The 576716-nt window shown below is 43.0% G+C and overlaps 3 protein-coding genes across 7 annotated transcripts; 1 reads left to right on the forward strand and 2 right to left on the reverse strand.

The window, feature by feature from the left end:
• Nucleotides 1–46102: 46102 nt before the first annotated feature.
• On the reverse strand, nucleotides 46103–66790 carry commd2 (COMM domain containing 2). 2 transcript variants are annotated; one of them, XM_068042620.1, is made up of 5 exons: nucleotides 66630–66790; nucleotides 63225–63302; nucleotides 53081–53163; nucleotides 52064–52237; nucleotides 46103–49852 (listed from the first exon to the last, which is right to left on the reverse strand). In XM_068042620.1, exons 1-5 carry the CDS (start codon nucleotides 66694–66696, stop codon nucleotides 49655–49657), a joined length of 600 nt encoding a protein of 199 aa, XP_067898721.1. In that variant the 5' UTR covers nucleotides 66697–66790; the 3' UTR covers nucleotides 46103–49654. The 2 variants fall into 2 exon arrangements, with proteins under 2 accessions (XP_067898721.1, XP_067898722.1); XM_068042621.1 differs by lacking the exon at nucleotides 63225–63302.
• A 52984-nt stretch (nucleotides 66791–119774) lies between these two features.
• rnf13 (ring finger protein 13) lies at nucleotides 119775–456187 on the forward strand. Of its 3 annotated transcripts, XM_068042622.1 has the most exons (11): nucleotides 119775–119932; nucleotides 141107–141181; nucleotides 185008–185142; nucleotides 188747–188827; nucleotides 242268–242393; nucleotides 333225–333312; nucleotides 373869–373959; nucleotides 380214–380319; nucleotides 392439–392532; nucleotides 452969–453049; nucleotides 453815–456187. In XM_068042622.1, the coding sequence occupies exons 2-11, from the start codon at nucleotides 141176–141178 to the stop codon at nucleotides 454204–454206; spliced, it is 1200 nt and encodes a 399-aa protein (XP_067898723.1). In that variant the 5' UTR covers nucleotides 119775–119932; nucleotides 141107–141175; the 3' UTR covers nucleotides 454207–456187. The 3 variants fall into 3 exon arrangements, with proteins under 3 accessions (XP_067898723.1, XP_067898726.1, XP_067898727.1); XM_068042625.1 differs by lacking the exon at nucleotides 141107–141181; XM_068042626.1 differs by lacking the exons at nucleotides 119775–119932; nucleotides 141107–141181; nucleotides 185008–185142; nucleotides 188747–188827 and adding an exon at nucleotides 232184–232289.
• Nucleotides 456188–461262: 5075 nt separating this feature from the next.
• On the reverse strand, nucleotides 461263–528186 carry pfn2a (profilin 2a). Of its 2 annotated transcripts, none has more exons than XM_068042628.1 (3): nucleotides 527680–528186; nucleotides 501114–501306; nucleotides 461263–463107 (listed from the first exon to the last, which is right to left on the reverse strand). In XM_068042628.1, the coding sequence occupies exons 1-3, from the start codon at nucleotides 527809–527811 to the stop codon at nucleotides 463010–463012; spliced, it is 423 nt and encodes a 140-aa protein (XP_067898729.1). In that variant the 5' UTR covers nucleotides 527812–528186; the 3' UTR covers nucleotides 461263–463009. The 2 variants fall into 2 exon arrangements, with proteins under 2 accessions (XP_067898729.1, XP_067898728.1); XM_068042627.1 differs by having other exon boundaries at nucleotides 463099–463408; nucleotides 527680–528180.
• Nucleotides 528187–576716: the final 48530 nt, after the last annotated feature.

The raw sequence follows: 576716 nt of genomic DNA on the forward strand, positions 1-576716 counted from the left end.
GTAGGTAGTCAAAGAAACCTCATCTGAAAGTTGACTGGTGATATCTTTAGAGGGTGGTGGGGGGTTCTGCTCTGAATGCATGTTCAGCTGCGTGTTTAAGGGAGGGCATTAACAGGAGCAGCGAGGTACAAAATGGCAGGTCAGGTGCCAAATCAGCATTAGACGCTGACTTATGTCATGAAAGAGAGTATCAAAGGAAACTTGCAAGGGACATCAAAATCAACACAAATACTTTTATAATTACTTTAGGGAAAAGAGGGTGATCAGAAGCAATGTTGGCCCTTGAAAACTGAAAATGGTGATGTTTGTCAATACTAATAAGGAAATGGCAGACATGCTGAATAATTCAACTGGGTCTGTACCTACAGTAGAGGAAGAGATCAGCGTGCCAGACATCCCCAGGAAACTACTATTGAATCAGGGACGGGACTCAACAAAATTAATGTAAAAAAGGTAATAGTACTGGAGAAATTAATGGCACTAAAGAGCGACCAATTCCCAGGATCAGATGGTTTCTATCCCAGGGTTTTAAATGAAATAGGTGAGAACTATAATCTTCCAAGGTTCTAGTAACTTGGGAACAATTCCTTTAGATTGGAAAATTGAGCATGTCACTTCACTATTTAAGAAAGGTGATAGAGGGAAACCAGGGAACTATAGACAAGTGAGCCTAACATTTGTTGTTGGGCAATTGCTAGAGTCTATAATTAAAGATAGGGTGACAGAACACCTTGAAAATTTTCAGATGATCAGAGATGGATTTGTAAATGGTAGATTGTACTTCCTGATCTTCTGAGGCCAGGTCCTTTCTCACTAATGTCCTTATGATTCCTTTACCATTGGTTTGCTCCTTTGCTATTCTGTCTGTCTTTCCAAAATATTGTGTACCCTGGAATATTTATTTCCAAACCTTGATCACCATGTAACCATGTCTCTGTTATGGCGATTAGATCTAAATCATGTACCTCTATTTGTGCCATTAGTTCATCTATCTTATTGCAGATGTTTCGCACATTCAGATATAGAACCTTTAATTTCATTTTTTTCCTTCTATTCCCTTCAATGGCCTTATTTGCTGATGTACAATTTCTGTTAAACTCTCTGTCCCTTCCTGTCCCATTCTGCTTGTCTTTACCCACAATGCTATACTGTTCCGAAGCCTTGGCCTTTCTCTTTGGATTTCTAAATCTCACCTCTCCCGAACCCTCCTCCCACTCTGTTAGTTTACAACCTCTAGTCTTATCTGCTGGATCACTCTTGAGTTTTTACGCACTGTCCCTTCCTGATTATCATTACCCTTATTGTTATCTTGCTGTCTTGCCTTCTCCTCTCTCTTTAAACTATCACATCTTCCCTCACTTGATCTCTCACTATTTAGTTTAAAGCCCTCTCTATTGCCCTAGTTATATGACACGCCAGAACACTGGGCCCAGCACGGTTCAGGTGTAGACCGTCCCAAAGGTGCAGCTCCCACTTTCCCCAGTACTGGTGCCAATGCCCCATGAATCAAAACCTAAATCTCCCACACCAATCTTTGAGCCCTGCATTTAACTGTTTAATCTCATTTACCCTACACCAATTTGCTCGTGGCTCAGGTAATAACCCAGAGATTATTACCTTTGAGGTTCTGCTTTTTAATTTAGCCCCTAGCTGCTCATTCTCCCCATGCAAACCCTCTATCCTAGTCCTAGCTATGTCATTGGTACCCATGTGGACCATGGCAACTGGATCCTTCCCCTCCCACTGCATGTTCCTCTCCAGCCCCAAGCAGATGTCCCGAATCCTGGCACTGGACAGGCAACACAGCCTTCTGGACTCTCGCTCTTGGCTGCAGATAAAGGTGTCTATCCTCTGCCTATATTGTCTCCTACTCCCATTACATTCTCATTTACTCCCCCGCTTGAATGGCTTCCTGCACCATGGTGCCATGGTCAGTTTGCTCATCCATCCTGCAGCCCTCGCTCTCATCCATACAAGCTGAAAGAACCTCAAACTTGTTGGACAATTGCAAGGGCTGAGTCTCCTCCACTTTTGCCTTCTCTATCCCTTATCTGCCTTACTTGCAGTAACATCCTCCAGTCCCTGACCACAGGCCAAATCAGAAGACCCTATCCTATGGGGTGTAACTGCCTTATGGAACAAAGTGTCCAGGTAACTTTCCCCACCTCCACCCCCCACCACCCGCTGCATTGCAGTGTCTGTAGCTCGGTCTCCAGCTCACTGACTCTGAGCCGTAGCTCCTCGAGCCGCAGATACTTACTGCAGACATGTTTGCCGTGGATCACGCTGACGTCCACCAGCTCCCACATACTGCAGCCGCAACACATCACCCGCCCTGCCATCCTGATTGCGTTTTAAATAACGAATTAATTATTTACTTAATTAATTAATGGGAAATATTTACCAGCCAATCTATTAAGCTTAACTAGTAATAATAAATAAAACCTTACAACTACTAAAATTACCTGAGTTTTGAAAGATAAACAATAAAAAACTCACCAACCAATCAACTATCTGTTTTCCTGTGACATTACGCTTTGATTTGTTTTTGAATTGAGAACAGAAAGTGCCGGAAATCCTCAGCAGGTCTGGCAGCTTCTGTGGAGACAGAAACAGAGTTAACATTTCAAGACTTTGGCTCAAAGATTGTTTGTTACATTTCTAACTTTTGCCAGTTCTGATGAAGGGTTGCAGACCTGAAACGTTAACTCTGTTTCTCTCTCCACAGATGCTGCCTGACTTGCTGAGTATTTCCAGCACTTTCTGTTCTCAATTCAGAGTTCCAACATCCGCAGTATTTTGCTCATCTTTTGATTTTTTTTCTCTCTCCTCAGAACGAGGTCGGTCTGCGCTGGTGGCCTAGACTGGCTAGGATAGGATAGCTCTCTCTCTGCCGCCGCTGTTCTAAACTGTTTGCTGGTCCCGCTCACAATCTCTTTCTCTCTGCCGCTGCTCATTTGCTCTGCTTGCTGGTCCCTCTCTCTCTGCCACCGCTCTTTTACGCTGCTCGCTGGTCCCGCTCTCTCTCTCTCTGCCACCACTCTTTTACACTGCTCGTTGGTTCCGCTCTCTCTCTTTCTCTCTCTCTCTGCTGCCACTCTTTTAAACTGCTCGCTGGTCCTGCTCTCTCTCTCTGCCGCCGCTCTTTTACGCTGCTTGTTGGTTCCGCTCTCTCTCTTTCTCACTCTCTCTGCTGCCGCTCTTTTGAACTGCTTGCTGGTCCCGCTCGCTGTCTCGGCCGCCACAAGGCAGTGGAAAGATTGAGAGAGGTTGTGGTGAGATAGAGTTGTCAACGGACATGAATTAGTACAGTCAGAAGCCATACAGTTCATTGAACTGGATGGAAATGACTGATCCTGAGGAACAGCGAAGAAATTCACCTGGCTCTCAGTGCTACAAAAGAGTCCAAGCATTTTGTCATCGTAGGATGGACAGACCAGCTATATGGAATCTCAGCAGATTTCCTGAGTGCCTCTGTAAATCGAACCCTAGAGAGATTGACTTGCAATTATATAGCACCTTGCATGATCTCATGTTGTCCCAACTTGTAGTTACTGTTGTATTGCAAGAAACACAAACACCATTTTGTTCACAGCATGGTCCCACAAGCAGCAATGACCAGATAATTTGTTTCAGTGATGTTGGTTGATGAATAAATGTTGGATAACTCCCCTACTGTTCAAAATAGTGCTATGGGGTCTTGTGCATCAGCCAAGAAAGCAGGCAGGGCTTCAGTTTAACATCTCGCCCAAATGACAGCGTCTCCAACAGTGCTACACTCCTTCAGTGCTGCACTAAGGTGCCAGCCTAAATTATGTCTCAAGTCTCTGGAGTGGGACTAAAACCCATCCCTTTCCTCACTCAGAAGCAAGCATGCTACCACTGATCTACAGCTGACAACGCTGTTTTATTAGTGCCCCTCTTTTTCCATAAGAAGCCTGACTAATTCCTTGCCCTTAGACTGCTCGATGTGTAACATGAAGTTTTTGGGACAATATATAAGGTGTAAGTCCATGTTCCCATGAAGTCATAGTTATCTCAAGTCACAGATACTTAGTTTAGGATTTTCCACCAGTAAAACAACAACACTAATGACAGCCCTTTCCAAAACTCAGAGCTACTTAAATTCGAACAGCAACAATTGACGAATGAGAGATTTAAGTGCAAGTAAGACTAAATTCTCTGGGCTGCATTTGCCAGAACTTGTGGGCTGTATGAGGTTCAAAGGTCATAGCTTAGACACTACCCAGTCTATGTGATGCAAAAAGCTAAGCTAGTGCTTAAGTCAGATCTCCATAGATATTGCAGGATCAGAAGGGGCTGCATCGGGGGCAGCTTCACATTCTGTAGCAATCCAAAATCCTGCATGGAACACGAGTCACGAAGTTTCATGCATTACTTCAACAGCCTGTGTGACTCTTTTTTTTCTTGGATACAGTTTGCACTTTGACCTCTAACCTTTCTACACAGAGTTATCACCATGAGAATACCGTGATTCGTTTGTTGTACCCCAGTTAGTTTCTGCAAAGGGGTGAATTTCCTCAGTGTTACCACACCGTGACTTATTTAACTCATAAACTTAGCTTATGCAAAACTCTGCTGCCGGAATCCTAGCCCGCATCATCCATCACTCCTGCATTTGGTGACCCACATTGGCTCCCGTTTCACTAATATCACAATTTAAATTTCTCATCCCTGTGTTCAAATCCATGGCCTCACCTCCTCCACAACTCTGTAACCTCCTCCAGGCTGACAACCCTCCAAGAACTCTAATTCCCCTGACTCTGGCTTTTTGTACATCACCCACTCCTAGCTCCATGGCCTTGGTCATGATATCTAGGTCCTAGTTCTGGAATTCCCTCCCTGTACCTCTCCACCTCTGTCTCCTTCTTTGGCCCGCCTTAAAACCTACCTCTTTGACTAAGTTTTTAGCCACCTGTTTTAATATCCTTCTTCGGCTTGGCGTTAATTTTTTGTATGATTACGCTCCTATGACGTGCATTGGAATGTTTTCCTACATTAGAGGTGCTACTTAAATGAAAGTTGTATTTATGCCTTAAAAGATTTCCACCTTTCTACCAGCTTTTCTGGCCTTCCATGCTAAATGTTTGATTCAGTAGTTCAGGTACCAGCATGGACACGACGGGCTGAATGGCCTTCGTTGCTGTAAACTTTTCTATATTTCTATGTTTACCATTACCAAGCCAAGGAACAAAATGTTTGTGACCTTTCATATAAAGGCAGAAGTGTAACATCAAGGCCAGTCATTCTTGGCAGTTCCTGGCACAAGGAGCAGAGAAGCCTCCAATTGGTGGGTTCCTTGATTGCTTGCTTTGAGAGCTGAACCAAAGGCAAAAGCCTATCACTCCGAGACACAACATATATGAAATCGCTGTGACAGCAAATTACAAATCTATTTTAAACTATTCTTTGAATTATGAGCCTTTTAGATATGCTGTACAATGATATTATGCAGATGTATAAGGGCTTCAAGTTCATTTGCCCTGATTAAAATATTTGCAGTGAATTCTGCTATTAAATACAGATTGAACAGCATGCTGCTAATCATATTCACATGCTAAGTATGTTCCTTTAGTTATTAGATTCCCTGTAGCCAGAACGCTGAGTGCAGCACTTTAATGCAGTCCTCCGTTGACTTTAACAATGGAATCGGGCATATTAGTCAGGGGAGGTTAGATTTCTTCTATATGTGGAAATAGCCCTGCTGACCGATTGAAGTAATATGTATTACTGAACTGTTATTTATATTAAAACAATGGAAACTGTGAGACAGGCGTGATGCAAAATTTCAATGAGTAGCGCCTGTTTTTTGGGTGCTGCAAGTGGCCTTAGAGGTCCAAAATAGCGTCCATGGCTCATGCATGCACTTCTGGTGTATGTCACATTGGATGCCATATTGGTGAGGGCATTAGTGTGCGTGCACTGAGCATCCACTGGAGGTATGCAGAGTAGGCAGATCATGATATCAATCAGCAGGCAACATTGACAGTGTTACCATTTTGGAGCTCAACAATCCAGCTAACACTCTCTCTTTGTCATACATGGCTCAACACCCATGCAGGAGGCGCGGGTGCTGTGGTAATGTTGCTCAACTAGTAATCCAGAGGCCCAGGCTAATGCACTTGGGACATGGGTTCAAATCCCACCATAGCAGTTGGTGGGATTTAAAATTCAGAAATTTAAAAAAAAATCTGGAATTGAAAGCTAGTCTCAGTAATGATGGCCATGAAACTATCATCGATTGTTGTAAAAACCCATCTGGTTCACTAATGTCCTTGAGGGAAAGAAATCTGCTGTCCTTACCTGGTCTGGCCTACGTGTGATTCCAGATCCACAACAATGTGGTTGACTCTTAACTGCCCTCTGAAATGGCCTAGCAAGCCACTCAGTTGTCAAGGGCAATTAAGAATGGGCAACAAATGATGGCCTTGCCAGTGATGCCCACATCCCATGAAAGAATTAAAAAAGGACCCCCTCATCAGCATTATTTAAAGGGATGATTAACTGCTGTTTGACTTCTACTGGCTGTTACTATGATTTTACAAGTGTTTGGTGCTTTCTAGAGTTCTTAAAAGTTGCTAAAGTCTATAGGGAGTGGTGTGGCAGGTTCTGAAGAACTTGGTCCTGACTTCAAAGCTTCTGCACAAACCAGTTGCTCCCAGACATGGCTGCAGCAGTAGGCATTCCCCTTGGAATACAGTTTGACTATGAGAATGATCAGAGGCCATGGAGAGCAGAACAATCTGTTAAAAGAGGAAGGAGGAGTATGTGGTGAAGGTTTCTCAGCAGGAGGCCATATTCTCCCAGGGTGTGGAGGGAGCAATTCCCCTACCTGAACCTCAGTGAGGAACAATGTGTGAGATGTCTATGCTTCACTAAGGATATCCTCATTGTAATCTGCCACCTGTTGCAACTGCAGTGCTGGGTAAGGACTGCATTGCCAGTGGCTTTTATGCGTCGGGCTCCTTCCAGGCTGCTGCTGGAGATATTTGCAACATCTTGCAGTTTGCTGTCCGCTGTTGCGTAAAGGATGTCACTGATGCTCTGTTCATTGAGAACTAACTACACTTTATTCTCTGTTGCTAGAGAGCACATGGCTTTGCGATGATTGGGTGCAGGATGCCATTGACTGCACACAGAATGCTTTGTGAGCACTGAAAGGGATTCCACTCCCTCAACGTCCAGCTGGTGTGTGACCAAACTCAGCACATCATGCAGGTCAATGCCCGTATCCTAGCAGCAGTCATGATGCCTTTATTCTGCAGCAGTCCGCTGTGCCATCGCCATCTGCATTTGAGTCCCCATGACAAAGCAAAGGGTGGCTACTGGTCACCAAGAGCTATCCACTGATGTTGTGGCTAAAGACTCTGATGCGCAACCCATGCACACATGTGCAGCATGCATACAATGAAAACCATGCTGCCACACAAAATGTGATAGAGCAGGCCATTGATGTGCTGAAACAATGGTTCCACCTCTGGAGCAGCTCTGCAGTACTCGGCAAGGCGGGTGCCAAAGTCCATGGTGGCCTGCTGTATGCTGCACAATCTCACCATCATGAAGGGACAGCCCCTGCCACCAGCTATATGGTGAACAGCTGAGGAACATGAGGAGGAAGAAGAGAAAAAGAGGAGGCAAACTAGACAACACCTTTCAGGCCAGGCTGTCCAAAAACAACTCATCCAACTGCAATACCAGTAAGCACAGCCCCAATTCCCCATTCACCAACAGTCCCACATCTTACCTTCCCTTTGACTGACCATCACAGTGCCCACTTGGCCACAATGCAAAAATAAAAACCAGCATAAAATAAACACTCCAAACCAAATTTATAAACCAATCATTCTATATTGCCTACAAACCTCAAGTAATCACCCATGTGCATTCCCCTGTGCTTTTGCCTGTCCCAATGCTTTTCCAGCAGTGGCAACAGCATGGCTGGTGGAAGGCTGCTGACTTTCAATGGAGGACACTGCAGGTGATCTTGGAGGACAACCTCAAGCAGCTCTGGGACTAGAAGGACTGGCTTCAGACTGCACCATCTTGACATGGGCAGCAGTACTCTGGGCAATTAGGGATGGGCAACAAATGCTCGACTTGCCAGCGATGCTCACATCCCATGAACAAATAAAAAAAAGGCAACAGCAAGGGCACTGGCGGAGTGGCAGTGGTTTGTGGACAAGTGCTGTCATCCTGATTGAGGATGGCAGGTTCATGCTTCACGGACCACTGCCTCTCACCCACGGCAGCACCTCAGCAATCTTACTAATCTGCAAGAGGACAGATTACTCGACTGCTGTGAGACCCTGCAAACCCTTCGGAACACTGGTATCTGCAACCATGACAGCAGCAATCTGAGCCTGCATGGCAGCAAACTGACCTTGCATGGCAGAAGTCTGAGCTTCCACTGCAGCACCGAAACATTGGGCGGCTTCTCCTTGTGCTGCAGTGGAAGCTGAGACATCGGCTATCAGCTGCCTCATCATGGGTGGGTCCACAAGTGTGCCAATGGAGCTGGCCACCACTTCTACACTGGAAAGAATCGGCCCCAAGCTCTGCGCAAAGCCCTGTGCAAAGTTAGTTCCAAATTTCTCCATACTCCTTACAATGCATGCATCTTTCTGGCAGGCTTACCTATGCACTAAGCATTTCATTGTGCGTACCTATTTGCCTACTCCTGTAGCCTGCCCCATGAAAGTTGTCATATGAGTCCTCTGTAGCAGAATTTGGATGCAATTTAATGGGCTCCCGTAGACGGGCTAGGTGGGGGGGGCTGGGGGGGGCATAGAACTGTGACGGACGGCCCGCCACCTTCCCATTGCACCGTTAAGTTAGGAGCGGGAAAGGCCAAAGACGGCCTTCCCACCCAAAGGCCAACTGAGGCCCTTAAGTGGCCAATCAGTAGCTACTTCAGGGCCTCTTCCCGCCGCCATTGGAATTAAACCAGCAGAAGGGGGGCCTCCGCCACATGTGGAGGTCACCCAGTGAAACAAGGTGGCTTTCCTGCAGGCTGCCAGGGTGGGGGCGCCTCTTCTGTGGGAAATCTGTGGCCCACAGAGCGCCCCCGGTGGCAAAGGCCACTCCCCAGCTTAAAAACACCCCCGCCTTCAATGCCCAACCTCCAGCCCCCTCACAGCCAGGGCCTGCTGGACTGGCCCTGGTGACCCCGCCTCACTTACCTTGGGTGTGCAGCTCCAGCGCCAGGCCTCGTCCCAGGCCTGGTGCAGTACCAGAAGTTGCCACTGCTCCCAGTGACACTGCCAATACTACTGAGCTTCCGGACCTCTGATTGGCCAGCAGTTCTTGGAGGCAGGATTCCCATCCTTAAAGGGACAGGGACCCCGGTGCCGCACAGTTAACTGCCCAAGCGCAGCTGAATTGTGCTGGAGTGGGCTCCGATGGGCTGAGGCGGGGTTCCCCTTCCTTTTGGCCTGGTGCCAAACCACTGACTCGACTAAATTCAGCCCTTTGTGTGCGACCTTGTCCTCCAGGGAACTGGCACCTGTGCTACTCTTTCCCCCTGCAACCCCCCCTCCCCCATGCAGCCATGCCTGTCCCTCACCAGTTAGCACCTGCTGCCTCCTGTTGTGCCCCACATTGTCCTATAAGTGAGAGGGAAGTGTGTCAGTAAGTTTGATGTAGCTGTCAATGATAGATAGCTGTCAGTGTGTGTAAGCTGTGAAATGTGGATGTGAGGCTTGCAGCTGTACTAAGTGTCTAAACTAGTGAAGTGAGGTATGAGTCCTGATTGATAGAGATTGTTGGTAGGTGAGTGAAGGGGTGTGGTGCATTGAGCAGCTACTGAGGCTAGTGATGCAACTGGTGGAATATGGAATTTGAAGATACATTCACTGACCTTAACCACTCGTGTGACGTCATTGAGTTTTTTGCAGCATTGCATCCAGGTCCTCAACCTTGACTCCTGGCATTATCCTCCATGGCTATGTGGTTCCGTTTCCTCTGCGAGTGTCTGGAGAGCCTCCTGACCTTCAATGGATGGAGCACATCTCTCTTCCTCTGCATCTCCTCAACCAAAGCATCCAGTGCAGCGTTCGAAAATCTTGGAGCCCACTCTCTTCCATATTGTGACATTATTATGTCCTTTTCCATGTCAGAATGAATTCCACAGCAACTTCCATCACCTGTTCCAGACACAAAGCACCTCCCCTTTAAGAGATGTAGGTTGGCTTTAAGTAGTGCAGGCTAGCTTGAACTGGTGTTAACCTCGCATGATATTGGCCCCCTGCTGATGCAGTCACTCAACAGCGTGGTTAGTGCTGGCTGCACGCTGCAATATGTTAATTCACAGGCAGCGTGAAGTTGACATGTTGCCTGCATCAGGAGTAATATGTGTAGGTTAATCCCGCATCGCGATCCGAGCGCCCGTTTTCAGGGGCTATAGAGTTTAACCCCCACAAACCATTTTCTAGGATGGTGCAAAAGCAGGTAAAAATGTACAGTTTTAGAGGGAAATGTGATTTGGAAGGAAGGAACTATAAAATGTTTCTGCAGACATGGTTCCGATAGTGAGCCATTTCAAGGATTTATCACTCAAAATATCATGTCTGTTATTTTTGTTGTTGTTGCTATAATAACAATTCAGTTGCTATTCCAAAACAAGATTCAGGCTGAACAGGACAGATCTGGTTTGGAGTTGATAATAAGTACATTAAGAAATGCAGCTTATCTGAGTCTATGAGTTTGTGGCTATGAATCTAGAAGCACTTTTGATTAACATGGAATAGAACCGCATCCCCTTCTGACACAATTCCCCACCCAGAGACACTGAGAACATCCAACAGATTGACCCTGTTCTACACTGGTGAAGTTACAACCCATTATAGTACTAAGGAAGTCCCCAGCATGGGTGGATGCTAGGCCAGACATCATTGGACTCCGCTGTGATGTTCTGCATGATCAAATAGCCTCCTGACAATTACTGTCCAGGATTCCAAGTGAAGAATAGCAATTTCCAAAGGGCAACCAGCAACAATGATCTGAGCATAACATGAGTCACTGCCTTCAGAAAAGAAGAACATAAGAACATAAGGAATAGGAGCAGGAGTAGGCCATTCAGCCCCTCAAGCCTGCCCCCCCCTCCCCATTCAATAAGATCATGGCTGATCTGTCCAAGGCCTCAACTCCTCTTTCGGGCCTGCTCCGCCTAACCCTCGACTCCCCGAGATTTCAAAAATCTATCCACCTCCTTCTTAAATACATTTAGTGACCGAGCCTCCACAACTCTCTGAGGCAGACAATTCCAGAGATTCACCACCCTCTGAGAGAAGAAATTCCTTCGCATCTCAGTTTTAAATGTGTGCCCCCTTATTCTGTAATTATGTCCCCTAGTTCGAGATTCCCCACTAGTGGAAACATCTTCTCAAGATCTACCCTGTTGAGCCCCCTTAAAATCTTATATGTTTCTATAAGATCACCTCTCATTCTGCTAAAGTCCAATGAATAAAGGCCTAACCTGTTTAGCCGTTCTTGATAAGACAACTCCTTCATCCCAAGAATCAGCCTAGTGAACCTTTTTTGAACTGCCTCCAATGCTACTATATCCTTCTTTAAATATGGGGACCAAAACTGTACACAGTACTCCAGATTTGGCCTCAGCAACACCCTGTACTGTTGTAACAGAACTTCCCTATTTTTAAACTCTAACCCCCTAGCAATAAAGGCCACCATTCCATTTGCCTTCCTAATTACTTGCTGCACCTGCATGCTAACCTTTTGTGTTTCCTGTACAAGAACACCCAGATCCCTCTGTACTGCAGTATTTTGTAGTCTTTCTCCATCTAAATAATAATCTGCCTTTTTATTCTTCCTACCAAAGTGGATTACCTCACACTTTCCCACATTGAACACCATCTGCCAAATATTTTCCCACTCACTTAACCTATCTATATCCCTTTGCAGATTCTTTGTGTCCTCTTCACAACATGCTTTCCCACCTATTTTTGTATCATCAGCAAATTTGGATACACTACACTCTGTCCCTTCCTCTAAGTCATTAATGTAGATAGTAAATAGCTGAGGCCCTAGGACCGATCCTTGTGACATCCCACTAGTTATGGCTTTCCAACCTGAAAAAGACCCACTGATCCTGACTCTCTGCCTTCTGTGTGTTAGCCAATCCTCAATCCATGCCAATACATTACCCCCAATACCCTGAGCTCCTATTTTGTGCAATAACTTTTTATGTGGCACCTTATCAAACGCCTTCTGAAAATCCAAATACACATCTACTGGCTCACCTTTATCCACTCTGCTTGTTATATCCTCAAAGAGCTCTAACAAATTTGTCAATCATGATTTCCCTTTCATAAAACCATGTTGACTGTGTTTGATTGCATTATGTTTTTCTAAATGTCCTGCTATTTCTTCCTTAATAATCGACACAAGCATTTTCCCAATGACTGATGTTAAGCTAACTGGTCTATAGTTTCCTTCTTTCTGTTTCCCTCCTTTCTGGAATAGGGGTGTCACATTAGCAGTTTTCCAATCCGCAGGTACCCTACCGGAATCCAGTGAGTTTTGGTATATTATGACCAATGCCTCCACTATCTCTGCAGCCATTTCTTTTAAAACCCTTTGGTGCAGGCCATCAGGTCCTGGCGACTTGTCTGCCTTTAGTCCCATCAGTTTGTCCAGCACCTTTTTCCTCGTGATAGAGATTGTTCATATATTATTGTGGGATGTTTATAGTGTCCTCCACCGTGAAGACTGATGCAAAATATTGGTTTAAATTACCTGCCATTTCCCTGTTCCCTGTTATTAATTCCCCATTCTCATCCTCTAAAGGGGAGATGGTTGGAAATCACAGGCTAGTAAAGATTTATCTCCAGGTGAAGCCTAATCAAGGTTTTAGCATTATAAGTACCTGGTTCCTCTCACTTTTCACCCCATTAGTATATCTGGGTTTTCCTTTTTGAGTGCTAAGTATCAGCCTGGCTCAGGTGGTACCACCCTCAGCCCTGAGTCATAACATTGTGGACTTGAACGCATAATGTAGGTCGATGGTTCAATGCAGTACTGAGATTGCTGCATCACTGGAAAACAATAGTAGGCATTAAACTCAGGCCATAGCCAACTACTCAGTTGGATGTAAGCGATCCCATGGCACAATTTCAAGAAGAGAAGGAAGTCCTATTGGAGTTTTGGCCAACATTTCGCCCTCAACAAACATAACCATAAACAAAATATCGAGTTGTCCATTGATTCATTCGTTTCTTGTGGGTCTTTTCTGAGCACAAGTTGTTTGCTCCGTTTGCTGACATAACAACTGTGACTACACTTCAAAATGATTCCATTGGTTGCAAAGTGTTTCAACAGATTTTATGTGATAAGGTGTTATATTAAAATTCAAGTTCTTTCTTCCTTTTTAAAGTAAGCCATCTTTTGAGGTTCATCTCACCATTGCTTGTTGAGGAAGGACAATCAAACATATATTTAAAGGGGAGCTTTTTGAAGAAGTGTTTGGTAAACCCTTTTGATTGAGGAGGGAGAAGGTCCAGAAGAGCCATCATTTTCATCATGGTAATGTCACATGCAGGTAGGGCACATGATCATGTTGGACAATGTCCCTTTAGGCTCATATCCTTCACTCTTGTAACTCTGTATTTCTCAACTATTCCTCCAACATGCCATCAATGGCACAGTCTGGAATTGTCTGCCTTGATGCAATTCTCCCCATAGTCAGAAATGCCCTGAGAATCAATGTCTTCACCCAATGACTATCTTCCCCAAATCCTACTCTACCCCTTCTTGGATCCAGCCTTCAACTGTTTAGTGCCTTTCCTATATTAGACATCTAGTTAAATTTAGGTTGTTGTTGCTTCTGTTGTCTGTTGTTGTTGTAGTATCACCTTGAATGAAATGTCAGTAGTCCTCTAAATTATCCCTATTCTTAGTAGCTAAACTAACTATTGATCTCTGTCAGGTGATATGCATATGTCAATTAGAGAGAATATGATCAGTCCATTCCAGTTTTGGTTATCTAAAACACAAAGTGGTTGCACAATTAATACTATAGGAAATCATTGAGAAGAGAGATTGGGCAACAGAGAAAGGAATACAATACTATTGTGAGGGCTTTTGGACCCCGACGGCTGGACCAAATAGGACAAACTGCACAATCATCCCGGAGGGGGCCTCTTAATTGAATGCCTCTGCATTAGCCGTGCTGTTAGGTACAGCGGCCGGGCTCCTGCTCTGGAGCCTCAGTAGCCCAACCGGGAGAAGTGGGCATTGGTGGGGCAGGTCAGGGACCGTGAGGGCTCCTCAACACTAAGGCCAAAGCCATTAGATCTCTTGCAGCAGAGGGGAAACCTCTCCAGATGAATCATTTGGATTGTGGGTGCAGCCTTTCCTGCCCACAGCCTTGACATTGGGGCATGGAGCCTCTGGCTGCCCCCCAGCCTGCTGCCTCCATTGAACTGGTAGTTTCCGCACGCGTTGGAGGGACACTCCGCTGCGAGACCACAGTATCACCCCTAACTGGAACCTTAATGATGTTAATTGGCTGTCTGGCTCCATGGAGCGAACCGCCGATCCTAATCCCAGCCCGCCCCGGTAAACTTCCCTGGCGGCAGGAATGCGCTGGGGAGCCAAGCTGATGTGGCCCCCACCCCCCTATTTTCCAGCCTCCCCTGCCTCCAAGCCAGCCACCATGGGGCTGGGAAAATTCAGCCCTTTGTCTTTAGATAGTATGATTATCATAATTTCCATTTCAGGAGAGACAAGATCTCAAGAGCAGTGTCTTACAGTTATGTAGAACTGTCGAATATATGGGGAGATAGCATAGGGTATATACAGGAAAACTATTCCCTATGGCAAGTGAGTCAGTAACCAGAGATTGTAGATTCAAAATTATTGGCCAAAGCTCCAGAGCAGAGGTGAGGAGAATTCTTTTCACTCAAAGTTGTTGAGATCTAGAACGTTCCACCTCAGAAGGTGGTAGAATTGATTCCATAAAAATTTTTAAAAGGGAGTTGGACAGGTACTTGAGGATGAGAAACTTACAGCAGGAATATGGGACTAAACTTGACTGCTCTTGCTAAGAGCCTGCACGAACATGGTGGGCCGAATGGCCTCCTTCTGTGCTTTAAGTTTCTCTGATTCTATGAGATAAGCTAAAGTCTTCCAATTAACTTTGGAGCTTACATTTTCCAATATTTGGTATGATTTAGACCCAAATGGTTAAAAGTGGGTGTAACAAATATGCATTACAGTTGTCTTTGATGAAGTTATTTTCTGGATTCTTTCTTGATGAACAGTTTAGATCAGTCCTTGCTCATTGTTTTAGCACGTTATTTTAATAACAGTCTGACTAATATTCACATCTGGGGCAAGGCAGAAACATGTTCAATTCAGAAAGGTCTTGGTCTTCATGCTTTCAAGGATGTCATTATACTTGGATGGAAACCAATTGGCTTGATTATTTCAATCTGTTTAAACAGCCGAGATCGGCAAGATGTTTGGGTAACCCTTCTTTAATTAATACTAAAGAGTCCTTGCCCATTAACAGCACGTGTCAGAGAACTGTAGGCAATGTTCCTGTGATTTTGCAATACACTCTTGTGGCCACACCTTGCTACAGATGAGGACTCAGAAAATCTTTGAATGTTTTCAGTATTCTGTGGTGTATAGGACTATTCTCAAGCAACTCACCATAGCTAGGGATGACATGGAGAGTACACAGCTATGACAGTGCATCTACCTAACAGTGTGGAAAATTGTCCAGGTATATCCTGTCCAAAAAAAGGAGAAATCCAATCCAGCCAATTACCGCCTCACCACCCGCCTCCCAATCATCAGCAAAGTGATGGAAGGTGTCGTCGACTGTGCTATCAAGCGGCACTCACGCAGCAATAACCTGCTCACTGATGCTCAGTATAGGTTCTGCCAGGGTCACTCAGCTCCACACCTCATTATAGCCTTTGTCCAAACATGGACAAAAGAGCTGAATTCCAGAGATGAGGTGAGAGTGACTGCTCTTGACATCAAGGCAGCCTTTGACTAAGTATGTCATCAAGGAACCCCAGCAAAATTGAAGTCAATGGGAATCGGGGGAAAACTTTCCACTTGGTTGGAGTCATACCTAGCACAAAGGAAGATGGTTGTGTTTGTTGGAGGCCAATCATCTTAATCCTAGGAGTTCCTCAGGGTAGTGTCCTAGGTCCGACCATCTTCAGCTGCTTCAGCAATGACCTTCCCTCCAACATAAGGTCAGAAGCAGGGATGTTCGCTAATGATCGCACAGTGTTCAGTATCACTCGCAGCTCCTCGGATACTGAAGCAGTCCGCCTGCATACAGCAAGATCTGGACAACATTCAGGCTTGGGCTGATAAGTGGCAAGTAACATTCGGGCCACACAAGTACCGGGCAATGGTCATCTCCAACAACAGAGAATCTAATCATCTCCCCTTGACATTCAATGGCATTACCATCGCTGAATCCCCCACCATAACATCCTGGGGGTTACTATTGACCAGAAACTGAACTGGACCAGCCATATAAATACTGCGGCAACAAGAGCAGGTCAAAGGCTGGGAATTCTGTGGCAAGTAACTCACATCTTGACTCCCCAAAGCCTGTCCATCACCTACGTGGCACAAGTCAGGAGTGTGATGGAATACTTGCCACTTGTATGGACGAGTGTAGCTCCAATAACACTCAAGAAGCTCGACACCATCCAGGACAAAGCAGCCCACTTGACCCCTTCCACCACCTTCAATATTCACCACCAGTGCACAGTGGCAGCAGTGTGTACCATCTATAAGATGCACTGCAGCAACTTACCAAAGCACCTTCCCACATCATGACCTCTACCACCTAGAAAAAGTGCCCTCTTTCTGCATGGCCCTTTTTTTCATTTCCAATTATCATCCCATGTTTCCTGAAGGCACTAATTTAAAGGGTAGCAGACACTTATGTGCTAATTAAAGGTGTTGCTAGTCTTCCCAAAGACTATAAGCGGCTCAACATTGTTTCCAGCTTTCCGAAGGCTGCTTGAGGGAAAACACACAACTAGAAAAATCCAGTGGATGGAAAAACAAAGGTGGAGGCAGGAAATGGAATCTGTGAGCTGGTGAAGGAGTGGCACATTACCCAATACACTTGTTTGACAGCTGGTGATGTGGAAGTGTGGCTGCATGAGGTGAGTGTGAGGAGGTTGCCCTCTTTGGTACTACAGGGTAGCTTCTTCAGAGGGCAGCTGGGAAGTATGCCCGGCAGGATGTGGAGGACATGGTCAATTCAGTTTACACTATCTGCACAACACAGGAACAGACATAGCAGCAAATGATACACCTTAAAGAATCTGGCACAATAAGACAACTCAATGGTACCACTGTTATGAGGATTTTTTTGTATTAAAATCTTAGGATTCTGTGTTTTTAAAAACTGAAAAAGGATTTCAGTGGACATTGAGACAACTGCAAATAGCTGAACTTGTAAACAAGGAAACCATCAGGGGGTTGACCTCAGAGCTACCCTCTGTTATGACAAGAGATAATTTATGACTGGGCATGTGACCTGTTTCAGGAAGGTTTTGTTTCAGTTTGAAACTTTAAAAAGAGAGTTTGGACAAAAGCAGGCATTTGAAATTTTATTTTGACCTGCCTGGAGATCAGAAGACCACCCAGGAAAAGTATTAACTCTCTGTAAAAGAATCCTGCATCTCTTGAGAAGAAACCCTGTATTTCAAATGTGGCAGATTCCTATTGCCTCCAGTCTCTGAAGAATCCCTACATCAAGCTGTACTGTTGCCTCCTGGGTTTAAGAAATCCTGAATATTGGAAGAAACTTTTTACTGCTATACTGCTGCTGTAAGACCTAAGAAGATCCTTGCTGCTGCACACTTGATGGAAGACATTATGTGAAGCCTTCTACCGGTGAAGTTCTTTGAAAGCCTACCCATCACAGACTGTTCATCAACCTTGCTGGAAAGACTTCAAGTGGCATCCAACTACTCGACTTTGGGACACCTCACCAAACCGAAGAACTTCCTTCCAGATCATGACGGACTAAGTGTTTTTATTCCTTTCATTCCTATAAAACAGCTGTAAACAACAATCCTTTTTTTCCAAGTTAACAGGTTTTTGGATGTATGTGCATGTACCAGAGGGCTAGGAAAAATAAGGAGCGTTAATATCTCAATTCGTATATAGATTTACTTCATTATTGGTTAAGACTTGGTTTTATAATAAATGGTTAATTTTGTTGTTGATTAAAGAAACCTGGTTGGTGTGCTTTATTCTGGGGATAAATAGAGTATCGAATTGGCTGTTACGGTAAGTGGGAAAATTACGGTAAGTGGGCCAGGCCAGCATTTATTGCCCATCCCTATTTGCCCATGAGAAGGTTGTGGTGAGCCGCCTTCTTGAACCGCTGTAGTCCATGTGTGGTAGGTACGCAGAATTAAACAAGCGCATGGGAAAGGCTTCCTCTGCTATGTCCAGACTGGCCAAGAGAGTGTGGGAAAATGGCGCACTGACACAGAACACAAAAGTCCAAGTGTATCAAGCCTGTGTCCTCAGTACCTTGCTCTACGGCAGCGAGGCCTGGACAATGTACGTCAGCCAAGAGCGACGTCTCAATTCACTCTATCTTCGCTACCTCCAGAGAATCCTTGGCATCAGGTGGCAGGACCGTATCTCCAACACAGAAGTCCTCGAGGCGGCCAACATCCCCAGCATATACACCCTATTAAGCCAGTGGCGCCTGAGATGTTACTTGCCATTTATCAGCCCAAGCCTGGATATTGTTCAGGTCTTGCTGCATTTCTACACTGCTGCATTATCAGAGGAGTCGCAAATGGTGCTGAACATTGTGCAATCATCAGCGACCATCCCCACTTCTGACCTTATGATTGAAGGAAGGTCATTAATGAAGCAGCTGAAGATAGTTGGGCCTAGGACACTACCCCGAGGAACTCCTGCAGTGTCCTGGAGCTGAGATGATTGACCTCCGACAACCACAACCATTTCGCTTTGCGCTAAATACAATTCCAATCAGCGGAGAGTTTTCCCCGATTCCCATTGGCTCCAGTTTTGCTAGGGCTCCTCGATGGCATACTCGGTCAAATGCTGCCTTGATGTTAAGGGCAGTCACTCTCACCTCACCTCTTGACTTCAGCTCTTTTGTCCATGTTTGAACCACGGCTGTAATGAGGTCAGGAGCTGAGTGGCCCTGGCGGAACCCAAACTGGGCATCACTGAGCAGGTACTGCTAAGGAGGTGCTGTTTGATAGCACTGTCAATGACACCTTCCATCACTTTACTGATGATCTAGAGTGGACTGATGGGGCAGTAATTGGCTGGGGTGACTTTGTCCTGCTTTTTGTGTACAGGACATACCTGGGCAATTTTCCACATTACCGGGTAGATGCCAGTGTTGTAGCTGTACTGGAACAACTTGGCTCGGGGCGCAGCAAGTTCTGGAGCACAGGTCTTCAGTACTATTGCTGGAATGTTGTCAGGGCCCATAGCTTTTGCAGTGCCCAGTGCCTTCAGTCGTTTCTTGCTATCAGGCGGAGTGAATCAAATTGGCTTCAGGAGGCCGAGATGGATCATCCACTCAGCACTTCTGGCTGAAGATTGTTGCAAATGCTTCAGCCTTATCTTTTGCACTGATGTGCTGGGCTCTCCCAGCATTGAGGATGGGAATATTTGTGGAGACACCTCCTCCCGATAGTTGTTTAATTGTCCACCACCATTCACAACTGGATGTGGCAGGACTGCATGGCTTAGATATGATTTGTTGGTTCTGGGATTGCTTAGCTCTGTCTAATACATGCTGCTTACGCTGTATGGCATGCAAGTAGTCCTGGGTTGTAACTTCACCAGGTTGACACCTCATTTTGAGGTATACCTGGTGCTGCTCCTGGCATGCCCTCCTGCACTCTTCATTGAACCAAGGTTGATCCCCCGGCTTGATGGTAATGCTAGAGTGGAGGATATGCTGGGCATGAGGTTACCGATTGTGGTTGAGTACAATTCTGCTGCTGCTGATGGTCCACAGTGCCTCATGGATGCCCAGTTTTGCATTGCTAGATCTGTTCGAAATCTATCCCATTTAGCACGGTGATAGTGCCACACATGATGGAGGGTATCCTCAATGTGAAGACGTGACTTCGTCTCCACAAGGACTGTGTGCTGATCACTCCTACCAATACTGTCATGGACAGATGTATCTGCAGCAGGTAGATTGGTGAGGATGAGGTCAAGTATGTTTTTCCCTCTTGTTGGTTCCCTCACCACCTAGCGCAGATCTAGTCTAGCAGTTATGTTCTTTAGGACTCAGCCAGCTCAGTCAGTCGTCGTGCTACCGAGCCACTCTTGGTAATGGACATTTAAGTTCGCCACCTAGAGTACATTCTGCACGCTTGCCACCCTCAGTGCTTCCTCCAAGTGGTGTTCAACATGGAGGAGTACTGATTCATCAGCTGGGGCGGTGGGGGGGGGGGGGGGGGGTGGCGGGCGCAGTGGTAATCAGCAGGAGTTTTCCTTGCCCATGTTTGACCTAATGCTCTGAGACTTCATGGGGCGCGGAGTCAATGTTGAGGACTCCCAGGGCAACTCCCTCCCGACTGTATAGCACTGTGCTGCCATCTCTGCTGGGTTTGTCCTGCCGGTGGGATAGGACATCCCAGGGATGGTGATGGTCGTGTCTGGGACATTGTCTGTAAGGTATGATTCGGTGAGTATGACTGTCAGGCTGTTGCTTGACTAGTCTGTGGGACAGCTCTCCCAACTTTAGCACAAGCCCCCAAATGTTAGTAAGGAGGACTTTGCAGGGTCGACAGGGCTGGGTTTGCCATTTCAGAGGGCATTTTAAGAGTCAACAGCACTGCTGTGGGTCTGGAATCACATGTGGGCCAGACCAGGTAAGGACAGCAGATTTCCTTCCCTCAAAGACATTAGTGAACCAAATGGGTTTTTCTAACAATCGACAATGGTTTCATGGCCATCATTAGACTAGCTTTTTTTTAAATTCCAGATTTTTTTTGTTCATTGAATTCAAATTCCACCTTCTGCCATGGTGGGATTTGAACCCGTGCCCCCAAAGAAATACCCTGAGTCTCTGGGTTACTAAACCAGTAACAATACCACTACACCACCGCTTCCCCTGATCCAATATCACCTGTTTTGCGCCACCAATTGAGACGAATTTCCACCCCATAAGGTTTTGGGTTCATAGCCCCATTTCAGAGATTTGAGCGCATAATCTTGGCTGATGCTCCAGTGCAGTACTGAAGGGGTGATGTACTGTCAGAAGTGTCGTCTTTCAGGTGAGATGTTAAACCGGGGTCCTGTCTGCCCTCTCAGGTGGATGCAAAGATTTCTATGGTACTATTTTGAAGAAGAGCAAAGGAGATCTCTCTGGTGTGCTGGCCAATATTCATAATTCAATCAACATCACTAAGACGATCTTTATTTCATTGCTGTTTGTGGGTGCTTGATGTGTGCAAATTAGCTGTTACATTTCTTACATTACAACAATGACTACACTACAAAAGTAACAACACTTCATTGGCTGTAAAGCACTTTGTGATGTTGTTAGAAGCACTATATAAAAATAAATTCTGTTTTCTTTGTATGAACTCATATTGGAGTAAATGGGAATAATTTTAACCTTCGCTGCCTGGTTTGTAATCTGGCAGAATGGTTTCCCCAGAACATTTCATTCCATATCAGACACACACGATTCCTGTTTGGCTTGGTAACAAACAATCTATACATCTCTAAGCTAAAGTCACTACTTTCACCTTCAATGATTCTCTGTTTCAATGCCAATCAATCCTTTCGCTTTCTGTGATTGAATTCATCCTTTTTCTAAATACGATGCTGCTAACCCCTTTTTTCCCTGCAAATCTTTTTGTAACCAAACATTTTTTGATGAACTTCGTCGAAAATTAGAGCTATATGCACATTAAAATAAATTTTTTTTGCATCTTGCGATATCTATTGTTAAGGTTATTCAAGTGACATACCACTTTAGAAGCTCAAAACTAAATTTTTGATTCAGCAAATCAACTTGTATGATTGCTTTAAGAACTCAGTTAATGAGCTATGTACCAAGATGTAGCCATGTGACTAGAAGCCATAGGCACTCTGCACTGTAACACGCTGGACAAAGGTTCTGTATATAGTTCATTCTGTATTGTATGTACTAGTTTAGCTGTTAATAAACCTTCTAGAGATCTTCAAGGAACTGGAATCCACTTTGCTTAAGATAACACAAAGAAACTCATGACATGGTGGCAGTGGTGGTAAAAAGACAAGATATAAACATGAAGAGCATGGGTAAAACAGCAAACAAGTGAAGACACTTTAAAACAAGTACCTGAAAAGTGTGAAAGAAAGCTACATACCTTAGCAGGCTAAGAAAAGCTCCATAGAACGGAAGCGTGGCTGAAAAGCAAGCGATCGGGTGAGTCATTGTGCAGATGATTGAGAAATCCCGGTAAAAAACAAAGCCTTTGAAGAGTTTGAAAAAATAATTTTCTAAAGGCTCCGTGTGAGCGAGAGGAAGAAAGAAGGGGAAAACCCTGAAAAGCGCGCGAACTAGAAAAAAAAGTCCGATAGTAAAAAAAAGCACGGGAAATCCCCAACACATCAGAGTCTCCAATAAAGCAGTCAAGCTGAAAAAAAATCATTAATTCAGTCAAGCATGAAGAAGATAAATTAACTCTAGCAAAAAAAAGCAAAGGGATAAGTCCTTGAACTGCCTATCGAACAGCTGTGTAAACATACAAGCACAGTGCTGCAAGAGAAAAAACAGAGAACACTGTCATGCACCTGTTACACTCCGTCAAAGCAGCTAGCCTGAAAAAAAGAATTTCTTAAAGGGGGAACAACACAGTTAATAAAACAAGTTTGGAGCCACAAATAGAAAAATCATAATAAGTACAGTGCTGAAAGCACACACAGAGCTGAATATAGTTAAATATAGAGCAGAAAACAAAAGAACAGCAGAAAGATGGAGAGCATATTTCCCAGCATGAACTGGAAGGCCATTGATATCCTATCCGAGTTCAAACTTTTTAAACAAAGAATGCAGTTATGCTTCATAGACCAAGCAGTTGCAGAACCAGAGAAGCAGGCTGTGAAAATACTGATTGCAGTTGGAAATGAGGGTAATACAGAATCAATATCTCTGACTTATCTGAAGAGGACCAGAAGAATCCTGCAAAGATATGAAAAGTGCTAGAAGATCAGCTTTGGGTAAAAGTGAATTTTAGAATTCATCGCCTAGAATTGATGTCCTACAGGCAACAGCCACAGGAATTAGTAGATCAATTCATCAGTAGATGCTGTAGTAAGAGCAGTGAATGCGATTTTTTCAGAAACTGAGCTCTTGGAGCGAATAATGGAGCTGGTGATTGTCTCAACACCTATTGAAGCATTTCAAAAAGACATCTTGGGGATGTCTTACCAGGCAACATCCTGGTAAACCTCCTCTGTACCCTCTCCAAAGCCTCCACATCCTTCTGGTGGTGTGGCGACCAGAATTGCATGCAATATTCTAAGTGTGGCCTAACTAAGGTTCTGTACAGCTGCAACATGACTTGCCAATTTTTATACTCTCTGCCCTGACCGATGAAGGCAAGCATGCCGTATGCCTTCTTGACTACTTTATCCACCTGCGTTGCCACTTTCAGTGACCTGTGGACCTGTACGCACAGATCTCTCTGCCTGTCAATACTCCGAAGGGTTCTGCCATTTACTGTATACCTCCCACCTGCATTAGACCTTCCAAAATGCATTACCTCACATTTGTCCGGATTAAACTCCATCTGCCATTTCTCCGCCCAAGTCTCCAACCGATCCTGCTGTATCCTCTGACAATCCTCATCATTATCCGCAACTCCACCAACCTTTGTGTCGTCTGCAAACTTACTAATCAGACCAGCTACATTTTCCTCCAAATCATTTATATATACTACAAACAGCAAAGGTCCCAGCACTGATCCCTGCGGAACACCACTAGTCACATCCCTCAATTCAGAAAAGCACCCTTCCACTGTTACCCTCTGTCTTCTATGACTGAGCCAGTTCTGTATCCATCTTGCCAGCTCACATCTGATCCCGTGTGACTTCACCTTTTGCACCAGTCTGCCATGCGGGACCTTGTTCATTTACTATAGTCCATATAGACAACATCCACCACCCTTCCCTCATCAATCATCTTCGTCACTTCCTCAAAAAACTCAATCAAATTAGTAAGACACGACCTCCCCTTCACAAAACCATGCTGTTTCTCGCTAATAAGTTCGTTTGTTTCCAAATGGGAGTAAATCCTGTTCCGAATAATCCTCACTAATAGTTTCCCTGCCACTGACATAAAGCTCACCGGCCTATAATTTCCTGGATTATCCTTACCACCCTTCTTAAACAAAGGAACAACATTGGCTATTCTCCAGTCCTCTGGGACCTCACCTGTAGCCAATGAGGATGCAACGATTTCTGTCAAGGCCCCAGCAATTTCTTCCCTTGCCTCCCTCAGTATTCTAGGGTAGATCCCATCAGACCCTGGGGACTTATCTACCTTAATGCTTTGCAAGACACCCAACACCACCTCCTTTTTGATAATGAGATGACTGAGACTATCTGCACTCCCTTCCCTAGGCTCATCATCCACCAAGTCCTTCTCCTTGGTGAATACTGATGCAACGTATTCATTTAGCACCTCACCCATTTCCTCTGGCTCCACGCATAGATTCCCATCTCTGTCCTTGAGTGGGCCAACCCTTTCCCTGGTTACCCTCTTGCTCTTTATATACGTATAAAAAGCCTTGGGATTTTCCTTAATCCTGTTTGCCAATGACTTTTCATGACCCCTTTTCGCCCTCCTAACTCCTTGCTTAAGTTCCTTCCTACTGTCTTTATATTCCTCAAGTGCTTCATCTGTTCCTAGCCTTCCAGCCCTTACAAATGCTTCCTTTTTCTTTTTGACTAGGCTCACAATATCCTGTGTTATTAGAATTAGAATATTACAGCGCAGTACAGGCCCTTCGGCCCTCGATGTTGCGCCGACCTGTGAAACCATCTGACCTACACTATTCCATTTTCATCCATATGTCTATCCAATGACCACTTAAATGCCCTTAAAGTTGGCGAGTCTACTACTGCTGCAGGCAGGGCGTTCCACGCCCCTACTACTTTCTGAGTAAAGAAACTACCTCTGACATCTGTCCTATATCTATCACCCCTCAACTTAAAGCTATGTCCCCTCGTGTTTGCCATCACCATCAGAGGAAAAAGACTCTCACTATCCACCCTATCTAACCCTCTGATTATCTTATATGTCTCTATTAAGTCACCTCTCCTCCTCCTTCTCTCCAACGAAAACAACCTCAAGTCCCTCAGCCTTTCCTCGTAAGACCTTCCCTCCATACCAGGCAACATCCTAGTAAATCTTCTCTGCACCCTTTCCAAAGCTTCCACATCCATCCTATAATGCGGTGACCAGAACTGCACGCAATACTCCAGGTGCGGTCTCACCAGAGTTTTGTACAGCTGCAGCATGACCTCGTGGCTCCGAAACTCGATCCCCCTACTAATAAAAGCTAACACACCATATGCCTTCTTAACAGCCCTATTAACCTGGGTAGCAACCTTCAGGGATTTATGTACCTGGACACCAAGATCTCTCTGTTCATCTACACTACCAAGAATCTTCCCATTAGCCCAGTACTCTGCATTCCTGTTACTCCTTCCAAAGTGAATCACCTCACACTTTTCTGCATTAAACTCCATTTGCCATCTCTCAGCCCAGCTCTGCAGCCTATCTATGTCCCTCTGTACCCTACAACATCCTTCGGCACTATCCACAACTCCACCGACCTTAGTGTCATCCGCAAATTTACTAACCCACCCTTCTACACCCTCTTCCAGGTCATTTATAAAAATGACAAACAGCAGTGGCCCCAAAACAGATCCTTGCGGTACACCACTAGTAACTAAACTCCAGGATGAACATTTGCCAACAACCACCACCCCCTGTCTTCTTTCAGCTAGCCAATTTCTGATCCAAAGCTCTAAATCACCTTCAACCCCATACTTCCGTATTTTCTGCAATAGCCTACCATGGGGAACCTTATCAAACGCCTTACTGAAATCCATATACACCACATCCACTGCTTTACCCTCATCCACCTGTTTGGTCACCTTCTCGAAAAACTCAATAAGGTTTGTGAGGCACGACCTACCCTTCACAAAACCGTGCTGACTATCGCTAATGAACTTATTCTTTTCTAGATGATTATAAATCCTGTCTCTTATAACCTTTTCCAACATTTTACCCACAACCGAAGTAAGGCTCACAGGTCTATAATTACCAGGGCTGTCTCTACTCCCCTTTTTGAACAAGGGGACAACATTTGCTATCCTCCAGTCTTCCGGCACTATTCCTGTCGACAATGACGACATAAAGATCAAGGACAAAGGCTCTGCAATCTCCTCCCTAGCTTCCCAGAGAATCCTAGGATAAATCCCATCTGGCCCAGGGGACTTATCTATTTTCACACTATCCAAAATTGCTAACACCTCCTCCTTGTGAACCTCAATCCCATCTAGCCTAGTAGCCTGAATCTCAGTATTCTCCTCGACAACATTTTCTTTCTCTACTGTAAATACTGACGCAAAATATTCATTTAACGCTTCCCCTATCTCCTCTGATTCCACACACAACTTCCCACTACTATCCTTGATTGGCCCTAATCTAACTCTAGTCATTCTTTTATTCCTGATATACCTATAGAAAGCCTTAGGGTTTTCCCTGATCCTATCCGCCAATGACTTCTCATGTCCTCTCCTTGCTCTTCTTAGCTCTCCCTTCAGACCCTTCCTGGCTAGCTTGTAACTCTCAAGCGCCCTAACTGAACCTTCACGTCTCATCCTAACATAAGCCTTCTTCTTCCTCTTGACAAGCGCTTCAACTTCTTTAGTAAACCACGGCTCCCTCGCTCGACAACTTCCTCCCTGCCTCACAGGTACATACTTATCAAGGACACGCAGTAGCTGCTCCTTGAATAAGCTCCACATTTCGATTGTTCCCATCCCCTGCAGTTTCCTTCCCCATCCTACGCATCCTAAATCTTGCCTAATTGCATCATAATTTCCTTTCCCTCAGCTATAATTCTTGCCCTGCGGTATATACCTGTCCCTGCCCATCGCTAAGGTAAACCTAACCGAATTGTGATCACTATCACCAAAGTGCTCACCTACATCTAAATCTAACACCTGGCCGGGTTCATTACCCAGTACCAAATCCAATATGGCATCGCCCCTGGTTGGCCTGTCTACATACTGTGTCAGAAAACCCTCCTGCGCACACTGGACAAAAAGTGACCCATCTAAAGTACTCGAACTATAGTATTTCCAGTCAATATTTGGAAAGTTAAAGTCCCCCATAACAACTACCCTGTTACTCTCGCCCCTGTCGAGAATCATCTTCGCTATCCTTTCCTCTACATCTCTGGAACTATTCGGAGGTCTATAAAAGACTCCCAACAGGGTGACCTCTCCTCTCCTGTTTCTAACCTCGGCCCATACTACCTCAGTAGACGGGTCCTCAAATGTCCTTTCTGTCGCTGTAATACTCTCCTTGATTAACAATGCCACACCCCCCCACTCTTTTACCATCTTCTCTGTTCTTACTGAAACATCTAAATCCCGGAACCTGCAACATCCATTCCTGCCCCTGCTCTACCCATGTCTCCGAAATGGCCACTACATCGAGATCCCAGGTACCAACCCATGCTGCAAGCTCACCCACCTTATTCCGGATGCTCCTGGCGTTGAAGTAGACACACTTTAAACCAGGTTCTTGCTTGCCAGTGCCCTCTTGCGTCCTTGTAACCTTATCCCTGACCTCACTACTCTCAACATCCTGTACACTGGCACTACAATTTAGGTTCCCATTCCAAGCTTCCCGAAACTTGCCAAACTTGTCTTTCTTCCTCACAGGAACATGCTGGTCCTGGATTCTAATCAGCTGACGTTTGAAAGACTCCCACATGTCAGATGTTGATTTACCCTCAAACAGCCGTCCCCAATCTAAATTCTTCAGTTCCTGCCTAATATTGTTATCATTAGCCTTCCCCCAATTTAGCACCTTCACCCGAGGACTACTCTTATCCTTATCCACAAGTACCTTAAAACTTACGGAATTATGGTCACTGCTCCCGAAATGCTCCCCCACTGAAACTTCGACCACCTGGCCGGGCTCATTCCCCAATACCAGTCCAGAATGGCCCCATCCCTAGTTGGACTATCTACATATTGTTTCAAGAAGCCCTCCTGGATACTCCTCACAAATTCTGCCCCATCCAAGCCCCTAGCGCTAAGTGAGTCCCAGTCAGTATTGGGGAAGTTAAAATCACCCACCACTACAACCCTGTTACCTTTACGTCTTTGCAAAATCTGTCTACATATCTGCTCCTCTACCTCCCGCTGGCTGTTGGGAGGTCTGTAGTAAACCCCCAACATCGTGACTGCACCCTTCCTATTCCTGAGCTCCACCCATATTGCCTCGCTGCATGACCTCTCTGAGGTATCCTCCCGCAGTACAGCTGTGATATTCTCCTTAACCAGTAATGCAACTCCCCCACCCCTGCGTGGGTTTTCTCCGGGTGCTCCGGTTCCCTCCCACAAGCCAAAAGACTTGCAGGTTGATAGGTAAATTGGCCATTATAAATTGTCACTAGTATAGGTAGGTGGTAGTGAAATATAGGGACAGGTGGGGATGTTTGGTAGGAATATGGGATTAGTGTAGGATTAGTATAAATGGGTGGTTGATGTTCGGCACAGACTCGGTGGGCCGAAGGGCCTGTTTCAGTGCTGTATCTCTAATCTAAAAAAAAATTTTACATCCCCCTCTATCCCGCCTGAAGCTTCTAAAGCCTGGAACATTTAGCTGCCCTTCCCTCAACCAAGTCTCTGTAATAGCAACAACATTATATTTCCAAGTACTAATCCAAGCTCTAAGTTCATCTGCCTTACCTGTTATATTTCTCGCATTGAAACAAATACACTTCAGACCACCAGTCCCGCTGTGCTCAGCAACATCTCCCTGCCTGCTCTTCCTCTTAGTCCTACTGGTCTTATTTACTATGTCCTCCTCATTTACTTCACTCGCTGTCCTACTGCTCTGGTTCCCACCCACCTGCCACACTAGTTTAAACCCTCTCAAGTGACGCTAGCAAACCTTGCAGCCAGGATATTAGTGCCCTTCCAGTTTAGATGCAAACCGTCCTTCTTGTACAGGTCCCATCAGTCCCTGAAGAGAGCCCAATGGTCCAGATATCTGAAACCCTCCCTTCTACACCAGCTGCTCAGCCACGTGTTTAGCTGCATTATCTTCCTATTTCTAGCCTCACTGGCACGTGGCACAGGGAGTAATCCAGAGATTACAGCCCTAGAGGTCCTGTTTTTTAACTTACTACCTAACTCCCTAAGCTCCCCCTGCAGAACCTCATCACTCTTCCTGCCTATGTTGTTGGTACCGATGTGTACCACAACCTCTGGCTGTTCACCCTCCCCCTTCAGAATGCCCTCTGTCCGTTCAGAGACATCCCTGACCCTGGCACCAGGGAGGCAACATACCTTCCTGGAGTCACTTTCACGTCCACAGAAGCGCCTATCTGTGCCCCTGACTATAGAGTCCCCTATAACTATTGCTCTTCTGCACTTTGTCCCTCCCTGCTGAACAACAGTGCCAGCCGTGGTGCCACTGCTCTGACTGCTGCTGTTTTCCCCTGATAGGCCATCCCCCCAACAGTATCCAAAACGGCATACTTATTAGAGAGGGGGATAGCCACAGGGGATTCCTGCACTGACTGCCTGCCCCTTCTAGCGGTCACCCATCTATCTGCCTGCACCTTGGGTGTAACCACTTCTCTAAAACTCCTGTCTATGACGTTTTCCGCCACCTGCATGCTCCTAAGTGCATCCAGTTGCCGCTCCAACCGATCCATTACAGCAGAAGAGACCAAGGGTATCCGCACTGAGTCAGTCGATGACTTACAACAAATGTACCCGGGCAGGTTCGACGCCATGAGAGATTTCAAAGGCGATGTTGTACTGCGCCTCAGAGATGATGCACTCCCTGTGTCCAGTCGCCTGATGCCTGAGATTGAGTTGCAGTTCTTCCAGGATATCAGTGGTTCTGGTTTGGAGAGTATTAGCCCCTTCTCAGAGATGCCACACCAAGAGAATGAGGGTCCAAATTTAGATGATGAAAGTCCTTTGCCGACAGGCAGTGTTTCTTTGTGCTCCAGTGACTCAGAGAAGAGATTGACATTGTAACCATTGACAAGCATAGGTTTGCAGTGGGGAGCATTGCCAAGGGGAAATCTCCGAGGACTGGAACCCGCTCGCAGACTCTGGCCAGCACCAAATGCCAATCCTTCACCTTTACTCTCTAGAGAACCGCTAGCACCAAAATGAGCCAGAATGGACAGGTACCTCCATGAGGCCAAATATTCCTCCTTCAACAAGTCCTTGACCTTGAGCCCTGGACTTTCAGACACAAAGGATGAGGAGAGGTGAAGGACACTCAATGTCCTGAAGAGGCAGAGGAGGAATGAGTTGAAGCACCGTTTGTTGGCTCTTCAAGATGAGGTGCTGGAACTTTCCAAGAATGACAAGGTCGCAAAAGGGGTCATCCTGAGAAAAGCAACAGAGTATGTTAGCAGGCTGAAGGCAGAGCAAGAGAGACTGAATGCAGAGAGGGAGAAACTTCAGAAAAAACAGCAACAGCTTCGACGCAAAGTTTCCAAGATGCAGGAGACTTTGCTCAAAACACAAGGGAGAATGAAGATGGTGCATGACCAACATGCAGTGACGGAACAACAGGCCAACAACCAACACATTGACAACATGTCTGCAAACCAAAAACAGCCAAGGGTGAAATGCATATCCCCAGAAGGTTATACCATAACAAGATCTGGAAGAGTTGAAAAACCACCAAAACAATATATGGACTCTTAAGCTTCTGCACTCATAAATTTCACAATCCCTATCTTTATGCTTGTAAATTTTATCATCTCTATCCCTGCATAACTAATTTTGATTTTATCCGATTTTGTGTTTTTTTACTTGTGGCATACAAGACTTATCTTTGGAAAGAAAGGGGATGTTGTATGATCGCTTAAAGAGTGATATCCTTTTAAGAACTCAGTATGCTAATGAGCTAAGTACCAGGATGTGACTCGAAGCCATAGGCACTCTGCACTGTAACAACCTGGACAAAGGTTCTGTATATAGTTTGTTCTGTATTGTATGTACTAGTTTAGCTGTTAATAAACCTTCTTGAGATCTTCGAGGAACTGGAATCCAGGTACCTCATTGTGTTGCTTAAGATAACAAAGAAACTCATGACATAACTGAATAAGGAAAATTCTGTTGCCAGCTAGTTCTTTGGTTTGTCATTTCCTTGACTTAATTCTTTTAGACTTTTATCATGATAATGCTATCCAACTGGAAAAGGTTGGGAGCTACAAATGAGATGTTAAAGAGCCACAAAAAACTTCAGAGCTGTGGGTCACTGATCCCTGGCTTATAAGGAAGGACTTGGGGTCCATTCATTAGAACATCCACCCTCCTCAAATGCAGCGATGCAATTTTGCTTATGGCTGATGAGGATATTTGCAGCACAAGGAAACTGAAAGAAAATTTCAATCAAAACAAGTGTACTTATTTTCAGCACAATGCTCCAGAATTTAGTGCATCGCCAGAGGAATTTTGTAGGACTTTTACAGCACTTGGGTAGGCTTTAAATAGTTTAATTGGATTAGCCATGTTTTAAAAATCCAATTAAACCTTGTGTTGCATGAAACTCAAGCAAGCAAAACCATTAATATGGATTTTTTCCCCCAGTTACTGCCTCTTATCCAAAATACATCACAATTTATTAACAGTTTTCCATTTGTGGATTTCTGAGAACCCAGTTCTCTGTCGCTCTCACATTTCTATTAGAATGAGACTAGCAACAGTGCCTGAAGGAGCTCCCCGTGATAGGGCTAATCATCAAAATGCCTTCTTAGAAAAGACTAGTCAATACATGCACAGCAGGAGTGGCCCAAACCATTGTTCTATGGAAAACCTTCTTATTTATTTCCTCCACTTGCAGCCCCACCAGCCTTTTCAGTATAACTTTACAAGACAATAGGATTATCATTACTATATTCAATTTCTAGTTAATGTACAATGACTTGTTGTAGAAGAATTGGAAATTAAATCTGCCCAGAACTAACATCACACGTAACAGTTGTTAAGCTCACTTTCTAACTAAATGGATACACTCTGTTGATGCAAGCAGGGATAGACATGTCATAATTTTAATTACTATCCAATTTCTTTGGAACTGTAAAACCACCTGTGAGTTGGAAAGAGCTCCTGAAGTATCTAGACAGCAATGATCTGGCACTGAGCTCTGACAGCTTAACTGAGAAAAGCACAGGAAGGCAGATAGAGCAATTAAACAGCGTCTAGAAAGTGGAGGCAGCTCACATTAATAACCAAAATCTTTAAATTGCCTCTTAAAATTAGGGGCACGCAGTTGACTTTTAGATTTACTCGGGTGGGTCTCCTTTTGTTGGCTTCTCACAATAATAATGACATTTTGATGTCAAACAACGGGATTTTAAAATGGTCGGCTCCTGACTAATGACATGTTTGATGATGAAACCTTGTCATAACTTGCATACAGAAACAACATTTTTCTGTGTATAAGAACAAAAAGTCTTGAAAGTAAGTGGTGGACATTAAGCTTTTTGGACCATCCAGATGGACTGCATAATCTTTTCTCATTCTGCATTTTCCTATTTCCTAGTGCTGGGAAATTGAACTTATTTTTGACTTTGAACTGGAAGCACTAGGTCAAATTTGATGATAAATGGCAGACAAAATCTAATGCAATACCTACATCATCCTGATTGGGTAATTTAGCAACGCCTTTTCCCCTGCCCCAGACCCTCCCCAGAAGTTTACGTCTACATCCATGTATGAGAAATTCCAAGCTTTCACGTAAAGGACTGTATTTTCAGAGTTTCCTCAAGGTCCTGTAATAAATGCAAGAAGATCACTGAAGTCAGATTCCTCTAAACAAAATGTTGATGAATGCTAATTATAGTAACAACATAGAGTGGCTCATCTTTAGCTATGCTTTTGGTATCTCAAGATACAGTCTTAGAGTCATTACGACACAGAATGTGGCCATTTGTCCCATCAAGTCCATGCCTGCTCTCTGTAGAACAATCCAATCAATCCCATTCCCCCACTCTATCCCCATAGTCCTGCAAGTTTATTTCCCTCAAGTGCCTATCCAATTTCCTTTTGAAATCATTGATAGTCTCCATTTCCACCACCCTCGCAAACAGCGTGTTCCAGGTCATTACCACACGCTGCCTTAAAAAATTATTCCTCACATCCCCCCTGCAACTTTTGCCCAAAGCCTCAAATCAGTGGTCCCTAGTCTTTGTACCATCAGCTAATGCGAACAGCTTTTCTTTGTCTACCTTATCTATATCCGTTATAATCTTGTACATCTCTATCAAATCTTCCCTCAAATCTCTCCTTTGCTCCAAAGAAAACAACACTAGATTTTCTAAATTAAACTTGTAGCTAAGATCCCTCATGGAACTATCCTGGTAAATCTCTTCTGCACCCTCACGTCCTTCCTAAAGGGTGATGACCAGAACTGGTTGCAATACTCTAGTTGGGACCTAACCAGAGCTTTATAAAGGTTCAGCATAACATCCCTGCTTTTGTACTCAATACGTCTATTTATGAAGCCCAAGATCCCATAAGTACAGGTGAGAGAAAGGAATAGAAGGACATGCTGTTAGGGTTAGATGAAGTGAGGTGGGAGTAAGTTCTTACGCAGCATGAACAATTGAATAAACCAGTTGGACTGAATGGTCTGTTTCTGCCCTGTAAATTCCATATAAGAACACTAGCATTTGTGTGCTAACATCGACAATAGTAATTTCTAGCTTGTAGATTGTGAAAGGATCAACTATACTGGCCCAAATATGTTTTCCTATATCACTCCAGTATGTCAGCTACAGTCTGGAGAACTAAAGATGGAAATAGCATATTATAGTAAAGTTGAAAAAAAAACTCCTTTCAGATGAGACGTTAAACCGAGACCCGAAAAGGCAAACATGAAAGGATCACATGACACTATTTTGAGGTAGAGGTGGGGATTCTCATGGTGTCCTGGTCAACATGTGCCCCTCAACCAACACAACCAAAACAGATTACCTGGTCATTTATCTCACTGCTGTTTGTGGGATCTTCTGCACAAATTGGCTGCAGCATTTGCCTAGATTGGAACAGTGACGATATTTTGAAAGTATTTCATTGGCTGTAAAGTGCTTTGAGACATTTTGAGGCCATCAAAGGCACTGTAGAAATGCAAGTTCTTTCTTTACTATAACAAATAGCACAGAATTTGCTGTCGCAGAGCATTTACAGGCATCTGCTGTTAGATAGACTTGACCTTGCATGAAAGTGTGAGCAACGTCGCAGTGAAGGAAACTGGGCATCTGGGACTTGAGGGAACAGAGCAAGCAACTGCGTATCTCCTTAGCCATTCAGATTGTATAGAAAGCGAAATAAAGAGAGGGAAAGAGATGAGCTGAATGGCCTACTCCTGTCCTATGAGATCATTTCTTAACCTTTTTGTTCCAAGGAGAACAGTTTCAACTTTTCCAACCTCTTCTTATAACTGAAGTCCCTCATCCCCAGTAATATTATGGTAAACATCCACAATATCCTTTCTAAAGCTTTTATATAATATAAAATACAAACATCTCCGGGTCAGAGGGAACAGGCAGACTACTTCCTGAACATGACGATGGATGCAAAGTTACTTTAACTGAAATCCTGAAAAGTGATTTTAACCAAATAAACTATGACCTCAAATAGCATAAGAAAGGAAGGCTTACATTTGTATAGCGTCTTTCACAATCTCAGGTCATTCCAAAGTGCTTTGCAGCCAATGAAATAATTTGTGCACAGCAAGGTCCCAAAAACAGCAACATGATAATGGCCTGAAAATCTGGTCTGCTGATGACTGGTTGAGGAATAAATATTGGCCAGGACAACAGGGAGAACTCCCCTACTCTACTTCAAATTAGTGCCATGGGACCTTTCACGTTCATCTGAGAATGCAGACAGGACCTTGGTTTAACATCTAACATTTAACATCAGAACTCGGTGGTACAGAGGAACCTGGGTGTCCTGGTACATGAATCACAAAAGGTGAGTATGCAGGTTCAGCAAGTGATTAGGAAGGCAAATGAAATGTTGGCATTTATTGCAAGGGGAAATCAAGTATAAAAGTAGGGAAGTTTTACTGCAGCTGTACAGGATCTTGGTGAGACCACATCTGAAGTATTGTGTACAGTTTTGGTCTCCTTATTTGAAAAAGGATATAATAGCATTAGCAGTGAAGGTTCACTTGACTCATTCTGGGAATGAAGGGTTTATCTTATGAAGAAAGGTTGAACAGGATGGGGCTATACCCATTGGAGTTTAGAAGAATGAGAGGTGATCTTATTGCAACATATAAGATCTTGAGGGGACTTTATATAGTGGATACTGGGAGAATGTTTTCTCTTGTGGGGAAGACTAGAACTGGGGGACACAGTTTAAGAATAAGAGGCCTCCCTTTTAACACAGAGATGAGTTTCTTTTGTTGGAGCTGCGGGCTGACAAGTCCCTGGGTCCTGATGGACTACATCCTAGGGTGTTAAAAGAAGTGGCTAGTGAGATAGTTGAAGCGTTAGTTTTAATTTTCCAAAATTCCCCAGATTCGGCGAAGGTTCCATTAGATTGGAAAGTAGCGAATGTAACTCCTTTATTGAAAAAGGGAGGGAGACAGAAAACAGGAAACTACAGGCCAGTTAGCTTAACATCTGTCTTAGGAAAAATGGTAGAAGCTATTATTAAAGATGTTATAGCAGGGCATTTAGAAAAATTCAAGGTAATCAGGCAGAGTCAACATAGATTTGTGAAAGGGAAATTATGTTTAACCAATTTATTGGAGTTCTTTGAGGGAGTTACATGTGCTGTGGATAAAGGGGAAACCGGTGGATGTATTGTACTTAGATTTCCAGAAGGCATTGATAAGGTGCCACATCAAAGGTTATTGCAGAAAATAAGGAAGAATAAGGAAGGATGTAAATGCGTTGGAGGCAGTGCAGAGAAGGTTCACTGGACTAATACCTGGAATGGACAGGCTGTCTTACGAGGAAAGATTGGACAGGCTAGGCTTGTATCCACTGGAATTTAGAAGAGTAAGAGGCAACTTGATTGAAACATATAAGATCCTGAGGGGTCTTGACAGGGTGGATGTGGAAAGGATGTTTCCTCTTGTGGGAGAATCTAGAACTAGGGATCACTGTTTAAAAATAAGGGATCGCCTATTAAAGACAGAGATGAGGAGAAATTTTTTCTCTCAGAGGGTCGTGAGTCTTTGGAACTCTCTTCCTCAAAAGGCAGTGGAAGCAGAGTCTTTGAATATTTTTAAGGCAGAGGTAGATAGATTCTTGATAAGCAAGGAGGTGGAAGGTTATCAGGGGTAGGTGGAAATGTGGAGTAATCAATTTAGCCATGAACTTACTGAATGGCGGAGCAGCCTCGAAGGGCCGAGTGGCCTACTCCTGCTCCTAATTCGTATGTTCCATGGAAATATTTCAGATGATGGTTTTTCCAGTCGCTTTACAAAATATTCGGATTTTACTCCCACAGAAACAAATGATTAACCTATTTAGTTATACTAATTTAAGTGAAGTAATAAATAATGTTTTGGATCAGTTACATTTTACCAATAGACTGTGGTGATTTTATTTTCTCTCCCTCTTTTGGAAAAATTCCCAGAGCCAAGTAAGCCTTTCTACGAAGTGCTTGGGTGGGAAAGGATTTATTATCAAGAACAGATGCTTTGAATTTGTTTTGCAGTGGATTTGATGGTGCAATATGGCTTACTAATAAACCCAGGTATGGGGGCCCATGGAATAGAGTAACAGGCGGGAAGGAGGGCTGACTATTTCAAGGGTGTTCCATCTTAACCGAAATCCCAGGTTAACTCAATTGCTTTTCACCTCAATCATGCAGAATAATGCATGTAACTGGTATCCATTTTTATACAATTTTAATTGCTGCGTTTTAGTAGCTCTGAGCAACAATAGTAGGCTTAATAGGGACAGCTGAGCAAAGGCTACAGCTCCTCCTGTGAAGGGAGGGAAAATAGGAGAGGAGAAACACAAAAATGGGAAGAGTCATGCATACCTGACAGTCTCTAGCACCTTCTGGCAACTGGCGACAAGTGTCATTGGCAGTGAAGCAAGAGCTGGCAATCCCATGCTTCTCAACAGGAGGTATCTAAGCCGTGTTGGCTGAGTTGGCACTGTCTTTCCCATTTTATTTATTCCAACACAGACTGTGCTGCAAATGGGGGTTTGACTTCAGAATCAAGAACAACTCCACTTTGGGCCTCTTTGCCTTTAGTCCCAGCTCATTACAAAGACCAGTGATGGGCATTTGGTTGAAGTCTTGGGTGATGAGATTTGCGCCAACAAGTGCAATTGCTGTTACCTGTATGAGATTGTCAGTGACAGCAGTATCAGTCCTTTTAAAGTTTCGAAGTTGAAGAGGAGCTCGAAGTTTCACACTACTGACTAGGGGCCAACTCAGAATCCTGTGTCTGCCTCCAGGAGCTAACAACAATTGCAGCTGAAGCCAAAACTGCCTCCACAATTTAGGATAAATAATTACTTATACACAAAATATCCTTTAAATTGTCTGTGCTAATCTTCGATCCCTCTTTGACTTTTAACATTCTATACAAGGCAATCATCCACTTGCAATGATTGTGGTTCTCGAGCCAACTCCCCCTTTTTGAATATGAGGAATTTAACTTACTTCCTTTTCTTACCTCCCTTCACCTTCTACCCACCATGAACCAGCCTCAACCAAAGTGGTCAGCAGGAAATGCCTCTGGATGAGTCGATGCCAAATGCTAAAACTAAGCAGTAGGAGATGTAGAAGTGTGACCTGAGGTGATGCCCTCACCTCCGCCCCTCACGTTGAGGAAATGGCTAATTGCAGGCTTCAGTTTAAGGCATAAGTCAGCATTTTAGCGCTCCAAGACACAGTACATTGCAGCTGTCAAATGCTGTGCCGTGGGTTTGTTTGCTCAAGTTGAATAGCTTGTGACAGCAGAATTTGCAACAACAGCAGGCTCGCAAACAGGCGCTGTGGTTAGTTCCCTATCTCAGCCAAGCCATGTAGTGGGAAAGGGAGAGGCATTGAAAAAGGTAGGCAGCTTCCACAAGGAGGAAGGGTGTCCGCTAATGGATTTCCTAGACGCTGTGATAGAGCATTATTGAAAACAGACCATCAGCCAAAGCCAGAGAGTGTTCCTTGGCAAAAAAGGAGAGATTGCTGGGAAGTGGGGATGTCACCCGTCCAGCTTTTGAATTGGCTGTCTGGAAATTTCCAAGATATAAACCAGACACTAACAAGATCTAATTTTTAAAATAGAAGCCCAAATTTTCCACTTATGCTGGTGCCTCAATTACTCATCATAAGGGGATTCCCCCAGCGAGGATAATTGGGAGTTAAGAAACAAGTGAACTCACAAAGTTCACTTTTATTGTAAACTAAAAGTTTTTTTTGCTTTTAATTAAAAAAGAAATAATTCCTGATGCCAAACCTCAGACTTTGTGGTGAAAATAATCAAGAGCGCAAGGAAATGGAGTATAGTCGGGTTTCCATTGTTCCTCGCATGATGTGGAGGGATTAATATTGTAAATTAATTTTCATCAGCAGCATGAGAGCTCAAAACCCCACTGCCCCTTCCTTATCCCAACTCCTGCCCAAGTTTTAGGTGCAATTAAAATGTAACCATTGTAGAAATAGCTGCAAAAAAAGATAAAAAGAACAGAAATTAAATTATTTACAATTGTAAAGAAATAAGTTACACATTTGTGCACTTCCCTTTATGCTTGAAACTCTTGGGGTCTTGTCTGTGTGTAACGAGTCTTAACCTATCCCACCAAAAGGAACAAGGCAGATATCATTCAGAGCACCATATTCTGCAGTGTCCTCTAAGTGCCCTCCAGTGGCGATTGAGAGAATTGTCCATTACCAAAATCTTTTAAAAAGGTTATTAACTATTAAGGATAATAGGCCTAAATCGTGTAAGACACATATTTCAAGTGTAATCCCCGCACTTGCTAATTACTAACCAACTCAGCCTTCGAGGAGAGGTGCTGAGAGAAGGGTCTGCCACTAACTTCAGGAAAATTAATACCCCTGCTGGATGATAGCTCTACAGCACTAGGTTTGGTTGCGATCAGCTCCACAATTGAATAACCAGGCAGCAGTTGTTGCCTTGACCCACACATCATGAATGGCCACATGGGTGACATGCCACTGGTTAGCCAATGCATATTTAATCATGAGACTGATTATGCAATAGGGTCAGCTAGTAGAACCAGCAACCCATCAGGTGAGCAGAGCTGAGCAAGACTCTAAAGTGCTCCAAAGTGCACAGAACACCATTCTGCAGCCAATCTTCAGTTTATGGTCAGTCGGTGATAGCATTTTATGTGCAATTACCTCAATAAGTTATTGAAACTTAGGCTGATTCATATAAAGTAGCTGCTGATGCTATTTTGCATGGTAGGGTGCACTTAAGTCTATCAATCCCATTTAAAATGCATTTCGCTTTGAAGAATCCTTCAGCCAGTTTGGACCTCGCACCTTTGGAGTGCCACTATTCAGTGTAGAACTTTCTTTTACTGCAGTACTCTTAGCTCATATTTTGGATTACTTTTGTTGCAGATTTTGGCCTAACATTTTGCATTTATTGCATACCCAACAGCTCCAGCTCTACATTTTCCAACCAGGACACTCCTTGGTTGCTGCAAGTGTAAGTTGCCCATTCTCTCACAGGCCATCAGTTTGTGGTCACAAACACAGACTAGATGCTTCCTCAAAAGGGAGTGAAGAACAAATCACATCACAGGTGTTAGCTTCGACAGTGGGAGGACTCTCGCTCTTCAGAGACTTGAGCACCTAATCTAGGCTGACACTCTCAATGCAGTGGTGAGGGGGTGCTGCACTGTTGGAGGTGCCACCTTTCGTATGAGATGTTAAATGGAGGCTCCTTTTGCCCTCTCAGGTTGAGATGAAAGATCCCATGCCACTGCTTTGAAGAGCAGCAGGGGTGTTCTCCCTGGTGCCCTGGCCAATACTTGTCCTTCAACCAACATCACCAAAACTGATCATTGTCATTATCACATAGCTGTTCGTTGGGACTTGGCTGTGCGTATGTTGGCTGCCATGTTTCCTACTTTACAACAGTGACAACACTTCAAAAGTACTTTGGTGGTTGTAAAGCGCTTTGAGACATCCTAAGGTTGTGAAAGGTATCTGTATAAATGCAACAAATTCAGCTATTAGATATTATTTTGTATCCCTATTTCTCATACTAAAATAGTAACCTGAATTGCATATGAACCTTTATTAGGAAATGTGTCCTGGTTCCTTTAACACATACCAATTGAGAGAAGCCTTTTAAAAATTCTACTGCACATTAGATAGGCAAAGTTTCATTGCACTGGTCATAATTAGGGCCCTACCAAATTCGCAGCTGAGAAAAATGCGTCACGGACTGTGAAATCTCAGGTCCTCTGAGGAATCGACCATTTTGCGAACTTCGCGTGTTTTATTCATTGACACAAGGCTCACCTCACTAATTGCTGAGCATAATACGAACATCACGCGTTTTAGTGATTGACACAAGCTCAACTCGCTAATTGGTAGATGAGGGAGGGCTTCCGGTGCAGTTTTGAGAGTAGCAATCTCAAGTATTAGCAGACATGTGAGAATGCCAGGATGAGCAAATCAAAAACAGCCACAACCATTACTGCCACACATCGAGTGAAAGAATTTGAAAGCCAAATTCTGCATGCCGATGTTGGAATACTGTTTTGTACAAGCTGCAGTGTTTTGTTGGATCACACACAGCAAGTAATTGTTCAGTGTCACTTAGAATCCCAAGGCCATTGCAGCAGAAGAAAGCATCCGACATCGCACTGCTGGAAAACTTGAACACCCAAAAAAAAACAAGTAACGATTTCATCTTTTTAAGAAGTCGACAAAGCTCAAAAAATGATCAGTTGGTTACAATGGAACTTGTGGATGTTTTTGCAAGCACCAACATACCATTGGAAAAACTTGATCACCCCAAGCTGTGGGTATTCATTCAACATAGTGTGCAAAATGGTGGTTGCATGTCAAGTGTAAATAAACTACGACAGGACTACCTACCAAAGGATTTTACTACTACACATTTTGAGATGAAGTCTCAGATTAATGCATGCGAGTTGTCTGAAAATTCCAAAAAACTGTTGACACGGAGAGAGCTGTGTCTAAACATGGACAGGTGTTCACAGCGCAGAGACTGAGAATGAAGAAAGAGAAGTTGCAAGTTGCTCTGTGCTCACATTCAACCACTGACTTCAGTGAGTAAAGAATGTGACCAGTCTATAGTCAGACTTTTACAATAGTTTTTCAATATACAATAAATACCATTTGAAACCAGAAACCTCCCTTTTTCTTTTGTTTTAAACGGATCATTTTCATGATTTGTTGCAACACCATGAAATTCACAATTCTTAAAATGCCGTGACCATGGAATTTGTAAAATTTGACCATTAATTTGGTGGGGCCCTATTCATAATCCATCTATGGATAATATTGGAAATGTAAACTGTATCAAATTAAGTACCACCTTCTGTAGCATTAAAAGTGCTCATCTAAACCTTGTCACCATAGTGAGATGCTAGGTGGACAGAATTCTTAGGAACAGAACAAGCCCATTCTTTCATGAGCGTTTAAGGTAACACCTTACTGTTTGATCTGCATACCAGTAATTACATTAATTACAGTAGGAAGTCTGGGTTTTTAAATAACACACTTGCATAAAGACTTTGTTGCAACTTCACTTGGTGTTGCAATATACCTTAATGACAGTTAATGCAGAAAGATGCTTAATCAGGCAAATAATTGGTACATTCCCTGATTTTTAAAAAGTGGTAATGATTTTTCTGCACCCAATAAATGTCTCCCAAGGACAATGTTAGAGGTGATATATGTGAGTGTACATTACAGCAGTGACTACACTTCAAAAGTACTTCATTGGCTGTAAAGTGCTTTGAGATATCCGGTGGCTGTGAAAAGTGCTATATAAATGCACGTCTTTCTTTCTTTTCATTGAACTGATGCCGTTTATAAGTTTGTGCATCAAGCCCATACATATTCACACCATCCTTCAGCTGATCCTATCCTCACTTACAAACCCTTTTTGTTAACTGATCCAAGGGATGTGAGCACCGCTGGCAAGGGCAGCATTTATTGCCCATCCCTAAATTCCCGTGAGAAGGTGGTGATGCATTTTCTGGCGGTGCAACGGTTCAAAAAGGCAGCTCGTCATCACCTTGTTAGCGACGTCAACAGCGTGTGAATGAATAAACCCTCCAACCCACTTCCCACCACTTGACAGAGGCAAAAATACTGAGGTTTAGAACCAATTTAGGAAGCCTACGATAACTATTTCTCTCTGTCCCCTCAAATCTGGTCAGGCCAAGCCCCAGAATGCCCCATCCCAAAATGATTCATTCTAACCTTCCAGTTACCTTGTTAACCCCTAAATCCAGAATTCCATCTATCACCTTTTCATATTCCCCACTTTTTAAAAAGAAATTGAGGCATAAAAAGTGGCTGCCCTCTGACAGCATACAATTAGAGCAATGTATCTTCAAGGCAAATGTGAACTCTACAAGCATAAGCTTCAGTACTACATGAGGCCACATTTTTGTATAAATAAAACTTGCATTTATATAGCACCTTTCACAACCACCGGCCACCTCGAAGTACTTTACAGCCAATGAAGTACTTTTGAAGTGCATCCACTGTTGTAATGTAGGAAATGCAGCAGCCAATTTGTGCACAGCAAGCTCCCACAAACAGCACTCTGATAATGACAAGGTAATCTATGTTTGTGATGTTGATTGAGGGATAAATATTGGCCAAGACACCAGGGATAATTCCTGCTTTTCTTCAAAACAGTACCATGTCCACCTGAGAGGGGAGACGGGATCTCAGTTTAACATCTCTTTAAAAAAAACAACACCTCCAACCGTGCAGAACTCCTTCAGTACAACACAGGAGTGCAGCCTTGACTTTTGCGCTTAAGTCCTGGAGTGGGGCTTAAACCCAGATCCTTCAGAGGTAAGAGTGCTACCAACTGAGCCACAGCTGATATCAAGGTGAATGCTTCCCACTTGTAAAATGTAGAACATAAAAAAATCTTTACAAAAAAAGGAGACAAAGCAGACATTAACTACTGACCCATCAGTCTATTATCTAATTTAGAATTATTCAATATAGACAAGATAGACACCATTAGACGAACACCAACCAAGAGAACAGGCAGGATTTAGGGAAGGATACTCTACCACAGGCCATTTACATACAATGAACCAACTCATTGAGAAGGCATTGGATGTATTGGCTATGAGAAGGCATTCAATTTCGTAGAACTCAGATTTATTTATAGCTTTAAGGAAAACAGGAATAAATGAACGATATGTGAAGATCATAGAGGACATTTATACAGATGCAATTACCAAAATACACATCGACAAAGACATGACACAATTGATAAATATTGAAAGAGGAGTGAGACAAGGGGATACAGTCCCACCAAAACCATACACCACAGTAATGGAAAACATATTCAAGAAGATACCCTTAGAGGACAGAGGATTAACTAACAGACTTACGCTTTGCAGATAATATCACACTAATTACTTCATCTGTTAAAGACCTGGAAATACAACTAAATAACTTCAATAAAAAGGGTAAAAATATTGGACTGAAAATGCACAAAGGACAAACAAAGTATATGACGAACTTTAAGATGAGAAGATACCATACAAATTGAAGACCAAGAAATTGAAAAGGTGACTGAATACAAATATCTGGGCCAAACATTAAAGAAGGAGGATTGTACAAATGAAGAGGTACTGAATACTATTAAGGCAGGATAAAGATGTTTCAGGAGATAGAGATATTATGTGTGATAATACCACTGGCATTAAGGAGGAGGGTGTATGATCAGTGTGGGCTACCGACCATGATATATGGGGCAGAATCATGGACAACTACAAAATATATAGAATAAAAACTGTGTACAGTTCAGAGAGCAATGGAGAGGCAAATGTTACATCTCCACTCGTGATAAAACCGAGTTAAGGACATCACTCAGAAGGTAAAAGAAGCCAATTGGAGATGGGCTGGCCATGTTGCTCAAAGAAATAACAGGTGGACAGAAAGGCTTATGGAGTGGCAGCCATGAACAGGAAAAGAAGGGGGAGACCAAGAAGATGGAGAGATGAAATAATATACCTAGGAATCACATGGGCAAGAACAGCAAGGGATAGAGACAAATGGAAAAGGCACGAGGAGAGCTATATCCTACAGCAATGAACAAAGCCTAAATGAAGAAGAATTCCTGGTGAATTTAGGCAAGTAGTTGCTGCTTAAGTGCAGCTCTAAAACGCATGCAACTGGTGCCTAGCCCATGTTTTAAAAACTCCCTGGCAGCTCAACTATCCAATCAATTTAAAATTAAGCTGGCATTTGGATGCTAGTGAGGGGAGATTGTGAGAGTGTATAAGGGCCTATTTTCCCTGGCCACATAGCAGGGAATGCTGAGGGGTGACCTAGTAAAGGTCTTTAGAATTACGAAGGGATTTTATAGAACAGACAGAAGATATTTCCATTTGTGTGAGAGTCCAAAAGTAGCAGTCATAAATATAAGATGGTCACTAATAAATCCAATAAGAAATTCAGGAGAAATTTATTTCTCCAGAGAGTGCTTAAAATTTGACTCTTGCTACCACATGGAATAGTTGAGGTGCATTTAAAGAGCAACTAGTTAAGTACGAGGGAGAAAGGAATGGAAGAATATGTTGATAGGTTGACATGGAGTAGGATGGGAGGCTTGTGTGCAGCATAAATACTGGAATAGACCAGTTAGGCTTCTGTGATGTAAATTCTATGCAATTAAACTAGTACCTCTAATGTAACTGTAGCTTAAACCATATATCAATTTAATAAATGTTTTTTGGGATGCAGGTGATAGTGATAAGGCAGTAGTTATTACCCATTCCTGGTTGTCCTCATGAGTTAAAAGTCAACGACATTGTTGGAACTACAAATTTTATTCACAGGATCTGACTGTCACTAGCAAGGCTAGCATTTAATGCCCATCCCTAGTTGCCCCCGAGAAGGTGCTGGATAGCCTTTTTCTTGAACCACTGCAGTCCATGGGGTGTAGGTAATCCCACAGTGCTGTTAGGTAGGGTGATCCAGAATTTTTACCTAGCAACGATGAAAGAAAGGCAATATACATCCAAGTCAGGATGAGAGAGAGATTTGGAGAACTCAGAAATGGTGTTCCCATGCACTTGCTGCCCAATAACTTTCTAGATGGAGACAGTCATGGGTTTGATGGTTGCTAAGTAGCCAAAGAAACCTTTGAGAGTTGCTCCAGTGCATCCTGCAGACAGTACAGTCTACAGCCATGGTGCACTAGTGGTGGAGAAAGTGGATGTTTCAGATGGTGGATCGGCTGCCGCTGAAGTGGACTGCTTTGTATTGAATGGTGTTGGGGCTGCACGCACCAGGCAATTGGAGGATATTCCATCACATTCCCGACAAGGTAGCAGAAGGGCTTTGGGGCGTCAAGAGAACAACCAGCATCTGACCTGCTCTAGTAGTCGCCACATTTATACAGTTGATCCAATTGTTTCCAGTTAATGGTAACCAGACAGATAGTTGATAGGCTGCCTTTTTCCCGATATTGCTATAGTTACTACATTTCAAAAATACTTCATTGTAAGTTGCTTTGGCATGTTCTGAGGGTGTGCATGGTGCTATATTAATACAAGTCGGACAGTCTTTTAAAGTACAAATAAAAAACTGTAGTCATTTTTAAAGTCAAACAAAAATCACATTTAATTACACATCAGAAGTATTATTGGAGCTCCAGGCAGCTCAAAATTGCTGTGGGTCCCATTGCTTTTCTTTAGTATTTTAAACATAGATCTATTAAACATCCATGTTTAGCTGACCAAAAAGGCATCAGCTCAATCGCACTTGTTCCTAAGAGGTATGAACATTTTATATTCTCTGCCCACCAGGATCCACACCCCTCCCCAACCCCAAACATTCTCATCAGATCTTACAAATAATCCCCTCAGCATCTTTTTATGGAGTACATAAGCACCCAGTTTACCTGGTCATTCGTTAATGGTTTACACAATTGAAACAGGAACACAGCAAAACCCCCTGGAGTCATAGTTTGCCAATTTCTCCATGGTCAAAAATCAAATTGCAGTAAGAGGCTGGTCAAATGCCACCAATCAAGTTATAGTATTTTTGCATGAGTTTGAGGTTCTTCCTTAAAGGTTTCCAGCTTTTTCCTCTTGTATTTAACAATGTGGACAGAGTGCTCCCTTCAGATTAAAAAATCATTGAAAACAAATCTTGCTCCTTACAGATTCTATTGCAGACAGAGCTTTTCTCAAGTATTGTTCTGGATGGATTATTTTACCTTAAGCATTAACAAACCTTTGAGATGCAACGGTGTAACCCATCTTTCTAAAAGTGACCCAGTTCAAACCAAAATTTCCAACACTTATATGTAAATATTTTAAACAAGCAAGACCAGAGTTAATTTCAACAGTGAACGGTATATAGCAGAAGCATTTCTTCGAAGATCCTAGTATTTTCTCCACGATTGTTTCAGATACACTAAAACCATGGTGATGAGGCAGATTTCACTGTATTTGATAAGCAATTAATTTCAAAATACAGCACATTGATGTAAAGTCGAGGCACAGTGTGTTACGCAAGTTTAGTTAGTAATTGATAGCTACCATAATATCTGGTATATGATTTGTACCAGGCAATTCTGTTTGCTGAATGTACGAGTGGGAGAGCAATTCAATAGTAAACAAACCAAAACTGCAACTGCAGCGTAGGATGAGTGCATTTTATGTCATAGGCACCCGAGTGAGGAATTAAGTGTAAACTGAACCACATTACAGTAGATTACAAGGTTACTTTCTGTACACTGTTTTGGCACAAATAATGGTTTAGCAACTCCATTGCATAAGCATCTATTCCATTCCACTAACACTACTACTTGTACCAATTTTCTTGCACATGTCTTTAGTGATTGAATATCTCAAAAGGTTTACCAGAACTCACATGATAAGCAATCAATACACCAGCCAAAACATTTGGAAGTAATGAAAAACAATTCAAACAAACAGAAAAACAAAAATCAGCAGTTATAGAAAATTCTTACAAAAATGAAACAGTTAAGAGTACTTGACTGAATTTACAAAATATCAGACGTTATAAAGGTATACAATTACCAGTGACTACATCATTTTAGATTTGTAGAATACCTTTTTGGATATTTACTGGGAACGTGGAGACTACTGAATGGTTCCATCAATATAAAAGTTAGAGATGTAGGTATGCTTAATCTTCAATTGCCCTTATTTTCCCGATTTAATGCTTTGCAGCTGCTGAAAGCCACCACTATAAATAGAATGTGCCTGATGGGTATAATGAGGGATGATATCATGAACAAATGTGAACAGCATTTGCCACTCATCTGAAGGTGGAGGCCATTCTAGCGGAAATATCCACATCCAGGCTGCTTTTAACCAACAGCTGCAAATAAACTGAAACAGAACAAGGGGCGACTGAGTGTGTGTGCTTTTACTTCTTTATAACATTTCTAGTTAGGGAGCCCTTTCACTTTACCCATTAAGTATCCCCAAGAGTGTGATTACATGTAGTGTAGGGAATAAAATGTTCACATTATCATGGCCATCTCTTTCAAATATCAGAAAAGAGTAATGTAAATAGTGTAGCTAGATGGCATCCACAGCTTGGCTCTCCACTTATGCAAATGGAACAAAATTGGAGCGAAGAGATTGGGAAGATTCGACATCCATTCGCTGCTTTCCAAGTTGCTAAAAGATTCATGAGGTGGTGGAAAAAGGTGGAAGAAAATCTCACAGAAACCAGGAAACAAACACATGTTCAAAATGTTGGAGCAATCAAAACACAAACAACTGCACTATTTGCCCAAAGGCAGTTTACATTCTTGTTGGAGGCTGTAGTAAAGTATCCAAGTTGGACAGCATTGTAACATATTTAAAATAAGATTCCAGTAATAGTAATGTTCTGATCTAAATGTCACAAGGACATTCAGGAAATATTACATCAGATTTACAAAACATCAAGTCATCTGTGGTTACTAAGTTTAACTTGTCAAATCGAATGCTGGACCCTTAAAAATTAGGCATGACAGTATGAGTGAACTCTTCTGTAACTGTGTTCTACCAATTACTAGCAATGAATCAACTCATGTAGGTTAGCAAAGAATCACAACTGAAATAATATGTTGTTCAACTGTTTTCTAAAGTGCCCTGACAACGAGCTTAAAATGCTCCTTAAAAAAAAAAAGGATAGTCTTGCTAAATTACTTGCATTACAAAATTCAGGGCTTTACATCTCACCCTGGTCAAGGTAACAAGTGTCAGTGACGACAAATCCAGTATTCTACTTTTTAAGTTAAGTGCAACATCGAGGGCCGAAGGGCCTGTACTGCGCTGTAATGTTCTAAAAACACTCTCAGCTACAGAGTATAGCTCCTTCTCTGCCTCAACAAATGGCCTTAACCCAACTTCAAAACAATAGTGTACAGGTTCCTTTTCTCAAAACTGCCATCGTGCTCAGCGAAGCTGCCAATTCAGTGCCTTTTTGTGAACAAAGCCCAAATTCATTGCACACAGGAGCTTGGCAGCTAACAGGTGCAGGAGAAACTTCTTTCTCATCAGTCTAGCATTGATTTGAATCTGACCAAGAGATCAAAGAACAGTACACATATTCCAATCCTGTAAGCAATGTTTTTGCTGCCTTTTGTCTTCCCCCAATCAACATTTCTTTTCCCAACATTGGTTAATTTTAGCTGCCTTGTATGATCAGTTATTCTAGTCCTCTCCATTTCATTTTCTGGTGCTGCTCCCTGGTTATTTCCCCCCCCCCCCCCAATCTAGGCTCCTTTTCAGCCAAGGCAACATTTATATGGCCAAAATGAAGCACTTCTGTATGACCATCTGGAGTTTAGATCTTAATTTTGAGCAATAAGATAAAGCACTTGACAGTGTGTCATGACAGCTCCAGCCAGTAATATCCTCTTACACAGTTTGACAATAGTCATGAAGGCTGCTGATTTCCTGTGTCAAAGTATCTCAATAAAAGCAAAGACTAAAACCAAGTCTCATTCTGCAATGTACTTCCAATAACCAAGATCCTGTTGTACACAAAACAGCATCAAGTTCCTCCAACAAACAGAGATTCTCAACATTTGGCACCCGAAATTGGCCAATGTCGGTTGTCTCAATTTGGCACATGGAACGCCAATGGTTGCCAGTCTCTCATTATTTCTCTATTTTATATTGCGCACTATCCTTCTACAATGGTTCGTCTTCATTTCACTCAGTGCTTGCTCCAGCTTGCGAATTAGGTGCAGCAAGGTGGCAGGGTCAGTTTGAAGTACGTTGGCATTCTGACGTCCATTCTGTTCCAGGTGCAGCTTCAGAGTCAGAAGTGGTTTGATCTGCTGCCTTAAGGCACGACTGGCCAACTGACGGAAGAAACAAATGAATGTCTGGTACCATCTAGATGTCACAGCATTTGCATCAAACCAGCAGACAAGAGAAATATGAATATTCTTTTGTTTACAGTTTTGTAATATATCAGTTTAGTAAGAAACATCTATGAAGGCTTTCGAAGAACAAAGACATTTTCGACAAATCTCCCTGGCTTTTTAACGCATCGCACAAAACGTAGATAGAACTCCCTAGGATAGTTTATTCGGACCTCCGGAAATCATTTGACAAGGAGCAATGAGACACAAATAATGGAATTATAAAGCATGGGAATTCAATGCAGAACTTGAGACAGAGTAAAAATAAGATAGCAAAAAGAGTACATGCGAGGGGTGCAGTCAGACTAGGAGTAGAGTTGCAACAGGGGTTTGTGCCTGAATCCCTATTTCATATCTACATATATGATCTGGATGGAAAAACCAATAGCAAATCACAAATCCTTGACATGAAATTCACAGCAGTGCACTGTGACACTTAGTTAATTTGCAGACAAATTTAGGTCATTTATGGAATTAGATGAACCAATTGAAAATAGAACATTGGGGAACAAACCTAACACTGAAATATAAGGCTGCAGTTACATTACCACTGACAAGCTGATGCAAAGCATTTTTGGGTGTACACGAACATGAAGGTGGCAGTTTATGGCTCAATTTGACAATTGAGAAAAATGAAGGATAGAACAAGGTAGACAATTCAACCCTTCAAACTTGTCAATTAGGTCATGGCTGATTTACAACAACTCCATTTACCTGTCATTGTTCCATATCCCTCGATAACCTTACCCAATAAAATCAGTTACATAGGAACACCGGAAATAGAAGCAGGAGTAGGCCATTCAACTAGATCATAGCTGATCTACCGCAACGCCATTTTCCCCACTCTACCCCATATCCCTTGTTGATGCCTTTAATATCTAGAAATCTATCAATCTCTATCTTGAACATACTCAATGACTGAGCCTCCACCACCCTCTGGGATAGAGAATTCCAAAGATTCGCCACCCTCTGACTGAAGAAATTCCTCATTTTAGTCCTAAATGGCCTACCCCTTATTCTGAGACTGTGTTCCCTGATTCTAGAAACCCCCAACCAGAGGAAACATTCTTCCCTGCATCTATCCTGTTCAGCCCTGTAAGAATTTTGTATATTTCAATGAGATCACCTCTCATTCTTCTAAACTCCAGAGAATACAGGCCCAATCTCCTCAAAGGGCAATCCTGCCATCCCAGGAATTAGTCTGGTGAAGCTTTGTTGCACTCTTCCCATGGCAAGAACATCCTTCCTTAGGTAAGGAGACCAGGTGCGGTCTCACCAAGGCTCTATACATTTGCAGCAAGACATCTTTACTGCTGTACTCAAATCCTCTTGCAATAAAGGTCAACATACCATTTGCCTTCCCAATTGCTTGCTGCACCTGCATGTCAGCTTTCAGTGACTCATGAACAAGGACACCCAGGTCCCTTTGGACTTCAACACTTCCCAATCTCTCATCATTTAAGAAATGCTCTGCATTTCTGTTTTTCCTACCGAAGTGGATAACTTCACATTTTTCCACATTATATTCCATCTGCCATGTTCTTGCCCACTCACTTAGTCTGTCTGAAGACCCATGAAGCCTCTGCATCCTCCTCACAACTCACATTCCCACCTAGTTTTGCGTCATCAGCAAAATTGGAAATATTACATTTGGTTCCCACATCCAAATCATTGATATAGACTGTGAATAGCTGGGGCCCCAAACACTGACCCTTGCGGTACCCGACTAGTCACAGCCTGCCAACCTGAGAATGGCCAGTTTATTCCTACTCCCTGTTTTCTGTCCGTTAACCAATTCTCAATCCATGCCAATCCATATTACCCCAATCCCATGTGCTTTAATTTTATTTACTAACCGCTTGTGTGGGACCTTATTGAAGTCTTCTGAGTTCAATGAAGGAATAAAGCCTGCCAATACCCCAGCTAACCAACAACCATATTTGCATGTGCACTGTGACTGACGCCTCAACAAAATTTTAGCCCTTCCGTTGAATATGAACAGCAGTTTTGTCAAACCAAGGAAAACATGTGAGACAGAAAGTACATAAAAGTTTACAAAGAAATTCCACTGTACACATATATGGGCCAAAAATACATACGAGATTGTGTAAAATAACTGGGCTTTACAGGGCATTCTAAACTTTTTACCTGTACATCAAGTCTCCACTCTAAGTTGTGGTAATGAGGGAGGTCTGGAGCCAGTTCATTCAGGATGCTCTGAATCTCTTTCCTATTATCCAGGTAAAGCTGAAGTAGCAATTTATTTAGATCTTCAGGAAAACCCAAAACAAGCACAGAGTCCTGGAAATCCACCTCGGAAATCTAACCACAAATAATATTTGTTATTGCACACTGCATTTAAATTCAATACTTTACAAAAGCAATAAGTTCCCCTCTCCTGCCCAGATTTAGGACAATGGAGGCCAGATCTTCAGCTGCCTATGGCCAATGCTTGAGAATTTGCTCCTTAAATCCACCCCACCTCCCTTTTCTCCCCACTCGTAAAGCCTGCCTCCGACAAAGCCTTTAGTCACCCCTTTCGAATACCTTTAGTTTGCCATCCATTTGTTTGATTCCATCTCTGCAAAATGTCTTGGAATATTTTTCTACATTGGAGGCATTACGTAAATTCAAGTTTGCTGGTGACCTATTCCATAATGGTAACCTATTCCTCTATGCAAAACAGTTCTGCCTGACTTTCGTTTTTGCTCCTTATTTGTGAATTCTTTCTGCTCTCTGGTATTTGAACCCTTTCCCAGAGTGAACAGCTTTGCTAGATCAACTGTCACTTCCCTTTAGGTTTAAAAAGTTAAAAAAAAATTACTGCTACTGCCCTCCATCTAAAAAAAACATACAAAAAAATTAACAAGTCGGGAAAGACCAGCTGGCCCATCAAACATGCCCTGCTTTCATGATGGCTCAAACATCATGACTAGACATTTCTCTTTCTCTCCCCCACCGCCATCCATTCACACCCACCCACCCCCCACCAAGCCCCAAGAGCCATGTAATCACCTGGGAGAGGCAAAATGCCCAGGACCAATAAGGGGAAAAAAAAACACTCCAGAAAATTCCTCTCCAATCACCTCAGGTGATCTAAACTAGTCCAGATCATCAAGTCACGGCTAACTCCAGAAGGATTTTTAGATAATTAAATTTGTTTACCATCATCTTGGAGCTCTCAGTCAGTAAGTACATCAATCCCTCAACTCCATGTTGTACAGTTTCAGTGCTCACGCTCAGCTTCCCTATAAAAAAAAAAGTCAATTGGAAAACTCCTGTGTTGATACGCATTACATTTCACACACTGAGGTTACAGAGTTTGGTAATTTATGCTTCATCTGAGGCACAGCATTGTCACAACAATGGGGCAAAAGAGGATGTGGGATAGGGGTTTTCCACTCAATGATATCAAGCAACCATCATTGCTATTCTGTTAGAAATGCATTTATGGTCTGTGGGTGAGGGAATAGAGTTGGGATATTTCTGAATGCAAAATAGCTGCTGCATTCCCCGACATAATAGTCAATAAGGAACTATATAAACTGGTCTTAAATTTCTTTCCCCACTTATCACTGTGCGAGGAAACACAGTCTCCTTGCTATCACAGCCGAAATTACACCTGCAGAACTATGTATGTGAAACCACATTCTGGTGAGCAGTTCATTGGTACTCCAGTGCCTTGTACGACCCTAATGTAGTAAATTGAAATGTAAAAAAAAGTGTTAGATCAGTAACAGTTTTACTTTTCACACTATAATTCAATGTATCTCATAATTCCATAAGTTTTAAGGTACTTGTGGATAAGGATAAGAGTAGTCCTCGGGTGAAGGTGCTAAATTGGGGGAAGGCTAATTATAATATTATTAGGCAGGAACTGAAGAATTGAGATTGGCAGCAGCTGTTTGAGGGTAAATCAACATCTGACATGTGGGACAAAAACAAGAAATGCTGAAATCACTCAGCAGGTCTGGCAGCATCTGTGGAAAGAGAAGCAGAGTTAACGTTTCGGGTCAGTGACCCTTCTTCGGGTCACTGACCCGAAACGTTAACTCTGCTTCTCTTTCCACAGATGCTGCCAGACCTGCTGAGTGATTTCAGCATTTCTTGTTTTTGTTTCAGATTTCCAGCATCCGCAGTATTTTGCTTTTATTCTGACATGTGGGAGTCTTTCAAACGTCAGTTGATTAGAATCCAGGACCGGCATGTTCCTGTGAGGAAGAAGGAAAATAAAAACAAGAAATGCTGGAACCACACAGCAGGTCTGGCAGCATTTGTGGAAAGAGAAGCAGAGTTAACGTTTCGGGTCAGTGACCCTTCTTCGGAACTGACAAATATTAGAAATGTCACAGGTTTATAAGCAAGTGAGGTGGGGGTGGGGCAAGAGATAACAAAGGAGAAGGTGTAGATTGGACAAGGCCACATAGCTGACCAAAAGGTCATGGAGCAAAGGCAAACAATATGTTAATGGTGTGTTGAAAGACAAAACATTAGTACAGATAAGGTGTTAATGGACTGAAGATTAAACAGCAGCAAGTGCAAACATGAAAAAAAAACAATGGGTAAGCAAACTGAACAAACCAAGATTAAATGAAATAAATGCAAAAAAAAAAGATTGTCAAAAATGTAAAAAAGAAAAAATAACTAAAAATGAAAGTAAAATGGGAGGCTGTCATGCTCTGAAATTATTGAACTTAATGTTCAGTCGGGCAGGCTGTAGTGTGCCTAATCGGTAGATGAGATGCTGTTCCTCAAGCTTGCGTTGATGTTCACTGGAACACTGCAGCAATCCCAGGACAGAGATGCGAGCATGAGAGCAGGGGGGAGTGTTGAAATGGCAAGCAACCGGAAGCTCAGGGTCCTGCTTGCGGACAGAGCGGAGGTGTTCCGCAAAGCGGTCACCCAGTCTGCGCTTGGTCTCCCCAATGTAGAGGAGACCACATTGTGACCAGTGAATACAGTATACTACATTGAAAGAACTACAAGTAAATCGCTGCTTCACCTGAAAGGAGTGTTTGGGGACTGGGATAGTGAGGAGAGAGGAGTTAAATGGGCAGGTATTACACCTCCTGCGATTGCAGGGGAAGGTGCCATGGGACGGGGACGATGTGGTGGGGGTAATGGAGGAGTGGACCAGGGTGTCGCTGAGGGAACGATCCCTTCGGAATGCTGACGGGGAAGGGAGGGGAAGATGCGTTTGGTAGTGGCATCACGCTGGAGGTGGCGGAAATGGCGGAGGATGATCCTTTGGATATGGAGGCTGATGGGGTGGAAAGTGAGGACAAGGGGAACCCTATCACGGTTCTCAGAGGGAGGGGAAGGGTTGAGGGTAGAGGTGCGGGAAATGGGCCGGACACGGTTCAGGGCCCTGTCAACAACAGTTGGGGGGAATCCTCGGTTGAGGAAAAAGGAGGTCATATCAGAAGCAGCGTCATAGAAGGTAGCATCATCAGAGCAGATGCGTCGGAGACGGAGAAACTGGGAGAATGGAATGGAGTCCTTACAGGAGCTGGGGTATGAAGAAGCGTAGTCGAGGTAGCTGTGGGAGTCGGTGGGCATATAATGGATATTACTAGACAGCTTATCCCCAGAGATGGAGACAGAGAAGTCGAGGAAGGGAAGTGTCAGAGATGGACCATGTAAAGGTGAGAGAAGGGTGGAAATTGGAAGCAAAGTTGATAAAGTTTTCCAGTTCGGGGTGGGAGCAAAAAACAGCACCGATACAGTCATCAATGTACCGGATAAAGAGTTGGGGGAGGGGGCCTGAGTAGGACTGGAACAAAGAATGCTCGACATATCCCACAAAAAGACAGGCATAACTAGGACCCATGCGGGTACCCATAGCGACACCTTTTACTTGAAGGAAGTGCGTGGAGTTGAAGGAGAAGTTGTTCAATGTGAGAACAAGTTCAGCCAGGTGGAGGAGGGTGGTGGTGGATGGGGACTGGTTGGGCCTCTGATCCATGCTTTGTCTTTCAACACACCATTAACATATTGTTTGCCTTTGCTCCATGACCTTTTGGTCAATTATGTGGCCTTGTCCAATCTACACCTTCTCCTTTGTTATCTCTTGCCCCACACCCACCTCACTTGCTTATAACCTGAGACATTTCTAATATTTGTCAGTTCCGAAAAAGGGTCACTGACCCGAAACGTTAACTCTGCTTCTCTTTCCACAGATGCTGCCAGACCTGCTGAGTGGTTCCAGCATTTCTTGTTTTTATTTCAGATTTCCAGCATCCACAGTATTTTGCTTTTATTTTAGGAAGGAGGATAAGTTTGGCAAGTTTCGGAAACCTTGGATAACGCGGGATATTGTGAGCCTAGTCAAAAAGAAAAAGGAAGCATTCGTAAGGGCTGGAAGGCTTGGAACAGACGAATCCCTTGAGGAATATAAAGACAGTAGGAAGGAACTGAAGCAAGGAGTCAGGAGGGCTAAAAGGGGTCATGAAGAGTCATTGGCAAACAGGATTAAGGAAAATCCCAAGGCTTTTTATTCGTATATAAAGAGCAAGAGGGTAACTGGGGAAAGAGTTGGCCCACTCAAGGACAGAGAAGGGAATCTATGTGTGGAGCCAGAAGAAATGGGCGAGATACTAAATGAGTATTTTGCATCAGTGTTCACCAAAGAGAAGGACTTGGTGGATGATGAGCCTAGGGAAGGGAGTGTAGATAGTCTCAGTCATCTCTATAAAAAAGGAGGCGGTGTTGGGTGTCTTGCAAAGTATTAAGGCAGGTAAATCCCCAGGGTCTGATGGGATCTACCCCAGAATACTGAGGGAGGCAAGGGAAGAAATTGCTGGGGCCTTGACAGAAACCTTTGCATCCTCATTGGCTACAGGTGAGGTCTGGAGAATAGCCAATGTTGTTCCTTTGTTTAAGAAGGGTAACAAGGATAATCCAGGAAATTATAGGCCGGTGAGCCTTACATCAGTGGTAGGGAAATTATTAGAGAGGATTCTTCAGGAGAGGATTTACTCCCATTTGGAAACAAACTAAATTCGCGAGAGGCAGCATGGTTTTGTGAAAGGGAGGTCGTGTCTCACTAACTTGATTGAGTTTTTTGAGGAAGTGACGAAGATGATTGAAGAAGGAAAGGCAGTGGATGTTATCTATATGGACTTCAGTAAAGCCTTTGACAAGGTCCCTCATGGCAGACTGGTACAAAAGGTGAAGTCACATGGGATCAGAGGTGAGCTGGCAAGATGGATACAGAACTGGCTCTGTCATAGAAGACAGATGGTAGCAGTGGAAGGGTGCTTTTCTGAATGGAGGGATGTGACTAGTGGTGTTATGCAGGGATCAGTGCTGGGACCTTTGCTGTTTGTAGTATATATAAATGATTTGGAGGAAAATGTAGCTGGTCTGATTAGTAAGTTTGCGGACGACACAAAGGTTGGAAGAGTCGTGGATAGTGATAAGGATTGTCAGAAAATACAGCAGGATATAGATTGGTTGGAGACTTGGGCGGAGAAATGGCAGATGGGGTTTAATCCAGACAAATGTGAGGTAATGCATTTTGGAAGGTCTAATGCAGGTGGGAAGTATACAGTAAATGGCAGAACCCTTAGGAGTACTGACAGGCAGAGAGATCTGGGCGTACAGGTCCACAGGTCACTGAAAGTGGCAACGCAGGTGGATAAGGTAGTCAAGAAGACATACGGCATGCTTGCCTTCATCGGTCGGGGCAGAGTGTATAAAAATTGGCAAGTCATGTTGCAGCTGTACAGAACTTTAGTTATGCCACACTTAGAATATTGCGTGCAATTCTGGTCGCCACACGACCAGAAGGACATGGAGGCTTTGGAGAGGGTACAGAAGAGGTTTACCAGGATGTTGCCTGGTCTGGAGGGCATTAGCTATGAGGAGAGGTTGGATAAACTCGGATTGTTTTCACTGGAACGACGGAGGTGGAGGGGCGACATGATAGAGGTTTACAAAGTTATGAGTGGCATGGACAGAGTGGATAGTCAGAAGCTTTTTCCCAGGGTGGAAGAGTCAGTTATTAGGGGACATAGGTTTAAGGTGCGAGGGGCAAAGTTTAGAGGGGATGTGCGAGGCAAGTTCTTTACACAGAGGGTGGTGAGTGCCTGGAACATGCTGCCGGGGGAGGTGGTGGAAGCAGGTAAGATAGCGACGTTTAAGAGGCATCTTGACAAATACATGAATAGGATGGGAATAGAGGGATACGGTCACCGGAAGTGCAGGTTTTAGTTTAGGCAGGCATCAAGAATGGCGCAGGCTTGGAGGGACGAATGGCCTGTTCCTGTGCTGTACTGTTCTTTGTTCTATTATCGGGCAAGGCACAATACATTGGTTGCCCTGTGCCTATGTTGTGTGAACCAGTGCAATGCCAGTGGGTGCGGTACTGCTACAAAACAACCAATTCCCAACAAGTGCCCTCTCAAGACAGCACCACTAAAGCAACTGGTTCTCACAAGCTAATAACATTTGCATCAAGTTAGAATATTATTCCCATCACCAATTTAAAAGTGCATCTTCCAGTGCCCATCTCATTGTACAATGCTCACTGATGAAAGTAATACACCTCCTTAATTTAGTTCCAGTTCATTTTAGATTAGCCAGAGTGGCACTCTTGATAATAAGTCTATTGCATCCAATGGTCTCACCTACTGCATGGGAAACAGTGCCAAGCTGCAGATGATCAAGAGCATGCAGTTGCAGTCTACTCAGTCCTCCCAACATTCAGCATGCACAGTAACAGGACTAGATGCACAGTTAGTTACTGTGTTAAAACTGTCCGAGTGTATCAGGCCTGTGTCCTCAGTACCTTGCTCTACGGCAGCGAGGCCTGGACAACGTATGCCAGCCAATAGCGACGTCTCAATTCATTCCATCTTCGCTGCCTTCGGAGAATACTTGGCATCAGGTGGCAGGACTATATCTCCAACACAGAAGTCCTTGAAGCGGCCAACATCCCCAGCTTATACACACTACTGAGTCAGCGGCGCTTGAGATGGCTTGGCCATGTGAGCCGCATGGAAGATGGCAGGATCCCCAAAGACACATTGTACAGCGAGCTCGCCACTGGTATCAGACCCACCGGCCGTCCATGTCTCCGTTATAAAGACGTCTGCAAACGCGACATGAAATCGTGTGACATTGATCACAAGTCGTGGGAGTCAGTTGCCAGCATTCGCCAGAGCTGGCGGGCAGCCATAAAGACAGGGCTAAATTGTGGCGAGTCGAAGAGACTTAGTAGTTGGCAGGAAAAAAGACAGAGGCGCAAGGGGAGAGCCAACTGTGCAACAGCCCCAACAAACAAATTTCTCTGCAGCACCTGTGGAAGAGCCTGTCACTCCAGAATTGGCCTTTATAGCCACTCCAGGCGCTGCTTCACAAACCACTGACCACCTCCAGGCGCGTATCCATTGTCTCTCGAGGTAAGGAGGCCCAAAAGAAAAGAATGAAACTGTGCCCCTGAAACGGTTTTCAGCCCAGACTCAGTTGGTAGCACTCGCGTCTGAGTCACAAGGTTCTGGGTTCAAATTCCACTCCAGGGCTTGAACACAAAAATCAAGACTGACACTCCAGTGCAGCATTGAGGAAGCTTGCACTGTCAGAGGTACTGGATGAGTCACTAAACAGACCTCATCTGCCTGCTTGGGTGGATGTAAATGATCCCATGACATTATTTTGAAGAGCAGGGGAGCTTTCCGCAGTGTTCTGGCCAATTATTTATCCCTCAACATCACAAAAACTGGTTATCTAGTCATTGTCACATTGCTGTTTGACAGTTTGCTGAACTTCCTACATTACAATAGTGACAGCACTTCAAGAAGTACTTCATTGGTTGTAAAGCACTTTGAGACATCTGGTGGTCGTGAAAAGTAAAGTGACTCCTGACAACGTAGCCCAGTGCAGACGTCATCAGAGCGCTCCCAACTTCGTACATGCACAGAACAGACCCTTGCTGTCAGTATGGTGCTGCGCATGTGCAGCCTACATCAGCACCCGGCTTGCCAGGACTTTTTTTTTACTCATACATGGGATGTAGGCGTCACTGGCCAGGCCAGCATTTATTGCCCATCCCTAATTGCCCTTGAGAAGGTGGTGGTGAGCTGCCTTCTTGAACCGCTGCAGTCCATTTGGGGTAGATATACCAACAGTGCTGTTAGGAAGGAACGGTGATATAGTTCCAAGTCAGGATGGTGTGTGACTTGGAGGGGAATTTGCAGGTGGTGGTGTTCCCGTGTATTTGCTGCCCTTGTTCTTCTAGTTGGTAGAGGTCACGGGTTTGGAAGGTGCTGTCTAAGGAACTTTGGTGCATTGCTGCAGTGCATTTTGTAGATGGTACACACTGCTGCCACTGTGCGTCGATGCTGGAGGGAGTGAATGTTTGTGGATGGTATGCCAATCAAGCGGGCTGCTTTGTCCTGGATGGTGTCGAGCTTTTTGAGTGTTGTTGGAGCTGCACTCATCCAGGCAAGTGGAGAGTATTCCATCACACTCCTGAATTGCGCCTTGTAGATGGTGGACAGGCTTTGGGGAGTCAGGAGGTGAGTTACTCGCCTCAGGATTCCTAGCCTCTGACCTGCTCTTGTAGCCACGGTATTTATATGGCTACTCCAGTTCAGTTTCTGGTCAATGGTAGCCCCTAGGATGTTGATAGTGGGGGATTCAGCGATGGTAATGCCATTGAATGTCAAGGGGAGATGGTTAGATTCTCTCTTGTTAGAGATGGTCATTGCCTGGCACTTGTGTGGCGCGAATGTTACTTGCCACTTATCAGCCCAAGCCTGGATATTGTCCAGGTCTTGTTGCATTTCTACATGGACTGCTTCAGTATCTGAGGAGTCACAAATGGTGAACATTGTGCGAACATCCCCACTTCTGACCTTATGATTGAAGGAAGGTCATTGATGAAGCAGCTGAAGATGGTTGGGCCTAAGACACTACCCTGAGGAACTCCTGCAGTGATGTCCTGGAACTCAGATGATTGACCTCCAACAACCACAATCATCTTCCTTTGCGCTAGGTATGACTCCAGCCTGCGGAGGGTTTTCCCCGATTCCCATTGACCTCAGTTTTGCTAGGGCTCCTTGATGCCATACTCAGTCAAACGCTGCCTTCATGTCAAGGGCAGTCACTCTCACCTCACTATTATGCGCACGCGCGCGAAAACGTCATCGTGCACTGCAACGTTTGGCTCGCCACTCGCTCCCCGCCTTGCCACTTCTCCCTGCCCTCGGCCGCTCACTCCCTGCTTCACCCCCGCCCCCACCTCCCTGTTGGTGACTCACTCCCGGCCTCACCACTTCCTCCTCTCTGCTCTGCTACCCCACTCCCTCCCATGATCGCCGCCTTTCTTCTCCGCACAGGGGAAGTGAGAGAGAGTGACAAGATAGGAAGGGGAGGGGAGCGAAACTGTGAGCGGGAGGGAGTGGGGAGCAGAGGCAGAGCAGAGGGAATGAAGTGGCAAGGTTGGGTGCAAGTCGTTCACAGGTGCAGGACAGGGGTGGTGTGAAGCCGGGAGCAAGTGGCCAAAGGTGGGGGGGGCTGGAGAAGCAGCGAGGCTTGGTGCAACCAGCGAGCAGACGGGCGCGGGAGACAGCAGCGAAGAGAAGCGTGATGGCAGGAGGTAGCAAGGTACTGTTGGGGGTGGGATGGAGGCAGTGATCGCAACCATTGCGGGCATTTGGGTTTCATTTGCTTTTGTTTGTTTGATAAATTGAGCAACACCATCTTTACTACAGGCAGCTGCCAAAAACATCACAGACAGTGACGTTTCAGTGCATGAGGCTGCATTTGCACATGTGCAAGTACTGCGCCACGCAGTACAGGTCATGTCAGCAAACACAGCCTTCTTCAAATAAAAGACAGTGGGTAAAGGACTTGTAACATTAGCACATTAGTGTCTAACATCAGTAGTAGGGAAACTGTTGGAAAAAATTCTGAGGGACAGGATTAATCTCCACTTGGAGAGGCAGGGATTAATCAAGGATAGTCAGCATGGCTTTGTCGGGGCAAATCATGTCAAATAAATTTGATTGAATTTTTCAAGGAGGCGACTAGGTGTGTAGATGAGGGTAAAGCAGTTGATGTAGTCTGCATGGACTTCAATAAGGTTTTTGATAAGATCCCGCATGGGAGATTGGTCAAGAAGGTAAGAGCCCATGGGATCCAGGGCAATTTGGCAAATTGGATCCAAAATTGGCTTAGTGGCAGGAGGCAGAGGGTGATGGTCAAGGGTTGTTTTTACAACTAGAAGCCTGTGACCAGTGGTGTATCGCAGGGATCGGTGCTGGGACCCTTGCTGTTTGTAGTATACATTAATGATTTAGACGTGAATATAGGAGGTATGATCAGTAAGTTCGCAGATGACATGAAAATTGGTGGTGTCGTAGTGAGGAGGAAAGCCTTAGATTACAAGACGATGTAGATGAGCTAGTATGATGGACAGAGCAGTGGCAAATGGAATTTAATACCTGAGAAGTGTGCGGTGATGCATTTTGAGAGGACGAACAAGGCAAGGGTATTTACAATGAGTGGTAGGACCCTGGGAAGTACAGAGGGACCTTGGTGTACTTGTCCACAGATCACTGAAGGCAGCAGCTCAGATAGATAAGGTGGTTAGGAAGACATATGGGATAATTGCCTTTATTAGCTGAGGCAGAGAATACAAGAGCAGGGATCTGTATAAAACGCTAGTTAGGCCACAGCTGGAGTACTGTGTACAGTTATGGTCGCCACACCATAAGAAGGATGTGATTGCACTGGAGAGGGTGCAGAGGAGATTCACCAGGACGTTGCCTGGGTTGGAGCATTTCAGCTATGAAGAGAGACTTGATAGGCTCGGGTGGTTTTCCTTAGAACAGAGAAGGCTGAGGAGGGGGGACATGAATGAGGAATACAAAATTATGAGGGGCATAGATAGGGTAGATAGGAAGAAACTTTTTCCATGAGTGGAGGCGTCAATAACAAGGTGGCATAGATTTAAGGTAAGGGGCAGGAGGTTTAGAGGGGATTTGAGGAAAAAAGTTTTCACCCAGGTGAGTAGTTGGAAATGGAACACACTGCCTGAAGGGGTGGTACAGGCAGGAAGCCTCAACATTTAAGAAGTATTTAGATGAGCACTTGAAACGCCATAGCATACAAGGCTACGGGTCAAGTGCTGGAAAATGGGATTAGAATAGTTAGGTGCATGATGGCCAGCACGGGCATAATGGGCTGAATAGCCTGTTTCGGTGCTGTATAACTCTATGACTTTATGACATTCGGCTGAGTTAAAAAAAACGCTGCTCCCTTAAACAGGATCACAGATTAAAAGTTGCTTGTCATTACATACTTGCCGCTCCTTCAAATATTTTGGGATTTGAACCTTTCTTCAAAAACTCCACAGCAATTCGGCAGAATTCTCCTACAACTGAACCCAAAAAATGGTTTATTATACAAATGAATGGTTTATTTACAGTAAGAAAAACTTAAAATAGAAACTCCCCTTGTCCTCCTCCCTTTTATGTTTGAGTTATTTACTCTTCCCTATGTTGGTTCATTCACACCAGACTGATTGATGTCATTGATGGTGTGCTGGAATACAAGAAACTGTAGTGTGTTCCATGGAGTGTTTGAATGCAAACTTCTGTCTGTGATTTACCACACAGCACGCTCCTAACATTTAAGCATCCCATCAACGAGAGGGGAAGAACTACTCGAGGGAACCCACTCATTTGCTGCCAGTCCGATACAAAATTCAATGTAGTGTAATGGTTAAGGTACTGGACAAACCACCCAGAGGTTATGAGTTCAAATCCCACCACAGTGAATTGAAAACTGAATTCATAAATCTTGCAATCTGTGGGCTACCACCAGAAACAAAAGCCACCATGAAGGTAGCAGCCTTAGCTCAATGGTAGCACTCTCAGCTCAGAAGCTCAGGTTGTGGGATAAAGATCCACTCCAGAGATTCAGCAAATAATCTGCACTGACACTTCAGTGCAGTAATGAGGAGGTGATCCATTATCAGAGATACTTTCTTTCAGATGAGATGTTAAATCAATGCCCTCATCTGCCACCTAGGGTAGATATAAAAAGATCACACTGGCACTATTCAATGAACAGACAACTTTAGCCTGTGTCTTGGCCAACATTTATCCTTTAACCAACATTAACACAAGTTATCTGACGATTTATCTCATCTGCTCTTTGTGGGGACCATGCTGTGCACAATTCAACTGATGCATTTCCCGACGTTACATCAGGGACTACACTTTTCATCGGCTACATTCGTCTTTAGTTCTTGGAGATGCAGAATAATCCTGCAGAATTATAAATTAAACACATCAGGCATTCTATACAATAGGAGTGAATAAAAAGGGCTACAATCCATAAATTTAAAAAATCATTCTGACATTAGCATCACTGATCAGCACCTGAGTTTGATATGACTGAGCACCTAATGGGCCACTTCAGAGAGTGGTCAAGTTGGGTGTGGGACCTGAGTCAGATATAGGTCAATACAGGTGAGGTTCCAGAGGACTGGAGGTCTGCAAACGTTGTACCATTGTTTAAAAAGGGTGCAAGGGATAGATCAAATAATTATAGGCCAGTCAGACTGACCTCGGTGGTGGGCAAATTATTAGAATCAATTCTGAAAGATAGGTTAAACTGTCACTTAGAAAGGCATGGATTAATCAGCAATAGTCAGCATGGATTTGTTAAGGGAAAGTCATGTCTTACTAACTTAATTTAACTTTTTGAGGAAGTAATAATGAGGATTGATTAGGGTAGTGCAGTGGATGTTGTCTACATGTATTTTAGTAAGGTATTTGACAAGGTCCCACATGGCAGACTGGTCAGAAAAGTAAAAGCCCATGGGATACAGGGGAATGTGGCGAGTTGGATCCAAAATTGGCTCAGTGACAGGAAACAAAGGGCAATGGTTGACGGAGGTTTTTGCGAATGCAAAGCTGTTTCCAGTGGCGTCCTACAGGGCTGTGTTGAGTCCCTTGCTGTTTGTGATGTATATTAATAATTTGGACTTAAACGTGGGAGGTAGGATTGGGAAATTTGCTGATGACACAAAAACTGGCCATGTAGTTGATAGTGAAGAGGATAGCTGTTGATTCCAGAATGCTGTCAATGATAATACAAACAAGAAATGCTGGAAATACTCAGCAGGTCTGGCAGCATCTGTAGAGAGAGAAGCAGAGTTAACATTTCAGGTCAGTGATCTTTCATTAGAACTGGCAAAGGTTAGAAATGTAATAGGTTTTAAGCAAATAAAGTGGGGGTGGGGCAAGACCTATCTAAAGGGAAGATTTTGACAGGACAGGGTCCCAGAGAATAACTGACCAGAAGGTCATGGAGCAAAGGCAAGTGGTATGTTAATGGTGTGCTGAAAGACAAAGCGTTAGTGCAGAGAGGGCGTTAGTTGACAGAAAAATGAACAGCCCTGGCCCAAAGCACAAACATGGAAAAACAAGTGGGCAGGCACTTGGTAAAAAAATGAATAAAACAAACTAAAATTCAAAGAAAATAGAAAAAAATAAAAAAGGGGGGCCCTTTTTATATCAGTGGTTTGGTTGAAGGGGCAAAAAAGTGGCAAATGGAATTCAATCCAGAGAAGCCTGAGGTAATGCATTTGGGGAAAGCAAACAATGCAAGGGAATACACATTAAACGGGAGGATATTGAGAGGGGTAAAGGAAGTGAGAGACCTGGTGTGCATGTCCACAGGTCCCTGAAGGTGGCAGGGCAGGTAGATAAAGTGGTATAGAAGGCATATGGAATGCTTTCCTTTATTGGCTGAGGTATAACACACAAAAGCAATGATGTAATGCTGGAACTGTACAAAATGCTGGTTAGACCACAGCTGGAGTATTACCTACAGTTCTGGTCATATTACCAGAAGGACATAATTGGTTTGGAGAGAGTACAGAGGAGATTAACAAGAATGTTGCCAGGGCTTGAAAACTGTAGCTATGAGGAAAGATTGGATAGACAAGAGTTGTTTTCCTTAGAACAGAGGAGGCTGTGAGGAGACTTAATTGAGGTGTACAAAATTTTGAGGGGCCTGGACAGAGAAGACAGGAAGGACCCGTTTCCCCTAGCGTAGAGGTCAATTACCAGGGGGGAAAGATTTAAGGTGATTGGTAGAAGGATTAGAGGGGACATGAGGAAAAACCTTTTCACCTAGAGGGTGGTGGGTGTCTGGAATTTACTGCCCAGATTGGTAGAGGAGGCAGAAACTCTCAACTTATTTAAAAAGGTACCTGGACCTGCACCTGACGTCCTGTAACCTGCAAGGCTACGGACCAGGTGCTGGAAGGTGGGATTAGATTGGGTGGCTAACTTCTTTGGCCAGCACAGACACAATGGACTGAATGGCCTCTTTCTGTGCCATAATTTTTCTGTAAGTAAAGATGCCAAGTTTTTCTTCTTTAAAAGTAAAGCAAATGAGTTTGGCCAGTATTTATGTCTTAAACAGCCACCACTGCCCCCCAACTCCATCCCTCCACTCCCTCCATCCACAACCCCATTTCCCCCCCCCACCTCCATTACCATCCCCACCCTCCCAACCCCAACACCCCCCCTCCAACATTCCCAACCCCACCCCCCCTTCCCTCCCCCATCTCCCCCTCCATTCCCCTCCTCCCCTCCATTCCAATCCTCCCCACCCATCCCCAGCCCCGCGGGCGGGCGGCCCGGGCCTCTCCTCAACCTGCAGGCCTAGGCCTCTAACAGTCACTAACCCGCAAAATCCACCCGAGTTAAGAAACCCAGATGGTCCTTATGTTCCTCCGATAAAACCAACAGCATTTTCACTTGGACCCAAACCTCGGGAAGAAAACACAGCAAACACTTCCGCTCTGCACCTCGGACAACCTTTCCCCACAGAGTCCGTGTTAAACAAGGAGCAGGAACAAAGGTTCCGCCCCCCACTCCTCCCTCTTGCGAGGCCAGGCGCCATCCTGTGGCTAAAGTCAGGCTCAAACTCGCTCTTGGGCTAAAGCTGCCTCCAAAGCGTCTGCTAGACAGTGACAGTCACTCCTTTTGGTTTAAAAATGTGAAGTACTTCCACTTGAGTCACTCATAGTATCATATGTTCAAAATGATTTGCAATCAGAGTCACTCTTACTGATCAGTTAACCATTTACTTTCTGTGATGCTCACAGTCCCACTGCACTTGGATAGGATTGCGTTAGGGCCGTGACTTGTGATGCCCCTGATCGGAGACTACCGACCTGGCTTGACTTCCCACCACCTGTCCTGCCCAAACCACTGTGGTGCCTGTGTGCCCTCATCACCAAACCACACCTTTGGGATAGAAATGCAATACTGGACTAATGTGACCTCTACGATGAGGCACTCACTGCAGGCACAACAAGTTCCGCTCAATAAAGGCACAGTACAAGCAAGACTGTTGTCCTGTGAGCTTGTAACATGGTGTCAGAGTGGAGCTGAGATTGAGTGTTGAAGAGCTGTACAGAAGCACAGCTACTAAAAGAGGAACACGGGAATATGCAGAGCTGCTATAAGCCACAGGAAGCACAAAAGGAGCAAAGAAGCGCTGAAAGCACTGGGTAAGACACAATGGCTGTAAATTTTCCTCTCCAGGCGCCAGTTGAAATTAAAGGTGATATGAAGCATAACTGGTAGTTCTGATGAAAGGTCATAGACAAAGAACAAAGAACAAAGAAAATTACAGCACAGGAACAGGCCCTTCGGCCCTCCAAGCCTACGCCGATCCAAATCCTCTATCTAAACCTGTCGCCTATTTTCTAAGGGTCTGTATCTCTTTACTTCCTGCCCATTCATGTATCTGTCTAGATACATCTTAAAAGGCGCTATCATGCCCGCGTCTACCACCTCCGCTGGTAATGCGTTCCATGCACCCACCACCCTCTGCGTAAAGAACTTTCCACGCATATCCCCCCTAAACATTTCCCCTTTCACTTTGAACTCGTGTCCCCTTGTAATTGAATCCCCCACTCTGGGAAAAAGCTTCTTGCTATCCACCCTGTCTATACCTCTCATGATTTTGTACACCTCAATCAGGTCCCCCCTCAACCTCCGTCTTTCTAATGAAAATAATCCTAATCTACTCAACCTCTCTTCATAGCTAGCGCCCTCCATACCAGGCAACATCCTGGTGAACCTCCTCTGCACCCTCTCCAAAGCATCCACATCCTTTTGGTAATGTGGCGACCAGAACTGCACGCAGTATTCCAAATGTGGCCGAACCAAAGTCCTATACAACTGTAACATGACCTACCAACTCTTGTACTCAATACCCCGTCCGATGAAGGAAAGCATGCCGTATGCCTTCTTGACCACTCTATTGACCAGCGTTGCCACCTTCAGGGAACAATGGACCTGAACACCCAAATCTCTCTGTACATCAATTTTCCCCAGGACTTTTCCATTTACTGTATAGTTCACTCTTGAATTGGATCTTCCAAAATGCATCACCTCGCATTTGCCCTGATTGAACTCCATCTGCCATTTCTCTGCCCAACTCTCCAGTCTATCTATATTCTGCTGTATTCTCTGACAGTCCCCTTCAGTATCTGCTACTCCACCAATCTTAGTGTCGTCTGCAAACTTGCTAATCAGACCACCTATACTTTCCTCCAAATCATTTATGTATATCACAAACAACAGTGGTCCCAGCACGGATCCCTGTGGAACACCACTGGTCACACGTCTCCATTTTGAGAAACTCCCTTCCACTGCTACTCTCTGTCTCCTGTTGCCCAGCCAGTTCTTTATCCATCTAGCTAGTACACCTTGGACCCCATGCGCCTTCACTTTCTCCATCAGCCTACCATGGGGAACCTTATCAAACGCCTTACTGAAGTCCATGTATATGACATCTACAGCCCTTCCCTCATCAATCAACTTTGTCACTTCCTCAAAGAATTCTATTAAGTTGGTAAGACATGACCTTCCCTGCACAAAACCATGTTGCCTATCACTGATAAGCTCATTTTCTTCCAAATGGGAATAGATCCTATCCCTCAATAACTTCTCCAGCAGCTTCCCTGCCACTGACGTCAGGCTCACCGGTCTATAATTACCTGGATTATCCCTGCTACCCTTCTTAAACAAGGGGACAACATTAGCAATTCTCCAGTCCTCCGGGACCTCACCCGTGTTTAAGGATGTTGCAAAGATATCTGTTAAGGCCCCAACTATTTCCTCTCTCGCTTCCCACAGTAACCTGGGATAGATCCCATCCGGACCTGGGGACTTGTCCACTTTAATGCCTTTTAGAATACCCAACACTTCCTCCCTCCTTATGCCGACTTGACCTAGAGTAATCAAACATCTGTCCCTAACCTCAACATCCGTCATGTCCCTCTCCTCGGTGAATACCGATGCAAAGTATTCGTTTAGAATCTCACCCATTTTCTCTGACTCCACGCATAACTTTCCTCCTTTGTCCTTGAGTGGGCCAATCCTTTCTCTAGTTACCCTCTTGCTCCTTATATATGAATAAAAGGCTTTGGGATTTTCCTTAACCCTGTTTGCTAATGATATTTCATGACCCCTTTTTGCCCTCTCAATTCCTCGTTTCAGATTGCGCCTACAATCCCGATATTCTTTCAAAGCTTCGTCTTTCTTCAGCCGCCTAGACTTTATGTGTGCTTCCTTTTTCCTCTTAGCTAGCCTCACAATTTCACCTGTCATCCATGGTTCCCTAATCTTGCCATTTCTACCCCTCATTTTCACAGGAACATGTCTCTCCTGCACGCTAATCAACCTCTCTTTAAAAGCCTCCCACATATCAAAAGTGGATTTACCTTCAAACAGCTGCTCCCAATCTACATTCCCCAGCTCCTGCCGAATTTTGGTATAGTTGGCCTTCCCCCAATTTAGCACTCTTCCTTTAGGACCACTCTCGTCTTTGTCCATGAGGATTCTAAAACTTACGGAATTGTGATCACTATTCCCAAAGTAGTCCCCTACTGAAACGTCAACCACCTGGCCCGGCTCATTTCCCAACACCAGGTCCAGTATGGCCCCTTCCCGAGTTGGACTATTTACATACTGCTCTAGAAAACCCTCCTGGATGCTCCTTACAAATTCTGCTCCATCTAGACCTCTAACATTAAGTGAATCCCAGTCAATGTTGGGAAAATTAAAATCTCCTATCACCACCACCCTGTTGCTCCTACAGCTTTCCATAATCTGTTTACATATTTGTACCCCTATCTCACGCTCGCTGTTGGGAGGCCTGTAGTACAGCCCCAACATTGTTACCGCACCCTTCCTATTTCTGAGTTCTGCCCATATTGCCTCACAGCTCGAGTCCTCCATAGTGCCTTCCTTCAGCACAGCTGTGATATCCTCTTTGACCAGTAATGCAACTCCTCCACCCCTTTTACCTCCCTCTCTATCCCGCCTGAAGCATCGGTATCCTGGGATATTTAGTTGCCAATCATGCCCTTCCCTTAACCAAGTCTCAGTAATAGCAATAACATCATACTCCCAGGTACTAATCCAAGCCCCAAGTTCATCTGCCTTACCTAAAACAAATACACCTCAGACCACCAGTCCCTTTGCTTTCATCATCTGCTCCCTGCCTACTCTTTCCCTTAGTCACGCTGACTTCATTATCTAGTTCCTTACAGGCTTTAGTTACTACATCCTTACTCTCCACTGACCTCATTTGGTTCCCATCCCCCTGCCACATTAGTTTAAACCCTCCCCAACAGCGTTAGCAAAAGCACCCCCAAGGACATTGGTTCCAGTCCGGCCCAGGTGTAGACCGTCCAATTTGTAATAGTCCCACCTCCCCCAGAACCGGTCCCAATGTCCCAAAAATCTGAACCCCTCCCTCCTGCACCATCTCTCAAGCCACGCATTCATCCTGACTATTCTTTCATTTCTACTCTGACTATCACGTGGCACTGGTAGCAATACTGAGATTACTACCTCTGAGGTCCTACTTTTTAACTTGGCTCCTAACTCCCTAAATTCTGCTTGTAGGACCTCATCCCGTTTTTTACCTATATCATTGGTGCCTATGTGCACAACGACAACTGGCTGTTCACCCTCCCCCTTCAGAATGTTCTGCAGCCGATCTGAGACATCCCTGACCCGTGCACCTGGGAGGCAACATACCATTCGGGAGTCTCGTTTTCGACCACAGAACCGCCTATCTACTCCCCTTACAATCAAAATCCCCTATGACTATAGCCCTTCCACTCTTTTTCCCGCCCTTCTGAACAGCAGAGCCAGCCACGGTGCTATGAACCTGGCTACTGCTGCCTTCCCCTGGACCTGAAACGTTAACTCTTTTTCACTCTCCACAGATGCTGCCTGACCTGCTGAGAATTTCCAGCACTTCCTGTTTTTATTTCAGATTTCCAGCAACTGCAATATTTTGCTTTTATATTATTATGGTAGTTTTTCCACTGGCAATGGCAAAATTACAAAATTATGACAGATTTAATTAACAAACCAGAGCAGCTACGAGTAGCTACACTTTTATCACTGTTGGGGAGAGACTGTTACAAACTGTATTCCACCCTAAATCTCTCCAAAGAACAACAGAAATGGACAACAGAAATTTTGAAAGCCTTGAAGGCACACATTGAACCTCAAGTGAACGTAACCTATGAATGGTATGTGTTCAATATTAGGACCCAAGGTGAAAAAGAGTCCATTGATCAATATGTGACTGCATTAACACAGCTGGCAGAATCCTGTGAATTTGCACAACCAGAAGATGATCTAATTAAAGACAGGATTGTATTAGGCATAAGAGATCCCAAAGAGAGAGCACCTCTACTGAGAGAGGACGAACTTTCTCTCAGGAAAGCGATCAACTTGTGCAGAAGGGCTGAGGTTGTAAATCAGCAGCTAAATCACATTCATGGCAGAACAGACCAGTAATTGCATTAAGCTGATAGACATTCCAGGCCGAAAGGGCAGAAAGATCACAGACGATGGGCAGGATGCAAATACTGCAGAGGACATCACACAAAGGAAAAGAAGGCATGTCCAGAGTGGGGAAAGCAGTGTTCTCACTGCAAGAAGCCAGATCAATTTGCACACAAGTGTTCGGTTAGAAGGAAGCACAACAAGCAGGTACAGATGACCACTGGAGAGATATCAGCTGAAGATTCTGACGAATCACGATACACCATACAACAGATTGGTTCAGTCAGGTCGGTAGGTGATAAATGGTTTGTGACTGTTGGAATGATGACTGCAGAAGGAGAATATCAAGTCAACATAAAGTGTCAGATAGCCACCGGTGCGTCATGCAACATCATGACGTTCACAGACCTGTGCGAAGTGGCTCAACATGGCGATCCAAAAATGAAGCCCTTGAAAGTAAGTTTGAGGCTATATGATGGCACCATACTAGTGCCGAGAGGACAAATTACTCTGAGAGCCCAATGCAATGACAAGAACGAAGATCTGGAGTTCCAGATCATAAATGGCAAGCAAAAGCCACTCATCTCAGCCGGAGCAAGTCTAAAGCTTGGACTGGTAACCCTCAACGTGCAAAAAGAGATTCGCAACGTGTTGCAGCACACTAAACCATTGACTGCGGAACAGATCCTAGAGGTGTACAACGATGTGTTTAGGATGTCATCCTAGAGAATATCATCTCGAAGTAGATGAGAGGGTAAGACCAATGCAGCATCTGCCAAGGAAAGTTCCAGTTGCCCTCAAGGCCAGCCTGAAAGGCAAGATAGAAGAGCTGGAAAAGAAGGGAGTAATCAGGAAAGTGACTACTCCTACGGAATGGATTAGCAGCATGGTAGCAGTGAAACAACCTGGAAAGCTGAGAGCATGCGTTGACCCAAAGGATCTAAATAAAGCTCTGAAGAGATCTTACTACCCCATGCCAACCATCGAAGGAATTTTGCCACAACATGCACAGGCAGAAATATTCACTACCCTTGATGCGAAGGATGGTTACTGGCATGTGAAGCTGGATGAAAGCAGCAGTTTTCTCACCACATTCTGGACACCATTCGGAAGATACAGATGGCATTTTCACAGCTCCAGAGGAGTATGAACGCAGACAGCATGCGATAGTGATCTTCCTGGAGTGGAGGTTATAGTGGATGATCTGTTAGTTTATGGATGGGGAGATCCAATGGAAGAAGCCATTGCTGACCATGATCAAAATCTAGTGCGACTGCGAGACAGAGCTCGCCAGATGAACCTGAAGAAAAAATTGCAAATAAAGTTGCCCGAAGTCAAGTACATAGGTCATGGACTGACAGCAAAAGGGTCTTTGCCCGAATCCTGAAAAGATGAGAGCAGTAGCAGTGATGCGATGACCAACAGATGTAAAAGCAGTGCAACGATTTGCTGGATTCGTCAACTATTTGGCAAAATTCTTGCCCAATTTGTCATCGGAGTGTTAACCATTACGCCAACTCACTGCCAAAGACGTGCAGTGGTATTGGGGCACAAAACAAAAGCACCATTCACTAAAATTAAGCAACTAGTGACGGCAACCCCAGTGCTGAAATACTATGATGCAAATGATGAAGTCACCCTGCAGTGTGACACCAGCGAGACAGGACTTGGAGCAACCCTAATGCAGCAAGAACAACCGGTTTCATTTGTATCCAGGGCATTAACGCAAATGGAATGATGCCACGCTCAGATTGAGAAATAGTGCCTGGCCATTGTCTTTGCTTGTGAACATTTTCATCGATACCTACTTGGAAGAGACAAAGTGACAGTCGAGTCCAACCACAAGCCCCTTCAAAGCATTTTCCTCAAGCCGCTACTATCTGCTCCAAAGCATCTGCAAAGAATGTTACTCTGGGTGCAGAGATATCATCTGGATGTGACATAAGTAAGGAAAACAGATGTACATTGCTGACATGCTGCCGAGCGCAGCACTCCCTATGAAGAAAGTAGAAGATGCTCCGACAGAGTCTGAAATCTTCCAGATTCAACATGAAGCTGCAGCTCAACATGCTCTGTAAGTCATCAACCCAGCAGAGACATTGATTCTGACAGACACGCGCCTTGCTCAAATCAAGCAAACTACCCAATAAGATACAACTCTGTAAGTGTTGCAAGAAGTAGTGATGAAATGATGGCCTGAAAGCATCAAGGACATTCCTGTGGTCACAAGAGCGTATTGGGCAGACAGAGATGAATTGACAGCCCATTTTGGCATTGTGTACAAAGGAAATAGAGTCATTATCCCTCAAGACTTAAGAGCGATGCTAAAGCACATCCATGCAAGCCACCAAGGAATTGAGTCGAGTCTGAGAAAGGCAAGAGAAGTGCTCTACTGGCCAAAGATGAGCAATGAAATCAAGGACCACATGAGCCAGTGCAGTGTGTGTAAGAGGTACCAAGCAAAGCAAGCTTAAGAGTCACTGGTGACACATGACATCCCAGACAGACCGTGAATGAAGCTGGGAGTAGACCTCTTCACTCTCACAGGAACTGATTATCTTGTCACCATAGACTATTATTCTGACCAATGGGAGGTAGACCAGCTGACCTCAATGACTACTGCTGATATTGTAGAATGCCTGAAAGCACACTTCGGTTGTTACGGCATTCCAGACATCGTGATGACCGACAATGGCCCTCAGTTCACGAGTGAAGAATTCAACTGCTTCATAAAGGATTGGGAAATTCAACACCGTACATCATCTCCATACTATCCCCAGTCCAATGGAAAGGCTGAGACGGTAGTGAAAATTGCCAAGGAATCATAAAGCAAGCAAATACAGCACAAGGCAATCCTCAAGTGGAGAAACACACCTACCAAAGGCATGGAAAGTAGTCCAGTACAAAGACTAATGTCACACCGCACCCAAACTACTCTTCCAAGAGCAAAAAAGCTACTGAAGCCAGAAGTAGTAACAGGCGGGAGTGACAAAATCAAGGTGAAACGGCAGAAAGCCAAATTTTATTTTGACCAAACTGCCAAACTATTGCCAAAATTGAGCATTGGAGAGCCAGTCAGGGTACAAACCTTCAATGTTCTCAACAAGAGTCAGCCCAAGTGGCAACTTGGGACCTGCATAGAGCAGTTGTCACCTTGATCGTACGCGGTGGAAGTGAACGACCAGATATATCGTCACAACTGCAGGCACATATGCACAACTGGAGAAGCTGTTCCTTCACTGCAGGCGATCGATCAGGAAGATGTGAACTCACCATCTGCACAGACCACAGATCAACCATCAGTCCCAGAAGTCCACAGCACCCCAACAACGGAGGAGGAACAACAGTTACTGCGGTAACAAGAAGTGGCACGGGAATGACACTCCCTGGAGAAGGAAAATCACCCAGATGAATAGCCAACGACAACTCGCACCTGCACCATTAAGAGACCGGCACAATTTAAAGACTATGTGTGCAATGCATGTGCAGAGACTGATGAGAATAACGAACTGCTGATGCATGAGAACAGTTGTGTGCATAATGGATAACTTGGGCAAATCACAGTGTAAATGATAATGCATGGAATTTTGTTTCTATGCAAAGGGGATGTTTGGGATAGAAATGCAATACTGTACTAATGTGCCTCGTGGCTTGCTGTAGTCATGTGACCTCTGCCATGAGGCACTTACTGCTGGCAACCATGACAAGTTCAGTTCAATAAAGACACAGTATAAGGAAGACTGTTGTCCTGTGAGCTTGTAACGGCCTTGGTCTAGGTAGGATTGCTAACCCTCCAGCATTGGCCTGGAGTCTCGAGGGATTGAGGATTAAAACCCAGGAGAAAATCACAGGGGGCATTAAAGCACAATTGTTGTTCTTCATTTTCTTTGAACATTTCTGTTTCTTCGTTATAAAAGGTATTGAAGATGGGATAAATGGCTGTTTGATTGGCAGTCAAGGATCATCCAATCAGATAATGTGTCTTTTAATTTTCCAATTAGGACGGGAAGACAGTGCGCCGCGAGGATGGATGGAGCAGTGGCAGGAGCACGTTGATGGGTCATGCGATGAAATCTCCAGGAATACATTTAACCAGAGTATGCACTTCTAGGTCTAGGGTATATTACATAGAAATCGCTTCCTTACTCCTCTTGTACCTTCTCCTCCTTCAAATACCTCGCCTTTTTCCATCCCCCTCGCCTCTCCTTTAAAATAATTGTTTTCTACTGCATCGATATATCGTCCTTACTTTCCTCCCTATGTCTTTGCACTGAGCAACTCTTCATTGATAATTTCAATCTCCATCTAAACTCACCTTGCTCTCTTTTCTGTTTTCACTCCACTGTTTTCCCTCTTTTCCTACATGTAAATTGTCTGACGCATTGTCAAGAAAACCCTATATGCCAAATGAGAAATATCGATTTCAACGGTTTGAAATTTACATTAAATTTTTAATAGAACAAACCCTACAAGTTAATATTTAAAAAACTAGCAGTCAAGGTGGCCACTGCAATTTGCATCTGAAATAACAGGAGGTTGAACTGGAGACAAAAAGTCTAACAAGAAGCCTAGCTAGAACAATACTTTAGCTAACTGAGTAGATTAGTCAGATCACTCTCATTAGCAGGACATTCCAAACCATCTCGAGGTATTCAGAAATGGAGACGTCACTCCAGGGGGTAAACCCTGACAACCAACACCTGAGAAAGATTTTGGGTTTTAGACTTGGGACTTCATTTAAAAAAAGGGGATTGAGAGAACCATGTGAACATCTGTCCATCTCGGAAGAAACTGAGAGTTGTTACACAGCCAAAGAGACAAGCAGTAACTGAGTGTGCACCAGCAGAGAAGGCTGCAGGCTTCCCTTTCTCTCTCTTTCTCCCCAGAAAACATCAAGTTTGAAAACCGTCGGCGACTGGGGAACCCTCCAAGCCTACAGACTGCTACAGCCAGCAAACAGGGGAAGAGAGCCAAATACAATTCTGTCATCAGGAAAACCCTGAGCAAAGCAAGCCAGCCAAAGTACACTTTGACCATTGAGGACTTCAAGAATACAGCTTCAGCCGAGAACTACCGGATCAGCCACTTCACAGACTGTGTATTTAAGTTCCATTTATTCTGGACTTTAATTCAACCACCAAAGCTATTTTTTTCTCTGTAATCTATTTGTGTGTGTGTGATTCTCATGTGAATGTGTGCATGAATGTGGAGCTTTTTTTTGTATTTTTAAATCGGGATTAGAGTGTTAGCTGTAATAAACTTACCTCTTTCTTGTTTAAACTCAAGAAAACCTGGCCGATTGGTTCTTTCACGATCACAGTAAAGGAAAAAGGTAAAACACTCACGGAAGTGGTAAGCACAACCACGGTTTAAAAAGAATAACCCTGTTGCAGTCAAATAAGGGGAAGGGCGAGAGGGGAGCCTGAGACCCCCTCCTCACCTGGCCATTAGACCATTTTCATGGCCATGAACATGGGGGCACAGTCTCAGGATAAGGGGCCAATCATTTAGCATTGAAATGAGGAGAAATATCTTCACTTAAAGGGTTGTGAATCTCTGGAACTCTCTACCTCAGAAGATTCTGGATGCTCCCTTGTTATATTTCAGGCTGAGATAAACAGATTTTTGGTCTCATGGGGATATGAGGAGCGGGCAGGAAAGTGGAGTGAAGATGGAGAATCAGCCTTGATCATATCTAATGGCAGAGCAGGCTCGAGGGCCGTATGGTCTACTTCTGCTCCTATTTCTTATGTTATGTTCTTATGTTCCTCCCCTCAGGCTTCCCCCCCCCCCCCCCCATAGCCAGCATTTTTCTCTAATTTATCCTATCTTTCCTCTTCAAACTCACTTTGTTCATGAGACCCACCTCCTGTTTCCTTGATTCCATTCCCACTAAAATTCTAACCCTTACTATCCCGGCCCCATGCAAAATGGAACAGTCTGCCTCCCCTTTGCAAACCACTGACAGCAACCCCTTTCCTAAAAAAAAAACTCCTTGGACTGTTACCCCTAGACTTGACTATTCAAACACATTCCTGGTCAGCCTCCCACTACCCTCCGTTAACCTGATGTCGTCCAAAACTCTGCTGCCCACATTCTAACTTGCACCAAGTCCCAGTCACCCATCACCCCGTACATGCTGATCTACATTGATTCTAGTTTAAGAAACGCCTCTGTTTTAAAATTCTCATCCTTCTTTTCAAATCCCTCCATGGCCTTGCCCCTTCCTACCTCTGCAATCTCCTCCAGCCCTGCAACCCTCCAAGATATCTGCGCTCCCCTAATTCTGGCATCTTGAACATCCCGATTTTCATTGCACTACCATTGGTGGCCATGTTTTTAGTTGCCTAGGCCCTTAGCACTGGTATTCCCTCCCTAAACCTCTCCGCCTCTCTACCTCTCTAAAACAGTCCTTAAAACCAACTCTTTGATCAAGAGCAAAGTGCTGCGGATGCTGGAAATTGGAAACAAAAATAGAAAAACATGCCCGAAATACTCAGCAGTTTAAACAGCAATTTACTTGTACTTCTTTCTATTTAGTATACTGTATTCGATGCTTACGATGCGGTCTCCTCTACATCGGGGAGACTAAACACAAATTGGTTGACCACTTTGTGGAACACCTTCAGTCTGCAAGTGTGACCCTGAATTTTGGGTCTCCTGTCATTTTAATTCTTTGCTCCACTCCCACTCTGTTCTTTTTGTCCTCAGCCTCCTACACTATTCTAGTGAAGCTCAGCATAAGCTCAAGGAACAGTACCTCATCTTTTGATTAGGCACTTTACAGCCATCTGGACTCAACATTCAGATTATAACCTGTGCCCTTTTTTTTGGATGATGGCTATTGGTGGTGATTCTGCTTTTTCTATTTACACCTCCTCTAGATGCATCTTTTGTTTCTTTACTTCTCCCAATAATACCTCTTTTAGCCTTTTACTTTCATCCATTTTGACATTTAATCTCTCCTGCCTTCCACACTATCACAGACCTGCCTGTTTGTTCTTTCCCTCTCTCCATTTTCCCTGCCTGGCTAAAACACTGTTACATCTCTAAGCACTCCCAGTTCAGACGAAAGGTCATCAACCTGAAGCATTAACTCTGTTTCGCTCTCCACAGATGCTGCCAGACCTGCTGAATATTTCCAGCATTTGCTGTTTATATTTCTTTGACCAAGCTTTTGGTCATAAACCCTAATATCTCCTTATGTGGCTCGGTGTCAAATTCTGTTTGATAATGCTGCTGTGATGGTATGTTTAACTACATTAAAGATGCTATATAATTCAAGTTGTTGCTGTTGTTGGACCTCTCTCTGCTTGCAAACACATCTACAACTTTCCTTTCCTCTCCAAAGTCCTTGTACCTATTGGCAGCTACTAAATCGTTGCACGTCTTTCCCACAATTCCATGTTTGAATGTGACCATGGTCCATTATCATTCCTACTCTTTTTTTCAAACTCTCTGCAGCCTTTGACATCATAAACTATGCTACCCACCTCCAATTGTCCAATTCAGTGGAACAGCCTTCACTGGGTTCCACTCTCAACTATCCAATCGTAGGCACAGTATCTCTAACAACGTCTTCTCTTCCCACCCCCACACCGTGGAATCTCTGGAATCTCCTAAGGATCTTTCCTTGGCCCCCCCCTCTTCCTCATCTAAATGCGGCCTCTTGTCGATATCATCTGAAGATGTGGGATCAATTTCCACATGTATGCTGCCAACATCCAGCTCTACCTTTCCTATGTCTCTCTTGACCTCCAGAGTCTATATTGTAAGAGTGCAATTTTTTCCAATTCAACTACAGTTGTCTATGGCCCCTGCTACATAATCAACACTCTTGCTGAAAATCCCAAACACTTCCCCATTGTGCCTGCACGGGCTTTTTGAAAGCTATCCAATTACTCTCAATTCTGTACCCTTTCCCCATATTAAAGGCCTGCTCGGGTCTGCAAATGAAACCCGACCCGAGCCTGACAGAAGCACACCCAACCTGGCCTGAGTCCTTTTATTTTTTCCCGTGCCCGACCCGATCCGACCTGACCACCGGACTGTTCTGTTAACCTAGCTTCTGTTTTTCACTTTTTAAGCTTGTGCAGATAAGCAACAAAAACTGTAACTGGACTTGAAAGGTTGTTTAAAAAGTACATTAAGATTGGAGCCACGTACCAGAGGTAGTGATAGAGTTTGTCCGATCCGGCCCGACCTGACCCGAGCCCAAATGCCGGACCCGGAAGAGCGACCCAACCCAACCAGAACCCGACACATGTCGTCGGGTTCGGGTCAGGTAGCCATGCTCTACCCCATATCCCTACAAATTTCAAATTTTCAAATATATATCTAATTCCCTTTTGAAAGTTACTGCTGAATCTGCTTGCACCACCCTTTTAGGCAGTGCATTCCATATCATAACAGCTCACTGCGTAAAAACATTTCCTCTTCTCTCCTCTGGCTTTTTCGCCAATTATTTTAAATCCTGATTATTGTCCTCTCCTGTCAGTGGAAACAGTTCCTCCTTATTTACTATATCAAAATCTCTCAAATTTGAACACTTCTATAAAATCTCCTTTAACTTCTCTGCTCTAAGAAAACAATCCCAACCTGTCTAGTCTCCAAATAACTGAAGTCTCTCATCTGGAACTTCTGGTTGAATGTAATCCTTGACTGGGCTTTTATGCTGGCGATGATGGTCTCAATATCTGGGAAAAGCAACGCCAAGAACCCTGTGTTGCCTCTTCTCCGGAAGGCCCACCAAATCTAGTGCAATCAGGCACTTAAGTGGACAGCGACAGGCCTTCCATAGGGTCAAGGACCCCATCACTGGAAGTCCTTCCCTTAGAGAGCTGCCAGCCTTCTTCCACTGAGCACCACCACTGCAGAAGTAGTGACTGCTGCTAGAGGAGCACTTACCGGAGGCCCAGGAGCGGCGCTGGACCCAGCCACAGGTAGGTTAGGGCGTGAGCGGTCTTGCGGGGTGGGAGCTATGGGGGTGGGGGTGGCTCTCAGCACCCCCCCACTCCACTTCCTGATGCTGGGTCCCTCGTTCAGGCACTAAGTAACTTTTAAGGAGGACCAACCACCCCCCCCCCCCCACCCGCCACCCACCGGAGCCAGGGAGGTAGCCCGCACAGTTTTTCAGCTAATTGCAGCAGCGGTTGGATGAGGCCCTTAATTGGGGTTAATTGCCCAATTAAGGACCTCAATTGGTGGCTTGGCGGGAAGGCTGTTCACAGGCCTTCCCGCCCGGACTAAATTTTGGCGGAAGTGGGATGGTGGCGGGAAGCCACCACATCACCCAATTTCTGCTCTCCCCACCTCTAAACCCACCGTGAGGGAGAGCATAATATTCCACCACCCCCACCCCCCTACTGTCTTTAAGTTAATGATGTTTCTCCTGGAAGTATATTCACAGCTATTGTATTCTCTGCATGATATGTCTAAATGGGCTCCTATACTTAGCTGATTTTGTAGTTAAGTTTTAGAGGAGTGACTGCCGTGTGTCGCTCTCCCCTTTTTACACTTGGTGTCGAGTCAATCTCCATTATGTAATATTGAGATTTGAGTGCCAATATATGGGATCGCTGAAACCACAGCCTTAACCTGATGATAGATTCACAGGCTCACATTTTTCATCATTGACATTGCTGTTGGGTCCCTGAGATTGTCATTTACACTAAGTATGCAACCTCGGGAGGGAGAACTGGCTATCTGCCAGTGGCTGTATCCTAGAGTAATAGCATGTTTAATAACCTGTACTGTAGAGTCTTTTTACCTTCTCCCTGTCAGTGGTCTCCCTGGTCGAACATTATCCTTGTCATAAAATTAATGATATCTGAACACAGAGTGTGTTGCTCCTATATTCATCATGTCTCATTGTGCCAACACAGCTTCATAATTTTCATACAGATTGAGCTAAAAAGATTTTATAATATGCTACATATTAGTGAATGCAAACCCACTCCAGTGACTTGAGTGCACAACCCAGGCTGACACTGCAGTGCAGTACTGAGGGAGGACTGCACTGTCAGAGATGCTGTTTCTCAGATGAAACGTTAAACCGAGGTCCTGACTGTGCTCTCAGGCGGAGGTAAAAAAAATCCCATGTCACTATTCGAAGAATAGTAGGGGCATTTGCCCGGTGTCCTGGCCAATATTTATGCCTCAACCAATACCAATAACACGAATTAACCTTAGAGAAGAGAGGTTGAGAGAAAATTTGACAGAGGTGTTCAAAATCATGAGGGGTCTATACAGGTTAGATAGAGAGAAACTTCCCATTGGCAGAAGGGTCAAGAACCAGAGGAGAGAGATTTAAAGTGATTGGCAAAAGAATGAAAGGCAGCTTGAGGAAAAACATTTTTACACAGTGAGTGGTCAGGATCTGGACTGCACTGCCTGCAAGGGTGGTAGAGTCAGATTCAATCATGGCTTTCAAAATGGAATTGGATAAGCACCTGAAGGGAAAAAATTTGCATGGCTACAGAGAAAAAGCAGGGGAGTGAGACTAGCTAAGTTCTTTTTGCAAAGAGCCAGCACCATCTCAATGGGCCACATTTAACATTACCCATCTGTTTCTTCGCAGTTTAAAAACAAATTTCTAAATTTCATATGCTTCTTTTCAAGAACATGTTTGGACATTTAGGACATATATGTGGACGTTGATAAATTCTAATCTCCATCAAAAAAAATACAATTTTTTGCAGCATTAGAAAAACTCACACAAGCCATAAACATTTTTATTAATTTTTAATGATACACTGTAATCACCTTTTAAGGTGTTGTAATTATTTGTTGCATTAAAAATTCATAAGATGAGTATTTTTCTTTATTATTTTAAGATGGTACACTGTATCACTTTTGTTTTAAGATGTTGTATGAAATGCAGGCAAATAAAGTTCCATGCAGCAGACCCGTCTCGATCTTTGTTGCTTCCCGCTTTATAGAAATTCTCATTTTATTGCAATTTGCACGGTTATCCCAAGTGTTTGCAATTAAATGGGTTTCCCTGTAGCATTAATGTACAAGGAAGAATAACTTATACAATTCATCTGATTTTTGAAACCACAATTGTAAGGATTATACAATTATATAAGTAGCTCTTATAGAGAGCTGGCATGGACACGATGGGCTGAATGGCCTCCTTCTGTGCTGTAACCATTCTATGATTCTATGATAAAAGTCCAGAATAACTTGTATTCAGACACAATTTATACACCAGATTGTACATATTTTGAGCTTGCTTGTCTGTAATCAAGCTTTGGGGCTCATGAGTGACAATAAACAAAAGGTTTTTCTACTTTTTCAGAGGTCATTTACTGTCAACATGTATGTTTTTTCACTTTTATTCTCTGACATTGCAGATGATTGCCCTATAAACCTACCATGAAACAATTTATTTTCTAGTTTAGATAATCACTGTATACATTATTGAGTGATTCAGTGGATTGAAAACTCTCTGAATAAATTTTTTAAAAAGTTTTATTTTTTGGATTCCGACTTGTTCCTCTGTAGAGTGAGTGTGGGGTCATATCGATCCAAGTAGAAGATATAAGTATAGTCCAAGAATGCCTATAATTGAAATTTCTATATCGTTTCTCACTACAGAAAGATACCTCAAACTACTTTAGAGTGCATCGGAGAAAGGCGGACACATAGCAAGAGGGAAAAAGAGAAAGAAACTGGAAAAAAGAGTTTAAGCGTAGCTGAAATTCCAGTCAGAAGGAAGAGTCTTTCGGAAGTTTTGAGAAAGAGGACGGGGACAACGTCAAGCGATTCAGGGAAGTAGTCCTAGGTGTGTAATAGTTGAAAGCAACTGATGGTGGAATCGAGAGATAGGTTGATAAGAAGATGACTGGTGTGGGAGGAGTAGATGGTATGTGCAGTTATGTACGGGTAGAGGAGTTCACTGAGGTAGGAATATAGGAATTCCTGGTCAACAAAAATGCCAAGGTCCATCTAATTTGCTTGCTACGATCCCTGTAGTTGCATGATCCAATAATAATGAAGTTGTTGACTAATTATAGCTATTGGTCTCTAATCAATTAGTCTAAAACAGACTCAGACAGGACTCAAGGAAAACCCCAGTGTTAGGGAGCCTTGGACCTCCCAAGCATGCTACACCTACCACATGTCCACATGTCATGTCTCAGGTAGCATGTGGTAAGGTTCTGGATGAAATTGAAAGAGAGGACAAGAACCGTAAAATCAATTAATTGAGGAAGGCGAGGGGTGGGGACAATAGAGCTTGTGTTGTCATCTACATCCGATTTAAGAATCCCCAAGAAAACTTCTACCCAATCCTTGATTTGCCTGATGCGAAGGTGTTGAGGGTAGGATAGGGGCGGTGTGGCAGGTCAGTGCTGATGCTGGGTGCCAGTATGTTAAGAATAATGCCTCATTGCCTGGCAGAGACACCCACCACTCTGGTGACCACACAAGTTTCAGTAAAATAAAATTCAATTAAATGTATAGGGCTGCATCCTGTTTTACACTTGCAAAGAATGTGCTGAGAGTGAATCCCCTTTCCCCCACCCCAAAATCTAATCACATAAATAAGCACATCTATTATCATTTATATTGATAAAAACATAGGCCGGAATTTTACGCCACTCCAGCGAGCCAGATGGTGGCGGGGCGGGTGGTGTTAAATTGAGCGGGAGTCTCCGGGAAGTCTTCCTGACCTGCTCCCGCCTCCACCCCACTTTACATGGGTTGGGGGTGGTGGGGGTGTGAGAAGCGGGCCGCCCATCCCAGGTCAATCAATCCCAGGCCTTCTCCCGCCCGAACAGGGATTTTACCCGTGGCAAGCGGGGGTCTGGGAGACATGAAAGGCCACCCAGTGAAAGCTGGCGGCCTCTCAGCACCCTGGGGGTCAGCCCTGACAAATGGTCACAGGATGCCCGATTGAGGGCAGCCCCCACTTCCCCAACCACCCCCAGGACCCAAGACGCCCCCTTCCCCCCACACAACAACCCTTGCTTCACAGGGGCGCAACCGATCACCTCGGCGAGGCAACCCTAACTTACCGGTAGTCCTGGCTCCATGTCCTTGGCTGGGCTGCAGTCCCAGCAGTGGCCACCGCTCCCTGTGGCGCTGCTGGGACTAAGAGCTGCCAGCCCGATGATTGGCCGGCAGCTCAATGAGGCGGGACTTCCTTCCTCAAGCGGCTGGAAGTCCTGCCTCAGAACAATTAAAGCCCGGGGACCTGTAAAATGCGGGATGGATCCCCAGGCCGGGCGGAAATGGGTTTGCCACTAACTTTTACGTCGGTGGCCAGCTCCCATCTGCCCAGCGCAAAATCCAGCCCACAAAGTGGAGCTGCCGTCTTCAGCAAATGGACTTCTGTACAAACCTTCTGGCCAGGTTTCCTGACATCCTGAGCTGCTGCAGCCAAGATTTTTCCTTAAATGCACTGAAATTGAAACACAAGCCCGTTCAGTTTTTCAAGCACATAAAGGAAAGAACTTGCATTTATAAAGTGCCTTTATCAACCTCAGGACATCCCAAAGTGAAGATCCTTTGAAATGTAGTTACTATCGTAATGCAGGAACTACAGCAGCCAATCTGCACACAGTAAGTTCTCACAAACAGCAATGTAATAATGACCCAATAGTGATCATCTGTTCTAGTGATGTTGAGGGATAAATATTAGCCAGTGCACCACAGAAAACTGTTTAAAATAGCACTATGGGATCTTTTATGTCGACCTGGCAGGTGGGGCCTCGGTTTAATGTGTCTTCCAAAAGGCAGCGCCTCTGGCAGTGCAGCACTCCCTCGGTGAAATGCCAGCCTGAATTAAGTGATCAAGTCTCAGTGGAGATGAACCACAACCTTTTGGCACAATTGAGTGCTCTACCTACTGTGTCAAGCTGGCATTGTACAATTGCAGTCAAATACAGAAGACAAGTGAATACTCTTCTGTGAAGTACAAAGCAGGAATTCAGTTGAAGGGTTCAGATGATACTGCCTATGTAAAAATGTATTTTTATTGTCAAACTAAGAGAACGGGCTAAGGTCTATAGTGGAGGAGACCACCAAAGCTGAAAGCAGCAAGAGTGCAGATGAGATAAGTGATGAAGTAGTGATCAGATGATGCCGAGCTGAGGCTTTCAAGGCTTGATGATTGTAGGATGAAGGAAAGGCTAAAGGAGACAAGGAGTTCTGTGCTATCAAGTCCTTGGGAAAGACAGAGTCTTAGTATGAGACTGTATGGATAGTCTTTATTGACATGTGGGGGGGGGATGCGCACATGGATAATTTTGACTTTGAGTGATAGTGTAAGATGGGCAATATCTGATCAGCCTCCCATTATGCATCTCTCCTGATTTGAAGTCCAAAGAAATTAAAATCGAGAGAGAAGTACAATGGGTGGATGAACCAATGTCACCCTTTTTATGCTATTTCCCAAAGTCACAATTACCTCCCTGGTCTTTGAAACTTGTTGAACATTTGTGCACTTAAATGAATGATTGGTAAGTAAGATGGGCTCCCTTACAGGCAATGTACTCCTCCCTGCAAGATTTCCCTGTGCTCTCTGTGCTTGATGGTTCAGTAGCCAAAGGCACAGAAACAGAAACATTTGTCCCAATATGTTTGTTCTAAAACCCAGTATCAGATTAACTGCTTTAAATTTACCACTAACCATCAGTTATTCTTTATAATTTTTAAAGTGTGATGATTTTATTATTCTCCTTACAGTTGCAGTAGCACTTTCCTTTATTTTGCCATGTTGAAATTGGCTGTAAATGAGCTTTGGGGCATTCTTCAGATCTTGAAAGGTACTATATAAATGCAAGTCTTTCTTTCTTAACCATGTAAGTGAGACAGTAAGAAGAGGATAGGAAGAGCAAGCAACAAACACAAATTAGGTTAAAAATGTAATTAAAAATACACAACCTTGCCAGTGCCATGCAGCAAATGGCATTCTCTCTTCGTGTTCTCCCATTGAATTCAGAAAATGATTGCAGTGATGATGTTAGAAGTCCCGTAGCATTTGGTGTTGAATGAAAAAAACTGAGGCCGCAGGTTTGTGTCCCTGCTTATTGGCAGGAGGGGGACTTTAACTTTCCACATATTTTTGTCTCGTGGGGCCATGCCTGCTGCCCCTTTTCTTTCACCCCACTGCTTCCCTTCCACAGCTGGTAGCTTCAGATCTGCCAAACTTTGGCTTTGCCACTTGGAATCTGAGAGTTCCACTTTGTGCATCTTAATTGGCATCTGACAGATTAATGTTGGCAATGTGGGTATTTTACCATAGTTTTTCTTTTTCGCTCCTCTCACCTTGGGCCTGGAAGTCATTTTAACTTTGGTGAAACCGTCCACCGGAACGGTGTCGCCAACTCGGGTTTTGTAGGTCATCACTTTCGTGGACCGCACACATCTTTGAACCTTGTGGAGCTATTGCTTTATCTTAATGTAGATACATACTGGGAAGGACAATGCTGAAAATGAAAGCACAGACCATACTTTTGTGATAAGGCACAGCCCTTGTGCCCACGCTGTATACAGATCTTCACCGGAGTATGTGTCCTTGTGGATTCTTGCATTCCAGGCACAGGAAATTGTTATTTACCAACGCTTTCAGCAACAGGAGTTGTCCAGCCTTGGCCCCTGCGTGAACTGGGCACTTGTTGGCGTTGGGACGATCAGTTTCATGGCACCACTCCTGATAAGGGTGAATGCCAACTGGCTCATCAGCTCGCACAGCTTGCTTCAGCAGCCAACCAGCAAGGTGCAGGTGGCCAAAGTCATATGGAGAGCCACTTGCTGCTGAAACCTTAAAACATGAAATAGAGTTTACGCTGAGTGTGGCTCACACATCCCTTGGGAGTCAGAAGGTTCTGGGTTCATATCCCACTCCAGAGAAATAAGTACAGACTCTAGGGTTGCACTCCAATGCTGCGCTGAGGGAGCACTGCACTGTCGGATGTGCAGTCTTTCAGATGAGACATTAAACCAAGGCCTCAGGAGGACATCAAAGATCCCATGGTATGAGTCACTGGTTGGTGAGGAAAAGCAAGATGACATTTCCCTTCCATAGCCTAGGGGTCCTGAGGTCTAGTCATAGTAACCCTGATGTTGGTCCCACTGAGATCATCTAAATGCAGAACATGTCGAGGACTGAACCACTGATCTTCCAGGCCTATACCCTCAATTCCACACTGGCCAGTACATTGAGAGACTAAAGGAACAGTCTTAATGATGGCACCTTATTCTAGTACTATATTGATGGTGGAATTAAAGTAAATTGCTATTTTGACACATCATTAGCATTCCTGCTATGGCATTACCTCCACTTAGCAGCATTGCTCTGGTCATAAAATGTAACCCTTTGTTGACTCCCTTCTGCTCAATCAAAGGCAGAATATAGGAAGGTTGCTGGTTGAGGGATCTTTCTGTGTATGAATTGGCTGCCACAATTTTCTGCATTATAACAGTGACTGCACCTCAAAATATATAATTGGCTGTAAAGCGCTGTGGGATGTCTTGAATTTTATAAAGGTGCTATATGAATGCCAATACTTTTTTTTCTAGAATTTTTACACAAGATTTAGAAATCCATTCCTGGGCTGCTTCACTTACAATAAGTAACCTATAATGATGGACTTACTTTGCTACAAGTTCCTCTTCAGACAGATAGGGGAGACAGTGGCATAGTGGTAATGTCAGTGGACTAGTAATCCAGAGCCCAGGTTAATGCTCTGGGGCATGGGTTCAAATCTCACCCAGATGGTGAAATTTGAATACAATTAATAAATCTAGAATTAAAAGCTAGTCTAATGGTGACCATGAAAGCATTGTCGATAGTTGTAAAAACCCATCTGGTTCACCAATGTCCTTTAGGGAAGGAAATCTGCTGTCCTTACCTGGTTTGCCCTATATGTGACTCCAGACCCACAGCAATGTGGTTGACTCTTAAATGCCCTCTGAGATGGCCTAGCAAGCCATTCAGTTCAAGGGCAATTAGGGATGGGCAATAAATGCTGGCCTAGCCAGCAACGCCCACAGCCCGCAAAACAAATTTAAAAAAATGTTTGTGCCCCAGTAAGCATCCTGTCAGGTACTCTATCCATCCATTCCAAATGTCCAGACGAAGAGTACTTCCTGCAAGAGTTACAAGTAGCATCCAAGATAAAGTTAAAATAACACAGCATCACTGACAATGGCGGAGCTACTCTCAAAAGCCCTATTCACATGAAAGTGCTGTGTAGTGACTAATTTTCTGTTGACTAGTTTTAGTACCTTAAACATTGAAATGTATGGCTTTTATAATCAAATAACACATGCATACTTTATTCAGTAAAATCAAGGATGTTAACATTGCAGGTGTCTCTTGGAGGCATCGATTCCTGAAGGAGTACTGTTTCAGGAGCACTCTCTGGTACCTAGTTACAAGTGGCCATTGCTTATGTTTGAGCACCAGCGCCGATGGGCTCTTTGATTGCATGGACTTGGTAGTTAGTCCTGATCCTAGCCTTACCCAATAGTCACACATATACACTAGTGTCAGATTAACTCAGAAGTAGAACACTTGCATCTGAGTCATGATGGTTATGGATTTAAGTCCTACTCTAGCATTTAAGCACATGAGGGTGTTCTGCAGTATTGTAGATGCTTTATGAAATGCTCAAGCAAGGCTCTGTCTTCTTGTTCAATGGATATAAATGATCACTGGGGCTATTTGGAGAAGATCAAAGGAGTTGACCTGAAATACCTTTATCCCAAAAACTGATCATTTATCTCATTGCTGTTTGTGGGAGCTTACTGTGTGCATATTTGTTGCTGCTTTTTCTTACATTACAACATTGGCTGCAAAGCACTTTGGATCATCCTAAGGATGTGAACTGTGCTGGATAAATACAAGTCTTTACCCTCTCTTTCTTCATAATGGGGCCACTGGAAAAATAATCATCTCACTAGCCTAAAGTCTGCTGTAAAGCCTCTGCTGCCACTCCAACAGAGACCTGTTAAGTCAGATTAGTCAGAAACCTAGGATCTATAGATTTCTGACTCAGTTACAGACTTCCTTTACCAATTGGATCAATAGAATTTGTTGAAAAGAGTTGTGTGTTTTAGTTTAAACAGGAAAAAATTGTTATTCCATTCACCAGCCGATCTGTGTTATTATCACCCAAGCAAACCGCTGGGTCTTTGTTTTTTTATGACAATTCCTTTTATTCCAGTTTTTTTTCCATTTTCTTCCCACATTTCCTAAAGTTACTTTATTGATTGTTTTCAACAAAATTACTTATTCCACAATTACTGCAACCTTCCAATATCTTGCTCAAAGGGCCATGTTTGAGCGTTACTTGTATGCTATATGTTATATGGAAGGCATCACACCTGCCCAATAATTCTTTTCTTGCCTCATGTTTGTGCATCTGTAGTTTCAAATACAGTTGCCAGGGAGAGTGATCAGGTTAATTTTTCTCCTCCTTTGAGGCCAATTGTATGGGAGTCATTACTTCCAATTCAAGATTACAGTCTCACAAGAGTTATTTACAACTATGGTGTTGTCACAAAACAAGAGAGTTATTGGAGCATGGAAAACTTTCCCATTGAGAGTTGTTGAGGCAGAAACCATTGCACTTTTCTTCCAGAATAAGTGAATAAATACTTGAAGCGGAAGAAGATATATGGCATTGCGAAGAGAGCACAGCAGTGAGATTAGTTTTGAATTGCTCTAGCACAATGATGGCACAGACATGATCGGTTGAATGGCCTCATTTTGTGCTTTAAACATCTATAGGTCTATGGTTCTAAATATCTTGTTGTTGATTTCCAAGAAGTTCAATAGGATTTCAGGCCACTGCAGTGAAGTACTCTTAACATTGAAAAGGTTTGTTTCTTAGTTCATATCCATGGGTTATCATTAGGTTTATATAGCAATATGCTACCGGAAAAAAATAAACTTAAGTCAATATTTAATGTTGTTTGATACTCTGTACTAATTAATCTAAATTGCTCCCACTACTACCACCACCACTGACAGATTGGCAATGACTAGTTTTTCACACTAGAGAACTAAGATTGCTCTCAAGACACAATCCAAGTTCGAAATGACAATATTTATCATACAGCTGGTTGATTTTCATAGTTAAAGTGGCCATCATGCAAAAAATTAAAACGCCCAATCTGTTTTACTGCAATGCAGGCAATTACACTGATTCGCCGTGGAGCTGAAAGGTAGAAATGTGCAAGATTGAACAGCAGGTCATCACCTTAACAGCGCCAGAACTATTAAGCTATTTCTTTTCACAAAATACAGGAGCTAGAGTCAACTAAAAGGAATCTCTAATGAGGAACAACAATCTGCCTCGGAGGGATAATATTGTCTAAAAGAAATATTGCAATATTAAAAGTTTAAAAAAAGCCAGATCCTAACCTTGTGGTAACTTGGTAACATTCTTGCCTTTTGTATCAGAAAATTGTGGGTTCAAGCTGCACTATGACTTCAGCACAGAAGCTAGGTTGAGGCTTCGGTGCAATACTGAGGGATTGCTACATTTTCAGGTAGGCCCTGATTTTCTGCTCACTATTTGAAAAAGACCAGTGTCTTGGTCAACATTCTTCACTCAAACAAGCACAGGTTATCTGATGGTTCATTCACTTTCTGTTTGTGTGACCCTGTCTATGCAAACTAGTTGCTACATCTCCTACATAACAAAAAGTTTCTTCACTTGGTTACAACCGAAGTGGGAGGAGTGCACTGTCTTTTCTAGTTCCACTTCTCCACAGGTCACAACATATAGTTAACTGTTTACCCAGTTACTGATACGGTGAATCAAAGACACTACTCTTTATCCCAGAATAAAATACACCAACCAGGTTTCTTTAATAAACAACAAAATTATCAGTTTATTATAAAACAAGACATAACCAGTAACAAAGCAAAGCATTAACAAGAGTGAAGTATGGAAGTTCCCTTTTATCTTAGCCCCTCACACACACTGGTTAACCGAAGAAATAGAGATTTTCTCTTTCGAGCTCTGTTACAAAAAAAGGATGAAAAAGAATACTTTGGCCAAATACTTGCTAATTCTTGAATAAAAAATAGAAGATATGGAAAGATGTCAGTTGTCCCTTTTTGGTTTGACATCCCAAATATGCATAAATGGCTGTGACTGGGATCTTTCTAGAACAGTTCTTTTTAGGCAACGTTGAAGATCCATTTGGCAGGCTTTCTAGGAGAAATGCGACAACAGGGGTTTCCGTCAGGCTTTTCAGGAAGTTCTTAAAGGGATGGAAGAGAGTGCTGATGGTGACTGCTCTCTTGGCTGGTTTTCTCCAACTGCCTTCAAAACAGTTCACACCTCAACACACTGTCCAAAGTGAAACCAAAACAATATCTCAAGAGTCATGTCTCCTGACCCCTATAAATCTTGACCTGTCACTTCTCTGTAAACATCTCCCTCAAATCAAAAAGCCCCTGCTGGGTATTTATCTGAAGACAGGTGACTTCCAGTAAATGTTGTTTTCAAACAAGACTTCTCAGTGTCCTTTCAATGACGCCAGTGAAAAAAATCTGTGGAATCCTTTTCAGTTTTCCCAAATAAAATAATGTCGAGAATTCTAAAATACATGAGTCCTCAAAAAATACTTAACAAAAAATATAGATTTGGGATGCCCTAAGGCTGTTATAGGGCACTATATAAATGCAAGTTCAAGATCTTTCAATCTTCTTGATCATATGTCACCAATTTGATCACCCTCATTTGAAAGCTACGTCATGACTTCCAATCTGCTGCTCCATTTGATGCTACATAAATGTTCTTATTCAATGCTTACCTATGTCGAGTTGGCAGTCATCCATTTTGTTGCAGTTGTACAATTCTGTCCCGCCTTGAGTGCTCAGAAAAAAAGTACTAACAGGAAATCCAGATTTCAGTAATACCTAACTCTGGAGTTCAGCTACAGTCAAGTTAAGAATTAGCTTTTCTTCATGATGGGGACTGTTTGCCTTATTGTGGCATTAAAGACATATAGAACTGGTTTGTCCTCTTCCTAGATTGGGGAAAGTTGTATTTCTTTTAGACAATATATTCTTCAACAGGAGAATAAATATATTTGGAGTGGCGCTCACATCGAAATGTTTTTTCTTTATTTACATGTTAATTCTAATAAACATCAATTCTGACAAACACAGGATTGATTTAGTCAAAATGCAATGATGGGATCAATGTTTTAGCAATTTTGTAAATTAAAACCAATCAATTCTTAGAAATTGGAACCACAACCCACTGAATCATTTATTTAGTAACTCAATATAAGCAAATGCAATTAAAACAATTAGAAACAAAGCAAAAACTGGGAGTTTTATTTATTTTCATGGGATGTGTGTGTCACTGGCAAGGCCAGCATTTGTTGCCCATCCCGAGTTGCCCTTGAGAAGGTGGTGGTGAGCTGCCTTCTTGAACTGCTGCAGTCCATCTGGTGTAGGTACACCCACAGTGCTGTTAGGGAGGGAGTTTCAGGATTTTGATCCAGCGACAGTAAAGGAACAGCGATATATTTCCAAGTTAGGATGGTGTGTGACTTGGAGGGAAACTTGCAGATGGTGGTGTTCCCACGCGTCTACTGCCTTTGTCCTTCTAGCTGGAAGAGGTTGCTGTATTGTAGCGTAGATCGAGTGTTGTCAACAGACGTCTCGGACTCTTTGTAGGACTAAAGAATAACTCATCATAAACAGATGTAACTATTTACACTCTCCACATGCCTGTCTAGCCAGCACATCTCATGCTGCTTCTAGCTTCTTCTCAGCCTAATACCCAGGTGACTATTACATCATCATTACTACAGTGGGAGGGGTTTACTCTCACTGTCTCAAACATTAACCATTTCAGGCCCTTATACTACATCTCCTCCCATGTCTTTGTCCCTATCTATATATATGTATGTATACATTCATTCAGTTTGACTTTTCATACTACCCTAACTCCCCCCACGTCTCTGTCCATCACAAATTCAGCCTATCAGGTGGCTTCACAACTCTCCCTGATCATGTACTTAGCTGGTTTGGAAGATTAGTAGTCTTGCTTGAAAGTCTTTTTGTATGACTTGGATGGCCTTTACCAATGTATGTAGTATGCTGCGGTCTCTGGGTTTCTTGATCATCATCTGGTTCGTCCAGATAAATGATTGTTCGTTGCTTCTGTGGAATAGGGATAATGTTTCTCCTATTTTGTCGTATAATACTCTGTGCTGTGCATACTAGATATGATCTCTTTTAATTCTCATCTTTTTGGATGACAGCACCTTCCCCTTCTAGGTCTCGTATCCATACCTTCTCGCCTTCCTTTAGCTGAGATAAGTTTCTGGTATGAAATTTTTTGTTGTAATTGTGAGCTTGTTGATTCCTGTAGTACTTCTCTCTATCTTGGACTTTTTGGTAGTTTTTGACGTCTAGCCCCAGAAGTAGTTTTCTAGGTAAAATGGGAAGTTGGCTTTTTATCTTCCTTCCCATCAATAGCTCTGAAGGGGATAGTCCATACAACAACGGAGTAGATCGATAGTTAATCAATGCGGTTGGAAGATCTTCGTTCTTCTTCAACAACGCCTTCTTACTCCTCGTTTGGCCTCACCTTTCGACTGAGGATATCGTGGTGAACTCGTGAGATGTTCAAATCCCCTTTTTCGCAAATTGTGTGAAGTATTCATTTGTGAACTGTGGTCCATTGTCTGCCACGACTTCGTCAGGGATACCATGTGTCGCAAAGGTCTCTTGCAAATTTCAGTAAACAGATTCTGTTGTTCTTAAGTACAATCTTTTCACTTCAATCCACCATGAGAAATAATCGATCGCGCTTTAATAGGATTTTCCCTTGCATATAAATAAATCCATCCCTAGCTGTTCCCAGGGAGGCTGGAAATTTTGTTGTAATCAGAGGTTCCCTCTGCTCCGGTCTATATGCACATACTTGGCAGTTCAGGACCATGTTTTCTATGTCTTTGGATATTTGTGGCCATCATACTGATGACTGAGCCCATGCTGTACACTTTGTTATGCCCATGTGGCCCTGATGTAGACATTCCAAGATATCTGTTCTGAGTGAACTCGGAATGATTGGTCTGTCATTATACACCAGCAAATCGTCGATGATTGTGAAGTGTTTTCTGAATTTGTAGAAACTTTTCATGATCTTACCACTAGGACTTTCTTGAGGCCAATCCTCTGTGCATTTTTGAATGCATTCTTCATTCTGCTTTTGGACTTGAAGAATTTCTTGCAGTTTCTGTATACTTGCTGATCTGTTGCGCAGTATATTGTGAATACGACTATCTCGTCCACAAAGTTCACGTACTGTTGAGTTGGATGGTCTCCCATTGCTTTTGATAGCGCATCAGCGGAAATTTGCATCTTTCCCTGAACATATACAGTCTCGTACATATAGTTTGCTTGAAAGCGACTGTCTGACTCTGGCTGTTTGGCTTCGTCCACCTTTTTGAGTAGATGTCGGTCTAAGCACGCTTCTCTTCTTAACAGGGAAAATTCTTGGTTTTTCAAAACGTTTAGGGTTTCCATAATCTGTCTTCCTTTATATTGGAAGTTGCTTGAAACTTACCCTTCACTTTCAGTTGAATCCTTCCTGGACCATGCAGCTGTGTGCCCACTGGTTGTAAGCAATGTCTCGTCAACTATGGCTCTTGGTCTGACAGAACTGTGACACTTGCACCTGTGTCCAATTTGAAATTCGTAATATGTTCATTGACATAAATGTCTGCCATCTAAAATCCTTGATTGGGATCATTAATTTCCCCTAGGAAGTCTCCTGGCTTATCTCCCACTGGAAAGTTTTCCATCTCACCACTCTATGTGTGAAGGCTTTTTGTTTTGTAAATTTGAGAGAAGAGGTCTTGTTCTGGCATATCTCTCCAAAGTAGGCTGTCTTTTTGCAATTAAAGCATTCCGCTTTATTAGCAGGACACTGATCACGTCTGTTGGTCTTTCTGGCTCCATAGCGCTGGTATGGTTTCACAGTATCTTGCACCCTCTCAACTGTGTGCATTTTCAAGTTGACAGACAGTAAATAGTGGAGTGCCGCAAGGATCAGTACTGGGGCCTCAGCTATTTACAATCCAGATCAATGACTCAGATGAAGAGACAGGGAGTAATGTATCTAAGTTTGCTGCTGATATAAAGGTAGGTGGAAAGATAAGCTGTGGGGAGTACACAGAGAGGGTGCAAAGAGATATAGACAGGTTAAGTGAATGGGCAACACGATGGCAGATGGAGTATAATGTAGGGAAGTGTGAAGTTATGCACTTTGGTTGTAAGAATAGAAAAGCAGAATATTTTTTAAAAGGTGTGCAACTTGTAAGTGTTGATGTTCAAAGAGGCTTGGGTGTTCTTGTACAGGAACGCAGAAAGTTAGCATGCAGGTACAGCAATCAATTAGGAAGGCAAATGACATGTTGGCTTTTATTGCAAGGGAATTGGAGTACAGGAATAAGGAAGTATTGCTACAATTGTACAGGGTCTTGGTGAGACCACATCTGGAGGACTGTGTGTAGTTTTGGTCTCCACATTTAAGAAAGTATATACTTGTATTGGAGGAAGTGCAGCAAAAGTTCACTAGATTGGACCCTGGGATGAGGGGTTTGTCCTATGATGAGAGGCTAAGTAAATTGGGTCTGTCTTCTCTGAAGTTTAGAAGAATGAGAGGTGACCTCATTGAAACATACAAGATTCTAAAGGGGCTGGATAGGGTAGACACTGAGAGATTGTTTCCGCTGGTTGGGGAATCTAAAACATGGGAGCTACAGTCTCAGGATAAGGGGCCGATCATTTAGGACGGAGATGAGGAGAAATTACTTCACTCAAAGGGTTCTGAATCTTTGGAATTCTCTATCCCAGAGGGTCGTGGATGTTCCATCGTTGAATACATTTAAGGCTGGGATAGACAGATATTTGTCTCTCGGGGAATCAAGGGGTATGGCGAGCGGGCGGGAAAATGGAGTTGAATCCTAAGATCATCCATGATTGTTTTGAATGGCAGAGCAGGCTCGATAGGCCATATAGTCTACTCCTGCTCCTATTTCTTGTGTGTACCTTCTTATCCAGAGATAGCTTTTCCATCCTGGGTTTCAGGAACTGAACCATACTTGGATTTTTTTCTGATCCAAGGTCTCTCTTCAGGCCTCAGAGTAACTCTGTTTTGTCTTTGGACTTCTGCCTGTTTCACCATCAGAATCACTTTCTTGAGTCTGAGGTCATCTTTGGACGGCAAGAGGTCTGACAAGGACTCGTCAGCTATTCCCACTACTATTTGGTCCCTAATCAACTCAGACTTCAGTTTTCTGTACTCACATTCCTCAGCCAATCTGTACAAATCATTAATGAAAGCATTCATGGATTCGCCTATCTTCTGGACTCTCTTATTAAATTTTGCTCTTTCCAGGATCTTATTACTTTTCAAATTAAAATATTTCTCGAATGCACGTAACACGTCTTCAAATCTTTCTGAAGCTTCATTTATGCCTTGCCTTACAATCATGACATTCACAATGGCACCCACAGAGTATAAAAGAGTATTAACTTGCTCAGCCTCTGATTTAGTGTGTAGCAGAGAAGCTATTCCAAATCTTGGAAATCTTTTTCTCCACATTGACCATTTCTGTATCTGATTGGGTCCTTCCCAATTCTGGAAGCTTTCTGGCATCATATTCATCATATCTATTGAATCCATCCTTTGCTAGACATTTTTAAATCTGGTCTTTGAATTTTTTTTTCCATTTTAGGTTTGCTTGCTTTAATGGAGGTGTCCCCGCTCTGTTTGGGAGTTTCCGTGCTTTTTCGGGGTTTCTCGCTCTTCGACAGTTCCCATGCTTTATCGGGGTTTTCCCGTTCTTCACCCTTGCGTTCAGCCCGTGTTCAGGATTTTCCCCTTTTTTTCCCTTTTTGTGCACAATGCGATTAGAAAATTACTGCAACCTTTTTAAAGGGATTCTTCCCTGATCCCCGACCATCGGTACTGTGACTCGTTTGTTTGTTGGATTCATCTTGCAGGCCACCACACTTCTGTGGTGCAGCCTGTATTTCTGTGCACTGACTCCCTGACTGTCCATGTCAGAGCAGCTCTGAAGTGCCTCGTAGCTTCTTCTGCAGGTAAGCAATTTTCTTCTGTCTTCAGGCTGTGATGTACCAGCAAGTATTTTTCTTTAAATTCTTTGGTTGTTTACCAATACCACCACTGCCAGCATGTTGTGTATTGTTTTAGCGTAAATCAAGTGTTGTCTACAGAAGTCCCAGAGTCTTTGTAGGGATAAAGAATAACTCTTTTATTATATACAGATATAACTATTTACACTCTGTACAAGCCTGTCTAGCCAGAACACCTTATGGTGCTTCTAACTTCTTCTCAGCCTGATACCCATGTGACTATTACATCATCATCACTACTGTGGGAGGCTTTTCCTCTCACTGTCTCAAACATTAACCCTTTCAGACCCTTATACTATAATCACGGGTTTGGAAGGTGCTGCCGAAGGAGGCGTAGTGAGTTGCTGCAATGTATCTTGTAGATGGTACACACTGCTGCCACTACACATTGGTGGTGGAGGGAGTGAATGTTTAAGGTGATGGATGGGGTGCAGATCAAGTGGGCTGCTTTGTCCTGGATAGTTTCGAGCTTCCTGAGTGTGGTTGGAGCTGCAGTCATCCAGGGAAATGGAGAGCACCCCATCCACAAACATTCACTCCCGCCATCACTGACGCACAGTGACAGCAGTGTGGACCATCTACAAGATGCACTGCAGCAATGCACCCAGGCTCTTTAGACAGCCCCTTTCCCTGGGTCTAAATCCTGGAAATCCTTCCCTAGCAGCACTGTGGGTATACCTACCCTACATGGACTGCAGTGGTTCAAGAAGGCAGCACACCATCACCTTCTCAAGGGCAATTGGGGATGGCAATAAATGCTGGCTCAGCCAGCGCCACGCACATCCAGGAACAAATACAAAAAATTGGCAAACGTTTTTGCCATCTATGAAGAGCACAGTACAGTCCTAAGCATTCATATAACTAAATTGGAAAACAGCAGCTCTGACTGGGAATCAGTGGGTGGTGGGGAGAGGATGGAGGTGGGTGGGCTTTCTTTTTGCCAGTCAGAAACACTAGTTTTTTGATCTTGTAGACTTTCTGGAGCTCAATCTTACTCCAGCTCTGACTTCACCTTCTCTCACATTGCTTAATGAGAGTACAACTACAACACTCTGAACAGCTAGTGCAGCTTTCACCTTGGGAAGGGATTTGATAGCTAAACAGGTTATTCCCACATCAGTGAGTACCAGTCATCTTCTATTACCGCCCCTGCATAAATCAGCTCCAAAAACATAGAAAATATGAGCAGGAGTAGGCCATTCGGCCCTTCAAGCCTGCTTCGCCATTCATTATGATCATGGCTGATCATCCAACTCAGTGGCCTGTTCCTGCTTTCGCCCTATACCCTTTGATCCCTTTAGACCCAAGAGCTATATCTAACTCCTTCTTGAAAACATACAATGTTTTGGCCTCAACTGCTTTCTGTGGTAGTGAATTCCACAGGCTCACCACTCTCTGGGTGAAGACATTTCTCCTCAACTCAGTCCTGAAAGGTTTAACCCGTATCCTTAGACTATGACCCCTGGTTCTGGACTCCCCCACCATCGGGAACATGCTTCCTGCATCTTCCTGTTTGAATTTTATAGGTTTCTATGAGATCCCTCCTCACTCTTCTGAATTCCAGCGAATATATTCCTAACCGACTCAATCTCTCCTCATACGTCAGTCCCACCATCCCAGGAATCAGTCTGGTAAACCTTCACTGCACTCCCTCTATAAGCAAGAACATCTACGTCCTTGTTTGTCATCTGACAGGGTGAGGCAAAAATGATGCTGAAAAAGAGGGGGGAGGGTAAGAAAATGTTTTGAAGATGGCGCAATAACGATTGCACAACATGTACAGCCCCTTGATGTTGTGGCTGCTGAGTATTGATAAACCTGTTTCTCACTAGCTGGACTTATCTCACCTTTATCATCAGTTTTACTGATAAGACTGTCTGTTCCCGTAAAAGGTCAAAAGGTTTGCAACTTCTCTCACGCAGATCGATTACATGTAGAATCACAGAGTCTTATCGACTGACTCTATTTACATACAAGTACACGTAAATAAGCAGAGCATGCAGTCTTCATTCATGGTCAGACAGGCAACGCATCAGACTTCAGACTAGCAATTCACATTACTGTTCAATTCAGCATTTCAGCAGCATTACTGGTGGACAAGGCTGTGCTCATTAGGACTGTGACTATTATGTTCCACAGAGTTTTCAGCAAACATTTTCACTCTCCTTCAACACCATGACGAACTGCTGGTTGACAAGGGCATGTGGAAACTTGCTCTAAAATTTGCAAATAGAGGTCCTGTGTCCACAAAGGTTCACAAAAGAGTCAAGAGTCAGATATCAGATCAGTGATGAACTAAGTAAGAATCATACCTGGCACAATGTAATCACAAGTTATTAATTAATCTACAAAGTGAACATAGCACCAGTGATAAAATAGACATTACTTTGAAAGAATAAACCAAGTCAGTCTGATGGGCAGTGTACAGGGACATTGTGCAATGGAAATGATAGGGTTGTGAGGGTGGGGATGTGATGGCAAGAATAATAACAACAACTTTCATTTAGATTGCACCTTTAATATCGTAAAACAACCTGAGACACTGAGGAACGTACACTCCAGAATAAATCAACTTTTCTCTCAAGTCGTCTTACTTAATGGACTATCATTGAAGAAATAGGAAGGGAATAATCAAAAACAAATCAAGGGACATAACAGTCTAGGTCACTTTTGCACAGTTTAAGGTGCCTATTTACAGTATCTATTGTCACATTGCTGTTTGCGGGAGTTTGCTGTGCAAATTGGCTGCCATATTTGCTACGTCTACACTTCAAAGTTACTGAATTGGCTATAAAGTGCTTTGGGACATCCTGAGATTATGAAAGGAGCTATGTATATTTGATACTTTATTTCTTTCCTTCATTCTTCTCTACTGACTGCCATGCAATGTTCTCTGGGGAACTCAAGATGGCAAGAAGACATTTTTGTTAAGTAGAATTTTTTAAAGCACATTAACTGCTTTGTTTTTCACAATGGCTTTAACTTTCATCTCATTGCGAAGTTCATTGTACTAAGTTTAACCCTGTTTACAGAGTTAAGTATAATTCTAGCTGATGTAAAACAATTTTAAGAAGTTTCAAGTAGCTTGTTAAACCGCTGGAAAACTTTAAAAACTTTTTATTGTCAACAAATAACTATGTTCCCGATTTAGCACTGCTGACAATGTCATTTACCAGGCCCAGGGTTAGCATAGGAAATGGAAAAACATCACAGTGGTGAAGTGGAAACTGCTCTTCTGAGGATTGGTTCAGAAGTGTTGTTGAAGAGGGAGCTTTACTTTACACCTATCTGTGCTCTACCACGATAGGTATGGATGAATATTGGCTCCCAGTCAGGCAATATCTCAATTTTAAAATTCACATCCTTGTGTTCAAATCCCTCCCTACCCTCACCCCTCCCTCTCTCTGTAACCTCCTCCAGCCCTACAACCCTCCAAGATCTCTGCGCTCCTCTAACTCTAGCCAATTATGCATCCCCGATTTCCTTTGTCTCCCATGCCTTCAGTTGCCTAGGTCCTAAGCTCTGGAATTTCCTCCCTAAACCTCTCCACCTCTCTTAAGTAACTCCTGTCATGATCCTGTTTTTTTTTCTCCCTGGGAAATATGCGGTGTGCCTTTAAGGCTGTCAGAAATCAGTACTTCTTTAAGGCAGCCAGCTTCAGAAGTTACTGGAAAGTGCATCTTGGTTTCCCTGGATACAGCCATACAGTGAAGGAGAACAGGACATACAATGTTGCCGTTTAACTTTATAAACTGTTTGTTCAGCGACAGTTGGGACACAGACTGTTCTGGTGCATGAAAGAAAGAGGAGAGCTCTCCCTCAGTCTAAAGGCCTGCTCAGGTCTGCAAATGAGATCTGACCCGAGCCCGACAGAACCCCATCCGACCCCGATCTGGCCCGAGTCCTTCCATTTTTTCCCGTGCCCAAGCAGACTCGACCCGACCATTCGTTAAGCTACCTTCCGTTTTTCACTTTGTTCCTTACCTGCACAAGCTTAAAATAACTGTAGCAAAACCACCTTTAAAGTCCAAAAAGGAAATTAACATAAAAGTTACTTACCTGAGGTGGTGATAGAGAGTGTCCGATCCGGCCCGACCCGACCCGAGCCTGAATGCCGGACCCAGAAGTGTGACCCGACCTGACCCGAACCCGACACATGTTGTTGGGTCCCGTCGGGTTCAGGTTGGGTAGCATGCCTTTGCCTCAGTCTATTTAAACCCTATTTATAATTCCCTCTCAGAATTCTGAAAAGTCAAGCCAGATTAATTATTTTACAAAACAAAAATAGTGATTTGCTGATCTGCTGTGTTCATCGCTGGGAAGAAGAGCAACACTTCAACAGCTGAACTAGACTACCGAAAGTCCTACCGTTGAAGAACCTGTTCTTTCCATCGGACAACTGCGAAGACTTCAGGCAACCTTGGACTGCTTCTACATTGAAGATTCCATTTTGTCAGGAAGCGTAATCTGAAAAGACTTTATGGCTATTTCTATTTTTTCGGGCAGCTAATTAAACACCAAACTACCGTCAGTTTGGGTATATGTATGCGAATGTGGGAGTTAGATTCTTTGAATAGGTTCTAAAGTCTTTAGATATTGGTTTATCTTAGTAGTGTTTAAGATTTTAGTTTTTCTAATAAACAGTTGATTTGTTGATATCTAAAGATACCTGGTTTGGTTCGCCTCATTCAGGGATTATAGATTGGTTCAATTCGGCTGTGGATTTCGTTAATTTGGAAAGCTTAAAGGGATATGTTATGCGACCTGTGGGGCAGCAGGACTGAATTGACAGTGCATTTCTCCCACTGCAATCAGAATCATCTATTTTGATTGGGGGCTTTATCCTGAGCGGTCGTGCCATAACATATTAATTGGGGGCTCACTCGCCATCGAATCATATTTTAATTAGGTGGCTCGCGTCTGGGATTAGAATCAGACTAATTTGGAGAGCTTGCGTTTGGAATCATATTAATTGCTCATCTCTGGGATAACATATTTAAATTGGGGTCTTGCGTCTGGCATCATATTAATTTATGCCATGTCTGGGATCATAGCAATTGGAAACTTGATTGTTGGGATCTAACTCTAACTCCAATTGCAAAGAAATAAAAAGAAACAAGGAGACTGTATAATAAGGTACAGTCTATACCATAGTAATAGCATTAGCAGTTGCAGCAGAGTTTTTGGGTAAATCAGAGTGTTTCCTTCAGTGACTTGATAACTTTAACTAAGAACAAATTAAAAGAATTGGCAGCAAAATTAGGGTTAGAATTGAAATTAGGTGCCAAAAAGCAGAGATAATTAACATAATAGCCCAACATCTGAAATTAGTAGTAGAAGAAGAAGAAGGGGAATACGAAGAACAAGAAAGTAGTAGGTCTGAGAGTGGTACAGTGTTATTGGCTAGGATTCAGTTAAAAACAAAAAAACATGAGGCTGAAAAAGAATTAAGAAAACTTGAACAAGAGAAAGAAACAGCAATAACATTGGAAAGACATAAGCTTGAATTCCAGAAAGAAAGAGAAGAGAGGGAATTTAAGTTGAAAGAGATGGAACTAAAACAACAGGGTAGTCTTGAATCCAGGGAAAATTCAGGTCAGGAAGAATCTGAATTTAGCTCAGGACCCAGTGAAAAGTTGTTTAAATTTATACAGGCTCTTCCTAAGTTTGAGGAAAGGGGCGTAGAGGCATTTTTCATATCTTTTTAAAAAATAGCCAAACAGATGAAATGACCAAAGTAAGGTTGGACACTGCTTATGCAAAGCAGGTTGGTAGGCAGAGCTCATGAAGTTTATACCATGCTTCCTGAAGAGTCTTCTGCAGATTATGAGATGGCAAAAAAGGCTATTCTCGCTGCGTATGAGTTAGTCCCTGAAGCTTACTGTCAGAAGTTTAGGAACTGATGGAGATTGGCTGGGCAGACATATGTAGAATTTGAGAGGGTGACACAAATTACTTTTGACCATTAGAAACGGGCATTAAAGATAGAAACCACATATGAGAACCTTCGAGAATTGATTCTCTTACAAGAGTTTAAAAACTCCATTCCTTTTGTAGTGAGAACTCATATAGATAACCTGAAAGTTTTGAAAGCTAGGCAAGCTGCGAAAATTGCTGATGATTTTGAGCTTGTGAATAAGCCAACCTCTTTTGTCCGTCACCCCCATAAACCGAGAAGGATAGAAAGTGGGGGAGTGAAAGGAAGGCAAGTAGCCGGGGTACAAGAAGGAACAGCTGGGAATGTCCCAGGATCACCTGCTCAGGTCAGAAAGGAAGGTGCTGAGGGTAGAAGTGAGGTTAGCAAGCCAAAGTGTTATCATTGCCACAAAACGGGTCAACTTCTTTCGGAGTGCTGGAAATTGCGAGGTAAACCCATAGGACTTGTTAGGGTACGCAAAACTAGTGCAGAGGAAAAGACTGTGACTGGGAGTATAGCAGACTAGGGTATAGTTTTAATGACAGCTGTAAAACCAGATACTAAAAATAAAAGGAGTGTCAAGGTTGAGAATAAAATGCCCGAGGGTTAAAATGAATTTTTGTCAAAGGGGAGAGTAACTCCGTATTCTGTAAGTGAGGCAGGAAAACCTATCATTATACTCAGGGACACAGGAACAAATCAACCACTCATGCTGGGGAAAGATATAAAGTTTCCACCAGAGCACCTTGAATGCTAAAGTTTTAGTTAATGGAATTGACCCGTACTTTTGTATAAAGTACACCTAGAGAGTGACTTAATATTTGGGATGGTAACTGTAAGAGTTGTCCACAGTTTGCCAGTAATGGGAATTGATCTACTGCTAGGAAATGATTTGGCTGGATCAAATGTATCAGTTTCTCCTATAATTACAGAGGAACCAAATGAAATTAAGGAAACGGAGCAATTACAGGAATAAGTTCCTGGAATATTTCCTGCATGTGTAGACAACCAAGCAATGGCTAAACAGGATACATTGTCGAGGTAAAAGGGGCACCACAAACAGATAGCCAAATATCTGAAACCTTATTTGGGGATTTAGGTAATCAAAATGAAATGTTTAACAGATTGTATATTATTGCAGCACAGCAAGCTGATCCAGAGATATACCAAATAGCACAGACAGCTCTGTCAGAAGTTGAGGCAGAAGGAGTTCCGGAAGGCTATTATATGGCAAATGGGGTTTTGAGGAGGAAATGGAGACCGCCTCATAGACCTGCAGACGAAGACTGGACAGTTGTTGAACAGAAAGTGGTACCACCTAAATATCGCCAAGGATTATTAAGATTAGCACACAACATTCCTTTTGCAGGACATAGGGGAATTCGGAAGACCAAATCGTGCACAAGCAAATATTATTACTGGCCGGGTCTTGCAAAGGATGTGAGACAATTTTGTAGGACATGCCATGCCTGTCAAATGGTAGGAAAGCCACAACCTTTCATAAAACCGGCACCACTAGTTCCCATACCAGTGATTGAAGAACCATTTAGCAGGGTGTTAGTAGACTGTGCAGGACCCTTGCCAAAAACAAAAGCGGGGCATCAATACATACTTACTATCATGGATATGGCTACTCGATTTCCAGAGGCCATTCCTTTGAGGACAATTACTGCTAGAGTAGTAGTAGAAATGTTAATCCAATTCTTTACGAGATATGGGTTACCACTTGAAGTTCAAAAAGATCAAGGTTCTAATTTCATGTCTAAGATATTTCAAGAAGTCATGGTCAATTTGGGAATTAGACAGTTGAAATCTTCAGCATATCACCCACTGTCACAGGGAGCTGTAGAGAGATTCACCAGACTCTCAAAACAATGATTAGAATACTCTCTTCTCTCTCTTTGGCCTCTTGTCTCGAGAGACAATGGGTAAGCGCCTAGAGGTGGTCAGTGGTTTGTGAAGCAGCACCTGGAGTGGCTATTAAGGCCAATTCTAGAGTGACAGACTTTTCCACAGGCGCTGCAGATAAAATTAGTTGTCGGGGCTGTTACACAGTTAGCACTCTCCTTGCTCCGCTTCTGTCTTTTTTCTTGCCAACTGCTAAATCTCTACGACTCGCCACTCTTTAGCTGCGCCTTTATGGCTGTCCATCAGCTCTGACGATCACTGGCAACTACAGGCTTGAAACACTCAGACTTTTGCGTTCCGTGTCAGTGCGCCATTTCCCCACACTCTCTTGGCCATTCTGGACATAGCAGCAGACGCCTTTCCCATGCACTTGTGGATTTCTGTATTGAGAGACAGGTTACTGGTGATAGTTGAGCCTAGTTAGGTGAACTCTTGAACCACTTCCAGAGAGTGGTCGCCGATATTGATGGATGGAGCATTTCTGACGTCCTGTCCCATGATGTTCGTTTTCTTGAGGCTGATGGTTAGGCCATTTGTTGCAGGCAGCTGCAATCCTGTCGATGAGTCTCTGCAGACACTCTTCTGTGTGGGATGTTAATGCAGCATCGTCAGCAAAGAGGAGTTCCCTGATGAGGACCTTCCGTACTTTGGTCTTCGCTCTAAGACGGGCAAGGTTGAACAACCTACCATCTGATCTTGTGTGGAGGAAAATTCCTTCTTCTGAAGACTTGAATGCATGTGAGAGCAGCAGATTAGAACATACTGTCACGAATATCCACATGACTGGGATAAAGGGCTAGACTTTCTTTTATTTGCCACCAGAGACTCACCGAATGAGTCTACAGGCTTCATTCGTTTCAAATTGGTTTGCGGACATGAAGTAAGAGGTCCTCTAAAACTTATAAAAGACAGATTCTTGGAACAAAAGAATGAATCTTCAATATTAGACTATGTATCTGTGTTCCGGGTAAGGCTCACGAAAGCTTGTGGTGTAGCTCAGGAACACCTTAAAGCATCCCAAGCCATTGATTCTATCCTTTTCTCCTCTACTATCATTTGCCAGCTTGAACACAAAATAAAGTATTTGCATGATGTGGCACAGATTTGGTATTGGGTGCACCAGCTTTTAAAAAAGAACTTGTTCCTCCTGCTTTAAGTGAATGCATTTGAGGAGAAATGTCTGAACCCCAGTGTAGTAGTGATCAATGAAGAGAATTCAAAACTAGATTATGATGAGTTCAAAAAAGAAAGAACTTGCATTTACATAGCGCTGATCACAGTTTCAAAACATGCCAAAGCACTTTACAGCTAATTAAGTACTTTTTGAAGTGTAGACACTGTTGTAAAGTAGGAATGCTGAAGAAAATACGAAGGAAAGTCATTCCAGTAACCAAGAAGAAAAGTATCATCTGTGGTGACATTTAGAACAGGGCCACATCTATTATGCCAGGAACAAAACCAGGAACCAAGTGAAGAAAAGATATGTTCAAAGTTTCCAGAATCAGCCAACCTGCACTCGCTAAGGCTAAAGTGCCACTTCTTCCTCTCCTCCCTATGATCCCCCCCTCCACCCATGTAGTCTCCTGATTCCTGTCCACCTCTCTTCTGCCTCCTTTCTTATTCTCTTCCACTCTTCTCCCACATTTCCTTCCCTCAGTCTCTTCTACCTCCCCTCCCCCCCTGCCCCGTCCCTCCTTATCTCCTCTTCCTTTGCCCTGATATACGCTTTGGTGAGGGACACAATTTGATGTTTGAAGCTCAGCTCTGGGTTGAACAGGACACTTCATTCACATCATTTTCCTATTTAATCATGCACTTATTGCTGTCCCTAGCACTGTAATGGAAAATCCCTTTTTCAATGGGGGATAACAGTTGTCATTGCAATGCACCTTAAATCAAAGACAATAGATGAGAACTTCTTACCTCTAGACAAGCCAAATCAAACAATCCTGCCGAAGAAAAATAAACTTGATGGTTAGCATTGATAAAGAATGCACCTAATGAGTAACTGCAGTTTGTGTCACCATGGTAGCATGACTGGTAGCCTGGATATTGCATAATGTGAATTTCAGCATTAGCGAGAAATTGTTTGAGGTTCATGACCAACATTGTGCATTGCACTGACATTTTAATAAAAGATTTCAGAACAGTTTTCTCTCCAGACTTGCTGTGCATTTTCAGCATTTTCTGTTTTTTTTTATTTAAGGAGGCCCCAAGGTTTGTCTTAAAGGTCTTTTTTTGGAAAGGAAAACTACATTTACAATGTATTATTTAATTCATTTTCGTTTTCTGGTTTCCTTTCCATTTTCAACAAAATACGTCCGGATGTTCTAAAATCTGAATATTTGACTCTCTCTTAGCGAGTGATCAAAACTAAAAGGATTTGAGTGAAAATTCAAAACAAATCTCTTTAATCCTTTGTATTTGATTTTGTTTTGGTTTTTAAATATCCCAGTAATTATGTATACTGTTTTCAAGTTCCAGAGAATATTTCAGTTTTGTTTGAACAGGAAAAAAAGCATCTTAAATGGCTTCATTATTAATTAAATGTTTCAAGAATGTATTTGATGTTTAATAATTTATTTCCCAGTTGCTTATCATTATAGAGTTTAAAAAGATTGACTTCAATTTCTTATGTCATGCACTGACATTATCTCTTATTGATTTTCTGTAATTAAAAAATTTAAGCTTTGTTTGAAATTTGCATTTTGGAATAGGAACCTGGGGTTCTCTTTGTTTAACCATGTCTTTCTGCTGTAACTATCCTGAGGGCCAAGGGACTTTTGTGGGAAGGTAGAATTGCAGCTGTACCCTTGGGGAAGTGATAGGGAAGGTAGGCAAAGCAAAACACAGAACCTTCTTCAAAGTGAAGAGTAAAAGAGATGGGAGAGGGAGAAAGGCAAAGGTTCACCAGATTGGTTCCTGGCTGAGTAATTTGAGCCTGGGGTTTAGAAGAATGAAAGGGGATCTCATTGAAACATACAAGATTCTAAAGGGGGCTTGACAGGGTAGACACTGAGGGATTGTTTCCCCTGGCTGGAGAATCTAGAACACAGGGGTACAATCTCAGGATAAGGGGTAGATAATTTTTTTAATATGCGTTCATGGGATGTGGGCGTCGCTGGCTAAGCCAGCATTTATTGCCCATACCTAATTGCCCTTGAGAAGGTGGTGGTGAGCTGCCTTCTTGAATTGCTTCAGTCCTTGGGGTTCAGGTATGCCCATAGTGCTGTTAGGAAGGGAGTTCCAGGATTTTGACCCAGTGACAGTGAAGGAAGGGTGATATAGTTCCAAATCAAAATGGTATGTGGCTTGGAGGGGAACTTGTTCCCATGAATCTGCTGTCCTTGTCCTTCTAGCTGGTAGAGGCCGCGGATTTGGAAAGTACTGTCGAAGAAGGCTTGGTGAGTTGCATCTTGTAGATGGTATACATTGCTGCCACTGTGCATCAGTGGTGGAGGGAGTGAATGTTGAAGGTGGTGGATGGGATGCCAATCAAGCGGACTGCTTTGCCCTGGATGGTATTGAGCTTCTTGCTTGTTATTGGAGTTGCACCCATCCAGGCAAGTGGAGAGTATTCCATCATGCTCCTGACTTGTGCCTTGTAGATAGATGGTGGACTGGCATTGGGGGGTCAGGAGGTGAGCTACCCGCTGCAGATTTCCCAGCCTCTGACGTGCTCTTGTAGTCACAGTTTTTATGTGGCTGCTCCAGTTCAGTTTCTGGTCAATGGTAACCCCCCCAGGATGTTGATAATGGGGGATTCAGCAATGGTAATGCCATTGAACATCAAGGGGAGATGGTTAGATTCTCTCTTGTTTGAAATGATCATTGCCTGGCACTTGTGTGGCACGAATGTTACTTGCCACTTATAAGCCCAACCCTGGATGTTATCCAGGTCTTGCTGCATCTGGACATGGGCTGCTTTAGGGAGGAGTCACAAATGGTGCTGAACATTGTGCAATCATCAGCGGAGATCCCCACTTCTGACCCTATGATGGAGGGAAGGCCATTGATGAAGCAGCTGAAGATGGTTGGGCCTAGGACACTACCCTGAGGAACTCCTGCAGTGATGAGATGATTGACCTCCAACAAGCACAGCCATCTTCCTTTGTGCTAGGTATGATTCCAACCAGTGGAGAATTTTCCCCCTGATTCCCATTGACTCCAATTTTGCTCAGGCTCCTTGATACCAAACTCAGTCAAATGCTGCCTTGATGTCAAGGGCAGTCACTCTCACCTCACCTCCGTAGTTCAGCTTTTTTGTCCATGCTTGGACCAAGGATGTAATGAGGTCAGGAGTTGAGTGGCCCTAGTGGAACCCAAACTGAGCATGAGTGAGCAGGTTATTGCTGAGCAAGTGATAGCACTTTTGATGACCTCTTCCATCACTTTGTTGATGGTCGAGAGTAGACTGATAGGACGGTAATTAGCTGGGTTGGATTTGTCCTGCTTTTTGTGTACAGGACATACCTGGGCAATTTTCCACATTGCCGGGTGGATACCAGTGCTGTAGCTGTACGGGAACAGCTTGGCTAGGGGCGCGGCTAGTTCTGGAGCACAAGTCTTCAGTACTATTGCCAGAATGTTGTCAGGGCCTATAGCCTTTGCAGTATCTACTGCCTACAGCCGTTTCTTGATATCACGTGAAGTGAATCAGCATGACTGACATCTATGATGCTGGGGACCTCAGGAGGAGGCCAAGATGGATCATCCACTCGGCATTTCTGGCTGACGCCTTGTCTTTTGCAATGATGTGCTGGGCTCCCCCATCGTTGAGGATGGGGATATTTGTGGAGCTTCCTTTCCTGTTAATTGTCCATCACCATTCATGACTGGATGTGGCAGAACCGCAGAGCTTAGATCTGATCCGTTGGTTGTGGGATTGCTCAGCCCTATCTCATGCTGCTTCTGCTGTTTGGCATGCGTTGTAGCATCATCAGGCTGACACCTCATTCTTAGGTTTGCCTAGTGCTGCTCCTGGCATGCCCTCTTGCACTCTTCATTGAACCAGCGTTGGTCCCCTGGCTTGATGGTAATGGCAGAGTGGGGGATATTCCGGGCCGTGAGGTAACAGATTGTGATTGAATTCAATTCTGCTGCTGCTGATGGCCCACAGCGCCTCATGGATGCCCAGTTTTCAGTTGCTAGACAGATGCATCTGTGACAGATAGGTTAGTGAGGACGAGGTAAGTAGCTTTTTCCCTCTTGTTGGTTCACCCACCACCTACTGCAGACCCAGTCTAACAGCTAAGTCCTTTAGGATTCAGCCAGCTGAGTCAGTAGTGGTGCTATCGACCCACTCTTGGTGATGGACATTGAAGTCCCCCGCCCAGTATACATTCTGTATCCTTGCTACCCTTAATGCTTCTTCCAGTTGATGTTCAACATGGAGAAGCACTGATTCATCAGCCAAGGGAGGACAGTAGGTGATAATCAGCAGGAGGTTTCCTTGCCCGTGTTTGACCTGATGCCATGAGACTTTGTGGGGTCTGGAGTCAATATTGAGGATTCCCAGGGCAATTTGTATTCGACAGTATACCACTGTGCTGCCACCTCTATTGGGTCTTTCCTGCCAGTGGGACAGGACATACCCAGGGATGGTGATAGTGGTGTCTGGGACATTGTCTGTAAGGTATAATTCCATGAGTATGACTATGTCAGGCTGTTGCTTGACTAGTCTGTGGGACAGCTCTCCTAATTTTGGCACAAGCCCATATATGTTAGTAAGGAGGACTTTGCAGGGTCGACAGAGCTAGGTTTGCAGTTGTCATTTCCAGTGCCTAGGTCGATGCCGGGTGGTCCGTTTGGTTTCATTCCTTTTCTTACACTTTGTAGCGGTTTGATACAACTGAGTGGCATGCTAGGCCATTTCAGAGGGCATTTAAGAGTCAACCACATTGCTGCGGGTCTGGAGTCACATGTAGGCCAAACCAGGCAAGGACAGCAGATTTTCTTAGTGAAATAGATGGGTTTTTTCAACAATCAACAATGGTTTCATGTTCACCACTAGACTAGATTTTCATTCCAGATTTTATGAATTGAATTCAAATTTCACCACCTGCTGTGGTGGGATTCGAACCCAGGTCCCCAGATCATTAGCCTAGCCCTCTGGATTACTAGTCCAGTGATATTACCACTGCGCCACCTCCTCCCCATTCAGGACTGAGATGAGGGGAAATTTCTTCACTCAAAGGGTTGTGAATCTTTGGAATTCTCTACACTAGAGGGTTGTGGGTGCTCCATCATTGAATATACTTAAGGCTGAGATAGACAGATTTTTGGTCACTCAGGGAATCAAGGGATATGGGGAGCAGGCGGGAAAGTGGAGTTGAGGCAGAAGACCAGACATGATTGTATTGAGTGGCGAAGCAGGCTCGAGGGGCCATATGATCTACTCCTGCTCCTATTTCTTATGTTCTTATGTTCTTAGAGAGAAAGAAAGAGGAGAGAGAGTACCAGCAGCAGCTGGTGAAATTTCAGACAGTTGAAGCATATTCTATGCATGCCTAATGAAGTCAAATAGTGTTAGGCTGGAGTTAGGGGAAGGCCAGACTGCTAGGGGTGGCCAGATTCCCTTTCCTGAAAGGCATTAGTGAACCAGTTGACCTCTTATAATCAACAGCTTTCATTTTGTTTCTGGTGTCTGCTCCTAAACTAAAACATTTATTGGATTAAATTCCACAACTTGCCCTGGTGTTATTGTGAACTCATGATCTCTGGGTTACTTAGCAAGCACCATAACCATTTAAACTTTACTTTGCTCCAATTACAGCCCACAGCTGGTATTGAAATGGAAATGGCACGAAGCTGTCTTTTTGAGGTAGTTTCAAACGAAATTGGAGTAAAATAGGTAGTTTGAGTTGAGTTGAAGAGCTAGCACTGACACCAGCATAATGGGCCAAATGGCTTCTCTTTATGCCATAACTCTGTGGCTCAAACAATTTTAACACTGAGTAATATTACAGTTTGCATTAATGTGAGGCTGCCACTGCTTTGTGTGGTTACAAAATGTGCAGAACTGCCTGTTAGAATCAGATGTTTTTCAAATTGCATCTGTATTTGTATAGAACCCTATAGTTACCAAGGACTTATAAGTAACTTCAGTCAATTTTGCTACACCTTGTGTCTTTGGTACTTAAGTCTTCACCCTCATATTTTGTGTAGGTGAAGATGTTGGAACTTTACTTTTACTTCCACCAATCAGATCTTTGAAGAGGAGCAGTGGAGTTATTCCTGGTGTCCTGGTTCAATGTTTATCCCTCAAGCAACATCACAAAAATCAGATTATCTGATCATTATCACGTTGCTACTTGCCAGAGCTTGCTGTGCACAAATTGGCAACCATGTTTCCCATATTATATCAGTATCTACACTTCAAAAGTACCTCATTGGCTCTAAAGTGCTTTGGACATTCTGAGGTTATTCTATCAGCCCTGCAGAATCCTTTTCCTCCACTCCGTTCCTCTTTAAAAGTAGAGATCCTGGGAGGAAATATGTTTGGATTGCACTGCTCCCTGTGTGACCTGTGAGGCATTCTTCATTGATATTTTTGTGGAATGCCACGCATCCCATGGCGCTGCAGGCCCCGGTGAGTCGATATAAGTCTGCGTAGCGGCTAGAGGCTACGCAAACAAATTTCCACCCCGCTCCCAGGGTGTCAGACACACTTGCATTCAACACAAAGAACAAAGTACAGCACAGGAACAGGCCATTTGGCCCTCCAAGCCTGCGCCGATCTTAATACCTGTCTAAACTAAAACCTTCTGCACTTCCGGGGACCGTATCCCTCTATTCCTGTCCTATTCATGTATTTGTCAAGATGCCTCTTAAACGTCTCTATGGTACCTGCATCCACCACCATCCCAGGCAGCAAGTTCCAGGCATTCACCACCCTCTGTGTAAAGAACTTGCCTCGCACATCCCCTCTAAACTTTGCCCCTCGCACCTTAAACCTATGTCCCCTAGTGACTGACTCTTCCACCCTGGGAAAAAGCTTCTGACTATCCACGCTGTCCATTGTCACTCATAACTTTGTAAACCTCTATCATGTCGCCCCTCCACCTCTGTCGTTCCAGTGAAAACAATCCGAGTTTATCCAACCTCTCCTCATTGCTAATACCCTCCAGCCCAGGCAACATCCTGGTAAACTTCTTCTGTACCCTCTCCAAAGCCTCCACGTCCTTCTGGTAGTGTGGGGACCAGAATTGTACGCAATATTCTAAGTGTGGCCTAACTAAGGTTCTGTACAGCTGCAGCATGACTTGCCAATTTTTATACTCTATGCCCCGACCGATGAAGGCAAGCATGCCGTATGCCTTCTTGACTACCTTATCCACCTGCTTTGTCACTTTCAGTGACCTGTGGACCTGTACGCCCAGATCACTCTGCCTGTCAAAACTCCTAAGGGTTTTGTACATCTGAAAAGGAAGAATGTGCAGGGTTACGGGGAGAAGGCAGGGGAATGGCACTTATTGAATTGCTCATTTGGACAGCCGGTGCAGACACAATGGGCTGAATGGCCTCCTTCAAGGCTGTAACAATTCTGTGAAGTTCTGAAATCTGGAGGCAGGGTACAGAACAGCTATCAAGCCATAAACCTTGGAGTGGCAGAGGACTGAGTGATGAGGAAATACTGGATAAACTTGGACTTTTAAGTCATCATCAGTTATTCACAATCTTGCCTTTAAGTTAGAATGTTGTATGTGAAGCTCCACTCCAGAGCGAATATAGTTCAGACTATCACTCACTACAGGGCAGAATTGAGGGAGTGCTGAATTGTTGTAGGTACATTCACATGCATTAACCATCTATGGTAATCTCAGTACCTTGCTCCACGACAGCGAGGCTTGGACAACATAAGTCAGCCAAGAGTGATGTCTCAATTCATTCCATCTTCGCTGCCTCCGGAGAATCCTTGGCATCAGGTGGCAGGACTGTATCTCCAACACAGAAGTCCTCGAGGCGGCCAACATCCCCAGCTTATACACCCTACTGAGCCAGCGGCGCTGGAGATGGCTTGGCCATGTGAGCCGCATGGAAGATGGCAGGATCCCCAAGGACACATTGTACAGCGAGCTCACCACTGGTATCAGACCCACCAGCCGTCCATGTCTCCGCTTTAAAGATGTCTGAAAACACGACATGAAGTCCTGTGACATTGATCACAAGTCGTGGGAGTCAGTTGCCAGTGATCACCAAAGCTGGCGGGCAGCCATAAAGGCGGGGCTAAAGTGTGGCGAGTTGAAGAGACAGCAGTTGGCAGGAAAAAAGACAGCAGCGCAAGGAGAGAGCCAACTGTGTAACAGCCCTGACAACCAATTTTATCCGCAGCACCTGTGGAAGAGTCTGTCATTCTAGAATTGGCCTTTACAGCCAGAAGGGGCTAGAAGGGGCAGGCAGTCAGTGCAGGAATCCCCTGTGGCTATCCCCCTCTCTAACAAGTGTACCGTTTTGGATACTGTTGGGGGGGATGGCCTATCAGGGGAAAACAGCAGCAGCCAGAGCAGTGGCACCACGGTTGGCACTGTTGTTCAGCAGGGAGGGACAAAGCGCAGAAGAGCAATTGGTGTAGGGGACTCTATAGTCAGGGGCACAGATAGGCGCTTCTGTGGACGTGAAAGAGACTCCAGGAAGGTATGTTGCCTCCCTAGTGCCAGGGTCAAGGATGTCTCTGAATGGACAGAGGGCATTCTGAAGGGGGAGGGTGATAAACCAGAGGTTGTGGTACACATCAATACCAATGATGAGGTCCTGCAGGGGGAGTTTAGGGAGTTAGGTAGTAAGTTAAAAAACAGGACCTCTATGGTTGTAATCTCTGGATTACTCCCTGTGCCACATGCCAGTGAGGCTAGAAATAGGAAGATAGTGCAGCTAAACACGTGGCTGAGCAGCTGGTGTAGAAGGGAGGGTTTCAGATATCTGGACCATTGGGCTCTCTTCAGGGACAGATGGGACCTGTACAAGAAGGACGGTTTGCATCTAAACTGGAAGGGCACTAATATCCTGGCTGCAAGGTTTGCTAGCGTCACTCGGGAGGGTTTAAACTAATGTGGCAGGGGATGGGAACCAGAGCAGTAGGACATCTGATGAAGTAAATGAGGAGGGCATAGTAAATAAGGCAAGTAGGAGTAAGAGGAAGAGCAGGCAGGGAGATGTTGCTGAGCACAGCGGGACAGTTGGTCTGAAGTACATTTGTTTCAATGTGAGAAGTATAACAGATAAGGCAGATGAACTTAGAGCTTGGATTAGTACTTGGAAATATGATGTTATTGCTATTACAGAGACTTGGTTGAGGGAAGGGCAGGATTGGCAGCTAAATGTTCCAGGCTTTAGAAGCTTCAGGCGGGATAGAGGGGGATGTAAAAGGGGTGGGGGAGTTGCATTACTGGTTAAGGAGAATATCACAGCTGTACTGCGGGAGGACACCTCAGAGGGGTCATGCAGCGAGGCAATATGGGTGGAGCTCAGGAATAGGAAGGGTGCAGTCACGATGTTGGGGGTTTACTACAGGCCTCCCAACAGCCAGCAGGAGGTAGAGGAGCAGATATGTAGACCGATTTTGGAAAGATGTAAAGGTAACAGGGTTGTAGTGGTGGGTGATTTTAACTTCCCCAATATTGACTGGGACTCACTTAGTGCTAGGGGCTTGGATGGGGCAGAATTTGTGAGGAGCATCCAGGAGGGCTTCTTGAAACAGTATGTAGATAGTCCAACTAGGGATGGGGCCATTCTGGACCTGGTATTGGGGAATGAGCCCGGCCAGGTGGTCGAAGTTTCAGTGGGGGAGCATTTTGGGAGCAGTGACCATAATTCCATAAGTTTTAAGGTACTTGTGGATAAGGATAAGAGCAGTCCTCGGGTGAAGGCTAATTATAACAATATTAGGCAGGAACAGAAGAATTTAGATTGGGGGTAAATCAACATCTGACATGTGTGAGTCTTTCAAACGTCAGCTGATTAGAATCCAGGACCAGCATGTTCCTGTGTGGAAGAAAGACAAGTTTGGCAAGTTTCGGGAAGCTTGGATAACGCGGGATATTGTGAGCCTAGTCAAAAAGAAAAAGGAAGCATTTGTAAGGGCTGGAAGGCTAGGAACAGATGAAGCACTTGAGGAATATAAAGACAGTAGGAAGGAACTTAAGCATGGAGTAAGGAGGGATAAAAGGGGTCATGAAAAGTCAATAGCAGACAGGATTAAGGAAAATCCCAAGGCTTTTTATACATATATAAAGAGCAAGAGGGTAACCAGGGAAAGGGTTGGCCCACTCAAGGACAGAGATGGGAATCTATGCGTGGAACCAGAGGAAATGGGCGAGTTGCTAAATGAATACTTTGCATCAGTATTCACCAAGGAGAAGGACTTGGTGGATGATGAGCCTAGGGAAGGGAGTGCAGTTAGTCTCAGTCATCTCATTATCAAAAAGGAGGAGGTGTTGGGTGTCTTGCAAAGCATTAAGGTAGATAAGTCCCCAGGGCCTGATGGGATCTACCCCAGAATACTGAGGGAGGCACGGGAAGAAATTGCTGGGGCCTTGACAGAAATCTTTGCATCCTCATTGGCTACAGGTGAGGTCCCAGAGAACTGGAGAATAGCCAATGTTGTTCCTTTGTTTAAGAAGGGTGGCAAGGATAATCCAGGAAATTATAGGCCGGTGAGCCTTATGTCAGTGGTAGGGAAACTATTAGAGAGGATTCTTCAGGACAGGATTTACTTCCATTTGGAAACAAACGAACTTATTAGCGAGAGACAGCATGGTTTTGTGAAGGGGAGGTCGTGTCTTACTAATTTGATTGAGTTTTTTGAGGAAGTGACGAAGATGATTGATGAGGGAAGGGAGGTGGATGTTGTCTATATGGATTATAGTAAAGCCTTTGACAAGGTCCCGCATGGCAGACTGGTGCAAAAGGTGAAGTCACACGGGATCAGAGGTGAGCTGGCAAGATGGATACAGAACTGGCTCGGTCACAGAAAACAGAGGGTAACAGTGGAAGGGTGTTTTTCTGAATGGAGGGATGTAACTAGTGGTGTTCCGCAGGGATCAATGCTGGGACCTTTGCTGTTTGTAGTATATATAAATGATTTGGAGGAAAATGTAGCTGGTCTGATTAGTAAGTTCGCGGACGACACAAAGGTTGGTGGAGTTGCGGATAATGATGAGGATTGTCAGAGGATACAGCAGGATATAGATCGGTTGGAGACCTGGGTGGAGAAATGGCAGATGGATTTTAATCCGGACAAATGTGAGGTAATGCATTTTGGAAGGCATAATGCAGGTGGGAGGTATACAGTAAATGGCAGAACCCTTAGGAGTATTGACAGGCAGAGAGATCTGGGCGTACAGGTCCACAGGTCACTGAAAGTGGCAACGCAGGTGGATAAGGTAGTCAAGAAGGCATTCGGCATGCTTGCCTTCATCGGTCGGGGCATAGAGTATAAAAATTGGCAAGTCGTGTTGCAGCTGTACAGAACCTTAGTTAGGCCACACTTAGAATATTGCGTGCAATTCAGGTCGCCACACTACCAGAAGGACGTGGAGGCTTTGGAGAGGGTACAGAGGAGGTTTACCAGGATGTTGCCTGGTCTGGAGGGCATTAGCTATGAGGAGAGGTTGGAAAAACTCGGATTGTTTTCACTGGAACGACGGAGGTGGAGGGGCGACATGATAGAGGTTTACAAAGTTATGAGCGACATGGACAGAGTGGATAGTCAGAAGCTTTTTCCCAGGGTGGAAGAGTCAGTTACTAGGGGACATAGGTTTAAGGTGAGAGGGGCAAAGTTTAGAGGGGATGTGCGAGGCAAGTTTTTTACACAGAGGGTGGTGAGTGCCTGGAACTTGCTGCCAGGGGAGGTGGTGGAAGCAGATACGATAGCGACGTTTAAGAGACATCTTGACAAATATATGAATAGGAAGGGAATAGAGGGATATGGGCCCCGGAAGTGCAGAAGGTGTTAGTTTCGGCAGGCATCAAGATCGGCGCAGGCTTGGAGGGCCAAATGGCCTGTTCCTGTGCTGTACTGTTCTTTGTTCTTTGTTCAGGCGCTGCTCCACGAACCTCCAGGCGCTTACCCATTGTCTCTCGAGACAAGGAGGCCAAAGAGAGAGAAGAAGACATTCACATCCATTAACCATCTATGGTAATCTCTCCCTTCCTGGATTGGTGTTTTATTGGTAAGCATTTGGGGATTTTTTTATGTGAAGGGTGCTAGACACTGCAAAGTATATTGGTTGACAAGTGAGAAGCACATTTCAGGAAGTCAGTAACAGATGGAACACATCTGGATAGCACAGTGAAAGCAAAAAAACCCATTTAAATCATTTAAAAATGAGCAGATAAATGCAGTGGTTGCATCCTTCCAGATGGATGAGCGGATCGATTTTGGCTCCCAGCTGTTGCTTGGAGATTAACACTGCACTCCAGCCCTGACAGTCATCCAAATGCACCAATGGCAAGAGGGCATGGTGGGGCGGGGTCTGGAGAACCAACCATTCGGATGTCCGGGTGAGGAAGAGGGCGGGGTTGTCTCTCGGGTGATGGACGGCTGGGCGGGAGCGGGATGGGCGGGGCAGTTCGCGGGTGATGGACATCTGAGCGGGGGTCGGGGGCGGGGCAGTTTCCCGGGTGATAGACAGCTGGGCGGTGTCCGGGGCAGGGCTGTCTCCCGGGTGATGGACAGCTGGGCGGGGCCGGGGCAGGGCTGTCTCCCGGGTGATGGACAGCTGGGCGGGGCCGGGGCAGGGCTGTCTCCCGGGTGATGGACAGCTGGGCGGGAGCGGGATGGGCGGGGCAGTTCGCGGGTGATGGACAACTGAGCGGGGGTCGGGGGCGGGGCAGTTTCCCGGGTGATAGACAGCTGGGCGGTGTCCGGGGGCGGGGCGGTCTCCCGGGTGATGGACAGCTGGGCGGGAGCGTGGGGCGGGGCAGGGCAGTCTCCCGGGTGATGGACAGCTGGGCGGGGGCCGGGGCAGGGCTGTCTCCCGGGTGATGGACAGCTGGGCGGGGCCGGGGCAGGGCTGTCTCCCGGGTGATGGACAGCTGGGCGGGGGCCGGGGCAGTGCGGTTTCTCTGGTGACGCTTGCTGTGGGTCCGGAGAGTTGGTGTTACCTCTACCTTAATGTGGCTTGGTCCGCCGCCTGTTTGTTATTTACAGTTCAAGCCGGACGGGGAGCTTCTAGTAACAGGTAAGAGGCAGCAGGAACTCGGGATTTTCTTGAGAGAGAGGCAGAGGCAGAGGTGATGCAAATTTCTCCATTTGGTGTTGGGTGAGGCTCAAACCCATCGCCTTTCCTTCACCAGGCCGCGGCCAAAACTGCCTTTTAAAAAGAAAAAAATCCCAACCCCTGGGCTGAAAGCGGTGGCTATTTTATCGTTTGGGTGGTGGCAGGACTCCGGCCTGTCGCCCCTCATCCTCCTCTTTTCAGTGCTGCGCAGTCCTTATAAACTTTTATTTTAGCTTTACAGCGTAGCTCGGCTTCATTGAAACGCTGAAAACGACCTTTCTCACCCCCAGCTTCCTCAATGACAGTCTTTTGTGGGGGGGGGGGGGGGGGGGGTTTGTAACACTTGTCATGTTTACAGAAACATTTTCCCTGTCGTTTACTTGTGTTTATAAAATATCAGTGGCCACAATGGGCGCTTGTTTGTCTGTATGGTAAATATTGACCTCGACTATTTGTTTGGATTTACTGTCTTTGCAATGGATAGAGTATGAAAACGAAAACCGATTACGTGGAAAAGGCACTTTAAAAAAAATCATCCTGTGCTTGGCCGCAATATAGTCGTAGTCGTATCTCAGCACTAGTGGCTCAATGTTACTGAGACCTCAACATTGTCAACCAAAAATCTGTGAATCTTCTATGTCTTGGCCATAGCTGACTTGTCTTGTGGTCACGTTAGTGGCTGCGGTCGCAGAGTTTGCTATTCATTTCTTACTTGACTGTCTCCTCCTCTCAGACCAGCTTAGCTTCAGCAGACACGACTAGCTGCATTCCCACATGTTATCCAGGTTGGACACCTGAGCTGTAGCCTCCCAGTTTTACCCACCTTCAGCTTGTCACATTACCTGTATGATGTATCTACCTTTTGTCCAAGTAGACAAATCAATCGTGCTCATGTTCTAAACAGAAAGCAAAACACTGGAAATGTGAAATAACAGAAACAAAATGCTGGAAATACTCAACAGGCAAGTCAGCATCCATAGAGAGCTGAGTTAATACTTTTTCCACAGATGCTGACTAGTCTGTTTGTTAGAACTGACATTTTTACATATCTGCCCTCTGGTTGCAGCAACACTTGCCTCTTGATCCTGATGTATCCTGCGCGTGCAACAGTTGGGAACTGAAGACGTTAATATGTGGATTTCTCTTGTGTGTGGTGGGGGAGGAGTAAGCGAGCATTGAACCATAAAATAGCACAAATCAAATACACTAGTCATCACGTTAGAAAGAAATAGTGCCGCTGGAAGAACTCCGGCTCAGAGTTGATGATCTGGAATCTGAGCTTCAAACACTGCGGCGCATCCGGGAGGGGGAGAGTTACCTGGACGTTTTGTTTCAGGAGGCAGTCACACCTGGTAGATTAAGTAATTCAAATTCAGTTAGTGATCAGGGACAACAGGGTGTGATTGCAAGTGAGGCAGGTAGGGGGATCCTGAGTTCAGGAGTGGAGGAGCCTCAACCTTTGACCTTATCCAACAGGTACGAGATACTTGCTCCCTGTGTGGATGAGGAAAAGGGCTGCGGGGAGGATGAGCCAACTGACCATGGCACCATGGTGCAGAAGGCCATTCAAGAGGGGGGAGCAAAAAGATAAGTGGTAGTTATAGGGGATTCTATAATTAGGGGGATAGATAGTATCCTTTGCAAGCCGGATCGGGAGTCCCGCATGGTGTGTTGCCTGCCCGGTGCCAGGGGTGCAGGACATCTCTGACCGGCTTGAACGGATATTGGAGCGGGAGGGGGAGGATCCAGTTGTTGTGGTCCACGTTGGGATTACAACATAGGCAAGGCTAGGATGGAGGACCTGTTTGGGGATTATAAAGCACTAGGAACGAAATTAAGGAACAGGTCCTCGAGGGTCATAATCTCCGGATTACTGCCCGAGCCACGTGCAAATTGGCTTCGGGATAAGAATATTAGGTAAGTAAACACATGGCTAAGGGAGTGGTGTAGGAAAGAGGGGTTCCATTTCATGGGGCATTGGCATCAGTTTTGGAACCGGGGGGGATCTGTACCGATGGGACGGTCTCCACCTGAACCGATCTGGAACCAGTGTTCTAGCGAAAAGGATAAATAGGGTGGTCTCTAGCACTTTAAACTAGTGACTCGGGGGGAAGGGAAAGGGAAAACGACAGGGAGTATGATGGTAAATAAAAAGGTAAGCAGCAGGTTAACGTGTGCAGGAGGGTTTAAGTTCAAGGAAGACTATGAAAGAAGCAGAAAGGAAGGATAACTCAGGAGTTATTATTAGAGATGTTGGAAATCATGAGGGTAAGAAAGCTAGCATAAAGGCACTTTACCTGAATGCTCGTAGCATTCGTAACAAGGTTGATGAGTTAACGGCACAAATCATCACGAATAAATATGATTTGGTAGCCATTACGGAGACATGGTTACAGGTTGGTCACGACTGGGAGTTAAATACCCAGGGGTACCAGACTATTTCGGAAGGACAGACAGGAAGGTAAGGGAGGTGGTGTAGCTCTGATATTCAAGGACGACATCAGGGCGGTGCTGAGAGATGATATAGGTTCTATGGAGAATGAGGTTGAATCCATTTGGGTGGAAATTAGAAACTCTAAGAAGAAAAAGTCATTGATAGGTGTAGTCTATAGGCCACCAAATAATATCACATTGGGGTGGGCAATAAACAAAGAAATAACTAATGCCTGTAAAAATGGTACGGCAATTATCATGGGGGATTTCAATCTACATGTAGATTGGTCGAACCAGCTCAGTCAGGGTAGCCTTGATCGTTTTCTTGAACAGTATGTAATGGAACTGACGAGGGAGCAAGCTATCCTAGAGCTAGTCCTGTGTAATCAGACAGCAATAATTAATGACCTCATAGTTAGGGATCCTCTTGGAAGGAGTGATCACAGTATGGTTGAATTTAAAATACAGATGGAGAGTGTGAAGATAAAATCCAATACCAGGGTCCTGCGCTTGAACAAGGGGGACTACAATAGAATGAGAGAGGACTTGGCTAAAGTAGACTGGAAACAAAGATTTTATGGTGGGACAGTTGACGAGCAGTGGAGGACTTTCAAAGCAGTTTTTCAAAGTGCTTAGCAAAAGTATATTCCAGTGAAAAGGAAGGACTGGAAGAAAGGGGGTAATCTGCCATGGGTGTCTAAGGAAATAAGGGAGGCTATCAAATTGAAAGAGAAGGCATACAAAGTGGCCAAAACAGCATGAAACTAGAAGATTGGGAAAACTTTAAAGGTCAACAGAAAGCCACAAAAAGAGCTTTAAAGAAAAGTAAGATAGAACATGAGAAAAAACTAGCACAGAATATAAAGACAGATAGCAAAAGTTTCTATAAATATATAAAACGAAAAAGAGTGGCTAAAGTAAACGTTGGTCCTTGAGAAGATGAGAAGGTGAATTTAGTTATGGGATATGATGAAATGGCCGAGGCATTGAACAGATATTTTGTATCGGTCTTCACAGTGGAGGACATTAATAACATGCCAGTAATTGACAAAGAGACGAATGTAGGTGAGGACCTGGAAACAATCATTATTACGGAAGAGGTAGTGTTGGGCAAGCTAATGGAGCTAAGGATTGATAAGTCTCCTGGCCCTGATGGAATGCATCCCAGGGTACTAAAAGAGATGGCGGGAGAAATAGCAGGTGCACTGGCGGTAATTTTCCAAAATTCGCTGGACTCTGGGGTAGTCCCAGCAGATTGGAAAACAGCAGATGTGACGCCACTGTTTAAAAAGGGAGGTAGACAAAAGATGGGGAATTATAGACCGATTAGCTTAACCTCTGTAGTGGGAAAGATGCTTGAGTCTATTATCAAGGAAGAAATAGCAGGGCATCCCGATAGAAATTGTCCCGTTGGGCAGATGCAGCATGGGTTCATGCTTGACAAATCATTTGGAATTCTATGATGACATTATGAGCAAGGTGGACAATGGGGACCCAGTGGATGTGGTGTACCTAGATTTCCAAAAGGCCTTCGACAAGGTGCCGCACAAGAGGCTGCTGCATAAGATAAGGATGCATGGCGTCAGGGGTAAAGTATTAGCATGGATAGAGGATTGGTTGACTAACAGGAAGCAGAGAGTGGGGTTAAATGAGTGCTGTTCTGGTTGGCAATCAGTCACTAGTGGTGTGCCTCAGGGATCGTCGGTGTTGGGACCGCAATTATTTACAATTTATATAGATGATTTGGAGTTAGGGACCAAGTGTAGGGTGTCAAAGTTTGCAGATGACACTAAGATGAGTGGCAGAGCAAAGTGTGCAGATGACTGTGAAACTTTGCAGAGGAACATAGATACATTGAGTGAGTGGGCAAAGGTCTGGCAGATGGAATACAATGTTAATAAATGTGAAGTCATTCATTTTGGTAGGAGTAACAGTAAAAAGGATTATTACTTGAATGGTAAAAAGTTGCAGCATGCTGCTATGCAGAGGGACCTGGGTGTCCTTGTGCATGAATCGCAGAAGGTTGGTCTGCAGGTACAGCAAGTAATTAGGAAGGCAAATGGAATTTTGTCCTTCATTACTAAAGGGATTGAGTTTAAAAGCAGAGAGGTTATGTTGCAGCTGTATAAGGTACTGGTGAGGCCGCACCTGGAGTGCTGTGTGCAGTTTTGGTCTCCTTACTTGAGAAGGGATGTACTGGCACTGGAGAGGGTGCAGAGGAGGTTCACTAGGTTGATTCCGGAGTTGAGGGGGTTGGCTTATGAGGAGAGACTAAGTAGATTGGGATTATATTCATTGGAATTCAGATGAATGAGGGGGGATCTTATAGAAACATATAAAATTATGAAGGGAATAGATAAGATACAAGTAGAGAGGATGTTTCCACTGGCAGGTGAAGCTAGGACAAGAGGGCATAGCTTCAAGATTAGAGGGAGCAGATTTAGGACTGAATTAAGAAGGAACTTCTTCACCCAGAGGGTTGTTAATCTATGGAATTCCTTGCCCAGTGAAGTAGTTGACGCTTCTTCAGTAAACGTTTTTAAAGCTAAGGTAGATATCTTTTTGAACAATAAAGGAATTAAGGGATACGGTGAGAGCGCGGGTAAGTGGATCTGAGTCCACGAAAAGATCAGACATGATCTTATTGAGTGGCGGAGCAGGCTCGAGGGACCGGACGGCCTACTCCTGCTCCTAGTTCTTATGATCTTATGGATGTCCCAAAGCATTTTACAACCAATGAAGTACTTTTTGGATTGTCATCACTGTTGTAATGTAGGGAAACACGGTATTCAATTTGTGCGCAGCAAGATCCCACAGCAGTGAGATAAATGACAAGATTCTGTTGGACAGTTGATCTGTTTTTGTGATCTTGGTTCAGGGAGCAGTATTAGCCAGGACATGGCGAACACCTCTGCTCCTCTCTGAATAGTCCTCTGGTTTGATAGCTGGAGTGTTTAAAGTTGTTTTGTTGTTGAACTATGATTAACTCTGTTTAAATAAACATTCCTAATTAAGTCATAAAATCCTTAAATAGATAGGTGTGTGTCTGTGCATAGCTTTTAAATAAAGTCATTAACATGCCTGAAAAATGTTAAAGGTTCAAGAAAGGGATTGAAGGGCTATATTTATGGAGTAACTTTGCTTCTCGGGTGAGGTGGATAACTATTGCTTTGCTATTTCATAAACTGGAATTGTAGAATAATACAACAGAAGGTGGCCATTTGGCCCATCATACCAGTGTTGGTTCTCTGAAAGCTACCAATTAATCCCATCCCCTGCTTTTTTCACCCATAGACCTAGCTGTTTCCTTTTTGACTATACATCCAATTCCCTTTTGAAAATTTCTGTTGAATCTGCTTCTCCCACCCTTTCAGGCAATGCATCCCATCTTTCACCCATAGTTTTGTTAGCCAATTTTCTTAAATCTAGGGTGGCATTTCAGTGCAGTACGTTCATCTTTCAGGTGACACATTGTACTTGGGATCCAGTCAGCCCCTTCAGGTGCACATAACAGATCCCATTGGAATCATCATTTTGGCATTTCTTCACGGACGAAAATTTTGGGAAGGTTGTTGTCATCGGTTGCAGGCCCACTGTTGGTTAGTTAGGCCTATCCATGACCAGCAGCTTCTCCCACAGCGGGTACAAGTGAAGGTGTAATCGCTGCTGGGGGCAATTAGATCTGTCCTTCTCCGCCTTTTCTCTTTCATGCTGGTTCTTCATTCCGTCTCAAAGGTGTCTGTAGCCCTCCTGATGTAGCATCTCCAGGCATCACGATCTATGGCCTGCGCTTCCCACTGGCCTCTGTGTGCCGCATCAGCCATTGCCAGTGGGAAGCGCAGGCCCATTGGAACCATTTGAAGAGTTCTCCTGGCCAAAATTTATCCTGAAAGCAATACCACTAAAACAAATTTTCTGTTCACTTATCTCATTGGGATGCACAAATTGGGTTTTGCATCTACCAATATTACTGGAGTGACTACACTTAAAGGTAGTGAGGTTGTGACAAGTGCTGCATAAATGCAAGTTCACTCATTTATTGATAGATTATTGGTTACAAAAGAGCTGTGATATTAGCTGTTCTCTGGCAGTCTTTTTCCTTCTTTGACAATTGGACTATTGTTCAGACTGTATAAATTTGAACTTTGCAGCAAGAGATCAATCTTAGACTATAAGGGTGCTGAGTTTACCTTCAGAGGGAGTGATTGGGGCACAAATAGTGACAGTTTATGGATTTCATTTACTTCATTTTAGTTGGACCAATTTACATTTGTGCGATGCTTTAAACTGTGAGCTGTTTGAGTTAGAAATAGGTAATTAATACTGTAAGATTAGATAAGATAGTGGGGTCTTAATGCCTCCTTCTAAGACAGGAACAGACTTGGCAGCAACAGCTTTATTGTGAATCAACTTTATTGAGATAAAGGTAAGGACAAGTTTAAGTTTTCAGATAAACCGTAGTCACAAACTCAGGCAGTGATGAACGGTCTAACGTAGATAGTACCTGGCATTGGACGGCAGCGTGCACAACTCTCTTTCTTGCAGCTTCTGGTCTTCAGATCATTTGGTCGATCTCTCTCTTTTGTGTCTTGTTCAAATATTTTCTTCCGTACAGGACACAGCTAAGACATCTTTTATCCTGGCTGCTTTCCAATTAACCCTCCCTTCCCCGAATCCTCTATAGTTTTGTGTTTAAAGGATGCCTTTCTTAACCAAACAAGGATCATTCTTTGGCTGTTGCTAACCTTTTGGATTTACGTAGGTAATACCCCTTTACGTTGACTACTTATCTCAATGCTTTTACATTTCGTGGTCCCTTATCTCATTACGAGACATATCTACAATTTGTTCTCGCAGAAGCTGTTTTCACTGTTTGCTCTCAAGGTCTCACCCTTTTACTGCAAGTAAGTATTTTAAAACTTGACATAATCTCTGACATCCCTCTACCTTGACATCTTATCTATACTGTGCCCTGTTTCATAAGTTTTCCCACTTTATCATCTACAAAGAAGGATCCTAATAAAGCTAAATGTTAGTTTATGATAAGTTAGTTGTTTATAATTGCTAAATTTTAACAATGAGTATTCTGGTTAGTAACTTGTTAGTAACCTAATGATCTTGCAGTACTTTATAAAAGAGCTGTTCTGACAGATTTCCCAGCCATGAGGTTCTGTTGGGCAGGAAAATTAATAGTTGTGTAAAGTGAATAGGAACAGGTTGGTGCTTGTGGGAGTTCGGACAAACTGTTAGACACAAAGGGATGGCAGTGCAGGGAAGCCTCCTATACTTAACAAGTGATATGTGGATCACATGAATCATAGGAACAGGTAGGCCGTTTAGCTCCATGTGCCTGTTCATTGAGATCATGGCTGATCTGTGACCTAACTGCATATCCCTGACATTACCCCATATCCCTTAATACCTTTGGTTAACAAATATCGATTTATGTTTTAAAAGGTGAAAGGCTAGTAAATGATCGTATTCAGAGGTATTTAGGTGTCCTTGTATACAAATCAGAGTTAACATGGAGGTACAACAAGCAATTAGAAGGCAAATTATATGTTAGCCTTTATCACAAAGGGGTTGGCCTATAAGAGTAAGGAAACCTTGCAATTATATAGGGCTTTGGTGAAACCACACCTGGAGTACCATGTTAATAAAAGTAAAATACTGTGGATGCTGGAAATCTGAAATAAAAACAAGAAATGCTGGAACCACTCAGCAGGTCAGGCAGCATCTGTGGAAAGAGAAGCAGAGTTAACGTTTCAGGTCAGTGACCCTTCTTCGGAACTAGCAAATATTAGAAATGTCAAAGGTTATAAGCAAGTGAGCCGGGGGTGGGGCAAGAGATAACAAAGGAGAAGGTGCAGATTGGACAAGGCCACATAGCTGACCAAGAGGTCATGGAGCAAAGGCAAACAATAAGCTAATGGTGTGTTGCACCATGGGAGTACCATGTACTGTTTTGGTCTCCATTACCTAAGGACGGGTATATTTGCCGAAGGAGGATGTGCGACTGAAGTTCATTAGATTAATTCCAGGATGAGAGGGCTGTCTTATGAGGAGAGATTGAGTAGAATAGGTCTATAGTGTCTGGATTTTAGAAGAATGAGAGGCGATCTCATTGAAACATCTAAAGTTCTTAGAGGGCCTGAAAAAGTTGATGCTGAGAGGCTGTTTCCCCTGGCTGAAGAGTCTAGAACTAGAGTTGATAGTTTCAGGATAAGACATCAGCCATTTAAAACTGAGAAGAGAAATTTCTTCACTCAGAGTTATGAATCTTTGGAATTCTCGACTTCAGAGGGTTGTGGATGTTCGATTGATCAGTATATTCAAGGCTGAGATAGATTTTTGGACACTTGGGGAGTTGAATGATAGGTTGGAAAAGTGGTTGTAGAAGTTCAACCGTGGTATTAAATGGCAGAGTAGGCTTGAGGCTGTATGGCCGACTCCTCTTTCTATTTATAATGCTCTTTCAATCTTAGGCTTAAAATTATCAATTGAAATAGTATCAGCCATTTGTGGAAGAGAGTTCCAAACATCGACCTCTTCTTTCTGAAAGATCTGGCTTTAATTTTGAGGCTATTTCCTCTAGTCTTAGACTCCCTACTTAGTTACTCCCTATTATCCTATTTCCACTATCAGTTCCTGTGTATCCAAGGATAGTACATTTGTACACAGTGTCAGGAAACTAGGTCTCTGAAGCAGGGGAGCTCTATGTTCAGCAAAAATTGGCCACACTTGGTAGTACCAGTGAGGATTAAGGGGATTTCCAGTTTACTGCCATACAGAAAACAATGTTAGACAGTACAGGAAATCGAGATCATGTAAAAATAAAGATGTGGAGGATTATCTATGGGTGTCAAAGGGTGATGGGACTCAAGTGTGGGGAGCCCCTTGGTTATTGGAACTATTTCTATAGATGCAAAATATTGGACAAGCATAAGATGGACAGTGAATTGGAGGAGTTTGGTTCTGAGCAACTTTGCAACACTGAGGAGCAAGGGATTACAGAAGGTGGCGAGAGGCAGGTAGAATCCAAAAATTATTGCAGTAATAGGGGATTTAGTTGGGGATTCTAGATGGCAGTTTTTGCAGTGATAACTGGGAGTCCTGAAATTAATGTTGGCTCCTTGGTGCCAGGATGAAGAACATCAGGGAATGGGTGTGACCGTAACCAAAGGTTGTGGTTCATATTGAAACTAGTGATATAGATAGAAGTATGTTTGAGATCTTGGAAAACAGTCAAAGAAATGAGGCACTAGGTTGAAAAACGATACCTCTAAAGTTGATAGTCTCATTGTTTCCTATGCCATCTGCTGGATCTGGATTAGACTAACTGAGCTGCAATTTTGAGAAACAATTTGACAAATCAACATTTTCAGTTATGAGATGTGCAGAGTGTAAAATAAATATATTCAGGTGAAGCAGAGGTGCACCAAAGTGTAAATTGGATGAAGAAATTAAATCTAAACTGAAACTTAGAACATTATAAAGTTAGGGCGAATACTCAAGATGTTCATGAGGGACTTGTAAAGAATAATGGGAAGGTGAAGATGGAAATTAGGTTAAATGGGAATATAAAAAAAAACTACCAGATAATATAAAAGGAAATAGTAAATGTTTTTATATAAAACTAGGGTAAGACCAACACTGGGATGAAGGAGGGAAACTACATGTGTAGGATAAAGATACGGTAGACACATATGGACAAACAAATATTTAGTATTGCTTTTTACAAATGAAAGTGGAAGTGAGAATATTGGTGTACTAGAGGAGAATATGGGGCAATTAATTGAGCTAATTGTTGAAAAGGAATTGGCTCTGGGAAAAAAAAGGTCACCCAGGCACTGTAGGCATGCATGCATGCCTATTGAAAGAAATTAGAGAGGAGATAGATGAGACTGTGCCAAAAATTTAAAATCCTTTGTGAATGTGCAACTTCTGTCTTGAGACTGGAGAATAGTTGATGTGACACCCTTGTTCATGAACTGACGATACGATAATCTGGGTAATTCTGACCAGTTAGCTGTGGGCAAAATCTTACAATCCATGATTTCAGATAAAATTAGTACACATTTAGAAATGCAAGAATTAATGAAGGATGGCAGTGCTGACTCCACTTTTTTTTACCTTGTATAGCTACAGGAGAAATGCCGCGAACAACATATGCCCCTCTACGTTGCTTTTATTTATTTAGAGATACAGCACTGAAACAGGCCCTTCGGCCCACCGAGTCTGTGCCGACCAACAACCACCCATTTATACTAACCCTACATTAATCCCATATTCTCTACCACATCCCCACCATTCTCCTACCACCTACCTACACTAGGGGCAATTTTTAATGGCCAATTTACCTACCAACCTGCAAGTCTTTGGAGGTGGGAGGAAACCGGAGCACCCGGCGGAAACCCATGCAGACACAATGAGAACTTGCAAACTCCGCACAGGCAGTACCCAGAACTGAACCCAGGTCGCTGGAGCTGTGAGGCTGCGGTGCTAACCACTGCGCCACTGTGCCGCCCACAATGGCTTTCATAGATCTCACCAAAGCCTTTGACCTCATCAGCAGACGTGATCTCTTCAGACTACTAGCAAAGATCAGATGTCCACCAAAGCTACTAAGTATCATCACCTCATTCCATGACAATATGAAAGACACAATTCAGCATAGCAGTGCCTCATCAGACCCCTTTCCTGTCCTGAGTGGCATGAAACAGGGCTGTGTTCTCCCACCTACGCTGTTTGGGATCATCTTCTCACTGATGCTCTCACATGCGTTCAAGTCTTCAGAAGAAGGAATTTTCCTCCACACAAGATCAGATGGCTGGTTGTTCAACCTTGCCCGCCTTAGAGCGAAGACCAAAGTGCGGAAGGTCCTCATCAGGGAACTCCTCTTTGCTGACGATGCTGCATTAACACCCCACACAGAAGAGTGTCTGCAGAGACTCATCGACAGGATTGCGGCTGCCTGCAACGAATTTGGCCTAACCATCAGCCTCAAGAAAACGAACATCATGGGACAGGACGTCAGAAATGCTCCATCCATCAATATCGGCAACCACGCTCTGGAAGTGGTTCAAGTGTTCACCTACCTAGGCTCAACTATCACCAGTAACCTGTCTGGTGATTTTTTTTTTTTAAGTTCCTCCCTCCCGTTCACCTCTTGATTTTCAAGTAGCTTTGGGAGGTTTTCTCAATCATCTATAGTGAAAACAGACACAAAATACCTGTTCAATGCCTCCGCTATTTCCTTGTTTTCCATTATCAATTCCCCAGTCTCTCTCTCTCTCTCTCTCTCTCTCTAGAGGACCAACACGAGCTTTAGTTACTCTTTTCCTGTTTAAATACTTGTAGAAACTCTTACTATCTTTTTATATTACTATCTAGTTTTCTCTCATACTCTACTTTCTCCCTCTTAATTATATTTTTCATCATTCTTTGGTTCTTAAAATATGTCCAATTTTCTGACCGATTAATCTTTGCAGATTTGTACAGTGTTTCTTTCAATTTGACACGATCCTTAACTTCCTTATTTAGCCACAGATGATGCATCCTTCTGAAAGAATCTTTCTTTCTCACTGGGATAAATCTTTGCTGAGAATTATAAAATATCTCTTTATAAGTTTGCCACTGCATCTCTACTCTCCTATCTTTTAGCCTAGTTTCCCAGTTCACTTTAGCTAACTCTGCCTTCATACCCTTGTAATTACCTTTAATTAGGTTTAAAACACTAGTCTAAGACCCACACTTTTCCCCTTCAGACTAAACCAGAAATTCTATCATGTTTTGATCGCTGTCACCTAGAGGCTTCTTTACCATGAGGTTATTGATTAATCCTGTCCATTGCGTATTACCAGGTCTAGAATAGCCTGCTCCCTGGTTGGCTCTAGAATGTACTTCTCTAAGAAATTGTCTCTAATACACGCTATGAACTCATTTTCCAGGCTGTCTTTACCAATCTGATTCACCCAAGCTACATGTAGATCAAGGTCACCCATGACTATTGTGGTACCTTTCTTAGACGTCCCATTTATTTCTTCCTATATACTCTGTCCTACAGTGTCGGGGAGACTATGGCGTAGTGGTAATGTCACCTGAACTAATAATCCAGAGGACCAGGCTAGTGCAGTGGGGACATGTGTTCACATCCCACCACGGCAGCTGGTGGAATTTAAATTGGATTAATTTATAAAAATCTGGAATTGAAAGCTACTCTCAGTTTCATGGCACCATTACTATCATTGATTGTTGTTAAAAAAAACCATCTGGTTCACTAATGTCCTTCAGGGAAGGAAATCTGCCATCCTTACCTGGTCTGGCCTTCATGTGACTCCAGACCCACAGCAATGCGGTTGATGCTTAACTGCCCTCTGAAATGGCCTAGCAAGCCACTCAGTTGTCAAGGGCAATTAGGGATGGGCAACAAATGCTGGCCTTGCCAGTGATGTCCTCATCCCACGAAACGAATATTAAAAAAAGCAACTGTTAGGGGGCCTATAAACTACTGTCACAAGTGACCTCTTATCTTTCCTATTATTTCTGTACAAACTGATTCCACATTTTCTCTTCTGAGCTAAGGTCATCTCTCGTTACTGTACTAACGCCGCCTTTAATTAAGAAAGCTACTCCACCTTTTTCTAGATTTCTGTCCCTTCAAAATGTTAATTACCTTTTAATATTCAAGTCCCAGCCTTGGTCACCTGGCAATCAATCTGTGCTAGCAATTCATCCATTTTGTTACGAATACTGTGTTTTAACTCTATCTTTTTATCGGCTGATGCAGCCTTACATTTTATGCTCTGTCCCTTTCTGCCACACTCTGGTTATCATCATCCAAATTGCTACCCTGCTCTATTACCTCACCGTTTCCCTTTGATTTATGACATCTCTCACATGATTCTTTCCCTACACTATTTAGTTTAAAGCGCTATCTACCGCCCTAGTTATACGACTCGCTAGAACACTGGTCCCAGATCCCAGCATGGTTCAGGTAAAGACCGTCCCAACAGTACAGCTCCCACTTTCCCCAGTACTGATGCCAATGCGCCATGAATCAAACCCATTTCCCCAAACCGTCTTTGAGCCATGCATTTAACTCCCTAATCTTCTTATTTCTATGCCAATTTGCTCGTGGTTTAGGTGGTAATCCAGGGTCAAAATCCTGGAACTCCCTTTCTAACAGTCCCCAAGGACTGCAGCGGTTCAAGAAGGCAGCTCACCACACTTTCTCTAGGGCAATTAGGGATGAGCAATAAATGCTGGCCCAGCCAGCGATGCCCACATCCCATGAACGAATAAATAAGACGGTTATTTTTAGTTTAGCCCTTAGCTGCTCATAATCCCAATGCAGTGCCTCTTTCCTAGTTATATCTGTGTTGTTGACCATGTGGACCATGGCAACTGAATCCTCCCCCTCCCACTACAAGTTCCTGTCCAGCCCTGAGCAGATGTTCTGAATCCTGATACCGGGCAGGCAACACAGCCTTCTGGATTCTCGCTCTAGGCTGCGGAGAACTGAGTCTATCCCCCCTGACCATACTGTCTCCTACTAACACTACATTTTTATTTACTCCTCCTGCTTGAATGGCTTCCTGTACCACAGTGCCATGGTCAGTTTGTTCATCTACCCTGAAGCCCTCACTTTCATCCATACAAGCTGAAAGAACCTCAAACCTGTTGGACAATTGGAAGGGCTGAGGATCCTCCACTTCTGCCTTCTCGATCCCCTTACCTGCCTCACATGCATTCACACACACCTGTCCCTAACAGCTGACCAAATCAGAAAACACTCTCTTATGGGGTGTGATTGCCTTCTGGAACAGTGTCCAGCTAACCTTCCCCCTCCCTGATGCATCACGGTGTCTGAGCTGAAGCTCTTCGAGGCAGACGCACTTACTACTGAGGTGGTTGCCATGGATCACATTGGTGTCCATGACCTCCCACAAATTGCAGCTGCAACACATCAGCTGCCCTACCATCCTTATTGTGTTTTAATTAACTAATCATTCTCTTAATTTTTAAAAATTAATGCCTCTCCTCACCAGCACCTGCTGTACTAATTTAAACCTTGGTAATACAATAATTCTTACCACTTAAAAATAAAACATAACAGTAGACTTAACAGTTTCGTACTTCCCTTCTGTTTGCATGTCTTAATTAATTATAAAGTAGCTACTTAAAATTTTTTAAATTTATTTTACATTTTTCTAATTTACAGCTATTAATACATGCACCCTACCAGCCGTATACTAACCTAGCTACTTACAGATACTCCCTAAAGCAGTTACTCACAAACCAATCACTTTATAGCTTTCCTGCGATGTCACTGTTTGTGATACTTTTTTCAATTCAGTCAGCGCGCACCGACTCCTGAAACTCCCATGTAGGTACAGTTCCCCTCTGCTCCCTGAAAGTACGTGAAGGCCTCGAGCCTCGCTCTGTATTTATCTGCTCCCGATGTTAGGTACTCCCACGCAGGTCCGGTTCCTCTCTGCTCCCAGATGGTAGGTGAAGGCCCCGAGCCTTGCTCTGTTTTTTATTCTCTCTCGATGTTAGGTAGTCCCAAGCAGGTCCGGTTCCTCTCCGCTCCCTGACGGTAGGATTATTGTTTGTTTTACATCTTTACATTTGCATTAGTGTTAGAAAGTAAAATTCATGTTGTGAATTGTGTATGTCTCTAATTTTCATGATATTTTTAGCAAAAAACATTCCCCTACAATAGATATTATAAAATTATTTTATACCTCTATGTCTCTTTAAGTCTCATGACCTACAAGCAAAAAGGGCCTTGGTTTAACATCTCATCCAAAAGACAGCAGTTCCAGCTCTACAGCACTTCCTCAATACTTCACTAAAGTGTCAGCCTAGGAATGTGCTCAAGCCCTGTAGTAAGACTTGAGGGACAAGTACTACTAATGAGCCTGTTAAATGCTTACAATGTGTGGCAACCAGCAGAGCATAAAGCAATACCTCAAGAACACTCGGTGATCTAGTATACCGTCTGATGTAGCCTCTAGGAACAGAATTAAACCTTTCAGCAGACTAAACTGAAAACTGGTATTGAGTCGTTCTCACCCTGCAGGAAAGTGGTTTTATTTCCGAATGTTTATTCAAATTCCTAGCTCTTGTACAGAAGACTCAGTTACTTCAATGTTCTTCTGGTTGACCTGATGTTTGCACCCTTCTTAAATCTTTTAGCCAAACCTCTGCTACCTCTATCTGTATTCTATATCAAATCCTGCTTGTGCATCTTTCCCCTGCTTGCTGACCTACATTGGCTTTTGGTACCCGATGCCTCGTATTTAAAATTCTCATTCTTCTATTAAAATCTCTCAATGGATTGCCCCATCTTATCCCTGTAACCTCCTTCAGTCCTGCAATCCCCTGAACTCAGTTCCTCTGACTCGATCCTTTTATGTACCCATCCCTTTGGCATACCAATAGTGGCTATACCTTTAACTGGCTGTGTCCCATTCTCTGGAAGTCCATTCCAAATTCTCACTCTCTCCACCTCCCTCTCTTCTGAAGACTTTTACCAAACTTTTGGCCACAGTTCCTAATCTTTCCTCCTTTAGCTTGGCAATGATTTTCCCCTCTGTCAAGTCTTTGGGAGTTTTTTTCTGTGCTCAAAGTACTATATTAATGCAAATTGATATATTTTAGATACAGGCATGTTTTTATTTGATTAGTCACGTGATATAAAAGATTTTGAAACAAAATGCCTGCAAAATGTCATTAACCTCAGGTCTTTCCTGTCATTGTGGGAGATTTCTCATTGGCATTTGCCTCCTTTTCTTCAAAACTCCTTCAATAAATATATGTTTAAAGTAATTTATATTGTCTAATCTTCAAAGATTTTAAAACTGGATTCGTAAGTAGGAGCAGGAGTAGGCCATTCGGCCCCTTGAGCGTGTTCCGCCATTCAATAAGATCATGGCTGATCTGATTGTGGCCTTAACTGCACTTTCTTGCTTGCCCCGCCACCCCATAACCCGAGACTCCTTTGCAGATCAAAAATGTAATTTGTGTATAATGCATAATTTCTCTCTGCACTTCCAAATGAAACTTGTCTCTATTGATTAGGAAACCATAATTGTTCAAAATTGGATTTGTGTAGTGGAAAATATGTAATTTGATTTTTTTTTTCTTGATGCAACCATCAGCTAGATACAAGCTGATTTTAAACACTTAGCGTTACCATCTAACTGGGTCTCCAGTTAATATAGCGAGGAACCCAGACTGACCCCTATACATTGTCAGCATGGGAGATTTCTCACTGGTTGATGATGAGATAGGAGTGCTGAGAGTCACTATGTCAGTTATTATCGATTATATTTATATGTGTATGTATATTTAGAAAAAGTATTTCCAGGCCTGTTCTAAGATCCATGAGTCTTTTCCCTGTGTCATTTAAAGTGTCAACTGCTCCCCAAAGAAAGGATTAAATTATTTAATTTTCTTTATCTTTTCAATATCTTTATTGTTAATGTGATTTCAAATGGTGACCTAATGTGAAGAGGCAAATCACCCTGATTTATTCTGTAATGACTTTCTTATTTATAGAAAAGCTATTGGTGGTGGTGGTTCCTTCATGGTCGGCCTCTGTGTTGCATCTCATTTTCTCTGCTGCAGCTGTCTGCTTCAGTGGTCAGATATTTCATGTCTATTTCTGTGATTTATAGTTGTTAAGCTTTTCTGTCCCCACTGTGCTCCTCTACAGTGTGATATCTCCTCTCCCCTCTCCCTGATCCGGGCATGTTGATATTCAAAACGAAATTCTGTGCAATTCTGACGCCACACGACACGTGCATAACTGCCCTGTCCTGTGTAATAAGTGTTATTTTTCATGTTCTAAGCCAGATAAAGAGGAAATGATGTAGCGAAATAATTACAATATTCCAATTTACATGCACAAGAAATAGTCTTGCCAGAAGTTTCTACTATTTGAATGGATTACAGAGGACACATTCCCAGGCCAAATTGCACAGATCCTACTTGACATATGCCATAACATTGCCTATAATTTTCCTAATTTTTAACGTTTTAAGTAGTTCCAAATAGTTACTGCTAAAAATGAAGGCATTCGTGGTAGCCAGCCTGTTGGATGGACATTTACGATTTCACCCGATGGATTTTTCTGACCACAAATCTAAATACAGATTGGGGAAGTGATTTGGCTTATCCAGCTCTTCCTTGTACAGAAACCAACTTCCTACCAACCCCGCCTTCCCCCATCACAGATTCCAGAGTTTTTGTCTCCAGTGCCTTGCCCAGAAGATCATTCCAAGTCTTGATCGCTGCTGTTTTGAAGAAATGCTTCCCGACATTGCTGAATTTGCTCATTACCAGTTTGTTTCTATGGTGTATCCTGTATTCTTCACTTAACTAAAAAAAAAATGTTACTTGGGGAAAATTCTCTCTCTCACTTTTCCTGCTTGGTATCACTCCTCTAATTAGTACCTGCTGCTTCCTTTTTTGAGACCATGCCTCAGGTTTTCCCACTGTGATAAGCTTGTGGAGCAGCCTGATCAAAGGGTTTCTTGAAAGCTTAGGGCTTTCTACTGCCTACTTAGGATGTAACTTCCTCAAAATTTTACATGAAGGCCCTGTTTAATATGTTTTTAAAAATTATCAGCCTTGTTTTCAGTGCAGATTAGTTGAAATGATTTGGTTGACTCTGGGATTCCAAAAACTGCTCTCAGCTTTTTGACTTTATTGATTTTAGTAGTAGTAATGTTCACTGGGTCTATGCATAAATGCCAAAGTGTTGAAAATTTGAATCTCATACTGTGTACAAGTGCTATAATAGAAAATGTACAGTGTGGCACATTGTTAATCATGTAGGTGGCATAAAGCCTTTTTGTATACAATACAGGATAGCATAAGGGATCCTGGCTAATCTTGAGTTATTTACACTTCTTAAGGACTTCTGAAAATGAGTCCATTTCAATATAAGGGGAAAACATTAAACTTTGACAGAAGTTTTAAAAAAAAAAGCTCCTGGAAATTTGTTTGTGTGGTTTATTTGACAGACGGGCCCAGTGACACAAGCTACTTGTCACTGTGATTCAGTCTTGCTAGTTTTTAAGATAAACATTGTACCTAACATGTTTGTCGTTTATGTGATGGGTTTAGCATGAGCACTAAAAATGCTGATGGAAGAGTAGCATGGGGGCACCGCACGTTAGATCTCCAAGAAGCTGTACTACGGCAGGTAGAATGTAGATTGGTTCTTGTGATCAATCTGTAAACTGGAAATTACTGATGTCAACAATGTCATTACAGGGAGATCCAGACAGTAAGAGCCCCTTGGTGGGGAAGGAAGGAAATAGAATTAGAGCAAAACGCCCTTGTGGTTCCTCAATGAGAGCCTTTGGAGAAGATCATCTGTTTTCTCAATTACAGAGGACAGAAAATAATTTTTATTTTTATGACTAAAACAAAGATTTCCCAGTAAAGTGTACTTCAGAGTGGGTGAGATGAGGTGCCTTTTAATAGTAAATGCGCCAAAATGAGTGGTATCTAACATGTCACCTGTAAAATGCAGCTCCTAATGTGATTAACCTTCTATTAATTACAGGCCCTGGTTACCTTTTACTTTGTTTAAAGGCTGTAATGTTCAGTACATAAGTAAGAATCCTGCACAGTATTTTGCAACTGTATTACTCACTTGCAGCAGCTGTAGATGGTTAGATTATAAATTCTAAAGTGTAGCTATGAATTCGGTGGATAGACCAGGGCCTGGACCAAACTCTTGGTTGAAGCACCCCTTTTTGAATGAATTCGTAATCACAGACTCCCTCTGCCTTTCTCCCCCCCCCGCCCCCCCCAATCTAAATTATACTATAGTTGGCATCCTTCCTTCTATGAAACATGATGGACATGCAGCAAACAATCCATTTAAGTGGGGTGTCTTCTCTTGGTGCACCTTTGCTGATGGCTGTGAAGGCTAATTCGCGAGAGGCTGGTTCTGCCACAAGTGCTGCATGTGCAGCTGCCACGTGACACTGAGTTGTTTTTGGCATTGGCGCCTGTTGTCAACCTGTTGTAGCCACTGATGGTCGTGGTAGTGCATGCCAGTCCACAGGATGTGCTGCCATTTCCCTCTTTCACCAGCTAGTCACTGCCAGGTGCGATAGTCGACGTTTAGGGCTTTCATGTCATGCCTGCAAGCATCCTTGAAATGGAGCTTTGGGCGTCCCACCAGTCATCCGGCCCCAGCTACCTCACCATACAGAGGATCCTTGGGTATTCCATCCTGTGGACAGGTCCGATTCACCGAAGCCACCTCTGTTTGTTTAGTGCCAACAAACCTGGGAGCTCTACCATTGCAAGGATTGCTACATTTGTGATTTTGTCCTGCCAGTATATAGCCATAATGCGCCGCAGACAGCAAAGATGGAAATTACCGAGCTTCCTTTCCTGGTAGCTGTAAGCCGCCCATGTTTCATAGCCATACAGCAAGGTGCTGAAAACACAGGCCTTATAAACCATCAGCTTGGTCTTAAGGGTCAGATTGGTGTTATCCCATGCGCATTTTGCGAATCCAGCAAAGGCTGCTTTCAGTATACATGTATCGAGCTCTGCGTCAAGGGACAGATTGTCTGTCACAATGGACCCAAGGTAGCAGAATTTGCAAACCACTTCCAGTGGGGTGTTTAGTGTGATCAGGGGCGGAGATGCAACACCTTGTCCGATGACCACGGTTTTTTTTGATGATTATAGTCAAGGAGAACAAGTTACGAAAGTGCTTCCATTTTTAATGTATTTTGAGAACCAGTTCCTTTTCTATTTTTCCACTTAGGCAGTATAGCAAACATTGAAAATGGATCCCAAACCCAATCATACCTATCTGTTTATCTTTCCAAAATAAAAGCTTCCAGAAACTGAGTCAGTAGCATGAACATATTTGAAACTCTATTGCACAGTCCAGTTTTCCAATTCTAAATTTTCTAAATGTTGAAATCATTCGCTTACCCTTGACCATGGTGCCCTGGGTGGTCGCCTGCATTGCCCACCCTTCAGGATGGCCTTGCTCAGTAAGCACTTTCACATTATTTTATTGAACCTTTGAAAAGTCTCTGAGTTCCCAGGGATACGTGGAGCCGAGTTTGAGAACCACAAGGAAAGATCAACATTTCTCTTTTTCAGAAGGATGGCTTGTTTTGTGTGGCTCCATTAGATTGTTTTGCTACAAAGCCTTAATGAAATAAAATAGACTTGTGATGCAGTTTTACAGGTATTTATCAGATCAGCCAATTATGTGCATTTCTTCAAATTATTACTCAATTGGACCAAATACTATCCCATGATACTTTAAAAAAAAAATAGATAAAATGAAATGTCCAACATGAACCACCTAATAGCTCCACCCAGCATGGGATCTAGGCACACAGACTGGGAAGATTACATGCTCATATAAGAACACAAAATGCCAGAAATACATCAGGTTGATAATCCATCCTCTGATGAAGGATCATTGACCTGAAACGTTAACTCTGCTTCTCTCTCCACAGATGCTGCCAAATCTGCTGAATATTTCCAGCATTTTCTGTGCCTATTTCATATTTCCAGCATCTGCAGTATTTTTGCTTTTTAAGATTAAAAGCTCGATGTGTGGTCTGTATAGAGTGATCCCAGTGGCTGGAGTGATAACATTTGCCATAATTTCCTCTTTTCTGTTCCTTCCCTCCACAGTGTTTCGGCTGTGTTGGCGAAAGTGTCAGCCAGGGTCCCTTTCCTGACTATTCTCCAGTGTGTGTGCTGATGCAGGTGAGGTCAGGACTGGCATATTCATCTCAGCCGTAGTTCAGTTAGTGGCACTCTCAAACCCACGACTTTCTGACTCGGAGGCAAGTCCCACTCCAGGACTTGAGCATAAAAGTCAAGGCTGACACTCCAGTGCTGAGGGTGTACTACAGTGTCGGAGATGTCGTTTTTTGGATGAGGTGTTAAAACATGGCCCCATCTGCCCTGTCAGGTGGATGTATAAGATCCTACAGATCTATATTGAAGAATAACAGGGAAATTCTGCCTAGTTTCTTGGCTGATATTTAACCCTCAAACAGCATCACAGAAAAACAGGTTATCTGGTCATTATCACATCGCTGTTTGTGGGAGCTTGCTGTGCACAAATTGTTTGCTCCGTTTTCTACCTTGCAACAGTTACTACACTTCAAACATAATTCATTGTCTGTAAACTGCTTTGGTTGTAAAAGGTGCTATATAAATGCAAGTCTTTTTTCTTTCTATTGGTGATGATTTCTTCACGGTTGAATAGCTTGCCCGTACTTACTGTCCAGGCTTTATGGATGGCCACTTGGGCATGGTACAGAGGGCTGCTGGTGCTCATGGAATCCGTACTATAGCATGATTGATGCTCTGCAAAGAAAAATCCCAAAAATGTGAAATTTGTTACGCATTTATCACAATCATTGTACTTTGGTGGGGGTGGGCGGTGATTTTTATTTGGACAAATACAGTTGCATTTTTGTTATTAAGGAAATGCTCCAGAGATCTGAAAATTAGGCTCATCAATGATGCTAATTTATAAATAAACATTTGACACTTTTTTCATCATAAATTAGCAATTTTTATTATCCTTGATGCAATGTACATTGTGTTCAATCACCACCAGCCTTTAATAATTCCTTTCACAGTTAGATTCTTAGAGGGTCTGTATTGCAAAAGGGGGTATTGTTAGTACCTCCCCTTCTCAGTCTGTTTGCGCTGCTGTTTTTAAATACTGGTTTCACATAAATGTGCGTTTTAAAAATCAATTCCTGAGGGCCTTGGTACAGTTATTGACAGTATTCTTTCAGAACATGACTTTGAATCCAGCCCAGGCAGGGAGCAGTAAATCTCTTAGTCACAGAGAGATACAGCACTGAAACAGGCCCTTCGGCCCACTGAGTCTGTGCCAACCAGCAACCACCCATTTATACTAATCCTACATTAATCCCATATTCCCTACCACATTCCCACCATTCTCCTATCACTTCCCTACACTAGGGGCAATTTACAATGACCAATTTACCAACCTGCAAGTCTTTGGCTGTGGGAGGAAACCGGAGCACCTGGCGGAAACCCACGCGGTCACAGGGAGAACTTGCAAACTCTGCACAGGCAGTACCCAGAACCGAACCTGAGTCACTGGAGTTGAGAGGCTGTGGTGCTAACCACTGCGCCACTGTGCCGCCCATCCCTTCTTCATCCCTTCTAGTTAAGAACCCTCATGAAAAGAGTTTGGGTTTGATAACCCAGTTCCTAGTGCTGCAGTCAGCCAGTACTACTGTAAATCTGAGTTCTTTTTGCCTTCAGTCTGGTTCAGTAAATATACTGAGTCGGATGCGTAGGTAAAATCAATTACTTTATCTACGCATTTAGCCGGCGGACTTACTCCAATACAACGACACTGACTCCACCAGAGTCTGTCTGGTCCACTAGAGTAAGTGAAGTTTGTGATACAGGTACTACTGTTTATACATTAAGATTCATGCTACACCTCCTTGTTTAACCAATCAGTGCGGTACAGTTCGACTTTACCCACGTGGTGACATGCAGTACATCTGTTACTGAGGTTACAATACACTCCATTCTCAATACATACTTGTTACTAATAAAATATTGTTTTGTACCAGCAAGATAAAACAAAGCGGACAAGTAAGCTAATTAGCAAGAGCATAGGAATCATCAATAAACATTCTGGTCTCACCCCCTACATTGATCATGAGTTCTGTTTCTACCTTGTGACAAGTAATTGCGGCGCATCCTGCTATCTCTATTAGGTGTACATTCCTGAGTGTTTTGTGCAGTCTGCAGCTACAAGTAGTGGCAGCTCACGAAGATAAGAGGGGCCTAGCACTCCTTATCACACACACAGGGATGGACATCATTTGATTCACAGGAGTCCATTTGTTCCAAACCACAGGGAGTCACACAATCAGGCTATAAAGAACAGATGTCCTTGCAATTACCAGTGTCGGCTAGTCTTTACAGTCTCACACGCTCTGCCTTTACTTTTAACTATTTCATTGTGGTTTCTGCTACTTAAAATCAAAGCTCAGCAAAGCTACTATTCCTAACTTGGCTATATTTCCCATTAAGCATAGTGCCATGCCTTTCTGCTCACTTCCACATTCCCCCCTTTTATCATTCTATGATAACCTTCTCTCTACTGATCAACGTATACATGATTATATATATTCACTAGGATTATATGGATCTATTTACTCAAATAACATTTAAACAGTATAATATAAAAGCAAATATAAAAGAAAAAACTCAGCAACTGCTGAATCAGAAGGGTAGGCTGAGCCACCTTTTAACGAGGGGGCGTGTATTAGCCTGGTCAGTATGTTTTTCATTCTAACTGTTCCCTAGGATTGTCATGTCTGGGTGATAAGAAGAGTGCTGTTGAAGTACAATGTCTCGCTCTCTCGCTGTACCAGCTGCAAGGCCAAGTTGCCTCTGCAGCCCTGAAGTTATGAAGTCATTTCTGATAAGCTGTCCCTCCCTGCAGCACTGAAGCTAGCTTGTTAGCAATACATGATTGATTAATTGTTTCATCTTAAATGTTCCCATGTAATTCTGTTCTTAAAAATTCTAAAATCTAAATTCTGTTCTCACAGTCCCCCCTTTGATTCTTCAAAACGTTTTTAAAAATCATTCCCTTGATCCCACCTAGGTGCCTTTAATGGTCTCTATTTGTCTAGAAACAGCCTTCAACACCCAGAGGGGTCGCACTCAATACGTTGCCTGCTTGTGCCATAAGAGGGGCCTGCGGGAACTCTGTAAAGGCATAAGTTTTGCAGGGGCTTCAACTATCTGCTTACAAAATAAAAGGTGGTACACTTGTACAATTACAATTTCAATTGCAAAGCATAAGCAGTGTAATATTGAAGAAAGCACAATTTAAACATCACTATTACATAATCAATCAATTGTGCGAACATAATACAGTCGCAATTTCATTCTTAGAGTATACTGATCATTCACTAATTCATTTTAACAATATATGAATAGGTTATACATTTACCCTTTTATGGCATAACTAATTGTCCCTCCTTTTACAGAGCAAGTTCGAACACTAATTGCTTTTTCGGGTAGCTGTCCAACCTGTGTTCATACATCCTCTTATATCGTCCAATTAATTTCTAAAGTTGCCAAATTAAGTAGGTCACATATAACACCATGATACCCAAAACCACTATCAGGACATGGGAGATAATTCTAAACCAGGGGTGTATCTGCACGTCTGACCCCCAGTTCCATAAGTCCTCCTGCCAGGTAGAATCATTTATCTCATCAATCTCATCTTGTTGCATCTTCGACTGTTGTTCCAAATTGTAGTACACTACAGCAATGACTTCTAGCTGCTGTCTCTCTTTACCCAAGCGTGTGGGCAATGGCTGAATAGTCAAATCCTCCTTAATACTTTCTGTCACAGTTATTGTTTCTGTCTTTTGTTTATGTATCTGTACCAACTCCATCTTCCCTACTCGGGTTGGTATTTGTGGGTTGAACCAAAATGTACTGTTGCTCACCGGACAAGTCCGTTTATGTCCATACTGGTACTCCTTCGCTGTGGTGGTTAAGCGATATCTCCCCTTTCCCATATAGGCCACATGGGTTAGCTCTGACAGTGCTTTCCTAGTCTCCATGGAGTAATTTACAGTGGCATTAAACCCACATTTTGATTCTGCCGTTTTATATTTAGGATGAGGACGTATGATCACCTGGTTTTCCAGACTACACTCAGACATGGACAATATTGTTCCAATTACCTCTTTTCCAATTTCCATAACATAGGGTAAAATATCATTGTATTTTATGTAATCTTTTCCCCTTATCACTCCTGTATTTTCTACTTTGTATAATTGCATCCCTAACTTATCTCTCAGAATTACAGGTATTCCCAACACTACTCCAATACTCATAGATCCTGTATTTACACATTCCTGATCTTTCCATACTTCAAATTTTCTGATTTGGCACCTGGTAATTTTATCATTTGTGTGACTAGTTAAGTATTCCAACTGGGTGTCATTGATCCAAACTGGCACCTGTCTTGCATCAATTTGCCTCGAATTTTCTCGAATTTGTTCTATCATTCACGAACTGTATGTACTACAAACACTCTCATTATTTGAAATGTCACTGTTCACTAATATTTTATGTTACTCGTTACTAAAATAATATTTCTAGATAGACAAACTGTCTCCCTTGCCTTTGCTCTGGTTTTCATCCTCCTTCACTGCACATAGCGCCTGTATGAACGGCAAGCTAGTATGCCCCATATTATGGCCAGTATTAACTGTATTTTACTATGGAGGCACCAGTATTGAATACGGTAGCAACGTCATTAACTATCCCTCTCCTTGTCCTATAAAGTTGATTCTGACCTCGAAATCTGACGGCACCCATGGCATTGGCAGCCTGCTGCATTACAGTCTTACTTAATACACTATACATATTTCTTGCCTGTTCCGTACAATATCCCGGCATTTGAGATATTGACCAGGATAGGCACAATCTCATGTTTAACATTATCATACAACGCTTCCCCTGGGCTCGATGTACCCACACACATCCATGTTCCTTTCAACTTTCCTTATCATCTGTTGCCCAATGGGAGGGGCACAAATAATTCCAAAGACACAGCTCTCAGTTACCCCGTCCCCTTTCTGTCTGGTCACGCAGTTAGCACGGTCATCTGTGGAACACCGTACACACTTCCCATCCAACATGTTGTGCAATGCCCCATAGTTCATATAGTCCATATTAATACTCCTTTCATTAATCCGTTGTGCATCCATTACCGGGTCTTTGTTCTTCCTCTCCGGATATTAGCATCAGGCCCCACAGCCACTGCAGTCCAGTTCTTTCCCATTCTCCACTAGTGGTTATATCTGTAATTTAAACACACTGCCCTGGTGGTCACCAGGTGTTAGTACTTGTCCATGTTGTGAGTATCCCCCGATGAGGGATACATGTCTACCTGTGGGGACCGAACATGTCCTGGGGAATCCAGGAGTTAATTTATATTCTTCTTATCTCTACTCTTTTGAAATGATCTATATGGTCCCGTTGTGCTCGGGTTTCGTTCCCCACAATCCTTGCCCAGTTAGTAACCCATCTAATAATAATCCAAATGCCTATCAATACTACCATTATTCCCTTGATTATATTTTTTTCAGTTGGGACCATGTATTTCTATCGGCCCTTCCCTTTACCATTACTTTGTCTCCCACAACAGGCACCTTTGTCTGTTCCTCTATCATGTTTCGATAGAACCTCCTGCCTCACCTTGTTCAGTTGTCTGCACAGCTCCTTCACAAATCTTTAACCCTTTCTCTTGAGGGTCCTATTTCCTCACTACCTGCTACGTCATACCTTGGCAGTCTCATCACCCTTCCTGTCACCGTATTCATCAAGTCTTTCCTACTTTAGCTACACCACTCAGTCCCTTTTGTTCCTTTTTCAAAATATCCTTTACTAGCTGACTAAGTGTTCTAACATTCTGGTCCACATTTTCCAAATCTATAGTATTGACAATTGAAGTTCCCGTATTAAGGACTGTGGCTGCGTCATGCACTAAACTATGTTTATGTCTCTTTCCCTTTATTATTCCCTCATTACCAAATTCCTGTCTCAGCAATTGTTACAGTAACCTTGTACAACTCTCGGTTCTTCTCAGGGCACCAGCCAGGTAGCTGGATATCTGAGATATTCAATATTACCGGTACCAACTCAAGTTTTATGTTATCATATACAATTTTATTAGTTTTTATTATCGCAAGTCCATTTTCTGGTCCCGTAGTCAAGGCCGGGCAAGGGAGACCAGTCACTTGTGGCTGTTGGGTCGTAACCTTACTCGTTAGCAATTAAAATGTGGGGGTAATCGGGGTGATTGGAACTTGTTGTCCGTTTGATAAATTTTGAATGCTGGTTTGATTGTTGGCTCCTTCCCTTGTACACCCCCCAAATGATTTCGACACAAAAGGTCCCTTGAGGGCTTTTGCTGTCAAAATCTGACACACCTGGTAGATTAAATTGTCCACTAAAATAAAAGCAAAATACTGCAGATGCTGAAAATTGTCTCATTGATAAAGATGCTGTGATATTTGATGTCTGCAATTGAGGTCTTAAATTCTCAAAGCTGCTGGATCTCTTGCTGTTGGATCAATTCTCACATGGCCTGCCGTCCCCTGCTTAAAAACAACCACAAAGAATCTATTGTGGCTCTGCCTCTGAGCCCAATGGGTTAATTTGTCCAATTCTATCTGTCAATTTAGAAATTTAAAATTTAACAATGTCCAAAATGTATAAATTTTGCTTTCAGCAATGCAAAATTGTGTGGTGGGTTAAATGGAAAAACAGCAGCTGCAGCGGGGGTTTTTTTTTCAAGGGCCGGAGCAAAATAATCTCAGCTGCGTCACTTTACAAAACCTTTTTCTTCTCTGATCGGGAAAAAAAAACCCACACTCCATTTTAATCTATTTTTTAAAATCCTTTTGGTATCCTTAGGGTTGCTCGCCTTTGAAGTTGAAAATGCCACGAATGCTTCCGTTACTTTCCAAATAACAAATCACATCTGCACACTTGCACTGGTATTCCACTGTCATGCCACATATTCTGAACTCTCAGGTGATCTTATCAAAAGATCAAATATCAGCGGTGAGGAAAAGGGGGGGGGGGGGGGCCGCTGGTGGTGTCTGTCTGAGATCTTTGTGCCTGTAAGTTTATATGATCTCACACACTCAGCCTTTACTTTTAACTATTTCATTGCAGTTTCTCAAGCTTTAAATCATTTCATCAGAGCTCAGCAAAGTTACTATTCCTAACTTGGCTATATTTCCCATTAAGCATAGTGCCATGCCTTTCTGCTCACTTCCACACTACAAAGAGAAGCCCCAGTATTGAATTAATGCCAAGTTTGATATTGAGCCTTTATTATTGCATGACCCAGTCTTCAAACTCTTCTGGCTGGATTTTCTCTCCAGAGGTGGGAACCAGGAGTTGGGACTGTTTCCTGGTCCTGAACCCTCCCTGAGGGAAACAGTCACACTGAGATTTTCATGGAGGCATCCCCTTAATTAGCATGGAGACAGATTCCCTGACCAATTAATGGTGGCAGGCAGGCTGCCGAAGCTGGAGGGCCAATCAGAGGCCTTCCAGCTTGAGCAGCAGCCTGTAATGGCTGGTAAGTAACTGAGAGGGAGCTTTAACATGGAGGTGCCCTCTCACCAACTTTTTTGAAACTTGAAATAAAAAGTGGTTCCTGCAGCCAGGCCACCACTGTTGTTGGGGGTAGGATGTTTGGGTGGTAGGGCATCCTTCTACGGGGCAACCTGTGGCTGCCCTCCCACCCAAGTAGGCAGGGCGAACCTCCAGGCCTTCCTGGAGCACTGGTCCCTCCCAGGCCGTTAAACTGCCCCGTGCTCATTTGGGAAATTGGAGGCTGACTGGAAAATTTCAGTTGGGGTTGGGAAACCGGCTGCCAGTGTTCCCACCCCTGGTAGGGCTGAAAATCCTATCCTTTTATTTTTCTTCCTGTTTTTCTCCATCTATGTTCTTCTCTCTCCTGTTCTTGATCCCTTGCTGAGTTAGAGCTGCATGGATGCCACTGTGAATGTTAATGGACTGACCCACTGTAAGGGTATCACTGTTGAGCCCAATCATGCTCTCCCAATGCTTTCACACGTGCACCTTGATGAGGCACGTGAATTCTGGCGGATTTTGCCCTAAGTTAGAGTGCCGAGGGAAACCAGTGCCTGAATGTTAACCCTGAGGCATCTCGTGAGTTGTGTCAGTAAACTCACTGAGTCATTAGAGAAGTGATGACCTTTACAGATGAAGGTACCTTTTAATAATTGGTATAAATAGGATTTCTGAAAAATATTTCTTTAAACTAAGAGTTTCTTTTACATTTGATTACATGAGCCTGGCAATCATATTGTGCAGATTACTAGCTTAAAAGGTCTATTATGTGGTTTAGTTTTAACAAAAATTCCAATCTTGGGTAATTGCTGGAGAGATGCATTTTGCTGAATTGAAAATGTTTTTGTGGGAGTGCAGTTGAAACAGATGTAGCTAAATCTGTGTCCCATGACAAGAAACGGAAGTTGTTCTCGTATACTGTGACTGAACAGAAAGGGTCATTACTTTCAGGGAAATTCCTAACTTGACGTGAAGTAGTTCTTCAATTGCTTGCTAATTCAAAAGTACCCTCTTTAATTCTCTACATCCCTTCGCTGGCCATCCACCCTCTGATAATGCACTTCTTTTGGCTTGCAAAGTAGCTCTGTTGCTCTGTTTTTGATACCCGTGCCCCACCAAGTCCCTCAATTTTTTTTTACCTCTGCTATTCTCTCTACTACAATTCATATCTTTGCGTTCTCAATTTGAGGGTCACGGGCACATGCATTAAGCACATGTTTGGTTTGGCCAGATTGTATCATCACCTATGAGGCTCTAATGTGATGCAGGGGTTGTAAGGATAATCACAAATTATTATAACTAATCCTCATATAGTCTGCTTCTCTGCCCTTTCCATCCTCACTTACAATGTCATTTGTTAGCTCGTGGATTTTGTATCTTGCATTGAGGCTATCCACCTGTTGTCTTCTGCCCTGACTTACTCAAGTCATAACGCCAGATCACTGAATATTCTCCGTCTTTGCCTCCAAACCCTCTCCTCCTATTAGACTTTCCCCTACACCCTTAGCCTCCATCAACCTAATTCCTGACAATTCAGTTGTCTTTCCTTGGCTTAATGTTCACTAACATCACAACGGACTCCTGCTTTCCTTTCCCTCACCCCAAATGTCCACCATTGTGCCCCGCCTCAAATCTACCTGGCTTTATCCCTGTAGCCCTGTATGTTTATTTCCCTCAGCAGGTCTGGCAGCATCTGTGGAAAGAGAAGCAGAGTTAACGTTTCGGGTCAGTGACCCTTCTTCGGAACTAACCCGAAACGTTAACTCTGCTTCTCTTTCCACAGATGCTGCCAGACCTGCTGAGTGAATCCAGCATTTCTTGTTTTTGTTTCAGATTTCCAGCATCCGCAGTATTTTGCTTTTATGTTTATTTCCCTCGTGCCCTACCAACTTCCTTTTGAAATCGTTCATCGTCTCCACTTCCACCACCCTTGTAAGCAGCGAGTTCCAGATCATTACCACTCGCTGTGTTTAAAAAAAAAGTTCTTCCTCACATACCCTTGCATCTCTTGCCCAGATTCTTAAATCTGTGTCCCTTAGTCCCTGTGCCATCAGCAAACATGAAGTAGATTTTCTTTTTCTACCCTATCTAAACCTCCCTGAATCTTGTACTCCTCTATCAAATCTCCCCTCTCAATCTCCTTTACTGCAAGGAAAACGACCCCAGCTTCTTAATCTAACCTTGTGGCGAAAATCCCTCATCCCTGGAACCGTTCTGGTAAATCTCCTTTGCACCCTCTCAAGAACCCTCACATCCTTCCTAAAGTGTGGTGACTAGAACTGGCCACAATAGTCTAGTTGTGGCCTAACCAGAGCTTTATAAAGGTTTGCGCAACTTCCCCGCTTTTGTACTCAATACCTCTATTTATGAAGATCCCATATACTTTGCTGACCATTCCGTTATTTCCTGCCACCTTTTAAAGATCTGCCCACATGAACCCTCAGGTCCATCTGAGCCTCTACACTCATTAGAACTGTAACATTTAATCTGTATTGCCTCTCCCTGTCCCTTTTGCCAAAATGCATCGCCTCACATTTTTCTCTATTAAATTCCATCTGCCACTTGTCTGTTCTTTCTGCTAGCCTATCTATGTCCGGTCACAGTTGATTGGTATCATCCTCACTGTCTGCCACATCTCCAAGTTTGGTATCATCGGCAAATTTTACTTTGTATTCCAATATCCAAGTAATTTATGTGAATCAAAATAAAAGCAGTGGTCCTAGCACCGTTCCTTGGGGAACACCACTATCTATCATCCTCCAGTCTCAGAAACAGCCATTTACCAAGGTTGGCTGTTTTTTGTCCTTATGCCAATTTTTTATGCAAGCTGACACTGACCCTCTTATTCCATGCACCTCAATTTTATTAACCATCCTTTTATATGGTACTTTGTCAAAGGCTTTCTTAAAAGCCATGTAGACAAGAGCCTTTGCTTTCCCTTCATCAACCTTCTCTGTTACTTTATCAAAAAAATCAGTCAGATTAGTCAATTAGATCTGCCTTTTACAGATCTGTGCTTGCTCTTCCTAATTAACTCAAACCTCTCCAAATGCCTGTTGATTTTTTCCCGATTACTGTTTCTAAAACCTTGCCACCACAGATGTTAAATTGATGGGCTTATAGTTACTAAGAATAAGGGTGTCACATTTGTCACACTCCCCCGTTTCTAGGCAAGATTGGAAGATTATGGCAAGCCCTTCTGCTATCTCCATTCCCACTTCCTTTAGCAACCTGGGATGCAAGCCATCTTGACCAGGTGACTTATCCACTCACAGCATAGCCAGCCTTTCCAGTACGTCCTGCTGATTAATTTTCACCTTTACCATCTCTGCTTCTACCGACATTTTGTCAGCACCCCTTTCTTTTAAACACCGATACCAAACACTCATTAAGTATTCTAGCCTTAAGCTGCTCCTGTAAGCATATATCATACTCTTTGTCCCTAATAGGCTCCACCCCGCCTCTTACTACCCACTTACTATTTACGTGCCGGTGAAAGATTTTTAGGTTCTCTTTTATGTTAATTGGCATTCTATTCAAGGGGGTGGAAGGTTTTCAGGGGTAGGTGGAAATGTGCAGTAATCAGTTCAGCCATGATCTTATTGAATGGTGGAGCAGGCTCGAAGGGCCGACTGGCCTACTCCTGCTCTTAATTTGTAGGTTTGTATGTTCGTATTCTCATATTCTCTCTTTGCCAGTCATATTTTCCTCTTCACCTCCTCTCTCAACTTCTTGTATTTGGCCTGGTTTTCACTTGAAAAAATTCACCTGACATGCATCGTACACCATCTTTTTTTGTTTCATCATATTCTCTTGTCATCCAAGGAGCCCTGGCTTTGGTTCCCTTACCTTTCATCCTTGTTGCAATGTACCTAGCTTGTACCTGAAACATCTCCTCCTTAAAGATCACCCATTGTTCTGTTACAGTTTTTCCCGTCAATCTTTGGTTCCATTTTACCCTGACTAGATCTCCTGTCATTCCATTGAAGTTTTCCTCTTCCAATTTTGAAGTTCTACTTTAGATCGTTACCCTTGACGTATCTCCTGCCCTGTCCAAAGTTCTTGCATGATTCTTCACCATCCAACTTTGCTATTGGCACATATTGTTCATCGCTCTTTCAGTTGAACTCTGTCTAGTCTACATCACCTGAGACTATCCTGTTCAAAATCACTAACTGATTGTGGTGTGTTACCCGTCTGTGGCCTCCTTATCCTCTCCATGACTTTCAACAAGGTTGAGCATTCTTTTCTTCTTACCTGTGGTACTGTTCCACTCTTTTGCCCAATTGGGACCTACCCCCAGAGGACAGTATACATCTGAGGAGCTTTCAGCCCCTAACCACCACTGATCTTAAAAAAATAAATAAATAAAAAATTGCTTGGAGTGGGCCCAAAACCCTGAACTGTTGAGTCTGATCATGTAAAGGATCTCACTGGTTTAATTTGTATCAGTACTAGTTCAGTTTTCATACCCTGTTAGATTCAATAATTCCTGAAGCAAACATGAAGTAGAGAATAGAGGAATATGGAAGGGGCAGCATGGGAAGAGAACATTGGATTGGGTTAGTAGATCAGTTCAGCTAAATGCCAACTTCAGTACTGTAGATTCCATGTTAATCTATTAATTCTATTTAGCTATGTCTAGTTCTCACAACGTCCCCATGAAATGCTACTTTAAAAGGATCAAAAGTTAATAAGAACATAGGAGCAGGACTGGCCATTCAGCCCATTGAGCCTGTTCCGCCATTCAATACGATCATGGCTGATCATCCACTTCGATGCCTTTTTCCCACACTATCCCCCTATTCCTTTATGTCATTGGTATTTAGAAATCTGCCAATCTCTACTATCATTTTTGCTATTTTTTAAAACATTAATGCTTCTTAAAAAAGATTTTTTTCCGTCTGAATTGCAGTATAATCCTAACCATGGAGAAAGACATGACTAATTGTTGCATTCTGTGTCTTATGTTTCAAAACTGCCCACGTCTACCTGGGAACAGACATTATGTACAGAATCCTAATCTCCTCCGCTGGTACCACCCCCCACACCACCAAACAACTGCCTCATTTATGATGTCTCTGAAGTGGAATTCATATCCAAAATGTTTGTTCTCTTGTCAACCTAGCCCAAGCATCAAGTAATTTACAACCTTTGGCTTTCAAATTAATTTCCTTCTCTTTCAACAGGTCATAGCTACTTTAATTTCAAGCATTACAATTCACTAGTTTCAGATAGTAGTGTAGTTAATGCAGCAGTGCAATGCGTTTAGCGGCGATGACAGGTTCCAGCTCTTCAAAGTGAGATTGAAACCAGCGAGTTAACATCTGTCGCACTTAAAGTAGCCAGACCCGCTGCACAAAGAACAGCCAGGCGCTGCGCAAATGACTACTGGCAACACCTATGCAGTCGTATTCAGCTGGCCTCCAACACCGGAAACATCAGATGAATGTACGATGGCATTAAGAGAGCTTGTGGGCCAACCATCAGAAGATCGCCCCCCTCAAGTCTAAGTCGGGACACAATCACTGACCAACGCAAGTAAATGGACCGCTGGGTGGAGCACTACCCAGAACTGTAGTTCAGGGAAAATGTTGTCACTGAGACCGCCCTCAATGCAGCCCAGTCTCTGTCAGTCATGGATGAGCTGGACGTACAGCCAACAAAATCAGAACTCAGTGATGCCATTGATTCTCTAGCCAGCGGAAAAGCCCCTGGGAAGGACGGCATTACCCCTGAAATAATCAAGAGTGCCAAGCCTGCTATACTTTCAGCACTCCATGAACTGCTTTGCCTGTGCTGGGATGAGGGAGCAGTACCACAGGACATGCGCGATGCCAATATCATCACCCTCTATAAGAACAAGGGTGACTGCAACAACTACCGTGGAAACTCCCTGCTCAGCATAGTGGGGAAAGTCTTCGCTTGAGTCGCTTTAAACAGGCTCCAGAAGCTGGCTGAGCGTGTCTACCCTGAGGCACAGTGTGGATTTCGAGCAGAGAGATCCACCATTGACATGCTGTTCTCCCTTCGCCAGCTACAGGAGAAATGCCGTGAACAACAGATGCCCCTCTATGTTACTTTCATTGATCTCACCAAAGCCTTTGACCTCGTCAGCAGACATGTTCTCTTCAGACGACTAGAAAAGATCGGATGTCCACCAAAGCTACTAAGTATCATCGCCTCATTCCATGACAATATGAAAGGCACAATTCAGCATAGCGTTGCCTCATCAGACCCCTTTCCTATCCCGAGTGGTGTGAAACAGGGCTGTGTTCTCGCACCTACACTGTATGGGATCTTCTCCCTGCTGCTCTCACATGCGTTCAAGACTTCAGAAGAAGGAATTTTCCTCCACACAAGATCAGGTGGCAGGTTGTTCAACCTGCCCGTCTAAAAGCGAAGATCAAAGTACGGAAAGTCCTCATCAGGGAACTCCTCTTTGCTGACGATGCTGCATTAACATCTCTCACTGAAGAGTGTCTGCAGAGACTCATCGACAGGATTGTGGCTGCCTGCAATGAATTTGGCTTAACCATCAGCCTCAAGAAAACGAACTTCATGGGACAAGACGTCAGAAATGCTCCATCCATCAATATCGGCGACCACTCTCTGGAAGTGGTTCAAGAGTTCACCTAGCTAGGCTCAACTATCACCAGTAACCTGGGCGGCACAGTGGCGCAGTGGTTAGCACCGCAGCCTCACAGCTCCAGCGACCCGGGTTCGATTCTGAGTACTACCTGTGCGGAGTTTGCAAGTTCTCCCTGTGATCGGGTGGGTTTCCGCCGGGTGCTCCGGTTTCCTCCCACGGCCAAAGACTTGCAGGTTGATAGGTAAATTGGCCATTGTAAATTGCCCCTAGTGTAGGTAGATGGTAGAGGAATTGAGGGAAGGTGGGGATGTGGTAGGAATATGGGATTAATGTAGGCTTAGTATAAATGGGTGGTTGATGGTCGGCACAGATTCGGTGGGCTGAAGGACCTGTTTCAGTGCTGTATCTCTAAATAAATAAATAAACCTGTCTCTCGATGCAGAAATCAACAAGCGCATGGGAAAGGCTTCCATTGCTATGTCCAGACTGGCCAAGAGTGTGTGGGAAAATGGCGCACTGACACGGAACGCAAAAGTCAGAGTCTATCAAGCTTAGTAAATGCTGTCTAAGATCTTGAATCATGCATTTTCCATTGGTATCCTTGGTTTTATTTTGCTCCAGGACATTTTTATAGTTAGTCAAAAGGCTTTCCTTTTGTAAGAAATACACTGAATCCGTTTTAAGACTGCCTCATATAATCGAGGCTGAAACTTCAGTGTCAGTACTGGGGAAGAGCTGCACTGAAGCTCCATCTGTGCTCTTGGGTGGGTATAAAAAGATCATATGGCACTATTTGAAGAAGAGTAGGGGCGTTCTCCCTGGTGTCCTGGCCATTATTTATCCCTTGACCAAAATGACTAATCCAGATTATCTGGTCATTTATCTAATTGGTGTTTGTGAGGCCATACTGTGTACAAATTAGCTGCTGCATTTCTCACATTACAACTGTGACTTGTTACGACTGAGGCGAGAGGAGTGCACTGTCTTTCCTAGTTCCACTTCTCCACAGGTCACAACATATGTTTAAATGCTTACCCGGTTACCGATACAGCCAATCATATACTCTATTTATATCCCAGAATAAAATACACCAACCAGGTTTCTTTAACAAGCAACAAAATTATCAGTTTATTATGAAACAAGACTTAACCAGTAACAAAGCAAAGCATTAACACACCGATTGAAATATGGAAGTTCCCTTTTTAAATTCCCCAATTGCACTCGTACACACTGGAAAAAATACAGAAATTCTTTCTGCAGATGTCTTTTACAAAGAAAAGACGAAAAAGACCACTTTGACCAAATACTTGATCATTCTTGATTGAAAAAAAGAGGTCTGGTATCCGGGTATACGGAGACGGGTCACTGGGATCGTTTCAGAAGCAGTCTGTTCAGGAGATGTTGAGAATTATTCTAGTAGGCTTTCTAGGAGAAATGTGGCATCGGGGTTTTCTGCCAGCGCACACTTAAATTGCAGGATTTTTTGTTTACAGCTTCAGGGGCTATGCAGCACCAGGGATTTTAGCTCTCCCACACTGGATCTTTGCAGGATTTCTTCAGAGAGGTAGAGAAAGAGGTGAGCTGGGTGGTTTCTTTTTCCTTGACAGGAAAACATCAACTGTCTTCAAGCAGTTCACACTGCAACTGCTGCAAACAATGTCCAAACCCCAAACAGCGAGTCAACCTCCTAACCTCCATAAACCTTGACATGTGGCTTCTGTGTAACTATTTTTCCCCAGGTCACCAAGGGTTCCGTTGTTTACTGAGCCCAAAGCACAGGTGGTTTCCAGCACGGGTGGGTTTTTTCAAATAATATCTCATGTCCTTTTGGTGAACATCCATGGAATCTTTACAGTTTTAACACAAGTCCTCAAAAAAAAAAAATTAAAAGGAAGCACATTTGTAACAGACTACCCTTCAAAAGTACTTCACTGGCTGTAAAGTGCTATGCGTCATCCTGCGGTCATGAAAGGCACTGTATAAATCAAGAATGATTGAACACCTGATTATTCTCGAGAGCTTATCCAGCTTTCTTTTGAATGCATGCAGTGCATCTGCTCACAGCATTAACTTGATCCAGAGGTACTTTTAACAGAGTTGTTGGCGTAACAGCTAACACAGTTCTATGCTTATGTAATTTAAATATATGTCTCTGGTCTTCCATAACCTATCTATTTTGAAAAGCCAACCCACTTGGTTGGAATCTAATCCTTTCACCACGTTGAAGGCCAGTCAAATCATCTTGAGCCCTAGGATAAGTGCCCTAGCCCCTTTAGTCTATTATGGAAACTAGGGGTCGCTAAACTAGTTATCAATGTAGTGGCCCTTCTGCAAACTTTTTCCAGGGCCTTGATATGCAAGAGTGCCAAAATCGGCACTGTTCTAGATGAAATCTGATCGAGGCCTTCTAGTAGGAATACTATTTCTTGTTTCATGTCTTTAATTGTCCTGGCAACGCATCCCAATACCTTTATTTGTATTTGCAATTGCTTTATGGCACTGTTAGGGACCTTCATGACTTATGCACTGTAATACCGAAGCCCTCCTCCAACTGCTAACATCTAACACTCCCCCATCATTTACAATCTATTTGTCTTTTGTAAGGTCTTCATACCTGCATATATCTTTACAGCATTTGCGAACCCGTGGACAATTCCTTCCAAACCTCATCCAGATAATTGGTAACACTGGTGAAGAGCCCTAACACCAACCACTATAGGGCTCCACACTGAACTACTGCCTGTTAAAATACTTTCTACATTCAAGAATCTTAACTATTCCACATACATCCCAAATCTGCCTGCTTACCAATCCCACAGACTTGACCTCATTTATTAGGCTTTTGTGCAGAACTTTGACACAAGATTTTTTTTGAAAATCAAGATACACAATGCAAGCTGCCGTTGTATTTAATCTGTACTCTTACCTAAACTGTATTTCAAATCTTTAAGGGGAAGGAAAGTGTGCCTGTTGTGTTTTGAAACAATATGCTTGTTTAAAATATTTATTGTTTTTTTTGACACTTCTAATTTATTTTACCTTCCTTTCCTGAAGATATTGACTTTTTGTTGGAGTATAGTTCAACAGGTGCTGATTACTGTCTGGTACATCAGTAAAGTGACCATATGTGTGTATTTTTTCAGTGAGTGTCAGCAACCTATTTTGCTGTTGGCAGTAGCGGGAGGGGGCAGGGGGTGCTGGTGGATGGTGGGTGTTATCCCAGCCAAGTCTGATCTCATCAGCTGGCATCAACATGCTGTACTTCAGACAGGGGTTGAGTGCTAGTGTGCAGAACCAACAAGGCTAAAAGTCCTGCCATAAAGATGGAGCAGAAGAATGGGATGCAAAGGAGGCCAGAGTGGGCGGAGCATTCATCGACGTACTCCTTGACACTGCAAAGTAGTAAATTGGAGATAAAAACAAAGTGCTGGAAATACTGAGGACATCAGACAGCATCTGTGGAGAGCGAAACGGAGTTAACATTTCAGGTCATCAGAATTGGCAAAGGTTAGAAAGGTAATAGGTTTTGAGCAAGTGAAAGGGGGCCGGCGGGGATGAAAGAAGAACAAAAGGGACGGTCTGTGATGGGGCGAAGGGCGGGAGATATTAAATGACAAAGATGTCATGCAACAAAAAGTGAAGGGAGTAGTAATAGTTTAATAGTTGTAGTAAAAGTCAAAGCATTTGTCCAGAGAGTGTTAATGGCAAAATAATGAACAGCTCTATCCGAAAGCAAAAACATGAAAAACAATCAAAATGGGGATCAAGGTCTGAAATTGTTGTACTGTGAATTGGAGTTTGGAGATGAAGACATGGATTTGGAAATCAGAGGATTAAGAAACAGCAGGTTGGTGTGGATAAGTTTTTTTTAAAAAACTTTCTCGTCCCTTCCTCAGTTCTTTGTCTCCCCTTGAAATAAACAAGAACTTTATATATTTAGTACAATGTGTACTGTGCCTAACAGTTCTAAAGTTCAGTATAAAAGGAATAAATTATTTAAACTATGGTTCTAGATGGTGAACTTTAGAAATGTCATGCATGTAAGATGCTATTCCAGACATAGCATTTCTAGAAATGAATCATCAAGATTTGATTAATCCTTTATTAATTTCTAAAATACAACATTACATTCATTCTCCAGCACTATCCAGTGAATAGTGTTTTTGTTTTGGGAGTAGTCTCAAGATAAAACAAGAATGTATGGCCTGACTTTGCAGGTATCTGAACAGACTCGAGGGGGGAAGTTTTCTTCAAACAAAAGCAGCATTGTGCAACTGATTTTGATCCTCAGAAGTTTTTTTCTGTTTACGTAGATTTAGTAGGACTGGTTTCATGTAATCAAGCTTATGGGCATATTTGGCAATAACTCTGTATAGATTTAGGACTTGACCTTTCCTTGCTTTTTTTTATGTAGTTTACTGAAGAAGGAGACATACTATAACACTTTCAAAAAAAATTTCATGAGTGATATTGGAAGTTTTAGAGTTGAAAAAAGAAGAGAAGACTTAATTGTTTAAGGAGTGAACCAGATCATTTCCTTCAAGCCTTAATGCAGGAATTTAGGCTGAGACTGCACTGCAGTACCAAGAAAGTACAGCATTGTTGGAAGTGCCATCTTTTGGGTGCAGTTTTTAAACTGAAGCCCTATCTGCCTGTTGACATGCATGTAAAAGTTTGCTTGTTATACTTTGGGAAGTTCTGAGGAAGTGATGGTTCCTTGTATAAATGCAATTTTACATTTTCTTTCTCTTGTATCCTCCAACCTTTGAACCATGGGCCTTTGTGTAAATTAACTTGTGTATTTGTTCCCTCTCCTTTCAATTATCTCCCTTACACTCATCAAGTCATGTACTTTGGGTATAATTGTACGAGCAAAGGTTATCCTAGATATATTTTCCAAGTGATCATTCTTAATGTGTGAACCAAAGTGGTGAATTCTTGTCTCACATTTACGCACCTACATTTCTTGCACTAAAACTGGATAATGATTTACAAGGACAATCGGAGTCCCGGCGATGCTGTCATAGGTCTGTTACTTGAGGTTTTATTTCGGCAGCATTTTCTTTTCTAATGGCTGTAGTAATAGGTATTTTAGTGAGTTAAATTATTTAGTTTTTAATACAGTATACTATTTGCCAATTTTTTGTAAAACAGAATTGAAGAATTCCATAAACAGAGCAATATAATTTATGTAATTACACATACAATTAATACAAAACTTAGGAAACCTTGATTTTATTTTAAAGATCTTTAGAATACTGGCCCAACCAAAATCACAACTGTAAAATTCCCTTAAAAGACGACTTACTCCACTATGGTGCACAGTTTAGGTATGGATTTTTAAAAAATATACCAGCTTAGCTATAGAATAGTAGGATGCAGGTTTTTCCTACAATTTTGGATTCTTAATCTCTGCTATGCTGGCACATATAGACATGTGCAGAGCCTTGACACTCTGAGGGAGAGAGAAAAGAATTGAATGTTTAGCTGTTGTGCACCATGCTCATGCTTCCTGGCAGCTGGTTTAAGAGTGATATTGATGGCGTCCCTTAAGATAATCATGTCCCTATGCTTTGGCCAGGAAATGTGTGCACTGACAGAGTAATCCAGAGAAAGAAAAAGAAAAACTGAAAATGTAGACTTGTATGGGCATGTGTTACTGCCAAGTAAATAGTGTATGAGTCAGGTGTTTTAATTAGACATAACTAATGCAAAAAGAAAACTTTAAGGGCACACTGGGGTACCAGTTGAGTATAAGGAGTAGGACAAGTTGGTTTATGAAGAGATAGGAAGGACAAATAGAGATGACCAAAATGACTTCAATATAAATGAGCTGGAAATCCTAGCGAGGTTAAAAGGACTGAAGAGAAACAAATCTCCAGAGATAAATGGGATTTATCCCAGGGTGTTGAAAAGGAGAAAGAAAAATACTGCTGGAAATCTGCAATAAAAACAGAAAATGATGGAAATACTCAGTGGGTCAGGCAGCATCTGTGGAGAGAGAGAAACAGAGTTAACGTTTCAGATCGGTGATGTTTCATCAGAACTGGGAAAAGTTAGGTAATAGGCTTTAAGCTGGTGAAAAGGGGGAGGGTGGAAAAAGAACAAAAGGGAGGTCTGTGATAGGGTCGAGGGAAGGACAGATTAAATAACAAAAGAGTTGGTGGTGAGGGATTAAAGGGAGTGGTAATAGGGCAAGAAAAAAAAACAAAATTTGTGTCTAGAGAAGTTGTGAATGGCAGAATGATGAATATCTGCCATCCAAAAGGAAAAACAAGAGTAAGACTGAAGCATGCAAAGAGAAAGAAACAAAATGGGGCAGAGGTTACGGTCTGAAATTGTTGAATTCAAATGTTAGGACAGGAAGGCTGTAAAGTGTCTAATTGAAAGATATGGGGAGATGGTGGTGTAATGTCACTGAACGAGTAGTCCAGAGGCCCAGGCCAATATCCCAGGGACACTGGTTCAAATCCCACCAGGGCAGTTGGTAGAATATAAATTCAGTTAATTATTTTTTAAAAAATCTGGAATTGAAAGTTAGTCTCAGTAATGGCACTATTACTATCATCAGTTGTCATAAAATCTCATCTGGTTCACTAATGTCCTTTACGGAAGGAAATCTGCCATCCTTGTCTGGTTTGGCCTACATGTGACTCCAGACCTACAGCTATGTGGTTGATTTTTAACTGCCCTCTGAAATGACCTAGCAAGCTACTGCGTTCTCCAGGGCAGTTAGGGATGGGCAACAAATGCCCACATCCCATGAAAGAATAAAAGAAAATGAGCTGCTGTTCCTCGGGCTTACGTTGAGCTTCATTGGAACACTGCAGTAGGCTGAGGATAGAGGTCAGATGGAGAATTAAAAAGACAGGCAACCAAAAGCTCAGGGTCATGCTTGCGGACTGACCAGAGGTGTTCCACAAAGCAGTTACCTAATCTGCATTTGGTCTCCCCATTGTTGAGCAGACCGCATTGTGAGCAACGAATGCAGTATATTAGATTTCTTTTTCACCTGGAATGTGTGTTTGGGGCCTTGGATGGTGAGGAGATTGAAATTAAAAGTACAGATGTTGCATCTCCTGTGCTTGCATGGAAAGGTGCCGTGGGAGGGTGTAGGGGTCTTGGGGGTGATTTGAGGAGTGGACAAGGGTGTCGCTGAGGGCATGGTCTCTTTGGAATGCTGAGAGGGGAGGTGACGATGTGTTTGGTGGTGGCATTGTCCTCATCTGTAATATTGTCTGGAAGTCTTTCCCTAAATCTCTTCGACTCCCTACTTCTTTCCTCCCAGCTAAAGGCCTGCTACCTGACCCAAACCCGACGGGACCCGACGACATGTTGGGTTCGGGTCGGGTCGCGTCGGGCCGGGCCCTTCTTCTGGGTCCGGCTTTCGGGCTTGGGTTGGGCCGGACGCGCACGGTAAGTGCCCTGCCGCTAAGTATTGAAATTAAAAATCCTAACTGAGCTGGGAGTCCGGGACGAAACTGAGTTTGCACAGTGAGCGAGTGACATCACTATGAAGTCATCACGCATTTGCTGCAGCTTCCTGGAGGTTCCGAGTCGGAAGGGCAGTAAAGGGATGGTTGGGTGGAATCGAGTCGTGGCTGGGCTCGGGGCAAAATTGGAGGGACTCTGGCCGGGTAGGGTTCAGGTCCACTGTGGATCAGTCAGGTTCTTTTTCCCAACCTGAGCAGGCCTTTACGCCATCCCCTTAAAGGCACTCCTTAAAAGCTACCTCTTTGACCAGATTTTTGGTCATCTGCCCTGATATTTCCTCCTTTGGTTTGATGTCAAATTTTGATTGATAAGGCTCTTATGATGTACCTTGGGACGTTTTGCTACTTTAAAGGTGCTATATAGATGCAGGTTGTTGTTGAGATCTTACAATTTGAATATGCAAAGCTGAACAAAGAATTAAAAAACTACTGAAAACATTCATGTTATAAAATCTCAAAATCCTGCAAGCAGTCTGCATGGGCAATGTACCTGTCAAACTTCAGGTGATTTCACTTGACTTCCTTCCACATTAATACATTTTTTATCAGTGGTGCCAATGATGGACAAGGTCAGGACCTGAAAAGGAAGCATTGCTCAAACTATGTAATGAGGCAAAAAGCTAAAGCATCTCCTTTTGTTGAAGTAGTCATTATTCCCCCTTTTTATTTGGTGGTTTTTCTGCTGTTTCTCATGCCTGTGTTTAGAGAGCATGCGTTCTGATGTGGATACAGTGTCATCTAGTACTGCTTCATGCTTAACAATCCAAACTTGTGCAACAAAATGCCTTCAAGCACAAGGATTTGTTACGACCAAGGTGGGTGGAGTGCACTGTCCATTCTAGTTCCACCTCTCCACAGGTCACAACATATAATTAAATGTTTACCCAGTTACTGATGCGATCAATCATGTACTCTACTCTTTGTCCCAGAATAAAACACACCAACCAGATTTTGTTGTTAAACAACAAAATTATCGGTTTATTGTCAAACAAGACTTGTCCAGTAACGAAGCAAGCATTAGCACACAGATTGAAATATGAAAGTTCCCTTTTTAAACTTCCCACACACACACTCAACATACATGGGGAAAAAATACAGAAATTCTCCCTGCAGAGGTCTGTTACAAAAAAGATTACTTTGGCTAAATACTGGCTAATTCTTGAAGAAAAAGAGAAAATATAGAAGGAAGTCCAAGGCCACGACCTAGGGAGTAGAGTAATAGGAGAATACATCAGATGAATGCTTGGCTAGAGAAATGGTACAGGAGGGAGGGCTTCAAATTTCTGTGGCATTGGGACCGGTTCTGGGGAAGATGGGACCTGTACAAGCCAGACGGTCTACACCCGAACAGGAATGGGACAAATATCCTTGCAGGAAGGTTTGCTAGTGCTGTTGGGGATGGCTTAAACTAATTTGGCAGGGGGATGGGAACCTGGGGGCAGTTTCAGATAGGACAATTTCAGGGCAGGAAATTAGCGAGTGACTCTGAAAGAAGCAAAGGTTAAGTGTGCAGCACAGGAATTTGGTAGTGTTAAAAGTTATGTATTTAAATGCAAGGAGTAGAGTAAATAAAGCCGATGAGCCGAAGGCACAGATAGACACATGGCAACATGATATCTTTGCAATAAAGAAAACTTGGCTTAAAGAAGGGCAAGAATGGCAGGTCAACATCCCTGGATATATAGAGTTTTCAGGCAGGATAGAGAGGGGGATAAAAAAGGAGGGGGTGGAACATTATTGGTTAAGCAATCAATAACAGCTGTGAGGAGGGATGACTGCTGTCCTTACCTGATCTGGCCGACATGTGACACCAGACCCACAGCAATGTGGTTGACTCTTAAATGCCTTCTGAAATGGCCAAGCAAGCCACACAGTTGTATTAAACCACCACAAAGTCAATAAGGGATGAAACCGGACGGACCACCCGGTATCGACCTAGGCACCGGAAACTACAATGGCAAACCCAGCCCTGTCGACTCTGCAAAGTCCTCCTTACTAACATCTGGGGGCTTGTGCCAAAGTTGGGAGAGCTGTCCCACAGACGAGTCAAGCAACAGCCTGACATAGTATTACTCACGAAATCATACCTTGCAGACAATGTCCCAGACACGGCCTTCACCATCCCTGGGTATGTCCTGTCCCACCGGCTGGACAGACCCACCAGAGGTGGCGGCACAGTGGTATACAGTAGGGAGGGAGTTGCTCTGTGAGTCCTCAACATCGACTCTGGACCCCATGAAGTCTCATGGCATCAGATCAAACATGGACAAGGAAACCTCCTGCTGATTACCACCTACCGCCCTCCCTCAGCTGATGAGTCAGTACTCCTCCATGTTGAACAGCACTTGGAAGAAGCACTGAGGGTGGCGAGGGCACAAAATGAACTCTGGGTGGGGGACTTCAATGTCCATCACCGAGTGGCTCGGTAGCACCACTACTGACCGAGCTGGCCAAGTCCTAAAGGACATATCTGCTAGACTGGGTATGCGGCAGGTGGTGAGGAAACCAACAAGAGGGGAAAGCATACTTGACCTCATCCTCACCAATCTGCCTGCCACAGACTCATCTGTCCATGATAGTATTGGTAAGAGTGACCACTGCACAGTCCTTGTGGAGACGAAGTCCCGCCTTCACATTGAGGAAAGCATCGTGATTTGCGGCACTACAACTGTGCTAAATGGGATAGATTTCGAACAGATTTAGCAATGCAAAACTGGGCATCCATGAGGCGCTGTGGGCCATCACCAGCAGCAGAATTGTACTCCATCACAATCTATAACCTCATGGCCCGGCATGTCCCCCACTCTAGAATCACAGAATAATACAGTGCAGAAGAGGCCCTTCGGCCCATCGAGTCTGCACCGATGCATTAAAGACACCTGACCTGTCTACATAATCCCATTTGCCAGCACTTTGCCCGTAGCCTTGAATGTTATGACGCGCCAAGTGCTCATCCAGGTACTTTTTAAAGGATGTGAGGCAACCTGCCTCTACCACCCTCCCAGGCATGGCATTCCAGACTGTCACCACCCTCTGGATAAAAAAAGTTCTTCCTCAAATCCCCCTTAAACCTCCCGCCCCTCACCTTAAACTTGTGGCCCCTCGTAACTGACTCTTCAACTAAGGGAACAGCTGCTCCCTATCCACCCTGTCCATGCCCCTCATAATCTTGTACACCTCGATCAGGTCACCCCTCAGTCTTCTCTGCTCCAGCGAAAAGAACTCAAGCCTATCCAACCTCTCTTCATAGCTTAAATGTTCCATCACAGGCAACATCCTGTTGAATCGCCTCTGCACCCCCTCCAATGCAATCACATCCTTCCTATAATGTGGCGACCAGAATTGCGCACAGTACTCCAGCTGTGGCCTTACCAAAGTTCTGTACAACTCCAACATGACCTCCCTGCTTTTGTAATCTATGCCTCGATTGATAAAGGCGAGTGTCCCATATGCCTTTTTCACGACCCTATTAACCTGCCCTTCTGCCTTCAGAGATCTATGGACAAACACGCCAAGGTGCCTTTGTTCTTCGGAACTTCCCAGTGTCAGGCCATTCATTGAATACTTTCGTCTCACATTACTCCTTCCAAAATGTATCACCTCACACTTTTCAGCGTTAAATTCCATCTGCCACTTTTCTGCCCATTTGACCATCCTGTTTATATCTTCCTGTAACCTAAGACACTTCACCTCACTGTTAACCACTCGGCCAATCTTTGTGTCATCCGCGAACTTACTGATCCTACCCTTCACATAGTCATCTATGTCATTTATACAAAAGACAAACAATAGGGGACCCAGCACAGATCCCTGTGGTACGCCACTGAACACTGGCTTCCAGTCACTAAAACAGCCGTCTGTCATCACTCTCTGTCTCCTACAGCTAAGCCAATTTTGAATCCACCTTATCAAGTTACCATGTGTATTTGCTTTCTTGAATGAGTCTCCCATGTGGGACCTTGTCAAAGGCTTTGCTGAAATCCATGTAAACTACTTCAACTGCACTACCCTCATCTACATACCTGGTCACATGCTCAAAAAATTCAATCAAATTTGTTAGGCATGACCTCCCTCTGACAAAGCCATGCTGACTATTCCAAATCAAATTTTGCCTCTCCAAGTGGAGATAGATTCTCTCCTTCAGAATTTTCTCCAATAGTTTCCCTGCCACTGACGTGAGATTAACTGGTCTACAGTTCCCTGGCTTATCTCTGCAACCTTTCTTAAATAGTGGAACCACATTAGCTGTTCTCCAGTCCTCTGGCACCTTCCCCGTGGCCAGAGAGGAATTAAAAATGAGGGTCAAAGCCCCTGCAATCTCCACCCTCGCCTCCCACAGCATCCTGGGACACAAATCGTCCGGACCTGGAGATTTGTCCACTTTTAAGCCTTCCAAAACCTCCAATACCTTGTCACTCCCTTTGACAATTTGCTCAAGAATCTCACAGTCTCTCTGAGTTCCATATCTACATCCTCATTCTCTTGGGTGAAGACAGATGTGAAGTATTCGTTCAACACCCTACCAAAGTCCTCTGGCTCTACCCACAAATTTCCCCCTTGGTCCCTAATGGGTCCTACTCTTTCCTGGTTATCCTCTTCCCATTGATATACTTGCAGAATATCTTTGGATTTTCCTTACTTTTACCAGCCAGAGCTTTCTCATATCCCCTCTTTGCTCTCCTAATTGCTTTCTTAAGCTCCCTCCTACACTTTCTGTACTCCACTAATGCTTCCATTGATTTGCTCTCCTTGTATTTGCTAAAAGCCTCTCTTTTCCTCCTTCTTTCCTTTCCACTCTACCATTACCATCAAGCCAGGAGACCAACCCTGGTTCAATGAAGGGTGTAGGAGGGCATGCCAGGACCAGCACCAGGCATACCTCAAAATGAGGTGTCAACCTGGTGAAGCTACAACACAGGACTATCTGCGTGCCAAACTGCGTAAGCAGCATGCGATAGATAGAGCTAAGCGATCCCATGACCAACGGATCAGATCTAAGCTCTGCAGTCCTGCCACATCCAGTCGTGAATAGTGGTGTGGACAATTAAACAACTAACAGGAGGAGGTGGCTCCACAAATATCCCCATCCTCAATGATGGGGGAGCCCAGCACATCAGAGAAAAAGATAAGACTGAAGCATTTACAACAATCTTCAGCCAGAAGTGCCGAGTTGATGATCCATCTCGGCCCCCTCCTGAAGTCCCCAACATCACAGATGCCAGACTTCAGCCAATTCAATTCACTTGTGATATCAAGAAACAACGGAAGGCACTGGATACTGCAAAAGCTATGGGCCCTGACAATGTTCCGGCAATAGTACTGAAGACCTGTGCTCCAGAACTTGCCGCACCCCTAGCCAAGCTGTTCCAGTACAGCTACAACACTGGCATCTACCCTGCAATGTGGAAATTGTCCAAGTATGTCCTGTACACAATGTGCAGGACAAGTCCAACCCAGCCAATTACCGCCCCATCAGCCTACTCTCAATCATCAGTAAAGTGAGGGAAGGTGTCATCAATAGTGCCATCAAGTGGTACATGCTTAGCAATAACCTGTTCAGTGATGCTCAGTTTGGGTTCTGCCAGGGCCACTCAGCTCCTGACCTCATTACAGCCTTGGTTCAAACATGGACAAAAGAGCTGAACTCGAGAGGTGAGGTGAGAGTGACTGCCCTTGACATCAAGGCAGCATTTGACCGAGTATGGCATCAAGGAGCCCTAGCAAAACTGAGGTCAATGGGAACGAGGGGGAAAACCCTCCGCTGGCTGGAGTCATACCTAGCGCAAAGGAAGATGGTTGTGGTTGTTGGAGGTCAATCATCTGAGCTCCAGGACATCACTGCAGGAGTTCCTCAGGGTAATGTCCTCGGTCCAACCATCTTCAGCTGCTTCATCAATGACCTTCCTTCAGTCATAAGGTCAGAAGTGGGGATGTTCGCTGATGATTGCACAATGTTCTGCACCATTCGTGACTCCTCAGATACTGAAGCAGTCCGTGTAGAAATGCAGCAAGACTTGGACAACATCCAGGCTTGGGTTGATAAATAGCAAGTAACATTCGCGCCACACAAGTGCCAGGCAACGACTATCTCAAACAAGAGAGAATCTAACCATCTCCCCATGACATTCAATGGCATTGCCATCACTGAATCCCCCATTATCAACATCCTAGGGGCTACCATTGACCAGAAACTGAACTGGAGTAGCCATATAAATACCGTGGCTACAAGAGCAGGTCAGAGGCTAGGAATCCTGAGGCGAGTAACTTGCCTCCTGACTCCCCAAAGCCTGTCCACCATCTACAAGGCACAAGTCAGGAGTGTGATGGAGTACTCTCCACTTGCCTGGATGGATGCAGCTCCAACAACACTGAAGAAGCTTGACACCATCCAGGACAAAGCAGCCTGCTTGAATGACACCCCATCTACAAACATTCACTCCCTCCATAACCGATGCTCAGTGGCAGCAGTGTGTACCATCTACAAGATGCACTGCAGCAACGCACCAAGGCTCCTTAGACAGCACCTTCCAAACCTGTGACCTCTACCAACCAGAAGGACAAGGGCAGCAAATGCATGGGAACACCACCATCTGTAAGTTCCCCTCCAAGTCACACACCATCCTGACTTGGAACTGTATTGCCGTTCCTTCACTGTCGCGGGGCCAAAATCCTGGAACTCCCTTCCTAACAGCACGGTGGGTATACCTACCCCAAATGGACTGCAGCGGTTCAAGAAGGCAGCTCACCACCACCTTCTCAAGGGCAATTAGGGATGGGCAATAAATGCTGGCCTGGCCAGTGATGCCCACATCCCATGAATGAAAAAAAAAATCTCCTGCTGATTACCACCTACTGCCCCCCCTCAGCTGATGAATCAGTACTCCTCCATGTTGAACACCACTTGGATGAAGCACTGAGGGTGGCAAGGGTGCAGAATGTACACTGGGTGGGGAACTTCAATGTCCATCACCAAAGAGTGGCTCAGTAGCACCACTACTGACCGAGCTGGCTGATTCCTAAAGGACATTGCTGCTGGACTGGGTCTGCGCTAGGTGGTGAGGGAACCAACAAGAGGGAAAAACATACTTGACCTTGTCCTCGCCAATCTGCTTGTCACAGATGCGCCTGTCACAGATGCACCTGTCCTTGACAGTATTTGGCAGGAGTGACCACTGCACAGTCCTTGCAGAGACGAAGTCCCGTCTTCACATCGAGGATACCCTCCACCGTGTTGTGTTGCACTACAACCATGCTAAATGGGATAGATTTAGAACCAATCTAGCAACTGAAAACTGGGCATCCATGAGGCACTGTGGGCTATCGGCAGCAGCAGAATTGTACTCAACCACAGTCTGTAACCTCATGCCCCGGCTTATCCCCCACTCTACCATTACCGTCAAGCTAGGGATCAGCTCTGGTTCAAAGAAGAGTGCAGGAGGGCATGCCAGGAGCAGCACCAGGCATGCCTCAGAATGAGGCGTCAACCTGGTGAAGCTACAACCCAGGATTACTTGCATGCTAAACAGCGTAAGCAGCGTGCGATAGAAAGCGATCCCATGACCAATGGATCAGATCTAAGCTCTGCAGTCCTGCCACATCCAGTCGTAAATAGTGGTGGACAATTAAACAACTAACAAGAGGAGGAGGGTCCACAAATATCCCCATCCTCAATGATGGGGGAGCCCAGCACATCAGAGACAAAGATAAGGCTGAAGCATTTGCAACAATCTTCAGCCAGAAGTGCCGAGTTGATGATCCATCTTGGCCTCCTCCTGAAGTCCCCAGCATCATAACTGCCAGTCTTCAGCCAATTAGATTCACTTCACGTGATATCAAGAAACGGCTGAAGGCACTGGGTACTGCAAAGGCTATGGGCCCTGGCAGCATTCCGGCAATAGTACTGAAGACCTGTGCTCCAGAACTTGCCGCGCCCCTGGCCAAGCTGGTCCAGTATAGCTACAACACTGGCATCTACCCAGCATGGAAAATTGCCCAGGTATGTCCTGTACACAAAAAGCAGGACAAGTCCAACCTGGCCAATTACTATCCCATCAGTCTACTCTCGATCATCAGGAAAGTGATGGAAGGCGTCATTAGCAGTGCCATCAAGCAGCACTTGCTTAGCAATAACCTGCTGAATGATGCTGAGTTTGGGTTCCGCCAGGGCCACTCAGCTCCTGACCTCATTACAGCCTTGGTTCAAGCATGGATAAAAGAGCTGAACTCGAGAGGTGAGGTGAGAGTGACTGCCCTTGACATCAAGGCAGCATTTGACCGAGTATGGCATCAAGGAGCCCTAGCAAAACTGGAGTCAATGGGAATCAGGGGGAAAACTCTCTGCTGGTAGGAGTCATACCTAGCGCAAAGGAAGATGGTTGTGGTTGTCTGAGGTCAATCATCTTAGCTTCCTCAGGGTAGTATCCTAGGCTCAACCACCTTCAGTGTTGCATCAATGGCCTTCCCTCCATCATAAGGTCAGAAGTGGGGATGTTCGCTGATGATTGCACAATGTTCAGCACCATTCGCGGTTCCTCAGATACTGAAGCAGTCCGTGTAGAAGTGCAGCAAGACCTGGACAACATCCAGGCTTGGGCTGATGAGTGGCAAGTAACATTCACGCCACACAAGTCCCAGGCAATGACTATCTCAAACAAGAGAGAATCTAACCATCTCCCCATGACATTCAATGGCATTACAATCGCTGAATCCCGCACGATCAATGGGGATAACCATTGACCAGAAACTGAACTGGAGTAGCCATATTAATACAGTGGCTACAAGAGCAGGTCAGAGGCTGGGAAACCTGTGGTGAGTAACTCACCTCCTGACTCCCCAAAGCTTGTCCACCATCTCCAAGGCACAATCAGGAGTGTGATGGAATACTCTTCACTTGCTTGGATGGGTGCAGCTTCAACAATGCTTGAAGCTCGGCACCATCCAGGACAAAGCAGCCCACTTGATTGTCACCTATTCACAAACATTCACACCCTTCACAATCAATGCACAGCGGCAGCATTGTGTGCCATCTGCAAGATGCACTGCAGCAACGTACCAAGGCTCCTGCGACGTCTATCACTTAGATGGACAAGGGCAGCAGTTGAATGTGAATACCACCACCTGCAATTTCCCCTCCAAGCCACGCACCATCCTGACTTGGAACTATATCGCCGTTCCTTCACTGTCGCTGGGTCAAAATCCTGGAGCTCCCTTCCTAACCACTGTGGGCGTACCTACCCCACATAGACTGTAGCGGTTCAAGAAGGCAGCTCACCACCACTATCTCAAGGGCAATTAGGGATGAGCAATAAATGCTGTCCTAGCCAGCAATGCCCACTTCCCATGAATGAATAAAAAAAAATTATTTGCAGAAGCCTCCTCAGAAAGTATGGCATAAACTTCATGAGCTCTGCCCATCAGCTAGCGTCGCGCTTTCCTTTGGCCACTTCATCTGTCTGGCTATCTTTTCAAAGAAATGAAAAATGCCTCTACGTTCCTTTCCCCAAACCTTGGGAGCGCTTGTAGAAATTTAAACAGCTCTCCACTGAGTCCTGGGCTGGAGTCAGATTTTTCCTGACCAAAATTTTCACTGGGCTCATGGCCACCCTTTTGTCTTGGTTTCAGCTTTTTAAATGTGAATTCCCTTCCTTCTCTCAGTTTCTGTTTGAAATTCCATTTCAGGTTTTTTCATTGTCAGTTCTCTTTCCTGTTCCAAGCTTAGGTTTTCCACTTTTATTTTTCTTTTGTCAATTTCAAGGTGCCTAACCTGCAACTGAATTTTAGCTCATTCAACTGTACTACCATCCAGTTCACCTTTTTCTTCTAATTTCAAATGCTTTGCTCTTTTGTCTGCTTTCTTAGCTCATGGTTTTAACTCTAATGTCAACAGTTTTGCCAATTCCTTTAGTCTAACCTTGGTTAAGTTTCTCAAATCACTCAGGGATACATCCTCCGTCTCCATAAAGGTCATAGCAAATATGACATTTGGCAAAAGACATTCTGGTAGTGTAAACTTTAATGCACAAGAAACCTGTTTTTTTACTTCTCTTTTCTATTTTATTACCCCACTTACAGTTACACGTCGTTGGCGTTGGGTTATCCCGCACAGAGCATCCAATTATATGTTACAACCGAGGTGGAAGGAGTGCACTTTTTCTAGTTCTCCACAGGTCACAACATTATATTTAAATGTTTACGCAGTTACCGATGCGGTCAGTCGTATACTCTTTATCCCAGATTAAAATACATCAACAGGTTTCTTTAATAAACATCAAAATTATCAGTTTATTATCCAACAAGACCTATCCAGTAACAAAGCAAAGCATTAACACATATTGAAATATGAAAGTTCCCTTTTTAAATTTCCCACACGTACACTCAAAACACACACACACACACACACACACTGGAAAAAAATACAGAAATTCTCTCTGCAGAGGTCTGTTACAAAATAAGACAAAAAAGAATACTTTGGCCAAATACTTGCTAATTCTTAAAAAGATAAGATATGGTGATATGACCGAGGTGGTTTCTAGTTCCACGTCTCCACAGGTCACAACATATATTTAAATTTACTGCTACAGTCAATCATAGATTCTACTCTTTCTCCCAGAGTAAAATATACCAACCAGGTTTCTTTAGTAAGCAAAATTATCAGTTTATTATAAAACAAGATACAACCAGTAACGAAGCAAAGTATTAACACACAAATTGAAATATTTTTACCTTAGCCCCTCTCACACAAACACACACGCACACACACACACCGGTTACTGAAAAATACTAGATTTTCTCTTTAGAGCTCTGTTACAAAAAAAAGTCAAAGAATACTTTGGCCAAATACTTGCTAATTCTTGAAGAAAAAAAGAGAAGATATGGAAAGATGTCAGTTGTCCCTTTTTGGTTCGGCGTCCCAAATACGCATAGACAGCTGTCACAGGGGCCTTTCTAGAACAGTTCTTTTCAGGTGACGTTGAAGATCAGTTTGGCAGGCTTTCCAGCAGAAATGCGGCAGTCGGGGTTTCTGGCAGGCCTTTAAGGGGAAATGCAGCATCAGTTTCTCTATTTCTAACACTTGATTCTCAGGAAGTTCTTAAAGAGATGGAAGAGGGTGCTGATGGTGACTGCTCTCTTGGCTGATTTTCTCCAACTGCCTTCTAAACACTTCACACCCAACACACTGTCCAAAGCGAAACCAGAGGCAATACCTCAAGAGTCAAGCCTCCTGATCCTTAAAAATATTGACCTGTCACTTCTCTGTAAACATCTCCCCCGAGTCAAAAAGCTCCTCCTGGGTATTTATCTGAAGACAGGTGCTTCCAATAAATAAAAACAAGAAATGCTGGAAATATTCAGCAGTGACCCTTCACTGACCTGAATCGTTAACTCTGCTTCTCTCTCCACAGATGCTGCCAGACCTGCTGAGTATTTCCAGCATTTCCTGTTTTTATTTCAGATTTCCAGCATCTGCAGGCTTTTGCTTTGCCTTCCAGTAAATGTTGTTTTCAAACAAAACCTCTCAATATCCTTTCAGTGACCCCAGTGAAAAAAACAATCATGGAATCCTTTTCAGTTTTCCCAAATAAAACAATATCCATAATTCTAAAATACATGAGTCGTCAAAAAAATACTTAACATAAAATATAGAGGCACTGTCATAATAATGGAAGGAAGTCAGTTGTCCCTTTTCGTCTGGCGTCCGGGTATACGGAGACGAGTCACTGGGATCTTTTCTAAAGCAGTTCTCTTCAGGTGGCGCTGAGAATTAATCTGGCAGGTTTTTCCAGCTTCTCTGTAGAGGTGCAGCACCAGGGATTTTAGCTCTCCCACATTGGATCTTTGCAGGGTTTCTTCAAAGAGGTAAAGAGGTCAGGGTGGTTTTTCCAACTGTCTTCAAAACAGTTCGCACCCCAACTGAACTGAAAACAATATCCAAACCCTAAACAAAAGTCAACCTCCTTACCTCCATAAACTTTGACAAGTGGCTTCTCTGTAAACATCTTCCCCAAGTCACCAACTTTTCTATTGTTTATTGAGCTTAAGCACATGATTCCCAGCAAAGGTGGTTTTCGAACAACATCTCAAGTGTCCTTTCGGTGACCATTTATAAATAACACATCCATAGAATCTGATGAAAGGCCACAGACCTGAAACGTTAACTTTGCTTCTCTCTCCACAGATGCTGCCAGACCTGCTGAGTATTTCCAGCACTTTTTGTTTCGTTGCATAGAATCTTTTCAGTTTTAAAACACAAGTCCTCAAAAAAGATTGAACAATAAATGGAAGCACTTCCGTAACAGATTGCACAACTCCAGAGATTTCAGAAAGGCTTATAGTTTTCTGGAAACTTTCTGTTCTACTTAGTGTCCTGATTAAACACCGGAATGTTTTCTCTACGAGTAATATAGAAATGTGAGTTAAGGAGAATGGAAAAAAAAATTCTGCCAGCATTGTGTCCCATTGAGTATCCTTGCTGGAGTGTGCTATCCATGGAGGATGTGTGAGACAGAGTGGGATTTGGCTGTGATGGTGTTCACTGTCAAATATGGCGAAGATAAGTTGAGGGGTGGGGGAGGAGATGTGAATGCTGGAAATACAGAGGTCATCATCTGAAAGATAAAGCACTGGTGGATATTCTTCATCAGAACTGGAAAATGGGGACATGTAGGCTCCTTAATAGCAGACTGTGCAAACGTGTTTTAACGGGACAAAAAAATGTAACTGAAGGCAAGATATAAACAATGACACTGCAATTTACTTGGATGTTAACACAGTTTGGGGTTACAGTTGTAAGGAGAGACTTAGAAAGTTGCTATTTTTTTCCCCTTTAGAACTGACTAGATTTAGCATTGAACTGATGGAGCTCTTTCAGATTGTCAATGTAGAAACAGAAGTAGACCATTCAGTCCCTCAAACCTGTTCAGTCATTTAATTCAATCAAGGTTGATTTGTATCTTAACTCCATTTACCTGGCATAACTCCATTTCCATCAATGCACTTACCTAACAAATATCTATCCAGCTTAGTGAAAAATAAGAATGAGGTAGATAAGTGGTAGATTATTTCCAGTGGTTGGCAAGATGATGTAAACATAAATTTAGGATGATCAGAAAAAGAATTAAAGGGGTAATTAGAAAAACAAATTTGCTGTGAGGTTAGAGAGTTAGAAAGTGGAATTCTATGCTGCTAATAGCTGGAAGAATGCTATAAATCCTTTAAAAAGGGAATGTGATTGTTACAAAAAATAAGTAGGAAAACACTGCAGACTTGATGGGCTAAATTGCCTGTCTTTGTGCTGTACTATTTTATTGTATGTATATTTAAAATACTTGAGCTTCCAACACAATATGATGTAAGTAGTAGTACTTCAGGCTGCTGCTCAATTTTTATTCATGGCTTCCTCAAGAAGTCAGCTTCTGTAAGCAAGTCCATGCGTTTTACAGATCATAACTTGATCTAGGTAATATTGAGCCTTGGGAACAATTAGCCTAAATAATGTTGGTTATGCACAGGAAATAGTATGGGCTACAATCATACTTCTGATTTTTTTGGCATGCTGACAGTCTGTGTGCATTAGACTGATTTAGTAATAATTAAGATGTAAAATTACACAAGCAAAATGATAAATAGTTAGATAAGATTAACAAAGCTCTTATTCTCTCAGTACTTGAAAATTGTTTTGAGATCAGCGTAATGAATCTTTTAGAATTCTTGAAGTCCCTTTTTCCAGCGTATTTAGTTATACTACATATAAGCTTCTATGTACCAGAAGATTCCTAGTCTGCATTGCAATCTGGAACTAAATTGATGAATCACATGAACTACTGAACTAGTTAGACTGCATTATATATCTGACAGGCCTATGTTCAAAGGCCAGTCAAAGACATGGGGAGCACCTTGTCCAGGACTGGCTATCCAAATAAATCTTTGATGACAAGTAATTGAACCAGCTGCAGGATGGTTGGCTGACTTGCTGATCAAAGCACTTGGCCTGCTCTCTGCCAATTCAGCCACTCTGGCATGTAAATAATGGCGCAATAAAACCTCAATTAAAGATAGTTAGTTCAGTGTCATCCATATTACCTGGACATAGGAATGGCAAGATGTAAAAAAGACCAGAGTCCATGTTGTTTGCCTTCTACCATCTGGTAATTTCATGATGCAATGTTAATCGAGCTGTTGACTAATTGTGGTAGTCGATCTCTAGCAATTAGTCTACGCCAGACCCAGACATGAGATGAAGAAACCTACTGGGATGAGTAAGAGTTGGGAGGTTGAGGCAGCTTGTTTGTTGGGTTCCAGAGGCTTTCTAAATGGTTTCAAATAAAACAATGGTTCTAAAATCTGTTGTCTCTGGTCTGTCGCAACCATGCAGTAGACCTGGCCATTTGTTCTTTTATTGCACTTCTGTTTCCTGCAGTTGTCTCTTCCCCTGGAATAATTTTGTAGATATTTTCACTCATTCAGCAACTGAATTACAGTAAATTTTCAGGAAGCTTACACTAGATGGTTACATCGAGTGTTGACTGAGGCTTAATTGACACTGCACCTTTTGCAAATACATTGTGGCAGTTGAAATAAGCAAGGTACTTCATTATTGCTAGTGTTTGTAGCTGGTGATAAATGTGCGATAAATTAAAACCTCTTTTGTTCAGGTTGCTTGTGAGTTGAGTTGATTGCTGCTTTCTTGTTTGATCCAAACAGTAAATCCAACGATTCTTGAGTCAGAATGAAATGCTACATTTTCTGTTCTTCTGTAGATTCATGGTGACTATACATTTTTCTAAACAGTGGTACAGAGACAACTGAATTGTAACTAAGAGTAGCTTTTGCTGCTTTATTAAGTACACCAATTTTTATGTAAATAACATTTTAAATGCAGGAATTGTTATCACTTGAGTTCTGCTAGAAACATAAAATAGTGAAAGTAAGTAGCAGGCATGTAAGCATCCAAAAAAATAAATGAGCATTTTGCATAAAATTGAAAGGTCAGTGAGGTACTTCATAAACTTTCAAGTTCTGACAGAGTCTGTAGCCAAAACATCATCATATCCTGTTTCCAAATTCTGATTGACCTGCTCTGTGTTTCTCGCATTCTTTGTTTTTATTTCAGATATTCCATATTTGCAATTTTCTCTTTTTAATCTGATTGAATCTGCATAACTACAGCATTATTAAAATAAATTGAAATCTGAGTGTGTTGGTCAATTTTTCCATTTTTTTCTCCCCCCAAAAAAGCTTCCTCACAATTTCTAACTAAACCATTTCGGTAGGCTCATTGCCCTCCTAGCTTTTGAAAAATAATTATAGCAAACTAATTTAAAGAAGGTGCTCAAGACAGATGTCACCCTATAGCCATTTTGCCAATGGCAGCAATTTAGTGAGCTATAGCCTTTGGGATCGTTGCATTTTATTTAATTGAACAATGCTGTTGCTTTTGCTGCTTGAGTACACCCCAGCTCTTTAATGCAAATGCAACCTGCCTCTTCTACTTGGGCTGTTATTTTATTCCCAACAGTCACTAAGTAAATGTAAATATTAGTAACCTTCTATTTCAGTACACTCTTAGTACATTAAAGCAACAGTAACCGACAGTTGTATAAGACATATTTATAAGCTAAGTATATATATTATAACCTTCTCCTTTCGTCAGATGCAGGAGAAATGCCGTGAGCAACAGATGCCCCTCTACATTGCTTTCATTGATCTCACCAAAGCCTTTGACCTCGTCAGTAGACGTGGTCTTTTCAGACTACTAGAAAAGATTGGATGCCCACCAAAGCTACTAAGTATCATCACCTCATTCCATGACAGTATGTAAGGCACAATTCAACATGGTGTCTCCTCATCAGAGCCCTTTCCTATCCTGAGTGGTGTGAAACAGGGCTGTGTTATCGCACCCACATTTTTTGGGATTTTCTTCTCCCTGCTGCTTTCACATGCGTTCAAGTCCTCTGAAGAAGGAATTTTCCTCCACACAAGATCAGGGGGCAGGTTGTTCAACCTTGCCCGTCTAAGAGCGAAGTCCAAAGTACGGAAAGTCCTCATCAGGGAACTCCTGTTTTCTGATGATGCTGCTTTAACATCTCACACTGAAGAGTGCCTGCAGAGTCTCAACGACAGGTTTGCGGCTGCCTGCAATGAATTTGGCCTAACCATCAGCCTCAAGAAGACGGACATCATGGGGCAGGACGTCAGAAATGCTCCATCCACCAATATTGGCGACCACGCTCTGGAAGTGGTTCAAGAGTTCACCTACCTAGGCTCAACTATCACCAGTAACCTGTCTCTAGATGCAGAAATCAACAAGCGCGTGGGTAAGGCTTCCACTGCTATGTCCAGACTGGCCAAGAGAGTGTGGGAAAATGGCGCACTGACACGGAACACAAAAGTCCGAGTGTATCAGGCCTGTGTCCTCAGTACCTTGCTCTATGGCAGCGAGGCCTGGACAACGTATGCCAGCCAAGAGCGACGTCTCAATTCATTCCATCTTCGCTGCCTCCGGAGAATACTTGGCATCAGGTGGCAGGACCGTATCTCCAACACAGAAGTCCTCGAAGCGGCCAACATCCCCAGCTTGTGTACACTACTGAGTCAGCGGCGCTTGAGATGGCTTGGCCATGTGAGCCGCATGGAAGATGGCAGGATCCCCAAAGACACATTGTACAGCGAGCTCGCCACTGGTATCAGACCCACCGGCCGTCCATGTCTCCGCTATAAAGACGTCTGCAAACGCGACATGAAATCCTGTGACATTGATCACAAATCGTGGGAGTCAGTTGCCAGCATTCGCCAGAGCTGGCGGGCAGCCATAAAGACAGGGCTAAAATGTGGCGATTCGAAGAGACTTAGTAGTTGGCAGGAAAAAAGACAGAGGCGCAAGGAGAGAGCCAACTGTGCAGCAGCCCCGACAAACAAATTTCTCTGCAGCACCTGTGGAAGAGCCTGTCACTCTAGAATTGGCCTTTATAGCCACTCCAGGCGCTGCTTCACAAACCACTGACCACCTCCAGGCGCGTATCCATTGTCTCTCGAGATAAGGAGGCCCAAAAGAAAGGGTATTGACCATTCTTTGCAGCAGAGGTTGGATTCGGGAATGCAAGGTTTATATACTCTGCACTGACATGCTTTTCCTCCCAAGTTCTGATTCAGATTGACCCTTGGAGTGAAGAGAAATTTGGGTGTATGAGTGCAAAAATCAGATTATTCTTGAAACTGGCAACCTTAATTATCTTGTTACATGAAAGTAGGAAAGCAATTTCTGTATTCTGAAAGGGCGAACAGATGTACTTTAATTTTGAGGAGTAAGCATTTTCAAAACTACTTTTGGGTACTGTAACTTTCAATCTCAAATGGATTCATTTAAATATGTGATGAAAATTAAGCTGGATTTTTGTTCTGCGGTGCATGACTCTTCTATTCACTTGACTAGGTTGCTTTGCTTCATTTAATTGCCCCCCCCTCGCACCATCTTCACCCCGCACCCCCTTCCCCTGCACCCCCTCCCTCTACCCCTCCCCCTTGCATCCCCTCCTCCCACCGGCACCATCCTACACCTGTGTAGGGGCCCCAACAACCCCACTGCCTTGTGGGCGTCTCGGGAGAGACCAAGGCTAAGGGAGTAAACCCTAACAGAAAATCCGGAGCGGAACCCCGTAGGCGGTCATGTGTCACCTTTGGCATGTTTCCGGCAGTTCCTGCAGCCATACTGGTGCCAAACGTCGTGTCCTGCACTCCTTTGGACCCCACCAGAAAGGCCGAGAGGGGGGTTTTGACGACTGGGCAACTCTCAACCTCCATAAATTTGCCCAGGCATGCGCCATGGAGAGGTCACTCCATAGTTGCCTCACAGCGACTAAAACACCACTGACCACCTCCAGGCGCGTATCCATTGTCTCTCGAGATAAGGAGGCCCAAAAGAAAGAAAGAAAGAATTGCACATAGCTACTTTTATTACACTGTTTATCTCTCGTGTCATTCCCACTGGCCACCCGCAGTGCAAAGCTGGTGCATACTGCATCACCTATTTGTTCCACTGGCACTACTGTGTACAGTTACATGTGGCTTTCAGTAATCTAATACATGGATTAATCTGGTACAGTTATAATGTAGATATGGTATATGTCACTGAAATCATGCCCAAATATAATTGAGTATCTTTTAAAAAAAAAATCAAGTTCTGCATTGTGGATTCTTTTTCTCTGACCTACCTATATCAAAGACAAATTAAAATTTGTCTTTTGATGCCAGGCCTCTGATCAGGAAAATTGAGCATAATTGTGATGTTCAAACTGTATATCCACATCTCAGCCTAATTTTCTGTTTTCTGTGTGACTTCTGTCACTTTTGTCTGTATTGCAACTTGAACCCAAATGATGATGAAGCGTTACAGACCAATTATAAGATGAGTTTGGGGCAGTCTTTATTCACTTCTCTATGGACATAATATAGATCATATAACTGTGCCTAAGGGTTATTACTCTCGCAATGGAAATTAGATTTAAGCTTGTGCATCCTGATGTGGACAACACACTGTACCCTGCACTTTTAAAAATCAAGATTTGGAGGGTAACTTTGCAGGCATATATGCAGGTCATATGTTTGCACATGCAATGTCACTCAACTTTAGGATGAAATAGGAACATGCTATTATCTTGCTGGTATGAGTGGGCAATGTTAACATAAGAGCGTAAGAAGTTGGAGCAGGCGTAAGCCATTTGACCTTTTGAGCCTGCTTTGCTATTTAATAAGATCATGGCTGATCATCTGCCTCGACCAAACTTTCCTACAATGTCCCTGTGTTCGCAGAGTCCTTTAGAATCCAGAAATTTATCGATCTCATACTTGATTATACGCTGAGTATCCACAACCCTTTGAGTGAAGAAATTCCTCATCTGCGTCTTAAATGGCCGATCCCTTAATCTGAAATTATGACACCTAGTTCTACATTCTCCAGCCAGTAAAATCATCCTCCTAGCATCTACCCGTTAAACCCCTTAAATTTTATGTTTCAGTGAGATTACACCTGAACTCAAGGAAATATAGGTCTAGTCTACTCAATCTCTCCTCATAGGGCAATTCCCTGTTTTGTTTGAACTTTATTTGCACCCACCTCTGTCCCCACTAGTATTAACAAAAAAATTAAGATAATTTCACAAGGGGAGAATATAGATTTCTCCCACTACCCTCCTCCCAAAAAATATAGTTTGAATACAGTCTGAAATGTGGAGTGGGATTTTGAGTTTAATAACATAAGTATTTCATTTTGTTTACATAAGCTATTTGTTGCTAATGCTTTTCTCCAATCAACATCTGTTCTCACTGGATGAGGACAGATGGAAAGGTATTTGGCACATTTAAGCTCATCTGACTGGCAAGAATGTATATTTCCTGATCATGTCATCCAGTTTTTAAAAAAATAAGTTCAAGGCCCTGCTTCCCTGCTCTAACCAGAAGTCAATTCCTTGTGTTGCTCACTCCATGAAGAGGAACCTTCTGCCCTCAGTCCTGTTTTGGTCTTTAAACCAGTGTTCACCTGGCTTGCTGTCATTTAATTTCAGGTAGTGTTATGAATCTATCCCTTCTATTTCATCTCTCTTTTCTATCTTGTATGCCTCTTGTCACTTTCTCTCAAGGCTCAAAAACTCGAGTTTCTCCAGTCTTTCATACTTGAATTCAGTTTTGACGTTTCTTTGAATTGTCTCTAAGTCCTTGAGCTTGTGTGTTCCAGCCAGAGTGCCATGCAGTTTCAGTACTTGTATTTTGTCTCTATTTCCACATTCAACTTTGTTTCTTTGACAGTTCCATAGTGTTTGGACATTGAGTGCTGAGCGTACTAAAAAAAATTTCTACTTTATCCTTGGTGACTTATCACCATTCATGAAATATATTTTTCCCATTTCTTCTCTTTACATGTGATATTTTATACTTCATATTCAATTTTATCAGCCATTTTTCTGCTTTACAATTAGTTTTGTATTTCGTGAACTGTCCTCAGATTCAACTATCCTTTGGACTGTGAACATGACCAATTTGTATCAAGCTTCTGACATCAAATGTTTAATATGGAGTAGAATCCATATTGATCCAACATCAGTTTCTGGAGCATCACGCCCATCACTCCTTACCTATCCTCAGCCCATCTCCCAAATTAACTCCCCTAAAACTACTTTTAAATTTGCTGTACTACAGTGATGATGGTGTTGGCTCATCCAGCTTGTGGCAACACCAAAGTAATCTTTCTTGTTGTCCGTTTCAGCAAATTTGGCTGTATATGATGTGCATTAGGAACATAACTTGCACTACTAGCATGGCTCTGGGAATAAAATAATGGGCGGCACAGTGGCGCAGTGGTTAGCACCGCAGCCTCACAGCTCCAGCGACCTGGGTTCAATTCTGGGTACTGCCTGTGTGGAGTTTGCAAGTTCTCCCCATGTCTGCGTGGGTTTTCTCTGGGTGCTCCGGTTTCTTCCCACAAGCCAAAAGACTTGCGGGTTGGTAGGTAAATTGGCCATTACAAATTGCCCCTAGTATAGGTAGGTGGTAGGGAAATATAGGGACAGGTGGGGATGTGGTAGAAATATGGGATTAGTGTAGGATTAGTATAAATGGGTGGTTGATGGTCAGCACAGACTCGGTGGGCCGAAGGGCCTGTTTCAGTGCTGTATCTCTAAACTAAACTAAACAACGGTTTAACAGGAACCTTGCTGCTTTATAGAAACATAGAAACCAGTGTCTTATCCATTTTCAAGGTTTATCTTGAATCTGTGCTCATTTTAAGTTTAAATAGTAGCCTTTCACATCAAACTTGGCTAAATACCATTTGGAAATTAGGGTGAATCACTTTTTAGGACTTCTCAGAGTTCACTTCCTTAAATAAGCAAAGTAGGTTGGTTAGGCAGGCAGCTTCACCTTAGCTGCTCTCTGCTAGGTTGAGATTTTTCCATATTCTTTTCTCATGTTTGTTTACTTCTAACTAATTTCATTAACTTGCTCAGTACTAATATAAGTCGATGGAGCTGTAGTTGCTTGGAATTGTTTTGCCATCTTTTTGAAAATAAGCCTGATTTCAGTCTATGAAAACATATGCAGAGTTTGGATCCTCCATGACTGGCAATGTGTCACAAATCTCACTTGTCCCTCTTGGTCACAGGTATTTCTTATTTACACTAAACAATTTGAAGGAGAGTGCTACTTGTAATAGTATTATAAAATACTGTCAAATACAAATATAATGCGATACGCAGTATTCCAAGTGATCCTGAGAAATTGAGCAGATGGATTAAGGTGTAGCAGCTGAAATTGAAGGTTGATGAATTGGTGGAGGTAATTATAAACAAAGCAACTTTCATACTGGTTTTAATTCTGATTCTGGTTTACATGGTCTTTGAGCTGACTCTAGGTGTTCAGACTAATGGGCTCCCCTCATCCAGTAGCAGACCCAGTGTTTTAATTTTAGAAATGTGGAGCAGGTTTCCTGCAAAAAAAATTGACTCAAATAACCTCTTAAGCAAGGAGCTTCATATTTGATTATTTATATACTAAGATACAATAGTTGTAAAATGTAAACCGTATAGGTGAAAATGAAAGTGCACGAAAGACAGTATTTTGTGCACTATTGGGAATCTGAGGGTGGGTGTGAATAACAGGTTAAGTAATTTAAAAATAAAAATATTATGCAGTCTGCACGACCACCTTAACTTAGTGAAGATGAAGTGATGGGATTATAACAATGACAGAGATTTGGATGATAAAAGCAAAATACTGCAGATGCTGGAAATCTGAAATAAAAACAAATGCTGGAAATGCTCAGCAGGTCTGGCTGCCACATTCTAACCTCTGTAAACTTGAGGTCATCCAAAACTCTGCTGCCTGTGTCTTGTCTTGCCTAGTCCCATTGACCTATCTTCCCTGTGCTTGCTGACCTACATTGGCTCGAGGGCCAGCAATGTTTTGATGTTTAAAATTCTCATCCCTGTTTTCAAATCCCTCCTTGTCCTCTCCCCTGGCCAATCTCTCTAATCTCCTCCAGCCCCACAACCCTCTGAGATATCTGCACTCATCTAATTCTGGCCTCCTAAACATCCCCGATTTTAATCGCTCCACCATTGATGGTTGTGCCTTCAATTGCCTAGGCCCTGACCTCTGGAATTCCTTCCCTATATCTCTGCCTATCTACCTCGCTTTCTTGTGAAGTGCATTTGGACATTTCATTACATTAAAGGCACTATATAAATATAAGTTGTATATAAAAACGCATTTATTTCATGTTTATATTTTTTGTTTCTCTTGAATAGGTGTTGCAGAAATTTCTGAAGATGATTTTGCCATTAGGGTTGTTGATTTTATCTGCCTCACAGATTCACGTAAGCTTCATGGTGTATTTTGTTGCTTTTCTCCACCTCTGGCCTGTGGAAGGTGACATTATCGCAGTAAGTATAACTTTTTTTTAAAAAAAACCTTAATTGCAGTGAGAAATCTTCCAACAATTTTAGTGTTAATTTCAGAAAGTAATGTTTCTGTCAAAATATTTTTATGTATAGAATTCCTCAACAAAGCCTTGCGAGGGGTCCCTGAATAATTGAGCCATGTAGGCTAGGAAAGTGTCAAGTTGGATCTCTGATCTATATTGAGTTAGCTGATTTCAGTCAGAGTACTACCGTTGGCCTTGGTACCTGAGTTAAGAGGAGGGAAGTTGATCAAAGTTCTGCTTTATGGAGATAAGTTTAGTCAGTCGTGTAGTGGTTTTGGTTACGGGCCAGCAGTCCAGTGGTCCTGAGTTCCACCAAGACAACTTGAAATTGAATTCCATAAAACTAGTAATTTTTGGGATGGTACCAAGAAAAATGATCATAGTGGCCACTGTGTTTTTGTAAAAAGCCAACTAAATGGTTCTCTAATGTCTTTCAGAGAAGGGAACCTGCCACACCTTTTTGATTTGGCCTACATGTAACTGCAATCCCACACTATGTGGTCAACTCAATGCCTTCGGGTCAACGATGAATGAGCAATAAATAGTTCCTTTTCAACTTTGCCCATATCCCAAAAACGAATTAGAAGAAATATTGCAGTATGCATATCACTAGTTTAAGGTTTGCCCCATTAAAATCTGTACAACCTTCCTGTGTTAATGCAGGACTAATTTGCATTGATAATCAGAAAGTGCTGGAAATGCACAGCAGGTCAGACAGCATCTGTGGAGAGAGAAGCAGAGTTAGCGTTTCAGATCTGTGACCTTTCATCAGAACTGGCAAAGGTTAGAAAAGAATTAGGTTTTAAGCAAGTGAAAGCGGTGGGGGTTGGTGGGGAAGAGAACAAAAGGGAATGTGTGTGATAGGGCAGAGGGTAGGAGAGATTAAATAACACAGTTGTCCTGGGACAAAGGCAAAGAGTGTGTTAATGCTTGGGGTGAAAGACAAAGCATTCGTCCAGAGAAATGTTAATAGCAGAATAATGAGCAGCTCTGCCTACATGAAAACAGGCACATGGTTTAAAAAATAAAACAAAATGAAATAAAATTTAAAAAATAAAAATATAAAAAAAGGCCAGTGATACTCTGAAATTATTGAACTTCGTGTTCAGTCCATAGGACTGTAGAATGTCTAATTGAAAGATCAGGTGCTGCTCCTCGAGCTTGCGTTCACTGGAACACTGGAGCAGGCCAAACACAGAAATGTGGGCATGAGAGCAGGGTGGGGGAAGGATGTTGAAATGGCAAGCGACCGGAACCTCGGGGTCATGCTTTCGGACGGAGCACAGGTGTTCCGCAAAGCTGCGTTTGGTCTCCCCAATATAGAGGCGACTGCATTGTGAGCAGCGAATACAGTATACTAAATTGAAGGAAGTATAAGTAAATCGCTGCTTCACCTGAAAAGAGTGTTTGGGGCCTTAGATGGTGAGGAGAGAGGAGGTAAAAGGGCAGGTATTGCGCCTGTTGTGATTGCGTGGGAAGGGGATGAGGTGTTGGGGGTGATGGAGGAATGGACCAGGGTGTCGCGGAGGGAATGATCCCTTCGGAGTGCTGACAGGGGAGGAGAAGGGAAGATATGTTTGGTGGTGGCATTACACTGGAGGTGGCAGAAATGGCGGAGGATGATCCTTTGGATGTGGAGGCTGGTGGGGTGGAAGGTGAGAACAAGGGGAACCCTGTCGCGGTTCTGAGAAGGAGGGGAAGGGGTGAGGGCAGAAGTGCAGGAAATGGGTCGGACACGGGTGAGGGCCCTGTCAACCACAGTGGTTGAGGAAAAAGGAAGACATGTCAGAAGCGTTGTTGTGGCAGGTAGCATCATCAGAACTGATGCATCGGAGACGGAGAAACTGGGAGAATGGGATGGAGTCCTTGCAGGAAACGGGGTGTGAGGAAGTGTAGTCAAGGTAGTCGTGGGAGTCAGTGGGTATATAATGAATATTAGTAGACGACCTATCCCCAGAGATGGAGACAGAGAAGTTAGGGAAGGGAAGTGTCGGAAATAGACCATGTAAAGATGAGAAAAATGTGAAATTGGAAGCAAAGTTGAAGTTTTCCAGTTCGGGGCGAGAGCGGAAAGCGGCACCGATTCAGTCATCAATGTACCGGAACAAGAGGTGAGGCGGGGGCCTGAGTAGGACTGGAACAAGAAATGTCGGCATATCCCACAAAAAGACAGGCATAACCAGGACCCTTGCGGGTATCCATTAGCAGCACCTTTTATTTGAAGGAAATGAGTAAAGTTGAAAGAGAAGTTATTCAATGTAAGAACAAGTTCAGCCAGGTGGAGGAGGGTGGTGATGGATGGGGACTGGTTGGACCTCTGTTCAAGGAAGAAGCACAGAGCCCTCAGACTGCCCTGGTGGGTGTTGAAGGTGTAAAGAGATTAGACGTTCATAGTGAAGAGGAGGTGGTTAGGGCCAGGAAACGGGAAATTGTCAAAATGACAACACTTCCTCACACCCTGTTTCCTGTAAGGACTCCATCCCATTCTCCCAGTTTCTCCATCTCCGATGCATCTGTTCTGATGATGCAGCCTTCCACAACAGCGCTTCTGACATGTCTTCCTTTTTCCTCAACCACTGTGGTCACTGTCGTCACCTTCCCATGCAATCGGAGGAGATGTAATACCTGCCCTTTTACCTCCTCTCTCCTCACCATCTAAGGCCCCAAACACTCCTTCCAGACAGTGATTTACCTGTACTTACTTCAATTTAGTATACTGTATTCGCTGCTCACAATGCGGTCGCCTCTATATTGGGGCGACCAAACACAGATTAGGTGACCTCCATTCAGTCTAAAGCATGACCATGAGCTTCCAGTCGCTTGCCATTTCAACACCACCACCGCTGTCCCCCCACCCGCCCTACCTGCTCTCATGCCCACATTTCTGTCTTTGGCCTGCTCCAGTGTTCCAGTGAACATCAACGCAAGCTCGAGGAGCAGCACCTTATCTTTTGATTAGGCATTCTACAGCCTTGCAGACTGAACAGTGTGTTCAATAACTTCAGAGCGTGACTGGCCTTTTTTATGCTTTTATCTTTTTTATTTTTATTTTTTTATCCATGTGCCTATTTTTCATGGAGACAGAGCTGCTTGTTATTCTGCTATTAACACTCTCTCTGGACTAATGCTTTGTCTTTCATCCCAAGCATTAACAAACTCTTTGCCTTTGTCCCAGGACAGCTTTGTTATTTAATCTCTCCTGCCCTCTTTATCACACGTCTTCCCTTTTGTTCTCTTCCCCACCAACCGCCCCGCCCTCCACCCCCCCCCCCCCCCCCAACTTGCTTAAAACCTAATTCTTTTCTAACCTTTGCCAGTTCTGATGAAAGGTCACAGACCTGAAACATTAACTCTGCTTCTCTCTCCACAGCTGCTGCCTGACTTGCTGAGTATTTCCAGCATTTGCTGTTTTTATTTCAGATTTCCAGCATCTGCAGTATTTTGCTTTTATTATGCTTTGATAATCACTTTGATATAAGCTGAGTAAATGATAAAGTTAACACAATACTTAATGGTTGATATGGCTGCCTGGTACTCTAATTCTTTGGGTTAATGTTTTTCAGCATTCTGTTGATAACCAAACACAGAATTTTGATGATCTACCATCAAGATTTGGTTACCGTCTTCCTAAAGATGGTTTAAAGGTACAGTATTATGGAGAGATTTCAGAGAGGGCCCTTTATTATAGAAACCAGCCGCTGATTCAGAATGAATTCTCATCTGTGTATGTTCCTTTTCCAACTGCCTAGTCCTTAAGCTGTCAATCCCTCCTGAAACCTCTCTGGCTTTCTACCCCTCTCGCTTCCTTTAAGGCACTCCTTAAAATATAATTCTTTGGCCAAGCTTTAGGTCACCTGTCCTAATACCTCCTTATCTGGCTCAGTGTCAGATTTTGACTAACGCTCTTGTGAAGTGCCTTGAGATGTTTTACTGTATTTAAAGGGGCTAAATAGATGCAGATTGTTTGTATGTGTCCCCCATATCTTGGCCAGCCAGGACTGCACAAAAATCTTTGGAGAAGTACCTAGTGTCTTCTTGGTGCCTCCCTTCAGTGGCAGGATTGAGTTTGGAAAGTCAGTCTGGAGGACTACAGATGTGAACCTCGTCAGCTATGTTCAAAATTGAGGGGTTGAAGTGGCCACTATCTTTCATGTGCTGCATTCAAGAATTTTCCGTGTTTGTAATTCCCTCAACGATTTTCAGACTTGTTGAATTTTTCTCCTGCATAGAAAATTACGTTAAATTGTGTAATTTCTAAGAGCAAAATGATGATGCAGATCATTGGAGTTTCTTAATTTTTGCATTTGTTTTTCAGTATTAATTTCTGTTCGAGAAAGGTTCAAAGTAAACCTAATGTCCAGTTCAACACATGTTGTCAGATCTGCTGTATTTTCTTCAAAGTAGCTTTTTAAGTGATGAGAGTTTCAAATGGAAATCTTCCTGACTCTCAAATTTTTATCCCCCACCTGGTACATATATGCAAGTCTGCATTGTAAAATGCATCTGAAGTATTGCGTTCATTTCTGGGCACTAAGCCTCAGGAAGGATATATTGGCTTGAAGGGGATTCACCAAAATTACATTAGGACCTGCAGGCTTAATTTGTGAGGAGAGGTTGCATAATCTTGGATTGCATTCTCTTGAGTTCAGAAGTTTGCGAGGTAATCTAAATGAGATATTTAAAGTGTTATAATGGTTCAGAATTATTTCCTCTGGTAGAATCCAGAGCAAGGGGGCACAATAAAATTAGAGTTAGGTCATTTAGGAATAAAACCATGAAACACAAATGGTAATGGAGATCAGGAACTCTGGTTCCCCCCCCCAAAAAAGCTGCAGGTGCTGGGGGTCAATTGAAATCTTCAAGAGTGAGATCACGTTTTTTGTTAGGCGAGGGTATCAAGCAATATGGAGCAAAGGGAGGTTGAGGTACAGATTGGTCATGATCTAATTGAACAATGAAACATGCTCAAGGGACTGCTGCTCCTACATGCCTGTGCAGAATTTACTGCAGTTTTCTCTCCTTACCCTCTCATCTGGCAGCTAATTGTAATCACTGTATTTTAAGTTAGTCACTTTGTTTTGGTGTGGGGATGCTTTCAGACTTGTTTCTATTTTCTTCTTCACATCTTTGTCTTCCTTCCACCATGCTGAATATTCTGCTAAGGACAGTCAAACAATCTTGTTGAAGGCCTTTGTCAGTGCTGCTATACGTGACACTGGTGGGCCATGCCTTGTTGCTTACCATGTCCACACCTTAATGGAGGAATAGCTCTTATGCCACTGGATACTTCCATTTGAAAATAGAATTTATATTAACTAAATATGTGCAAAAATAAATCTTGTGTCCTCCTGTTCTGCAGCACAATGTTCAGTGTCACTCATGTGAATTTTAAATCACCTTTTCATTTGAACCTCTTACAGGAATGTTTTATAATTGTGGGTATTTTCTGTTTACACTGACGTGAATAAAATATCGGGTACTAGTAAAACTACAATTTGACAAAAGTTAGTGTTAAATTAGTAACCACTCAGGCAGACTGATGTGAGAAATTGAAAATTCACACTGATGCGGTTGGAGTGTAGTAGCAGAACTTTATTCTCTAGCTGTCTGAGCTGGTAGTCCTTGATATTCGTGTGTATTGCAAAAGTTGAAAGTGTGTTAAAATTCCGATTATTCTCATTATGCTTGTAAAAATAAAATGCCATTTCTCCTTTGCTGTCTGCATGCTGTTCTTCAATCAGTGTGGTGGTGTGGGCTGCGACTATATCTTTGGGTATATGATTGGTGCTGCTGTGTATATGTGGGTGGTCCACAGAGTAGAAGAATATTATCCCTAGTAAACGTTAGAGATCATTAGAAAAGGGAGAAGCTCTGCAGTCTTTGATTGCTAAAGGCAGATGCAAAAGCAATATGACGTCATAAGTCAGTCATACTGACCGCAGCCATCTTGTGGCAGTCCAAAATAATTTATTTTCCCAGCTCTACGCAGTGGCTGATGAATAATGGATTTTAGAACTTTATATTCTGTAAATTGCTTTTCCTTGGTAGAGTATTGTAAACAAAACTTCAGAGATGTTCAGCTGCAAGCAACTGATAAATGATAAATTTAATTGTACAGCTTTGTATGTTAAATCAATGTTATGACTTTGTTCTGCAGGGTAGGTTTTTGCTGTGAAGGGAGTTCCTTATCAGATAGCTGGATCATTTGGAAGAATGGTGACTGTGCAGTAAAAACCAGTGCATTTCTTGCATTACTGATTACTACTGTGGACATGGTCTGCTCCATACACCAGCTACAAGAGAAGTGTAAGGAACAGGGTATATCCCTTTACCTTACTTTTGTAGATCTTGCCATCTGCAGAGCAGGGATCTACAAGATTTTGGGAAAAATTGGTTGTCCACTGAAGCTCCGCAGTCTTATCTGCTCCTTTCATGACAATACTGTACAGTTTGTTGTCTCCACTTCTGACAATTTTGGAGTGAAGAATGGGGTGAAATAGGGCTGTGTCCTAGTCCCCATTCTGTTCGGCGGCATCTTCATGGTCCTGGCCTTTGCCTTCTGCACAGATATGGAATGAGTCTACTTGCACACAAGGTTAGATGGCAAGCTCTACAATCTATCAAGACTAAAAGTGAAGACAAAAACACAGCGTGTCCTGATCAGAAAACTCCTCTATGCTGATGATGCTGCGCTCGTCGCTCACACAGAAACTCAGTTGCAAAGACTTATAGACTGTCTCTCCCATGCCTGTAACTTGTTCTCCTTGACTATAAGCATCAAGAAAATTGTAGTCATGGGGCAAGGTGTTGCATCTCCACCCCTGATCACACTAAATAACACCTCACTGGAAGTGATTAGCAAATTCTGCTACCTTGGGTCCATGGTGACAGACAATCTGACAGCCGATACATGTATAGGGAAAGCAGCTATCACTTTTGGCTGACTCATGAAACACGCATGGGATAACACCAAGCTGACCCTTGCGACTAAGCTGATGGTTTATAAGGCCTGTATTCTCAGCACCTTGCTGTATGGCTGTGAAACATGGGCGACTTACAGCAACCAGGAAAAGAAGCTCAATGATTTCCAACTTTGTTGTCTACAGTGTATTATGAACAAAGAACAAAGAAAATTACAGCACAGGAACAGGCCCTTCGGCCCTCCAAGCCTGCGCCGATCCAGATCCTCTATCTAAACCTGTCGCCTATTTTCTAAGGGTCTGTATCTCTTTGCTTCCTGCCCATTCATGTATCTGTCTAGATACATCTTAAAAGACGCTATCGTGCCCGCGTCTACCACCTCCGCTGGCAACGCTTTCCAGGCACCCACCACCCTCTGCGTAAAGAACTTTAAACACATATCCCCCCTAAACTTTTCCCCCTCACTTTGAACTCGTGACCCCTAGTAATTGAATCCCCCACTCTGGGAAAAAGTTTCTTGCTATCCACCCTGTCTATACTTCTCATGATTTTGTACACCTCAATCAGGTCCCCCCTCAACCTCCGTCTTTCTAATGAAAATAATCCTAATCTACTCAACCTCTCTTCATAGCTAGCGCCCTCCATACCAGGCAACATCCTGGTGAACCTCCTCTGCACCCTCTCCAAAGCATCTACATCCTTTTGGTAACGTGGCAACCAGAACTGCACGCAGTATTCCAAATGTGGCCGAACCAAAGTCTTATACGACTGTAACATGACCTGCCAACTCTTGTACTCAATACCCCGTCCGATGAAGGAAAGCATGCCGTATGCCTTCTTGACCACTCTATTGACCTGCGTTGCCACCTTCAGGGAACAATGGACCTGAACACCCAAATCTCTCTGTACATCAATTTTCCCCAGGACTTTTCCATTTATTGTATAGTTCACTCTTGAATTGGATCTTCCAAAATGCATCACCTCGCATTTGCCAGGATTGAACTCCATCTGCCATTTCTCTGCCCAACTCTCCAATCTATCTATATTCTGCTGTATTCTCTGACAGTCCCCTTCACTATCTGCTACTCCACCAATCTTAGTGTCGTCTGCAAACTTGCTAATCAGACCACCTATACTTTCCTCCAAATCATTTATGTATATCACAAACAACAGTGGTCCCAGCACGGATCCCTGTGGAACACCACTGGTCACACATCTCCATTTTGAGAAACTCCCTTCCACTGCTACTCTGTCTCCTGTTGCCCCGCCAGTTCTTTATCCATCTAGCTAGTACACCTTGGACCCCATGCAACTTCACTTTCTCCATCAACCTACCATGGGGAACCTTATCAAACGCCTTACTGAAGTCCATGTATATGACATCTACAGCCCTTCCCTCATCAATCAACTTTGTCACTTCCTCAAAGAATTCTATTAAGTTGGTAAGGCATGACCTTCCCTGCACAAAACCATGTTGCCTATCACTGATAAGCCCATTTTCTTCCAAATGGGAATAGATCCTATCCCTCAGTATCTTCTCCAGCAGCTTCCCTACCACTGACCTCAGGCTCACCGGTCTATAATTACCTGGATTATCCCTGCTACCCTTCTTAAACAAGGGGACAACATTAGCAGTTCTCCAGTCCTCCAGGACCTCACCCGTGTTTAAGGATGCAGCAAAGATATCTGTTAAGGCCCCAGCTACTTCCTCTCTCACTTCCCTCAGTAACCTGGGATAGATCCCATCCGGACCTGGGGACTTGTCCACCTTAATGCCTTTTAGAATACCCAACACTTCCTCTCTCCTTATGCCGACTTGACCTAGAGTAATCAGACATCTATCCCTAACCTCAACATCCGTCATGTGTCTCTCCTCGGTGAATACCGATGCAAAGTACTCGTTTAGAATCTCACCCATTTTCTCTGACTCCACACATAATTTTCCTCCTTTGTCCTTGAGTGGGCCAATCCTTTCTCTAGTTACCCTCTTGCTCCTTATATATGAATAAAAGGCTTTGGGATTTTCCTTAACCCTGTTTGCTAAAGATATTTCATGACCCCTTTTAGCCCTCTTAATTCCTTGTTTCAGATTGGGCCTACAATCCCAATATTCTTCCAAAGCTTCGTCTTTCTTCAGCCGCCTAGACCTTATGTATGCTTCCTTTTTCCTCTTAGCTAGTTTCACAATTACACCTGTCATCCACGGTTCCCTAATCTTGCCATTTCTGTCCCTCATTTTCACAGGAACATGTCTCTCCTGCACACTAATGAACCTCTCTTTAAAAGCCTCCCACATATCAAATGTGGATTTATCTTCAAACAGCTGCTCCCAATCTACATTCCCCAGCTCCTGCCGAATTTTGGTATAGTTGGCCTTCCCCCAATTTAGCACTCTTCCTTTAGGACCACTCTCGTCTTTGTCCATGAGTATTCTAAAACTTACGGAATTGTGATCACTATTCCCAAAGTAGTCCCCTACTGAAACGTCAACCACCTGGCCCGGCTCATTTCCCAACACCAGGTCCAGTATGGCCCCTTCCCGAGTTGGACTATTTACATACTGCTCTAGAAAACCCTCCTGGATGCTCCTTACCAATTCTGCTCCATCTAGACCTCTAACATTAAGTGAATCCCAGTCAATGTTGGGAAAATTAAAATCTCCTATCACCACCACTCTGTTGCTCCTACATCTTTCCATAATCTGTTTACATATTTGTACCTCTATCTCATGCTCGCTGTTGGGAGGCCTGTAGTACAGCCCCAACATTGTTACCGCACCCTTCCTATTTCTGAGTTCTGCCCATATTGCCTCACTGCTCGAGTCCTCCATAGTGCCCTCCTTCAGCACAGCTGTGATATCCTCTTTGACCAGTGATGCAACTCCTCCACCCCTTTTACCTCCCTCTCTATCCCGCCTGAAGCATCGATATCCTGGGATATTTCGTTGCCAATCGTGCCGTTCCTTCAACCAAGTCTCAGTAATAGCAATAACATCATACTCCCAGGTACTAATCCAAGCCCTAAGTTCATCTGCCTTACCTACTACACTTCTTGCATTAAAACAAATGCATCTCAGACCACCAGTCCCTTTGCGTTCATCATCTGCTCCCTGTCTACTTTTCCCCTTAGTCACGCTGACTTCATTATTTAGTTCCTTACAGGCTTTAGTTACTACCTCCTTACTGTCCACTGACCTCCTCATTTGGTTGCCATCCCCCTGCCGCATTAGTTTAAACCCTCCCCAACATCGTTAGCAAAAGCACCCCCAAGGACATTGGTTCCAGTCCGGCCCAGGTATAGATTGTCCAATTTGTAATAGTCCCACCTCCCCCAGAACCGGTCCCAATGTCCCAAAAATCTGAACCCCTCCCTCCTGCACCATCTCTCAAGCCACGCATTCATCCTGACTATTTTTTAATTTCTACTCTGACTAGCACGTGGCACTGGTAGCAATCCTGAGATTACTACCTCTGAGGTCCTACTTTTTAACTTGGCTCCTAACTCCCTAAATTCTGCTTGTAGAACCTCATCCTGTTTTTTACCTATATCATTGGTGCCGATGTGCACAACGACAACTGGCTGTTCACCCTCCCCCTTCAGAATATTCTGCAGCCGATCTGAGACATCCCTGACCCGTGCACCTGGGAGGCAACATACCATGCGGGAGTCTAGTTTTCGACCACAGAACCGCCTATCTACTCCCCTTACAATCGAATCCCCTATGACTATAGCCCTTCCACTCTTTTTCCCGCCCTTCTGAACAGCAGAGCCAGCCACGGTGCCATGAACCTGGCTACTGCTGCCTTCCCCTGGTGAGCCATCTCCCCCAACAGTATCCAAAACGGTATACCTATTTTGGAGGGAGATGACCGCAGGGGACACCTACGCTGCCTTCCTGCTCTTTCTCTGCCTTTCGGTCACCCATTTCCTTTCTCCGTCAGCAATCCTAATCTGCGGTGTGACCAATTCGCTAAACGTGCTATCCACGACCACCTCAGCATCGCGGATGCTCCAAAGTGAGTCCATCCGCAGCTCCAGAGCCGTCATGCGGTCTAACAAGAGCTGCAGCTGGACACACTTCCAGCACGTGAAGGAGTCAGGGACATCAGCCGTGTCCCTGAGCTCTCACATTGAGCAAGAGGAGCATAACACGGGTCTGAGATCTCCTGCCATTTTTAATCTTAAGCTTAACTGAGTCTTAACTTAGATAAATGAAAAAGGAACGAAAAGTTTTTACCAATCACACGGAAAAAAAAAATATCTTGGCAGGAGAAAATCACAAATGCGGCAGTCCTCTCAAAGGCAGAGCTCCCAAGTGTGTTGGGAGGCGGGTTTGGTGGATCGAACACATTTGCAGGATAGAAGACAGTCGCATACCCAAGGACCTTCTGTATGGTGAGTGAGCCAATGCCAGACACCCAGTGGGGTACCCAAAGCTCCGCTTCAAGGATGCTTGTAAGCGTGACATAAAGGCCCTAAATGTCAACTATTGCAGAAGAATCACTAGCTGGTGAAAGGGAAATGTCAACACATCCTGGCGTGCACTATCACGATGATCAGTTGCTACAGCAGTTTAGCAACAGGCGTCAACTTCAAAAACAACTCACAGCATCACTCAGCAGCTTCAAGTGCGGCACTTGTGGATAGATATGGGGATAGCGTGGGAAATAGGCATTGAAGTGGATGATCAGCCATGATCATATTAAATGGTGGAGCAGGCTTGATGGGCTGAATGGCCTACTCCTGTTCCTACGTTGCTATGTTCCTTAGAACCTGCCTCTCAAGGATTGGCCTTCACAGCCATCAGCAAAGGTGTATCAGGAGGAGATACCCCACATAAATGGATTGTTTGCTGTATGTCCGTCATCTTTTGTAGATTGAAGGATGTCAACACATGATTAGACCAACAATATGTGGTGTGCTAAAGCTCTACATCCCAAACTGCTAAGCTATTTTGCACCCATGCTTCCCTATTCAGAAGTTATCTGATTGCTGCTGAGTTGTCGGAGGGACATTAGTGTTGGCTTTGTCTCTGTGTTAGCACTCTTGCCTCTGAGGCAAAAGACTGTTGATTTGTCTCACCCCATGGACTTGAATCTAGGCTGACACTTCAGAATGTGTTAACCTTTGGATAAGACATTAAATGACGACCCTCCCTCCCATCTTGGGTGAAAGTAAAAGATCCCAAATCACAATGCAAAGCAGTGAAGTTCTGGTGTCCTGGCCAGTGCTTTTCCCTGAATCAACATTGTTGCTATTTATGGGACCTTGCTGTGTGCAGTTTGGCTGTTATTTCCCTGCATTATGAAGCCTACATGTCATAAGGACTTAATTGGCTGTGAAGTGATCTGGGACACCTGAGGCAATTGAAGGTGCTATATGGAATGCATGTTCTTTTTTCTTTACTTGGATAACAACACCACCTGTATTTATATATCTCCTTTTAATATAGTAAACCTCCCAAAGTGCTTCACAGGAGAAATACCAAATAAAATTTAACACCGAGCCTGTGTTGGCATCCTTCCATCTATGAGAGAAGATGGGCACATAGCAAACAATACATTTAGATGGGGTGTCCTCATATGGTGCACCTTTGCTGATGGCTTTGGAGGCCAATCCTTGAGAGGCAGGTTCTGTCACACGTGAAGCTGCCAAGTGACGTTTTTGGCTTGTTGCTTTCGGCGTTGGCGCCTGTTGCCAAGCTGCGGTAGCCACTGGTCATCGTGGTGGTGCACGCCAGCCCACAAGAGGTGTCGCCGTTTCGCCAGCTAGTGACTCGCATGTGCGATGGTTGACGTTTAGGGCCTTCATGTCACACTTACAGGTGTCCTTGAAACTGAGCTTTGGGTGCCCCACTGGTCGTCTGGCTCCGGCTACCTCACCATACAGAAGGTGCTTGGGTATACGGCCATCTTCCATCCTGTGGACGTACCCAATCTACCAAAGCCACTTCTCTTTGATTAGTGCTGATACGCTTGGCTCTGTCACATTTGTGATTTTTGTACTGCCAGGATATACCCATAATGTGCCACAGGCAGAAAAGATGGAAATTGTTCAGCTTTTCCTGAAAACTGTAGGTCGCCCATGTTTCATAGCCATACAGCAAAGTGCTGAGAACAGAGACCTTATAAACCACCAGTTTGGTGTTACTCGGAGTTGACCAGAGGTGGTAGCTGCTTTACCTATGCGTGTATCAAGCTCTGCATCAAGGGACTGGCTGTCACCATGGACCTGAGGTAGCAGAATTTGCTAACCACTTCCAGTGGGGTGTTATTTAATGTGACCAGGGGCGGTGATGCAACACCTTGTCCCATGACATTGTTTTCTTGACGTTTATAGTGAAGGAGAACAAGTTACAGGCATGGGAGAGACAATCTGAGTCTTTATAACTGGGTTTCTGTGTGAACGAGTGGTGCAGCATCATCAGTGTAGAAGAGTTCTCTGATCAGGAATCGATATGTTTTTCAGTCTTGCTGGATTGTGGAGCTTGCCATCTGACTTAGTATATGAGTAGACTCCTTTCATATCTGCAGGGAAGACAAAGGTCAGGAGCATGGAGAAGATACCAACCAATGGGGGCTAGGACACAGCCCTGTTTCACTCCATTATTCACTCAGAAGTTGAAGCATCAAACTGTACAGTGCAGTGCATGTTGTCATGGAAGTAGTGATGAGACTGAAGGGCTTTGGTGGACAGACAATTTTCCCTAAAATCGTGCATCATGCATCTCCTGTGGGACTGAGCCTACCTTCCAGCAGAGAAGGAGAAGGTCATAAAGGTGTGGCAATAGATGGGACTTTCCGTTCTTGAGCAGTTCGGCTGAGATTTCTGAAATTAATTCTTTTATGTTGTCTAATGCAAATGAGATGCGTGGAGTCCAGTTGTTTGATGATCTCTCAGGTTTATTGGAATTAACTATTATATACAGTACAGAGCAAACTATTTACAGAACCTTACTCTGGGTGTTACAGTTGCAGAGTGACTCTGGTTTGTTGTCACATGACTGCCTCCTGGTACTTAGCTTATTAGCATACTAAGATCTTAAAGAGACATCACTGTTAAAGGCAATCGTACAACAATTGCATCCTTTCCGGGCGCCCTTCTGTTCGCTGGATGGTCTACGGCCTTCTCGAGCTCAAGTGATGAGGGTTCTTCATCTAACTCTTCATGACTGGAAGCTGCGGAAGAGTGTCAAGCACGGACTGGGAGATGTCTGACTCTCAAGAGTACAGCTCACAGTAGCATTCAGCCCATGGACATCTGTTTACTTCTGTTGGTGAGTCCTTCACCATCTGCCAACTTCAGAGTAGCAACTTTGGTAATGGCAGGGCCAGGCATCCCTTGATGCCTTCATACATATGTCACAGATTACCATAGTCAATGGCCATTTGGATTTCTTGACATAAGTTGATCCAGTGTTTGTGCAGTATCTCCCTGTCTTTTGCATGGCTGTCTTAGCTCCTTTCAGAGAAGAACAGTGAGGTTCTGGTGTCCTGGCCAACGTTTATCCTTGGGTCAACATCGTTGCTGTTTGTGGGACCTTGCTGCCTGCACATTGGCTGTTATTTCCCTGCATTATGAAGCCTACATGTCATAAGGGCTTAATTGGCTGTGAAGTGATCTGGGACACCTAAGGCTATTGAAGGTGCTATGTGGAATGCATGTTCTTTTTTCTTTACTTGGATAACAACTCCAACAACTTGTATTTATATATCACCTTGAATGTAGATTTCAAGGTGCTTCACAGGAGCAACATCAAACAAAATTGGACACCAAGCCACACAAGGAGGTATTCCGACAGTTAGCCAAAAGCTTGGTCAAAGAGGTAGGTTTTAAGGAGCATCTTAAAGGAGGGAACAGGTGGAGAAATTTAGGGAGGGAATTCGACCTTAAGGCCTTGGCAGCTGAAGCCACTGCCACCAGTGGTGGAGTGATTAAAATCAGGGTGCACAGAGGCCAGAGTTGGAGGAGCGCAGCCTTGAGTTGTGGGGCTGGAGGAACATAAGAAATAGGCCATACGGCCCCTCGAGCCTGCTGCTCTATTCAATAACACATTATTGCTGATCCTCGAACTCCACTTTCCCTCCTGATTCCCATATCGCATGATTTCCTTAGAGTCCAAAAATCTATCCATCTGAGCCTTGAATATACTCAACCACTGATCATCCATATAATAAAAGCAAAATACTGCGGATGCTGGAAATCTGAAACAAAAACAAGAAATGCTGGAATCACTCAGCAGGTCTGGCAGCATCTGTGGAAAGAGAAGCAGAGTTAACGTTTCGGGTCAGTGACCCTTCTTCGGAACTGACAAATATTAGAAAAGTCACAGATTATAAACAAGTGAGGTGGGGGTTGGGCAAGAGATAACAAAGGAGAAGGTGCAGATTGGACCAGGCCACATAGCTGACCAAAAGGTCACGGAGCAAAGGCAAACAATATGTTAATGGTGTTTTGAAAGACAAAGCATTAGTACAGATTAGGTGTGAATATACTGAATATAGAACATCAGCAAGTGCACTTGCTGATGTTCTATATTCAGTATATTCACACCTGATCTGTACTAATGCTTTGTCTTTCAAAACACCATTAACATATTGTTTGCCTTTGCTCCGTGACCTTTTGGTCAGCTATGTGGCCTGGTCCAATCTGCACCTTCTCCTTTGTTATCTCTTGCCCAACCCCCACCTCACTTGTTTATAATCTGTGACTTTTCTAATATTTGTCAGTTCCGAAGAAGGGTCACTGACCCGAAACGTTAACTCTGCTTCTCTTTCCACAGATGCTGCCAGACCTGCTGAGTGATTCCAGCATTTCTTGTTTTTGTCACTGATCATCCATGGCCCTCTGAGTTGGAGAATTTGAAAAATTTGCAACTTTCCTGAGTGAAGAAATATTTCCATGTCTCACTTTATCCTGAATCTACACTCCTTAGTTCTAGACTCTCCAGTCAGAGGAAACAGCCTTTCAGCATCTACCCTGTAAAACCCCCCTCAGCCACTGTAGGTCAGTGAACACAGGTGATGGGTGAGCAGGACACGGGCAGTAGAGTTCTTTTATTCTTTCATGGGATGTGAACGTCGCTGGCAAGGCCAACATTTGTTGCCCATCCCTAATTGCCCTTGAGAAAGTGCTGGTGAGCCGCTGCCTTGAACCATTGCAGTCCATCTGGTGTCAGTACACAACGGTGCTGTTAGGAAGGTAGTTCCCGGTTTTTGACTGAGCGACAGTGAAGGAACAGTGATATAGGTCCAAGTCAGGATGGTGTGATACTTGGAGGAGAACTTGCAAGTGGTGGTGTTCCCATGCATCTGCCACCCATGTCCTTCTGGGTGGTAGAGGTCACAAGTTGGGAAGGAGGCTTGGTGAGTTACTGCAGTGCATCTTGTATATGGTACATGCTGCTGCTACAATGTGGAGGGGGTGAAAGCTTAAGGTGGGGTGCCGATCAAGTTTTGGATAACCTCCAGTTTTATACTGGGTAGAACATGGGAGACCGACCATGGGTAGGAATAGTCGAGTCTAGAGGAAACAAAGGCATGGGTGAGGGTTTCAGCCATAGATGAGCTGAGGCAGGGATGGAAATAGGCTGTCTGAGTGATAGCACAAATATGTGGTCAGAACCTATTTGTGTGGTTAAGCATCGCAGTTCCTAGGGAGAGGGATGCAGTTGGTGGTTAAGGAACGGAGCTTGTGGCAGGCAGGGACCAAAAATAAATGACTTCAGTCTTGCTAATATTTAGTTGGAGGAAATTTCTGCTCGCAGCAGTGCTGAGCTGAAATTGTCAGAGCATCTGCTGGCTGCATACATAGACTCCTAGATTAGTCAGACTGGAGCATTTTTAGCTTTCTGCAGTGTGGCCAAATCATGTTTTCTAATCTGACGCAGTTATAAAATGATGTGTGCATACGAATGACCAGAGCATGGAATTATGGCCCTCTGCAGGTTTGACTAAGAAGTAATTTTACTGAACAAGGTGTACTGCTGATTTTCAAACAGCAGAGGGTACTCTAGTAACTTTTTGCTTTACGTCCTTAATACTTCATTCACAAAGATACCTTGACCAGAAACAATAGGAACAGTGTTGCTGACATGCATTCATAAATTGACAAATATGATCTTGAAACTGTTCATTCAGAAACATGGTCTTATTCTCTCATACAACTACTTATATTTATATCATGCCTCTAACATAAAACATCCCAAGGTACTTCACAGGAGCACGTTAAAACCAAAAATACGACTGCAAGCCACACATACATTGAGTCAGATGACCAAAAGCTTGTTGAAAGAGATAGGTTTCACAGAGTGTCTTAAAGGAGGAAAGAGAAGTGTAGGGAGGGCATTCCAGAGCTTAGAGCCTAGGCAACTGAAAGAACAGCCACCAATGGCGGAGAATTAAAATCGGGGATGCTCAAGAGGCCAGAATTAGATGAGCGCAGATATCTTGGAGGGTTGTGGGGCTGGAAGAGATTATAGAGATAGGGAGGGGCAAGGTCATGGAGGGATTTGAAAACCAGGATAAGAATTTGAAAATCAAGACGTTGTTTGATCTGGAGCCAATGTATGTCGGTGAGCACAGGAGTAATAGGGGAGTGGGACTTGGTGCAAGTTAATACACGGGCAGCAAAGTTTCGGATGACCTCACATTTATAGTGAATAGAATGTGGGAGACCGGCCAGGAATGCATTGGAATAGTCAACTCTACAGGTAACAAGGGCATTAATGTGGGTTTCAGCTGCATATGAGCTGAGACAAGGGGAAGTTAGGCAACGGAGGTGGAAAATGTCAATCTTGGTAATGACCTGAATATGAGGTCAGGAGCTCACCTTGGGGCCAAATGTGACACCATGGTTGTGAGCAGACTGGCTTAATCTCAGACTGTTGCCAGGGAGAGGAATAGAGTCAGTAGCTAGTGAATGGAGTTTAGAGCGGGGATTGAAAACAATGGTTTCTGTCTTCCCAGTATTTAATTGGAGTAAATTTCTGCTCATTCAGCACTGGATGTCTGATCAGCAGGCCTATAATTTAGCAACAGTGGAGGAGTTGAGAGAACTGGAGGTGAGGTAGAGTTGAGTGTCGTCAGCATACATGTGAAAACTAATGCTGTGCTTTTGGATAATGTTACTGAGGGGCAGCATGTAGATGAGAAATAGGAGGGATGCAAGGTTAGTTCTTTGGGGGACACTAGAGCTGATGATGCGGGACCAGGAAGAGAAGCCATTGCAAGTGTTTCACTGGCTGCGATTAGATAGATAAGAATGGAACCAGGTGAGAGAGCACCCACCGAGCTGGAAGACAGTTGTTACGGTCAAGTGGGGAGGGGTTGAAGGGCTTCCCTCTTTTCTCTCTCCTTGTTTGACCACAACAGGTTTAATTCTTTCTTAAAGTGGATGTACTGGACAATTCAGTAGGTGTGTGATTACTTACTGGCTATGATCATAACAAGTAAGTAATCGGACAGGTTTTCTTGAGTTAACAAAGAAAGAGATTAACTTTATTGTATCTAAACCGAACTAATAAAAATAAACAACGCACCAACTTTGACACACACACACTCTGGAGGTTTACACACATACAAGCAGGTAACAGAGTGGGGAAAGGTAGATTGGTTGAGATAGTCCATCTAAAAACAAAAGGTATTCAGTCTGGACTTGGCGATTCGGCTGGCTTCTAGTTGAATTCAGTGGTCTTGAGGCTTTTAGTTTGAAGGGATATCTTAGTGGTTCAGTGAGTCTCTTTGCAGATAGCGATGTGGATGATTTCCTCCTACGGGGTTTCTTATTTTATATGCAGAGGTCATCAGTCAACAAGCAGGATTTGAAAGCTTTCAAGCTGAAATAGAGAGAGTGAGGGACCCCCAATTAGGGTCTGCTCTTGTCAAAGTCCAGTTGCTTCTCCTCTGCTACAGGAAAAAACACCAGCTTAAAACCACAGATGGGGAGGGGCTTGTCACATGACCGTCACTCAGTGATTCTAAACATAGCAGTTAGCAGTATTTCTCTCTCGCTAAAAAGAACAAGCAGTTCCCTTAGACTTCCTGGGTCTTGGTTCTTGTTGGGAAATGCAGCCATTTCATCTTCCTCCTCTCAGTCCTTGCAGTGTAAGATACAGTGTTGAAAATAAGATGATCAACTTAAGCTGCCTGTTAGCTGGTCTTTTATAATGTCTTTTTAAAAAATATATATAAATTCAGATCTCCAGTCAGTGGATTAAAAGAAAATTATTATTCAACAACATTGGCCTAACACAGTGGAGAGGAATTGGGGGAGGGTGGTGCGATCAATCATGTCAAAGACTGCAGACAAGTCGAGAAGGATGAGAAGGGATAGTTTACATTTGTCGCAGTCACTTATTCATTCTGCTTTTGCTAAAACCTGTTTCAGTACTATGGCAGGGGTGGAAGCCTGATAAGAGGGATTATACCACTGAGTTCTGGGAAAGATGAGAATGGATTTGGGAGGCGATAACACATTCAAGAACTTTGGTGAGGAAAGGGAGGTTAGAGATTGGATGGTCATTTGCAAGGGCAATGGGGTCAAGGGTTTATTGATGAGAGGGGTGATGACGGCAAATGTAAAGGAGAGAGGGACAACGTCTAAAGAGAGAGAGCTGTTTATAATATCAGCTAAAATGGGGACCAGGAGGGGAAGTTGGGTGATCAATTTAGTAGAAATAGGATTGAGGGAACAGGAGGTGTGTCTCATGGACAAGATGAACTCCAAGAGGGCATGAGGGGAGATGGGAGCGAAACTAGAGAAAGATGTGAGTTCAGGGCAAGGGCATGGGGGAAGCATTAGTGGCAGTTTAGTCAAGTGGGCTAGTGGAAGGGAGGGGCACAGCAGAGGCAGCTGATTGGATGGTCTCAATCTTTTTGAAAAAGGAAGTCCATGAGCTGCGCGCACTTATTGTTGGAGGTGAGGGTGGAGGGGAAAGGGGTTCAAGAAGATGGTTTGCAGTGAAAAGAAGCCAGAGGTTATCTTTGCATTCCAGGATGATCCTGGAATAGTTTAGCGGATGCCAGCAGGAACTGATAGTTTATTAAGTGGTCCAGCCAGGAAGTAGATTTATATAGCACATATAACGTAATAAAACATCCCCAGGAGCATTGTTTTAAAAAAAAAAGTGACACTGAGCCACATAAGATATTAGGTCAGATAACCATAAGCTTGGTCAAAGAGGTAGGTTTTAAGCAGTGTTGTGAAGGAAAAAAGTGAGGTAGAGAGGTGATGAGGTGCAGGGAGGGAATTCTAGAGCTTGGGTTCTAGGCAACTGAAGGTACAACCACCAATGGTGGAATGATTAAAATTTTGGATGCTCAAGAGGCCAGAATTAGATGAATGTAGATATTTTGGAGAGTTGTGGGACTGGAGGAGATTACAGAGATAGGGACGGACAAGGCAATGGAATGATTTGAAAATGGGACTTTCACTGCTTTATCAAATCCTTTCATGGAAAAAATTTTTATAATTTGGTGTTTTGCATGTTGTACTACATCAGTCTGTACTGCCCACTTGTATAATTTAAAGGGTGCTCTGGTTCCCTCTGTTTTTCTTGATTGTGATTTGTTCCATTCAGATGTGAATCTGAATATGAAGAGGGTGTGGTTTTATCGAATCTTACTGCTGAGGGCAATATTTTGGAATGTGTTACGACCAAGGTGGGAGAAATGCCCTGTTAATTCAGTTCCATTACTCCACGGGTCAGAGCATATCAATACATTTTCCCACCTACTGAAGAATAGCCAAATTAGACAAGCTATTTATCTCCCAGAATAAAGCACACCAAACCAGGATTCTTTAAACAACAACATTAACTATATATTAGAAAAGGAATAAGAAGTCTTAACTGCTAATGAGATAAATCTATATATATGAAAAGCTCCTTTGTTCCTTGACCTTCATGCACACATACATTCAAAAGGGGCAGTTAACCAGAGAAAAAGGATTTTGGTTTACAGCTGTTTCTTAGGAATAGAAGGAATAATTTTTTTAAAATAATTTGTCACGTTCTGGTTGGGTGAGGTGTCCCAGAGTTGAATAATCAGATGCCACTTGCAGTCTCTCCAGGCGAGGTTGATGAACAGTCTTTGATGGGTAGGCGTTCAAGACAATTAGACTACAGCAGGTGTCACATAGGTCTTTTAGCAGGGGTGTAGCAACAGGTCTGCTCAGGACTCAGCAGCAGCAACACAGCAATAGAAGCTTTGTGCAGGTTCCAGGGTTTCCCAAAACACAGGAGGTTGTAGGAACCACACCGGATGCAGGAATTCTTCAGAGACAGGAGACGATAGGAATCTGCTACCTTTCAAATGCAGGATTTCTTTTCAAGAGATGCAAGTCTCCTTGACAGAGAGAGATCTTTTTCTCTTTCCAGGCAGGTCAGGTCTAAGTTTCAAATGCCTGTTCTTTGTCCAACTCTCTGCTTTTTATAAGTCCAAAGCCTGCCTGAGCTGATCATGTGACCAGACGCAGTGTCTCCTCTGTCTTTCAAAGTGTTGCTGTGAGGAGGTCAAAGCCCTGGCTGGTTTCCTTGAAACTGCTTGTTTTCTTTGTATACAAGAATAAGTCTACGTCCAAAAATTCTAGTTATTTGCAGGTGTCCAAGTCCACTGAAAATCTCTCAGAATTTTAAGGTTTCAGTATAAAAATAAAACCTCTTGTAACAAATATGTTAAATGTTTGAAGGGCCACCTCTCTGATAATGTAGGACTGATTATATACTTGCTAAAAAAAAAATTATATATACTGGGTACGACATTGAACACTGCTCTCCAAACCAACCCTGTCCAGTTTGAGGCTGGCCAGGACATAGATGTATATAATCTTGCCAATCTCCATCTGGGCAGGAATAACTTAATCTCTTTAAGTATTCTTTTACTTCTCATATAAAACTTTGCTTGATACCCTTTTATATTATCTGCTAACCATTTCATATTCCCTTTTAGACTTCCTAATCACCCTTTCCACCTTCCAACTACAGTTTCTATGTTCTTTATGATTCCATTTGGTATTATTGCTTCCCTTTTAAGTTTTTTTTTAGTTTTGATCCTTCTCTATCCATGGAATGCTCTTCTGTGTACCTTCTCTTTGCTTTATAAAAATACATTGTAGTCTCTCCATGATGTATTTAAAAATTTCCCACTGTTCTGTTTGCTAACTTTTCTGCCCAGTTAATATGGGCAAGACTCCTTATATTCGAACTTGGCCTTTTCCTAATTCTAGCAATCTTGTCTTTGACTCTTCATTATCGCTTTCTGTTTTTGCATTGAACCTAGCAATGTTGTAGTCGTTGTTTGCTAATTGTTCTCCTACTTTTGACAGTTGCCGCACTTCATTTCCAAGAATAAATCAAGTACTGTTTCTTTCCTCATTGAGCAAAAAGCACAGTGATCTCCTCCATCTATCCTGGTAATTCTATACCCAAGAGTATAAAGCGCCCAGTCCTACATGAAAAGCTGCTTTTCCTTTCTCCTGATAACCTATCTCATTATTTATTTCAGGTGGCCACCTACCTTTAATCCAACAGCTTCATTAATCCTGCTTTCTTTGTAGCCTCATAGCTAGACTTTCCCGTCCTTTTGTCATATTTTTAAACCTTCCTGCATTGCTCTGTTTGACATCTCGACGACGACACTGTTTTGAGTCTAGTGATGTTCATCCTTTTAGTGCAGCTTTCTATTCGCACAGAACACACACACAATGCCCCAGGAATGTGAACCTTCCCTCCTACACCAGCCCTGCAGTCACACATTGGCCATCCTAATCTTCCTGAGGTCAGTCTCAGGTATTGAGGTTTTGTCTTGTTTTTCAGTTTGTTCTTATCATCTTAAACTTGCTCTGCAAATGTCAGATGTACTTCTGTTTGTGCCATTGAACATAGAACATAGGGCCTGTGCTGTACTGGCCCTTTGGCCCACGATGTTGTGCCGAACCTTTAACCTACTCTAAGATCAAACTAACTACCTACACTTCATTCTACTATCATCCATGTCCCTATCCAAGAGTCACTAAATGCCCCTAATGTATCTGCTTCTACTACCACCGCTGGCAGTGCATTCCACGCACCCACCACTCTGTGTAAAGAACCTACCTCTGACATCTCCCCGAAACCTTCCTCCAATCACCTTAAAATTATGCCCCCTGGTGATGGCCCTTTCCACCCTGGGAAAAAGTCTCTGACTATCCACTCTATCTATGCCTCTCATCATCTTGTACCCCTCTATCAAGTCACCTCTCATCCTTCTTCGCTCCAATGAGAAAAGCCCTAGCTCCCTCAATCTTTCTTCGTAGGACATGCCCTTCAGTCCAGGCAGCATCCTGGTAAATCTCCTCTGCACCCTCTCTAAAGCTTCCACATCCTTCCTATAATGAGGCAATCAGAACTGAACACAATATTCCAAGTGTGGTCGAACCAGGGCCTTATAGAGCTGCAGCATAACCTCGCGGCTCTTAAACTCAGTCCCCCTGTTAATGAAAGCCAACACACCATACACCTTCTTAAAAACCCTATCAACTTGGGTGGCAACTTTGAGCGATCTAGGGACATGGACCCCAAGATCCCTCTGTTCCTCCACACTACCAAGAATCCTGTCTTTAAGCCTGTATTCCGCATTCAAATTCGACCTTCCAAAATGAATCATCATCTTCTTCTTTGGCCTCCTTGTCTCGAGAGACAATGGGTAAGCGCCTGGTGAATCACTTCACACTTTTCCAGGTTGAACTCCATCTGCCACTTCTCAGCCCAGCTCTGCATCCTGTCAATGTCCCGTTGCAACCTACAACAGCCTTCCACATTATCCACAACTCCAGCAACCTTCGTGTCATCGGCAAACTTGCTAACCCAACCTTCCACTTCCTCATCCAAGTCATTTATAAAAATCACAAAGAGCAGAGGTCCCAGAACAGATCCTTGCGGAACACCACTGGTCACCGAGCTCCATGAACCAGGACTTTTAGATGCTGTCCCTTGGTTGCTAGAAATGCTTTTACCAATATCTTGATCTCCACTTCTGTATCAGTGAGGTAACATACCATTTGGGACATAAAAACAGAAAATGCTGGGAATGCTCAACTTGTCAGGCAGCATCTATAGAGAGAGAAACAGAGTTAACCTTTCATCAGAACTGCAGATGGTTACTGACTTCTTGCTTATTTCACTATTGCTTTTTTTTCTGAACTTCGCTATCTCCTGGGTGACCATGTTGTGATGAGTACCATCCCGAACCCCTTTGATGCTGTGGAATATGGTCACTTCCTGCTTGAGCACAGAGATTTCCTGCTACAGAAACTCCTTTTTCATGCAATTAATGTGAATGTGTTGCCCCTGAGGTGGTTCAAATATTGTATTCCATACACACCACCAGGGTTCACCGCACAACTTTCTCTCTAACTATAATGAAAGCAAAATACTGCAGATGCTGGAAATCTGCAATAAAAATAGAAAGTGCTGGAAATGCTCAGCAGGTCAGGCAGCATCTGTGGAGAGAAAAGCAGAGTTAATGTTTCAGGTCTGACCTTTCATCAGACCTATCGCTGTCTAGTTGTCTATAACTTAAAAATGTAGATCGTATGAGCCTGAATCCGTACTCGCACCAAATTCTCATGAGACTTAAACTTCTCTTGTTCACTTTACGTGTTAATTATAAATGAAAAATAACTTGTCCAACTGTACCTCCAATGCTGAACGCTTCTAAGCCTGAACTCCCATTGAGCCTACTGACCTTTTGCACTTCAGTCGCCTTTCACAACTCCTTTTTTTCTTTAGCAGAGCAGAAGTTAGCAGAAAATCATTTAACATGGATGGAAAGTGCATTCACCCTGGTCACCCTCCCTCCCTAGTTCCAACCCTCTCTGAGGAAGTTGGTGGCAATTTGAAAATCAAATTGCTGTCAGCATTGCCAGGTTGAACTAATATTACTGATGTGATCTGTGGAAGAAACATTTCTACATTTAACCTTTTGCCCATGCTAAGGATTTTTTTAATCAAAGAAAATGTAATGTCTGGTTAAGGGCAAAAGGCTACGATTGCTTTACATGTAACCTAGTGAAAGTAACTTCTTGACAGTAATTGACTTTGATTTGGTTTTGCTCAAAAGTCAAAACAAATAGCTGTTGCATTTTTGCTAAATTGGTGTGATCCATTGCTGCTGATAACTAGAGAGGAAGAGTTGGCAAACCAAAAATTTCAGGGGGTGGGGTGAGGAAAAAGTAGAATATTATAAAGGTGCCGGATGAGATGTCAAAGCAGAGAAATCATTTAAATGAAACAAAACACTAAGTAGTTTAGTACTTTACATTGTCAGGAAATTGACTTGTACGGTTTGGTAACATTACTGCGATTCAGAATGCTTATCTTATGCCTAGATTGATGTGGAGACTGCTTGGTAGCCCATAATGTTGTAAGTATAAATGCATCATTTGTGCACTTTAGTATTGCTGAGTAACTTGTTCATATAATGCTGTAACTTATAGATATTGTCTGTGTGGTTATGCGAAGATTTTTAGAAGCCTGCAGAAGTATAGTCTGAAAGAAGAGTGATATTGCACCACATGCACAGAATTTCACCAAAAAAGCTAGTGATGCAAGTCCGAGGAAAGAACACGATGTTCTTTTTTCTGTGGGCAAGGGGTGTAAGAAAGATTGGGGAGTATTTCTGAGCAAAATTACGTAGGAACAAGAGTAGGCCATTTAGCCTCTTGAGCCTGTTTTGCAGTTCTGTGGGATTATGGCTGATATGCAACCGGACTCCATATACGTGCCTTTGTTCCATATCCCTTGATACGTTTGGCAAACAATATCAATCACTCAGTTTTAAAATTAACAATTGATCTAGCATCAATTGCTGTTTGCAGAATAAAGTTCCAAGCTTCCACCACCCTTTTCATGAAGTGTTTCCTAACTTTACTCCTGAAAGGTCTGGCTCTAATTTTTCTGACTCTGCCCCTGAGCTCCAGACTTCCCAATGACCAGGAATAATTTCTCCCAATATACCCTATCTGTTCTCCTTGGAGCCTTGAGTTTTGCATGTTGTATGCTACACCAAAAGATTTACTGAATTGACCAAAGTGTAATGCAAGTATTTGCCCAAACAAAACACTGGGCTGGCATTGTTTTATTTTCTTGATCCTGGGAATTCAATTCTTATTACTTACTTGCAAGTATGCAAAGAATCTTCACAAAAGTTTGTAAAACTTGGGTGGTAGAATAAGTTATAGTAAATATTGACAATGCCATCCTTTTGCTGCATGTCTGTTGCTATGAAGATGAACCCATGAGGTACATGCAGGAAATAGAACATTTTTGTCCAGACATCATAGGCAGATCCTGGTGTAGTGTTTTTTTTTAAACTGTATTGCAATAAAGATGTTGAGATAATATATAAGTTGAAAGAACCTGAACAGTTTTAAGTTTTTTGAAAAATAATTTTTTTAAAAACTTTTTTTTTAAAAAAAGGTGCTCAAAATAATGTGGGCACTTTTTAATTTAAACCAACACTGCTGGTCAACACAACACAAAAGTCAAATTCAGGGACTGATGTCAGAAAGCACTTCTCGTATTGCCAGGAAGGATTGTGGAGGCACAATCTTAAAATATTTGCCTTTTCGATGCTGTTATGGGGGACTGTATGGTTTTTATATACCGATGAGCCCAATAGGCTGAATAGCTTCTGGCATCTGTACTTGTGTTACATGCAGTCCTAATCTGTAGGATTGTTGTGTAGTTTTCCCATGGTTTCCCATTGTTCTCTTTCAGAACACTGAAGAACTCAATTATGATGTGGGTTGACATTGTTAATTAAATGGGGAAGGAATGAACAAGGGTTGTTTATTTTTGTGCACTTTCCATGTATCTTTACTTGTGCTCAATGCAAAGGAACATTCCACAGACAAGCTCGTGGCTGAAATCAAAATGTAACCTTGTCTGCAATGTAATCTGTGAGGTGGCGTACCCTGCTACAGAATAAACCGCTGTATCTTTGCTGTATGTACTGGAAATCTTTACTTGGGACCTCTTCACCTCTCGTACAAATAACGCACTGCAACTGTTTCAGGCTGCAAATCTGATTTGTCAAGAAGCAAAATGTAATCAGCCGATAGATAAATCTGAGATTCACATTAACTTGCAAAAACTGTTAGTACAGGTCAGAAGCATTATCAGTTTTCTACAATATTTTAAACAATGTGATGAAAAGCACTTCTGTGAGAAAGACCAAGCCCTTTGTTTGCCTGTAGCTGTCCAGCACCGCAGTGGTGATGAAGTCTTCTGTATTATCTGTCAGGTGGACTCCTGAGTTTGGAGCTATTCCTCAAACCCAATCACACAAGCTGCAGCAACAGTCTCTTTTCCCCTGGTGGGTCTGCAACCAAAGGGATTAGCTGCCAAGTTGTTAAAACATGACATCTTTCTGGACGTAGTGTGTGTGAAATTCTCCTTTAGCACTCTATCTTCTAACTGATTAGGTGTTTTATAAGTATATTAAGAGCAAGAGGATAACTAGGGAAAGAGTAGGGCCCATTAAGGACCAAAGTGGCAATCTGTGTGGAGTCGGAGGACATGGGTGAGGTTTTAAATGATTACCTTTCATTTATGTTCACTATGGAGAAAGACGATGTAGGTGTAGAGATCAGGGAGGGGGATAGTTTAGTTTAGAGATACAGCACTGAAACAGGCCCTTCGGCTCACTGAGTCTGTGCCGACCATCAACCACCCATTTATACTAATCCTACACTAATCCCATATTCCTACCACATCCCCACCTTCCCTCAATTGTCCTACCACCTACCTATACTAGGGGCAATTTATAATGGCCAATTTACCTACCAACCTGCAAGTCTTTTGGCTTGTGGGAGGAAACTGGAGCACCCGGAGAAAACCCACGCAGACACAGGGAGAACTTGCAAACTCCACACAGGCAGTACCCAGAATTGAACCCAGGTTGCTGGAGCTGTGAGGCTGCGGTGCTAATCACTGCACCACTGTGCCGCTTGAACAAATTAGCATTGAAAGGGAGGAGGTATTAGCTGTTTTAGCGGGCTTAAAAGTGGATAAATCCCCAGGCACAGATGAGATGTATCCCAGGCTATGAGGCAAGGGAGGAGATTGCAGGGGCTCTGACGCAAATTTTCAAATCCTCTCTGGCCACAGGAGAAGTGCTAGAGGACTGGAAGACAGTGAATGTGGTACCATTATTCAAGGAGGGTAGTAGGGATAAAGCAGATAATTACAGACCAGTGAGTCTAACATCAGTGGTAGGGAAACTATTGGAAAAAATTCTGAGGGGCAGGATTAATCGCCACTTGGAGAGGCAGGGATTAATCAAGGATACTCAGTCTGGCTTTGTCAGGGGGTGATCATGTCTAACCAATTTGATTGAATTTTTCGAGGCGGTGACTAGATGTGTAGATGAGGGTAAGGCAGTTGATGTAGTCTATATGGACTTCAGTAAGGCTTTTGATAAGGTCCCGCATGGGAGATTGGTCAAGAAGGTAAGAGCCCATGAGATCCAGGGCAATTTGGCAAATGGGATCCAAAATTGGCTTAGTGGCAGGAGGCAGAGGGTGATGGTCGAGGGTTGTTTTTGTGAGTTGAAGCCTGTGGTGTACCACAAGGATCGGTGCTGGGACCCTCGCTGTTTGTGCTGTACATTAATGATTTAGACTAGAATATAGGAGGTATGATCAGTAAGTTTGCAGATGCCCCGAAAATTGGTGGTGGTGTAAATAGTGAGGAGGCAAGCCTTAGATTACAGGACGATATGGATGGACAGAGCAGTGGCAAATGGAATTTAATCCTGAGAAGTGTGAGGTGATGCATTTTGGGAGGACTAACAAGGCAAGGGAATATACAATGGGTGATAGGACCCTAGGAAATACAGAGGGTCAGAGGGATCTTGGTGTACTTGTCCATAGATCACTGAAGGGGATAAGGCTAGGAAGGCATATGGGATACTTGTCTTTATTAACCGAGGCAAAGAATATAAGAGCAGGGAGGTTATGATGGAGCTGTATAAAATGCTAGTTAGGCCACATCTGGAGTGCTGTGTAGAGTTTTGGTTGCCACACTATAGGAAGGATGTGATTGCACCGGAGAGGGTGCGGAGGATATTAACCAGGATGTTACCTGGGCTGGAGCAGTTCAGCTATGAAGAGAGACACTGCATAGGCTAGGGTTATTTTCCTTAGAGCAGAGAAGGCTGAGGGGGGACCTGATTGAGGTATACAAAATTGTGAGAGGCCTAGATAGGGTAGATAGGAAGAAACTTTTCCCTTGGCGGAGGTGTCAATAACCGGGGGCATAGATTTCAAGGTAAAGGGCAGGAGATTTTGAGGTGATTTGAGGAAAAAATCTTTCACCCATAGGGTGGTTGGAATCTGGAACCCACTACCTGAAGGGGTGGTAGAGGCAGGAACCCTCACAACATTTAATGAATATTTAGATGAGCACTTGAAATGCCATAGCATACAAGGCTATGGGCCAAATGCTGGAAAATGGGATTAGAATAGATAGGCTTGATGGCCGGCAGGGACACGGGCCGAAGGGCCTGTTTGTGTGCTGTATAACTCTATGACTCTAGACAGCTGCAGTCAATCTGACTGTGCACAGTAAGGCAAAAATAATAATTCTCCCCCACCCCCCCCCCAAGAAGCTTGTCTGTGCCCCCAATTAAAGACAATAGAAGAAATAAAATTATATTTGCAGGGTATTTGTTATTTTTAACTTTTTAAAAAAGAAAATAAAAGCACTATATACATGCAAGTGGTTGTATTTTATCTGGGCTAGCTACTCCTGGATATGCAGCAATCAATTTGAAGGGGTTTTTAATCCATTCAGGATATATGGGCATCATTGGCAAGGCCAGCATTTATTGCCCATCCTGTATTGCCCTTGAGAATGGGGTCCTGAACTGCCGCGTTTAATGCAACTGAGAGACTAGCTAGGACATTTCAGAGGGCAGTTTTGAGTGAACAGCATTGTTGCAGGCCAGGAGTTACATAGTTTGGGTAGATACAGCAGATTTCCTTCCCTAAAAGATGTTACAGCAACAACTTGCATTTATATAGCATATTTAATGTAGTAAAGCATTCCAAGGCACTTCACAGGAGCATTATAAAACAAAATAATACACCGAGCCACATGGGGCATTAGGCCAGATAACCAAAAGCTTGTTCAAAGAGGTGAGTTTAAGGGAGTGTCTTAAAGGAGGAAAGTTAGGGAGTGAGGAGAGGGGTAGGGAGGGTATTCCAGAGCTTTGGGCCTAGGCAACTGAAGCTGTGGCCACCAATGGTGGAGCAATTAAAATCTGGGATGCTTAAGAGGCCAGTTTTGGATGAGCGCAGATATCTCAATAGTGATAGTGAAACTAAATAGTGGGAGGGGGTGGTGGGAGGAGAGTTCAATTGCATGGAAAATTAGGAAGTCAAAGTTAAAGGAGAAGGTAGGAGTGCAGGTTAGTGATGAGGCTGATTGTTACCAGAAATTAAAAGGTCGGGACAGAATGTGTGAACATCATATTGCACCAAGGAATCGTACAAGAGTAGGGAAATTTGATAATAGAACAAACTTAAAGGCTTTGCATCTAAATGCACGAAGCATTTAGAATAAAATGAATGAGTTAACAGCGCAAATTGAGATGAATGGGTATGATTTAGTGGCGATTACGGAGATGTGGTTGCAGGGAAACTAGGTTTGGGAATTGAATATCTAAGGGTACTCAGTATTTTGGAAGGAAAGGCAGGAAGGAAAAGGAGGTGGTGTAGATTCCTTAGTAAAGGAAGAGATCAGTGCTGTAGTGAGAAATGATATAGGCACTGGAGATCAAGACGTAGAATCAGTCTGGGTAGAAGTAAGAAATAGCAAGGGAAAGAAGACCCTGGTGGGAGTAATCTATAGGTCCCCAAACAGTAGTTCCGCAGTGAGCACAGTATAAACCAGGAAATGCTGGGGGATTGTAAGAAAGGTATGGCAATAATCATGGGTGATTTTAATATGCATATAGACTGGATTAATCATGTTGGCAAGGGTAGCCTCGAGGGAGAGTTCATTGAATGTATTAGAGATTGTTTTTTGGAGTAATATGATGTGGAACTAACCAGGGAGCAGGCTATTCTAGATTTGGTATTGTGTAATGAGGTGGGATTAATTAATCATCTCATAGTTAAGGATCTTCTAGGGAAGAGTGATCACAGCATGCTAGAATTTCAGATTCAGTTTGAGGGCTAGAAACTAGAGTCCCACACTAGCATTCTGGAGTTAAACAAAGGTAAGGCCTGAGGGCATATTTGGCCCGAGTGGACTGGGCAGGAAGACTAAAGGGTAGGACAGTTGATGAGCAGTGGCAGATGTTTAAGGAGATATTCAATTCCTTCCAACTAAAATATATTCCAGAGAGGAGGAAAGATTGCAAGAGGGGGAAAAAACATCCATCGGTAAGCAAGGAAGTTAAGGATAACTAAGGCATACCATATTGCAAAGGCCAGTGGCAGGCTGGATGATTGGGAAACTTTTAAAGATCGACAGAGTTACTAAAAAAGTAATAAAAAGAGCAAAGGTAAATTATGAAAGAAAACGAGCGCAAAATATAAAAACGGATAGCAAAAGCTTCTATAAGTATATAAAAGGGAAGAGAGTAGCTAAAGTGAATGTTGGTCCCTTGGAGGAAGAGACTGGGGAGTTAATAATGGGGAACACAGAAATGGCAGAGACACTAAATCAGTATTTTGCCTCAGTTTTCACACTGGAGGACACTAGTACCATCCCAATAGTAACAATACAGAGGTTATAGAAAGGGAGGAACTTAGAACGATCATCATCACTAGGGAAAAGTACTGAGCAAACTACTGGGATTGAAGGCAGACAAGTCCCCAGGGCCTGATGGCCTACCTCCTAGGGTCTTAAAGGAAGTGGCAGCGGAGATAGTGGATCCATTGGTTATAATAATCCAAAATTCCCTGGATGTGGGAAAGGTTCCAGTAAATTGGAAAAATGCTCATATAATGCCCTTATTCAAAAAGGGAGGGAGGCAGAAAGTAGAAAACTATAGACCATTTAGTTTAACATCTGTCGTTGGGAAATTGTTAGAATCCATTATTAAGGAAGTAATAACAGGACATTTAGAAAGTCAAAACGCAATCCATCAGAATCAGCATGGTTTTTTGAAGGGTAAATTGTGTTTGACTAATTTGCTAGAGTTCTTCGAAGATGTAACAAGTAAAGTGGGTAATGGGGATCCTGTAGATGTAGTATATCTGGACTTCCAGAAGGCATTTGATAAGGTGCCGCACAAAAGGTTAACACACAAGGTAAGATCACATGGGGTTAGGGGTTAGCTTGGATAGAGGATTGGCTAACCAACAGAAAACAGAGAGTCGGGATAAGTGGGTCCTTTTCTGGTTGGCAAGATATAACTAGTGGGGGGCACAGGGTTCGGTCCTTGGGCCCCAACTATTTCTAATCTATATAAATGACTTGGATGCAGGGATAGAAGGTACTATAGCCAAATTTGCGGATGACACTAAAATAGGTGGGGTAGTAAGTTGCAATAAAGAAATAAGAAATTTACAAATGGATATGGATAGGTTAGGGGAATGGGCGAAAATTTGGCAGATGGAGTTTAACATGGGTAAGTGTGAGGTTATCCATTTTGGTCGGAAGAATAGAAAGGCAAATTATCTAAATGGAGAGAAACTTCAGAGTGCTTTGGTGCAGAGGGATCTGGGTGTCCTTGTGCATGAATTGCAGAAAACTAGCATGCAGGTGCAGCCGGTAATAAGGAATGCAAATGGAATTTTGTCATTCATTGCTAAAGGAATAGAGTATAAAACTAGGGAAGTGTTGCTGCAACTGTACAAGGCATCACTGAGACTGCACCTGGAGTATTGTGTACAGTTTTGGTCCCCTTACTTGAGGAGGGATGTAGTTGCATTGGAGGCAGTTCGGAGGAGATTCACTAGATTGATTTCAGAGATGAGGGGTTTGCCTTATGAAGAGAGATTGAGCAGTTTAGGCCTTTACTTTCTAGAGTTTAGAAGAATGAGAGGAGATCTAATTGAGGTATACATGATGATTAAGGGGATTGACAAAGTAGATGTAGAGAGGATGTTTCCTCTGGTGGTGCAATCTGGAACGAGAGGTCATAATTTTAGGATAAGGGGTAGCAGATTTAAAACCGAGATGAGGAGAAATTACTTCTCTGAAAGGGTTGTGAGTCTGTGGAATTCACTACCCCAGAGTGCGGTGGATGCTAGGACATTGAGTAAATTTAACGAGGAGAGTGACAGATTTTTAATTAGTAGTGGGTTGAAGGGTTATGGAGAACGGGCAGGAAATGGAGTTGAGGCCGAGATGAGATCAGCCATGATCGTATTGAATGGCGGAGCAGGTTCAAGGGGCTGAATTGCCTACTCCTGCTCCTAGTTCTTGTGCTCTTATCTCGGAGGGTTGTGCCGCTGCAGGAAATTAGAGATAGGGAGGGGCGAGGCCATGGAGAGATTTGAAAACAAGGATGAGAATTTTAAAATCAAGACATTGCTTGACCTGGAACCAATGTAGGTCGGTAAGCACGGGTGATGGGTGAATAGGACTTGGTATTAGTTATGGCATGGGCAACAGAGTTTTTGAGGACCTCAAATTTATTAAGGGTATCATGTGGGAAACCAGCCAGGTGTGCATTGGAACAGTCAAGTCAAGAGGTAACAAAGGTATGAATGAGGGTTTCAGCAGCAGATGAGCTGAGACGGGGTGAAGTTGGCAGATGTTAGAGGTAGAAAAAGGTGATTTTAATGATGGCGTGAATATGAGGCTGGAAACTCTAGGGTCAAATATGACAACATGGTTGTGAACAATATGGTTTAATCACAGGCTGTTGGCTGGGGAGAGGGATAGTGTCGACAGTGAGGGAATGGAGTTTGGACTGGGGACCTAAAGTGATGGTTTCAGTTTTCCCAATATTTAATTGTGGAAATTTCTGCTTATCCAGTACTGGATGTCAGGTATGCAGTCTGATTTAGCAATTTTTGAAAGAGATGGTGGTGAGGTGGAGCTGGGTGTTGTCAGCTTACATGTGACAACTAATGCTGTGCTTTTGGATGGTGTTGCCGAGGGGCAACATGTAGATGAGAAATAGAGGGTCAAGGATAGATCCTTGGGGGTAACAGTGCAGGAGCAGGAAGAGAAGCCATTGCTATGATTAGATAGATAAGAATGGAACCAGGTGAGAGTAGTCCCACCCAGTTGGATGACTTTGGCGAGGCATTGGAGGAGCATGGTGTAGTCAGCTGCAGACAGGTCGAGAAGAACAAGGAGAGAAAGTTTATCTTTGTCACAACCACATAGGATGTCATTTGTGACTTTGATCAGAACTGTTTCGTACTATGGCAGGGCTGGAAACCTGATTGGAGGGATTCAAACATGGAGTTCTGGGAAAGTTGGGTATGGATTTGGGAGGTGACAACAGGTTTTAAAATTTTGAAGAGGAAAGGGAGGTTGGAGATTGGATGGCAGTGAACCAAATTGGTTTTTAAGACAGTCTGGTAGCTTCATGATCACGACTACTGATATGGGCTTTTTATTCCAGATGTGATCAAATTGAATTTGTTATGGTGGGATTTGAATTCATGGATGGGATCTTCCAGAAGGGGGCAGTCCCGATATCAGCGAATGTTTTGGATGGCCAGCCCGCTTAGGAGGGAGGACTTCCCCGCGATATTGCCAGGACGAAGCAAGCGAGCGGGGAGGCAGCCAATTAAGGAAGGTGAATGGGCCTTGCATGCTGCTGGCCCGATCAGAGGGCTGGCAGCTCTGCAGCCTCGACAGTGCCACCGAGAGGGGTAGCCACTGTTGAGACAGCAAGGGAATTGCGAGGGCACCTCCATTTTGAGGCTCACTCATGGGTGGCAGAGATTTAGGTTTTTTGTTTTGCCGGGATCAAGCAGGCTGCCCTGGCGATCAGAGGGGTAACGTCTGGGGGTGGGGTGGGGGTGGGGGATTGCTGCTGGCAAAATGGCACTTAATTGGGCCTTTATTTGTCTAAATTGGCTGCCATCCTCCAGTTGGGAAGCTGAGCCGCTGCTGTTCTCCTTGCTGGGAATCTTCCCTAGTGGTGGCACTGTATTGGGGAGTTGTCCTGACGTGGCTCCCTGGCATTTTACCAGCCCCCTCTTCCCCTCTTCTCTCCACCACCCCCCCCCAACCCACCTCCTAGCACACCACCAGAGGGCTGGTAAAACTCAGTGTTTCTGCATCACTAGTCCAGTAACATAACCACTATGCTACTGTACCCACGATTACCATTCACACCAGTTACAAGCAGCCATACGAAGAAATTATAATTTAGGGTATTTAATGGTTTGAAACAAAACAGATCCTTGATCCATCTGTTTTTCTTTCCTCTTTATTAACCCTTCTCAAAGAAAATTTTCTTCTTGGTTCCGTTACTCTGGAACTAGTGAGGACCATATTACAACTGTCTTGCTCAGGTAGAGAACACCCCACTTTGGCTTCATTATCCCTTGGGGTATATAGAATCCTACCACTCAGTCACCTACTGTGTTTGCCATGGTCTGTGTATCATATGGCAAGGGAAATTCTTACTGTCTAGCTGGTATTGATTTGCCCATCAAACACTAATTTATGTGGCCAGTGATTGAACGTTTAGCTTGTTTATTGCTCCACATCCCATGAAAGGCTTACTTTGCTCCCATTTCAAGTGCTACCATGTTTCATATGACAGAGACGGGAGGAGTGCACTGTTTTTCTAGTTCCACTTCTCCGCAAGTCACAACATATATTTAAATTTTTTTCCAGTTACCGATATGGTCAATCAGAGACTGTATTTTTATGCCAGAATAAAATATGCCAACCAGGTTTCTTTAATAAACAAAAATGATCAGTTTATTATAAAACAAGTCTTAACCAGTAACGATGCGAAACATTAACATACAGATTGAAAAATAAAAGTTCCCGTTTTACCTTAGCCCCTCTCACACACACACACACACACACACACATAGCCAAAAAAAATAGAGTACAGCTCTATTACAAAAAAAAAGACAAAAAGAATGCGTTGGTCAAATACTTGCTAATTCTTGAGGAAAAAAAGTAAAGATATGGAAAGATGTCAGATGTCCTTTGTTTTGGTTTGGCGTCCCAAATATACATAAATGGCTGTCACTGGGATCTTTCTGCAACAGCTCTGGTCAGGTGACGTTGAAGATCAGTTTGGGCAGGCTTTCCAGGAAAAATGCAGCAACAGTTCCAGTCTGTTTCTTACACTTGCTTCTCAAAGAGATGGAAAACTGGCAGGCTTTTCCAAGAGCTGGAACAAGCTGAGGTGGGGTTTACTCCCTTGGCAAGTTTTCTCCAACTGTTTTTTTTTAAAACATTGTCCATAACACCAAGTGCCTGTCCAAAAGCAAAACTAAAAACATCTCCGGGTCAAGCCTCCTGACCCCTATAAATCTTGACCTATCATTTATTTGTAAAATCTTCCCCAAATCAAAAGAAAAACCCTTGCTGGGTATTTATCTGAAAACAGGTGCCTTGCAGTAACTGTTGTTTACAAGCTCAGATCAAAAGGCCTTCTGATGACTTTTTTTAAAAAAACAAAGTTCCAGCATCCGTAGAATCTTTTTCAGTTTTTAAAACCCAAATCTTCATAATTTAACAAAAAAAATGGAAGCAGTTGTAACAGTGAAATAAACTGAAGTGAAAGTCAGTTAACAGATAAAATCACACTTTCACTTAACTCGAATCTGTTACAAAACAGTACAAGGAACTTTCAATACTTCAAACAATTTTGATTTAGATTTTTGATTTAGAGATACAGCACTGAAACAGGCCCTTCAGCCCACCGAGTCTGTGCCGACCATCAACCACCCATTTATACTAATCCTACACTAATCCCATATTCCTAATACATCCTCACCTGTCCCTATATTCCCCTACCACCTACCTACACTAGGGGCAATTTATAACAGCCAATTTACCTATCAACCTGCAAGTCTTTTGGCTGTGGGAGGAAACCGGAGCACCCGGAGAAAACCCACGCAGACACAGGGAGAACTTGCAAACTCCACACAGGCAGTACCCAGAATTGAACCCGGGTCGCTGGAGCTGTGAGGCTGCGGTGCTAACCACTGCGCCACTGTGGCCTTAATTATAGAATTATACTGCACAGAAGGAGGCCATTTGGTCTATTGTGCCGGGTCTTTGAAAGAGCTATTCCATTAGTACATTACCCAGCTCTTTACCCATAGCCCTACAAATTTTTTCCTTTCCATTATTTATCCAATTCCCTTTTGAAAGTTAATATTGATCTAGCAAAAGCATGTACATCGTCTTGAACGGTTTCCGGCTACAGGATTGTTATGTTGGCCTCAAATACATCTGGGCCGTACTTCAGTCTATTTGAAGTCTCATCCATTTTCAGAACTAAAAAAAGAGTTGCAAGTCTGACCACCACAACAAGTAGCCAGTTAAAGGTCTGTTGAAGAATCTCTCAAAATAGAATTTAAATTTTGCCAACGATCTAAATTAAATATGCTGTGGAAAGAATTTATGCGTACAGTATTCAAGATTCACTGGGTTACTGGCAATTCATTTTAATATAACTGCTGCTCCCTTCATTAACTCCAAATCCATCCTTCTAATGTTTATACAAAACTAATCTGAAAGAAATAGGTGGGGGGGAACAAAAACAAGTTAGAATTTCTGTTAGATGGAGGGGTTGAGGAGTTGCGCTTAATTCTGTGGCTATCTCCTAGGTTATGTTAACCTAACATGATGTGGCTCATCCTGTTGATTCTTTTGAGTGCTTTTTAATTAAACCACTGAACTCTCAGTCATGGTTCAGATGCTTGCTTTTTGTATGTTCCTCCCCCTACATTTTCTTTGTTTTTCAGTCATTCCCTCGAGTGTTCCCATATGCACTGAATGCCCTTTAGTCGAGTTAGGTCATCGCTAGAGGAGGCCAAGTATTCCCATCCTTAGTATAATCACTTCGGGTTTTAGAGATATTTTACTAAAGACTGTAGGCTGCAATGATCAGTGTGGGAAGAAGGGATTTTGGTTATGGCGTGACCAAGCAGAATGATGTGACTCATCAGTGCAGGCAATGGAAAGTAGCTGCAGTAAAGTCACAATTTCAAATGTAATGCATGGCACTCAAATTCAGTTTGAAATAAAATTTCCAGTTGGGTTCATTAGTATTTTGATATTTTGGACTGTGGTAACTATTGTGAATTATGGAAGAGAAGAAAGCTGTAGATCTGTTTGTAAGCTGCAGTCATCAAGTGAAGACTGATTCTGTGAAGATATGGAGGCTGACACATTTTGTCTTCACTGCTGCTTTCTTTTCTGCCTTTCTCCAGAATTTAAAAATGCAAGGAATTATATGTTTGAATTTTTAAAGTTAACTTAAAATGTACTTCCTTTAGCCATCCCTTTCATACTGTTCGCAAATTTTAATTGTTTGGAACTTCTGAGTTGTCACTGGGCATCCTCTACTGTCAACAATCTTGATCTTATCAGTATTGCCTTGAAAACTGCTATTATCACTACTCTCCTCAAACCTTTTTCTCATTCCACACCCTTACCCTCACCACATAATTTTCTTCAGCTACTGCCTTATGTCCCTCTTTTCAAGATCCTACAATGTGTTGTTGCCTTTCAACTATACTCATTCTTCTGGTGTTGCTTTTTTACCTTTCAATTTTCTTTTGGTAGATTTACTGGCTGCTCAGAGTGGATGCGTGGAAAGTCTAGCTCTAGAAACTTCCAGCCATTTTTTAAAGGAATGTGGGTGTCGCTGGCAAGGTCAGCATTTATTGCCCATCGCTAATTAACCTTGAGAAGGTGGTGGTGAGCTGTAGGCTTGAACTGCTACAATCCTTGTAGTATAGGTGCTGTGATGGAGGGGGTTCCAGATTTTGACCCAGCAGCAATGAAGGAATGGCGATATATTTCTACGTCAGGGTGGTGTGTGACTTGGAAGTGGAGGTGTTCTCTTGTGCCTGCTTTCCTCGTTCTTCTAGATGATAGATGCCACGGATTTGGAAGGTGGTCTCAAAGACTTGGCAATTTGCTGCAGTGCATCTTGTAGATGGGACATGCTGCTGTCTCAGTGTGTTGCTGGTTTGGATGTGAATGTTTAAGGTGGTGGATGGGATGCTGATCAAGTGGGCTGCATTGTCCTTGATGATGATCAGCTTCTTGAGTGTTGTTGGAGCTACACTTATCCAGGCAAGAAAGAGTGTTCCACTGCACAGGTTTTTGGGGAGTTAGGTGAGTTACTCACCACAGAATTCCCAGCCTCTGACGTACTTTTGTAGCCACAGTATCTGTGTCACTGGTCGAGTTAAGTTTCTGGTCAATGGTTACCCGGCCAGGATGTTGTTGAATGTTAAGGAGAGATGGTTAGATTTATCTCTTGGTGGAAATGATCATTGCCGGGCACGAATGTTATTTGCCAATTATCAGCCCAAGCCTGAATGTTGTCCTGGTCTTGCTGCATGCGGGCATGGACAGCTTCAATATCTGAAGGGTGCGAATGTACTGAACAATGCGCAATCATCAGCGAACATCGCCACTTCTGACCTTATGTTGGAGGGAAGGTCATTGATGAAGCAGCCGAATGTGGTTGGGCCTCGGACATTACCCTGAGGAACTCCTGCAGCGATGCTCTGGAGCTGAGGTAATTGGCCACCAACAAGCGCAACCATCTTCCTTTATGCTAGGTTTGACGCCAACCAGCAGAGCGTTTTCAATTTTGCTCGGGCTCCTTGTTGCCACACTCTGTCAAATGCTGCCTTGATATCAAGGGCAGTCACGCTCACGTCACCTCTGGAATTCAGCTGTTTTGTCCATGTTTGGACCAAGGCTGCATTGAGGTCTAGAGCCGAGTGACCCTAGCAGCACCCAAACTGAGCATCGGTGAGCAGGTTATTGGTGAGTAAGTGACACTCCCAATTTTAGCACAAGGCCCCAAATGTTAGGTAAGAGGACTTTGCACGATTGATTGGGTTGGGTGTCCCTTTGTGTCTGGTGCCTAGGTCTGATTCTATTATTGTTTTATGTAGCAATTTAATGCAATTGAGTGACTTGCTAGGCCATTTCAGAGAGCAGTTAAGAGTCAACCATGTTGCTGTAGGTCTGGAGTCATATGTAGACCAGACCAAATAAGGATGGCAGATTTTCTTCCCTAAAGAACATTTGTTTCATTGTCAGTATTAACTGATACTTGCTTTCTTTTTCAATTCTAGACTTTATTTCATTAGCTAAATTTAAATTCCCCTGCTTCTGTGGTGAGATTTTTTGTGTCCCTGGTTAATTAGTGCTGGCCTCTGAATTATTAGTTCAGTAGCATAACCATTATGCCCCCGGTCCCTGCTTTCTTTCCTCTCCAAAAAGAGCTTTCAGTTTCATTTATCATTTAGAGAAAATTAAAGAATTATAAAATGTAATTTGTGTAGCACGCACTTGAATGCTGCTAAAATCCACGTGTTGCCATTTCTAGTTGATAAAGATAGTTTCCAGACTTTAGTTTTCATAATCTGATTAAATTGATATGATTAATGGGTTGTTTATATACTGGCACCATGTCGGTGTTCTCCCTTGGAATTTGTTTCTACATGGTTGAATTGTATGTATTACTGTTTTTATAGTAAGAAGTGGGTGGTTGAGCTTGGTTAGGTGGCTTGGTTGGTAAGTGCACGATTCTGTATGACTCTCAGCCATAAAGATCAGGAAAATCCCAGGTCAGTTCCTGATGTGTACTGAGTTAACTTGGGTGAAGGAGGGAAAAATCAGCCACTGCTTTTTCTAATTGCTGTTCTATGACCTTTGATAGTGCACTGTTTGTTTGTCTGATGAGGACAGAATTCGGCTCCGATGTGATCGAATAGCATGACCACACTTGTCTATGCTCACGCTTGAAGAGATCAGGGGTCCCCAAAGTATGACCCATGGGCCAAATGCGGCCCAATTAATTTTTCTGACCGGCCCCCCCCACCCCCAACAAATGCTTTAAAAAAAAAATCAACCGCACAGATCAATTTAATAAGCATTAAGGTACGGCCTATGGAAATGGCTATAAATCTGACCGTGCACAGCAGAAAAAACGCAAACCCATGATGCATTGATGTCTTTCTGCTCTCATTGGTTCAATTGTAAAGTGCACAACTACCGAGGCCAGCCAATCAAAGGAAAGTAGCGAATAGGCCTATCAAACAGAATGCATGGCAACGGTTCCCACTCTACATCAGACTTCAATATTTTTGTTGTCGTCCTTTTCAAGTACCACATCATTGAGTCTTAGATGACTGCAGGATGCCTGTGGAATCATAACCTCAGCATGTTGGCACCTTCTGAAGAGAGTGGAATGAAAGAAAAGGATTGAATGGGGAAAAAAGGGTTACTTCCTTACTTAGGACTTTTCAGTGCTTAAAATGGAATTTTTAAAGGAGGATTCAAGGTATGATTGAATGGACACTGCACTTTTGATTTAAAGCATGAAATTCAATAGATGAGCAGTTAAACCTAATTAATTTTCCCCTGTTCTAAAAAGCATACTGAATCATGATAGCATTAGCTCTGTTACTTTCCTGATAATCCTTTTCAATATTTTATAAACTGGGAGTGCTACTTCCACAGAACCCAGCAGCTTGCAATAGAATCTGCTTTGAATGTCAAGAAATGCATAACTTCTGCACGAGTTATTGATGCCCTGGCATTGATCCGGCCCAGTCTGAAATAGTAAAATCCTGCAAGGAGACCCGACAGGTTTGATTGTGTCATTTTCCAAGAAGGAATTTAAATGTTTGTGTGAATTAGTAATGTATGTATTCCTGTTTCCTGCTGAGCCAAATAGACCAGATGTCCTTATTTTACATGTGGCTGAGTTCAGCATTAAGATTCTAACATAATTGATATTCCTATTAATGCTGTTAATGAAGATGCTAATGAAATATAAATTTGAATAATATTAGGAACTTGCCAATTCCCACAGTTTTTTTTATGTTGCATCATTTAAGAAGGTAAATGCATACTGAATCTCTCCAATGATTGTTGGATGACATCCCAATACTAATACCAAAGTACTGAGTTTTGTGATTCAAATTATGAACACATTGTGCATCTTTATCCTTGTGTTCAGTGATAGCTGCATTAGATTCCCTTTAGATACAAATGCGAGAACAGAGGAAGGTCTGAGAGCACAGCGGGGATAAAGCAGCGGCAGAGAGAGCACTGCGAGAGAAAATGAAGAAAAAAGTATCAGTGTGACATCACAGGAAAGTGGGTAAGTGTTTGGTGAGTATTTCTCTCTTTCTCTCAAACTAGTGCGGTCTTTCCAATTGGAAGCTGGGAAATTAATAGCCTCAATCAGGGTGAGTATGACTGCGTAAATTAATGAGTAGTAGCATAGAGCAGGTCTAGAGCTGTTAATTAAAATTAATAGCTTAAACAAGGTACCAACTAGACTCTAAAAGAGGAAATAGAGATTTTTTTAGATCATGGATGGGCAGTAGTGACCGGTTGCTTGCAATTCCTGCAGCATGTGGGAATGCCGGGAGACTTCACGCGTCTCTTTTTAAAAAATCTTCCATGGGATGTGGGCGTTGCTGGAAAGGCCAGCATTTGTTGCCCATCCCAAATTGCCTTTGAATTGAGTGGCTTGCTAGGCCATTTCAGAGAACAGTTAAGAGTCAACCACATTGCTGTGGGTCTGGAGTCACATGTAGGTCAAACCAGGTCAGGAAGATGAATGTCCTTTTGGAAAGGAAATCTGGGAACCAGATGAGTTTTTATGACAATCGATAGTTTGATGGCACCATTACTGAGACTAGCTTTCAATTCTAGATTTTTGTTAATTAATTGAATTTAAATTCCATCAGCTGCCATGGTGAGATTTGAATGTCTCCCCCCAGGGCATTAGCCTGGGCCTCTGGAATACTAGTCCAGTGACCTTACCAGTACGCTACCAGCTCCCACATGTGTAGGAAATGTCTCCAGCTGCTTCAGCTCAAGCTCAGGATTTCCAAGCTTGTGGGGCAGCTGGAATCACTGCGGAGCATCAGGGAGCAGGAGAGTTTCCTGGATCATACTTTCCAGGAGGTGCTCACCCCACAGGCAGTAAGAGTTCAGGATACTAGGTGGATGGCCATCTGGAAGACTAGGAAGAAGCAGGAAGTGCAGGAATCTTTGGGGTGTGTGCCACTCTCAAACAGGTACATAGCATTGAAAACTGCTGGAACTGACAATACCCTGAAGGAGTGCAGTCCAGACCATGGAAGTGATGGGCAAGGGATTGTACAGGAGGGAACAGCAAAGTGTAGAAATGCAGTTGTTATAGGCGATTCTATAGTCAGGGGGACATTTCTGTAACTCTGATTGTGTGTCCCACATGGTGTGCAGCTTCCCTGGTGCCAGGGTAAAGAACATCATAGAGAGGGTGCAGGATATTCTGCAGTGGGAAGGGAGTGAAGCAGAAGTTGTGGTAATTGTTGGTACCAACGATATAGCAAGGGCCGGTATTGAGGTCTTATGGTCAGATTTTCAGGAGCTATGGAGGAAGTTAAAGAGTAGGGTCTCAACGGTAGTAATCTCTGGATTACTCCCAGTGCCCCGTGATGGTGACAGTAGAAATGGGAAGATTGCGAGCATGAATGCAGGAGGGAGGGCTTTAGATTCTTGGGACATCAGGGCAGAAGGCACCCATTCAAAAGGCATGGCTTGCACCTCAACAGGGAGGATTTAAACTAAATTGGCAGTAGATGGGCACCAGTATATAGAAGTAGAAAAGAGGAATAAGGTACATAATGAGTATGTTGGACAGTACGAGAGAAGAAAGTAGTGCCATATTAGATAGGAGCAGACAGAAAGGGCTACGAGGAATGCAAAGTCAGGATTACAATACATCTATCTATGTAAATGCATAAAGTTGTGAATAAGGTTGGTGAGCGACAAGAACAAATAGCAGTATGGGAATATGATGTAGTGGCAATAACAGAAATGTGACTTAAAAATGGTGAGGACTGGCTACTTGATATACAAGGATATAAAGTGTTCAGAAAAGACAGGGAAGGATAAAAAGGAGGGAGGCTGACTGTACTGATTAGGGAAGACATTGTAGTGTTGGAAAGAGATGATGTCCTGGAGGGGGTAAGGACAGAATCCATTTGGTTAGAGTTGAGAAGCAAAAAGTTTATGATCAGACTACTAGGGGTATTCTATAGGCCTCCAAACAGTGAGCAAGATATAGAAGAGCAAATCTGCAGGGAAATCACAGAAATGTGTAAGAACTATGGAGTGGTGATATTGGGGGACTTTAATTACCCAAATATCAATTGCAGTAATTTTAGAGTAAAGGAAAAGAGGGGGAAGGAATTTCTTGATTGTGTTCAGGAGAACTTCCTTGATTAGTATGTCTTCAGCCCAGCGAGAAGAAGGCATTGCTAGATCTGCTGTTGGGAAGTGAGGTGGGCCAAGTGGACCAAATGTCTGTGGGAGAGCACTTGGGTAAGAGTGATCAACATATCTTAAGGTTTACACTTGTAGTGCAGAAAAGAAAGGAGCAATATAAGGTATAGCAGCTAGATTGGGAAAGGGCTAATTTCAATGCAATGAGAAGGGATCTAGCCAGGATGAAAAGGAACCAACGATTGACAGGAAAAACTGTGACGGAACAATGGGTTATCTTTAAGGAAGAGTTGCTTCAGATACAGGCTAAGCATATTCCAACAAGGGCGGAAGGCAGGTGAACCAAAAAGAAGGCTCCTTGGATGATGGAGATAGAGATGATGGAACAAAATAAGGTGTATGGTGCATGTGAGGTGAATTCTTCAAAGTGAGAACCAGGCCAAATACAATAAGTTGAGAGGGGAGATGAAGAGGAAAATAAGACTGGCAAAGAGAGAATATGAGAATGAAATGGCAGTCAACGTAAAAGGGAACCCAAAGATCTTTTACTTAGTAATTAGTAAGCAGGTAGTAAGAGATGGAGTGGGACCGATGAGGGGCAAAGAGGGATGCTTAGAGGCACAGGGCAAGGCTAGAATGCTTAATGAGTGCTTTGTATCAGTGTTTTAACAAGGAAGAGGATGCTGATAAAATATTAGTAGAAGCAGAGAGAGTAAAGGCAGTGGGTAGGGTAAAAATTGAGGGAGGAGCTACTGGAAAGGCTGGTTATGTTTAAGAGTCGATGTCATCTTATCCAGATGGCTTGCATTCCCAGGTTGCTAAAGGAAGTGGAGATAGCGGAAGGGCTTTCCATAATCCTCCAATCTTCAGAATGGCAGATGCAACGCCATTATTCAGGAAAGGCTGTAAGGACAGTCCTAGCAACTACAGGCCAGTTAGTTTAACATCAGTGGTGGGTAAGGTTTTAGAAACGATAATCAGGGAAAAGAAATCAACAGGCGCTTGGAGCGGTTTGAGTTAATTAAGGATAGAGAGCATGAATTTGTAAATGGCAGATCGTGCTTCTCTAATCGAATTGAATTTTTTGATGAAGTATCAGAGAAGGTTGATGGAGGGAATGCAGTGGATGTTTTCTATACGGATTTTAAGAAAGCATTTGATAAAGCACCACATAAAAGGCTGGTTGACAAAATTGAGGATCATGGAATAGGAAGGTCGGTGTCCAATTGGGTAAAAAAAATTGGCTTAAGGACAGAAAACAGTGAGTCGTGGTAAATGGTTGTTTTTCAGCTGAAGGATTGTAGACAGTACTTCCCAAGGGTCAGCGCTAGGACCACTGCTTTTCTTTTTTGCTATTGTATAAATGACTTGCATCTTGGAATACAGTGTTATGAACGTACTTCAATTTTTTGTTGAATTTTGAGGACTTGTGTTTTATTTGGGAAAACTGAAAAGGGTTTCATGGATGATCTTTTTCACTGGGGTTATTGAAAGGACTGAGAAGTCTTCTTTGCAAACAACATGTACTGGAAGTCACCCGTTTTCAGATAAATATCCAGCAGGGGCTCTTTGCCTTGGGGGAGATGATTACAGAGAAGTGCCAGGACAAGATTTATAGGCGTCAGGAGGCTTGACTCTTGAGTTATTGTTTTTGGTTTTGGTTTTGCTTTGAGCAGTCAGTGGGAGTTTTTAAAAAACCAGCCAAGAGAGCAGTCACCCCAGCTCTGTTTTTTCGGTTAACCTGTGTGTGCGTGTGTGCGTGCGTGCGTGCGTGCCTAATGTGAAAAGGGAACTTTCATATTTCAATCTGTGTTAATGCTTTGCTTCGTTACTGGTTATGTCTTGTTTTATAATAAACTGATTTTGTTGTTAAAGAAACCTGGTTGGTGTATTTTATTTTGGAATAAAAATAGAGTCTATGATTGACCGTATCGGTAACTGGGTAAACATTTAAACATATGTTGTGACCTGTGGAGAAGTGGAACGAGGAAGAACAGTGCACTCCTCCCACCTCGGTCATAACAAGTGTAGAATTTTAAAGTTTGCCGTGATACCACTTGGAGGAGAGGCAAACAGTGAGTATGATATGAACAGCCTGCAACAGGACATTGATAGGCTAGCAGAATGGGCAGACAAGTGTGAGGTGATGCATTTTGGCAGAAGGGACAGAGTGAGGCAATATAGACTTAATGATGCAGTTCTAAAGAGTGTGCAGGAACAGAGTATGTACATCAATCTTTGAAGGTGGCAGGGCATTTGAGAGAATGGTTAGCACACTTTAGGAAGGGTATGAGGGTGCTTGGGAGGTTGCAGCGAAGATTTACCAGAGTGGTTCCAGGGATGGGGATTTTAGTTATAAAGGTTAGGTTGGAAAAGCTGGGATTGCTCTCCCTGGAACAAGGAGATTGAGGGGAAATTTGATCGAAGTGTACAAGATCCTGACAGGCTTAGATGAGTTAGACATGGAAAAACTGTTCCCAGTAGATGATGGTACAAGGACTAGGGGACACAGTTTAAAGGTTTTGGGCAAGAGATTCAGGGAGAATGTGAGGAAGAACTTTTTACGCGGCAGGTGGTAATGACCTGGAACTCGCTGTCCACGAGGGTGGTGGAAGTGGAGACAGTCAATAATTTAAAAAGGAAATTGGATGGGCACTTGAGGGAAATAACCTTGTGGGGCTGTGGGGACTGAGCGGGGAAGAGGGACTGACTGAATTGCTCTGCGGAGTGCCAGCATGGATTCGATGGGCAGAATGGCCTCCTTTTGTGCCGTAAGTGATTCTATGACTCTTTTGTAAGGGGGATCTGAAAGAAGTTTTGCATATTGTAGTGTCTTTAATCACCTTACCAGTGGTTGAAGAAGTTTACGCCATGTTATTTGTAATTTTAATAATCATTGACCAAGATTTGATAAATAGCATTTCTTCACAAAATTTTTCATTTGTTTCAATTCGAGATGCTCTTAAAAACTGCAGCTGCACACATACTTAGTCTCTTTAACATTAACCAGTCTCAAAAGTTCAGATCTTAACTTGTGTGACTTTGACAATCTCTCCTCAAATATTGAATGTAATTGATTATACTAGTGTAAAGTGTATGTTTAATTACGTATAAATTTTAAAAGTGGAAAATTTATTTCGTGCTCGAACAGAAAAAAAACAAATGTTTGCAGTAGATGATACCAGAGTGATGCAGATTGAGAGTCTGAGTCCAGGAGTTCCCACCACTGGTCGAGTTGTGTTAAGCATTAAAGGAAAGCCCTAAGTTTTCTATAGGCATATAAATAGTAAAAGGAGGAGTGGGGCTGATTAGGGACCAGAAAGGGGATTTACACATGGAGGCAGAGGGCATAGCTGAGGTATTAAATGAATACTTTGTATCTGTCTTTACCAAGGAAGAAGATGCAACCCAGGCAATGTTGAAAGAGGAGGTAGGTCAGACACTGGAGGGGTTTAAAATTGCTAAAGAGGAAGTATTAGCTAGGCTGTCTGTACTTTAAAGTGGATAAAACACCAGGACCAAATGAGGTGCATCCAAGGATACTGCGGGAAGTGAGGGTGGAAATCGCAGAGGCACTTAGACGCGGGGGTGGACTGGAGAATCGCAAACGTTACACCCTTGTTCAAAAAAGGGTGTAAAGATAAGCCCAGCAACTACAGGCCAGTCAGTTTAACTTTGGTGGTGGGAAATCTTCTAGAAAAAATTATTTGGGGCAAAATCAATAGTCATATAGACAAATACAAGTTAATTAAAGAAAGCCAGCATGGATTTCTTAAGGGAAAATCATGTTAAACTAACTTGTGGAGTTGTTTGAGGAGGTAACAGAGAGGGTTGATGAGGGCAATGCTGTTGATGTGGTGTACATGGACTTTTCAAAGGCGTTTGATACAATGCACAGAACAGACATGTGAGCAAACTTGTAGCTCATGGAATAAAAGGGACGCACATGGATACGAAATTGGCTGAGTGACAGGAAACAAAGAGTAGTGGTTAATGAATGTTTTTTGGGCTGGAGGAAGGTTTGTAGTTGATCAGCGTTGGGACCCTTGCTTTTCCTGATATATATTAATGACCTAGACCTTGTGTACAGGGCACAATTTCAAAATTTACAGATGATAAACTCGGAAGTTTAGTGAACTGTGAGAAGGATAGTGTAGAACTTCAAAAGGACGTAGACAAGTTGGTGGAATGGGCAGACAGGTGGCAGATGAAGTTCAGTGCAGAGAAATGTGAAGTGATTCATTTTGGTAGGAAGAACATGGAGCGACAATATAGAATAAAGGGTACAATTCTAAAGGGGGTGCCAGAGCAGAGCGCTAGGTGTATATGTGCATAAGACATTGAAGGTGGAAGGACAAGTTCCGAGAGTGGTTAATAAAGCACACAGTATTCTGCGCTTTATTAATAGGGGCATAGAGTACAAGAACAAGGAAGTTATGCTGAACTTGTATAAGATACTAGTTTAGCTTCAGCTGGAGTATTGCGTCCAGTTCTGGGTGCCGCACTTTAGGAAAGGCGTGAGGGCATTGGAGAGAATACAGAAAGGATTCACAAGAATGGTTCCAGGGATGAGGAATTTCAGTCATGAAGATAAATTGAAGAAGTTGGGACTGTTTTACTTGGAGAAGAGAAGGCTGAAAGGTGATTTGATAGAGGCATTCAAAATCATGAGGTGTCTAGACTGAGTAGCTAGAGAGAAACTGTTCCCATCATGAAAGGATCGAGAATGAGAGGGCACAGATTTTAAGTATTTGGTAAGAGAAGCAAAAGTGACATGAGGAAAAACTTTTTCATGCAGAGTGTGGTTATGGTCTGGAATGTGCTTCCTTAGAACATGGTGGAGGCAGGTTCAATTGAAGCTTTCAAAAGGGAATTGGACAGTTATATGAAAAGGAAGAATGTGCAAGGTTACGGGGAGAAGGCAGGGGAATGGAACTGAGGGAATTGCTCTTTAAGAGCCAGTGCGGATGTGATGGGCCAAATGGCCTCCTTCTGCACTGCAATGATTCTGTGATTTCTGTGTGGTGGGAGTGCTGCTGTGTAGAGGCCTAGTTGTTGACTTGTTGTAGAACCTCTTTTTTTTTTTTGCCTTACTTGTGTAATGGACAGATCTGAGTGAACAGCCACTCCTGTGTTCCGATTACTGCTGAGTACCATTCCCAGTATAGAGTGTATGTTTGTTTGTAATCACAAGAACTTATTCAACCTCCTTGCCACTAATGTAAGATAATACATGCAGAACAGTAACGCATTGACAGATCTATGACTCTGGAGAAACTGATGTTTCAGACTCCTGACACTAAGTCATAAGCTGCTCTAGCTTTCTTTATTCTTATCAACCCTTCTTGGGATTCAGATTATATGATTTCAAAACATATTCCTGATTATGTTCTTAAAGATAATGGATTTAAAGAGAAAGTTCAGACCCCAAATTTGAGAAGTTTGGGAATGACCACATGGACTGGGAACAACTTTGTTCAGGATATTTTTATTTATTTTTTATTTAGAGATACAGCACTGAAACAGGCCCTCTGGCCCACCGAGTCTGTGCTGACCAACAACCACCCATTTATACTAATCCTACATTAATCCCATATTCCTTACTACATCCCCACCATTCTCCTACCACCTACCTACACTAGGGGCAATTTACAATGGCCAATTTACCTATCAACCTGCAAGTCTTTGATGTGGGAGGAAACCGGAGCACCCGGCAGAAACCCACGCAGTCACAGGGAGAACTTGCAAACTCCGCACAGGCAGTACCCAGAACTGAACCCGGGTCGCTGGAGGGTTCTTCAGAGGGTTGCCAGTGTTTTTTGTTTTTGGACATTTCCACATTATTCTTGGTCTTCTGATGCTGTGTTGAGTAGATGCCACGTGTTGCATTCTTTTCTGTGGATGCAACCCCATTTGTTCCACACTTTGAAATGCTGATCCAGCCCCATGCTGACTTAAATGTGACTCTGGCTACTTTACTATGTTCTCGTCTGATCTCAGCTTTTCTCTCTGTCTCTTATTAAAAGTATTACTTTCACTAATTTAATGAGAGGTGCTATGTTGTAAAACTCAGCTTCTTCTAGAACCCCTTCCTTGTTCTGATGCTGTGTTGAGTAGATGCCACGTGTTGCATTCTTTTCTGTGGATGCAACCCCATTTGTTCCACACTTTGAAATGCTGATCCAGCCCCATGCTGACTTAAATGTGACTCTGGCTACTTTACTATGTTCTCGTCTGATCTCAGCTTTTCTCTCTGTCTCTTATTAAAAGTATTACTTTCACTAATTTAATGAGAGGTGCTATGTTGTAAAACTCAGCTTCTTCTAGAACCCCTTCCTCTGCCAGCTCCTTGTTGATGACAAGTTTGCCATGTCGGAGATAGTTCAATATGGGCCCGAAGTATGTGGGATCCCGGTCAATCTGGTACGCTCCCGTCTGGTCCTGGTCTGACAGCAGCTCCCCCCTCCTTCTGGCACAGGCAGTACAGGAACGACTTCTCTTCGAGGCACAGGGTCTGTCGGGTGGTTTTCAAGTTCATATTTGGACCAGTTGGGAGGCAGATGTTAGGTTAGCACTGCTCTACTCAGTGAGTACTGACCCTCCTGAGAATTCTGGAGTCAACTTAATCTTAATAAAGATGCACTCTGGTCCCATAAATGGGCTTGCAACTTGGAGGTTACCAAGGGGTGGGCAGGATACGAGATATGTTATAAAACTGTAAATACAACCATTTAATGGTAACTTGATGGTAAAAATTGTTTCAACCTTTTTAAAAAGTCTGTGAGAAAAAATGTATAAGCTTCCATTCTTTCTGAGGGCTGTTTTGAAGGAACCAAAAATGTCTGATGTACTAAAAGAAGCAGGAAATTGAATCTGTGGGCCAATATACTGCCCTATTGTGTCTATAATACTGTATGATTGTAATGAGTCTTTACACTGTTGATTGATCTTTGGTGTCACATGATTAGCATAGGCCAGTCAGACCCCAGCATTGGCCCATGCTGAGCATTGAGACACCACAGATGAATCATTGCTGGAAAAAAGTTACCATATTGGCTGCTGTGATAGTTAATCACCTACTCCCGACATATCCCAAAATAAACTTTTTATCACATAATTAATGCAAGAAAAAGGTTTAATATTTGCTGAATCATCTCAAATTTATAAATTTACCAATCTCTACATTTAATTACTCTGGTCTTCCTTTCCTTTCTCTCCTGTTCAAAGTAAGCATTCTTGACCTGGGTATACATACTGACTAACGCAAAGCTAAACTTGTCCTCAACCATGTAGTTAATGGCCCAGCCCAACTTTGTTCCAATGTGTAAGAGAAAGAGGGACAATATTAGGGTGCAATAGCGCAGTGAGAGAGGAGCTGGAAGAAAGGCCATGCATCACAGTTGTCACGAAAGCGTGCTATGTCACATTATGATTTTTAAAAATCCACCAGCTGGAAACCTGAATTAAACGTAAAAGAAACAGATAAAAGGTTACTTTACCAGCAGATAAGATAGCCATCGCAATTTGCAGCACTATGCCCGACATTCCAATGCATGGAAGTGGAGACGAGTTGTCTGCCCAGTCCCAGCAAGAACAATGACCTGGGAATTTGAGTGAACTACTGATCCTGCTCCCATTAACAGAACATTAAGGCTATCAATTGGACATTAAACTGGTGGAGACGAACCACTCAAACCTAATCACTTGAATACTGGCACCCCAGTTGAGAGAAAGGAATTCCTCGATATGGACTGATTAAGTTGTAGGAGGGAATGCACACTGGTAACCACCATATTGAATCACTGGGTGACTTTCATGTGACAGGCCCATCATCTGTGTGCTTAAGCTGGTGTTTTCTCTGCAGCAAAGAGACAAGTAGATAGAGACTGACAAGAGAAGACCCAAGTGGGGTCCCTCCCTCCCTCTCTCCCTGTCTTTCTCCCCCTGTCTTTCTCCCCCCTCCCTCTCTTCCTCTCTCTCCCTCCCTCCCCCCTCTCCCTTCCCCCTCTGTCTGCCACCTTGCAAGCTTCGAACGCTGCCTACTGGCTGTAACCACCTTTTTTTTATATTAATTCATGGGATGTGGGTGTTGCTGGCTAGGCCAGCAATTATTGCCCATCCCTAATTGCCCTTGAGAAGGTGGTGGTGAGCTGTCTCCTTGAACCGCTGCAGTCCATGAGGTAGGGACACCCACCGTGCTGTTAGGAAGGGAGTTCCAGGATTTTGACCCAGCAACAGAGAAGGAGCAGCGATATAGTTCCAAGTCAGGATGGTGTGTGACTTGGAGGTGAACTTGCAGGTGGTGGTGTTCCCATGCATTTGCTGCCCTTGTCCTTCTATTTGGTAGAGGTTTTGCGTTTGGAAGATGCTGTCTAAGGAGCCTTGGTGCGTTTCTGCAGTGCATCTTGTAGATGGTACACACTGCTGCCACTGTGGGTCAGTGGTGGAGGGAGTGAACGTTTGCGTAGGGGTGATAGTCAAGCGGGTTGCTTTGTACTGGATGGTGTCGAGCTTCTTGAGTGTTGTTGGAGCTGCACCCATCCAGACAAGTGGAGCGTATTCCATTGCACTCCTGACTTGTGCATTGTAGATGGTGGACAGGCTTTGGGGAGTCAGGAAATCAGTTACTCGCCTCAGGATTCCTAGCTTCTGACCTGCTTTTGTAGCCACGGTATTTATATGGCTACTGCAGTTCAGTTTCTGGACAATGGTAACCCCTAGGATGTTGATAGTGGGCGATTCAGCAATCGTAATGCCATTGAATGTCAAGGGGAGATGGTTAGATTTATTCTAGTTGGAGATGGTCATTGCCTGGCACTTGTGTGGCACGAATGTTAATTGCCATTTATCAGCCCAAGCCTGGATATTGTCCAAGTCTTGCTGCATTTCTACAGGGACTGCTAGGAGTTGCGAATGGTGTTGAATGTTGTGCAATCATCTGCGAACATCCCCACTTCTGACTTTATAATTGAAGGTAGGTCATTGATGAAGTAGCTGAAGGTGGTTGGGCCTAGGGCACTAGCCTGAGGAACCCCTGCAGTGATGTCCTGGAGCTTGATAATTGACCTCCAACAACCACAGCCATCTTCCTTATAGGCCTATCACTGCCGTAGACGGAGACCCCATGAAGGAAATCATCTCCATCGCTGTTTCTAGGAGGACCACCAAATCAGCTGTCCACATCTACAAACCGGAAGCCTCAGGGCCACCAAATACAGCCTGAAGCCAGCCAGGTCACCAACCTCCACAGACTCTATAACCCTTTGTTATTGCTCCGGACTCCAATCCGACCAGTCTATCCTTCCCCACTCTGTAACCTATTTGTGTGTGTGTTAACCTCGAGTGTGTGTGAAATTTGAAGCGTAATTTTCTTTGTTAAACTGAACAAAACCTGGCCAATTAGTTATTTTTATGATCGTGGCACGTATATAGTTAAACACTCACTGAATTGGCAAGTATATACATTTTAAATGAGAAATAAACCAGTTGTGGTCAAACAAGGAGAGGGAAAAGAGGGGAGCCCTCTCAGCCCTCCTCACCTGATTGTAATACGATGGAAAGTGGAGTGACAAACCAGCGCCTCCCATCAGCCCCAAATCTGCTGGACACAGGTGAGAAGACAGTGGTAGTGAAGCCTACCCCTACCTTCGGTTATTTCCCATCCAAATGACAAGATGATCCAAAGCAAAAGTGTTGCCTTTCCACCTCAGGCTCCAAGCCTGATGCCTGTTCTGGAATACATCCAGTTTCCATGCCTAAACTGGCAGACAGGTCAAGCCAAAACTCTCGACGAGTACGTGTCCCTGGAGAGGAGTCTGCAGCATCATCTCACTGCTGTGAGCATATATGGAACTCCATGCTCCATGCCAGAAATATTCTGCAAGCACTGCCACAGCAGAGCTATTGGTTGTCTTACAAATGAATATTGCTGGAACTATCTCCTTATCCTGTTCATCTGTGTGAGACAATGTTATTGCAAGAAAGCTCACGCCGATTACTGAAAGCTTCAAGAAATGGCTCATAAGGAGCTGATTGTTGGTGTATTATCGGATCATAATGCAATAGTAATGCCATAGTCACTTCTGTTGCTGCCAAAAAACCAGTCAGGGATGAAAGTCAGCTGCTGTCAGTATATGTCATTACAGTAGTTTTATAAAAAGGTGAAATAGCCTGTAGCCTAACTGCAATAGTTTTAGAAAGAATGTTTTCAAACCAAAATGAATAGTAATCATAAAATTGAGATAATGTTGTTACTGAAAGCTTTATAATTTTGAGGTTTGCAATGCTGTGTCTTCCAACATTACCTTGTAATTCTAAGTGTTTGGAATAGCTACACTGCCAGTTCAACAGAATGCTGCCGTTATAGAAAATTATATAATTGACAGACTAGGCGTTGTGGAGGAGCCAAAGGATTTACAAAATGATTATTGACAACGCAGCCGGCAGCCGACGTCTTCAGACTGCGCCAGTCTGCGCACATGCGTAGATTGGCTCCTACTCTCTGCACATGCGCTGCGTTCCGCATTGCCAGGATTGATTGGCGCCTGCGCAGATGGCGTCATCGCGTAATGCGGGGAGAGCGCGGCCGAAGACCTTGGTGTGGTGGCAGGTCCCTCCCTGGCCCCACCCCCACCCCTACCGGCCAGCTCCCTCCCTGGCCCGCTTGCTACCCCCTCTCCCCAGCCCACTCGCTCTCTGCCTCTGGCCATTGTGTGCTACCGTGTGTTTAGGTTGCCTTCGTGTGATTATTTGAGCAGCGCCATTTTTAGTCCTGGCAGCTGCCTGACGTCGCAGACTGATGTTCAGTGGCACAGACTGCATTTGCGCATGTGCCACTGCAGCGCCAGCTAGTGGTTGCGTTGTCAGCAAATGCAGCCAAGGATTTAAGTGTCCATGTACACGGATCACTAAAAGCTGGTGCACAGGTACAAAGAGGTCAATGGAATGTTGGCCTTTATCCCCGAGCGATTAGAATTCATGAGGAAGTGATGTTTCGGTTAAGCAGAACCTTGGTCAGACCCCATCTTTAGTGCTGTGTTTAGTTTTGGGTGCTGCACATGGAAAGATCTATTGGCCTTGGAAGGGGTACAACTAGAATCTATTATTAGGGACATGGTAATGCAGCACTTAGAAAATCATAATATGGATTAAAGGCCTGCTACCCAACCTGAACCTGACGGGACCCAATGACATGCGTCCGGGTCGGGTTGCACTTACAGGTCCGGCATTCGGGCTTGGGTCGGGCCGGGTTGGACACGCTGTATCACAGGTAAGTGGCTCCAATGTTAATTTCATTTTTGGACTAGAAAGGTGGTTTTGTTGCAGTTATTTTAAGTTTGTGCAGATCAGCAACAAAGTGAAAAACGGAAGGTAAGTTAACTGATGGCCGGGTCGGGCGTGGGAAAAAATGGAAGGGCTCGGGCCGGATGTGGTTCTGTCGGGCTCGGGTCGGGTTTATTTTTTTTGCAGACTCGAGCAGGCCTTTAATATGGATGGGCAGAGTTTAGACGACTTAAGAAAGAAAATAGTGTTTGACAGATCTGATTGAGGGATTCTTAAATAAAATTAGGGCTCATGAGATTGGGGATAATGTATTAGTATGGATTGAGGATTGTTTAAAAGAGTGAATAAGCATAAACAGGTTATTTTTGGGCTGATAGGCTGTAACTAGTAGGGTGTCGCAAGGATCGGTGCTTGGGCCTCAGCTATTTACCATCTATATTAATTATTTGGATGAGGGGACTGACTAATGCATCCAAGTTTTCTAACTGTACAAAGTTAAGTGGGAAAGAAGTGCTATAAAGGGAATGCAGAGAGATCAGGACAAATTTAAGTGAGTCGGCAAGAATGTGGCAAGAGGGAAATTATGCACTTTGGTGGGAAAAAAGCAAAACGATTATTTTTAAATGGTGAGAGAGTGGAAAGTGTTGGCATTCAGAGGGACTGGGTGTCCTTCCACACATCACAAAGTTAACCTGCAGGTACAGCAAGCAATTAGAAAAGCAAATGGTATGTTGGCCTTTATTACAAAGGGATTGAAGTGGAAGAGTAAAGACCACACCAAGTACAGTTTTGGTTTCCTTAACGGAGGAAGGAAATATTCCAAGTACATTCCCTGCTTGTGTTTTGTTAGTTGGCCTTATCTAAGCTAGCATTGTGCTGGCTACAATTGTCCATAAGAATTTTTCGATGAGTAAAGACCAAGGTCCATCTAGTTAGCCTTCAGCCATACAGTTTCATGATACAATGACAATGGAATTGTTAACTAGTTGTAGCAATAAATCCCTTTCAATTAATGTACAACAGACCCAGAAATGACATTAGGAAACCCCCAGTGGTGGAGAGCCTTGGTAACCTTAGGCTTCCTTAATTTCTTTGAGCTAGGGATTGCTAATCAATGGCCGCTGCTAGGAAATATATGTGTATGAATATCTGATGAATACAAGATTAAGCCTGATCCACAGAGTCAAGTAGCCTGCTGGTATATGTCTGGATTTGCACACGAAGCATGGTTATTTGAGCGATTAACTAGTGCCCATGGAAATGTACTGCAACTCAAATTAACAGATTCAGGAGAAATGGGAAAAGCAATTCCCTCAGGAATGCAAAAAAATTGTATAAAATTAACTTATCAGTGTACTTTGGCTAAATATTCAGATCTGCCTCCTAGTCTATCCAAATGAAGATGTGGGTTTTGGTTTATAAATATTTCACTTTTTTTTCTCCATTTGCTCTTTATTTACTTGTAGGGTTTCCTAGTTTATTCAAGACCAAAGAATGCTTGTGAGCCAATTATTTCTCCACCAATGACGGACAATTCCTCAATCAACTTCATTGTTCTGATTAGAAGATTTGACTGCAATTTTGATATCAAGGTGAGTCACCATTGAAACTTTTGAACAGTTGTGTAAGATTTGTAGCCTTGAATGTTTTCAGTTTTAATTGACTCATAATGAATACACTGGAACATTATGTACTGCAGTCAGTATAACAAATAATGTGACTAGTACTATCATGAATGTACTACAGCCTCAATGCTGCAAGACCAGCAGAAAAGTGGCTTAGCTGGCACTTAGCGCAAGCCTATCTGGCTAGTAGCTCACAGGGCAGATAATGCTGAATTTTTGCAGCTGGAATTATTTCCCCTAATTTAAATGTGCCACTGGCTAGTGAAAAGCTGACCCAGAGAATTTGGCCCGCAGCCTGCTTGACTGGAGAGTGGTATAATCTGGCACAGCAGCATCTCTGCTCACCATTAAAGGCAAAGTTATGATAAAAAAGGAGGCTAAATGTTCACAGTGGCATATGCGGCAACATTGCAATCAGAGATTCAGAGTACTTGGAGGTCCTGATACCGGAGCTGTACAAAAGGAAAATGCCCCTATTTGAGATGGAAGACCACCCTCCAATAAAAAAGTTGCACAGAGGTAGGTGATAGACTGAATCACTACAATTACCCTGTCTTTGGTAACTGGCTGCAAATGAGTAAGAAATTTGCTCGTATCTGGGGAAAGATAAAAGTAACTCTGCCATTTACCTCTTGCACACATTTTTTGTGGGGTCCATCAATCATAGCCAAGCCTAAATTGGGAACTTCCTTGCCATTAGAAGAACTGGTTAAAGCTTTGTCCATGGTCATTCCACTATTGCACATGCTTTTTCATTGCATATTTTTTTTGCAGCTTGAGTTGTTATTTCAGGGACACCAAGAAAATACAGAGGCTTCCAGCTGAGGCTCTCTGGTGTTAGGCGGCCAGCAGCCTTGAAGCGGAGGTCAATACTGGGCATGTATTCTTTCTTGGAAAAATATGTGGGCACTGTGAGCTGCTACCTAATGAAGACATAATGTGCGTAATGATTTTTTAGTCAGATACCAGTTGAGCATTTGAGTGCAAACCCTTCATATAGGACCTCTGGTTGATATTGCAGGCCCTTATGCCCACCTGTGACACCCTGTACTTGTAGGAACCCTGTCACCCACTGAATGTTCTGCATCCTTTCGAAATGGTCAGCTTTCCACTGCCAGTGCTTTCACTCGTAAATGTAGCATTTGTCAATTGATACATGGGTGCCATGAAAAATGACTAATGTGGCACATGACCCCTGGCGCTGCTTGGAAGCTTCATGCTGTGGTAAACTTCACTTCTACATGAGAAGTCATGCCTGTTCTGTTTGCTTAGTATAGCTCATTTAGCATACATGACAGATATGAGTGCCTGTCTTGTGAAGCAGAGGCAGTGAAGATAAATCTCTTCTGACATTTCCAAATATGTATGGAGGGGCCTATGTGGACAAAACACCTTTGCTGTTACTGCACCTTCATTTTCCCCTCAAGAATTCCTCTTCCTCATGTAAATTATATACACCCAAAGTAGTACCAATACTCACCACTTTCTGTGGTTCAAGCCAAATGCTAGCAACAACAAAGAATACTGGAAAAAAGTGCTTGAAGTAAAATAAAGTACAGGTACAATACCCAGCAATACCAACTAATCATGGAACGAAATGTACTTGAAGATGCACAAAAATCTCTTTAAAAGCAACTGAAACTGGTTTCACTTTAGAGAAAGAAAGACTGGCATTTATGTAGTGCTTTTCATGACCACCGGAAATCTCAAAGTGCTTTACAGCAAATGAAGTACTTTTGTAGTGTAGTCACTGTTGTAATGTAGGAAACGCAGCAACCAATTTGCACACAGCAAGCATCCACAAACAGCACTGTGATAATGACCAAATAATCTGTTTTTTGCAATGTTGATTAAGGGATAAATATTGGCAAGGACACCAGGGATACCTCCCCTGCTCTTTTTGAAATAATGCCATGGGATCTTGTACATTCACTTGAGAGGGCAGACACCAATTTAATGTCTGATCCAAAAGACGGCACCTCCGACAGTGCAGCACGCCCTCAGTACTACACTGGAGTGTCAGCCTTGATTTTTGTGTTCAAGTCTTGGAGTGGGACTTGTGACTCAGAAGCAAGAGTGCTACCCAATGAGCTACAGATGATACAGCAAAGAAGCCTTCTTGAGTAGGCCAGGTTCCAAGTTTTCCCATGGACCCATTTTACATGTTCGCAGGGCTGCCTCTAAAGTTATGAAATTTGGGGTGTCACAGTGTTGCATTAATACCCATGTTTAAATGAGACTTGTGCCTGCCTGTAACCCAGCTTCATTGCATCTCCAGAAATAGAGCACTGCAAAATGCTGTGTGCAGTGAGTTAGGTACATGGAGTTGCATGGTGAATTTTATGCTCCCATCATCAGTAAGACTCCACTTTTGGCATGAAGCCTAATAAAAATTGCTCTTGTATGATTGGGAGAAAAGATCTTTAATTTGCACTTTTCGGAGCTAGTTTAAATTAAGAATTTAAGGAAAGTCAAAGACCAGAAAAGCAGGTTAGTGTTGGTTAGCAAGTAGAAAATGGATTAGAGTAGGGCGGACATGGAGTTTGAATGGTAAAGGTATACTCTGGAACCTCAGAGGAAGTGGGTGGGGCTGGATTGAAGATGGAGCACAGTTAGAGAGGACAGAGGTGATGGTCATTTTGAAAGATTGAAATGGTGTCTGAAGAGAGAAAGCTTTTGATGGCGTGTGAATCTGGGAGTGAGGAAGAGTCAGCTGAGAGGTCAAGAAGGAGTTGAAGGAACAGGTGATGGGACTTATGGAGGAAATGAATCCAGTGAAGGGGAAATGGAATAGTTTATTGTGGAGTCTAAACTGTAGTAAGGTATGGGCTGCAAGTGGTCTGAGGGCAAGATGGAAGCTGAGGCAGCCAAGGTGATGCTCTTTATTTTGTAGATACAGAAATCTGTATGCTTCTGGAAATTAACACCAGAGGGCATTAATTTAAAAATTAAGGATGCTTGAAACTGAACTAACAGCTTCCCTGGGTATTTAACCAGGTGTCACCAAATTCGTCATCCTTAATATATGGAGGGCTGATTACTGAAGTGGCACTTGAGATAAACAGTCTGAGCCAAGTGCAACTATCATTTTTCTTTTCAAGCAATTTAGCAAATTATCATAAATCCATTTAATCATTTTCGTACCTGCTTTGTTTTCATTTGTGTGAAAAGGGAAGGAATAGAGAGGAAGTCTGATCACGGCCTGTGAATGCTTCTCAATATTGAAGTTTTATTTCAAAGCAGGGAAATAAATTATTCTGTACAAATCATAGTTAAGTTCATATACGCACAGGATGTCAGTGAGTGAATACAGATTGCTCTGTTTATGTGTTCAGATTTACAGAGGCAAATGTATCCAATGCTTTAGCTTCTGCTCTTCAAGGAGCAGTGAATTCTAGAAAATCTTTCAAAAAATAATTGTTGTGAGAAGATTAAGGATGCATCAGGCTCCTCCCTGTGCTGTCACCCAGCTTAAAGCGCTGAGGTCTCAAATGACTTTCTTCAGGTCATCTCATATTTTGGAGTGCATCAAATTTGTGTTTTAAGCTGATGACACTTACATTGAAGTTGTATAGATTTACCATATTGTCACTCTGGAGGCTACATATATTACTACTAGTACTTTTTTTAAACCAGGGGAGGAATATAATATAGCACAGATTGATTTATGTGTAATAGATGATGCACTTGCTTTATAACTGCAACAGATTATTGGATGCCCAATAATCATTTGTGTGTAGAAATGAATGCATTCAAATCTGTGCAGTGCGATCTGCAGAAGCCAGAAAGGCATCGATAGTGATTTTTTTTTAAACCTAGGAACCGGGGTAGAATATTCACCCTGTCGAGCCTGTTCCACCATTTAATGAGATCACGACTGATCTGTACCCTAACTCCATCCATCTACCTTGGCTTCCTATCCTTTTTACCCTTGTCTAGCAAAAAAGATCTATGAATCTCAATTTTTAAATTATTGATTGAGTTAGCATCTACTGCTTTTTGAGGGAGAGAATTCCACACTTCTACCACCCTTTGTGTAAAGAATGTTTCCTAGTTTCTCTGCTGAATGGCCTGGCTTTGATTTTAAGGTTATGTCCCCTTGTCCTAGACTCTACCACCAGCAGAAAAAGTTTCTGTCTACCCTTTCAAATTCTGTCAAAATCCTAAAAATCTCAATCAAATTACTCCTTAACTTTCCAAATGCCAGGGAACACAAATCTAGTTTGACATCTCTTACAATCTAACCCTTAGAGCCCTAGTAACATTCTGGTTAATCTGTGCCATGCTCCTTCCATGGCCAGTATATCCTTTATTAAGGTATGGTGTCCAGAACTATACACAGTATCCCAGATTGTGGTCCAACCAGGGCTTTTGTATAATAATTTCCTGCCCTTTATATTTTTATTTTATTTAGAGATACAGCACTGAAACTGGCCCTTCAGCCCACCGAATCTGTGCTGACCAACCACCCATTTATACTAATCCTACATTAATCCCATATTCCTACCACATCTCCTCAATTCCCCTACCATCTATCTACACTAGGGGCAATTTACAATGGCCAATTTACCTATCAACCTGCAAGTCTTTGGCTGTGGGAGGAAACCGGAGCACCCGGCGGAAACCGATGCGGTCACAGGGAGAACTTGCAAACTCTGCACAGGCAGTACCCAGAATCGAACCCGGGTCGCTGGAGCTGTGAGGCTGCAGCGCTAACCACTGCGCCACTGTGCCGCCCTGTAGTTATATTCTAGCCCTCTAGTTATAAAGGCTAACAATACATTAGCTTTTTTGATTTTTTTTTTGTACATTTTATTGATTATGTACATGGACCCCGAAATCTCTGGACTTCACTGTTCCTAGCTTGTCACGGTTTTAATATTACTTCGATGCTTTTTTGAACTAAATGGGTGACCTCACACTTACCTGCATTGAAATCCATCTGCCACAGTTTCTCCCACTCAATTAATCTATTGATGTTGCTTTGTAATTTTATGCTCTCATCTACGCTATTTACTTTGCTACCAATCTTTGTGTCATCGGCAGATTTGGATATAGAGTCAGAGTTGTACAGCACAGAAACGGGTCTTTCGGCCCATCGTGACTGTGCCGGCCATCAAGCACCTATCTATTCTTATCCAATTTTCCAGCACTTGGCCCGTAGCCTTGTATGCTGTGGCGTTTCAAGTGCTCATCGAAATACTTCTTGAATGTTGTGAGGGTTCCTGCCTCTACCACCCCTTCAGGTAGTGTGTTCCAGATTCCAGCCACCCTCTGGGCGTAAATGTTTTTCCTCAAAGCCCCTCTAAACCTCCTGCCCCTTACATTAAATCTATGCCTCCTGGTTATTGATCTCTCTGCTGAGGGAAAAAAGCTTCTTCCTATCTAACCTATCAATGCACCTCATAATTTTGTATACCTCAATCAGGTCCCCCTTCAGCCTTCTCTGCTCTAAGGAAAACAACCCTAGCCTATCCAGTCTCTCTTCATAGCTGAAATGCTCCAGCCGAGGCAACATCCTGGTGAATCTCCTTTGCACCCTTTCCAGTGCAATCACATCCTTCCAATAGTGCGGTGACCAGAACTGTACACAGTACTCCAGCTGTGGCCTAACTAGCGTTTTATACAGCTCCACCATAACCTCCCTGCTCTTATATTCTGTGCCTCAGCTAATAAAGGCAAGTATCCCCTATGCTTTCCTAACCACCTTAACTACCTGTGCTGCTGCCTTCAGTGATCTATGGACAAGTACACCAAGGTCCCTCTGACTCTCTGTACTTCCTAGGGTCTTACCATCCATTGTATATTCCCTTGCCTTGTTAGTCCTCCCAAAATGCATCACCTCACACTTCTTAGGATTAAATTCCATTTGCCACTGCTCCGCCCATCTTACCAGCCCATCTATATCGTCCTGTAATCTAAGACTTTTCTCCTCACTATTTATGACACCAATTTTCGTGTCATCTGCAAACTTACTGATCATTCCTCCTAAATCATTAATGTGCACTACAAACAGCAAGGGTCCCAGCACCGATCCCTGCTGTACACCACTGGTCACAGGCTTCCGCTCGCAAAAACAACCCTCGACCATCACCCTCTGTCTCCTGCCACTAAGCCAATTTTGGATCCAATTTGCCAAATTGCCCTGAATCCCATGGGCTTTAACCTTCTTAACCAACCTCCCATGTGGGACCTTATCAAAAGCCTTACTGAAGTCCATGTAGACTACATCAACTGTGTTACCCTCATCTACACACCTAGTCACCTCCTCGAAAAATTCAATCGTTTGTTAGACATGATCTCCCCCTGCCAAAGCTATGCTGACTATCCCTGATTAATCTCTGCCTCTCCAAGTGGAGATTAATCCTGTCCCACAGAATTTTTTGCAGTAGTTTCCCTATTACTGTTGTTAGACTCACTGGCCTATAATTACCTGGTTTATCCCTGCTACCCTTCTTGAATAATGGTACCACATTCGCTGTCCTCCAGTCCTCTGGTACCTCACCTATGACCAGAGAGGATTTGAAAGTTTGTGTCAAAGCCCCTGCTATCTCCTCCCTTGCCTCACATAACAGCCTGGGATACATCTCATCTGGGCCTGGGAATTTATCCACTTTTAAGCTGCTAAAACAGCTAATACTTCCTCCCTTTCAATGCTAATTTGTTCAAGTATATCACAGTCCCCCTCCCTGATCTCTACACCTACATCGTCCTTCTCCATAGTGAACACAGATGAAAAGTAATTTAAAACCTCACCTATGTCCTCTGGCACCACACACAGATTGCCACTTTGATCCCTAATGGACCCTACTCTTTCCTTAGTATCCTCTTGGCCCTTAATATACTTATAAAGCGCCTTGGGATTTTCCATTATTATGCCCGCCAGTGTTTTTTCATGTCCCCTCTCCACTCTCCTAATTATTTTAAGTGCCCCCCTACACTTTCTATACACCTGTAGGGCCTCTGCTGTTTTCAGTGCTTTGAATCTGCCATAAGCCTCCTTTTTTTTTCCTGATCCAATCCTCTATATCCTTTAACATTCAGGGGTCCCTGGACTTGTTGGTCCTACCTTTCACCTTTATGGGAACATGTTGGCCCTGAACTCTCACTATTTCCTTTTTGAATGACTCTCACTGGTCTGATGTAGAATTTCCCCCAATTCAGTACTTTTCTTTCCGGTCCCTCTTTGTCCTTTTCCATAACTACCTTAAATCTTATATTTATGGTCACTATCCCCAACATGCTCCCCCACTGACACTTCTGCCACTTGTCCGGCTTCATTCCCTAGGATTAGGTCCAGTACTGCCCCTTCTTTTGTAGGATTGTCCATGTACTGGCTCAAAAAGCTCTTTTGTATGCACTTTAAGAATTCCACTCCCTTTAAGCCTTTTGCACTAAGGCTATCATGGATATCATATCATAAGATATATGGCGCTCTATGTGTTATCTAAGTCATTAATAAATCTAGTGAATAGTTGAGACTGAAGCACAGATCCTGTGGGACACCACTAGTCACTCCTTTCGAATCCGAGTCCATACCCATTATCTCTACCGTTGTCTTCTGCTGCCTAACCAGGTCAATATTTGCCTTCAATTCCTTGAGTTTAATTTTCATGAACAGAAAAAGTTGATCCAAGTATTATTTAAATGGTGAAGAGCTCAGAACAGTAGAGGCCCAGACTTGTAGGGTCCATGTGCACATCATTAGCAGTCAGGTACAGTTTAATTTTAAATGATCCTAATGCAACATTTTTAATTTATTCTCATTAAAAATGACACCAGTTGATCTTTATAGGCTAAGAAAGTCTCCGGTTTGATACCTGACCTTTGCCAAGTTAATGTGTTCTCAGCTGGTCGCTGTGGGGGCACTACAATTGGTTTTAATGTCATAACATTCGGAACAAGAGTCTGTCATTCAGCCTGCTGCATTTACCTGCCTTTGCTTCGTAGCCCTAATACCCTTACCTAACAATAATTGAAGTCTTGAAAGCTGCAATTTGTGTCATGTGTGAGGAAGGGAGAATTTATCCAGGATTCAAGAAATGCACAAGCATGGGTGCTGCACCAGGTTTTTATTGGGCTCCATTGTGATGCTTCACCTGATCAGTTAATGTGAAAATAGCAATTTGGACATACGCTAAGCGCATGTGGAACTGCACTTCAGCATAAGTATCTTCCAAAGAGGCCTTGGGGTGGGTGTGAGGGTGGATCAATACCTTAAGGAAACAGCATTTGAAAAAAAACACGCCAGTAGGCAGCTCATTCTGTATGGCAAGGAAACTATTCTTTAATTATAAGTCAGATCAACATAGTTACTCAAATTTCTTATAAATAGGTTTATGTTGATTTTGTATTTTTATATAAAATGAGAACCTCCATTGTAATGGTCAGTGTTATTGCTGTGATGATTGTGATATGTTTGGAAAGGAGTTCTGGATACATGTTGTATTTTTACATATTTAAGATAAGTTTAATTTGTGACCAATAAATAAAAACTAACTTTACCTGCATCTCTGTGGAATTGTGTGGGTAACTTTGAATCATAAAATTGGTCTTAAACAATAATAAGATACATAACTAGCTAATCAGTTCTTTTTGTGATATTGATTGAGAAGTATAGGTCAGAACATAGGGAGAACACTCCTGCAATTCTTCAGTGCCATGGGATCTTTCAGCTCCACATGAGAGTAAGTGGGGCTCAGTTGAACGACGACATCTCCGACAGTGCCGCATTCCCTCAAAACTGCACTGGAGTGTCTGGCTGGATTATGTGCTCAAGTCTCTGGTGTGGTGCTTGAACCCATGACTTTCTGATTTGGCCTTTTAACAAATAACTCAGACTGTGCAGGAAAAAAAGGCAATGTAAAAACATACAAATTGTGGAGGTGGTTAAGTAATTTTAATTATTAATCAGGCTTCTGGGATTAGATACAGGTGTTTTATGAATTTAGAAGTAAACTACAGATAAGCTGTTGGACATGTGTAATTACAAATCCATTGAGATGTAAAGATTATGAAAGGCAAGATTTTGAACTGCTTAAAATTGCATACCTTTAACATTCCACTTTTGGGCCTGCTATACTCTCAGCACTACATGAACTGCTATGCCTGTGCTGGGACGAGGGAGCAGTACCCCAGGACATGCGCGATGCCAATATCATCACCCTGTATAAAAACAAAGGTGACCGCGGTGACTGCAACAACTACCGTGGAATCTCCCTGCTCAGCATAGTGGGGAAAGTCTTTGCTTGAGTCGCTCTGAACAGGCTCCAGAAGCTGGCCGAGCGCGTCTACCCTGAGGCACAGTGTGGCTTTCGTGCAGAGAGATCGACCATTGACATGCTGTTCTCCCTTCGTCAGATACAGGAGAAATGCCGTGAACAACAGATGCCCCTCTACATTGCTTTCATTGATCTCACCAAAGCCTTTGACCTCGTCAGCAGACGTGGTCTCTTCAGACTACTAGAAAAGATCGGATGTCCACCAAAGCTACTAAGTATCATCACCTCGTTCCATGACAATATGAAAGGCACAATTCAACATGGTGGCTCCTCATCAGAGCCCTTTCCTATCCTGAGTGGTGTGAAACAGGGCTGTGTTCTCGCACCCACACTTTTTGGGATTTTCTTCTCCCTGCTGCTTTCACATGCGTTCAAGTCCTCTGAAGAAGGAATTTTCCTCCACACAAGATCAGGGGGCAGGTTGTTCAACCTTGCCCGTCTAAGAGCGAAGTCCAAAGTACGGAAAGTCCTCATCAGAGAACTCCTCTTTGCTGACGATGCTGCTTTAACATCTCACACTGAAGAGTGCCTGCAGAGTCTCATCGACAGGTTTGTGGCTGCCTGCAATGAATTTGGCCTAACCATCAGCCTCAAGAAAACGAACATCATGGGGCAGGACGTCAGAAATGCTCCATCCATCAATATTGGCGACCACGCTCTGGAAGTGGTTCAAGAGTTCACCTACCTAGGCTCAACTATCACCAGTAACCTGTCTCTAGATACAGAAATCAACAAGCGCATGGGTAAGGCTTCCACTGCTATGTCCAGACTGGCCAAGAGAGTGTGGGAAAATGGCGCACTGGCACGGAACACAAAACTCCGAGTGTATCAGGCCTGTGTCCTCAGTACCTTGCTCTACGGCAGCGAGGCCTGGACAACGTATGCCAGCCAAGAGCGACGTCTCAATTCATTCCATCTTCGCTGCCTTCGGAGAATACTTGGCAGCAGGTGGCAGGACCGTATCTCCAACACAGAAGTCCTTGAAGCGGCCAACACCCCCAGCTTATACACACTACTGAGTCAGCGGCGCTTGAGATGGCTTGGCCATGTGAGCCGCATGGAAGATGGCAGGATCCCCAAAGACACATTGTACAGCGAGCTCGCCACTGGTATCAGACCCACCGGCCGTCCATGTCTCCGCTATAAAGACGTCTGCAAACGCGACATGAAATCGTGTGACATTGATCACAAGTCGTGGGAGTCAGTTGCCAGCATTCGCCAGAGCTGGCGGGCAGCCATAAAGACAGGGCTAAATTGTGGCGAGTCGAAGAGACTTAGTAGTTGGCAGGAAAAAAGACAGAGGCGCAAGTGGAGAGCCAACTGTGCAACAGCCCCGACAAACAAATTTCTCTGCAGCACCTGTGGAAGAGCCTGTCACTCCAGAATTGGCCTTTATAGCCACTCCAGGCGCTGCTTCACAAACCACTGACCACCTCCAGGCGCTTATCCATTGTCTCTCGAGATAAGGAGGCCCAAAAGAAGAAGAAAGAAAGAAAAAAGAAAAGAATTAAAGATAAGGTTCCACACAAATGAACTTTGTACTAAAAACCCTTACAGCAAAAAACAAAATTCATTTATAAACTGAGAATAAAATGGAAGTTTGATTCCAAAAGTACCATTGGTGACTTTGGCCTGTTCAGTTTCTACTGTGGCCAGAGTGGAAAATAGAATGAAGGGTTTCAAGCAGGTAGCGATGGGAAAAGTGGGCATGGAGCTGAGTAGCAGTGACACATCTGAATACTCATGGGAAATTGCTAGCAAGTCATTCAGTAAAGGACAACTGATTTGGTTCAGCCTTTGGGAAGCTACAAAAGGACTTTAAAGTTAATTATAATTCTTAACATAAAATCTGATAGTTCTTGTGTAACATCGGTCTCTTTGAAGCTTGGCAAATGGGTTTGTATTGGTCTTTTGCTTTAACGGTGGCAGTCACCTTGTAATGCAGAACAGCCAAGTACATCTACAGTAATGTACCTTTATGCTATTGGGTAGATTTAATGGCTCCCCATCCTAGATATTTTTCTCATCTCCAATCATTGGTTAGACAAAAAGCATCAAAACTTATAGGGTGAGAATTAAAACCATTGTGCCTATTTTTGCAGGGATATGGTTCAATAGGTGGCTCCCTCTGCACTTTATCCAAGTGCTCTTTCCCCGCAAATGAGTCCAGACGTTGCGTGTCAGCAGACTTTGATTGTAGAAGCCATCATAGCTTAAACTGATGCTGTTCTTGCCTGACCTTCTTGCCTGGCACATGTTCCAGCAGTGGTCACTCGAAAGCAATTAAGATTCTGAGATCGGCTGTTATTTCCTTCTCTGAAGTTCAGGGCACCTAGGTTTGGGAATTCTAGACTGCATGACTTAACTCCTGTGGTTCAGACGCATTTATCCATGGAGCCATTAGGGATCTACAAAGGGTGTTTAAAGTTGGTTCTACTTTTTGTTGACATAAACGCTCTGTTTAACATTCAATGAAACTGTGATTATAAATCAATTGACTTCTTAACAGTGGAGGATTATTCTGAAGCTGTGAACTGATTCACTTCAACTATTCATTTAGATCTGTACCAAAGCATGTGCTAGATGGGGTGGGGTTACAGTTTGAAAAATTGGTTCTCAAATTTAAGGCACAGTTTGGGGAGCACTTGGAGGGCTATTTACATCAGCTATGCTTGAACAACAGTACAATAAAACTAGATTTAAATCTCTCAGAAGGTGATGTAAATATTTGAATCTTTGACATGATTTGAAAAAGCTGCTTTTTTCCAGGGTAGGTGGGGGTTGGGAGGGGTGATGAGTGGCAATGCTGCACCAGGCTAACTTGAGTACCTAATACCAGTGAAACATGGCCTTTGCTCACCAACAAAAATTATCAGTAACAACTTTTATATTTAAAAAATACACTCCCAATTGATATTTAGAAACAATGGAAATTATTAATTTTGTTGTATGGAACTCTGCCTGAGACATTTTTACTGGACGTTATTTCAAATAAGTTGTAAAAAGCAGAACAGAACAGCTAAAGTTGGCCACTCACAATTTACATATGAGAAGCCCAAGGCCGGCTGGAAGACAGAGGTGATTACCCACTCTAGCCAGAACAATAGGGGTGCGCTCTGATTCAATACCTAGAATGGTTTTGTCAATGTTGGTTGTCAAAAGCCATCAATACCCATTGACTTTAAAAGAGCCAACAGCCAACAACGCCCCTACCCCACCGAGTATGTCTGAACAACTTTAAATTTCAAAAGTCATTCCAGAAACTTCTGTTTCAAACAGATGGTCACATGACATGGCTACCTGTGTGATTCTGAGAGTTTGTGAATTGTGCCTCTGAAGGCAGATAGTAATTGAACTCCCAAGGAAGAAAGCACCTCTCTTTTTTTCTCTCTCTCTCTCTCTCCAGCAAAGTCCCAGGGGAGCTTCAGCTGCAGCTAAACCTCAAATCTACAGATCCTCACAGTTAGAAAAAGAGCATAGATAAAGCCTCTCTCCAGCCTTCCGGAACCAGTGAAGCAAGCCTGAATCATGCACTGGCCCAGCGAGGACTTCAAGAGTTCAATTTCACCTAAGCACACTGGGACTACACTTCTGTATTTAAATTCCATTTTTATCAAGGACTCTGCTCCAACTTCCCAACTCTGTTTTTCCCCTCTTGTATCTATCTGTGTGTGTGCCTCTCATGTGAATGTGAGCGTGGATGTGTCGCATATTTTAGTAAGTTTAACAGGTTTCGAGTGATGAGGTTAATAAACCTACATTTTTCTTGTTTAAACTCAAGAAAACCTGTCTGGTTCATTTTTAATTTTGAGGAACAGCGAGCAAGTGCTCACTGAGGTGGTAAGCTAAATCACTGTGTTAAAAAGATGAATCCTGTTGGGGTCAAATCAGAGAAGGGGTGAAAGGGGAGCTGAGTCCCCTTCCTCACCTGGTCGTAACAACTGTGAGGATTCTGATTTCATTAAAAAACAAATGAATCCTATGCTAGTATAGTTTGGATGCTTGGTGGGGATGGGGAGGTAATGCTTGTACTGATTCCAAGAATTTGCTCATTAGTTGCGACCAGCTACTGTCTTCTCACACTTTTTCTCTGTAGTGCAGAGTAGGAAAGTATCAGGTTGCCTGAACATATAAAACTTGTCCTTTTTACGCAATCCGAAGAATCTTTTATATTGACGCAGTTAGAAAATATGCACATCTACAAAGAACAAACAGCCTAAATGATGTCTCAACGGATGGATACAACACATGGTATGTTACTGACTCATCCAAACTGAGGACCCTGGAGCAATCCCTTATTGTTGATGATTTATTAATGCAAGTAGTAAAGGGTCACTGCAGTTGACTTCAGTGTCCCTGGGCTAGGGAAGGGAAAATTAGCTGCAGTTGCAGCTTGTCTCACAGCTCCTGCTTGGAAAATGCTTAACAACAGGAAAAAAAAAGGATTGCATTTATATAGCGCCTTTCACAACCACAGGATGTCCCAAAGTGCTTTACCACCAATGAAGTACTTCTGAAGTATAGTCACTGATGTCATGTAGGAAACGCGGCAGCCAATTTGCACGCAGTAAGCTCGCACAAATAGCAATGTGATAATGACAAGATCATCTGTTTTTGTGATGATTGAGGGATAAATATTGGTCAGGACACTGGGACACCCCTACTCTTGAACATAGTGCCATGGGATCTTTTACTTCCACCTGAGAGGTCATACAAGGCCTTGGTTTAACATCTCATCCGAAAGACAGCACCTCTGACAGTGTAGCATTCCCTCGGTACTACACTGGAGTGTCAGCCTTGATTTTTATGCTCGTGTCCTGGAGTGGGACTTGACACAGAGGTGAGAGTGCTACTAATTGAGCCTTGTCGGAGCAGCTTGCATTTATATCGCACTTTTTAATGTAGCGAAACATCCATATGCATGATATCTAGTGAATGTGATCATTGTTAGCTGTGAAGTACCCACTGGCTATGCACACTGTTTAGTCTGGCACTTGAAGTATGGCCACTTGACAGAGTACTTCAGAACTTCCTTATTAAAATCGCAAATGCTGCGTGTCTGACACCCAGTGTTGGATGATCAAAAATTTAATAATTATTAATAAATTAATTCCAATTAAATATGGTGAAGGCTGAAGGCAGTGATTTCAGTCTTTGCCACAAACTCCATTCTTTAGCCACCAGTTGTATCCCCCTTCTTAGCCACTGAGGTAAAACCAGATGTTTTGCAACCTCGCTGTCCTATATGAACCTGAGCTGAGCTTCCAACCCCATATTATTCTTCGCCAAGACTGCCTGTTTCCACCTCCATGATATCGACTGTTTCTGTTCCTGCTCCTGCCTCGTCTGCTAAAACTCATGCCTTTGTTACCTCCAGACTCGACTACTTCAATAAAAACACAAAGTGCTGGAAATACTCAGCAGGTCTGGCAGTATCTGTGGAGAGAGAAACAGAGTTAACGTTTCAGGTCTGGGACCTTTCATCAGAACTGGCAAAGGTTAGAAAAGAATTAGGTTTTAAGCAAGTGAAGGGGAAGGGGGTGAGGGAGAGAACAAAAGGGAAGATGTTTGATAGAGCAGAGGGCAGGAGAGATTAAATAACAAAGCTGTCCTGGGACCAAGGCAAAGAGTGTGTTGATGCTTGTGCTGAAAGACAAAGCATTAGTCCAGAGAGAGTGTTTACAGAATAATGAGCAGCTCTGACTAGATGAAAAACAGGCACATGGTTAAAAAATAAAATATAAAAAAGTTATTGAACTCAGTGTTCAGTCCGCAAGGCTGTAGAGTGCCTAATTGAAAGATCAGGTGCTGCTCCTGGAGCTTGTGTTGATGTTCACTGGAACACTGGAGCAGGCCAAAGACAGAAATGTTGGCATGTGAGCAGGGGTGAGTGTTGAAATGGCAAGCTCGGGGTCATGCTTTCGGACTGAGTGGAGGTGTTCTGTAAAGCTGCGTTTGGTCTCCCCAGTGTAGAGGAGACCGCACTGTGAGCAGCGAATACCGTGATACAGTATACTAAATTGAAAGAAGTATAAATAAATCACTGCTTCACCTGAAAGGAGTGTTTGGGGCCATTTGATAGTGAAGAGAGAGGAGGTTAAAGGACAGGTATTACATCTCCTGCGATTGTATGGGAAAGTGCCGTGGGAAGAGGACGATGTGTTGAGTGTAATGGAGGAGTGGACCAGGGTGTCGCGGAGGGAACGATCCCTTCGGAATGGTGAGGGGGGGGAGGATACATTTGGTGGTGGCATCACCTTGGAGGTGGCAGAAACGGCGGAGGATGATCCTCTGGATGTGGAGGCTGGTGGGGTGGAAAGTGAGGAGAATTCATCTTTTTCAATGCTTTCCTAGCCAGCATCCCATTTTACACCCTCCATAAACTTGAGCTCATCCAAAACTCTGCTGCCTGTATCCTAACTGGCACCATGTCCTGTTCACCCATCACCCCTGTGCTTGCTTACCTATATTGACTGCTGATACAGCAATACTTCAATTAAAAATAAAAATTCTGGTTTTCAAATCCCTCCATGGCCTCATCCCTCTATCTCTGTAATCTCATCCATCCTTGCAACCCTCTGCAACCTCTGCATCCCTCCAATTCTAGCCTCTTGCTTATCCCAGATTTTCATTGCTCCACCATTGAATGCCTAGGCCCCGATCTCTGGAATTCCCTCGCTAAACCTCTCCACCTCTCTCTTGTTTAAGGTGATACTTAAAACTTACTTCTTTGACCAAGCCTTTGGCCACCTGTTCTAATATCTCTACATGGCTTGTATCAAATTTTGTCTGATAACACTCCTGTGAAGTGAATTGGGATCTCTTATAGATGCTATACAAATGCATATTATTGTGTTGATCCATACCCCAGCATCAGTAACTTTGTTTTAGTGCATGGGCAAAAAGAGTGAAAGCTGATCTAAGGAGTGAGATTTTCCAAAAATGCTGCTAATCCCCAGTTACATTAAGGAGTTTTGCTTTGAAAAAATTTAAGATCAACGTGAACAAAGAATTTAATTGTTTTAATATAATTGCAGATTTCTGTTACCTAACCACATGAGCTTGGACTCCAACCTTTGCGCAAATAAGTTTAATATTAAGCCTCAGTAAATAATTTTTGCAATTGAAGCATTGCAGAGCTTTCTAACATCTCCTTCTTCCACTCACTTTGCTCCTTTCAGGTGTCTAATAATTTTTGAATTTTTCTTGTGTGCTTTTTTTTTGTCACTCAATTTTCTCTTTCTTCTCTCCTTTTTTCTTTCCTTCACTCCCTTTGCAGGATTTCCACTTTTTAATGTTCTACCCTCTTGCTGTGTATTAACCCCCCCCTTTTTGTTGAATGTTCATGTTCTGTTTTTTCCGATCGTGTCTCTAGTTTTATTTGATTTTATAGTTCTGCTCTGTCGAAGCCAGCAATGATTACATTTCTCGGCATTGCAAAGATATCGGATCAATGACATCAGATCAATAACTAGTATTTTTCTGTTTCATAATTAAACCTGGAACCACATAATGTAGAAGTAAAAACCTTTTTTTTTTTAAATGCTGATTTTCTCCTTTCCTCTCAAAGTCTTTGAAACAACAGTCCAGCAAGGCGTCACAGTTTCCAGCTGTCCTCTCGTACCCCACCTTAGCTTTCTGATGGGTGTGCATCAGCAGTCTATATTAATACAGGGGACATGATCCTGCCTACACCTGATGTCCACTCGCTCTCTGGAATCATAGAGTTATACAACACAGAAACAGGCTCTTTGGCCCATCGTGTCTATCTATTCTAATCCCATTTTCCAGCACTTGGCCCGTAGCCTTGTATGCTATGGCGTTTCAAGTGCTCATCTAAATACTTCTTAAATGTTGTGAGGGTTCCTGCCTCTACGACCCCTTCAGATAGTGTGTTCCAGATTCCAACCACCTTCTGGGTGAAAAATGTTTTCCTCAAATCCCCTCTAAACCTCCTGCCCCTTACCTTAAAGCCCTCTGGTTATTGATCCCTCTGCTAAGGGAAAAAGTTTCTTCCTATCTATCCTATCAATGATCCTCATAATTTTGTGTACCTCAATCAGGTCCCTCCTCAACCTTCTCTACTCTAAGGAAAACAACCCTAGCCTATCCAGTCTCTCTTCGTAGCTGAAATGCTCCAACCCAGGCAACATTCTGGTGAATCTCCTCTGTGCCCTCTCCAGGGCAATCACATCCTTCCAATAGTGTGGTGCCCAGAACTGTACACAGTACTCCAGCTGTGGCCTATCTAGCATTTTATACAGCTCCATCATAAGCTCCCTGCTCTTGTATTCTCTGCCTCAGCTAATAAAGGCAATTATCCCATATGTCTTCCTAACCACCTTATCTACCTGTGCTGCTGCCTTCAGTGATCTATGGACAAGTACACCAAGGCCCCTCTGTACTTCCTAGGGTCTTACCATCCATTGTATATTCCCTTGCCTTGTTAGTCCTCCCAGAATGCATCACCTCACACTTCTCAGGATTAAATTCCATTTGCCACTGCTCCACCCATATTACCAGCCCATCTATATCATCCTGTAATCTAAGGATTTCCTCCTCACTATTTACGACACCACCAATTTTTGTGTCATCTGCGAACTTACTGATCATTCCTCCTATATTCACATCTAAATCCTTAATGTACACTACAAACAGCAAGGGTCCCAGCACCGATCCTTGCGGTATACCACTGGTCACAGGCTTCCACTCGCAAAAACAACCCTCGACCATCACCCTCTGCCTCCTGCCGCTAAGCCAATTTTGGATCCAATTTACCAAATTGCCCTGGATCCCATGGGCTCTTACCTTCTTAACCAATCTCCCATGTGGGTCCTTATCAAAAGCCTTACTGAAGTCCATGTAGACTACATCAACTGCCTTACCCTCATCTACACATCTGGTCACCTCCTCGAAAAATTCAATCAAGTTTGTTAGACACGATCTTCTCCATGCTGACTATCCTAATTAATCCCTGCCTCTCCAAGTATGACTCTTTGACTCAGCTACTCATGGGATAAACTCTCTGAGCCAGAAGGGGAGTGTCTGTACAACTAGATGCTAACAAAAATGCAGTATTCATTTTCTTTTTGATTACTCTGAAGCACAGAATTTATAGCCTTGTCTTCCTCTCCCAAAATATCTCTCCAGTGTTGTTTAGTTAATGTGTTTGTATCCAATGACTGAATGTGAAAGGGTAATTTGAGTGGAATAAATACTGATTAAAAATTAATGATATTACATTGCACCTCAGTATTTTAAATGATCCATGACTTTGTTCTGAATAGGGTATGTTTAACATTTGAAAAATCAATTCAACATGTCAACATTTATCCATGGAAGCAATAACGTACTTAAATCATTCTGTGTATGCTGAGATTATACCTTGAGTAGAAATAATGTATTGAGTAGTTTTCAAATTCCAAGACCATGATTACTGTAATCTATTGGTACTATTAACACATGGTATTTCTGTTCGTACTTAAGGCTACTTTGTATCTCTTTTTGCACATAAGTAATTGCCACAAAAGTAGTGCACTTTTTATATATGGTACCCCTATCTGCAGTAAATTTAAAAACGTGTAAAATTTAACAGCCATGTTATCTGGTTTGAATCCTACTTCCTTCAGGCTGATCATGACGACTTGGTCAGTGGTGAGGCTCAGAAACACACACTGGACACTCCCAGCAATAGAAGAGAAGCAAGGAAAGTAAATGTTAAGATTTCACTTTCGTCCTCCCCACTCTTGTTTTCGAGAAGAATTCCTATGTGTTTGTGGATTGATTGTTGCACCATGTCAATGGTGGGATGTGGCATCACAGCTTCTCAATTTCTTTGCACAATAATTTCCTGATAGCGGGGCAAGGACCAGGCCCTCCATTGGGAAGAGAATATGAAGGGTGCTGTGAGCCTCCTAACGGCTTTTTTATAAATCCAGGAAAGTCTGCTAGTGAACTAAGTACTTTATTCATGTAAATCCTGTAAATAAAAAGTAGAAATCTTGCAATAAATTAAATGCTGAATAGTTAACTACTGCTTATGGTATTGGAAAAACTCAAAGTAAGGGTTAATAACTTGCAGAAAATGATTTGGGTCGGGAATTGGTTAGGAGGTAGGAGACAGAATATGGATAATGGGTATGTACACGAATTGGCAGGATGTGATCAATGGTGTTCACCAGAGATCTGCACTGGAATAAGCTGTTCTGTTGGGCATAAAATTATGGCTAGATTTGCTGTCATCTTCCTCCAAACAACTCTGTCTGGCATATTGATACTCTTGGATGAGGTAGATTTTTGCGTAACATATAAGAAGTGGTTCCAGCATTTCTTGTTTTTATTTCAGATTTCCAGCATCCGCAGTATTTTGCTTTTATATAAGAAGTGGGCGCTGACGTGTTTTGGGTTTGTGGATATGTGTTTTTGAAAGCCTGTTCTTGTGTTCCAATGTGTGTGATAGATCTCTGTAAATCACCCTTTGGTCTTCAGAGCTCTAAGTGGGCAGGCAGGTTTATAAATTCTGTCTGCCATGTGTTCCTGTTGCCTGTATTTCATCCTGTTTAGTAGTGGATGCGTGGAGACTGCCAGAGTAGCTAACCTTCCATACAAGTCTGTGTTGCACATACTGGTTTTGATTTGGTGTTCAGTATCTTAAGGTTTTTGAAGTGTCTTGTCTATAATTATTGTAGTTGAAAAGGTGCAAGTTAAATATTTTGTAATCAAGAAACATCTGCTGTACTGACGCTATATGGTTTGTTTAACTTTTAATTTTAATAAACCTGATCTGTAGTTTAAAGTCTAAGCCTCACTGATGAGAGGTATCTAAAGATTAGGAGACCACCAGAGGGCATGTGTCAATTCATTGAGTTAATGAGGGTAATAATGGGTATGTGCTGCGTTACCAGATATTATAGATATAAGATTACACCAGCTCATCAGCGATGGCTTGCTTACATGAGTGGACTGCAAAACTGAGCACAAGGGTTAAAATGTGCTATGAAATACAGGATTCTCCCTGCTGCGCCATTTGATCGAAAATTTTGAAGACTTATTCTGTGTTCTTGCTGAATGTTGCATGAGTAAAAGGAAAATTACCTCACCTAGCAGGAAACAACAATCGACATCAACAACTTGCATTTATATAGTGCTAACAAATCTCAAAGTGCTTCACAGGAGCATTATCAAACAAAATTAGATACTTGGCCATATAAGGAGATATTAAGACAGATGGCCAAAAGCTTCGTCAGAGATAGAATTTAAGGTGTGTCTTAAAGGAGGAGAGAGAGAGAGACAGCTTAGGGCCTGGACAGTTGAAGGCACGGCCACCAATGGTGGAGCTATGGAAGTCGGGATGCGCAAGAGGCCAGAATTGGAGGCGCGCAGAAATCTTAGAGGGTTGTGGGGCTGGAGGAGGTTACAGAGATGGGGAGGGACAAGGCGATGGAAGGATTTGCAAACGAGGTTGAGAATTTTATAATAAAGGCGTTGCTGGACCGGGAGGCAATGTTGGTCAGCGCTCACAGGGTTAATGGCTGAATGGGACTTGGAATTTAGGTTACAGCCACAGAGCTTTGGATGAGCTCATGTTTAAGGAGGGTGTAGGGTGGGATGCTGCCCAGGAGAGCTAATCTAGGGCATAATGTTTAAGGTGCTGCCAGGATTTTTAATATTTTGGTCAAAATGGTGTAAGAGCTGAAAGCTATCTTGCATGTCTAGAAATAAATTATTATCCTGTGACTCAGTGGCAACAATCTCCCTTGTTTGAAAGTTGTAGGTTCAAGTTCCACTCCACAGACATTTGAGTACAAAAGCTAGGATGTCCTGCAGTCAATTGTCACCTTTTGAATGAAAATTTATCGAGGTCCCATCTGCCTTTTTGGATAGATGTGAAAGATCTCATAGTACTATTTCAGAGACGAGCAGGGGAGTTATTCCCAGTGCCCTGGCCAATACTCCTCGACTACCATCACAAAAAAATTGATTTGGTCATTATCTCACCTCTACCCATCATAAACTTGAGGTCATCCAAAACTCTGTTGCCTGCGTCCATATTCTCGTCCAGTCCCATTCATCCATCACCCCTGTGTTCGCAGTCCTACATTGGCTCCCAGTAAGGAATGCCTCGATTAATTTTAAAAAAAATTCTCATCCTTGTTTTCAAGTCTCTACATGGCCTCGCCCCTCCCTATCTCTGTAATCACTTCCAAACCCATAACCCTCCAAAATATCTGCAATCATCTAATTCTGACCTCTTGAGCATCCCCACTTTTAAGCCTAAGCTCTGTAAGTCCCTCCCTAAACTGCTTTCTGCTCCTTTAAGACATTCCTTAAAGCCTACCTCTGACCAAGCTTATTGTCATCTGCCCAATATCCCCTTACATGGTTCAGTGTCAGATTTTGCTATATATGCTCCTATGAAGCGCCTTGGGACGTTTTATTATGTTAAAGGTGCTACATGTATGCAAGTTGCAGTTCTCTTTATGGGACCTTGCTGTGCACAGATTGGCTGCTGCGTTTCCTACATTATAACAGAAGCCATATTTCAGAAGTACTGCATTGGCTATAAAACACTTTGGGATGTCCTGAGCTAATGAAAGGCACTTGAACTTCTTAATTGCAGACGAGAGTGCTGCTGTTTGATTTTTCAGGATGTGAGTGTAAGTATAATTGACGATTCTATAACACCATGTATGGACATGGGCAAATATCTCTCAAGAGCCTTTCCAATGGTGACACCACCACTTTTAACACACTTGAATCCCTACTCTCACACTGATATGATGTGATATCTGAAGGTTTGAAATGTCTTAAGTGTACAGCTTTGGTTATGGTCCCAGCGCTCTGATAGCTGCTTTCTCCAGCCACTCATCCTGATTGGCAATCTGGCTTCATACTGTGCAGACCATTTGGAAAAGTCATTTAATTCTCTGAGCTTAGCTGAGTTCCAGTTCTTAATCAAAAAATATGTACATATCTGTAAGAGTAGTGCTACCACCAAGACTTTCATGAATTTAGGAATAATGTTTCATTTCTTACAGCCAAAAAGCTTTTTTAAAAAAAAAACATTTAGAACAATTGTCGGTTTCATAACCTCCTTACTTTGCAACTTTCAAAACGTATAGGGTTGCCAGAGTAAGTTCTTGAATCTATAGTAGTCAGAGTTGGGAAGAACTTTGCAGTAGAAGTAGGATACTTGGTACATTTAACAGGCATATATTAAAATCTAAAAGAAAATGTTTCACTGAAATCTCAAACTGCAATTTTCTAAAAAAAAAAGAGCCTGTTAAAAGGTGGTCTTGGTTAAAGTTGGATTTTATTTGTGATGGAATAAGATTGTGATTGTAGAAGGCTAATTATCTGTTATCCATGCAAAGCGGGAGACTAGATCCTTTTCCTTTAAAATGCTTAGCCGTCTCAACCAACTTAATGATGGAGAGTATGAGCAGTGTACAGAGCACAATGTGATTATTGAAAACTAGCTGTTCTATTGAGGAATAGCTTTTGTGGCTACCAGTTGTGTCCAGACAAAAACAACTTGCATTTTTTTTATAGCATTCCTCATTTAGAGAACGTCTCTGTTTTACAAAAAAGGCAGTAGAGAAAAAGGTGAGAAGGCATAGGCCTAGGAAGGAATGCATTATCAGAGAAGACTTTTACGAAAGCTTTTGAAAGAAGATGGAAGGATTTTAGGATGGAGTTCTGGAGGACAGGAGCTGAAAATAGCTGCCAATATTATTTTTTGTGCCAATTATACAGTAATGGCAATGCAGTAAAGTGTATGGACAGGGTAGAAAAATGAGTTGGTCACCAAGGGGCACACAACACTTGACAGACAATGAACTGTACTGTGTTATGGGGAAGAGAAGGGAAACAGGAGAGAGAATTCAGTATGGGATAAGGCATGAACCAGTGGTCAATGATAGAGATAAGGGAAATACTCTGTTTGCTCGAATGGAAATAAACAGTTTTTCCCCTTTTTATAAATGACAGAGCTAAGATTTTTCTCTTTGTCCAGACTGAGTCAGGTTTCAAGCTGATTCCTTCCATGTGAGGTTTGTGTGCGGTTGTTATGTCCACAGAGCCTATTGAAGGCCCTAAATTAGAGGGCGTGGGCATTAAAGGATGCTGTGCAAGGAGGATGTTTGGTATCTGCTGGGAGGACATAGTAATCAACACATAGTAATGAATAGCAATGGCCTGCACACAGGAACGTAAAAGTTGAGGACAAAAGACCGTTCAGAATAGTGAAGCCTGTCCCTCTGGAAACTGTTGAAACCTCAACAATAGGAGTAGTACTTAAAACTGGAGATAGTGAGTCTATATTTGGTTATGGATGAGAGATCAGAGTTCGTGGAGAATGTGAGGCTAGATTTATATTGCATGCTTGGAACTCAAACCAGTGTGAGACAACCTCCTGGAGAGGGTCTGGCACCTTTTAGCTTCAGTGCACACAGGCTTCTGAGTTGTGCATCCAAAATCATTTTGCATCAATGTAGAAGTGGCAGTATAAGTTGCAACCTAAAGCAAAGGCAGTAGATTCTTTAAGTCTTGAAATGGAGGGTATTCCAAAATTGATCTTTTGCTTCAAATTTTGGAAAAGGTAGGGACAGAAATTTTAATCATCCCCAGAAGAACTACACTATTTGTAGCCAGTAAATTAAAGCTATTGATTGCCTCACTATGTCCACTTCTGTTGTGCTGCTATACGTAGAATTTCAAGAATTTGAGTTGTGAAGAATTAATGAAATTCTCTAACTGGGATGCACTATTTGACTCTTTTTAGACTCTTTTACCCCCTCCCCCCCTTTCCTTACCTAACTTACAAGATATAGATTAACTGGCTATTGCAATACATCATTCAAATGAATTGCACAGAAAATCGAAACTGCACCAAGTGATATGGATTATATTCTTTGGGAGCAGAAAATAGCTGTGCACCATTTTTGTCACTAAGTCATGAGCAAGTGATGGTCAGCATTTTCTGCAACTCTTCCTTATTTAATAGTCTGACTGGTACAAAAGTAGCAGGCTATCTATATACAGTAGAGTAGAAGCACTGTACGGGCCTGCTGGTTCACATCTTCTCATAAACCAGTGTCAAGCAGTGTTTCCTGTAAAATTTTGTTGTGCGCAGCTAGTTTTTTCAATGTTTTTTCAACCTTTAAATAGGCAACAATTCATGCACAGTATTGAACATGGAAGGTACCGTCCAGGCTGCTGTGTGGCTGCACAATGTAGCTTAGCGGGAATCTTAGTGTCAAGTGAACTCGCATCAACTTTTCCTGTGTGTAGGTTTGTGGTGGGAAGTCAGTAGTCTTTGGAGAGTGGGAATAGCAGGACTGACTGTATTCTTTGTTCGGCTTCTTCCCTGGAAGCTCCTGTTCAAATTGCTAACACTGCCTATCTTGCTCAGTAAGTGCAAATATAAGAAACAACTACCTTTTGATCTTTCGACCATTCAGCTGAGAAAAGATTATGGACATTAAAAAACATATTTCTGCTACTTTCACTTGTTGCTGGAAGCTTTAATCAGCCTATTATAAGGGAGAATTCATTACTTCGTGTTGAAGTGTGTGTGGACAGGATTTGCGCACTGATGACTTGAGTCTGCACTGAGTTTTCTGCAGACAGAGGGCCTACTGCATTCACAGTAACCCTCCTCAAATCATGTAATATAAAACTTGTCTTTTTTTAACCCGGAAGCATTTAGGTCATCTTTTAACACTGTAGTGTCCTATGTGTGCATTATTTGTCTCAGTTGCAAAATTATTTTTAGAAATTTCCCAATAAAATCGTTAACTACAAATGGTATAAAAGTGCATCAGTTTGTGGGAATATTCGTTATGGTGCAAATTAGGTTTGGATAGTGTGGTAGCACTGTGCATTGAGCCATCAGTGCTTTATATTGCCAAGAAGAACAACTTAGATTTATATAGAGTCATAGAGAGATACAGCAACGAAGCAGGCCCTTTGGCCCAACAAGTCTGTGCCGACCATCAACCACCCATTTATACTAATCCTACATTAATCCCATTTTTTTCCCCCTCACATCCCCACCTTCCCTCAATTCTCCTACCACCTACCTACACTAGCGGTAATTTTTTTTTTTACAATGGTCAATTTACTTATCAACCCGCAAGTCTTTGGCATGTGGGACGAAACCGGAGCACCCGGAGGAAACCCATGCAGTCACAGGGAGAACTTGCAATCTCCACACAGGCAGTACCTAGAACCAAACCCGGGTGGCTGGAGCTGTGAGGCTGTGGTGCTAACCACTGCGCGCACCCCTAGTGTTCATAGCATGTTTAAAGTAGTTAAACGTTCCAGGGTGCTTAACAAGAGCCATATCGATAAAAATATTTTTGACACTGAGCCATGGAAGGAAATGCAGGACAGATGACCAAAAGTTTGATTAAAGGAGCACCTTAACAGGAGAGCGATGTGGGGAGGTTTAGAGAGGGAATTCTAGAGCTTTAAATGGTGTGAGATTGCAGAGCTCTGAGATGCAGAGGGATCTGGGTGTCCTAGTGCATGAATCACAAAAGGTTAGTATGCTGTTATGCCAGTGTGTTCTGTTGAATGATAATTTTCTTTAATTCACTAACTGGAGATCTGAATTTGTATTTTTTTTAAATGACATTTTAAAAAAGAAATGACTTTGATAGCTTAAGATGATCACCTGATATGCAGCACTATAGCCTACACTGCAATGCTTGTGAGGAGAGAGACTAATTCCCCAGCAAGAACCAAGATCCAGAAAGTTTAAAGGAACTGCTTTCTTTTAGCAAGGAGAAGAAATAGTGCTAACTGCTATGTTTGAATCACTAAGTGACTGTTATGTGACAAGCCCCTCCCCATCTGTGGTTTTAAGCTGGTATTTTCTCTGCAGCAAAGGAGAAGCAACTGGACTTTGGTCTGAGCAGACCCTAAGTGGGGGTGTCTCTCTCTCTCTCTCTCTCTCTCTCTCTCTCTCTCTCTCTTTCTTTCTCTCTCTCTCTCCATTTCAGCTTGTGAGCTTTCAAATCCTGCTTGTTGATTGACCGTCTTTGCATATTCTGACTACAGTCCAAAACCCCATTGGAAGAAATCATCGGCATTGCTATCTCCAAGAGGCTCATCAAACCAGTCATCTACCTCTTCAAACTAAAAGCTTCAAGACCATTGAATTCAGCCGAATCATGAAATTTCACAGAATGTATACCTTTTTTATGGACTCTCACTCAACCTTTCCCCACTCTGTAACCTATTTGTGTGTGTGTAAACCCCAAATGTGTGTATGTGAGTGAAAGTTGCTGCATTGTTTATTGTTTTATTAGTTTGGTTTAGGTACAATAAAGTTTAACCTCTTCGTTAACTCAAGAAAACCTGTCCAATTGGTTCTTGTTATGATCATAGCAAGTAAGTAATCAAACACCTACTGAATTGGCCAGTACAACCACTTTAATAAAGGATTAAACCTGTGTGATCTAACAAGGAGGGGGAAACGAAGGAAGCCCTTCAATCTCTCCTCACTTGACTGTAACAATGCAGGTTCAGCAAGTAATTAGGAAAGCTAATAGAATGTTTTTGTTTATTGAAAGGGAAATTTAATACAAAAGTAGGGAGGTTATGCTTCAGTTATACAGGGCATTGGTGAGACCACATCTGGGGTACTGTGTATTGGTCGTCTTATTTAAGGAAGGATGTAAATGCGTTGGAAGCAGTTTAGAGATGGTTTACTAGACGAATACCTGGAATGGGCAGGTTGTCTTATAAGGAAAGGTTGGACAGACTTGGTTTGTATCCGCTTGAGTTTAGAACAGTAAGAGGTAACTTGACAGGGTGGAGATGGAAAGGATGTTTTCCCTTGTGGAAGAATCTAGAACTACGGGCCACTTTTAAAAATAAGGGCTTGCCGATTTAAGACAGAGATGAGGAGAAATGTTTTCCTCTGAGGGTCGTGAGTCTTAGGAATTCTCTTCCTCAGAAGGCGGTGGAAGCAGAGTCTTTGAATATTTTAAGGCAGTGGTGGATAGATTCTTGATAAGCAAGCGGGTGAAAGATTATCGGGGGTAGGTGGGAATGTTGAGTTGAGGTTACAATCTGATCAGCCATGATCTTATTGAATGGCAGAGCAGGCTATAGGGGCCGAGTGGCCTACTCCTCCTAATTCGTATGTTTGTATGTTAGGAAACTGAAAGCACAGCTGCCATTGGTGGAAAGATTAAAATCAGGGATGCACAAGAGGCCAGAATTGGAGAAGTGCAGAAATCTTGAAGGTTTGTAGGGCTGGAGGAGCCTATATAGATAAGGAAGGGTGAGGCCATGGAGGAATTTGAAAATAAGGGTGAGGATTTTAAAATTCAGGCATTGTCGAACGGGAAACCAAGTAAGGTCTGCATGCAAAGTGTGCTGGGTAAATGAAATTTGGAGTGATTTAAGATATGGGCGGCAGAGTTTAAGATGAGCAGTGGAGTGAAATGTTGGTACATGATATCTTAAGCTATCCCAACCACCTCCTGGCTTCCTTTCAATCTTTGCTCTTTCCTCATGGGGAGATGCAATGGGAGTTAAGTGTCATCAGTGAAAGAAGAAGAATCTGAGCGAGGTTATCCCGTTATCTACACTCACACAGCTCCTGGTGAGCAGTTTAAGTGTATCCGGTCAGCCCTGCATGGTGGATAAAAGCAAGGAAAACTGTAGTGGAACAAAGGAGGAGAGGGTGCACATCGGCCAGAATTGGAAGAGCAATGCTGGAATGTAATGCTAAAGCAAAGCTGCAGAGGGATTTGAAAACTAGGATAAGGACATCGAAATTTCTATGTGGAATTGGGAAATGGGGAGCCAGGGAAGTTGTTCAGGACATGATGAGTATGAATTAGATAGGTTACATATGTGTATGTTTGTAGTGTGACACTTGGAATACCAGCCAAGGGAACCTTATGGATTGATTCTTCAGCTGACAAAGGTATGGATGTTTGTCAGGGTGAGGTAGGGATGTAGGCAGGTGATATTACAGAAGTTGGATTTGGAAGTATTGGTGAGGGACTGGATAGGGAGTTCAAACCTTGTTTTAGTTTTTAGTTTTAGAGATACAGCACTGAAACAGGCCCATCGGCCCACCGAGTCTGTGCCGACCATCAACCACCCATTTATACTAATCCTACACTAATTCCGTATTCCTACCACATCCCCACCCTGTCCCTATATTTCCCTACCACCTACCTATACTAGGGGCAATTTATAATGGCCAATTTACCTATCAACCTGCAAGTCTTTGGCATGTGGGAGGAAACCGGAGCACCTGGAGGAAACCCACGCAGTCACAGGGAGAACTTGCAAACTCCATGCAGACAGTACCCAGAATTGAATCCGGGTCGCTGGAGCTGTGAGGCTGCAGTGCTAACCACTGCGCCGCCCTTGTCTCAAGGTTGAATGAGTCACCAAGATTACACAGCATTGCTGACCAAAGTGTGAGGTTGTCAGGCCAAATAAGGGTTTGAGGAAGTGGTTTGCATGCACATGTGCAAGTTGTTGTGATGCAGCATGCAGTTGGTGCTCGATTATTATACCATGTTCACAGATCCGATTTCTACTCCTTTGCGTGCCCTGACCAGCAAATAAAAATTTTAAAAACTGCAGCTAACACTAACAATCCCTTGAGTGTTCCTTTCTATTAGGTCTATATTAATTTGAAGAAAAGTTTTTTTTAAATGTTATTCTTGGTAGCACTGATGGATAAATTTGGCGTGGAAGAGTTGGGATGTGTAATAATACTAGTCAGGAGTGCAGTGGAATACTCTGCACTTGCCTGAATGAGTGCAGCTCCAACAACACTGGAGAAGCTTGACACCATCCTGGAGAAAGCAGCCACTTGATCTGGCACCCCATCCACAACCTTCAACATTCACCCCCTCCACCACTGACTCACAGTGGCAGCAGTGTGTGCCATCCACAAGATGCACTGCAGCAACTCACCAAGGCTCCTTCGACAGCGTCTTCCAAACCCACGACCTCTACCAACTAGAAGGACAAGGGCAGCAAATGCATGGGAGCACCACCACCTGCAAGTTCCCCTCCAAGTCACATACCGTCTTGACTTGGAACTATATCGCCGTTCCTTCATTGATGCTGGGTCAAAATCTTGGAACACTCTTCCTAACAGCACTGTGGGTATACCTACACCACATGGGCTGCAGTGGTTCAAGAAGGCAGCTCACTACCATCTTCTCAAGGGCAGTTAGGGGTGGGCAATAAATGCTGGCCTCGCTTGTGATGTGCTCATCCCATGAACAAATATTAAAAAAAAAATATGAAAAGGTTCAGTTCTGATTGACACCTCAGTTTTCTGTGGAGGATGTTTTTGCAGTCAAGGTAAAGGATATTCGTGCTGAATTATTAAGTTTTCAGAAGCTTCAAAGGTCCTTCCAACTACTGAATGTTATAGCAATATTGATGTGCAGAAATGGAAAAAAAATAAGCAACAAAGAATAAGACTGTCTCAGTCCTCTAGTAAGTGAAGAAACATCATGCTTGCAGCAAAGTCACAGCAGAATCTGTGTGTGTGGGGGGAAATCAAAACCTTAAGTTGCTGTCAGAAATTTCAAACAAATGGGTTGTCCCTGTGGTAGTAATAAAACACTGATTCAGACAATGACAGACTGTGCTGACAGTGGCAGAATGCAACTGACCACGCAAAGATGCTGCCTTTTGTACTCAGCACGTGAGCTTTCACAAACTGAGGTTTCTTCCTCAGTTGGTTTGCAAAACATGAATTGTAGTTTCCAAATACAGGTTTTACCATTTGATGATTTCTGTGTGAAAATGTAGACCTGTCACTACAACAGCAACTTTCATTTGTATAGCACCTCTAATGTAGTAGAACATTTCAAGGAGCATTATCAAACAATTTGATACTGAGCTACAAAAGGAGAGATTAGGGCAGCTGCTCAAATGCTTGGTCAAGAAGTAGGTTTTAAGGAGCATCTTGAGAGAGAGGCAGTATTATGTATACTGGAATCTTAATTGCATTCTAATTATTCATTTCATAATGGATTTTAAGTCAATTAGTAAACAAGCCATGCTCTAATAGTATCTACAAGATTGTTTACCATTTTCTAAGGGTGTCCAAAAAATATAATGCTTCCACCATTTGGGTTTAAAAAAAAAGTTGAAACATTTTGCCTCATTCTTGGGTCCCTCAACAGCAACTTGTATTTACATACAAAGTGATTCCTGACAACGCAGCCGGCCATTGGTGTCATCGTTCTGCGCCAAGGTTTGCACATGCGCAGACGGGCTCTTGCTGTCTGCGCGTGTGCTGCGTTCCGACTTGCCAGGACTGGTTAGTGCATGCGCCGATGACACCATTGCTAGTCATGTGCATCTTTGGACAACGCGCCTGGTTAGCCTCTGCGGATGCACTTTTCAGCCGCTCCGCTCCCCCCCCCGCTGCTCTCTCTGGCGGCTCTGCTCTTTCCGGCCGCTCTGCGCCCCCCACTTCGCTGCTCTCTCCGGCCATTGTGTGTTGCCATGTGTTTAGGTTAGGTTGCCTTCGTGTGATTATTTGAGCAGCACCATCTTTAGTCCTGGCAGCTGCCTGAAGTCGCGGACTGTGATGTTTTAGTGGCACATGCTGCATTTTGCGCATATGCCACTGCAGCACCACCTAGTGGTAACATCAGCAAACGCAGCCATTTATATAGTGCCTTTAACATCTTTGTGTCATTTACAAGACTCTGATTTAGTGCTCCATGCTGGCAAATGCACAGATGATGGTCAGAATCTGGAAACCAGTCATTGAGTTAAAGGAGAAATATCACTTTTAAAACTTCATAACAGTATTGAGACAGTTTTTTTTTAAATGACTTGAGTATAATGCAGATTAGGCTCTTTTACTCTGGACTATTCATTTAAGGTCATTCAGTCCTTTTAGAGGACTATAATATGATGAACTACTTGGGTTAATTCCTGTTGTAATTTCATGTCTGCCATATATCCTTCTGAATCTGATGCTGACCACATTAAGTGAAGACCTTCATAAGACATTTTGGGGGAAATATTTCCTGTGTACAGAGAAGTTGTCAATGTGGACAAAGTTAATCTTCCCCGCAACCCAGACTATTTCCCCTTAGGCTTCCCAAGAAAATTTATTCTGTTAATGGCTTTTACTTGTTTAATATGCATCTTAAAATCTGGTTCCTGAAGTTACTTCCGAATGCAAGTTTTAGCAACTAAGCTATGCCAGTTTGCTGATTAAATTCAGCTCACTTTGGAGGATACCAGGACTCCCCAAACCACCCCCACCTACCCAATGAAATAAGAATGCAGCTTTTCCAAATTAAACATATGTTCTTTATTGGGAAAGGTATACCAATTCAAAAAAAAATCTTTTTTTCTTGATATTATCTGGCTGTTTTCATGAAATATTCAGGTCAAATGCTAATCCTTCAATCTGTTGTATATTGAATATTGAGAAAAGTGTTATATATATTATAAAAATGGTGTACCTCTTTTTCAGATTTCCTTTTTTTTAAAGTTATTTGGTAATTGTTTCTCTTTAAATTGTGGGATGTCTATACCAAATGGATTGAACTGCCCAAACTGGTTTCAAATAGGATTCTGTTCACCTAACATAGATGAAAGATTTTAAGCTGGCTGAATTTCTGTTTTGAAAAGCAGAGGTAAAAGGAGAGATTTTTTTAAACATTCGTGCATAGGATGTGGCCGTCGTTGGCTAGACCAGCATTTATTGCCCATCCCTAATTGCCCTTGAGAAGGTGGTGGTGAGCTGCCTTCTTGAACCACTGCAGTCCATGTGGGGGAGGTACACCCACAGTGCTGTTAGGAAGGGAGTTCTAGGATTTTGACCCAGCGACAGTGAAGGAACGCTGATATAGTTCCAAGTGAGGATGGCGTGTGACTTGGAGGTGAACTTGCAGGTGGTGGTGCTCCCATGCATTTGCTGCCCTTGTTCTTCTAGTTGTCAGAGGTCATGGGTTTTGAAGGTGCTGTCCAAGGAGCCTTGGTGAGTTGCCTCAATGCATCTTGTAGGTGGTACACACTGCTGCCACTGCGTCGGTGGTGGAGGGAGTGAATGTTGAAGGTGGTGGATGGGTGCCAATCAAGTGGGCTGCTTTGTCCTGAATGGTGTCAAGCTTCTTGAGTGTTGTTGGAGCTGCACCATTCCGGCAAGTGGAGAGTATTCCATCATAATTCTGTCTTGTGCCTTGTAGATGGTAGACAGGCTTTGGGGAGTCAGGAGGTGAGTTACTCGCCACAGGATTCCTACCCTCTGACCTACTCTTGTAGCCACGGTATTTATATGGCTACTCCAGTTTCTGGTCAATGGTAACCCCCAGGATGTTGTTAGTGGGAGATTCAGTGATCATAATGCCATTGAATGTCAGGGGGAGATGGTTAGATTCTCTCTTATTGGAGATGGTCATTGTCCACCACTTCTGTGGAGCGAATGTTACTTGCCACTTATCAGCCCGAGCCTGGATATTGTCCAGGTCTTGCTGCATTTCTACATGGACTGCTTCAGTATCTGAGCTATCGTGAGTGATGCTGAATATTTGTGTAATCATCAGCGAACATCCCCACTTCTGGCCTTATGATTGATGAAGATAATTGATTAAGCAACTGAAGATGGTTGGGCCTAGGACTCTACCCTGAGGAACCTCTGCTGTAATGTCCTGGAGCTGAGATGATTGACCTCCAACAACCACAACCATCTTCCTTTGCGCTAGGTATGACTCCAACCAGCGGAGAGTTTCCCCCTGATTCCCAATTGACTTCAGTTTTTCTAGGGCTCCTTGATGTCATACATGGTCCAATGCTGCCTTGATGTCAAGGGCAGTCACTCTCACCTCACCTCTTGAGTTCAGCTCTTTTGTCCATGTTTGAACCAAGGCTGTAATGAGGTCAGTAGCTGAGTGGCCCTGGCAGAACCCAAACTGAGCATCATTGAGTAGATTATTGCTAAGCAAGTGCCGCTTGATAGCACTGTCGACGACACCGTCCGTCACTTTACTGATGATCGAGAGTAGACTGATGAGGCAGTAATTAAAAACAAGAAATGCTGGAATCGCTCAGCAGGTCTGGCAGCATCTGTGGAAAGAGAAGCAGAGTTAACGTTTCGGGTCAGTGACCCTTCTTCGGAACTGACAAATATTAGAAAAGTCACAGATTATAAGCAAGTGAGGTGGGGTGGGGCAAGAGATAACAAAGGAGAAGGTGTAGATTGGACCAGGCCCCATAGCTGACCAAAAGGTCACGGAGCAAAGGCAAACAATATGTTAATGGTGTGTTGAAATGGTGTGTATTTCAACACACCATTAACATATTGTTTGCCTTTGCTCCGTGACCTTTTGGTCAGCTATGTGGCCTGGTCCAATCTACACCTTCTCCTTTGTTATCTCTTGCCCCACCCCCACCTCACTTGCTTATAATCTGTGACTTTTCTAATATTTGTCAGTTCCGAAGAAGGGTCACTGACCCAAAACGTTAACTCTGCTTCTCTTTCCACAGATGCTGCCAGACCTGCTGAGTGATACCAGCATTTCTTGTTTTTATTTCAGATTTCCAGCATCCGCAGTATTTTGCTTTTATTGAGGCAGTAATTAGCTGGGTTGGCTTTGTCCTACTTTCAGTTAAGGTGTTTGTGCCTCACTTAATAGGGTAAAAATGATGCATATTTTATTTGCCATTTTTATCTCACTTTTACCAATAATGCTTGCCATTCTAACTTAGTACAGTAAAAGCTTTGTTATCTGGCACTTTAAGCTCTATTTTCAGGAATTTCCAAAATCTCCCAAAACAAGTCTTGATTGTCGTAACCAAAATCTGCCTGGCACCTCTAGGCATCTCCCAAAGCTTTCCTGGGCTGTTTTTTCTAGAGGGCAGTTGATTGTTCTCGGAATTAGTGATGCTGCCAACAGTCATCTTCGTGCCATTGAATTTGTACATCACCTTGTACTTTGTATGTAATAATTTCTCTGAAAATTAAAACGATTGTATTGACTTGAAGTACAATTCTTGATTAACCGGAATTTTCGATTATCCAGGCCCTCTCGGGTCCAGCACATGCCAGATAACAAAGCTTTAATATATATCAGCATTTCACATCCAGTTATGCTATGCTATGTCATTATTTAGTCGCAGACTTTGGCCACTAACTCGCGTTGTGGAGTGAGTTTCTGTGTGTGCGTGTGTTCACTCCATTGCCATCCTTGTATTCATCGAATAACCATGAAAATGTGTGGGCAATTTACTAGTGCCTTTTTAAAAGTAGTGTGAGCACAGCATGATGTCTACTACAACAACAACAACTTAACATTTATGTATCCATTGATTCTGAAAAAGTTCCTTCAGATTGGAAAATAGTGAATGTAACTCCTCTATTCAAGAAAGGAGGGAGACAGAAAGCAGGAAACTATAGGCCAGTTAGCCGAACATCTGTCATAGGAAAAATGCTATAATCCATTATTAAGGAGGTAAGAGCATTTAGAAAATCATAATGCGATCAGGCAGAGTCAACATGGTTTTAGGAACATAGGATATGGGAGCAGGAGTAGGCTATTCGGCCCCTCATGCCTACTCCACCATTCAGCTAGATCATGGCTGATCATCTACCTCAGCGCCATTTTCCCGCACTATCCCCATATCCCTTGATAGCTTTAATATCTAGAAATCTATCGATCTCTGTCTTGAATGTACTCAATGGAGTAGCGAATTCCAAAGATTCACCACCCTGTGAATGAGGAGATTTTTCTTCATCTCAGTCCTAAATGACCTACCTATTATTCTGCAACTTTGTCCCCTGGTTCTAGACCCATAAGCCAGGGGAACCATCCTTCCTGCATCTACCCTGTCGAGCCCTGTAAGAATTGCAGAATTTCCCTTTTTGTGAATGGGAAATTGTATTTGACTAATTTATTAGAGCTCTTTGAGGAAGTGAAAAGCAATGTGGATAAAGGGTGAACCTGTAGATGTGGTGTACTTGGATTTCCAAAAGGCATTTGATAAGGTGCCACATCAAAGGTTACTACATAAAATAAGAACTCATGGTGTAAGGGATAACATATTAGCATGGATAGAGGATTGGTTAGCTAAAAGGAAGCAGAGAGTAGGGATAAATGGGGCATTTTCGGGTTGGCAAGCTGTAACTAGAGGAGTACCACATGGATCAGTGCTGGGGCCTCAACTATTTACAATTCATATCAATAACTTGGATTAAGGATCCAAATGTATGGTTGCTAAATTTGCTGATGTCACAAAGATAGAATCATAGAATGATACAGCACAGGAGGAGGCAATTCAACCATTGTGCCTGTGCTGGCCCTTTGAAAAAGCTACCCAGTCCCACTCTGCTGTTTTTTCCTCATTGCCCTGCAAATTTTCTTCTCTTCAAGAATTGAAGTAATGTGATTGCTGAATCTGCTTCCACCACCTTCCGCCCAACCTCCTTTTCAGGAAGTTCATTATAGGAACATAAGAAGTAGGCCATTTGGCCACTTGAGCCTGCTCCGCCATTCAACAAGATCATGGTCGATCTTCTACCTCAACGCCATTTTCCTGCATTATCCCCGTATATTATAGATCATCATAACTGGCTGTGTTTAAAAATAACTCATTTCACCTCTGGTTCTTTTGCTAATCACTTTAAATCTGTGTTCTCTGGTCACACTCATTTTGTCACTGGAAACACCAGTTTCTTCTCATTACTGTATCAAAACGCCTCATAATTTTGAATACCTCCATCAAATCTTGCCTTAACCACCTCTTTAAGGAAAGCAATCCCAGCTACTCCAGTCTCTCCACATAAATGAAGTCCTTCATCCCTGATACCATTCTAGTAAATTGGATGTATTTCTGGAGACAGAAAGGATTAGGGTCTGTGGACTGAAGGTGGGGTTAACACCCTGAAAAAGATGCGACAGGCCTATTTGAGTCCCAATAGCCTTTTGCTCTTCCTCAAATTTATTAGGTTCAGAAATAAATGAAACAGAGTCAGGGAGGGGAATAAGTTTGTTTATTTTATTTATTTATTTCGAGATACAGCACCGAAACAGGCCCTTTGGCCCACCGAGTCTGTGCCGACCAAAAACCACCCATTTATACTAACCCTACAGTAATCGCATATTCCTCACCACCTACCTACACTAGGGGCAATTTACAATGGCCAATTTACCTATCACCTGCAAGTCTTTGGCGGTGGGAGGAAACCGGAGCACCCGGCGAAAACCCACGCGGTCACAGGGAGAACTTGCAAACTCCGCACAGGCAGTACCCAGAATTGAACCCGGGTCCCTGGAGCTGTGAGGCTGCAGTGCTAACCACTGCGCCACTGTGCCGCCCACCACTGCGCCACTGTGCCGAGGATATAAATAGTCTGCAAAGAATTATAGATAGGTTGAGTGAGTGGGCAAAAACTTGGCAGATGGAGTACAATGTGGGAAAATGTGAACTTCTCCACTTTGGCAGGAAGAATAGAAAAGCAGTATATTATTTAAATGGAGAGAGGTTGCAGAACTCTGCGGTACAGAGGGATCTGGGTGTTCTGGTACATGATTCACAAAAAGTTAGTATGCAGGTGCAGCTAGTGATTAGGAAGGCAAATGGAATATTGTTTTTTGCGAGGGGAATGCAATATAAAAGTAGGGAAGTTTTACTACAGTTGTAGTAGGGAGGGTGAGCAGCCAGAGGTTGTGGTACACATCGGTACCAACGACATAGGCAGGAAGAGTGACGAGGTCCTGCAGGGGGAGTTTAGGGAGTTAGGTAGAAAGTTAAAAGGCAGGACCTCTAGGGTTGTAATCTCTGGATTACTCCCTGTGCCACATGCCAGTGAGGCTAGGAATAGGAAGATAGTGTAGCTAAACACGTGGCTGAACAGCTGGTGTAGAAGGGAGGGTTTCAGGTATCTGGACCATTGGGATCTCTTCAGGGACAGATGGGACCTGTACCAGAAGGACGGGTTGCATCTAAACTGGAGGGGCACTAATATCCTGGCTGTAAGGTTTGCTAGCGTCACTCGGGAGGGTTTAAACTAGTGTGGCAGGGGGGTGAAAACCAGAGCAGTAGGACAGCTAGTGAAATAAATGAGGAGGACATAGTAAATAAAGCCAGTAGGACTAAGAGGAAGAGCAGGCAGGGAGATGTTGCTGAGCACAGCGGGACTGGTGGCCTGAAGTGCATTTGTTTCAATGCGAGAAGTATAACAGGTAAGGCAGATGAACTTCGAGCTTAGATTAGTGCTTGGAAATATGATGTTGTTGCTATTACAGAGACTTAGTTGAGGGAAGGGCAGGATTGGCAGCTAAATGTTGCAGGATTTAGAAGCTTCAGGCGGGATAGAGGGGGATATAAAAGGGGTGGGGGGGTTGCATTACTGGTTAAGGAGAATATCACAGCTGTACTGCGGGAGGACACCTCAGAGGGGTCATGCAGCGAGGCAATATGGGTGGAGCTCAGGAATAGGAAGGGTGCAGTCACGATGTTGGGGGTTTACAACAGGCCTCCCAACAGCCAGCGGGAGGTAGAGGAGCAGATATGTAGACAGATTTTGGAAAGATGTAAAGGTAACAGGGTTGTAGTGGTGGGTGATTTTAACTTCCCCTATATTGACTGGGACTCACGTTGTGCTAGGGGCTTGGATGGAGCAGAATTTGTGAGGAGCATCCAGGAGGGCTTCTTGAAACAGTATGTAGATAGTCCAACTAGGGATGGGGCCATTCTGGACCTGGTATTGGGGAATGAGCCCGGCCAGGTGGTCGAAGTTTCAGTGGGGGGAGCATTTCGGGAACAGTGACCATAATTCCATAAGTTTTAAGGTACTTGTGGATAAGGATAAGAGTAGTCCTCGGGTGAAGGTGCTAAATTGGGGGAAGGCTAATTATAACATTATTAGGCAGGAACTGAAGAATTTAGATTGGGGGCGGCTGTTTGAGGGTAAATCAACATCTGACATGTGGAAGTCTTTCAAACATCAGTTGATTAGAATCCAGGACCAGCATGTTCCTGTGAGGAAGAAGGACAAGTTTGGCAAGTTTCGGGAAGCTTGGATAACGCAGGATATTGTGAGCCTAGTCAAAAAGGAAAAGGAAGCATTCGTAAGGGCTGGAAGGATAGGAACAGACGAAGCACTTGAGGAATATAAAGACAGTAGGAAGGAACTTAAGCAAGGAGTTAGGAGGGCTAAAAGGGGTCATGAAAAGTCATTGACAAACAGGATTAAGGAAAATCCCAAGGCTTTTTATACATATATAAAGAGCAAGAGGGTAACCAGGGAAAGGGTTGGCCCACTCAAGGACAGAGACGGGAATCTATGTGTGGAGCCAGAGGAAATGGGCGAGGTGCTAAATGAGTACTTTGCATCAGTATTCACCAAAGAGAAGGACTTGGTGGATGATGAGCCTAGGGAAGGGAGTGCAGATAGTCTCAGTCATCTCATTATCAAAAAGGAGGAGGAGTTGGGTGTCTTGCAAAGCATTAAGGTAGATAAGTCCCCAGGGCCTGATGGGATCTACCCGAGAATACTGAGGGAGGCAAGGGAAGAAATTGCTGGGGCCTTGACAGAAATCTTTGCATCCTCGTTGGCCACAGGTGAGGTCCCAGAGGACTGGAGAATAGCCAATGTTGTTCCTTTGTTTAAGAAGGGTAGCAAGGATAATCCAGGAAATTATAGGCCGGTGAGCCTTACGTCAGTGGTAGGGAAATTATTAGAGAGGATTCTTCGGGACAGGATTTACTCCCATTTGGAAACAAACAAACTTATTAGCGAGAGACAGCATGGTTTTGTGAAGGGGAGGTCGTGTCTTACTAATTTGATTGAGTTTTTTGAGGAAGTGACGAAGATGATTGATGAAGGAAGGGCAGTGGATGTTATCTATATGGACTTCAGTAAAGCCTTTGACAAGGTCCCTCATGGCAGACTGGTACAAAAGGTGAAGTCACACGGGATCAGAGGTGAGCTGGCAAGATGGATACAGAACTGGTTGGTCATAGAAGACAGAGGGTATCAGTGGAAGGGTGTTTTTCTGAATGGAGGGATGTGACTAGTGGTGTTCCGCAGGGATCAGTGCTGGGACCTTTGCTGTTTGTAGTATATATAAATGATTTGGAGGAAAATGTAGCTGGTCTGATTAGTAAGTTTGCGGACGACACAAAGGTTGGTGGAGTTGCGGATAATGATGAGGATTGTCAGAGGATACAGCAGGATATAGATCGGTTGGAGACTTGGGCGGAGAAATGGCAGATGGAGTTTAATCCGGACAAATGTGAGGTAATGCATTTTGGAAGGTCTAATGCAGGTGGGAGGTATACAGTAAATGGCAGAACCCTTAGGAGTATTGACAGGCAGAGAGATCTGGGCGTACAGGTCCACAGGTCACTGAAAGTGGCAACGCAGGTGGATAAGGTAGTCAAGAAGGCATACGGCATGCTTGCCTTCATCGGTCGGGGCATAGAGTATAAAAATTGGCAAGTCATGTTGCAGCTGTACAGAACCTTAGTTAGGCCACACTTAGAATATTGCGTGCACTTCTGGTCACCACACCACCAGAAGGACGTGGAGGCTTTGGAGAGGGTACAGAAGAGGTTTACCAGGATGTTGCCTGGTCTGGAGGGCATTAGCTATGAGGAGAGGTTGTAAAAACCCGGATTGTTTTCACTGGAACGACGGAGGTGGAGGGGCGACATGATAGAGGTTTACAAAGTTATGAGCGGCATGGACAGAGTGGATAGTCAGAAGCTTTTTCCCAGGGTGGAAGAGTCAGTTACTAGGGGACATGGGTTTAGGTGCGAGGGGCAAAGTTTAGAGGGGATGTGCGAGGCAAGTTCTTTACACAGAGGGTGGTGAGTGCCTGGAACTTGCTGCCAGGGGAGGTGGTGGAAGCAGATACGATAGCGACGTTTAAGAGACATCTTGACAAATACATGAATAGGAAGGGAATAGAGGGATATGGGCCCCGGAAATGCAGAAGGTGTTAGTTTAGGCAGGCATCAATATCGGCACAGGCTTAGAGGGCCGAATGGCCTGTTCCTGTGCTGTACTGTTCTTTGTTCTTGTTCTTTGTATAGGGCATTGGTGAGACCACATCTGGAGTACTGCATACAATTTTGGTCTCTTTACTTAAGAATATAATTGCATTCGAAGCAGTTCAGAGAAGGTTCACTCAACTGATTCCTGGGATGAAGGGGTTATCTGATGAGGAAAGGTTGAACAGGGTAGGCCTATATCCATTGAAGTTTAGAAGAATGAGAGATGATCTTACTGAAACTTATAAGATCCTGAGGGGACTTAACAGGGTGGATTTTGGAAGGATATTTCCTTTTATGGGAGAGACAAGTACTGGGGGACACAGTTTAAAAACAAGGGGGCTCCCATTTAAAATGGAGATGAGAAATCTTTTCTGCGGGTTATTAGTCTGTGGAATTCTCTTCCCCAGCGAGCAGTGGAGGCAGGGTCATTGAATATATTCAAGGCTGAGTTAGATAGATTCTGGATTGACAAGGGAGTCGAGGATTATAGCGGGTAGACAAGAAAGTAGAGTTGAGGCCACAATCAGATCAGCCATGATCTTATCAAATGGCAGAGCATGCTTGAGGAGCTGAATGGCCTACTCCTAATTTGTATGTTCATATGTCACCTTTAACATAGCAAAGTCTCCCAAGCATCTACTATGGTAAAAATTTGTCGGTGGCACTGTGTATAAAATACGTGATCAGTATTCCACCAATTTTTGAGTCAAGCTGCATGCAGGTTATTTTTGTCAGTTTGCATACATTTTTATCATAGGTTTATAACAGAACGGTTGAAGTGCACTCTGCTTGAAGCTCTATCAGCTTTACTTAATGAACAAATCTCCTGGTAGCTTCATTTTCTAGTCATCTGTGTGCCACATTACATTGCATATCTGATAAAACACCAACAATGGAAAGATTGTACTGCAGACAGTACACTAAAGGCAATTCCAAAAAGGACTAGTTGGAAGACAGTTCGAGTGGCTACAAGTTGGTTAATGGAAATCCACTGAGCCAGCTGGGTGCATGCTTTTAGAAAGTACACAAAGAAGTAAAAAATGTGGGAGTCAGCTGTATGGGATGGGAGAGCAGCATGCAAGACAACTCTGGCTAGCTGTGCAAAGGCAACAAGTGTGCAAAAGTGAGCTTGGGAAAGCTCTCTTTTGAAATATGCATTTGTTGTATGGATAATTCAAAGACATGCTTGGCACGTGGTATTGTGGTATGTGTAAAAGCTAGATCTGGTTGTTTTTGAACTTTGAGCTTTATTTTATCCTGGGGACTTTTCAAAAATGTGTTTACAGCAAACTGCTGTCTATTAAAAGTAAGCAGTTTAAAGATTTTCCCCTGTAAGGGGTTATCAGGTGCTGCAGTGTTCCATTTAATTAATGTAGGCTGGCAAACATTGCAAAAATTATTCATGCATATGGTGAGAAGAACAAAATGGATGTTTCAGGGTTGAGTTGAGCCTGGTTAATGTCAGTGTAGTCTAGTTATTCAACTCAAGCCAATTCAAATTGGAAGCTGCATCCGAAAAACAAACTTGTTTTTTTTTGTTGTAAAAAAGAAATTGGGCTAGATTTTTCTGTAACAGGGCATCTAATGCATCTGCTGTTAGTTAGACTTGTCTCTAAATTCTTCAGCTCAAAAATTTTGTCCACAAAGTTGCTGAAAGTGCGAACTGGTTACAGCACAGCAGGGAGAAAGGGCAGAAGGGCCAAGAAGGAGAGTGAATTAAACATCAAGTCAGGTACAAAAAGAGAAATAGAGCAAGAAAGATTGAGTTGAGAGAGGAAAGAGAGACAAAGGAAATATAAGAAAAGATTTAAAATTTGACATTTTTAAAAATTCTGACAACAATTTACAAGCTAAAGGAATGAGACTGCACACAAAATAGATCGTTGAAATAAAAATACAAAGTGCTGGAAATACTCAGCAGGTCTGGCAGCATCTGTGGAGAGAGAAGCAGAGTTAACATTTCAGGTCTGTGACCTTTCATCAGAGCTGAAACGTTAACTCTGCTTCACTCTCTACAGATGCTGCCAGACCTGCTGAGTAATTCCAGCACTTTGTTTTTGTCTCAGATTTCCAGCATCTGCAGTATTTTGCTTTTACCATAATAGTTATCTGTACCAGAGGTTGATTGGCAGACAGTAACACATCACATTGTTAAAAGGGTACTTGCACTTTTAATTATTTATCCGAAATATCTGCAGTGGGTTTAGTTCGTATCTACTGCGCAAATACAGCAACTTCATAACATTCGAAGCCTGTCAATGGTGAGACAGACAAAAGGCTGCTGATATTTGCAAAGCGGCATAACTCGGACAACAGCTTTCGGGTAATCGCATTTAATTGTGCGAGCACTCTTCTTTTGGCAACAAAATCTGGCCCATAAACTAAGCCAAGTGGTCAAGTATTTTGTCAGTGCTTGCGCATAAGGTCTCCAAAACATATTGAGTGTGGTAAATCTTTGTCCACTGTGCATTTAGGCAGAGGTCCCAAATGTGCTTATAGTTTTATAATCTAAATTTTAACTTAAAATTCTGATTAATGAGTAATGAGCCCGACAGAATACGAAGGTCCTTTAGTTTCATTCCTATTCTGCGGCTCAACAAATACAGTAGCGGGAATACTACATTGGCCTCATGATCCTGGGTTTAGAGAAAGAAAAAAGAAATGACCCTCACTGGAAAAATTCATGTGCCAGTATCTGGTAAGGATGTCGTTGTGAGCCTCCCAGTGCATATCCACCCACCCCCTGAAAATTGCCTGTTGGTACTTACTGTCTGAATTTGAGAGAAATCGCCATTTGAGTAAGATATGAAAGAGCTGCTCGGGCTAGGAAGTGCCAACAGTAAACTATTAGTTTTCAGGTTCTTTCCCAATGCAATGCCTGAAAGGGTGGTGGAAGCAGGTTCAGTCATAACTTTCAAAAGCGAAAGGGTAAATATTTGAAAGAGAAAAAAATTAAATGGGCTATGGAGAAGGAGCAGGGGAGTTGGGCTAATTGGATGCCTCTACCACTGAGCTAGCACAGTTGTAATGGGCTGAATGGCCTCCTATACTGTAACATTCTAAACAAAAAAAACAGTTTACATAAGCAAATTTTCATCTTTGAGCCTGAAATGTGCTGTCTTGTGAATGATGTGAATTGGAATAGGGCGAACAGTTAATATTTTACCTTGGTATTTAGTGCTACAGATGGTATTGGTTGCCCTTCATGCACACTTCTCCTTTGAAAGATAGAAAATACCAAGCTATCAGATGGTATCATACAGGTTAAAACTAATAGTTCAATTTACTTGGAATGAATGCAAGTATAAAGAAGCAAAAGAATATAGCAAGTAATTAGCAGTGCAATATTTCATTTACTTTGTGTTGTCTGGAAGCTTTTAGTCATGATCTGGCACGGAGACAGCAGTTGCAAGATGGTTATATAGCACTTGGATGAGGCAGGGGTGCCTTTCAGCAGCTGTAACTGTGACTGAGCAGTCCTCTTTAGGATCCACTCTGCTCACCCCTTATTGGGGAGGAGGGTACAAAAGGTGCCCTAAACATAGGCTACCTCACCTCTCCTGACTGGATAGCTGCATCCAGAGGGATCACCTTCTGCGGTAGTAACACAGAAAAGACACAAGTAGTAAAGTTTGGGACCTGTAATATCAAGACCCTAATGGACACACCCATGAGTGAACGCCCGGAGTATCGCGCTGCATTTGTCGCCTGAAAACTCCGATATGTTATTGACATTGCCGCTCAGAGAGACCTAGTGAGCTGGAGAGGGGCAGCTCAAGATACACTAAGGCAGAAGAGAAAATCAGAAGAAGAATGCAGAATTCACTATGTTGAATTCACCTTCAAGAATGAACTTGTCAACCAGCTTCATGAGTTCCCTCTTGGAAGCAATGAGCGCCTCATGACTCTTCGTCTCAAACTGGCAAGGAGCCAATACGTCACCGTGATCAGTGATCAACTCTAGATACCGACAACGAAACCAAGGAAGATTTCTATGCCAAACCTGCCCAAGCTGTCTGTGGGGTTCTGAAGGAGGACAGGCTTATTCTTCTCAGACTTCAATGCCACAGTTGGAAGAGATTCCAATCTCTGGAATGGAACCATTGGCAGGGAATGAATTGGAAATGTCAAATTCAGTGGCATTCTTCTCCTTACCAAATGTGCAGAACATGGGCTTATCACCAATACCCTATTCCGCCAAAAGAACTTATTTGTTGAATGGACGGTAAACTTAATAATCTTGGGCAACTCCAATCAAAAACTAAGACCACTCCGACTTCAGTCATTGCATTCCAGTACACTGATGACACTGCAGTAAATGCTGTGTCAGAAACGAATCTTCAGAGAATCGTCAATGTATTTACTGAGGCATGTGAGAAGATGGGACTTACACTGCACATTCAGAAGACCAAAATCTCCTCCAACAGCAAATTCCAAATGCACACGCCCCAGCCCCATTGATTAGGATTCATGATGAGTGCCTGGAAAATGTGGAACACTTCCAGTATCTTGGAAGTTATCTTTCACAGAAGGCTGACATTGATGAAGAAATCCAGCGTCGCCTGAAATATACTTGTACAGCCTTTGGCCACCTGAGGAAGCGAGTATTTGACGGTCATGACATCAAAACTGAAACCAAGCTCATGGGCTACCATGTGGTCGTGATCCCTACCTTAAGTACAGGGCTGAAACATGGACAATGTACAGGAGGCACCTCAAAGCACTGGTGTCATTTCATCAATGCTGCCTACGGAAGATCCTACACATCAGTGTCCTCTCCCTCACACAAGCAGACACCACAAGCATTGAGGCTATGATTATCCACCATCACCTTCTTTGGGTTGGTTATATAGTTTGGTTGTCAGATAGCAGGCTCCCAAAGCAGGTCATCTTCTCCCAGCTCAGTCAGGGCAGACATACCAGAGGAGGACAAAATAAGCACTTCAAGGGGCGGCACAGTGGTTAGCACTGCAGCCTCACAGCTCCAGGGACCCGGGTTCGATTCTGGGTACTGCCTGTGTGGAGTTTGCAAGTTCTCCCTGTGTCTGCGTGGGATTTCTCCGGGTGCTCCGGTTTCCTCCCACAAGCCAAAAGACTTGCAGGTTGGTAGGTAAATTGGCCATTATAAATTGTCACTAGTATAGGTAGGTGGTAGGGAAATATAGGGACAGGTGGGGATGTTTGGTAGGAATATGGGATTAGTGTAGGATTAGTATAAATGGGTGGTTGATGGTCGGCACTGACTCGGTGGGCCGAAGGGCCTGTTTCAGTGCTGTATCTCTAATCTAAAGGATGTGCTGAAAGCCAACATGAATAAATGCAACATTGACATCAACTCCTGGGAGACCATCGCCCTGGACTGAACCAGATGGAGGCAAAGTCTGTAGGAAGGATCCCAGCATTTTGAGACGCGACAATGCCAAAATGAAGAGGAAAGGTGAGAGTGGCGAAAAGAACAAGCCATGACCTGAACTAATAATACACGACCAGACATCCCCCATGACAACAAATGCCCTACGTGCCATAAAGTCTGTAGATCCCGAATTGGCCTCACCAGCCATTCTCGGACTCCAGGAAGACAATCGTCCTCTCCTGTGAGGAATAGCCAATAGTAATAGACAATAATTTAATATATTCAACCTGTTCTATAAATGAGCCTGAAATCTTAGCATGTTCCAGAATATTTCTATGATTTCAATTGATTGCGTGTTGTAGCTTCTTCTGTACTGCTACTCAATATACACTATGAATAGTCTAATGGCCTCATTAGTTGATCTGAACACAAGCAGGAAAATATAAACCCACACTTGAAAAGTTCTAGCTATAGATCTCTTTGTTAAAGAGACCACAAAGAATTCTGGCTCTGCCCCGTCACCTGAAAACTATTATTTTAAAAAGATCTCCAGGATATCAACCACACGGAATCTTCTTGGGAAATGTACTGATCGATGCCACTTTGAACTACCCATAGTTACCAAAAATGAACCCTTGTCCAAATGGACGCAATAGGGCTAAGGCTCTGTGCCACCTAAATATTGACATATTTAACTGCCAATGTCCCAACAGAACAAACCACAAATGTCTTTGACAAAAAGACTATAATGTAAAAAAAAAAGCAAATATTGCAGATGCTGGAAATCTGAAATAAAAATGGGAAATCCTGGGAACACTTTGCAGTCAGGCGAAATATCTGTGGAGAGAAACCATTCTGATGTAGGGTTATGCCTGAAATGTTAACTTGTCATTTCTCTCTGAAGATGATACACCTAACTTCCAGCCTCAAATGCATGGTCTTTGCAGTTTAGTGAAATGGCTAGCAAAAGTTATTTTAACTGACTGAATTTTAATCCCAAGAAATAGGAACAAAATAATATACCAGCGACAAAAATGTTTTTGTCATTCTGCCTTTTAATACTTCGTTATTAGTTCTTGCATGTGTTTCTATCAAAGCCCCATCAAGGTACTGTGTGTGCCATACTCTGGGAAAGAGCATAGAAGCTGAATTTCACTCCTTAAAGGCAAAATACTGCTTCATCAATTATTGCATGTTTTTATTGCAGTAGTTTTATAGTACAGACAAATTAGGCCTATTAAATAAAAATAATTTAGCATCCTGCAAACTTTTTTCTCCTATTTTTTTTGCAGTATTTTTTTAAACTGGCAGGAGATAAATTTCTCATGCTTCATAACTACACTTCATAAATAATTCCTAAATTTTCACAAACACAGGTCCCCAATGTCATGTTTCTTTGTATTATCTTAAGCAATGCAACGAGGTAGGTGGATTTCAGTTCCTTGAAGATCTCTAGAAGGTTTATTAACAGCTAAACTAATGCACACAATACACAGCAAACTATATACAGAATCTTTGTCGAGGGTGTTACAGTGCAGAGTGAGCATGGCTTCTAGTCACATGACTACATCCTGGTACTTAGCTCATTAGCATAGAGTTCTTAAAGGGACATCACTCTTGAAGCGATCATACAACACCCAAAGTAATATTCCCCTCACTAGATCTCTGCACTATATCCTTTGATATTCGTTTGGCTGTCTCAGCCATAGGAACGCATACAAAATGCACTCAAATTCCCTCTCAGGGAAAGTAATAAAATGATATTCTGATATAATCTGCCTTGTGCTGCTCTTTATATTTTGAATTCATTTTTCTGTTTGTCAAGTTGAGGGAAAATAACCTTTTCCACTTCAGGCAGAATAATATAACTAGGTGAAGGATAAATCACTATTGCTGCAACAGTAGGGTTAGCCCCAGCTTTAGAATGGCCTCCTGCTATTGCATCAATCTGAATTATTTTTCTGTTCCAACTCAGCTATTCTTGGTGTCTCTGTTTCAGATTTCTAGGTTACTTTGTAACATGGAAGCATATTCCCCTTAAACTGATTTCACTAGGAGCCTTGCAGAAGGAGGAGGAAACATTTCAAGCTCCATTGTTCAGGCTCAGACATTTGACATGGCATGTTTCCATAATTCTGCATTTTGTCAATTCTCCGCTCCTCTGAGAGGTCTAACCTCTCTTTATTTCAAATAGAACTGGTCCAAGAGTTCCTTTGTGACATACTGTAACAGCTGGAAGTCGAGGCCGCAACGTCAGACTGGCCTGAGTGCCGTACCATTGCATAAGCCTCTGACCCTTTGTTGGACAAAAAGTGAACAGCTGAATATAAACAGTAATATACAAAAACCTGCAATCTGTGTGCTGAGCTATTTTGTAGTTTCTTCCCTATAGTCTTTTTGAACTGCCAGAGCTAGCTAATTCTTCAAACCTCCTTGATTCAGCCTGGAGCCCAGTTACCAGTGGCGTGCCACAGGGATCAGTTCTGGGTCCTCTCCTGTTTGTGATTTTTATTAACGACTTGGATGAGGAAGTCGAAGGGTGGGTCAGTAAATTTGCAGATGATACAAAGGTTGGTGGAGTTGTGGATACCGAGGAGGGCTATTGTCGTCTGCAAAGGGACTTGGATAGGTTGCAGTGCTGGGCTGAAAAGTGGCAGATGGAGTTTAACCCTGAAAAGTGTGAGGTCGTCCATTTTGGAAGGACAAACACGAATGCAAAATACTGGGTTAACGGTAGGGTTCTTGGGCATGTGGAGGAGCAGAGAGACCTTGGGGTCTATGTGCATAGATCGTTGAAAGTTGCAACTCAAGTGGATAGGGCTGTGAAGAAGGCATATGGGGTGTTAGCGTTCATTAGCAGAGGGATTGAATTTAAGAGCCGTGAGGTGATGATGCAGCTGTACAGGACCTTGGTAAGGCCTCATTTGGAGTACTGTGTGCAGTTCTGGTCGCCTCATTTTAGGAAGGATGTGGAAGCCTTGGAGAGGGTGCAGAGGAGATTTACCAGGATGTTGCCTGGAATGGAGAATAAGTCTTACGAGGAAAGGCTGAACATTCTAGGCCTCTTCTCATTAGAACGGAGAAGGATGAGGGGTGACATGATAGAGGTTTATAAGATGATCAGGGGAATAGATAGGGTAGACAGTCAGAAACTTTTTCCCCGGGTGGAGCAAAGCGTTACAAGGGGTCATAAATTTAAGGTGAAGGGTGGGAGATATAAGGGGGATGTCAGGGGAAGGTTCTTTACCCAGAGAGTGGTCGGGGCATGGAATGCCTTGCCTGGGGAAGTTGTTGAGTCAGAAACTTTAGGGACTTTCAAACGGCTTTTAGATAGGTATATGGATAAAGGAGAATGATGGGGTATAGATTAAATTGTCCTTGACAGAGGACAAAGGATCGGCACAACATCGTGGGCCGAAGGGCCTGTTCTGTGCTGTATTTTCTATGTTCTATGTTCTATGTTCTAACTTAGCTTAATGAATAGCTTTAGTTCATTAAAGAACCTCAAGCACAGTTGCCAGGACTTCTGGAATTTGAATAACTGTCAGCTACATTAAAAAGTAACTGGCTGTCATATGCATAATTGAGCAAATCATGTGGCATATGTTTGCTTGAATGTGTTTTTGCTGTCTCTTTCAGTTAGCCTAACAATAGGAAAGGCACACAAATTTACTTTTCTTTAAATGTTTGTAGTACTGATGGAATGTTCGTGGATTGATTGGGACAAGATAGGGGCATGCCTACGGTAAAGAGTAGGAGGATGTTTTCTATATGACACTCTTGGTGATTATGGAGGAAAGCTGATGTTTTGAATGCCATGACTGGTTCTGCAGTGCATCCAAATGTTAGAGTGTCAGTCTTGGCTCGGTGGTAGCGCTCTTGCGACTGGGTCAGAAAGTTGTGGGTTGAAGTCCGACTCCAAAGACTTGATAATGGGTCATGCTGGTAGGAATGCATGAGGAAGGAGGGTGTGAGGAGGCCTGTGTGCACCATAAACACTAAAATAGATCAGTTGAACCAAATGGTCTATTTTTGTGCCATAAATTTAATTGTGTGAGTGGGTGTGGAATCATGCATAGGTCAGGCTAGATAAGGACAACGGGTTTCCTTCCCTAAAGGATATTAATAAACCAGTTGGATTTTTACAGCAACTTCATGATCACTTTTTATTACCAATTATTTATTTCCAGATTTTTAAAACTCTATTCAAATTCTCAAATTACCATGGAGGGAATTGAACTCAAATTCCCTTGATTATTAGTCCATGCCTATTTACTAGTTCAATAACATAACCGCTGTGCCTCCGTACCCTGAATTTATCCGCTGAAGCCTTTTGACTGAATTGAAAATGGCCTTTTTTTATCACAGTGAGTGCTCCTCTGAGAGGCTGAGGTGTATTGTTTGGGGAAGAATAGATGAAATTGCAAATATTCTGGGGGGTGTGGGAAAAGGCATAGGAGGGGGGAGGTGGCCTGGAAGGTATGGGATGGGATGGGAAGTATGGAATGGGGAAGGGGATGGCAAAGGAAGAAGGGGTGGGATAGGATGAAATGGCATGGGATGGAGATTTAAAGTACTGTTGCAATAAAGTTACTAACTTCACTGCAAATGTTTTGTGGGTCTCTGCTCGTAATGAAATAAAAAGATCACTTTTGAAGTACGTTAAGTAGTTCCAGGCTTATTTTAGTCATCTCATTTTGCTTGCTTGGTTTGAAGTTTTCAATTAGTAAGTTGAATTTCCTATGGTTTAAAGTAAAATTCCTTTTGATTCCCTCAGCAGTTGCTTATGTAAATTATGATGGAACCATAAAAGTGGATGAATCTTTTAAAGTCTAATACTGAAACACGTGTTCTCATGAAGGTCACTAGAAAATTCTCAGAAACAACATAGAATGTAGAATAGGTTTTGAATACTTGACTTTCATTTGCAGCTTACTTGTGTAGGACAGATCTGTATATTGCTGTAAAGATTTGATTTCCATCAGGTGGATTCTGTAGTGAATTACTCACTTTGTCTGCTCAATCATACCAGTACTATGTTTTGAAGATTTTATGCCCCGTATTTGCTTATGTATTAGACAAGTAACTTAAACCATTACAAAAGCAATATACTGCATATGCTAGAAATCTGAAATAAAAACCGAAAACGTTGGAAATACCCAGCAGATCTGGCAGCATCTGTGCAGAGGGATACAGTTAACGTTACAGGTCTCTGACCTTTCTGATGTAAGTCCGGTTGGATGTTCAATTAGTCATTATTTTTTTCTCCTATTCACAGTATTTTTACAACAAATAAATGAAAGGATTCAAAAAATAAAATACATTTAAAAAAAAATAAACTCCTATGATTTTTCTCTTGGTTGCTCAACATCATTCAGAATATTGATCTTTAATTCCTGGAGACTCCAGGACAATCTTGGAGGTTTGGTAACCCTTGGTGAAAGTGGGGGAAAGTTGACTTGTATAAAACCTGAGGATTCCAGATGATAGTGAGATTTCATTCTCTCTGTAGGTGGTGTTGCCTTTGCTTTCTCAATTATGCTTCCTTGTAAAAACAAAAGGAAACACGTACAAAATAAGATTACTTTCCTTTTAGCAAAGTGCTTCTACTATCACTCAGACTCACTGCATAAAGGGGGATGGAAAAAAATCACAGCAACTAATGTTAATCATATTAGTAAAATAGCAAGAAGCTGGTCAAAGAGGAGGTGAAGTTCATAAAAGTAGAGATTGGGGCAGGAAAAGAGTAGGTGAGTCCCCAGCTCCATTTTAACTGCCCCCTGACACTCACTAGTTTCTGCTAGGAGGTACAGGAGGTAGGAGTTAAAATCTTGATAGACTTGATGCTAAACATGTACAACCAACCACCTGTCAACATGGCTAATAGGATGTTTAATTACAGAGCTAAAACAAGAGTATGTCAGAGGAAGAAATGTTTAAAATCTATAGTGCTCTAGTCGGACTGTGCCTTGAATACAGAGTTCTGTTCTGGATGCCCAGAAACGAGAGATATTCTAGCACTGGAGGTAATTGGCTGCCATCAACCATTCTGATCCCAGATGCATCTCAGCCCCTGTTCCTCATGCTTTCATTTCCTGTCATGGTCAGGCACTAGTCAGTTAGTCTGAAAGCAAGATCAAAGTTCCTGAATCTGTGAAAATTGAGATTCTTCCCCCCCACAACCCCTGTTTTCTGTTCTGGGCCTGCCCCCTATTACATTGTCCTCTGTAGGAGTAAAGAAGTCTTGTTGCAATTGTATAAAGCCTTGACGAGACCACATCTGGAGTATTGCGTACAGTTTTGGTCTCCTTACCTGAGGAAGGATATACTTGCCATAGAGGGAGTGCAACAAAGGTTCACCAGACTGATCCCTGGGATGACAGGATTATCCTATGAGGAGAGATCGAGGAGACTGGGCCTTTATTCTCTAGAGTTTAGAAGAGTGAGAGATGATCTCATTAAAGCATACAAACTTCTGACAGGACTTGACAGGGTAGCTGCAGGGAGGATGTTTCCCTGGCTGGGGGCTCTAGAACTAGGGGAATAAGTCTCAATAAGAGGTAGGCCATTTAGGGCTGAGATGAGGAGGAATATCTTCACTCACAGGGTGGTGAATCTTTGGAATTCTCTACCCCAGAGGGCTGTGGAAGCTCAGTCATTACTTACAAGACAAGGATTGATAGATTTCTAGATATTAAAGATAGCAAGGGATATGGGTATAGAGTGGGGAAGTGGTGTTGAGGTAGAAGATCAGCCATGATCTAGTTGAATGGCAAAGCAGGCTCGAGGGGCCAAATGGCCTACTCCTGCTCCTATTTCCTATGTTCTTATGTAAGCTTTCAGCTTTTAAATTACCCTTTCATTTCTGACAGAACAGCACTAACTGGTAGTATCTTATCTATACTTATTGGTGTTTATTATAATCTGGCCTTTTTAGTATCACTATGATCTTGGTATCTCAAAAATTTCTTGCATGTCTTCCAGGACTAGATTATCTATTTTTGTTAGCCCAGGCTCCCACACAGATGTCCGGTTAGCATTCTTCACATCTTAAAAAAAAAAAAAGTACTACTTGCTAAATCTCTAAATCATTTCAGATTTTGAATATTAGCATTCTTTCCTGCCTGCTTAACCCTGAACGTTTTGTCCCTTGCAGCTGCAAATTTATAAATTCATCTTGTGTGACTATTACTTTTTTGTTTGATTGTGACCTATTTTGCATACAGTTACTTAGAATATATAGCACTATGCTGGCATTCATGCTTCACTCGAGCTTCCTCCCATCCTTCCTCATCTAACTCGATCATCATAACACTCTAGTCCCTTCTCCCTCATATGCTTATCTAGCATCTATACTATTGTCTCAACTACTCCCTGTGGTGAGTTCCAGATTCTGACCAATCTCTGGGTAAAGAAGTTTATCTGAATTTTCTATTTGATTTCTTGCTCACTATTTTAAATTGATGGTTTCTAATTTGTTCTTCCCCACAGGTGGAAACTCTCTCTCTCTCTCTGTATACCCTATCAAAACCTTTAATAATTTTAAAGACCTCTATTAAGTCACACCTTTCAAGAGCCTGGTCATCCTTTCCTGATGGGTATAATTTTGCATTTCTGGTATTATCCTTATAAATCAACTTTGCACCCTCTCCAGTGCCTCTATATCCTTTCTTATAATATGGCGACCAGAACTGTACACAGTGGTCTAATCAAATTCAATACAATTTTAGCATAACTTCTCTACAATTCAAGTCTATATCAATAAAATAAACCTTACTGCTTGTTTTTGTTTTTAAATGGTCTTATTAAACTGTGTCGCTACTTTTAGTGATTTGTGTATTTGTACTCCCTGATTCCTTTGCTCCTTTACCCCATTTAGATTTTTATTTTCCAAGTAATATGTGACCTCTTTATTTATCTTGCCAAAATGTAATACCTCACACTTATTTCTGTTAAAATGCATTTGCCAATTATTTGCCCATTCAGAAGTGTTATTAAAGTTTCATTGTAATTTGTTGCAGTCCTCAGCAACATTCCCTATAATTTTCTTTGGACTGTGCGGCCGATTTATTTAAGTACACAGCCACCTTAAATATTTTTGCACAGTTGCTTAAAGTGGCTGACTTGTGAACAGCCAGCGTGGGGACTTTTTGGTTGCTGCACGGTTGTGCAGCTTACAGGGAACATTGGTCCTCAGTACCCAGCTCCTAAATTTGGTGCCTTCCGCAAATTTAGAAATTGTATTTTTGATTCCAAAATCTAAATCATTAATATGAGTTGTGAACAACACTTGTCCCAGTACTGATCCTGTGGGACCCTACTTTCCATCTTCTGTCACTCTGACTAGCTACCCTTTGCACCTTACTGTCTGCTTTTGGTCTTAGAGCCAGCTACCTATCCATTCTGCCACTTGTCCCCTGACTCCACGTGCTCTGACCTTATTCATTAGTCTATTTTGTGTCACCTTATTGAAGGCCTTTTGAAAATTGAGGTAAATTACATCTTAAAGAGCTCAATGAGGTTGGTCAAACAAGACTTTTGAAATTCATACTGACTATTCATTATTATATTTTTGTTTTCTAGATGTTTTTATATTTTCTCCTTTAGTAGCGGTTCCATTATTTTCGCCAATGTTAAACTGATTCGTCTGTAATGCCTGGGCATCTTCCGAACATACATACGATCATATGAATTAGGAGCAGAAGTATGCCATTCGGCCCTTCAATCTGTCTCCTTTCTTAATTCTAGGTATAATGTAACCTACCCGCCAGTCCTCTGGCACTGCACCTTTAAGTTATTAAATATGTGTAATAGAAATAAACAACTGACATAAACAAAATAGCGATAATATGACATATCTCACTTCAAGTGCCACATTCAAATTTCCAGGTTAAATTTTTGTTTTAAGGAGATATGATGGGGAAAAAAAGAGGATGAGAAAAGACTCTGCAGTTCATCAGGCCACTCCCAACAACTGCTACTTTGCTGTCACTCACTCCCCCCTATATATCTATGTAAGACGCCCTTAAATTTTCCATATTGCCTGTCTCCAGTGCCTCCTCTGTGTAAACACTTCTGCTTCTAAGTGCGAACCCATGTCCTTGCCTAGGAACATTGCGGGCTTCAATTTACCAATCCAGAGAAAGCTAATTGTTTCTAATGTACAGAGAAAGGTAGTGATTTCTAATGTAAATCGACAAAAAAAAAATCTTCGAATTGACTTCAGGGGTTGTACTTTTTGGGCCTTTTATTCTTTAGAAGGACAGCCTAATTGACCTGAAGTCAATTTTTCCTACCACCAATGTTAAGCTAATTATTTATAGTTCCCTGGACATGTTCTATCTTCCTGAGCTGAAGATTTGCCTAAGGACACTTTGCAAATTGTGGCTTGAAAAAAATAAATACTTGCACTTACATAGTGTCTTCCACGACCACTGGGCATCCCAAAGTGCTTACAGCCAATGAAGCGCTTCTGAAGTGTAGTCACTGTTGTAATGCAGGAAATGCGCCAGCTAATCTGTGCACAGCAAACTCTCACATCAGCAATGGGATAATGATGAAATGATCTGTTTTTTATGATTTTGAATGAGGAATGAATAATGTCCAGGACACTGCTCTTTGAAATAGTGCCATGGAATCTTTTACGTCCACCTGAGAGGGCAGACAGGGCCTCGGTTTAATATCTCATCCAAAAGCTAGCACCTCTGACACTGCTGCTCTTCCACAGTATTGTACTGGAGTGTCAGATTAGATTGTTCTCAAGTCCTGGAGTGGGACTTGAACCCAAAACTTTGTGACTCAGAGGCAAGAGTGCTACCAACGCAGCCTCAGCTGACAGGGACATGTTAAATTGCATTCAGCTGCATTTTAGCACGAGAATTATGCCTTGTGCTTAGAAAAGAGTACATCTTACAACATGCAAATCCACTGATTCTATATATTTTTAAATAGATTTATGAAATCCATAAATTAAATTTGTAAATTTGGGTTTACTATTGAAGTTGAGATATTCTCAAAATCAACCGACTCAAACTCTACCAATTTCTTAATGTTGGAAATCACAGGTTTCATTTTTTCAACTGCTAACTCATGAAACTCCATTTTAATGCCAGGAAACATTTGGACAAAGGCAAGAACAGCTTTTGAAGCATTATAGGAAAAAGGTTGAAAACATGAGAATTGTGAAGTTTTCATGACAAGATGGACTCAAGCTCCTCTTCCCCATGTTCGCTTTTTTAAAAAAAGGTTTAACCTGGAAATTTGAATGTGGTACTTGAAGCGAGACATGTCATATTATCTCTATTTTATTTATATATCTGTCATTTGTTTATTTCTATTACACTTAGTTAATAATTTAGAAAAAGGTGTTATGCCAGAGGGCTGATGGTATTATACCTATAATTAAGAAAGGGGATATAGAACATAGAACAGTACAGCACAGTACAGGCCCTGCGGCCCACGATGTTGTGCCGAACCTTTAACCTACTCAGGATCAAACTACCTACATACCCTTCATACTACTATCATCCATGTACCTATCCAAGAGTCGCTTAAATGTCCCTAATGTATCTGCTTCAACTACCACCGCTGGCAGTGCATTCCACGCACCCACCACTCTCTGTGTAAAGAACCTACCTCTGACATCTCCCCGAAACCTTCCTCCAATCACCTTAAAATTATGCCCCCTGGTGATAGCCCTTTCCACCCTGGGAAAAAGTCTCTGACTATCCACTCTATCTATGCATCTCATCATCTTGTACCCCTCTATCAAGTCACCTCTCATCCTTCTTCGCTTCAATGAGAAAAGCCCTAGCTCCCTCAACCTTTCTTCGCAAGACATGCCCTCCAGTCCAGGCAGCATCCTGGTAAATCTCCTCTGCACCCTCTCTAAAGCTTCCACATCCTTCCTATAATGAGGCGACTAGAACTGAACACACATTCCAAGTGTGGTCTAACCAGAGCTTTATAGAGCTGCAGCATAACCTCGCGGCTCTTAAACTCAATCCCCCTGTTAATGAAAGCCAACACACCATACGCTTTCTTAACAACCCTATCAACTTGGGTGGCAACTTTGAGCGATCTATGGACATGAACCCCAAGATCCCTCTGTTCCTCCACACTACCAAGAATCCTGTCTTTAAGCCTGTATTGTGCATTCAAATTCGATCTTCCAAAATGAATCACTTCACACTTTTCCAGGTTGAACTCCATCTGCCACTTCTCAGCCCAGCTCTGCATCCTGTCAATGTCCCGCTGCAACCTACAACATCCTTCCACACTATTCACAACTCCAGCAACCTTCGTTTCATCGGCAAACTTGCTAACCCAGCCTTCCACTTCCTCATCCAAGTCATTTATAAAAATCACAAAGAGCAGAGGTCCCAGAACAGATCCCTGTGGAACACCACTGGTCACCGAGCTCCAGGATGAATACTTTCCATCTACTACCACCCTCTGTCATCTATGGGCCAGCCAATTCTGTATCCAGACAGCCAACTTTTTCTGTATCCCATGCCTCCTTACTTTCTGAATGAGCCTACCATGGGGAACCTTATCAAACGTCTTGCTAAAATCCATATACACCACATCCACTGCTCTTCCTTAATCAACGTGTTTTGTCACATCCTCAAAGAATTCAATAAGGCTTGTGAGGCATGACCTGCCCCTCACAAAGCCATGCTGACTGTCTCTAATCAAACAATGCTTTTCCAAATAATCATAAATCCTGTCTCTCAGAATCCTCTTCAATAATTTGCCCACTACCGATGTAAGACTGACTGGTCTATAATTCCCAGGGTTATCCCTATTCCCTTTCTTGAACAAGGGAATAACATTTACCACCCTCCAATCATCTGGTACTACTCCAGTGGACAGTGAGGACGCAAAGATCATCGCCAAAGGTGCGGCAATCTCTTCCCTCGCTTCCCGTAATATCCTTGGGTATATCCTGTCTGGCCCCGGGGACTTATCTGTCCTCATGTCTTTCAAACTTTCCAGCACATCCTCCCTCTTAACATCAACCTGTTCGAGCATATCAGCCTGTTTCACGCTGTCCTCACAAACGACCAGGTCCCTCTCACTAGTGAATACTGAAGCAAAGTATTCATTTAGGACCTCCCCTACCTCCTCCGACTCCAGGCACAAGTTCCCTCCACTATCCCTGATCGGCCCTACCCTCACTTTGGCCATCCTCTTGTTCCTCACCTAAGTGTAGAACGCCTTGGGACTTTCCTTAATCCTACCCGCCAAGACTTTTTCATGTCCCCTTCTAGCTCTCCTAAGTCCATTCTTCAGTTCCTTCCTGGCTACCTTGTAACCCTCTAGAGCCCTGTCTGATCCTTGCTTCCTCAACCTTAAGTAAGCGCTTCCTTCTTCCTCTTGACTAGCTGTTCCACATCTCTTGTCATCCAAGGTTCCTTCACCCTACCATCCTTTCCTTGCCTCATCGGGACAAATCTATCCAGTAGTCGCAGCAAGTGCTCCCTGAACAACCTCCACATTTCTGTCGTGCATTTCCCTGAGAACATCTGTTCCCAATTTATGCTCCCCAGTTCCTGCCTAATAGCATTGTAATTTCCCCTCCCCCAATTAAATATTTTCCCATCCCGTCTGCTCCTGTCCCCTTCCATGACTATAGTAAAGATCAGGGAGTTGTGATCACTATTACCAAAATGCTCTCCCACTGAGAGATCTGCCACCTGGCCTGGTTCGTTGCCAAGCACCAAATCCAACATAGCCTCCCCTCTAGTCGGCCTATCTACATATTGAGTCAGGAAATCTTCCTGGACATACCTGACAAAAACTGCTCCATCCAAGCTATTTGCACTAAGGAGGTTCCAATCAGTATTAGGGAAGTTGAAGTCACCCATGACAACAACCCTGTTACTTCTGTACCTTTCCAAAATCTGCCTCCCAATCTGGTCCTCCGTGTCTCTGTTGCTATTGGGGGGGTCTATCGAAAACTCCCAATAAAGTGACTGCTCCTTTCCTGTTTCTGACTTCCACCCATACTGACTCAGTAGACAAACCCTCCTCGACGACCTCCCTTTCTGCAGCTGTGATACTATCCCTGATTAGCAATGCCACTTCCCACCTCTTTTACCTCCCTCCCTATTCCTTTTGAAACATCTAAACCCCGGAACATCCAACATCCATTCCTGCCCCTGTGATATCCAAGTCTCCATAATGGCCACAACATCATAGCTCCAAGTACTGATGCATGCTCTAAGTTCATCACCCTTATTCCTGGCGCGTCTTGCATTAAAATAGACACACTTCAACCCATCATACTGGCTGGCACTACAGGTAAGTCAGCTTAACATCTGTGGTAGTGAAAATAATGGAATCGCTACTAAAGGAGAAAATATAAAAAATCTAGAAAACAAAAATATAATAATGAATAGTCAGCATGGATTCAATAGGGAAGGTCTTGTTTGACCAACCTCGTTGAGCTTTTTAAGATGAAACTAAGATGGTCTCACTTGGCATTGCTCCTGCAAATGTCACCAGCAAAAAAAAAAGGTTTTTGAATCAGTCAGGTTCAGTTTATGTTGGGGGCCTCACACTGCTGTAAATTCAAAAATATTGCTAGCTAATAATGTGTTGCTAAAAATGCATTTTAATTTGTATTTTTCTCTCTCTTTTCCTTCCAAATTGGCTCATGATTATTTCTCTCACTTTTGACCCGACTGCATTTTGTCTTATTGCTCTAAATCTTCTACTAGGTTTCTGTCTGGCCCATGTTACTCTGTAACTGGTCGGGTAACTTGTGCGTCTTACAGTATCGATTTCCCCTCCCTTCCTATAAGAGAAGCGACCAGTTCATTGGTTAGGACCAGGATCTTCCCTTGTGTGGAGTTTTTGCCTCATCATTCCCTGGCATAGTGCATTTATCTAACAAACTACTGTGGCTCCTAGTGCCTCAAAAACTAATGTAATGGAATATAGCTGGATGTATACATTTAAACCAAAGGAAATTGGATTAGTGGCACAAAATAAAACACACTGCAGCCTTGTGTTGCCACTGGAAACTTAGGAGTGCAGTCTGCTACCCCACAGCTTTGTCAGAGACAGGAAGATTAAACATGCAGCTTTGCCCTGAATTTTTTGTTCTGAAACTTTTCTCATTCATAAATTAAGAATCTCCAGCCTTAATTGAAATAATAAATATTTTCATTCCCATATTCTGCACCTTTTTCCTATAATGTGTCAAAAGCTGTACTAGCCTTTATCCAAATGTTTCCTGGCATTAAAATGGAGTGTTTCATGGGTGAGCAGTCGAAAAAATGAAACCTGTGATTTCCAACATTAGGAAATTAGTAGAGTTTGACTCTGTTGATTTTGAGAATATCTCCTCTTCAATAGTAAATCCACATTTACAAATTTAATTGAAAGCTCTGATTTTTGTGGTATTTGTCATAAAATCTGCTGGATAAATGTCACTATAACATTGGTTTTTAACTAGCTATGGCTATGGCTGAATCACAGAATCGTTACAGCACAGAAGGAGGCCATTCAACCCATCGTGTCTGCACCAGATCTCTGAAAGAGCAATTCCCTCAGTTCCATTCCCCATAACCCTGCACATTCTTCCTTTTTATATAACTCTCGAATTCCCTTTTGAATGCTTCAGTTGAACCTGCCTCCACCACGTTCTCAGGCAGCGCATTCCAGACCTTAACCACTCGCTGCGTGAAAAAGTTTTTGCTTCTCTTACCAAATACTTTAAATCTGTGCCCTCTCATTCTCGATCCTTTCACAAGAGGGAACAGTTTCTCTCTCTATCTACTCTGTCCAGACCCCTCATGATTTTGAATACCTCTATCAAATCACCTCTCAGCCTTCTCTTCTCCAAGGAAAACAGTCCCAACTTCTCCAATCTATCGTCATAACTGAAATTCCTCATCCCTGGAACCATTCTCGTGAATCTTTTCTGTATTCTCTCCAATGCCCTCACGTCTTTCCTCAAGTGCGGTGCCCAGAATTTGTACGCAAGACTCCAGCTGAGGCCGAACTAGAGTCTTATACAAGTTCAGCATAACTTCCTTGTTCTTGTACTCTATGCCCCTATTAATAAAGCCCAGGATAATGTATGTTTTATTCACCCCTCGTGTTCTCAATCTGTCCTGCCACCTTCAATGACTTATGCACGTATACACCCAGGTTCTCTCTGCTCCTGCACCCCCTTTAGAATTGTACCCTTTATTCATTATTGTGTCTCCATGTTCTTCCTACCAAAATGAATCACTTCATATTTCTCTACATTAAACTTCATCTGCCACTTGTCTGCCCATTCCACCAACTTGTCTATGTCCTTTTGAAGTTCTACACTATCCTCCTCACAGTTCACAATGCTTCCAAGTTTCGTATCATCTGCAAACTTTGAAATTGTGCCCTGTACACCAAGATCTGGGTCATTAATATATATCGGGAAAAGCAAGGGTCCCAACACTGATCCCTGGGGAACTCCTGAAAAACATCCATTAACCACTACTTTTTGTTTCCTGTCACTCAGTCAATTTTGTATCCATGTTGCTACCGTCCCTTTTATTCCATGAGCTACAAATTTGCTCACAAGTCTGTTGTGGGGCACTGTATCAAACGCCTTTGGAAAGTCCATGTACACCACATCTACAGCATTACCCTCATCAACCCTCTCTGTTATCTCCTCAAAAAACTGCAGCAAGTTAGTTAAACATGATTTTCCCTTATGGAATCCATGCTGGCTTTCCTTAATTAACTCGCATTTGTCCATGTGACTATTGATTTTGTCCCAAATTATTTTTTCTAAAAGTTTTCCCATCACCGAAGTTAAACTGACTGGCCTGTAGTTGCTGGGCTTATCCTTGCATCCTTTTTTGAACAAGGGTGTAATATTTGCAATTCTCCAGTCCTCTGGCACCACCCCTGAGTCTAGGGAAGACTGAAAAGTTATGGCCAGTGCCTCTGCGATTTCCACCCTCACATCCCTCAGTATCCTTGGATGCATCTCATCCGGCCTTGGTGCTTTCTCCACTTTAAGTACAGACAGCCTATCTAATACTTCCTCTTTATCAATTTTAAACCCCTCTAGTGACTGACTTGCCTCCTCTTTCAACGTTGACTGAGTTGCATCTTCTTCCTTGGTAAAGACAGATGCAAAGTATTCACTTAATACCTTAGCTATGTGTCAATCCCCTTTCTGGTCCCTAATCAGCCCCACTCCTCCTTTTACCACCACCTTTTTACTATTTATATGCCAATAGAAATCTTTGGGATTTCCTTTAATGCTAGCTGCCAGTCTCTCTTCATGCTCTCTCTTTGCTTCTCTTATTTGCTTTTTCACTTCCCCTCTGGACCTTCTATGTTCAACCTGGTTCTCAGTAGTATTTTCTACCTGGCATCTGTCATAAGCACTCCTTTACTTCTTTATCTTAATCTGTACCTCATTTGTCATGCAGGGGGCTCTGGATTTGTCTGCTGTATTTTTCCCCTTCGAGTGAACATACCGTGACTGTGCCCAAACTAGCTCTTCTTTGAAGGTAGCCCATTGTTCATCTACCAGTTTTCCTGCCAGCTTTTGACTCCAATTTATTCACCCCAGCTCCATTCTTACCCATTGAAGTTGGCCTTCCCCCAGTTAATTATTCTTACCCTAGATTGATCTTTCTCCTTTTCCATTGTCAGCCTAAACCTTATGATACAATGATCACTATTCCCTTAATACTCTCCTACTAATACTTGATCCATTTGGCCCACCTCATTCCAAAGAACCAGGTCTAGCAGTACCTACTTTCTTGTTGGACTAGCAACATGATGTAGAAAATTTTCCTGAACACACTGTAGGAACTCTTGCCACTCACTGCCCTTTACACTAATATTATCTTCGTCTGTGTTTGGATAATTAAAGTCCCCCATTATAACTATCCAATAACTTTTGCACCTCTCTCTAATTTCCTTGCCAATTTGTTCCTCCACGTCCTTCCCACTAGCTGGTGGCCTATAGACAGCACCAAGCAATGCAATTGCACTTTTCTTGTTCCGTAGCTCTAGCCAAATTGATTCTGTCCTCGACCCCTCTGGGACATCCTTTTTCTCCAGCACTGCAATGCTCTCCTTAATACCGCCACCCCATTTTTCCCTTTCCTATCTTTCCTGAACACCTTGTATTGAGGAATATTTAACACCCAGTCCTGCCCTTCTTCGAGTCAGGTCTCAGTTATAGCCACAACATCATATTTCCACATGGCAATCTATGCCTGTACCTCACCAGTCTTATTAACCACACTCTGTGCATTCACATACATGCACATTAACCCTGATTCAGACTTTATTACTTTCTCCCTTACTCTGACCCCACTTAACGTACTATTCCCTACTCTCATGCTATCGATCTCCCCCAATATTCTGTGCACCTTGGTATTCCTCTCTAATACTTGCTCCTGGTTCCCACACCCCAGACAAGTTACCAGTTTTGCTTCCCTCCTATCTGAGCTCCCTCTTAGGTTCCCATCCCTCCTAAGCAAATCTCCCTGCAAGGACAGTCATCCCAGTCCTGCTAGGATGCAACCCGTCCATCTTGTACAGCTCCCACCTGCCCCAGAACTGGTCCCAATGTCTCAGAAATCTGTTGCCCTCCCTTCTACACCAGTTCTCCAGCCACGTGTTCAATCGCTCAATTCTCCTATTCCTTTGCTCACTTGCATGTGGGACTGGGAGTAATCCTGAGATTACTGCTTTTGAGGTCCTGCTTTTTAATCTCCTTCCTAGCTTTCTAAAATCTGCTTTCAGGACCTCACCAGCGTTATTACCTATGTCAATGTTGTCCACGACCTCTGGCTGTTCATCATCCCCCAGAAGAATGTCCTGCAGCCTCTCCATGACATCCTTGACCCTGGCACCAGGGAGGCAACACACCATCCTGGAATCACATTTACTACAGCAGAAACGCCTCTTCCCCTAACTAATGAATCTCCTATCACTACTGCTCTTCCACTCCTATTCCTCCCCTCCTGTGCACCTGCACCACCTGTGGTGCCACAAACTTGGCTCTGACTGCACTCCTCTGAGGAACCATCACCCTCACCAGTTCCCAAAATGGAAAACCAATTAGAGAGTGAGATCATATCAGAGGACTCCTGTACTACCTGCCCATTCTCTTAGACTGCCTGGCAGTCGCCCATTCCCTATCTGCTTTCATGCTCCTAACCTGTGCCCCTAAACATGCTATCTACGTATTCCTCCGTCTCGCGAATGCAGAACAGTGACTCCAGCCACTGCTCGAGTTCCGAAACGCGGAGCTCAAGCTTCTGCAGCCCGTGACACTTCTTGCTGATATGTTTGTCTAGGACACATGGTGCGTCCATGACTTCCCACATGTCACAGGCTGTCCATTCCACTCGGCAGATCTTCCCTGCCGTACCTTAACTTTATGGACCATTTATTATAAGTAGAATAGCTTTCCAGGTACTCGCCAAACAGCTCCTTCACTGCACCGAAGCAGGAACCAAATACTGGAGGGTTAAAAAAGTAAAAAATAGAGCACCTCCTCCCCACTTTACCGAACTCGCCACTCGCCAAACTCGAATCTCTACACTCAGCTTGCAATCTGCACTGTTTCAGCATAGTTACAAGCTATATTTCACTGCTCAGCTGCCAACATACCTCCTTTGTTTCAAAATAAACCTGCCCCCACTAAATGTAGCGTTAATACAGCGAAGAGGGGCGGCATTGTAAGCAAAGCAGATGGAAGCATAAAATTACAAAGGGATATTGGTAGGTCTAAGTGAGTGGGCTAAATTGTGGCAAAGGGATTTCAGTGTGGGCAAGTATGAGGTCATCCACTTTAGCCCTAAAAAGGATAGATCAGAGTACTTTCTAAATGGTGAAAAGCTAAAAACATTGGAGGTCCAAAGAGAGTTTGGGGTTCATGTACACAGATCATTAAAATGTCATGGACCGGTACAGAAAATAATCAAAAAGGCTATTGGAATGCTGGCCTTCATATCTGGAGGACTAGAGTACAAGGGGGTAGAAGTTATGCTACAGCTATACAAAGTCTGGTTGGACCACACCTGGAATACTCTGTTCAGTTCACGGCACCATACCTTAGGAAGGATCTATTGGCCTTGGAGGGAGTGTGGCATAGATTTGCCAGAATGATACCTGGACTCCAAGGTTTAAATTATGAGAAGAGATAACAAAAGTTAGAGTTAATTCCTGAATTTAGAGGGTAAGGGATGATTTGATTGAGGTTTTCAAGATGTTAAGAGGAACTAGTAGGGCACGTAGAGGCTATTTCTTCTGGTTGGGGAGTCTAGGACTGGGGGACATAGCCTAAAAATTAGAGCCAGGCCTTTCACAAGTGAATAAAAGCAAAAATCTGCGGATGCTGTGTTAACCATTAACATATTGTTTGTCTTTGCTCTATGACCTTCTGGTCAGCTATTCTGTGACCTAGTCCTATCAACACCTCTTTTGTTATCTATTACCCTACCCCCGCTTTACTTGCTTAAAATCTTTTACATTTCTTATATTTGCCAGTTCTGAAGAAGGGTCACTGACCTGAAACGTTAACTCTGCTTCCCTCTCCACAGATGCTGCCAGACCTGCTGAGTTTTTCCAGCACTTTCTGTTTTTCTTTCAGAAGTGAAGTTAGGAAAAACTTCCACAGCCAAAAGGCGGCAGAAGTTTGGAACTCTTCTGCAAATGCCAATTGATGCTAGTTCAGTTGTTAATTTTAAATCTGAAATTCATAGATTTTTGTCAACCGTATTAAGGGAGATGGGATAAAGGTGGGTGTATGGAGTTAGGTCACAGATCAGCTGTGATCTCGTTGTCCTATGTTCCTATGATTAGATTTCAGCCTATGTTGGACACCCAGGGCAAGTTATGGAAATGTCTTGAAAGGGGTTTTGTCATTGGGACTTTTAATGCATTTTAAGTAATTACTCACTGGGCAGTACTTTCCATTAATAGTATATATAACTCAACTGCATAGTTGTATCATTGACATAACTTATCCTGACATACTATCTATGTTACCAAATATTCCATGCATGCTTAAAGACACCTGGCATTTCAAACTCAAATAGGGTCCTCGATTGCTACCGCAAGCTTAGTCAACAAGGGCCTAGACTTGCAAAGTAAGGATCAGCGTCAAGCCGCTGAACAAACTTGCATTTATATATCATCTTTCACAACCTCAAGATGTTCCAACGTACTTCACGGCTGTAATGTAGGAAATGCAGCAGCCAGCTGGCAGATTTTTGTTCCAGTTGCCTTTTTCTGTTTACTGCCGCAGATGAGTCAATTACATGTGGGACACATAAAAAGAGAGGGATTCTCTTTGAAAATTTCTACACATATTGTGTATCTTTCAGTAATTCATTGAGTAAATGCATTATTTGTAAAGCTAGGTGGCAAGATTTTGGTTCGCTTTAAATCTAATTGAACATAGCAGCATTTGAAGATAATGACTGGAGTTATGGGCCAGTTGCACAGTGTAAAATTCTGTGTATTTTGCATCTGTGTCTGAAAGGATCTGGGAGCACTTGTGCTGGTTCCTGCTATTGCAGGAAAACTTATCAACTGTACTACTCCATTGTCCTGTATATTAGTTATAAAGCTAAATAATTAAATTACAGTGCAAAAGCAAAATGCTGCAGATACTGGAAATCTGAAATAAAAACAAAAAATGCTGGAAATACTCAGCGGGTCTGGCAGCAGCTGTGGAGAGAGAAACCGAGTTGACGAAAGGTCATGGACCTGAAATTTCCACAGATGCTGCCCAACCTGCTGAGTATTTCCAGTGTTTTCTGTTTCAATTAAATCACAGCGCTAGCCAAAAAATGATTTACGTTGGAGGTATTTTTCCTATCCTAGATCTTGGATGAACAAAACATTTATAATTTGGTCATCTTTCTGTGACACTAAGGCCTGAATTTTACTGACCCTCCACACCGATTGCAGGGGTGGGGCAGGAAAATGCCTCCGGGAGAGGCCCGCCACGGGCCTCAATGCCGGGAACACCCAGCGTATATTTCCGGTGGCAGCGAGGCGTCGTGGCGGCCTGCCCCTCCCGGCCGCGCGGCGACGGGACCGCCATTTAAATATGTTAATGAATGTAAATGAATGAATTATGAATTACTTGATCCCTCTGGCCATCCCGCTCCGATATTGCGGTCAGTAGACCGCAGTCCCACGCCATTGGATCTCCAACCAGTGATGTAAGGCGGAACACTGGTGGGGAGAGGGAAGCAAGTAAGTTCCTTTGTACGGGGTTGGGGGAGTGGGGTCAAACTATTTTAATTGGTCTAGGGGTGGTGGGAAGGTGTAAAGATTAAAGTTGGTGACCTTTTGGTGGGGTGGGGGGAATGTTGGGTGCGAAAGTTAAGTATTTTGGGGGGCAGCGGCAAGGAATGAATTGTTTGGTCGTGGTGGTGTGGGAGAGGGTCACAGCTGCAGGGACCCGGGTTCGATTCTGGGTACTGCCTGTGCGGAGTTTGCAAGTTCTCCCTGTGATCGCGTGGGTTTTCGCCGGGTGCTCTGGTTTCCTCCCACAGCCAAAGACTTGCAGGTGATAGGTAAATTGGCCATTGTAAATTGCCCCTAGTGTAGGTAGGGAATATGGGATTACTGTAGGGTTAGTATAAATGGGTGGGTCGGCACAGACTCGGTGGGCCGAAGGGCCTGTTTCAGTGCTGTATCTCTAAATATAAAATAATATAATATAAATATAAATTTTTAGACAACTTGGAGTTCTATGATGTTATAGTGGGGAGTGCATGTGCACCAGTAAACTTCATATGAGTCTGTTGTATCGATGTGAAATGGGTTCGTTCTGTACTAATACTGCAGTTATAGTGTAAATCTGAATCTAGAGCCCAACTCAACACTGCAATGACATGGAGTGAAACTCCCTACGGGAGCAGTTCTGGCTTTGCTGAACTCATGTCATATGAATGCACTGTAGGACAGAATGAATCGAGAATTGTTTTGTAAATCTGTAAATTTGGAAAGGTCAGCCTTTGTTCCTAAAGATTTTTGTGCTTCTAACTTTTCATGGTTCTGATAAGTTTATAGAATTGTGGACACCCAAAGACAGTTAAAGGGTGCAAGGATTTTTTTAAAAATGTCACTTTTTCAGAAAAATATTGAGTCATCTTTCCAACTTTGTATAATCCTTATTAGAGAACATGACATCTACTTTAAGCATATAACTTGTGAGTCAGAAAAAAAGAGTACTGCAATGAGTAGACTAACAGAGTCATGAGTTTGGTAAGCGATAAAAATAGAAATATAGACATAGAAACATAGAAAAATAGGAGCAGGAGTCGGCTATTCGGCCCTTCAAGCCTGCTCCGCCATTCAATATGATCATGGTTGATCATCCAAACTCAGTAACCTGTTCCTGCTTTCTCCCCTTATCCCTTGATCCCATTAGCCCCAAGAACTATATCTAACTCTTTCTTGAATATATTTAAAGATTTGGCCTCAACTGCATTCCGTGGTAGAGAAATTCGCAGGTTCACCACTCTGGGTGAAGAAATCTCTCCTCATCTAAGTCCTAAATGGCTTACCCCTTATCCTTCGACTGTGACCCCGGGTCCTGGACTCCCCCGCCATCGGAAACATCCTTCCTGCATCTAGTCTTTCCAGTCCTGTTAGAATTTTGTATGTTTCTTTAAGATCCCCTCTCATTCTTCTAAACTCTAGCAAATACAAGCCTATTCGACCCAATCTCTCTTCATAGATTAGTCCTGCCATCCCAGGAATCAGACTAGTGAACCTTCGCTGAACTCCCTCCATAGCAAGAACATCCTTACTCAGACAAGGAGACCAAAACTGCACAGAATACTCCAGATGTGGTCTCATCAAGGTCTTGTATAATTGCAGTAAGACATCCTTGCTCCTGTACTCGAATCCTGTCGCTATGAAGGCCAACATACCATTTGCCTTCTTAACTGCCTGCTGCACCTGCATGCTTACTTTGAGCGACTGGTGCACAAGGACACCCAAGTCTCGCTGCACCTCCCCCTTTCCCAATCTATCGCCATTCAGATAATCTGCCTTTCTGTTTTTGCCACCAAAGTGGATAACCTCACGTTTATCCACATTATACTGCATCTGCCATGTATTTGCCCACTCACTTAACCTGTCCAAATCACACTGGAGCTTCTCTACATCCTCCTCACAGCTTACATTCCCACCCAGCTTTGTGTCGTCTGCAAACTTGGATATATTACATTTAATTCCCTCATCTATATCATTAATATATATTGTGAATAGCTGGGGTCCTAGCACTGATCTCTGCGGTACCCCACTAGCCTGCCACTCAGAAAAAGACCCGTTTATTCCTACTGTTTGTTTCCTGTCTGCCGACCAGTTCTCTATCCCTATCAATGCCTTACCCCAAATCCTATGTGCTTTAATTTTTCACGCTAATCTCTTATGTGGGACCTTATCGAAAGCCTTCTGAAAGACCAAATACACCACATCCATTGGTTCTCCCTAATCTATTCTATTCGTTACATCCTCAAAACAATCCAGTAGATTTGTCAAGCATGATTTCCCTTTCGTAAATCCATGTTGACTTTGTCCGATCCTGTCATTGTTTTCCAAGAGGTCTGTTATTACATCTTTTATAATGGACTCCAGCATTTTCCCCACTACTAATGTCAGGCTAATCGGTCTATAATTCCCTGTTTTCTCTCTATCTCTTTTAAATACATTAGCGACCCTCCAATCCGTTGGAACTGTTCCACAGTCTCTAGAATTTTGAAAAATGTCCAGCAATTCATCATCTATTTCTAGGCCACTTCCTTAAGTACTTTGGGATGCAGATTATGAGGCCCTGGGGATTTATCCGCCTTCAGTCTCATCACTTTCCCTAACCCCATTTCCCTACTAATACTGATTTCATACAGTTCCTCCTTCTCACTAGTCCCTGCGTTCCCCAACATTTCTGGGAGGTAATTTGTGTCCTCCTTTGTGAAGACAGAACCAAAATATGCATTTAAATGGTCTGCCATTTCTTTGTTCCCTATTATAAATTCCCCCGTTTCTGACAGTAAGGGACCCACATTTGTCTTCACTAATCTTTTTCTGTTCACATATCTGTAGAAGCGTTTACAGTCAGTTTTTATGTTCTCTGCAAGCTTACTCTCATACTCTGTTTTCTCCTTCATCAATCCCTTTGTCCTGCTTTGTTAAATTCTTAACTGATCCCAATTCTCAGATTTGCTGCTTGTTCTGGCCATTTTATATTTCTCCTCCTTGGATCTAATATTATCCCTAATTTCTTTTGTAAGCCATGGTTGTGCCACCCTTCCTGTTTTATTTTTATGCCAGACAGGAATGAACAATTGTTGTAATTCATCCATGCGCTCTTTAAATGCTAGCCATTGCCTATCCATGGTCTACCCTTTAAGTAATGTTCCCCAATCTATCATAGCCGACTCTCACCTCATACCTTCATAGTTTCCTTTATTTAGATTCAGGACCCTAGTCTCAGAATCAACTCTCTCACTCTCCATCTCAATGAAGAATTCTGTCATGTTCTGGTCGCTGTTCCCCAAGGGACCCCGCACAACAAGATTGTTAACTAATCCTTTCTCATTACACAATACCCTGTCTAGGATGGCCTGTTCTCGAGTTGGTTCCTCAACGTTATGGTCCAAATAACCATCACTTATGCACTCCAGGAATTCCTCCTCTACAGTATTATTGCTAATTTGCCCAATCTATATGTAGATTAAAATCACCCATAATTACAGTTGCACCCTTATTGCATGTGTCTCTACTTTCCTGTTTAATGCTATCCTCTACATCACTGCTGTTTGGGGGTCTATATACAACTCCCACCAACATTTTCTGCCCCTTGGTGTTTCTTAGCTCCACCCATACAGATTCCACATCAGGATTCTCTGAGCTAAGATCCTCCCTCACTATTGTATTGATTTCCTCTTTTACTAACAATGTTACTCCACCTCCTTTCCCTTTTTGCTTGTCCTTCCTAAATATTGAATACCCTTGGATGTTCAGTTGCCATCCTTGGTCACTCTGCAGCCATGTCTCCGTAATCGCAACTATATCGTATCCATTTACATCTATTTGTGTGGTTAATTCACCTACCTTATTGCGAATACTCCGCACATTGAGACACAATGCCTTTAGGCTTGTCTTTTTAACATTCTTAGTCACCTTAGCATTATTTCACACTATGGCCCTATTTGTTTCTTGCCCTTGATTTCTATACCTTCCACTTTTGCCTTTTTGTTTCCTGTCTTTCGTTTCTATCCTCCTTTCCTCCTCAGTCTTCCTGCTCAGGTTCCCAACCCTCTGCCATTCTAGTTTAAATCTTCCCTAACAGCACTAGCAAACGCCGCTGCGAGGACATCGGTTCCGGTCCTGACTGGGTGTAACCCGTCCCACTTGTACAGGTCCCACCTTCCCCACAACCGGTCCCGATGTCCCAGGAATCTAAATCCCTCACTCCTGCACCATTTCTCCAGCCATGCATTCATCTGGTCTATTCTCCTGTTCTTATACTCACTAACACGTGGCGCAGGAAGTAATCCTGAGATTACTACCTTTTGAAGTCCTGCTTTTTAATTTAGCTCCTAACTCCTTAAATTCATCTTGCAGGATGTCATCCCTTTTTCTACCTATGTCGTTGGTACTGACATGTACTACAACCACTGGCTGTTCACCCTCCCCCTTCAAGATGTCCTGCAGCCGCTCTGAGACATCCTTGACCCTAGCACCAGGGAGGCAACATACCATCCTGGAGTCTCATTTACAATTGAATCTCCTATCACTGTAGCTCTCCCAGTCTTTTTCCTTCCCTGCTGTGCAGCAGAGCCATCTGTGGTGCCACAAACTTGGTTGTTGCTGCTTTCCCCTGGGAGGCCATCTTCCCCCCCCCCCCCCCACCCTTCCCCCAACAGTCTTCAAAGTGATGTATCTGTTTGAGAGTGGGATGGCCACAGGGGACTCCTGCACTACCTGCCTGCACCTACTACTCCACCTGGTGGTCGCCCATCCCTTTTCTACCTGTACAGCCGTTACCTGCGGTGTGACCACCTCGCTAAACGTGCTATCCATGACGTCCGCAGCATTGCGGAGGCGCCACAGTGAATCCACCCGCAGCTCCAGCTCCATAATACGGGTAGCCAGTAGCTACACTTACTGCACGCATGGTCGTCAGGGACACTGGAAGCGCCCCTGATTCCCTCCATAAATATATGGTAAGTGGTATGATTCTGCAGGACATGACACGAATGAGGGATTTGAGGGTACTCGTGGATAGATTAGTGAAGCCATCTGTACTGCAAAGAGAGCAAACAGGATATTGGGCTTTATAGCTAAAGGAATAGAATAATGTCCGTGACTGAGTTTATGCAGAGCATTGGTCTGGCCTTACCTGGCGCATTGTGTGCAGGTCAGGTGAGAGATACCCAGGCAGTGGACAGAATGCAGCAAAGGGCAAATAATTGAATACTGGGGTTAGGCATTTGAACTACGAAGAGAGGCTCCAGAACATAGAAATATTTACACTTGATGAAGCTTAAGTGTGATATTCTAGCAGTATTCAAAACCCTAAACATATAGATAAGGTAAACATTAATGTGTTTAAAATAGTCACAGATGTTATAACAAAAAGGCCCAAACTCTAACTTAAAGGCAGGGTGAAAAGAGAATTGAGATTTAACAATTTGCCATGTTGAATGTATAGCATGGACTCTCAAGGGAAGCAGATGGATTGATTGTGTCAGCAAATTAGTGAGAGTTGAATAAGAACATAATAAAAATTATCTGATATATTTCTTGGGACCAGCCAGATGGAGTGCTCTGGTTTTTTGGTCTTCTACATTCCTATGTTCTTACAGGTCATTCAGCAGATAATAGTGGACCACCCTAAAATTCCTTTGTGGGAAAGGCATCAACAAAACAGACAAAAATCTAATGCTACAACACGGCCTTCTTTGCAACAGCTTCAACACCATAAGCTCACTGTCTCTCTTGCACTGGAAAACTTCAAAACTCTTCTGATGTTTGTGCACTAAATTCTTTTGTAGCTGCTGCCAGAATGTTTTTCAATCCTGCAGATAACTACTGATCTCTGTCTGGTTTGGATCTTTTTATCTCTCACATTTGAAAACACTTTGTAGGCAGGTTTACAAATGCAAAGACGCTTATCAGAATCCAGTCTCTCAAATTGTTAGCTCCTTTCTCAGGGTCCAGTCCACAGCGTTTATGTAAAAATAACAGAACCTCACAAAAGAAAATCCATTGAACTCGCTTCCATTGTTTGCCAAACAAACCCTTGACAGTCTTCCTGATAAAATCTGTTTTCATTCTCTGTTAATTTGTTACACCAATTCATGATCCTGTAAACCATGTCTTCTCTCACACTGTTCGCTTTTTTGAATTAAACAGTGCAAGATAGTTTTCTTACCGATAACTGAAGTGGGAGTAATGCTGCTGTTGTTGGCAGCAACAGATTATACGTAGTGATGGATGTTTTTTGGCACTTCCATCAGGGCTTACCGAAAGAAAGGCACTATATAACTGAATGTTCTATCATGACTTTCGGACTATTTAATGTTTCGTGACATCATGGTGTCCCAAAACACTTTGCAGCCAATGAAGTTTTTTTTGAAGTGTAGTCACTGGTGTAAAGTAGGAAATGCAGCTGTTAGGAGGCATGGGGGTGGAAGTTTGTGGTAGAGGGATGTTGGGCAGCTCTTTATGTTCTGGTCGTCATGTCAGAATGGTTTTGATAGAGGTCTTGGGCAAGATCTGTCGATAGAGAAGTGATGCCTAGAGGCATTTATTCTAAAGTGGGTGACTGTTTACTCTTACACCCTCCATTCCAAGCAAAACTGAAACTGGCACTTAAAAATTACCCCCACTACACAACATTCACTGAAATGAATGTTAAAATGAGCTGTATTTTATACAGTAACTAAATTTCTGCTGATTTTAATCCATTGTTTTTGAAGAAAATTATGTCTGACGTTCAAATTCTGCATCAAAGAATACAATTTTAAACAGCAGCTTGGAATTCAAAACCTTTTAGAGTAAAAAAAAAAGTACTGTCACCAAACAACAATAATTGTTAGTTTAGTATTCTCTCTTTTTGTTGAACTTTTGGCTTTTCAGTTAAATGTCATCCACCATAATTCTTACAAAAAGATGTAAAGGTAAATTGGGAGATGAATAAGAATCTTGAGGGTTGACTTGTGTAATCACAAGATGATTGTGGATCAAGAAAGCTGTTATTTCATCTATCCAAGAAAATGTGCCCATTGTAATGTTCTGATTGTTTCTTAAATAATCCAAGATTTTCACTTCACTCCTTTATTTTAAAATCATTGGTACCAAATTAATGGTTTGAAACACTCTGATTTTTGCAGCATGTTATACTAATCTGTCTTAAATTTAATCTGTAATTGTTCTGCCCACTTAGAGGCGTTGTCCAACTCATTCTGTAATTGCTCCTATTGCATTGCCCCTCACAGTTTGTTATCTGCAAAATCGCCCCACACAAGTGCCAGGCAATGACCATCTCCAACAAGACAGAATCTAAGCATCTCCCCTTGATGTTCAACAGCATTGCCATTGCTGAATCCCCCACCATCAACATCCTGGAGTTTACCATTGACCAGAAACTTAACTGAACCAGCCACATAAATACCGTGGTTGCAAAGCAGGTCAGAGGCTAGGAATCCTGTGACATGTAACTCACCACCTGACCCCCCCCCCCCCCCCCCCCAAAGCCTGTCCACCATCTACAAGGCACAACACAAGAGTGTGATGGAAATATCGTCCACTTGCCTGGATGAGTGCAGCTCCAACAACACTCAACAAACTCGACACCATCCAGGACAAAACATCCACGACCTTAAACATTCACTCCCTCCACAACAGGAGTACAGTGGCAGCAGTGTGTACCATCTACAAGATGGACTGCAGTAACTCGCCAACGCTCCTCCTACAGCACCTTCCAAACACGACAACCTGCAAGTTCCCCTCCAAGTCACCTACCATCCTGACTTGGAACTATATCACTGTTCCTTCACTGCCACTGGGTCAAAATCCTGGAACTTCTCTCCCTAACAACACTGTGGGTGTACCTATATCACATGAACAGTCCAAGAAGCCAGCTCACCACTACCTTCTCGAAGGCAATTAGCGATGGGCAATGAATAAAAAAAAAACTCGATCAATTTACGTTCAGTTTATGAATTCAAAGTAGGGGTAAATTAATTCCCTATTTAAACTGTGTTCATACATTTGGAGAATGCAAGTAAAATGCTCAAACAGGACTAGAGTGATTTGAACAGGACTGGGTGAGACCATTGAGATCCAACTGGCTAGTCCTAAAGTTCAAAAATACCGCACAGTACTCAAATTTCAAAGTACCTTTCTCTCCCAAATATCTGTCTGGTCCTTCCTTAATTTGCTATACTACTCACTTCCAGTGCCTCTCTGGGCGTGCATACATATACCACATCGGTGCAAAGTAGTTAAACCTGAGCTGTCTACTCACCTCCCTTTTGAGCTGGTACCTGTGCACCAAAAAGTGAATACTGTGTCAATTGATTTCTTCAGAAAATACCTTGATGAATATCAGGAATAGGATTGAAGGTTATAAGGACACAAATAGAAAAATTATAAAATACTGTCTGGAAGAAGATATTCTCTGGTTCTTGAACCATGGAAATGCCATTTGTGGTCTGAAGAGGTCAAATGGAATCCTGGAATGCTGAAATATAATAGCACTGGAAATTAACAGCCAATCAATCAGCATTTGAGGCATAGATATGTTGACATAAAGTGTAACCCTTTGTCGAAAGTGCGTTTTTATTGTGAGGAGGAGTTAGTGTTCTAGTCTTTGGGAGAGTCCACTAATATTAAACCAACAGTCCTGGATTTGTTACCCAACTGTTGTGGGAATGAGGTGTGAGGTTGACTCAATCCTATCTCTCTCACACACCTCAAATTTTCAACCTGAATTTTATGGTTATTGTTTGTGTCAGACTAACTGTTTATGCAAAGTGAATATAAAGTATACTGCAGTATTGGGACTGTTTTAAAAGACATTTGGGGCTTTTCTCTAGAAAATAAAAGACTTCTGAAAGGGTTTGATAGGGCAGACATAGAGATGTTTCCATTTGCAGGGGAGACCAAAACTTGGGGCTATAAATACAAAGGCAAAATACTGCAGATGCTGGAAATCTGAAATATAAACAAAAAATGCTGGACTTACTGAGCAGATTTGGCAGCATCTGTGGCGAGAGAAACAGAGTTAACGTTTCAGTTTAATTTTTCAGAATGGTCATCAAACTGAAACATTAACTATCTCTTCACAGATGCATGCTGACTGTTTCCAGCATTTTCTGTTTATCGGCCATGAATACCGTATAGTTGTTAATAAATCAGATAGGCAGTTCAGGAGAAACTTCTTTACCCAGAGAGTGGTTAGAATGTGGAACTCGCTACCACACAGAGCAGTTGAAGTGAATAGCACAGACGCATATTAGCAGAAGCACGTGAGGGAGAAGGAACAGAAAATTATGCTGATAGGATTAGAAGTGGGAGGAGACTCATGTAGAGCATAAACATCGGCAGGAGCCGGTTGGTCTGGATGGCCTGTTTCTGGGCCCATTCATAACTTAGTGGGGTAGACTTTTCAGCAGGTTTTTAATCTTCAGTGTAAATGTTGGAGAAATGGTGTAAATGGATGTTTGCATGGTTACTGCAGGGTTTCTGCCGTTCTCCTGAAGTCATGGCAAGAAGTTGGCACCTCTTCTGAAACACTAATATAATTAGTAATTACTAAAGTTATAAATTAGCCTTCCTAGAATTCTCCATCTCAGTTGTCGCAGATATGTCGCAGAAAATTCTTTCCCCTCTTTCCCGCATCATATAGTCTTTTAAAGGGGCTTTGTGGCCATCTGCAAGCATCAAATCATTGACTTGAAATGGCAGTGGGCAAGCGGCAGAGGTCAGCCATTGTGACCCTCCCCAGCTTTATGACTTGCTTACGTTGCTATACATTTCACTATATTAATGGCTGAATGCCTCTTGTAAAACTTAATTGAACCTCATAATGCCGCCAACACGGAGCTCCACCTTGAGGGCAACTGTCCTGAATACTTGAAATCCTACAATGGGGCTTTTCTGTCCAGAAAATTGTTTGAATTACTGGCCACATATATGCTTGAAGTTATATGTGATTGACTGGAATTTTAATTTGTGCCAAATTAGTTGTGAGGTCACAAGGAAACCTGTCGCCTTCAATCATAGTACTTGGTTGCAAATTCTGATGAGCTGTATCAACCCACCTTTCAACCAGCCCTTATTTTGTTTTGGGGTTATTCAGTGCTAGATGCAGGTAATTCTTGTGTCTCATTTAGCCTATTTCATGTAATTATTGTTGTCATTTTGTCAATTTTTAATCATGTGCATTTTCAGCATTTTTTAAACTAAGATATTTTCCGTCTGGGTATCTTGTTGCTGCAGCTGGTCACCATATTTTAGCCTTCAGCCAGAAGGGTGGAGAAGTCTGCATTGAAAACAGCACTAATAGTGCTGACATAATATTCTGAGACTGGCATAAAGGTGGCAGGCTTGGCTATTGCAACAGATTTTCCTTCCTCTTCCTCTTTAGCTCCCCCAATATGGAGTAATCAGCTGTCATTATCAACCATACTTGGGCCAAAAAGGAAGGCATTGAATCAGAATTTTGCAGGACAGTTCAGTTGTTTTCACACACGGGATGAAAAAATTTAAAGGTAATGCCCAAGAACTGTGCAAAACCCCTGGCCAAAATGACCTGCATTATCAGAGGCTTGGGAGCAGGTTGCTTTTCTTCCCATGAAGGAAAGATACCCAGCATGGGATGTCACAAAGAACTAGAACTGAGAGCAATGATCTCACCAAAAAATAAATGCATTCTTATAGCCTCTTATGTCCCACTAGCTGTGGATTATGGATAAAAACAACTATCCAATCTACACATTAATTTTCCATGTCTGGGCATTTTATTGCATACAGCAAATACTCTCCATAAAATAAACTTATTGTAAAGTGTTCATGAAAAAAATTTATCTACAATTCTGAGCTTTTTGCAAATATTTTTGACTGCTCTGTATAAGTTAGGGTTCTCAACTCTCCCAGAATGACCGAGTTTCCCGGAATTGGGGGTTCCTCCAAGCACTGCCTCCAGCATTCGGGAGATTGTGATTTTTAAATTTCATGCCGCAGTGCACCATCGCTTCGTGGCATAACTGGCTGCTATTTGAGAAGCCATATGGGAACTTCAGGGCACGTTGGGTAGGAAGTGTCTCTAGCTGCTTGAGCTCAAACTGAGGGTGTCCAAGCTTCAGGACAGCAGGAATCACTGTGGAGCATCAGGGAGGCTGAGAGTTTCCTGGATCATCTGTTATAGGTGTAGGTCACCCCACAAGCTTTAAGAGTTCAGGATAGTAGTTGGGTGGCCATGCGGAAGAGTTAGGAAGTGCAGGAGTCTTTGGAGTGTGTGCCACTCTCAAACCAGTACTCGGCATTGGAGACTGCTGGGAGTGATGACACTTGAAGGAGTACAGTCCAGACCAAGGCACCAACGGACACAGGACTGCACGGGGAGTACAGCAAAGTGTAGAAATGCAGTCATTATAGGAGATTCTACAGTTAGGGGGACAGACGGGCGTTTCTGTAACCGTCGTCATGAGTCTCGGATAGTGTGTTGCCTCCTTGGTGCCAGAGTAAAAGACATCACAGAGAGGGTGCAGAATATTCTGCAATGGGAAGGGAGTGAGCCAGAAGTTGTGATAATCATCTGTATATACGAACATATGAATTAGGAGCAGAAGTAAGCCATTCAGCCCCTCTAGCCTGCTCCGCCATTCAATATGTCTCGAATTCCACACTCCCATCTACCCCTGATAACCTTTGATTCCCTTGCCTAACAAGAATCTGTCTACCCCTGCCTTAAAATTATTCAATGACCCTGTCTCCACCATGTACTGAGGCAGAGAGTTCCAAAGTCGCACAATCTTCTGAGAGAAAAAGTTTCTCCTTATCTCTGTCCTAAAAGGGCGACCCCTAATTTTAAAACCGTGTCCCCTAGTTCTGGACTCCCCCACAAGAGGAAACATTCTTTCCCCATCCACCTTAAGACTGTTCAGGATCTTATACTTCAATCAAGTCTCCCCTAACTCTTCTAAACTCCAGTGAAAATAAGCCCAGTCTGTCCAACATTTCCTCATAAGACAGCCCGCTTATTCCAGGTATCAATCTAGTAAACCTCCTCTGAACCACCTCCTACATATTTACATCCTTCCTTAATTAAGGAGACCAAAACTGCACACTGTATTAGAGATGTGGTCTCACCAATGCCCTGTACAACTGAAGCATAACATCCTTACTTTTATTTTCAAGTCCTCTTGTAATAAAAGATATAATTCCATTAGCCGCCTTGATTCCTTGCTGTACCTATACTAACTTTTTGTGACTCACGCACTAGAACGCCTAGATCCCTCTGCACCTTGGAGTTCTGCATGCTTTCTCCATTTAAGTAATACTGTGCTTTTTTATTCTTCCTGCCAAAGTGAACAACTTCACATTTTCCCACGTTATACTCCATCTGCCAGATTTTTGCCCACTCGCTCAACCTATCTATATCGGTCTGCAAGCTCCTTGTGTTCTCTTCACAACATACTTTCCTATCTATCTTTGTGCCATCTGTACCAACAGCATAAGAGAGGGCAGGTATTGTGGTCCTATGATCAGACTTTCAAGAACTAGGGAGGAAGTTAAAAAGTAAGACCTTGAAGGTAGGAATCTCTGGATTACTCCCAGTACCACACGCCAGCAAGAGTAGTAATAGGAAGATATGGAGGATCAATGCATGACTTGAGGCAAGGTGCAGGAGGGAGGGATTCAGATCCTTGCAGCATTGGGATCAGCTCTGGGGCAGGAGGCACCTCTTCAAAAGGGATGGGTTGCACAGGACTGGGACCAGTGTCCTCATGGGGAGGTTCACTCATCTGGTTGGGTTTAAACTAAATTGGCAGAAGAATGGGCACCAGCAGATTGTGTTACAAGTGTTTTGCTTTTAAAAAGAAAACTTAGATTTCTGTGTGTTTCTAAAACTAAGAAAAGGATTTTTTTTGCTCAGTGGACACTAAGCTGCAAATAGTTGGAATTCCTGCAATGTTTTGAAAGGAAGTCATAACAAAAGTTGAACTTTATGGCTGCTTTGAAAGGAAGTTGAACTTGTACAAGGACAGGAAAGCCAGCAATTACAAGGAAACCACAGGTGTTTGACCTTTCTTCAGAGCAGCCTTTGAGTGACAGGGGGAGACACTGTGTCTGGACATGTGACCATCTTCAGGAAGGTTCTTTTTTCACCTTGAACCCTTTAAAAAGCCTGTGAATTGGACAAACGGTAGGTTTTTGAAATCTTTGCTTTGACCTGCCTGGAGCAAGGGAGAAAGACCAAGAAAAGTGTTACCTCTCTATAAAGGAGACTTGCATCTCTTGAAAAGGAATCTGCATTTGAAAGGTGGCAGATACCTATTGCCTTCAATCTCTGAAGAATTCCTGCATCCAGAGTGGTTCCTGTTGCCTCCTGTGTTTTGGGAGATCCTGAAATCTCAAGAAAGCTTCGACTGTTAAACTGCTGTTTTTAAAAACTCAAGCAGACCAGTTGCTGCACCCCTGCTGAAAGACCTGTGTGACGCCTGCTGCAGACAAATTGCCTTGAAAGCCTTCCCATCACAGACTGTTCATCAACTTTGCCTGGAGATACTTTGAGTGGTATCTGACCATTCAACTCTGGGACACCCCACCATACCAAAAACATCCTACCAGAATGTGATATACTTAATTATTTTTATTATTCCTTCTATTCCTAAGAAACAGCTGTAAACCAAAAATTCCTTTTCCCCGGTTAACCGTTTTTTATTTGAATGTATGTGTGTTCATGAGGGTTAAGGAAATAAGGGGTTTTTCATATAGATTTATCTCGTTAGTAGTTAAGACTTATTATTTCTTTTCTAATAAATAGTTAATGTTGCTGTTTAAAGAAACCTGGTTTGGTGTGCTTTATTCTGAGGGATAAATAAAGTGTTTAATTTGGCTATTCTTCAGTAGGTAGGAAACTTTATTTTGATATGCTATGACCTGTGGAGTAGTGGGACTGAATTAACAGTGCATTACTCCCGCCTTGGTCATAACAATAGAAGTAGAAAAGAAGAATAAGGTGCAGAAAGGAGTGAGGGGGGTGGGATAGTACTAGAGAAGGAAGTGCTGCCATATTAGATAGGAGCAGACTAAGAAGGACTATGAGGAATGGTTTAGACAGGTTTAGAATGCATGTAAGTGAATGCACAAAGTGTAGTGAATATCGTTGGTTATTTACAAGCCCAAATAGCTGTGTGGGAATATGATGTAGTGGCAATAACCAGTAACGTGTTCAGAAAAGATAGGGAAGGAGAAAAGGGAGTTGGGGTGGCAGTACTGATCAGGGAATATATTGTAGTGTTGGAAAGAAAGGATGCCCTTGAAGGGTAAAGGACAGAATCAATTTGGTTAGATTTGAAAACAAAAAAGGGGATGATCACACTACGGGGGTATTCTACAGACCTCCAAATAGTGAGAAAGATATAGTGGAGCAAATCTGCAGGGAAATCACAGACATGTGCAAGAACTATAGAGTGGAGATACTGGGGGACTTAAATTACCCAAATATCAATTGGGATCATGTTAGAGTAAAAGGCGAGGAGGAGGAATTTCTCAAATGTGTTCAGGAGAATTTCCTTGACCAGTATGTTCTCGGTCCAACTAGAAAGGAGGCAGTGCTGGATCTGATGCTGGGGAATAAGATGGACCAAGTGGACCAAATGACTGTGGGAAAACACTTGGGTAAGAGTGATCACCATATCATAAGGTTTAGATTAGTAATGGAGAAGAGCAAGGAGCAATCTAGAGTAGAGCTTCTAAATTGGAAGTGATCTAACTTCATTGGGATGAGAGGCAATCTATCCAGGATAAAATGGAATCACAGAATCGTTACAGTGCAGAAGGTGGCCATTCAGCCCATCATGTCTACACTGGCTCTCTGAAAGAGCAATTCCCTTAGTTCTATTCCCCCGCCTTCTCCCCATAACCCTGCACATTCTTCCTTTCATATAACTTTCTAATTACCCTTTAATTGAACCTGCCTCCACCACGTTCTCAGGCAGCGCATTCCAGACCTTAGCCACTCGCTGCTTGAAAAGTTTTTTTCTCATGTCACTTTTGCTTCTCTTATCAAATACTTTAACTCTGTGCGCTCTTCTTCTCGATCCTTTTACAAATGGGAACAGTTTCTCTCTGTCTACTCTGTCCAGAACCCTCATGATTTTGAATACCTCTATCAAATCACCTCTCGGCCTTCTCTTCTCCAAGGAAAACAGTTCTAACTTCTCCAATATATCTTCACTGAAATTCCTCATCCTTGGAACAATTCTCATGCATCTTTTCTATAGTCTCTCCAATGCCCTCGCGTCTTTCCTAAAGTGCGGCTCAATGCTCCAGCTGAGGTTGAACTAGTGTATTTTACAAGTTCAACATTACTTCTTGCTCTTGTACTCTTTGCCCCTATTAATAAAGCCCAGGATACTGTATGCTTTATTAATTGCTCTCTCAACTTGTCCTGCCACCTTTAATGACTTATGCACATATACACCTAGGTCCCTCTGCTGCTGCACCCCCTTTAGAATTCTACCCTTTCTCTCCATGTTCTTCTGACCAAAATGAATCATTTCACATTTCAACACCAGGATTCAGTGTCAGTAATTCACAAACACTGACCCCAAATACGTCAGATCAGGGTCAGAATCCCCGCAGTGTTCAACACCAGGATTCAGTGTCAGTAATTCACGCTAACTCCAAATACGTCAGATCAGGATCAGAATCTGCTCAGTGTTCAACACCAGGATTCAGTGTCAGTAATTCACCAACACTGGCCCACAGATTAGCTGCACTCGTACAAAACAGCAGTGCTGGAATCTCGCATGTAAACGTGCCCTCTTGCTTCAAAACAAAGTACTGATTATGTATTTGCGCAGGTACCTGACAGTAACCTGTAAGGAAAGGCTGACTCGAACATTAGCCAAGGTTCATGGTGCCAATAGATTTGCTATCACGTCGCTTGAGGATCATTTTCATTTAGTGCTTCGTAGCACTAATTAGATGAGAAATCAGAGGACCCAAAAACATCTTTTGGTATCAAACTAAGTAATTATGCAACCACAGGGTGAGTGAACAAGAGTTACTTCAGCGTTCATCATGGCATCCAACATCTTCTGAAGAATTAACTTGTTCTGTCCCCATAACCCTGCTGGCTAACTTATTTCACTCAACTCAATAATTTCCAATCACAATATATCTATTGAACCTTCCCACTGATATCTTTAAATCCAACTTAATCTACTTAAGTATTCTGGGGTCACCTTATCTACCAACTAACAATATTTTATACATTTCAAAGAGGCTGTCCCACTCCATCAGTCTCGATGCTCTTTCCTTTACCCCTTCAAATGCAAGTATATAATTTGTATGATAAAAGCACTGCAAATCTGATCTACACAGGATATCAATCAGCAGGTTAACATTTTGGGTGTAGGTGCTTTGTGGTAATGTCTTCTTTGCAATTCTGAAAGGCCTATTCTGTATTTTCAGCATTTTATGTTTTCATGTTCCATCTTTGTGATGTATTGGACTAAAAACAAAAATCAAAGTTATAAGCTGCAAGGCCTTGGAGAGGACGCACAAGAGATTTACTTGAAAAGTACCAGAGATGAGGGACTTCAGTGAATGTGGAGAGACTGGAGAAGCTGGGATCGTTCTCCTTAGAGCAGAGAAGGTTAAGAGGGAGATGTAATTGAGACGTTCAAAATCAGGAAGGGTTTGGGTAGAGTAAATAAGGAGAAACTGTTTCCAGTGGCGGGAGGGTCAGGAACCAGAGGACACAGATTGAAGGCGATTGGTAAATGAAGCAGAATGATTGCAAAAGAAAATTTGATGAGCACTTGGGATTAAATTTGCAGGGCTACGGGGAATAGATGCAGGGAATGGGACTGACTGTAGAGAGCTCTCATAGGCTTGATGAGCCAAATGGCTTGGGAATTGCATGTTTCAGCATTTTGGAGGGGGTCTCTGAAATTGGGGGGGGCGGGGTTCCCCTCTTCCCCTGCTCGCATATGGCTTCCTGGATCTTGGAACTTGTCGCACAACAGCAACTGACATGAAATAACAGGGGACTCGACCATTATAAGGTAAATGCAATAACATTTGAGAAATCACATGATCTGTGTCTTATGATCAGGCCTTCTGTGGCCAAGTGCCATGGTCAGAATGTTACACGATCACTCCTGGAATGCCTCCAACCAGAGTTGGCAGCCCCAGTGGCAGTTTTATAATTATTTTAATGTTGTTGAAGTGAATATTGCCTGGACTGAAGTAAGTAAGGAACTGGTATGCTGTGTGAATGCAAGTCATTTTATTCAAAAAAAAAAATAAACTTAATTGAATACAATCATTTTCTTGAATTTTTTTTTCTAAATGTAACAAGAAGTGATGGATCAAGAGGTCATTGTTGGCAGGAGAGCCTAGTTTTGGTTGGTATGAAGGGTGGATCATGTCTCTCAGATCCTTGTGGATTGTGTGAGGGGCCCTCCATGAGGGTGCACATTTGACTCCATCTTCACCATTGACCCATGCTGCCACAGCACCATCATATTTTTTTTGCTGCATGCAATACTCCATTTAAGCAGGCAATTTGTCTGACAGAGAACCGTTGACCTAAAGAAGTGAAAACAGACTTTTTTTTTTGTCCAATAATGGCACGATATTATTTATGGAAATCTAACATATCCACAAACAAAAAGTAAAGTTTCACAATGTTTCAAATAGGACATTTTATAAAATTCTTACACATAGTTATTGTATATGTTTATTTTGATTTAAATGTGTCTGAATTGCAGGATAACCCTTTGATTCATAAAATGCCAATATAGTGGTTCATCTGTAAAATTAAAGTACTATTTCTAGAAGTCCACTCCCCGCGCCCCCTTGACACTTGTTTCGTAAAATATGAATACGTACGTAGCTCTTTTTGATGGGGACACACATTTGGCTGGTTTGGATCTCAGCCCAGAACCCTTTTCTTTCAGATCTTTGTATATGTTCCCTTCAGAGTGAAGTTTATAAACTTTTTCATTTTCCTGTATGTTCTGTTAATTTTGCACAATCTTAACTGGCAGCTAATCAGATTGCTCATATGTATTTTAATACTTGACTGAACATTCTGTTATGTTTAAAGAGATCAATAAATGCCACTGATGTAATGGGGAAAGGTTGTAAATTCTAGCCACAAGCACACACAATCTCACTCATCCTCACAATTGTGCAGTCTTGCTTGATAAATGTTATGTGCTATGAAGTCTAATTTATAGTGCTCAGTGTTCACATTTACAGTTACGAGGGAAATTCATCAACCAGATGTGCTTTGGGAAGTTTTGTTCATTCCCAAGTTAGGCCATGGCGCTGAAAGAGAAACATTCCATCTTCGGAAGAAAATGAATACTAATATTCATAGAATCACAGAATCGTTAAAGTGCAGAAGGAGGCCATTCGGCCCGTCGTGTCCGCACCTGCTCTCTGAAAGAGCAACTCCCTCAGTTCCATTCCCCTGTCTTCTCCCCATTAGCCTGTACATGCTTCCTTTTCGTATAACTGTCTGATTCCCTTTTGAATGCTTCAAATGAACCTGCTTCCACTATGTTTTCAGGCAGCGCATTCCAGACCTTAACCACTCGCTGCGTGAAAACGTTTTTCCTCATTTCACTTTTGTTTTTCATACCAAATGCTTTAAATCTGTGCCTCTCGTTCTCAATCCTTTCACGAGTGGGAACAGTTTCTCTCTATCTACTCTGTCTGATCCCTCATGATTTTGAATACCTCTATCGAATCACCTCTCGGCCTTCTCCAAGGAAAACAGTCCTAACTTCTCCAGTCTACATAACTGAAGTTCCTCATCCCTAGAACCATTCTCGTGAATCTTTTCTGTACTCTCTCCAATGCCCTCACATCTTTCCTCAAGTTTGGCGCCCAGAATGGGACACAATACTCCAGCTGAGGACAAGCGAATGTCTTATGCAAGTTCAACATAACTTCCTTGCTGTTGTGTTCTATGCCTCTATTAATAAAGCCCAGGATACTGTATGCTTTATTAACTGCTCTCAACCTGTCCTGCCACCTTCAATTATACACAATGCACCCAGGTCCCTCTGTTCCTGCACCCCCTTTAGAATTCTACCCTTTATTCTGTATTGTCTGTTCATGTTCTTCCTACCAAAATGAATCATGTCATATTTCTCTGCATTGAACTTCATCTGCCACCTGTCTGCCCATTCCACAAACTTGTCTATGTCCTTTTGAAGTTCTACACTGTCCTCCTCACAGTTCACAATGCTTCCAAGTTTCTTATCATCTGCAAACTTTGAAATTGTGCCCTGTACACCAAGGTCTAGGCCATTGATATATATCAGGAAAAGCAAGGTCCCAACACTGTTCCCTGGGGAACTCCACTACAAACCTTCCTCCAGCCCAAAAAACATCCATTAACCACTACTTTGTTTTCTGTCACTGAGCCAATTTCATATCCATGTTGCTACCGTCCCTTTTATTCCATGAGCTACAAATTTGCTCACAAGTCTGTTGTGGGGCACTGTATCAAACGCCTTTGGGAAGTCCATGTACACCACATCAACAGCATTGCTCTCATCAACCCTCTCTGTTACCTACTCAATAAACTCCATCCAGTTAGTTAAACATGATTTTCCCTTAAGAACTCCATGCTGGCTTTCCTTAATTAACTTGCGTTTGTCCATGTGACTATTGATTTTGTCCCAAATTATTTTTTCTAGATGTTTTTCCCACCACTGAAGTTAAACTGGCTGGCCTGTAGTTGCTGGGCTTATCTGTACAACCTTTTTTGAACAAGGGTGTAACATTTGTAATTCTCCAGTCCTCTGGCACCACCCCCGAGTCTAAGGAAGACTGAAAAATCATGGCCAGTGCCTCTGCAATTTCCACCCTCACTTCCCTCAGTATCCTTGGATGCATCACACCTGGTGTTTTATCCACTTTAAGTACAGACAGCCTATCTAATACTTCCTCTATCAGTTTTAAACCCCTCTAGTGTCTGACATTCCGCCTCTTTCAACATTGCCTGGGTTGCATCTTTGTCATTGGCAAGACAGATGCAAAGTATTCATTTAATACCTCAGCTACATTTAATACCCTCCGCCTCCATATGTAAATCCCTTTTCCCGTCCCTACTCCTCCTTTTACCATCCTTTTACTATTTATATGCCTATCGAAAACTTTGGGATTTCCTTTTAATACTAGCTGCCAGTCTCTTTTCATGTTCTCGCTTTGCTTCTCTTATTTGCTTTTTCACTTCCCCTCTGGACCTTCCATATTCAGCCTGGTTGTCAGTAGTATTTTCTACCTGGCATCTGTCATAAACACACTTTTTCTTTATCTTAATCTCTACCTCTTTTGTCATCCAGGGAGCTCTGAATTTGTTTGCCCTACTTTTTCCCTTTGAGGGAACATACCATGACTGTGCCTGAAATATCTCTTCTTTGAAGGTAGCTTATTGTTCATCTACTGGTTTTCCTGCCAATTTTTGACTCCAATTTATTCACCCCAGCTCCATTCTTACCCCTTTAAATTGGCCTTCCCTCAGTTAATTATTCTTATTCTGGATTCTTCTTTGTACTTTTCCATAGTCAGCCTTAACCTTATGATACAGTGATCACTATCCCCTAAATACGCTCCTGCTGATACTTGATTCACTTGGCACACCTCAATGCTGTGTCTGATGAACCTTTTATAAAATACTGATTTGGCCTCAACTGGAGTATTGTATCCAATTCTGGGCATTGCACTTTAGAAAGCCTGTGAAGGCTTTAGAAAGGGTAGAGAAAAGATTTATGAAAATGGTTCTAGGGACAAGGGACTTCAGTTACATGGATTGATTGGAGAAGCTGGGGTTGTTCTCCTTACAGAAGAGAAGGCTGAGAGAATATTCGATAGAAGTATTCAAAATCATGAGGGAGCAGGACAGAATAGATAGAGATAAAAACAAAATACTGCAGATGCTGGAAATCTGAAATAAAAAACAAGTAATGCTGGAAATACTCAGCAGGTCTGGCAGTATCTGTGGAGAGAGAAGCAGACTTAACGTTTCAGGTCAGTGACCCTACTTCAGAACTGGATATAATCGATAGAGAGAAACTATTCCCATTGGCGGAAAGGTCAGAAACCGGAGGACACAAATTTAAAGTGATTGGCAAAAGAACCAAAGACAACATGAAAAACATTTTCACATAGTGAGTGGCTATGATCTGGAATGCACTGCCTAAAAGGGGAGTAGAGGCAGATTCAATCATGGCTTTCAAAAGGGAATTGGATAAGCACTTGAAGGGGAAATAAATTGCGAGTTTATGGGGAAAGGGTGGGGGAGTGGAACTGGCTAAATTGCTCTTAAGAGAGCCGGCACAGGCTCAACAGGTCATGTGGCCTCCTTCTGTGCTGTAACCATTCAATGATTCTTTGGTTCTTCAAGCCTGTTCCCCACACATGACGGCTGGAACATCCTGACTCGATACTTCTCTCCCACTCTCCTCAGCAACCATGTGATCTCCTAGGAGAGGCAAAAGATCTCTCAACTCTCGTTATTTGTAGATCTTTTTATATTGGTTCTTAAAGCATGATCTCAATTCTAAACAAACCATGATATACTGCTTTCTGGTTTACACATTGGAGAAGCAGCAGAAGAGCAGAACTATTCTGAACGTTCTGAAAAAGGGTCACTGACGTGAAACCTTAACTCTGCTTCTGTCTCCACAGATGCTGCCAGACCTGCTGAATATTTCCAGCATTTCTTGTTTTTATTTCAGATTTCCAGCATCCGCAGTATTTTGCTTTTATTCTGAAAGTGCATTGCTTGGGAAGGGAACTACATTTTGTCTGATGCAATTGACACACACTAAGTTCCACTTGATCCTTTACCAGTCACAATTTTCTAGTTCCTCTAAAACAAGCCAGGAGCATGAGAAGGAATGGCCACAGTTCATGAATCAATGGGATCCAGCTATCAATCTTGAATCCCTTTTCCTAGGGTGTCAATAATGCTAGCTAGATGCAAGTTAAAAAGACTACTTGTTCAGATGATTCATCAACATATTTACAGAAAAATGCATACCGCATTGTACTAGACACATGTATGATGCAGCTGTAGCACTCAACCTTCTATTTAAAAAACAATCTGCGAAATTACCTTCAATTTTGGTCCTATAGTTTGAGCTGAATTTTTAAATTATCTGATATAATAAATGTGGTAGACTCTTAACTGCCTTCTGAAATGGCCGAGCAAGCCACGCAGTCGCATCAGACTGCTGCAGAAAGTAAAGCACTGTGGGTGCACCTACACCAATTGAACTGCAGCGGTTCAAGAAGGCAGCTCACCGCCACCTTCTCAAGGACAATTAGGGATAGGAAGCAAATGCTGGTCTTGTCGGTAAAGTTCACATCCCAAGAATGCATAAAAAAACCACAGCCAAGTCCATTCTTTCTCCAATTGATGTTCCACACTTTTGTTTATATTTCTAAGTTTGCTGATGACACCAAACTAGGTGGAAATGTGAGTTGTGAGAAGGATGCGAAGAGGCTTCAAGGGGATTTAGACAGGCTAAGTGGGCAAGAACATGGCAGATGGACTATAATGTGGAAAAATCTGGTCGGAAAAACAGAAATGCCGACTATTTCTTAAATGGTGAGAGATTGGGAAGTGTTGATGTCCAAAGGGATCTTGGTGTCCTTGTTCATAAGCCACTGAAAGCTAACATGCAGGTGCAGCAAGTAATTAGGAAGGCAAATAGTATGTTGGCCTTTATTGCAAGAGGATTTGAGTATAGGAGTAAAGAAGTCCTGCTGCAAATGTATAGAGCCTTGGTGAGACCGCACCTGGAGTATTGTGTTGGTCTCCTTACCTCAGGAAGGATATACTTACCATGGAGGGAATGCAACAAAGGTTCACCCGACTGATTCCTGGGATGGCGGGATTGTCCTATGAGGAGAGAGTGAGGAGATTGGGCCTGTATTCTCTGGAATTTAGAAGAATTTTTTTTATTCTTTCGTGGGAGGTGGGTGTTGTTGGCAGGCCAATATTTGTTGCCCATCTTTAATTGCCCTTGACAACTGAGCAGCTTGCCAGACCATTGCAGAGGGCACTCAAGAGTCAACCACATTGCTGTGGGTCTGGAGTCATATGTAGGCCAGAGCAGGTAAGGATGGCAGATTTCAATCCCTAAAAGGCATTCGTGAACCAGATGGGTTTTTATGACAATCGATGGTAGTTTCATGGCACCATTACTGAGACTAGCTTTCAATTCCTGATTTTTATTAATTAATTGAATTTATTAATTAAATTCATGTTCCACCAGCTGTTATGGTGGGATTTGAACCCATGTCCCCAGGACATTAGCCTGGACCTCTGGGTTCCTCGCCCAGTGACATTGTCACTACACCACCATCTCCCACTGAAGAATGAGGGGTGATCTCATGAAAGCATACAAAATTCTTACAGGGCTTGACAGGGTTGATGCGGGAAGGATGTTTCCCTTTGCTGAAGGTGTCTAGAACCAGGGGACACAGTCTCAGAATAACAGGTAGGCCATTTACGACTGAGATGAGGAGGAAATTCTTCACTCACAGGGTGGTGAATCCTTGCAATTCTCTACCCCAGAGGGCTGTGGAGACTCAGTTATTATTTTCAAGACAGAGATTGATAGATTTCTAGATTTTAAAGATAGCAAAGGATATGGGTATAGTGTGGGAAAATGGCTTTGAGGTAGAAGATCAGCCATAATATAGTTGAATGGCGGAGCAGGCTCGAGGGACCGAATGGCCTACTCCTATTTTTTTATGTTCCTATACTATGCTCATTGTAAAAGAAGCAAATTTTCTTGGATTCTTAATTTACTTGCAGATTGACAAGTAAGCAAACCTTCCTGTGTTTGTTTTCCTCAGGTATTGAATGCTCAACGGGCTGGATACAAAGCTGCCATAGTACACAATGTTGACTCCAATGATCTTATTAGTATGGGGTCCAATGATGGTAAGTAATTTACTAACAGTAATTAAATGCATAGTGTGCTGAGATTCAAGCCCAGGTCTGTGCTGAGTTAGTTAATCTCAGCTAGGGCAGCATTAGCGGACTGTAGAATTAACTGCTGAGAAGGTGAAATTGGTCAGGATTCCTGATTCTGATCGCTATCTAAGGAATCCCGCAGGACATTCACGTGTGTGGATTGCAAGTGAGAGCAGGATGCTTTTCCCAGTCAGATAGGTAGCACACTCTCCATTTTGGTCAATGGGACAAGGTACCAGAGTGCAATTGGTAGATGTCTAATTGTACTTCAGCAAGGAATCGATGCTTTAAAAATTATAGGGGCAGAAAAAGAACAATACACGTTGGCTGGCATTTGTTTGGAGTGGAATTGCTATACAGTGGAATCTAAAATACCTACCTTTTTGGGAAGGGGGTGGTTGGCAGACATTGCAAATCAATGGATACTTAAGAATCCCCATTACAAAATTATAGAACTGGAATCTAACAATAATTTGCAGTTCCATAGCACTTCTAACGTAGTAAAGAGTCCAAAGGCTCTGCACAGGAGTGTTATCAAGCAAAATTTGACACTGAGCCACATAAGGAGATATTACAAGGATGACAAAGCTTGGTCAAAGAGGTAGGTTTTAAGTAAATACCGGAATTTATTATCATTGTTTTTAATTGAGCAAATTGTCATAGAGAGTGACAAGGTATTGGAGGTTTTGGAAGGCTTAAAAGTGGACAAATCTCCAGGTCCGGACGATTTGTGTCCCAGGATGCTGTGGGAGACGAGGGTGGAGATTGCATGGGCTTTGACCCTAATTTTGAATTCCTCTCTGGCCACGGGGGAGGTGCCAGAGGACTGGAGAACAGCTAATGTGGTCCCACTATTTAAGAAAGGTTGTAGAAATAAGCCAGGGAACTATAGACCAGTGAGTCTCACGTCAGTGGTAGGGAAACTATTGGAGAAAATTCTGAAGGAGAGAATCTATCTCCACTTGGAGAGGCAAAATTTGATTAGGAATAGTCAGCATGGTTTTGTCAGAGGGACGTCATGCCTAAAAAATTTGATTGAATTTTTTGAGCATGTGACCAGGTGTGTAGATGAGGGTAGTGCAGTTGATGTAGTTTACGTGGATTTCAGCAAAGCCTTTGACAAGGTCCCACATGGGAAACTTATCAAGAAAGCAAATGCACATGGGATACAGGGTAACTTGATAAGGTGGATTCAAAATTGGCTTGGCTGTAGGAGACAGAGAGTGATGACAGACAGCTGTTTTAGTGACTGGAAGTCAGTGTCCAGTGGCGTACCACAGGGATCTGTGCCGGGTCCCCTATTGTTTGTCATTTATATAAACGACATAGATGACTATGTGGGGGGTAGGATCAGTAAGTCCGCGGATGACGCAAAGATTGGCCGAGTGGTTAACAGTGAGGTGGAGTGTCTTAGGTTACAGGAAGATGGTCAAATGGGCAGAAAAGTGGCAGATGGAATTTAACGCTGAAAAGTGTGAGGTGATGCACTGGAAGGAGTAATGTGACACGGAAGTATTCAATGAATGGCCTGACACTGGGAAGTTCCGAGGAACAAAGGGACCTTGGCGTGTTTGTCCATAGATCTCTGAAGGCAGAAGGGCAGGTTAATAGGGTGGTGAAAAAGGCATATGGGACACTTGCCTTTATCAATCGAGGCATAGATTACAAAAGCAGGGAGGTCATGTTGGAGTTGTACAGAACTTTGGTAAGGTCACAGCTGGAGTACTGTGTGCAATTCTGGTCGCCACATTATAGGAAGGATGTGATTGCACTGGAAGGGGTGCAGAGGCGATTCACCAGGATGTTGTCTGGGATGGAAGATTTAAGCTATGAAGAGAGGTTGGATAGGCTTGGGTTGTTTTCGCTGGAGCAGAGAAGACTGAGGGGTGATCTGATCGAGGTGTACAAGATTGAGGGGCATGGACAGGGTGGATAGGGAGCAGCTGTTCCCCTTAGTTGAAGGGTCAGTTACGAGGGGTCACAAGTTTAAGGTGAGGGGCGGGAGGTTTAAGGGGGATTTGAGGAAGTTTTTTTACCCAGAGGGTGGTGACGGTCTGGAATGCCCTGCCTGGGAGGGTGGTAGAGGCGGGTTGCCTCACATCCTTTACAAAGTACCTGGATGAGCACTTGGCACGTCATAACATTCAAGGCTATGGGCCAAGTGCTGGCAAATGGGATTAGGTAGACAGGTCAGGTGTCTTTAATGCATCGGTGCAGACTCGATGGGCCGAAGGGCCTCTTCTGCACTATATGATTCTGTGATTCTGTAATTAATTTGGCGACTAGGGAAATGGCCAAAATCATTTGAAATTAAGAGCAACTGTTTGGGCCAACATTTCAGCATGTAGTGGAAAAGTGAATAAATGACGTATTTGATATTTGTATAATTTACATTTATAAGATCGTAAGTAGGAGCAGGAGGAGGCCATTGGCCCCTCGAGCCTGCTCCACCATTCAATAAGATCATGGCTGATCTGATTGTGGCCTTGACTCCACTTTCCTGCCTGCCCCCATAACCCTTGACACCCTTGTAGATCAAACATCTGTCTAACTCAACCATCACTCTCTGTGGGGAAGAGAATTCTAAAGATTAATGACCCTCCGAGACCAGAAATTCCTCCTTATCTCAGTCTTCAAAGGGCGACGCCTTTTTTTGAAACTGTGCCCCCTAGTTCTCGATTCCTCCACGAGGAGAAACATCCTCTCAGCATCTACCCTGTCAAGCCCCCTCAGAGACTTGTATGTTTCAATAAGATCACCCCTCATTCTTCTAAACTCCAATGAGTATAGGCCCAACCTGCTCAACATTTGTTCATAAGACAGCCCCTTCATCCCACGAATCAACCTAGTGAACCTTCTCTGAACTGCTTCCAACCTAAGTATATCTCTCCTTAAGTAAGGAGGGTAAAACTGTACACAGTACTTCTAGGTACAGTCTCACCAATGCCCTGAACAGTTGTAGCAAGACTCCCTATTTTTATACTCTCTCCCCCTTGCAATAAATGCCACCATTCCATTTGGCTTTCTAATTACTTGCTGTACCTGCATGCTAACTTGTTGTGATTCTTGTACAAGGACACCCAGATTCCTCTGTACTGCAGCATTCTGCCGCACTTCCCCATGTAAATAATAATCTGCTTTTTTATTCTTCCTGCCAATGTGCACAACCTCACAGTTTCCAACATTATATTCCATCTGCCAAATGTTTGCCCACTCAATTAACCGATCTGTATCTCTTTGCAGACACTTTGTGTTCTCCTCACAACTTGTTTTCCCATGTATCTTTGGCTACAATACACCGGTCCCTTCATCCAAGTCATTAATATACATCATAAATAGAAAGAACCAAAGAAACGTTACAGCACAGAAAGAGGCTAGTCAGCGCATCATGTGTGCACCAGCTGAGAAAACTAGTCACCCATTCTAATCCCACTTTCCAGCACCTGGTCCGTAGCCTTGCAGATTACAGCATTTCAGGTGCAGGTCCAGGTACCTTTTAAATGAGTTGAGGATTTCTGCCTCCACCACCGATCCGGGCAGCGAATTCCAGACACCCACCACCCTCTGAGTGAAAAGGTTTTTCCTCATGTCCCCTCTAATCCTTCTACCAATCACCTTAAATCTGTGCCCCCAGGTAATTTACCTCTCCGCTAGGGGAAACAGGTCCTTCCTGTCGACTCTATTTAGGCCCCTCATAATTTTGTACACTTCTATTAAGTCACCCCTCAGCCTCCTCTGTTCTAAGCAAAACAACCCTAGCCTATCCAATCTTTCCTCATACCTGCAACTTTCAAGCCCTGGCAACATTCTTGTAATTCTCCTCTGTACTCTCTCCAGAGCAATCACATCCTTCCTATAATGTGGCGACCAGAACTGTATGCAATACTCCACTGTGGCCTAACCAGTGTTTTTTTTCAGTTCCAGCATTACATCTCTGCTTTTGTATTCTACACCTCAGCCAATAAAGGAAAGCATTCTATATGCCTTCTTCACCTTATCTACCTGTCCTGCCACCTTCAAGGTCCTATGGACATGCACTCTAAGGTCTCTCACTTCCTCTACCCCTCTCACTATCCTCCCATTTATTGTGTATTCCCTTGCTTTGTTTGCTCTCCCCAAATGCATGACCTCTCACTTCTCTGGATTGAATTCCATTTGCCACTTTTCCGAACACTCAACCAAGCCATTAATATCATTCTGGAGTCTACAGTTATCCTCTTCACTATCAACTACATGGCCAATTTTTGTGACATCTGCAAATTTCCCAATCATGCCTCTCACATTTAATCCAAATCATTAATATATACCACAAACAGCAAGGGAACCAACACAGCCCTGTGGAATGCCGCTGGAAACTGCTTTCCATTCGCAAAAGCATCCGTTAACCATTACCCTTTGTTTCCTGTCACTGAGCCAATTTTGTATCCAACTCGCTACATTCCCCTGAATCCCATGGGCTTTTATTTTTCTGGCCAGTCTGCCATGTGGGTCCTTGTCAGATGCCTTACTAAAATCCATGTCGTCAACATCCACTGCACTACCCTCATCAATCCTCCTTGTTACGTCCTCAGAAAATACAATCAAGTTAGTAAGACACGACCTTCCCTTAATAAATCCATGCTAACTATCACTGGTTAATCCATGCCCTTCTAAGTGGCAGTTTAGCTTATCTCTCAGAATTGATTCTAATAATTTACCCACCACCGAGGTCAGACTGACCGGCCTATATTTAGTTGGCCTATATTTATTTGGCCTATCCCACGCATCCTTTTTAAACAATGGTACCAACATTTGCAGACCTCCCATCCTCTGGTACCTTGCCTGTATCTAGGGAGGATTTGAAAATGATCCTCAGAGCATCCGCTATTTCTTCCCTGGCTTCCTTTAACAGCCTGGGATACAATCTTCCAGCCCTGGTGATTTATCCACTTTCACGGATGTACTCTTGTACTTCCCTTCTAATTATGCTTATCGTATCTAATATTTCATACTCCTCTTTAACTACAATGTCTGCATCATCCCTCTCCTTTGTGAAGACAGAGGCAAAGTACTCATTAAGAACCCTGTCCACATCTTCTGCATCCACGCATAAGTTACCTTGTACATCTCTCACAGGCCCTAACCTTTCCTTAATTATCTTCTTGCTCTTAATGTACTGATAAAACATCTTTGGGTTTTCCTTGATTTTTACGTGCCTATATTTTTTCATGTCCTCTTTGCTTTCCTAATTTCCCTTTTTACTTCACCCCTTTACTTTCTATACTCCTTGAGGCTTTCTAAAATATTGTTTTTTGGGCAGAGTGGCCTATTCCTGCTCTTAATTCGTATGTTCGTATGTGACTGTCATAAACTTTCTTTTTCTGCTTTATCTTACCTTGTATGCTTCTAGTTAACCAGGGGGCTCTAGGTTTGGCAGTACCACCCTTTTTCTTTGTGGGAACATAACTACACGGTGCCCGTAGAATCTCACTTTTGAGTGCCTCCTACTGGTTTGTCACTGATTTTCCTACACATAGCTGTATCCAGTCCACTTTTGCCCGATCACCTCTCAGCTTCGTAAAATTTGCTTTCCCCCAATTTAGAACTTTTACTCCTATCTTTGTCCTTTTCCATAATAATGCTAAATCTAACTGTAATATGGTCACTATCACCAAAATGGTCACCCACTGCTCCTTCATCCAATTGCCCAGCTTCATTTCCGAAGACAAAATCTAGAATTGTGCCCCCTCTTGTTGGGTTTGTTACGTGCTGGCTAAAAAAGTTCTCTTGAATGCAGTTCTGTGCCCTTCACACTGTTTATGTCCCAGTTGATATTAGGGTAGTTGAAATCCCCAACTAATATACAACTAAGCTGTGTAAAACGCTACACAAACAAGCAATGCTGGAAATACTCAGCAGGTCTGGCAGCATCTGTGGAGAGAGAAGCAGAGTTAAGGTTTCAGATCAGATTTAAGATGTGTTGGGGTTTTTGAATAACTTGAAGATAGACAAGTCTCCCGGGCCTGACGGGGTATATCCAAGGATGTTATGGGAAGCAAGGGATGAAATTGCAGAGCCGCTGGCAATGATCTTTTCATCTTCTCTGCTGACGGGGGTGGTACCAGGTGATTGGAGGGTGGCAAATGTTGTGCCCCTGTTCAAGAAAGGGAATAGGAACAACCCTGGGAATTACAGGCCAGTTAGTCTTACTTCGGTGGTAGGCAAGTTGATGGAAAAGGTGCTGAGGGATAGGATTTCTGAGCATCTGGAAAGACACTGCTTGATTCGGGACAGTCAGCACGGTTTTGTGAGGGGTAGGTCTTGCCTCACAAGCCTGATTGAATTCTTTGAGCAGGTGACCAAGCAAGTGGATGAGGGTAAACCAGTGGATGTGGTGTACATGGATTTTAGTAAGGCATTTGATAAGGTCCCCCATGGTAGACTTATGGAGAAAGTCAGGAGGCATGGGATAGTGGGGAATGTGGCCAGTTGGATTAAGAATTGGCTAACTGATAGAAGGCAGAGAGTGGTCTTAGATGGTAAATACTCAGCCTGGAGCCCAGTTACCAGTGGCGTGCCGCAGGGATCAGTTCTGGGTCCTCTCCTGTTTGTGATTTTTATTAACGACTTGGATGAGGAAGTCGAAGGGTGGGTCAGTAAATTTGCAGATGATACAAAGGTTGGTGGAGTTGTGGATACCGAGGAGGGCTATTGTCGTCTGCAAAGGGACTTGGATAGGTTGCAGTGCTGGGCTGAAAAGTGGCAGATGGAGTTTAACCCTGAAAAGTGTGAGGTCGTCCATTTTGGAAGGACAAACATGAATGCAAAATACTGGGTTAACGGTAGGGTTCTTGGGCATGTGGAGGAGCAGAGAGACCTTGGGGTCTATGTGCATAGATCATTGAAAGTTGCAACTCAAGTGGATAGGGCTGTGAAGAAGGCATATGGGGTGTTAGCGTTCATTAGCAGAGGGATTGAATTTAAGAGCCGTGAGGTGATGATGCAGCTGTACAGGACCTTGGTAAGGCCTCATTTGGAGTACTGTGTGCAGTTCTGGTCGCCTCATTTTAGGAAGGATGTGGAAGCCTTGGAGAGGGTGCAGAGGAGATTTACCAGGATGTTGCCTGGAATGGAGAATAAGTCTTACGAGGAAAGGCTGAACATTCTAGGCCTCTTCTCATTAGAAAGGAGAAGGATGAGGGGTGACATGATAGAGGTTTATAAGATGATCAGGGGAATAGATAGGGTAGACAGTCAGAAACTTTTTCCCCGGGTGGAGCAAAGCGTTACAAGGGGTCATAAATTTAAGGTGAAGGGTGGGAGATATAAGGGGGAAGTCAGGGGAAGGTTCTTTACCCAGAGAGTGGTCGAGGCATGGAATGCCTTGCCCGGGGAAGTTGTTGAGTCAGAAACTTTAGGGACTTTCAAAAGGCTTTTGGATAGGTATATGGATAAAGGAGAATGATGGGGTATAGATTAAATTGTCCTTGACAGAGGACAAAGGATCGGCACAACATTGTGGGCCGAAGGGCCTGTTCTGTGCTGTATGTTCTATGTTCTATCAGTAACCCTTCATCAGAACTGGCAGATATTGGAAATGTAAAAGGTTTTAAGTAAGTAAAGCAGGGGTGGGGCAAGAGATAACTAAAGAGAAGGTGTTGATAGGACAAGGTCACAGAGAATAACTGACCAGAAGGTCATGGAGCAAAGACAAACGGTATGTTAATGGTGTACTGAAAGGCAAAGCATTAGTACAGAGAGGGTGTTAATGGTCAGAAAATTGAGCAGCCTGGCCCCAAGCACAAACATGAAAAAAACGGTGGGTAGGCACAGTAGAAACAAACTAAACAAACTAAAATAAAATAAACACAAAATAAAAAAGAAAAAATAACTAAAAATAAAAAGGGGGGCCCGTCATGCTCTGAAGTTATTGAACTCAATGTTCAGTCTGGCATGCTGTCACGTGCCTAATCGGAAAATGAGGTGCTGTTCCTCGAGCTTGCGTTGATTTTCACTGGAACGCTGCAGCAATCCCAGGACAGAGATGTCAGCGGGGGGAGTGTTGAAATGGCCAGCAACCGGAAGCTGGGGGTCATGCTTTAGGACTGAGCGGAGGTGTTCCGCAAAGTGGTCACCCAGTCTCCGTTTGGTCTCCCCAATGTAGAGGAGACCACATTGTGAGCAGCGAATACTGTATACTAAATTGAAAGAAGTACAAGTAAATTGCTGCTTCACCTGAAAGGAGTGTTTGGGGCCTTGGATAGTGAGGAGGCAGGAGGTAAATGGGCAGGTATTACACCTCCTGCGATTGCAGGGGAATGTGGGAAGGGGACGAGGTGGTGGGGGTAATGGAGGAGTGGACCAGGGTGTCACGGAGGGAACGATCCCTTCGGAATGCTGACGGGGAAGGGAGGGGAAGATGCGTTTGGTAGTGGCATCGTGCTGGAGGTGGCGGAAATGGCAGAGGATTATCCTTTGGATGTGGAGGCTGATGGGGTGGAAAATGAGGGGAACCTGCCACGGTTCTGGGAGGGAGGGGAAGGGGTGAGGGTAGAGGTGCAGGAAATGGGCTGGACACAGGTGAGAGCCCTGTCAACCACAGTGGGGAGGAATCCTCGGTAGAGGAAAAAGGAAGACATATCAGAAGTGCTGTCTTGGAAGGTAGCATCATCAGAGCAGATGCATCTGAGACGGAGAAACTGGGAGAATGGAATGGAGTCCTTACAGGAGGAGGGTGTGAAGAAGTGTAGTCGAGGTACCAGTGTGAGTCGGTCAGCTTATAATGAATATTAGTAGACAGCCTATCCCCAGAGATGGAGACAAAACCCAAGGACCATTCTGCTACCTGCTATCAGTTTGAAAACAAATGTGAAAATGAGTTTTAAAAAGTTTAAATTTAAAGGTTGCTTTTCAGTAGTTGCAACAGCACTAGTGCATCTCAAACTATTGTACACGCGAGTACCCTGACGATGGTTCTTTCTCAATCTGCTGAGATTGAACGGCATAACCTTGCAAGACTGTTACACAATGGAATGTTGTTCATAGTGACCTTGGTGTGCACCATTGGCTACGACCTGACAGAATTCGGTTCTACAGATCCATATCATTTTGCATTGTGCAAAATGTACAGAACGAGATGGGCCATCGTCTGGTCAGGGGGAAATGATTCCTGTTCCTCTGGCCTGGGTATTCTGCTGCGGGGAGGTAACTTCACCATCTCCGAGGTTAAGGAGGTGGTGGGCAGTCGCCTCCTCACAGCAGATGTAATGTACAACAGTGCCTAGCTCCTGGTCCGGTTGATCAACATGCACGCCCCGGTTCAATGCAGCGTGCGGCTGACCATCTTCCAGCAGCTCCCACTGCTGCTGGTGACATCCAGGCCGGTCATCCTAGGCAGTGACTTCAACTGCATCGTCGAAGCAGCTGGACGATCCAGCAGTGACGACAGCAAACTGGACGCTACATCCAGATTCCTAATAGAAACAGTAAAAGATGCCAAGCTGCACATCATCCTCAGCAAACCTGCAGACGGAGTGCAGCGTGTGTACACCTGGTCAAGATCAGATGGATCTGCCCGTTCCAGGATTGACTTCCTGTCCGTGTCCTGTGCTGTCACGGTCAGATCCACTGACGTCAAGCAGGTGTTTTTCTCCGACCATTGCCTCTTACTGGCTGACTGTCACTTACAGGATGACCAGCGGGTTAGCAGGGGGACATGGAAGCTCAGTGCTACACTGCTAAACCCAGAGAACGTTGAGGAACTCAGAAGGGATTACAAAGGTGGAGAACCGTGAAACCCCTCTTTGAGTCTCCAGTTCGCTGGTGGGAGGCGATCAAAGAGAACATCAAGAGGTTCTTTATCTTCAAAGGTGTTCAGAGGGCGAGAGAGAGACAGAGGGAAATGTCCCAACTCCAAAAAAGTATGCAAAATCTGCTCCGGCTGCAGTCGATGGGGGCCGAGGTCAAGGAGGACTTCCATGAGGTGAAGAGCCAGCAGGCCTCGCTGTTTGCCACGGAGATCTCCAAGATCATCATCTGGTCCAGAGTCCGCTTCATTGAGCAGGGTGAGACGTGATCGTGTTACTTCTTCCAAAAGGTACACAGAGAGCTCTGTGATCACTAGCCTGAAGGAAGAGGATGGCTCGGTAAAGTCTTCGCAGTCCGACATACTAAGGATCAGCAAATCCTTTTATGCTGGACCGTAAGACGTGAAGCCCACAGACAGCAGAGCTTCCCAGTCCTTCCTGTCATCTATCACAGAGGTCTTAGATGACAGCATGAGGGAGAGACTGGACTAGCCGCTAATTCTGGACGAGCTGACAAAGGCTGTCAAGTCCTTCAAGACGAGTAAAACTCTCGGAAGCGATGGCTTACAGGTGAGTTGTATTCGGCCCGGTGGGACTGGGTTGGCCCAGACCTGCTGGAAGTATACGAGAGTATGCTCTTGGCAGGCAGCATGTCAGAATCCATGATAAAAGGCATCATCACCCTCATCTACAAGCAGAAGGGGGAGAGGGCAGAAATCAGAAATTGGCGGCCCATCTCATTGCTTAATGTTGACTACAAGATTCTGTCCAAAGTCATTGCCAGTCAAGTCAAGCCTGCTCTGGAGTTGGTGATTCACCCTGACCAGACTTGCACTGTACCCGGCAGGAAGATCTCTGATGGTCTCGCGCTACTCAGGGATACAATTGCCTATGTATGGGACAGGAGGGTGGCCACCTGCCTCATCAGCCTGGACCTGGAGGAGGCTTTTGACAAGATATCGCACACCTATATGATGGACGTGCTTTCCAAAATGGGGTTTGGGGAGGGAATCTGCAATTGGATCAAACTGCTCTACACAAACATCAGTAGCGCAGTCTCAATCAATGGTTGGGAATTAGAAAGTTTCCTGATCCAATCTGGAGTCAGACAGGGCTGTCCTCTCTCCCCGGTCTTGTTTGTTTGCTGTATTGAACCCTTTGCTGAGTCTATTAGGAAGGATGCGAGCATAAGGGAGGTGACAATCCCAGGCAGTGGAGGCACTCAGATAAAAACCTCCCTGTACATGGATGACATTGTCGTTTTCTGCTCGGATACGCTGTCCATTCGCAGACTGACGAGCATCTGCGACCAGTTCGAACTGACCTCAGAAGGCAAAGTTAACCACGGCAAGAGCGAGGCCATGTTCTTTGGGAACTGGGCTGACCGATCCTTTGTCCCCTTCACCGTCAGGTCAGACTACCTGAAGGTGCTGGGGATATGGTTCGGAAGGCTTGGACCAAAACCTGGAAGAAGCGAGTAGCAAGGATAGACCATAAGCTGAGCATGTGGGAGCAGCGATCTCTCTCCATTGTGGGTAAGGACCTGGTCATCAGGTGCGAGTCACTCACTTTGTTGCTGTACGTGGCGCAGGTCTGGCCCATACCCCACTCCTGCGCCGTGGCGGTCACCTAAGCCATTTTCCGCTTCATATGGGGATCCACAATGGACCAGGTCCGGAGGGACACGATGTTCAAACCTCTTGATAAGGGCAGGAAAAATGTACCCAACGTCGCCCTCATCCTGATGACCACCTTCGTGTGCGGCTGCATCAAGCTGTGCGTAGATCCCCAGTACGCAAACTCCAAGTGTCACTACAAAGAACAAAGAACAGTACAGCACAGGAACAGGCCATTCGGTCCTCCAAGCCTGCGCCGACTTTGATGCCTGCCTAAACTAACACCTTCTGCACTTCCGGGGCCCATATCCCTCTATTCCCTTCCTCTTCATGTATTTGTCAAGATGTCTCTTAAACGTCGCTATCGTATCTGCTTCCACCACCTCCCCCAGCAGCAAGTTCCAGGCACTCACCACCCTCTGTGTAAAGAACTTGCCTCGCACATCCCCTCTAAACTTTGCGCCTCGCACCTTAAACCTATGTCCCCTAGTAACTGACTCTTCCACCCTGGGAAAAAGCTTCTGACTATCCACTCTTGCCTTGCCGCTCATAACTTTGTAAACCTCTATCATGTCACCCCTCCACCTCCGTCGCTCCAGTGAAAACAGTCCGAGTTTTTCCAACCTCTCCTCATAGCTAATGCCCTCCAGACCTGGCAACATCCTGGTAGACTTTTTCTGTACCCTCTCCAAAGCCTCCACATCCTTCTGGTAGTGTGGCAACCAGAATTGCATGCAATATTCTAAGTGTGGCCGAACTAAGGTTCTGTACAACTGCAACGTTACTTGCCAATTTTTATACTCTATGCCCCGACCGATGAAGGCAAGCATGCCGTATGCCTTCTTGACTACCTTATCCACCTGCGTTGCTGCTTTCAGTGACCTGTGGACCTGTACGCCCAGATCTCTCTGCCTGTCAATACTCCTAAGGGTTCTGCCATTTACTGTATACCTCCCACCTGCATTAGACCTTCCAAAATGCATTACCTCACATTTGACCAGATTAAACTCCATCTGCCATTTCTCCGCCCAAGTCTCCAACCGATCTATATCCTGCTGTATCCTCTGACAATCCTCATCATTATCCGCAACTCCACCAACCTTTGTGTCGTCCGCAAACTTACTAATCAGACCAGCTACATTTTCCTCCAAATCATTTATATATACTACAAACAGCAAAGGTCCCAGCACTGATCACTGCGGAACATCACTAGTCACGTCCCTCCATTCAGAAAAACACCCTTCCACTGATACCCTCTGTCTTCTATGACCGAGCCAGTTCTGTATCCATCTTGCCAGCTCACCTCTGATCCCTTGTGACTTCACCTTTTGTACCAGTCTGTCATGAGAGACCTTGTCAAAGGCTTTACTGAAGTCCATATAGATAACATCCACTGCCCTTCCCTCATCAATCATCTTTGTCACTTCCTCAAAAAACTCAATCAAATTAGTAAGACACAACCTCCCCTTCACAAAACCATGCTGTCTCTCGCTAATAAGTTCGTTTGTTTCCAAATGGGAGTAAATCCTGTCCCGAAGAATCCTCTCTAATAATTTCCCTACCACTGACGTAAGGCTCACCGGCCTATAATTTCCTGGATTATCCTTGCTACCCTTCTTAAACAAAGGAACAACATTGGCTATTCTCCAGTCCTCTGGGACCTCACCTGTGGCCAGTGAGGATGCAAAGATTTCTGTCAAGGCCCCAGCAATTTCTTCCCTTGCCTCCCTCAGTATTCTGGGGTAGATCCCATCAGGCCCTGGGGACTTATCTACCTTAATGCTTTGCAAGACACCCAACACCTCCTCCTTTTTGATAATGAGACGACTGAGACTATCTGCACTCCCTTCCCTACGTGCTGAGGTTCTATCTGTCCCCAGTGTTGCGAAGGATGGGCCTGGTCACATTGCCACGGAATGCTCCATCCAATTGGACCGTGCCATACCACCTATTCTTCATGGAAAAGTTTCTGCGGAAAAACACCTTTGACCACCAATCCATCAGGCTGTGGTCTGCACGGAATGCCCTCAAAGCGCTACGGGAAAAGGAGATGGTGGATCGGGTCGGATGTTTCCCCGAGCAGACTACCAAAGTAATTTGGCAGAATGCCTCATCACTAGAACTTTCAAACAAGCACCAAGATGTAGCTTGGCTGGTGGTGAGAAGAGCCCTCCCTATCAGATCCTTCCTGCACGCCTGGAGTCTTGCACCCTCCGCACAATGCCCTCGAGGTGGCTGTGGTGGGGAAGAGACAGTTGTCCACCTCCTTCTGGAATGTGTCTTTGCAAAGCAGGTGTGGAAAGAGATGCAGTGGCTTTTGTCAAGGTTGATCCCAAGCAGTTCTGTGACACAGGAGTCTGTGCTTTAAAGGCTGTTCCCAGGGGCGCACACCGAGATAAGCATTAACTGCTGCTGGAGGACTATCAATTCGGTGAAAAATGCCCTTTAGCCTGCCCGAACTTGCTGGTCTTCCAGCGCAAAGAGTTGTCCACGACTGAATGTTGCAGACTGGCACATTCCGAGGTCCAGGACTATGTGTTCAGGGAAGCGCTAAAGCTTGGGGTAGCCGCGGCAAAGGCTCAATGGGGAAAGCCCACTGTGTAAGATACCCCCACCAAGATGAACTGAAGGGCTGGATCCTTGGACAACCCCTCGAGCTGTATCCAGAAAATATTTGTTTGCTGCAAAAAGTACATGGCAGGTAAAATGAAATGGAAGGGTTGTGAGGCAACTCGCTCCTATATTGAAGGAAACTGATCTCCTTTGCACTCTTTGTATTGTTAACTTGGTGCTGTTTTGAACTGTTTTGTAATGTATTTTTTACAGATTTTTACAAATTAAATATATTTTGGAAATAAAAGAAAAGTAAATAAGGTTGGTGAGCTGCAGGCACAGATAGCCATAGATCATTTATGACATAGAAGGAGGCTATTCGGCCCATCATGTCTTTGCCAGCTCTCTGCGGAGCAATCTGATTGGTTCCAGTATCCCACTCGATCCCTGTAGCCCTGCAGGCTTATTTCCTTCAAGTGCTCATCCAATTTCCTTTTGAAATCATTGATTGTCTCTGCTTCCACCTCCCTCATGGGCAGCGAGCTGCAGGTCATTACCAGTCGCTGAGTAAAAATGTTCTTCCTTACATTCCCCCTGTATCTCTTGCCCTAAACCTTCACTCTGTGTCCCCTGATCCATGTACCATCAGTATTCTAACTTATCTAAGCCGTCATAATCTTGCACACCTCTATCAAATCTCCCCTCAATCGCCTTTGCTCCAGGGAGAACAGCCCCAGCTTTTTCAACGTAACCTTGTAACTAAAATCCCCCATCCCTGGAACCATTCTGGTAAATCTCCTCTGTACTCTCTCAAGGGTCCTCTCATCCTTCCTAAAGTGTGGTGACTAGAACTGGACACACTACTGTCTAGTTGGGGCCTAACCAAAGCTTTATAAAGGTTCACTGTAACTTCCCTGCCTCTATTTATGAGTCCACGATCCCATATGCTTTGCTAACTACTCTCTTAATATGTCTTGCCACCTTTAAAGATTGATGCACACTCTTTAAAACTGCACCATTAAGTCTACATTGCCTCACCCTATCCCTTCTTCCAAAATGCAATACCTCGGGCTTGTCTGTATTAAATTCCATCCCCTACTTGTCTGCCCATTCTGCTAGCCAGTCTATGTCCTGTTGCAGGCAGGTCGTATCATCCTCACTGTTTGCCACTCTGCCAAGTTTGGTATCATCAACAAATTTTAAAATTCTGTTCTGTATTCCAAGATCCAAGTCATTTATGTATAGCAAAAAAAAAGCAGTGGTTCTAGCACTGACCCTTGGGGAACACCACTGTCTGCCATCCTCCAGTCTGGAAAATCAACAGTTTACCAAAGCTCACTGTTTTCTGTCCTTAAGCCAAATTGTTATCCAAGCTGACGCTGACTCTCCTATTCCATGAGCCTCAATTTTTTTTTAGCCAAGCAGGAATATGAAGTCCTGGCGATAACTGAGCCCTATCTCAAAAAAGGGCAGGAATGGCTACTAAATATTCCTGGATACGAAGAGTTTAGGAAATATAGGGAAGGAAAGAAAAGAGGGGTAGCAGTATTGATTAAGGAGAATATTACACAGCTGGAGATTAGATGTCCTAGAGGAGTCAATGACAATCTATTTGGTTAGAGCTAAGAAACAATAGAGGTACCATTATACTACAGGCCAAATTCTATAGGCCACCTGCTAGTGGGAAAGATAGAGAAACAAATTTGCAAGGAAATTACAAAGAGGTGCAAAAACTATGAAGTAGTTATAATGGGGGACTTCAATTATCCTAATATGGGATAATAATCGTGTAAAGGGCAGAGAGGGGCAAGAGTTTTTGAAGTGTGTTTAGGAGAATTTTCTAGATCAGTATGTTATCAGCCCATTGAGGAAGGAAGCATTGCTGGATCTGGTTCTGGCGAATGAGGTGAGTTAAGTGGGTCAAGTGTCAGGGGAGCATTTAGGGACGGTGATCATAGCTAACCTAAACCTTATGAAATTATGGAAAAGAACAAGGAGCAATCCAAAGTAAAAATAATTAATTAGAGCAAGGCCAATTTCAGTGAGGTGAGAATGGATCTGGCCCGAGTAAATTGGAATGGATTTGGCTGGCAAAACTGTAATTAAACAATGGGCTTTTTTTTAATTCATTCATGGGATGTGGGCGACGCTGGCCAGGCCAGCATTTATTGCCCATCCCTAATTGCTCTTGAGAATGTGGTGGTGAGCTGCCTTCTTAAACCGCTGCAGTCCATTTGGGGTAGGTATACCCACAGTGCTGTTAGGAAGGGAGTTCCAGGATTTTGACCCAGCGACAATGAAGGAAAGGCGATATAGTTCCAAGTCAGGCTGGTGTGTGACTTGGAGGGGAACTTGCAGGTGGTGGCGTTCCCATGTATTTGCTGCCCTTCTCCTTCTAATTGATAGAGGTCATGGGTTTGGAAGGTGCTCTCTAAGGAGTCTTGGTGCATTGCTGCAGTGCATCTTGTAGAAGGTACACACTGCTGCCACTGTGCGTCGGTGGTGGAGGGAGTGAATGTTTGTAGATGGGGTGCCAATCAAGCGGGCTGCTTTGTCCTGGATGGTGTTGAGCTTTTTGAGTGTTGTTGGAGCTGCACCCATCCAGGCAAGTGGAGAGTATTCCATCACACTCCTGACTTGTGCCTTGTAGATGGTGGACAGGCTTTGGGGAGTCAGGAGGTGAGTTACTTGCCTCAGGATTCCTAGCCTCTGACCTGCTCTTGTAGCCACGGTATTTATATGGCTACTCCAGTTTAGTTTCTGGTCAATGGTAACCCCTAGGATGTTGATAGTGGGGGATTCAGTGATGGTAATGCCGTTGAATGTCAAGGGGAGATGGTTAGATTCTGTCTTGTTGGAGATGGTCATTGCCTGGCACTTGTGTGGTGCGAATGTTACTTGCCACTTATCAGTCCAAGCCTGGATATTGTCCAGGTCTTGCTGCATTTCTACACAGATTGCTTCAGTATCTGAGGAGTCACAAATGGTGCAGAACATTGTGCAATCATCAGCGAAAGTCCCCACTTCTGACCTTCTGATTGAAGGAAGGTCATTGTTGAAGCAGCTGAAGATGGATGGGCCTAGGACACGACCCTGAGGAACTCCTGCACTGATGGTCCTGGAGCTGAGATGATTGACCTCCAACAACCACAACCATCTTCCTTTGCGCTAGGTATGACTCCAGCCAGCGGAGGGTTTTCCCCCTGATTCCCATTGACCTCAGTTTTGCTAGGGCTCCTTGATGCCATACTCAGTCAAATGCTGCCTTGATGTCAAGGGTAGTCACTCTCACCTCACCTCTTGAGTTCAGCCCTTTTGTCCATGTTTGAACCAAGGTTGTAATGAGGTCAGGAGCTGAGTGGCCTTGTTGGAACCCAAACTGAGCGTCACTGAGCAGGTTATTGCTAAGCAAGTGCTGCTTGATGGCACTGTTGATGACACCTTCCATCACTTTACTGATGATAGAGAGTAGGCTGATGGGGCAGTAATTGGCCGGGTTGGATTTGTCCTGCTTTTTGTGTACAGGACATACCTGGGCAATTTTCCACATTACAGGGTAGATGCCAGTGTTGTAGCTGTACTGGAACAGCTTGGCTAGGGGCGCAGCAAGTACTGGAGCACAGGTCTTCAGTACTATTGCTGAAATATTGTCAGGGCCCATAGATTTTGCAGTGTCCAGTGCCTTCAGTCGTTTCTTGATGTCACGTGGAGTGGATCGAATTGGCTGAAGTCTGGCATCTGTGATGCTGGGGACTTCAGGAAGAGGCTGAGATGGATCATCAACTCGGCACTTCTGGCTGAAGATTGTTGCAAATGCTTCAGCCTTGTCTTTTTCTCTGATGTGCTGGGCTCCCCCATCTTTGAGGATAGGGATATTTGTGGAGCCACCTCCTCCAGTTAGTTGTTTAATTGTCCACCACCATTCACGGCTGGATGTGGCAGGACTGCAGAGCTTAGATCTGATCCATTGGTTGTGGGATCGCTTAGCTCTGTCTATCGCATGCTGCTTACACAGTTTGGCATGCAGATAGTCCTGTGTTGTAATTTCACCAGGTTGACACCTAGTTTTGAGGTATGCCTGGTGCTGCTCCTGGCATGCCCTCCTGCGCTCTTCATTGAACCAGGGTTGGTCTCCTGGCTTGATGGTAATGGTAGAGTGGGGGATATGCCGGGCCATGAGGTTACAGATTGTGGTTGAGTACAATTCTGCTGCTGCTGATGGCCCACAGCGCCTCATGGATGCCCAGTTTTGCATTGCTAGATCTGTTCGAAATCTATCCCACGGTGATAGTGCCACACAACACGATGGACGGTATCCTCACTGTGAAGGCGGGACTTCGTCTCCACAAGGACTGTGCGGTAGTCACTCCTACCAATACAGTCATGGATGGAAGCATCTGCAGCAGGCAGATTGGTGAGGACGAGGTCAAGTAGGTTTTTCCCTCTTGGTTCTCTCGCCACCTGCCGCAGACCCAGTCTAGCAGCTATGTCCTTTAGGACTTGGCCAGCTCGATCAGTAGTGGTGCTATCGAGCCATTCTTCGTGATGGACATTGAAGTCCCCCACCCAGAGTACGTTTTGTGCCCTTGCCACCCTCAGTGCTTCCTCCAAGTGGTGTTCAACATGGTGGAATACTGAGTCATCAGCTGAGGGAGGGCAGTAGGTGGTAATCAGTAGGAGGTTACCTTGCCCATGTTTGACCTGATGCCATGAGACTTCATGGGGTCCGGAGTCGATGTTGAGGACTCCCAGAGCAACTCCCTCCCTGCTGTAAATCACTGTGCCACCCCCTCTGCTGGGTCTGTCCTGCCGGTGGGACAGGACATACCCAGGGATAGTGATTGCAGTGTCTGGGACATTGTCTGTAAGGTATGATTCCGTGAGTATGACTATGTCAGGCTGTTGCTTGAGACAGCTCTCCCAACTTTGGCACAAGCCCCCCGATGTTAGTAAAGAGGACTTTGCAGGGTCGACAGGGCTGGGTTTGCTGTTGTCGTTTTCGGTGCCTAGGTTGAGGCCGGGTGGTCTGTCTGGTTTCATTCCTTTTTATTGACTTTGTAGCGGTTAGGTACAACTGAGTGGCTTGCTGGGCCATTTCAGAGGGCATGTATGAGTTAACCACATTGCTGTGGGTCTGGAGTCACATGTAGGCCAGACCAGGTAAGGACAGCAGATTTCCTTCCCTAAAGGACATTAGTGAACCAGATGGGTTTTAAAGAGGAGATAGTTTGGGAACAGTAGAGATACATTCCCACAAGGAGGCAAACAAAGCCAGAGCTCCCTGGATGATCAAAGAGATAGAGAGTAAGACAAAGCACAAAAAGGGTGTGTATGACAGATGTTAGGTTGATGATACAAATGAGAACCAGCTCAGAAGGGAAGTGAAAAAAGAAATGAGAGGAGTAAAGAGAGAGTATGAGAAGAGAATGGCAGCTAACATAAAAGAGAATCCACAAGTCTTCTATAAGCATGTAAGTACTGTCTCGGATGTATTGTTTTTCTCCTCGGATTGAAAACAGTGTGTTTTTAAAACAATGCAGCTTTAAGCGAGAGAAAGTTCTGGAATTTCTAAGGCACAGTGTGCCAGCAGCTGCACTTGTTACCCTAGGCGACAGCAGAAGAGAGCGCGGTCACATGGTTGTGTTTCGATTTGACTATGGGTAGGGCTGGCAAGGACCGGTTTGAACCAATTAGTTTTTAAGACACTTTCCAACCAGGCGTGCTATTGAAGAGAAGAAAGCTATCTATTTTCTCTCAGCAAAAAATCTACAGGGAGCTATGGGCCGAGTTAATTGCCTAAAGAAGAAGAGCTGCCTTTTTCCAAGAATCTGTTTGTATTGCTGAAGGAACTGTTGATGCTTACTGCAACCAAAGAGTTGAATGCCTATTATTATTTATTTATTTATTTAGAGATACAGCACTGAAACAGGCCCTTCGGCCCACCGAGTCTGTGCCGACCATCAACCACCCATTTACACTAATCCTACACTAATCCCATATTCCTACCACATCCCCACCTGTCCCTATATTTCCCTACCACCTACCTATACTAGGGGCAATTTGTAATGGCCAATTTACCTACCAACCTGCAAGTCTTTTGGCATGTGGGAGGAAACCGGAGCACCCGGAGAAAACCCACGCAGACACAGGGAGAACCTGCAAACTCCACGCAGGCAGTACCCAGAATTGAACCCGGGTCGCTGGAGCTGTGAGGCTGCGGTGCTAACCACTGCGCCACTCTGCCGACTACTGCATTAAATCCACGTGAAGACTTCGAGTAGCATTTGATTATTTCCACATTAGAATACCTCATCCATCAAGAATGTAACCTACAAAGACTTACTTATTTATTTATTCTTAAGCAGCTAATTCTTTTAAAACACCACTTTTTAAAACTGGTTAACTACTGTTATTTTTGAGTGTATGTGTGTGAATGGGGAAGTTAGGTTAAAATAAGAAGTTATAAGGCCTTTAGACATAGGTTTATCTTAATAGTGCTTAAGATTTAGTTTTTAAATAAATAGTTAATTTGTTGTTGTCTAAAGATACCTAGTTTGATCTATTTTATTCTGGGAGTTACTGGAGTGTTTAATGTGGCTGTTTTCCGTTTGGGTGGAAAACTTTAAATGATATGCTGCAAACTGTTGAGTGACGGGACTGAATTGACAGTGCATTGCTCCCGCCACGGTTGTCACAGTTGGAAAAGGGTAGTAAGAGGAGGAATGAAGCTGATTAGGGACCAAAAATGGAATTTACGCATGAAAGCAGAGGGCATGACCGAGGTTCTAAATGAGTACTTTGCATCTGACTTCATCAAGGAAGAAGATGCGCAAAGTCATAGGAGGTAGTTGAAACACTGGATAGGCTAAAAATTGATAAAGAGGAGGTATTAGAAAGGCTGGATGACTTAAAAGTTGATAAGTCACCAGGACCGGATCAGATGCGTCAGAGAATCCTGAGGGAAGTAAGGGTGGAAATTATGGAGGCACCAGCTGTAACCTTCCAATCCTCCTCAGATACCAGAGGACTGGAGAATTGTAAATGTTCACACCCTTGTTAAAAAAGGGTGAAAGGATTAACCCAGGAACTACAGGCCTGTCAGTTTAACCTCAGTGATTGGAAAGCTTTTAGAAACAATAAATAGGGACAAATATGGATTAATTAAGGACAGCCAGTATGGGTTTGTTTCAGATAAATTGTGTTTAACTAATTTGATTGAGTTTTTTGATGAGGACAGAGTAAATTGGGAGGAACTTTCTATTGGTGGAAAGGTGAAGAACCAGAGGACATGGATTTAAGAACCAAAGGTGACCTGGGGGGATATAAATTTTTCGCAGCGAGTAGTTAGGATCTGAAATGCACTCCGAGAATGTGGTGGAAACAAATTTAATTGTGGCTTTCAAAAGGCAATTGGATAATTATCTGAAGGAAAATGATTTGCAGGGCTATGGGGAAAAAGTGGAGGAGTGGGACTAGCTGAGTTGCTGCTGCAGACATGACAGGCCAAATGGCCTCTTTCTGTACAGTAAACATTTTATAATTTTTGGCTGTGTTTGCTGACGATGCAGCCGCTAGGTGGAGCAGTACTAGCACAGGTACAAATGCAGCTACTTCCACTGCAATGTCACTGTCTGCAACATTCAGGCAGCTGCCAAGATTAAAGATGGCGCTGCTCAATTTATCACAAAAAATAAATTCAACCTGAAAATCCCCTCAATGGCTCCTATCGCTGCCTCCATCCCACCCCCGGCAGTCCCCCACTCCCTACTGCTATTGCACTTCTCTTTGCCTCTCCCTCCTGCGCCCGTCTTCTCACTGCTCGCTCCCTGCTTCCTTCCCTTAAGCACTCGCTACAGCCTCGCCGTTTCTCCACCCCCCACCCCCCAGCCGCTCACTCCAGACCTCGCCTCTGCTCCCCACTCCCCCCCCCTTCAGCCGATCATTCCCCGCTCCTCATTTCCCGCCCACCACCATCCCACTCTCCGGCCGCTTGCTCCCCACTTCGTCCACGTACCCCCGCCCCCCCCCCCCCTCCAGCTGCTAGCTGTAGACTGCGCCACTTCCCTCTCAGCCACTCTCGATCGTTCTCTGCGTGCCGCCCGAAGAAGCAAGGCGGGTCGCGAGGGGTGATGGGGTGACGTAGGAGCGAGTGGTCGAGAGGAGGGAAGCGGCGCAGCCTAAAGCTAGCGGCTGGAGAGGGGAGTGAGCTGCCAGAGAGCAGGGTGGCTTGGGGGGGTGGAGGGGCAGGAAGCAAGGAATTGGGAGCAATCAACCGAGGGGAGTGGGCACGGGCAGTGGCCTGGTCTGGAGCGAGCGACTGAGGGGGAAGCAGCCGGTGGGGAGGAGCAGGGAGGGGGAGAAAGCATCAAGGCCTGGAGAGCGGCCAATGGGGTGAAAGAGAGTAGCTGAGTGAGGGGAAGCGAGTGGTGGGGATCGAGCTCTAGCCTCAGGAAATTTCCTATAATGGTTTCAAATTAAATAGCAGAAGCCTTGTGAACAAATGTGGTAATAATTTTGCTGAAACAATATGCACTCAGTGGAAGCGTTACGTAGTCAGTTTAAACATGTCCAACAGAGGCAAAGAGAACATCATTCCAGCTCCCTCTATACTGTCCCCATCAAACAGTCCCAGACCAGCGATGACGTTTTCCCTTGCGTGCGCCAGTTAGTCCTGGCAAGACATAGGCTGCGCATGCGCAGCATCTCACTGAGAACAGGAGACCATTTGTGCATGTGTGCAGCTTGGAGTGCTCTGATGACGTCGGCGGGCCACTGCGTTGTCAGGAGTCACTTTGATAATTTTATGCTTCATATTCTGCTAAAGAGGCCCTTTTAACCTCCTACATAAAATATACAGCTATAATAGCACCAAGCTTTGAAAATTGTTTCTATATATTTTTATTTTGCAGGTAATGGGTACAGAATGCTGCCATTTTAAATTTCACAGGAGTGTAACAAAATTGCCATATATCTAATATGTTTCTGAGTTGGTAAATTGGCATGGGCAAATTACATTCTCCATTTTCTCAATTGTATACAAGAAAAATACATTGTTGAAAGTGGTAACATAGAATAGAATAGCATCATAGAAAGCTTAAGGCATAGAAAGAGGCCACTTGGCCCATTGTGTCTGTGCCGGCCGAAAAATGATCCATCCATTCTAATCCCACCATCCAGCATTTGCTCCGTAGCCCTGCAGATTACGGCACTTAAGGTGCATATACAGACACCTTTTGAATGAGTTGAGGGTCTCTGTCTCAACTACCCTTTCAAGCAGTGAGTTCCAGACCCCTAGCACCCTCTGGGTGAAAAAATATTTCCTCATCTCCCCTCTAATTGTTCTACCAATCACCTTAAATCTATGCTCCCTAGGCAATAACCTCTCTGCTAAAGTGAATAGGCCCTTCACCTCCACTCTATCCAGGCCCCCTCAAAATTTTGTATATTTCAATCAGATCTCCCCTCAGCCTTCTCTGTTCCAAGGAGAACAACTCCAGCCAATCCAATCTTTCCTCATAGCTGAATTTTTCCAGTCCTGGCAACATCCTTGTAAATCTCCTCTGCACCCTCTAGTGCAATTGCATCCTTTCTGTAATGAGGTGACCAGAACTGCACACAGTACTCAAGTTGTGGCCTAACCAATGAGTTATACAGTTCCAGCATAACCTCCCTGCTCTTATATTCTATACCTCAGCTAATAAAGGAAAGGATTCCATGTGCCTTCTTAACCACCTTATCGACCTAGCCTGCTACCTTCAGGGATCTGTGGACATTCACTCTAAGCTCCCTTACTTCCTCTACACTTAGTATTTTCCCATTAATCGTCTTGTTTGACCTCCCCAAATGCATCACCTCATACTTCTCTGGGTTGAATTCCATTTGCCACTTTGCTGCCCATCTGACCAGGCCATCAATATCTTCCTGTAACCTACAGCTATCCTCATCGCTATCTACCACACAGTGGTACCACAGGGTGGCGCAGTGGTTAGCACCGCAGCCTCACAGCTCCAGCGACCCGGGTTCAATTCCGGGTACTGCCTGTGTGGAGTTTGCAAGTTCTCCCTGTGTCTGCGTGGGTTTCCTCTGGGTACTCCGGTTTCCTCCCACATGCCAAAGACTTGCAGGTTGATAGGTAAATTGGCCATTAGAAATTGCCCCTAGTATAGGTAGGTGGTAGGGGAATATAGGGACAGGTGGGGATGTGGTAGGAATATGGAATTAGTGTAGGATTAGTATAAATGGGTGGTTGATGGTCGGCACAGACTCGGTGGGCTGAAGGGCCTGTTTCAGTGCTGTATCTCTAAACTAAACTAAACTAATCTTTGTGTCATCTGCAAATATAATATAATTTTAATGTTCTTTTAAATATCATGATTATGCAGTCCTGCTCCCTCACCCTTCCGATATTACCATCTCTAACATAACTAGGGTTCAATTTAAACAAGTTAATAATTTTCTTAAGGCTGCCAGCACACGAAAAACCTTCACTTGCATGTTTGGTGACTCTTATTTAATTTTATTTAAAGATTCTACCTCATATTTTCCTAGTAAGTTTGTTTTATTGACATACAGTAAAGTTTCTGTGTTATGCCTTGGTCTCTGTTGAGACATGTATTGTTTATGCCTCTATTTAGCCTTCATAGTGAAGTTTATAAAAGATGTTTGGCATTCAGGGGAAAAAAATCTGACCTCGGGGTTACGTGGACAACTATTCCTGTTCTGAAACTCTCCCTGTCTAAAGCGTGCAGCCCTCAGGGAGGAGCTCACAGTGTTGGTAGTATTTCTGGTATTTTAGGAAACCAATGAAGTATTCTTCTCGGTAAAGAAACCCTTGTCCTAAGAGGGTGAATTTTTAGAACAAAAAGAATCGAACTTGACCCAAAAGCCTATCCCTGTTGATATGACCAGGTGAGAGGGGGTTCCCTCTCAGCCTTTGCTTGGTTTAACCGTAACCGGGTTTAATTTTAGAAACACTGTTTTTAGCTCCCCCTTAGTGAATCCTTGTTCACTGCTCCAATTGTAAGGCAAAAAAATCAAACCGGTTTCCTTAGATTTAAACAAGAAAGGTAGAAGTTTATTAATTTTACACTGTAATCCAGTTACCGACAACGAATATGCGACGCAACCACGCTAGCATGCATACACGATAAACACACACACACAAACAGAAAAGTAGAAAAGAATAAAGGAGAAAAGTTTAAGGCAGTAGATGAGTTTCTGTTTTACTGTCCTTTGAGTTTGCTGTGAAGTCTTTGGTTGCTGGTCGGACTTGCAATTCATTGGAGTCCAGTGCACGCTTCAACTTGTTTCGAGGTCAGAGTCTTTTCTCTTTTGAGGTTTATAAGTCTTCTGTGGGTCCGGTAACTTGGAAGAAAACGAGAGAGAGAGAGACAGCCAGGTGAAAGACTTGCTTGTTTCAGCTTCAGTTGCACACAGCCAGCTGCCTTTCTCTGTGGCACAATTCAAAAACCCCAGGTTGCCCAGCAGGTTAGTCATGTGACTAGCTGATTTGACCACTTCAGTTTGTGGATTCTGCCATCTTAGCAGTCATCCTAGAATGCGAGCAACCTCACCTTCAATGTCTGGTGATTACAGCCCATTTTGGGTTAAGTGGACCAGGAAACAGTCCTTTGTCTCTTCAAGCACTGTCGGGTTAGTATGCAAATGTTTTTCCAGCCAAGTGTCTGGTGATTTTTTTTTTTAAACAAGTCCTTTCTTCACTCCAGCAGCAGTTTACAATCAATGTTCATATGACAGAATTAATATGCCTCATTCTTGGCAGATGGGGGTCTGCATGACACTATAACATGCTCAGTTTACCACTCTTGAGGTCTGTTTCCTGCAAGTTAGTTCGCTGACCCTATCAAAAGTAAAATAAACAAAATGATCTGAAGTTGGCTGCAAATTTTTGTATTTGTGGGGCATGTAAGATAGGGGAAGTGAAGAAATATTTGTGAAGTGCTTAATAACTTGTACAGTTACTCTGTCAGTGAATGAAGAATAATTGGAATTATCAGAGTAATTAATTGAATTTCTATCCCACTATTCAGTCATTTCACTGTCATAGCAAAAGTTTTCACTGAGTCCACACAAAAATGACAAAATCACTTTTGCCAATTTGATGCTCTGTAAACTTGAGGTGATCCAAAACTCTGCTACCCATGTCCTTGCTCATACCGAGTCCTCTTCACCCATCACACCTCTGCTTACTGACCATCACTGCCTCCCAGTTAAGCAATGCCATGATTTTGAAATTCTCATCCTCACCCCTCCCTATCTCTGTAATTTCCTCCAGTCCCACAACCCTCAGATATCTGCACTCCTCTAATTCTGGCTTAATCGCTCCACCATTGGTGGCCATGCCTTCAGCTGCCTGGCACTAAACTCTAGAATTCCCTCCCTAAACCCCTCCACCTCTCTACTTGTCTTTGCTCCTCTAGACGCCGCTTAAACCATAGAGCCATCGAAAGGTTACGGCACAGAAAGAGGCCATTCAGCCCATTGTGTCTGCACCAGCTTAAAACCTATCTCTTTAACCAAGCTTTTGGCCATTTGTCCGAATATCGCCTTATTTGGCTTGGTGTCAAATTTTGTTTTATAACGCTCCTGTGAAGTACTTTAGGATGTTTAATGACTTAAAAAGCGATATATAAATGCAAGCTGTTGTTATACATTTGCCTGCTTGTTTGAATAGCTGAATTCTGATTGCTCAGCTCAGCAAGTCAAAGTATTCCTTTTTGAAGCATGTTTTATTTTTAGATTGCATAAGAGTCCAACAGGTGACTTAGAGAATTGAGGTTTCACTTTGCACCAACATTACAGTTATAATGTAAATACAACCTGTTGTCTGGCTCGGTGGGGCATCAGAACAGTGAAATGTGTAACCCAAAAGGGTGGAGCCTTAGTTCACTTTGTAGCGTTCAGGCTTCACACCCAATTTACACTGCCAAATGTAACAAAATGATTTCAGCTATACACCAGCATTAGACTTATGGAGTGTGATGTACCATGCAAAAAAAATACAAACTTTGATTTAGCATCCTAATATATTACCAGTCCTGCTTGTGATAGAAAGTATGATTAAGGAGGACTGTTTTAAGTGTGGGATAATGTTTTATAACACAGGGTAATTATAACCCAGATTTTAAAATGTACGTATTTGCAGGAAATTGCAGTTTTCCTATTGGGACCACTTTGTTTTTCCAGTTAATTCCCTCTAACTTCCTCCTTGTAATATGCACTTGTTTAATAATGCAGCCACATAACAAAACATGGTAGTGAGAATGGAAGAAAACATTTTGCCCTGAGACCTGAAAGATTATTTCATCACCTTATAAATTCCATTATATTTTGTGTAAAATTACAGGATAGGTCCAACAAAGCATTCATACCATACTGCAGTAATGCTGTGTATGATGAACCTTTTATAAAATACTGATTTGGCCTCAACTGGAGTATTGTATCCAATTCTGGGCATTGCACTTTAGAAAGCCTGTGAAGGCTTTAGAAAGGGTAGAGAAAAGATTTAGGAAAATGGTTCTAGGGACAAGGGACTTCAGTTACATGGATTGATTGGAGAAGCTGGGGTTGTTCTCCTTACAGAAGAGAAGGCTGAGAGAAGATTCGATAGAAGTATTCAAAATCATGAGGGGGCGAGACAGAATAGACAGAGAGATAAAAACAAAATACTGCAGATGCTGGAAATCTGAAATAAAAAACAAGTAATGCTGGAAATACTCAGCAGGTCTGGCAGCAACTGTGGAGAGAGAAGCAGACTTAACGTTTCAGGTCAGTGACCCTTCTTCAGAACTGGATATAATCGATAGAGAGAAACTATTCCCATTGGCGGAAAGGTCAGAAACCGGAGGACACAAATTTAAAGTGATTGGCAAAAGAACCAAAGACAACATGAAAAACATTTTCACATAGTGAGTGGCTATGATCTGGAATGCACTGCCTGAAAGGGGAGTAGAGGCAGATTCAATCATGGCTTTCAAAAGGGAATTGGATAAGCACTTGAAGGGGAAATAAATTGCGAGTTTATGGGGAAAGGGTGGGGGAGTGGAACTGGCTAAATTGCTCTTAAGAGAGCCGGCACAGGCTCAACAGGTCATGTGGCCTCCTTCTGTGCTGTAACCATTCAATGATTCTTTGGTTCTTCAAGCCTGTTCCCCACACGTGACGGCTGGAACATCATGACTCGATACTTCTCTCCCACTCTCCTCAGCAACCATGTGATCTCCTAGGAGAGGCAAAAGATCTCTCAACTCTCGTTATTTGTAGATCTTTTTATATTGGTTCTTAAAGCATGATCTCAATTCTAAACAAACCATGATATACTGCTTTCTGGTTTACACATTGGAGAAGCAGCAGAAGAGCAGAACTATTCTGAAAGTTCTGAAAAAGGGTCACTGACCTGAAACCTTAACTCTGCTTCTGTCTCCACAGATGCTGCCAGACCTGCTGAGTATTACCAGCATTTCTTGTTTTTATTTCAGATTTCCAGCATCCGCAGTATTTTGCTTTTATTCTGAAAGTGCATTGCTTGGGAAGGGAACTACATTTTGTCTGATGCAATTGACACACACTAAGTTCCACTTGATCCTTTACCAATCACAATTTTCTAGTTCCTCTAAAACAAGCCAGGAGCATGAGAAGGAATGGCCACAGTTCATGAATCAATGGGATCCAGCTATCAATCTTGAATCTCTTTTCATAGGGTGTCAATAATGCTAGCTAGATGCAAGTTAAAAAGACTACTTGTCCAGATGATTCATCAACATATTTACAGAAAAGTGCATACCGCATTGTACTAGACACATGTATGATGCAGCTGTAGCACTCAACCTTCTATTTAAAAAACAATTTGCGAAATTACCTTCAATTTTGGTCCTATAGTTTGAGCTGAATTTTTAAATTATCTGATATAATAAATGTGGTAGACTCTTAACTGCCTTCTGAAATGGCCGAGCAAGCCATTCAGTTGTAGGCAGTTCACCACCATCTGCTCAAGAGCAATTAGGAATGGGCAATAAATGTTGGCTTTGCCAGCAACACTCACATCCCAAGAATGAATACAAAAAAAATCAGATGAAACTTGGTTCAGCTGTGGTTGGCATTTCAAAATGCATCTAATTATTTGAACCTGTACTTATACTCTCTCTAAACATATATAATGTATCAACTGAATTGAATAGAGCTTCACAGGGATGGAGTTTATTGAAATATTCAACCATTGAATGCTTCCCTTTCTGCCTACTCCTGTTTCTTTTCCCTCTTTTCTCTCTACCTTTTATCTCAAATTGTTAGCCATCACCATATGTGCACATTATGATGCCTTATGGCATTTGGATGGGACATAGGGAATGTGAAATTATCCTCCTCCAGTTCTCTGGTTCCACATGAAGAGTCATGATCTTTATTCAATCTTTTACTTCTTGTTTGGGTATAAAGTCAGTTGAGTTGTACCACACCCAAAACTATGACTATGTTTAGTACTCCACAGGGAGGTTATCAAAGAGCCCTCCAATTCAACTGGTCAATACCAGTGTTAATAACTGGGCTTTCATAGTATCAAGTCATTATTTTGAAAATAAATATCCTGTTTGGGAGTTTGTCCTATCTTGACCGATGTGGACTAGTGAGTGATAGATTTCTGTGGGACAATTAAAGCCTTATGACATGCTTAAAGTATCTATACTTCCCAAAATAGGGATGGTGTGGTATAATGTTTTTCCATGCGTAATTGATTTTTAAAGGATAGACTTACACTGTTCTTATGCCATATCAGCCCATGTGACTGTGCAACAAACTTAATGGCAGGGCTGAGGGGAATTGGAAATTTCTTTGTGCCATTGTTTGAAACATCTTGGGACATGAGTCTTAAATGGACGTAATCTGTAATTGACATCCCACTCAGCATAGCCATTCCACTACATTTTAAAATTGCGAGTAAAGATCCTTCTAACCTGTGCATGCAGATTAATCAATCCTGTACGTGACCAGATTTATTACTGCTGTCATTGCATATTGCCTGTATTCAGGAACTGAAACAGCTTGGATTCATGAAGCAAATTGTATGTTTGTGTGTTGAATATAGTTCCAATGGTGCCAGCAGGCCTTTGGTATTTTGCTCAAATTGATTTTGGTGTGAATCTGGACAGTGAGGTTCAGCAGGCTATGCAATCACACGTAACATCACCGCTGAGCCCAGTCATGGTTAACCTTCAATAACTACTTATACGTACTTTCCAGTAGGAGGTTACTGGATATCAGTAAGGAATGGTGGGTGATTTTTTTGTTATTCTTCCAAATCCCTAACCTAGAGGCACTGTAGCAAGTTGGATTGTACATGCCACAATTACAACTGAGGTTAGATACAGACCAGGAATTTAAACCTGGAGCTTTCTTATAGAGTCATAGAGTTATACAGCACAGCAACAGGCCCTTGTGCCCATCGAGTCTGTGCCGGCCATCCAGCACCCAACTGTTCTAATCCCATATTCCTGCACTTGGCCCTGCCATTGTTTGAAACATCTTGGGACATGAGTCTTAAATGGACGTAATCTGTAATTGACATCCCACTCAGCATAGCCATTCCACTACATTTTAAAATTGCGAGTAAAGATCCTTCTAACTTGTGCATGCAGATTAATCAATCCTGTACGTGACCAGATTTATTACTGCTGTCATTGAATATTGCCTGTATTCAGGAACTGAAACAGCTTGGATTCATGAAGCAAATTGTATGTTTGTGTGTTGAATATAGTTCCATTGGTCCCAGCAGGCCCATTGTATGCTATGGTGTTTCAAGTGCTCATCTAAATACTTAAATGTTGTGAGGGTTCCTGCCTCCACCTCTTCAGGCAGTGCGTTGCAGATTCCATCCACCCTCTGGGTGAACAAAATTTTCCTCAAATCCCCTCTAAATCTCCTGCCCCTTGCCCTAAATCTATGCCCCCTGGTTCTTGACCCTTCTGCTAAGGGAAAAAATTTCTTCCTATCTAACCTAACAATACCCCTCATTATCTTGTACACCTCAATCATGTCCCCCCTCAACCTTCTCTGCTCCAAGGAAAACACTCCTAGCCTTTTCAGTCTCTCTTCATAGCTGAAATGTTCCAGCCCAGGCAACATCCTGGTAAATCTCCTCTGCACCGTCTCTCGTGCAATCACATTCTTCCTATAGTGTGGTGCCCAGAATTGTACACAGTACTCCAGTTGTGGCCTAACTAGCGTTTTATATACCTCCATCATAACCTCCCTGCTCTTATATTCTATGCCTCGGCTAATAAAGGCAAGTATTCCATATGCCTTCCTTAACCACCTTATCTACCTGTGCTGCTGCCTTCAGTGATCTATGGACAATTACACCAAGGTCCCTCTGTGTTTCCTCGGGTCCTACCATCCATTGTATATTCCCTTGCCTTGTTAGTCCTCCCAAAATGCATTACCTCACACTTTTCGGGATTAAATTCCATTTGCCACTGCCCAGCCCATTTTACCAGCTCATCTATATCTCCCTGTAATCTAAGGATTTCCTTCTCACTATTTACAGCACCACCAATTTTCGTGTCATCTGCGAAATTACTAATCATACCTCCTATATTCATGTCTAAATCATTAATGTACACTCTTAATAAACTTCTTAATCTTTATACTTCTGTATCAAATCAGCCTATTATGTTGTGCAATAAAGCAATTGTGAACTCCAAAAGAATTTTTTTTTATAAAACGCACCTGGTTGTAGATAAAATGCTTAATTCACTTAAGTTTGAACAACTGTGATTTATGATGTAATTTAAACCCTTTGGTGTTATTACTGCCACACACTCCTAGCAAGCTTTAAATGTATGCCATTAAATCCTAGCAAAAGTGCATTTGCATGTTCGAAATGTATACATGACCGTACATTTTTAGATTGCTGGCAACATGCCTTTAAAATGAATTATTATTGCTTTGAGGAGGAAAGAAGTCATTACATGACATGTTTGATAAGGGAGAAACAAGTTTTCCTCTGGTCATAGAACATAGAACATAAAACAGTACAGCACAGTACAGGCCCTTCGGGCCACGATGTTGTGCCGACCCTTTAACCTACTCTATCAAACTACCTACATACCCTTCATTCTACTATCATCCATGTACCTATCCAAGAGTCGCTTAAATGTCCCTAACGTATCTGCTTCTACTACCACCGCTGGCAGTGCATTCCACACACCCACCACTCTCTGTGTAAAGAACCTACCTCTGACATCTCCCCTAAACCTTCCTCCAATCATCTTAAAATTATGCCCCCTGGCGATCGCCCTTTCCGCCCTGGGAAAAAGTCTCTGACTATCCACTCTATCTATGCCTCTCATCATCTTGTACCCCTCTATCAAGTCACCTCTCATCCTTCTTCGCTCCAATGAGAAAAGCCCTAGCTCCCTCAACCTTTCTTCATAAGACATGCCGTCCAGTCCAGGCAGCATCCTGGTAAATCTCCTCTGCACCCTCTCTAAAGCTTCCACATCCTTCCTATAATGAGGCGACCAGAACTGAACACAATATTCCAAGTGTGGTCTAACCAGGGCTTTATAGAGCTGCAGCATAACCTCGCGGCTCTTAAACTCAATCCCCCTGTTAATGAAAGCCAACACCCCATACGCCTTCTTAACAACCCTATCAACTTGAGTGGCAACTTTGAGGGATCTATGGACGTGGACCCCAAGATCCCTCTGTTCCTCCACACTGCCAAGAATCCTGTCTTTAAGCCTGTATTCTGCATTCAAATTCGACCTTCCAAAATGAATCACTTCACAGTAATGGCATATAATTCTGATCAGCTAAATAATTTAACTGGGAACTTTATATATTTTTAAAAATAAATTGAAGTATTTAGAGGATAGATGGTATGGACTAGTAGGAGTAAATCCATTGTCCTGAACACTGCGGGATTGCGGATTAGAATTCTCCAACTCCGCCTAGGATTGTAGAATTACAGATTTTATATATGTGGTCATGAGTAATGAGATCATTCTCACCAGTGAAATATAAATAAGTATTTCACAGCTTTTCCTTCGCACAATCTATTGATAACACAATTGTGTGAAATAGCTTATTAAAGTAGTAACTTCATTAATCACTAACAGTGGTTAAAAGGAGCTGTGTCTTCAGTAGCTATTATAGATTAGAATGTTTTTTTTTAATCTGTGGACTGCGTCCTTGCAGCCTTCCTCTGCTGCTGTATCCCTTTAAGTGGCTTTTTTTCCCACAGGACAAATCATTCTCTTCCACATCAACTTTTGGCCTTCAATCCCACCGATCACCAATAGCCTCTGGTGTTTAGATCCTTTATGCAGCATATTTGTATTTCAAAGTCTCTGCATGGCCTGCTGCCTTCAGGCTCCTCCCAAAAAGGTTCGCCATGCACATGTGAGGACCTATCTCGACAGTAGTCACAACAGTATGAGCAAGAACTCTGAAACTCTTCTGGCAATCACTGAACCACTAGAAGTCACCAAATGACACTTCCACTTCTTAAAAAATCCAATAAAGTTAAAAGTTAAGAAATCTGTGTAAATAGAACAATACTTTCCAACTTAATTTGTCAGTAGCACGTATTCTTTATAAAATATTTAATGTATTTATAATTTTCCATCATTGTATTTTTGAAACATTTTCTTTTAGTCACATGATATATGCCTGGGGATGTCCTTGAATTCCTTCCATGACCTGACATGGCTGCCATCATAAACTTAGTTATACCTCATACTCTTATAATACTTCAAAACTTGTATACCACATTCCCCTCCAAGACAACAATTCAGAGGAAATAACTTTCATTTACATAACATCTTTCATGTTGTCCTCAGGGCGTATCAAAGCACTTAGCCAAGTTATAGTTATTGTATTGCAGGCAAATGCAGTAACCAACCTGCACAATGAAGTCCCACGAACAGCAATGAGATGAATGCTTAGCTAATTTTGATTGTGAGATGAATGTTGGTCATGATGAGGGAGGATTCCTTGCAGTTTCCTCTGAGGGAGCTGGTTTGATTATGGCCTGACCCATTACACATTCAAGGACTGTGCAGGGGACCGTCTCCTGCTACTGACCTGTCTCTCTGACCTCCTGCAGTCTTTCTTTCACTACTGGGGGGTGCTAGCACCTTCACCCCTGCCAGATCATTACCTAGGAGCAGGTCAACTCCGTCCACAGGCAAACTAGGGACAATCCCTACAATCACCGGTCCTGAAACTAGGTCGCACTCCAGTTGCGCCCGGTGTACAGATACAGGCATACACTGCCCTCCAATACCATTCACCACCATTTTGGTGTTCACTGCACTCTCTGGGGGAAAGGTCAGGCCTTTTCCCAGTAAAAGGGATCTTGTGGCCCCTGTGTCCCTGAGAATCACTATGGGCTTGCTTGCCCCACTCGAGGGGTATGGGGTTACTTTCCCTTCAAATACAAATACAGCTCCAGCGACCCAGGTCCGGTTCTGGGTACTGCCTGTGCGGAGTTTGCAAGTTCTCCCTGTGACCGCGTGGGTTTCTGCCAGGTGCTCCGGTTTCCATCCACAGCAAAAAACTTGTAGGTTGATAGGTAAATTGGCCATTGTAAATTGCCCCTAGTGTAGATAGGTGGTAGGAAAATTGAGGGAAGGTGGGGATGCGGTAGGGAATATGGGGTTAATGTAGGATTAGTATAAATGGGTGGTTGTTGGTCAGCACAGACTCGGTGGGCCGAAGGGCCTGTTTCAGTGCTATAATTCTCTGTGACTGTACAAAACCCTGATAACCTTCAGGAATCCTATTAACTTTTCCTCCACTGCCCATAGTTAGCTTCTTGGGTTGCTCCCTTACTACAGTCAAAGCCGCGGCTTGTTCTGTGTTTTCCATCAGGTCCCCGTCACTGAGCGGGTGTGCCCTGATTAACCCTACGAAGTTTCCCCTCTAGTTTCCAGCAGTCAGCTTTTAAATGCCCTGTCTTATTACAGTAGAAGCACACAGGTTTCCGGGTCTCACTCTTGCTCACAGCACCTTCCCTTTTGGCTGGAGGAGGGCTCCCTGTGTCTCCTGCTTTCCTTTCTCTTCCAGGATTGCCTAGGCAGATATCACCATCCCACCCTTTGTCCTTTTCGGATTTGTGGGGGTGATTAGGAAAGATTTTCCCCTGGGAAACTGACATAAATTAAAGCAAATTCATTGGCCAGAACAGCCCATTGCCGGGCTCCCTGAACCCGCTGCTCCTCGACATGAGTTTTTATTGAGAATGCTGCAGCTCTATAATTTGATGAAGTCTTATCTCGCAGCAAGGAATAAACCTCATGGACTTTTCCAGTTGGTTTGCTTTGCGGTAAAAGGGACCAGGTCTCAGCTGGCCATTTTAGCTGCCTTGCCAGTTTCTCGAAGGACAGGAAAGACACTTCCACATCTTCCTCATTGAATTTTGGAATTAGTTTGGTGAGTTTTAGCAATCTTGTACCCAGTCCTGAATTGTGTTCCTCCATATTGGTCATGCTTTCACTAGGGTTACTCTGTTGCCCCCTAGTTAACTCAAGATGCTTCAACTCTTGTTCTTCGCATTCGTTCCGGGAATATTCTTCCTCTCTCTCTCCTTCTCGCTCTCTTTCCTTCTCCTGTCTCTCTCTCTCTCACTTGCCTTTCATTTTTTTCACGTTCCTTTTGGAAGGCCCTCTCTTTCTCTTCCCATTCCTTCTGGAAGGCTCTCTTTCTTCCTCTCCCTTTCCTCAAATTCAAGTTTCCTCTGTTCCAATTGTATCTTTGCTAACCATACCCTGTCAGATTCTGTTTCTAACACTGCTTCTGCTTCTTCAGATTCAAGAGAAAAATGGTTGGCCGCTAGCCTTAGGAGTACAGACTTCCTAGCCTTGCCACGTACAGTGATCCCATACTGCTTAGCCATTTTTCTCAACTCCTTCATAGACAGTGCTTTTAACTTATCCCAAGTTACTTCACCCTGGCTTGGAGAGCTGCTCACTTCAGTTGCAGTCATGTTAGTATTCAAACACACACAACCACAAGAAAACCTGGATTGATTTGCTCTTTTTGATTGGCTTCCCATTTCCAATTTAACTTGTTTGTCTGTGGGTAACAATCTGGGTGCTAGCACCCAATTTCTGTTACGACCAGTTGCGAAAGGGGTCTAGGGGTCTGTTACTATCTTCACCTGGTCTTATCGTAACAGGGTTTAATTTTAAACACACTGTTTTGAGCTCTCTCTTTGTGAATCATTTTTCACAGTTTTTCCAGATATAAGACAAAGAAACCAATTCAGACAGACTTTCTCAGGTTTAAAGAAGAAAGATGAAATTTTATTAAAACTTAAAACTTAAACCCTAATACGGTTCACGCCTACGGGTATACGACACACCCACCCAAGCATGCACACGTGATACACACATGCAAATAGGGACAGAAAAGATAAGTAGAACAGTTTGAGGCAATATCTTGTTAACGTTTCTCGAACACACTGTAGTCCTTGATTGAAGATATGGTCTTGTGTTTCATTGGGGCCCAGTATTTGTCTTAAACCTTGTTCACGTAGGAAACTGTTCTCTCTTTGAGTTTACGTGTCTTCACAAGATTCAGTTCCGTGGGAAAGAGATGGAGGCAGGCAGACAGGAGAGATGTTCTCAGACCTTGAGCACACGGCGTTCTCTGTTCCAATTCCTTTATTGGGATTTCAAATTCAAAAAAAACTCCCAGGTTGCCCAGCAGATTAGTCATGTGACTAGATTCTTGTGTGGAACAGTCTCTCCGAGGTTTGTGGATTGTACCTTAACAGTCTCTGGAATGCTAGCTCCCCCCACCTTCAATGTCTGGTAATCAAAAGTTAATTGATGGTTGAATGAGTCAGGGCATGGTGCCTTGTCCCAACACTGTCAGTTGCCATAAAAATGTCTTTCCGGTCAGGGGCTTGCAGTTTTAAGTTCTAATGTTCATTGTGGCAAAATCATCTGTGCCTCAATCTTGGTAGGTAGGGGGTTTGCCTGACAGAAGATATAAACAACATTTAAAATAGAAAAATTAGAGTCCTTACAATTTTACACTCCTGCTGGAGGCGAAAAAGTCTAAGGTTGCTTGAAGTCCTCACAGCCGTCCGATGGGGAGAAAAAAGGTTCAAAAAATGTAGAGGTTAAAGCAAGCAAGTCCAGTAGGCAGGCCAGGCAGGGACAGGACAGGGAGCGTGGAAGGTCTGGTAGGCGAAACTGCATTTACTTTAATGCGAGAAGCCTTACAGGTAAGGCAGATGAACTCAGAGCATGGATCGGTACATGGGATTGTGATATTATAGCTATTACGGAAACGTGGTTGAGGCAGGACTGGCGGCTCAATGTTCCGGGGTACCAATGCTTCCGGCGTGACAGAGGTGGAGGTAAAAGAGGAGGGGGAGTTGCACTATTGATTAAGGAGGACATCACGCCAGTACTTAGAGAGGATATCCCGGGGGGAAAGTCCAGCGAGGCCATATGGGTAGAACTTAGGAATAAGAAAGGGGTGATCACTTTGATGGGGTTATACTATAGGCCCCCCAATAGTCAGAGGGAATTGGAGGAGCATATATGTAGGGAAATCACAGATAGGTGTAGGAATTATAGGGTTGTAATAGTAGGTGATTTTAACTTCCCTAATATTGATTGGGACTGCCCTAGTGCTAAGGGATCAGATGGGGAAGAATTTCTTAAGTGTGTCCAGGATAGTTTTCTGAAGCAGTATGTGGATGGCCCTACTAGAGAAGGGGCTACACTCAACCTCCTCTTAGGAAATGAGGATGGTAGGTGGTTGATGTGTCAGTGGAGGAGCACTTTGGGACCAGTGACCATAACTCTATTAGCTTCAAGATAGTTATGGAAAAGGATAGGACTGGTCCTCAGGTCGAAGTCCTAAATTGGGGGAAGGCTAATTTCGATGGCATCAGACAGGAACTTTCAAAAGTTGAATGGGAGAGGCTGTTTATAGGTAAAGGGACGTCTGGCAAGTGGAAGGTTTTTAAAAGTGAGATAGGAAGAGTTCAGGGCCGGCATGTTCTTGTTAGATGGAAGGGCAAGGCTGGCAAGTTTAGGCTGCAGGGATCCTGGCAGAAATTTTTGTATCATTGTTAGCCACGGGTGAGGTACCTGAAGACTGGAGGATAGCTAATGTGCCTTTATTTAAGAAGGGCAACAGGGATAAGCCAGGGAACTACAGGCCGGTGAGCCTGACATCAGTGGTGGGAAAGTTATTGGAAGGGATTCTGAGAGACAGGATTTATATGCATTTGGAAAGGCATGGTCTGATTAGGGATAGTCAGCATGGCTTTGTGCGTGGAAAATCATGTCTCACGAATTTGATTGAGTTTTTCGAGGAGGTGACCAAGAGGATTGACGAGGGCAGGGCGATGGACGTTGTCTACATGGACTTTAGCAAGGCCTTTGACAAGGTCCCGCATGGTAGGCTGGTCCAGAAGGTTCGAACACATGGGATCCAGGGTGAGCTAGCCAATTGGATACAAAATTGGTTTGGTGATGGGAGACAGAGGGTCGTAGTGGAGGGTTATTTTTCAGATTGGAAGTCGGTGACCAGTGGTGTGCCGCAGGGATTGGTGCTGGACCCTCTGTTGTTTGTCATATATATTAATGACTTGGATGTGAATGTAGGGGGCATGATTAGTAAGTTTGCAGATGACACCAAAATTGGTGGTATAGCAGACAGTGAAGAAGGTTGTCTAAGGTTACAACAGGATATAGATAAACTAGGAAAGTGGGCAGGGATTGGCAAATGGAATTTAACACTGACAAGTGCGAAGTGATGCATTTTGGGAAGTTAAACCAGGGCAGGACATATACAGTGAATGGCAGGGCCCTGGGGAGTGTTATTGAGTAGAGAGACCTTGGGGTGCAAGTATCTAGTTCCCTGAAAGTGGCAACACAGGTAGACAGGGTGATGAAGAAGGCGTATAGCCTTCATCAGCCGAGGTATTGAGTACAAGAGTTGGGACGTCATGTTACAGTTGTACATAATGTTGGTTAGGCCGCATTTGGAGTACTGTGTGCAGTTCTGGTCGCCGCACTACAGGAAAGATGTGTTTAAGCTAGAGAGGGTGCAGAAAATATTTACAAGGATGTTGCCTGGTTTGGAAGGCTTGAGTTATAAAGAGAGATTGGATAGGCTGGGTCTGTTTTCCCTGGAGTGAAGGAGGCTGAGAGGGGACATGATAGAGGTATATAAAATTGAGAGAGGCATAGGTAGGGTAGATAGCCAGAGTCTGTTTCCCATGGTAGGGGTGACTAAAACTAGAGGGCATAGATTTAAGGTGAGAGGGAGGAGGATCAAAGGGGTAAATTTTTCACACAAAGAATAGTGGGTATCTGGAATGAGCTGCCTGAGGAGGTGGTGGAGGCAGGAACAGTAGCAACATTTAAGAGGCATCTGGACAGGAACTTGAATGAGCAAGGCATAGAGGGATATGGAATTAATGCAGGCAGGTGGGATTAGTATAGATAGGCATTTTGGTCAGCATGGACGCGGTGGGCCGAAGGGCCTGTTTCTATGCTGTACGGCTCTATGATGCTATGACTCTATTACTGTACAACAGTCCAAAGTCTAATTCCAGCAGTAGTGATGCTTTCCTTCTCTAACGATGACTACAGATCAATAACTTGTAACCACTGTCAATAGAATCAATCTGGTTTTCGAATTTTTGAGGGATAAAAGATTGTCACAGTCTAACTTCCCTTCCTTCAGTTTAAATTATCAAAGATTGGCTTGACTTTTTAGAATTTTGAGAGAATAATAAATAAGCAGACTAAATTCTCTTCCTTCTGTTTAAATGGTCTGAGAGTGCTTCTTTCAGGTGCTAACACACAGCTGTCTGTCTGTGTCCCTTGTTGAAAGCCTGTTTGCACTATAAACCAGTTTAAAATTAAATTGTGACAAATGTATTTCTCGATGCTCAGGCCAAGTGGCTGTATCCAAGGTAACAAGAATGCACCCTTTGAATCACAGTCTCCGAATGGTTGTGTCCAAGGCAACGAGAATGCATTCTTTGACTCAGTCTTTAGAGCTTGCTGCCTTAAAGCAGTGCAGCTCTTTTTCCAGCCCTAAAGGCACACTGCATTCTTCCTGAAAAAAAAACTACAGCATCATAACAATTGGACTAAGATCAAGTAAAAACTAGCTTTATTTGGAGGAAAGGGGTGGAAGTTCATGATCTCCCACAGTTTTTAGATTCATTAGGAGTGCGTGTTAAGAACATTTATGTAATTACCAAAGTTCATTTGTACTCTGCGCTTTTGTAACAGAAATGAGTTGATTTGTTAAAATTTCAGTGTGGTGGATTTCTAGGAGGTGTTATGAAACTTTTAACACCAGAGGGAGGTACTTATTTCCTATTTGAGAAGGTGTTTGTCATGTCTCCCTAAATTCCTGAGCTGTAGTGCTGTCTCATAGTGAGAGTTGATGGGAAGGAGTCCTGAAGAGACTGCTGTAAAGCTTCAGAAGTGCTTGAATTAAACTATATTATGCGTCAGTATATTTGCTTCTAATGCTGAATTTCACGCAATGTCATTCTGTTTTGCAGTTGATATTTTTAAACAAATCACCATTCCATCTGTGTTTATTGGGGAAGCATCGGCTAAACACCTTCTGGAAGAATTTAGCTATTTAAGAGGGTAAGAAGTACATTGTATATTAATTTTTGCTCAGTTCTTTCACCATAATTCAATCAAGGATTTTTAAACTAAGACTTCAAATTGAATTGCTTGAAAAAATTCACATTCTAAGTAGCTAATGTTACACCTTTTGATGAGATTTATTAAGTTGTATATAATGTTTCTTTACTGTTGGCAGTATTCCTCTGAACTTTCCTCTTATTTTTTCTCTAAGTTTCAAATACGCCAACCTACACAATGATCCTCTCTGCATCCTCACTATATAAGAATCTATAATAATAATACGCAGTTTCTGTTTGTCCACATTTTCTGATGGGTCTGTAGTTTGATTTGGTGGGTGGAGCCTGGCGAACACGCTTCGGTTACTGGCCCCCGTCTCTTGCTGCTCCTTGGCCTCGGTTACTGGGCTGCTGACAACGATGGTGGGTAATGGAATGGGAGTGGGGTATAGTAAGGGACTGGGGTGGCATGGGGGTGGGGGGGGAAACAGTGATGGTGGGGGAGGGAGCGAACAGCATGGCGTGGTGGAAGACAATGGAATGGGTGCGGCATGGGAGGGTTGTAGGGACAACAGCATGGGAGGGAGGCAAGATGGCATGTGGGGGAAGGAGGAATGGCATGGGAGGGAGGCGAATGGGGTGGGCATGGGAGGGGGAATGGCATGGAAGTGGGGGGAGACAGCATAGGGAATAGAATGGAAAGGTGTAAGGGGGACAGCATGCAAAGTGTGGAATGGAGGATGAGATGGGGATAGCTTAGGGAGAAAGGGTGGAATGCGATGGGGATGAGATGAAAGGAATGGGATGGGGATGGCATGGGAAGGATGGAATGGCATGTTTTTTTTAGATTAGATTAGAGATACAGCACTGAAACAGGCCCTTCGGCCCACCGAGTCTGTGCCGAACATCAACCACCCATTTATACTAATCCTACACTAATCCCATATTCCCAACAAACATCCCCACCTGTCCCTATATTTCCCTACCACCTACCTATACTGGTGACAATTTATAATGGCCAATTTACCTATCAACCTGCAAGTCTTTTGGCTTGTGGGAGGAAACCGGAGCACCCGGAGAAAACCCACGCAGACACAGGGAGAACTTGCAAACTCCACACAGGCAGTACCCAGAATCGAACCCGGGTCCCTGGAGCTGTGAGACTGCGGTGCTAACCACTGCGCCACTGTGCCGCCCCACAATCTTAATCAAGTACTGTTGCAATAACAATACTAATTTCATTGCAAATATTTTGTAGGTCTCTGCTGGTGCAGAATCATATCTTTGCCTCCTGTGCTAACTCATTCTTTCAAAGGATCTCAAAACTACAACCTGTAGGCTTTTAATCTCTAACTTGGCATCATCTAATTAAGCCTCCTTTTCCCCCATATTCTTTTCAATTGAGGGTCCTGCATTATGGGCCATATCCATTAAACCTTTATTATGGGGGCTAAGTGACAGGGCTATGAGACTTGAGTCTTTAAAATAGAACCTTGAGTTTTTTTATAATGTGCCCCTTGCTGTCTCTACAATTAGTATCTTTAAGCAATAAATATTGGCCTTGCCAGTGACGCCCACATCCCATCAGAGTACTCTTTGTTAAATGAGGTGGCCAAACCCCAAGAAGATGCTTACATTTAAAGGCGAAGTGCAATGCAATTGAAGCATTGGTGCATATGAGTGTTTACATCAATAGTAGACACAAATCAGGGACTGGAAGTTCACAGAAAATGAATTATCTGCAAATCTGTCTAAGGGGTGTAAGTGAAATGAGTTGTTCGCCACAACAACAGCAATTTATTGTGTGTAGGTAGTCAATCCTTTTAATTCTATTTATATAGAAGTATTTAGTTTAATTTTTTTAAAGAGTTAAAATTCATTTTTACTCTTTTTTTTGTTTGAACGGTCTTCAATGGAGCAGATTTAATGAATTAACGTTCATGATCAAATGTGAAGTTTTTTTTTATTCATTCATGGGATGTAGGCGTCGCTAGCCAGGCCAGCATTTATTGCCCATCCCTAATTGCCCTTGAGAAGGTGGTGGTGAGCTGCCTTCTTAAACCACTGCAGTCCATGTGGGGTAGGTACACCCACAGTGCTGTTTTTTTTTATTGACTTCGTAGCAGTTAGATACAACTGAGTGGCTTGCTAGGCCTTTTCAGAGGGCATGTAAGAGTCAACCACATTGCTGTGGGTCTGGAGTCACATGTAGGCCAGACCAGGTAAGGACAGTAGATTTCCTTCCCTGAAGGACATTAGTGAACCAGAAGTGCCCTGAAGTCAACTGATTACAGAATTGAAATGCAGCAAACAGTAAAGTTTCTTGCTACCATATGAGTATGAAAGGAGGTTATATATCTCTGAAACCTATTTCTATTATATAGGAAACCATTGTTATAAATGAACAGGAAGCAGCTAGTTCATGGGAGATGTTGCGGGTGGGGTGGGGGGGGCGGGTGTCACGGCAGCGATGGCAGGGCAAGAACAGAGCAAGAGATGGCAGCAAGTATATCTCTCCAGCAGGCTTATCACATCTGAAAGCAAAGGAGATCTTTCACAATCAGGCAGCGGCTATGAAGAAGACCCAATCTCTCTCTCAACAGGCTGGAGATCGCTATTAATTATTTCTATCACCTGGGTAAATGGGAAGAGTGAAGCACCTCTGCTCACTCTCTTGAGTTGTGTAACAAAGCCTACTGGAATTTTCATATGGAATGCCATCACTCGGAAATTGAAGTTAGCACCTTCTGCTCCTTAGCCAGTATTATGTATTAACTTCATCCACTGGCCCACAGGCAAAGAAAATCCCAGAACAAGTAGTTCCATCTTTAAATCCCTGTGCCTGGATTTAGCCACAAATTCAGAAAGGGCAGTTACAGTACAGAAATGTTATAATTTGAACCCAAATGCACGTTACATTTTAAATGGTATTTGTTCTGTTGTGTTCTCTACAGCCTCCTTTCCACTCTTCATTGAAGGAGTATCCCACAGCCACAAGATGCTGCAGACTGATTGACTGTGGCAAGGCATCCATGATAGCCGAGACACAGTCTGTCCTCGCAAAATCTAAACTTACCCATTTCCAGCAGCAGTTGCTGGATTGAAATCAGTAACTGGAATACTGGCAAATTAACCCTCCGCCACCACCATTTTCTCTAATCTAAAGGATGTTGAAGCCATATTGTATGGTCCCTATCACTTCTGTGGCTAGTTCAGCCAAAAGTAGGTTATAGTTAAGTATGAAATAGAATCTTAGAATCATACAGCACAGAAGGGGGCCATTTGGGCCATTGAGTCCGCACTGGCTATTTCCAAGAGCAGTTAGTCCTATTCTCCTGTTCTTTCCCCATCTCGCTGTCATTTTTTTCTCCTTCAAGTATTTATTCAATTTCCTTTTGAAAGCTGCAATTGAATCTGTTTCTTCACCCTATCTGGCAGTGCATTCCAAATCCTAACCAGTTGTTGCGTTAAAAAAGTTTTCCTCAAGTCGCCTGTTTCTTTTGCCAATCACCTTAAATCTGTGCCCTCTGGTTATTGGCCCTTCAGCCATTGGAAACAGTTTCTCTTTATTTACTCTATCTAAACCCTTCATAATTTTAAATAATAGCAATTAAACAGTATACAGTTAAGCAGATGGGACTACAATGTCACTTTTGTTAGTAAACTATAATAGTGAAACGAAAATTAAGTCAAACATTTGTACAGCATGGCAAGTTAATATGAATGCTTCTGAAATAACTACTTATTGTGGAAATCCATCAGTTCATTGATGTCAGCTATCAAGAAATTCAAAGCAAGGGAGAAAAAACAAGAATTAATCACACAATACAACACCTGAGATTCCTACCAGTTTTAAGAAACTTTTTTTTTCTTTTGCCATTGTTGAAGGAACAGAACCTGAAGTCAGTTGGACTTGGAAAGCTATGGCAGCAATGAATAGACTGTGTTTTATTTTGGCAGGACACTATAAACTCTGATTTTCATTTGAGCCATGTGATGACACATTGTTGAAATATGCATTACTGTTAACGACCAAGTGAGAAAGGTGTCTAGAGATCCCTCTCAGCCTTCTCCGGGTCTTACAGTAACAGGGTTTAATTTTAAACACACCGTGTTTTTAGCTCCCCCTTGGTGAATCCTTGTTCACCACTTTCCTATTATAAGGCAAAGAAACCAGCACAAATGGATTTTCTTAGGTTTAAAGAAGAAAAGTTGAAATTTATTAAACTTAAACTTTAATTCAGTTGAAGTGAAAAATTTGAGGCAATATCTGAAGGGTTTTTGTTACGGTTCTTCAAGCTCACTGAGTCCTTGATTGTAGGTAGTTCTTGCTTTTCATTGGGGCCCAGCATTCTTCTTAAACCTTGTTCACTGTAGGAGACTTTCCTCTCTTGGGATTCATGTGTCTTCAGTGGATTCAGAGGCTTGAGAAAGAGATGGGTGGGAACAGGAGAGATCTGCTCAGTTCAGGAGCAAACACTCTTTCTGCGTTCAAACTGTTTGTACAATTCAGGAAAAACCCAGGTTGCCAAGTAGGTTAGTCATGTGACTAACTGGTCTGACCTTGTCTTGGATTGTATCACCTTAGCAGTCTTTGGAATGCTCCTCTTACACACAATACTTGGTGATCAAGATCCATTGTGGGTTGAATGTGTCAGGGAATGGTCCTTTGTCCTTCCAGGCACCATCTGTTAATATGCAAATGTCTTTTCCAGCCATGCCTAATCTGTTTAACAAGTCCTTTCTTCGCACCGGTAACAGTTTAAAATCAGTGTTCATGCCAAAATTAATGAGCCTCATTCTTGGCAGTTGGGGGCCTAGCATGACAATTACTAAACCATTTCCTGGCTTGTTTTGTTTTTGTTTTAAAAAGAAAAAAAATGAGCCAGTACATAAGTTACAATCGATAGATAGCTGAGTGTCTTTGCATCAAGGGGCCAAGTGGTTGTCGAAAGTTCTTTTTCTAAGAGAGCCAGTTGAACTTTAAAGTAAAAATGAAACTTTGAGCCAGCATCAACTGAGCTGAATTTGGCACAATTTTAGTAGATATTAGAAAAGTATGATTTGGATGTTCTAGACCTACCCAAAATAGCTAACACTATAGAGCCTGCTTATTGAATAAATGCTTAAACAATTGCAATCAAACATAAGCTAATATTGAAACAATTAAAATGTTAAAAGTATAGTTTTTCTCTGCACTACGATGGTTTTCTTTTTGTAGCACAAGAAGATAGAACAGTAGAGCAGATTCTTTATTGGCCACTCACATAGCATTAGTGCATGCCTCTCAACCATTCCATTTTAATCAGGATGGCCTAACATTAAACAGCACCTTTACAAAAACTGATGTGGATTTTGGCAGCAAAATCAATAGACTTTCTGGTTATTTAAAAAGATGCTGCTGCCCACTCATCAACCTAAATTCCACCATTTCAGTACCCAGTATTTGAGCAGAATTTATCAAAGTGGTGAATTCGGAAATCATTGGCTCAGCAATTGGCAATTGCTGATTTAAAAAAAATATATATATATGTTGTCTAAAATTGCTAAAAATAGGCCTGCAGCCAGCTGATTGTCATTTATTCAAGTTTTCAATGCTTCCTTACTTTTTGGAAACACCGACACTTTATTTAATACCTATTTCTTTGGTTCCTATCTCAGCTATTGCCCAAGTCACTAGCTTCCTCTACACATTAGGTTGTAATTTTTTTAATGTTACTTACTTTCTCTTATCTTAAAAGAAATCTTATCTTTAAAAAGATTGAATTCTGATCTGAAATTTGTTGGGGCAATAACTTTAAAGTTTTTTTTTACAATTTAGTGAAGCCATGGTTGCTTTCAAAACAAACCACAAAAAAAATCCCAAATTTGAATGCTTCATCAGAATTATGCTTGCAGGTTTTAGGTGCTCGGCTGTCACAATTACATCACAGTCTAACTCCAGTGTAGTCACCGTGACATCAGACATGGTACTGCTACATGTTCAGTACCTTGTTGCATCAGGACACATGGTCACAATGGCCTCAGTTCATAAATACCAGTTCATAAAATCTGGGCTTCCTTTTTTTTGCGCAGCTGTCAACCTGTGCTGCCTACATCACTGCTAATGTAACAATGTAATCAACAAACCAATATGATGATCATTGTTGTTATGTGTATTCTAGCAGCATTTCTGGAATTATGCTTTGATGGCCATCATCAGTTACGGTATCGTAACTATCTGCAAACATTCTTTGTTATTGTGTTTCTCCACAGTGGCCATATAGTGATACTACCCGATTTTAGCCTTCCATTGGAGTACTATCTAATTCCATTCCTCATCATAGTGGGAATCTGTTTAATCCTGATTGCTGTTTTTATGGTAAGTACCTACTTAAATGTAGAATTATTGCATTGTGAAAATGCCTAACAGTAAGATGTTGCAGAGCTTGAGCTGTGTTTTGAATGTTTAATATAATGAATAGCTTACCTGTGCTTGCCTGGAATTGTTGCCTGTTGATATCCTCACCTGTACCAAGGGAATAACTATGCCCAGTGAACCTATATTGGTGGCAAAGCTATTAACATAACTTGTCTTTACCTATTCTGAGCAGGTTTCAAGCTCCTTATTTGTAAATGTATTTTTTTTTTGTTTGAAAAAATCTTTGTCAAGACAGTGTTGGGAACTTGAATATATAATCACAATTGTTCCTTTGTGCAGCCAGTAGTAACATTAAACGTGCTGTCAGTTATAATGATTCTTCCATGCAACATTTAACTCCTCTTAGACTGAGAATGTGAAATGATTCCCAACCTTTCACTTAATACACCACCAGTATAGTAAAATGGTTTAGTTTTGCAAACCATCTATTCTGAAGGTCTATTTAAATGGAGCTGAAAGAATAGTATTAATAAGTGTGAAATTCTATACTGTAGGCTTTTCCCCTCTGGGAACAGAGTGAGGTCATTGGCCCGGATTTTGCGGTCAGCAGCGAAGCGATGGCATTTGCCACTGACCTCGAGAATGCCGCCCACAAAGATCTAGTGATCTCTCTGGCGTGGATTTCACCTTTCCTGATGTCACTTTCGTTCTGGCGTCAGTTCAGGGAGATCTCTGGCATCTAACAAAAGTGTTCAAGCAGGCTAAGTATCCAGTCACTTTGAAGAATTCTCCCAGACCGCAAACCAAGAAACAAAAAACACTGATTTATTTAACCATTTTGCAAATAGCAAAATAAAGATTGGGACCTACACATGAGATTAAGGTCAAAGTTGAAATATCATAAACTTTAAAAAAAAATTAAAAATCTCTGGAATTCTTTTATCATACTGGAGAAATTTGACATTCCACAAATCTAAAGTTTGCTTCTCAAAGCCACAGAGGTTTTCACTTGTCATGATGAACAGAGTATGCCAGTAAAAATCCAGTTACATTTCAATCAATAAGGCATAACATTTTCAGAGTTTTTTTGCAGTGAGACTAATAGCATAAAAGCAGAGGTTCACATCAGTTCAAGTGATTTCTAAAACTCCCCATTGGTGGGGAGCTCAACAGCTCAGTAGTATCATGGAGCATAGTGGAGTTCATTCAGCTCATAGTATCTGTGCCGGCTCCTTAGTATAGCTTTCCAATCAGTCCCACTCTACTTCATAATACTGCATTAGTGCAAAGCTAAAGCATTGTACGATTATCTCCTCCAGGTGGCTCACACTTAACTAGGTTTTATTTTTATGCTAATTTAGACATAGCGACACTGTTCTGGGACAGAGAAATAGCCCTACCATCACTTCAAAATATAAGTCTTGTAAAATGCAGTAATTTACCTTGTGCATTCAGAGAGTATGACTGAGTTTTATCTTAACTTCCCTTGTTTTCTGAGCCAATTCTGAGTTCTCTCAACTGAAAGTGTTGGCTCCTGCATATAGAGTTCTATGGTCAGCAGACATTGTCTGATATCTTGGCCTAAATGGCGAACCTCCCTGTGTGTGAGCCTCAATAGCAGGGTGTTTGAATGGAGTGGCTCTGTGGAGAAGCAAGGAACCAGTGATGGCAACTTTTGGATTTCTGCATTTAACTTCACGTTTATGGGTGCCAGAACTTGCTGTCAGTTTTACAGTTGTAATGACAGCAAACACTGACAGTTTCAATGTAATTTCAACTGCACAATCCTGGCCATTCTGCTTGGGGCCCTTAACAGCCATCATATAAGTAGAAGCTTCAATTCCATTTTCTGAACTGGAGTGATCTTGGGTTCCAGAATGGAAAAAAGAAAGACTTGCATTTATTATTGTGTCTTCCACAACCTCGGGACATCCCAAAGTGCTTGAAAGCCAATGAATTACTTTTGAAGTGTAGTCATGTCAGCCTATTTGCATGCAGCAAGATTTCTGCCACGAACAGCAATGACCACATCATCTGTTATTGGTGGTGTTGATTAAGGGGTAACTAGGACGCTGGGTGAAGTTGTCTGCTATTCGTCAAAAAGTAACACATGATATTCTAGGTCCACATGAGAAGGCACTTGAAGCCTTAATGTCTCATCCAAAAAAACAGTGATCACTTATTTTATATCTCTTGGTGCTGTCAGCCAGAGGATCTGATATTGGTGTAACTAAGACTGCAGTCTAATCTCAAGAATCAGATAACTGATGTAAACAGATCAGTCTTTGTTCCTTTGCTTGTTGATGTGATCTGAACCATTTGATTAGATTATACCCTTGCAATCATTCTTGGGTACCCATTTACTCTCGTAAAGATCTGCACTTTTTGATTAGATTACTTGTCTAGTAATCATTTATAGGTATCTATAGAATAATGAAAACCTGGATATGATTGCCAGGTAATAATCCAGTCAAGGGGTTCAGATGGTTTGTTTATTGATCTATATATAATGTCTATAAATCTCTGGATAAATTATAATTACGTCCAGGAATCTACTATTCCATATATAATTAACTTGAACTTTATACGTATCTGTAAAAGGGAAATTCCTGTGCTCTGGCGACATAACTGATTTTTAAAAACAAACTTGATCTGTGCCAAGTGTTCATTGGAGTTTCTAATTTTGGCTCCATAATTTGAGAAGCTTAGATCTAGTTTACCATTTAATGGGTTAGTTGTTACAACTGAAATGATGTAAAATCCTGAACTTAGTCTTATTTACTTGAATTCTTTCCCTAACATAATTGTTTAAAAACATTCTTTTGAATTCAATCATGAATTTTTAAAATCCGTGTTTAGCAAAGAATTTTCTGTATTAGACACTGAATTAATATTTCAAATTTTAACTAGGCTTTCATGCAGACCTCATTTAATGTAATCATTAGTCAAAACGAGTATATTTAAAATTTATTTCAGCTACTTTTAGGGATGTTCTCTTTTGGCTTTATTAACGAATAGCTGTCTCTAAAGGAGCTTTGGAAGAATTTTTGATGCACCAGCCAGATATTCTTAAAAATGGCATTACTTGCCATCCCTGATTTTTAAAAAAAATAAAAGTTTACTAATGTCCAAGATGATGGCAAACAAATTAAGTTAACTAAGTTTTGTATTAAACCAAGTTCCCCACTAGGGTCTCCACACACCAGTATCCGACCCAAAGGATGGGCAAGTGACCTATCAATGTTGATTTATAACCAGCAGCTAAGAGGTGTAATTGAGTGACATAGGTGACTTAACCACTGATTTTTGTTCCCTTGGCTTCTACTTGACACTTCCCTAATGACTGGATGACATCAGGAATTCTTATAGGGAATTCCTACTTCTTCTCATTCTGGCACGGTACTTTAGTGCACAATCCCATCAGGTTGCCCCCATGAAGATAACCTTTTTAAAATATTCAGAATATAGCCGTCTACTTGACCTGCCTCGTACAATATTCGATATTTACTTGGCAGCAACGCACTACGCAATTCCACTTTTATATATTCAGAAAAAGATATCGTCTATAAAAATATTAATGCTTTTGTCAGTGTTACTATTTCAACAGTCAGACCAAAATGCATTGGTATATATATAAAATTTAATACAGCTAAAATATATATAAGCTGTGTGGTGGAGTTTCCTGGTTTGGTGAGAGTGCTTTCGAGAGGAACTGTGTACAAAACTGATAGTTCCATGAAAAGATCACCAATATAGGAATTGATCTATATTTGAGCCAAAAAAGCCGTATGACTTATTGTTGACTATGCAAAATTGTTTCCAATCTTATGTTTTTGCAGTCCTTAAAGGGAAATTTTGTGTTCACTTAAGTTGCTGTCTGGTTCTAAATACTTTAAATCTTGTGTTTGCTAGTGTTATGATCACCTAGTTCATGGTTTGTATTAATATTTTAGAGGTCACTATTAGTTTTGGAGAATTAAATGTGTAGCTGTAAGAATTTCAAAAGGTTGCAGACCACCCAAGATTTTAAGTTCAAAGAGCTCTCCGTGAGTGCTTACAGAGACAGAGTTATAGAGAGGTGAGAGACATAAAATAGCAGGTGGACTTGTTTAGTTGGGAGTTGAAGCCATAAAGTCTAGAAAGGATTGCTCTGTCATTGTTAGCAATATCAATTATTGATGTGGGTATCAGAAATCAAAGAGATGTTTTGAGAGTTGGAGGTAATTAGTTTAAATTGCTATCCAGCACATCCCACTTGTGCCACATGTCTATGGAGATTGATGATGCAGGGGTTGCCTGTTGGTCAGGTGTTTTTTTTTTCTCTCTCTGTGCTTGCTGACACAGACAGTCAGTTGGCTTTTGGAAAGCAGTTGGATCTGAAAGCAGCTGGGCTCAGGAGCAAAAAGACCATCGGGAACCACAGGTGTTTCTGTTTTGAGTAAGGCAATGCTCAAGCTGGGAAGTCCAGATTCAGGAGGAGTTGGAAAGGAACTGAAGGATTTGCCTAGCCAGATGCTGGAGGGAGAAATCTCATCCCTCGAAAGACTGTTGAGAAATTAAGGAAAAGTGAAGTGAATTCCTAAGAGCTATGGTACACTTTGGATTGGTCCCAGGAGAAGTGAACAAACTGCCAATATCCTATAAAGTGTAGGAGAACTCTTGAAGTGGAAGTAAGTCAAACGGGGATGCTCTATTGAGATTTAGAGTTTAAAGTATACATCTTCATGTTCTGTTAAGATTTTAACTTTAAAGTATAAATGATTTCAAATTGTAATGTTAGTGTTTTCCTTTGTTTAACTTTGTACAGTAAAAATTTTTTGTTTAAAACGCGCAATTCTGTGGTGTAATTCTTCTAGTAATAACTGGGAATTCGACTTTCTTTTGTTAAAAGTTAATGGTCCCTAATGAGATCGTGACACTAGTGACTATCGCTTCTTGTTTCTGTTGTCATCATTTTTAAATGCTGGTTAGAGGCAACCTGGAAGCAGACATTTTGTGTAGTATTTCTCCCTGTTGCAGTGTCATGAATTTCTGCTCTAGTAAATGTTGTGGTTATGCCTTTCTTAAAATCTCTTGCCCAGGCCAGAAGGACAAGGGCAGCAGATGCATGGGAACACCACCACCTGCAGATTCCCCTCCAAGCCACACGCCAACCTGACTTGAAACTATATTGCTGTTCCTTCACTGTCGCTGGGTCAAAATCCTGCAACTCCCTTCCGAACAGCACTATGGGTGTACCTACAACCCAAGGACTGCAGTGGTTCAAGAAGGCAGCTCACCACCACCTTCTCGAGGGCAGTTAGGGATGGGCAATAAATTCTGGCCTAGCCAGCGACACCCACATCCCATGAACGAATAAAAAATCAGGGTTTCTGCTTGAGCACTCGTCAGCTTGCGATTTTCTCTTTGCCATTGACAGGCGAATCACCATTGTAGAGCTCACGGCAGAAAACCCCAACCATTGACCCGCTTTGTGAGGTCAAGGTTGGGAGAAGAGGTCCTACACAAATGTCTGTGCGCCGACTGCCTTTAACCTACTTTAATAGCATAAAATATGGCAACTGTGAGATTTGTTAGAATATTTAAATTTATTTGGCCATTTAGCATTACCCACTCCATGTCCTATTTCCTTAAAGTCCTGTTTAACATAAAAAAGTCTTGCATTTATATAGTGTCTTTAATGATCTTGGGATGTCCCAAAGTGTTTTACAGCTAATTAAATACTTTTTAAGGGTAGTAACGGTCATAATGTAGGAAATGCAGCAGCCAATTTATGTACAGCAAGCTCCCACAAACAGCAATGAGATCATGACCAACATACCTAAAAGAAAATCATCTGGTTGAGGGATAATTATTGGCTAAGGCATCCCTGCTCCTGAGGGGTAAATATTGGAGAATGTAAGGTGATTGGTGAGTAACTGCTGTAAGGGAGTGTCTGTAAATAGCTAGGTTAGTACACTGCTGTTAGGGTTCATGTGTAAATAGCTGGAAATTAGAAAAGCGTCAAAATGTTTAAATAGAAGAGAAGTAATAAGGTGGTGAGTCTACTGCTTTTTTTAAATGGTAAGGTTTATTGTAGTATACAGGTTTAAATTAGCACAGTAAGTGGTGGTAAGGAGAGGCATGAATTAAAAATGATTAATTAAGAAAGTAATCAGTTAGTTAATTAAACATAAGGATGGCAGGGCAGATGATATGTTACTGCTGCAATATGTGGGAGCTCGTGGACACAAGTGTGATCCACGGCAGCCACGTCTGCAGTAAGTGTCTACGGCTTGAGGAGCTATGGCTCAGAGTTGATGAGCTGGAGGCCACGCTACAGACACTGCGATGCATCAAGCAGGGGAAAAGTTACCTGAGTCACACCCCTTTGGATAGGGTCCTGATTTGGTCAGTGGTCAGTAATAGGGGGGTGTGACTGCAAGTGAGACAGGTATGGGGATCGAGAAGGCAGAAGTGGAGGAGCCTCAGCCCTTGCAAATGTCCAACAGGTTTGAGGTTCTTTCAACTTGAATGGGTGAGAGGGAGGGCTGCAGGGTGGATGTGCCAACTGACCATGGCGCCATAGTACAGGAAGCCATCCAAGCGGGGGAGTAAATAGGAATGTAGTGGTAGTAGGAGACAGTATAGTCAGGGGGGTAGATGCAATTCTCTGCAGTCAAGAGCGAGAGTCCAGAAGGCTGTATTGCCTGCCCGGGGCCAGGGTTGGGGACATGTGCTCAGAGCTGGAGAGGAACTTGCAGTGGGAGGGGGAGGTTCCAGTTTTCGTGGTCCACGTGGGTACAACGACCTAGATAGGACCAGGAAAGAAGTTCTGCATAGGGATTATGAGCAGCTAGGGGCTAAATTAAAAAGCGCAACTTCAAAGGTAGTAATCTCAGCATTATTACCTGAGCCGTGAGCAAATTGGCACAGGGTAAATAAGATTAGAGAGTTAAATGCGTGGCTTAAAGATTGGTGTGGGAGAAATGAGTTTTGATTCATGGGGCACTGGCACCAGTACTGGGGAAAGTGGGAGCTGTACTGTTGGGACGGTCTTCACCTGAGCCATGCTGGGACCAGTGTTCTGGCGAGTTTTTTTTTAATTCATTCATGGGATGTGGGCATCGCTGACATTGCCCATCTCTAACTGCATTTGAGAAGGTGGTGGTGAACTGCCTTCTTGAACTGCTGCAGTCCTTGTGGTGTAGGTACACCAACAGTGCAGCTAGGAAAGGAGTTCCATGATTTTGAGGAGTCATGAATGGTGCTGAACATTGTGCAATCATCAGCGAACATCCGCACTTCTGACCTTATGATAGAGGGAAGATCATTGATGAAGCAACTGAAGATGGTTGGGTCTAGGACACTGCCCTGAGGAACTGCAGTGATGTCCTGGGACTGAGTTGATTGACCTCCAATAACCACAACCTTCCTTTGTGCTAGGTATGACTCCAACCAGAGGACAGTTTTCCCCCTGATTCCCATTGACTCCAGTTTTGCTAGAGCTCCTTGATGCCATACTCAGTCGAATGCTGCTTTGATGTCAAGGGCAGTAACTCTTGCCTCACCTCTGGAGTTCAGCTCTTTTGTTCATGTTTGGACAAAGGCTATAATGAGGTCAGGAGCTGAGTGGCCTTGGCAGAACCCAAACTGAGCGTCACTGAGCAGGTTATTGCTGAGCAAGTGCCGCTTGATAGCATTGTCAACAACCCTTCCATCACTTTGCTGATGATCGAGAGCAGACTGATAGGGCGGTAATTGGCTGGGTTGGATTTGTCCTGCATTTTGTTGACAGGACATACCTGGGCAATTTTCCACATTGCTGGGTAGATTCCAGTGCTGTAGCTGTACTGGAACAACTTGGCTATAACTAGGGCAGTAGAGAGGGCTTTAAACTATGTAGTGAGGGGGCGAGGGATCAAGTGAGGGAAGATGTGATAAGTTAGAGAGAGAAGCAAAGGCAAGAGAGCAATGTAGCAATAGGGAATTGATGATCTGAGTGTGACAGGAAGGGAAGATTGGAGGGAAGCAAAACTGGTAACATGAAGTAGAAAAGTAGTAAGCGTAAAAGTAGAAGACAGACAAAGCGAAAGCAAGCATCAAATAGGATCAGAATGCAGAATAATTTTAAAAAGACAAAGTTAAGGGCATCCTATCTGAATGCAGGCAGCATTCGCAACAAGGTAAATGATTTGAAGGCACAGATAGAGGTAAATGGGTATGATTTAATTGCCATTACAGAGACATGGTTGCAGGGTGACCAAGACTGGGAACTGAATATTCAAGGATATTTGTCATTTAGGAAGGATAAGCAAAAAGGAAAAGGAAGTGGGGTAGCGCTGTTAATCAGGGATGAGATCAGTACATTAGCAAGACAGGATCTTCGATCAAAAGATTAAGATATAGAATCAATTTGCGTGGAGCTAAGAAACAGCAAGGGGCAGCAAATATTGGTGGGAGTTGTTTATAGGCTACCAAACAGTTGTGGTAATGCTTAACATTGTAATAATCAGTAAATTAGAGGTACATGTAGCATGGGTGATAAGAGTAATCATGGGCGATTTCAAATTACACATAGACTGGGTAAACCTAATCAGCACTGATGCTGTGGAGGTTGAATTCCTGGAGTGTGTGCGAGATGGGTTTCTGGAGCAGTATGTTGAAGAACCAACGAGGGATCGGGCTGTTTTAGATTTAGTATTATGTAATGAGAAAGGGCTAATTAATAACCTTGCTGTGAAGGAACCTTTGGGAAATAGGGCGGCGCAGTGGTTAGCACTGCAGCCTCACAGCTCCAGGGACCCGGGTTCGATTCTGGGTACTGCCTGTGCGGAGTTTGCAAGTTCTCCCTGTGACCGCGTGGGTTTTCGCCAGGTGCTCCGGTTTCCTCCCACAGCCAAAGACTTGCAGGTTGATAGGTAAATTGGTCATTGTAAATTGCCCCTAGTGTAGGTAGGTGGTAGGGATTATGGGATTACTGCAGGGTTAATATAAATGGGTGGTTGTTGGTCGGCACAGACTTGGTGGGCCGAAGGGCCTGTTTCAGTGCTGTATCTCTAAATAAATAAATAAATATGAGAACATTAAGTTTGAAAGTGATATAGTTCATTCTGAAACAAGAGTCTTCAATCTGAACAAAAGAAACTTTGAAGGTATGAGGGGCAAGCTGGCTATAGTGAATTGGGAAAATACACTAAAAGACTTGATAGTAGACACGCAATGGTTAATATTCCTCAAAGACACAAAAACCCAACAGGAAAGATGAATCAACCATGGCTAACAAAAGAAGTTAAAGATTGCATTAGGTCAAACGAAGTGGCTTACAAGGCTGCCAGAAAAACTGGTAAGCCCAAGGATTGAGAGCAAAGGATGCCCAAGAAACTGATAAAGAAAGGGAAAAGAGAATATGAATGCAAGCTAGCGAGAAACATAAAGGTGGACTGTAAAAGTATGTGAAAAGGAAAAGATTAGCAAGGACAAATGTGAGTCCTTTACAGGCAAAGACAGGAGAATTTATAATGGAGAATAGGGAAATGGTGGAGAAACTAAACAATTACTTTGTGTTTGTCTTCATGGAGGACAGGAGTAAAGAAGTCTAGCTGCAATTGTATAGAAACCGCTTGGAGTATTGTGTACAGTTTTGGTCTCCTTATCTCCTATATACTTGCCATTGAGGGAGTGCAACGTAGGTTCGCTGGGCTAATCCCTGGGATGGCGGGATCCTCTTATGAGGAGAGATTGAAGAAACTGAGCCTGTATTCTCTAGAGTTTCTAAGAATGAGAGACAATCTCATCAAAACTTACAAAATTCTTACAGGGCATGACAGGGTAGATGTAGATGAGATGTTTCCCCTGGCGGATGAGTTCAGAACCAGGGGACAGAGTCTCAGAATATGGGGTAGGCCATTTAAGACTGAGATGAGGAATTTCTTCACTCAGAGGGCTGTGGAAGCTTAATCATTGAGCATGTTCAAGACAGAAATCGATGGATATCTGGACACTAATGGCATGAACAGATATGGGGATAGCGTGGTTCAGTGGCATTGAGGTAGATGATCAGCCATGATCTAATTGAATGGCAGAGCAGGCTCGATGGGCTGAGTGGCCCACTCCTGCTCCTATGTTCCTAATTCCCCTGTTCCTCTTTGAAATGGTACCAGGGATCTTTTACCACCTCCTGAGAGGGCAGATGGTGCCTTGGTTTCATGTCTCATCTGAAAGACAGCATTTCCAACAGTGCAGCAGTCCTTCATAATTGCTCTGGACTGTCATCCTTGATGTTGTGCTCGAGTCTCTGGTGTGGGACTTGAGCCCACGACCTTTGGACTCAGGAGGCGAGAGTGTTAACCCGACACTTCATAACTTTATTGCCTGTTTTCCTTGAGCTGAACTTAATATCACGCTCAGTCAATCGATTAGACAGTTTGCTTGCACCTCTTAACATTGGCTATGTCCTATTTCACCACCAGCTGAAACACCCATTACTCCTTGATATCTCAGAAGGTGTCCTTAATGGCTTCCTAAGCTCCACCCTATGTCCAATTCAACTCATCCAAAGCTGCTTGCATTCTATCCAGTATTAGTCTTGTATGCCTATTGCCTCCATCCTCACTAACTTCCTTTGCCTGACCACTCCTACACGTTGACTTTAAAATCCTCATCGTCAATCATCCTATTATCTTGCCCCACTCTACATCTGAATCTTCTGCAATCCTATGTCCCACCACATGTCTGTTGCTCTTCCCACTAGTAATGAATGACAGAACCTTCAGCCATTGAGTGTGTGCTTTTTTTTTGCCTAAGCACCCCTCATCCCCCAGCTTTGCAACCTCACCTGCTCCTAATTTAGCATTAAATGGTCAGTTTTACTTTGTGAGCCCTCGAGCGTGATTGACATTGAAAATGTCAGTGGTACACTGGCACAGGAGGAGCTGTTGCACTACACTTAGGGTTAACTTGTGCTGTTGGGGAAGAGTAGGAAATTTTTTTTATGTAATCGCCCATTGGCTGAAATAAGTCTGTCCTGAGATTGTTTGATTCAGGTACTGAATGCTAAATGGGATAAGTGTTTCATTCCCTAGCACTAACATCCTTCACCTTGAGCACAAAAATCCACAGAAATGACAAAAATGCTTCCTGCCACCCAGTAGTCTTGGACAGAGCCCGTCACCCTGACCAGTTGCCCATAGACCAACAGGAGATGTTCCTTCTGTGTAAAAACAGCACTATGTGGCGGAAGTATTAATAGAGATTTAACTTTGTCTTTTTTTAAAATTTGTTTTGATCATTCTGCTTAAATGTGACTTGGAGGCTACACTCTTGTTAGTTCAAGTTCCACTCCACACACTTCAGCACATAATCTTGGCTGACACTTCGCTGCACTACTGAGGGGGTGATGTGCAGTTGGCGGTGCTGTCCTTTAGATGAGACATTAAACCAAGGCCCTGTCTGCTGTCTCAGCTGTAATTAAAATATCCCATGGCACTATTCGAAGAAGAGCAGTGGAGTTCTCCCAGTGTCCTGGTGGATATGATCCTGATCCCTCAACCTTCATTAATTTTTTTTAAAGCCTGGTCATTTATTTCATTGCTGTTTGTGGGAGCTTGCTGTACACAAATTGGTGGCCATTGTTTTTATGTTATATAAGTACCTAATATTCTGTAAAGAACTTCAAGACATTGAGGTCATGAAAGGTGTTCTATAAATGCAAGTAAAAGATCCCGTGGCACTATTTTTAATAAGAGCAGCAGTGTTATTCCTGGTGTCCTGGCCAATATTTATCCCTCAATCAACATCACAAAAACAGATTATCTGTTCGTTATCACATTGCTGTTTGTCGGAGCTTGCTGTGTACAAATTGGCAGCCGCATTTCCTACATTACAACAGATACTACACTTCAAAAGTACATAATTGGCTGTAAAACGTTTTGAGAAATCCCGTGGTCGTGAAAAGCACGAAATAAATGTTGTCTTTTTTATGACTCTTTCTTTGAATATGGATCCCATTTGAGATTGAGTGAGATAAGATGGGATAATTTTGCCTAAAATAACAGAAAAGATCTTTCAATTTGGTGTACGCGTATTCTAGAATAAATCAATCTTACAAAATATCTCTCTTTCTTTCACTCACTTCCTAGATTTCAAAGTTTATTCAAGATCGACACAGGGCAAGAAGGAACAGGTTGCGTAAAGATCAGTTGAAAAAACTTCCAGTGCACAAATTCATAAAGGGTAAGTGATTCTTATTTTTAATCTGGCTGAAGAATTAATTTGTAGTCAGTAGGAAATTGTGCAGTGATTTTTGCACAAGAACGACTTTCATACTGCGGCCTTTTGGGACATTCGAGTAAGTGGTGTAAAGGAGACCAAAGAACTGAAACCCATGCAGACAGTTGAACAAGAACACATTTCTCTGGCAATTAGATGAATGTTGAGGACTGCAAGGGATGGGTGGGGAGAAGGAGAAGTAGGAGAACTGTAAGGAAGGGGCAGGAGGATGTCTGAGGTAGGTGGGGGCACCCCTCATGGCTCAATGGAGGAAAAAAATGAAAAATCAAGGGCAGGCAAAAACTTTGGATTTATTGGGATGACAGTAATAGGGCAGGAGTATAAGCATTGGTGGGATAGGTGCCGGGCAGAAAAGATTTAGAAGAGCAGTTGAGAGACCACACAGACTTGGGATCAAGTGGGAGAGAGTGTGAGTTGAGGGACCAGAGTGAAAAAATAAATGATGAATGAGAGGAAGGCACAAATGGTCGGTATCATTTTAATCGCAAATGTCAGATGTTTCTATCTTTTGTACATAATGATTTACATTGTGCCTTAGTGGTAACAAACCATCCCTCAAGTCAATGCAGTCAGTGTACAGCATTAATAACTTTTTGGAAATTTTAAATGCCTGTGTACTTATATAGTCATCTCTTTGTACCTCATCTTCGACTGTTTTTGTTTTGTTGGTTTGCCTTAGTGATAATTTTGAGCAACAAGATTTCAAGTTAAGAACACCAACTATGTTCTAATTTCTGAACTTGAACACAAGTCTATGATGTCACAAGGCTGCTTTATGATGTGTGATCAAGCTTTAATAATGCCTGTTGGAGCAGTTACATTTATTTGTGATGTCCTAAGGCAGCTGCTGGGGGATTGTGAAATGATATCATTGTAATTATGTTGAAACGTCGCCACTGAGCCTTGAAAAGCTACAAGTGCATAGTATTTTCACTAGGCAAGAGAATGTCCATGTCTAGCGCACAGATGCTCCATTAACATCTGTGCCTTGTTCAAAGTAGGAGAATTTCTAATTAGCTTCTGATATTTGGGATTTGTCAAGAAATGAAATATTTTAATAATTGTTTGAATATTTTAAGTAAAATGCTGTAAACATCCATAGTGTATTGTAAAGTGATGTGATATGGTATGGCAATTTCTTCTGCAATCATATGTTTTCCAGCAGCCTCACGGATATTTTACTTTGATTCCCTAGGACTACTAGAGTAGCCCAAGGCAGACAGTCTTGTATTTTTGTTCTCCTTCCTAGCCCTTGCTTGTGCTGCTTCATTCTGGAGATCATCTTGAATCTATTTGGCACCTCATCTTAATGTCAGAACAAAGTTCAAAGCTAGGCACATGGTGAATTAGATCATGTCGCTAGACCACTTAACATACTGGGTTTATTTTTTTTCAAAGACATGAGAAGAATATGTCACTACTGAATTATTTGTTACATAGCTTTCTAATACATATACACAGTTTAAATAGAATTCAGTTTGACAGTGTTTTATTGACCTTGTATGAAGGTCAGTTGATGTGAGTTCAAGTTATTTTTACAGTTTCTAGAGATCTTATTACCTGTCCTGTGTTCTGTTTAATTTTGTTGGTCATAAGAGCTTTAAAATTTACAGATACATATATGTTAAGATATTAAGGTACAGACATAAAATTTAATAATCCATCTCCAATCTTCCACCCAGCTCTTACCTTAGTTAATCAGAGGTTGGAGTGGCTGCTTTGATTATACTGGTTTATAATACACAGGAGGCACTTTAAAGCTCTTAGACAATTTGTCAGTACTATGGACAAATTTTCTGTATTTATCTAAAAAATGTGCCTGGCTTTTTTTTCCCTCTTTATTCACTGTTCTAATGATGTAGAAGTTCCTTGTTTGGGGTTAGTTTCCTTAAAGCTTTCGCTTAGCCTTGCTTTTCTAAACTTTAACATCGTCTGGAAGCTACGCAATGTTCAGCTAGTTAACACATTGCTTGCACTCTGAAGAATAGTTATTGTTTTATTAGCCACCAACATGCAAAGTTTTAGCATCTCTAGTGTAAGAATCTGTAACTGTTACAGATTAACTTTTTATACAGAAGCTTAGGTGACTTTAGCAGTTATCTTATGCAATACAGAATCAGCTAAAAAAAAATTCCATTGTTGAATGACACTATTTTTCTCTGCCATTAAATCTAAATTTATAGATATTTCCAGAAATGGTGAGGTGCAGCATGAGCTGCATGTTTTTATAGCTATATAAATGTTAAGTCACGAAAAGTTATGTAAATTCACTGCTGCTTTTGTTAGAATGTGCCCTTCTACAATTATTTGCATGTGTGGCGCAGGCTACTTTACAGCGAGTGCTAATAACCTTGTGCTTTGTTGGACACAGTTTGTGTTGTACAGCTGAGAGCATGACTGGTGGCTCAAGTTGTGAATACTCTGTTCTGCAGTGCTACCAACTTGTGATACTAATTCCCCATTGCTTTAGCATGCTAATCATGTCAAAAACAGACTGCGAGTGATCAGTCTGTACTTTCACAGCAGTTTTTGAAAGTTCTGTAAATAGCAGTGATATTTTAATCTTACCTGCTAAAGCTGCGGCCTTAATGAGAGAAGTAGCTGCTCACTGGAACAATTGGATAAATGTATAATATCCAATGTAGAAGTTATTAATTATTCCCACTAGCTTCGCCACGTGCTAGAAGATGGTTCCATGGGGTACCTCTCCCAAGCAGCCGTTATGTGTTAGTCTAGAGAAGGAGAGTGGGTAGACTATTCACACGAAAGCAAGATCATGGCTGGGGAATATTTTCACGCAACATCCAGTCTATTTTTTTCAGCTTTGGCTCAGTGATGGCTCACGCACCTCCAAGTCATGCGCTCATAAGTTCAATCCCCACCCCAGACACTTAGACACGGCAATATGAAATTGGTGGGAAAGAAACAATCAGCAACTCTATCAACTATCAACTCTGCCCCACACAGTCATAATGTGAAGGAAGTATCGTGATTAGACTCCCCTACCCACCAACAGCAACCATGTAATCTCCTCGGAGCACATATAAGAACGGATTAAAAACCCAGAGGCCAATTGGTAGGGGAAAAGATCTGAAAAATTTCTCTCTGGTGCTCTTCGGCGTTTGAAAACTAGACCAGGAGACCACATCGGTCATGCTTGTATTCCTTGATATTTCGTTTGCCTTTTTTTGTACATCTGTGATTTCCACTTCAGCTAGGAACTGGTCCAGCACTAACTCTTGAAGGTTTGCCGAGTCAGCACTTACCATGCGAGCCGGCAGAAGTTAAAATCAGTTTAGAGCAAAAAAGTCAATGTTCTTGTACACAAGTATGTGAATGTAGAGTTATTGGTCACTTGGTTTTATTTTCTTATTGCCCTGGAGTGTTTCTCTGTCCCACCTCTGGTTGAGTACTAAAATATTGGTCAGATTTTCATTGCTAGTCCATGGGGTGGGAGAACTGATTGTATTTGCACCTAAGTTATATAATTCTTTGATTTTTTCCAATGGGAAAGCTTAGAGCACTTGTAATCTTTTAACTTTTCCCATAAGAAATGGCCTTTCAGCCCCATTTTAGAGTGCCTGTGTTTCCTCAAAAAGCCCGATTTTGTTCCTCCAAAAATGGATAAGTATCACCTGTTTAAGGATATTCTGCAAGCCCTCCCCACCCCTCAAACCCTAAATCCATAGTCTTCAATTTTGTTTGAGCAGTTTGTAAATGGGTACATTTGTTTGCATTAAAAAGTACTTTTTATTACATTTGTAGTTGGTACTAAAGTAAAGGATACAAATCTCCCATGAAGCCTTCATATTCTCAGTTTAAATATGTTATGCAAGTGATTGATTACTGCTGGTGTAAGAAGCGACCTTGAATGCAACTGTTACAGTAACTGCCAACAAAAAGACTCTGTTTCAGTGAAATGGAGCTTGCTGCAGCTGCAGTGCTTTGCACAGGGCAATGTTTAACCACAATTAATAAGACATGTTAACTAAACCTATTGTTGAAGGCCATTTCAGCTTTGCAGACAAATTTATTCAGGAAGTTGTATGTAGGCTCAGCCAACTTAGGTCTGACTTTGCTGAGCATGTTGACAATCTAGATTTGGGATAGTACGTAAATCTGTTCTTCCCTTTTGACCTGTTGCTTTGCCTGGTGAGAGATGCTGTCGTGGGATTAAAGATTTAAGCTGATTAAGTCAATTAGATATTGGTAGAATAAACTCAACAATGGAGCAGTGTTTTCCTTGCAACAACTGAACTTGGTAACAAAGAAGCTCCCTTTGAAGATCCATCCAGTGAACTGTATTTTTGGGGTGGGCTATGTGGTTTGAAATCTTAAATTGGTATATTCAGCAAGGGTTAAGTAGTTGTTGTAAGGGATAGGAGTGTGCTTGGGTAGGTGGATCCAATTCTTTTTTTCCTCATCTTAAAGCAGCACTGCTCACCTTATCACATTTATTTTGTCAGCCAGGCATAAAGGTTGCATAGTCACAGTGTGAACTGTGCTTCTGCAGCTCTCACCTGCTAGTTTCCTTCCTGACGGACTACTTGCAACGATAAAATGCTGTCTGATAGACCAGCTGACAGACCAGCATGCTTATGTCGTCAGTGGAATTTAGCAGTAGTTGAATATCAATCAATCTCTGTCTCTCGTTCTCTCTCTTTCTCTCTCTCACTCACACACAGCAAGTGCTAGGCCAAGCTTGTCGTGAAGATTTGCTACATGATAAAATAGGTGAAATTTGATGATCACAAACAGAATTTTTAACATTTATCAAGGTCTCATACTCATTCTGAACCTATTCTTGCAAAGGGTAATTGATCTTTTTAGTATTTGCCAATTTTTGGGCTTCACATAATTTATTTCACTTGTTGCTTTAGTCTGTGAGTCCTTGATTGCACTGGTCATGCCTGCCATTTCTGAGCATTTGGTAGCATATGTAAATCAGTAAACCAATTACTGCAAATGGGATAATTAACTCTTCGGGGACGTACCTCCATAAAAGGGGAATAGATTTCCTTCCCTAAAGGACTTTCGTGAGTTTTTTTAAACAATCTGACAGCTTCATGCCATTTTTACCAATACCAGCTTTTCATTTCCAGAATTTTAAACTGAATTCAAATTGTCAAATTGCCATGTTGTTATTTGAACATCAGTTCTCTGTACTATTAGTCTGATTACATAAGCACTATACTATCATACCTCCTGGTTGTCCTGTGGGGATGGTGGTAGACCTTTTGCTTGAATCACTACAGTAAAGGCCTGCTCAGGTCAGGAAAAAGAACCCGACCCAACCAGAGTCCCTCCGATTTTGCCCCGAGCCCAACCCCGACTCGACCTGACCCGACCATCCCTTTACTTAACTTCTGACTAGGAACCTCCAGGAAGCTGCAGCGCATGTGTGATGACGTCATAGTGATGTCACTCGCTCACTGCGCAGACTCAGTTTCATCCCAGACTCCCAGCTCAGGTAAGTTTTTTAATTTCAGTACTTACCAGCAGAGCACTTACCGCGTGTATCCGGCCCGACCCAACTCGAGCCCGAAAGCCGGACCCGGAAGAGCGGCCCAACCCAACCCGAACCCGACACGTCATCGGGTCCCGTTGGGTTCGGGTAGGGAAGCAGGCCTTTACTGCTGTCCTTGAGCATTTAATCTAAGGTGACACCTGACGGAGTGCTGTATTGACAGAGGTGTACTGACTTTTGATGGATGAACCGCAACAATTGTTTGTTCCTGTCTGGCGCAAAAGTAAAATGGGAAAGGTAGCCAAACCATGACTTACAAGGGAAATTAGAGATAGCATTAGATCCAAGGAAGAGGCATATAAATTTGCCAGAAAAAACAACACACCTGAGGATTGGGAGCAGTTTAGAATTCAGCAAAGGAGGACCAAGGGATTGATTAAGAAGGGGAAAATAGAGTGCAAGAGCACGCTTGTGGGTAACATAAAAACTGACTGTAAAAGTTTCTATAGGTACGCGAAGAGAAAAAGAGTAGTGAAGACAAGTGTAGGTCCCTTACAGTCAGAAACGGGAATTTATTATGGGGAATAAAGAAATGGCTGACCAACTAATTGCATACTTCGGTTCTGTCTTCACAAAGGAGGACACAAATATCATAACCAGAAATGTTGGGGAACACAGGGTTTAGTGAGAGAGAACTGAAGGAAATCAGTATTAGTAGAGCAATGGTATTGGGGAAATTGATGGGATTGAAGGGCGATAAACCCCAGGGCCTGATGGTCTGCATCCCAGAGTACTTAAGGAAGTGGCCCGAGAAATAGTGGATGCATTGGTGGTCATCTTCTCAAGATTCTATAGACTCTGGAACAGTTCCTACAGATTGGAGGGTAGCTAATGTAACCCCACTATTTGAAAAAGAAGGTAGAGAGAAAGCAGGGAATTATAGACCAGTCAGCTGACATCAGTAGTGGGGAAAATTCTAGAGTCCATTATCAAAGATTTTATAGCAGAGCACTTAGAGAACAATGGTAGAATCGAACAGAGTCAGCATGGATTTACGAAAGGGAAATCATGCTTGACAAATCTACTAGAATTCTTCAAGGGATGTAACTAGTAGAGTTGATGAGGGGGAGCCAGTGGATGTGGTTTATTTGGACTTTCAGAAGGCTTTCGACAAAGTCCCACATAAGAGATTAGCGTGTAAAATTAAAGTGCATGGGATTGGGGGTAGTGTATTGCGATGGATAGAACATTGGTTGGCAGACAGGATACAAAGAGTAGGGATAAATGGGCCTTTTTCCGAATGGCAGGCAGTGACTAGTGGGGTACTGCAGGGATTGGTGCTAGGATCCCAGCTATTTACAACATATATTAATGATTTAGATGAGGGAACTAAATGTAATATCTCCAAATTTGCAGAGGACACAAAACTGGGTGGGAGGGTGAGTTGTGAGGAGGATGCAGAGAGGCTTCAGGGTGATTTTGATAAGTTGAGTGAGTGGGCAAATGCATGGCAGATGCAGTATAATGTAGATAAATGTGAGGTTAACCACTTTGGTAGCAAAAGCAGGAAGGCAGATTATTATCTGAATGGCTATAAACTGAGAGAGGGCAATATGCAACGAGACCTGGGTGTTCTCGTACACCAGTCGCTGAAGGTAAGCATGCAGGTGCAACAGGCGGTAAAAAAGGTAAATGGTATGTTGGCCTTCATAGCGAGAGGATTCGAGTACAGGAGCAGGATGTCTTGCTGTAATTATACAGAGCCTTGGTGAGGCCACACCTGGAATATTGTGTGCAGTTCTGGCCTCCTTATCTGAGGAAGGATGTTCTTGCTATAGAGGGAGTCAAGCAAAGGTTTACCAGACTGATTCCTGGGATGGTGGGACTGATGTATGAGGAGAGATTGAGTTGGTTAGGATTATATTCGGTGGAAATCAGAAGAGTGAGGGGGGAATCTCATAGAAACCTATAAAATTCTAACAGGACTTGACAGGGTAGATGCAGGAAGGATGTTCCTGATGGTGGGGGAGTCCAGAACCAGGGTTCATAGTCTGAGGATACGGGGTAAACCATTCAGGACTGAGATGAGGAGAAATTTCTTCACCCAGAGAGTGGTGAACCTGTGGAATTCGCTACCACAGAAAGCAGTTGAGGCCAAAACATTGTATGTTTTCAAGAAGGAGTTAGATATAGCTCTTAGGTTTAAAGGGATCAAAGGATATGGGGCGAAAGTGGGAACATGTTACTGAGTTGGATGATCAACCATGGGGCGGCACAGTGGTTAGCACCGCAGCCTCTCAGCTCCAGCGACCTGGGTTCAAATCTGGGCACTGCCTGTGCGGAGTTTGCAAGTTCTCCCTGTGACCGCGTGGGTTTTCGCCAGGTGCTCCGGTTTCCTCCCACCGCCAAAGACTTGCAGGTGATAGGTAAATTGGCCATTGTAAATTGCCCCTAGTGTAGGTAGGTGGTAGGGAATATGGGATTACTGTAGGGTTAGTATAAATGGGTGGTTCTTGGTTGGCACAGACTAGATGGGCCGCAGGGCCTGTTTCAGTGCTGTATCTCTAAATAAATAAATAATAATGGTGGAGCAGGCTCGAAGGGCTGAATGGCCTACTCCTCCTATTTTCTATATTTCTATGTTTTGCATGTGTTCAGGTTAACATTAAAGAACCCATGGCCTAATTCACAGAAGAGCAAGAAATATTCCCAGTATCTTGACCATTCCTCCCAGAATAAACACCACTAAATATGGATTAACTGGTTATTTGTCTCATTGGCCTTGCTGTAAGCAAATTAGCTGCCATGTTCACCTTCAATAGTAGTGTCACGACTATTGAAGTCTTTGCTATTTCTATATTGGAGCAAAATCCAGAATTCATTCTCACTACCCAGCTCTCTTTCCCACTAACCCTGCTATCTTCTGATAGCCCTGCCTCATCATCTGTTTCACATATTTATCCAATTTTCCCTTAAAAGATGCACAATAATTTCTGCCTCAACTCCATAGCAAAGCATTTGATGGTTCAAACAATCCTCCATGTAAATAATTTTTTCCTAACCCCTTAACTTACTGGTCCATCAATACTGGAGTAAAATACTCTTTTCCACCCCCCACTCCTCTGCATCCACACTATCAAAACTTAATTCACTGTATGTGAACTACTTTGGGTCATCTTGATGAATGTCGTAAGGTCTGATATAAATCAAATTTCTGTTCAAGAGTGACACTAGTAAAGACTTGGGAACAAAATGACACTGAGGACACAATTCTGAAAAGTTTGCTATGTGGTCTAGCAGATCTCTTCCTCCCCAGATCTTTATTCAGTCGTATTTTCAAATGTCTCAGTTCTGTTTTGTGAATGCGACAATCATTAAACAAAAATACCTATCACCTGTGGAATTCGAAGGTTTGTATGAGCTAATGTTGATCAAATAATTTCTACAAGAGTTAACTTGCATTTAAAATGATCCTTCAAGGCAACAAAGTACAAAACTGAGTCTTGTTAAATATTTGCTACATAATTTATTAAAATGCTACATTGCTTTGCAAAATGTTTCAATTTTGTTGTTTTTGTCCACATCAGCGGAAGGGGAGCAGCATGCGGGAGAAGTAAAAGTGGGGCCAGGGAGTGAGGAAGAAGGTGGAACAGGGTCTGACGAGACAGCAGGGAAGCAGGTGGGTCTAAAGCAGACAAGAACAGGTGAGAAGAGGAAGTGACGGTGGGCAGAAAGGATAGTGCCATATGAGAGTGGGATGGAGATGGGTCTGGGCCCAATGTGGTCTAGGGGTGGGGTATAGGCAGGGCTGGGAGGGGAGGCAGGAGTCCAAGCATGGTCAGGCCTAATGTTTGTTAAGCTGAGTTAGAGGCTTCTGTAGCAGGCATAGAAAGAGGAGCTGGGTAATGGGACAGAAGAGGCACAACACTGTCGCCTGTTGTCTGGAGGCCTGCAATTACAACAGGATGGGGAAATGGGTTTTTGGCAATTGAAAGTGACTGATTTTTCTCCTCTACATGTTGTCAAAAAGTGTGACTGAAATAAGGACAAGAAGTAAACCTAATATGAAACATGTTATATGCAAAACTAAGATTTTTTTTTAGAGTAAGAAAGCATTGTAGTTGAGTTTTTTTGTGTATCCTGCACAAACTAATATCACTTGTTTTAATAGCTGTTACTTTTACATAATCAAGAATAATCTTTGTCCATAAACCATATTCATTGTTTTTTTTAAAGTGCAAATACAGGTGATGCTTTCCATTTGTAGTGCATTCTGTTACAAGTGTACATGGACACATGGATGCTTCACAATTTGAAAAGCAATGTAGTAGGCCTCACAAGTATTCACACAGTTCCATACCTTATCAATTGGGAATTTTTGTTGAATTAACAGATTATTTATGTTCAGTTGACCTTTGTGGTGAAAAGCATAAATGTAAAAATTACAGTGTTTGAAACTAACTTGAATAGAACAGGAGCAGGTCATTCAGCCCTTCGCCTGTTCCGCCATTCATCTAGATTATGGTTAATCTGTACCTCAACTCAGTTTACCCACCATTGCTCTATATCACTTGATACCCTTACCTTTTGGGGGGTGGGGGGTGGGGGGGAGTGATTTTCAGATTTCTGCTACTTTTGTGTGGAAAGACATTCCTTAATTTCACTCCTAAATGGCATAGGTCTAATTGGAACATTGTTCTGGATTCACCCACCAGAGGAAATTACTTCTTGTGTCCAAACCTATCAATCCCTTTATCATTTTATACACCTTGATTCAGCTTTCTAAACTCAAGCGAATACAAACCAAATTTATGCAACCAGCCCTCATACTATAACTCTTTAAGCCTTGTTATTGGTTCATCCTGTATTATTTCCAGTTTTACCTTCTGATATCAGTATGAAGCAGGGATAAGGTCTTTGTACTGTTTCAACAATATGTTTTCATCCCAGTTTAAGTAGTACTTTTTGGAGTGCCACCAGTCTCTGAGAGAAGAATTTAAAAATTGTCAGTGTGAAAAGATATGCTTCTTTTGCAGCTTCATTCCATGGTCTTGTTTGCAGAGCTGCTGTTTTTCCTGCTGTCACAATGTGAAGAATTCCACCTGAATCTGTTTGAAGTATAGTAACATCCAGTAGGATCAGCCTTAACCCAAGGCAAACCTGAATTGGTCCAAAAGCCATCCAAGGGAGATGTCCATTATGGAGAGAATTAATGGGCTATGTACTTTACCTCCACTTTTTTCCCCTCACTGTTATTGGAGAATGTTCCTCATGTGCAATGCATTACCTACCCCCCAACCCCGGCCACTGTTCTTGTATGTGAACTTAGGCAGTGTATGTCAACGGGTCTTTCAAGATTTTTTTTATTCGTTCATGGGATATGGGCGATGCTGGCTTGGCCAGCATTTATTGCCCATCCTTAACTGCCATTGAGAAGGTAGTGGTGAGCTGCCTTCTTGAACTGCTGCAGTCCTTGGGGTATAGGTACACCAACAGTGTTGTTAGGAAGGGAGTCCCTGGATTTTGACCCAGCGACAGTGAAGGAACGGCCATATAGTTACAAGTCAGGATGGTATGTGGCTTGGAAAGGTATTTGCAGGTGCTGGTGTTCCCATGCATCTGCTGCCCTTGTCCTTCTAAGTGATGGGGGTTGTGAGTTTGGAAGGTGCTGTTTAAGGAGCCTTGGTGCCAGATACCAGTCAACTGGCCCTGGTCTCATTAAATCTATATATAAATACTTTAGCATGACTAAACTGACATCAAGTGGAATCCAGAACTTTCAGGTAGATTCTGGGGTGGTCCAATAGTATTAACCAAGTCTGGGACATTTGTGATATTCTGTTGTTGAATCCTTGTTGTATAAAAGTCACAGAATGAAAGAGATTATAAAAAACAAAATATTTTATAACTAAGTAACTGAAATTATTAAAAGTCTTCAAGGTTAATTTGCTGATGCAAGCCAGATTCTGCCGATTGTGTGGGTGGGAGATGATGAAGACAGGATATGATTGTCAGCAAGCCATAATCTTAAATTCTGCCAGTCTGATCTTGTATTTCAGCAAAGGACCAATATTTTGAAACATATGAAATTTACTGCACAGAAGGAGGCTTTTCAGCCCATCATCTGTGGCAGCTGAACTGGTTCAGTACCCCATGTAACATACTGAGGAGAGTTTGAATTTGCTAGGTTGTCGTGATTTACACTGTTCTCTTGTTAAAATGAGCTGTGCTTAATTTAATTTTTTAATATATTATTTCACTATTTTGTGTGATTTACATCATCACGGAATCACCAATATAGTTCTGATTATTTAGTGGCTGCTTCCATTACCTTTCTTTTATGTTGGAAACCATAGAAAGGAAACCATTAGCAACCAGTTCTGATGTAAGGTCACTGACCTGAAACGTTAACTTTGCTTCTCTCTCCACAGATGCTACCTGACCTGCTGAGTATTTCCAGCACTTTGTTTTTATTTCATGAATGGTTTGGTTTGTTTTCTGAAGCCAACTTAGAATCATACCAACTTATAACATAGAAAGAGGCCACTTGACCCACTGTGTCTCTGTTGGATCTTTGAAAGAGCCGTTCCATAAAATTATTTATGGAGTCAGCTTCCACCATCTTTTCAGATCTTGACAGCTCTGAGTGAAAAAAATTCTTCTCACTTCCCCTCTAGCTGAGATGATGAGAGATGAGGATGACCTTGGTGAATTTGGCAAGTAAATTGCCTATGGGTTTTATTGGTTACCGCTTATTATAGGATAGCATGGGTGGTGGCTGCAGCTTGGCTTATTGTGATTTATATTGCAGAGCTTTTAATGTGTTCTAATGCCAGCTGTCAAATGGATTTGTTTAATTAACTATTTGATTATTGCCTTATTTGTTCGAAAACAGGCATTTGAATAGAAATGAACCAAATTTTCCATTAACTTTGGGGGTTTCAAAAACTTTTTTTGATTTTTAGTTACACTTTTAAATTTGTAGCACGTGTGTAAACTTGTATTGTTGTTCTTCCTTCTGTGCCGAGTATTTCCATTGTGATTTTATATTGTGATTTATGGTTAAGCGTAATTTTAAACACATTGACCCTGTTTCTGCAGGGTGACCTTATCAGTGATATAAACAGACAACATAAATAGTGTTCTAAAATCTGACCTTAATCCTGCAGCTGATGTATTACTCTTTGAAATCTGTCTGAAATTGAGATTGTACAAGTTCAGAGTATTTCCAGCATTTCATGTTTTTTTATTTCAGATTTCCAGCATCTGCAGCATTTTGCTTTTATATTATTGTACCTAGAACAGTCTGGCTAGAGGCACGGCTAGTTCTGAGGAATAGCTCTTCGGCACTACGGCCTGGATGTTATCGAGGGCTATAGCCTTTGCTGTATCCAGTGGACTCAACTACTTCTTGATATCACATGGATTGAATCTAATTGGCTGAAAGTTAGCACCTGTGTTTGTGGGGATGCCAGGACGAGGCTGAGGTGGATCATCCACTTAGCACTTCTGGCTGAAGATAGTTGAAAACACTTTAGCTTTGTCATTTGCACTCGTGCCATGCTGGACTCCTCCATCATTGAGGATGGGGATATTCATGGACTGTCCTCCATGGATTAGTTATTTGGTTGTGGACCAACATTCACAACTGGATATGGTCACATTTTGACCACATTTTTAAAATTAGCCAGGTCTCTAGGAGTTCCTGGGGAAAAGGAACTAACTAAACATGTTTGAATGTGGGGAAACAAAACTAGGGACCATAAATATAAGAGAGTCACTAATAAGGGAATTCAGGAGAAACTTCTTTACCAAGAGGGTGGTAAGAATGCAGAACTTGCTGCCCAAGGGAGTAATTGAAGCAAATAAACTACATTTCCTAGTGTCATTTGCATATTTCCTATATTTATAAACAATTTTTCATCCCGTTGAATACTGCTTAAATGGTGCCCAAAGAGCATGCAATTCCATGTATTGACAAAATCTGTACATTGGGTCAGTGAGAATTGCAAACAATTTTTTTTTTTGAAGTATAAAACAGATTACATTGGCTTTTAGCACCAGTATAAATCAGTCTGGTTTAAAGGAAGGCTTTATAGATTCTAGGGGAGCTTGGTGTTGCAGAGATAAGTGCACTGTTGTTTGACCTCTGGAACTTGAGTGAGAATCCAGCCTAGACTCATAAAATGGAAGTCTTTCTCCTACAAGCTTCCTTGCAAAATGTGTTGAGGCAGAGCACAGATTAATTCATTGGTACATAAACTTATACTTTAATTTTAACTACTCTGAAAATAGAGTAGTTAATTAAAGCCAAAGTTGTAAAAGAAGTATGAAGAAAAATGGCCATTTTTTAGCCGAATAAGTGTATCTCCTCTAAGTTCCTTTGGTTTTCTGCCAGATTTATGTTGATATTACTGTAATGTTTATAGTGTCAAAAAGTCATATTTAAACTTAGACCCACGATGAATGCTTTTGGAGTTTTGCATGAGATAGTTTTGGGGACTAAAAGGAAAATCAGTTGAGTCACTGGAACTGTGCGGTTCATGAAAATAAAATAAATTCCTATTTGTTTGTTGAAATGTTGCCTTCTGTCTTTAGACGTTTTACCCCCATAATATTCATTAGCATAACCCCACTCACCTTAAGTGAGGAATAAATAAGTACTCCCCCCCACCCCCCCAATAAAACTCTTCTCTTCTCTTGCTGTGGGAGATGTGCCATTTTGAATCAGTCCAATTCACTAAAAGCTGTTCTGATATCTGTTCCGTGCAAGCACATCTCTGGCAGTTTCAGCTTGACCTTTGAAGGATCAGCTTGGTGTGGCACAGCTTTTTCAAACTATTTTGTGTTCCTTTGTGGATGTGGTGGGTGTCGCCTGCCTATTTAAAAGCATTTATGGCTACTGTTTTTAAAAATGTCAATACCCAGAGCGAGATCCAGTTTAATACATAATAACAGGAAGTGCTGGAAATACTCAGCAGGTCTGGCAGCATCTGTGGAGACAGAAATAGAGTTAACGTTTCAGGTCTGTGACCTTTCATCACTTTAAATTGCTGTGTCTGTTGTGTAGGAGAATGTGCCAGTCATTTTTGAGCACATCAAAATCCCAAAATGGCAATGAGATGAATGACTTCATTTTTCTTTTGGTGCAGTTGGTTGAAGGAGGAGAACATTGGAAGAAGTAACTGTTTGTTACACTTCCAGTTTGGTTCAGCAGTCTTTTTTGAGTTAAAGTTGTGAGTTGAAGTCCTGCTCCAGGACCTGAGCTGATACTTCAGTGCAATACTGAGCGAATGCTGCACTGTCAGAGGTGCCATATTTTTGATGGTATATAGAGGCGCTCTCTGCCCTCTTGTGGACCTAAAAGACCTCACTGCACCATTTGAAGGAGAACAAGGGAGTTCTACCAGTGTCATAGCTGACATTTATCCTTCAATCAACATCACTAAAAATAGATTGTCTGGTTATCTATTTTGTTGCTGGAAGGAGATTTCTGTGCGCAATTTGTCTGTCTCATTTCCCTACTTACAGCAGTGACTACACTTCAAACATAATTCATTGGCTGTGAAGTGCTTTGGGACACCTGTGGCTATGAAAGGTGCTGTACTAATGCATGTTAGTCCTTTTCCCTTCCTTTCAATGTTGTCAGGCAATCTGTCATCCAGATGAGCTCTCATTTCATCTCATCAGAATGATGGCACCTCCCAACTGCAGCACACTATCAGTCCAACACTAGAGTGCTGTAATTGATTTGAAGATAATTCCAATGAGAATTTTTTCCTGAATTTCTTTGACACTTGAGTAGGAATTGGAGGGAAATAAAAACCCAACTACTGTTGCCTCTGCATTTATACTGAGTTGGCTGTGTGAAATGCTCAGTTTCACAGTAGGCTACGTTTGCTGACAACACACCCACTAGGTGGCACAGTAATGGCATGTGCGCAAATTCAGCCTCATCAACAGAAATGTCACTGTTTGCGAAGTCTCAGGCAGCTGCCAGTAATAAAGACGGCACTGCTCAATTTAACACAAACAAAATTGAACTCAAACCCCTTCACCCCTCAATGGCGGCGATCACTGCCTCCAACCACCCCCACCCCCCCAACAGTACCCTATCGCATTCTCTCCCACACCCACCTGTTCCCTGCTCCCTCCTGCAATTGTTGCTTTCAGTCTCCCGCTCCCTCCTGCCACTTCACACTGCTCACCCCGACTACTCGCCATTCTATCCCACCGTTCTCTCCTGTGTCCGATTGCTCACCGTTGCCTCCCGCCGCTCACTCCCCGCCTTGTTGTCCAGAGAAGCAGTGGTTTAGGGGTAGGGAGCAAGTGGGGTGCTAGCGGCAAGGCGGGAAGCGAGTGGCGGGATGGAGCGTCGACCAGTTAGGAGTGGCAAAATGGAGCAGTGAGCAGGTGGGTGTGGGAGAGAATGGTGGAAGGGAGCGGGGAAGAGAAGTAGCGATTGAGGTGCTGATTGCGGGAGGTAGCGGGGAAGAGAAGCAGCAATTGAAACCGCTTTCCAAAGCTTGCGCTGAAGGCTGATGTCCTTTTGCGTGATGATATATTCGCGCATATTAGTGCTGGCAAAGCTCGGATGCATTTTGCGCGTGCGCAAAGATGAATGCGTTCTACGCATGTGTGCATTTCAGACCATATTGATGTTGTCGGCGCTAGGCTGCGTTGTCAGGAGACACTCCGTTCACAATAACACACGTTTGTTATGATTCACTCCGTGATGCCGACAAACTCCATCACAGCAAGATTGTAAATTGGGGTCTGGTTATATTGGCAGCTTGCATGAAAATCCAAAGTGTAATTGAGATAGTTGCAGTGCAAAGCCTGGTTTTGATTTGTGGATTATTGATTCATATATCTCTAATAACTGAAGTTGAACCACTGCAATTAGAAGGTAGAGTTTATATCTGGTTAGTTTGATTTTAATTGAATTTCCATGAATCCCCTAACTCTGTGTCTAATTGTACTTTTATTTTGTGGATGGGAAGGGAGAACTGACCAAGTATTGCATCTGCATTCCGATGATAATTGCCTATGATTTAATAGTACAAAGAGTACTGAAATAAACAAGACTTGCACAGAGTATCTTGTGAACGAATGCAATTGATGTATACAAGTGTGAACTAAAATTCCCTTTTCCTTTCTTCAGTAATGCATCTTAACCCAGCATTAAACAAGCGCCCAAAGTTGTGTGCTTCTGGCCTCTGAACAAGGCTGACATGTAAACCCTGATTTTGTGATGGTGGTAAAATTGAACCTGCATTCACCTGAGATGCGTTCAAGCCTGTGCCCTAAATGGCAAGGGCTTAACTTTACAAAGTTAGGCTTGCTCCTCATTTTAATGGGTACCCCTGCCTGCAAAAAAAAAGGCAGTATGATTGGCTGGGGGTGTTGGTAAGGGTACTCCTGAGGCAGCAGCATTTTTTGTTTCTGTTTAGTTTAGTTTAGTTTAGAGATACAGCACTGAAACAGGCCCTTCGGCCCACCGAGTCTGTGCCGACCATCAACCACCCATATATACTAATCCCACACTAATCCCATATTCCTACCACATCCCCACCTATCTCTATATTCCCCTACCACCTACCTATACTAGGGGCAATTTATAATGGCCAATTTACCTACCAACCTGCAAGTCTTTTGGTTTGTGGGAGGAAACCGGAGCACCCTGAGAAAACCCACGCAGACACAGGGAGAACTTGCAAACTCCACACGGGCAGTACCCAGAATTGAACCCGGGTCGCTGGAGCCGTGAGGCTGCGGTGCTAACCACTGCGCCACTGTGCCGTTATGGGTAAAGTTTTGTTTTCAGAGGAACATTGGCTAGTTACAGAAAAAGTTGCCAGAGGCTGCTTGGGAGGAAAAATAAGAGCCCCGATCATTATTTTAATGCTGTCTAATTGATCTTTATAATAATGATGCAGTCTAATTAAGGGATTCAGATGATGCTATTAACTGCAAAGAAAAACTAAAGGAACTTGTAACAATCATCTGAATCCCAAGAAGAGATCACTGGCTTTGAAATTGCTTTCCACGGTATGTTTATAGTAATTTTCATTTTCTGTGTGGTGGATGTTAGCCCATTTTGAATGCTTTTCGGTTGTCTAGCTTCATGTCCAAAAGAAAAGGTCTTGTATCATCACTGCAAACCCATATAATATTTTTTTAATGTCTGTTTTGACACAGGTTATTGGCCGCAAATAATCACTGGGCTAGTGTTATTTTCTAGCAGTCTCATTAGACAGTCCATATCCATTCTGATTACATGTCGTGATTGAGTCATCTTATTGGCCAGTTGATAATCACAACTTTTCTAGCGATGCCATTGGCTGATAGAAATGATGTGACTGTTACAAATGTTAGTCATTGGAGCTGACTTGTCCAACAGTAACTATGTGGCATGTTTCATCTTCCTAGCAATCACTGGGCATTATTAATCATATGACCATTCTATGTTCATTTGATTGATAGAGCTCTGGATCTGTTATTTGATTGGCATCCTTCCATCTCCGAAAAATGATGAATACACAGCAAACAATCCATTTAGGTGGGGTGTCTTCTCTTGGTGCACCTTTGTTGATGGCTGTGAAGGCCAATCCTTGAGAGGTAGGTTCTGCCACAATTGCTGCATGTGAAGCTACCAAGTGATGCTGTGAGTTGTTGTTTCTGACGTTGGCGCCCCAAGCTGCTGTTGCAACTGGTCGTCATGGTAGTGCACACCAGTCCACAGGATGTGTCGCCATTTCCCTGTTTTGCCAGCAAGTGACTCCCAGGTGCGATTTAGGACCTTCATATCATCCTTGCAAACATCCTTGAAGCGGAGCTTTAGGCACCCCACTGCTCATCTGGCCCCGGCAACCTCACCATGCAGAAAGTCCTTGGGTATGTGACCATCTTCCATCCTGCGACGTGTCCGATCCACTGAAGTCGGTTGCTCTGGACCAGTACTGGTTAAAATCTAGTACTAGTTCCAATTAAACAGGAATGATGGTTTTCTTCTGGCACCAAATAAAGAAAATTTGTTTTGTTTTGCTGATGATTTTAGAACGACATGATTTAAAAATTAGATGCAACCAGCTGTAGCTGAAAAAAGTCCCTTTGTCTCTGTAAAGAGTGTGACCAATACATGAGGTTAAACCAGAATTGAGACGGAAACTAACTTATGTTGCCTCACTTCAAGATGAAAGCCTGGAAATGAATTGGCTACAGGACCAAAACAAGTTCCCAAACTGCAAAGCAGCTAAGATGCCGTACCTTAACTCTAGGCGCGAGTCAAAGCTGATTCGTCCATTTCGGGAGATGATAGACTGCGCCCGGAATCTATGCCACTTCTGGATTGAACATAGTCTGTTGTGGCTGTCGAGGCCACCTCATGAGTGGCAATCCATTCCACAGATGAACAGCGTTGGCTCGAGGTTGACTGATGATTTTTCCTTCTGCCGGGCTCTCTCTCCCGCCATCTGGTCGTTTCTTTTGTCCTCTGCTTTTTCCACAGCCTTCCTGACTGCTTGTCTCCAGGCACTCCGGTCAGCAGCAAGGACTTCCCGTGCATCGTCTCTGTTCTCAGTCAACTTGAGGTCTTGCTTACATCATCCTTGTATCGCCGATGTGGATGCCCTGTTGGTCTCGTGCCGATAGCAAGCTTGCCATAGAGCATGTCTTTAGGGATGCCAGGAGATGCCCAATAGTCATCTGAGGCAGCGTTAATAAGTATACAAGGCCTGGAAAAGGTGTGATCTTCCACTCATGGGGTGATTCTATTTAAAGGATGCATTGTGTTTGAATGCAATTGACAGCTGTTTACTTGGAGGCCTTTGTCTGGAATGCACACTGCAGAGTTTTCTGAATATCTTTGCAGCAGCTCAGGGTACTTGTAAAGCTAGACCTCGTGAATTCACCCAAGCATTTATGTCGCCTATGTTGCTCATCGCATTGGATCCATGAAACCTGTTTCATCTGCAAACCTTCTAGATTTGTGTTAAGAAATATGCTGTAAGTGCAGGTATTTAAGTGTAATAATGTAGTCATGTTACTGGGCTAGTAATTTGAAGATCTGGGCTAATAATAGTGTAAATGTTTCTCTAGGTATGTGAAGAGAAAAAGATTGATGAAGGCAAATGTAGGTCCCTTACAGTCAGAAACAGGGGAATTTATTATGGGGAATAAAGAAATGGCTGACCTACTAAATGCTTACTTTGGTTCTGTCTTCACAAAGGAGGACACAAATATCATACCAGAAATGTTGGGGAACACAGGGTTTAGTGAGAGAGAGGAACTGAAAGCAATCAGTATTCGTAGAAAAATGGTGTTGGGGAAATTGATGGGATTGAAGGCTAATAAATCCCCAGGGCCTGATGGTCTGCATCCCAGAGTGCTTAAGAAATAGTGGGTGTATTGGTGGTCATTTTCCAAGATTCTATAGACTCTGGAACAGTTCCTAAAGATTGGAGAGTAGCTAATGTAACCCCACTATTTAAAAAGGGAGGTAGAGAGAAAGCAGGGAATTATAGACCAGTCAGCCTGACGTCGGTAGTGAGGGAAAATCTCGAGTCCATTATCAAAGATTTTATAGCAGAGCACTTAGAGAACAGTGCTAGAATCGGGCTGAGTCAGCATGGATTTACGAAAGGGAAATCATGTTTGACAAATCTACTAGAATTCTTCAAGGATGTAACTAGTAGAGTTGATGAGGGGGAGCCAGTGGATGTGGTTTATTTGGACTTTCAGAAGGCTTTCGACAAAGTCCCACATAAGAGATTAGCATGTAAAATTAAAGCGCATGGGATTGGGAGTAGTGTATTGTGATGGATAGAGAATTGGTTGGCAGACAGGACACAAAGAGTAGGGATAAATGGGTCTTTTTCCAAATGGCAGGCAGTGGCTAGTGGAGTACCGCAGGGATCGGTGCTAGGACCCCAGCTATTCACAATATATATTAATGATTTAGATGAGGGAACTAAATGTAATATCTCCAAATTTGCAGAGGACACAAAACTGGGTGGGAGGGTGACTTGTGACGAGGATGCAGAGAAGCTTCAGGGTGATTTTGATAAGTTGAGTGAGTGGGCTAATGAATGGCAGATGCAGTATAATGTGGATAAATGTGAGGTTATCCATTTTGGTAGCAAAAACAGGAAGGCAGATTATTATCTGAATGGCTACAAACTGAGAGAGGAATATGCAGCAAGACCTCGGTGTTCTCGTACACCAGTCGCTGAAGGTAAGCATGCAGGTCCAATGGGCGGTAAAAAAGGCAAATGGTATGTTGGCCTTCATAGCGAGAGGATTCGAGTACAGGGGCAGGGATATCTTGCTGTAATTATACAGGGCCTTGGTGAGGCCACACCTGGAATATTGTGTGCAGTTCTGTTCTCCTTATCTGAGGAAGGATGTTCTTGCTATAGAGGGAGTGCAGCAAAGGTTTACCAGACTAATTCCTGGGATGGCGGGTCTGACATATGAGGAGAGATGGAGGGTTTATCAATTTTCATTAAAAGTCCTTCCAAATAAGAAAGTATATGAATAAAAAGAATAGTCACTAGTAAAGAGGGACAGAGCCGAGTTATGCTGCTTTATAATCGAATGTATAATAGATGGATGTTTTAGAGAATGCAAAAACACCACGCTATCATTCCTGTACATAAAAAGGAATGATCTTTTTTTATGACTTTTTAAGCAGAGCATCAGTCTAGTGGGTCTGAATGTATCTTCCATACATCATTCGCAAGGATAACCACAGCCTGAATCCAAAAGAATAACCTTAATGATATTATGTGATGTGGTTGCTAGATGGCTTGATATAATTTCATTGTGGAGGTGAATTTCTGGGTGCTGGTAATTTTCTTGACAGCTGTTGACATCCAAAGGCAGCAGTGTTAGGTGCAACAACAGATGGTTGCCAAGGTTGGAAATGGGTTTAAAACAGCAACCGTGGTTTTCCAAAAGAGTAATTATGGTTTTTCAAATAAGTTGATGTGATGGAGCCAACCTTTATTAGAAGCAGAGGAAGTCTAGGCACCAAATTAAAGGCAAAACTTCAAGGGAACTTGGATTCAGTGCTGTACGAAGGTCATATTAAAATTTGAAAAGAAAAGAAATACAGAAAAGAGCAAAAGGGGAAGGGTCAGGATAATTTATATACATTTGACAGTAGATTAGTGCTGTTCCTGCCCAAAATAATAAGAAAATGACCAGGCAAGTAGGTTAATTCTTGTTTTAAATTCGGGTTAGTTACGTTTGATCAGCTATCATTCTCTAGCACCTTAAAATTTCACTGTTGGCTAATGGTTATGAACGCCCAGTGTTTTCATCTGAAATTCCTCCTATTTCAGAGGGAGCATTAAGCCATTTAAAATAAATGGGTTACTGCCTCTGCTAAAGTAATAGGTAAAGGAATTTCAGGCAAACACACTTGAATTTTGCTTATTATTTCACTGTCATTTCAGATTTTTCAATGTTAGTTTGCTTTGGTGGGAGTCACTTAGTTTTATTATAGTTCTTCTCTCCTCATTAATGCCCAGTAAATTTGCTAGGCATGCACTCCCAGGTGTCGTCATCGATGTATTGTAATAAACAACCTCTTGTTTATTCCTGAGAGGACAGGTCACAGGCACTAAGTTCAGGAATCAGTTATTAAGGTTATTCTCACTTGGGAAATGAATTCTGCATTCTGTTATTTATAATGCATGTTCAAGTTAAATTATTTAATAATACTTTGTGGAGTCTTATTTTATGCATGTATAGTCATGACGATTTTTCATTTCTTTTCAGAGGTATTTGGTAACCATTTTACAAATCTCCTAACTGGAGCAATAAGACTGTGCTGTTTACCCTACACTGTTCAGCAACAAGTAGTAATGTCTAAGTTGTTTTTTCTTTTGAGGTGGGTACTTATTAATGTTGGAACTTTATATTATTTGTACAGAAATATTTTTTGATCCTTACAACAAGTAACATCATGATGGCAGGTTGAGTGTATAAAAATTCTGAACTACCAATAAGGCCAGAAATGGAGTTGGAAAATGTTGTTGCATTTGTTGGCGTGGGCATGGCATGAGGATAAATGTGAAACATCTAAATGGTTCAGTCAAAGTTTGATTTGTTTTTTGAAATTTAATCACAAGTAATCACATGGTTTCGGGTGGGGTAGGGAGTGTATATACTGTGATACGCAAGGTATCACGTTGTGTGGGACAGATTGGATAGACCAGAGGGTCTTTTTCTGTCCCATTGTTCGTATCTTTGTAAGTGGTAATCAGTCTTAATACAGCTCTCTCCTGCAAATATCAAGAATAGAAAGAGTTCCGAAGAAGGGTCACTGACTCGAAACGTTAACTCTGCTTCTCTTTCCACTCAATGCTGAGTGGTTCCAGCATTTCTTGTTTTTATTTCAGATTTACAGCATCCGCAGTATTTTGCTTTTATTATATTAGAATAGAAAGAGGTCTTAATGAGTGGGTGCGTGTCAAATTACCTCTTTGTTCTAGTAATTCACAGTTTAAGTAAAGATATAGAATAGAATATGACTCTTGTGAAGCTTCTATTAAGCTCTTAGGGATGTTTTTCTACAAATTGTTGCTGCATTGGATCAAAACGTGAAAGTAGGAAGTTTCAGTCCTTTAACACTTTATGCATCATAGGAACAGAGGTTGGCCACTTGCCATCTAGCCTGCTTTAACATATTGTCTTTTTTAAAATTTTACCTATCGCATTGACAATTCCCTGACAGAGGGCAGTAATATCGCAGGCCATTGTTGCTTTATGTATGCTGCACATAAACCATTTGTTTTTTTTTAAGCTTGTTTATGGGAGAGGAATATGCCACACCTCCACTTGTTTCTGCAGATCTTATGAGAGATGTCTGAATTGATGCCGATCTCCATGCGCTGCGCCATCAAGCTGCTCATTTTATGCAATGCAGTGGAACAAAGGCCATGAAAACAGCTGAGCTCCACTGGAGCCAGTGCATCTGTGGCTGTACCATAGTGAGAACCACGAGTTTATGAAGGAGAGAAAATTTGAGGAGGAGAAAGAAACTTTAATGAGCAAATTCATGTAGAAACTGCTGGATTGCAGTCACCATTTAGTTAGAGCTGCTTGGCTCTGACTGGTGTTGGTAAGAAAAGACTAAGCAGGAAATTCTAAGAAAATAAAATTCAGGGACGTTCCATTGTAATCAGAATTACTACAGCAACAGCCAATCTACAAATACCTCCAGAATGCTATTGGTGGGCATTTGGAATAAGAGATATCAAGTTAATTTTTGTTCAGCAAAGGTTCATTTAAAATACAAACTTAGCATTGTTGGATAAAGCAACCAAGGAGAAACTTTGACACTACACATACAATGTAATTCAGAAGTTCGACAACCTTTCAATTGGGCAATGCCTTGTTATTACTTAAATAAAAACAAGAAATGCTGGAAATACTCAGCAGGTCTGGCAGCATCTGTGGAGAGGGAAGCAGAGTTAACATTTCAGGTCAGTGACCCTTCTTCAGAACTAGCAAATATTAGAAATGTAAAAGGTTATAAGCAAGAAAAGCGGGGGTGGGGCAAGAGATAACAAAGGAGAAGGTGTAAATAGGACAGGGTCACAGAATAGCTGATCAGAAGGTCGTGGAGCAAAGGCAAATAATATGTTAATGGTGTGTTGAAAGACAAAGCATTAGTACAGATAGGGTGTTAACAGACTGAAAATTGAACAGCCGCAAGTACAAACGTGAAAAAAAAGTGGGTACGCAAACTAAACAAACTAAGATGAAATAAAATAAAATAAACACAAAAAAAAATTTTAAAAAGGAAAAAGAAAAAAATAACTGAAAATAAAAGTAAAATGGATCCCGTCATGCTCTGAAATGATTGAACTCAATGTTCAGTCGGGCAGGCTGTAGTGTGCCTAATCGGTAAATGAGATGCTGTTCCTCGAGATTGCGTTGATGTTCACTGGAACGCTGCAGCAATCCCAGGACAGAGATGTGAGCATGAGAGCAGGGGGGAGTGTTGAAATGGCAAGCAACCGGAGGCTCGGGGGTCCTGCTTGCAGACTAAGAGGAGGTGTTCCGCAAAGCGGTCACCCAGTCTGCGTTTGGTCTCCCCAATGTAGAGGAGACCACATTGTGAGCAGCGAATACAGTATACTAAATTGAAAGAAGTACAAGTAAATCGCTGCTTCACCTGAAAGGAGTGTTTGGGGCCAGGGATAGTGAGGAGAGAGGAGGTAAATGGGCGGGTATTACACCTCCTGCGATTGCAGGGGAAGATGCCATGGGAAGGGGACGAGGTGGTGGGGGTAATGGAGAAGTGGACCAGGGTGTCACGGAGGGAATGATCCCTTCGGAATGCTGACCGGGGAAGGGAGGGGAAGATGCGTTTGGTAGTGGCATCACGCTGGAGGTGGTGGAAATGGCGGAGGATGATCCTTTGGATATGGAGACTGATGGGGTGGAAAGTGAGGACAAGGGGAACCCTGTCGCGCTTCTGGGAGGGAGGGGAAGGGTTGAGGGTAGAGGTGCGGGAAATGGGCCGGACACGGTTGAGGGCCCTGTCAACCACAGTGGGGGGGAATCCTCAGTTGAGGAAAAAGGAAGGCATATCAGAAGCGCTGTCATGGAAGGTAGCATCATCAGAGCAGATGCGTTGGAGATGGAGAAACTGGAAGAATGGAATGGAGTCCTTACAGGAGGCAGGGTGTGAAGAAGTGTAGTCGAGGTAGCTGTGGGAGTCAGTGGGCTTATAATGGATATTAGTAGACAGCCTATCACCAGAGATGGAGATAGAGAAGTCGAGGAAGGGAAGGGAAGTGTCGGAGATGGACCATGTAAAGGTGAGAGAAGGGTTACTTTATCTTTGGTACCATTTTGACTTTGTCTGGTTGGAATGGTTATGAGGTAAGTAAGGTCACCTTTGCATTTCTGGCAGTTCCTACCACAGTATGTTTTTAAGATATCAAGTAGCTGGTAAATCAAAATAAGTTATTCTGGTGCCAGACAATACACAACCGATCAGGCCTTCCTGTACAACTAATAAAATGGCAGCCTCTTGCGATTGCTGTCTTCTACAGCCAAGACAGCAATCCAAAATCATCGTCATCATGCATAAACCTATTGTTAAGTCCCACAGGGATACAAGAATAGTTCAAAAATCATTAAACGACAGGAAGCTACTCTGCTGAAATGTATACATGAAAGTAACTTCCTGTGAAAGAGATTAGTCAGAGTTCAATATTGTGGCTTGCTTAACTGAAATGGACAGCCCTTTTCAGAGCTATGTGAAGTGTCACACTTTTACTGCTGATATTTTTAAATTAAAAGTATGTTATTTATTCTTGCAATATTCCCCTGCTCTTCAATAAGGAAAGCTAAATAAAAATGTTTCACTTCCAACCCACCCTAAAGGGTGTGTTCATCATCGTAGAAGCAGTGCTGATGAACAAGTGCATTAGTTGTCATTGAAGTTCCCATCCAGTTAATGATGTATTTTCCAAGTCTTTATTTCTAGGAGCACTAGGCAGGGGTCTTCAACCTTTTTTATTTTGTTACAACCAGGTGAGAAAGAGGTCTAGGGTTCCCTTTCAGCCTTCACCTGGTCTTACTGTAACAGGGTTTAATTTTAAACAGTGTTTTAGCTCTCCCTTGGTGAATCCTTGTTCGCAGCTTTCCAATTATAAGGCAAAGAAACCAGTACAAACAGGCTTTCTTAGGTTTAAAGAAGAAAAGTTGAAATTTATTAAACTTAAACTCTAATTCGGCTAACGCCTATGGATACACACCATGCCCCACACTAGCATGCATATGCAATACATGCAAATAGAGACAGAAAAAAAACAGAAGAAAAATAAAGTGGAAAGGTTTGAGGCAATATATGAAGAGTTGTTGTTCTGGTTCTTCGAGCTCGCTGTAGAGTCCTTGATTGTAGGTTGATCTTGCTTTTCGATGGAGCCCAGTATTCTTCTTAAACCTTGTTCACTGTAGGAGACTTTTCTCTCTTGGAGTTCATGTGTCTTCAGTGGGTTTTGGAATTCCGTGAGAAAAGATGGGAGAGACTTAACGATCCAGCCAGGAGAGGTCTTTTCAATCCAGGAGCAAACATCTTTCTGCAGGCTCTCAGTTCAAAACTGTACGATTCAAAAATCCCCCAGATTGCCAAGCAGGTTGATCATGTGACTAACTGGCCTGACCACATCTTCGCTCTGTGTATTGTATCATCGTAGCAGGGAATGGAATGCGCTTCCCTGCCTTCAATGTCTGTTAGTATGTAAATGTTTTTTCCCAGCCAAGATCTGGTAGTCTTTGTAACAGACCTCTTCTTCCCAGCAACAATTTGAAATTTAATGTCCATGTGGTGAAATTAATATACCTCATTCTTGGCAGGTGGGGGCCTGCATGACAGTTTGAAGAGTCTTTTTTTTTAATTGCCTGAAATAAAAACTATTGGGAGCCGCAAGACGAAAATTCAGTATGTCTGAACCAAATGCTTGGCAAGTTGCCAGTTGGCTCTGGTAAAATGCATAATTTGCATATATAATAAAATACACGTGTTGAATTTATGTCTCATTCGAAAAAAAATCTGAATTAAAATAGACCTAACTCTGAATTATCGTGTTTTTTGTCAGTAAAGTCATCTTTAAAGCAACCTTTAAGATGTGTAGAATGAAGACAATCTTTTCGGCTATTGATTCTCGTGATTTTTTTAAAAAGCTGCTAATACATACAGAATAATTCATCGTGTCAGCTATGTTGGAAACAATAATGGACATAATTGTAAAACCTGTTCCTCAAACCAAAGGCATTATGGTGTAGCTATATCACTCGAACAGATTTATTTAGAGAATGATGATGTTTTACGTTAAAATATCATTTGAAAGTGTAAAGTGCAGCATAATGATTAGCCTTTTATCTCCACAATAAAAGCACAACTCTTAGTTTTAATTTTTTTCTGTTTTTTTTCATGTTAATGCAATCCAACTGAAAAAGGTTGGGAGTCGCAAATGCGGCTTCAGAGTGGTAGGTTTGCAGACCTCTGAACTAGGGTATGCACCCACTCTAATCTGAATACAAAGCAATCTAAAAAACAAATACTTAGGATTAAACCACTGTTAATTTTTTTTCTCCCATTCTTTGTGATTCCTGTCTTCGAACATGACTTTTTTTTTAAAAAGGGCTTTCTTTTTGGAATTTTTGAATTACCTTACCTTGTAAAAGGCAAATACCAATTGACTCTAATAATACAATGAGAAGAAGGACCAATATTATGTTGTCATCTGTAGCTCAGTTGGTAGTACTGTTGCTTCTAAGTCACAAGGCTCAGGTTTCCAGTCCAGGGTTTGAGCACAAATATCAGGATGACACGCAAGTGCAGTACTGAGGGAGCGCTGCACTGTTGGAGTTTTTGGATGAGATGTTAAACCCCATCTGCTCGCTCGAGTGGATGTAAAAGATCCCATGGCACTATTTCAAAGAGGAGCATAGGAGTTATTCCTGGTGTCCTGACCAATATTTATCCATCCCTCAATCAACATCACGAAAACAATTATCTGGTCATTATCACATTGCTGTTGGTGGGAACTTGCTATGCATATAATGGCTGCTGTGTTTCCTACACTTCAAAAAGTTCTTCATTGGCTGTCAAGAGTTTTGAGACTTCCGGTAGTTGTGAATGGCGCTGTATTACTGGAAGCATTTTTTTGTTTTAGTAAGTGTGCCAGTATTGTAAAAAAAATACTTTTTCCCAGTCCTGAGCACTATCCAGCAAGTGTGCATTTGTGGATTTTGGGTGAGGATAGGTTGGCAATGTTTCCCCTGCACTTGAGTAGCCTGCCACATTCACTGTATAAACTCTCACACAATGAAGAATACTAACTTGACTGCTCATGCTGCAACCATCAGGAGAGACTGTAAATCGATGCAAAATGGGAGGAATATGAATAAACCAGTATTATTAGGAGGAGAAAGGACAGGCACAATAAGGCTCTCAATGCCCCCTTTTCCCATAGTATCAAATGAGGAGGAAAGGTGAGCCCAATTATCACCAGGCCCAATTCTAGAGCAAATCTGTCAATTGAAAGTACAGATACTTGAGCCACTTCCTCATAAGAAAAGATCATAGATGGAGGAAATATATAATCCTTTTCCAATTAAGTAATCTTCCACAATCATTCCTGTGCCAAACAACGTGGCCTTATTGCATTTCTCTGGAGAAGTGAAAGACCTAAGTTTTCCTTTTATATCTGTTTATAGGGTGTGAGCATCACTGGTAAAACCAACATTTGTTGCCTATCACTAATTACCCTTGAGATGGTGGTGGTGGTGAGCCACCTTCTTGAACTGCTGCAGTCCCTGTGGTGTGGGTATACCTGCTGTGCTGTTAGGAAGGGAGTTCCAGGTTTTTGACCCAGCAACTGTGAAGAAATGGCAATATAGTTCTAAGTCAGGATGGTGCATGGCTCCAGGTGGTAGTGGGTTTGGAAGGTGCTGTCAAAGGAGGCTTGGTGAGTTGCTGCAGTGCATCTTGTAGATGGTACACACTGCTGCTATTGTGCATAGGTGGTGGAGGCAGTAACTGTTTAAGGTGGTGGATGGGGTGCTGATCAAGTGGGCTGCTTTGCCCTGGATGGTGTTGCACTTATTGAGTGTTGGAACTGCGCTCATCCAGGCAAGTGGAGAGTATTCTATCACACTTGAGGCTTGTGCTTTGTAGACAGGCTTTGGCGATCAATTCAATGTTTGTTTTATTCCAGAATTCAATGAGGCCTCTTCAGGACAATCAAAGGCACAATGCCAGTGAGTTGAGTACAATAGAAATATCTATGATAGGCTGATCTTCTACAGTATTATCTCTCTATCAAACAGATTTGATTATTAACCTTTGGGCATGTGGCAAATATAGCAAATTAGTTTGCTGGGCCAGATTGTTCCGTACATTTTCAGCTGAGGCACAGAAGAAACATGAACATTGCAGTAAAATAAAGCTACTCAAAATGTCAGAGTTACTTTCTATTATAATTACCCATAAAATATAAACACAAACTTTTCTAATATTGAAAATAAATTGTGCTTAAAACCATCTCTGTAATCACATTGTCTTTTACTTTAAGTTTGATTTTAGGAACATAGGAACAGGAATAGGCCATTTAGCCACTCGAGCCTGTTTTGCCATTCAATAAGATCATGCCTGATCTGCAACCTAACTCCATATATGCACCTTTGCTCCATATCCCTGAAAAGCTTTGGTTAACAAAAATCTCATCTATCTCCATTTTAAATTGAACAATTATCTAACACCAACTGCCATTTGCGAAAAAGAGTTTCAGACTTCTACCACCCTTACGTGGAGAAGTGTTTCCTAATTTCACTTCTGAAAGGTCTGGTTCTAATTTTTAGACTATACTCCCTAGTCCTAGACTCCTTAACCATCAGAAATATGTTCTATCTACCCTATCTTTTTTCGCTTAATATCCTGAAAATTTTGATCAAATCACCCCTTAACCTCCTAAATTCCAGGAAGTACAACCTGAGTTTGTGTAATCTCTCCTCTTAAGTTAACCTTTGGTGTCCAGATATCATTCTGGTAAATCTACGCCACAAGTCCTCTAAGGCCAGTATATCCTTCTTACAGTGTGGTGCCCAGAACAGCTACCAAAGCTCCAGTTGTGGTCTTCCAATGTGACCTTATGAATTATCTATACCTTATTTCTCTTAAAAATATGTATTGAAACACTATGCTTGTCTTTTGTTCCTTGTAAATTTGCATTGTGCCCTCGCTAAAGCCTCTCCTATAGTATGAAGCCTAATATTGCACACAGTACTCCAACTGCTGTTACTAATGTTTTATACAGGCTCACCATTACCTGTTCGTTTTATATTCTATGCTTAAGATAAAACCTGAAATTCCATAAAGTTTTATTTTTAGAGCCTTATCAACCTGTGGCGTTGCCTTTACTGTTCTGTAAACATGTAGCACAAAATCTTCTGCAGCACTGAACCCACCTCCATTCGGAATATAATTACTGCTGTTTTTTATTTACCAAAATGCATCACTTCACAATTATTGGAGCCTGTCTTTTAGGCCATTGCTCTGTCTTATCAATATCCTTTTCAGTTTCCTTAGGTATTCTAAAGAATTAACTGTACCTTCTATTTTGATATCATCTTCAAATTTTGACAACATAGCGAAATCACAAGAAGCAGAAGTAAGATAAAAGCAAAATACTGCGGATGCTGGAAATCTGAAATAAAAACAAGAAATGCTGGAACCACTCAGCAGGTCTGGCAGCATCTGTGGAAAGAGAAACATAGTTAATGTTTCGGGTCAGTGACCCTTCATCGGAACTCGATGAAGGGTCGCTGACCCGAAACGTTAACTCTGCTTCTCTTTCCACAGATGCTGCCAGACCTGCTGAGTGGTTCCAGCATTTCTTGTTTTTATAAGCAGAAGTAAGATCCTTTCTAATTTCTAAAAATTTCTAAAACAATTAATTTCTAATTGTTTGTCATCCTTCTAATCTACATACCTTAATCTACTCCTGTAATCTTGTGTTATGTGGTACTTTGGCTTTCCTAAAGTCCATGCAAACTAAATCCACAGCAGTTTCCCCATCTACTAGGTCTGTTACTTCCTCAAAGAATTCTATGGTTTGTCATGCATGGTTTTTTGACACATTTAATTAGAGTTTTTTGAGGATGTAACTATTAGGGTAGATAAAGGGGAACCAGTAGACTTTGTATACCTGCATTTCCAAAAGGCATGCAATAAGGTGCAACACAAAAGGTTAATTGGCAAGATAAGGGCTCATGGAGTTGAGGGTAATATATGAGCATGGATAGATGATTGGTTAATGGACAGGAAGCAACGAGTAGACATAAATGGGGCATTTTCAAGTTGGCAGACATAAATAGTGGAATGCCGCAAGGATCAGTGCTCAGGCCTTAGCAATTTACAATCTATATTAATGACAGATGAAGAGACAGAGAGTAATGTAGCTAAGTTTGCTGATACAAAGGTAGATGGAAAGGTAAGCTGTGGGGAGTACACAGAGAGGCTGTAAAGAGATATAGACAGGTTAAGTGAGTGGGCAACAAGATGGCAGATGGAGTATAATGTAGGGAAGTGTGAAGTATGCACTTTGGCGGTAAGAGTAGTAAAGCAGAATATTTTTTAAAAGGTGTGCAAATTGTAAGTTTTGCTGTTCAAAGAGACTTAGGTCTGCTTGTACAAGGAACACAAAGTTAACATGCAGGTGCAACAAGCAATTTAGGAAAGCAAATAGCATGTTGGCCTTTATTGCAAAGGAATTGGAGTATAGGAATAAGGAAGTATTGCTACAATTGTACAGGGTTTTGGTGAGACCACATCTGGAATACTGTGTGCAGTTTTGGTCTCCACATTTAAGAAAGGATATGCTTGCATTGGAGGCAGTGCAGCGAAGATTCACTAGATTGCCCCTTGGGTTGAGGGGGTTGACCTATGATGAGAGGCTAAGTAAATTGAACCTGTATTCTCTCAAGTTTAGAAGAATGTGAGGTGATCTCATTGAAACATGCAAGATTCTGAAGGGGCTGGATAGGGTAGACAGGGAGAGATTATTTCTGCTGGTCGGGGAATCTAAAACAGGGGGGCACTGTCTCAGGATAAGGGGCTGATCATTTAGGACAGAGGTGAGGAGAAATTACTTCACTCAAAAGGGTTGTGAATATTTGGAATTCTCTACCCCAGAGGGTTATGGATGCTCCATCGTTGAATGCATTTTTTTATTTGTTTGTGGGATGTGGGCATCGCTGGGCTAGACCAGCATTTATTGCCCATTGTCATGCTAGACCCCCACCTGCCAAGACTGAGGCATATTAATTTCGCCATATGGACATTAAATTTCAAATTGTTGCTTGGAAGTAAAAAAGCCTGTTACAAAGGCTGCCAGTCTTGGATGGAGGACATTTGCATACCAATAGGGACAAGAGAGATTACTTCCCTTATCCACTTATCCTAAAATGGACTTTGATCACTAGGTATTGTGTGTAAGAGGAGCATTCCAGAGACTGCTAAGGTGATACAATCCGCAAACTGGTTAAACTAGCTGGTCACATGACTAACTAGCTGGTACCGGGTTTTTTGAACTAGCCACTGTGTTTGAACTGAGAGTGTCTGTTTGCTCCTGGACTGAAAAGACCTCTCCTGGCTGGCTTGCCACAGCCTCTCCCGTCTGCTGCCATCTCTTTTTCTCACGGAACTCCAAATCCACTGAAGACACATGAACCCCAAGAGAGAAAAGTCTCCTACAGTGAACAAGGTTTAAGAATAATACTGGGCCTCAATGAAAAGCAAGATCTACCTACAATCAAGGACTCTACAGTGAGCTCGAAAATCTGTAAGAAAAACCCTCTTCAGAAATTGCCTCAAACGTTTCCACTTTATTTCTTCTGCTGTGTTCTGTCTCTATCTGCATGTATGTATCGCGTATGCATGCTAGCATGGATGCGTCGTGTATCCGTAAGTGTTAACCAAATTAGAGTTTAAGTTTAATAAAGTTCAACCTTTTTTCTTTAAACCTAAGAAAACCTGTTTGGCTAGTTTCTTTGCCATATGATTGGAAGTTAACGAACAAGGATTAACTAAGGGGGAGCTAAAAACAGTATTACAAAAATTAAACCCTGTTACGGTAAGACCAGGTGAAGGCTGAGAGAGAACCCTAGACCCCTTTCTCACTGGACCGTAACACCATCCATAATTGCCTTTGAACTGAGTGACTTGCTAGACCATTTCAGAGGGCATTTTAAGAGTCAACCACATTGCTGTGGGTCTGGAGTCACATGTAGAACAGCAGATTTCCTTCCCGAAAGGGCATTAGTGAACCAGATGGGTTTTTACAACAATCAACAATGGTTTCATGGTCACTATTAGATTAGCTTTTTTTTTAAATTCCAGATTTATTAATTGAATTCAAATTTGACCATCTGCCATGGTGGGATTCAAACCCGTGTCCCCAGAGCATTACCACTACGCCACTACCTTTTGCGTTGGGCTAGACAAATTTTTGGTGTCTCAGGGAATCGAGGGGTATGGCGAGCGGGCAGGAAAGTGGAGTTGAATCCTAAGATCAGCCATGATCGTATTGAATGGCAGAACAGCTCGATAGGCCATATGGTCTACTGCTCCTATTTCTTGTGCTCTTGTGTTTTAAAATCTCTGCTGACTACTCCTAGCTAATCTGTGTTTCTCTAGATATGTAGTAATTTTATCCTTAATTAAAGACTCAACATTTTCCCTGCCACAGATATTAAAGGGCATGGATTTGGTTTGTTCCTCATTTTTGAAAATGTGTACTACATTGTCCACTGTCCAATCCTCAAGCACAAAACCTTGCTGAATAGAGCACTGAAGTATAATTTTGAGGCTCTCTGAAATGTTCCCCCTCAAGTCTTTCAGGATCCTAGGATGTATCCCATTGGACCTGGTTCTTTGTCTTATCTTAGCTTAACTAACATCCAAAGTTTTCATTTTATCCATCACAATGTCGCTCATCTTGCTTTTAACCACTTTAGGTTTCACCTCCTCTAAAATTTCCTTCTCTTTAGCAAAGACCAATTTGGAAGTACCTATTAAACACCCGTCGTTTTTTATCATCCTCTACAAATTGACAATAATCTTGTCGGGATTCCACCTCACTTTTATCAATTCTCTTTTTATTAATGTATTTGTAAAGTTCTTTACTGTTCCTGTTGATTTTCTTTCCACGTGCTCCCTCTTAGCTATCCTTATCTCATTCTTAATGTTTCTTATTTTCTCATTTTCCTTTAGTTTTTTTCATCATTATTATTCTTCTGGTCCACGTAGGCCCTCTTCTTTGACATTAATTGGTTTCTAACCTTTTTATTTATCCATGTCTATTTATCCATCCTAAAACTACTTGTAGTTCCCACTACTACAAGGAAATATACTTATTCTGTACTTTTGCTTGTTTTAAAAACAAGCCTCTGTTGCTGTACAGTCCTGTGAGTCAATTTTCCATCCACCTTACCTCCACTAGCTTGCTCCTCAGTAAGTGCAAGACTGTAAGTTTGAATTATTTTTTCATACAATTGAAATCTGAAAATTAGTGTCATTTGTGGACCCCATTCAGGGCTGGAATTCCTTTGTGAGCCTAGATTATCCTTTGGTGTGCAGTATTAGGCATTTATTTTTGTTATTAGAGTTGAGCTGTACTGTAGGTGGGGTGTAAGAAACCCAGTGAAACATACCATGTGAGGTCACATAGGTTAATAGTTCATCGCTGTTGTCTATGTTTGATAGATTGTCTTAAAAGACCTTCTATCAGGAATTGCCTTACTGGTTTGTAAGTTTGCATTTCAGCAAGTTCATGTTAAACTTGCCATTTAAAAGAAAATGTATATTTTGTCACAAATAGTTTGTTTACATTTTGAGTTTAACATGCTAGCTTTAAGGTTTTTATCCAAATTTTATTTGAATCCACTTTGTGGCAATTAAGACCATTGTCTGTGGAAGCCTTCGCTCGTTACAAGGGGAATATAAAGGCAAAGTGACTGAGTCATTAGTGCAGTGCATAGAGTAACTGATATGATTCTTCCATATATGGCAATGTGCAGACTCAAAATAATTTTGGCCAAGGAATGAACGCCACAGATACTGGGTGAACACTGCAATCTCATAGGAAAGATTTCTTTGCGTGCAGGCTTTTGATTGGGCTTTTGCGAAACAGTGTGGAAATATTTTAAAAGTGTTGAGAAAGGCTGCATGCATTAGATTCCAGAGGGTAAAAGTTTAACTGATGTATCATGCCAAACTGCTTGTTCATTCCAGGAAGCTATAAACATAGAGCAGACTTGTCTATGAAATGCCCACGAGGATGAATTGTTTCCAAGAGGAAATTGACGTAATGTAGGGTTAAAACTGGAGTAACCAACAGGATGCAAGTAATTTTGCATTGTCAGTTGGAAAAGATTTCTTCCAGATTGAAATACATATGGGTCAGTCATTAACAAGTAATATTAATCCTTGTAATATTCACTTCTAGGAAATGTAGCCCCGTTACAGATGGAATGTAAAACAGATATCATTAATACTTCTGATGATCTGTCTTAGTTGGTCCATTCAGAGGTCTTGTTCTGTTGATACTTAATCATTTCAAGGTCTAGAATTCCTGTGGTCATCTCTGACTGCAGTGATCGAAGAAGAATAAACTAATACTGGTAGCCAAATCATCAGATGAAGAATTGTGATTTAATATTCCACCCCCTTCTGTTTTATAGTGAAATTCAGTGCAATTTAAACTTTGTGTCTCTTTTCAGACACTCTTACTATTGCCTTTATTTTTTTTAAATTAGCTTCTCATCTTTTGCTGTATTGTCTTTTATAAATAGTCTTTTTTTGTCACTAGTATTTCCAAGCTTTGCTCACTTCTCAGCTCTTTTCGCCTGTCAAAATGTCCACATCACTGTCAACTTATTTTTGCATTTTTACTGGCCCTTTTCCTTTTCTCTCCTTTTATTAAACTTATACACTGATGTAATATTCTTGCATGTTTGACTATAAAAGCCAATGAAAAACCTGATTCCATTGTTGGCGTTTGCCATTCTACCTCATTGATCAAAGATACAAGAGTGCAGCTTACAACAACAATCCTTTCTTTCCACTTGCTCGCCGTCATCTTGCCCTCTCTCTTTCTCCCTTTCTTCTTGCTGTCTTCTGCCCTGTGCCTTTCTCTCTTTCTCCCATCTTCCAAACAGCTTGGTCAAGTTGAGAGAGAAATAGTGGATGGGTTGAACTTGCCAACAGAAAACAAGTACAAGATAAAATATTTTAGAGCTGCAGTGATGTCTTTTTTTTTTAAGCAAGTTTTTTATGTTTCTACCTTGAGTAAAGGATGAAAGGTTGCACACAGTCATGTTTTTTGAGCCCTACCCCCTGTTCCCTAACTCTTCATGTTACTTTATCCCAGATCCCTGTGGCTTGAAACAAACAGAATCCAGAGCTTCCATCTACAGTACATCCATTAAAAAAATTGTTTTTAGTAAGCGACCTAATAATATAGAGAAAGGGGACTGGAAGTTTCCAAAGCTAAGCTGTTATTTTTTGACCTTGGAGGCACAGTATTGCAAGCTGGGCTAATGGAGCATGATAAATAGCTACATGTGATTGCAAGGCAGAAAGTACCCTGAGTTGCATGTTCAGATGTTATACAAAAATCAAGCCTGAGTGATTAGATTAAAACCTTGAATCTCAAATGTATATTTTTTGATGGATCATATCGTTCAGTTTTGCAGTTGTATGTGTCATGTGGTGGATAGTTTTGTCAATAATGGTTGTTTTTGGTATGAATGATAATTAGAGTGAGCGATATCTTGCAATTAAATCCAGCAATTCTTCACACAACTTTATCAATTTCTGTACTCGCATTTTAGTTTTTACATATTACATTGAATTTCCAGTGCAGAACAGGCTATTTGATCCAACAGGTCTATGTCCGTGTTTGTGGTTAAATGCACCTCCTCCCACCCTACTACATCTCATCTTTTTAATCAAAGGTATGTCTTAAATTCTGCTGCCTTGCTTTTATCAGCATGCTTAGGAGTGAAAGAAGTTGTTCCTGGTGTTCTTGCCTGTATTTATTCCTCAATCAACCAGTTCGGAACTGTAATGACTGGTCATACAGTCAGCATGTGCACCACTAACCAGCATTTTGATGCACATTGTAAATTGAAACAGCATTGGTGAGCTGAGCCCTTAACACTGTACAACCAGCTGTTGCAGAAGCAATTGGCAAATTAATTCACTCATAGTGGACAGAGAAAGAAAGACTTGCATTTGCATAGCACCTTTCAGGATCTCAGGAAGTCCAAAGCACTTTACAGCCAATGAAGTACTTTTGGAAGTGTAGTCACTGTTGTAATGTAGGAAACATGACGACTATTTTTTGTATATCAAGGTCCCACAGATAACAATACAATAAATGACCATATAATATTTTTCTGGGTTGTTGGTTGAGGGATAAATATTGGCCAGGTCACAGGGGAACGCTTCCCTGCTCTTGGAAATAGTGCCTTGGGATCTTTATGTCCACCTGAAAGGGCAGACAGGGCCTTGGTTTAATGTCTTGTCCAAAAGTCGGTATCTCCGTCAGTGCAACTCTCCCTCTGTACTGTAGCCTCATTTCAATTTTTTTTTGTCTCAAATTTCTGGAGTGGGACTTGAACCCACAGTCTTTTTACTCAGAGGTGAGAGAGCTGCCAGTTGAACCACTTTAATTAAGTGCTTTAAACACGATGAGTAGTAAAAGTGATAGACTCATCAGAAAGTATCCCCCGTAGCAGATCTCAGTTGATATTGTTTTAGCCATTCTTTGCGTAGCTGCAGTACAATGTTATCTGCTGAGAGAGCAATTTGATGCACAGAAAAATAATCCAACCAGTACGTGTTTTGTAAGTTTACTTTGCATGTTGCAATGCACTGTATCGTTTTCACTATCAATCCTTGGGATGGGGGTGGGGTGCCAGCGGGTGGAGTGGAGGAATCAGTTACTGGAACAAAACTCTGCTTTCTATGTAATGACGAGCTTGTGCGTGGTTCATATGAAACTCTAGTAGTGCTGGGGAATGTTCTGATCTGCCTTTCATTTTGTACATTTACATTATGTATATCCCATATGTTCCAGAGATAGCTCTGGAACAGTAGCGGTTGGAGGTGATTTTCAGATTCAGATTGTGATGACCTGCCAGTGTCTGCCTACATACAGTACAGCCAGACATCTGGCATCTTGTTTCACTCCATGCTACTTCTGGTGATCTTTAAACACAATCAGCTGTAACACTTCTACATTTTTACTGTACACAGTGGAAAAGGACTGTATCCTATCTGAAAAGCATTGCCTCACAAATCTTAAATCTGCAACCCTCCCTATGTTGCATATCTTAGTCATGTTCACTCTTTATTAACCATGTTTATAAAAAAAAAAATTCACCGATGACATTCTTGCTGGATCTGTCACGAGACCTGCATATGGGAAGAACTTTGCATCAGCCTGTACCTTACCACTTGTAGATATTGCTGTGTGATGATGGCAGGTCGAGGTCAAGGTATTTGTCACCTGGACATTGGTATTTGAAAAGCTGGCTCACTTAAAGAGGGGGGGGGCTTTCTGTCACAAGTTTAAAACATACCCAAATGTTGCTTGACCTTAGTTCCAAATTGTTTCTAAAATCTAATTCTTTACCACTAACTCCCTTTTATCAAACCCCCGCACCTCCTCCCCCAAAACACACAGCGTATAATACTCAAATCAAAATAGTATAATTAAATGATTTGCTGAATTGCAATACTTATGAACAAGTGTCTTTTTGGGGGATTGTTTCTTTTTATGTTAGCACTTTCACACTTTGTGCTAGATACACACCACCAGGAATTCGGTATGCTATGCTTAAGCACAGGTATCAGATATCCCACAAGGTTTTTGGGTGTTGCAAACACTGTATTTGGAACTGTGCATACTGCTTATACCAATTTGTGCTAATTAACCTGGAAAGCAGTTTAGGTGCAAAAATGCAGTTTAAACTGGCAGATGACCAAGAGAGCAAAGTGGAATAGAGATATGATTTCAAAACAGGTAGCTAATACAAGTTAACTGTTTCATCACCACCTGTAAAATCTTTGTCCACTGTAAATGCTTAAGTTGACCTTTTTTCAGCTTTTGTAATGTATTGTCAGCATGTTTCAAAGTACGTATTAAAGGCTGGCCACAGCAGGATTCAAAGGTGAAATTGGAAGAAGTAACTTCAAAGCTTGGAAAAAGCGTTGACCTATTCCTTGAAAACAGCTGAATGTGGTTTAGTAATTTAGTTGTCAGTTACGACCATTCATTACCATTCAATACTATTCACAGCTGTCAATTGCAACAAGGATGCAGTATGCATTTTCAAAGGCCAACTAAATTCACCATCTCTTCTCGTCCTATTATGAGGCAGACTATTACTTTAAGATCATCAGTACCAGAATCTGTAACACCTCGCATGCTATTGAAAGCAGAAGACTTCTACTGGAAATTGGGTGTGTGACCAAGCAGAGGCATGTGAGATGGTTTAATAAGCAGTCATAGTTGAATAGTTCTGGAATGTGCCAGAAGAATAAATGGTGCGTGTCTGGATCATGGCACAAAGATTCATGTGGGATATCCAATATCTGTGCTTAAGCATAGCATACTGAATGGTTTGTATCTGCAGGAAATTTGACTAATTCAATTATGGAATCTTGATGTCCCTAACTCTGAGCAGAAGTCTAAGAAAAACTATTGCTATTACGTTTCCCTAGATTTCAAAGAATCTAGCATCACAATGGGTATTGCAATGACTAGTTTTTCTTCTGCCACAAAATTATTCCATGTTTATTCTAATGCCTGGGGAGGAAAGTGGGAGGCTTAGTTGCTCTCTATTGCAATATTAATTAAGGAAAGCCAGCACAGATTTGTTACGGGAAAAATCACGTTTAATTAACTTGCTGGAGGTTTTTGAAGCAGTGACAGAGAGTTGATGAGGGCAATGCTGTTGATTGTGTGTACATAGACTACCAAAAGGAATTTGATATTGTCACACAACAGACTTGTGAGCAAAATTATAGCTCATGGAATAAAAAGGACAGTAGCAACATGGATACAAAGTTGGCTGAGTGACAGGAAACAGAGTAGGAGTCATGGATGTTCTTTGGGCTGGAGGAAGGTTTGTAGTGGAGTTCCCTAGGGGTCAGTGTTGGAACCCTTGCTCTTCCTGATATATATTAATGATCTAGACCTTGGTGTACAGGGCACAATTTCAAAGTTTGCGGATGATACGAAACTTGAAAGCATTGTGAACTATGAAGAGGATAGTGTAGAACTTCAAAAGACCGTAGATAGGTTGGTGCAATGGGCGGACACGTGGCAGATGAAGTTCAATGTGAAGTGATTCATTTTGGTAGAAAGAACATGGAGAGACAATATAACATAAAGGGTACAACTCTAAAGGGGGTGCAGGAGCAGAGGGACCTGGGTGTATATGTGCATCAGTCATTAAGGTGGCAGGACAGGCTGAGATAGGGGTTAATAAAGCATACAGTATCCTGGGCTTTATTAATAGGGGTATAGCATACAAGAGCAAGGGGTTACGTTGAACTTGTATAAGACACTAGTCCAGACTCAGCTGGAGTATTGCGTCCAGTTCTGGGTGCCGTACTTTAGGAAAGTTGTGAAGGCATTGGAGACAGTGCAGAAAAGATCTGCAAGAATGGTTCCAGGGATGAGGAACTTCAGTTATGAAAATAGATTGGAGAAGTTGGGACTGTTTTCCTTGGAGAAGAGACGGCTGCAAGGAGATTTGATAGGGGTATTCAAAATCATGAGGGGTCCGGACAGAGTTGATAGGGAAAAATTGTTTCTACTCATGAAAGGATCGAGAACGAGAGGGCACAGATTTAAAGTGATTGGCAAAAGAAGCAAAAACAACATGAGGAAAAGCTTCTTCATGCAGTGGATGGTTAGAATCTTGAATGCACTGCCTAAGAGTGTGGTGGAGGCATGTTCAATTGAGGCATTCAAAAGGGAATTAGATAGTTATCTGAGAAGGAAGAATGTGCAGGGTTATGGGGAGAAGGCAGGGGAATGGCATTAGGTGAAATGCTCATTCGGAGAGCTGGTGTGGACACGATGGGCTGAATGGCCTCCTGCGCTGTAAAAGTTCTGTAATTGTGTTACTGTACGGGGCAATCAGATTCTTCTACTTCGGTGAATTGAATCATTTATTAGTACCTGTCCAATAATCACTGGAATATTCCTAATGTGTTCCAATAAACTGTAGCAAAATTCAAATGACCTCTGAAGTACTTGGGTGTTCACCGTGTCTGTTACTCAACAGTGGCATATGTTTGAAAATAATGGGGGCACAAAGAATCCAGATAAATATGAAACGGACAGAGCATAACATAAGAAATAGGAGCAGGAGTAAGCCATTTGGTCGTTTTGAGCTTGCTCCACCATTCAACAAGATCAATGGTTGATCATCTACCTCAACTCCACCTTCCTGCACTACCTCCATATACTTTAATTTCCTTAGTTCCCTTCGTAGAAAACCATTTGGCTTAGATCTAGTTCTTTGCAGTGGATTGGTGGCAATTAGCAATTTATTTAATCTCCTGAGTGGTGAATATTCATCGGTTAAAATTTCCAAAAAAAGGGAAAATCAAAATTTCTTTCTGGACCCCAAATCTTGAACAATTATGTTCCAGTAATCTCATTATTCTCTGTAAGATCAAATATTTATATTTATCCATTGTCCAGATCCTTCTATTTCCTCTTCTGATTTTCTCACCTTAACCCCATCCCAACCAAAAGTTGGGAACTCATGGGAGCCAGGATTTACAGATTTGCAGCATCCATGGTTACTTTGTGCAAGCAGCCTTACTCCACCTGTAATTCTGGAAAGTGGACATCTGCTGGTTATGTGACTACAGCTGCTATCATAATCCGTCTGATCCTGCATCACCCAATGCAGGAAGGAAATTGTTCTCAAGAGGGTGCAATGTCGGGCAGCAATAATGATTAATAATGGTTAATAAAGTGAGTTCAAGAGACAGCTGGCTCTCTTTCTGGAGAAAGAGATGTTTTAGCCTTCGGCTCTAGGTAGAACTGCATCTGCCTCTGCATCAGAAGATCACAGCTTCAAGCCCCACTCCAGAGACTTGAGCACATAATCTAAGCTGATACTCCGATGTGACACTGAAAAAGTGCTGCAGTGTCAAAGGTGCTATCTTTTGAATTAAACCTTAAACTGAGGTCCCATCTGCCCTCTTGAGTGGATGTAAAAGATCCCATGACACTATTCGAAGTAGAATGGGTGAGTCCTTCCGAGGTCCTGGTCAACATTTACCCATCAGCCAGTGTTACGAAGACAGATTCTCTAGTGACAGTGACTACATTTCAAAAATACTTCTCAACCTGAAATGTTCACTCTGCTTTTCTCTCCACAGTTGCTGCCTGACTTGCTGAGTGTTTCCAGCATTTTCTGTTTTTGTTTGATTTTGCTTTTGTTTCTCGAGACGTCCTAAGGATGTGAAAGGCACTGCATAAATTCAGATTCTTGCTTTGCTTCCTTGCTTTGCTTCCTTGCTTTCCTTCCTTACTGTCTCTATCTCTCTCTCTTGCTGTCTCTTCACATTTTCGCTTTGCTTTCTCTTTCTCTCGCACTCTCTCTCTAAAGGTGGAACAGAGATCACCCAAAAAGGGGCAGGTTCCTGGGCCAAATGACCTCTTTCTGTTTCTAAAATTCTCTGTGCACTTTCGGTAGATATTCTTGAAATAGGAGCTCTGGCCTTTCTGGTTGAACCTTTTGAAGCCCAACCAAAAGGTTATTGAACTTTAGATTAACTACTTTTGATTGGACTCTGTTCCGTGTACCTGCTACTCTATGAAGAGATAACATGTTCAAGTTCTAAGTATACTTCAGAATAAAATTCTCATCAATCGCTATAACTTTCATACAGCAACATTATCCATGCCTTCATATTTTAAAATAAAAGGGATCATGATATCTCATTTCTTTTCAGCTTTAGCTTGACTTCAGTTTTTGACTATTCAGTCCATCATGTTGTGCTGTCTTGAAATTGATGCTGGTACTTAAATACTCTACATTAAAAGGAATGTTTTGTGCTGGTTGTATATATGTGCAGCTATCTACCTGCCTGTCGGTCTGTCTATGGAATTTAGCAATAAACCTCCCGATAAGGAATTTAAGGGAAACAGTGGAAGGGTTCCACAATGCATTGAATATAAGTGAGAAAGGACAGGTAAGGTGTGAAGTTTTGTGATGGATAAGTGGCATAAACAAGGCAAATCTAATATACTGACTGATGAGCAAAGTGTAACATCTGAAATGTGTAAAGTCTCAAAGAAGGAATTTGAAATTAGACCTAAAACAAGGATAATATGGAAGTAATACCTGCCCTTTTACCTCCTCTCTCCTCACTATCCAAGGCCCCAAGCACTCCTTCTGGGTAAAGCAGCAATTTACTTGTACTACTTTCAATTTACTATACTGTATTAGCTGCTCACAGTGCTGTCTCTTCTGTATTGGGAGACCAAACACAGATTGGGCGATCGCTTTGCAGAACACCTCCACTTGGTCTGCAAGCATGATCCCGAGCTTTCGGTTGCTTGCATTTTAATTCTACACCTTGTTCCCATGCCCACATTTCTGTCCTCGGCCTGCTGCAGTGTTCCAGTGAGCATCAACGTAAGCTCAAGGAACAGCACCTCATTTTCCGATTAGGCACTCTACAGCCTTCTAGACTGAATATTGAGTTCAATAATTTCAGACAATGTTCCCCATTATTTCTTAAGTTATTTTTTCCCATATTTTTAAATTTTATTTATTTTTTAGCCATGTGCTAGTCTTAAACTTATTTTTCATGCTTTTGCTTTTATATGAGCATAAGAACTAGAGCAGGAGTAGGCAATTCAGTCCCTCGAGCCTGCTCCGCCATTCAATACGATCACGGCTGATCTCATCTCGGCCTCAACTCCACTTTCCTGACCATTCTCCATAACCCTTCAACCCTTTAATACGAACAAATAAGTTTTGTACAGACCTGTTTGTTCTACCATTAGCACTCTCTGGACTCATGCTTGTCTTTTGCTATAACTATTTAGCACTTCATTTGCATTCTGTTCCATGACATGTCATTTAACCTCTCCCCCCGTCTGTCCTATCACAGTCCTTCCTTCCTTGTCTTCTTCTCCCTTCCCCTCTCTCATTTGCTCAAAGACTGTTACATTTCTAACTTTTGCCAGTTCTGATGAAGGGTTGCAGACCTGAAACGTTAACTCCGTTTCTCTCTCCACAGATGTTGCCAGACCTGCTGGGTATTTCCGGCGCTTTCTGTTATCATTTCATGGAAGTCATTTGCTCTTCATTTGCACTTCAATTTTCTTTAATATTATAATGTTACTAATTGTTGGAAAGATATTTTGTTAGAGGAACATCCTGAATGTCAATTCTTTCATATATGCAGTCTCTCTCCTTCATGTTGCTGGATTAGAATCATAAACTCATACAAACATGCATACGCACTAGGAGCAGGAGTAGGCTATTCGTTCCCTCGAGCTTGCTCCGCCATTCTACAAGATCATGGCAGATCTGTTTGTGGACACAATACCACTTTCCTGTCTACTCCCGATACCCTTTGACTCCTTTGTTTGTCAATAATCTGTCTACCTCTGCCTTAAAAATATTTAATGCCTCCACCACTCTCCAGAGAAGAGTTCTCCGGGAAAGAGATGTAGAGAGAAGAAAAATTAAGTAGAATGCTTCTATTCCTGGCTGCTTGAAAGCGTATTGCCATGATTGAGACACAGCGAGTGGACATTTATTTTTTCCACTATGATATTCTAGAGATAAATCTGTTTCTGCTGTAATCCTTTTTGTGCCTTGGGTAGAGTTAGGATAAAGAAGTCAAGCTCCTGATGAGCATCAGCTATGCTGTTTCATTAGACTTGTAGGACTGGTAGTTTCCTGTTATGAGGTTTGGCAATGAGATTGAAACAAACATAAGAAAACTCAGCCCCAGGTAATGTAGATGTCAGGGCTGGGTGGTACACAGTCCTTTTTCTATAAATAAAAGGGGCAGCTGTAGAATTTCATAGTGATAAGTTTGAAATTATATCTTGGTAACTTGCAGTAATGACATTGCGGTCATTAATCCTGCAGTGTAAATGTTACTACAAATCAAGGATGAGCACGCTGACAATTGGTGTTGTCATGCAGCTGAAAAACCACATAGCTGTGTGTAATTTAATTTGTACATGTCTCTACTGCCAAGAAGAACAAGAACAGTAATATTATGGGAACACCATTACCTCCACTTTTCCCTCCAATTCATGCACCATGCTGACTTGGACATACATCACCATTCCTTCACTGTCATTAGGTCATAATCTAAGAGTTCTGTGCCTAACACTGTTATGGAGCACAGTCACCACAAGGGCTGCAGTGGTTCAAAGAGAAGTTGAGCACGAGCTTGTGTGGGCAACTAGGGATGGGCAATAAATGTAACCATATCTGAATGGCTCAGATCCCAAAAGCTAATTTTTTTAAAATGCCGTTATCCAAGCTGCCAAGAGTTTAGTACCACAACAAAAGTTGCAGCAGAGCGGCTGGGGCTGTTAGAGATTACTGTGATAAAAAGAAATTAAGAATTAAATGATCTTGCAGGCAAAAGAGAAGAGTGGTTGGAATTCATCCTGCACCCTCTTCCTACTTTTTAGTGGGATATTTCTGAGAATTGAGCAGATAGTCAGGAATTATCATTTGTCTTTCAGGATGTGAAGCAAGAGTACATAGTAACCAGGGAACATACAATATATTGTAGGTGTAGTAATCAATTTCCTGTTGCATGAACATACCTCGGAGTGTTGTTGGTACCTAAGGGACAGACGCTTCGTTGTTCAGCTGTTTAACTGAGTGGATTTTTTTTGGTGAATTTCTTTTTAATTTTTGAACACTTAAAGAAATTTGGTCATTCTAGTCTTCATTGTTAACTGGCTAGTTATGCATTCTGTTTTATCCCTTCGTTATTCTTCCTACTCATGCAATTGGCTATGCTACTGTGGTAATCTGTAATTTTCTTTTGAGTTGTCAGTTTGGCAGCCATTTTGTCAGAATGGCCTTCTGCCAATAGCTTGAAGGTCAACTTGTACCAAAAAAACTGCACCAAAAGGAAAATGGGCCACTTTACCCATATATAGTATATATTTCTCAGCATGACCCTAAAATTACCCACTGAGCCAAGCCCCAGAGCATATGAATGTTAACCAGCATTTGCACTAGATAAGTTTTAGTAGGAATTGAATGACTTGGTCACTAGTGCAAAAATGCCTTAACAGTGCAGAATAAGCTCACCAAGCTAAATCCATATTGGCTATTCTACACAAACTGTATTGAAAGCTGCTTTTTAGCCAGATTTTCACACCAAAGGGTGCCAGTGAAGGGATCTTGATACTTTTTGCAAATTCGCTTACTTCACAATTAACTCTCCTCAGGCCTATAAACATATGTATCCTACAGATTTGGCGAGAATATCAGTTGCTGGGATTTGGTTCCTTCTGTGCTTGTGTTGTGATATCTTTGCTGTGAACGTTGAATCTGTGCTGGGTTGCAGTTCCAAGCAGACATGTTGACTCAGTGAATTGATTGCAAGAAATGTGATTCCTCAAATTCAGCCTCACTTGCAGTCTCACAAGAGGGCACTGAAAATCCAGAATTTTTAACAGTCCTTTTGCGCACATGGTCATGCGCATGCATGCACCTAGACTCCGGAGAGCTGACTGCAGAGGAAATCAGAAGTTGGGCCTGCTGAAGCATGGTGCTTTGTTGAGCCTGGAGCCTGAGTGAAGTTTCCTCTCTCGGATTTCTATCTTGTCCTGTTACTCATTGTGCCTTTGTGTGACTGCTTGAAACTCATACTGAAGCTCCCCAGTAATGCCAGACAGATTCAGGCTCACTCTGGGAAATGGCTCAATACATGAGCAATGACTCTCACTGAGCGTTGGATCCGCACCTTCCGCTGTTCAGCTCTCAGTATGCTGGGTGTTAGTTTTGACTTCAGTAGCTTACCATAAGCCGCGCACAGCAACATCATTTTTTGACCATAAAACTGAGGGCTTCTCTTCTCTTCCCCTTTCTCTCCTTCCTCTGACACTGCAGGCTTTAGATATCCACACTCGCCAGCATCTGAGTTCTACACCTTCATGTATTCATCTGGGCTCCTATTCTGTCCAACCCAGTTCTAATTTGCACTGTGTGCATTGCTCCTTCTCCAAGATGTCTGTTGTGTGTAAAGCAGTTCTTTGTATCAACAATTGACTGGGGAAAGAGGAGTTAGTTCCTACATAAGTTATATATTTGAAAAAAAAGAAAGTTGCAGGGCTATGGGGAAAGTGCAGGGCGTGGAACAAATTGGATAGCCATGATCATACCTGGATAACAGGTAAGATTTTTTAGAAAGAATTTTATAAAGCATTTTCAGATGCAGTGATATCGTTTTGTAAAGAGCACTGACCTGTCACAGATTAAATTAGCCATTAGCCACTAATGAGGTTTATCAATCAACTATCAATCTATATTGGTTTAGGTTTGAAAAAGATTGCAACTCATGATTTTTATGCCAAATCTCTTGATTTTTAAGGGCTTGTCTCTCAATTTATGAGAATGGGCGTGGCATGTCTGTCCAAGTGTAATGTGAAACCCAAAGAGATGCTGGTTAATGGGGACTGGGAGATTTTGTATTCAACTTGGGATTGGTGAAAGAGGCAGGAATGGAAGTTTATTAATGAGACTAGTAGCAAGATGTGAGCTGTTGTGAATAAAAAAAGGCCTGGACTATGTTGATTGCTGTGCATCTTGGTAGTGGAACTCTGGATGCTGCTACAATTAGCAGGTGTTATTCAGTGTTGACATTTTTGGTATAAGCATAAGCTTATACTTCCTTTCATACTTTATCTAACTCTGTTTATCCATTCCCCTTTCCCCTGGGCTCATTTGGGCTTTGTAGCTATGTTCTAACTGCTTTAATGTAAGCATTTGGTTCTTTTATTGAGCAGCTACTTCCAGCAGTGATGTATGTGCTGAAACTGGTAATGCTATTCATTTTTCCCAGTGGGTAATTTATCATAAGACAATAACAAAAGAATCTTTGCAAGCTTCTATTATTGCTTGCCAGCTCCATTGTTTCCCATTCCAGCAAGTACTAGGTAGCTCAAGAAGAGTTCTGACTTTTCTCGGAAACTGCACAATATCCAAAGATACTTTCTTACTTTTCTACGTGGGTAAAGTTTTGGACATCATTGTATTAATCAAGATTTGAACATGCAATAATTCAGTAGGTTTTTTTCTGGTTGGGGGAGGGATAGGGGAACCAGTAGCTGATTACAAACTATTTTAATGCAGTATTAAATGAAAATAGGTAGTTTATCTTCAAATTTGTTTGGTACTAATTGTTACTTCACAAGGTCAGATAAAAATTTTGTTGTGTGATGTATGCTGTGTGTACTTGTGTTCAAAATTAAAATCCCATATAGCAGCAGAGAGTAAAATGATTTTTGTTTTTTGGTCTGGTTTGGTGAACTAAAGGAATTTGTTTAATTGCTTTCAAAAATAATAAATGTTGGATCTCAGTTGTATGATCTCATAGGTTACACAAAGAGAGACGAAGTCCGACTGTAGCTTTAAGAAACGTTATTGTCGTACTTAGTGGTTACATCATCAGCAAAGCGAACAACAACAACACCTGGGCTCTCCTCCCTCTTCCTCCTGCTGGAGGAGGGAATTCAAGCCTTTCTTATAGTTCTTCTTACACATCAGTGACACCCCCTTTACGTTCCCAATTGGTTTACAAACTTTGCAGTTTCTTGGTGTCAGGACCTGATTGGGGTACTGCCTTGTCACCCTCTCCTCAAGCAGTTTCTCATTCCCCTATCTCCTTGGACCGTTGGGCTGATTGTTGTACAATAGGCTACTATTCGGCAGGCTGTCCTGTTAGTTTTTGCTTGTTAGTCTATTTCTACTGATAAGCTGTCTGTGCAGCCCTGAAGCTATGAAGTTATTTCTGATAAGCTGTCTCTGCAGCTCCGAGGTTAGTTTGTTAGTAATACATGATTGATTAATTATTTCACCTTAAATATCCCCATATTATTCTGTTCTCGAAAATTCTGTTCCCACACAACAGGAATGACGATGTATAATAAAATACAGTTTAAATTCTAGAAGTGAAGGCTACTACACTGACTGGAGTGACAGTATTCCAGGTCAATTATACAGGTCTCCAGTGCAATTGTAATCAATATGACATCCAACAACTTCATACATAACGCTCTGTAGAGCTTCTGTGTGGCGTAGTTTAAAAAAAAAATCTTATGTGAGTGAGGTTTTAGTCTGGTTTGGTATTATTCTTTGTACAAAGGAATAGTACTGCAGTATTGTTGAAAACTGTTATCCGAGCTCTTGTGATGCAGCCACTTGTTTAATTAGTTGTTAAGACCAGGTGAGAAAGGTGACTAGGGGGTCCCTCTCAGCCTTCACCTGGTCTTAGTGTAACGGGGTTTAATTTTAAACACACCGTGTTTTGAGCTCCCCTTTGGTGAATCCTTGTGGACTGCTTTAAAGGCCTGCTCAGGCTGGGGAAAAGAACCGGACCGATCCACAGCTGACCTGTGCCCAAACCGGCCAGAGTCCCTCCAATTTTGCCACGAGCCCGACCCGACCCGAGCCCATCCCCAACTCAACCCGACCCGAGCCGTACCATCCTTTTACTTATCTGGAACCTCCAGGAAGCTGCAGCGCATGCGAAATGACGTCATAGTTACATCACTCTCTCACTGCACAGACTCAGTTTCATCCCGGACTCCCAGCTCAGGTAAGTTTTTGAATTTCAATACTTACCAGCGGAGAACTTAACGCGTGTGTCCGGCCGACCCGACCCAAACCCGACACATGCCGTCAGGTAGCAGGCCTTTACACTGCTTTCCAATTATAAGGCAAAGAAACGAGCACAAACAGGCTTTCTTAGGTTTAAAGAAGAAAAGTGAAATTTATTAAAACTTAAACTCTAATTCAGTTAATGCCTATGGATAGACGACGAGCCCACACTAGCATGCATACGTGATACACACATGCAGATAAGGACAGAAAAGAGCAGAAGGAAAAAAATAAGTAGAAAAGTTTGAGGCAATATCAGAAGAGTTTTTGGTTACAAAGAACAAATAAAATTACAGCACAGGAACAGGCCCTTCGGCCCTCCAAGCCTGCGCCGATCCAGATCCTCTATCTAAACATGACGCCTATTTTCTAAGGGTCTGTATCTCTTTGCTTCCTGCCCATTCATGTATCTGTCTAGATACATCTTAAAAGACGCTATCGTGCCCGCGTCTACCACCTCCGCTGGCAACGCGTTCCAGGCACCCACCACCCTCTGCGTAAAGAACTTTCCACGCATATCCCCCCTAAACTTTTCCCCTTTCACTTTGAACTCGTGACCCCTAGTAATTGAATCCCCCACTCTGGCAAAAAGCTTCTTGCTATCCAACCTGTCTATACCTCTCATGATTTTGTACACCTCAATCAGGTCCCCCCTCAACCTCCGACTTTCTAATGAAAATAATCCTAATCTACTCAACCTCTCTTCATAGCTAGCGCCCTCCATACCAGGCAACATCCTGGTGAACCTCCTCTGCACCCTCTCCAAAGCATCCACATCCTTTTGGTAATGTGGCAACCAGAACTGCACGCAGTATTCCAAATGTGGCCGAACCAAAGTCCTATACAACTGTAACATGACCTGCCAACTCTTGTACTCAATACCCCGTCCGATGAAGGAAAGCATGCCGTATGCCTTCTTGACCACTCTATTGACCTGCGTTGCCACCTTCAGGGAACAATGGACCTGAACACCCAAATCTCTCTGTACACCAATTCTCCCCAGGACTTTTCCATTTACTGTATAGTTCACTCTTGAATTGGATCTTCCAAAATGCATCACCTCGCATTTGCCCTGATTGAACTCCATCTGCCATTTCTCTGCCCAACTCTCCAGTCTATCTATATTCTGCTGTATTCTCTGACAGTCCCCTTCACTATCTGCTACTCCACCAATCTTAGTGTCGTCTGCAAACTTGCTAATCAGACCACCTATACTTTCCTCCAAATCATTTATGTATATCACAAACAACAGTGGTCCCAGCACAGAACCCTGTGGAACACCACTGGTCACACGTCTCCATTTTGAGAAACTCCCTTCCACTGCTACTCTCTGTCTCCTGTTGCCCAGCCAGTTCTTTATCCATCTAGCTAGTACACCCTGGACCCCATGCGACTTCACTTTCTCCATCAACCTACCATGGGGAACCTTATCAAACGCCTTACTGAAGTCCATGTATATGACATCTACAGCCCTTCCCTCATCAATCAACTTTGTCACTTCCTCAAAGAATTCTTTCTTACGGTTCTTTGAGCTCACTGTACAGTCCTTGCTTGTAGGTAGATCTTGCTTTTCGTTGGGGCCCAGTATTATTCTTCACTGTAGGAGACTTTTCTCTCTTGGGGTTCACGTGTCTTCAATGGATTCCGAAGCTGGTGGGAAAGAGATGGGAGCAGACAGGAGAGGCTGTGGCGAGCCAGCCAGGAGAGATTTTTCCATCCAGGAGCAAAGAGCTTTCTATCTTCACACACAATTTCTCCAATTTAAAACTCTCAGCTTAAACTCCGTAGCTTCTAGTTAGTCATGTGACTAAACTGGTCTGACCACATCTGTTCTGTGTATTGGGAGCCGGGGATAGGTCCTTTGTTCCAACATTGTCTGCTAGTTTGCAAAAATGTCTTTCCAGCCAGGGGCCTGGCAATTCCTTATAGCAAGCCTTCTCCTCTTCCCAGCAATAATTTGAATTTTAATGTCCATGTGTGTGAAATTAATATGCCTCATTCTTGGCAGGTGGGGGCCTGCATGACATGGTCACTAAAGAAGTTGGAACATATGTATAGGTGATAGTTTTAAGAACTTGATCTGATGGGAAATTTTTGTTTTACTCCTTTAAATGCCAGTTTCTATAAACTCAGCTTTTGGTCACACCTCTTAACTCTGCCCTGCGGCCAGTGTCCCTTTTTCCTTGCACCTTGTTTGTAAAGCACTGTATGATATTTTAATGTGCTACATACATGCAAGTTGTTGTTCCAGAATATTTGAGGGGCATCTGGCAGACATTGATACAAGACCTTGGGTAGAAAGGTTCAGATGTCAGACTTCCAATATTTTTTCTTGATGAATCACAGAACAGTTCAGTACCTTGCATTTAAGTTGAAAGCAACACTGTATCATTAGAATGTTGTAGAATTTGCAACATCCTTAAATGGTAGATTATTTTTTACTTTCTGATGTTTGAAATCCAATGTGCTGAATGTAATTATTTTGTTAAATTCCCTTAGAATTGATTATCTAGTTTGTTTATAAAAAATCCTAATTTGTGTTGAGGCCTGCCTTCAGGTTGCCCTTGACTTCAGTTCAGGTCATCCAAATAATTGTGGCTTTTATTTAAGGAGCACACAACAGTTTTGTTTTATTAAATCTACTACAGCTGCTGGACACTCTTCTTGAAAAGAAATATCATCTGTTGTCCTCCTGCTCTTCCAGCAACCAAACATTGCTCCTGGTTACTTGCCAAAACCATGTCTTATCATTTCTCTTTCCCTTCTTTCCTTTCTCGTGGGATGGACAGACCTTTCCCTCCAAGTGCAATCTCACTGACCTGTATCCTTACTGATCTGAAGTAGATACTCACTGCGCTCATCCGCTCTGTAACCCATTCTTCCCAAAGCCTCCAAAACTTCGGAGCTATTTATATCCCTGAATTTTACCCTCTTTTGTGAAGACAGTAGGCTTTTAAATCTCAAGCTAAACATCACCTAATTGCTGCTGTTTGATTTATTGAGGTAGAGTTTCCGCTCTGAGCGTAATCAGGAAATTGCACTGATTAGGTTACAGTTCAAATTTCTGATAAAAATCATATGCATAATCATAAACATAAAATCTTTCTTCAACCAGCACAACTGGTTAATAGAACAAATACCTTATCTTTTTCTTACATTTGAAAAGTATTCACTAATGTATTTGAGAGTAGTAACCAGGTCAATTGTATTAGTCACGAAAAATAAACATTTTTAGTAAGTGTCCAGTCCTTTAGCTGTGAGTAACCTGATTGAAAATCACTGAAAATGACTCTTAAAAAAAAAAAATTATATTGAGCCATTTACTACTTTCATTTTTTTTCATTCATGAGGTGTGGGTGTCGCTGGCAAGGCCAGCATTTATTGTCCATGCCTAATTGCCCTGGAGAAGGTGGTGGTGAGCTGCCTTCTTGGACCGCTGCAGTGCATAGATTTTTATTTGTTCATGGGATATGGGTGTCACTGGCTAGGCCAGCATTTATTGCCCATCCCTAATTGCCCTTGAAAAGGTGGTGGTGAGCTGCCTTCTTGAACCGCTGCAGTCCTTGTGAGGTAGGTACACCAACAGTGCTGTTAGGAAGGGAGTTCCGGAGTTTTGACCCAGTGACAGTGAAGGAACGGCAATATAGTTCCAAGTCCGGATGGTGTGTTGTTTGAAGTGGAACTTGCAGGTGGTGGTGTTCCCATGCATCTGCTGCCCTTATTCTTCTAGGTGGTAGAGGTCCCAGGAAGTGCTGTCGAAGGAGTCTTAGTGAGTTGCTGCAGTGCATCTTGTAGATGGTATACACTGCTGCCACTGTGCATCAGTGGTGGAGCGAGTGAATGTTGAAGATGGTGGATGAGCTGCCAGTCAAGCAGGCTGCTTTGTCCTGGATGGTGTCAAGCTTCTTGAGTATTATTGGAGCTGCACTCATCCAGGCAAGTGGAGAGTATTCCATCACAATCCTTACTTGTGCCTTATAGATGTTGGAAAGATTTTGGGGAACCTGAGGTGAGGCACTCGCCACAGGATTCCTAGCTCTGGCCTGCAGGAGAGCAAATGGAATGATGTCATTTATTGCAAGGGGAATGGAATATAAAAGTAGGGAGGTTTTGCTACAGTTATACAGGGTGTTGGTGAGACCACTTTGTCAGGGGGTAATCGTGTCTAACTAACTTGATTGAATTTTTCGAGGAGGTGACCAGATGCGTAGATGAAGGTAAAGCAGTTGATGTAGTCTACATGGACTTCAGTAAGGCTTTTGATAAGATCTCGCATGGGAGATTGGTTAAGAAGGTAATAGCCCATGGGATCCAGGGCAATTTGGCAAATTGGATCCAAAATTAGCTTAGTGGCAGGAAACAGAGGGTAATGGTCAAGGGTCGTTTTTGCGAGTGGAAGCCTGTGACCATTGGTGTACCACAGGGATCAGTGCTGGGATCCTTGCTGTTTGTAGTGTACATTAATGATTTAGAAGTGAATATAGGAGGTATGATAAGTAAGTTCGCAGATGACACGAAAATTGGTGGTGTCGTAAATAGTGAGGAGGAAATCCTTAGATTACAGGATGGTATAGATGAGCTGGTAAAATGGGCGGAGCTGTGGCAAATGGAATTTAATCCTGAGAAGTGTGAGGTGATGCATTTTGGGAGGACTAACAAGGCAAGGGAATATACAATGGATGGTAGGACCCCAGGAAGTACAGAAGGTACTTGTCCATAGATCACTGAAGGCAGCAGCGCAGGTAGATAAGGTGGTTAGGAAGGCATTTGGATTACTTGCCTTTATTAGCCGAGGCATAGAATATAAGAGCAGGGAGGTTATGATGGAGCTATATAAAATGCTAGTTAGGCCACAGCTGGAGTATTGTGTACAGTTCTGGGCACCACACTATAGGAAGGATGCGATTGCACTGGAGAGGGTGCAGAGGAGATTCACCAGGATGTTGCCTGGGCTGGAACATTTCAGCTATGAAGAGAGACTGAAAAGGCTAGGGTTGTTTTCCTTAGAACAGAGAAGGATGAGGGGGGACCTGATTGAGTTAGACAAAATTATGAGGGGCATTGATAGGTTAGATAGGAAGAGACTTTTCCCTCAGCAGAGGTGTCAGTAACCGGGGGCATAGATTTAAGGTAAGGGGCAGGAGGTTTAGAGGGGATTTGAGGAAAAAAATTTCACCCAGAGGGTGGTTGGAATATGGAATACACCGCCTGAAGGGGTGGTAGAGGCAGGAACCCTCACAACATTTAAGAAGTATTTAGATGAGCACTTGAAACGCCATAGCATACAAGGCTATGGGGCAAGTGCTGGAAAATGGGACTAGAATAGTTAGGTGCTTGGTGGCTGGCAGAGACACGATGGGCCGAAGGGCCTGTTTCTGTGCTGTATAACTCCATAACACATCTGGAGTACTGTGTACAGCTTTGGTCTCTTTACTTAAGAAAGGCTATAATTGCATTAGAAATAGTTTAGAGAAGGTTCACTTGACTGATTCTCGGGATGAAGGGGTTATCTCTTGAGGAAAGGTTGGACAGGTTGGGCCTGTATCCATTGAAGTTTAGAAGAATGAGAAGTGGTCTTATTGACAGGGCGGATGCTGAAAAGATGTTTCCCCTTGTGGGAGAGACTAGAACTAGGGGATACAGCTTAAAAATAAGGGGTCTCCCATTTAAGACGGAGATGAGAATTTTTTTCTCTGAGGGTTGTCAGTCTGTGAAATTCTGTTCTCCACAGAGCAGTGGAGTCCAGGGTTATTGGCAAGGGGGACAGGTAGACAGGAAAGTAAGATTTGAGGCCACAATTAGCCATGATCTTATCAAATGGTGGCACAGGTTCGAAGGGCTGAATGACCTACTCCTAATTTGTATGTGGGACAGAATATACCCAGTATGATGATGATGGAGGTGTCTGGGACATTGACTAAAAGGTATGATTCTGTATGACAATGTCAGTCTGTTGCTTGACTAGCTGTGGAGCAGTCCTAACCATTTTGGAACATGTCCCCAGATGTTTGTGAGGAGGATTTTGCAAGATTGACTGGGCTGGAATGGGCCTTTGTTGTGTACTGGTGCTGAGGTCAATGCTAGGTGGTCTGCCTCGATTCCTATTGCTTTTCACAGCAATTTGATGCAACAAGAGTCAACCTCAGTGCTGTGAGTCTAGAGTCACATGTAGGCCAGGCCAGACTGGTTAAGGACGGCAGATTTTCGGGTTGGCAAGATGTAACGAGTGGTGTGCTACAGGGATCTGTGCTGGGGCCTCAACTTTTTACAATTTATATAAATGACTTAGATGAAGGGATGAAGATGCTTGGCTACGGGCCAAGTGCAGGAATGTGGGATTAGAATAGTTGGGTGCTGTATGGCTGGCACAGACACAGTGGGCCGAAGGGCCTGTTTCTGTGCTGTATGACTCTATGACCGAAGGTATGGTTGCTAAATTTGCTGATGACACAAAGATAGGTAGAAAGAGATGAGAAATTTTTTCTGAGTGTTGTGAGTCTTTCGAATTCTCTTCCTCAAAAGGCGGTGGAAGCAGAGTCTTCAAATATTTTTACAGCAGAGGTAGATAGATTCTTGATAAGGAAGGGGTGAAAAGTTATCTGGGATAGGTGGAAATGCGGAGTAATCAGTTCAGCCATGAACTTATTGAATGGCGGAGCAAGCTCGAGGGGCCGAGTGGCCTACTCCTGCTCCTAATTTGTATGTTCCCTAAAGATCATTAGTGGACCAGATGGGATTTTACAATAATCTGGTAGTTTCATGGTCACCATTACTGATATCTTTTTAATTCCAGATTTATTTAATTAACTGAATTCAAATTCCCCACCTGCTGTGGTGGGATTTGATGTCATTCATATCTCCAGATCATTAGTCTAGACCTCTGGATTACTAGACCAGTAATCACTGTGCTACCGTACCACGGTGTACGTGGTATATACTAGTTGGTTTCCAAGTAAATTAAATCTTTTATGATATCAAAAACTTTTAAAACACGCCTGCTAGTGCCTGAGCATCTAAGAAAAGTAGCACAATTTGAAGAGCCTTCTTGAACTAGCGCAGTCTGGGGGTTTGGCCATTTTTATGGGCAGTGCAGGCTCTGATCGGCAAATTTAATCTTAAACCAACGTAAATGATCATGAAAACACAAACATAATTGCTTTTGGGTGTAACTCATTTGCATTTACAATTCCCCAACCCTTTGCACTGGTTCAGTCAATTTCGCACAGATTGCAGATATCACTGGTATAAAGAGCAGAAACTCTACCTTGGCTATCAACTTTTACTCAACAGTGGCGTCACTTCTTCCTTCACCTTGGTGCTAGATTCTTTGCAAGTTTTACACTTAAATGATACTGAGTGTCAGACAGATTCTGATGGTGAGATAGTATCTTTAATTTGTTTCTGTAAATTCCTGGTACCAAATGCCATTCTGTACAGTGGATGTGCCGCCGCCTTGTTGCATATTACGATGTAACCATTTGCTTAAAGGCCTGCTACCCGACCGGGACCCGACGACATGTCAGGTTCGGGTCGGGTCGGGTCTGCATCGGGCTGGACACACACTGCAAGAATTGCAGGTGAGTGCTAAAAGTTAAAAACTTACCTGAGCTGCGAGTCCGGTACGTCAAGCAGGGAAACTCTTGAGTCTGCGTAGTGAGCGTCTCTATGACGTCATCATGCTCATGCTGCCGCTTGGTGAAGATTGGGAGTCGGAAGGTAAGTAAAGGGAATATTGCAGCGGTCGGGTTGGGCTCGGGAGGGAAAATGGAGGGACTCGGACTAGGTCGGGCTCGAGTCCAATGTGGTTCTGTTAGGTTCGGGTCGGGTTTTTTTTGTGACTTGAGCAGGCCTTTTACATTTGCTTGCAAGGAGTGATATTCATTTGATGCATTTTCTAAATCCTCAACCAACATTGCAGGATCTTGCCATTTGCAAATGGAAGAAAATTTATGTCCTAACATGTTGTGGTGTGACTGTCCCATACATTTTTAAGGCTGCGTTTGCTGACAATGCAACCACTAGGTGGCACTGCACTGGCACATGCACAAATGCAGCCTGTGCCACTAAAACGTCACAGTCTGCGACATCCAGGCAGCTGCCAGGACTAAAGATGGCGCTGCTCAAATAATCACACAAAGGCAACGTAAACACATGGCAGCACACAATGGCCGGAGAGGGAGCGAGCAGATGGGGGTGGGGGGGGGGAGAAAGAGTGAGCGGGCTTCCCTTGTGCGCTGTCCCCGCTTCCTGTCCTCCTCCCCAGTTTTTTCTCCGCTTCCCTTCCCGCGCTCTCCCCGCTTCCCCTCATTACGCGATGACGTCAACTGCGCATGCGCCAACCAGTCTTGGCACTGCGGAACGCAGCACGTGAGCAGCCTGGCGCAGCTTGATGACGTCGGCCGGCTGCGTTGTCAAGAATCACTTTGTACATTTAATGCTTTTTAATCAATATTTCTTTAAAATAAGGAAATAAAACTTGATTGAGGCAGTTAATTTTTTCTATTTAAAACACCCCATATTCAAAATTAATGAGTAAAAATAAAATGGAAGCTTTAGTATATGGAAGCAGTATAGAACTCTTCTGATGTGAACTGGATGTAACTCAGTAAAGAACAAGTGTGGGGCCATGCTACATAGAAAGAGATCTTGGAAGAGGTTTTGACAATTTTCAAACTAGGCATGTGACTGCTCAGTCATCTTGCGAAGGATTGTACAACTATCCTGGCCTCCAAATACGGAGTGTCGTGTTGGCCATGGATACCCTCTGACTGAGGAAGAGAGTATTACCACTGAGCCAAGTTGACAGTGGTGGAAGTTGAAGAATTGTATAATTGTAGTGTCTACCTCCCCACAAGCCATTTAAATCTAATGCCAATATTTTCTCAATTTGACCGTAAGTATGCAAGTCACTTCATCCAATTTTGGGTCTTTTTAATGAGTAAGCTGGGAATTAGCCTCATTTAAATCAATCACTTAAATTTGTTAGACTTTCAGAAAAGATCACACTGACCTTTATATGCCACCTTTCCTCAGTCATTTCTCAAATCGATTCATCACCAATGAAAGATGAAGCATTGACCATGACTGATAAACTACCTTATGGTTTCTGAAGGGTCATCAAAAGGAAATTATGCAACTATAAATTTTCCAGTTTGCAGTAATTATAAATGCTTGCTTTCCCTTTTTACAAATGATTTTCAAATGATTGTTTTGTTTGAGGAGAGATTGGGGGTAATTTCTTTGTTAAATTTGTGATCAATTATAAACCTTTTGAGGTTTAATTTACCGATTTAATCATTTTGCCTTGGGTAAATCTAAAATTTCCAAACTTTTAAACCCAAGTGTTGCAAATGATTGGAAACACTTCATATAATGATTTAATGGCCTTTTGTTGTTTACACTCTTGTACAATTCACCTGCCCATATTTGGACATATATATATATGCCCAGTCACTTTAAACAAAAAGCCCTAGAAGTGGCATCAGGTACTGGGTAGCTGGTTTAATAGAAGTAATGATATAGCACAGACGGCTGCTACGAAGCACAGTGAAGTCTCTCACTTTTGGCTCCCAGAACCTAAAATCATTGCAGTGATTTTAACTAAATTTGGAAGCAAATTCATTAGTGTAATTGTTACAGATGAATTTGCACCAGCATTTAAACAGGTGCTCGTTATGCCATATCCTCATGTGGCATTCTAAATTCAGACATTGGAGACAGGCTATGTGAAGTTATCATTTACTAACATAATACATTCTGTAAACATTGTGTTTCAGCCACTTGATCCCTTGTAGTTTGTAAGAGGGATGGGGTGGTGGAAAGGCTTCATGGTTGTTCTGATGAAAGGTCAATGACCAGAACCATTAACTCTGTTCCCCTCTGACAGATGTGGTCTGACCTGCTGAGTATTTCCAGCATCTGCAGTATTTTGATTTTTTTCACAATTCTAGATTTGGAATATATTGTACATTTTTTTTCTTTATTGTCATTTCCAGACTCTGGTAAATGGCCAGTGGCCAACAATTAGAGTATCAAATATTTCTGTATTGTTATAGCCAGCAAGGCCTGGCCCTTTAATTGTGATATACGTAAGTGATTCTTTTGTCATACCTCAGCTGCTTGATTGTGTGTATCTACAAGCTTGCAATTCTCAGTCCTAGAGATTAAATGTCAGCAGTGTGCTAGCTGGTTCTATTCACTTTGCCCCAAGAGAGGACCTGCTGTATAAACAGAATGTCGCTCAACTTGTTAAATAAATCCTGAGGAAGGTCTAATGCTTATTAGTGGCTGTTCAGACATTAATATAATAAAGGTACAGTAGTTCATATTCAAAAAGCCTTGGACAAGTAGCATGTACCATCATTAGAGCAGCAAAGCATAACCGTTCCTTTTGTGTTGCTGCAGGTGATGAATATGAGGTGTGTGCAATTTGTCTGGATGAGTATGAAGAAGGTGACAAGCTTCGCATCCTGCCCTGTTCACACGGTGAGCAAATACTTCTTGATCCTGTAACAAGCAAACTTTCAACACACTGATATTAGATTGGTTTCTTCCCCAGCCCTCTTTAGCAGGTTCTTTCTTCACTTATATACATATCAAAATATAGGACAATTAAAATTAGCACCCTGCACACTCTTGCTGTGTCACAAATTCATACAGCCTTGCTTGTACTGAATATAAAATGTTTTTGACGTATTTTGCAACTAGCCAATTGCTTTTGTTTAGGTTTTAACAATAAAATCTAAGCAGCATCAGTTTTATTTAATAGGTTATTGAGGTTCAAAAATGTTAGATTTTTAAAAAAAATGTAAATTGTTACTTGGGCTTGACAGTGAGACACAGCTGAAATTAATGACTAATCATAAATTATGTTTCTGCAATTTATTTCAGTACTGCATGTACAGCTTTCTCCTGTTGAGACAGTAACTGTTTTTGAGGCAACGTCTTCAAGTTATTCCAGTTTAATTTTTAAAAACATGTTAATAGTTGTTCACCGGCTTTTAATAATGACCCTGTAATGTTCTGGTGTGCAGATAGGAACACTTACCATCTTAAAATGCCTGGTTTTTACATACATCTTTACAGCATATAAACAGGCCATTTGGCCGAACAGGTTCATGTCCCACAAGCCTATCAGATGATTTAACAGCAGACTGAAAGCTATATATATGCTTAATTATTCTATAACTTCCAAATATTGATTGCAAATTTCATAAAATTATTTTGGTTTCCCCTCGTTTATGTACCCAGCATACCACTGTAAATGTGTGGACCCGTGGCTGACTAGAACAAAGAAGACCTGCCCTGTCTGCAAACAGAAGGTAGTGGCATCACAGGGAGAATCTGATTCAGAAACTGATGATGTGGATAGCAGTCACGAAGAAAATGATGATGCATCCGAAAACACGCCTCTGCTGAGATCATCTCTTGCCTCCACCAGTGCTCACTCCTTTGGTACCATGTCAGAATCGCAATCTCACCAAGACGCAGTGGAGTCATCTGAATATGAAGAGGAGGAAGAGGGAGATAGCAGTGATGTTGAGGATGGAGTCAATGAAGAAACGGTAGTTCAGATGCAGCAGGAAAACCCTGAAGCCATTGCTGGAGAGAGAGGAACCAGAGAGTCTGCCGCAATAGTTTGATTTCGTTTCTTTTTTTAAAAAAAAACATAAAATCTACACATCCTCAAAAACAATGTGTCAAAATTAAAAGTTCAGGAAATTTTTCCATTTGCTTTTCCACAGTTTATGCATTGCAACTTCACAACATATATATGCAAATTTTTTAGGAATTTAACATCTTTACAGCTCTCTGCTCATTTTGCTGCTGGAATGAAGTCAAATAATGTGTGGCAGCCCTCCATTGATTGCTGGCAACCCAAAAATGGTTAATGCCATGCAGCACTGATGTTTCCCCTGAATCATCACCGTCCTTTTTTGCCATTGTTGCAGTACTACTGGCAATCTGTAAAACTGCTACATTGATCACCCAGCCGAGGTAGTTGGGTTCAACAAGTTCCCCAGATACGAAGAGAATGACTTTTAACAAAAAAACTTGTACACAAAGATGGCTGGCTGACTCTTTGTAAAATGTTTAAATCATGTTATTTTATCAATTTCCTGTATATTCTGCACCAGAATCCAACTAATTGTTTCAGATGTAAGTATATCTTGCTTTGAGTATTTGCCCAAATCAGGTTTATTGAAGTTGAAATTCTCAACTCATTTAGAATTTGATTTTTAAATGAAGATGTCCTGTACCTGGTTTCAATTATTATAAATCAATAAATTTATCCACAGAATTAAGTAGGAACACAGGATTGACCCATTAGGACTAATTTTCTACTGTGCATTATGTATAAACTCTTTATAATTAGTTTCTAATTTTATTTTACGATATTTTGGATTGCATTTATTAAGTAGGATACTGTAAATGTGCAAGTTCTTTTATGTGATAATCCCCAAGCAAGATTTTTAATTTGAGCTACTTGAACAAAGTTTGTTCAATCACATCTACAGTTTTTTGTATGCACTATGTAACATCTTGGTATATAAAGTAAATATTAGTTATGATCTTTAATAAAAATGTTATAATGGAATCTGTGCTATTTTAATGACAATGAATTGTCCATTGTAAGAAGATAGGAAAAACCTAATTTGTGTGACAATTCAAGTCCTGTAATGTAGAGACTAGATGTGATAATATACATTATTTAGTAACTAAATCTAAAAAGATTATGGGCCACGTTAAAAGAAAAAGGTAGACTGCATACTTGTAATTGGAGTGACGCAATGTAATGTTCAACTGTTGCACATTTGGCATTTCTCTTTTAAGATGGAGACAGAGTTTGAATATGTTCTTGGTGACTTCCATCCATTTAGCCCTACTAGATATTTTAAAAAAGTAATGTAGAGAACTGCTGTTGCAAAATGTTAAATTCCTGCATTAAACTTTATAAAAGAAGTTTTATCCTATCTTTCAGTAGTCCCTTCCAACTCTTCCCAAAACAGCAGTAATATTTTCCTTTATGTTTAGGACAGGTGGTTAGATATTTTGTTTAGGTGTTTGAATCTTGTGAATTTTAACTGAAAGGGTATGTGCCTTGGTCTGCTTAAAAAAAAATCTATTGTCCTATCCTCCTCACTGCCAAAAAACCAGTCCAGTACAGTAAAATTAAATTATTGAGGATTTGTTCACTGAACTAGCATTCTAATTTCAAGCCCAGTTGAATCCTGATCAATTTAAGTTTGCCAAGAAATGTTCTCTTCTGCAGTTGTTAAGTGCATGTATTGAAATTCCATGCTTGGATCAGGTATCTAGAATTCCCCTTTAATGTTTCCTGGACATAGTCCCTCCAGAAGTTGGAACAGCAGATGATGGTAATAAGGGCGGTGGGGGGAAGCAAATTAGGTTTTTTTGAAGTTTGTGTGAGCTTTGCAATAAATCAAATGGGAGTTAGAGACAGTCGACTAGTCTGTCAGTAGCTCAATGCAAATATTAATGTAACTGAAATCTTGAGTGCCTCAAAACTAAAACTGATAAATCAGACTCTTATGAAATGCTGCAGTAAGCTGTTGAGATATAGAAAAATAGCTTTCCAGGAATAAAATGTACCAGTTTGTATTTGGCCTGTATTCTTAACATTGTGTGCCTGTTAGGTGATCTGCTTTCATACAAGTGAGTTTATACATTACACGTTCTTACCGAAGATTGCATAACGTGACAGTATTTGACACCTCTTTGTTTCCAAACGTCCTACTTAAATTGTTAGGTACCTTTTTTATCCAGTATTTATAAATATGGGACGACTTCATTGTGACACATAGCTGGAGCCTGGTGAATCCATTTTTAAAAAAATTTAATGAGCTGTTGCAGTGCTTTATGCCACAGGAATGTTATTGGCTGTTAGAAGGTTCTGATAATGTACTACTGTTGTAACACATGGCTTGCTCCCTCTCCCAAAATGTTTTATTTGGGAGCTGTCCAACTTTCATATGTCCAACATCTATGAGAACTCTGACTGGGGCACAACCCTGAATCTGAGACATTTTTATTTCCATTTACTTAAATATTTACAGTACAAGTCTTGCATTGATCAGCTTTAGAAGGTTCAAGTGTACTTGCCACTGCACTTTGAAATGTTATTGTATCATTTAATACTGGTGCATATGTGCTGCTAGGTTGTATAGCTTAGACTATTGTAATAATGTTAGTAAATTCATTCCATTCAACTAATTTTGGACTCTATTTTAAATTTTTAAACTGACATGCCTAGGTGGGAATGTGCCCAAAAAAAATCCATAAAATCCTTTTTTTGCTTTGTTGTTCTAACCCTCCACCCAATTTCCATTTTTGGAAAGTTTACACGAATGACTCACCCAAAGATAAATAGTTGATTTCTAACTAACATTTGAGACATATTCCCATAAGTAAATTGATTGTATAGATATTTCAAAGCATTCATAAAAATGGATTTAATTTCTAAATTCTTTATAAATGCTGTAAACATACAAGAGTTGTAAATAGAAAACACAGCTCTCCAAAGCTATAATACAAATGTATCCAGTTCTTTTCAAATAAAGCTATGTAAAGTAGGTCTAAGTTAATGTGATCATTTCATAGAACAAAGGACTGTCTTGTTTTAGTGCAATAAGTGAGAAGGGCATTGCTGCATGAATTAGTCTTAACATATGACCAATTTGAGTAGAGCATATTGTTAAAGAAATCCCTTGACCAGGTTCCCCTGGTAGATTAAATACACTAGCATTAAGCCATATAATAGAATATTCCATCTTTTATCCCAGTTATCTGGTTTCACCTCAGGCCAAGCTATGTATGATAACACTTGGTCTCGCATGATCCTGGACAAAGGAGTAATGGAATCGGCCAGGTTTCTGCACTGCTTTGCAGTGACTGTTGGAAAGTGCATGTGTATAGATGTAGGTTGAAAACAGTAATAGTCTGCCACTGTGCATCATCTAGGCTCCTGTAAGGAATGGCCACTATGGATTTAGAAGACACAGGAAAAGAGCAACTAGTGCATCAAGTATGTCCCATACAGTTCTCCTGCAATTAAGCCTCATGAGCCCCTGCATGCTTTCACTCACCAACAGCCATATTATATAAGTGAGGCATGAAGTGCTGCAGCCAAATTCAGGGAAAAGATATTCTGGAAAGTTGCTATCTAATCCTTGAAGGCAATCTGGACAGAAGTGACCACAAGGCGTATTACCCACTATCGCACCAAGCTTTTGCATGCACTGGTAATACCGCATGAGCCAGGAACTCATCCAGTTCCCGGCTGCAAAAAAAAAAAAATCAACACTGCCAACTTGCTCCAAAGGTGGTTGATCCTCTTTTGGGGAGGGGGGAAAGAAATCTGCCGGACTTCTAGTTCTATATTTTACTTTTATACACTGCTCCTGGTTCTCCCCAACCTAATTCAAATAGTTCAGCTACACAGACCCCATCCAGTCCCTTCATTGTAACTATTCTAATTAAATCATCACAAAAGATACTGTCCAATGGAAAAAGCTCCATTTCACTAAGCCTAAGCCTGTCAAGATAACCAATGACTTTAAACCTAAGTATCTAGTGACCATTCTTTGAACGTTGGCTACTCTATCACGCAAGGGGATCAAAATCGACACTATTCTAGTTGAATCCAACTAGAATTGGGGAAGGGGGGTGGGGGAAAGAGTAGTGCCTCTTTTACATTAGAGGTTAGCTGGGATTTATATAAATGTTTATTTATAGAAAATAGGTACACGGAAATAGACAGTCACCCTGAACTAAAGCACACACCGAAGTTCCTTTATAGTGGTCAGTATGGAAACATTGGAAAGATTTAAGTATCCAATTCTGCATTGCTTGAAAGTTATTTAGCAGCTCTAAAAGTTGGTAACTTTAAATTTGAAATGCTTAGCCAGTGCATGACATTAAATACCAACATCATGATATCCACAAATGGCTTCTTCAGATATTACACTAGTTGCAGCATTGTTCATTGAAGCCTCCAACTAGGGTAATTACAACACACCCATTAGGTCAGAAATTACACTTGTTTTTATACCTTGCCCAACTTGATTTCAACATTGGAGTGTAAAACATGCCGCTGACTTAGCATGCCAGTTTTCTACCCGCTAGGTTAAAAATCACCCTCATTACTTTATTTGATTGAGACACCAGAAGTTTTTGCTACAGTCTCAATTTCTTCCATTAAGATTTTACAACTTCTGAGTTGCAGGGTCAATTTCATCTTAATGTGTAGACTGGAGAGCAAGAACTAGGCCCAGCACACAGCGTCAAGACCTATTGTTCCCAGCAGGCAAGTTGCATTAAATCAGGTTACTATCCTGACTGTCCATCAGTGATCTAGGCTGGGTGCCAAGCAGACGTAAGAGGCTAAACTAGAATATGTAGATCATAAAATTAAAGGAAAATGTCCAAAGAATACACACACATTCTATTGTAAAGCATTTGAATTAAATGGTCCATAAAGTGTTGCACTCACCAAGCCACAATTAGACTCAGACTTCATCTGGACAGAAGAAATCAGTACCTACCTTGGAAGGTTGTCTATACTTTGGCTCTAATACACCAATAGTTGCTTGGGGAAAAATTGTGAGCTGCCCTTGCTTGAAAGACATGGTGCTCATATGATTTCCTAGCTCCTATGCTGCTAGAAATGAAACCTGGCAATTTTCTCACTTCAGGTTGTTTTTGCCCATAACATCCTTCCAAGAGTTCAGGGGTTGGGGTTTCCACAGAATGCCTTTCGTTCGAGAGTGAGGACTCTGCCAGTTGTTCATCCTTGATTCTTGTGTATTCTCCATATACCATTGCAAATTTGGTAAAAATAAAGTCATTGCCAAAGCACAGCCTCTTCAACTCCACACATCCCCCAAGGGCATAAAATGGAAAGTATGATGGTGAGAATTACTCCAGGTTGCGACCTTACAGATCTGGCGATGCAGCAATTGTGGAGAAAAAAGTTGACTGACACTTCATGAGTCCTGCAGGACCAGAAACAGCAATGGAGAATGTACTCAAACATGTCCCTTCCGCTGTTCGCAACAGGCAAGGTACAGGCCATACCCAACCAGCCCGTGCTTGCAAAACTCAAAACAGTGTCCAACATTAGATGCGATTCCACGATTAGACATTTGCTAAGAATTACACTGACAACCAACTTAAGATTGTCACTTGGGCTCTCACTGGTGCATACTGGAAGCTACATTTAATACACAGGGCCTTGTTCTTTGCAGACAAAGAACATGTATAAACATTGCACCTGTTTCAACTGAACAAAAGCAGTGACTGCTACTTGCTGGTTCATTCCTTAGAGTCAAGGTGCCCAACTTAAATTTCAAACAAAGCTTGGCAGTAACTGTCAGTCACCATAAACTGGTGCATTCTTTATGGAAATGCCTCTACCAGAGTTCACTTGCCAACCAATCATCACTCTCCTCATACAGCATAAAGTGGTTTTCCCTTACATTGGTATTGTTGGATTGTCCTGATGAGTGCAAGACAAAAAGCTTCAACATATCTCTATTCTCAGCAATACTCAAGTTCTGTACTACCAAATGGCATTGAGTAATGTCGTGAAATCAGTGCAATTTTGGATTTATGGAAGGCACTTGCAGGATTTTTTTTTTTTTTTGAAGTGCTGTTAAAGTTAATTAGCAAAGAAAATTCCATGACTGGAAACTACCTTCACGAATAAAAGAATTCTGCAGCTTAGGTTTTGGATCGCAGTAGACTGTTGAATGATTCAATAAAACTGTTCTTAAGTTGGTGAAACCAAAAATGATTGCCAGGTACCGCACAAGCTAATGGCATTCAGTAAGGTCCATGTAGACCATGCAATGGGATGTCAAAAGTTAGGAACAAGGAGTGGACAGTTAGCCCCTAGAGCATTCAATTAGATCATGAGTGTTCTGTACCTCAACTCCATTTTTCCACTTTTGCTCCAATCCCTCAAGTTTTGTTTGGTAAATGTCTATCTCGGGTCTTGCAAGGTTCAATTGTTCTGGCATTCACAGCCTTGTGGAAAGAGCAAATTCCACATTTCTATGACCGTGTGTGTGGAAGTGCTTCCCAATTTCACTCTTGAATAGCGTAACTAATTTGATTTTACCCCCTTGTTCTTGATTTCCCTCAAATTAATTTCTCCATCTACCCGAACATTCTTTTAGCATTTTAATGCCTCCTTCAGATCAGCCATTGATCATCTACATTGAAGGAAACTAGCAGGTATTAATGCAAGTCTGAGAATTCTGCAAATCAAGAAAGGGTCAGCAGCCATTAGCAAAATAAAATGATCTGAGCATTTAACCAACTTAACTAGGTTAAAATAAAAAACATTTTGACAAGGTACCCAGAATTGTCCTTTTTCTTAAAGTGATGCACTGGAGGAGATTCAGAGAAGAACTACAAAGAATTTAGAATTTCTGAAGTCAAGATGCATGTTTAAAAGCAAAAAGTTAGTTACAACGGAGATCTGCTTTTGAAGCCTGGAAACAAAACAAATGCAAATCAATTATTCAGGAAGTCTGTATTTCAAAGAGCAGACAATTATGCTCATTCTAAGCTTGTTAGGCATGACCAATGTATTTTTACAACCATATCTACACAAAAAAAGTTAGAGGAAAATCTGACACCCTCCCCAACCATAGAAAAACATAGAGTCAACATTTGGTTGGAATAGATTTATTTCATCTGTCTGTAAACAAGGTGGTTTAACAGTTATGGCATTTTGTAAATGCATATTAAATCAGATGAGTTAGACTGTATCCCAGATGTAACAAAAGTGCAGGGAAAGAAAATGGACAAGTCAGCAACAAGAATTTTTAAATCTGTACATATTTCACAAGGCCTGAACATTGAGTATATGCTAGAATAACGCCCCTAAGGAAGTGCCGTTCAACCGAAAGCCTTGCAGCAGCAGTTAAAATCCATCTCACAACAGCAACAGATCAAATCTCTATGCAGTATGGCACAGGATACACAAACATTTGCAAAATAATTTCACAAGACAGCCAAGTGTGATTATTCCAACCAATACCATCTCCCATTTTATTCATTTGTGAATACAGAACTTTTGTAATTTTGTTTGAAATGAACATAAGTTAGTACCGTGCTCAAAACAGACATTTCCACAGATTTCAAAACTAGGAGCACGAGGCAATTCTTCCACAGTTTCCTTCTGCAGCATGGGCTTAGCTGGTCTAATGCATCAATTCCCTTGATTTGAGATATTTTAAACAATTTGTGATTTCTATGTAGGAGACTGCCAGCCCACATCAGATACAAACAAAAGCACTTTGCCAATCAATGTTCTCATGGAAAAACTTTAATATAGTCATCTAAATTGCCAATGCAGTATTGAGGAGTGGCAGTAATCCTTTACAATGGCATATTACAGCAGTCTGTCCTCTTAAAAACCCCCAAGCTGCAACTTAATTGGTCCTATGAAGCACTCAAAACTGGACACACTCCAGATGGTTATGTTTGGGATATCTATTGTCCAAAATGGCAACTTTTATTAAAAAAGTTAAACTTACAGTAAAGGAGCTGGCAAAACAACATTTAAGTGCCTGAGCTATTGCAAAGATGGAATGTCCCTGGAGATTAAACTGATCAAAGTCAGGACTGTGACATGGCCATGGGAGAAAAAAAATCATTTACGTATACCTGGAGCAGTTCGGCAATTACACCCATGAAGTCAGAATGTCTAAGATTTAAGCGTTAAAATAAGTTCATATTAAAAGGGAGTGTATCCACAAAACTGCTGCAAAGTTAACACAGGAGATGTAAACAGGCATTGAAACTGAAGGAAAATCCAGATGTTTTAGCAATGAGTGGGCAATGAAGTTACAAGGAAAGTGTAAACTAAGTCAAGAATATTATGGCAAGCAGACTATGGATGCAGTTACCCTTCCAACATGTTCAAACAAAAAAAAGGAAGACTAGATGAGCTCTGCAACTGCTCAAAGTGCTGACTCGACAACACTTAAATCTGAGATTGTACTACCAGCACCTTTTTAATTTTTAATAAGTACTTCAATGGGGAAGTGGAAGGGAGAAAGAGAATAATCAGAACCTGGTTTGGTGACTTTGGATGCCAATAAACTTTCTAAATGCTAAAACAAAGCAATGCCCAGGCTTAGCAAGTCAGCCCTATTTTTTTTGCAACAATATCAAAAGTAATAACATGCATATCACCATTTAGTTATTGTGCTAATGGTGCCAAAACATGGGATTTACTTTCCATTACACCTACAATGTTATTACAATTAAGTGGTATAGGGGCAAAGGGAATTAATGTAATCAGAAATGGATAAATTAAAAAATTCTACCAACTACAGTCTGGTAGCATTGCCAATGCAACTGGGTGGCGGTGAGGGTGAATGAGTTGCTAAGTGGATGGGGAGAGGCTACTTAGTATCCAGAATTCCTCAGGTATGTAGCCATGGTAAATGATTTCTTGTTGAGTACCCCTCCATGGACACTTTCCTTTCCCATGACTACAACCAATGCTGGAGTACATAAGGAAAAAAAAAAAGTGAAAATTTAAACTTTCCCCACCAATACAGGGATACAAAGGAGACATGGGTCCATACCCCCATAACCCTGCATTGCTATTAAACTTTCAGTAACTTCAATGTGAAAGAGTAGGTGACTGCTAAAAGGAAACTTTAATAGCAATTTTTTTAAACTACTGAATAGCAATCCTGGCCAACTAGAATCCAGAATCTCTCAAGTATTTTGCCATTATGAATGCCTTCTTATTCAAGGTTCCTCCGTGGGTCCCTTCTTTGCCCATTACAATGACCAAGACTGAAAGAAAAAAAAAAGAAAACATTAAGTACAGTATGGATATTGACAAAGTGCAGTTACAATGCTTTAGTGACGAGCAACAATGTCTTCTGAAAACCTTTTCCTGCAGAAATGTTTTACTTCAAGTTTTAATTTAAACAGAAAATCACAAGTGACAACTAGATACTTTCCAAGTTTCATTCTTTGCCAACCCTCCCCACTAAATTGCAATATTCAACTCAATTAAAGCATTGAGTAACAATCCTGCAAGACCACAATTACATTTAAGGATACTGTACAAATCGTGCAAAGATGCAAAATGATCACTTACAACGCATGAATTATCCCTACACCTAATTTAACACTAAGCTGGTTTCAAGGCAGTTCACACTATGCACTTCAGTTAATCACGATGTATAAGGTCAGAAAAATCACAATCGTCTTAGTAAAGGATTTCACTTTAACTTCACTAAATCAACTTAATCCAATTTACACAAATCAAATATTTAAAAAAGTAACCCATCTTACAAATTAACTTTAAAAAAGAAAGTGCACATTAACTGGCAGGCATGTAACTCATGGTAACAGCCATCAGGCTCATGAATTTGAATCTATGGTTAAAATATTCACATTACACTGGGCCACAAAGGCAGTTTTACAAGTTCTCAGCCAGCCACCGGATAGGTCACAGCAATGCCATGCAAAAAGAAATTTACCAAAAGTATAGTCACTGCCTAGATGACCTAAACTTTAGCCTAGAGGAAGGGAGAAGTAGGAAACAAAGCTGAAACCAAGAGTTGCAGGATTGCCCATTAAAAACTTCAATTTTAAGCCAGTGACCAAGATGACAAACCTCTCCAGAGGAATTTGCCTTATATACATTGCCATTTTTAAGAAATGTTATATAGTGGATAATATTCCTTGAACCTCTTCAATCTCTGCACATCAATGGAATACTAGCATCATTCCACTAGTGAAAAGGCAGGGAGGGGTGGCTGGGAAAGGCAGGCCAGGAGGAAGAGATGAGGGGGGGGGGGAAATACTTTGAAATAAATTCATCTTCCACATTTGTATGCTACACTAAATCTTCATCTCAACCAAAAACAGCAACAAAACCAAAGAGCAACATAGCAGCTGTAAGTTACCAACCAGAAAAGGCAGGAAAGAAAACTAGCCAAGAGTGTCAATACATTATAGAGACCATTAACACTCCATTTATTTATAGGCCCCAAACTCGAATTCCTTTCCTAAATTTCTCCATCTCCTTTAAGACACTCCTCAAAACCTACTTCTGGACCAAGCATTTGGTCACCTTTCCTTCATGCAGATCAGTGTCAATATATTCTGATTGCACACATGAAGCATCTTGGGATGTTTTGCTACATTAAAAGGTGCTATATAGATGCAAGCTGTTGGCCTTCAACTAAAGTACCATCACAAGCAGTGAAACTTTGAAAACTTGTGGCTTCAGATCAATATGGAACTCTCCAGATTTTTCACAGCTCAGGACAATGCTTCAAGCTTTTTTTTTCATTTCATGGGATGTGGGCATCGCTGGTTAGGCCAGCATTTATTACCCATCCTCAATTGCCCTCGAGAAGGGGACGCAGTGGTGTAGTAGTAATGTCACTGGACTAGTAATTCAGAAGCCCAGACCAATGCTCTGGGAACAGTGGTTCGAATCCCACCACAGTAGATGGTGAAATTTGAATTCAATTAAATTTGGAACGAAAAGCTAGTCCAACGGTGACCATGAAACCGTTGTTGATAGTCATAAAAACCCATCTGGTTCACTAATGCCCTTTAAGGATGGAAATCTACTGTCCATACCTGGTCTGGCCTACATGTGACTCCAGACCCACAGCAATGTGGTTGACTCTTAACTGCCCTCTGAAATGGCCTAGCAAGTCACTCAGTTGTATCAAACCGCTACAAAGTCTAAGAAATGTTCATCTGGTGCCAGTACACCCACAGTGCTGATAGGGATGGAGTTCTAGGATTTTGATCCAGCGACAGTGAAGGAACAGCGATATATTTCAGTAAGGGTGGAGCATGATTTGGAGGGGAACCTGCAGATGGTGACATTCTCATGTCTGCTGTCCTTGTCCTTCTAGGTCTAAGAGGTCACAGGTTTTGAAGGTGCTGTCAAATAAGCCTCGGTGAGTTACTGCAGTGCATCTTATATATAGTACACATTGTTGCCACTGTCCATTGGTGGTGGAGGGAGTAAATATTGAACGTGGTGGATTGGTGCTGATCAAGCGGCCTGCTTCGTCCTGGTTAGTGTTGTGCTTCCTGAGTATTGTTGGAGCTGCACTCATCCAGGCAAGTGGAGTGTATTCCAGCACACTCCTGATTTGCGCCTTGTAGATGGTGGACAGGCTTTGGGGAGTCAGGAGGACAGTGTTACTCACTGCAGAATTGCAAGCCTCTGACCTGCTCTTGTAGCTACAGTATTTATATGGCTAGCCCATGATAATCCCCAGGATGTTGATAGTGGGGGATTCAGCAATAGTAACAGCAGATGCCCCTCTACATTGCTTTCATTGATCTCACCAAAGCCTTTGACCTCGTCAGCAGACGTGGTCTCTTCAGACTACTAGAAAAGATCGGATGTCCACCAAAGCTACTAAGTATCATCACCTCATTCCATGACAATATGAAAGGCACAATTCAACATGGTGGCTCCTCATCAGAGCCCTTTCCTATCCTGAGTGGTGTGAAACAGGGCTGTGTTCTCGCACCCACACTTTTTGGGATTTTCTTCTCCCTGCTGCTTTCACATGCGTTCAAATCCTCTGAAGAAGGAATTTTCCTCCACACAAGATCAGGGGGCAGGTTGTTCAACCTTGCCCGTCTAAGAGCGAAGTCCAAAGTACGGAAAGTCCTCATCAGAGAACTCCTCTTTGCTGACGATGCTGCTTTAACATCTCACACTGAAGAATGCCTGCAGAGTCTCATCGACAGGTTTGCGTCTGCCTGCAATGAATTTGGCCTAACCATCAGCCTCAAGAAAACGAACATCATGGGGCAGGATGTCAGAAATGCTCCATCCATCAATATTGGCGACCACGCTCTGGAAGTGGTTCAAGAGTTCACCTACCTAGGCTCAACTATCACCAGTAACCTGTCTCTAGATGCAGAAATCAACAAGCGCATGGGTAAGGCTTCCACTGCTATGTTCAGACTGGCCAAGAGAGTGTGGGAAAATGGCGCACTGACACGGAACACAAAAGTCCGAGTGTATCAGGCCTGTGTCCTCAGTACCTTGCTCTACGGCAGCGAGGCCTGGACAATGTATGCCAGCCAAGAGCGACGTCTCAATTCATTCCATCTTCGCTGCCTTCGGAGAATACTTGGCATCAGGTGGCAGGACTATATCTCCAACACAGAAGTCCTTGAAGCGGCCAACACCCCCAGCTTATACACACTACTGAGTCAGCGGCGCTTGAGATGGCTTGGCCATGTGAGCCGCATGGAAGATGGCAGGATCCCCAAAGACACATTGTACAGCGAGCTCGCCACTGGTATCAGACCCACCGGCCGTCCATGTCTCCGTTATAAAGACGTCTGCAAACGCGACATGAAATCGTGTGACATTGATCACAAGTCGTGGGAGTCAGTTGCCAGCATTCGCCAGAGCTGGCGGGCAGCCATAAAGACAGGGCTAAATTGTGGCGAGTCGAAGAGACTTAGTAGTTGGCAGGAAAAAAGACAGAGGCGCAAGGGGAGAGCCAACTGTGCAACAGCCCCAACAAACAAATTTCTCTGCAGCACCTGTGGAAGAGCCTGTTACTCCAGAATTGGCCTTTATAGCCACTCCAGGCGCTGCTTCACAAACCACTGACCACCTCCAGGCGCGTATCCATTGTCTCTCGAGATAAGGAGGCCCAAAAGAGAATACCTTTGAATATCAAGAGATGGTTAGATTCTCTTCTTGCTGGAGATCGGTATTGCCTGGTGCAAATGTTAATCAGCCCAAGCTACAAATGGTACCGAACATTGTACAATCAGCAAACATCCCCACTTCTGACCTTATGATGGAGGAAGGTCAAATGAAGAAGCAACTAAGGATGGTTGGGCTCTAGACACTATCCCGAGGAACTCCCGCAACAATGTCCTAGGGCTGAAATGATTGGTCTCCAACAACCACCATTTTCCTTTATGCTAGTGTGACTCCAACCAGCGGCGAGGTCTCTCCCCCCCACTGCCTCCCACCCACCCGCCCAATTCCTACTGACTTCAATTTGGCTAGGGCTCCTTAATGCCACACTGTCAAATGCTGTCTGGGCAATCACTTAACTCACCTCAAGTTCCATTTGTCAATGTTTGGATCAAGGTGTAATGAGGTTAGGAGCAGAGTGGCCATGGTGGAACCCAAACTGAGCATGTGGACAGGTTGCTGCTGTTTAAGTGGCACCTGATAGCACTGGCGACACCTTCCATCATTTCTGCTGCTGATAGAGAGAAGACTGATGGGGTGGTAATTGGCTGCATTGGGGACCTCAGCAGGAGTGAAAAGAGTTGAAGTACATAGTCAAAGTACTCCTTTTATAGGAGGAAAAGAGTAAAAAAAGTGTTTTGCGAGACTTCAGAAAGGTGACAATTTCTTACTCCAAGACTAAATAGGGAATGTTTCCATAGGGAATGGGCTAGGACTAAATCAGAAGAGTAGATCTACAATTGCATTTCCCCAGGTTGCTATTTTGTTCACTATGTGAAATCCTCCATATGCTGATCCAAGTGGTGGCTAACGAATTGTTTACTCTACACAAGTGCATAAAAAGCAGCTGGACAAAGGTTTACTTCACATATTTCAGAAACCAGGCCTAGCCAGTAAAAGCAACATGAACTTTATGTAGAACCCCATGGGCTAGACAGTTTAATAACCTGAATCTCCTTAACCTAGCATCAGAGGTTTCCAAAAGCAATACAGAACTAATGAAAGATCAACCCAAAACATTAACTTGCCCTTGCGCTGACCTTTTGTATTTACAGCATCTTCTATTTTTCTGGGTGGTTTCCATATATTTTTTTCCTGAAATCTTAAACGCAATTTTATGCTCACTATCAGCAGGCTGCAATTTGAAGCAGAATTCTAGAGAACTGAAGACAGTAATGATTTTGAACTGTTGAAGATTCATTCATGTAGCTAAATACAAGAACAGTAGCCAAGACCTAGGATGGTGTAGCAAATGTAATTCCGCTATTTAAATATAGTATGGAGCAAAGTTGGTTGTTAGAGGCTGATTAGATAAATAGTAGGGGAAGTGTTTGAGCACACTGAGATGAGAGAAGTAAATACCTTAAAGAACACAAAAATCTGAGTCAGCATTTTTAGACACGGGAAAGATAAGGGCATAGAACACATTAATCCCAAGTTACCTTTCAAGTCATACACCTGGATATATGATCACTGTTCCTGCATCAAAATCCTGAATCTCCCCAACAGCTTTATGCGGTACTTTAACCACAGTGAGGCAGTCCAAGGTAGCAGCTTCAAGGGCTGCTAGGGATAAGCCGTAACTGTAGCTTTCAAGACCAGCATCCATCACAAGAATGGGAAAGACCTTCCAAATCTATTGAAATTGTTTGAAGCAACGAACCGAGTGGAGAGTAATCTAGTCGATTCAATTTTTGGATTTTCAGAAGACATTTGATAAACTACCTTGTGTGACTATAAGTAATGCTGGAGCATTATTACAGCAAACTGTCTGGATGGGTCAACACCAGCATAGCAACAGAAAAGCAAGGCTGGTGATAAATGAGAAAACGTGCCTGCGGCAAACATTAACTAGTGTTTCACATAGATCTGGCATATGAACTGAATTCTATGGAACAGGCTGCCTAATAGTATTAAATTTGCTCATAAAAATGCCAGTAAATAACTAGATGTAAACAGCACCTTCAGAGACTTAGACCATATCTGCAGAGACCAAAATATTGCAGAGATTAATGGCAAGTGAACATATATTAAAAAGTACATTGAGATTCATTAAAGTGTCAAAACAAGATTCAATGAAAGGCAGCTCTGAATGCACCATGCTGTTCTGTCTATGCTATGGCAAAAATATAAATACCTTAATTCAGAAAAGGTTCAAAGATGAGAGGCCAGGATAATCACAGGCCTTGTTGAGACTAAGTTATGAAGAAAAATTCAAGTAAGGTCACTGGAGGAAGAGAAACACTTCAGAGACAGGATACCGATCTTAAATGAAATTGTTTAAGCTGGTTTAAATAAACCATTATATTGCCATGCTCATTGTCCAAATTAGACATGTACATATTTCACAAGTCTCAAGTCAAAAAGAAAAAAGTGGCACTGACTTGAAAAATGCTTCAGGGCCTCTTTTTTTTTTTGGAGAACACCAGATTGCTATTGAGCTAGTAAGACAGTGAGGAAGAGGGAAGATTGATAGCAATGAATGTAGGGAGATTGTTACAGTAGGAGGAGAAAGGGAGAAAGAGTTAAAAATCAGCCATGGACTCTGATGGAGCAGTCAGGTAGCAACCCCAGAATTCTGAGATAAGAATGCCACTTGCCCTAGATCCTTGGTAATCATTTCATTAGCATTGTAGTCCACAACAAATTCTGCCTACAGTCACCTCAAACAGTATGGCACTGTATAGACTATTCACTTGGAACTCTCGTCAGCACAGCCCCAATGCATCCAGTTTTCCACTATTCAGGATTCTTGAACCATTTCCTATCCCGTGGCAAAGGCCTGGACATGTGCCATGGTAAAAAGCTTGCCTAAAAAGCATTGGCTTCCGAAGACACCCCCATACCAAGTTATAGAAATCAAAACATTTACAACAGGAGGCAGCCATTCAAATGCTGGTTGATGAAGAGCTACCCAGCTTATTTCCTGCTGGAGGCCTGTAGTCACGCAGGTCACGGCTTTAAGTATAGGCATCCAAGTAATTTTTCAATGTGATGAGTTTCTGCCTCTACCACAATTTTGAGGCAAGTTCCAGACACCCACCACCCTTTAGGTGAAAAAATTCTCAGCTCCCGTTGGATCCTTCTACCAATTGCTTTAAATCTACACCCCCTGGTTTCTGACCCGAAGGAGGTAGATAAATCCCATTTATCTGAACCCTGCATTTTACACATCCCAATTAAATCTCCCCTCAGTTTCCTCTATTCCAAAAAAAACTCCCAATCTATCCAATCTTCCCTCATAGCTAAAAATTCCCAGTCCTGACAACAAACTCAAATCTCCTCTGCATCCTCTTCAGTGCAATCACATCTTTCCTGTAATGTGATCAGAACTATACACAGTACTTCAGCTGTGACCTAACTGGTACTGTATATAGTTCGAGCAAAACCTCCCTGCTTTTGTATTCTCTGCCTCAGATAACGAAAGTAAAGAGGAAAGTGTGCCATAGATCTGCATAACCATCTTATCTACCTATCCAGCCATCTTCAGGAATGTGGACATGCACTCCAAGGTCCCTCTATTCCACCACACTACTCAGTAACCTCCCATGCTTCGCTGCACCTTCCAAAATGCATTACCTAACTTCACCAAATTGAATTCCATTTCCACTTTTCTGCCAAACTGACTAGACCATCCATATTTTCCTGCAGTCTAAAGCTTTCCTCCTCACTGTCAACCATAAGACCAATTTTTGCATCATCTGCAAACTTCATCATGCCCCCTACATTTGAGTCAACGGAGCCTAAAATCATTAATATAAACTACAAAAAGCAAGGGACTGAGTACTGAACCCTGCAGAACCCCGTTGCTAACAGCCTTCCAGGTACAAATACACCTATTAACTATTACCCTTTGCTTCCTGCCAGTAAGTCAATTGTGGATCCAATTTGCCACTCTCCCTTGGATTCCATGGGGTTTTACATTTTTGACCAGCCTGTAATGTTGGACCTTGCTAAAATCCAGGTAGACCACATCCATCAACCACCTTGCCACCTCCTCATAAAATATCAAGACTGTCAGACATGACCTTCCCTTAAGAAATTCATGCTGACTTTCTTGATTAATCTATGCCTTTATAAACTGTCATTTAGGCTGTCTCAGAATTGATTCCAATAACTTGCCCACAACTGAAGTTAAGCTAACCGGCCAATAGTTACTCTGATTATCCCCTCCTCCCTTTGAAAGTAGTACAGCATTGGCAAATCTTCTATCCTCTGGCACCAGTCCTCTGGTCAAGGAAGATGTGATGGTCAGAGCCTCTGCAATATCCTCCCTTGCTTCTTTTAAGAAGCTGGGCTCTCAGCCGGTCCTAGCAATTTATCTACTTCAAGATGTCAAACCCTTTAATACTTCCTCTTGCAATGTTCATCCCATCCAATATTTCACATTTCCTCCTTAACTAAGACTTCATTGGCCCCTCTTTTGTGAAGACAGCCACAAAGTATTTATAATTAAGAACCTTACCCACATCCTCCACCCGATACATAGGTTACATTTGTGGTCCCTACTCTTGATTATCCTCTTTCCTTATAAGAGAAATTTTTGGATTTTCCTCGATTTTACTTGGCAGTATTTTTTAATGTCCTCTGCTTTTTTAATTTCCCTTTTTAATTTCAATCCTATACATTCTGCACTATTCTAGGCTTTCTGCATTAAGCTCTTGGTGTCTGATACAAGCTACCCTTTTTGGATCAGTAGGTACAGCACATGAAGGGCGACAATGATCAATTTGGCCATACAAACTAGGAGCAGGAGTGTACACAGCACAGTGGTGCAGTGGTTAGCACTGCAGCCTCACAGCTCCAGCGACCTGGGTTCAATTCTGGGTACTGCCTGTGCGGAGTTTGCAAGTTCTCCCTGTGACCGCGTGGGTTGCTGCCGGGTGCTCCGGTTTCCTCCCACAGCCAAAGACTTGCAGGTTGATAGGTAAATTGGCCATTGTAAATTGCCCCTATAGTGTAGGTAGGTGGTGGGTGGGGATGGGGTAGGGAATATGGAATTAATGTAGGATTAGTATAAATGGGTGGTTGATGGTTGGCAGAGCCTCACTGGGCCAAAGGGCCTGTTTCAGTGCTGCATGTCTCTGACTATGAGTAGGGTATTCAGCCCTGAGCCTGCTCTGCCATTCTATAAGATCATGGCTGATCGGTTTGTGGACTTCAACTCCACTTTCCTGCCTACCCCCAATACCCATCGACTCCCTTATTGGTCAAGAATCTGCCTTTCTCTGCCTTAAAAAGAATGACCCTGTCTCCACCACTCTCCGGGGAAGAGTGTTCCTCAGATTCACAACCCTCAGAAAAATTCTTGCTAGTCTTAAATGAAAGACCCCTTATTTTTTTTAAACTCTGCCCACTAGTTTTAGTCTCTTCCACATGGGAAACATTCTTTCAACGTCTACCTTGTCAAGTCCCCTCAGGATCTTATGTTTCAAGATGATTACCTCCCATCCTTCTAAACGCCAATGAATAGAAATCCAACTTGTCCAACCTTTCCTCATAAGAGAACGCTTTCATCCCAGGAATCAGTCAAGTGAACCTTCTCTGAACTACTTCCAATCATATCCTTTAAGAGAATGAAACTGTACACAATACTCTAGACGTAGTCTCACCAATACCACCACCACCCCCCCCCCCCCACCCCCCCCGTACAACAGTAGCAAAACATCTCTACTTCTGTATTCAATTCCCCTTGCAATAAATGACATTGCATTTGCCACCTTAATCACTTACTGTACCCATATAATTGTGTGTTTCATGTACTAGGACACCCAGCTCCCTCTGCTTCTCAGTTCTGCAATCTCTATTTAAATGTTGCTTTTGTATTTTTCCAACCAAAGTGGACAAGTTCACATTTTCTCACATTATACTCCATCTGCCAAATCTTTGCCTGCTCATTTATGTCCTTTTCACAACTTATTCTCCTACCTATATTTATCAGCAAATTTAGCAACCATTTATTCTGTCCCTTCATCCAAGTCATTTATATAGATTGCACTTAGTGAGACCCCAGCACTAATCCTTGTGGCACTTCACTAGTTGCAGCTTACCAAGCTGGAAACAACCCATTTATGCCTACTGCTTTGTGTTAGTCAACCAATCCTTTATCAATGCTAATATGTTACCCACCTCTCTCCCGCACCACCCCCCCTTTTCTGGAAATCCAAGTACACCACATTCACAAGTTCCCCTTTATCCACATTGCTGGTTACTTCCTCAAAGTCTAATAAATTAGTCAAACACAATTTCCCTTTCCCAAAACTATGCTGACGTCACCTGATTACATTGAGATTTTCAGAACTGAAAGATCACAGACCTGAAACATTAACTCTACTTCTCTCTCCACAGATGTTGCCTGACCCAAGTATTTCCAGCACTTTGTTTTTATTTCAGATTTACAGCATCTGCAGTATTTTGCTTTTACCATCAAGTTAATTGTGCAAAATGTCCATCGTACTCTGAATCCTGTACGTTTTGCCCTGTGGAACAAAGCAACTCGACAACTGAATCAAAATTCAAACCAAATGTTAACTCAGTCTGTCTTTAGAGATTGAAGGAGCATAACTGCATAAGACAGATTTGTCCAGAACCGTATGGTGTTTCATTATACTCAACTCACTAGTAGATAGAAAGCACAGCTTCTCTGTGGTAGAAGTATTATTCCTAGAGAGTAGGGAGGTCGCAAGAAGCAAAATTGAAAATTCTGCCCAAAATGATACTGGCAGAAGTATCTAGTAAATTTCTTAGCATTCTCAGATACTGCAGCACTTGTGACTGAAAACCCTGAATACTATGTAAAGATCACTACTGTTCAGTTGGATGTGCCAAGTCTGCAATCTATTTTAGCCAATTTCTGAAGTTGGGAGCCCTTCTAATGTCATTAATAAATCCTTTAACAAATAACCATTGGCTTTAGCAGCTTTGAAACTTCATCCTATACTCAAATACTGCAGCCTTCAGTGCTTGCACATTAAGAGGACCAACTACAAGATGACTCAGTTGGACTTTGCATCCAAGGGAAACAGTTGCCATCTGTACCCTATTAAGCAGTCAAACATTGATGGAGGAGGAAGAGGAGAAAATGTATGCTGGAATGTAATATGCACTGGGGTTGGAGCCAGAGCTGCTTTGAACAATACAAAAATCTGTATCAGTACACTAATGCGGTCACTGCCACCTCATTGCCTGAACCAATGCAGGCTTGGTACTGTCCTCCAACTAAATATTCTCTGGTTACAATCAGTACCAATCTACAAATTGGTTAATTTTGGACTAGAGCAGGTAGGTTGCACAGGCACTGCAGTCAACGAGAATGAAATGCAACATTAAGAACAGTGAGCTGAGGTAGGATTGACCAAGAGTAGGATTACTGGATAGGCAGATACCAAAATGATACTGGTAAAATTGTTTCTTGCACAGGTTCTAATAGGAATTCTTTCCAACATGGAAGTAGACAGTTCAATTAGAGGTCATCTACTGCAAGAACTATTCCATAGGGAGAATTAGAGCTAGTTGCAGCCTGCAATTGGCCACTATATCTATACAGAATGAATTCAAGGGACAGCTTCTCCCTCTTTCAACCCCCACCCCCACCAGATGTCAATATCCCAGTTATGCGTGCACACTGGTCAACAGGTTACTCATATGACCAACTCCTGGTCATGGGATGATTTTAAGCTGTGCTCAACAAGTTCAAGTTCTTAAAATAGAAGAACTCACTGGTCTTTTCCAAATTAAGCTGGCCAATCATTTGATGGATACCAATCCAAGTGGACAGTTTGAAACTACACTGAATTGTGCAGTTTCCTAGAGGATTTAAAAAAAAAGTAGCTGTTACAAAAAGCAAAAGTGAAGTATATTAGGAGCTAGGTTTGAAGGTCAAGTGGTTTAAAAAAAACTTGGATGGCAAGGAAAACATTATAGCTGAATTCAAATATCTTTAGATCAAGAGTTTTTGTGGATTTCTCACAAAAAGCCAATGTACAAAAGCATTTATTCAGAGAAAATAGATAAGGTTCCAAGAGTCTTGACTACTGGTGATATTTTGTAATTTACACGACAGGAGAATATTTTGCAATGCTTTGCTCAGTAGGAGCAAATAGCAACACACCAAAAAAGGCAGTTAAAAGATTAGTTGGACCATTGAGCATGTCCTACACTAGAACATAGGAACAGGAGGAGGTGGTCATTCAGTGACCCCACTCCCACCCACCCAGGAACTCATTACACCATTAGATAATGGCCGAGCTCTTTTGGTACCATAATCCTAGGGGCAGAGTGGGTGAGAACAGGAGGAAAAAAAAAAGTTCCAGATTTCCACTTCCCTTGCTGTGAGGCGCTTCCTGACTCCTGAACAGCCTAGTTCAAATTTTAAGGCTGTGCCCCCTTATACTAAAATCCTCCACTAGAGGAAATAGTGTCTCTACTTCAAATTCTTTAAATCAATTATTTCAGGCATCGTCCCTTAACTTTCTATACTTAAGGGAATACAAGCTTATGCCACCTATTTAACCCTTTTAGCCCTGGTATTATTCTGGTGAAATCTGCACTGCAAACCATCCAAGGTCAATCCATCATTACTGAAGTGCAGTTCCCAGAACTAAATACAGTACTCAAGGGGAGGCAGTGGCGTAGTGGTATTGTCACTAGACTAGTACCCCTGAAGATCCCAAACAGTGCAGGTGCGAAAACACAGCTCTGTTTCACACCCCTCAGGATAGGAAAGGGGTCTGATGAGGCACCACTATGTTGAATTGTGCCTTTCATATTGTCATGGAATGAGGTGATGATACTTAGCAGCTTTGGTGGACATCCTATCTTTGCCAGCAGTCTGAAGAGACCACGTCTGCTGACGAGGTCAAAGGCTTTGGTGAGATCAATGAAAGCAACGTAGAGGGGCATCTGTTCGTGGCATTTCTCCTACAGCTGGCAAAGGGAAACAGCATGTCAATGGTGGATCTCTGCCAGAGGGTAGACATGCTCAGCCAGCTTCTGGAGACTGTTTAAAGCGACTCAAGCAAAGACTTTCCCCAATATGTTGAGCAGGGAGATTCCACGGTAGTTGTTGCAGTCACCCTTGTTCTTAGAGGGTGATGATATTGGCATCGCGCATGTCCTGAAGTACTGCTCCCTTGTCCCAGCACAGACAAAGCAGTTTGTGGAGTGCTGCAAGTATAGCAGGCTTGGCATTATTTCAGGAGTAATGCTGTCCTTGCCAGGGGCTTTTCCACTGGCTAGAGAATCAATGGCATCACTGAGTTCCGATTTTGTTGGCTGTTCGTCCAGCTCATCCATGACTGGCAGAGACTGGGCTGCATTGAGGGTGGTCTGACATATTCCCTGGAGTACAGTTCTAGGTAGTGCAACACCCAGTGGTCCATTTGCTTGCGTTGGTCAGTGATCGTGTCCCCTGATTTAGACTTGAGGGTGGGGGGTGACCTACCCGATGGTTGGCCCACAAGATCTCTTAATGCCATCATACATTCCTCTGATGTTTCCGGTGACAGAGGCCAGCTGAATACGACTGCATAGGTGTTGCCAATAGTCATTTGCGCAGCGCTTCTGGCTACTTTAAGTGCTACAGATGTTAACCACAAGAGAGCCCCCAGCGAGTAAACAGTGCAATGCGCTTAGCAGCTATGACAGGTTCCAGCTCTTCAAAGTGAGATTGAAACCAGTCTGCATTCTACACTGTTTGGGATCTTCTCCCTGCTCCTCTCACATGCGTTCAAGTCTTAAGAAGGAATTTTCCTCCACACAAGATCAGATGGCAGGTTGTTCAACCTTGCCCGTCTAAGAGCGAAGACCGAAGGAGGAAGGTCCTTACCAGGGAACTCCTCTTTGCTGACGATGCTGCATTTACATCCCACACAGAAAAGTGTCTGAAGAGAATTATCAACAGGATTGCAGCTGCCTGCAACGAATTCAGCTTAACCATCAGCCTCAAGAAAACGATCATGGGACAGGACGTCAGAAATGCTCCATCCATCAATACCGGCAACCACGCTCTGGAAGTGGTTCAAGAGTTCACCTACCTAGGCTCAACTATCACCAGTAACCTGTCTCGATGCAGAAATCAACAAATGCATTGGAAAGGCGTCCGCTATGTCCAGACTGGCCAAGAGTGTGGGAAAATGGCGCACCGACAGAATACAAAAGTCTGAGTGTATCAAGCCTGTGTCCTCAGTACCTTGCTCTATGGCAGCGAGCCCTGGACAACGTATGTCAGCCAAGAGCGACATCTCAATTCATTCCATCTTCGCTGCCTCCAGAGAATACATGGCATCAGGTGGCAGGATCGTATCTCCAACACAGAAGTCCTCGAGGCGGCCAACATCCCCAGCATATACACACTACTGAGTCAGCGGCGCTTGAGATGGCTTGGCCATGTGAGCCGCATGGAAGATGGCAGGATCCCCAAAGGACACATTGTACAGCGAGCTCGTCACTGGTATCAGACCCACCGGCCGTCCACGTCTCCGCTTTAAAGACGTCTGCAAATGCGACATGAAGTCCTGTGACATTGATCACAAGTCGTGGGAGTCAGTTGCCAGTGATCGCCAGAGCTGGTGGAAAGCCTTAAAGGCGGGGCTAACGTGTGGCGAGTCGAAGAGACTTAGCAGTTGGCAGGAGATAAAAAAACAGAAGCGCAAGGGGAGAGCCAACTGTGTAACAGCCCGACAACCAATTTTATCTGCAGCACCTGTGGAAGAGACTGTCACTCTAGAATTGGCCTTTATAGCCACTCCAGGCGCTGCTTCACAAACCACCTCTAGGCGCTTACCCATTGTTTCTCGAGACAAGGAGGCCAAAGAACAAGAATAACAGTAACCGAGAGAATTGCTCTGGGGACACGGGTTCAAATCCCACCACAGCAGAAGGTGGAATTTGAATTTAATTAACAAAAAAAAATCTGGAATTAAAAAGCTAGTCTAATGACAGCCACGAAACCAGTGTCAATTGTTGTAAAAACCCATCTGGTTCACCAATGTCCTTCAGGGAAGGGAATCCGCTGGTCCTTACCTAGTCTGGCCCAGGTGTGACTCCAGACCCACAGCAATGTGGTTGACTCTTACATGCCCTCAAATGGCTTAGCAAGCCAAATCAGTTGTATCCAACCACTACGAAGTCAATAAAAAGGAATGAAACCGGACGGACCACCCGGCATCAACCTAGGCACCAGAAACGACAGTGGCAAACCCAGCCCTGTTGACCCTGCAAAGTCCTCCTAACATCTGGGGGCTTGTGCCAAAGTTGGGAGAGCTGTCCCACAGGCTAGTCAAGCAACAACCTGACAGTCATACTCATGGAATCATATCTGACACAATGTCCCAGACTGCCATCATTATCCCCAGGTATGTCCTGTCCCACCAGCAGGACAGACCCACCAGAGGTGGTGGCACAGTGGTATACAGTAGGGAGGGAGTTGCCCTGTGAGTCCTCAACATCGACTCTGGACCCCATGAAGTCTCATGGCATCAGATCAAACATGGACGAGGAAGCCTCCTGCTGATTACCACCTACCGCCCTCCCTCAGCTGATGAGTCAGTACTCCTCCAAGTTCAACAGCACTTGGAGGAAGCACTGAGGGTGGCGAGGGCACAGAATGTACTCTGGGTGGGGGACCTCAATGTCCATCACCAAGAGTGGCTCGGTAACACCACTACTGACCGAGTCCTAAAGGACATATCTGCTAGACTGGGTATGCGGCAGGGTTTGAGGGAACCACAGGAGCAACATACTTGACCTCGTCCTCACCAATCTGCCTGCCGCAGATGCATCGGTCCATGACAGTATTGGTAGGAGTGACCACCCCACAGTCCTTGTGAAGACTAAGTCCTGCCTTCACATTGAGGATACCCTCCATCGTGTTGTGTGGCACTACCACCGTGCTTAGTTTAGTTTAGAGATACAGCACTGAAACAGGCCCTTCGGCCCACTGAGTCTGTGCCGACCATCAACCACCCATTTATACTAATACTACACTAATTCCATATTCCTACCACATCCCCGCCTGTCCCAATATTTCCCTACCACCTACCTATACAAGGGGCAATTGCTAATGGCCAATTTACCTATCAACCTGCAAGTCTTTGGCATGTGGGAGGAAACCCAAGCAGACACAGGGAGAACTTGCAAACTCCACACAGACAGTACCCAGAATTGAACGTAGGTCACTGGAGCTGTGAGGCTGCGGTGCTAACCACAGCGCCACTGTGCTAAATGGGATATATTTCAAACAGATCTAGCAATGCAAAACTGGGCATCCATGAGGCACTGTGGGCCATCAGCAGAATTGTATTCAATCACAATCTGTGACCTCATGGCCCGGCATATCCCCCACTCTACCATTACCATCAAGCCAGGAGACCAACCCTGGTTCAATGAAGAGTGCAGGAGGGCATGCCAGGAGCAGCACAAGGCATACCTCAAAATGAGGTGTCAACCTGGTGAAGCTGCAACATAGGACTATCTGCGTGCCAAACTGCGTAAGCAGCATGTGATAGACAGAGCTAAGCAACCCCATAACCAACGGATCAGATCCAAGCTCCGCAGTCCTGCCACATCCAGCCGTGAATGGTGGTGGACAATTAAACAACTAACTGGAGGAGGTGGCTCCACAAATATCCCCATCCTCAATGATGGGGGAGCCCAGCACCTAAGTGCGAAAGATAAGGCTGAAGCATTTGCAACAATCTTCAGCCAGAAGTGCCGAGTTGATGATCCATCTCGGCCTCCTCCTGAAGTCCCCAGCATCACAGATGCCAGACCTCAGCCAATTCAATTCACTCCGTGTGACAAGAAACGAATGAAGGCATGGATGCTGCAAAAGCTATGGGGCCTGACAATATTCCGGCAAATGGTACTGAAGATCTGCGCTCCAGAACTTGCCGTGCCCCTAGCCAAGCTGTTCCAGTACAGCTACAACACTGGCATCTACCCTGCAATGTGGAAAATTGCCCAGGTATGTCCTGTACACAAAAAGCAGGACAAGACCAACCCAGCCAATTACCGCCCCATCAGCCTACTCTCAATCATCAGTAAAGTGATGGAAGGTGTCATCAACAGTGCCATCAAGCGACACTTGCTTAGCAATAACCTGCTCAGTGATGCTCTGTTTGGGTTCCTCCAGGGCCACTCAGCTCCTGACCTCATTACAGCCTTGGTTCAAACATGGACAAAATAGCTGAACTCGAGAGGTGAGGGGAGAGTGACTGCTCTTGACATCAAGGCAGCATTTGACCAAGTACGGCATCAAGGAGCCCGAGCAAAACTGAGGTCAATGGTAATCAGAGGGAAAACCCTCCGCTGGCTGGAGTCATACCTAGCACAAAGGAAGATGGTTGTGGTTGTTGGAGGTCAATCATCTGAGCTCCAGGACATCACTGCAGGAGTTTCGCAGGGTAGTGTCCTAGGCCCAACCATCTTCAGCTGCTTCATCAATGACCTTCCTTCAATCATAAAGGTCAGAAGTGGGGATGTTTGCTGATGACTGCACAATGTTCAGCACCATTTGTGACTCCTCAGATACTGAAGCTGTCAGTGTAGAAATGCAGCAAGACCTGGACAATATCCAGGCTTGGGCTGAGAAGTGGCACAGAACATTCGCGTCACACAAGTGCCAGGCAATGACCAACGAGAGAATCTAACCATCTCCCCTTGACATTCAATGGCATTACCATCGCTGAATCCCCCACTATCAACATCCTAGGGGGTACCATTGATAAGAAACTGAACTGAAGTTGCCATATAAATACAGTGGCTACAAGAGCAGGTCAGAGGCTAGGAATCCTGAGGCGAGTAACTCACCTCCTGACTCCCCAAAGCCTGTCCACCATCTACAAGGCACAAGTCAGGAGTGTGCTGGAATACTCTCCACTTGCCTGGATGGGTGCAACTCCAACACTCAAGAAGCTCGACACCATCCAGGACAAAGCAGCCCGCTTGACTGGCACCCCATCTACAAACATTCACTCCCTCCACCATCGACGCACAGTGGCAACAGTGTGTACCATCTTCAAGATGCATTGCAACAATGCACCAAGGCTCCTTAGACAGCACCTTCCAAACCCACGACCTCTACCAACTAGAAGGACAAGGGCAGCAAATGCACGGGACCATCACCTGCAAGTTCCCCTCTAAGACACACACCATCCTGACTTGGAACTATATTGCTGTTCCTTCACTCTCGCCGGGTCAAAATCCTGAAACTCCCTTCCTAACAGCACTGTGAGTGTATCTACCCCAAATGGACTGCAGCTGTTCAAGGCAGCTCACCACCTTCTCAGGGGCAATGAGGGATGGGCAATTAACGCTGGCCTGGCCAGCGACGCCCAAATCCCATGAATGAATAAATAAAAAACTATTCTAACCAAAGCTTTATACAACAACTTCCAACTCCGGCAATAGGCAATTTCTGCACATCACCGTTCCAATCTTATCTTTCCCTTTCCCCATCAGCCAGAAAGGATAAATATCCATAGGACAACTTTAAAAAAATCTTGAAGATTCCTCTCCAATCCCTGGAAACAAAATCAAACTTCAGAAAACCATGGTGACTGGGTGGCAACTCCCCAATGACCCACCTAAAATGGCCATCAGCAGCAACTCATCCACACATGCTGCCCATGCCAACAACTTGTCCCAGAGTTGTTTGTTTCTTTGCAAGGGAGGCCAAGCTAGCATCTATGATCCATCCTTGACCCATTCCTGTCTACATGCTGTCTCAGGGACATCTGAAAAAACATGAGGGGTTGCACAGCACCCCCAGCTCTACTTCACCATTTATCTCAGCTCTGTTGTCAGGCTGTTTGTCAGATATCCAGAAGTGTCAGCCATGGCTCAGTTGGTAGCAGCTTGCTGAGTCACAAGGTTCCAGGTTCAAGTCCCACTCCAGTACTGTACAGGAGGAAGTCCTGCACTATCAGAGGTGCTGTCTTTCAGATGAGACATTAAACCGAAACCCATCTGCCTGCTCATGTGATCTTTTACTAAGATGAGCAGGGGAGTTTTCCCCATTGTCCTGGTCAATATTTATCACTTAATCACAAAAAATTCTGATTACATTACAGTTTGTGGCAGTTTGCTGTGCGCAAATGGGCTGCCAGCTTTCCGACATTGCAACAGTGACTGCACTTCAAAGTACTTCATTGACTGTAATACACACATCCAGTGGTCATGAAAGACACTATATAAATGCCAGTTTTTGTTTTAAATCTAAATTAGATGATCCGAAAGTTCCTCCAACACTGGGAAGATCCAGGGCATTATCTTCAATCACCTCCACAAACTCTGCCCCTAATCACCGATTCCATCTCGACAGCTTACTTCCACCTCTAATATTAGTCTTAACCCATCTGCTGCTGAAAGTCGTGTTTTTAGCTGTTATTTGCAGACAAGATTCATTCAACGTTCTCCTGGCCAACCTCCCATCATCTACCCTCCATAAACTTGAGTTTACCCAGAACGCTGCAGCCCATATTCTAAACCCCCCACCCCTACCAAATCCCAGTCACCCACTCATGCTCAATGACCTACACTGGTTGCCAGGCTGGCAACACCAATTTTGAAATCTTCACCCTTGTGTTCATAAGCACCTATGGCCTTGTGCCTCCCTATTTCTAGCCTCCTTCAGCCCCACACCCTTCAAGAACTCTGCAATCCTCCAATTCTTAGTCCAGACTTTGCTCAATTCCCCGCCTTGCCTTCAGCTGTCTGGACTCAGTTTCATAATTATCAAACTCCCCACCCCTCCCAGTTAAGATGTGCCTTTAAACCTACTTCCTTGACCATTATTCATTTGCCCGAACGTCTCCTCCTTTGGAGTGTTAGATTTTTTATCTGATTATGCTCCTGTAAAGCACGAGACATGTTGCTACATTGAGGCATTACAGAACTGCATGTTATTCTATGGTTGTAGATTTTTTTCAATTGTACAGGACTTTGGCGAGACCCATCTGAAGTACTGTTGAAGAATTGGTCTCCATATCCAAGGACAACTATGCATGCATTGGAGGCAGTACAACAAAGGTTCACTGGGTTGGTTCCTGGGATGAGAGCACTACCCTATGATGACAAGTGGAATAAAGTGGGCCTGTATTCGAAGAATGAGATATGATCTCATTGAACATACAAGATTCTGAAGGGGATTCACAGGGTAGACAGAAGTTTTTGTCCCCTAGCTGGGGAATCTAGTACACAGGGGCAGTCTCAGGGCAAGGGACAGATCTTTTAAAGACTGAGATAAGGAGGAACTTCTTCACTCAAAAGGTTGCGATCTTTGAAATGCTCCACCCCAGAAGGTGATGGATGCTTTTTTAATTTTCATGGGATGAGAGCATCATTGGCAAGGCCATGATTTGTTACTCAACCCTAATTGCCTTCAAGAAGGTTGTGGTTAGTCGCCTTCTTGAAACACTGCAATCCATCTGTTGTAGGTATTCCCACAGTGCTGCTAAAAGAGTTCCAGGATTTTGATTCAGCACGTTGAAGGAACAGAGATATACAGTCAGAGATACAGCACCGAAACAGGCCCTCCAGCCCACCGAGTCCGCGGCGACCAACCACCCATTTATACTAATCCTACATTAATCCCATTTTCCCTCACATCCCCACCTTCCCTCAATTCTCCTACTACCTACCTACACTAGGGGCAATTTTTTTTTCCACAACAGCCAATTTACCCATCAACCTGCAAGTCTTTGGCATGTGGGAGGAAACCGGAGCATCCGGAGGAAACCCACGCGGTCACGGAGAGAACTTGAAAACTCCGCACAGGCAGTACCCAGAATCGAACCCGGGTCGCTGGAGCTGTGAGGCTGCCGTGCTAACCACTGCACCACCCTTGTCAAAAGCTATGCCGCCCATAGTTAAAAGTCAGGATCATGCAGCTTGGAGGGGAACTTGCAGGCAGTAGTGTTCCCATCCATCTGCTGCCCTTGTCCTTCTAAGTGGTAGAGGTTGGTTTGGAAAGTTCTGTCAAAGGAGCCTTGGTGAGTTTCTGCATTGCATCTTGTAGATGGTACACACTGTTGCCGCTGTGTGGTGAAGGGAGTGCCAATGACGCAGGCTGCTTTGTCTTGGGCGGTGTCGAGCTAAGTGTTGTTGGAGCTGATCCAGGCAAGGAGACTCCAAAGCTGAGCTACTCGCCTCAGAATTGTGGCTCTTAGAGCCAATTATTAAATGGCTGGTCTAGTTCAGTTCTGGGTCAATAATAAATCCTCTCTCTTGGATTCTCTCGCTGGAGATGGTCTTTGCCTGGTACTTGTGTGGTGTGAATGTTACTTACCACTTACCAACCCAAGCCTGAATGTTGTCCAGGTCTCTCTGCATATGGACATTGCATGCTTCAGTATGTGGAGTTACACATGGTAGTTAACACTACAGTGAATATCCCCACTTCTGACCTTATGATGGGCAGAAGGTCATTGAAGAAACTGATGGTTAGGTCTAGGTTACTACCCTGAGGAACTCCTGTAGTGGTGTCTCAGGACTGAGATGATTGGCTTCCAACAACCACAACCATCTTCCTTTGTGCTGGGTATGACTCCAGTCAACACAGAGTTTTCCCAATTCCCAATGACTCCAAGTTTTGCTCGGACTCCTTAATGCCATACTTTCAAATGTTACATTGATGTCAAGGGCAGTCACTCATTTACCCTAGAGGTCAGCTCTTTTGTCCTTATTTGGACAAAGGCTGTAATGAGGCTAGGAGTCGATTGGCCCTACTAGAACCCAAACTGAGCATCTACGAGCAGGTTATTGCTGTGTCAGTGTCGCTCCATAGCAGCGTCGACCACAGCTTCCACTTTGCTGATAGAAAAGAGGCTAATCTGGTGGTAATTGGCCAGATTGGATTTGTCCTGCTTTTTATGTATGAAACAGTGTGGAAAATTCCCCAGGTGTCAGGTAGATGCCAGTGTTGTAGCTGTACAGCTTGGCTAGGGGTACAGCTAGATCTGGAGCACAAGTCTTCAGTACTATTGCTGGGATGTTGTCATGACCCATAGCCTTTACAGTATCTAGTGCATTCAGCCATTTGTGTCAATAGAACTGGCTGAAGATTGACATCTGCGATGCTGGGGCCTCAGAGGAGGTAGAGATGGATCATCCACTCAGCACTTCTGGCTGAAGATGTTTGCAAATGCTTTATCTTCTGCATTGATGTGTTGGGCTCCCCATCAGGATGGAGATATTTGTGAAGCCTCCTCCTCCTGTTAGTTGTTTAATTGTCCACCATTCGCAACTGGATGTGGCAGAACTACACAGCTTTGATGTGATCTGTTGGTTGTGGGATCGCTTAGCTGTGTGGCATGCAGGTAGTCCTGTGCTGTAGCTTCACCAGGTTGACACCTCATTTTGAGGTAGGCCTGGTGCTGCTCCTGAAATGCCCTCCTGCACTCAGCTTGATGGTAATGATAATAATAATGATAGAGTGAGGGATATACCAGGCCATGAGGTTACAGACTGTGGTTGAAAAGAATTCTGCTGCTGCTGGTCTACAGTGCCTCATGTATGCCCAGTTTTGAGCTGAAAGATCTGTTCTGAATCTATTTCATTTAGCATAGTGATAGTGTCACACAGCACAATGGAGGATATGCTCAGCGCGAAGATGGGACTTTGTCTTCACAAGGATTGTGCAGTGGTCACCCCTAACCTATACTGGCATGGTGATGCATCAAGTTCCACTCCAGGGGCTGTAGCCAAAATCTTTACATACTTGAATATTCTACTGAAAAAACTAAAATGCAACAGAGTACAGATTTTCTTCACTATACAAGGAGCTGTAGCATCACAATTTCTGTTTTTATTCTAAGGCCAATTATCAATTGTTGGGTTTTCTGCACAGACCATCACAAAATTTAGACCAAGTAAAAAGAGACAAGCAAATAGCAAAACTATATTAAATAAAAGCAAAATACTGCGGATGCTGGAAATCTGAAATAAAAAGAAGAAAGGCTGGAACCACTCAGCAGGTCTGGAAGCATCTGTGGAAAGAGAAGCAGAGTTAACATTTCGGGTCAGTGACCCTTCTTCGGAACTATATCCCTTTAAGTTCACAAAAGTGGAGTACTTAAACAGCTTCAGGTCAGAGTAAAATTGTTGGAAAGAATGCAGGGAAATGGACGCCAACTTCTGGCTCAAACAAAATGCCTGTGGGTTTTTTTTTTTAGTATAAAGCAAGGCGATTGGCAATTAATTTTTCTTTAAGTCACAGAATACAAATGATCATGGGAGATTTGTAATTTTGGTGGGAGAATATCTACATTCCAAGTCACTGCTTCCTTTCAAGATTGTAGAACAAAATTTGTGCACGAGTCAAAAAGATTCCTATAATTTCTATGAAACCAATATGGACAGGATAAGCACATACCCTGTTCCAGATCTTCTGCAAAGTTGCTCAAAGCAAACTTGGATTATGTGCTTGGGAACTTTATATCATGTAATTAAAGTGCTTGTACTGTTTCAAGTTGAGCCATTTCATTTTAAGGGTACAAAATCTAAATTACTACGAGGCAATGGGGAAGTTAGTTTAGTTATTCAGGTGCAGGTTACAACCTTGGTTTTGCTTATTTAAAAAAAAAAGCACTAGTTGTTTGGTAGTACTGAACTTGATGAAAATAGAGATGTTGTCAAAGCTTTTCGTCTAGCACTCATCAGGACAATCTGGAAGAATACCAATGCAAGGGAAAAACAACTTTATACTGAGGAGTGAGTGCTGAACGGTTGGCAAGTGAACTTTGGTAGAGGCTTTGCCATGAATACACCAGTTTATTTTATTTAGAGATACAGCACTGAAACAGGCCCTTTGGCCCACCAAGTCTGTGCTGACCAACAACCACCCATTTACACTAATCCTACATTATCTCATATTCCCTACTACATCCCCACCATTCTCTACCACCTACCTACACTAGGGGCAATTTACAATGGCCAATTTACCTATCAACCTGCAAGTCTTTGGCTGTGGGAGGAAACCAGAGCACCTGGCAGAAACCCATGCAGTCACAAGGAGAATTTGCAAACTCCACACAGGCAGTACCCAGAACTGAACCCTGGTCGCTGGAATTGTGAGACTGCAGTGCTAACCACTGCGTCATTGTGTGTTAGTGGCTGACAGTTAACTGCCAAGCTGTTTAAAATTTAAACCTGGTAGCTTGCAGATTTTCCTGATGAGTGCAAGATGAAGTTTCAACAACACCTCTATTTTCATCAAAAAAGCAAGACTGTAATCTAACTGACCTTACCAGACATTTGATCATCAAACAAGGTATTTCAGGTGCTAAGGGGCTTTACGTACTGTAGTTTTTTTTGAAGTATGACTTTTGTTACTATTTGTTCTTGAGATGAGAGCATCTCAGCAATTATTGCCCTCGAGGTGGTGGTGCGCTGTCTCAGTCAGTGTCATTATAGCAAAGGAAGTGGCCATTCAGCCCAGCCAGTCCATTCTGGGGCTCAGTAGCACAATCCATAGCCTTGCAAGTTTATTTTTACATGCCCATCCCATTCCCTTTAGACATCATTGATAGTTTCCAATTCCACCACTCTCGTTGGCAGCGAGTTTCAAGTCATTACCACTCACTGCGTAAAAAAGCTCACATCCCCCTGCATTTCTTGTCCAAAATCTTAAATGTGTCCCCTGTACTAGTTAATGGGAACATCTTTTTGTTGCCTACCCTATCCAAACCTGTCACAATTTTATACACCTCTATCAAATCTCCCCTCACCTCCTTTGCTCCAACAACCCCAGCTTCTCCAACTTGTAGTTGGAGCTAAAAATTTCTCATCGCTGGAACCGTTCTAGCAAATCTCCTCAGCACCCTCTCAAAGACTCTCACATCCTTCCTAAAGTGTGGTAACCAGAACTTCACAATACTTAGCTGGGGTCAAACCAGGAGGTATATAAAGCTTCAGCATAACTTCCCTGCTTTTGTACTCAATACCTCTACGAAGCCCAACTTCCTAAATGCTTTACTAACTACACTCTATCTCCTGCCACCTTCAAAGATCTATGTGCATGAAGCCCCAAGTCCCTCTGCCCACGTACATTTAACACTAAGGCATTAAGCCTTCTTGAAACGCTGCAGTCCATGTGGTGTAAGTAAACCACAGTGCTTTTTCCTGTAGAGATTTGATACAACAGTGGTTTTCTAGGCCATTTTGGAGGGAAGTTAAGAGTCAACAACATTGCTGTGTCTGGAGTCACGTATAGGCCAGACCAGGTAAGGATGACTAGATTCCTCCCCCAAAGACATTACTGAGCCAGATGGGGGTTTTACAACAATACAGTAGTTTCACAATGCTAGTTAATTGAATTCAAGTTTCCCCCAACCGCCATGGTGGGAATTGAATATGTCTTCAGATCATAGTCCAAGCCTCTGGAATACTGGTCCAGTTAACATGACCACTGAATGGAGATAATGGAGAAGTTTAACAAGGAGATGCACTCTAGATATTTATAAAATTAGCCTATTTGCCCAGTTTTGCTTATGGCTAGTTAGATGATGCGCTTCTAGAGGAAGAGTGCATCATTTAATTTACCACATAATTTAATGCATTTTTCCATTGATAAGGTGAAGCTTTCAGCCTTTAATGCGACAAGCCTAAGATCAAGTGAGTTCAAAGGCCAATTGCCACTTGGGGGCATGATCAGAATTATGGCTTAATGTTGTGGTAGACCAATTAAAAAGGCCGTAGACATTATGGCTCTTTATTCTTTACATTTCAAAGAGAATGGACTTCTCCCTTCATATTTTCACTTGCCTCTTGTCCAAGAATGAAATTTGTATTAAATGCAATGGTTAAATGAAATGGGAACACACACTTTAGCGGACATCAGCAGATCTACAAGACTGGTCATAGCAAATCAGATGATATGCTATTTTATAAAAGGCAGCCACCTCGATTTATTTAGTGTCTCGCACCAAGTGTGGTCACAAGGTCCAGTGTCGCTGGCTAGCTTACTTACGAGTGCAAGTCTCTTCTGCCAGTACACATCACCAAGACCACCTGTAGTACCTCCCCATGGCAACATACAGCCACTAGGCACCTATGGGCCTAGGCTGAACTGCAGGGCACCAGATGAACCTTGGCCCCCCCCAGAGTTACAACACAGGTCCACTGGCATAAGGACACACCCTGGCACCCAACCAGGTCCCAGATATGAGTCAAATAGTACCTACTGCCTGTGGGTTCGGCTCAAGGAGAGTCAAAGGCACTGGACTGGAGTCTGATAGGTAGCAGGCAATCCCTTTAAACATGTACCTTCTGGCAACTCCTGCAAACAAATGAGCTCCAGAATAGGGGCTCCCGCCTTTCCTCTGGATTAAGTCTTTAACGGTCGAGAGGAAGATGCAGATGTTGTGCAAGTCTGTGGCTCCAAATCCTGCTCAGACATGCACTAAAAGTAAAACAAATGGAGAGGAAACCTGTCTCTTGAAGAGTTCAGCGCACACATTGGAAAGGCAACCACCAACTTTGACCGATTAGCAAACCAGGTATGGAAAAACAAACTGACCCACAGGACCAAGATGCTTAACTACAAGGCCCATATCCTCAGCACAGTGCTGCATGGCAAAGCCTGGACAGCTTACAATTACCAAGGAAAAAAAGCTCAATAACTTCCATCTCTGGTGTCTACGACACATCTTCAGCATCACATGGAAAGAAAGTTACCAACAAAGCAGTCCTTTCTAGGGCAAACATGTCAAGCATACTAGTGCTAAATCAAGCAAAGAAACCCTTGCTGGCTTGAGCATGTACATCGGATGGAAAATGGCCGCATCCCAAAAGATATGCTGCTATATGGGTGGCAGCCCGTGCAAGGTACAAACAGGGCACCTAAAACTGATTTAAGGATACAGTCAAGAAACATAAAAGCCCTCAATCACAAGCGGGAAACTCTAGCTGACAATCCATGCAAATTGTGACACCAGCTGTGTGCAGGAATTTGCCACCACGACGTGGTTTCAGAAGCTTGAAAGCAAACGCCAGCATTGCAAACAAGGAGTCAGATCATCCAGTACCACCGGCAAGAGACAACCTTGGTGACATTTGTGGCAGACTTTGCCTTCCCAGGACCTGCTTGTTTAACCATCAGGGGAGCAGATGATCTCATCTGACCTCAAAGTTGAGGCTGCATTCCGATCATCTCGCAGATGGATGCTAATCTGACCAATCATTGTGAAAGAACATTCAAGGAGACATACTGATCTCTCAAATACATGCTCTATTTGAGAAGCTCTGGTAGAATGAAGAGAGGCAAGTGACCTTAGAGACTATGATGACCACAATCTTCCAGAAAGGAGACAAGTCGACCTGTAACAATTACAGCGGTATAGCATTGAAGTGTTGGCAAAGTCCCAGCTAGGATACTTCTTGCCAATTGCAGGAGGTCCTTCCAGAGTCCCAGTGCAGTTTCCAGCCCGCCAGAGGAACAATTGACTATCTTCACAGCACAACTTCAGGCAAAGTGCAGAAGACAACATCTTTTTGCACATGGTATTGTTCAATCTCAAAAGTCTTCGATTAAGTGAACTGAACTGACCTTTGGAAGATACTACAGCGATATGATGAAAGTTCACAATCGGTTTCCTGCATGACAATATGCAAATAGTACGATGCAATGGCTCCACTGCAGACCCCACTCCCTATCAAAAAAGGTAAAAAATAAAAGGTGCATCAATGCACCAACACTATTCTCAATCTTTCTTGCAGCAATGCTGCAGCATACTACTGACAGCCTCCCCCAGGAGTGGCAGCAACTTATTGCACTCATGGTAAACTCTTCAACCTCAACCAGCTGAAGGTCAAACCCAAGACAACAACCACTTCTGTAATAGAACTACAGTACGCTGATGACAAGTTAGTGCGCACTCTGAAGAACTATGTCAGAAAGATGACATTCATTGAAGACTATGAGAGCATGGGACATGCCCTGGACACAAGACCACAGTCCTCTACCAGCCAACATCAAATGCATCAAACACAATGCCTTCAATTCAGATTTATGAACTTTTGGAAAACGTCCCTCACTCCCCATATCTTGGTAGCTATCCCAAAAAGCTGACAATGAAAAAAGGTACACCACTGAGTCCAATGTGCTAGCTCAGCCTAGGGTAAATTACATACTCAAGTTTGAGGATTGCGATGAGACCCAACACTAAACTCAAGTTAATCAGACAGTGGTTCACCCCATGCTTCTCTACGGTGCTGGATGCTTGGAAAACATAGATGCCATCTTAGAAGGGTCACACGAATCAAGTGGGAAGACAAAAAGAACATGCAAGCATCCAAGATGCATATGCCAAGTACAGAGGCATTGATATCAGCTAAGATGGACGGGACATGTCAGATTGCCCAACCCAGGACTGCCCAAACAAGTGCTCTACTCTGAACTACGCCAGGGAGTCTGCTCACACAGTAGCCAAAACAAGACAATTTCAAAGCCTCCATGAAGTCTGCTCCATTAACACGTGAAGTAGAAGTCCAATTGCAACCAAAATGGCAATCCATTATCGAAAATGGTCTCAAAACCTTCCAATTAGCAACAGCAGCCATCGTGAGAACAGCGACAGATGGAAAGAGCGGGCAACTGCTCAAGCCAACAATCCACCACCACCTCTAGCAGGCGATAACCAATGTTCTCATTCTGGAAGAGCCTGCAAGGCCAAGATAGGGCTCAAGCAATCTGCAAACCCACAGCCAATGACATCTCACTTCCACCCAGCCATCTGCAAGGAAGCATCATCCTTGATGAGGGACTGCCAATGATGATTGTACAAATGCCTGCTTTATGTTTATGATCGTTATGTTAGAGTGAATGTCTATCCTCAGGCCAATCCAAGATTAAGTAACCACTGAATATTGTTCGGCATGGGAACTGCAGATTGGAGATTGTTATATTTCAAGCAGGAAGCACCAGTTATTAAAATTACTGGTTTCATTTTTTAATGAATTTTGCATCCAACAGTACCATATAAAAACCATGCGACAAAATATATGCTGGCAGAATTTATGATGCAAAACTGGGCACCCATGAGGCGCTGTGGGCCATCAGCAGCAGCATTGTACTCAACCACAATCTGTAACCTCATGGCCTGGCATATCCCCCACACTACCATTACCATCAAGCCAGGAGACCAACCCTGATTCAATGAAGAGTGCAGGAGGGCATGCCAGGAGCAGCACCAGGCATACCTCAAAATGAGGTCTTAACCTGGTGAAGCTACAACACAGGACTATCTGCATGCCAAACTGCATAAGCAGCATGCAATATACAGAGCTAATTGATCCCATAACCAACAGATCAGATCCAAGCTCTGCAGTCCTGCCACATCCAGCCATGAATGGTGGTGGACAATTAAACAACTAACTGGAGGTGGCTCCACAAATATTCCCATCCTCAATGATGGGGGAAGCCAGCACATCAGTGCGAAAGATAAGACTGAAGCATTTACAACAATCTTCAGCCAGAAGTGCCGAGTTGATGATCCATCTCGGCCTCTTCCTGAAGTCCCCTGCATCACAGATGCCAGACTTCAGCCAATTCGATTCACACCGCGCGGTATCAAGAAACAACGGAAGGCACTGGATACTGCAAAAGCTATGGGGCCTGACAATACTCCAGCAATAGTACTGAAGACCTGTGCTCAAGAACTTGCCACGCCCCTAGCCAAGCGGTTCCAGTAGAGCTACAACACTGGCATCTACCCTGCAATGTGGAAAATTGCCCAGGTATGTCCTGTACACAAAAAGGACAAGTCCAACCCAGCCAATTACCGCCCCATCAGCCTACTCTCAATCAGTAAAGTGATGGAAGGTGTCATCAACAGTGCCATCAAGCTGCACTTGCTTAGCAATAACCTGCTCAGTGATGCTCTGTTTGGGTTCCGCCAGGGCCACTCAGCCCCTGACCTCATTACAGCCTTGGTTCAAACATGGACAAAAGAGCTGAACTCAAGAGGTGAGGTGAGAGTGACTGCCCTCGACATCAAGGCAGCATTTGACGGAGTACGGCATCAAGGAGCCCTAGCAAAACTGAGGTCAATGGGAATCAGGGGGAAAACCCTCCGCTGGCTGCAATCATACCTAGCACAAAGGAAAATGGTTGTGGTTGTTGGAGGTCAATCATCTGAGCTCCAGGACATCACTGCAGGAGTTCCTCAGGGTAATGTCCTAGGCCCAACCATCTTCAGCTGCTTCAACAATGACCTTCCTTCAATCATAAGGTCAGAAGTGGGGACGTTCGCTGATGATTGCACAATGTTCAGCAACTTTCGTGACTCCTCAGATACTGAAGCAGTCCATGTAGAAATGCAACAAGACCTGGAAAATATCCAGGCTTGGGCTGAGAAGTGGCAAGTAACATTCGCGCCACACAAGTGCCAGGCAATGACCATCTCCAACAAGAGAGAATCTAACCATCTCCCCTTGACATTCAATGGCATTACCATCGCTGAATCCCCCACTATCAACATCCTAGGGGCTACTATTGACCAGAAACTAAACTGGAGTAGCCATATAAATACCATGACTACAAGAGCAGATCAGAGGCTAGGAATCCTGTGGAGAGTAACTCCTCTCCTGACTCCCTAAAGCCTGTCCACCATCTAAAAGGCACAAGTCAGGAGTTTGATGGAATACTCTCCACTTGCCTGGATGGGTGCAGCTCCAACAACACTCAAGAAGCACGACACCATCCAGGACAAAGCAGCCCACTTGATTGGCACCCCATCTACAAACATTCACTCCCTTCACCACTGACACACAGTGGCAGCAGTGTGTACCATCTACAAGATACACTGCAGCAATGCACCAAGGCTCCTTAGACAGCACCTTCCAAACCCGCGACCTCTACCAATTAGAAGGACAAGGGCAGCAAGTACATGGGAACACCACCACCTGCATGTTCCCCTCCAAGTCACACACCATCCTGACTTGGAACTATATTGCCATTCCTTCACTGTCGCTGGGTCAAAATCCTGGAACTCCCTTCCTGACAGCACTGAGCGTACCTACCCCACATGGACTGCATCAAGAATGCAGCTCACCACCACCTTCTTAAGGGCAATTAGGGATGGGCAATAAATGCTGGCCTAGCCAGCGACGCCCACATCCTATGAATGAATAAAAAAATGTAGCCTCTGGTCCTATGTTTAACCACTAAGCAGCTCTTGGTTTCTAAGGTCACGCCTCTCAATAGGCAAATCTAGGCAACTGCAGCTACACATGTACAGATGTTAGAGGTAGCTGTAACTGCTTCAGATTCGTAAATGGAACAAAAATTGTTTACTACCTTGAAGTATGACAGCTGAACCTACTTAACCTAGTGACTTGCATTTGTCCATGACAGCACTGGAATGAATCATATACAGACCCTGTGCAGATCTTGTGCCATCTTCACACCAAGGAGAAACAATATTGTGGGTATTGACATTTGAGAACAGTTCCAGCAGCTCAAAACAATGAGGCGCTGTGGGCCAAAGGGATAAATATACACACTGCAATAACTTCATGGCACAGCACATCCTTTAAGCCACATGACCAACCCTGTTTTAATGAGGGCAGAACACCACACTAGGAGCAATACCAGGTGCTCCCAAAAATAAACAAGACAACCTGGTGAGGCTACAATAGAACTAATGCATGCTAAACAAAATCAACATGCTAGCAGGTCAAATCGCTGCAGCCCTGCCACCATCATAAATGGTGGGCAATTTAGCTAACTGGAGGAAGCAACTCCATGAACATCCATCCCCAACAATGGCAAAGCCCAGAAAACAGGTGTGCACAACCACCAAAAAAAGTACACTACTCCTGAGGTTCCCACCATCACAGGTGCCCATCTATTCAATTCACTCCACGTGGCACCTGGAAACAGCTGAGTACACTGGGAAAAGGGCATGAGCATCGATATCATGGCTGTAATAAAGTCCTTGGCCAACTTATTCCAGTACAGTTACAATAGTGGCATCTACGAGATAATCTGGAAAATTGCCTAGGTATATGTTCATTCAGAGCACAAATCCTCCTGTCCAACTGCCAGGCTGCAAAGCCTACATACGAGTCGAAGTGACTGGAGAAAATCAATACTACCGAACATCACATTTATAAAACTGCTCACTGATACTCAGTTTATGTTCTGCCACGACCACTAGGCTACAGACCTTATTACAGCCTTCTTGCTAAAGACCAATTATCTCAGACCCAGGATGTCGCTGCAAGAAGTTCTCAGGCCTCAACCGCTTCACCAACGTCTTCCCTCCATCACAAAGTCAGAAGTGGGGCTGTTTGCTGAGCACTGCACAGCTCCAATTTGCAATTCCTCAAACAAACTAGTCCAGGCATGCATGCAAGGCGAAGATAGCCTTGAGTTGATAAGTGACTAATAACATTCATGTCACATCATGCAGTGGCCCTCTCCAAGAATGCCCAACCCCAAATGACATTTCCATTGTCAAGACCCTCACTAACATTCTTGGGCTCATTAACTAAAAACTCAACTGGACTAGCCACATAAATGACATGGCGACTAGAGCAGGTCAGAGGAGGAGTGTTCTGTGGTGAGTGGCTCGCCCAAGGCCCCAAAGCCTCTCCAGCACCAAGATAGCACAAGTCACAAGTGTGATGGAATACTCCCCACTAGCATGGGAGGGATGGGTGCAGCAGCAAGTCTGACACCATCCAGGACAAAGTCTGCTTGACTGGTACCTCCAACTTGCCTCGACATCCACCCACTCCACTTCCAGCAGATTGTGCCCAGAGTGTACTACACACACCAAGGCTTCTTGAAAGTCACTCCCAAACCCAACAGCTCCATCACAGAGAAGAACAGCAAATGCACAAGATCACCACCTTCAAGTCACACACCATCTAGACTTGCTTACATATTGCCAAAATCCTTGAACACCCCTCCAACATGTTTACTAAGAACCTTCACCAAACAAACTGCAGCAGTTCATGAAGGCAGCCTAACCACCTTCAGAGTAAAATAGGGATGGGCAATAAATGGCAGCAACACCCATACCCCAAAAGTGCCTCAGACATGATAGACAAGATATACATACACTATTGCTCACAACACTGCCCACATGAAGTCAGGAAACAAAGGTATTCTAACATAGGCACAATATACTGTGTAATAAGTTGTTAAAGAGCTTATCTTGTCCAGGAGACCCACATCCTGCTCTTTCAACCCTATTCAATAAACTGATCACCCAACTTCCCCTCTTGGTCCCCATGTTAGCTAATATCGTCAACAGCTCTCTGCAGGTGTTGCCCCTCTCTCCTTTAAATCTGCCGACATAACCCTCTTTTTAAAAAAACAAACCCTTGACCCCCATAGACCTTGCAAACTACTGCCCCATTTCCAACCTCCTCTTCCTCTCCAAAGCTCCTGAATGTGTTTTCGCCTTCTGAATCCACGACCATCTTTCCCAGAAATCATTATTTGAATCCAATCAGGTTTCTGCCCCTACCGCCACAGAACAAAAGCTGTTAAGTCACAAATGACATCCTATGTAACTGTGACAAAGACAAACTATCCTCATCCATCCCGATCTGTCTGCTGCCTTCGACATGGTTGACCACACCATCCTCCTCCAACACCTCCCCATTATCTTCCAACTGGATAGATTGCTCTCATCTGGTTCCATTCTCATATCACAGAACAAATATCACTTCTCTTCCTATTTCTACACCATTACCTCTGGTGTCCCCCAAGGATCATCCTTGGCCCCCTATTTCTCATCTGCACGCTGCCCCTCAGTGACATCATCCGAAAGCAGTGTTAATTTCACATGTACACTGACACCCAGCTCTACCTCATCACCCCTCTACTCCACTATTGCTAAATTCAGACTGCTTACCGGACATCCAGTACTGGGTGAGCAGAAATTTCCTCCAATTAAATATCAAAGACTAAAGCCATTATTTCTAGTTCCCACTCCAAACTCTAGGTACTGACTCCATCCCTCTCCCTGGCAAGTCTGAAAACTAAACCAGTCTGTTTGCAATCTTGGCGCCACATCTGACCATGTGGAGTTTAGACCCCCTATTTCCACCTCCCTAGCATCACCCTGTCTCAGCTCATCTGTTGCCAAAACCCTCATTCCTGCACTTTTTAACCTCTAGACCAGACTAGTCTCCCACATTCTACCATCCATAAACTTGAGGTCACCCTGTGCTCACTGACCTACAATGGTGCCGGTCAAGCAACGTCCTGATTTTAAAATTCTCATCCTTGTTTTCAAATCCCTCTGTGGCCTCAGCCCTCCCCATCTCTAATCTTCTCTAGCCCCACAACCAGAGTATCTGCATTCATCCAATTCTGGCCTCTTGAGCATCCCTGATGTTCATCGCTCCACCACTGGTGGCCATACCTTCAGCTGCTTAGGCCCCAAGCTCTGGAATTCCCTCCCTACCTCATTTTCCAAGCTTGTGGTCATCTAACCCAATATTTCCTTATGTGGCTTAGTATCATTTTGTTTCACAATGCACTTGAAGCACCTTGGGACGTTTTATTACACTGAAGACGCTATAATACAAGTGCTGAATATGTGGTATGTACCTACTATACAAATCACAATTTCTCACTCTTGAAATCAATTAGATGCCTATAGCTCTTTGAATGTCAGTTAAGTTATATTGAGGGACAGAAACAGGCTTTCTTCCCAACCAAGTAGAATTGTCAAGATAAATTTGAGGCAACAGTAACCTGGTTCAAAATATTTTTCACCTCTGGAGATCATATAGTGAGTGAGCTAAATTTACACAAGTTGGTGCAATACTTGGTAGACATTGACTTAGACAGGTTAACAAAAGCCCCAAATGAAAAGGTGAACTTTGGAACAGAACACTTCTTTCTTTTGCCCAAGAGTGCAAGTGCTCCAATGGATACCAATCTTTACTTTGCCACCACACCAACCTACATGATTAACCTAAAGGCGGCTGGCAGCATTTAAAAGATCTGGGCAAATTAAATAGAAATTGGATTTTAGTGTGGGTGGTGTATATATGGTAATGAACTAAAGTTGGATAGAAGAAAAACTTTCATGCAGCAAGAGGTTAAGGTCTGCCTGAGAACGTGGTGGAGGCAGGTTCAATTGAAGCATTCAAAAGGGAATTAGACAGTTATATGAAAAGAGAGAATGTGCAGGGTTACAGGTAGAAGGTGGGGGAATGGAACTGAGGGAATTGCTCTTTCAGAGAGCCAGTGCAGACACGATGGGCCGAATGGCCTCCTTTTGATTTTGAGATAAACAGAATGAATTGGTAACAATTCAAAAAGCAGGTAAGCATCTTAATGTGATCAAAGTACTAGGATTAAATGCAAATGAAAGAAAAAAATTCAAGATTCTAACCACTATGAACTTTCTATTGGCTCCACATTTAGACTTGCATATAACACTTTGGAGGGGTTACAGCGACAAGGACGATTGTTATAAAGTCTCAGAACATAATCCGAAACAAGATTAAAGCCTGAAGATTTTAAAAACTGCATCTTGGAAGCTTGAAACAATCAGCATTCTAAACATTAATATTGAAATATCTTCTACATTTAGATTTAATAAAAAGTGAGCAAGACCTTCAAACCAATGAAACATTGAAAAAAACTTCAGACCAGAGCTAGAGTGCAAGCACAATCAACATACGTTAATTGAGAATGGAAGCTAGAAATTTTCTTTGACAATGGTGCATATGCATGAATCACAGTAGGAGTAGCTGATATTTGAGCTTAAAATGATTGACCTGGACTCTTGGAGGGTGGGAGAAGAAATCTACTTTTAAGGTTTCATGAAATAACAAGGATGAAAGCTCTCCCGTTCCAAGACATTGGATGAGACATTCATGGACTAGGTATGGATGGCAAGATTGAAAATGGTATCGATAATAGTATGGTTGGATTTATGCAGTGGAACATTGCTTGGCTTATCAGTAGAATCCATTGTTGGTTACCTTCCTTAGCTTGAGTAAGCTCCACAAAAGGAAAGTGGAAGTACAATTTAAAAAATTCTGCTATAAAATCGATACACACAAGGCAAGATCAAGACATCATTCAGGAGAGTCATATCAAGAGCTGACACAAGCACCATGAGCTGAAGCATGATAGGTATGAAATTAACTTTTTTTTGATGCAGCAGAGCCAAGTGTTGGAAAATGGGATTAGACTAGATAGGTGCTTGATGGCCGGCACAGACATGATGGGCCGAAGGGCATGTCTTTGCGCTGTATAAGTCTGACTCTAAAACAGAAGTCGGCAATATCTGAGATATGGGCCTACGGCAAATTGATAGATAGCACCTATATCATGCAATTGACAATTTTGACCCACCAAGCCAGCAGAGCACTAAATGTCTGTTGAAATGTGAAATAATGTTATATGGCACTCTAAGCTTCCAGGAGTAAGCATAAATATTTGTCAGCAATATAAATTACACTGAACATTTTACTCAACCCCAGGGAACAGGTGGCAACTTTTGAAGCTCCATCCAAGAAAATAAAAGCACAGTTGATGGGACAACAGCTCAATTAATGGCAAGTCTGTTGAGGTATCACCTACACACAAAATGGAGAGAGTGTATGGCATACATACGTGTAATGTATTTGAAACTTTACTGTTTTGCCACATACATTTGGAATATTTCTTCTATTGTATTTACGAGCACTCATTCAAGAACATCTAGAGATCAAATATCTTTCAACTCAGAATACACATGAAAAGTAATCAAAAATGACATGGAGTCTCAGTTGATCTCTGGTTGCATTGAGTCAATGAATCTAAACTAGAGGGTGTATTACTGACCAATGTTCTTCAGCTTTTTGGGGGGAAAAAGTAGAACTAGCACAAGCAGCATGCATATTCCTGATCACAGTAGTGACCTGTATGCCAGAATGAACAAGATCAAGCATGATTAATGGATTGAATACAAGAATGGTTAGACAAGGTACTAGTGAGCTGAACTGCACAATCACAGGGATGGAGGGGCAAGAAAGAAAAAGGCCTGAAGGAAGAACATGCATTTTTCCATTAACAGTTTGAAGTTAGTGTTAGATCAAGATTTTAAGCCTGATTTGGGACAGTTACATCAATAAAATTAAATTTATTTGTTGTAGATAGTATGTTTGAGAAAGCGAGTGAAGTTGTGTACACAACTTTGAATTTCTAGTCTGAATAAACCAAAGCAATGGCATTGTAGGAAATTCTGCTTTCAAATGTTGCATTGGAACTAAAGCATATCAATAGGACTAAGGATTTTAATTAAAAATTATTAGATTTCAACAAGTGTCCAAAATGGCATTTTTGCTACATAATGTGTAGTAGCTTCAGCTAGTACAATTTTTATGGGATAGGATAACAAAAGGACTGAAGTGTGTCTGCTTTCTTATCAGCTCAAGTCAGCCAGCTATAGCACAGGCATGGTACAGAATTTAAAAAGTTCTTGCGGGCATGAAGCTTGCCTGGAGAGCTCCCCGCTTCAAAGAATTAAAGTAGGTAAACCATGATTCAAATAAGTCAAACTTGGGTGCTCGTGATTAGACCTGTATTAACAGAATGGGCAAACCTGCAAGATCATTTTTTTCTCCCCAACCATCCTCTATCTATGCTCAGGCATGAATATATTTGCTTATCGAAACCTTACACCATCTTTAAATGCAAAACCAAATTAAAAACCTATAACCCAAATTCTTCAGCTTATAAACTGAAAGTGTGAAGTAATAATTAGAACAAGCTCAATGTTTGAACAGATGCACATACTAGGTGTATGGCCCTGTATTACTTACTTTTGCCAGCTCTGCCTACAGAAACATTGTATGTTGGTTCTCCAGACTGGCTTTTTGTCCTGATGTCCATTGTGCAGTCACCTTCATCAAACAGGCTATCTCGGATAACAGAGCACTTCTTTCCACCCAGGAGCAAGCCATTGGTGAAGAAACTTTGGCGATCCTTTCCAACCAGCACATCTATTTCCAGAGGCTGTCAAAGATAATTTTTTAAAAAGATATTAAAGTTTGTACTGTTGTGCATTTGTGCCAACTCTTATCTGACATAAACCAGCCTTGGCAAACAAGCTTTTGTAAATTGCTACAATCTACAAGCATTAAGCAAGAGTTTTAATCAAGCCCCAAAAAAAAAAAGGTAGCCTTCGAGTAACTCATGGCTATACTTCACATGAATCTAACCAGTAAATGTTCTGGGTAAAAATTACATCAACATTCTACAACCTAGGTTTATTTCGAGCAATTTTTTTTTAATAAACCCTAGCGCTAAGTTTTAAGCAGGACTCAAGCTAAAATTTATGACACATTAGGCACCAGAGTTGCAGCCATTTTGTGCTGAAAGGCCTACCATATGAGCAAATTTTAATGTCTAGGTACGACAGTGAACCAGACCCAATATGCCAAAATAAGCTCAAATACATACAACAGTGCCAGCCAAGTTTATAAATGCAAAAAAAAAAGAAAAACTATGCAAGAGACTATCCTGCGATTTCTACTGCCATGAAATTGCTACTCTGTGGAACTCAGATCTGCATGAAGCAAGGTGGTGGGAAAGCTCAAGGGTGTAGCAAGAAAAAAAATTACAATTCATTGATCAACTGAATTTTTTTCACCAATCTACTGTATAAAAGCACCATAATTTGAATATCAAGTTTGGCATTGTGTAACTATTGTCATTACAGCACAGGAGGCCATTTGGCCCATTGTCTATGAATGCTCTCTAAGCACAAACTCAGCTAGTCCCATTCTCCCACCTTTTCCCAGTAGCCTAGCAAATTCTATCTTCACAATGACCCAATTCCCTTCTGAAAACCACAAATGAATTTGTCACCACATTCCAGATTCTAACCACTTGCTGAATAAAAGACTTTCTTCATTTTCCCTCTGGTTCTTTTGCCAATCACCTTAGATTGGTGCCCTCTGGTTCTCAACCATTCTGCAATGGGAACAGTTTTGCCCTATCTATTCTGTCCAGACCCCTCATGATTTTGAAGATCTATCAAATTTCCTCCCAGCCTTCTCTTGCTGAGCACAGCCCCAGTTCCACCAATTTACCCACATAACTGAAGTCCCTATTCCATGGAACCATTGTGAATCTTTTCTGCACTCTCTCCATTGCAGTCACATCCTTCCTAAAGTGTGGTGGACAACACTCCAGTTAAGGCTGAACCAGAGTTTTACACAGGTTTATCATAACTTGCTTGTTTTTGTACTCTACACCTTCATTTATTAAGCCCGGGATCCCCTATGCCTTATTAGCCATTTATCGATCTGCCCTACCACCTTCAACACGTGCACACATATCTCCAGGTCCCTCTGCTCCTGCAACCCATTTAGAATTGCATCTTTTGTTTTTATATTGCCTCTCCTCGTTCTTCCTACAAAAATGTACCACTTCATAATTTTGTGCATTCAATTTTATCTGCCATGTCTGCCCTTTCCACCAGCCTGTCAAAGCCTGCTTGAAGTCCATCACTATCCTCCTCATAGTTCACTCTACTTCCAAGTTGTGTCACCTGTAAATATTGAAATTGTGCCCAGTACACCCAAGTGAAAGTCATTATACAGATTTAACCTATCTGGTTCTCTCATGAAGGGAAGGAAATCTGCTGTCAGAGTCTGGTCTGGCCAGATGCAACTCCACACCCACAGTAATGTGGTTGACTCTTACCTACCCACTGAAATGGGCTAGCAAGCCACACAGTTGTCAAGTGCAGTTTGGGATAGGCAACAAATACTGACCTTGCCAGCGACGCCCACATCCAATGAATGAAAAAAAAACTCAAAAGCAGTGGGCCCGATACCAACCCCTGGGGAAACCCCATAATATACCTTCCTCCAAATCAGAACAAAAAAAAACATCACTACTGCTTCCTGCCACTCAGCCAACCTACAAGAACTAGGAGCAGAAGGCCATTCAGCCCCTCAAGTCTGCTGTACCATTCGATAAGATTATGGTTGATCTATTGTGGTCTCAACTGCACTTTCCTGTCTGTCCCCAACTCCCCAATAACCTTAGACTCCCTTGTGCATCAAAAATGCAATTCAGCCTTGAATATATTCAATGACTCAACCTACTCTGCTCTCTGGGGAATGGAATTCCACAGACTCAAGACTGCCCGAGAGAAAAAAAGATTCTCATCTCCATCTTGGAAGACCCTTAATTTTTTTTTTTAAAACTGACTCCTAGCTCCAGACTCCCCCACGAAAATAAACATGCTCTCAGCATCCACCCTGTCAAGTCCCCTCAGGATCTTATGTTTCAAGAAGGTCACCTCTCATTTTTACTAAACTCCAATTGGTAAAGGCCCAACCTGCTCAATCTTTCCTCATAACAAAACCCCTTCATCCCAGGAATCAGTCAAGTGAACCTTCTCTGCACGGCTTCTAATGCAATTAGATCCTTTAAGACAACCAAAACTGTACATAGTACTCGAAATGTGGTCTAAGGCCCTGTACAGCTGTAACACTTATTTTGCATTCCCCTTGCAATAAATGCCAACATTCCATTTGCCTTCCTAATCACTTGCTGTACCTGCACCCTAATTTTGTGATTCATGTACCAGGACACCCTGATCCCTCTGTACCAGGTTCTGCAGTCTCTCACCGTTCAAATAATATATTGCTTTTCTAGTCTTCGTGCCAAAGTGGACAAGCTCACATTTTCCTACATTACTCCATCTGCCAAATATTTGCCCACACACAACTCCGACAAGCACTTCACCTAGTGCCACTACCCTGCCTTCTCCCCATAACTCTGCACATTCTTCCTTTTCATAACTGTCTAATTCCCTTTTGAATGCTCCAATTGAACCTTCCAACACAGTCTCAGGCAGCACATTCCAGACCTGAACCCCTCACTGCATGAAAAAGTTTTTCCTCACGTCACTTTTGCTTCTTACCAAATACTTTAAATCTGTGCCCTCTTGTTCTTGATCCTCACACGAGTGGGAACAGTTTATCTGTTCTGTCCAGACCCCTCATGATTTTGAATACCTCTATCAAATCACCTCTCAACCTTCTCTTCTCCGAGGGAAAAAAAAAGTTCTAACTTCTCCAATCTATCTGCATAACTGAAATTCCTCATGCCTGGAGCCATTCTCATGAATCTTTTCTGTTCTCTCGCCAATGCCCTCACATCTTTCCTCAAGCGCGGTGCCCAGAATTGGAAGCAATACTCCAGCTGAGGCTGCATTAGTGTCTTACACAAGTTCAAGACAACTTCCTTGCTCTTGTACTCCATTAATAAAGCCCAGGATACTATATGCTTTATTAACCGTTCTCTCAACGCATCCTGCCACCTTCAATGACTTATGCACATATACATATAAAGATATATGTTTCCCTGATCATTCATTCTTGCATACACAAAAAGTCTAGGGGTTTTGAGTTTTATTTTTACACAAGGCGGAAGGGGAGGTCATCCCTCAGAGCATCCAATAGAAATCGGTATATTTCAGCCTCTCCATCTCTTCCTACAACTTTATCTCTACACCTGCCTGTTCATCTCAACCTCTCCACCTCTTTCTTTATATCTCTCAAAGTCCTTGCTTCTCTGCCCCTCTTATATTTCTACACTTCTTAATTTCTTCTCATTTGTTCCAGCCTGTCAATTTCTTGATATCTCAGCCCTCTGCTCTCAGTTCACATCACTGACTCCTCCCATCCTCTGTTCATTTCTCTCGCTTCGTTCTATCCTTCTTCCTGGATCTCTGGTTTGGGTGTCTCAGTGTTTTAGTGGAAGAGATCTGGACTAGATGTCACAGTGTTGTAAAGGTGATAACGAACCAGGATCCTGCTCTCCATCTCTCCAGAGTTTTAGTCACTATGTAAAAAGGGGAGAAATGTGAAACAGGCAGCCGGTTCATGCCAAGACACATAAGGAGGCTAACAATACCAGGGGGTCTCTGCATAGAAGAGGGCAAGACTGGTGAGAAATTGTGGGTGGTGTGTTGGATTGAAAGGGAGCCATAAAAGCCCAGCCCCAGGAGAGTGGGCACAATAAGATTCATAGATACAATCTCAGTCCCACAATACTGTTCAAAGACACACACAAATTCACAGACCCACACCACATTTAAAATGGTACCTCTTATTGCTTCTTGGCTCCAACCAAATAGATTCTGTCCTTAACCCCTCTAGGAGATCCTCTCTCCAGCAGTCTAATATCCTCCTTCATCAATACTGCCACTCTATTCTTTCGTGAACAGCGTGTATCCTGGAATATTTAGTACCCAGTCTTGCCCCTTTTTGGGAACCAGGTCTCCGCAATCGCCACATCAGAATTTCTGTGCCTGCAACTCACCAATGTTATTTACCACACTCCGCAGGTTCACATATCTGCACTATAAACCCAATTTCGACCTTACTATATTCTATCTTACTCCGACCCTGCTTAACACCTTCCTACTTCATACTCGTGTGTTCTGTCTCTTCCAGTTCTTTTTAGATCTTGCTTTTCCTCTTACGTTACCTTCTTGTTCTCATCCCCCTGCCAAGTTAGTTGAAACCTTCCCCAATAACACTAGCAGACTGCCTTGCAAGGACATTGGTCCCAGCTCTGTTCAGGTATAGGTCCCATCTCCCCCAGAATCAGTCCCAATGTACCAGGAATCTAAAATATAACCTCCTGCACCATCACCCATTTATCTGCTCTATCCTCCTAGTTTTATACTCACTAACATGTGGCAGTAATTGAGTGAACTATCTTTGAGGTCCTGCTTCTTAATCTCTTTCCTAGCTCCCAAAATCTTCCTGTAGGACCTCATCCCTCTTTCTACCTATGCTTCATCAAGTTGAACGTGAAACACCAGCTCTGAACTGAGGGAGCAAATAGTTGGGAGCTCGGAGGATGTGACTTCTACATTCACAAAACAAAGATACTAAACCTAACATGCCTCACTCAAGTCCACATGTAAATAGGGAATAGGGTACTGAATCTGTAGGTGGAATTGTAAAGTACAATTATGCAGACTAGATATCCTAAGTAGACATCCAAGACAATGCTCAGTGAAAAGAAGTTTTATACATAGTATCAAGTATAGATCATTTCAGCAATGGGTTTCTTGATTGCAGTTGAGATGCAGACACTCAAGACAACTGCAAACTTCAGGTGTCTTAGCCACATACAAGTCATGATACAGGAATAAAATGTACAAAAGCATGAAGTTTCAATTCATCATGCAGATAAAAATATCAGTGTTGATTGCTACAATATTGCACATCACAATACACAGAACATATTGGTAATAGTTATGGGGGAAGAGGAGGAAAAAAGGAAAAGAAAAAACTAGATACACTTCAATTGAACTCAGATGCTCCTATGGTGATCAGTGAGATAATGCCACTAACTTCAAAATGCTATCAGGTCCACTGGGCCAATCCTCCAAAGTCTTTTCCCAGGGTTTAGGTTTACCATGACTTGTTAGGCATTGGAAGCTTGAAGGATCCAGCCTAGCCAGTGAGTCATAGGAACAATGGCCTACTCCTGCCCCTTTCAGCCCATCTAGCCTGCTCCACCATTCAATACGATCATGGCTGATCATCCACTTCAATGCCTTTTCACCCACACTATCCCCATATCTATTTATGTCATTGGCATTTAGAAATCTGTCAATCTCTGTTTTAAACATACTGAATGACAGCTTCCACAGCCCTCTGGGGTACAGAATTCCAAAGATTCACAACCGTCTGAGTAAAAAAATTTCGCCCCATCTATGTCCTAAGTGGCTTCCCCCCTATTTTGAAATTGTGTCCCCTGGTTCTAGACTCCCCAATCAGGGGAAACATCTAGCCTACACCTACCCTGTCTATCCCCTTCAGTATTTTGTAGGTTTCAATGAGATCACTTCTCACTCTTCGAGACTCTAGAGAATACAGGCCCACTTTCCCCAATCTCTCTTCATAGGACAGTCCCGCCAGCCTAGGAACAAGTCTGGTGAACCTTCGTTGCACTCCCTCTATGGCAATATCCTTCCCAAGGTAAGGGAACCAAAACTGCACAGTACTCCAGATGCGGTCTAACTAAGGTTCCATACAATTGAAGCAAGACTTCACTACTCAAATCCTCTTGCGATATAGGCCAACATACCATTAGCCTTCCTAATTGCTTTCTGCACCTATATGTTAGTTTTCAGTGACTTGATAAGAACAAAGAACAGTACAGCACAGGAACAGGCCATTCGGCCCTCCAAGCCTGCACCGATAAAGACACCCTTTCGTACATCTACACTTTCTAATTTCTTACCATGCAAGAAATACTCTGCAGATCTATTCCTCCTACCAAAGTGGATAACCTCACATTTTTCCACATATTCCATCTGCCATGTTCTTTCCCATTCACCAAGTCCGTCCAAATCCCTTTGAAGCCACTTTGCATCTTCAACACATTCCCACCTAGTTTTGTCTCATCTGCGAACTTAGAAATATTACATTTGGTCCCCACATCCAAATTATTGATATAGATTGCCAACAGCTGGGGCCCCAAGCACTGACCTGGCAATGCAAGAATGACCCGTTTATTCCTACTCTTTTCTGCCTATTAACCAATCCTTAATCCATGCCAGTATATTATCTCCTATCTCATGTGCTTTAATTTTGCTAACCTACTGTTGGGGGTGGGGGGGGACTTTCTCAATAGCCTTCTGAAAATCCAAGTATACTACATCCGACTCCCTTTTATCAATTCTGTTAGTACCATCCTCAAAACACTCCAACAGGTTTGCCAAACATGATTTCTCCTTCATAAATCCCTGTTGACTATGCCCAATTAGCCAAGTGCCCATTTATCACATCCTTTCGAATAGATTCTAGCATTTTCCCTACTTCTGATACAATGCCAACAGGTCTGTAGTTCCCCGTTTGCGCTCTTCTTCCCTTCTTAAATAGTGGGGTGACACTGACACTGCTATCTTCCAATCTGCAGGAACCGCTCCAAAGTTTTATAGATTCTGGAAGATGATCACCAATAGTACCTCTTTCGACACTCGATGTAGAATATAAAGTCCTGGGGGATTAACATTCAGCCCCATTAATTTCTCCAATACAACCTTCTCACTAATGCTAATTTCCTTCAATTCCTCATTCTCCCTGGTCTAATTCTGGGAGATTACTTGTATCTTCCTCAGTGAAGACAGACACAAAGTAATCATTTAGCTTCTCTGCCAGTTCTCTATTCCCCATTATACATTCTCCTGACTCTGCCAGTCATGGACCCACATTTGTCTTAACCAAACGTTTTGTTTTTATGTACCTACAGAAGCTTTTAGTCCATTTTTATGTTTTTGCTAGTTTACATTTATATTCTATTCTCCCTTTTATCAGTTTCTTGGTCCTCCTTTGCTGTATTCTAAAATCCTCCCAATCCTCAGGTTTACTACTATTTCTGGCAACTTTATAGGCCTTTTCTTCTAATCATATACAATCCTTAACTTCCTTTGTTAGCCACAGTTGACTGACTTTTCTTTTTGGGTTTTTGTGCCTTGAAGGAATGTATAGTTGTTGTGAACTATGTAATTATTCTTTAAAGACTATCTATTGCCCATGTAGTCATACCATTTAATATATTTTCCAAATTCACCTCAGCCAATTTGCCCATTAGCTTCAAGATTTCCTTTTGCAACATCAGCTGCAATTTCTTTGCCTACCCAGGATCGAGTTTGGAACAGTGAATGTACATCTTATATATGTAGCTTGTACTAGGACCAAAATTTGTCAAGTTATGAACAGTGTCCAAACAGAACTAAGCTGTCAAAGCCTCATATCTTCCCAATAACTGCAGAAAATACCTAAAATTGCAAACAAAACTGGAAGCTTTTTTTTATATAAACTCCTGACCAGCAAAATCCAGGCTTTTGAATTGCTCTGAAGCATTTAATGTTAATACCATGAAAAACCAACTTAAAATCCAATAATTTCAGTGTTTTTGGTCTCTCCTGGATTCTCATTGGATAAAAAAAAAAACTGCACTCAACCACTATTGCACATTCCCCAACCTCAAGTGCAGCTTCCAGCAGTGATCTCCAATTACCAAAAATTCCCATCCCAAAAGCAGCGTCCAAATTTACTCTGAATACAATCCATGCTTGCCATCCGGAGATTAGCTAGGATTTAGGAGCAAAAGTTTGGGAACCCAACACCCAACTTCAGCAATCCATACCCCATGCATGGCCTAAGAAACCAGTCCTTTGCAGAAGAACAAATGGATTGTATTTTCTTGGAATGACATAGCTTAAGGAAAAACAAGGAGCACAGTACTAGCTCATAGCCTCATCCTACTCACCGGAGACAAGTTAAGCCAACTATTCAGGTTCAAGTTTATTCAGTAGTGGAGAACCACTACTACATTACTGAATAAACTTGACCATAAAGAACACCAAATGACATGTCAGTTTTTTTTTAATTCACTCACGGGATGTGGGCGTCACTGGCTCGGCTTGTATTTGCTGCCCATCCCTATTGCCCTGGTGGTGAGCTGCCTTCTTGAATCAAGGCAGTCCCGGGGTGTAGGTACACCCACAGTGCTCTTAGGAAGTTCCAGGATTTTGAACCAGCGATAGTGCAGGATATATGTTCTAAGTCAGGATGGCGTGTGGCTTGGAAGGGAACTTGCAGGTAGTGGTGTTCCCATGCATCTGCTGCCCTTGTTCTTCTAGACGGTAGAGGTTGCGGGTTTTGGAGGTGCTGCTGAAGGAGCCTCGAGAGTTGCTGCAGTGCATTTTTTTAGATGATACACAATGCTACCACTGTGCGTCGGTGGTGGATGGGGTGCCAATCAAGTGAGCTGTTTTGTCCTGGATGGCGTAGAGCTAGAGTTGGAGCTGCACCCATCCAGGCAAGTGAAGAGTATTCTATCACACTCCTTACTTGCACCTTGCAGATAGTGTGCAGCACTGGGGAGTCAGGAGGTGAGTTACTCGTTGCAGAATTCCCAGCTTCTGACCAGCTCTTGCAGCCACAGCATGTGTGGCTAGTCCAGTTCAGTTTCTCTGGTCAATGGTAACTGCCACCCCGCCCCCACCCCCAGGATGCTGATAGTGGGGGATTTAGCAATTCTAATGCCATTGCACATTAAAGGGAGACAGTTAGATTCTGTCTTGTTGAAGATGGTCACTGCATGACACTTGTGTAGTGCAAATGTTACTCGTCACTTATCAGCCCAAGCCTGGATGTTGTCCAGATCTTGCTGCATATGGACACTGGCTGCTTCATTATCCAAGGAATCGCAAATGGTGCTGAACATTGTTGCCCTTAGAAGGGGAGTAACTGCAATGACTGTTTCTATTTATACCGTTTTCATCTATTACAGTCAAGTGAGGAGGGGTTGAAGGGCTTCCCTCTCCTTGTTAGATCACAACAGCTTTAATTCTTTAAAGTAGATGTACTAGCCAATTCAGTTGGTGATTGTTGACTTACTTGCTATGATAAAAACCCAACTGGACAGGTTTTGAGTTAACAAAGGAAATGAATTTGAAACTTTATTATACCAAACCGAAATAAAACAAACAACGTGCCAACTTGTACACATACGCACACAAATAGGTTAGAGTGGTGAAGGTAGATTGGCTGGAGTTAGAGTCCATTAAAAAAGGTATACAGTCTGGAGTTTGGTGATACAGCTGGTTGCGAGCTGAATTCAGTGGTCCTAAGGCTTTTAAGTTTCAAAAAGGTAGATGACTGGTTCAGTGAGTCTCTTGTGGCCTACTTCACTACAGGACATGACTGATCTGGAGATTTGACATTACCTTATCTGATGTGTTACACCAATGTGCTTTGCTTAATTCACTGGCTGAAGATCTGAATTTATATTTAAGACATTTTTAAAAAGACCAGCTAACAGGCAGCTTAAGTTAATCACCTAATTTGCAACACTACTTCACAATGCTTCATGAGACACACGAAATGTCTCGGAAATAGTAATGCGGATGATTTCCTCCAACAGGGTTTCTGATTGCAGCTGGAGTATGCAAAGGTGGTCAGTCAACAAGCAGGATTTGAAAGCTTTTAAGTTGGAGTAGAGAGCACAAGTGTGAGACCCACTTAGGGTCTTGTTCATGTTAGAGTCTTGTTGCATCTCTTGTGCTGCAGAGAAAAATACCAGCTTAAAACCACAGATGGGAAGGGTCTTGTCACATGACAGTCATTCAAACATAGCAGTTAGCAGTATTTGTCTGCTTGCCGAGAAAACAGGTAATTCTTTTAAACTGCCTGGGTGTCTGTTCTTGCTGGAATATTGGTCATTTCACATTCTCCAAATGCCTGCAACCCTCCATCTAAACTTGGGAAAAATAACTTGTTTTAAAGCACACAAAATACTTTGTCCCCCCAGAAAGGATTCGGAAAGAAGTCAAAATCCTAAAACATGACACTAACTGGAGGTACATTTCGTAAGCTCGTGGCTAAGTTCGATCAACAACTTGTATTTATGTGGTGTCTTTAAATGAATGAAAACATCAAGGCAATTAACAGAACTGCTACCAGAACAATAAATTGAACGTAAAGTGAGTACGCCATTCAGCCCTACAAGCCTGCTTTGCCAGTTAGATCATGGCTGATCTTCTACCTCAACTCCACCTTCCAACTCAATCCCCATATCCCTGGATTCCCTCAGTATCCAATAACTCATCACTGTCTTGAATATACTCATCCACTGCTCCTGGGGTAGAAGTCCAAAGATTCACCACCTGGAGTGAAGAAAATTCTCAATTCAGTCCTAAACAGCCACTTATTGCAAGAGTGACCCCTAGTTCTAAACACTCCCCAACCAGGAGGAAAACATGCTCCCAGCATTTACCTTGTCAAATCACTGAAGAATTTTGTACATTTCAATAACATTACCTCTCAATCTAACCTAGGCCTAGTCTACTCCCACAATCATGGGAAAATTCTCATCTCAAAAGTCAGTTTTGTGAATCTTCGTTGCACTCCCTCTAATATATGCACAAAGTACTCCAGGTTTGGTCGCATCAAAGCCCTTTATAACAGCAAGACTGCTTCACTCCTTTACAAAGTCAATAAGGAATGAAACAAATCAGACCACCCAGCATCAATCTAGGCACCGGAAATGTCAACAATAAACCCAGCCCTGTCGACCCTACAAAGGCCTCCTTACTAACATCTGGGGGCTTGTGCCAAAGTTGGAGAGTTATCGCAGACTAGTCAAGCAGCAGCCTGACAGTCATACTCACGGAATCATACCTTACAGACAATGACCCAAACACTGCATCACCATCCCTGGTTGTCTTGTCCCACCAGCAGGACAAATCCAACCCAACTGATTACCGTCCCATCAGTCTATTTTCAATCAGTAAAGTGATGGAAGCGGTCGTCGACAGTGTTATCAAGCAGCACTTGCTTCGCAATAACCTGCTCAGTGACGCTCAGTTTGGGTTCCGCCAAGGCCAGTCAGTTCCTGACCTCAATACAGCCTTGGTTCAGACAGAAAAAAAGAGCTGAACTCAAGAAGTGAGCAGAGAATGAGTGCCCTGGACATCAAGGCAGCATTTGACAGAGTAGGGCATCAAGGAGCCCTGGCAAAACTAGAGTCAATGGGAATTGAGGGAAAAACTCTCCATTGGCTGGTGTCATACATAACACAAAGGAAGATAGTTGTGTTTGGAGGTTAATCATCTTAGTCCCAGGACTGTACTGCAGAAGTTCTGCCAGGTAGTGTCCAAGGCCCAACAATCTTCAGCTGCTTCATAAACGACCTTCCTTCCATCATGAGGCCAGAAGTTGTGGCAATTGCTGTACCATTCACTCCTCAAATACTGAAGCATGCTGTGCCTGCATGCAGCAATACCTGGACAACATTCAGGTTTGGGCTGATAAGTGATCAGGAACATTCATCACACAAGTGCCAGATAATGACCATCTCTCATTGGCATTCAATGGCATTGCTATTGCTGAATCCCTCACCAATATTCTATGGGTTACCATTGACCAAAAATGTAATTGGAGCAACCATATAAATACCATTACTACAAGAGCAGGTCAGAGGCTAGGAATTCTGTGGTGAGTAATTCACCTGACTCCCCAAAGCCTGTCCACCTTCTACCAAGCACAAGCGAGCAGTGTAATGGAATACACTCCACTTGCCTGGATGAGTGCAGCACCAATATTCGAGAAGCTGGATATCATCCAGAACAAAACAGCCCACTTGATCATCATCCCATCCCTTAAACATTCACTCGCTCAAGTGCCCAGTGACCAATGTACACCATCTACAAGATGCACTGCAGCAACTCAGCAAGACTACTTCCAATGCAGTTTCCAAATCTGACAACCTCCACCAAGAAGGACAAGTGCAGCAGAAGCATGGGAACACCACGTCCTGCAAGTTCCCCTCTAAGCCTCGCACCATCCTGACTTTTTTTTTTAATTCGTTCATGGGATGTGGGCATTGTTGACTAGGACAATTATTGCCTATCCCCAATTGCCCTTGAGGTGGTGCTGAGCCACCTTCTTGAACTACTACAGTCTATATGGGGTAGGTACACCCAGTGCAGTTAGGGAGTTCCAGGATTTTGACCCAGTGGCAGTGAAGGAACAGCGATATAGTTCCAAGTCAGGATGGTGTGTGGCTTGGAGGGGAACTTTCAGGTGGTGGTGTTCCCATGCATCTGCTGCCCTTGCCCTTCTAGGTGGTAGAAGTCAAAGGTTTGAAAGGTGCTGTCGAAGGAGCCTTGGTGCGCTGCTGCAGTGCATCTTGTAGACGGCCCACACTGCTGCCACTGTGCATCAATGGTGGAGGGAGTGAATGGCACCCCATCCACAATCAAACAGGTTGATTTGTCCTGGATGGTGTCAAGCTTGAGTGTTGTTGGAGCTGCACCCATCCAGGCAAGTGGACCATATTCCATTACACTCCTGACTTGTGCCTTGCAGATGGAGGACAGGCTTTGGGAAGTCAAGAGGGGAGTTACTTGCCACAGGATTCCTAGCATCAGACTTGCTCTTGCAGCCACCATATTTATATGGCTACTCCAGCTCAGTTTCTGATCAATGGCAACCCCCCCCCCCCCCCCCAGGATATTGATAGTGGGGGATTCAGCAATCACAATGCCATTGAATGCCAAAGGGAGATGGTTAGATTCTCTCATTCGCGATAGTCATTGCCTGGCACTTGTGTGGCGCGAATGTTATGTGTCACTTATCAGCCCCAAGCCTGGATATTGTCCAGGTCTTACTGCATATGGACATGGGCTGCTTCAGTACCTGAGGAGTCATGAATGGTAAACAGCGTGCAGTGAACATCCCCACTTCTGACCTTATGATTTACCATTGACTTCAATTTTGCTGGGCTCCTTGATGCCAAGGGCAGTGACTTTCACCTCACTTGTGGAATTCAACTGTTTTATCTATGTTTGGACCAAGGCTTTATGTAATGAGGTCTGGAGCAGAGTGGTTCTGGCAGAATCCATCAGTGAGCAGGTTATTGCTGAGCAAGTGCTGCTCGATAGTGCTATCAACATATTTCATCACTTTGCTGATGACAGAGTAAACCGATGAGAACTTCTCTATGCTGATGCCTTGCTAGTCGCTCACATGGAAACTCTGCTACCAAGACGCATCAACTGTCTATCCCATGCCTGTAACTTGTTCTCCTTGACCAAGTCAAGAAAACTGTAGTCATGGGACAAGGTGTGGCATTTCCACCCCTGCTCACACTAACCAGCCCCTAATAGAAGTAGTTAGCAGATTCTGCAACCTTGGTTCCAGAGTGACAGACCATCTATTCCTTGATGCAGAGGTCGATACACACATAGGGAAAGCAGCTACCATCTTTGACTGACTCACAAAAGGTGCATGGGATAACACTAAGCTGACCCTTAGGACCAAGCAAATAGTTATAAGAGCCATGATGTACAGCTATGGAATATGGGCAACTTACAGCTACCAGGAAAACCTTGATAATTTCCATCTTTGCTGTCTGCGGTGTATTATGGATATACTGGCAGGACAAAATACAGGAGTCCTCGCTAAGATAGAGCTCCCAAGTGCATTGGCACTAATTAAAGAGGCTACTTCGGTGGATTGAACGTGTCCACAGGATGGAAGACGGTCACATACTCAAGATCCTTCTGTATGGTTAGATAGCCAGATGATCAGTGGGGAGCCCAAAACTCCGCTTCAAGGATTCTTGCAAGTGAGAACTGAAGGCCCTAAACGTTAACAAACTGCACTTGGGAGTCACTAGCTGATGAGAGGGAAACGGCGATACATCCTGTGGACTGGCATGCACTATCACGACTACCAGTGGCTACAGCAGCTTGGCAACAGGTGCCAATGCCAAAAACAACTCAGCGTCACTTGGCAGCTTCACATACATGCAGCACTTGTGGCAAAATCTCTTCACAGCCAAAGGTGCACCAAGAGAAGACACCCCACCTAATGGATTGTTTGTTGAATGTCCATCTTTTGTAGATGGAAAGATACCAACCAACTGAGAGTAGACTGATGGGGCAGTAACTGTCTGGATTGGATTTATCCTGCTTTTTGTGGATAGGACAGAACAGACTTGGGGGAATTTTCCAAATTGTCAGTAGATGCCAGTGTTGTCATGTACTGGAACAGCTTGGCTAGGGGTGCAGCTAGTTCTGGAGCTCAAGTCTTCAGTACTACAGCTGGGATGTTTTCAGGGCCAATAGTCTTTACTGTATTCAGTGCCTTCAGCGTTTCTTGATACGTGACGGGAACTGAATTGACTGAAGACTGGCATTTGTGATGCTGGGGACCTCAGGAGAAGGCAGAGAAGGATCAACAACTCACAACCATCTTTAGCCAGAATTGCCAAGTGCTTCAACCTTGTCTTTTGAACTGATGTGCTGGGCTCCCTCATCGAGGTTGGGGATATGGCAGAACAGCAGAGCTTTGATCTGATCTGCCGGTTTTGGGATCGCTTAGCTATCTATAAGCATGCTGCGTCTGCTCTTTAGCATGAGGTCCTGTGTTGTAGCTTCACCAGGTTCCACCTCATTTTAGGTATGCCTGGTGCAGCTCCTGGCATCCTCTCCTACACCGGAGAGGGACAGAGCGAGAGGGGTGATTTAAAAAATGTGCCAAAAGCCCAGAGTTGGAGACCGAAAAGACAGCGAGAGAGAGGAGTGGGGGTGGGGGGGGGCGCAGGGGAGAAAACGAAAAAAGTGACATCAACCAACACAGAGCAGGGAAGCTGCTACCTGTTTGTCTATGTACGGAGAAGGGCAACAGGAAATAAAAAACGGCAGAGAGCCCCTTCTACCTGTCAGAGCCAGTGCGACGTCACAAGAAAACAGGTAGGTGATTGCTGGGTATCTCTTCCATGTCTCTTTTTGGCCAAGTGGTTTAGATCAAGAAACCTTATTGCAGCAAGGTTAAGGACATCTCTTCTGGGCTGGAGAGGAAGGATCCAGTTGTCGTGGTGGACATAGGTGCCAAGGACATAGGAAAGAGATTCTGCTGAGGGACAATGAGCAGCTCGGGACTATATTAAAAATCAGAACCACAAAGGTAATCTCTGGATTACTATCTGAGCCACATGCAAACTGGCATAGGGTAAATATGATGAGAAAGGTAAACGCATGGCTCAGATTGGTGTGCAGAAATGGGTTCCGAGTCATGGGACATTGGGGGAGGAGAGCTGTTCCGTTGGGACGGGCTTCATTTGAACCATGCTGGGAGCAGTGTCCTGGCAAATCGTATAACTAAGACTGTAGCTAGGACTTTAAAATAATTGGCAGGGGGTGGGTGGGGGGGGGGGGGGGAGGGTTCAACTGAAGGGAAGTTTAAAAATCAAAAGAAATGAGAGAGGAGAGGTACAAGGTAGTGAAGAGGCGAACGGTAATCAAAGTGTAACAGGAAGGGGCAGAAAATAGAAGAGTGCAGCAGAAATTAGAACCAGAATAAGTAATAATGGTAAAAAGTCAAAGCTTAAGGCTCTTTATCTAAATGCACAGAGCATTTGTAACAAGACAGATGAGTTGACGGCACAAAAAGAAATAAATGAATTATGACTTGATAGCTATTAGAGACATGGTTGCAGGGTGACCAAGACCTGGAACTCAATATTCAAGGGTATTCAGCGTTCTGGAAAAATAGGCAAAAAGGAAAAGGAGGTGGGGTAGCTTTGTTAATAAATATCAGCGCGGTGGTGAGTAGTGATATAGGTGCAAGAGATCGTGATGCAAAATCAGTTTGGGTCATAATAAGAAATAGCAAGGGGGAAGAAGTCACGGCCCTCGAAAAGTTGCCTCACTGTAGGACAAAGTATAAATCGGGAAATAATGGAGGCATGTAAGAAGGGCACTATGGGTGATTTTAATCAGCATATTGACTGGACAAATCAGATTGGCAGAGCTAACATGGAAGACGAAATTGTAGAGTGCATCAGGGATTGTTACTTAAAGCAATACGTTACAGAACCTACCCGGGAAGAGGCTATTTTAGATCTAGTAATGTGTAATGAGGTAGGATTAATGAGATATCGTAGTTAAGGATCCTGTAGGGGGTAGTGATGACAACATGGTAGAATTTCAAATTCAGTTTGAGGGCGAGCACCTCAGGTCTCAAACCAGTGCCCTCAACTTAAACAGGGTAATTACAGTGATATGAAGAAAGTTGTCTAAAGCAGGCTGGGAAAATAGACTAAGGGGAAGGTCAGTGGATGAGCAATGGCGGACATTTAAGCAGATATTTAAGCAAATATTTCATAACGCACAGCAAACTTTTATCCTAGTCAAAAAGAAGGACTCTTATGAGAAGCATGAACCACAGTGGTTAACAAAGGCAGTCAAGGAGAGTATCCAATCAAAACCTAAGGCATACAAGACGACGAAAACTAGTGGTAGGCCGGAGGTTTGGGAATTTTTTTTGTTAAAAGGACCAGCCGCGGATGACCAAAAAGCTAAAGAAGAGGGAGAAAATTTATGAAAATAAATTGGCAAGAAATATAAAAAACGAACAGCAAGAGCATCTACAGGTATATAAAGAGTAGCTAAAGTGAGCGTGGGACCCTTGGAGGATGCGACTGGAGAATGGATAACAGGGAACTAGCAGATAATTTAAACCAATATTTTGCATCGGACTTCACTGTGGAGGACACTATAAACATCCCACAGATATCAGATAAGCAAGGAGCTAATGGGAGGAAACATCTTGCAACAGTCTCTATCACAAGGGACAAAGTATTTGACGAACTAATGGGACTAAAGGCAGACAAGTCGCCAAGACCTGATGGCCTACATCCAGAGTTTTAAAAGAAATGGCTGCAGGGATAGTGGAAGCATTGATCGAAATATTCCAGAACTCACTGGATTCCAGGAGGGTCCCAGCGGATTGGAAAACCGCTAATGTGATGCCCCTATTCGAGAAGGGGAGACAAAAAGCAGGAAACTATAGGTCAGTCAGCCTAATATCGGTCATTGGGAAAATGCTAGAGTCCATCATTAAGAAATAGCAAAACATTTAACACAATCAAACAGTCAACATGGTTTCGTGAAAGGGAAATCATGTTTGACAAATTTGCTAGAGTGCTTTGAGGATATAACAAGCAGAGTTGATAAAGGGAAACTGGTAGATGTAGTGTACTTGGATTTCTAGAAGGCATTCGATAAGGTGCCACATAAAAGATTATTGCACAAGATAGGAGCTCATGGTATTGGGGATAACATATTAGCATGGATTGAGGATTGGTTAACACAGAAGACAGTCAGGATTAATGAGTCTTTTTCAGGTTGGAAAGACATAACTAGTGGAGTGCCACAAGGATCAGTCCTAGGGCCTCAATTATTTACTATCTATATTAATGACTTGGAGGAGGGGCAGAGTGTAATATATACAAATTTGCTGACGATACAAAATAGGTGGGAGGGCATGTTGTGATGAGGACATAAGGAATCTGCAAGGGGATATAGATAGGCTGAGTGAGTGGGCAAAAACTTGGCAGATAGAGTTTAATGTAGGAAAGTGAGAGGTCATGCACTTTGGTGGGAAGAATCAAAAGGCAGACCATTATTTAAATGGACAAACATTTCAAAAGAGTGCAGCACAGAGGGATCTGGGTGTTCTTGAGCTTGAAACACAAAAAGTTAGTATGCAGGTGCAGCAACAAATTAAGGCAGCAAATGGAATTTTGGTCTTTATTGTTAGGGGTTGGAGTTTAAAAATAGGGAAGCCTTGTTACAACTGTACAGGGTGTTGGTGAGGCGCACCTGGAGTACTGCGTAGTTTTGGTCACCGTATTTAAGAAAGGATATAGTGGCATTGGAGGTAGTTCAAAAGGGATTCACGAGGCTGATTCCTGGGATGAAGGGGTTGACTTATCAAGAATGGCTAAACAGGTTAGGCCTTTATTCATTAATTAGTGTTTAGAAGAACGAGGGTCGATCTTATTGAAACGTACAAGATTCTGAGGGGGCTTGACAGGGTAGATGTTGAGATGATGCTTACACTAGTGGGGGAATCTCAAACTAGGAGACATACAGAATAAGGGGTCATTTAAAACTGAGATCCGAAGGAACTTCTCCAGGGGTGGTGAATCTCTGGAATTCTCTACCTCAGAGTTGTGGAGGCTGGGTCACTGAATGTATTTGAGGAGATAGTTAAGATTTTTGAAATCTCAGTGTTATGCGGAGCAGGCCCAAAAGAGGAGTTGAGGCCCGGGACAGATCAGCCATGATCTTATTGAATGGTGGGGCAGAATTGAGGAGCTGAATGGCCTACTCCTATTTCTTATGGCGCCCGGTGACCAGCCAGTGAAATTAATCAACAGGAAGGGCTTCCACTCCCTCAATGTTCATCTGGTCTGTGACCACAACAGGAGCTTCCTCCATTTGTGCGTTCACCATCCTGGCAGCTGCCATGACTCTTTCCCTTCACCATTCCAGGCTGCCACTGCTCTTCACTCCATCACCCCAAACTCTGCAGATGGATTCTAGGGGACAAGGGATATCCCTTGAACAGATGGCTACTCAGAGTCTGAGACAGAGGCGCTACAACCAAAGCCATCTGCTCACTAGGACAACCACTGAGCAGGCCATCGGGTTTCTGAAGATGCGGTTCCAGTGCCTGGACCAGTTGGGTGGCACCCTGTAGCACACACCTGTAAGGGACTCACTGTGAGGGTCTGCTGCGCTCTCCACAACATGGCCCTCCAGAGAGGCGTGGACCTTGAAGAGGGTGAGGCCCTGGAAGGACACAGCTCTTCAGAGGAAGAGGAGGGGCAGGACGTGGACAAGGAGCCAGCGGAAGGGGAAGAGGAGGCTGGGCCCGATGCGGGGCTCAAGGCTATCATCAGGACGCCAATAACGTCAGGGATCATGAGCTGCTGAGCTAACACTTTCATTGAAGACGCAGCCTGGAACACGTAAAGTCTAACCAACAATGAAGGATGGCAATCTGCCCAGAGGTGGGGGAATGTCGAAGTAGGGGACATAGTTACAGAATAACAGGACACTCATTTAAAACTGAGATGCGAAGGAATTTCTTCAGAGGGTAGCGAATGTCTGGAATTCTCTACCCCAGAGTTTAGAGGCTAGATCACTGAAAGTATTTAAAAAGGAGATAGATTTTTGAAATATCGGGAAGTTGAGGGCTATGAGGAGCTGGCATGAAAAGAGTTGAGGTCTGAGGCAGATTAGCCATGATCTTATTGAATGGCAGGGGAGGCTTGAAGGGCCAAATGGCCTACTCCTGCTCCTATTTCTTATGTTCTTACATCAACCAGGGTTGGAGGAGTGAGGGATACACCCTGCCATGAGGATACAGATTGTGGTTGAATACTACTCTGCTACTGCTGATGGCTCACAGTGCCTCATGGATGACCAGTTGAGCTGCTAAATTTGTTCTGAATCTATCCCATTTAACAGTGGTAGTGCTACACAAGATTGAGGGTATCCTCAGTGAAGACAGGAATTCACCTCCACAATGGCTGCGTGGTGGTCACTCCTAATAATACTGCCATGGACAGATGCATCTGCAACAGGTGGATTGGAGAGGACAAAGTCAAGTAAGTTTGTCCCTGTTTGGTTCTCTCATCCACAGGCCCAGTCTAACAGGTATGTCCTTCAGGACACAGCCTGCTCAGTCAGTAGTGGCGCTGTCAAGTCACCCTTGGTGATGGACATTGAAGTCCCCCCCCACCCAAAGTACATTCTATACTCTTGCTACCCTCAGTGCTTCTTGCAAGTGGTGTTTAACATGGAGGAGCACTGATTCTTCAGTTGAAGATAATCAGGTTTCTTTGTCAGGCTTACTGGCTCGAGTTACTCACTTTCTCTTCCTCCTTTGTTGAACTGCAAGGTTACATTGCTACCTTCCAAGGGGACCATTGCAGAATTCTCTAGATTCTAGAAGCTCAAAACCAATGCAGCCACTCTCTCTAGCTACTTCTTAAAATCCTAGGATGCAGGCCATCAGATCCTGGGGATTTGTTGAATTTTATTGGACATGAATTAACCCTGATTGCACAATATGAGATCCACAACAACCTATTCCCTAGTTGGTTCCTCGACATACTGATCTGGAAAACTATTCTGTATGCATCCCATGAACTCGTCCTCCACACTATTGCAAATTTGGTTTGCCCAGCCTGTAAGATTAATGCCCTCCATGATTACTGTATTACTATTACATGCACCTCTTAAAATTTCCTAATTTATACTTTGCCCCACACTACAACTGCTGTTGGGCAGGGGGGGGGGGGGCTATAAACTACTCCCAACAGGGGTTTCTGCCTTTTGTTTCTTAGCTCCATCCAAACTGATTCTCTCTCTACTATCTATCCCATGCTTATCAGGGCTACCCCACCTCCATTTCAGTTTTGCCCATCTCTTCTGAAAGTCAAATACCCTGGAGTATTTTGGTCCCTGCAACCACTCTTTGTAATGGTTATTAGATCACACCCATTAATTTTTATTAATTTATCTATTTTGTTGTGACTGCTTTGTGCAGACATAATGCCTTTAGCTTCGATTTTTGCCTATTGTTCCTTTGTCACCTTAGTCACTTATGCCATATTACCTATTCTGTCTCTTGACAGACTGCTTATTTTTATCCAAATCACTCCTCCCGACTTGACACCAAGTCAAAGGAGGAGCAGTGACAAAGTTTGGTCTAAGAGGTATGTTTTCAGGAGAGTGGCAAAGGACGAGAGAAGCGGAAAGAGAGGGAATTCAAGAGCTTGGGTCCTAGGCAGCGGCAGAACGACAGGAGATGGGGGTATGCACATAAGGCAAAGTTCTCAATGGCTGCAAAGCTCAGAAGGTAACAGAAATAGGGTGGAGACAAGACCATGAAAGGATCTGAACACTAAAATGAAAATGTTTTAATCGAAGGGGGTGGGGACCAGCAGCCTATGCAGGTCAGCGAGCACAGGAGTGACAGCCAAGTGGAATTTGGTTCAAGTACAAATTTTGAATGAGCTGAAGTTTCTGGATGATGCAGAATGGGAGGCCAGCCACAAAAGCATTGCAAGAAACATGTCTCCAAAAGGCAGGCAATGTTAGAGGCAAAAGGAGGAGAAAATAGTTCAGTTCACAAACCAAGCCTGGGCATTCCCACTCAGCTGGACACTGGAAGGGAGGACTTGGAGGATGGTGGAGTCAATCATATCAAAAGGATGCAGAGAGCTCAAGGGGAGAAGAGGGATAGTGCACCGGTCATATTGGTGATCATTTGTGGCTGATTCGGGCCATTTATAGCACTGTGGCAGGAAAAGAAAACTGATTGGAGATTCAAATTGGGGGGGGGGGGCGGGGGGTCAGCAAGAGAAGGCAGTAACCGAGTACAAGAAACCATTTAATTGACAGCCAACATGGGAGCCAGGTGATGAAACTGGGCGGTCAGCAGCTTTGTAGAAATAGGAGCTCAGAAAACGTAAGGAAAGACAGGAATGAAACAAAGACACAGGTTCAGGGCTAGGGCAACTGAACTGATGGCCTCAATCTTGGCGGCAATGCAGTCCATGAACTCACGTTGTTGGAGATGAAGGCTGAAGAGGCAGGTGAGAGGGGTTTAAGGAGACAGTTTGTGGTGAAAAGAATCTGCGAGCTTCTTTGCAAATGAGGATAATTAGTTTTGGCAGAGGATAGCAGGGCTATAGAGTCTTGTGTAGTACAGCCAGATCTGGTAATGAATGGCTAAGCCAGTTGCGCACCAGATATGTTCAAATCTGTGCACTTTGGATGGAGAGTGGGTCAAAGATGGGACACATACTAGGGGAATAACCATGGGCAGAGATTAAAGGCTTTTACTTGGAGGCAAAGGCATGTAAGGCAGCAGTACTGGAGTGTTTATGCAGAGTGACAGCTAAAATAGTGAAATGGAAAGAGGTATACAGTTGGGAATTTTTTCTCTAAGGGAGGATACAGGAGGTAATGGTGTCAGAAGGGGGACAAGTGGAGAGTAATGCAAACAATTTTGTCTTAACAGACGAGGCTATGAAAAGAGACCACATGGGAAGGCAAGATCAAGGGAGCAGCCATGAATATGGTTAGAGGATTTTATATGGGAGGGAGGTTATGGAAGGACAGGAAGGCAAATTTGTGCAATTCTGTTAATGGTACTGAAATTTTAATCTAAACCATTCTACCATGTTAATTCTATTGTATACAAATGCTCTACAGTTTAGTGATTGGTTACAGTGCAGTTAAAAGTGTACAAAATCTTAAGATTCTTAAATACAAGTATAGATAGCAACTTCATGATCTCACAACTTATCCTTCCATTTTCCATCTCCCAAAGTCAAATTATGAGCTTTTACGTTATGGCAAAAATATTTTCTTAACCAATTAGGGGAAAGGAGAACTCTTATCCTTACATCACCCCAACCCATCAGATGGGCTTAAAACTTTGCCTCAAAGTCCAGATTTCAGCCCAGGCTGAGCAAATATAATGACTAGCTTCCAACAGACGTCCTGGTGATGGTTAACCATATGGTCTTACACCTGGTAACAGTGCACCTTTTGAGTGCCAAATTGACATAGCTGAACTATATACATTCACCCTTCCCCAAGAATGCAAGCACAAAACCTCTATCCATAATGGCAAGACAAATGCCCTTTCCACTTACAGGGCCAATTCCATGAGGGTTTCAATAAATCACTATTTTGTTCTTTATCCAATACAGAATTTTGAGCAGTATTGATAGGTCTAGTAATTAATAAGCTAATGGAACTACAGTTATCAAATATGCTAGAATACATACTGTGCAAGACATCAAAATATCTACATTTGTAGTAAAACATCAGGCCATGTAATCAGCTACTTTAATATATAACAGCTGCAGCTTTGCCAACAAGCACTGCATATTGAAATCAGAATACATACCAACATGCCAGGTCTACAAACACTTAGACCTGTGTTAACTCAATCCAGTGACCAAGACTCAGCACTTCTGCATTCATCCTCACCATCTCCTTTAATAATGTTGACAGACCATATGAACCCAAGGGGTGTAAACAAGCAAGTTAGTGCTGCAGCAAAATTTGAAGTCAACTCCAAAAGTTGTAGAAAATTTCTATTTTCAAATGTCACAAGCTAGTTTCCATCTTACTTACCAATTCTGATGCAAATAGTTACTGCCATTAGATTCAACTAATTTATCCACAAATAAGCAACTCTGCATGTTTTAGCAAAATATCCAGCTACCCTTAAACATTTCCTCAGGTCTGGCAGCATCTATGTAGAGAGAAACAGAATTAACATTTCAGGACTGTGACCCTTCATCAGAAGCAGACCTGAAACATTAACTCGGTTTCTCTCTACACAGATGCTGCCAGACCTGCTGAGTATTTTCGGCATTTTCTGTTCTCATTTCAGAGTTCCAGCATTCACACTATTTTGCTCTGAAAGATCTCCTTCCTAGATTTGGTGTAAGGAGAACATTTGCAATAAAGTCCAACTGAGAAGAGAAAAAGAATTGTGGACTGTGGCTAAAAGGTAAACAAAGCACACAAATAGCAGCAGTAAAGTGATGCACTTTTTGGAGCTTAACTGGACTGATATTTGAATAGTCTGAACAATACGAAGTCTAAGGCTTAACTAGAGTTTTGCATTCTGCATCCACAGTAGCTTGCTTTTTAATAAACTCCCTATGTAATTTTACATGAAAGTGTACATTACTGTTCAGATATACCAGGAAAAACAAGTCCAATGCAGGTAATATCCTTGGCTGAACGAAGGAAAACCTCAACAAACCCAAAGGATGGCAAACATTTCTCTACTGCGAGCAAAAGATGCTTAAACAATGTGATACTTAGTCTTTACCATATTTGGCATGATTAAGTGATCCCTACACTTTCCATAGTTGGGAAGGTCACAATGATCCTGCTTATTACAAGACTCAAAAGGTCCTTTGAAGTGAACTCTTCCAGAAATGAAATTAAACAATGCGACTTGGTCATTTGAAAATTCATAACATTGTGATCAAAAGATCACAGCTTTCTCTTGATCGATTTTATGGCCCACAACCACCTTTGGGGAAAGAAGCTTGTGCCCGCTCTGACGTGGAAGACGGCGCCCTCCCACCACAGCTTAGCTGAACTGCAGAGTCATGCCATACAGGCCTGAAGGGAATGGGGGAGGGGGGTAAAGCAGAACAGACACAAAAACCACAAGAGGAAGGAAGAAAAAACCCACTTTTGCAGTATTAACTGCACAAACCTGTAAAACCACCACCACCAAAAAGCATAATTCCTGGAGAGCTTCACTGAAGAGCAATCCCTGGAGAGCTTCATTGAACAGTAATTCCTTGCAAACAATAGCAATTTTGTGCACACAACAGCAATTCCTTGCACATATTTGAGCAAAGATGGGGACTCAACAATCAAATAAGCGTCAGGCTCAAATGGGCTTCAATTGAATTTAAAGCTATGCAAACTCCTTCACACTGGGAGTCGGACTACATTGCTTCCCCACCCCCCCCCCCCTCCAAAAAAACTGCATAACTTCACTAATTCATGAACCCCTAACAGAGCAAGAACGGTTGAAGAAAGCCATGTTTAGGCTATTCATCCTATTTGAAGGAAACCGTTCCTCTTCGCCCAATCTTTCTGCAGTGTTAAGGATCCAGACCAAAAAAAAAACGAAAATCAAACAATTCCCTCCAAATGTGCGAGAGATTCGTAAACTACAGAGAAAAAATAAGCACTGCTGGCTCTCGTTGCCCAATGAAAATCCTTAATTTGCACCGTTAGGAAGGAGAAAATTTAACTGAAAGTCTCCATCGCTACGTACTGAAGACGATGGGCTGGCCACACACACAGCAAGTTTTCCAGAATTTTCTATCAGAACCGGCGATCTGCCTTGGCATTGAAAATGCAACCATCCTCTCAAAGCAAAGTAAAAAGCAACATCGAAAATAATTACGTTCTTTTATATTTTAATAGTGCACTTTTGGCCTCAAATATTTTTTTTTTAATATTTTGTTTTTAAAAAAGGTACGAGATTAAAAAGCCACTCCCCAACTGAGATTTATCTACAAAGGAGGGGAGCCAATTATTTAAAAAGCAGAGTTTGGAAATGATCATTGAAGAGGTGGAAAGAAAGAGAAAAAAAGAAACAAGGTTCCCCCCAGCCCTTGCCGTTATTCTGAGGAGAGACGAGTTCAATGCCCACCCCGAGTGACCACGGCATGAAATCAGGGAGAAGGAGAAAGGGAGGGAAGGAGGAAAGGAGAGAGAAGGAAGGAGGGAGGGGGAAAGGGGGAGAGGAGGGAAGGAGGGAGGGAAGGGGGGGCAAAGGGGGAAACAAGGGGAGAGGAAGGAGAGGGAAAGAGGGGGACAGGAGAAAGAGAGGTGGTGGTGGGTGGTGGGTGGTGGGTGGTGGTGGTGGGTGGTGGGTGGTGGGTGGTGGGGAAAGAGGAGAAGGAGCCGCCGCCATCTTACAGCCCGAGCCGCTCACCCCGGCATCATAACGACCGGGGCCCGGGCAAGAGGCGGCGGCTTTTCGAACCCCCACCTCCACCTACCTTCCCTCAAAACATAATTAACCCATTTTGCTTTTATAATTAATCCACCTCCCTTCTCAAAAAAAAAATACGGTGCGATTTAATTTTTCTTATGCCTTTTTTTTTCCGAACCTGTAAACAAAATCTTTAAACAAAAAACACACGAAGCGAAAGATATCTTTTCCTTCAGAGAAAAACAATCGATACTCACCGTCTCCTTCAAAAACATTTCAGGAAAAAAAATGTCAAATATTTCCTATATTTTCGATTTTTTTTTTAAAAAAAAAAGCTCTTCCATTTTTCCCAGATAGAATTCGCTCATTATTTTTTTAACCGCACCATATTTAACGCTTTCTTCCAACCCCTCCACCACCATCACTCAACATATATTTTTTTTTTGTTTTATTTTTCCTCCCTTTTCCTTACCGTTACCACAGAGAAGGTGCCTCCGGGCGTCGCTGCCCAGACGTACTTGGCGTCCGTGTAGCCGACGACGGCCGACTCCTGGCAGTTTCCATCGGCCATCAGGTTGTCGACATAACTGTTCCAGCCAGCCATGGTCGCTCGGTAAAAGAGGAAAAGAACGGGTTGGCGGGCGAGGGTTTATATTAAAAAAAAAACTCCCAGCTAACGGATGGTGTGTGTGTGAAGGGGGAGGAGAAAGGAGGAGGGATGGGAAAAAATTATGGGTTTGCTTTCAGGGGGGGGGGAAACTTTGAGGAAAAAAAAAAGGGAAAGTCGACGGATAATTTTTTTTGTCCCCTTTCCCCAATTTGCTCTCCTTTTGTTTTTTTTTCCCCCAAAAAAAAAATGATGTAACTTTTTTTTTTGTTTAAAGTTATTTATTTTTTTTCTTCCCCCGACTGCTACTAGTCCACCGCTGTCGCTCGGTCTGGGGACTGAGGGCGGGCTGGGCTCTCGGTTAAAATGAGGCGAGACAGGATGGAGGGAGGGCAGCGCGAGGAAATGAGGGCGGGCGGGGGTGGTTGTTGGGGGGCGGAGCGCGTGCGCGCCAGGCGCGCGCTCGGGGCGGGGGCGCGCTCCCGCTCCCGCTCCCGCCCGCGTGGACGCAGCGCGGGGGGCGAGCGCAAGGTGCACGGAGTCTCCGAGAGACGGCATGAATGGAGAGAGGGAGCTGCAGCATCCCCAACATTTAACTGCACTCGCACTGGAAGGAGAGTGGATCTCATTGAAACCCAAATAGACTGGAGAAGTTGGGACTGTTTTCCTTGCAGGAGAAGGCTTGAGAGGCGATTTGTTGGAAGTATTCAAAATCATGAGGGGTCTGGACAGAGTAGATGGGGGGAGACTGTAAAGTAAAAGCAAAATGCTGCGGATGTCAGCAATCTGAAATAAAACAGAAAGCGCTGGAAATACTCAGTGTGTCTGGCAGCATCTGTGGAGAGAGAAACTGAGAACTCTGATGAAAGGTCACAGACCTATAACGTTAACTGTTTCTGTCGCCACAGATGCTGCCAGACCTGTTGAGTATTTCCAGCCTTGCTGTTTGTATTATAGGGGAAAACTCTTCCAACTCGTGAAAGGATCGAGAATGAAAGGGCACAGATTTAAAGTAATTGGCAAAAGTAGCAAAAGCGACATGAAAAACTTTTTCACGCAGCGAGTGGTTAAGGTCTGGAATGCACTGCCTGAGACTGGTGGAGACTGGTTCAATTGAGTTATTCAAAAAGGAATTTGATAGTTATCTGAAAAGGAAGAATGTGCAGGGTACAGGGAGAAGGCGGGGGGAAATGGCACTAGGTGAGTTGCTCATTCGGAGAGCCAGTGCAGACACGATGGGCCGAATAGTCTCCTTCTGTGCTGTAATAATTCTGTGATTCTGTGATGTAAAATTCTTAAGGAGGCTTGATAGGGTGGATGCTCAGAAAATGTTTCCCCTATCCTGGCTGTGAAATCTAGAACACAGGCTCACAGTCTCAGGATAAAGGGTCGGTCACTTAGCAATGAGATGAAGAGAAATTTCTTCACTCAAAGGATTATGAATCTTTGGAATTCCCTACCAGCCTGTGGATGCTCAGTAGTTGAGTATATTCAAGACAGAGATGATAGATTTTTGGGTACTAACAGAGTTAAGGGATATGCGACTACTGCAGAAAGGTGGAGTTCAAACATAGAAACATAGAAAATAGGAGCAGGAGTAGGCCATTTGGCCCTTCGAGCCTGCTCCGCCATTCATTATGATCATGGCTGACCATCCAACTCAGTAACCTGTTCCCGATTTCCCCCCATACCCTTTGATCCCTTTATACCCAAGAGCTATATCTAATTCCTTTTTGAAAACATTCCATGTTTTGACCTCAACTGCTTTCTGTGGTAGCGAATTCCACAGGCTCACCACTCTCTGGGTGAAGAAATTTCTCCTCATCTCAGTCCTGAAAGGTTTACACCGTATCCTCAGACTATGACTCCTGGTTCTGGACTCCCCCACCATCGGGAACATCCTTCCTGCATCTACCCTGTCAAGTCCTGTTAGAATTTTATACGTTTCTATGAGATTCCCCCCTCACTCTTCAGTCCCGCCATCCCAGGAATCAGTCTGGTAATCCTTCACTGCACTCCCTCTAAAGCAAGAACATCCTTCCTCAGATAAGGAGACTAAAACTGCACACAATATTCCGGGTGTGGCCTTACCAAGGCCCTGTATAATTGCAGCAAGACATACCTGCTTCTGTACTCTAATCCTCTCGCTATGAAGGCCAACATACCATTTGCCTTTTTTACCGCCTGTTGCATCTGCATGCTTACCTTCAGTGACTGGTGTATGAGAACACCCAGGTCTCGCTGCATATTCCCCTCTCTCAGTTTATAGCCATTCAGGTAATAATCTGCCTTCTTGTTTTTGCTATCAAAGTGGATAACCTCACATTTATCCACATTATACTGCAGCTGCTATGGATTAGCCCACTCACTCAACTTGTCCAAATCACCCTGAAGCCTCTCTGCATCCTCCTCACAACTCACCCTCCCACCCAGTTTTGTGTCATCTGCAAATTTGGAGATATTACATTTAGTTCCCTCATCTAAATCATTAATGTATATTGTGAATAGCTGGGGTCCTAGCACCAATCCCTGAGGTACCCCACTAGGCACTGCCTGCCATTTGGAAAAAGATCCATTTATCCCTACTCTTTGTTTCCTGTCTGCCAACCAATTTTCTATCCATTGCAATACACTACCCCCAATCCCATGCGCTTTCATTTTACATGCTAATCTCTTATGTGAGACTTTGTCGAAAGCCTTCCGAAAGTCCAAATAAACCACATCCACTGGCTCCCCCTCATCAACTCTACTAGTTACATCCTTCGAAGAATTCTAGTAGATTTGTCAAGCATGATTTCCCTTTCGTAAATCAATGCTGACTCTGTCCAATTCCACCACTGTTCTCCAAGTGCTCTGCTGTAAAATCTTTGATAATGGACTCTAGAACTTTCCCCACTACTGACGTCAGGCTGACTGGTCTATAATTCCCTGCTTTCTCTCTACCTCCCTTTTTAAATAGTGGGGTTAGATTAGCTACCCTTCAATCTGTAGGAACTGTTCCAGAGTCTATAGAATCTTGGAAGATTCGTCCACTATTTCTCGGGCCACTTCCTTAAGTACTCTGGGATGCAGACCATCAGGCCCTGGGGATTTATCGGCCTTCAATCCCATCAATTTGCCCAACACCATTTCTCTACTAATACTGATTTCTTTCAGTTCCTCTCTCTCACTAATCCCTGTGTTCCCCAACATAGAGATAGATGATCAGCCATGATATTGAATGGTGGAACAGACTTCAAGGGCAAATGGCCTACTCCTGCTCCTATTTCTTATGTTTTTAGTTTGCACTACTCTTAAGCAAATGGCTCATCATCATAAACGGTTTGCATTGTCTTCTGCAGGCTTTTTATTATAACTGCAGACCAATACAAAAGTAATCCAAGTAGTTACTTATATATAACCATGAAACCAGATACCCGGTTGTGTATATTACACCTAAAACATTACAGTAACGATTGACAGGATAACTCAACTGGTTGTAAACTTTTACAGAGGTGAGCTCGTTTGTGACCATTTATTACAAGAAAATATTCCAGATTTTGATACACAAAAATACTTAACTATACAAGTATTTGTGTGCAGTGTAGAGTATAATTGCCTACATATATCTGAACTTATGCATGTATCTTAATTATTTCAATTAGCTGTCAACCTTGATACTTGTTACTTCAGCAATTACTATGATCATCCATTATGAACATATTTTTGTAAATATTGTTACAGATCATCAATAAGTAGACAATATAGCCAGCTGTGCAATACACGGTGAGGCTTGGTGGACTATGAGTTAATATAATTGGGAGGCTCATTTCACAATTGATCAGCAACAAAATGGTATGCAAGTTTTGTTCAATGTTAGTACCATATGGTTGTTCACTACTTAATTCAGGTTGTACTATACTTTAATAAAGTGATTCAGATTGAAATGCTGAATAAAAAGTTATAATTTAGATCTAAATTAAATTGATAGAGATTGTTTGGTGGCATTCTTATGATGTTACCTCTGAGGAATATGAAAATATTTTATAAAAATTATATTGACTTGTACTATTTGAGGGTATAGCTGCTCAAGCAAAGTCTCACTGTTGTTCATGGCACATTGAAAATAAACAAAACTCAATGAGTGTATGTAATACCAAATAAAAAGAATTTGAAACTGTTGTGGCAATTACATGCTACGATAAGTTATTGTAGCGCTTATATGTTGTAATTACACATTTCATTTCTGTACAATTACAGAATATGCAGTTGTACTTTCTGTACTTACACATTTTGTAAATTGGCTGTTAGGATAATTTCATTCAAGCACGTGCAGTATATGTATGTATGGTTATACTCCAGCAATGTTGTGTGATATATGTACTCAATTAATAAATGTTTAATTAATAAAGCTTACTATATTTGAAATTAATAATCTGTTTGAAGAAGAATTTTGCAATTAATAGTACTGTTATACCATTAATATATTAATAGTCAAAGCTTGAATAATGCTGAAAAAAGACATGATGTTGAAGCTTTTTGTCTTGCACACATCAGGACAGATGCATTTGGCAAAGTTGACATTCTTGCGTCTGTTCTGGTGAGTGCAAGATGGAAAACTTCGACAGCATGTCTCCTTTTCAGTAATACATTAATATATTGTGAATAAAGTCGAATTATATATTAATAAATATTCTACATTAACTTTCTTAGTCCATTTGTGTGCAGTTTGACTTCTCACTCTCAGTATATATCTCAATAATATGCACAGCTATCCCCAGATACTCATGTATATATCTGTACAATCTTGTCAATGAATTGACCTTCCAAACCCGTGACCTCGACAACCGAGAAGGACAAGGGCAGCAGATGCATGGGAACACCGCCCAAGTTCCCCTCCAAGTCACACACCATCCTGACTTGGAGCTATATCGCCATTACTTCACTGTCGCTGAATCAAAATCCTGGAACTCCCTTCCTAACAGCACCGTGGGTGGACCTACATCCCAATGACTGCAGCGGTTCAAGAAGGCAGCTCACCACCACCTTCTCAAGGGCAATTAGGAATGGACAATAAATGCTAGCCTAGCCAGTGACACCCACATCCCACGAACGAATAAAAAATTTCTTAGTATCGAATGAAGAGAGCAGACACTGGGTCAAATTAAAAAGTTTATTTACAGGAGTCTTCTTACTACAGTATCTACATGAACACTGATTAGCACCAAGTACAGACTCATGACATCACATCCTATGATGGTCTATGTACATAATCTACCCAGCAACAGTTTATGTACATACTACAGTATCTGTCTACATATATGAGGTATTCATTTAGCAGTTTAATAATTTCAAATTAGATTTTTCATGATTGTATTTTAATATCTTGGAATTCTAATGCAAGTCTTTTTTTTTATTTCTGTGATGGCTGTAACAATATTAACTACCCTAGATTGTAACTGAGTTGTCTGAATCGAGTGTCTTGTAAATGTGAAAGACTGTATTTCAGCAGAATAGAGATGATTCTTGCCAGGCGCCTCCAAAAGGCAGATACATTGAAGTACTAAATTGGCTGGGAATGTGACTTTAAATTTTTGAATGGAGCAGTCAAGGTGCTACTTTTCACATAAAAGTGGCACCAAAAAAAACCCCATCACTGCTCAGTCTTATTAAGAAAGAACAACTATTCTAAGAATGGATCTAGTAATCTGCCTGAGATAGAGAGGAACGTGATTTGCAAAAGAGTCGGGGGGGGGGGGGGGGGGGGACTCGTTGCAGAGGCGGAAGGATTTCTTTTTGTTTCTCTCCTGGTGGAGGATGACGTCATTGTGCTGAGTCACGCGGGCGCGCTCCCGCGACTAATTGGCAGCATGTTATGGGGGAGGGGGAAGGGGGGAAAGGTTTAACAGGGATATTTGTTTTAAATGCTGCAAGTTATTAACATATGATGCATGTGCCGACTTAATAACGGGATGCGTTCCACATCTTTGCAGTAGATGTCACGCATTGATTGCATGCACCCTTTTTATATAAATAAATGCCGTTAACAAGTCTTTGCAGCTAAATGAGGCAGATTTTTTTTTTAAATGCTCAGCCATCTATTTTTAAATGCGTTTGATAACGCCGCTCACTCTCACATCATTGCATCTGGACCCGTACAGTTTTGGTGTATAAGACTGCATCAGACTTTATTACCTCTTCCCAAACACTTCGGGCAATGGGGCATGAATTATCAGAGGGTCCACGTGCGCGCGAAACAATGCATTGGATTATCCAGTTGGAATTTAACCAGCTGATTGTAAAAGAAAAGGCCCAACACTTCAGTGCGGCATTGCACAGCAACGGAACACGCTTTCAATCGCCAAACCTTACGCTTTTCTCCATTTAGGAGAACGATAAATAATGTATTGGATAAGATCAGGCTCAGCTGATTTCCCCATCCCCCTCCTATCCAGCCCATAAACGGATTGCAATGCTCAGGCGAAACCTTCCGGGAGGGAGGGAATAATTTGTACATAAATGCAATGGAAACTATGCATGAACGACAGCAGAAAAAAAAATTCTTCATAGAATTTTTGGAAATATTTAGGAAAGTTCCTTAGATTAGTTATGACTTCCATTTAATGCTTAGTATTTAGAAATCATTATGCAATTCTCTTCATTAAGAAAGATGAGTTAAAGATAACGACCAAAAAAAGAGAATACTCCTGCATCCTAAGAATTTTACTGCAATTTTATAGTGAATTGTATATTTGAGTTTATATGTAGTGTCTTATTACGTGAATGAAAGGGCTCAAAGTATTTTATACAATGCTTTTACTCGGGAGTGTAGCAAATCTTTTTACGTGTGTAGAATTTTGTTAGCGTATGGGAAGTTTTTTCTTTAAATTAACAGAAACCTTTGCTCTTTAGCACACTTTCCATCACTAAAAGAATTGAAATATGGTTCCCTATCCAAAAATCAGACTTTCAGTGTTGTAACAGACAGTATACTCCAGTATAACGAAATCTGATTTCCTGGGATGATTTAAGCATCAAGAAACAGAACAGTACATAACATTGGAACACAACCATTCCGTTCTCGTTGACTGGAAACAATGGGGGCCATACACAAGGCAACAAATCTCAGTACTGGCTGGTCAGTATGACTTTTACATGCAAAGGAGAACTTCCATTGTTTCTATGTGAGGGAAGTGCTGTCTGATGTCAAATCTCTTGGTATTTTTTGTTGCTGATGGGTTTAACCAAATTATATTTTGTGCAATATTCTATTAATGTTTCATAATCTTTTTTATCTAGGCTTTCAGAAATAAAAAAAACTTTGTTTTTGTACTTGCCTTTTCTGACAAAGTCCTTCTCCTTTATAATTTTCTTGGCCAGGTAACTTGGTTTGACTTAGCTACGGTCGTCATTCCTTGGTTGCATACAATTTTACAACGCAGTTACCGGCCATTTGACACATCAAGCCTATGCTGGTGTTTATGCTGCACACAAGCCTCCTCCCAACTTACTTCATCCCATCCTATCAACGTATCCTTTCATTCCTTTCTCCCTCATGTACTTCAACAAAAGCAAAAGACTGTGCATATTGGAAATCCGAAATAAAAACAGAAAATGCTGGAAAAACTCAGCAAGTCAGGCAACAACTGTGGCAAGAGAACGCGAGTTAATGTTTGAGGCTAATGAAAGGTCATTAACTGGAAACATTAATTTTGTTTCTCTCACCACAGATGCTGCTGAGTATTTCCAGCATTTTCTGTTTTGATTCCTCATATACTTATCTAGCTTCCCTTAAATGCATCAATGTAATTCACCTTAAGCACTCCATGCATTAGTGAGTTCTGCATTTTTACCATTAGTTGAATTTCCAGAGGGTGTGCCTGTGTGGTATTGGCAACATCCCCAAAATAAAAGAGAGATCTTGCATTTATATAGCAACTTTCTATGTCTTAAGGATGTCAAAGCAAATAATGGATTAGTTTTGAAGTGTAATCACAATTATTATTATTGTACCAAGTTCCGTTGACCCAGCTTTCTGATCTACTTTGCCTCCCGGTTAAACAACCCTCAAATATAAAATTCTCAACATTGTGTTAAAATCCTTCCATGGCCTTATCCCTCCCGATCTCTGTAACCTCCTCCAGCCCGACAACCTACTAAGATCTGTGCATTCCTCCAAACCAGGTCTCTTGTGCATCCCCAGATGCCATTGCTCCTTGTGGCTGCACCTTGGCCCTAAGATCTGGAATTCCCTACCTGAAACTCTCTGTGGGCTAAATTGGATAGCCTCTGAAATTGTGATGCACGATTACTCCACGCCCATTTGAAAGGATGCAGGCAGCCATGCAAACTTCGAGCTGCCTGCTCATTTCCATGATTGTGCCATGCAGCCCAGGTCTGAGCATGCTTCTGAGCTGCTGCGTGCTCAGCAGGGGGCCCAAGTTCATGCGTTTAGTACCACTTAAAGCTAGCCTGCACTACTTAAAGCTAGACCGCACCTCTTAAAGATGAGAATTCTGGCTGCAGCAGTGGCTAAAACCGCATGGAAAAGATTTGAAGACCCGGAGGAAAGAGCGGAAATGGTGCAACAGGCCACAGAGTGTGCCCCCAGGCTTTCGGATGCTGTGCTGGTGTTGTTGATGCAGCAGCTCAACCAGAGGAGAGAGATTCCTTTCCATTAGGGGACCAGCAGGCCCTCCAGACAAGGTCTCAGAAGGCAATGGGAGCAGGTGGCTGTGGCGGTCAATGCCATCTGTCTGGCATTGAGGACCCGGAAGAAGTTTAATGGCCTCACATGCGTGGTCAAGATCAGTGAATGCATCCTTTGCAGTGAGTGCAAATCCTGCACCACTAGCCTCACGCACTGCTCCATTCATCACACCCCCTTCATTTGCCTGCCAACAATCTATAGCAACCACAACTCAAACGTCATATTCATATGCTTCACCTCACCTCACCCTCACACTCTTAGCCCTGTTGTAAGCCACACACTCACATCTCACAGCTGGCACACAGTGCCAGTTATTCAACTGTGACAGGCACATAACCCAAGCATATTACCCCACACTCACTGGCACACTTCCCTCTTTTGCAGAGCAAGGTGGCCCATAATAGACGGCAGCAGCAGTAAACTGACGGGGGCAGGCACATCTGCATGTGCTGATCCCCTCTTGAGGTGACAGCGCTGGAAATAATTGGAGCGGCCATCACTGAGGCCATGGCCAGCGGCGTCACTGAAGGCAACAAGGATGACAGTATGTTCCTGCCTAATGCACCTTTTCAAATCCCACTTCATCCTCATCCTGCAACTTGATATGATGTCCAAGGTGCAGATGGTGTAACTATGCACCTCTTGTTTCTGCCCCCCTTTCCCTCATCCCAACCCTCTCCTTGTGCATTTATGCTTTCAGATACTCAAAAACTGCCACCTGTTAGGCAGTGGTGCCTGAAGCTGAAGACATGAAAGGAGAACAGACTGAAGAGAATTACTTGATCTGACATTGGCAGCCCCCAGCCCAGATACTGGCACTGCACATACTTTAGAGGGTAGAAGGATCGGCACATGGTGAGTCACTGGGCACGTTTGGGCTATAGCTGACAAGATAGTGCCAGCAACACACAAATTCTGCTGCAGAGGACTCAGATGAAGACTTTGGTGGGGCAGCGTATCAAAACAGAAATGTTTGGTGCATTGTCAGATCTGCCAGAGAGCCTGTTATCACTATCAAGCATGGAGGAGTCTGGCTCCAACTTGGCAAAGGGCTTCCCACAGAGCTCAGAGTCCATCCGAGTGGAGCAGCCTCTACCTCTCTTCCTCTCTCTCCTTTAAGGCGTTCTTTAGGACCTACCTCTTTGACCAAAGCTTAGGTCACCTGCCCCAATATCTGTTATGTAGTTTGGTGTCAAATTCGGCAACATTCTTGTGAAGCATGTTGCAACATTTTGCTGTTTTATAAGCACTATTTAAATGCAAGTTGTTATGCAAGCAAATGTGGCAACCACTCTGCACACATGAAGTTCCAGCCTAAAACAAACTAATGAATGACCATATAATATTTTTGATGGTAATCGTTAAGGAAGGATTGTTGGCCAGGACATCAGGGGAAATCCTTGCTGTCCTTCAAATAATGCCACGGGATCTTTTAAATCCACTTGAATAGGCAGATGGTGCCGAAGTTTAAGATCTCATCCAAAAGACAGCACCTCTGACAATGCAGCATTCACTCCCACAATACTGCCTAGCAGTGTCAGTTTGGATTAGGTGCTCAAATTACCAGAGGTTTCCCCTTTCCCAAACAACTTATTGAAGATTGTCGAGGTGTCCTCCTAGCCCAGCAAAACTCGAGAGAAAGCGTGTCATCTAAAATTGAAATTTTAAACTGAGATTTCAATCTACTGTATAAGCATTAATATTGTAGTTTCTGAGCTACCTGGATACTTTTGACTTAAACAAATATTGAACAGCAATTATTTTTCAACAAATGTTACATTAAGGTGTCAGCCGTGGCTCAGCTGGTAGCGCTCTCACCCCAGAAGTTTCTGCGTTCAAGTCCCACTCCAAGGCTTGAGCACATAAATCAAGGCGAACACTCCAGTGTAGCATCAAGGGAGCGCTGCACTGTCGGAGGTGCTGTCTTTCAGATGAGACGTTAAATTGAAGCCCCATCTGCTTGCTTTGGTGGATGTAAAAGATCCTAATGCACTATTTCAAAGAAAAGCAGGGGAGTTATCCCTGGTGCCCTGGCCAATATTTATCCCTCAGTCAACATCACAAAAACAGATTATCTGGTCATTATCATATTGTTGTTTGTGGGCGTTTGCTGTACGCATAATGGCTGCCGAGTTTCCTGCATTACTACCATGATCACGGTTCAAAAAGTACTTCATTGGCTGTAAAGTGCTTTGAGATGTCCGGTGGTTTTGAAAGGCACTACATAAATGAAAGTCTTTCTTTCTTTAATAGTTTATCACGTATTTCATGTGAGATATCATTAATGTTATGGTGCTGAGAGTTGCCCATTTGCTACTGACCCTTGATGTTCATATGCTTTATTGAAACCAATTCTCCATCCAGAAAATTGTAGCAGTAATCCAAAATCCTGGAGGTAGGTGGTGTGCATCTGTAGGACCATTCCTGCCTGTCAAATGTTTGCATTTTACCCAACACTTTTCCCATCATATGACATTGTACAATGCATAACATGTTCTGGATTTTCATTTTTTTCTTACTGCTACCACTCCAGAATGTCAAAATGCATACTTCTTATAATAATGTTTTTCATTCATGTAACTGGCCCAGAATAGTAACAGTTGTTGCGTTTGGATACAGTCGGCGAGGGTGTCTGATGACAAAGGGCAGCGATTGAGTTGGTGAACTGTACACTTTGCCAACTGGTAGCATCAATGTGGTACTGCTTACTGAACTCTTTCACTGTGAAACAGTACACTTTGTGTTTCCTTTTTCATCTTTGGGCTTTCTGCCCTGAAGGGAAATAATTAAAGCTGCAGCCTGGTCCACCCTTTAGATGAAAGAAGGATATAATTTTAACTTGTCATATTACAAGATATGTCCTTTGATTTGGTAGCTTTTTAATCTTGTCAACTAATCCACCACTGACAACTAAAAACAAGTAATTTAACTTTATAAGGCATTTTCTTACAACAAGTCATCATAAAAAAACAGTGAAATATTACTTTAATGTTGCTTTAAGATGCATGTCTAAGCCAGTTTATTTAATTTTTCGCTACCTCCGTATCACACGTTGTGGTGCCAGCGACCACATGAACAAAACGTTAGTAAATCTGTATAACAGTGGTGAAATAGAGAGGGGAAAAACATTTTATCCATTACAGTAATAGTGTCAGAAACATCCAGCAAATTAGTCCAACTATTCATAGTTATGAAGGGGCAATATTTAAAAAATCACTTTTAGATTTGTGTTGATTAGTTACGTCAGTCTCCCCCCAATCTCAGCTCCTTTGTGCCTTCACCTCCCTAATTCTTTGCCCCTCTACTATCTCTGCTTGTTTATGATGCTCCTTAAAACCTACCTCTCTGACCTGTCACCTGTCCTAATATCTCCTTATGTGACTCGGTGTCAAATTTTGTTTGCTAATCGCTCCCTTGATGCACCTTGGGTCATTTTACTACATTAATGGTGCTATATAATCTAAGTTGTTGTTTTTGACAATTTTACTTTCAAAGAAAAATATCATTGTGTTGCACTGCTAAGTGCACCCAGGAAATCACCATTTCTTCACTGTTGCTGAAGTCCAATGAGAGAAATTCTTCACAGATGACACATGTAGACATTGATAGGTACCAGCTAAAATTCCTTGCAGATACAGAGAAGCAATATTTAGTGTAGTCAAAATTAGGAGAATACTCCACTGAGAAAAATGCGTTGCATTGAACTTTGAAATGTGAATCACAGTATTTACAGCAAAGGTTAGAAAAAAAGACACCATTTACATTGGAAGTAACTATGCCACTAAATCATCTATGAACTAAATTATCCCAAAAAGGTGGGATTCCCTTAATGATTCAATGAATAAATGTACCATCTGGTGTGATACTGATATTCACAGACCATGAAGATCTTAGGTTCAATCCCTAAGCTGTGCTTAACAGGCTGAATTTTCAGGTCTCACTGGGGGCAGGAACAGAGGCAGACAAGGGTTGAAAATACCAGTACTGACCGGCATGCCAGTTTCCTGACACCATTCCCAGCACCAACGAGTTTCACCAGGGAAAGGGAGGGCGGCTCCAAGATCATGCCCCATCCATTAACAACAGCAATTAAAATTGTTAAAGAGCTCAATGACAAATCATTAAGGGGCATGTTCTGATTTTGATGAGGGCACACTGGTTGTATGCGCTGCCTGGGGCAGACCAGGTGATGGAGGTAGACACACAGTGGTGGGCCAGTAATGACCGCCCCAGGGAATTAGGTGAGCCCCATGGAAAGGGTGACTGGTGCAGAGGGGGCCTCAGTTATTGGGACGCAGGTACTATCGGGTCAGCGCAGGTTGCGGGGAGAGTGGTCAGTAAGCGCTCGGACAGTACAGGGGGTCATCACCCTGCTGGTATTGGGAGTCCATAAGAGGAGGGGGAAGGGCTGCCAAACACAATTGCGGGGGGGTGGGTGGGGAGGCACCTGTGCACAAGGAAGGCAGCTGACAATGGGAGCACAACTCTCAGATTTTGGGTCCAGGGACAATGAGGGCACACGGGTTGTATGCGCTGCCTGGGGCAGACCAGGTGATGGAGGTAGACACACAGTGGTGGGCCAGACACTCTCCGCGGGAAGTGCGGAGCACCAGGCATCAGGAAGGCAAAGGAGAGGGACGAGGGGCAGGAAGGACATGGAGATCATACCCTCAGCATAGGATCTACTGACGAAAAAGGAGCTAATCTGAGATGACCGAGAACCAGTGCCGCAGGAGACTGTGACTCTCCAGACAGATGGTCACAGAGATATCTGCACTTGTCACCAAAGCCCTCACACCTGACAGCACTGGTCACCATGCCCTGCTATTAGCTGTCAAAGTCACTGTGGCCTTGAATATCTTCACTTCTGGCTCCTTCCAAGAATCAGCTGCAGACCCTGGTGGCATCTCACAAGCTGCTGCACACCACAACATCTCACAGGTCACTGATGCCCTATTTGTGAGAGCTGGATAGTACATTCAATTCCAGACTGACGTGACCTCGCAGGCACAGAGGGCTGGGGGTTTCAGCACCATCGCTGGATTCCCCCAAGTGCAAGGCATTATCAATTTCACCCATGTGGCCATCAAGGCGTCTGGTGACCAGCCAGTGAGATCCATCAACAGGAAGGGTTTCCACTCCCTCAATGTTCATCTGGTCTGTGACCACAACAGGAGCTTCCTCCATTTGTGTGTTCACTTACCTGGCAGCTGCCATGACTCCTTTCCTCCACCATTCCAGGCTGCCGCAGCTCTTCACTCCATCACCCCGATCTCTGCGGGTGGATTCTAGGGAACAAGGGATATTCCTTGAAGAGATGGCCACTTACTGAGAGTCTGAGACAGAGGCGCTACAACCAAAGCCATCTGCTCACTAGGACAACCATTGACCAGGACATTGGGTTTCTGAAGATGCGGTTCCAGTGCCTGGACCAGTTGGGTGGTGCCCTGCAGCACACAGCTGCAAGGAACTCTCTCATTGTGATGGTCTGCTGCGCTCTCCATAGCATGACCCTCCAGAGAGGTGTGGACCTTGAAGAGGGTGAGGCCCTGGAAGGACACAGCTCTTCAGAGGAAGAGGAGGGGCAGGACGTGGAAGAGGATCCTCTCTGGCCATAGGAGAGGTACCAGAGGATTGGAGGACAGCAAATGTGGTACCATTATTCAAGAAGGATAGCAGGGATAAACCAGGTAATTACAGGTCAGTGAGTCTAACATCAGTGGTAGGGAAATTATTGGAAAAACTTCTGAGAGACAGGATTAATCTCCACTTGGAGAGGCAGGGATTAATCAGGGATAGTCAACATGGCTTTGTCAGGGGGAGATCGTGTCCAACAAATTTGATTGAATTTTTCGAGGTGGTAACTAGATGTGTAGATGAGGGTAAAGCAGTTGGTGTAATCTACATGGACTTCAGTAAGGCTTTTGATAAGGTCCCGCATGGGAGATTGGTTAAGAAAGTAGAAGCCCATGGGATCCAGGGTAATTTAGGAAATTGGATTCAAGATTGGCTTAGTGGAAGGAGGCAGAGGGTGATGGTTGAGGGTTGTTTTTGTGAATGGAGGCCTGTGACCAGTGGGGTACCACAGGGAATGGTGCTGGGACCCTTACTGTTTGTAGTGTACATTAATGTTTTAGATGTGCATATAGGAGGTATGATCAGTAAGTTCGCAAACGACACGAAAATTGGTGGTGTCGTAAATAGTGAGGAGGAAAGCCTTAGACTACAGGATGATATAGATGGGCTGGCGGAGCAATGGCAAATGGAGTTTAATCCTGAGAAGTTTGAGGTGATGCACTTCGGGAGGTCTAACAAGGCAATAGAATATACAATGGATGGTAGGACCCTAGGGAGTACAGAGGGTCAGAGGGACCTTGGGTGCTTGTCCATAGATCACTGAAGGCAGCAGCACAGGTATATAAGGTGGTTAGGAAGGCATACGGGATACTTGCCTTTATTAGCCGAGGCATAGAATATAAGAGCAGGGAGGTTATGATGGAGCTGTATAAAACGCTGGTTCGGCCACAGCTGGAGTACTGTGTATAGTTCTTGTCACCACACTGTAGGAAGGATGTGATTGCAATGGTGAGGGTGCAGAGGAAATTCACCAGGATGTTGCCTGGGCTGGAGCATTTCAGTTATGAAGACAGACTGGATAGGCTGGGGTTGTTTTCCTTGGAGTGGCGAAGGCTGAGGGGGGGACCTGATTGAGGTATACAAGATTATGAGGGGCATTGATAGGATAGATAGAAAGAAACTTTTTCCCTTAGCGGCGGTGTCAATAACTAGGGGACATAGATTTAAGGTAAGGGGCAGAAGGTTTAGAGGGAGTTGAGGAGAAATTTTTTCACCCAGAGGGTGATTGAAATCTGGAATACGCTGCCTGAAGAGGTGGTAGGGGCAGGAACACTCACGACATTCAAGAAGTATTTAGATGAACACTTGAAACGCCATAGCATAGAAGGCTACGGGCCAAGTGCGGGGAAATGGGATTCGTTAGGATGGGTGCTTGATGATCAGTGCAGGCGCGTTGGGCTGATGGGTCTGTTTCTGTTCTGTAAACCTCAATGACTCTATGTCTCTATGACTCTAGAAGGAGGCAGAAGGGAACGAGGTGGCTGGGCCCACTGCGGGGCTCAAGGCTGTCGTCAGGATGCCATTAACGTCAGGGATCATCTGATTCAGCCTGATTTCGACGGAGCGCCTCTGACACAGGTGCAACAGAATGATTTGGAGTTCACTCTGAGCTGCTGCGCTAACACTTTCATTGTTTCTTTGTTCTTTGTTCTTTGAAGTTGCAGTCTGGAACATGTAACCTCTTACATGAAGGATGCGCATCTGCCCAGAGGTTTCACCATCAATGTAGGTGGACCCTTGCTCACCTTCACCACTTTCCCTCTCCAACATTAATAAAAAGAAGCTCACACCTCTGGCTAAATAGTGCTCATAAAGGCAAACAGTGCACAGTTACAGATAGAAGGCACTCCAGTGACCTACTCAGTTCTCTGCCCGATGCAGTGGCCTCCGCTTTCAACCACTTCTTCACTGTGCTCCCTTTGTGGCCTCAGAGGAGGTGCAAGCAGCCTGCTCACTTGTCTCTGCTTGCGGCTGAGATGCACGTGGCGGCCATTCTCGTTGTGGAAGTGCCAGTGGGGGCACCTCCAGAGGTTGCTGCACTGGCATCAATGCAGGGGCAGGCTCCGTCACTGGGTCCTGCTGCACCGATGCTCCCTCTGTCAAGGGGGTAAGCAGGCTGATGATGACGATAATGGTGCCCTGTGTGGGGTGGCACCCTCATCCACTTCAATAACACCCTCAGATTTTGACTGGTGCTAGATGGCTGGAGGGGACCACCAGCTGAGGTGCAACTGACATCCTCCCTAGACATCCCTGCACCATCAATGCCACTGACTGGTCAAGGCTACAAGGTGTGGCATGCGTCCTGTGTACGTCAGTCCGCAGTTCCTGCATGCACTCCGAGTGCTGCCGCATATGGCTCTCCATGAGGTTGGCCATTCTGTCAATGAAGGAGCTCATGTTCTCAAAGCCCTGAGACATGGTGCCACACATGAGCTGGATGGCCTCCTCCATTCTCAGCCCATGTCCGTGCACTGCCTCAGGGAACTCCGACATGTGTGAACACATCTACTGCTGCTGGTCTAGGTGGAGCTTCCTTTCCTGTGATTCCTGAATCCCTGGATCTGTGCCCAGCTAACCAGGGCCGTGTCTGTGCTCCTTCCTGCGAGGGGGATTGGCCACAGCTGCCTGTGCCCCAGCACCTCTAATGCTGTGCTCATCGCCTAGTGCCACCCTATCCAACTGCATACGAGGACCCACCGAGTTGACTGTATCTGTGCCGGTAGAGGGTACGCTTGTAAAGTGTGACGGTGCTTCTTCTGAGTTCTGCTGCTTCTGCGCTTGATGATGGTGCGGGAGTTGACCTAATTGCCTCAATGTCTGCATCTGTGGGAGACACAAGAAGAGATTGTGAGAACTAGCTTTGGAGAGCAGAAGCCTCGGCATTGCTGAGGCTTCCCAATGCAGCACAATCTTCGGTGTGCTATCGGACAGGGTGCAGTGTATTGCACCACCTTAATGAACGCATTGAAATCTAATCAACATCTCCACCACAGATACCCATTTTGCCTTGCCTGACTTCCTCATGGTCCGTGACCCTGGCGATGTCCATTCGTTCCTCCTCCAAGGTGGTGATCAGGTCCAGGTTTGGAACCCTTCCTCCCGTCTGGACCCTCTTCTGGGCATTATGAGCCCACTTCTCCTGCAAGGATAAACGAGAGAGAGATAAGGCAATGTTGGCCTCTATGGTCAGTGCCAGTTGCTCCTATTCATTAGAAGTTGCATGCTTCAGCACTGGCAGGTCCTCAGCAGCACTATTCCTCTGAGCCATTCTGAGGGGTCAGTAAGTGCCCATGGCACACACTCCTCCCATGTTCAGGAGCAGAATACGCTCTGAGGCCCCTCAGCTGGTGTATCTGCTGGAAGCTGAATACACAGAGGCCTGACCTGAGGGTTCAGCGTTGCACTCACCTTCCCAGAGCAAATCAGGTCATTGAATCTCTTCCTACACTGAACCCAGTTTCTGGGCATAACAGTCCGTCCAATCACAGTGTCAGCTATCTCCATCCAGGCCTGCTTAGTTTGGGTGGGTGGCCTCCTCGTGCCACCCTCCGGGAAGAGGACCTCCCTCCTTTCCCTCACGACCTTGAGGAAGACCTCCAGGCTCGCATCCATGAATTGATGGTCTGCCCTGCCCAGGGTTCCAGGCCTCTGCCTTAGACATCTTTCAAACAGAAGGTAAAGTAATGAAATGGCAGTCAAAGTAATGGCTGCCATGATCTGCTTAAATTGGGCTTGCACATGCACAGTGCCTCCTCCGTTGCCACCCCCCCCCCCAACCCCCGCACGACTGCTAATTGGCCGCCAAACCTGTCTCCAAGCCAATTAAGGGTACGCCCCTGTGAAGATCGGGGCAGGTGACTGCTTCGCCATTGTGGTGTGTTCAGGTCCCAAAAACAGTCCCGACGTCTGTTGCCCCAGAAGGAAAATCTTGCCCAACATATCTAAAGTAGGATGGAAGTGGTGTGGCTTTTAGCCTCCTTCTGCTTCTTCTTGGCCCAGGAAGGGGGGAAATTAGAGAGGGTCCCTTCTCCTGATTATTATCCTTCTGCTTGGATGCTTCAGAGATATGACAGAATCACAGAATTGTTACAGCGCAGAAGGAAGCCATTCGGCCCATTGTGGCTGCACTAGCTCTCCGAATGAGCAATTCACCTAATGCCATTCCCTGGCCTTCTCCCTGTAACCCTGCACATTCTTTCTTTCAAGAGAACAGTCTAATTCCTTTTTGAATGCCTTGATTAAACCTGCCTCCACACACACTCAGGCAGTGCAATCCAGACCATAACAGCTTGCTGCGTGAAAAAGATTTTCCTCATGTCACTTTTGCTTCTTTTGCCAGTTACTTTAAATCTGTGCCCTCTCGTTCTTGATCCTTTCATGAGTGGGAACAGTTTTTCCCTATCTATTCTGTCCAGAACCCTCATGATTTTGAATACCTCTATCTAACCTCCTCTCAGCCTTCTCTTCTCCAAGGAAAACAGTCCCAACTTCTATCACAGTGTCTATTTTCCTAACTGAATCTTGTGACTATTTTCTGCACTCTCTCCAATGCTTTCAGGATTCTGCTTTATTACAACGCTCTGTCCCTTCGTTTAGGTTGTTTAGGCTCACACTTGAATAATCTAGGCAATAACCTGGAGGACTGCCATATCTCCAGCCTGGATTAGCACAGGGGAGAAGAGGAAAAGAAATGGGGCAAAAAGATTGCCAGCTGTTAGATAACATGTGTCTTTGCCGGGACTGGAAAAATGCAGCTGTGAGGAAAGATTGGATAGGCTGGGATTGTTCTCCTTGGAACAGAGAAGGCTGAGGGGAGATTTGATTGAAATGTACAAAATTGTGAGGGGCCTGGAGAGAGTGGATGTGAAGGGCCTATTTACCTTAGCAGAGAGATCGGTGACTAGGGGGCATAGATTTGATTTGATAGGTTGAAAAATTAGAGGGGAGATGAGGAAAAAACTTTTCACCTAGAGATGGGGGTCTGGAACTCACTACCTGAAAGGGTAGTAGAGGCAGAAACTCTCAACTCATTTAAATGGTGTCTGGATATGCATCACATGAGCCATTTTCCGCTTCATCTGGGGATCTAAAATGGACCGGGTCCGGAGGGACACGATGTTCAAATCTCTGGACAAGGGCGGGAAAAATGTACCCAACGTGGCCCTCATCCTGATGACCACCTTCGTGTGGGGCTGCATCAAGTTGTGTGTAGATCTCCAGTATGCAAACTCCAAGTGTCACTACGTGCTGAAGTTCTATCTGTTGCGAAGGATGGGCCTGGTCACATTGCCGCGGAACGCTCCGTGCAGTTGGGCGGTGCCGTACCACCTATCCTTCGTGGAGCAGTTTCTGCGGGAAAACACCTTTGACCACCGGTCCATCAGGCAGTGGTCTGCACGGAATGTCCTCAAGGCCCTACGGGAAAAGGAAACGGTGGATCCTGTCGGATGGTTCCCCGAGCAGACCGTCAAAGTCATTTGGCGGAATGCCTCATCACCAGAACTTTCAAACAAGCACCAAGACGTAGCTTGGCTGGTGGTGAGAAGGGCCCTCCCCGTCAGATCCTTCATGCACACCCGAAGTCTCGCCCCCTCCGCACAGGGCCCCCGCGTTGGCTGTGGTGGGGAAGAGACGGTCGCACACCTCCTCCTGGAATGTGCCTTTGCAAAGCAGGTGTGGAAAGAGATGCAGTGGTTTTTGTCAAGGTTCATCCCAAGCAGCTCTGTAACACAGGAGTCTGTGCTCTACGGGCTGTTCCCAGGGACGCACACCGAGACAAACATCAACTGCTGCTGGAGGACTATCAATTCGGTGAAAGACGCCCTTTGGTCTGCCCGTAACTTGCTGGTCTTCCAGCGCAACGAGTTGTCCACCACCGAATGTTGCAGACTGGCACATTCCAAGGTCCAGGACTACGTGCTGAGGGACGCACTAAAGCTTGGGGCAGCCGCAGCAAAGGCTCAATGGGGAAAGACCACAGTGTAAGGTTCCCCCACCAAGCTGGACTGAGGGGCTGGATCAATGGGAAACCACTCGAACTGTATTGTTAATATTCTGAATTGCTGTAAATGTAAAACTGTAATTGACATGACAATTGTGAAACGGAAGGGTTGGGAAGAAACTCATGACAGCATTGAAGGAAACTGATCTCCTTTGCAATGTTTGTATTTTTTGGTGCTGTTTGGAAACTGTTTGGCAATGTAATTTTTACAGATTTTTATGAATAAAGTATATTTTGGAAATTAAAAAAAAATGTGCCGTAACCTGCAGGGCTACTGACCAAATGCTGGAAGGTGGGAATTGACTCGGTGGCTCATTTTTTCGGTCGGCGCAGACATGATGGGCCAAGTGGACTCTTTCTGCGCCGTAAACTTTCTATGATTCTATTCTATTCTAAAGGCTCTAAATTTCAAATTGTAACGGTCAGATTCAGTCTAAAACATAATTGCTCCTTGGATATAAAGAGTTAGCTCTCTGCATTAACAAAAGGAAATCAATATTTGTATTCACATAGGACTTTGTCACATTAAACCATCTCAAAGTGCTTCACACAATCATTTTTATTAAATGCAGTGATTATTGTTATCTGGCAACACAGCCAATTCTACACCAACAACAGCCCACAAACAACCATGGAGAACCAGTTAATCTTTTTGTTGTTGTTGTTGGTGCAATTGGTTGAGGGCCAGGACTGCTTTTCTTCAAATAATACATAGCAATTCCTCAGTCGTGTGCTGGAATCAGAGCCCTAGATTATGCAGAGAAGCCTCAGGGTTAAAGTTTAACCCACGATTTTCAGACTCAGAGGGGAGAGTCCTACCAATTCAGACAAGCTATGATGCAATACCCTTTCCTGCAAACTTCAGCAAAGTTTTACAACCTGAATGCAGCTAATATCAGCTGGTCTGTAAGATTGTCCCAAGGTCTGTGCTCAGGAAGAAGATAAGAATTTTGTTAAGAACCAGAAAAGGCTATTATAATTAGAGCCAGCCCACGTGTCCCTCTCTGACTAATCCCAATTCTTTAAGTTATCACCTTATCTTTCAACCATCCACCCTCCAGAAAATATCAAGTTGCCTTTTGAATCTATTACAGTGTCAGCTGTGGCTCAGTCGGTTGCACTTTCATCTCTGAGTCAGAAGATTGTGGCTTCAACTCCCAGTCCAGAGACTTGAGCACAAAAATCTAGGCTGGCATTTCAGTGCTGGATTGTGGGAGTGCTGCACTGTTGCAGGTGCTGCCTTTCGGATGAAATGTTAAACTGATGCCCTGTCTGCCCTCTCAGGTGGATGTAAAAGACCCCATGGCACTATTTTGAAGAAGAGCATGGGAGTTATCCCTGGTGTCTTACTAAATGTTTATCCCTCAATCAACATCAAGGGAAACAATCTAGTCATTATCACATTGTGGGAGCTTTCCGTGTCCAAGTTGGCTGCCACATTTCCGACAAAAGTGACTCTTTCTTCTTTTTTTCTTTTGGGCCTCCTTATCTCGAGAGACAATGGATACGCGCCTGGAGGTGGTCAGTGGCTTGTGAAGCAGCGCCTGGAGTGGCTATAAAGGCCAATTCTGGAGTGACAGGCTCTTCCACAGGTGCTGCAGAGAAATTTGTTTGTCGGGGCTGTTGCACAGTTGGCTCTCCCCTTGCGCCTCTGTCTTTTTTCCTGCCAACTACTAAGTCTCTTCGACTCGCCACAATTTAGCCCTGTCTTTATGGCTGCCCGCCAGCTCTGGCGAATGCTGGAAACTGACTCCCACGACTTGTGATCAATGTCACACGATTTCATGTCGCGTTTGCACTTCAATAAAGTACTTATGACCTGAGGTCATGAAAGACATTATATAAATGCAAGTGTTTTGTCTTTTTTCTTTGTTTATACTGCTCACTTCAATGGCAACATTTCAAAATGTGCTTCACAGGTAATTCTTTATGTCTGACAAACATTTGTGATTTAGAATCATAGATTCCACAGCATTAGGACATATAGGCCTCTTGGAGAATTGACATATTACCCACTAGGACACCTGCTGCTGCCTCAACAAAGCCAACAGCTTCACTGAACTCCAGAATAATCTGGCTACCAATACCTCTGAGCAGTCAGAGAAGAATGGCAGGTGGCATATGAATGCAATAAGAAGAATGACAATAAAGTTAATCAGTTCACAGAGCAGCACCAAGTCAACTTGCCCAACGTAAAGCAAGAATGTAATTTCACCATGCAACAGGTTGAATCCAGCTACAAAAACATTTTTAAACCTTCAGAGCACTCCTTGTAGGAATATATGGGCTGGGGTGTGGTTTGGAGATGCACCTCTTAATTGCCTGTACCTGATATGATGTCCCTTCATGATTTCCTAGTGCAAACAAGTAACCATAGATCCAGAGACATTTATAGTGCAGAAGGAGGCCATTGAGCCTATTATGTCTGTACTGGTTCTTTGCTGAAGGAATTTTAAGCTAATTTTACGACTCTACTCTCTCCCCATGTCTTCCTCTGCTTCAAATGTTTAGCTATTCTCTCCTTACAATGGGAATTAAAATTATACATTGGACAGATAATCAACTTTGCAGATTGTCGCTGAGGTGGTGAAGGCAAGAATTTACTCCAAATTATCTGCAATTCAAGATCTTTCTGCTCCTCCAATCTTGTTAAGATCTGCCATTTAGGGTGTATTTACTTTCACTCTTCTTTCATCCAAGTTGTGCTACTTTACATTTCTTTTCACTGAACTGCATTTGTCAGTTAGTCTGAGAACCTGATCAATGATGACCCCGGGATGTTGATCGTGGGGGATTCAACAATGGTAATGCAATTGAACGTCAAGGGGAAATGGTTAGATTCTCTCTTGTTTGGGATGGTCATTATCTGGCACTTGTGTGGCGCGAATGTTACTTGCCACTTATCAGCCTATACCGTCCTATAATCTTCCTCATAGGTTGCCATGCCCAGAGAGTAGTTAGAATGTGGATCTCACTACCACAATTAGTAATTTTTTTTATTCATTCGGGGGATGTGGGCTTCACTGACTAGGCCAGCATTTATTGCCCATCCCTAATTGCCCTTGAGAAGGTGGTTGTGAGCTGCCTTCTTGAACTGCTACAGTCCATGTGGGGTAGGTACACCAACAATGCTGTTAAGAAGGGAGTTCCAGGATTTTGACACAGCAACAGTGAAGGAACGGCAATATAGTTCCAAGTCAGGATGGTGTATGGCTTGGAGGGGAACTTGCAGTTGGTGGTGTTCCCATGCATCTGCTGCCCTTTATCCTTCTAGGTGGTAGTAGTCATGGGTCTGGAAGATGTTATCGAAGGAACCTTGGTGAGTTGCTGCAGTGCATCTTGTATGTGGTACACACTGCTGCCACTGTGCGTCGGTGGTGGAGGGAGTGAAAGTTGAATGTGGTGGATGGGGTGACAGGCAAGCGGGGTGACTTGTCCTGGTTAGCGTCGAGCTTCTTGAGTGTTGTTGGAGCTGCACTCATCCAGGCAAGTGCAGAGTATTCCATCACACTCCTGAATTGTGCCTTGCAGATTGTGGACAGGCATTAGGGAGTCAGGAGGTGAGTTACTCGCCACAGAATTCCCGGCCTCTGCCTGCTCTTGTAGCCACAGCATTTGTGTGGCTGGTCCTGTTCAGTTTCTGGTCAATAGTGACTTTCAGGATGTTGGTAGTGGCAGATTCAATAATGGTAATGCCATTGAACATTAAGGGGAGATGGTTAGATTCTTTCTTGTTTGAGATTGTCATTGCCTGGCACTTGTGTGGCGCAAATGTTGCTTGCCACTTATCAGCCCAAGCCTGGACGTTGTCCAGGTCTTGCTGCATATTGACATGGCTGTTTCAGTATCTGAGGAGTCGTGAATGGTGCTGAACATTGTGCAATCATCTGCGAACATCCCCACATCTGACCTTATGATGGAGCGAAGGTATTGATAAAGCAGCTGAAGATGGTTGGGCCTGGGACACTACCCTGAGGAACTCCTGCAGTGATGCTTTGGAGCTGAGATAATTGACCAACAACCACAACCATTTTTCTTTGTGCTAGGTATGACTCCAACCAATGGGCGGTACAGTGGCGCACTGGTTAGCAGCGCAGCCTCACAGCTCCAGGGACCCGGGTTCGATTCTGGGTACTGCCTGTGCGGAGTTTGCAAGTTCTCCCTGTGTCTGTGTGGGTTTTCACCGGGTGCTCTGGTTTCCTCCCACACCCAAAAGACTTGCAGGTGATAGGTAAATTGGCTGTTGTAAATTGCCCCTAGTATAGGTAGGTGATAGGGAATATGGGATTACTGTAGGGTTAGTATAAATGGGTGGTTGTTGGTTGACACAGACTCGGTGGGCCGAAGGGCCTGTTTCAGTGCTGTATCAATAAATTAAAAAAATAAATGGAGAGTTTCCCCCCTGATTCCCATTGACTCCAGTTTTGCTAGGGTTCCTGATGCCATACTCGGTCAAATGCTGCCTTGATATCAAGGGCAGTCGCTCTCACCTCACCTCTGGAGTTCAGCTCTTTTGTCTATGTTTGGACAAAGGCTGCAATGAGGCCAGGGGCTGAGTGCCCCTGGTGGAACCCAAACTGAGCATCAGTGAACAGGTTATTGCTGAGCAACTGCCGTTTGATAGCACTGTCGACGGCAACTTGCATCATTTTGCTGATGATCGGGAGTAGACCGATAGGGTGGTAATTGGCTGGGTTGGATTTGTCCTGCTTTTTGTAGACAGGACAAATCTGGGCAATTTTCCACATTGCCGGATAGATTCCAGTGTTGTCGCTGTACTCGAACAGCTAGGCTCGGGTCATGGCTAGTTCTGGAGCACAAGTCTTCAGTACTATTGCCAGAATGTTGTCAGGGCCCATAGCCAGTGAATGAGATTGGCACCTGTGATGCTAGGTAAAAGCCGGCTACTCGACCCAAACCCGATGGGACCCGACGACATGTGTCAGGTTCGGGTTGGGTCGCACTTCCGGGTCCGGCATTCGGGCTTGGGTCGGGTTGGGCCAGGTCAGACATGGTCTATCACAACCTCAGGTAAGTGGCTCCACTGTTAATGCAATTTCTGGACTCAAAAGGTGGTTTTGTTACAGTTACTTTAAGCTTGTGCAGATCAGCAACAAAGTGAAAAACGGAAGGTAGGTTAACTGATGGTCAGATCGGGTCGGGTTGGGCGCGGGAAAAAATGGAAGGACTCGGGCCGGGTCTAGCTCGGGGTAGGATGTGGTTCTGTCGGGCTCAGGTCGGGTTTCGTTTGCAGACCTGAGCCGGCCTTTAATGCTCGGGACCTCAGGAGGAAGTCGAGATGAATCATCCACTCGGCACGTCTGGCTGAAGATGGATGCAAATGCTTCAGTTTTGTCTTTTGCATGGATGTGCTGGGCTCCCCCACCGTTGAGGATGTGGATATTTGTGGAGCCTCCGTCTCCTGTTAGTTGTTTAATTGGCCACCAACATTCACAACTGGATATAGCAGGACTGCAGAGTTTGGATCTGATCCGTTGGTTGTGGGATCACTTAGCCCTGTCTATTGCATGCTGCTTCCGCCTGTTTAGCATGCAAGTTGTTCTGTGCTGTAGCTTCACCAGGCTGACACCTCATTTTTATGTATGCCTAGTGCTGCTCCTGGCAAGCCATGCTGGTCCTGGCAAGCCCTCCTGCACTGTTCATTGAACCAGGGTTGGCCCCCCGGCTTGACGGTAATAGTAGAGTAGGTGATGTGCTGGGTCATGAGGTTATAGATTGTGGTTGAATACAATTTTGCTGCTGCTGATGGCCCACAGCGTCTCATGGATGCCCAGTTTTGAGTTGCTAGATCTATTCGATATCTATTCCACTTAGCACAGTGGTAGTGCTACACAACAAGATAGTTGGTACCCTCAGTGTGAAGATGAGACGTCGTCTCCACAAGGACTGTGCGGTGGTCACTCCTACCAATACTGTCATGGACAGATGCATCTGCGACAGATAGATTGGTGAGGACAAGGTCAAGTATGTTTTTCGCTCTTGTTGGTTCCCTCACCACCTGCCACAGACCCAGTCTAGTAGCTCTGTCCTTTAGGACTCGACCAGCTCAGTCACTGGTGGTGCTACCAAGCCACTTTTGGTGATGGACATTGAAGTCATTTGCGTAGTGCCCTTGCTACCATCAGTGCTTCTTCCAATTGGTATTCAACATGGAGAAGCACGGATTCATCGGCTGGTGGAGGGTGGGGGTGGGTGGGCAGTAGGTGGTAATCAGCAGGAGGTTTCCTTGCCATGTTTGACCTGACGCCATGAGACTTCATGGGGTCTGGAGTCAATGTTGAGGATTCCCAGGGCAACTCCTTCCTGACTGTATACCACTGTGCCGCCACCTCAGGGATAGTGATGGTGGTGTCTGGAAGGTATGATTCCATGGGTATGACTATGTCAGGGTGTTGCTTGACTAGTCTGTGGGACGGCTCTCCCAATTTTGGCACAAGCTCCCAGATGTTAGGGCAATTTTGCAGGGTCGACAGGGCTGGGTTTGCCATTGTTGTTTCCTGTGCCTAGGTCGATGGCAGGTGATCTGTCCGGTTTCATTCCTTTTCTTAGACTTTGTAGCAGTTTGATACAACTGAGTGGCTTGCTAGACCATTTAAGAATCAACCACATTGCTGTGGGTCTGGAGTCACATGTAGGCCAGACCAGGTAAGGACAGCAGATTTCCTTCCCTAATGGGCATTAGTGAAAGAGATGGATTTTTACAACAATCAACAATGGTTTCATGGTCACCACTGGACTAGCTTTTTTAATTCCAGATTTATTAATTGAATTCAAATTGCACCATCAAACCCATGTCCCCAGGGTATTAGCCTGGGGGTCTGGGTTATTAGTCTAGTGATATTATTGCTACACCACCTTCTCTTGAGGCAAATAGTGCAGATTTGTAATGTAGATAAAGGAATAGAAGGATATACTGATGGGATGAGATGAAGTAAGGTGTAGGAGGTTCATGTGAAACAAAACACCAGCAAAGAGCAGTTGGGCCAAAATGCCTGTTGCTGTTCTGTATATTCTAGGTCATTCTTTGTGATTTACTATTATAAGAAACTTCAGTATTATTCATCTTGGCTTGCGTCCAAATCATTTATGTAAATGAAAAGAAGTGATTCAGCATCCTGCCAATTCCAAACACAATCCATACTTGCTCTCTCTTGATTAGCCATACCTCAAATCATTCAACTACATTCCCTTTAATACCACCTGTCTTAATTCTCAAAACAAGTTACTTTTGTGGCACCTTTTCAAACAGCTTCTGAAAATTCACATATTCAAAATACATCACATTCTCTCTGATCTCCTGAAGAAATTAATCAAGAATAACACCCTTTACAAATCTCCACTGACTATGATTTTATTAATTTTTGGGATGTGAGCACACTGGCAAGGCCAGCATTTATTGCCCTTGAGCAGGTGGTGATGAGCCACCTGCAACCGAGTGGTTTGCTAGGCCATTTCAGAGGACAGGTGAGAGTCAACCACAATGCTGGTCTGGAGTTACATGTAGACCAGACTGGGTAAGGACAGCAGATTTCCTCTCCCAAAGAACATTATTGAGCCAAATAGGTTTCCATGAAAATCTGGTAGTTTCTAATCACTATTAATGAGACTATAATTTTATTCATTAATTGAATTTAAGTTTTTCCAGTAGCCATGGTGGGTTTTGAACTTATCTCTTCAGAATATCAGTCAGTGTTTTTGGATTATTAGTCTAGTAACATTAGCACTGTGCTACCATTCCCCCATTGCTGATTAGTCCATTTTATGCAGTGAGTAGTTGTGATCTAGAAAACACTGCCTGAAAGGTGATGGAAGCAGGTAAAATAGTAATTTTCAAAAAGGAATTGGATATATACTTGAAAAGGAAAACCTCCTCTCTTAATTCCTTCTCTGTCTCTTCCAGAAAAAGTTATAACCAGGAATATTTAGGTCCTAGTTTCACCTCAGCTGAAGCCATGTTTCTGTCCAGACAACAATTTTAGGGCTTTGCATTCTGATTAGTGCTTCTAGTTTCCTGGCTTTACTTTTAGTACTTTGCATATTTGCATGGGGTAAACACTGTGGCCTAGAAATTGGGTCATGCAGCACCCATTATGCAGGCACTATGTGTTCCCCACACTAACCCCAAAATGTTGGGCAGCAAGCCACACCTGAAGCAGGCATTAAGTTTTTTTTAAAAATGCAAGTAAGGGGCCTAATCCCTGCTTCATTTTACCGCTGCAACATTGGTTTGCCCTGAGGCAGCATCACTCAAGAAAACCAACCCTAAACATTGCCTGGAAAGATAGGTAAGTTGCATAACTTTAATGCACCATTTTGATTGCTGCTGCTCTCAGTCCCCATGGCCCTGAGATCCCTGATCCCCTGGCCTCCCATCACTCCCCTTCCTGGCTATCAATCACCACGCCCTGCCCCCACCAACTGGAGTACAGTACAGAAGTAGTACTTACCACAAGTAACTAGTTTTCAGATATGTTATGGTACGCATTTGCCTTTCTTGTAAGCAGATAAATGAAAATGTCACTTGGGCTGCATTGATTTGACGAACCTTTAACTACTTATGTATGTATGCAATGTAAAACAGCTGCATTGTAACATAACTAAAGTACTTAGGCACAAATGCAAGAATACGTTACACTTGCGCACACTAGCTGGGAAATTAGACCATATTCTAATATAAAAGCAAAATACTGCAGATGCTGGAAATCTGAAATAAAAACAAGAAATGCTGGAAATACTCAGCAGGTCTGGAAGCATCTGTGGAGAGAGAAGCAGAGTTAATGTTTCAGGTCAAAGACCCTTCTTCAGAACTGGCAAATATTAGAAATGTAAAAGGTTTTAAGCAAAGCGGGGGTGGGGCAAGAGATAACAAAGGTGAAGGTGTTGATAGGACAAGGTCACAGAGAATAACAGAGAAGGTCATGGAACAAAGGCGAACAGTATGTTAATGCTGTGCTGAAAGACAAAGCATTAGTACAGATAGGATGTGAATGACTGTAAAGCACAGAGCACTCCAAGCACAAACATAAAAAAACACATTTAAAAAACCAAAACAGTGGGTAAGCACAGTGGAAACAAACTGAAAAACCTAAAATAAAGTAACCAAATAAAAAAGGAAAATGAAAAGAAGAAAAAATAACTAAGCATAAAAAGGGGGACCCGTCATGCTCTGAAATTATTGAACTCAAAATTATTGGCTGTAGTGTGCCTAATCGGTAAATGAGATGCTGTTCCTCGAGCTTGCGTTGATGTTCATTGGAACGCTGCAGCAATCCCAGGACAGAGATGTGAGCATGAGAGCAGGGGTGTGTGTTGAAATGGCCAGCAACCGGAAGCTCGGGGTCATGCTTGCAGACTGAGCAGAGGTGTTCCGCAAAGCGGTCACCCAGTCTGTGTTTGGTCTCCCCAATGTAGAGGAGACCACACTGTGAGCAGCAAATACAGTATACTAAATTGAAAGAAGTACAAGTAAATCGCTGCTTCACCTGAAAGGAGTGTTTGGGGCCAGGGATAGTGAGGAGAGAGGAGGTAAGTGGGTGGGTATTACACCTCCTGCGATTGCAGGGGAAGGTGCTGTGGGAAGGGGACGAGGTGATGGGGGTAATGGAGGAGTGGATGAAGGTGTCGCGGAGAGAACGATCCCTTTGGAATGCTGATGGGGAAGGGAGGGGAAGATGCATTTGGTAGTGACATCATGCTAGATGTGGCGGAAGTGGCGGAGGATGATCCTTTGGATCTGGAGGCTGATGGGGTGGAAAGTTAGGACAAGGGGAACCCTGTCCCGGTTCTGGGAGGGGAAGGGGTGAGGGTAGAGGTGCGGGAAATGGGCCGGATATGGTTGAGGGCCCTGTCAACCATATTCTGCCTGTTTTTGGGGCATAAAATGGGTGGTAAACTACCAATTTCGCAGGACTATACCCTGTAAACCAAAGACACCTGAAGTAAATTCAACTCCATATTGAGTCAGTGGATATTCAGGCATCCCTGGTAGCCACCTAAAACAGGCATTAGTCCCTTTATATATGCTGATAAGGGGCTTAACGCCTGTTTTAGGACACCTCTCCTAAATTGGTCAGTGTGCCAGGCTTGCTGCTGCATTTGTGGGCAACACAGTGGCCAACAAAAAAGTAACTGTGATATGCAGTTACCTTCGTGTACTTTTCCCAGCTTCACAGTGCTGTGGGCTGCTGTCGGTACACACCAGCCGACTTTCCATTCTCCCCCTTCCTCCTCCCAGGCCTTATGTGAGGGCCGATGCCAGCAAGGTAGCTGGCGCAAGTTGGAGACCAGTACTGGAGACTCTACAGGTGCCTGCAGCTCTTCAGAAATATGCTGATGAGGCCGGAGGCCCAATTTCAGACGAGTCTTGGGCCTCTGGCTTCTGGTGCATGTTTCTAGCACACCAAACCATTTCAGCCCTGCAAAAGGGACAAAATCAACTTCTAGACCATTCCGCACATATTTTCTGCTCATACGTTGTGTAACATTTTATGAATTTTAGCCTAAGGCTTCAGATTCAGGCTTTTGTTCATGAGCAGCTGGCAGTTGCACATCTGTATCCACCTGAGCACATTAAATATGGCTCTGTGAGTAGCGATGTGTGCCTAGCAGCTTTATAGCATTATGATGCCTATTTGTGCATTGAGTCAAACTTGGTAGGGTTTTCATTCACAGTTCTTTGCAGAGTAAAGTCGGCCAGGAAGATACTAAACAAATTCAAACATGTCTTCAAAGGGAGAAAGAGAAATCAGTGGATGAGTAGGTTTTGGCTAAATTCAAGTGCCTGTTGATGATCAACAACTACTTACATTTCTATAGTGCCCTTTATGTAGTACAAGGTCCCAAGGCGCTTCACAGGAGTGTTATCAAACAAAATTTGACGCTGAGCCACATAAGGAGATATTAGGGCAGATGACCAAAACCTGGGTCAAAGAGGTAGGTTTTAAGGAGCATCTTAAAGGAGGGAAGGGAGGTAGAGAAGTGGAGAGGTTAAGGGAAGAGATTCCAGAGCTTAAGGTCACTGCGCTGAAGGCATAGCCACCAATGGTGGAGCGATTAAAATCGGGGATGATAAGAAGGCTGAGTTGGAGGAGCAAAGATATTTTGGAGGGTTGGAGGGTTGGAGGAGGTTACATAGATATGGAGATGCAATGTCATGAAGGGATTTAAAAACAAGGATAAGAATGTTAAAATCAGCAAAAAGCAGATTTAGGGAGAGGCCTGAGAAGCAGGTTAGCCACCAGCTGTTGGAAATACCTGGACGGTAATCTGGTGGAGCATATTGCCGGTCCTGTGAAATCCTTTCATTCTATTGTTCTATGTCTTAGGAATATAGTACAGTGGTCAATCTGACTGGTCTTTTTTCAGTTGCTATATGTGCAGTATAGTTGCATCAGATTACAGAAACATTTTATGTTTGGTCGAGTTGAAAAAGTAAAATTCAGTTCAGTAGCAATGTCCCTTCTTTTCTGGACTTTGTTTTCCTCATTTGTTATGAATGGGTCTTGGAGAGGAATTCTAAATGACCTATGGTCATTACCTCATTGCTATTCGCTATTTGTGGGACATTGCTGTGTACAAATTGGATGCCACATTTCCTACCTCACAACAAGGACTACACTTCCAAAGTACTTTATTAGCTGCCAAGTGCTTTGGGCTGTCCTGAAAGCCATATTAATTGAAGTCATCCATTTTCATCTTTCAGAAGGCAATGTCCTCGCTATTCGGATAAGGATATGCAACTGCTATTCAGTGCATTTTATCCTGCCCTTTGCTTTTTGCCGCCTTGTTTGAGACTGGATTGTCACAATGTGACAAATTGTAAGAAAGAACCTGGATTTCACCATTTTTTTGACAAACCCATCAAAACTCCAAAGAACTGGGCGTTGGTTCCTATGCTAAGAATTTCTAAAGTTTACTCCAATGCCAAAATTTTAATTTAGGCCTGCTTTGATTTATAGAAAGAGCAGGAAAATGAAGGTGCAAGTAAATTAAATGACGAATCATGAAGGAGTAGTAGGTGTTAACAATAATTGGTTCATATTCTGGAAAAATAAATTGTCTTCACACCAGCAGTGTTATCTGCCTAGCTCCAATCCAGCCAGTCAGGCACAATGCTTCCCCTTTCTGGTAAGTAAATCTTTAACTCCTTGATATACCATATCAACATGATTAGGAGTCTGTCACTGTCTGATTGGACAAAGAACATACGACGCCCAAATATACAGCACTGCTCTCCATAAGCAAACAGCATACTACGCCCAAACAAAATATTTGCCCTTTGCTAACTTTTATTGTTGAATAATTGATGATAATCCTGTCTGAGAAGCCAACAAGGAACCTCAATGGGTAGAAGCCATCAGCTGCAAATAAATTACTTTTAGTCAGTTCATTTTTGATGTCAATTTTTTTGCACTGTCTCCAAAGATCTGTCTTTCCTAATACTCTGATATTTTAACAGAATGATATCAGGAATAAAAGGATTAAATTATGAGGAAATGTTGCATAGTTAAAATAAGCACAAAAGTTGCTTATGTTACCTCAAATATAGCAGATTAATGGGTGGCCTAGTTGTAGTGTTTACATAGATTAAAGAATTTGATAGGGTAGACAGAAACAATCTATTTCCTCTGATGGGGTAGTTTAGAACAAGAGGGCATAACCTTAAAATTAGAACTAGATCATTCAAGGGTGATGTCAGGAAGCACTTCTTCACACAAAGGGTAGTGGAAATCTGGAACTCTGTCCCTCAAAAAGCTGTTGAGGTTGGGGTTCAAATGAAAATTGCAAAACTGAGCTTGCTAGATTTTTGTTGGGTAAGGGAATTAAGGGTTACAGAACCACAGTGGATTGGTAGAGTTAAGCTACAGATCAGCCATGATCTAATTGAATGGTGGAAAAGGCTCGAGGGGCTGAATAACCCACTCTTGTTGCTATGCCTAATGGTGACCTCTATCACTAATACATACTACTATATTTCTCTAAATACATTTTAAACTCTGCTTTATTGAACTGCTATATCAATGACAAAGATCCAGAGAGTCAATAGCAAGATTGTATTATCCAATATAGACCACTAAAGAAGCTTTCAAGCCAGCTATTTTTTTCAAATCTGCCAATTAATGTTACACTGACATGCCCACTGAAGAACAGAGGAACGTTAATAGTTAAGAGCTTTATTTGGTTAACTGCTTAATTGTGCATTCATTGTTCTGATTTAGAAGTGGTCAGTTTGATGGGTAGCCAAAGCTTTCCAATCTGTTCCTGCAAAGTTCACTTTCATAACGCTCCTCTGAAAGGAGCATGGCATGTTTCTGACTAGGTGTAGAGATAGAGGGAGATAATCTTTTGCATTACTTATTCTTGAGATGTCACTGCTCTGGCTTGGTCAGCATTGACAGCCCATTCCTAGCTGCACTGAGTAGATGGTGGACAGTTTTCTCCTTGAACCACTGCAATTTATGTGATGGTTGGATACAACTGAGTGGCTTGCTAGGCCACATTAGTGGGCAGTTAAAAGTCAACCACACTAGTGTGGAACTGGACTCACATATAGGCCAGAATGGGCCAGAAGAGAGCATCATTCCTTCCCTAAATTACGTTAAGCTTTTATGACAATCCAACAGCTTCATGGTCACTTTTACTGATACCTGGTTCTTGTTTCTAGATTTTATGAACTGAATTCAAATTCTCAAACTTCCATGGTGGGATTTGAACTCTTCTTCCCAAGATTATTAGTCCAAGTCTTTGAATTGCGAGTCACATAATATGACCATTACACTGCCATACCCTAATGAATTCCATGATGTAATGATATCTCTGATCAAGTCCTGTGTTATATACTTGATACTTTAATGAATGTATAAACACTGTCCTGTATTAGCTAAATTGATGTAATAAAGTTGCACAATTTTAATAGATTATAGTGTACATTTTCCTAATGCCAGTATCAATCCCATCAACAGGATGCAGGCCTGAGAGAGGCAACAAAAATTGTCAGTCATGGTCCCTGCTTCGATCCTGGTGGAAAGTTGCCACATACGATTTTGCGATATGGCCGTGTGCTAATGTTATTTAGACTCAATAATTCACAACAGTAAGATTACATCATATGCCTATTCCTTCAATGCTTTTACTTGCAACAATGCCCAAAGTAGGATTCTCTAAGGGATTCAAGAGCTTGCAACTTATGTCCCCTTGTATCATGTACTATCTTGTGCAAGTAGAGAAATAATCTTGACATGATGTATGTTGAAAAGCACATACATAACGACAGATACGTGCCCTAACTGCAGCACAACCTGCATGCCAGTAAGTGAGCATGCGTCATACAGCTGGATTGCATTGTAATGTCTCTTATCTGTGAAACTGCATTGTTTCCTCACATAAAATTCTTAAAGGGTTTGACAGGGTAGATGCTGAAAAAATGTTTTCATGGCTGGGGAATCTAGAACATGGAGTCACAGTTTCAGAATAATGGGTTGGCCATTTAATACTGAGTTGAGGAGAAATTTCTTCACTCAGAGAGTTGTGAATCTTTGGAATTCTTCATGCCAGTTGGCTGTGGATGTTCAGTCATTGAGAATGTTTAAGAGAGAGGTCGATAGATTTTTGGATACTAAGGGAATTAAGGAATATGGGTATGGTGCGCGAAGGTGGAATGAGGTAAAAGATCAGCCATGATCTTATTGAATGGTGGAGCAGGATTGAGTGGCCAAATGGCTTCATCCAGCTTTTATTTACGTTCTTTTGTTCTTAAGCCCTTTGCGGATGTGAGTGCACCAAGGCTTTCAGTTATAAAGACAGCTTACATGTATGTTAGACTGTAAGCTTGTCTAAGGGCTTTCAAAGGGCCATTCATAAATAGGGAGCAAGTTGTTAGCCAGTACAAGATGGGAAGCATATATGGGACAACTTCCTGGTATATGGCACTTTTGGGTAGATTTAGCTTAGCAGCTTCCATAAGGTATACCAGCTTCTGCATTTAAAAAAAAAAATAGAATTTTACTGCAGACTACCAGCCTGTGTTCTGGCTCTCTGAAAGACCTGTCTACTTACTTCCATTCCTTGCTGTTCTCATAACCTTTGATGTTTTCTCTTTTACAAATATTTACCCACTTCTCTTTTGAAGCTTTCATGAATTCTGCTACTACCATTGTTTCTGGTACAGCATTCCATATAACCTTTCCTTATAACGCTTTGCATAAAATCATTTCTCCTAACCTCTCCTTTCACTTGGTATTGATCTGAAATTTATGCTCTGTAGTTACTGACTCACTGACCAGTGAAAATAACTTTTCCCTACTTATCTTAAAATAACCTCTTATAAACGTTAACACTTCCACCAGATCTCTTAACCTACTCTGTCTTAATGAAAAGAGCTCCAAATTCTCTCATCTGTCCTTGTAATGAAAGTTTCTCATCTCTGATGGTCTCTTAGTGAATCTCTTCTGCACACTTCCTAAAGTAGGGTACCCAAAACTGATGATTTTTCTTGACCATTAAAAGGACGGAGGGAAAAAAACAGGTTGACAAATACGGAAGTGGAAAGCACTGGCCAATATTGCAACAGTGGTCTCAACAATTACAATCAGTTTCGTATTTCCTCTTTGGTACTTTTTTATATTCATTTACAGGATGTGAGCATTGCTGGCTAGGCTAGCATTTGTTGCCCATCCCTAACTCACAGAATCACAGAATCGTTACAATGCAGCAGGAGGCCATTCGGCCCATCATGTCCGCACTGGCTTTCTGAAAGAACAACTCCCTCAGTTCCATTCCCCTGCCTTCTCCCCATAACCCTGCACATTCTTCCTTTTCATATAACTGTCTAATTCCCTTTTGAATGCTTCAGTTGACCCTGCCTCCACCACGTTCTCAGGCAGCTCGCTGCACGTAAAAGTTTTTCCTCATGTCACTTTTGCTTCTCTCACCAAATTCTTTAAATCTGTGCCCTCTCGTTTTGATCCTTTCATGAGTGGGAACAGTTTCTCTCTATCTACTCTGTCCACACCATTCATGATTTTGAATGCCTCTATCAAATCACCTCTCAGCCTTCTCTTCTCCAAGGAAAACAGTTCTAACTTCTCCAGTCTATCTTCATAACAGAAATTAATCATCCCTGGAACCATTCTCGTGAATCTTTTCTGTACCCTCTTCAATGCCCTCATATCTTTCCTCAAGTGAGGCGCCCAGAATTGGACGCAATATTCCAGCTGACGCTGAACTAGTGTCTTATATAAGTTCAACATAACTTCCTTGCTCTTGTATTCTATGCCCCTATTAATAAAGCCAACGATATTGTATGCTTTATTAACCGTTCTCTCAACCTGTCCTGCCATCTTCAATGGCTTATGCACATATACACCTAGGTCTCTCTGCTCCTGCACCCCCTTTAGAATTCTACCCTTTATTCTATATTGTCTCTCCATGCTCTTCCTACCAAAATGAATCACTTCATCTGCCACCTGTCTGCCCATTCCACCAACTATGTCGATGTCCTTTTGAAGTTCTACACTATCCTCCTCACAGTTCACAATGCTTGCAAATTTTGTATCATCTGCAAACTTTGAAATTGTGCCCTGTACACCAAGGTCTAGGTCATTAATATATATCAGGAAAAGCATGGGTCCCAACACTGATCCCTGGGGAACTCCACTATAAACCTTCTTCCAGCCTGAAAAATATCCATTAACCACAACTCTTTGCTTCCTGTCACTCAGCCAATTTCATATCCATGTTGCTACCGTCCCTTTTATTCCATGAGCTGCAAGTTTGCTCAGAAGTCTGTTGTGTGGCATTGTAACAAACACCCGTTGAAAGTCCATGTACACCACATCAACAGCATTGCCCTTATCAACTCTTTCTGTTACCTCCTCAAAAAACTCCAGCAAGTTAGTTAAACATGATTTTCCCTGAAGAAATCCATGCTGTCTTTCCTTAATTAACTCACATTTGTCCATGTGACTATTGATTTTGTCCCGAATTATTTTTTCTAGAAGTTTTCCCACCAATAAAGGCTTATCGAAACACCCTTTTTTGAACAAGGGTGTAATGTTTGCAATTCTCCAGTCCTCTGGCACCGCCCCTGGTCTCAGGAAGACTGAAAAATTATAGCCAGTGCCTCTGCGATTTCCACCCTCACTTCCCTCAGTATCCTTGGATGCATCTCATCTGGCCATGGTGCTTTCTCCACTTTAAGTACAGACAGCCTATCTAATACTTCCTCTTTATCAATTTTAAACCCCTCCAGTGTCTGGCTTACTTCCTCTTTCAACATTGCCTGGGTTGCATCTTCTTCCTTAGTAAAGACAGATGCAAAGTATTCATTTAATACCTCAGCGAGCTCCTCTGCCTCCATGTGTAAATCCCCTTTCTGGTCCTTAATCGGCCCCATTCCCCCTTTTACTATTTATATACCTATATAAAGCTTTGGGATTTCCTTTAATACTAGCTGCCAGTCTCTTTTCATGCTCTCTCTTTGCTTCTCTTATTTGCTTTTTCACTTCCCCTCTGGACCTTCTATATTCAGCCTGGTTCTCAATAGTATTTTCTACCTGGCATCTGTCATAAGCACATTTTTTCTTCTTTATCTTAATTTCTACCTCTTTTGTCATCCAGGGAGCATTGGATTTGTTTGCTCTACTTTTCCCCTTCGAGGGAACATACCTTGACTGTGCCTGAAAAATCTCTTCTTTGAAGGTAGCCCATTGTTCATCTACCGGTTTTCCTGCCAGCTTTTGATTCCAATTTATTTGCCTCAGTTCCATTCTTACCCCATTGATGTTGGCTTTCCCCCAGTTAATGATTCTTACTCTGAATTGCTCTTTGTCCTTTTCCATAGTCAGCCTAAATCTTATGATACAATGATCGCTATCTCCCAAATGCTCTCCTACTGATACTTGATCCACTTGGCCACCTCATTCCCAAGAATCAGATCTAGCAGTGCCTCCTTTCTCGTTGGACTAGCAATATACTGTTGTAGAAAGTATTCCTAAACACACTCTAGGAACTCTTACCCTTCACTGCCCTTTACACTACTATTATCCGAGTCTATGTTTGGATAATTAAAGTCCCCCATTATAACTACCCTATAATTTTTGAACCTCTTTTTCACCTCAAGAAAGCAAATGCACATGGGATACAGGGTAACTTGATAAGGTGGATTCAAAATTGGCTTAGCTGTAGGAGACAGAGAGTGATGACAGACAGCTGTTTTAGTGACTGGAAGCCAGTGTCCAGTGGCGTACCACAGGGATCTGTGCTGGGTTCCCTATTGTTTGTCATTTATATAAACGACATAGATGACTATATGGGGGGTAGGATCAGTACATTCGCAGATGACACAAAGATTGGCCGAGTGGTTAACAGTGAGGTGGAGTGTCTTAGGTTACAGGAAGATATAGACGGGATGGTCAAATGGGCAGAAAAGTGGCAGATGGAATTTAACGCTGAAAAGTGTGAGGTGATACACTTTGGAAGGAGTAATGTGACACGGAAGTACTCAATGAATGGCCTGACACTAGGAAGTTCCGAGGAACAAAGGGACCTTGGTGTGTTTGTCCATAGATCTCTGAAGGCAGAAGGGCAGGTTAATAGGGTGGTGAAAAAGGCATATGGGACACTTGCCTTTATCAATCGAGGCATAGATTACAAAAGCAGGGAGGTCATGTTGGAGTTGTACAGAACTTTGGTAAGGCCAGAGCTGGAGTACTGTGTGCAATTCTGGTCGCCACATTATAGCAAGGATGTGACTGCATTGGAGGGGGTGCATAGGCGATTCACCAGGGTGGTGCCTGGGATGGAACATTAAAGCTATGAAGAGAGGTTGGATAGGCTTGGGTTCTTTTCGCTGGAGCAGAGAAGACTGAGGGGTGACCTGATCGAGGTGTACAAGATTATAAGTGGCATGGATAGGGTGGATAGGGAGCAGCTGTTCCCCTTAGTTGAAGGGTCAGTTACGAGGCGTCACAAGTTTAAGGTGAGGGGTGGGAGGTTTAAGGGGGATTTGAGGAAGAACGTTTTTACCCAGAGGGTGGTGACGGTCTGGAATGCCCTGCCTGGGAGGGTGGTAGAGGCGGGTTGCCTCACATCCTTTAGAAAGTACCTGAATGAGCACTTGGCACGTCATAACATTCATGGCTATGGGCCAAGTGCTGGCAAATGGGATTAGGTAGACAGGTCAGGTGTCTTTAATGCATCGGTACAGACTCGATGGGCCGAAGAGCCTCTTCTGCACTGTATTATTCTGTGATTCTCTGTAATTTCCTTGCAAATTTGTTCCTCCACGTCCTTCTCACTAGCTGGTGGCCGATAGATAATACTGAGCAATGTAACAGCACCTTTTTTGTTCCTTAGCTCTATCCAAATTGATTCAGTCCTCCACCCCTCTGGGACATCCTTTTTCTCCAGCACTGTAATGCTTTCCTTAATTGTCCTTGAGAAGATGGTGGTGAGCTGCCTTCTTGAACCGCTGCAATCCTTGGGGTGTAGGTACACTCATAGTGCTGTTAGGAAGAGAGTTCCAGGATTTTGACCCAGCGACAGTGAAGGAACGGGGATAGTTCCAAGTCAGGATGGTGTGCAGCTTGGAGGGGAACATGCAGGTGGTGGTGTTCCCATGCATCTGCTGCCCTTGTTCTTCTAGATGGTAGAAGTCGTGGGTTTGTAAGGTGCTGTTGAAGGAATTTTGGTGAGTTGCTGCAGTGCATCGTTTAGATGGTACACACTGTTGCCACTGTGCGTTGGTGGTGAAGGGAGTGAATGTTGAAGGTGGTGGATGGGGTGCCAGTCAAGCGGGCTGCTTTGTCCTGGATGGTGTCGAGCATCTTGAGTGTTGTTGGAGCTGCACCCATCTAGGCAAGTGGAGAGTAGTCCATCACACTCCTGACTTGTGCCTTGTAGATGTTGGACAGGCATTGGGGAGTCAGGAGGTGTGTTACTCGCCGCAGGATTCCTAGCCTCGGACCTTTTCTTGTGGCCACCATATTTATGTGGCTAGTCCAGTTCAGTTTCTGATCAATGGTAACCCCCAAGATGTTGATAGTGGGGGATTCAACAATCGTAATGCCATTGAATGTCAAGGGGAGATGGTTAGATTCTCTCTTGTTGGAGATGGTCATTGCCTGGCACTTGTGTGGCGCAAATGTTACTTGTCACTTATCAGCCCAAGCCTGGATATTGTCCAGGTCTTGCTGCATATGGACATGGGCTGCTTCATTATCTGAGGAGTTGTGAATGGTGCTGAACATTGTGTAATCATCAGCGAACATCCCCACATCTGACGTTATGATGGAGGAAAGGTCATTGATGAAGCAGCTGAAGATGGTTGGGCCTGGGACACTACCCAGAGGAACTCCTGCAGTGATATCCTGGGACTGAGATAATTAACCTCCAACAGCCACAACCATCTTCCTTTGTGCTAGGTATGACTCCAACCAGTGGAGAGTTTTCCCCCGATTCCCATTTACTCCAGTTTTGCTAGGGTTCCTTGCTGTCATACTTGGTCAAATGCTGCCTTGGTGTCAAGGGCAGTCATTCTCACCTCACCTTTGGAGTTCAGTTCTTTTGTCCATGTTTGGACACCGGCTTTAATGAGGTCAGGAGCTGTGTGCCCCTGGTGGAACGTAAACTGAACATCAGTGAGCAGGATATTACTGAGCTTGATAGCACTATTGACAACCCTTTCCTTCACTTTGCTGATAATCGAGAGTAGACTGATAGGGCAGTAATTGGCCAGGTTGGATTTGTCCTGCTTTTTGTGTACAGGACATACTTGGGCAATTTTCCACATTGCCAGGTAGATGTCCTGGAACAGCTTGGCTAAGGGCATGGCTAGTTCTGGAGCACAAATCTTCAGTACTATTGCCGGAATGTTGGCAGGGTCCATAGAATTTGCAGTATCCAATGCCTTCAGCCGTTTCTTGATATCATGTGGAGTGAATCAGATTGGCTGAAGACTGGCACCTGTGATGCCGGGATCCTCAGGAGGAGGCTGGGATGGATCATCCACTCCTCCCCCTATTTATTAAACCTAAAAACCCACATGCTTTTTTCTCAACTTTAGCACCTTTTCCTGGCAATTTTCAAGAATTCTGCACCTGAATCCCTACTCCATTGTTCTTCTACTCCTTTCAACATTTAATATATCTTTTGTCTCCTTACTCTCCCTGCCAAAATATATCATTGCACATTTCTTTGCATTGAACTTCACCCGACATCAATGCAGTCCAAATACTTCCCCATACAGAAGGTGGTAAAGGTAGAATCACAGTCACCTTTAAATGCTCTTGTGAACCTCCTGGATTGCCAGCTATGCATCAACACTGGCCGCACGCACTGGAGGAGGCTGGCATGTCTGGTGTAGGGAGAAGAAAAAGCGCAAGGAAAATAATTTCCCACACAGCCCCTCCCAAAAATAGTACAGGGATGGTGTTGCTTCAGACACAATTTATACTTCTATCTGTGTAGAGAGAAACCAGTCTGTAAAACAGATGTCCTATCTGCATAGAATGTTTACTTCTCGTTTGACAGCTTCTCTTATTGTGCAACTATTGGACAATGTAAATGTTACATCGTCACATGTAGTTAATGCAGAATTAAAAGTTTGGTGCTTACAGCACGATATAATAAAGTGTCAACAAACATACTGTACAATATCACCACTTCCACCAACTCGGGTAACCTGCTGAAGGTTTATGCTCAAATAATGGTTAAAACTGTCGCCGCACATCCTTCACAGCAATGCTTTTTAAGAAAAAAAGCCATACTTGTCGCACTTGCCAGCTTTACGCTGACAGACGAGTGAATCAGACTTTCATGTGGACCAGCGAATAAAAGCAGAATCATTATCTAAGAGGAAACTCAGTGGCTGCTTCGGTTTCTGTGGGATAAAGTAATCATGGTGCACTGACACTACAAAGTACAGGATTGCATAGTTTGATAGCAGCAAACTTCTGTATACTGTCTGAGCCTTTGAGCTGCACCTAAGCTGCATTAGTACAGTCCAATACACTACTGCTCAAATAAGCCTATGCAGTAATATAAGTCCTTTTAGCTGTCCCTTTACTCATTGCAAACTATATTAGAATGCATACGTGTATTGGAAGCATGATTTACGGATGATTCTACTTATTGCTTTGAAACCCATTATGAAAGTTAAAGAACATCAGTAAATGAAGCATCCATTTCTCCCTTCGCTAACCCCACCCAACCCCCCACCCCCCACCCCCCCCCCCTGCCGCAACACCACCGCCACCCCCACCCCCCATTTTTCACTTGTTTTATTGCTTGGGTAAGCTCCTCCCTGATACACCTTGATTGAGAGACCAGACAACATTGATCTCATTCCAACCTCTGCCAGTGCAACTCAGTAGCTAGTGGGGTGTAAATCAGTGACATGATTGAATCTCCTATTACAAATCAGGCTTCCTCCCAATTCCTCTGTCTTGTGTTCATGGCGAAAAGAACAAGTCCCTCATGATCCAATCTTGTGCCCTTGTACATGCTGTGTATTGGGATTAACAATTACTCCCCTAATTACAGTATATAGTACACTGGAAATCACATGGGATATGCAATTGTTTTTCCCTCTTGCCTTTGAAAGGTTGAAAATACCACACAATCAGACCAACATGTACAGGCTAAATGTACCAGTCAGATTTATTTGCAGGTTGAATAATACAATGAAGAAATAAGGAGCTGCTGGTGCAGGAGATGTCGCATAACAGTGTTGGTGCAGAAGAGCACTGTCCTGTTTAGGCTGCTTTGGAAAATATCTAAGTGGAATTGGTGGAGCAACTCAACTCAGTCTCTAATATCTGTAGGAATTTGAAGCAAATGAGGAAGAGATTTTCAAGCATTTGGGTGAAGGATAACCAGATATCTTTAAGATTATGAAAAGTTTTAGCAGGCTAGATGTAGAGAAGAAGTTTCCACTTGTGGGAGAGACAACTAAACTCAATAAATATAAGTCCATAAATATAAGATAGTCACTAATAAATCCAATAAAGATTTTGGGAGAAATTCGTTTACTCAGAGATTGGTTAGACTGTGGAACCGGTTACCACAAGGAGTAGCTCAGGCGAAGAGCATAGATGCATTTAAGGTGAAGCTCGATAAACACATGAGGGATAAAGCAATGGAGGATATATTGATAGGTTTAGATGAAGTAGGGTTGGAGGAGGCTCGTGTGACACTCCAGTGCAGTACTGAGGGAGTGCTGCACTGTCAGAGGTGCTGTCTTTAGAATGAGACTTTAAACCAAGGTCCCATCTGCTTGCTCAGGTGAATGTAAAAGATCCCATGGAACTCTTTTGAAGAATAGTAGGGGAGTTATGCCTGGTGTACTGGACAATAATTATCCCTCAGTCAACATCACAAACACAGATTATCTGGTCATTATCACATTGCTGTTTGTGGGGGTTAATTGTGCGTATACTGGCTGCCACGTTTCCTGCATTACAACAATGACTATACTTCAAAAAAAAGTGCTTCATTGGCTATAAAGTGCTTTGAGACATCCAGTGGTTGGGAAAGGTGCTATATAAATGCAGGTCTTTCTTTTTGTGTGGAGCATAAGCACTGGTATGGACTCGTTGGGCTGAATGGCCTTTTTCTATGCTGTAAATAGTTTGTAACAAAATATTTAAGCAATGAAAGAAGATTTTAATGATCTACCAAAAATAAAATTAAAGTTGGGTAAGTAATAAAGGTTTGCCAGACACTTGCATCTCTGCTTTGTAGTTGGAATCAAAAGCATTGGTACACAGACATAAAATTCTAGCACCACGGCTAAGGGGCATCAAAGACTAACTTGAGAGATTTTTATGGATTCTTGTATGTCCAAATGATGTTCAATGTTGAGGGACAGATAATACCATTTGAGGGACTGAATGACAAAAGGGAGATAGAAATAAGTGACTGTCCTTCAGAGAAGCAGGTGAGATGCCTGTGAGCTTAAAGAAGAAAAGCCCTGGCAGCTGTGCGCTGTCCAATTGCACAGCTCTGCTGCATGTTTTTTTTTTCCTTTCCCCAAGTAGGAGACCACAGAAAAATCATTTGATTGTTATTAACTGATCTATTTAAGGATGCCCGGCTGGGACATATCAAGCTGTAGTTTCTGGTCCTGGCACTAAAACAGACTAATGAATTATTCATAGTGGGCTCCTGGCCTATACTGGGCCTGGCGTTGGGAGCTTTCCAAAGAATGTGTGGGGGAAAAGAAAATCACTCATGTGACTCAAGTACTGCCTTGTGGGCGTCTCGGGAGAGACCAAGGCTAAGGGAGTAAACCCTAACAGAAAATCGGAGGCGGAACCCCGAAGGCGGTCATGTGTCACCATTGGCATGTTTCCGGCAGTTCCTGCAGCCATACCGGTGCCAAACATTGTGCTCTGCACTCCTTTGGACCCCACCAGGAAGGCCGAGAGGGGGGTTTTGATGCTTGGGCAACTCACAACCTCCATACATCCGCCCAGGCATGTGCCATGGAGAGGTCACTCCATAGTCGCCTCACAGCAACCAAAACAACACGAAAGGCAGCAGTTACGTCCAGCTGAATTGGCGTAGAGATTGGGCGCCATGGGTTGCCTTTGTCGGAGGGAGAGGTCATCGCATCTCACTGGACAGCTACCGCCCGCCTCAAACCGGGCAGCCCCCGGTCAGTAAGGTTCTGTCCCGCCACAGTCCACCTGCTTCAATGGGTGCTTGGAGCTCAGGGTCATTGCCCGAAAAGTGGACTGCAACACCGCACCAAACATAGTGACAAAAAAAGGAAAGAAGGTACCAGCCCTTCGTTTTGCAAGCTGGAATGTCAGAACTATGTGTCCTGGCGTGTCAGATGATCTTACAGAAATCAATGATTCTCGGAAGACTGCCATCATTAACAACGAGCTCAGTAGACTCAACGTGGACATTGCAGCACTTCAGGAGACACGCCTCCCTGCGAGCGGATCTCCAAGAGAGCAAGACTACACCTTCTTCTCCAGGGTAGGGATTCGTCATCAGAAACTCTTTGCTCAGCATGATAGAGCCACCCTCAAATGGCTCGGAAAGCATGCTGTCCATCTGACTGCTCACTGCCTCTGGTCTAGTACACCTACTCAGCATCTATGCTCCAACACTTGGCTCCCCACCTGAAGCTAAAGACCAGTTCTACAAGGAACTCCATAATATCATTAGGAGCATCCCCAATATCGAACATCTGTTCCTGCTGGGGGACTTTAATGCCAGGTTTGGGGCCGACCATGACTCATGGCCCTCCTGCCTTGGGCGCTATGGCTTTGAAAGGATGAATGAGAATGGACAGAGACTGCTTGAGTTGTGTACCTATCATAACCTCTGCATCACCAACTCGTTCTTTCACACTAAACCCTGTCATCAGGTTTCATGGAGGCACCCAAGATCACGTCGTTGGCACCAGCTAGACCTCATCGTCACAAGGCGAGCCTCTTTAAACAGCGTTCAAATCACACGCAGCTTCCACAGTGTGGACTGCGACACCGACCACTCCCTGGTGTGCAGCAAGGTTAGACTCAAACCAAAGAAGCTGCATCACTCCAAGCAGAAGGGTCGCCCGAGCATCAACATTAGCAGAATTTCTTATCCACAGCTGTTACATAAGTTTGTAAATTGACTTGAAAAAACCCTTCAAAACACTCCTACAGGGGATGCAGAGACTAAGTGGGCCCACATCAGAGGCGCCATCTATGACTCAGCAATGACCACCTATGGCAAACGTGTGAAGCAGAATGCAGACTGGTTTCAATCCCACTTTGAAGAGCTGGAACCTGTCATAGCCGCTAAGAGCATTGCACTGCTGAACTTCAAGAAAGCCCCCAGCGAGTTAACATCCGTAGCACTCAAAGCAGCCAGAAGCGCTGCACAAAGAACAGCCAGGCGCTGCGCAAATGACTACTGGCAACACCTATGCTGTCATATTCAGCTGGCCTCTGACACCGGAAACATCAGAGGAATATACAATGGCATTAAGAGAGCTTTTGGGCCAACCATGAAGTAGATCGCCCCCCTCAAATCTAAATCAGGGGACACATTCACTGACCAACGCAAGCAAATGGACCCCTGGGTGCAGCACTACCTAGAACTGTACGCCAGGGAAAATGTTGTCACTGAGACCGCCCTCAACGCAGCCCATGGAAGATGGCAGGATCCCCAAGGGCACATTGTACAGCGAGCTCGTCACTGGTATCAGACCCACCGGCCGTCCATGTCTCCGCTTTAAAGATGTCTGCAAACGCGACATGAGGTCCATTGACATTGATCACAAGTCGTGGGAGTCAGTTGCCAGTGATCGCCAGAGCTGGCGGGCAGCCATAAAGACGGGGCTAAAGTGTGGTGAGTCGAAGAGACTTAGCAGTTGGCAGGAAAAAAGACAGCCGCGCAAGGGGAGAGCCAACTGTGTAACAGCCCCGACAACCAATTTTATCTGCAGCACCTGTGGAAAGTCTGTCACATATAGCCACTCATATGCTGCTCCACAAACCACTAGCCACCTCCAGGCGCTTACCCATTGTCTCTCGAGACAAGGAGGCCAAAGAAGAAGAAAAAGACTGGCTGCCGCGTTTCCTGCATTACAACAATGACTGTACTTCAAAAAAAAAGTACTCCATTGGCTATAAAGTGCTTTGAGACGTCCAGTGGTTGGGAAAGGTGCTATATAAATGCAGGTCTTTCTTTTTGTGTGGAGCATAAGCACTGGTATGGACTCGTTGGGCTGAATGGCCTTTTTCTATGCTGTAAATAGTTTGTAACAAAATATTTAAGCAATGAAAGAAGATTTTAATGATCTACCAAAAATAAAATTAAAGTTGGGTAAGTAATAAAGGTTTGCTAGGCACTTGCATCTCTGCTTTGTAGTTGGAATCAAAAGCATTGGTACACAGACATAAAATTCTAGCACCACGGCTAAGGGGCATCAAAGACTAACTTGAGAGATTTTTATGGATTCTTGTATGTCCAAATGATGTTCAATGTTGAGGGACAGATAATACCATTTGAGGGACTGAATGACAAAAGGGAGATAGAAATAAGTGACTGTCCTTCAGAGGAGCAGGTGAGATGCCTGTGAGCTTAAAGAAGAAAAGCCCTGGCAGCTGTGCGCTGTCCAATTGCACAGCTCTGCTGCATGTTTTTTTTTTCCTTTCCCCAAGTAGGAGACCACAGAAAAATCATTTGATTGTTATTAACTGATCTATTTAAGGATGCCCGGCTGGGACATATCAAGCTGTAGTTTCTGGTCCTGGCACTAAAACAGACTAATGAATTATTCATAGTGGGCTCCTGGCCTATACTGGGCCTGGCGTTGGGAGCTTTCCAAAGAATGTGTGGGGGAAAAGAAAATCACTGATGTGACTCACCCTTAAAGGGCTCCACCTAAAATGTTAACCGAGGGCAGGTATACACACCTTCTGTCAGCCTAATACAGAGTGGCATTGATATGGGTTTTCGAACAGTTTAATTTCTCACTTTCTTGGTTGAAAAATGATTCATGGTGTAAAAAAAAATCTAGCCTGTTTAAAAACTGGAAAGAATTACAAAAAAAAAATGGCAAGTGAATAATCAATGAATACACAAAAGTATAAAAGATTCTGGTTTTCAACAACAACGACTTCCATTTATATCGGTCCTTTAGTGTAGTAAAATAACCTGAGGCGCTTCACAGGAACATTATCAAACAAAATTTGACACAGAACCATCTAAGGAGATATTAGGACAGGTGACCAAAAGCTTGGTCAAAGGGGTCGGTTGCAAGTAGCGTCTTGAAAGAGGAGAGAGAGGTAGAGAGGTTTACAGAGAGAATTCCAGAATTTAGGTCTTAGGCAACTGAAGGCGCAGCCACCTCCAGTGGAGCAATGAAAATCAGGAGTGCTTAAGGGGGTCACAATTGGAGGAGCACAGAGGGCTGAGGAGGTCACAGAAACAGGGTGCATTGGAAAAAACCAGAGGTCACATCCAGAATCATGAAGGAATTTGAAAACAAGGATGAGAATTTTAAAATTTACATCGTAGGAAGAGTCTGAAATAAATTCTTTCCATCAACAACTTAATCTTTTGTGTAGCTGCCTCTGCTGTGTGATGACATACATTTATGACTGAGGAAAGCTAGGATTATCAGATAGCTTGTATTTCAGTATGCGAAGAGAAGTATTAGTGAGCAGGACACCTGACTGTTTTTTGCTCCAGCATTTGTCACTCCAGGTGGCGATAAGACCTTTGTGCAGTATTTACTCTGTATCAGATATGTCAGAGACCATTGTGGTCAGTTTGTTTACTCCCATGCTCAGTATTGTTCATCAGTTTGAAGATAATTTTCCCATTGTTGGTAATATTTGCAAAAAAGTCCAGGATGAGTTCACTATCTCTCATTTTGTACTTGTCCCAACTTTTCCATTCAAATGATCATTATGAATGACATTGAGGGGGTGTTGTTTATGTTATGAGCCTTACTGGCCAACTTAAACCTCATTACACGGTTAAAATATATTAAAATTGGTCCCATGCTAGATCTTGCAGCTTTCTTGCCACTTTCCCACTCAT

Source organism: Heterodontus francisci, chromosome 11, assembly GCF_036365525.1.
Source record: "Heterodontus francisci isolate sHetFra1 chromosome 11, sHetFra1.hap1, whole genome shotgun sequence".
NCBI lineage: Eukaryota > Metazoa > Chordata > Chondrichthyes > Heterodontiformes > Heterodontidae > Heterodontus > Heterodontus francisci.

Excerpts from the sequence above, each read along its gene's own strand:
- commd2 (XM_068042620.1), bottom strand. The coding sequence starts at position 66,696 with ATGCTGTTGGTTTTATCGGAGGAACATAAGGACCATCTGGGTTTCTTA. Across the intron at positions 53,164-63,224 it reads AATATTTGAAGGAGCGGCAA|GGAAGCTGAGCGTGAGCACT; the intron begins GTATGTAATGAC and ends TTTTTTTTATAG. Across the intron at positions 52,238-53,080 it reads CTGAGAGCTCCAAGATGATG|ATTTCCGAGGTGGATTTCCA; the intron begins GTAAACAAATTT and ends ATTTGTGGTTAG.
- rnf13 (XM_068042622.1), top strand. Across the intron at positions 185,143-188,746 it reads TGGAAGGTGACATTATCGCA|CATTCTGTTGATAACCAAAC; the intron begins GTAAGTATAACT and ends AATGTTTTTCAG. Across the intron at positions 373,960-380,213 it reads GAATTTAGCTATTTAAGAGG|TGGCCATATAGTGATACTAC; the intron begins GTAAGAAGTACA and ends GTTTCTCCACAG.
- pfn2a (XM_068042628.1), bottom strand. The coding sequence starts at position 527,811 with ATGGCTGGCTGGAACAGTTATGTCGACAACCTGATGGCCGATGGAAAC. Across the intron at positions 501,307-527,679 it reads GCACCTTCTCTGTGGTAACG|CCTCTGGAAATAGATGTGCT; the intron begins GTAAGGAAAAGG and ends TATCTTTGACAG. Across the intron at positions 463,108-501,113 it reads TGTAGGCAGAGCTGGCAAAA|CATTGGTTGTAGTCATGGGA; the intron begins GTAAGTAATACA and ends TATGTACTCCAG.